Genomic DNA, 576,716 nt, shown 5'->3' on the forward strand with positions numbered 1-576,716 from the left:
CAAATGAAGCACTTGAGACAGTGCCTGGCTCTTGATAAGTGCCCATTTTATGTTAATTACTTTTGTTGTTGTTGTTAGCCTGGCATCCTTGCGCTCTCTAGGGTTTTCTTCCAATTTTTGCTCTCATCATTTTCCACTCTGTTCAAACCAGGCTACTCACTGCTCCCCAAGTATGTTTTGTTTCTTTCCACCTTTGTTAACCTTCTGTATTACCTTCAGAGGTTGAATCTTATCCATACTTCAAAATCCCACTCAAAGGTCACTCCCATTTCTCTTAGTCAGAAATTATTTCTCCTTTCTTCTCATAGCATTTTGCTTGAACTTCTTTGATGACATTTAACATGGAGTCTTACACTATAGTTATTTATGCACATGGCTTTCTATCTAATTTTCTAAATTGGCTTGACTCTAATTGGTGCATGTTTTGATCTGCTTTCTCTTCCACCAAGGAGTACTAGTGGATATTTTTGATGTGGGTCTTCTTGTTGCCTTTCTTTATTGCGAAAGTGGGCTATATGTGTAGGATTGTTGCTGGACAGGGACCACCTAGAGCAGGCCTGCCTCAGGCCACCTGTAGTGTGCAGGTTCTTGATTTCATGTAGGAAAGATTGCATAATTTTGAGACTATGTTTATTAAACTGGAGACAATAAACAAAGGAAGGACTTAGGGAAAAAGAAGCAACAGGAGAGAGCCTAGGCAGTGCTCTGCTTTGGCTCCCTAGAAATGTTTTAGAAAAATGTGAGCCACGCAGGGCTGCTTTTAGCTCACTGGGAAGTCAGAGGAAAAGGGTGTATTGGAGACAGGATCAGCTGGGGACAAGCTGCCACTACCCGGTGCTCCTCTGATTGCAAGTCTTGTGGAGACCCTCAGAGTTTAAAAAGTTCATGCCCAAGAAGGGGCTCTCGAGCGAGCCCACACTGATATCCTTTGTTTTGAGGGTTTTATCTCTTTTCTACGGGTGAGAATCTTAGGGGAGGGTTTTAGCAGAATATTCATCAGCTTTCCAGGTGCCTTTTTAATATGCTGATGCATCAAAATAAGCATATGGGGGGGGTGTTTAGAATTATTCTTTGATCTGCTTTACTGTTTTTACTTTTATCTTGAGTCTGTCTGGCTTTAATGGGGTTTTTGTTATTTGTTTCCTTCACTTCATCTGTTTTTGGGTTTGGCTGGCACAAATGGCATTAACTGGGTTTCTCTTCTTTCTCTCCCCGACCAGTGTGATTGAAACTATGTATTCTCTGGTTGTGGAGGAGAGGTATACGCCTTTGCTCTCAAATGCCCTTGGTTAGGGAAGATGAGGTCTTGGGATTCACAAGCTGGCTGCAAGTGGTTCAAATTGTTTGGCCTTGTTTAATTTTCTTGTCTTAGTTTCCCCATTCCACTTGCCCAGGAACTTTCCTAGGTTCTTACTATCCTGCAACAGGATTGTCTGTAAGAGTCATAAAAAATGTAAGAACTTGCGTTCTCTAAGTTTAAGAGATGTATAGCTATTGATTTTTTTTTTTTTTTGGAATCTTTAACCAATGCAACAAGAGAAGATAATGGAACGAGGAACATGAGAAAGGAGGCAGCAAAATTATAAATATTTGCAGAAGATATAATTATCTACTTGGAAACCAAGTCAATCTAGTTGTGAGAATACTGATAACTTGAAAAGTTATTGGGATTATTTAGAGAGTTTAGTAAGGTAGTCATGAACAAATAATACACTTACAATATGCCTATTTAAAAATATGTGTGTATAATTTGAAGTGGTGACAATGAAATCTAATAGCACTAGTCACAGAAATAGAAAGTGCTTGAGAATAAATTTACCAAGAAATGTCCAGGACTATGTGAGAAATAAAGCCAAGCATTCCTGAATAACATGGAAGAAAACTTAAATAAGTGGAAAATATATCAAGTTTATTGGGACCTCTTAATATTGTGAAACAAGCTAATCTATGAATTTAAGATAAAGTCAAAATAAAATTTCAGTGGTCTTTTGTTATTTATTTATCGTTAGACCTTGAAAGTTGTTCTAAAATTTAGCCAACAGACTAGAGAGTTTTGAAAAAGGCAATTTGGGTTGGGAATAGTCCTATTCACAATTAAAACATATCACAGAGCTATATTTAAAATACTATAGAAAAGATGCAGAAAAAGGCACAGAGAGGGAAAAGTCCAAAAAAACAGACCCAAGAATATAAAAACATTTAATATAGTAACTGTGAACAAAGAAAAGGTAGATTATTTCATAAATGGCATTAGAATGACTGGCAAACTTTGGAAAAAATGAGGTTAGATCTCCAAGTAACATCCAAGCAGCACTTCTAAATATTAGTAGCTTAAAATGCCAACCATTTTATTACCTCACAGTTTATGTAGGTCAGAATTGTAGGAAGGACCAGATGACTGGGTTTGGCTCAGGTTCTCTCAGGCAGTGGCAGTCAAACAGTAGTGATTGGGTCTGGTACTGCAGGGTGTCCAAGCAGCCGGGCTCTGGTCGAGCGTCTCCAGTCATGGAGCCTCTTCATGTGAATTCTTCTCATGGACTCCTTTGAACATCCTTACAGCATAAAAGCCTCAAAGATAGCTTACATTTTTTTTTTAACATGAGGAATTATTTATTGACATAAACTTTTATACATCAGCATATTACAAGGACTTGAGCACATCACTGATGTTAAAATGGCATTTCAAGTGATTATAGAATTTTATATGGCTGTAATTACAAGTAATATAGATTTTTGTGTATTCTGTGGAGCATACTTTAATATTAAGGGTCTACATGTAATATAACTCCTGCCTACCACTGTTCAAACCATGCTGACATATAAGTTGGTGACTAAAGATTTCTTTTTCATGTCTCTGATTATTATGATTATTACTGGTTACATTGGATTCCTTAAAAATATTTAGGATTGTGCCTTAGGTTAAAAAGAGGAACGTGAATGCTTCTTGAGTATAAAAGTATAGAATTTATCAGTCTAAAACCAATATATTTTCCAAATAAGTATTTTAAAAGAAATGAACTTTTAATTGTGGAGCAAAGAAAAAATGTTTAGAAAGCTGTAGGTGTGAAGCCTTATTTATTTTTAGTTTCCAGAGCTATAAAAATTATTAGACTGTGTTCAGACTGTTAACATGTTGTCTGAAGCCTCCAAGAGCAAGTATTCCAGCAAACAAAACAAAAGTTGAATTGCCTTTTGTGACTGAGCTATGGAAGTCATGTGGTATACCTACTGTTATATTTTATCGGTTAACATTGAAAGACAAGCCCATCCAGATTTAAGGGTAGAGGACGTAGACCCACTTTCCTGATGGGAAGATCATCAACGTCATTGTAAGAAAGGCATGTGGGATGGAAGACAATGTTCCAGCCATCTTTGGGAAATACAGTCTACCAACATATTTCACAGGTTGATGATTGAGACCTCATGGAATAATCTGGGGGACAGTCTCCCCGTTTCTCTACACTGATAGCCATCATCATAGCTCCATGATTTTCAAATTTTAGCATGTGTCAGAATCACCTGCAGGGCTTCTTCAAACACACATTTCTGGGTCCCACCCCAGAATTTCTGATTCATTATGTTTGGGGGTAGGAAGGTGAACATTTGAATTTCTTATAAATTCTAAGATGGTGCTGAGGCCACTGGTCTGAAGGCCACATTTTGAGAACCACCATTCTAGGTCATAACATTTGTTGTTCTTGGTTACTAGTATCTTTCAGGTGGATACTATGGGCCATGTATAAAGCAGTTCTTTCCCATGTATTGAATCACTTTTCAGAGTTGTTCTCATCTACGTTCATGGTTGGCCTGAGGAAATTAGAGGGTTAACAAAAATAGGAAGGATTTTTAAGTCTTTGTGAGTCTCAGTTGGCTAGCCTGCAAGGATACTAGAGGTTTTGGGGGAGAGAATGCCACAGAAGATACTTTTTTTTTTTTTTTTTTGCTTTTGATCACTTCAAAGAAATATTCTGCCAAGGAGCCGGGGTGAAGCTTCTCCTTTCGCCTTCCATCAAAGAGCTCCTGATAACCTAAGACAAAGTCTATCTGTACAGTGATAGGCAACTCCCGTCCCAGGGCCCTGTTTGACAAGGCTTTTATATTGCTCCAAACTCCTCACCAAGTCAGAGTAGTGACTTGAGAAGCAACTTAGAATCAGTCTTGTTACCTCATCAAATTGAAATATTCTTTATAATCTCCTTTTTTTGGCTCACAAATTTCAAATATAATTAATACATGTGAAATAACCTAAGTTTAGCTTCAAAATCAATGCATGAGGCCAGGTCATATAACATAGTCTCCTGAAGTTGGTGATGATGTCATGGAGGCTCAGCATCCAGAAGACATATGCAGGTTTATTTTTCCTGGATTTGAAACCCAAGGTAAACAAATTTGAATTCTGTAACCTGGATACTCTGGCTGGCAAAGCTTACTCACAGTTGACTTAAACGTTCAACCAGATAAAGCTGGCAGAGCAGAGCATCTTTTCCCATTACTGTTCAAGGACAACTTTGAATATTGAGCTCTGATCCTTGTCTATATTAATCTAGAATTATAGTCCTGTCTAGTTAGACTAGATAAAAAGTTATTCAATTTAAGAAAAAGATGAATGACTTCTAAACTCAAATTATAGACCTATTAGCTTAATAGAAATTTACCTACCTACTTGTCTATCTAATATCTACCTACCTACCTATTTATCTCTCTGTCCATCTATTACCTTTCTTTTTTTAAAATATATTTTTATTGATTTCAGAGAGGAAGGCAGAGGGAGAGAGAGAGATAGAAACATCAATGATGAGAGAGAATCATTGATTGGCTGCCTCCTGCACACCCCCTACTGAGGATCGAGCCCGTAACCTGGGCATGTGTCCTGACCTGGAATTGAACTGAGGTCTCCTGAATCATAGGTCGACACTCAGCCACTGACCAGGCCATCTATCATCTTTCTTAAGCTATCTATTCAGTAATATGAACTCAGTAGAATATAGATCTAAAATATCTTACTTTTTCTCCAATAAATGGCTTCAAACATATGCAGTGGAATTGGCCCTTTTCATTCTTACCCACAATTGGGTAGATACCATTGTTTTTTAGTATACAAGTTCAGTTTAAGGGTTTTGTGTAATATCCAGCTCAAAGCCCTACATATCCTCTAACTTGCCCTTAACTAGGAAGATAGCATTGCTAGGAAAGAGAGAGTAACCTATCCTTTGTCTTTCCCTCTTTTTTCTTTTTTTTTTTTCCTACAGCGTGTCCTTTGGAATGTTGCAGTCTGGCAAGAAAGATGGAGGAAGGGGAAATTAATAGCACTGTTGTGGTCCTCTCTTTTCTTTCTTTCTTTTTCTTTTTTTTTTAATCTCTTGCAGCAACATTTTTTTACTTAATTTTTTTATTAAGGTATTATATGTGTACATATCTTACCATTGCCCCCTCCCATCCCACTCCCGTACATTCCCTCACCTCCCAATGTTTTGCATCCATTGGTTATTGACATACAATATTATTTTAGTTTCAGGTGTACAGCCCAGTGATTAGACATTATATAATTTCCTAAATTATCATCCCACTAAATCTCCTACCCATCCAACACTTTACATAGTTATTTAAATATTATTGACTATATTCCCTATGTTTACTTTACATCCCATGACTATTCTGTAACAACCAGTTTGTGCTTAATCTCTTCACCTTTTTCATCCATCTCCCCAACCCCCCTCCCATCTGGTAACTGTCAAAATGCTCTCTGTTTTCTCTCTCTGTGGTTTCCATCACACATTAAAAAGAGAGAGAGAGAGAGAGAGAGAGAGAGAGAGAGAGAGAGAGAGTTATCATCTTTCTGATGACAGCAAATACTCTGGTCTTGAAATTATTTTTTTCTTAATACCCTAAAGGATTTGGTAGCTGTGGTTTTATTTCTACTCTAGAAACTCCTGAGCACTGGGCCAATGGCAGAACCATAACAAGCGAGTGTGGTTTGGGACTGGAAAATGAATGCAATGGAAAAACACATGAAGATATTTACTTTGTTTTTAATGGAAAGATGATTTAGCTGGGTATAGAATTCTAGTAGTTTTTTCCCCTACACATTGAAAATATCATTCCACTTTCTTCTCCCTTCTGTTGCCATCTAATTAAGTGTAATCTGTCTTTTTTTCCTCTCCTGGCTGTTCTTAAGATTTTTCTCTGTAGTGATGTATCTAGATACAGACTTCGTTTTATGTAGACTGTTTAGAATTGAGCTTCTATAATCTGTAAATTGGCATCTTTCAATAATTTTAGCTATTCTCTGAAAAGTTCAGAAACTTTTCAGCTATTCTCTCTTCAAATACTGCCCCTGTCCTTATCTTCTATTGTGCTCTTCAACTTCTAGAACTTTGGTTAAATATATATTAGAACTCCTCACTGTGTTCTATCTCTGGCCCTCTTGTCTGTATTTTCCTGCCTTTTGTCTCTTGAACTTATTATCTCATTGTTCAAATAAATGTTCACAAAATGCATTAAGATAACTGAACTGGGTGGATTGCTTGCCCATGACTCCTATATACCTATTCTTTTTTATCTTTTTCTTTTCTTTTTTTTTTTTATAATAAATCTTTATTGTTCAGATTATTACAGGTGTTCCTCTTTTTTTTTCCCCCATAGCTCCCCTCCACCTGATTCCCCACCCCACCCCATACCCTTACCCTCCTGCCACTGTCTTCATCCATAGGTGTAAGATTTTTGTCCAATCTTTTCCTGCACCCCTCAAACCCCTTCCCCCTGAGAATTGTCCGTCCCCTCCCTTTCTATGTCCCTGATTCTATTATATTCACCAGTCCATTCTGTTCTTCAGATTTTTTATTCACTTGATTTTTAGATTCACTTGTTGGTAGGTAAGTATTTGATGTCTTTTTGTTGTTCATAATTTTTACCTTTACCTTTTTTTTTCTTCTTCCTCTTCTTAAAGAATACCCTTCAGCATTTCATGTAATCCTGGTTTGGTGTTGATGAACTCCTTTAGCTTTTTCTTGTCTGTGAAGCTCTTCGTCTGATCTTCAATTCTGAATGATAGCTTTGCTGGGTAGAGTAATCTTGGTTGTAGGTTCTTGCTATTCATCACTTTGAATATTTCTTGCCACTCCCATCTGGCCTGCATAGTTTCTGTTGAGAAATCAGCTGACGGTCGTATGGATACTCCCTTGTAGGTAACTAACTGTTTTTCTCTTGCTGCTTTCAAGATTCTCTCTTTGTCTTTTGCCCTTGGCATTTTAATTATGATGTGTCTTGGTGTGGTCCTCTTTGGATTCCTCTTGTTTGGGGTTCTGTGCACTTCCTGGACTTGTAAGTCTATTTCTTTCACCAGGTGGGGGAAGTTTTCTGTCATTATTTCTTCAAATAGGTTTTCAGTATCTTGCTCTCTCTCTTCTTCTGGCACCCCAAAAATTCGGATGTTGGTACGCTTAAAGCCGTCCCAGAGGCTCCTTACACTATCCACACACTTTTGGATTCTTCTTTCTTTCTGCCTCTCTGGTTGGGTGTTTTTTGCTTCCTCATATTCCAGATCTTTGGTTTGACTCTTGGGGTATGGTGATCTACAGTTTGGTTTCTGTATATTCTTTATTTCAGACAGTGTATGCTTAATTTCTGACTGGTCCTTTTCCATTTTTTTGGTATTCTCATTAAGGTCCTTGAAGGTCTCTTCAAGTTTCTCAGCAGTTTTTAGAAGATTCTTGAGTAACCTTATAAATGTGGTTCTGAACACTGTGTCATCCAGTAGTTTACTTTCCTCCATCTCTCCTATTCGTGACATGCTTCGGTGTCTCCACATTTTGGCTGCCTCCCTGTGTTGATGGAGTGGCTTTGTGTGGTCAGTGACCTATAGGGGCCAGTAGCTCAGCTTCCCCAATCGCCCTAGGTGGTCGCTCTTGGTACACCCCTTTGTGGGCTGAGTGCAAAGTCTTGTTGTAGTTAAGCCTTGATTGCTGTTGGTACACTGGGAGGAATTGACCTCCAGGCCAATTGACTGTGAGGACCCGCTGTATCTATAATGGAAGCACTGCTGTGCTCAAGATACACTTATGGTACAGGGCTTGTTTCAGTGGGGCTTTGGTGCTCACTGAGTCCGCCTCCTGAATGTGTCACTTATGGATGTGAGGAGTTGAAATCTGGTGCCTCACACTGACCACTAGGTATACTGGCTTCTGGATCCCCAATGGGGTGCAGTTCAGCTGCTGTCTGAGGCCACCCTGCAGGAGCTACAGCGAGAACTGCCATCCTCTCCTCCCTGCTTAGAGCTTGGAGGCTTTGGAGCTGTCTGTACCGGGTTTCAAGTTTACTAGTTTAAACTGCACTAGAGAAGGCCATTCATATGCAAAAGCCGCTGCTAGGAGCTTGGGTGTGTTTGTAGATTGTGCGGGGCAGAGTCTCAGGGTGTCACTAGGCTAGGGCGTGACAAACAGCGATGGCTGGCAGTGAGCCGCCTCCAACCGCGTCCTCGCATTTCGCACCCAGAGCCGCCAACAATTCTACCTCCACGCAGCTCTGCTAGCAAGCCACCCTCACTCTCCTACCAAATGGCAGACAGCCCAGTCTCTCCCCAAAAACTGGATTTCAGAGAGATTGGGGGCTTGTTTCTCTTTGGATTGAAGAAAGCCACACCCGTCTCCAGCTGAGCTCCACCACCAGCCTGTTTCGCGCGCGTGCTCTCCTGTACCTCAGTTTTTCAGCGTTTGTGCCCTGATTGCTCCCGTGTCTTTCAGTCTTTTTGTAGAGGTTCTGCTCAGCCAGCTTTCCTATGGTTCTGGGTGATAGACGTTCTGTCTTTTACTTGTAGTTTTGGAAATTGTTGTGGACGGCAGCAGCCCAGATGTTTATCTACGCCGCCATGTTGGATCTCCCCTCTGGTCCTCTCTTTTCAGTTGATGGTTTCTGTATAACAAGCACCCAGAGTCTGGCTTTCCTATCGGATGCATGTGTTTGTTCTTCAGGGCCCCATGGGAGAGTCTACACCACTGCATCGTTCCGGACAGGGGAAATGGGCTCCTGCAAGACCTCTTCTGAGTCCCATCAGCCTTTGACACCAGTGGTACACCCTAGAGCAGCGATGGGCAACCTTCTGAGCTTGGTGTGTCAAACTTCGCCAAAAAACTGAGCATAACTCGGGTAGTGTGTCACTTTGAGGAAAAAACATTATCTCGCAAATGTTTCATCCTCGGCATGCGGCTGCCTCAGCAGCCGCGTGTCATCAGAAATGGCTATGCGTGTCAGTGCTGACACGCGTGTCATAGGTTTGCTATCACTGCCCTAGAGCCTCCCCCTGCTGGGGCTCTCTTATCCATCAGACACCTCCTTTAGTTGTCTTCTGTGGTATTCCATCCCACCCAAAACTCAAGCATCTTTAAATCCTTGCCACTTCAAATAGGGGTGCAGTTTAGCCCATTGATACCTCTCTCCCATTTCACTCTGATTCCCTCCCTTCTGTTTACCTAGGCATGGGATAAGTGGATATCCAATCAGGAAGTGAGATGCTAGTCTATTTTCCTTGCAAGAACTTCCCATCCCTACCAGTGGCCTTCACCTCTATCCTACACAAAGCCTTCTTTTGATAACAAGTACTTTGTGTTCCTTCCTTTTTTTTTTTATCATGAAATGAAATTCAGAGATAATAAAATATCATAAAAGAACATACTTTAATTTAAAAAAACATAATTTAAAAAGAACAATATAATGTTCTAACTACAAAATAAAAAAGAATATGATTTATAATAAAATAGCATATAATACATCTTGATATGTAAGTGCTCAGCAGAATAGTACTAGAAAACATAATGAAGTAGTCAGATGCTTGCAGCTACTTATGATGAATACTTGTATTTAAGATAAAAAAAAGAAGAAGCCAGAAGCCATTCTCTATAAAGGAAGGAAAATTAAAGGGCAGAGGAGTGGGTGGATCCTAATTGAAACTAGTGGAATGATAAGTAATAATAACCTGCCATACGTAAATGGTAAGAAAGAAAGGAATGAATCTTAACCAAGGTAATGACGACGCCATAGCAAATTACAAGCTGACAAAATGGAAAAAATGAAGAATTAGCTAATGAGATGGTCTTATTTATAAGTATAATGTAAAAATAATTTCTATCTTATGACATGGGTTGAGTCAGTAATAAAATAACAGAAGACATATTTCCCATCTTGAAATGTCACCACATGTAGAAGTGTGTACTTAGTAGTTGAGTGTTCTGGCAAGACACGCTAAAAATATGGAGGTGTGAAACAAACCTTCACTGGGTGGAACTCTCCCATGCAAGGACGATGTTTGGCACCCTGGGCTCCTGCCCACCAAATGCCTGAAGTGCCCCACAAACATGGTAAGAACAACAATAACAACAAAGAAAAAGAAAACCTCTCAAATTTCCAGAATGCTCCCTAGAGGGTGGTTCCTCCCTTGTAGAAAACATGTCTTAAAATTAAAAAAAGAAAAAATTAAGCCAGACCATCTCATTGGTGCATCTCAGTCAGAACTAATTTTGCTGAATTAAGCTTTAGCATGATCCAGTCATTGGTTTACCCAGAAACTCAACACTGCATTATCTGCAAATGTGGTGTTGAGGATGCTGTTCACATCCCACAGGGTCTTCCATGAAGACCAATGGGATGCGTTTATTTCTGACTCAATGCTGCACTACTTCAGCTTCTCCTGAGTACTACTCACGTTGAGTCATGCATCTAATCAAGTTGACTGGATGGCATGGAATGCCTTGTATGCACTAACTTCATTCTTGATTTTAATCTTATTTTCTTTCCTCTTTTGCTTTACCACTTCTGTGTTGAAGAGCCAGAGTTGGTGTATGTACAGAATTAAGACTATGCATATTATGACCTGCTGAATGAGGAGGCATGAGCTACCCATCGGAGTGGCAGGTAGCGCCCTCAGCATTGAGCTTCCACTTTGGGGAACTGATACCCATCGGGTTGTTTAGATTGAAGGCTCAGTTCAATACACACCACAAAAAGGAAGTAGAGTCACAAGATATTATTACAGATTCCAGAAACAAGGGGGTGTAGTTGAGGGGGGGAAGGAGGAAAGGAAGTCTTCTTCCCATGTCACCAGGGAGCAGGAAATAGGCAGAGAGGTAGCAAGCACCTATTACTAGTACATATGACATGGTTGGGGCAGAGGCCATTTACTTTTTGTGGGCTTAAGTGATTTTTTTAAAAGGTGCCCTGGGAAAAGTAAAACATGAACTTATGACCAGCATCCTAAACTCAAGTCCTTATCTAATTGTCCAGACTCTGGGTGTGAATAGGATTATCACACTATAAATGCCTAGGCAGTAACTCAGACAAATTTGTATTTTTCCAAAGTTGTTTACTCATCACAGCTTCATGCATGTAACGGCCTTTAAAATACATATTTTTTTCCCTATTGGGACAAAATAACTCGACTTCCAGTTTTAAGACTGCAGTCTGAATACATGCTACATTCTCCACTCCTTGCACCAAATCCCTAGAACTATATATATATATATAGATATATATATATTCATAGCTGTGACTGTAAATTAAGAAAGGCCCCTTCGTTGCAACCGAAGCTGTGAGGATGAAAAGCCACTAAAAAGCGGGGACTTTTGCAGGTGATGTCTACCCAGGAGAAGCACCAGAGAATGAGGAACCCAGGGATAAGGTCATGGGGCTATGGGGAGGCCAGTTGGTCAGATTGATCTTTCAATATCATCTTATATTCCATACTAATTCGCTACATGTCACCAACTGGACTTTGGTGCATGGAAAATATTATCTTTGCTTGAAATTTGGTGTCAGAGCAGCAGGGCCAGATGGTTGCCCAATGGAGGGTTGTGAGAAGAGATTCCTTTTTAGATGTAGTAGTGAGTTCTGTGTCCTCGGGGAAGAGTGGGTTTCTCTGTAGATTTTCGTCACCCTGATGGCTCCCCTAGATTGCCATCCTGAGCTGCTCAGACAGAGATAGAGTCAATAAGCTATACTTCAGTAACAACAAAATTGATGGATAGGATACAGCTTCAGACTAATGAGTATTTTGCTGTGTATGTATCTTGTAAACCACCTTAAAATATTAAAGTGGGTTATAAACAATCTTAATGGTGTGATTATTAGTCCTATCTCTCCACTAATGCAACTATATATAATGGTCACATTTTAATCATCTTCCTCCCTCCTCGTTTAAAATCCTTGCTAGTTCACCCAGCATGTCATCATTTGATTCTAATGTTTATTCTATTTTATTCATTAATACTAGATATAAGTAATTTTAGGTTTACTTTAACATTAATAATTTGAACTGAACTTAAGTCAACTTTCCTATACTGGAAGCATCAGTAAGTCCTGATTTAGCAGAATTTCTGTAGAGAAATACACCTCTTCCTAGTGAATAATAATATAATAATATGATGCCTGTCATATGCTAAAATGATGCAATTGACCAACTGTCGGGAAATGCTCTCTGACATATTTTCTAACGATCATGCTGAATTACTCTGCTGGTTGTAGGTTATAGGAAAAATTTTCTCTCTGTGAAGTTAATTGGCTCAGGTGAGGAACAAATGTGCAACCTTAGTCCCATAAGCATCATATCCCCTAACCAAGTGAATTGCTTAAATTATGTTTATTACTATTACATATAATAATCTATTGTTTATTAAAAGCCAGATGCCACTGCTTTCTGCACAGCATTATCTTCAATTGTCTTGGGAGTTAAGGAAAAGCCGTAGAAAGATAGGAAAAATCCGGGATAAAGGAATGGGTAATGGAATGACATGTAAATGAGCTTTAAACACAGGCACTGAAATTCATTCAAAAGCTTTTTATCCCAGTTTGGAAAAAACAGTCGTGCTGGTTTCCTTGTGTAAATGTGAGTTATTAAGCATTTAATGTAGTGATATATGACGACTCAACTGTATTGTTTCTTTTCTTGGGTTTATAAGAAACATGTCATTTCTTCTTGGGAGGTGGGAGATCGGCTATTATATTCCTAAAAAGTCCAGGAAAATGAATAGTTTCTTTTGTGGTGCTTGGTTGTTTGATTGTCCAGTACTTAATGATGTCACACACACACACACACACATACACACACACACACACACATACACACGGGGCCAGAGAAAGAAAGGCTGTTTTTTTTCTTTTGTTTGTTTGTTTGTTTGTTCTGGGGCTAGGGATTGATTTCTCAGGGGACAGGAGAGTGCCTCTGAGAAGGGACCAAGGGCTGACAGCTCCTTTGGTGGGTGGAGACCAGGGTCTTGCTAGAAAGTAGAGTCTAGAGGTGTCGTAACTCCCAAATGATATCTGTATGGGTTTCAGGGAGGTGCACTAAGAGTTGTCATATGGGGACCAAAGTTGAGATGGGCGTTGATGGCATGATGCTACCTGCAGAGCAATCCACCTTTTTGTATATGGATGGGCATGGTGAGCATCTCAACTGTGACCAAGATCTCTCCTCCTTTAATTCCTCAGGATTGTGTAGACTTGGGCTCTTCCTCCTTAGAGAGGAAAGGGAGCCATTTAAAATGACTGACATTGCTGACCACGGCAAATGGGGTCTAGAGTTAGATTTGATTTGCTATAATAAGGAAAGGTGACATTTCCTGGCACTTTGAGTATGAGGGGCAACCGATTATATTAGCCATGCACACCTGACCTGGTTCACTCCTCAGAGTTTCTAAAGGAATTAGTGTTATACCTGGCTGTTCACATCCTTATTCCCTTTAAACTCCTATACGTACATACAAAAGCGTGAAAAAGTCTTTTTATTTTGTGGAAACTCTAAAATAGGGTCAATTGACTTTAACTATAGTATATTTAAACTGACAGTTATATTAATAATGTTATATTAATAAAATTACTTCTAATTAGTATAAATTCAAGTTACAATCTGTAACTTATCATGTAAAATGGACTGTAAACCTCATTGCTGATTTGTGAATTTCCAGAGGCCAACTAGTAATTGTTTGACTTACCATTGTAAAAAAAGTACCCAAGTGAGAAATAGAGTCACATAAATATGCTGAGGCTGGCATAATTGACTACGTCATGGAGTTGGTATAAAATATTCAAAGGGCTCTAATGGGGGCAGACAGACATAACCTCTGATTGAATTGGTGTGTGATTCAGAAACTACAGAATTTTCCTATGATTCTATCAAGGAATAATTAGCTAAAAATATGAGAATGGTACCTAAGATTAATGATAACATCAATAAGCTATTTGAACACAATAGGCTAAAAAGGAACACATGGAACATAGCAATTAAGCACATTTGGCTTAAATAAAACACCTTTATTTGTCAGGAAAATTACCCACTGTGTTTATGTTTCCATTGGGAAATATTTCTTGGGATTGGGGCAACTAAAGCATTTCAAAAATAATGGGAACAATAACCAAGTTAAAAATACTTCAGAAAGAAAGGAATGAAGGAAGGGAGGGAGGGAGGAAGGAAGGAAAAAAGGAAGAAAGGAAGGAAGGAAGGAAGGAAAGAAGGAAGGAAAGAAGGAGGAAAGGCACACTCCTGGTCATGATTAACAAATTTTAGTAAAATAAAAGAATGGACATTAAGAAAAAAAGTATTATATATACATCAAGAGAGTAGTGAAAACTTGGGTGATAAATAGCATGGGCTTATACAGAACAGATCATGTCAGACATATTCAATTGCATTCCTTTGATTAAATTACAAAGTGGATGAAAGGAATTCAGTAGATGTAATATATCTGGACTTCGCTGTACATTTTCTTTATGCCTTATGAAAGCTTACTTAAAATTTTAATTAAAATTAGCTTAGCTATTTACACTGAAATAAATAGCCTGACATAAACTCATAAATAAAAAAAAGAAGGGAAAAGAGATTTAGTAGCAATATATGAGTTGAGGAAGGAGGTGAAAATCTCTTGAATGAGCACTGGATCATTCAATGAGCAATTGATCCCTAAAAACAATGAGAACTATTAAAAGAGTAGAGAGGTGAGATGCTAATACAGTTTATAGAATGGAATGGACTTCTTTAATATTACAATTCAATATTCACTTTGAGGGATCTGGAAAATATTTTTGCAATATGAGAAATGACACAGTACTGTCAATGTATAGATGCGCTAGCAAGGGATTCTCTGGACTGCCGCCACCTGACAATTTTGTTCCTAGAAAATCTTTAGTTATCAAAAGTTGTGTTACAGCCCTAGCCGGTTTGGCTCAGTGGGTAAAGCATCAGCCTGCGGACCGAAGGATCCCGGGTTCAATTCTAGTCAAGGGCACATACCTCAGTTGCAGGCTCCTCCCCTGCCTGGGCCCTGGTCAGAGCTTGTGCAGAGATTTTTTCTCTCTAAAAATCAATGAAAAAATATGCTCAGATGAGGATTAAAAAAAAAAAAAAAGAAGAAAGAAAGGTTGCATTACAGAATCTGTTGTGTCTATGAGAAAAAAGGCGTTAGGTCCTAAGAGTTTGAAAATGGCAATAGTAAAATAGTATTTCCTCTAGGAAGTTCAATGAATGTTGCCTTAGATTCCATCTAGTTTTTGGTCATTAACAATGGTCTTTATGTTCTTATTACCATTAACCCTACCTTTAGCACAGTGCTCCCATACATTCTTATCAACCTCATTACCCCTACTATATTATAAAGAAAGCAGCTGTTCTAACAGTTGCTTCAATTTTTTTCTTACATGAGTGTCTTGGCATCCAGACATGATCCTGATATAACTGATAATCTGTTTTGCAAAACATGTTTTGCAATCTATCAATCACATCAGATCCAATTCAGAACATGAAAGTTCACACTATCAAATGAAAGCTGTATATAGAAGTAAGTTGATTAGCAACACACCCAAAATGCATCTCATTCAGGATAACTGGCCACCATTTTCAGTAGCTGCCACTAACTATGAAATCCTCTGGTGCTGTAGCACAGTGATATTCTAACAGATTCCAGAGCGCCCCACTCAGAGCCCTCCGCTTTCCTCAGAGCGGCTGATTGTAAAAGCTTTCAGGTCATCCTAGCAGAAAGACTTATTGAACTTGTCAGGATAGGGAGATGAGTTTTCCCTCTACTCTTCTTGCTGTACAGTTCCCTGCAATCCCCAACATATGCTTATAAAAGTTCCCTCTGCTTTATAAACTGCTAAAGCTTCTAAACCAGAAAATATGGTAATGTGTTAAACAGATATGCAGTCTTTTCCCTCCAGGAGCACAAAACTCTTTTTAAGGCAAACATACTGTTACTATGAATCACGATGCTGTTTTCATCACTCTACACAAATGTAATTGAAAAACAACACACTGGGATTATTTTAGGACCAAGAATTAACATAAATTGTGAAAAGAAAATGGGTAACAGAAATGATATTGTCATTTTTGGGATTTGGGCATTTATCAACACTTGGAAATCAGAACTCTGTTGCTTCTATAGAATTAATTCACATACTAGGCAGCATTTTAGCTGATTGAGAGTTTTAACTGTCTTTTGAGAAAAAATTAAATGTACATAAATATGTCTTTTTGACAACTGAGAACAAGCATGAAAATTAACAAGGGAAATATCAAAACACTAACAAACATTTCATGTTTGACTAGTCATTGAGATGGTCACTAATTTGAGATCAGGTTTTTACTGCCCTATCATTCTATCTATCTATCTATCTATCTATCTATCTATCTATCTATCTATCTATCTATCATCTATCTATCTATTATCTATCTATCATCTATCTATCATCATCTATCATTCTATCTATCTATCTATCTATCTATCTATCTATCTATTATCTATCATCTATCTATCATCATCTATCACTCTATCTATCTATTTATCTATCATTCAAATCACACAGTTATCAGTTTCTAATGTGCATAGTCAATCTCCAGGTTCACAGAGGTGGGATACAGTATGCAGTATTCACAAGATTTACTTGCCCAAGGAAGCCCTCCTTTTGGAGAAATATCAAGTTTGATGACAGTTCTGTTGTACAACAGTTTGGGAAACCCAACTCATTCAGTTTTCAAGTAAAGATAAGAGTGTCCCACAAGGTCATTCTTGACTTAGATGCCTTTGTCTTTTCAAACCAGACAGGTGGTTTGCTTAGAGTCCAGACAATGCAGAACACAGGGTTTCCAGGTAAACCAATTTTTTATGATCTTTAGTTGGCTACCCCTAAAAATCCCCAAACAAACCAACTAGTAGTTTTTTTAGGGCACAAGATCTTCTGAACACTCAATCACTACCTTAGTGAACACAATGTTCACAATGAAGGTAGTGAGTTACATGTGACTCAGGAGGTACCACTTATATTAAAGTGTTGAATGGGGTGGGCAATTGGAATGAAGCTATGGGATGGTGGACGGGTTATGACTGCATAATCAGAAGTGGAGTAGAATTTTTGTGCTATAGGAAGGACTTTTATTTTGTGTAGAAAAGCTAATTAATGTGTCTGTTAGTTGTGCCAAGGTAGACCTTAATACCTAGTCTGAATGGGAGCCATTACAGGAAACAAAACTACTGCTATTTCTCTACTGAGGAATAAAAAGAATTTGTGAGTTGTCCATGATTTTTTTTTGGAAATATAACTGGAATTTTGGTTTTACTCAGATATGGTGAGGCCAACAGATCAGGAGATGATTGCCATTGAAAAGATAGTTTGTTACAGCTCCCAAGAGGAAGGGGCTGCCATGCCATGTAGTGCCACGCGAGCAAGCAGTAGGGCCAGTGAGCAGGCAGCAGAAGCAAGGGGAAAGCATGGGTAGAGCCTTCGTGATTTTCCATGGGATATGTGGGTGAGGCAGGATAAGCAGCCGAGCGGGCCTTGGATTGAATAGTTGGAACAGTTTTGGCAGGCTCTGCGCTGTAGGGGCCATCCTTAGTTTAGTACCTGGCCCAGGGGACTCAGGGCAGAGGAATAATGCCTCCTGGTCTGAGTTTGAGCTCTGGGTTGGTGATTCACATATTAATAGTGCACTTCTGGTACAGTAGTGAGGCCCCAGATGCGAGAGCTTCAAGAATACAGAAAATAAAGAAATAGAGTTAATTCAAGACTCTGGAATGCAGAGAAGAGTCTAGGTAGTGAGAAATTTAAGAACTTTGTCCCAGTACCCTCTGCTCTACCTCTAAGGTTCTAGGGAAGCTCCCACCTCAGAACCTCTGCATTTGCTATTCCCTCTTCCTGAGCACTCTTTACAAACTTATCTCCATGGCTTCCTCCCGTGTTTCCTTCATATCTTTATCTAAATAACACTGTTACATTAAGTCACTCTTCCACCACCTTCCTTAAAATTGCACCCCTCCCAGCAGTCCCTTTACCTTACCTGCTTTATTTTTCTTGATAACACCACTCTCTAACATACATTTTGCTTGTTTTATTATCTCTCTCCCATAACTAGAATGCAAGCTCTATACAAGTGGGGGTAGTTGTGGTTGTACAATGAGTAATGTTTTACTTACTGTTGCATCTCCCTAATTTTGAACAGTTCCAGCACATGCTGGGTACTTGATAAATATTTGTTGAATGAATGAGTAAATGGATGAGCAATGATGTTCAACATTCAACTGAGAGCTCTATTATGTTCTCTTCAAACCTCCAATAGCACTCTGTTGTACACATAGCCTTGGGTCATGGTACTTTGGACAACGAACCAGAAGAGTCTATTTGGGATGAAATGGTGTAGAGAGCAGGTGGTATGTGAGGAGGAGAAATCACTGGTGGGGGCAAGAGCAAGAATTCATAGCAAAATTGAAGAATGAGATGTATCTAGAAGAACTGTAGGCAACTCCATCCCATTTCTCAAGGGGACAAAGATGGATTTGGATTTCCCCAAGCATGTGGTATGGGCAATTCAATCATTTTACCTGAATATTAGAAAAAAGTGACCTCAGATGACTAGCGGGTTAAGGTAACTATGAGTTACAACAACACTGCAAGAGAGTCTTAGGTAAAAGACAGAAACATTTAAAGAAAAATAATAATAAGAAACAACCTGACTTTCTAATGCAAGTGCAATTCATAGGAGAAAGGAAGCACATTGTTTCATTGAAGAGTAAGGAGACAAGGCCACTACTACTGTCATTCTCAGCAGTTCCTTGGTGATGTTTTCAGTGCATTTCACTGATATGCAGGAAACACAAAACCTCTCCCTAAAATTTCATAGTCTGTGAGTCAACATTGCAAGAACATGTGCAATAATGCAGCAGCCCTTAGGTAAATTAAAACACCACTATTGTTTCTGTTTGGGAGTTATTCTCTTACACATTTTTAAGATTCCACTTTGCAGATATTTTTTTTCCCAGTCAATGCAGTACTTGCTTTGTTTTGTTATCTAATTTTTCAATCACCTACTTCCAGCTGATAATAAAAGAAATGAAAAATATTCCAAATGTATGCTCAGGTTTGTGTTTGCATTGCCAATTGTAGGAACTACTTGTACATTCTAATAGTAGATCATTTCTCTGAACTGAAGGCAATTGATGTTTATTTGTGATGTGACAAGTCTACTATATACCTATGGAACAAGAACACACTAAATTTTATTGTAAGGCTTTCTGATGAGATACAATATATTTCAAACACATTTTAGTATAAGCGAATAAAATAACTTTTTTCAGTAAGTGATACAGAGAAAATATTTAAATGTTGAGTAAGCCTTGTAATTTTTATGTTCACAGCTTTGTCAGAAAGATGTTATCTTCCCAGCAGCATCATGTTATCAAAGATGCAAACCTTAAATCAACAGCTGTTACACCTTCAGAAAGTTATGAAATTTTCCTGATTTATAGCAAACACTTTTTTTCATTTCTTTTCTCAGTCAAGCAGGAAAATTAAGGTTATTTTCATGTAAAAGATACACACATTGTGGCTTAGTATTGCACACAATCCACATCTCTTACCTTTTAAATTAAATTGCTATTGAATTGAATGTGATCTGAGGGCTCTTTTTTTTACTAATACCAGAAATACTATTAGTAAATAGAAGGTAGAGACATTATTTACATAAAAATAAAGAGAAGCTAACACAGACATAATAACAGGGATCATTTTTATGATGTTCATGATTTGCATTTTGCGGATAAAGCAGAACAAAATGAAAATAAAAGCTAAAGAGATTTGTGGTAGTGGAGGAGAGAAATGCTCCAGCTTTATTTGTGTTGCTTTTAGCTGCTCTTTTAAAAAGTCTACTTTGCCTTAATTGGGTCAAAGAAGGTTACCTTCTGGCGAATTTAGGTAAATAATTCTTTTAAGTTAAAATCCACTCTTTTTTTAAACATACACATTTAACTTATTTATCATTGTCATGTAAAGCTTGATTTTATAAAACACAAAAAGTCATTAAGAGTTCTTTATCACCAGAATTTAAACCAGAGATATAGTGACAGCTTTGGAAGTATAAATTATATACATTAAAATCAAATACATGGAGATTTTTTTCAATATGAAAATTGTACAAATGAAATAAATGGCAAAGGACCTTTTTTGGAGTATTTTGTTAGAGATAAGAGTGACCTGGTAATTCCTCAAACTGTTTGCCCAAATTAAGAATAACTAACATGTATTAAATATTTATAATGCAGTATTTATTGAAATTTTTTTTTATAGAGCAACTACTACAATGCTGATAATTCTGCAGAGCTAAGTACTGTTATATCCCCATTTTACTGATGAAGGAATGGAGACCCAGTGTATGGCAGAGTGCCCAAGGCCTTAGATGATGGAACAAGAATTCGAATCCAGGTCGTCTGGCTCATCAGAAAGAAGCCTTAACAGATGGAACTTTCAACATTATGTAACCTGGACTCCTGATCACAGGGAAGAATGTCTCTGGAGAATTCAAGCATCCCTCGGAAGCAGCAAACAAGACTGAAATTGTCACATTCTTGGTAAAGGTAATTTGCTGACACATTATGGGTTTACAAGGTTTATTTTATTTATCTCATATACACAACCACAGTGGCTACTATGTGCCAGTCACTGTTCCAAACACTTTATAAATATTAACTATATGAGATAGGTACTATTATCTCATTTTATACATGAGAAAACTTGAGTCATGGCTTAAACCACTTGTACAAGGAAATATAGCTAATGCATGATCCAGTTTTGACATAAAGAATTTGGCTTTATAATCTCTACTGTTAACCACACTGCACCAAGGCTGTCTGTCTGTCTCATCAGAAATTGCTTTAGTAAACCACCCCCAAACCAGTGGCTTACAACAAGCATATACTTCTCTTGTTTACTGGTCTTCCAGTTGACCATAGTTTGGCTGACCTAGGAAGGGTGCAGCTGGATGGCTCTCCTCCCACCTGTGGGTCAGATGGCCTTCGCTCCAAGCTGATGGGTTGGGTTCAGGTCCACTATGTATGTGCTGTTTGAGGGGCTCAGTCTGAAGAGCAGGAGCTCCCCAGGGCATGCTCTTCTCAGGCAGTTCAGCAGAGCACCACACACAAGGCCAATTACACAAGCATATTTAAGGCCTCTACTCACCTCACATCTGCTAACATGTCATTGGTCAAAACAGGTAATGCAGGAAGTAGAATCTTCCCATAGTGGGATGAAGAGGGTAGTGAATGCTTCCTGAACAGCAAGCCAAAAGATCACTCTCTACCCTGGCTACCTCTCAGATTTAGGAGTGGGCTGTGTATGAGTTAAGGTTATTCTAGCTATGAAATTAGGTAAGTTCCCAAATTTCCCCCAAGTCTCAATTGTTCAACACAATGATAGTTTCTCACACGCATGGCATTTGAGCAGTATTCCACAGGCTCATTTATGGACTCAACTCGGTCCCAATCTAGTATCCTGGCTCTACCTTCCTCTGTGTTCTCAGGGACCTCTCCAGTCAGCTGACAGATGCAGAAGAAAAATGGTCAATTGGGCATGCACGCTTGTTATGCACGCAGTCTGGAAGTCACATTCATTCTATTGGCCAGAACTCAGTCACATGGTCGCTGCTAGCTTCAAGAAAGGCTAGGAAATGAGACAGAGCTGTAAACTCGGAAAGGAGGATAATTGGATTTGGTGAGAGCACCTAGCCAGCCTATGTTATGGATGGCAAAGTTCTTTGAAAAGGCAAAGGCATTCAAGTGAGTGTACAACAAAGCCGGGGCATTTGAGCTGTGCTTCATGTTAGTGCATTATAGCTGGCCCAAACCAGGAAGGCTTGCATATAGTTAGTCTATTTCTAAAATAAAGGTAAAAGTCTTAGCATACAATCATAGCTTTATGATAGTGGATCCGATAAAATGTTGGCATTTTGTGTGACTGGGTGGGCAGGTGGTCAAGAGAAAGAGAGAAAGCTCTCTCTACTGATTCCTACCTACAGCTTGTCCTGTAAAAATGAACCGGAGTGAGAAAGCACATAGATTACACCGGAATGAAGCAGTCAATATGTATAGATGGGAAGTTTTGAAGTCCCGGAGCAGAGGATGAGTCTTTTGAGGAAAATATGTTGCAATGAAATGATTTCCCTGGAGTCGTTTTTTAGAACAAACATTTCTCTGCAGTTTTATGAAAGTGCACTGTCTTTCTGCTAGGCTTCAGAAAAGCCACATCTTCCCAGTTCATCGTCACTGTTTTTGTGGACCAGGACCAGTTAAAACAGAATGTCATTACCTAACCTTGTAATTTTTCCTTTTGTGTATTTTTAAAATAAAATTACTCATAAGAGACAGGTGGAAGATGAAAGATTAAATCTAGTCTTCCAAAGTGCCAACTCAAACTCAATTTTGAGGCAGAGCAGTAGCTATACTATGAAAACAAGAATTCAGCTAAATAGGTTATTCATGATATGACTCACCAATTACTAATACAATTATAATGACACTTGTTACAATGAGAAGTTCAATTATATTACAGCAAAATTACTATAAAATACAAAATAGATGTTTCTTACCTTTTCATTTTTAGGGATTTGAAGCATCTACTGGTAAATCACATCTGGTAGCTGTCAGTTTTCCATCATTATTTATGTCAGATGCATTATTGACTGATGAAAGCCAGGTTTTCCTCGCTCCCCATAAAACACTTAGAATGGTTGTTTTTGAATCTTGATTTTTGACAAGTACTTTTTGTGTCAAAAACATATTATGTCATAGCATAAGTCACTGCTTCAGTCCCGGCATGCATGCTTTTCTAAAAGGAGATAAAATCTGTTAGATTCCTTTGAAGTGAAAAACCCATTAAAAAAACAGGATGAAAAAAATTTGTCGGCTACATATCACCCACAACATTGTAGTTCAATTTATAGTATTTGCTTTGCACAGTTATACAGCAAATTTAATGGGGAATGTGGATGAGGGATTTTTTTGTCTAAAACATGATAATCATAATGACAACACTAGTAATAAAGATTCATGCTTTAATTGATTTTGTTATTTTCCTGGGAATTTCTGTATCTTGTACTTTAAAAAAGAAATTTTGCAATGTTGTCAAAACCTAACTAGTATTGGGGGTTGTTGTTGGTTTGGTTTAGGTGGCCCTGAGAAATCTTTTCTTTATTTTCTGTCTCTCTCCTCTTATAAGAAACACTGTTGGTTCATGGGAAAAAAGTATTTCTAGCATTAAAACAGCCGGTACCTCAATATTCATATTTTTAAGTTGAAATAGCACAGTGAGATCATTGTGGATAGAAAAGAAGGAAATAAATCAGCATGTGCGATATTATCATTCACTTTACATCGTGAAAAACAAATACAGCTGCCATATTCTAACACTCACTATAGGTAAATTGAAAATATATATCACTATTTAACATAGTGAAAAAAAGAGAGTATTTATGACTATGGGATGTATAGTATTTCAGTAATGTGTCTTATTAAAGCAAAGTAAATCGACTAGTGGGTAGTAAAATTGCAAAGAGCTTATGAAAGTGCTGAATCAGAGTCTTAATGTATAGAAAAAAATCTTGCACATTTAGAAGTAAACAACATATTGGTGTTTATTAATTTTTGGAACAGGCTATAGCATTGTTCAGCGTTTCAAAAACACAAAAAGGTATCAAAGTGAACTTCGATATGGTAAGAGTTGTCTTTAGTGGCAGGAACCTGCATTTCTGACCACAGTGATGATTCTGGGTGGTGGGGGAGCCATCGCAGTACTTCCTACTCTATTTCCATAGTGGATGGGATTCAAGCTGGGGTCCAAGAACCTTTTTTTTTTTTTTTAATTACAGATGGGAGCTAGAAGAAAAAGTACTTCTACAGTCAGTTTGCAATATGAGAGAATAAGGTCAAAATACAGCGGGAGCAGAGAAGAATCTTGTTTGTGATTGAAATCCTGTGTCAAGGCTCCACGATTCCAGAAGCTGCTCTGCTAAGGTTTGGTCCTGCATTTCTGTGAGACTCCACAGCATCTTTTCTATAAACATTCCCTCCTATTTTTCCTTATTTCCTGAAAGTTCAGGTTAAATTTTTATCATTTTCAACCAAAGGAGTAAAGGAATCCTGTCATATTACATAATTATGTATGTTTATTTGAACAAAATATTTAAATTAAAACTCTAACAGCTTTTAAGACTAGGATAATAAATTTTAATTAGATAAAAAGGCATATTGGATTATGTGGCTTCAAGGAATATTTCATAGAATATTTATTTTTCCTCAAGGCCCCCAAAGATACGTTCTTTTAAATTTTATTTTGATATCTAGTGAGAAAATACGTTTCCAGGCATTCATTTGTACATTCACTTACCCATAAATATTTATTGAGAACTGCTTTGGACTAGACACTGTTCTAGGTGCTGGGGCTATGATATTGAAAATAAAACATGCAAGATGGCTGTTTTCATGGAGCTTACATACGTAGTGGCAGAATACAGACAATAAACATAGCAAGTAAGAAAGTAATAGAGTGTATCAGGTGAAAAGAGCCATAGAGAAAAAAAAGAAACAAAACACAAAACAAAGAAAGAAGGTAAGTGGGGCTATAATTTTAAATCAGATGTCAGAGTCCTCCGTGAGAAGTTGAGACTGAGCAACCTGAGAGATGATACAGTGACCCACAGGTAGGGCAACCATATGATTTATCATCCAAATGGGGAGACTTTTATGATTGTTCCTGTTTTGGGATAGCAGGCACAAATGGGGACCCTCTTGGGCAAACCAGGATATATGGCCATCCTAGCTATGTGGGCATTTATCTGGAAGCAGAAAATTCCAGGGAGAGGAAAGAGTAAGTGCAAAGGCCCTAAGGCAGGACTGGATATATCTGGTTCAAGGTTCAGTAAGGAGGCCACTGTGGCTACAGCCAAGTGACAGAGAGAGAGAGAGAGAGACAGAGAGAGAGAGAGAGAGACAGAGAGAGAGAGAGAGAGAGAGAGAGAGAGAACGCAGGAAGGAGAGAAGAGAAGATTGCAAAGCATTTCATTAGGGGCTTTGAAGGCCATGGTAAGAACCTTGGTTTTTATTCTGAGTGAAGTAGAGTCGTAGGAGTGACATGACCTGACTAGTGTCTTAAAAAAATAGTAGAGTGCAGGTGGCCAAAAATACAAGTAGGAATTTCACTTGCAGGCCGTTGTAATAACCCAGGTGAGAAAAGATGGTGAGTGGTAGTGGGTGTGGGTGGAAGTAGCATAAAGTGGTCAGATCTTTGATGCATTTTAAAGGTAAAAAAGAACAGCTTTTGCTGATGGACTTGAAGGTGGAATATGAGAAAGAGGACAATGTCAGGAATGACCCCTGGAAGGTTGCATTTGCTATTTCCTGAGAGGACCAGGTTTTAGGAGAAAAGATGTATTAACTGTTGGCCAGGTTTAAGCTTTAGGAGTCTATTAAATATCCAAAATAGTTTCCCAAAATAATATCAAGAGTCTATCACTAGGAAGAGAAAAAAGAGTGTTGAACAGATTAAGTCTGAGGACATAGCAGCCATCACTTCTTGTTTGTTATGACATTTCTAGTGAGCCTAAGCTGTCATTCTAGTGGCATTTCTTCTCTAAATTCTCTAAGTCTGTTCTTTCAATAATTAGGTGTACAATATTGCTGTTGTTTTCAGAAGCTGACTTTTTTTTTTTTAAGATTGGAACTTTTGCATATCTTCTTTTCTCCAAAAGTTCTTTCAGTGCTCTGGGATGTATTAAATTGTAACTCTTATAAAATCTATACGTCCTTTGAGAAACTACTCACCTGGAGCTTCTGTTTTCTTAGTTTCTTTTACCCTATTTTTCATTTTAAAATCACTTATTTGTTCTGTTTTGTTTTAGAAATGGTAAGTGTGCATTGCATAATATGCAGGAAATACAATGCACAGCAAAAAGAAAATGAGACTCCTACATCTAGAAATAACAATTGTTAACATTTCAGTGTATGTCCTCATATTATTTCTATGCACATATGTGTGTCTATATATCCACATATCTATCTCTATCTCTATATCTATCTTTATCTCTATCTCTATCATCTATATCCACATATATTTAACTCAAGTGGAGTTATATTGTACATTCTGTTTTCAGAACTCACCATTTTAATTTATATCAGGGCATCTCCTTGACATATAAAATGGAGGCATAAAAGCAATTAGGTAGACAATGCTCTGTCTGTCATCTAATCTTACACCATCTGTCCTTATCAGAGTGCTTGCTGCTTCCTTATATTTGCTCCAAATAACAACAAAAAAAAATAAGCAAATTTATTTTTGCATTATTTTTCACACATCTCAGTTTAATCTAGAATTATCCATCACTGAGTTTCTAACAGAGCTAAGCCACTCTCTTACATTCGTTTGTCCTTTAGTGCATGCTTATCATGGTCACTGCTGGTTGTGTATTGAACACCCATTCTACCCACTTCCTAAAAGGACTCCTTTCTACTTGGTTGAATTATACTCATCCTCACCCTGCACTCCTCTATATAGGAGAGCAATGTGCCTAATACATTCCACTTGTTTTTAAATTTTATTATTTGAATGAATATACAATTGGCATTTATTTATTATTTATTTATTTATTTATTTATTTATTTATTTATTTATTTATTTATTTATTTTTGGTGTGCAGTACTACAGATTTTAACACACGTGTAGATTCATGACACCACCCTACAGTCAGGATCTGCAACAGTTCCATCACCCCAGAACACTCCATTGTGCTATCCCTTGACAGTCTTATCCTCCTCCTTACTCCTAGCCCCTGGCATCACTGATTTAGTGTCTGTTACTAGCATTTTATCTTTTTGATAGTGTCATGAATGTAATCACACAGGGTATAACCTTTGAGTCTGGCTAGTTTTCGCTTAGCACAATGCTTTTGAAACAATGCTTTTTGAAATTATGTGTATCAATACTTAGTTTCTTTTTATTGCTGAGTAGTATTTTATTTTAAGTATATACCCAAATTTGTTTATTCATTCAACTGTTGAAGGATATCTTCATTGTTTCCAATTTCTGGTGGTCATGAATAAATATTTGATACAGCATTTTTGTGTGAACATAGTTTATAGTCCTCTAGGGTATATACTTGGGAGTAGGATTGATGGCCATATAATATGTACATTTAACATTGTAAAAAATTGACTGTCTTCTAAAGTGGCTGAATCATATTGCATTACCATCAGCAATTTATGACAGTACCCATTGTTTCACATCTTCTACTGCTCATGGTGTGGTCAGTGCTTTTTAAATTTTAGCCCTTCTTACAGACAGATACTGGTATCTCATTGTGGTTTTAATTGCATTTCCCAATGACTGATGATGTTTAACATATTTCATGTGCTTATTTGACTTACATATATACATTTTGGTAAAGTGTGCAAGTCCTTTGCCCGTTTCTTAATTGGGTTATTTTATTGTTGAGTTATGACAGATCTTTATATATTCTTTCCAAGAATATATGACTATATTTAAGTCCTTTTCCAGATATATGATTTAAAAAAATATTTTCTCCAAGTATGTTGTTATCTTTTCATTATTTTAACATTGTCTTTCATAGAGCAATTAAAATAATTTTTTTTTCCAATTTTTTTATTAAGGTATTATATGTGTACATATCTTACCATTGCCCTCCCCACACCCCACTCCCATATATGCCCCCACCCCCCAGAGTTTTGCATCCATTGGTTATGCTTATATGCATGCATACAAGTCCTTTGATTGATCTCTTATCTCCCCCACCTCTCCCTAACCTTCCCCTTGTAATTTGACAGTCTGTTTGATGCTTTACTGTCTCTGTATCTATCTTTTTGTTCAAGTTTATAATGTTCTTTATTATCCATAAATGAGTGAGATCATGTGGTATTTTTCTTTCATTGACTGACTTATTTCACTTAACATAATGTTCTCCAATTCCTCCCAGGTTGCTGCAAATGATGAGAATTCCTTCTTTTTTATGGCAGCATAGTATTCCATTGTGTAGATGTACCACAGTTTTCTGATCCAGTCATCTGCTGACGGGCACCTAGGCTGTTTCCAAATCTTAGCTATGGTGAATTGCGCTGCTATGAACATAGGGGTGCATATATCCTTTCTAATTGGTGTTTCTAGTTTCTTCGGATATATTCCCAGGAGTGGGATTACTGGGTCAAATGGGAGTTCCGTTTTCAGTTTTTTGAGGAAACTCCATACTGTTCTCCACAGTGGCTGCACCAGTCTGCAATCCCACCAGCAGTGCACGAGGGTTCCTTTTTCTCCGCATCCTCGCCAACACTTGTCGTTTGTTGATTTGTTGATGATAGCCATTCTGACAGGTGTGAGATGGTACCGCATTGTTGTTTTGATTTGCATCTCTCGGATAATTAGTGACGTTGAGCATGTTTTCATGTGTCTCTTGGCCTTCCTTCTGTCTTCTTTTGAAAAGATTCTATTTAGGTCTGTTGCCCATTTTTTTATTGGATCATTTATCTTCCTTTTATTAAGTTGTATAAGCTGCCTGTAGATGTTGGAGATTAAACCTTTATCAGTGATGCCATTTGCAAATATGTTCTCCCATGCAGTGGGCCTTCTTGTTGTTTTGTTGATGGTTTCTTTTGCTGTGAAAAAGCTTTTTATTTTGATGTAGTCCCATTTGTTAATTTTCTCTTTAGCTTCCATTGCCCTAGGGGCAGTGTCAGTGAAGAATTTCTTTTGGCATATGTCTGACATTTTGCTGCCTGTGGATTGCTCTAGTATTTTTATGGTTTCCCGTCTTATGTTTAAGTCCTGTATCCATTTTGAGTTTATTTTTGTGTATGGCGTAAGTTGGTGATCAAGCTTCATTTTTTTGCATGTATCTGTCCAATTTTCCCAACACCATTTATTGAAGAGACTGTCTTTATTCCATTGTATGTTCATGCCTCCTTTGTCAAATATTAATTGAGCATAGTGGTTTGGGTCAATATCTGGATTCTCTATTCTGTTCCATTGATCTATATGTCTGTTCTTGTGCCAGTACCAGGCTGTTTTGAGAACAGTGGCTTTGTAATACAGCTTGAAATCTGGTATTGAGATCCCTCCTACTTTATTCTTCTTTCTCAGGATTGCTGTGGCTATTCGGGGTCTTTTTTTATTCCAGATGAATTTTTGGAGAGTTCTTTCAAGGTCTGTGAAATATGCCGTTGGTATTTTAATGGGGAGTGCATTGAATCTATAGATTGCTTTGGGTAGTATGGACATTTTAATGATGTTGATTCTACCAATCCATGAACATGGTATGTTCTTCCATCTGTTTACGTCTTCCTCTATCTCTTTTTTCAGTGTCCTGTAGTTTTCCGTGTATAGGTCTTTTACCTCCTTAGTTAAGTTTATTCCTAGGTATCTTAATTTTTTTGGTGCGATGGTAAATGGGATTGCCTTTTTAGTCTCTCTGTCTGTAAGTTCACTATTGGTGTATAGAAAGGCCATAGATTTCTTGGCGTTAATTTTGTATCCTGCTACATTGCCGAATTCATTTATTAAGTCTATGAGTTTTTTGACGGAGTCTTTCGGATTTTTTATGTACAATATCATGTCGTCTGCAAATAAAGACAGCTTTACTTGTTCTTTTCCAATCTGGATGCCTTTTATTTCTTCTTCTTGTCTAATTGCAATGGCTAATACTTCCAGTACTATGTCAAACAGGAGTGGTGAGAGTGGGCATCCCTGTCTTGTTCCTGTTCTTAGGGGAAATGTCTTTAGTTTTTGTCCATTGAGTATGATGTTTGCTGTGGGTTTATCATATATAGCTTTTATTATGTTGAGGTATGAGCCATCTATTCCCACCTTGTTGAGAGCTTTTATCAAGAAAGGGTGTTGGATTTTGTCAAATGCTTTTTCTGCATCAATTGATATGACTATGTGATTTTTATCTTTCAATTTGTTTATGTGATGTATCACGTTTATTGATTTGCGGATATTGTACCATCCTTGCATTCCTGGGATAAATCCTACTTGGTCATGGTGTATGATCTTTCTGATGTACTGCTGGAGCCGATTTGCTAGAATTTTGTTGAGGATTTTGGCATCTATGTTCATGAGGGATATTGGTCTGTAATTCTCTTTCATTGTGTTGTCTTTATCTGGTTTTGGTATTAGGGTGATGCTGGCTTCATAGAAGGAGCTTGGAAGTGTTCCTTCCACTTGAATTTTTTGGAATAGTCTGAGGAGGATAGGTTTTAGTTCTTCCTTGAATGTTTGGTAAAACTCTCCTGTGAAGCCATCTGGCCCCGGGCTTTTGTTTGCTGGAAGCTTTTTGATGACTGCTTCAATTTCGTCCATAGTTATTGGCCTATTGAGCTGTTTAGATTCTTTTTGATTGATTTTTGGAAGGTTATATTTTTCTAGGAATATGTCCATTTCCTCCAGATTGTCCAGTTTGTTGGAATAGAGTTGTTCGTAGTATTTTGTAACAATCCTTTGTATCTCAGCGGGGTCTGTTGTTATTTCACCTCTTTCATTTCTGATTTTGTTTATTTGGGTCCTCTCTCTTTGCTTCTTGGTGAGCCTGGCTAGAGGTCCATCAATCTTGTTTATCCTTTCAAAGAACCAGCTCTTGGTTTTGTTGATCTTATGTATTGTTTCTTTGGTCTCTATGTCATTTATCTCCGCTCTGATCTTTGTTATTTCCTTCCTTCTGGTTACACTGGGCTTTTCTTGCTGCTCTTTTTCTAGCTCTTTGAGTTGTAGGGTTAAGTAATTTATTACCATTGTTTCTTGTTTTTTGCAATAGGCCTGTAGAGCTATGAACTTCCCTCTCAAGACTGCTTTCGCTGTGTCCCATAGATTTTGGATTGTTGTGTTTTCATTGTCATTTGTTGCCATGATGTTTTTTATTTCTTCCTTGATCTCTCTGGTGACCCAGTCCTTGTTTAATAGCATGCTGTTTAGTCTCCATGTGTTTGATTTCTTTGGATTGTTTTTATTGTAGTTGATTTCCAGTTTTATGCCACTGTGATCTGAGAAGATGCTTGATATAATTTCTATCTTCTTGAATTTGAAGAGACTTTGCCTGTGACCCAGCATATGGTCTATCTTTGAAAATGACCCATGTGCACTTGCGAAGAATGTATATTCTGTGGCTTTGGGGTGAAATGTTCTGAAGATGTCAATTAATTCCATCTGGTCTAGTGAGTCATTTAGGATTGCTGTTTCTTTGCTGATTTTTTGTTTAGAGGATTTGTCCAGTGGTGATAGTGGGGTATTAAAGTCTCCTACTATGATTGTGTTGCTATTAATCTCTCCCTTGATATCCTCCAGGAGTTTTTTTATGTATTTGGGTGCTCCTATATTGGGAGCGTATATGTTTACCAGAATTATTTCTTCTTGTTGGATTTCTCCCTTTAGTATTATGAAGTGGCCTTCCTTATCTCTTGTTATGGCATTTACTTTGAGGTCTATTTTGTCAGATATAAGTATTGCTACCCCAGCTTTTTTTTCATTTCCATTTGCCTGAAAGATATTTTTCCATCCCTTCACTTTCAATCTGTGTGAGTCTCTTGTTCTGAGGTGGGTCTCTTGTAGACAGCATATATATGGGTCGTGTTTTTTTATCCATTCAGCTACTCGATGTCTTTTGATTGGAGCATTTAGTCCGTTTACATTTAAAGTTATTACTGAAAGGTATTTGTTTGCAGTCATATCTATTTTTGTGTCTGTATTCCTTCTTACCTGTTTATTTCTTCTTTTTACAGTATTCCCTTTAGCAATTCTTGCATTGCTGGTTTGGTGGTGATAAACTCCCTGAGGCTTTTTTTGTCTGCAAAGCTCCTGATTTCCCCTTCAATTTTGATTGATAGTCTTGCTGGATATAGTATTCTTGGATTCAGTCCTTTGCTTTGCAACACTTTGTATACCTCCTTCCATTCACTTCTAGCTTGTTGTGTTTCTGATGAGTAATCATTTGACAATCTGATGGGTGTTCCTTTGTAGGTAACTCTCTGTCTCTCCCTTGCCGCCTTTAGGATTCTCTCTTTATCATTTATATTTGCCATTGAAATTATGACATGTCTTGGTGTGGGTCTTTTGGGGTTGATCCTGCTTGGGACTCTCTTTACTTGCGTAACTTTTATCTTTCCCATATCCGGGAAGTTTTCTGTCATTATTTCTTCAAATAGATTTTCTAATCCCTGCTGCTCTTCTTGTCCTTCTGGTAGCCCTATTATACGCATGTTACTTCGTTTCATGTTGTCCCGAAGCTCCCTTAGGCTTTCCTCCTGCTTTTTAATTTTTTTCTCCAATTGCTGTTCAGCTTGAGCTTGTTTCTGTACCTGATCTTCTAACTCACTAATTCGGTCCTCTGCTTCTTGTAGTCTACTGTTGAAACTTTCCATGGTGTTTTTGATTGTAGCTATATCACTTTTCATTTCTTCCTGATTCTTGCATAAGTTGTTGATTTTCTCATCCATCCGATGTATAAATTCCATGACCATTACTCTGAACTCCTTTTCGGTCATGTTGCAAGCTTCATTTTCACTAATTTCCTTTCTTGGCGACTCCACATTTTCTTTCCTCTGTGAGTTATTTCGTTTCCCCATTCTGGCTATTACCAGAAAGCTCAAGCTTCTGTTTGCGTGGACCTGGGTCGTGTGCTGTGGGGACTTCGCTCCACCCTAGTTTCACTGAAGTGCTCTGACACTAGGACGTGTGACTGTCTTTGGTTGGTGGGAACCAAACTTGCCCAGGATCAGTGTCCCCAGTGTTCCGTGTGGTCTCGTGTGCACATTTAGAATCAGGGGCCCTGTCTGCACCACACTGTTGGTATGTGCCGAGAATGAGATCCTTAGCATGTGCCAGGAGTCAGAGTTTCCCTGTGTCTGCACCAAGACTCGAGTGTCAAAGTCTCTGTTGCCTTGTGAGGTTTCTCGTTGAGAATCAGGGTCCCTGTGTGTGCACGCACCAACAATTGGGGTCGCTGGCTCTTAGTGTGAATGCGCTGTGAGTCAGGGATCCCAGGCAGCTGTGTCCGGCGTGCCAAATTCCCTGAAGTGGGGCTGCGTCCTGTCTGTGCTCTCTCTACTGAGCCAAACCGGCTAGAGCGCACATTCTTAAAAACCTGAAGGTGAGCCGGCTCAGTGCACTCTCCCAAAGTCCCAGAAGGGGGGCGGAGTCCGTCCTGCGCGCCAAATTCCCCAAAGGGAAGCCCCTCTGTGCACGCTTTTAAGAATCTCCGAAGGGGGAGCTGTGCCCCGCGAGCCAAATTCCCCCAAATTCCCCGAAGGGGAGCCCTCTGTGCGCACTGACAGATTTCCCCGACAGGGAGCTGCTTTTGTCCGGTGCGCGAGCGCGCGCCAAATTCCCTAAGAGGGAGCGCGTCCCTGCGCAAAGCTCGGCAGCTTGGGCCAGGGGCGGGTCTATCAGTTACTATGACGCTGTCTGTGCGCGCGCCTGTGAGCAGCTTGGGCGAGGGGCGCGTCTATCAGTTACTATGGCGCTATCAGCGCCTGCGAGGAGGGGGATAGGCTCTTTGACTCACGGAAATCTGCCGGGAAGTCTGGATTCTTGTTTGTTTGTCTGAAGCTGTGATAGCAGTTCTCTGTCCCCAGTGGCTGCAGGGTCCTGGTTTGTGTCAGAAGCCAGGATCCGAGTCTCGGGCAGCTCTGATTCCCAAGATGGCGTGGTCTCTGCGTCCGCACCAGCCGCCGAGAAGTGTCCGCTTTGTGCGCGGGGCTCCGCCGTCTAGGGCTGCCCTGTTCGGAGCCCCTTGGAAGACCTGCAGAATCTAACTGACCCTATCTCATACACACACACACACCACACACATCTACACTCTCCTCTATGGGTTCCTCACTCACACTCTCTCTCTCCCTACCTTCCTGCCAGTCGCCATCTTTTTTTACGCAATTAAAATAATTTTAATAAAGTCTAATTTATCAATTTTTTAAAAAATGTTTTTGTTGATTTATTTTTTAAAGAGAGAAAGGAAGATGGAGGGAAAGATAGAAACATTGATCGGCTGCCCAGGTATGTGCCCTGACCAGGAATCAAACTGGTGACCTCATGGTGCATGGGTGACACTTAACCACTGAGCCACACTGGCCGGCTATCATTTTTTAAAATGGATTTATACCTATAGTGTTATAGCTGAGAACTCTGTCTAATATTGAGTCATGAAGAATTTATTTCTTTTATGTTTTCTTCTAAAAGTTACATAGTTCCATGGTTTATATTGACATCTATGATCCATTTTGAATTAACTTTTGTACTAAATGTGAGATTTAGGCCAAAGTTCTTTTCTTAAATGGTGTTGTCCAAACACCATTTTTGGAAGTCTATCTCTTCTTTATTGTAATGGGTATCCAAATTTATAAAAAAATCAATTGACCATATTTGTGTGGTTCTATTTCTGTACTCTCTGTTCTGTTCCATTGGTCATGTGTCTTTACCTTCGCTGATATCATACTACCTTGATTATTAGAGTTTTAAAATCAAATAGTGTAATTCCTTGTACTTTATTCTTCTTTTTAAAAATTCTTTAGGATATTTTAGTTCCTTTGCTTTTCCATTTGAATTTTAGAACCAGTTTATCCATAACCAAAAACATTCTTCTGTGAGTTTTATTGGCATGCCTGCTTTAAATCTGTAGCTTGAGTTGCCGCAGTGGCATGTACATCTATTCTGGCTGCACCAGTGCTTAGGATACAGCATCGCCTGCCCTTCTCAGTCCCAAGTGGGTCTCCTGCAGCGTCTGTCATACTGTAATCTTGACTGGTCCTGGGAGTCTTAGGAAGAACTCAGGGAGATCCAGAAAGCCTATAAATGCTGAATTTGGTCTGATCTTTAACCTGGAAAGAATGAATGACACCTCACAGTGGATTACCACAAACTTGAGGTTTTGGTCATGACAAATAAAGCCCTAGTTCCAGTCCTCAATATTGTTAAAATTACTCCATCCACTCAGCAACTGTTAGATATTCTGCTATCATAGATTTAGGACTCTGTGGACTCTGAGGATGTGGCTGTGAACCTTAGTCTGGAGGAGTGAGCTTTATTGGATTCTCCATAGAAGAAACTCTACAGAGATGTGATACAGGAAACTTTCAGGAACCTGGTTTCAATAGGAAAGAAATGGGAAGATTATGACATTGAAGATCAGTACAAAAACCAAAGGAGAAAACAAAGAAACCCAATGTTAAAGAGACCCTGTGAAGAGGAACAGATTAGTCAGTGTGGGGAAAATTTCAGTCTTATTCCAAATCTTATTTTGAAGAAAAAACTCTTCCTGAAGTAAAATCATGGGAACACAGTGTGTGTGAGAAAGTCTTCGTGCATCATTCATCCATTAATATGCACGTGAGATGTCACACAGGAAACAAGCCATCTGAGTATCAAAATTATGGAGACAAGTTATATAATTCTGATGTATGTGGAGAGTCTTTAGTTGTCTTCAGTGTTTTAACAAACATGAAAGAAATCACAATGGAGAAAAAGCCTGTAAGTATAAGGAATGTGGGAAAACCTTTAGTTCTTCAACTTTACTTCAAATACATGAAAGATTCCGCACTGGAGAAAAAAAACCTTATAAATGTCAACAATGTAGTAAAACATTCACTTGCCTTAGTTCTCTTTAATGTATTGATTAATTCATACTGGAAAGAAACCCTATGAATGTAAGGAATGTGGAAAAGCCTTCATATGTTACCATAGTTTTCAAACACATGAAAGAAATCACAGAGAAGTAAAACCATATGTATGTAATCAATGTGGTCAAACATTTAGTTGTCTCCGTTATCTTTAAAAATATGAAAGAAACCACACTGGAGAGAAACCCTTTGAATGTATGGAATGTAGTAAAGCTTACAGAGATCCCAGTTCCTTATAAACACATCAAAGAACTCATATTGGAGAGAAACCCAATGAATGTAAGGAATGTGGCAAAGCTTTCAGTTCTCATTAAGGTATCCAAATGCATGGAAGAAATCATACTGGAGAGAAACCCTATGAATGTAAAATATGTAGCAAAACACTTGATTATCTCCATTCTCTTCAATTTCACAAAAGAACACATATTAGATAGGAATCCTATGAATGTAAGGAATGTGGGAAAGCATATAGATATCTCAGTTCCTTATGTGCCGGAAGCCAGTTCCAGCATGCCATAATTGCAAGAGTTTTACCAAAAGGTTGATGGAACTTGGGGACTCAACAAGGGCTGAGTCACATATGTTATCTCCTGCTGGAATGGCTAAAAGGCATTTCCCCCAAACCTGAAATGGATGCATTAAATTGATTGTTTGCTGCCAGACAGCTCAGGGCATCTTAATCTACATGTTATTGCCTCCTACTGGCCAAACACCTGACCAGCTGTAGGCTATTCCCCAATCTGACAATGTTTCTGTACCCTACCCTTTGAAGTGCATTATATCCACCTTGCCTTAGGACAAATTGTGTTAATAAAAAGCAGGGGTCCTGAGACAAGGAGAACTTAGAACTTAGCTCCTTTAGCTAAAGCTCCTCTGACCCCCAATGCCTTTCAAAATTATCTTTCGTCTCTGGATGCTTATTTAATCTACGCACAGCCTTTCTCCAGATTGCTGAACCCTTCTTAATGCTGGAACAAGAACCCCAGCACGTATGAATACATGAAAGAATTCATACTGGAAGGTTCCCTTACAAATGTAAGAAATATGAAAAATCCTACAAATATTATCAAAATTTCCAAACATATGTATGTAAAAATGTAGTAAAGCATTCAGTTGTCTCCATTATCTGAAAACATGAAATACACCACACTCAAAAGAAACCCTATAAGTATAAATGATGTAATAAAGCATTTAGTATCCAGTGATCTTCAGAAACATGAAAGAAATCACACTGGAGAAAAACCCTTTGAATGTCAGGAATGTGGTAAAGCCTACAGAGATTACAGTTCCCTACAAATATATGAAAAACCTTATACTGAAGACAAAACCCTATGAATGTAAGGAATGCGGGAAAGCCTTCAGATATTATCAAAATTTTCAAACACACGAAAGAAACCACACTGGAGAGAAACCATATGTATGTAAAAAAAATGTAGTAAAACATTTACTTGTCTGCCTTATCCTTGAAAACACAAAAGAACGCATATTGGAGAAAACCGTACAAGTGGAAGCAATTTGGAAAATGTTCATTTATCACATAGCCTTTCAAAATGTGAAAACGCACACTGAGAAAACCATATTAGTGTGCAGAATTTGGGAAAGACTTCAGTTATCCCAGTTCCTTTCAAAAGCATAAAAGGACTGACTGTGAATATTCCCTCCAAAAAAGAATTAAAATGTAAGTAATGTGAGAAAGCTTGGTAGAAATTAATCCATGTGTAATGTGCCAGAAGGTTTTCAACATGAAAGAGTTCTCATTAATGTTGTAAATATATTGTGATTATTAAATCCCTTTTATCATTGGACTATGGGATTCTAATCACTTTCAGGAATGAATACTCACGTGAGATAACAATGAGAGTCTTTCAACAATAGTACATAAATTAATAAGTAGTGCTTTTTTCTTAAAATGTTTAATAATATTTTCTCTCTATTTTGAAGCTTGTTAGATACATGGGTGAATTAAAGTGTTTTACATGCAGTTAGGTTAAATATCTTTTTGTAATGTTTTATTTGTTCTGTTTTATGGGGCCATTGAAAAATGACAGTTTGGTATTTGGGTTTTCCTGTGGTAGTCCTTTATATCTGTGGTCCATTATATATATTCCACCTTTCCCTCTGACAAAGCTCATTTTTTTGGGATGATAAGTATAGGAGTCTTTTTCTGTTTTTCATTCTAATAAATAGTTGGAATACATTTTATGTATGGCAAGTTTAGGAAAGAATATAGTTATATGTGAATCCTTTTCATGCTTGGACCTTTGCTTGTTTTTCTTCCTTTGGACTGATGTTTGACAAATAGACTTTGAATTAAGAAGAAGGACCTGTGATAGGGAAACAAAATCAAGATCTAAAGATATTTCCTCCCATTGGGTAATGTGAGAACCTTGATTTTCCAGAATCAATCTCCTTTATGGTCCATGTTAGAATAACTTAGTATTCTCACTTGCATGAGTTTTGGAAGGCAAAAACAAAGAAGGCATTAGTCAGATTTTAGGGCCAAAATAGCTAGATATTAATAAAAGAAGGGAGCAAAGGGAATCAGACATTAAGAAGCACATAAACTAGGGAGCTGAATCGGATAATAAGTCTGCTTTGCTTGGAAGTTGCAGCATTTATAGCCTCTCTCCCCCCACCTCCCCTCGGGACCTCTGCATCTTCTGCCCTTGGGACCTAATCCCTGAAGTAAAGCAGGCAAGAAAAGATCACTATGGGCCATTACTGGGGGGAGGAATAAAAACAGCAGGAGAAATTCCTCTGCTGGGCGCATGCCCAGTAGAAGCCAAGATGGCACAGGGGGCGGTTCATTCACTATGAGGGGTGCACAGTAGGAACTAGTGGAGATTTTAGAGGCCTGACTGTCTAGCCTGGGAAAGGATCAGATTGGATAAGAGACACAGAACACTGGAATATAGAGGAAATGGATTGGTTAGGGGGAGGACCCAATACCAGCCCACAAAAGTTTGGGAAATTGATTGGTTAGTTTGAAAATGCACCCGGTCCTTCCCAAGCCTGATATGATATAATCAGCTTACCAAAGAGCTCTCCCCTCTCTCTCTAGCAGGTGCTGGCTGATGCGTTGGTTCCTCTCTCTCCATAGCAGCCATTCATCCTAGCAGCTCCTGGGCAGGCAGGCCTGCAGACTCCAAATGCAGGCTCCAAGTTCGAGCCTGGATACAATAACACAGTGCCCGCTGGAGTGCAGTCAGGAATAGAGACTATGCTAGTCAGACAGGAATAAAGGCTGAACAGGACTAAGTTTTGATATGGACTGAACCAATGGCACAGAATGTTTGGACACTGGCCTCTGTTTTGGGCTTGATAAAGACAAGGCTGGACTTCTTTCACAGCGGGATGGAGCGGAACCTGGGGCAATCCTTTGGTTTTGCTTCTACAGTAAACTTTACCACTAAACTTTATCCTCCCATACATGGGTCCCTGGAATGCTTTCCTTCGGACTCCGTGCAAGGATCTCACTTCCACCTGCAACACATTCAGACAGACAAACAGACATAGGAGTTTCAAGGACCAAGTCTTCCAGCCTGTTATTTGGATTCTTTGATCTTGCAATCAAGATTATTCTCAAAACCATCAACAACTGTCTGATATACATTTTCTGAGAAGTATAGGTTTCCACTGATGTCTTCACAAAATCTACATCAAAGATCCATCAGAGTTTGAATTTTTCTTTAAGCCCTTTTGTGTCCACCAGAAAACTGATTCAGACTTCATGCTTATAGCTGATTCCCCTCTTTTCTAGACTACATCTGTATAAGGTCTCATTTGTATGGGAAACACCTCATGCAGTTAACAGTGCCATTGAGTATGTTTTTCTTATTCACAATGGTATCTACAATGGTGCTGTCAAAAAGAATGACACCTGTCAGAAAGACTAGGTGTTTCCTGTTACTTGTAGCTGCATGTAATCCCTCAATATGTTTTTAATCATGTTTAGTTGTGTGTGATTAAAAGTATGTGTATTTTCTTGTCAAATGAACACTTCGGTAGGTGTTTCATAAAAGTATTTTATTAACTGTTTTCTAAACTCTTGTATGCCAACAAATGTTTTTCATTTCCTGAGAAGATATATTAAAATGTCCCATAATAATTATGTATTTTAAAATAAACTTTGTAATCCTCATTAATAAAAATATAAGTGTAGATTGATATGGGGAGAATTGACATCTTTACTATGTTGAGTCTTCCAATCCAAAAACACTGAATGTCTCTTTATTCATTTAAGTAGTTTCTTTAATTAGTGTTCTGTAGTTTTCAGAATACAGATCCAGTACAAAAGTTAAATTTATACCTAATTACTTAATCTTTTGAGATATTTTAAGTAGTATTCTTTTTAAAATTTTGGCTCCAACTGTATTGTTAATGTATAGAAATACTTTTTTTGTGTGTTGACCTTATATCCTGTAACCTTAATTAATATTTATTAGTTCTAAGAGTTTTTGGTAGATTGAGTCAAAATTTTCTACATAACCAATTATGTTATCTATGAATAGGGCCAGTCTCATGCCTATCTTTCACATCTACATTCCTTTTAATAATAATAATAATAATAATAATAATTATTATTATTTTTTTTTGACTTTCTTTATCTGGTTAGGAGTGATGAAATGGATATCCTTGGCTGATTCCCAAACTTAGGGACAAAGCATTCAGTTTTTCATCATTTAAGCATGAGGTTAGTGATAGAGTTTTTGCAGATACTCTAGCATGTTGAAAGAATTCCTGTCTATTCATATTTTGCTATGTCTTTACAATGGAATATTTTTCAAAAGCTTTTTCCGCACAAAGTGATATAAACATACAACTTTTCTTTCTACACTGTTTACATAATGGATTACATGGGTTGATTTTTAAGTATTGCATTCCTGGAATAAATTGCACTTGGCTGCATTTTTTTTTCTTGTTTTTACAGATTGCTGCAATTGATTTGCTGATATATTGTTGAGGATCTTTGTATCTATATTCATGAGGGATATTGGCCTATAGTTTTCTTGCATTATCTTTTCTAGTTTTGGTATCAGGGTAATTTTGTCCTCATAAATTGAGTTGATAAGTGTTCCCTCCTCTCTTATTTTTTGGACGAGTTTGTATAGAATTAGTGATTTTACTTCTTCCTTAAGTGTTTGGTATAATTCACTGATAAAAACATGTGGGCCTGTAGACTCTCACAAGGTGTTTAACTATGAATTCAATTTCTTAAATAGTCACAAAACTACTTAAGTTGTCTTGTCATATGCATAATAATGTTTACAGTATTTCCTTAACTTTTCAATGTTTGGAGTGCTATCTGCTTTTTTATTCCTGATATTTCTGAAATAGTATTTCGTATTTTATTATTATTGATTGATAATTTGTGTCTTCTCTCTCTTTTGGTCAGTTTTGTGAGAGGTTTATCAATTTTACTGATCTTTTAAAATCAACTACTTTGGGGGTGAAATGTCTCTATTGTTTTTCTGTTCTCATTGTCATTCATAACTGCTCTTCATTATTTCCTTCCTTCTGCTTGCATTGGGTTTACTTTAAAATTTTTAAGTTATTAAGTGAGAACATTAGATTATTGATTTAAAGCCTTTCTGCCTTTTTAATATAAGCATTTTACTGCTATAAATTTCCCTCTAAACCTGCATTAGCTGCATCACAAATTTTTTGATACTAGTATGTTGATTTTCATTTTCAAAAAGATCAAAACATTTTATTATTTCAAGTGAGATTTTCTCTTTGAGCCATGGATTTCTAGAAGTGTCTTCTTTAATTTCCAAGTGTTGGCTGGGGAGGGATTTTCCCATTATCTTCTATTGATTTCTAGTTTAATTCTATTATGATCAGAAAAATAATATGTATAATTTCAATTCTTTAAACTTTATTCAGTGCTGGAGAAACCAAGATGGCAGCATAGGTAAACACCTGAACTGCTGCCTCGCACAACAATTTCAAAACTACAACTAAAAGACAAAACGGACATCACCCAGAACCACAGGAAGGCTGGCTGAGAGGAAATTCTACAACTAGAAGGGAAGCGAAAAGCACGCTGAGACTCACAGGAGCTGCAAAAGTAAAGTCCAGAGGTACAGAGGTGCGCATGCATGTGGAGAGGGCTGGAAACTGAGTACGCGGCTGGCTTTTTCAAGCGGGAGGGAGACAAAAGCTCCTGACTGCTCGGAACTCCAGTTCCGGGTGAGACTCTGGGGACCCAGACTCAAACGGGGAGAAACTGGACTGTATGGCAGTGGGTGAAACTCGAGGGGGCTTTCTCTCAGAGGTGCTTGCAGCAATTACCATGGGACATTGAGACCCAGGGGCCTCTTAGGGCAGGGCTGACGGAAAGCCATCGCTGTTTGCTCTGCCCTGAGACTCCGCCCCATCCAAGCTGAGTGCAGAGGCTTTTGCATATGAATGGCCTTGTCCTTTGAATTCTAAACTTACCTAACAAACTGCAGCTGAGTCAGACCCAGAACATCCAAAAGAAGGCCCAAGGCCCCATAGCATCTTGCATTGCTTCACAGCTGTGCCTCATCTGGGCACCTCCAAAACCCAAACAAAGAAGAGGAATCTGCAGATCCCTCCGTAGCTCCTGCTGGGTGGCCTCAGCCAGAGGCTAAATTAGCACCTCCTTGGAGATCCAAGAGCCAGTGTACCCAGGGGTCAGAGTAGGACCATCCAGATTACAACTCCTCAGATCCATAAGGGACACACTCAGGGGGCAGACTCTTATGGAGTCTTATGGGGACACACTTCAGTGAGCACCGAAGCCCCACTGAAGCAAGTTTTGTCTCATAAGGGTGTCTCCAGCACAGAAGTTCTCCCATCGTAGACACAGCTGATCCTCACAGCCAATTGGCCTGGAGGTCAATTCCCCCCAGTGATACCAACAACAATCAAGGCTTAACTACAACAAGACTGTGCACATAGCCCACAAAGGGGTGCACCAAGAGTGTCCACCTCAGATAACTGGGGAGGCTGAGCCACTGGGCCCTATAGGACACCTAGCACACAAAGCCACTCTATTAACTCAGGGAAGCGCCAAAATGTGGAGACAAAGAAACAGGTCACAAATGAAAGAAATGGAGGACAGCAAACTACGGGATATAGAGTTCAAAACCACGGTTATAAGGTTTTTCAAGAATTTCCTAGAAAAGGCCGATAAATTTAGTAAGACTCTTAAGGATATGAAAAAGGACCAACTAGAAATCAAGCATACACTGACTGAAATAAAAAATAATATACAGAGATCCAACAGCAGACTAGAGGACCGTAAGAATCAAGTCAAAGATTTGAAATACAAAGAAGCAAAAAATACCCAACCAGAAAAGCAAAAAGAAAAAAAGAATCCAAAAATATGAAGATAGTGTAAGGAGCCACTGGGACAACGTCAAGTGTACCAACATCCCAATTTTTGGGGTGCCAGAAGAAGAGAGAGAGCAAGATACTGAAAACCTATTTGAAGAAATAGTGACAGAAAACTTCCCCCACCTGGTGAAAGAAATAGACTTACAAGTCTAGGAAGCGCAGAGAACCCCAAACAAAAGGAATCCAAAGAGGACCACACCAAGATACATCATAATTAAAATGCCAAGAGCAAAGGACAAAGAGAGAATATTAAAAGCAGCAAGAGAAAAACAGTTAGTTACCTACAAGGGAGCACCCATACGACTGTCAGCTGATTTCTCAACAGAAACTATGCAGGCCAGAAGGGAGTGGCAAGAAATATTCAAAGTGATGAATAGCAAGAACCTACAACCAAGATTACTCTACCCAGCAAAGCTATCATTCAGAATTGAAGGGCAGATAAAGAGCTTCACAGATAAGAAAAAGCTAAAGGAGTTCATCACCACCAAACCAGTATTATATGAAATGCTGAAAGGTATTCTTTAAGAAGAGGAAGAAGAAGAAAAAGGTAAAGATAAAAATTATGAACAACAAACACATATCTATCAACAAGTGAATCTAAAAATCAAGTGAATCTAAAAATCAAGTGAATAAAAAATATGATGAACAGAATAAACTGGTGAATATAGTAGAATCAGGGGCATAGAAAGGGAGTGGACTGACAATTCTCAGGGGGGGAAAGGATGTGGGGGGTGCGGGAAGAGACTGGACAAAAATCATACACCTATGGATGAGGACAGTGGGAGGAGGGTAAGGGCAGAGGGTGGAGTGGGAACCAGGTGGAGGGGAGCTTTGGGGGAAAAAAAGAGGAACAGTTGTAATAATCTGAACAATAAAGATTTATTAAATAAAATTTATTCAGTGTTTTTTTAATCTATCCTGGATATAGCCTATCTTGGCAATATTCCATGTTTAATTGAAAATAGTGTGTATTTTGTTGAATATAGACTGCATTAAGTGCCAGTTAATACTGTTCATTGATAGTTCTTCCATATACTTCTTATTTCAGTCTACTAATTCCATCAGTTTCTGAGAGAGGGGTGAACTTTCCATAAATAATCATGGATTTGTCTATTTTTCTTTCAGTCAGTTTTTCACTCTTCATGTATTTTGAATCTCTTGTAGATGCACACTTTATTTGGTTTGTTATCTCCTGACGAGTTGATCCTTTTTATCAATATTTAATGTCATTTTTTTACTGTTAATTTTCTCTGCTCTGAGGTCTAATTTGTCTGAAATTAACATAGCTACCCCAGCTTTTTTATTTTTACTAGTGTTTATACAGTATTCTTTTGTTTCCATCCTTTTACTTTCAATGTAATTACAATATAATATTTGAAGTGAGTTTCTTATGAACAGCACATAGTTGGATCACAGTTTTAAATATATTCTAACAATCTCTGTCTTTTAGTTGACATTTTTAGACTATTAACATTAAATGTAATTATTGATATATTTGGTTAGATGTCTACCATTTTTTTTCCTGCTAGTTTTCTCTGCTTGTCATTCCTCTGTTTCCCCTTTCCTGCCTAAGTTTGGCTTATTTAAACATGGTTTTAGTATAGCATTTTAATTTTTCTATATGTTTTTCCATATGTCTTTGTTTAGATTTACTTTTTTAATGGATGATGTAGGCATTATAATACACATACTTTACCTTTTATAGTTTAAAAATCAATACTTTGCTACTTCAAACAGAATATATAAATCTTCCCACAATACAGGTGGCCTTATCCTACCCATTTGTGATGTACTTGTCATATATATACCTCATTATTGAAAACCTGTAAACAATTCATAACATTTACCTTTTACTAACAATCATAATGTAAAGAACTCTTGAGGCAAATAATATATATTTACTAGTATATCTAATTTTTTCTGATGCTCTTTCTTTATTAATGACTAGAGGCCTGGTGCACAAAATTTGTGCATGGGGGTGGCAGTGTGTCCCTCAGCCTGGCCTGCACCCTCTCACAATCCAGAACTACTGGCTCCTAACCACTCACCTGCCTGCCTGCCTGATTGCCCCTAACTGCCTCTGCCTGCCTGCCTGATCGCCCCTAACTGCCTCTGCCTGCTGGCCTGATGGCCCCTAACCGCCCTCCCCTGCTGGCCTGATGGCCCTAACTGCCCTCCCCTGACACCTGATGGCCTCTAACCACCCTCTCTTGCTGGCCTGATGGCCCCTAATAGCCCTTCCCTGGCCTGATCACCTCTAACTGCCTCTACCTTGGCCCCCGCCACTGTGGCTCTGTCCAAAAGGAGGACCGGACAACTGGAAGATGTCCAGTCAACCGGTCTAATTAGCATATTACCCTTTTATTAGTATAGATGTTCTAAGTTTCATTCTGGTTTTACTTCCTGTCTATCTGAACAAACTTCATTAGCAATTCTTTTATTGTAGTTCTATAATTATTTTAATTTTTCTTCACCAGAGAATGTCCTTATTTCACTTTTATTCCTGAAGGACATTTATTGGATATAGAATTCTTGTTGACAGATATTTTCTTTCAGCACTGTGAAAATGTTACATTTCCTTCTGGACTCTAGTTTTGGTGAGAAATCCAGTCATTCAAATTATTTTTCCCCTACTTTTTCTCTCGATACTTTCATGATTTATTTTCTTCAATTATATTTAGCAGTATGAATATGATGTGTATTAGCATGGCTGTTAAGGTATCAAATTATGCCAAAACCGGTTTGGCTCAGTGGACAGAGCGTTGGTCTGTGGACTGAAAGGTCCCAGGTTCGATTCCAGTCAAGGGCATGTGCCTTGGTTGCGGGCACATCTCCAGTAGGGGGTGTGCAGGAGGCAGCTGATCGATGTTTCTCTCTCATCAATGTTTCTAACTCTCTATCCCTCTCCCTTCCTCTCTGTAAAAAAAAAAAAAATCAATAAAATATATTTTTTAAAAAAGGTATCAAATTATTTTACCGTTTGAGATTTTTCAATCTTCTTGAATCTGTAAATGTATACCTTTTACCAAATTTTGGAAGTTTTCAGCCACTCTTTTTTCAAATGTTATATTGTGCACTACACTCTTTCTCTTCTTATTCTGGGATTCTGATGAAATAAATGTTGGACCTTTTGCTCTTGTCTCACAGATCTTTAAGGCTCTGTTTACATTTTCAATCTTTTTTGCTCTCTGCTACTCAGATTGGATAATGTCTATATTTTTAATTTTTTAAATATGTTTTTATTGATTTCAGAGAGGAACGGAGAGGAAGAGAGAGATACAAACATCAATGATGAGAGAGAATCATTGATCGGCTGCCTCCTGCATTTCCCCTACTGGCGATCAAGCCTGCAACCCAGGCATGTGCCCTGACCAGGAATTGAACTGTGATCTCCTGGCTTCTGGGTCAACCACTGAGCCATGCCATCTGGGCTGGATGACTTGTATTAATCTATCTTTATATTCACTGAATCTTGCCTCTGTCATCTGCATTTAGCTACTGAGAACATCCAGTGAATTTTAAATATTGACCACTATTTTTTTAGTTCTAAAGTTTCCATTTGGTCTTCCTTACATCATATTTATTTGTTGACACATTCTATTTTTTTCATTTATTTGGACATTGTTCACACTTTCTTGTTGAACATTTTTGTAGTAACTCCCTTTAAAATCTTTGTTAGATAATTTCAAAATTTGTGTCATTTCAGCATTGGATTCTGTTTATTTTCTTTTCCCATGTGGGTGGAAATTTTCCTGGTTCTTCATATGTTGAGTAATTTTGGATTGTAACATAAGCATTTTGAATATTGTTATGAGACACTGGGTCTTGTTTAAAGTTATAAACATTATTGATATTTTTGTTTAGCAGGCAATTTACCTTATTGGGTTCAAGCCACTAATTTTATTCAGCCTTCTATGAATCGTGGTTTCAATGCTAGTTTTCTTTCAAAACCTTAGCTGAGCTATGCAAATTTGCCCCACATCTAGTGGCTAGCCTGGGACCTGGCCAAGGTTCTATTTCTCAGTTCAGTTATCAAAATCTTTGATATGCTGTTTAGGATCAGATCCACATATGTGCCGCTCCAGCCCACAACTGTACTGAGATGCAGGATCAAACTAAAGCTTGTACCAACTTTGCAGAAAGTTCTCTCTGTGGTTATCTATTTTTAACAGATGGAGAGAGATAAGAGAGGGAGGGTAAGAAGAAGGAGGGAGGGAGGGAGGGAGGGAGGGAGGGAGGGAGGGAGGGAGGGAGGGAAGGAGGGAGGGAGAGAAAGAAATATAGAGTGTTTTGCCACCTTCTTGGAATCACAATACCTCGGTCCAAGAAGAAAGTTCCTCTTTGTGTTTTAGGTGCCTGTGGGCTCCTGCTACCATGGCTATTGCTAACAGTAGACTTTCTACTCCTTAATCCTGAATTACAGCATTTTTTTTTTGAGATCTTTCTATGCATACCAATGTGTACATCTGGTTCTTGGCCTGCCTTGATACCAGCCTGTGGGATACTGGAGGAAAAAAGATTAAACTCACTGTTGGTTCAGGGATGATTTGAATCTCTATCTTCTTCCTAAATCTGTCTCAAAATTTAAATCTCAAATATCTGTTTCATCTGTATTGTCCTGGTTTTATTATTGTATTCAGTGTGTAAGTCCAGCTGGAGAGTGCCTTCTTCATCTTACACAGAACTGGAGCTACCCGTATCCACTTGTTGACAGTGATTGATTAAGGAATATCATTTAACTCAATTCTGACTGAGATATAAAATGACTCCTATTGGGGGTGGTGGTGTCTTAGCAGAGTTTTCTCACTAATTAAGAGAGACACTTCCAAATACTGTTATGTAAAGATGTCATATCTGTGACTACTGCTGCCATTTTGCCACCAGCCTTGGGATAAAGGTAACACAGAGATGACAGTGTAAACACATGAAAAGAACCTGGGTCTTTGATGACATGATTGAATCTTCCCTACTTCAGGACTTCCTCTGATGGCGGATACATACCTTTCTTTAAGCTTGTTTGGGTTTGAAGTTTGAGGCTGTCACTTGCTGCCCAAAGTATCTTAAAGGCAGTGCTCTTCTTTCTATATTTTGTACAAGGTTTTTTGTTTATTTACTTGTTTTGTTTTTGATGTGAATTCTTCAGAAGGTTCCCTCTGTGGTAATCTATGTTTATTACACATATGCTGTCCAACAAGGTAGCCTAGCCATCAGTCATATGTGGCTACTGGACAGAAATATGCTATAAAGTACAAAATGTACACAAGATTTTGAAAACTTAGTTTAAAATGACATAAAATCTCTCTATATATAAAGAGCCAGGGGTGACCAGGCCGGCAGGGGGGTCAGTGAGGGATGACCAAAAGACTGAGTACCAGGCTGTGTGGGGTGACCAGGTCAGCTGGCGGGTTAGTGAGGGACGACCAAACGACTGAACAGCAGGCTGTGTGGGGCGATCAGGTTAGCAGAGGGGACAGTTGGGGGCGACCAGGCCAGCAGCGGGGGCAGTTGGGGGCAACCAGGCTGGCAGAGGGGGGCTGGTGGGGGCAATCAGGCCAGCAGGGGGTGCAATGTCATTTGTTTGTTTTAACTTTTTAAAATGTGGCTACTGGAAAATTTAAAATTTCGTATTTGACTCACATTATATTTCTACCAAACAGCACTGACTCCCAAACTCATATCTCTAACTACTGATTCAACAGTTTCACCTAGAAATTTAATCTCGTATTTAATATGTTCAAAATCTTTCAATATGCTTTTTCTGTAATCTTTCTCATCTCAGTAAATGACAACGCAGTCCTTCAAGTTGCATAGGTCAAAATTTTGGATTTATCCTTGGTTCCTTCTTTCTCCAACCTCCCATATCTATTGGTTTTGCATGCAGATACTATCCAGAATCCAAATACATTGCACTTAAATTCATATTGTCTTGTATTATTGCAATTATCACTAGTTTAAACAGAAACCAGAATGACTCTCTTTAGAAGTAAGTTTATGTCACTCCTCTATTCACAATCCTTCAATAGTGTATCTTTTCACTGAAGGTGAAACTTAAAATTTGGACCCTGTATCTCTTTCACCTTATCACCTGCTATCCTCTCCCTCATTCACTACACTCTGGTCACATGGCCTTCATGCTGATGTCACACTTGTTCAGTGAGCTCCTGCAGGGTCTTTGCACTTAATGTCCCATCTACCTGGATGCCTTTCTGCCAGATATACATAGGCCTTGCTGTCTTACTTCCTTTGGGTCTCTACCCAGAAGTCTCTAACAATTTATCATACACCTCCAGCACATTGTGTAGCCTTTATCAGTTGTTATTTTTCTCCATGGGACTTATTACTTTCATACACTGTTAATTTTCTACCCTTCTTCCAAACAGAAGCTTCATCAGGGCAGGGATTTTATCTATTGCATTCACTGCTATATCTTCAGCATCTAGAACAGTGGCTGGCATGTGGAAAATGCTCAATATCTATGAATTAATCATTTTTTTTCTCATTAAAGATCATCCAGATTTGCTTTTCACAGTTTACCCTTATGATCTTCTGAACTTTGATATGTTTTTATTCTATACTCAAATTTTTAATTAAAAAAAGAAAATATAGCTTTAGAGTGGTTTCTCCTACTATTTCATTTTCTTTCGAAGGGTTGAAATTATTTGCAGGTGCAATTAAGAACCTCACTGACAATTTTCTTAAGAGGAAAATAGACTCCTAGCAAAATGTCTAGGTAGTTAATTTCATAATTAATATCTTCTGCTGACTCTTTTCTAGTTTTATATTCTATATTAATGGGGAATACTTATTTCCCACTGACTTTCTTTCCTGTATAGGGAGCTGAAGAAGTTAAACTATTAAACTATCAGCTTCTTTCTTCCCCATTTACTCAATTTGTCCTTGGAGGTTAGGACTTGGTAAGACAAATTCACTTAGGAATGAGTCTGCCCACAGAGAGCTTAAGTATTCCTTTGGTCAACCTTGCTGTAAGTAATGCACGCCTCCTTAAAGCCATCATTGCCTGTGCAAAACTGGCCTCATCTTCCTAATTTAAGGGTTATTATTAGAAGCAATAGTGGGAAAGAGATTTATTGGGGCTTCTTCAAGATTTACAATCTGTGCCAAGAAGCATAATCAAATTCCTCTAACTGGCCTTGTCATCTGTGGTTATTTTAATAATAATATTATTTCAATTCATGATTTCTAGGATACTTTTCTAACTGCTTCCTAATATGCTACCATAGTCAGGTGGATAGGGTAGGAATGACACACAGTCCTACCCTGCCTGCCTTCAAATAGCTGTTCTTGTGGAATACATTATAGTTATTTCACACCATTTTCTAAGTTGCGGTGTTCAGTATGAGGCTCTATCACCCTATGTTATTAGATTTATTTATTATCCATTGTGTGCACGTTACAGATATAGGTCCTGTATAGATATTGGAGACTATGATGTTACTGATCCCTTTCTTAGTAGCTTTTTCATGGAACTTACTTCACCATTATTTTATGTTATTCTGATGTACTCTACAACAGTGATTTTCAAACTGGGGCACATATAACCCTGGAGGTATTAGAGTTAGGTAATTTAATAGAAATACATTGTGGATTCTATTGTAAATGATTCATTTAACAACACCATTTGTAAGTCCAGTTCCTAATAGTGGTCTAAGATATCTCTTCTTTTAGCGATTAATTTCCACTGACTCGGTCATTATAAATAAAAGAATCATCCATGGATACATAAACAATTGAAAAATAAAGAGTACCCTAATTTCAATGAGATGAATTCTCAATAAAATTTTACTTTTATGTTTATTAATTCTAACAATATTTAAAATACTTATGTTTTCATTGATTATTAACTAAAAGCTATTTTAATGATAATTCAATCCAGAAGAAAGGCTGTCAAACTTAATGGTGCTATAAAATTTTGAAAATTAAAAATTTAATTTATATACATACTTTATTGACGAGATTATGACAGGTTGATCAATAAAACACTTTCAATATATTGCATTAAGATCAAATTCTTTTGGAGACTGGGGAATGCAAATGTAAGTTCAGAGAGAAAAAGTAATGATGTAAGATTTCTGACTGACAAAGGAGAGCTTGTGCATGTATTCTTCAAATTAATATGTTATTTAGATTAATTTGACTCACTTTAAACACGATGGAACAGTTTTATTTTAAAAATATCATTCTTTAAAACACACAAGAAATTATATCCTGCCTGGCCAGTGTGGCTCAGTGATTGAGCATCGATCTATAAACCAGAAGGCCATGGTTCGATTCCTGGTCAGGGCACATGCCCAGGTTGTGGGCTCGATCCCCAGTTGGGGGTGTGCAGAAGGCAGCCATTCAATGATTCTCTCTCATTGATGTTTCAAGCTCTCTCTCCCTCTCCCTTCCTCTCTGAAATCAATAAAAAGATATTTTAAAAAAGAAATTATATCCGTTGCAACCATTTATACACATAATAAAAATTTCAGATGTTAACCCCAAAATATGAAAGGGATATCAATAACTTAAAATATTTTATAGAGTGTGGGAAAAATTAATGCTTTAGAGTAAATTTAAAAATTTTATCTGGACATTCCTCCCCTACCCCCAACTGATCCTAATCTATAATTTCCTCTTAAAGAAGTCAAGATAGTTTATGAGTCAATATCTCACCAATTGTGTGACATAAATACATTCCTAACTCACCATGCCCATAGTTTCAAATCCAAATCTCATTTTTGATTTTATATCTATCTGTATTTATAACTATATCTATAACTATCGATAGCTATATCTCTCAAGCTACTCACTCCCACACACTACTTTATCTTCCCAAATTGCAACCTTCAGAGAAAAAAAAGATGAAAGCATGCCACTACCAACAGTCCTACAAGGATACAAATTCTTAAGTTTTTCTATCCAAGATTTTATAGTCTCTGAAAATTTCCAAATCTCTTCTGTGGGAATTTTCCCTTCTCTGACTCCTATAAGCAGCAACAGAATATTGCTTTGTCTTCAAAATGTCCACCTTTATCCATATGGTTGTATTAACATATCTACAAATACATCTAAATATCCATATATCTATATCTATAGTCAATATCTTTTTCCCACATTACATGCCCCAGTATAGGAAATTATTTAAAAATGTATTTAAATTCATATATATATATATATATATATATATATATATATATATATATACATGCACATATATTTTTGAGGTATTTCTATTCAACTGGGGAGTATATATTATGTTGATCCACCTCACTATTCTTTTTTTTTTTTAAATATATTTTTATTTATTTCAGAAAGGGGGAGGGAGAGAGAGAGAAACATCAATGATGAGAGAATCATTGATTGGCTGCCTCCTGCACGCCCCACACTCGGGATTGAGCCTGCAACCTGGGCATGTGCCCTGATCGGGAATCAAACCCTGACCTCCTGGTTCATAGGTTGCCGCTCAATCACTGAGCCACCACCGTGGCCAGGCCACCACACTATTCTCAAGTTCAAAGGACCATGCTGTATTTAACTATGTCCATATTGACGGCATACAGGAGGTTTTCAAGGTTTAGTCTCTTAGCCACAAACAATGTTGCAAAGAACATTTTTTTGTGAATATGTCTGTGCTCATGTTTGATTATTTCCCAAGGCTAGATTCTGACAAGTGAAATTACTTGGTCAAGACTCTACATGTTAACTTTTAATGGGTATTATCCTCCAAAAGCTGTGCCGTTTTATATTCAAATAACATTTGAAGAAATATGTGTTTCCTTATACCTTTGGAAAAATGCACATAATCAAATTTCATAATGTTTTGCCAGTCAAATAGGACGAGAATGATTTCTCGTGAATGTTTTAATTTGCATTTCTCTGACTTCTGGTGCGTTATTACACTGGGAGAAGTGGCACGCACTTAATTTGAATTCCAGTAACGAATACCAGTAACTCCAAGTTACTGTTCTTCCCCTCCAGGCCATGTTTATCAGCTCAGTACGATTTGGATACGGCTTTTGAGTCCCCTCTGACTCCAAAAAACATATTTTCCAGTTTTCTTTTTTGGATCATTTCCTTTTTCCATTTTTGTCTCCATCTTTTTAAATATAGTGTATAGAGAGGTCTTCCTCAAGCCTGCTTGCTTTCACCTCCAGCTGCTGAGTTGCTTAACATAAATAGCTGGTTATTGCTTCTGGCAAGAACAGGAACCAAGGACACTCCCGGAAGGGCCAACGGCGTCATCACCTCACCTTCCACTTCTGTTCCTCCTGCTTTTCGTTAGTTTCCAACTTTGTTATTAAGTGTTAGAAAAGTTATTTTCTTCTTTATGTTAAGGTGGTGCTTTTGAAACTTTTTCACAAAATTGCTTCAAGAAGCAGAGAAGAGTGAACTTGAAAATAATGACGTGTTTTCTTATTACAAACCTTTGAGTAAAATTGAAAGTATAGGAACATCTGTCACTTTATTGTCAGCTCTTTTATTTTTCTAACAAAGAATATCCTGGTGTAGAAACATGGTGTTAAGCTGAATGAAAATCAAAATCATGATTCATTCAATTCAATGCAATTTTACAAAAATGTATATAGTGCATGTTAAACTTCTATTCGGTAGTTATATAGGAATTTGGGGAAAGTTTTGACTTTTGACCAGGTAGACCCCCTGAAAGAGTCTCAGGGACCCCCAGAGGTCCATGGATCACACTTTGAGAACCCTGCTCTAGAACAGGCTCTAGAACAATGGCTCTCCATCTGACTGAATGTGAAAATCATCTGGGTGCTCTGAGTTTCAGACCCAGAGATTTTGATTTGATTTAGTTTGGAGTAGGCCTGACCATTGGTATTTTATTAAAGCTTCCTAGAGGTTATTTGAATATGCAGCCAGATTTCAAGATCACTCAGTAGAACATAGCATGGGGTCATTCACATTGTACATACTCAGAAGCTATTTTGGGATTGTATTTAAAAACCTACAAGCACAAAAACATTCAAAATATATTTAAATTACATAAGACAATATTAGGTCATATTTTGTATAAAGAATGGGCCAGAACAATTTGAACAACCTCTTTCTCAGAATTATAGATGTCAGAATGGTGTATTGGAACCTCATTTTCGCAAGCCACATGCGGCTCTTTGGCCCCTTGAGTGTGGCTCTTCCACAATATACCATGGCCTGGGCGAGTCTATTTTGAAGAAGTGGCGTTAGAAGAAGTTTAAGTTTAAAAAATTTGGCTCTCAAAAGAAATTTCAATTGTTGTACTGTTGATATTTGGCTCTGTTGACTAATAAGGTTGCCGACCACTGGATAGACCATTGGTATCCATCTACCTATTATCCATATCTATCTATCTATCTATCTATCTATCTATCTATCTATCTATCTACCTACCTATCATCTATCCATCCATTCATCCATGTTCATTTGTGTGTCCCCACATACATATACATGAATTAAATTTTTAAGTCAGAGTAAAGTGCCTTTTCATATGTGTTTTCTCATTATTACATAAAATATGTAACAACATTATAAGGTGCTTTTCCTAAGTCATTACGAAACCCCCTCTAACGTCTCTTGAAGCCATTCCATTTCAGAGGATAAATCACTAAAGATACATTAGAGTGTGAGGAAAGAAGACGGAGAGCAAAAGCAGATTTAGAACTTACTACTCATGTAGTTTTCCCAACCCTTAAGTATAAGTGGGGGTGAAATTATTATTGGGATCTCCTTTGGTCATGTCTCCTTGTAAGATCTATTGAGCTGTGGGTGTTTCAAGAGTAAAAAGAGAACTAGGGATGAAGTTTTTGGTAAGAGCATGATTAAGATAGAAATTCTTATAGTTAAGGCTTTTACCTTGGTACATGTGAAATATACTTAGCTAAGAAACCAGGCAATTTACATATTTAGAACCCTCATTTATAGATATTAATGTTCTTGATTTATTACTTGATGATAATTCTTTGTTTTTTGGTTTGAGCAGACACTTCAGAAAAGAAGATATATGAAGGTTAATAAGGACAAACTATTTTCAACATTTTTTGTCATTAGGGAAATGCAACTTACAACCACATGATATTCCACTACACACCCACTATAATGGCTAACATTTAAAAAGACTAAGTAATGTTATCAAGAATGTAGGAAAACTGGAACTCTCAATGTCATTGGTGGCAATGTAAAATAATCTAGCAGTGCCTTATCAAGTACTAGAGGCCTGGTGCATGGATTCGTGCACCAGTGAGGTCCCTGGGCCTGGCCTGTGGCCTCTCACAATCTGGGACCCCTTGGGGGATGTCGGACTGACGGTTTTGGCCCAATCCCTGCAGGCCAGGCAGAGGGATCCCACCGGTGCACGGATCTGTGCACTGGGCCTGTAGTATGCATATAAGATCTTTGGTTAATCTCTTCCCGCCCTCCCCGCTCCCACCTTCCCTCTGAGAGTCATCAGTCTGTTCCATGTTTCTATGCCTGTGCATTGAGCGTCTGCCCCCTGGTGGTCAGTGCGCATCATAGCTACCATTCTAACGGTCAAATGGTCGAACAGTTGGTTAGGCTCTTATATATATATATAGACTAGTGGCTCGGTGCACAAAATTCGTGCACAGCGGGTGGGGGTGTTTCCCTCAGCCCAGCCTACACCCTCTCCAATCGGGGACCCCTTGAGGGATGTCCAACTGCCAGTTTAGGCCCGATCCCACATGGCCTAAACCGGCAGTCATACATCTCTCTCGCAATCTGGGGCTGCTGGCTCCTAACGCTCACCTGCCTGCCTGCTTGATTGCCCCTAACTGCCTCTGCCTGCTTGCCTGATTGCCCCTAACACCTCTGCCTGCCTGCATTATCTCGTCCCTAACCTCTCTACCTGCCTGCCTGATCACCCATAACTGCCCTCCCCTGCCAGCCTGATCTTGCCCCCAACGTCCCTCCCCTGACGTCCTGATCTCATCCCCAGCTACCCTCCCCTGCTGGCCTGGTTGCCCTCAACTGCCCTCCCCTGCCAGCCAATTTGGTTCTGATTGGTCAGCTTCTATGCCAGTCAGCGTCAAAAGCTCCACCTCCTAGGCAGCCATTGGCTCCTCACACTTCACCCAGATTTGGTTCTGATTGGTTGGTTTCTATGCTAGTCAGCATCTCCGAGCCTATCTCCGGGCCTGATCAGAGAGGTGGGGCTGATTATCAGCCCCCGTGGAGGCCCAGAGAGAAACAGAGGCACAGATGCTGGCATAGCCCAGAGAGAAAGAGAGAGGCAATGGCTGATCAACAGCTGCCACAGAGGCTGTGGATCAGACCTTGCCTCTCTCTCTGGGCCTGATCCGCAGACCCCGCAGCAGTCAGTGCTGGGTCGCCATGGCAACCCAGCACTGACTGCAGGACTGACTTCCAATGTTCAGTCGAGCCTTTGGTTGGTTGTTACGGACCCTGAGTTTTTATATATTTGGATACCTATCATCCTATATAATAAAAGGCTAATATGCAAAAGACTGAATGGCAGAACAACCGAATAACTGAACAACCAGTCGCTATGATGTGCACTGACCACCAGGGGGCACGCATGGAACATGGCAGGCATCAGCCATGGTGGGATGGTGGAGCAGGTGAGTGGGGGCACCAGACCAAGGTGGGGAGCTGGTTGCTGTCATTGGGGCGAACCTCTGGTGGTTACTGAAAATTCTTTCCTCCCGCACGCTGTGGTCCCACCCGGTACTCACACCTGCTGCTGGCACTGGTCCCACTCGCACCCGCTGCCAGCACTGGAGGCACCGCTCACATCCATTGTTGGTGCCCTGCACCATTCCCGATTGCTTGGTGCCATCAGCGGGTGTGAGCGGCAGCTGCCAGCCCTGACCGCCCCTGAGAACTTCTCTACTTTCCCCTGCTCCTGAGGGACGATCGGGGAAGCAGCTGCCACTGACACCCACTGATGGCACTAGCCCCGCTCTCACTTGCTGCTGGTGCTGGCCCCAATTGCTCCATACCATCAGCGGGTAGGAGCAGGGCTGACACCGTCAGTGCATGGGAGTGACGGCGGTGGGAGCGGGGCTCCTGGCAGACAGGGGATCGGGGGTCATGGTGGGAGGGGCCAGGCGGGGGCACAGAGGATGGGCCGAGAGCCGCCCCTGTGCCCACCACAGCCTCGCAGCCCACAGTTCCTTTCAAGTGCATGAATTCGTGCACTGGGCCCCTAGTTTGATTATAAGAACCTAGGTACTTGCCGAAGAATAATAAAACCATATGATCACATACAAAGGCTGCTGCATGTATATTCACAGCAAGTTTATTTGTAATAGACTAAAAGTAATCCAAATGTCCATTAACAGGTGAATAGATAAATTATATATACAGGGTAGGGCAAAAGTAGATTTATAGTTGTGAGTATATAAAACACAGTTTATTCTTGTATTATTATTTATTAATTATTATATAATTTTCCATACAAACAACTATAAACCTACTTTTGGCTCACTTTGTATGTAATACAATAAAAATAAACAACTACTAGTGCACACACTACATAAATAAATACAAATAATAGTATGCTGTGCTGCCCTGCAGCTTGTTTGGAGTACGGTGTCCTTGTGGAAGGTGAACTAAGAGTCCCATGGTGGGCAGAGTGGCCCATCAGTTCAGGAGCGGCTCAATAACCGCCTCAGTACTGAGTGTGCGTGTCACTTACTGGGTGGCTGTGCCTGGTAAAGCTGTCAGAATGAGTATGTGATTCTTTTAAATGTTAAAATAAAGATATGTACATTAAAACAAATACAGGGTGTCCCCCAAAATGTATACAGCTGATAGCTCAGTTTTGAAAATAAAATGTATTTCAATGAACGCTGCCTTTATAATTATTCAAAGTATGTGCGTACATTTTTTGGGGACACCCTATATTATGCCGAGTTAAAGAAGCCAGGCACACTTTATGCTTCTATTTAGGTAAAATCCTAGAACAGACAAAACTAATCTATAGTGATGGAAAGCAAATAATGGGGGCCGAGAGATGTTAAAAGAGGCCAAAGCACTTCTTGGGGTGATGAAAATGTCCCATAATTTGATTATGATGGTTCCACAGTGGTAAACTCATTTTCAACATGCATCAAGCTTATACTTGAAATCAATGTTTTTCATTGGCATATAAATATGCCTCAGTTTAAAATAAACACATTAGTATAGGTAATGTGTTAAAGCCGTTTAGAGATGGGAGAGAGCATTAGAGGTTGGCAGTTTGGAATGTAGAAACGTCAGGCCTGGCTAAATTCTTTGGAAGGCAGCTGAAGATGTTAGAAAATTAAACTAGTCTGGGAGTCAGATAATCCAGCTTTGAGGATGCTTTGTCTCATCTAAATTTGGTTTTACAGATGGTCAGGTGCTGAAAGACCTTTCTCTGTTATGCTAAAGGTCAGTGGGCAGTGAGGAACTGGATAAAATGGGAAGTCATTGGGTATGGTCAGAAGGAAATTTAAAGAACATTTCCTAATAAATTGCAAACAGACTCTTAGAGGATACTCAAAGATGCTTGGCACTAAGCTGCTTTGAAAAGGTATCAGAGACTTTTCTCAGCCTAAGAAAGGCTTCACAGTGGATTTGAAAATTTCTTTCATTTTGGCCAGAGAAAAGGGAAAAGGCAGGGATGGTCTAAAAGATTAATGTTAAATCTGCAAATGTATGCTGCTGTTTTATTTCTTTCACTTGCCCAAAATTGTGTGTCACTTTTAACAAAAGTTACAGATTTAGAATTGTTTGATTCTTACTGTGTATGTTTCCTTTCTAAAGCATAAACAACTTTGATCAAATTATTTGCTCTCTACAGGAAAGCCTTCTCTCCCCCTCCTCTGTTATTACAATTTATTTATGTAAGTTTTAATATTGAGATTCACATGCAATTATACAGAAACAATAAAGAAAGAAAGTGGGGGAGGGTGGGTGGGTGGGAAGTAATCAACCAAGAACCTTGTATACATATATGCATGGCCCATGGCCACAGACAATGGGGCAGTGAGGGCCTGGGGTGGGGGAGTGGGCAGGCTGGAGGTGGTGAATGGGGGAAAAAAGGGGACATGTGTAATACTTTCAAAAATAAAGAATTATTTTAAAAAAAAGATTCTCTATATCCATCACACAGTTTCCCCCAGTGTTAACATCTTGGATAACTATCCTACCTAATAAAAGAGTAATATGCAAATTGACCCTAACTCCGCTACACTCACAAGCCACGCCCACCAGTTACACCCACCAGCCAATCAGGAGCAAATATGCAAATAAACCCAACCAAGATGGCTACAGCCACAGAGAGCGGGAGGGAGGCTTGGGTTTCCACAGCAACAGGGAAGCCAAGCTTTCCGCTTGATGTTGCTGGCCTAAGCCTCCACTCAAGGCTACAAAGTTTCAATTATAGAAGGTAAACAAATCCAAACAGAAATGGCGGCAGCTATGGAGCTGGAAAGAGCAGAAGGCAAGGGTTTCCCCCAGCAACGGAGGAAGCAAAGCTTTCCGCACACCCTGGCCAGCCCAGGCCTCCACTTAAGGCTACAAAGTTTCAATTATAGAAGGTACACACATCCCAAAAGAAATGGCTGCCAGTCATGGAGTGAGGAGGAGGCTTGGCTCCGCTCCAGGCTACAAAGTTTCAATTTTAGAAGGTAAACAAATTCCAGATACCAGGGCCTCCTCTTGGGTCGCCAGGGGGCGTGGCTGGCCTGCAAACCACCACAGGCCCCTCGCTCAGGCTGCCCCATGCCCCAAGGAAACCCCCAACCTGATCTGGGACATCCTTCAGGGCAAACAAGCTGGCCCCCACCCGTGCACCAGGCCTCTATCCTATCTAATAAAAGAGTAATATGCAGATTGACCATCACTCCAACACACAATATGGCTGCCCCCATGTGGTCAAAGATCCTGCCCCCATGTGGACAAAAGATGGCCACCACAAGATGGCCAGCAGGGGAGGGCAGTTGGGAGGCACCAGGCCTGCAAGGGAGGGCAGTTGAGAGGGACCAGGCTTGCAAGGGAGGGCAGTTGGAGGCAATCAACCCTGCAGGGGATGGCAGTTAGGGGTGACCAGGACGGCAGAGGAGGGAAGTTGGGGGCAAACAGGCTGGCAGGGGAGCAGTTAGGCATCAATCAGGCTGGCAGGGGAGTGGTTAGGGGGTGATCAGGCTGGCAGGCAGAAGCGGTTAGGGGCAATGAGGAAGGCAGGCAGGCGAGCGGTTGGGAGCCAGCGTCCTGGATTGTGAGAGGGATCCCAGATTGCAGAGGGTGCAGGCTCGGCTGAGGGACACCCGCCTCTCCATACACGAATTTTGTGCACCGGGCCTCTAGTCTCTATATATAAAACCCTAATATGCAAATAGACCGAATGGTGGAACAACCAAACAACTGGTCGCTATGATGTGCGCTGACCACCAGGGAGTGCGTGCGGAACTTGGCGGGCATTCGCCGCAGGCGGTAGAACGTGGAACATGGCAGGCATTGGCCATGGTGGGATGTTGAAGGAGGTGAGTGGGGGCACCAGATCAAGGTGGGGCGCCGGTCACTGTCATCGGGGCGAGCCTCTGGTGGTTACTGAAAATTCTTTGCTCCTGTGTGCCACCGTCCTGCCGAGCACTCACACCTGCTGCCAGCACCAGTCCCACTCACACCTGCTGCTGGCGCTGGCCCCAATCACTTTGCACCGTCAGCAGATGCGAGTGGGGCCGGCATTGTCAGTGTGTGGGAGTGGCGGTGGCGGGAGTGGGGCTGCTGGCAGACAAGGGATCGGGGACCATGGCGGGAGGGGCCGGGTGCAGAGGATTGGCCGAGACCGCCCATGTACCCACTGCAGCCTCGCAGCCTACAGTTCCTTTCAAGGTGCATGAATTTGTGCACTGGGCCCCTAGTCCTACATAATAAAAGGCTAATATGCAAAATGACCAAACCGCGGAACGACCGGTCACTATGATGCCCACTGACCACCAGGGGGCAGATGCTCAATGCAGAAGCTGCCCCCTGGTGGTCAGTGCGCTCCCACAGCGGGAGTGCCACTCATGCAGAAGCTGGGCTCACGGCTGGTGAGCACAGCGGCGGTGGCAGGAGCCTCTCCTGCCTCCATGGCAGCACTAAGCATGTCCAACTGCCAGCGGAGCGGGCCTAAGCCAGCAGTCGGACATACCCCGAGGGCTCCTGGACTGCGAGAGGGTGCAGGCCGGGCTGAGGGATCTCTCCCCAACACCCCCGCCGAGTGCAGAATTTTGTGTACTGGACCTCTAGTAGTATACTGTAATATCAGACTGGAAAATTGACATTGAATATAATCCATCAACCTTATTCAAACTTCACAAGTTTAACACACTCATTTGAGACAGTGCATGTATATGTATTTAATTCTGTGCAATTTTGTCACATGTGTAGATTTATGTCACTACCACTAGTCAGAATACAAAACAGCCCCATCACCATAAAGATCCCTTATATAACCATATCCATTTTCCTCCCACTCATCCTTACTGCAGTGTATAACTCCTGGAAACCATTAATAAATTATTCATTTATGTAATTTTATCATTTTATGGCTGTTGCAGAAATGGAATTATATAGTATACAACATCTTGAGATTATTTTTTTTCACTCAGCATAATTCCCTGAGATTCATCCAAGTTGTTGTGTATATCAATAGTTTGTTCATTTTACTGTTGAGTTATATTTCATGGTATGGATGTACCACAGTTTATTCATTCACCCATTGTAGGACATTTGGATTGCTCCCAATTTTTGGTAACTATAAGTAACACAGTTATGAACACTCATGTACAGGTTTTTATATAAACAAATTTTCATTTCTCTGGATAAATGCTGAAGTGGTCTTTGTGTTGTATAGTAAATGCATGTTAAATTTTTAAATTGCTAAACTGGTTTCCAGTGTAGCACAATTTTAAATTCCTACCAGCAATGTATATGTGATCCAATTTCGCTACACCCTTAACAGCATTTGGTGTTGTCACTATTGTTTTATTTTATTTTAGCCATTCTGATAGGTATGTAGTGATAGCTAATTGTGGTTTAATTCACATTTCCTTAATAAAATTAAGCCTATAGATCAATTTGGGGAGAACTGATCTTTACTATGTTAAACCTTCCAATCTATTAACATGATAATTCTCTCTGATTATTTTGATTGTTTTGACCTCTTTTATCAGTATTTGAAATTTTCAGCCTACAGATAATGTGCATGTATTGTAAAGCTTATACCCAAACGTTTCATTTTCTCTGGAGTGATTATAAATGTGTTTTAATTTTGGTTTTCACATGTTCACTGTTACTATATAGAAATAACATTGATTTTTGTGTTGATCTTTTAGCCTGTGACTTTGTTGAAACCATTTTTAGGTGCAAAGAGTTTTATTTTTGTAGAATTATTGGGAGACCATCTGTTCTTAGGCTTTCCTTAATAAAAGTTTTAAAATCTTGAATTCTCTTTATTTGTTAAAAACCTAGTTATATTTTCTTGAGTCAGTAATTTTTGTCTTTTTAGGAATTTGCCCATTTAATCCAATTTATTTATTCTATACGTATAAAGTTGTTACATTCTTCCTTGTTAATTCTTTTTATTTCTGTGAGGTTGGTAACAATGGTCCCTTATTTGAATATTTAAACATTAAACTATTTGAATATTTTATCATTTTCTTCTTGGACAATTAAAGAATCACAAATGTGTGATTTTTAAAATTATTTAAAAAAGAATAATAGTTATGGGTGTTTTTTTAGATGCTCTTTGTTAAGTTGAGGTTGCTTTTGGTTATTACTAACTTGCTGAGAGTTTTAAAATTATAAATGAGCATTGGATTTTGTCGAATGTTTTTTTCTGCATCAATTCATGCAATAATTATATTTGCCTGCCTATTTTTCCTCCTCATCTTCTAACTTGAGGGCTTATAATGATAAAATTTTATTTGAAAATGGAGTCTTAGTGGAAAGCAGGTGTAGTCATGACTAGGAAAAATTAACAAGAGTATTGGAAGAAAATAAAGTTTAAAACATGGATTCATAATAGAACAGAAATTCCTTACTACACATAAAAGTTTAGTGGGTGTCAGTGGCATTAAGTATAACCAACGACAGTATAGAAAAGAATACGTGTATGTTTGACTTCTGGAGCAAAGAGATTCAAGAGCCACTATTAGTTGAAGTTTCTGTGCCTTAAATTTAGTATCTTCATTTAAAAAAACTAATAGTAGTAATATTTTATCAACTTTACAGGGACCTATAATCTAATCATTGCACCCCATTTTCACTGCCTTTAACTCTCATATCCTCATTTTCCTCCTTACTCAGTTTTTTCCCCTCCTTACTCAGTTTTGATTCATGTTTCATTTTTACAATTGCTCCCTTGCCAGTAACATTTATCTCCCTTGCCCAGCTTTCTCTTTGATGCAGTTGGCTGGCTCTTAATTCTATTAAATCAAAATCCAACTACTCCAGGCCTGCACCCACATGGCATAGAGCAGTGGTCGGCAAACTCATTAGTCAACAGAGCCGCAGTTTGCCGACCACTGGCATAGAGTGGTTCCAGAAAACCTTAAGTTTGTGTCCACTAATATAATATAAACACCTAGGGCCAATAATCCTAAAGCCTAACATTTTCATTTTCTATTTACTCATCTTCTTAGACTACTATAGAATATATTTTACCTTTTCCTCGAACTGTTAACACCTCCTTACCTACCCAGCTGAGAAAATAGACACAATTGGGAGAGACTGTTCACAAGCACCCACTACCACATGTACCTACTTAACCATCAACGTAGCCATGAAGTGGAGAATATTTGCCTGTATTCTCCACTTACCACCTATTCACTCTTGAAACCTCTCCAATTATGCTTTGTCTCCAACTGTCTACTGCAGCCTGTTCATGTGAAGGTCACTGATGGCCTCCACATTGCCAAATAACATTCATTCTTCGACCACGTGTCCTCAACTATCAGCAGTATAGACACAAACCTTCATCTTGTCTTCACACCTGTCTCTCCCTTCTCAAATGTCAACTCCACTCTTGTAGTTGCTCAGATGAAAATCCTGGTGTCAACCACGAGCTCTCTCACACATACACCAGGTATACAATTCTTTAGCAAAACCAAATCACATCTCATTGGCTCAGCTGCTACCTACCTGGTTCAAGGCACAACCATCTCTGACATAGATTATTTTAATAACCTCAGAACCGTTCTCTCTCTTTTTAAAATCTTTCAGTAAATTCTCATCAAATTCACCAGAAGTATTACTTTAGGACTCACAACAGATTGTAATTTGTCAGTTACACTCTATATCGCTTCTTTTAGCCCCATTTATTTTACTTAAAAATTTTTTATTGCCTGTCTCCCCACTAGAATGTAAGCTCCATGAGGGTGGGAATTTAACCCATTTTGTTCACTATATCAAGAATAGTATTTTGCACACAGTTGCTTCTTAATAAATATTTGCTCAATAAGTGAAAGAATACATAAATAACAAGGATGAATAATCTTGGGACACGTTTCAAAAAAGAAACCTTGAGATATAATCCTTACATTAGTGGCCATGACAAAAAGAGATCGATGTAAGTTGGGGAGCACATCGCAGGCTCCTCCTTGTGGTACCAGAATATCTAAGGACAGCTGTAGTCCTTTGGTAGGGCAGATCCTGGGCCAGGAGAAAACAGATTTAGGATCCTTATCGGCACAGAGATAGGGCTTATTGAGAGGATTACTGTATGAAATCAAACAATGGCACTCGTACCAGCTATGCGTGAACACTGCATGATGGGAAATGACTGATAAATATAGTATGCAGTTCAGGTTGCAATACTCTTGACTTTAGAGATCTCAAGGGGAATGAAGATATTGGCAATGGTTTTCATGATGCCACAAATAGTGCTGCTTGGTTGCTTTGTTTTTTATCATCATCATCATCACCACACAATATTTTATATATTTGAAAGGCACAATTTAAAAAGAATTTTAGACCTGCCTAGGATATTTTTCCTATTCTTGAGTTGTTACACAAGTACCAAGGAAGTAGATAATAATTTTCTGAGACAAAAACCACAGTGCCTAGTGGCTGTATTTGTCTAAATCTTGATGGTACTGGACTAAATTTTAAAGCATGTGAAAAATTATCTTTTAGTTAAAGCACTGTTAACTCACTATTTTCTTTACTGTTTCATCATCTATATCATTTTCTGAATGGTTATGGGGTAAATGAAGGCTATTCAGTTTTGTTTAAAGTTGTCTGGACTTCTCAAAGACACTTCTCTCCAGGAGATTGCTAATTTCATAAGACACTTCCCTCCAGGAGATTATGAGATTGGCAGAAACCTAGTTTGATGATTGGGAAGAAATTAAAGATTTTTCTTAAGTGGTTATTAACAGATAAGCAAGATGTCTGTGACATTTCCTTTCTGCAGAATTTGATTCTTAAAAATGGGATTCAGCTCTTTCCCCTTTGCCTTTAGATACTTTATTTTTTATTATTGAGCCTTCTCTGATAGTCATTTAACTTTTCAGTTCTAAAGAGTCTGTGGGCAAAGATATTAGAAAAGCAAGTAAATCACCATGATGTTCTATATATTACCTTTGCAAATAATTCCTTGAGCAAGAACTCTAGACTAATAAATGAAAGCATGCGGATCATTTAGAAAGGTTTTCTTTGTAGAACCAATTGCCTGTGAATTGAAAAATTCAAAGTGCTTTTTCATGATGTTATTTGAATTCATTAAAAAAAAAAATTCACTTCATTTAGACCTGTTTCTGTGTCTCGTCAATTTGCCCTCCTGAGAAAGAAATGGAGACTATTGCACTTTGGGAAAAATTTAATTAAGTCAGTTCACAAAGGAACGCTAGAAGATAAACTTCCTTGGGCCCCATCCTTTTGGCATTGCGGAAATAGCAGGAGGAGAAGCTCAGAGGCAGCCCTCAGTCTGCAGGGCAGAAGCTCCCCGTGCAGGCGGGCAGGAGCAGGAAGGCTGTGCAAGTGAGGCCGAGATCAAGATCACAATGGATTCTCTTAATTTAATGCAATTTCAGCTAGCTAATACGTGCAAGGTGTGTCAGGAGCATTAGTATTTTGAGCCTTAGGCAATCAGATCTGAGGGCTCATTCTGTTCATTCATATTGTGGATTATCCATATATATAAAAGCCTAAGCAACCAAACAACAGAACAACTGGTCAACTGGTTGCTATGACGTGCACTGACCACCAGGGGGCAGACGCTCAATGCAGGAGCTGCCCCCTGGTGGTCAGTGTGCTCTCACAGTGGGAGCACCGCTCAGCTGACTGACCCATCCAGGCAGCCCATCAGCCCGGCGGCAGCCACTCATTCCCTCAGTAGTCCTGCAGGTCCATTCTCTGGAGAACGGGCCAGGCACCAAAAGACCAGCACTGCTTGCATGATCCCTTGGGCACCACGGCTGCTTTCCGTCCCTAGACGCTCCACAAGGAAGAAATGATATAAAAGCGGCCGCCAGGTGGCTCCCGACAACCCGCATGAACGTCAGCGGGATGGATCTGGATCCTGTGCCGGTAAGGGCATCCCACCTTCGTGCCCAGAGGGCAGATTGCTTTTCAGCCCCACCTCAACCCACTCGGGATGGGTGCCAGACACAGGGCTCATGGCTGGCAAGAGCTGCTGCAGCAGTGCAAGCCTCTCTCAATCAGGACTGACGGGGCGTCCTGACAGGAGACATTTGGAAATATCTGGCAATAGTTCTGAATGCCACAACTGGGAAGGTGCAGCAGGGCCGGGATGACTGGGAGTGGCAGGCAGCGTTGGACTGCTGGTTTCGGCCCAATCCCCGCAGGCCAAGCCGAGGGACCCCACCAGTGCACGAATTCGTGCACTGGGCCTCTAGTATTATATAATGTTGCTAAGACTTGATTATTTGCACATCCTAGAAGGTATAGCTCCTGCTCTGAACATTTAAAGGAAAACCACTACAGAACTCTGAACATTAAACAGAGAACTACTAGAGGTAAGTCTCATAGAAACAAAGAAATCATCCTATGATCATGGTTTTAGAATGTTATATTTGAATGACTATCACATCGGCAGTTTAATTAGACTATTGTGGCAAGCACTGAATATGGAGGAGTGGCACAGAGAACTAAGTGTGTACTTTATGACCTGGCAGGTTAGCCTAGTGATAAATAAAACACTTTTATTCAGACCATATAGAAACATACAGTATGTGTGTGTATGGAAAATAATACAATACTTAATAAATTATAATGCGAGAATAAACTCTGTGTTTTGGGTACTCACAAATATAACCTTACTTTTGCCCCACCCTGTATATACCTCTCTCATCTGTTTATATCTATCTCTACATCTTTATATATAAGTATAGAAAATAAAGACACACACATACCCAAATAAGACATAATGGTCACAGAAAGTATCTGTAAACATTAATGTTAACTTGTGGACATACATTGATTTTAAACACATCCTTACTTTAAATAGCTTTGATTTTCTGTCTAGAAGACAAAAGAGAACATTAATTGCTATCACTTACTAAGTTTACCTAGTTGAATGTTAGCGCCTCTAAAGAACGAGTCAATACTCATTACTTTTCCATATTGGAAGATTAAAGGAATAAATGATCCTTTGAAACTAAAACTGAAATTCTCAGAAATGTCAAGAAAATATTTTGCTGTCTCGCTTTAATAGGAACTGAATAGAGATCATAAAAGCCTTTTGACATAAAAGTGAAAGGTAGTTGGTATATAATGTGACCCACTTAAAAAGGATCTTGCTTAATTTGTAACAGAGTAGATATAGAATGTATTTGCTGCTTTCAAACTTGATTTAGAAACCCCATATATTTAACATGAATATAATCAAAGCGAGGAGAGGCAAAATACCTGGAGTTAAGCTGTGTGGTGGGGGAAGGTACCACTTACTCTACTACAGTGGGACCCCTACCCTGCCAACAGCAGCACAGCATGTCCCAGGAATCTTTTGGATGGCAACACACAGCAGCTTATTTATTAAGCTTTATTCAGCTGAAACCGAAGACAGACACACCTTTATTAGTAAAGCTGAAGTTGAAGCATGATCGGAAAAATAGTCATAATGTTTCACAATCTCAGATAAGGAAGTCCTTACCCTAAATTTTTTTTTTTTTTGCGGGGGTGGGGTGGTGATGGGGGTGGGGGTGGTGGTTAAATTCTAACAAGGATGCAAAGGTTAACCAGGCAAAGGTTAAGTGGAGGACTTCCTAAGGCACCTTTTAATTTGCTCTTGTACCAAATCCACAGGAAAACATGTATGTGTCCGAATGTCATGGAGAGATTCAAATCTCCAAGGGTACAAAATTAACAGCTAAAACTCATCTTTTTTTGAAGTGGAAAGCACAATATACTCCTTTCAGAGAAAAGCCGTAAGACTTGCTCGCGTTAAAAATGATTAGAGAGTTAAATTCTAAGGGTTTTACAGCCTTACTGTTAGTATTTGGCTGCTTTGGTTCTCTAATAAGATTTTTGCAAGCCCACAAGAACACCTAGAATGCTTTTTGTTGCTGTTCGTGTGCTTCCAGCATAGATAACTGATAGCTGATGACACTCGGGTTATAGGTTAAATCTGAGGCCTTATTGCACATCCAGGGAAAATTACTTTTTGCATAACACATGGTACAACCTTCAACTCCTAAAAGGGCAGAAGGAGTTCAGGTATGGACATTTACATACACTCTCAAAGAGACCAGATTATAGGTGATTTTCACTTGCTCTGAAATAACTCCATAAAGGCGTTTCAAAATTTACTTCTCCATTATACCACAAAAACGCTTAGCAATAAATTCTAACATACTTAGGTGTTTCTAAGAGGAGAAACTATTCTTTTTTGTTGTTGTTTGGCTATTTAAAAGATTACTATAGCATCTCTAATACATGGAGAATATTAGGGAATGTATAACACATTTCCCGTGTGTCTTCAAAGGAGATGTTTCAACATACTGTACTCAGTTTTCCTCATTCCTTTATAACTGCAGCCTAATTAAAATAAACTAAGGTAACTCAATGTAAATTCAATCTGATGTGAGAAGGAAGCTGCACATAAGACTAAATCAGATACAAAAGCGTTTTCTAAAATGGGATTAAGCAGCGTTTCAAATCACCTACAATCAATTCTCATGGGACACTGTTGTAGAAATGATACCGACTTAAGAAAACATTTTTCTTATGGAAAAATAATAAGTCAGAGCTTGTCACTTACGTTATCCAAGACAAGTTTGGTGATTACCCTGTAAATGAACATCGATTTTTGTGTAGACTCCAATATTTCCAATCTCTGAGAAACTGTTCTGGTGTCCGGAATGTCCAATTGCAGAGTTATGGCAAATATCTTTTAGTGAAGTGGTTGCTTCCCTGAGAAAACAAAGAAATTGCTTCACATATGAGTTTTACCAGACTATTTTCTAAGACTAGTTCTAATGCAGTAGAAGAAAAGAGAACAAAAAATAAAACCCAAACCTCAAAACCTTATCCTATATTTATTGTTACTGGCTAACCCACAAGGTGGCACTAAAGAGAAAAGTGACAAAAGCGAAGATCACAGGCAACTTTTATACCAAATCAATTCTATTATGAGAATTAACCCTATTTCAGGACATGACCATCCAAATTTTAACGTGCTAATAAACTCAAGATGTTTATATGCAGGTTCCTTGCTTTTTTCCTACAGAGTTTTTTAGATTAAAAAAGTTTCATTCAGTCAAACAGCTGGTTATTGTCAAAAGTTAGTAGTTTGAATATTTCTGTGTAATAGTTCTTTTGTAGGAAAATTTTTCTTTCCAGACACAGACTCCTAATCATTATGTTATACATTATGACCAATTCTTTTTTATGTTTTGTAGAGTGCCAAGAACTGAATGCTTTTAATATAAGTGTAAAAAAACCCTATTTAACATCATATTTGTAGTATAATGATACATATAAACTTTTAATATTTATAATGACAAATAAATAACTTTTTAAACCACCAATAAGAAGGCATTTTAGCCAAAGACTGTTTGAATTCCAAGAATAATTTCTATACATATTTCCAAATACCTATTTCACCTACCTTTCAGGGAACCTGGAGAGTAGTTCCTGGATGTGAATGGGGAAATGTTCTCAGAAAATCATGTATAGAGAAAGAAAAAATGATATGATTTTCGCATAGCATTGGCATAAAATCCTGAAAGTAAAGAATCACAAATGATCCTTAGTAATAGCTCCAAGTGGTAGAAGGAATTGGGTCTTCTTTAGCAGACATTTCTGATTATGAGCAAGAAGGTATAGACCACTAAGAGTCTATTCTTCAGTTTACAATTAAGATATGTGTTATGCATAAACAGTCCTATAACTTTAAAGGAAATATTATAATTCATCTATTTTTTTAGTTTAGAAGTAGGAATTCAATGAGTTGAAAACCAATGCATTTTTTAGTTTTACTATTATTGTGTGTGTGTGTGTATATATATATATATATATATATATATATATATATATATAGCTTGCTTGCAAAATATTTTCTAACAAAATGTGTTGTTTCTCCTGAAATGACTGTGTCTTTGACTAGAATACTAACTCAGAAAATCTGTATAATATGTAAAATAAAAAAACCACTCTAGATCAAAATCAGCTCTCAAATACTCACATTCAGGTATATAACCTCAAAATTATTGATATTTTAATATCTAAAAGAGAAAAACTTTACCATATCTCTCCTAACATCTTCATCAACCCATTACAATGATCATTTGCTACTCAAATTTGAGAAAGTATTGTAATTACTTCATTTAAAGAGCTATAGTGATCAATATATATCTGTCTCTCTGTAGGTTTTATAAGGTAAACATGTGTTTTATTATTAAATGGAAGAAGAGTGAATAATTTTATATCTTTTTTTAAAATATATTTTATTGATTTTTTACAGAGAGGAAGAGAGAGGGATAGAGAGAAACATCGATGAGAGAGAAACATCGATCAGCTGCCTCCTGCGCAACCCCACTGGGGATGTGCCCGCAACCAAGGTACATGCCCTTGACTGGAATCGAACCTGGGACCCTTCAGTCCGCAGGCCGATGCTCTATCCACTGAGCCAAACCGGTCAGGGCTAATTTTATATCTTTATATGACTATACATTTATATACATGTGGGTGTGTATCTTTGTAGTGGATACTTTTCATGGTTTGAAAGAGGTGTCGCCACTTTCATTTCATGTAAATTTGAGTTGTCAAATAAGAGGTAAGATTTCTAAGGCATATAAACTGCTTGTTCCACAGTATGAATAAAAGCTATCGTAAACTCTTTCAACTACTTAGTTCTCAATCCAGGATGTATAACACTTTCCTTTTTAATTTCTGTCAGTACTTTATAAAATTATAACTATTTTTTCTGCTTAGGATCATATTACATTTTCTCTATTCATTTCATTTAACAAATACCCACATCACACTCATCATGTGCCAGGCACAATGCGGATGGAGACCACAGCTGTTGGGTTCAATGCTATAGCTCTAGCACTCCGCCTAGCACTGACTTCATAAATTATGCAGCAAATATCAATTATGCAATGGGAGAGTTGACATCTAGCTTACCTTTCAGGAAGTAGTATGGCATAATGGTTAAATGTACAGGTGATGAAGTAATTCTAGGTTGGAATTCCAGTTCTGCTATCTACAAATTAAATGACTGGGCAAATCATTTAATTTTTCTGAGTCTCAGTTTCCACATTTATCAAATGAGATAAATAACAGCATTGACCCCATGAGGTTATTTTCTTAATTAAACCAATATAACCTACAGTACCTAGACAAATACCTGATGCAAGGTAACCCCTTGAAAAATCTTTGCTATTATTATTATTATTATTATTATTATTATTCTTTTTGCCATATTTATTTAGAAACATAGATTTACCATAAATTCGTGGTAAAAACAATATTGGTATAGTTAGTAGTATTTCCATTTCTTGAGTGCTGTTCAAATGGACTAGTTCAGTGGTTGGCAAACTGCAGCTCTCGAGCCACATACGGCTCTTTGGCCCCTTGAGTGTGGCTCTTCCACAAAATACCACGGCCAGGGCGAGTCTATTTTGAAGAAGTGGCATTAGAAGAAGTTTAGGTTTAAAAATTTGGCTCTCAAAAGAAATTTCAATCGTTTTACTGTTGATATTTGGCTCTGTTGACTAATAAGTTTGCTGACCACTGGACTAGTTCAACAGAAACACCTCCAGAAAGTTACCCAATTTCTTTTCTGCTTGTAGAATTTAGTGTATATCATGTTCGCAAGTTTCATACATAAACTGCAAACATTTCTATGAAACATTTTTTGCCTTTTTATGGAGCTTTCGTACTGAGATCATAAACCAAAGCACAGTGAACATGGAAGAGTTCTAATCTAGTGTTAAAACCCCCACACAATAATACAATTTTCCTGAGATCCTAATTCTCTCCTCTCTGGATATAACTAATGATAGAATTGGGAATGACATTGCGGATATTTGGTTATCCTTCTCCTTATATGTGCCATAAAATACTCCTTTTATGCTGTAAGACTGGTTCTGTTTTGGTGTAAGATTAATGAGGAGACTTTCCTAGGATTAGTAGTATGTAGTTTTTAATAGGTTAGAAAGTGTTTTCCTTTTAATGTTCATCTATTTTTATGTGAGAAAAAATATAATCAAATTTAGATATAATTCCATTCAGATTAATCTTTTTAAATACACAAAAGTCAGACAATAGTTACATCAAGGTGTTAATTGTAGTTGGCAAACCACAGACATCACAAAGTTGCACTGTCTTAATGATGGCTAATTTTACACAGTTGTCCTCTTTCCATCGTTATGGTCATGAGGAATGTTCTATCTAGAATATCCTATCTAGAAGGGTATTTCTCATCTAAAGCTCATCAACAATGTTGACAGATGCTGTGGTCAAATGGTATGATATTTTGAAATTATGCAATATACAAACATAAGTAAAGTCTGCAATAATATGAGTTCCTCAAAGAAAAAAAGCAGTGCAAGTGTGAGCAACCAAAGAGTAAAGACTCCGAAGCCAGCTCATTCACTGAAGGTAGTTCAAATAAAATTACATCAAATGATCACAATCTTAAATTTCAAACTGCTGTTTTATTATTGCCACATGGCGGCACCACCTTAGCTGGTAAACAGAGACTCCGCCATTCAGCCATTCTCATCAGCATTGGTCTCCAAGGGTGTGAGGTCTTCAGGAACCTATCCTCTCATAAAAGATATCAGTCCTATCCTCACCGCCACAGTAGCAGGGGTTGTTTCCCCACCATGTGCTTTTTCCAGTACAGCATATTTTTATAAAGTCTCTTCACACATGAAACTTAGTTTTTAATTACTTTGTTTGCTTCTCAATGAAGAAGATTAATTAAAAATCCCTTGAGAGCATAATGAGACTAGTGTCTAAGAGTTGGAATTTCTTTCAAAAAGTTTGAGGACTGGAAGAGACTTCTGAGGATACCTCATCTAACTCCTGTGATACAGTTTTTACATCAACACACCAAGAAACGGAATCTAAGTAACTAGGTTAGGATAATGTAGGGGAGTGAGGGCAGATGGGACTTAGTTCTTTCTCCCGAGCCAAGATGCCTCTGGTACAGAGCACTAATTGCACTTGAAGGGGCTGAGTATACAAGGACACTTAAGTGTGCCTCTACATACAAACCAGTGTGAAAAGAAAAAAAAAAGCAGTCCAAGTGTGAGCAATCAAAGGGTAAAGACTCCGAAGCCAGCTCATTCACTGAAGGTAGTTAGTTCATTTTGATTATTTTCAGGGCCAAAGTGTAGATTTAATTCAAATCACTTCTGTTTGGCCTCATGTATATTAATCACTCAAATTATTTTAACTTTTACAAACCCCTAAATCATATATAACTATAGAATGGCTTTAAAGACATTGATTAGCTTAAGAAAATAATCATAGAATTCTCCCAACAATAAATGTGTTTCTGAGAGAAGCATCAGGCACTTTGGAAAGTCTTATTCCACTACAGGGCCCTAGTGTTGGCAAAGTCAAAACTATCTCAAATTTAGTGATCCACAACACTGAAGGCAATTCTTCATAGGAGCATTAGTGAATCATTGCTTTAATATTTTTGTTAGGTACACAATCTGAAAATTTTTTTTCTTTGTTAGAATGTAGAATGGGCATTCTCTAGAAAATATTATTTTACCAAAGTGCTTGCTTCTCAAGGGAAGGGTGTTATATGCTTTCAGAAATAAAAAAAAAAAATTAAAAAAAAAAAGGAAAACTCACTGGGATCCTTTTGTAACATCAACTTGAGAGAAAAAAATATTTATGCACTTGACTTTGATATTGAGTTCACTGGATAAAGATGCACTTTAGGAGAATCTATGTTTTAATAAGTTGTGTCCACTTTGTGTTAATAAGCTTGTGTCCACTCTACTTGGATCTCAAAGATAACCCGTCCACTAATGTAATCACAATCAGTAGAGACTTTACTAATTGGGAAATATAGTCTTTAATTCAGAAATATCTGAGAACTGCATTTTAGTAATTTCAAAAGCACATTAAGCTCATTGATAAAAACAAGGAAGACCAGAAAAGGCCTTTGAATCTTTTCTTGATTAAAAGCATTTTAGAGAAAGGTCTTAAATATTGCTTAGTGAGTAAGCTTTTCATTTAAACTGTGGTTCTCAGACTTCTGGGGGTGGTCCCAGATTCCTCTCATAATCCAAATGAACTGAATCCATGGACTGTAGATCAATAATCCTGAACTGCCAGACTCATACCCTGAGCTCAGAGAAGTCTGGTAACCTGCTAAGAGTCACACAGCTCTTTATGCCTGCCTGTAATGTATTTCCTGATTCTGTAAAGAAAAGCAACAACCAAATTAGTGAACCCCAACTCCTCAACTCTTAAAATGCATACAACCAGATACATATGGACAACAAGAGCACAGAGATTTAAAAACAGAACAGAAAAAAGTAACTTGAACAGAATGTGGCATTTCCCTTGGTCTGTTGCTAACGGCCCACATACAACATGCTTTAAAAAACCCCACCCTGGCACTTCCTTTCATCATCATTTAAAAACGCTTCAAATGGACATTTAGAATGTATGGCAATGGACCTGTGTCCCATCTGGGGATAAACGGAAATGAGCTTTATGGATCAGGGCTACGTTTTCAGTGGTTGTCCTGCTAAAGATGATGTGTATTTGGTCTCTTCTTTCTGGTCATGCTTTAAAGACAAACACAATATTTTAATTGTATATTTTCAGGATTCCAAAGCAAGTAACATTAAACATTCCTTAAAAAAAAAAAAAAAGGATGTGATTTTTAAAATCCCTTCAGGATTTGAAGATGTGAAGAAATATAAAAAGAATTACTTCTTTCTCATTTCTTTCTTTCTTTCTTTCTTTCTTTCTTTCTTTCTTTCTTTCTTTCTTTCTTTCTTTCACTCTGAAGCCCATCACACTTGGTTTTATTAAAAAAAAAAAAGAGACTCTTACCTCTTAGTTGTTACCATTGGGATGGCTCTTTTCTGAATATTGTTCCAATTAAGGTTTTTCACACAAATTCTAAGGAGCCCAATATACTCATGTACACTCTACATATAAGTTAAAACTTCTCTACACTTAGACAAGGGTCCATATGCAGCCAATGGGCTAGGGACCTGTTTTGATGCTCCTGTTGCCAATAAACACTTTCTACTGATAACTATTTGGAAAGAGTTTAAACAATTTTCATGACAACACTAAAAACAGCAAAAAAGTAATTGTGGCTAGTTCAAGTGAAAAACTACCGATCATGCAATATATGTGTTCACTATTCCAGTAAGTCTAAATGGGGCTCATCTTCCCAGTTTTTCTCAGTCTCAAGTTTTTAGTCCTGAATGTTACACTGAAGGCATTGTATTTTAACCATGCCCCCAATCTAAAAATAGAAATTATTTGATAGGGGTGTGTGTGTGTGTGTGTGTGTGTGTGTGTGTGATCTTTTCTTTAGCCTTTATTTCTAAAGGATTCTAATAGTTCATTGCTAATCCTTCTGTTAATACTGCACACCTGGACACATCACACTGCATAATACACGCAGTTAGGCTTTGGAGAATTTATTTTACTTTACATACAATCCTCCAAATCCTCCCGCGAGCTTGATGTGAAACCTGACACCGCCAAGTCTCCCCACAGGATCTGCCTTTGCTCTTGGTGTTAATAGCCCAAGGCTTCCAGGATTCCTCCGGGGAGACGCGGTGAGGCTGAGTCGGGGAGAGGGGTGACTGCGGGGCTTGTTGCGCTGAAGATTTACAATGTACTTCTTGCAGGCGGCTCAGCAACCCCCTCTGTGGCTGTGGGTGTCTAGTGTGACAGAGAGGAGAAAAGCTCTCTAATCTCCCAGTGCCTGCCTCAGCCGCTCCGCCGCTCCCCTCCCTCCCGCCTTCCCTGCCTCCTCGCGCTCCCTCGCTCTCTCCTTTGCCTTTCTCCGGGAGTTTCAGTCCCCGAATGCAGCCAGAGTAGCCTGGGTAATCTAGACCTGGAGCCTGTGCACACGCACACACGAGCACACACAGGCACACGCACTCACACACACGCACTCTGGCTCTCCCCACGGGGATAACGAGGAAACCCAGGGCGTCATCTACCTGAAGGGGATGGCCCGGCCTGGCACTTCTTGCTCACTTGTGTTCTCCGGCCGTCACAGCAACATCGGAAAGAGGGAGGCTCGCCGTCCGGTCTGCAACCTTTCGCCGCTGGCCGCCGCCACCGCTTAAAGTGTCCAGGGAGAAGAGAAGGCTCTTCCAGGACAGATTCCCGGCGCAGCTCTGCGGCCCTGGGACCTCCCCCGGCTGCTTCACCCCCGTCGCTTCCTCCCCGGCCAGCCTCTCATTCCCGGCTGCGGGGTGCATGGCTCGGGCGCCCAGTCTGCCGCCGCTGCTGCCTCTGCTGCTGCGAGCACAGCCCACCCGGAGGACTGAACGCCGCCGCCGGAGTGGGGAGAGAAAGCGGAAGCCCTAACTTCCCTCTCCACCGCTCCCGGTCCTTTCCAGCCAAGGACCCGCTGGCAGGCTCCCGCGGCCCCGGGCGATAGCTCGGCGCAGGGGAGGGCGAGCCGGGAGCCGCAGGCGCACAGGGGCGGGGGCAGCATGTGCCCGGGCGCCCCGCGCTCGCCGGAGAAGTAGCGCGCGTCGGGACGAGAGAGACGCTTTCCAAGTTGGGCGCGTCCCAGAGCTCGCCACCCCGCGCCTCGGCCGCCGGTGTCAGGAGAGAGGCGGGGCTGATGGGGGGCGCGGAGGGTGCCGTCGCCTGCGGCTAGAGCCCGTCTCAAAAGCACCCAGGCCAGCCTCCCCGGGGTCCCGGCTGGCGACGCGCCCTCTACCCGCGTGCGCTCTCTGATGCCTGCGCCGGCGCTGGCCCGGGTGGCCAGCCCGCGGGGGGTGCTGGAGGGGGCGGGGGCGGGGGAGGAGGCGGTGTGATGGCCCTGGACGGCGAGCGGGGGGAGCAAGAGGAGGAGAAGAAAAAGAAGAAGAAGAAAAAGAAGAGGAAGAAGAAGAAGGAGGAGGAGGAGGGGGCAGAGAAGAGCCGCTCACCCTTCGCGGCCACGATGGGGGATAACGACGCCGCGCTCCGGGCCGGCGGCAGGGGGCTCTCGGACCCGTGGGCGGACTCCGTGGGGGTGCGACCCCGCACCACCGAGCGCCACATCACGGTGCACAAGCGGCTCGTCCTGGCCTTCGCCGTGTCCATCGTGGCGCTGCTCGCGGTCACGATGCTCGCCGTGCTGCTCAGCTTGCGCTTCGACGAGTGCGGGGCCAGCGCGGCGCCCGGCGCAGACGGCGGCCCCGCCGGCTTCCCGCCGCGCGGTGGCAATGGGAGCCTCCCGGGTTCTGCCCGGCACGACCACCGAGCCGGCGGGGACTCCTCGCCGCCAGACGCGGGCGGGGAGACCACCCCCGGGACCCCGTCCGCCCAGCCGCCGTCGGAGGCAGAGCAGGAGCCGTGGCAGCCCTGGACGCAGCTGCGCCTGTCCGGCCACCTCAAGCCGCTGCACTACAATCTGATGCTCACCGCCTTCATGGAGAATTTCACCTTCGCCGGCGAGGTCAACGTGGAGATCGCGTGCCGGAACGCCACCCGCTACGTCGTGCTGCACGCCTCCCGGGTGGCGGTGGAGAAGGTGCAGGTGGCCGAGGACCGGGTGGCCGGGGCTGTCCCGGTGGCCGGCTTTTTCCTCTACCCGCCAACCCAGGTGTTGGTGGTGGTGCTCAACCGGACCCTGGACGCGCAGAGGAATTACAACCTGAAGATCATCTACAACGCCCTGATCGAGAACGAGCTCCTGGGCTTCTTCCGCAGCTCCTACGTGCTCCACGGGGAGAGAAGGTACGGAGGGAGGCGGCGCCCGGCACCGCCCCACCCCGCCAGGCTGCGCTCACCGCTGGGCGGCCTGCGACCCCCGCGAACCGCCCGGCGTCCGGGAAGCGAAGGGTGGGGGAGAGAAGGCAAGGTGGGGTAGGCTGATCACCCAGAACCCTCAGGGTCCCCCAGGTGCCGGAGCTCTCACTGTTGCCAGCTCCACAAACTCACCAGTGGCGGACGAGGAATGTTAACCCCTCCTCTAGTCTGGATCTCCCTCCCTGTCCGTCCAAGTTCCTTAGCCAGCCAGCGCTGGGCTCTTTTTTTTAAAGAGTAGTGTGTAATCTGAGCGATGCCAGGGTAATGTCAAAAGTCCTGCCAAGTTACCGTCGAGGAAATATAAGTTAGTGACAAAAGGCCAGGGCAGCTGCTCATGGGGGTGGGGATGGGGGATTGTCAGCGCAGGAAAGGGCAGGGCAAATCCCCTTCCTACCCGACCCCCCCCCCCCCAAATGCCCACCTCGCCTATTATCTGGCTGGCACAGAGCAGAGAATGGGCTTTAGCTGCATAAAGTTTTCCAAAACTGGAAGTTGAGATTTAGAGTAGTGAGAGCGAGCCAGTCCGGTGACAGACTAAAGGGGCGGGGCCGGTGAGGAGGTCCTCGCGGGTGCCTCCAGCTCCAGCCCAAGGCAGTGACTGCAGGTGTTTGTTCCCGAGTTTCTGACTCCTTTGGTGACTGGAGGGAAAGCTAGCGGTCAGTCTCAAATGCCTTGCTAGCGAGTGCCTTGATGGTGTTTGGATTTGGGCAGTAATCTGTTTTATTTATTTATTTGAGAGTCTGTGGGTCTTTTCACCCACTTGTTAGAGCTCAGACTTGGGAGTCCAACAGACCGGGAGTCACATCCCAGCTGCAGACTTGAGCAAGCAGAGAAACCTGAGTCACCAATCCCTGACTACCTCTAGAGCTTATTGCTTAATGGATAACGGATGGGGAAATGAAGGCACAGAGAACTCACGTAACTTGTCCCTTAGCCCACAAAGCAGGGCTGTGTGGCTCCTGGGCCCAATATTTTTATTTTTAATTTGGGGATGATAATAATGAGACTCTCCTCAGGATTGTTGCAGGTGTCCATAAGCTAATAGATTGAAAATCACTTGACCCTCTACCTGGCATTTAGAGTATTCATTGTAAATGTTAACTGTTTTGAGTGTCCGTGGTAGTTAGCCCTCAAGCGTATTGCTGAGTGAATAAAAAAGTTATTCTTGCTTTTTGCCCTAACCCATTGCATTAAAAATAACTGATTAATTAAATGACTGTAGGACTTCGGAACAACAGAAAATGAGATTGGCAACCGTAGAAGCAGAGGCAGGTTGGATATTAGTAATGATGCCACTGGCAGAGCCTCCTTTGTCCTCAAGTCATTCTCCCAACTGCACTAAACTGGGCTCTGAGCAGCCAGGGTGCCTGAGGGCAGCAGGCTTGTCAGTGGAGAGCTGGGACGTGAACTTTGGTTTTCTGATCCCTGGGCTAGGGCTCCTGTTGTCTGAAAACTCTCAGCAGTTATTGTATAAGAGGCTGGGGGAATTTCAGTGTGTTCGGGGAGAACACAAATGCTTTATTATTTATAGAGTACCATGAAGTAACATCATATAAATAAATTGTCCAATGCTGTAGTAGTTGTATGATAGTTAAAATCTATAAGTGAATGTATAAATTATTCATTCTCCTAAGATCAGATGTGGACAATTTAAATCCCCTCCCACCACTTCCTCCAACATTCGAAGGCATGCAGATTAAACCCATGATCATATCAAATGGGGGGTTAAAGGCAGAGAAGGTAAATGTGCATGTTAGGTTTAGAAACAAACTTGTTGTATCCAAATGTCAATACTGGGAGCTGCATATCATTACTGATCAATCTGTGGTGAAGTAAGTACTTCAACAAATCCTGTTTTTTGAGCCATGCCACAATGTGTTTGGTGGAACTGAGCTTGTTTTGGGTCAGTGCTTTCAAATTAACAGGACTCTTGAAAAAGGCCAGATGTTTCTGCTTGACCCTAACTGATTTCTTATACCCATGGTGCATATTTGTATTCAAACTCTCTTCTTAAGGCTTCTCCAAAGATGCAAATAACTTGGTTGAAAGTTTAGTGCATATGTGGCCAAATTCTGCATCCCAATAGAAATGCGGAATTCGATGTTTCTGGAGATCCCAGCGTGGTTTTATTTCTAAACAGCATCTTAGAGAAAGTCTTGTTTCCCTTTTTTTTTTTCCTCCTTGCATACCAGAGTGATATGATAATTTCTTGGATGTTGATAACTGGAGTTGATAAGGCAAAAGAAATAAACTATTTCACAATTATCTCAACATTACATATATTAACATTTATCTTTGGTTGTTGTTATTACTAGAGCAACTGGGAGCATTTTTAAACATGCCATTATCAGGAACTCAGCCAGGGTTAAACTTTTATCGGTGATGTTTTCATCCCCAAAATGCAATGTAAATTGACATTTTAAAACACACTTTCCAAAGGACACCGATACAGACTCAGACTTTTCGTTTGATTAATGATTAAATACCTTGGTCTTTAGTAAGCCATCATTTTTGCCAATTTAATTATCAGATCATTTCTGCAATGAAAACAAATACTTAATCTGCCGATGAGGGGTCACGTTAAGCACCTTGAACTATTTAAAAGAGTAACACTACAATTCAGTCCCCTTAGCCTGTGTGGAAACAACTCCTGAATTTCCCAATCTGATTTTTCAACTCCTTGCTCAGAGGTCTGAGAGAAACAGTTTGGGTGAGGGCAGGAAAATTAGATTTCACCATGTGCTGGATACCTTTGAGCTCTGGAAGGCTTTGGAGGGGGCCTGGTCCTGTCCTACAGGGAAGACTTCTCTTTCCTGGCTCCCAGACTGCCCCGGAGAAAGGTTGGAAGACAAGTTCCCCATTGAAGCCCAAAGTTTCTCTACTTGAGCCAAATCCTCTCGTTTCTGTTGGCCATTTGGCTAAAGGGAAAATGGATCACTTGTTGAATACTGAAAATAAGTAAATAAATTGTCTTAAATTTGAAATGTTTACACACAGCAGTAAATTATCTCCATTAGGCAGAATACACAGTCACTTTTTCCTCAAGTGCGTGTGTAACAGGCAGATAAAAAGGGTGTGTATTTATGCCCTAGAATTCTATAGTAGAATATACTTGCTCAGAATTAGGTAAAAATGTTCATTTACCTGAAGTAATTGCCGCTTTTGGGTAGCCAGATGGTGAGCATACCCATGTTCAAAGTTGGGTACCTTAATTTAGATCCAGATGGTCTAACTGAAAGAGGAGATTTACCAAAGTAAATGAACATTTTATTCACTTTCAAAAGGGAGACTGTTTTTCTTTGACAAATCTTTGATTGGGTCTGTAACATGCCACAGTGCCAGAAGACAGAATTAAAATAGGTCTTTTTCTATCAGGGATTATTTAGAGAGAAACTGTGATCTCCAAGTAAAATGGGAAAATAACACTGCAGTTCTCTAAAAGAATTGCAAAAAAACAAAAACAAAAACAAAAAACCCAAAACACACTTTTGTGGAGAGCACAGAAGTTTTTATGGGTAGGCATTTGATCTTTTGTTGTATTAATATATAGGGTTTCATGCCTTGTCCTTTTTTTGAAATGAATTAATTAGTAATCATGATATTTAAATTAAAGCAAGAAAACGACCACATTGCTTTTATGTTGAAAGAAACTTCATTTCTCCCAGTCCCTCTGGTGAGGAAGTAGCTTTACACGAACAAGTTGCTGTATGTAGCTTTTTGCCCCCTACAGAAGGCTCTGAATTGAAAATTCTGTGAGAACTTTTTTTTATATGATTCCTTAATGGACTTAGCTCATTGTTTTCCTGTCAGGCACACATAACCATATGGCCAAATTGAGTCCAATGCTGCTGAATTTTGGTCTCAATTCAAAATGCCACCACTAATCTAAATCTAGAAAATATTTTTTTAAAAAAAGCTTTGACCATTTCATGAATCAGTCAGGGAGGAAAATCCATATAATGGGGTTTGCCTTGCCGTGTTTTTTCCATGGTGCCATCTGATTTGATCACCCTGGAGAGTAAGAAAGTATACAGTTTCTCTAAAAGAGTTAAATTAGTTCACCCATATTTTTATTTATTCAAAGCAACTCCAAATAGGGCCTATTTGCTCTGGATCTCTTTCAAGCAAAGGCGGACCTGTGACTGGCTTCCCTGTATTTGTTGGTCTGCACAACATGTTTATTTCCTTAAACCAAAGTTTGCCGCTGAGTCTGCGGATGGGCTTGAGACAACAGTACCAGGTGTCAGTGTAGGTTTGCTGTGAGGTGGTGACATTTGATTGATAATATTACAAGACTAGGACTCATTTACTTAAGCATGACTTCAAAGAATTATATAGAAAGATTGAGGAAGAAATAATTTACCTTTAATGCATACGTGTTTTATAGTCTGTAAGGAAGGCATTCCTCCGTCACCCCATATTCACCCCCCAGCCACCAGCGATCATCATCATCATCGTTGTCAGTGTTGTTCTTTCAATTTCTTTGCATGTCCTTTACATCCCCTCAGATTTGCAATAGTGGCTGGGTTCCTCCAGATTTTCAAAGTCCCATGCAACCCTGTTTTCTGCCACTAGAGAGTGGATGCTTTCTCCCATAGAAAGAATTTTACTGCATAGAATTTGGGAGAACATAAAAATGAAACATACTCCCTGCTTTTCTCAAGTTTCTGGGACAATATGAAATGATTCATAAACAGGCACAGCTAGAGGGTGGTGGCTGGGCTGTGAGGGTGGAAGAAGATTGGCACGATTGGGTGGGGCTGAATGGGGGTGAAGGGCCCCAGGCTCACCTGCCTGCAGGTGCACCCTCTCAGCCTCTGGGTGCTGAGTGCCCCGGGGTTAAGGAGCTCTGGCACTGGTGGTGCAGAGACGGGTTAACCCACCCCTCCCGGTGAGGCCATGTGTTGACTTGCAGGGTGAAGGTTTAATTTAATTATTGAGATCTTTGCTCAAAAAAAAATAAAAAAATAAAAATCAGAGGATGAACAAAGAATGGCATTTTAAAATGACTGCTGCTGGTTACTTTTTATCCCTTTTAAGCATCTGTTCTAGCCACTGTGGTTGTTTGCTTGATGGAAACGTGTGTGCGTGTTTAGCGTGCTTAGGGACTCTGGAACCAGACTGCCTGGGTTCATGTTCGGACTCTGCCACTGATTAGCTCTGTGACCTTGCCCAAGTTTCCTAATTGTTCTGGGTCTGGTGTCCTCATCTGGAAAATGGTGATAATGATAGCCCGTTTCACAGGGTTATTGTGAGGATTACAGGAGTTAAGAAATAAGGCATTTAGGACAGGCCCGGCAATTGGAAAGCACTTTGGTGGGTATTAATATTTTATGATTCTATGGCTGGAGAGCTACTACTTGGGTTGGTACGAGGTCAGGTAGGGCCGATGTATTGCCTCGGGGTTGCCCCTGAGGACCCAGTCGGTGGGGAAATGGTCACTGTGGGCATTCCTTCCACGGCTGTTTGCTATGCCACCTTAGCAGAGTTCAAAACACAGGAGGGCAAGGAACAGGGCCCTTTCACCAGGAGGAGGAGAGCGCAGAGAAAGGCTGTGGTGTTTCACAGCTAGGTAGGTCCCCAGCTTGGTTCAGACACTGAGGGGTGGAGAGGGTTGAGGGAGCAGGAAGGGTGTGGGGGACCAAAGGGATGCACATTCTGGGATTATGGCACTGCTCTCTACCAGTAGTGAGAACAGCAGAAACCAGCGATGGGAGGGCCGGGAGGATGCTCCCCTTGTCACGGGAAGCCAGGACAGCAGACAGAAGCATCCCCAGTACCAAGGGAAAGACACATCAGTCATTTGATATTGTTCCTAAGACTTTATTGGCATTCTGACAGTAGCAGTACTTTATAATCCTTACACCAGGCTCTGCCTCTTTCCAATATCAAACAAATGAGCCTCAGACACTAGTTTATTTGTTCTTATGAAAACCTAATATTATGGCTCAGGACAATAATGTTATGTATTCATAATACTCTTCATCAGTGGTGATCAAACACTCAGTATTCATTTTGATAAGAGTATTTAGTACATAAATAGGAAAACAATTATGAATGTTATGCTCTGTTTTTATAACACGATTATTCACACATGCTCCACTTCCTACATACATATTGCTGGCATTATTGCATTATGTTTTTAGTTTACTAGAATGGTTATTTAAAAAAATAGACTCCACGCTTGCTTATAGCACTGAATATTCAGCAGGAGTACTTTTCTTCTGAAATGGCAGAGGTTTAATGACTCATTGAAGTACATAAAAACACACAGTCTAAACAACATGCTTTTTGACTTAAAATGTTTTCTCATCGAGCAATAATTTGCATTTTGATTAACAACCTTAACTTTAAATGGGACATGTGTAACTTCCATGACCTTGTAACTGAGCCCATTTTACTATGAACAGTTGAATAGTAACTAGATTGCCATTAGAACTTTTCTTTAGATCTTGGGGGTTTTTATTACCAATATTAAACTATGACAATGCTAGGCAATTTGCAATCTCAACAGAAGCAAGTTCAAAGACCATTTTTCACTGTGCTGTGTGTGTGGTGTGCATAGAAGTGGCCAAAACGGAAACCTCTGAAATACGCCACACCGTTTGTGAGGTTCTCTTGGTTTTGGTGGGTTCCACAGTGAAAAGTCATGAATCAATTTTTAATACGAATCGTGCTATGCAAATGTTGGTTGCCTCTGCATATTTTAACTTTATAAAAAGGCAAACTGAAAATGATGGAACAGAAATGGTTTTGTATCACATACTGTAATTTCTTGGCAATATCAACCAACATTAATGCATTACTTCTGCTGAATCTTATAATAATGACCTGACACAAGTAGCTTGCCTGGTGAACTTCCGCAGAAATAAGAAGAAATCAATTCTTTATATCCTTCAGAGGCAACATAGAGCTTTAAGCTCTCCTTAGCTCAACCAAAATGTCAAATAGAGAAGTTGTTAAGAAATCAAGTAATTTATTTTAGATAGAAGAGAATTAAAATGCAGGTTTGCTATTCATATTTTTCTAGTTATGCTCAAGTGACGTCCTTGGAATGACACTTTCAGGATGTCACATTTGGAAGTGGAATTTTTTATGGTCATAGAGGGATTCATTAAAAGATTAAAAAATGATTTTGTTTTAAAAAGCAAGGGAAAAAAAACAGATAACAAAATACTTTCCCCCCATTAACTTCTGCCCCCTGCTGTTTTATTTTACTACTTGTTGTATTTACATATGTATTTCATATCTGTTTTAGATATATTAAAAGGTTTTCTATTTCTAATGATATTTTCGTATTTCTTCTACCTGGTGTCCTGCTACCTATTACCTCAGACTCACTTAAATTTATTTAAATCCAAACTCATTATTTTCTACCCCAAATCACCTTCTCTAGAGCCCTCTTTGATGTTTTTTAATGCCAGTAAGCAGGAAAGAAGCCTTATTTCCACCAACTGAAGACAACTGTAAAATATATGCAGTGAAGACTAGATTATATTTTGAAACCCAGCAGTCACTGTTGGGCACTGAGCCTGAAATCAGACCTCCTTGTTAGAAAGGAGAGTATCAAGGGTGAGAGAGGTGTTAGAGATGGACTGGCAATACTGAGATCTGATAAACCCAGAAGCTGTAAGAGAGCAGACAGGGCGCAAACTCAATATGTGAGTCAAAGTGGTTTTAAAGGCTTATTTTAGTGCTGCTCAGAGTCAATTTGCTCACTTCTCCATCGTCTTTGACCCTTAAAATACTACCTGGGCTCCAAGACCAATTCTTCCGTTTCCTTTAGTTCTTCAGGCTGGTAGTTCTCAATTGGGTCCATTTTGTCCCCCCAGGGGACATTTGCAATGTCAGGAGACATTTTGGTTGTCCCAACTGGGAAGAGGTGGTACCACTGGCATCTAGTGGTGGAGGCCAGGGATGCTGCTGCTGAACATCCTACAGTGCATAGCTCAGCCCTGGACAATGAATATTACCAACCTACAATGTAGTAATGCTGATATTGAAAAACCCTGCTGTAGGGGAATGTAATTTCTTCCTACATTTCTCTTCTTTGTCATGGCCTATTTAAGTATATATTTAATTTCTTTTATTTAGACTGTAAACTCCTTGAGGGAAGGATGCAAAGATATTTCTCCTCAGTATTAAACACTCAACAAATGAGAGGAACATGCATTATAGAACTTATAGGAAAAAGCTACCTAGTGGTAGTGTAATTAACCTCATCAAATTCCTGGAATATTTTATGTTTAAGTTTTGTTCAGTTATAGGATCTCAGACTTGGAAAAGACCTTACATGTAATCTAACCCTACTGCTCTTTTTTTACCAAGGGACTTTTTTTGATTTTCTAAATACTGAATTGAAATTCAATTGCAATCATCCTTAGGTGCCAGACTGTGAAATTGGTATTTTCTCATTTAGACGCTATCAGTGTATATTTTGGCCCTCTGTGTATAGATATATACTGTATGTATGAATTCATTAAGAATATTAATTGCAGAAAAAATCACTAAATGATTTCTTCAGTTCCTTTCAACTCTGAGAATCAGTTATTTACATTGCTAGCTTTACTAACACATTTACTTACTATGTAAGGCAAAAAGATGTGATTCTTTTGCATAAATATTTGGTTTATTAATTTCCCATTAGCCCAAAGGTATTTAGAATTTCTATATCTAATAAATTCCTACCCATTAATTACTTAGTGCTAAAGACACCTTTGACTTTTATATAATGACTAATACATTCTAATTGCAACCACTCTGTTGAACTCTTGTAGAACCTTCCCCATAGTATTATTAGTATTAGAATATATAAATATAGATATTCTTTTCAATTAGTTTGCAAAGAACTTAAGGGCAAAGTGGTTATATCTTTAAAAAAAAATTCTACCATGCACCTAATAATGAAGGGCAGACACTATCTAATTGTGCAATGACTGGAATTGGAGTTCTCAGATACTTTAAAAGAGAACACTTTTTTCATATATAAAATCTCATAGATATCTTTTAAGTAGCCTCAGTAGAGAAATATCAAGGTTGGTGGACATTTTAATTAATGATATTGAAAGATAAGGTTCAAGAACATTATATAAAACAAAAATATGTGATGAGAAAATTGTAAATGGGTACATTTTAACTAAAAGGTACTGATATTTAATTAAGCAAAAATCATACTGTTATCAGTAAAAATAATAGGGAAAATATTACCATGACTGGCAAATTTGGAAAGAACTTTTATTACCAACAGTTGAATTAAAATATTGTTTACAAATTATGGCTAAAGATTAATTTTACTGTTTTTGAAATATAATTACCTTTTATTCAGATATAGAAAAAGTGAATTCTAGACCTGGTTTTGCACTAATTGCCTGTGTAACTCTGGACAAATCACTTACTCCTACTGGAACTACTTTTTCATTTTAGAAATTCATGAGAGTTGGACAGTTTGTTTCTAAGATTGCTTCCAACTTTAACCTTATATTTTTCTGAAGATTTATAGTTAAAACTTGTTTTCCATATGTTGTCTCGTTTTATCGTCTCAATAGTTTTGTAAGGAAGTCCTAGAAAACATTACTGTTTTCCTTCTATTAATGAAAAAATAGGCTCAGGCAGTTAAGTGATTTATCCAACCCTGGTATGGAGCAGTCCAGTACTGTTTCCAAGATAACTATCAAAAACTCTTTCTCTGAAAGTCAGTAAACAATTAATCTTAAAAATGTATTATTTTTCCCTACTTCAAAACGAAGCTTCAAAAAGGTAGGCTCTCAATGATAAATGTAAGCTGTATCATTTTAAAATGGCCTAAACATTTACAACTCCTGGTTTGAGCCAAGGATAGCCAATAAGATTCAACACACACATCAACACCTATTGATTGGTAGTAGCTGACTGAAGTGCTGTGCTGAGAATTTTGAGGCCAAGTTCAGGCTCAGTAGGAAAGTGTGCCATGTTAGATTAACCATGTACATACCTTGGATGACGGTGAGGGGAGAGGTGGCAGAATTACTTAAGGGGGAAAGAGCTTTTTAAAGAAATAACTTTAGAACTCAGTAATGTTTTACCAAGAGTCTGATATTGACTTGCGTTATATCAAGTTTTGCAACTTGTATTGTTAAAAAAGTGTAATGAACTCTTGTCATGAATGTTTTCATAAATAATGACCTTTTTAAGTTTAAAGAGTGTCCTTCTTAAAGTCCTTAATATGAGCATTTTCATTTGTAACCATAAAATGTGAAAAAAGTTATTTCTAGTTAGCATTTTAATAAGCAGTTTTGCAGCTTGATCTGAAAACTTGAGGGCATTAAATATATTTTATATGTACACATTGATAGGTTTATTATACAGATATTTATTATATTAATATAGTAATATAAAAATATATATTATGAGTAGTAAAAAGCAATGGTGTCTACAGTACTCAATGTAAACATATGTTACAACACTCTAAGAAAGGTTGAAGATATTGTCAATCAGTGGCTGCCATTTTTTGACTGGCTGCTGTTTATTAACTGCCTACTGGGTGCTATTCATCTATTCACCATGATAGGTGCTTCACATTCTCTTTTTTCCCACCCTAAGCTTTACAAAAGCTTTTTTTCTGAGTTAAACAAGATTATTTTTATTTTAAGCAATGAACAACTACACTTTAGGTAAATTTAGTAATTGTACAGGATGGTATGGGTAAGAATGTTGTAGATCCAGAATACAGACCAAGTTCTGTCAGAATTCAAAGTCCATGTTCTTACTAAAATCAGGTCATGATGAAATTTGAGAACACAGATGTTTCCCAGTGATGGTCTATGTTCTATACATATGTGATGACAACTTCTGGATTTTAGTTTCACTGACTTTACATGTTGTTCAGCTTCAGGGAGGAAAAGGAGGCATGCCAAACAAGAGGATTATTAGTTTCCAGTGTTTGCCAATGTGATGCCAATGAGTTGTTTTTCTGTATAGTGTTTTGTCTAATAGGCACTGCTCTGGATTGAGAATTTACATTAATTGAGACAAAAACTTCCCCAAAGAACTTTTATTGTTGAGGAAATATGTGTATTGTGCTTTTATGCTATATATGAACTTAAGCTTGGTTCAGAAAAGGAAAGTACCTTGGAATTTGGCAATAATATGTTATGTGATCATAATTGAAGCCATATATGTAATTGGGAATGTCATTTTCTGTTTTTCAGATTCCTTGGTGTTACTCAGTTTTCGCCTACACATGCCAGAAAAGCATTTCCTTGTTTTGATGAGCCCATCTACAAGGCAACTTTTAAAATCAGCATCAAGCATCAAGCAACCTACTTATCTTTATCCAATATGCCAGTGGAAACTTCCGTGTTTGAGGAAGATGGATGGGTTACGGATCACTTTTCACAGACCCCTCTCATGTCCACATATTACTTAGCCTGGGCTATTTGCAACTTCACATACAGAGAAACTATCACCAAGAGTGGGGTTGTAGTAAGTATTTTAAACTTAATGATGTTTTTGGATTATATACACTCTGTAAAGTAATCTGGTTTCTGGATTAACAATGAATTAATTATTCCTATCCTCCTCACATTTATATAGCTGAATTCTTTCCTTAACCTTTGGGAGAAAAATTATCTTCCAGGCTTCAAAGAGTCAGAGAGGAATGTCTCTTCTATACCCAGCTCTCTTATTCCTTCACCCCCCCCCCCCCCGCAACCCCATTATCCCTGTCCCTCTTTATCTCCTGAGAATCTCTGGAATAGCTGTTGTTTGTTTGGGAAATATTTATATGATTGGGAAAGCTGCTTCATTTTATTGTGAAACATTTCAAATATACAGAAAATGTGGAGAATAACATAATACACTCTATATACTTACTAGCCAGGTCTATAGAATCTAAATATTTTATCATCTTTGCTTCACTCTAATTAATTTTTGAAGAAGTAAAACATATTGGATAGAGCTCTCTATTGAAGCTCTCTGTGCACCCTGCCTGATCTCATGCCTTGCCTTCTTCCTTACAGATAATAACTCTACTGAATTGGCATCCTGCCATTGCCATGTATATTATTTTGTAATTATTAAGTATGTATATATCCATTTACAATACACATCATGCTTTAAAATTTCATATAAGTGGTTTTATATTATAGATTGCATTCTGCCACTTATTTTCATTTCATTTTACTTTTTGCTTAAAATTATGTTTTTGTGGTTTATCTGAATAGAATGGTTGAGTGAATACATCAAAATTTGCATCTTCCTATAGATGAACATTTTTATTTTTCTGATTTTCAGTGATTAACAGCAATGCTCAGTGAACATTTTTGTACATATAAGTTCTGCCAATGTGCTAGAATTTCTGTACAGTGAAGAGCTTCTTTTAGCCTATAACACCCAAATGTATAAAAATATGTTCTTAGGGAAGGGTAGTAATAGGAAGCCTGGAGAATTATTGTTTGCATTAAATTTATAATAAGAATCAATTGGACTCTCTATGGCAGCTACTGTTTGCGACACCATAGTGTTCTAGGCACTGTTTGCATCCTACTGCATTTAATTAGTGAGGCTAGGTCAGCCATGCTAAGTTAGCAATTTCCTCCTTATTTCAATGGATTACACAATAAATATGCATTTATTTTAATTTTCATGTCAATCCTAAAGCAAGGTATTATGATCCCATTTTTCCAAATGAGTAAATTGAGGCTTAAAGAGATTAAGTACTTTCCCAGGGTTGCTTACAAAGTAAGCAAGTCAAACCTCTGTTGGTCTGATTTAAAATTTTAGGCTTTTCTGCCGTGTGCCCTAGGAGCTCTGTCTCACCACTTCACTTGTGTGTCTATAACGGAATTCAGGTAATGATTCTCCCCGTCCAATGGCCATCAGATTCAGTGTTGCTTGAACATAACAAAACAAGTGAATAGAAATCTATATTCTTATTCTGTAGGAAGTTCATAGCTCTATAATAACCTAAATTTTGAAATATAGGTTTGGCTAAATAAATGTTTCTCACTGTTACTTTCAATTTAAAGCACTGTGGAGCTTGTTTTAAAATATAAAATCTGCCTGCATACAAAATTCATGCCATTATTGAAGATTCTATATATATAAATTCAACTACATAATCATTAAAATAACATCCTAAATGCTGGCTACAGCGGGCTGGATGACATTTTACTTTTTGGAACTTATACTCATTTGATAAGTTGAATTCCTCTGATGTTTGTAATGTCTGAATATTTCGAGGCTGTACACATTGGACCATACACAGAAAAGGAACACCAAGACATCTCGTTTCCTTTTACGTCTTCAGAAGATGATGATTGACTTGCCTTGGGTCAGCTAGCAGCATAGGGTACAATGGAAATGTTTTTTCCAAGTATGTTTTCTTAAAAGTGTTCTCAGCCCTTCACAGTTATGCTTGCTGTTAAGTGACCCATGTTCAAGTGACCCAGACACACTCTAATTATTTAGACATGACTCTGTATTAGAGTTAAGAATCTAAATAATTGGTAAACATTTTAAAAGTCCTCCTTAATCATTTTTATGTAGGAAAGATAAAACATGCTACTAGAGAACATTGAAAGGTCAATTGAAGTAAAATTTTGGATTGTATAATCTACAAACACTGAGAAGTGTAGAAAGGAAAACAAAATTGCCATTGGGAGCTCTTATTTATCAACTGTGGAAATATGTTTTAAAGCCTGGATCTCTTTTTCTGTCACTCTTTGGAAATCCAATCTATTTTCTTTCCACTGCTTTTCCTCTTTATTACTGGGAGCCCATGGGAATGGCATTACTCAACTCTTAACAGCTAGAAGAAGTAGAAGTTTAGTTCTAAAATCTTGGAAGTGGGAAGGTTATGTGAAGTCCAGGAGGTCATTTTGGATCAGAAGCTGAGGCAGGTTCCTTCAGGATAGGAGAGAGAAACTTGAGTGGCATCTTAATACATAGCTTGATTGTAGCAGTGCCTCAAGTGTGCATAGTTGAAGCATCATCATTATTTGTTTATCAAGTTATCTACACTCTGCAAGGCATGATTCCGAGTAATTAGAAAGATAAAAAACAGTCTAAGATCCCTCTAGTACAGAGATTGCAAACGAAGCTTTCAGATTGAATCTAAGCCTGCAGACAGGTTTTGTTTACCCATCCCTAACATGGATTAACATTTTTATCATTAGTTGACAAAATTTAGAAATTGGGAGATTTCACATAAAATTATTTATTTATTGGCTTCTCTTGAAAAAATGGGAGGGTCGCTAGGCCCACATTACTGTGTGGCAATATTTGTTCATTCGTTTATTTCTTCAAAAGATATATATTGACTGAGTGTCAGGTATTGTTCTAGGCTCTGCTGATATGGCAGTGAACACAGGAGACAGGGTTTCTACTCTCAAGAAACTTACATCCTAATGAGGAGACAGTGACAATAAACAAATGTGTCATATATCAGGTGGTGATATATGCATGCGGAAGGTTAGTGTGGCCAACCCATTTACATGGGGCATTTGCTTTCCAGTGTAACTTAATCAAGACCACTTTTGTACTTTTGCATCTAGTCCACTTCACTATTGTATATTACCTGCTTTCATTCTGTAGACATTTGGATTTCAAACCTTTGACTAAGGACATAATTCAAAAGGGTAGCCAAGGAATGTGCATTGGAAAAGCAATGAATTTACCAATTGTGAATTAGTGTTACTAGCATTCAATAATTATCAAATTAAAGCTATAGAAACTAAGTTAAAGGCAGTTTTGAAGATGGAGAACTTGCTAAGGGTTAGATCTAGGTATGTGCGTCCTAGAGGAGATAGGACTGAGCGTGGCCCTGAATGATGATTTGGTCTCAGAGAAGAAGCTGAATGTAGGCATATAACCTGCAGCAGGGGAAGTATTAATAAGAAAAGACAAAGAGATAGGTATATCTTTGGGAAATAGTGTAGCTTTATGGATATAAACATGGATTTTAGAATCATATAGGTTTGCTTTCGAACTTTTGCTTTGCTTTTCTATGACCTTGGTTAATTACTTAGCCTCTCTTTACCCTGGTTTTCTTGTTTGAAAACTGGAAGTATGAATTCTTCCTTTATAATATTGTTCCAGTTACTATTATGGCATAATGAACTCCAGAATTTGTGGCATAACACAACCTTTTAATATGCTAAAAGTTTCAGTGGGTCAGGAATTTGGAAGGGCACAGTGGGGACACTGTCTCTTCTCATTGATGTCAGGGGCCTCAGCTGGAGAGACTTGATGAGTAGGGGTGACTTGCCTGCTGGAAAGCAGAATCCCCTGGACCATCTTCACTGTGTTTGGTTGTTCTGCCAGTCTGCTGCGATGTCAGCTCAGGCTGCTGGTCAGAGCATTTGTATGCGGCCTTCCCACATATCCTGGGCTTGCTCAAAGCATGGTGGCCTCAGAGTGGTTGGACTTCTTACATGGTGACGTAGCTCCAAAGGCGAATGTCTCAAAATAATTAAGTAGAAGCTTTATGACCCTTTTGGACTTATCCTCAGAAGCCATACAGCATCACTTTTACTGCTTTTTAATGGGTACAAGTTAAGTCATTAAGGATGATTCTGATTTGATTGAAGAGAGCATAGACCCAATCTCTTGATGGGGAGTGTCAAAGAATTTGTGGACTTGTTTGAAAATCAATACAGTTTGCTCTCTGGTCACAAATTACTTACATTCATTCCACATATAAAATGCACTCACCAGTAAGTTTGATTCATTATAGCATCAGACTCAAGTTTGAGGTGCAGGATCTCACCATCTAGTTTAGGTCTGGGTGCAGATGAGAGTACTTGGGTTTGGTTTCTTGGGCATGGTTTCTCTCTTCCTGAGTTCCTATTAACTAATTAGACAAATGATCTATCTCCACTCCTCACCCCCAAGAGACAATGGTAAGATGAGAATATGACTGTTGCAATAGACCTTTTCATTCAAGAGTAGAGAACAGCCCTAACTGGTTTGGCTCAGTGGATAGAGCATCGGCCTGCAGACTGAAAGGTCCCAGGTTCGATTCTAGTCAAGGAGATGTATCTTGGTTGCGGGCACATCCCCAGTAGGAGGTGTGTAGGAGGCAGCTGATTTATGTTTCTAACTCTGTCCCTCTCCCTTGCTCTCTGTAAAAAAAAAAAAAAATCAATAAAATATATTAACAACAACAACAACAAAAAGAATAGAGAACAATGAGAAGATACAGCATTTGCTGGCCTGTAGCAATTTTGAAATCCAACTGGGCACATGTTGACAATTCCTTAATTATGGCTCATTGCTGTTCTTTCTGGAGCGTGGCCCCACCCTTTGGGCTCTTACGTTTTGTCTTTTAAGGCATCTTTTCTCTTCCAGTTAAAAAGAAGTTTGTATTTACAATTGAAAAACCTTCTGAGCTTACTTTCTACTAGGAAAAAGTTCAGGCTCCAAAGGCTTTATTTTTCTTTTGTATTGGCTCTGTTGCTTTAAGTCCAAGCATGTATAGAATTTTATATAATTTATAATTATATAAAGAATGTTGGCTTTTTATACATCAAGTTATATCCATTCCATTAGACAAAAACTATACCCATCGGTCTCTTTAAGATGAGCCTTGAGGCATTTGCCCTTAGCATTCATAGATGCTTTATTGTTTAACAGGAAGGGTTTCGAGGCACACCTTTAAGGTCCTAAGAAAACCTTTTGTCTTTTTCAAAAGGCCTGTGAGGCATCACTTTAAGAGTGTCTGAAGTCTTCATTTCTGAAGTCACATTCTTAGTTGCATCTTTAGACCATGTTTCCCTGATAGTGATGTGTATTTTTCCCCCTGGGGCTGTTTCTTACTTTGAAAATCTTTTGCTATCTTGAGAGGCAGGGTTGAAGAAAGAGTTTACATTTCAAACTCAGCAAGTCCTAATTTTTTTCTAAATTTTGCTTAGAAACTGGACAGTTAATTCTTAAGCTCTTCTCTCCTTTTTTTGCAATTTTTATGGCCAATGAAAAGAAGCCAGGTGGTACTTTCAGTGTTATGCCTGGAAATACCCTTATCTAGAAAATATAGTTCAGTAGTTATAGTTCTCATTTTCCATGATACTATAGGGAACACTGTTGCCAAACTTTCTTCCAGTATATCACAAAATTCCCCTTTCGTGTAGCCCACAGTACTACTCACCTTAGTATTCTTCAAGCCCTCACCCACAGCTTCCTCAAGCTTTTGCCCCAAAGCCAATGCCACATGTTTGAGGCTTAGTTATGTCAGTCCCCCACTTCCGGGTGCTAAAATAGGCTCTAATTGGTATTGCTGAATAAGAAATCACTCTAAAACTTAGCAATAAAAAGTAACAATTTTTAATGGTTATGGATTCTGTGGGTCAGGAGTACAAACAGTAAAGAGCAGGGAATGACCCATCTCTGTTCTACAATGTCACAGCAGTAGAGACTTGATATGTGGGCATAATTTGACAGCTGGGAGCCAGAATTATCTGGGGCTTCTTTACTAAGTGTCTTTACTTGATGTTAACTGTTATCTGAGCCCTTAGTTAGGGCTCTCATCTGGAGCATCTATGAGTGGACTTTCCATGTGGCTTGAGCTTCCTTGCAGAATGGTAGCCTAATGTTGTCAGACTTGTTACTGGCCTCTAAAGGTGAATGTACCAAAAGATTTACACTGCCTGTTCATCTATATAATAAAAACCTAAGTGACTGTTACAGCGGAACAATAAGAACGACCGGTTGCTATTATGCGCACTGACCACCAGGGGGCAGACGCTCAACACAGGAGCTGCCCCCTGGTGGTCAGTGTGCTCCCACAGGGGGAGTGCTACTCAGCCAGAAGCCAGGCTCATGGCTGGGGAGCACAGCGGCGGTGATGGGAGCCTCTCCCGCCTCCAAGGCAGCACTAAGGAGCAGCAAGCCAAACGGTAAGGAGCAGTGAGCAGGTGGGTGGTAAGAAGCGAGGGGTCCTAGACTGTGAGAGAGTGCAGGCCAGGCTGAGGGACACCCCCATACACCCCTCTCCCACCCCAGTGCCAGAATTTTGTGCACTGGGCCTCTAGTTCCATTATAAAAGGTTACATAGATTATATTAGTCACCATCATTTTCTTCTCTCTCTCTCTCTCTCTCTCTCTCTCTCTCTCTCTCTCTCTCACACACACACACACACACACAGATATTATATTACCCTTTCTGACCTAGCCTTAAGAAGTTAAACAGTGTCACCACTTTGGGGTCATTCTGTTAGTTGTAAACTTAGGTTGGCCCAGATTCTAGCAGAGGGTTCATAGCCCCATTTTCAATGGGAGTAGTATCAAAGAATTTGAAGACTCATTTGAAAAGCACCACAGTTGTTATAAGTATTATAGGAAATTATGTTTATAAAATCCTGAACATAGTGCCTGACACATTGTACTGACTCTAATGATGACAATTAATTTGATGAGATTCAGAAGTCATAGGAGGGAGTAGTGATATTTAACTTTGAGAGGTAGATGGAAGCCAGATTGTTAAAGAGCTTGATGCCTGGCTAAATTTTAAAATTTTGTTTAGTTAACAGTAAGAGCCACTGAAATTTAAAAGCTGGAGACAGGACACATGTAATTTTTATAATCTGCATTCACAATGTGTAGACATGAGGAGATTAGAAGCAGAGGATCCATTTAACTAGTAGGAAACTCTGAACTAGAGTGGTTATAATTTAAATGAGTGGCATAGTATAAATATGAAAGGCATTTTAAAGGAAGAATTGGTAGTACTTGGTGAGAAACAAAAGATAGGAAAAAGTAAATGTAGGGAAGCAAAAGAGTCAAGAGTGACTTTAAGGATTAAGTCAATAACAGCTCTGTAGTTTCCATCCTTCATATTCTCTGTGTATTCTAATTGGCTCTCACAACCAAGGAGGGTTTTCATTTGCCTTGGCCAATCTCATGGATGTAAATTACACTGTTGTAACTGGTTATATAGACCTTCTTAGTCAGCATTCTTTATATTAGCAAGTTACAAAATCTCAATTTCAGTGTATGCAAAAAGGGAAATTTATTATAAAGATATTGGGATAGCTCAAAGAATCTCAGGTCAGAGATGGACCTGGGGCTTAGAGCACTGTGAGAAATTTGGCAATCCTGTATCAGGTCCTTGTCAGTGCTTCTGCTTTGCTTTCCTCTCTCACCATGGACAGGCTTCCTCTGTTGTTGGTTCACCTGGTGAAATATTGCTGCCAAAAGTTTCCAAGCTTTCCATATTACAGTGAAGCCACCAAGAGGGAAAGGGACCTTTATAAATTCCCAAACATATAGGGAGCGTCTTGGTTACCCTTGCTTGAATCACATGATCATCTTTGATCACTGTGGCTAGAGAGTACACATGTGGAATCACATAATAGGAACATGGCATCTTCTGCTTTACCTCATAGATGGGAGTGTGTGGCAAAACAAGGAGTTTCTAGAGAAGGAATGCTAGGCAAAACCTACTACCAGTGCCCCAGATGTATTTTTAGCTGACTACCATGGGAAGAATACACTAAATTTTCCATGGTGGTATATACATATACACCCAGGAGTGTACACACACACACATACATGTGATGAACATTTCTGATGCTCAGGGTTCTAGTGATGATACTGTGTATATATATTTAAAACATGCATGCATATTAAAGCATGTATCCTACTGAAAATGAAATTTAGGTCTCACTTTAACAAGAGAAGTAGAGAACTGTGGGTTAATGTACTCTAAGCATATATTCTAGTTTATAAATACCCATGTTAATAATAGGAGTCCTTTTGTCACTAGACATTCTGGTTAAATTGCGGTACAAATATAACAATGGCCCATTGAGAAAAAAATCGTAACAAAAGAGTTGGATTACTAAGCTATTAGGAATATAAGTAGAGGGTTCCTGACTACCCCAAGAAGAGTTAGTCATCCTCCTCCTCTCTACTCTTAGAATACTGTGTGCACTCATCCTTTATACTCATTATCTCGCTGTTCATAGTCCTTTCTTGCTGTCCTTGTTGCTCATCTAGACTGTGGATGCTTTGAATGCAGGCAAAGTGTCTTACTCATCTTTGTAAGATCAGCAGCTTCTATTGTATGTAGAAAATGGTAGGTACTCAGTGAAAGTCCATTGAACATCCAAATTAGTGAATTCTCTTCAGAGAAGTCACAATGTCGGTGGTTTCCAAAACGTTTGGTTAGGTTAATATATAAGGCATGAAAATTAATGAGAAGTACTTTTGACCAATATTGAACTAAAATTAATAAATGTTGTAGTACAGATATTACCACTTTAAGGCATTCTGGTGGAAGATATATGTGAAAAGAGGAAAAAGGGGACATACATATGTAATACTTTCAACAATAAAGAATTATTAAAAAAAAAAAAGGAGCATTGAGTACTGAGTTTTACTGCAAACAGGGAACTGAATTCAGGGCAGAGTCCAAGCTCTGGAGAATCTAGCATAGGGGAGGAGAAATGGGAATTTTATTTTATTTTTATTATTTATTTATTTAAAATATTGATTTCAGAGAGGAAAGGAGATGGAGAGAGAGATAGAAACATCAATGATGAGAGAGAGTCATTGATCGGCTGCCTCCTGCACACCCCCTCCTGGGGATGGAGCCCACAACCCGGGCATATGCCCTTGACCGGAATTGAACCCGGGACCCTTCAGTCCACAGGCTGATGCTCCATCCACTGAGCAAAACCGGCTAGGGTGAAAAATGGGAATTTTAAAGCAAAGTCTCTGTGTTGTTGATGAGCTGGCGATAGCTGGTTTGTCAGCTAGGTGGGCCTCAGCCAGTTGGGTGGTCTGCTGTCATGTGTGTGACAGTCTTGGGATTATAGCACCTAGCTCATTTTTGCTGCTTGAGAGATATGCCTGAGCCAAGCTTGGATCACCCAGTCAGGTCTTGTCAGCAGGCAATGTGGGCAGGTCAGGAATTTCTTGGAGTCAAGAAGTTTGAGAAGTTAAAAAGAAAAATAATATAATTGATGAACCTCCTTAAATTTCATTAGTGTGGTAGAACAGAGCTGATCAGTTCTGTGAAGGAGAGTGTAGTGAAGAAATGGGTACAGTGATTTTAGGCTCTGTTTTTAAGAGTGCTAGAAAGAATAAGAAAATACAATGTGCAGAGACTACTGTAAGTGATTTTTATATTGCAGGAGAGCCGAATCTATAAGAAGAGAACCAAAAAGTTTCCAGACAGTAGCCAAGGGCTACCTGATGTTTAATGGCTTGTCCTTGTTGGGGACCTTTCTGTTTAGACCTTTCTGCAAGTTTTAAGAACCTTCGGAAAGGAATAAAGAAAGCAGATATGGTGGAAACTTGGGAGACTGATAAGGAACCCATGGTCAGCTGTCAAGAGGGTAAGACATCTAGAGTGACAAAGTTTTGTTGAAATCGTAACCCATGGTTTCCAGAGAGGCAGAGAGGAAAGGAAACTGAACCCATAATGGAAATGATATTCATGAATAATGGATTGGGATGGTTGAAGAATAGAACTCACCATGAGAATAAAAAGTAGGACTGGACTGTTGAAATGAGTGAGATGGAAAGAAAGTCTGATAGGAGGGTTTCAGATTTCAGGGTGAGTTGGAGGAATTTTAAACCTGTTACTGCAAAGTTGGATAGACTAAGGTGATTAAAGATAGAATCATGGATTTGGCAGATATAAGGGAACTGTGAGCCCATATTAGAACAAACTTCCAAAATGCTTTAAGGGACTCCTTGTTAATATTGGTAAGAAAGCTGTAAGCCAGGTTTCAGACTCTTAAAGTGTGAGTAGCACCTGGAGTCCTAGATGGGGAAGAGGATTAGTGAAAGCCATGGACTTCAAAAGAGGAGAGTGCTTTTCATGGAACTGGAGGAATGATGCTGTTAAAGCAGTGATGGGAGATCTAGGAAAGTTATCATCTTTCTCTCTGGCTCTGGGTGTGGATGAGAGCAGATCTAAATAAGGATTAGAATGTGGACAGAAGAGGCGGGCATCGGGTTGGTGTAAGGGATAAGAGCTGTTGATAATAAAGATTAGTTACACAGCAGGTGGAATGGTTGTCTGGAGGGACATGTTAACAGTAGAAGATGAAAAACTGAGTAGGCAAAATTTAGTTAATGGAGGAGCTTATAGACCTATCCAGGCCCAATGTTTCCATTGGGATATTGGTGTAAGGCCATGTGCCTCAGCAAATCTCCATCCCCTGGTGCCAGGCCAGGGTTGATGGTGGATTCATGATGAATGATAATGGATTTTGTTATATAATCCACAATTTATCAACTGCGCTGAGGTTTAAGAGTCTACATATAGAAAAAGGCTAATAGAAGCTAAGGGAATAACTGAAAGTAAGAAACAAACCTACAACACAGAATAAATAGTTCAGTCAGTGTAGAGTATTCATGATTGTAGTATGTTTATACTTGATAATGTGTGTGATGGATTGTAGGGTGCCAAGCCAGGTTCTTTGCTCTCTTAGTAGGGCTTGGAGATGATTCTGGCTGTGATCTTTCCTTCAGCCTTCCTGTTTGGATTTTGGGTGGTAACAGTAGAGGCCACCAGTCAAGTTGTCTCTTTGATATGGTCCTGGCATATCTAGAGTAAAGTAATAGCATATAATGTGATAATCTAGAAGGGTTTGCTTTCCCCTTTTTTGCTGTTTCCTTTCTTTCTGACTTTAGATTTATTATTATAGTTATTATTTTCTCTTCCCTCTTCTTTTTCCGTCTAGTTCTCTAGGATTTTTACTTTAAATAACTGTTTCACCAAACCTTTATAATCCAAAGAAGGTAGAGTTTTGTGTGATATTGAGGAGGGAAGTGATAAAAGACAAGTTTTGGATATTTAGGCTGGGGCCAGATCATGAAAGGATTTGTGTCATGTTAAGGACTTTTGGAATTTATTCTGCAAGCAGAACCGATCCCTTAAAGGATTTGAGCTTAGGAGGACTTCTAGTCATATCAGGAGCTTTCTGAAGCAGCATGGGGATAATATAAAATGTCTTATCACATTTGCCAAAACAGTCCCTTTTCTCTATTATTTACCTGGCCAGATCGGTTTTCCTGTTTGATTAAGGATGCCATACTGGTGTAGCTCAACTTTTCTGAGGGTCAAGGAAGAGGCAGTAAGTGGATGTATGGCAAACAAGTGGAGTTGCTTCAATTGTGGATGACATAAAAAAAAATAACCAATCTTTTGCATTTAGTCTCAGACACAAAATGTGCATCAGTCCAGAGAAAAATCTGTGGGTAACCATGATGTAGAACAAATGATGAAACAAATTCTATTTTAATGGTTTGATGTTACTCAGATTCAAATGATTATTCTAGGATTTGATGGCAGATTTCAGAAAGACTAATGAGGATCTTTGGTTGAGGTATATTAATATTTCTGGAGATGGAAATTGCAGGAAACAAAGAAAAATTCTTTGCTGAAGAATCAAATATTATTCTGGGAAATTCTTTGTATTTAGTTGGATAAATAAAATTGAATATTCAGAGTGAAAGCAGACATCACAAGTACTAATAGTACTGTCTGTTCATAGCCACTGCCACCTACTAATGTTTCTTGACTTCCATTTCTTACCAGATGGCAGGAAAGAAATTTGCTGGGTTTGTGAGATGCTGTAGTTTTCTGATTAAGTTTAATTTGGGGAGGAACTAGAGAATACCTAAAACCAATGACTATCCATATATACTGTTCACATGGCACTGGAAATTATTTATTTCTACCATATTTCTTAAACCCATATCACACATTTCTTCACAAATATATATTGAGCAACGGTGTTCAATCATGAACAAATATTTGGAGGATTCTGGCATAATTAAGAAGATCAAAGAGAGAACAGACTAGCCACAATTCATAAGAAGTTTACATAGATGTAGTACTTTGAGTGACAGGGAGAGGAAGCATTCTAAACTTTTCTAATGAACCTTCATTAGAAATGAGTAGATAGCAAGTGTTTGCTCTGAGCTTAGCACCTTGCTAAATACTACACATAAACCCACAGGTAAGGTCTAGAATTTGTTTCCAAGAGGTTTAGGAGTTAGTTGTTGAGACGTGATAAACACACTACCACACACTGATGGCACAAGCACTACTTTGTAAAGGAAAGGTAAACTCTGTGTTATGATAGATGTCAAAGAACAGAGAAAGAGATCAACGAGGACACAGGTAATTATTGAAAAGATCTGGATCATGAAGGATGGGTGAATTTGGGTAGGTGGAAGGCAGATTAGAGAGCTTTCTTTGTGAGGTGAAGAGAGTATCCAAGGAAGGGGTGAATGTAAAGTTGACTTCAGAGTAAGAAGGTTAGTATCAGTTATTTCGATGAAAATATCTGAAAGCAACTCAGGAAAACTTAAGCAATAGAGAATATCCATAGTAGGATCCTGGAGAACTCACAGAAATGAAGAATTAAACAATTATTTTTTTGGGAAGGATAGCCTTGAGGAGCTAGACAGCAGATACCAATAACAATCTTTTGGAGGCACTGTCATCAGATTATTTTAGCTGCAGTCCTCAAAATCCTGTGAGAGAGAAAGAGAGAAAGAGAGCAATTTGTTTTGCCTGCATAGAGTGTCCACCTCCAGGGATGATTAGATGCTGGGGTTTCTTTATTGGCCCACCTATCAAGGGCAGATGGACTCTGGGGAGGGGTAGTGTTTCAAGGACAAGCAGCATGACATTATAAAAAAAGGGAGCATTATACCTTGTAAGCAAAAACATCAGATAAAAACAGATCTAATTAATTGAGTACTTACTAGCATTGTTCTAACTATTATTTCATTTAATACTTCATTTACTAGTAATGGTTTGAGGCAAGAACTGTTATCCCCATTTTCAAGATGAGGAAAATGAGGCACTGAGAGAGTGTCCCTAACTTACCCATGATTATGTGTCCCACCAGTGGCACAGCTAGCATTCAGACCCAGGCAGTCGAGCTCCAAAGCTTGTACTCAACCAACTTGAATCCCAAGGAAGATGCAAGGTGGAATTGCAAGAAGTGAAATTAAATAGGTAGAGCGAGGTAAAAAACAAACAAACAGATTAGATTGGAAATGGAAAGAAATAAGGATCCCCAAAGGATAAGGGAATGGCATGGTAAAAGTAAGGTTTTAGAAATATTAACCTTGAAAAGAGTGTTAAACAATTTGGAGGGGAGAAAGCCTAGAATATGAAAGCCCACCAGGTCATAATCAAGCCTGGATAATGTAGGTTTAGACCTGGTAAAGACAGATACACTCACTGACTGTCTACATGTCTTATTCACATGACAATGAAATAATTTTACATGTAACTCCATGAAATGCTGTGGTCAATTACTGAGTTAAGATTCTAAAGTGTATTAGTATACTTTATCCTAGCACAGAAACATAACTGTTCTAAGCAGTTTTCATGTTCTCTCTGCAGCCTTGCCCCAGCCAGATTTTTTTCCTTCTTTCTAATTCTCCTTGGCTCATTGTCTTAATAAGTTCTTACTGCTATTTTCTGTACATTTTTTCTTACTTTTAGATTGCAAGAGCAGTGAGGACATGAATTGTTCCCACTGAAAAACACACTCATATAATACATTACTGGTATTATATCAGACACACATATAATGTATAAGAATGGTACATATATAATGTATATGTATGATATACAGAAATTATATATATATATATATATATATATATATATATATATATATATATATAATTTCTGTGAGCTTCCCAATGTGTCTCCATACTATATTATTACTCCATGGTATCTTGCACAATTCCTTGCCAATAGCAGTCACTAAGTAATTATTCGAAGCAAGGATGATATAGGAGGCATTTGAAGGAAAAATCAATAGGTCTTAACGAGTGCTTTGTCCGGGTGACAAAGGAATAAAAATGAATCAAAGACAACTTGCTAGGTTGCTTGACTGAGAGGATAGTACATTAGTGCAGTGCCCTTACTTCTGGCCATTTTTCTCTTTGCTTTCTTTCTCCTCTTCTCTCACTTCCTCTGTGAAGTTCTAGGTTCAGGTGGAGGATTGGCCTTTGTGGAAGTAGCTTTCAAGAGGTAGTTTGCAATGGCCAAGCAGGATAGATTAGAGGGGAAGACGGGAAGTACTGCTATTTCATTTTGTCACCCCAGCATAAGGCCATTGTGAAGTGCTGCCCAAACTTGTAGTGTTTGTTTTTTCTGTGGTTACCAACATTATGCAAGTGATTTATAACCTCATGATTAGCGAAAAGTGAGGTGGGTGTAAGGCATGTTTCTTTATGGATCTGTCATATGTGGGAATATGGAATCTTTCCAAGTTTATAGGAGAATTGCTCCCAGAGAAAAACCAGGGAGAGAAAGGTATTTGAAGACATGGAGGTTACACCAGTAACACAAAGTTGTCTGTGTCTCTTATCTATGTCCCCACATAACTAGAGAAAATTTGACTTTGGATGGTGGGCACACAGTGCAACATACAAATCTTGTAACATGGAAACCCACAACTGAAACCAATATGATCATATTAATCAACATTACCCTAATACATTTAATAAAACATGTTGTATATTATTAGTTACCAGGCTATGATTAAAGGTGGGGTGAAGAAAAAGGACATAAAAATTAAAAGATGAAAAAGCATCTATTGGAGCATCACAAAAATCATTCATTAAATTATTTTAATATTTTATTTTAAAATAGCACTATATTATTAATAACTTATTATGTGTCAGGTGTTATTCTAAGAACTTTACACGGATTATCTTAATTAATCTTCATAATGATATTTTAGGAAGTTTTCTATCACAATAATTTTTATACTCTACAGATGAGGAAAAAGGCTTAGACACATGACATAACGTGCTCCTCATAACACAGTATTAAATGCCAGCTGGGACTCAAGCTCACATGGTCTGACACAGGGCCCGTGCTCCTCTCTATTATCTTACAGTTGTTAAGGTTGAATGTCTACAGAACACACACAAGGGTGTGCACAAGCATGGTCTCTTTTTTTCGTGAAATTTGTTTTCTAGCTAGCTCTGAGATGCTTCTCAGACACTGTGTATTTTGGGCGGATCTGTAGGGAAAGGCCCCTTCCACACCTTTCAGAACAGTTTCTCAACCTTGACACTGTTGGTTTTTGGTTAGGTAACTTATTGTTCTGGGGGTCTGCCCCGTGCATTGCAGGATATTTCACAGCTTCTCTGGACTCTACCTTCTGGATGCCAGTAGCACTTCAGTTATAACAACTGGAAATGTCTCCTGACATTGTCAAGTGTGCCCTTACAAATTCACCCCTGATTGAGAGCCACTGATCTACAAAGATGACTCGGTGGTTGATGACTCTATGAAAGATATGGAGGTGACTCCATTTGGATGTGTGTGGCCACCCTGGAGCATGTATTTAAGAGGTGACCAAGACTCATTTAACTCACTGATATTTACTTATTTCTGCAGGTAAACGTGCATACAAATTCAATTAGAAGAAATATAGATTACATCATTAGATACTTTGAGGTTCTGTGACTCTACTCCCTCTTTTTTTTCAAGGGCATATCCTGGAAGTCACATGTGAAGCATTTTTAAAAGAAATTCCCATTGGCTGTAACTTTCTCACATGTTATACCAAGGTGCAAAGTATGATGGCAAATGTAGTCTTTATTGCATAAGGCCATGTTAAGTTAAAAAATGAAGGACTCTTAACACTAAAGAACAGGAGATTGTGAACCGGCCAGTGGTGAACCTGAGGAGGGGCAATGAAGGATTAAAGAAAACAGACAAGAGAATATAGTTGGGGCCAGGTGGATCACTGCCTGGATGAGGAAACAGTGACCCAGCCTATAAGCCAAGTCTTTATTTTATAGTCAGATCACACAAAGCAAAACAAGGGAGTGGTCAAGATGTTTCAATGTTCTTGCGAGTTTCAAATCTACTTAATTACAAGCACCTGAGAATTCTATTAAGCTTTGTTTTGGCAGCACTTGCTGCACCTCCTGCAGCCCACATCCCTCAGCTACCTAGGACTACAGGATCAGACTATACCAATAAGGTCAAGCTTACATACACCATAGCCTTTGGCTATAATTGTACTGGGAGGGCTTTGCCCTCCAAGCTGGGATTGTATGTGGCTTTGCCACAAGAGGACCATGCCCTCTCATCAGTCCGAGGCTTGAACCTGTCCAAATGCTGTAGCCGCTCTCCACAGGATTGGACATTGGTAGGCAATTAACACTCCCTGCTATAGATTGTTGTTATTAAAACACAATAACAGCATTGAACACTATTAAACACTTAATGTGTGCCAGGAGCAGTGAAAAGCACCCATGTCATGCTGCTACTGTCATCCTCTTTTATAAATGAGGGAATGGAATTTTGAAGGGCTTACCAATTTGATCCTTGTCACATAGTTCCCATAGTTGGTGGATGTTAGAACTGAAGTGTTGAACAGGTTCTATCTAGTTCTACAACCATTTTCCTGAGACAATCTAATTACAATAACATGATTGCCCAAAGGAACCTACTAGTTACCATTTTTAGAATCTTTAGATTTAGATATAAAACATATTTGGTCCTTATTGGTAATGAGAATGTCAATAGTCCTTTATCTTTCAGATTTTACTAGAATTTTACTATTGTATATTTTTAATTTAATATTTACTTTGTTTTCTAAGTTCTAAATGGGGAAAGGAAATAAGGTGGGTGGTTGCAGAGGGAGCCTGATGTTATTTAGTAAATTTGGTAACATTATCAGTATATAGTGCCCCCAAATCCAGGAGCACATACATAAATATTAGAACAGTTTGGAGTCACAGTGATCCTTTCAGATTGTGATTCATAGAAAATATTGTTTGGTGTTTTCCATGACAACTAATACATGACTCAAATAGAACAATTCCTAGCTAAGCTTATTTATCATCTTAAGACAACACATCCAAAGAGCAGCCTCTGAGAAGTCTTAGAGCAGTCTGTCTAATCAAGAGGCCAGCTAATGATGAGTTCCTCATAGCTGAGATGATTATTCTCATCTATATTTTTTCCTTAGATTTCTTTTGACTCTCAGTATCATGAGCCAGATTATATACAAATTTGAACCAGGGATGTTTTAGTAAATTTTTAATATAAGGAATATATATTTTTTTCAAGTCCATGATTAACCTTTTAAATAGCAAGTAATTCATAGCACACTTAGTCTCTTCAGGGAGGCATTTCTTCTGTCAACAGTTGTATAGGGTTGTGGATAAGTAGACATCAGTCTTACTTTCCCAGATGCCTGTCATCTTATCCTGTGTTAGATAAATATTGTGACAGACAGACAGAGAGAGATTGAGATTGACTTTTTAATTAGCACATTCCACCAAAAAAAAAAAAAAAGACCCTGTTAAAATTTCAACAATAATAAATGCCTCTAACTCTGGAAGATAGTTTCATGAGTATTATATCATCTTTCCTTTCTTTCTTTCTTTCTTTCTTTCTTTCTTTCTTTCTTTCTTTCTTTCTTTCTTTCTTCCTTTCTATTTTTCATTCAAAGTATTCAAACTACAACAATGACAACAAAACCATTCTGGCAAGGTTTTAAAGGTGACATGTGACATGTTCATTAGAAAATACTAAGTGTTATTCCACAAATTAGGTTAAATCATTTTCAACAATTAATACTTTCTAAAAAATAGATTATTGAATCCCACTGAAGCCTCCCCACTCAGTCATACAAATAATTATTAAGGAAGATGTTGGAACACTGTTGGTGTTCATGGTATGAATTTTGCAAATGAAATCATGGAGGCATAAATTGCCATTGATATCAAGCCAAATAATTAATTACAAAATGGTGAATTAGAATCCAGGAGGATTTGGGCTATAAGAATCACTTGCCTCTTTAGTAAATGGTCTTAATATTTTCAGTAGGATATACACTACCAATATGAGAACATTTGTATCAGGATATATCTGCAATTAGAGAAAGGAAATTTCTGTCTGATTTAATATAGAGCAGCAAAGCATTCCCAAGCCAGGCCAAAAAATCAAAAATCAAAACAAAGCCAACCAAGCAACCAAATCCCTAAAAAAACCCTAAAAATCAAAACCCAGCTGTGATGAGATTTTATTGTTGAAGATACAAGGTCTGTCTAAATGAGTGTGTACAATCTGACAAGTGTAGATAATTTTCTTTAGTAATTTTATTGGTCCCACTGATTCTGTCCCTTAAATTCCTTTCTTCTCCTTAAACAAGACTTAATTATCCCTCCTTGCACTCCAAATTGTGGAACACACTCCTGGATTTCTGCTGTGGTGTTCTATCTCTCTCTGCCTTGGCTATCATTACTTCCTAGCCAATCTGGGTGTGCATCTTAGTTGTGTAAACAACTCTGTCTTGCTGGGTTACTACCAGTGAGAGACAGTAGTCCTAAGACTGGTCCTGTAGTTATGATGGTTCCATCATCCCCCTTTTCTCTCCACTTGCTTCAAGGCTGAGAATTTGTTCTGCTGGTGGGATTCCAATTGAAACTCAGCTTTCTTCCAAAAAAGTGATGAGATTTGATGACAATTTAATATTTTACAGGAGAAACAAGCAGGATTTGTACACATTGATTTTTTTAATGAATCTTTATATCCGTAGTATTTACTGAAAACACACTGAAGGACAGTATTCTTTAATTCCCCTGTTAGTTTTTTATTCCAGGTCAGAAAGTAATTTGGACTATATCTGTAAATATCAGCCTAATAATTGCTTTTCAAAAATCTGCATAATGTTAACATTGTTAAAATCAGGGAGTGTAGGAATCATTCTATGATATTTATAATTATAGTACTTAACCATGTAAAGCAGACTTTTTTTACCCTAATTTCTTGCTTATTTTGAATTTACATTAGACAATTTGGCAATAGTATCAGTGGTAGTAGACATACATACTTCCACTGTAACAAACAAGAAGATAAGCATTCTTTCCTGTGTAAATATCATGATTTCATTCATTCAGTCATACAATAATGTTCACTCAATGAATATTTACTTCAATTCTTGCATCTTCCAGACACTGTTCTAGACACTGGGGACACAGCAATGAATAAAACAAACAAACCTTCACAGAGCTTATATTCTGTTTCAGTGGGGAGAGATGGACAAGAAAATAAAATACATAATATGTGAGGTGGTGCTATGTGCTAAGGAGAAAAAACAAAGCAGGGAAAGACAGTGATGCAATTTAAAATAAGATTAACCACAATAGAATGGTGAAGGCCTGGGGTAGGGGCGAGGGGGGTGGGCTAGAAAGGATCAATGGGGGATAAAAGGGGACATATGTAATACTTTCAACAATAAAGATAAAAATATTAGAAATAGAATTTCAGATTTACCTTTGTGACACAATTACACTCATCTAAATAAATAAATAAAATAAGATTAATCAAAGATCTTGTATGCATATATGTATTACCTATGGACACAGACAGTAGGGTGGTGAAGGCCTGGGGCAGGGAGTGGGAACCGGGTGGAGGGGGACAATGGAGGCAGAAAGGGGGCATCTGTAATACTCTCAACAATACAGATTTAAAAAATAAAATAAAATAAGGTGATTAGAAAAGATGTCATTAGGAAAATGAATGTTTGAGTAGAGACTTAATGGAATTGAAGGAGTGACGATGGGGATATTTGGGGAAAGAGGATTCAAATCACAGGGAACAGACAGTGCAAAGGCATTGAGGCAGAAGAATGCCTGGAATGTTGCAGGTGCTTCAAGCAGAGCATTGGGGTGAAGAGGAGAATGGTAGATGATGAGGTCAGATGTGTGTCTGTGCATGTGCATGTAGGTAAGGTCTTACAGGTGGTTATAGAGACTACTTTTATTTTTCAATTTGAGTTCAGTGGAAAGCCTTTGGATCGTTTCAGAGGAATGACATTTCAGACTGCTACAGTCATGCACTGCATAATGACATTTTGATCAACAACATACCGCATATACCACGGCAGTCTCAGGAGAGTATAATGGAGATGAAAAGTTGATATTGCCTAGTGATGTCATAGCTGTCATAATGTTGTAGCACAAAGCATTATCGACGTGTTTGTGGTGATGCTGGTGTAAACAAACCTACTGTATTGACAGTCGTATAAAAGCATAGCACAGCCTAGCCAGCCTGTGTGGCTCGGTGTTTAAGCATCAACCTATGATGAACCAGGAGGTCATGGTTCGATTCCTGGTTAGGGCACATTCCCCTGGTGGCAGGCTCGATCCCCAGTAGGGGGCGTGCAAGAGGCAGCCAATCAATGATTCTCTCTCATTGATGTTTCTATCTCTCTCTCCCTCTGTGAAATCAATAAAAATATATTTTAAAAAAAGCATAGCACATACAATTTTGTACAGTACATACTACTCGATAATAAGTGACTATGTTACTAGTTTGTTTTTAGTACACTATACTTTTTACTGTTATTTTCACATGTACTCTTGTTTACTTCTGTCTTGTTATGCTGGCAGCAGCCTGAGGTGTTGCGTGTTTGCCGTATCTCTTGACTGCATCATTTTCTCTTGTGCTTGATGCAATCTAGTGTTGTTTTATGAATTTAGTGTGGCCTCAATGTACAGTGTTTATAAAGTCTACAGTTGTGTTATAGACCTTTATGTTCACTCACCATTTACTCACTGACTACCCGGAGCTACTTCGAGTCCTGCGAGCCCCCTTCATGGTAAGTGTCCTATACATACAGGAGCACCATTTTTTATCTTTTATACCATATTTTTACTGTACCTTTTCTATGTTGAGATATACAAATACTTACCATTGTATTACAATTGCCTACAGCATTCAGTACAGTAACAAATACTTACCATTGTATTACAATTGCCTACAGCATTTAGTACAGTAACATGCAGCATTTAGTACAGGTTTGTAGCCTAGGAGCAATAGGGTGTACCATATGGCATCTAGGTTTGTCTAAGGAACTTTATGAGGTTTGCACAATAATGAAATTGACTAACAAAGTATTTCGCAGAATGTATTCCCGATGTTAAGTGGTGTATGATTGTGTTTCAAAAGGGTCCCTCTGGCTTCAGTGTAGGAGGAGTATACTGTAGTGGATAAGGATGGAAGCATAGAGATAATCTCCGTGGTGACCATAATGTGTGGGTAGTGGAGTGTAGAAAAGTGGTGGAATTTGGCCATATTTTAAAGGTAGAACTGCCAGAACTCATGATATATTGGTTGTGGGTTGTGAGACAGGAATTCGAAGAATTCTCTGTTTTATGCTGAGAGGACACCTACAGTTTCTCTGTTAGCACAGGGAAAGCTGTGTTAGTTGCTCCCTGTCATCAGACAGAACAGTTCTGAGTCTGCTCAACAAACACTAAAATGGAAATCTTTCCATTCCCCAAATGGATCCTACTAAATAATTCTACCCAACAAGGTAATTAATTGAACTTTTGAGAATGAATTTTGTAGCTGACACATTTTATGTGCTCCTATAAAAATGTAGTTTTTATTAAAAATCAAATGCTTTATGGTCAAGGAAGGTATTCTTTTCTGTCTCTTCCATACTATATGGGTTTACACCAATAACTGCCTGAAGGCTTCAATAAAACCAAGGCTGATTATATATTTTTTGCTTTCTTGAAAAGCCTCCTTTGGTTCACATTATTTAGGAGAACTGGGAGAGAATACAAGTGGGCCACTCTAACTCTCACATTTCTTGGTGGCTAAAGCACATTTATTTCCCCACCTGTCCCCTAGACTATTGGTACTCCATGCACACATCAGTGAACGTGAGGACGAATTGCCCGTGACCCAGCATTTGCCAATGACTTCTTCAGACGATTGATATCTGAGAGAGATCGTTTAATGGTCTTGTTGACAATCCACTCCTTTAGATGAGTGGATGTAAATGGCCTAGAGGAAGGATTTTAAAGCTTGACAGATTCTGGAACTGATTCTGGTTCTAGTACATATTAGCGGTGTTACTTAACCACTTTAAATAATTTTATTACATGAAACAAGCTTTTATTATGCATGTTAGATGAAGTGAGATTGTATATATAAAATACCTGGCATGTGGAAGATGATTTTTCATGTGTGCTTATTTATTGTATTGTCAGAAAGTAAGAAATCTAGTCCAGGTTATATCAGTAACTGCAGAAATGCTTTCACTGAGTAATAATGTAATGTTATGCATTTATTTTTTAAATAGAAAGTGATACATTTCTCATTGAACTCTCATACCATGAAGAAATTTCTCTAAGCCAGCATTATTCCCTTTCTGACTTGGTTGAGAGAAAACTCATGTCTCAGTTTAGTGTTTAGTTGCATAATTTATCTTATTTTACCTTTTGATAACACTAGTCCACTTCCTTCTACTTCACTTTTTTTTGGTCATTTTTAGCATTAGAATTCATGTCACACTGAGTTTATTTTTAATCAACTTTATTGAATATAATTTATGTATGATAAATGACACCCTGTTAAAGTGTACAACTCATTGGGTTTTGACAAATGTGAAATGAAGATACAGATCATTTCCATCACCCCCAAATGGCTCCCTCTGCCCCTTCCTCCGTTCCCAGCCACAGTCAGCTGCTATATTGAGCTTATTTACAAGCTTGTTTTTTTTTACAAAGTCATTTTTTGGTGTAGAAGGCATTTGACACTGGTTTGAGAAGCAAAGAGGAGGTGAAGAAGAGAGAGTGAACATCTACTCTTTCAAGATATTGATTGTGAAAGGAAAGTCTAATAGAGGTAGTCAGACACAAATTAAGGGAGGAATTTTTAAAAAATAAATAAGATTTTAGCATTTACACACTGAATGGAAAAAACAGTAGGAAGGGAGACTTGAAAATAATGGGCAGATTGAAGATCAGTGAGGAAAGAGGGCCCAAAGAAGAGGAGAGGGGCCAAAGTAAAAAGTCTAATTGGGGCAATAACAGGAAACAAGAGGAAACTCAGTTTTTTCTCAAAAAGTGGAGGTGAGGTGGTATGAGACAAAGAAGATAACAGGTATATTACTACACTTGGAGACAGAGAGTTGAAGAGTCTATATCTGATGGTTTAATTTCCTTAATGAAGTTCCAGAAAAGTTCATGTGTTGAGAGATACAGGGAAGAGATGTGAGAAGGTGCCTGAGGAAAATAACGAATCTTTGGAATAACATATTAATGCTCTTACTTGACCTTGGAGGTCAAGACTTTATGGTGGAACCAGTCTCATGGTGATTATTTTTTTCAGTTGCTCTTTGTGTTTGGCTTGGATGTGCCAGCAAAGGAAGTAGAGGATGGGGTTTTCCAAAGTTGGAGAGAAGTTGCAAAGAGGGGAATAATAGGACAGGTAAACCAGGAAGTTGAATGCTTATAACAGAGCAGTTTAGATTACACTCCATAGGGTTTAAATGGATTAGGAAACTGGTCAGAGTCAGGATAGGATGAAAAACATTTCACTTTCTCTGCCATGTCTGAAGCCCTATTAAAAAAAAAAAAATAAGTGGCCCTAGCTGGTTTGGCTCAGTGGATAGAGCGTTGGCCTATGGACTCAAGGGTCCCGGGTTCGACCAGTCAAGGGAATATACATTGGTTGTAGGCTCCATCCAGGCCTTGGTCTGGGAGTGTGCAGGAGGCAACCAATCAATGTGTCTCTCTCACATCAATGCTTCTCTCTCTCTGTCTCTCCCCCTCCCTTCCACTCTCTCTGAAAATCAATGGAAAAATGTCCTTGAGTAATGATTAACAAACAAACAAACAAAAAGTGAAACACTGATCATTTTATCTTGTTACTTGTTAATTTAATTCAGTTTTCATTAAAACAAACTTGAGTGGTGTGTACATCGGTTAGAGTGGCCCTTATGCCCAGCGCAGGAATAATAGAAGATGCTGTGTCACACAGTATTGGTGGTAGATGGTGGAATTTGAAACTCTATTGCCTGTGTTTGAATTAGGATTTCTCAGTTTTCTAGCTGTGTGACCTTGATATCTCAATTTGTATCTCAATTTCCTCACTTGTTAAAGGGAGACAGTGATGGTATTTAGATCATGTTGTTGTACAAATGAAGTGCATTAGTTATGTGTCCATATGTGAGTCTAGCTATTATTATTAAGAGTCAGAAAACCTGAGTTCAATCCCATGCCTAAATTCAGAGCCTCAGGTTTACATTACGGGCAAATGATCCAACCATTAGCTGGTTGCTTTTCACTTCCCTCATTTGTAAGACAGGTTTAATGATTTTTACTGCATATGCTTTCATAACAACTGAAGGATACACTATATGTGACAGTGCTCTGTAACTCTGAAATACTCTACAAAATAAAGAAGTCTTACTATTTTCACCTAATATATTACATTAATTGTGTGACTGGTTACACAGGAATTTTATAAAGTACTAATTAAAATGCTTCAGAATCTGGAGTGTTTACATATATGTAGAGCACCATTGGGAACTGGAAATGTTTGGTGAGTTTTTGTTACAGTAATTTTAATTATATATTTGTATGATTATATTTTAACCTGTAGCTCTGAAGAAAAAAAATTATTGGAGAGAAGGCAGCATTTAAATTCCTAATTTATGCTTTGCTCATAGATTTCATTTCCTTCCATGGAGTTGAAATTTGACAGTGTTTAATCAATACCAATTTCAGTTCATTCCGACCTCTAATGGTATTGAATTTAAGAATTTATTCATATATAGAATGTTGAAAGTTCTTTTAAAGATTCGTGACAACTCTGCATTTTAGCTTCATGGAGCATTATTGGGGGATAAATTTTAGCACTCGTCACTAAGGGCCCCTCTATTTTCTTCTCCCTTTTCCAATTAGCTTGCTTTTATTAAAGTCAGGTTTATTGGTCTGTAAGTTATAAACAGCAATATTCACCCATTTTAGGTGTATAATTCTATGGATTTTGACAAATGGGTACAGTCATGTGCCCACCACTACAGTCAAGAACATTTCCATCATTCCCCAAAGTTCCTTTATGCCTCTTTCTGGTCAGTCCCTTTCTCCCGAACCCAGCCTCTGGCAGCCCCGGATCTTCCCTCCCTCCCCAAATTGTTTTGTCTTTTCCAGAGTGTCATTTATATTAATTAGCTATTTAAAAACAGGTTCTGGAAATCTCTTACCGGACTTTATTACTAATTACACCCTAATTTACTCAGCATCTATGCATGTATGAGTGTATAAATGCATGTGTCTATATTGCTGGCTATGGGAAGTTGAGTGAAGATGGTGCTAATGATTCAGGCTTCATTTATAACTCACAGCACCTAGGGCTAGCGGTGCCTTCAGTGCAGATGGGGTCAGCACATTAGCATTGCTGAAAATCCTGGGAAAGGAAGAGGATATCTTTCTCAGTGGCCACTCAGTCAATATTGTTGACTGTTCATCAAATGAAGGATACTTTAATGGAACACGAACCAAATTGCTTTCCTTACTGCCAGGGAGAAACTCAGTTCCATCTGTATAATAATAAGGATAAGAATAACAGAATTAATCCTATTTTGTCCATTGCACTGGCTAATTTGGAGTGCCATCATTGAGTCATTCAGTGCCTTTTGGTAGATGTACAGTAACACAGCAAAAGTAAACTAAATTGACTACAAAATGTTCAATTGAGAGGCAACAAACATTCTTTCCATAACATATGGGGGAGAATGAAACTCATTACTTAACTGTCTGCTGTGATACCTTCCAATTCTTTGGTATCTTCCTTGGAGAAATACTTTTTTTTTCTTGCAATTCTTTCCTGCTCCCTATTTTAGATTTCAAAGTCTGGATTGTAGCATTAGCATAGATGTTGGTAGGCGCAGAAGCAAAATGAACCAATATCTGTTGAGTTTCTGCTGCATGTGTGATAGACAGTTTAAATACATCTCACTTAATCCTCACCAAAACCCTGAAAAATAGGTGTATTATCACCATTCTACAGAAAACTAAACTGAAAGGGAGCTAGCCCAGGGTCACATAGCTAGTAACACCAAGTCTGTCTTCAAAAGCCACAAGTCACTGCATCTCACCTTGCTGCTTTCCCTTATTGCTGCTTGCTATGCTGTATGATGACTTTTCAGCCATTCCTTATGCTCTATTTATCTGGTGGCTAAATGTATTGATATTGTTCACAGTGCATCAACTTTATGATTATGTACAATTGTTCAACAAATAACAGGAATTGCTTTTTATTTTCTATATTTAGGAGGCTTGAACAACTTAGAATAAATATGATGACCTGTAGGTCAGACATTTCCTGTAAAGTAATGACCAGATCTTCTCCAGCTTGCTATTAATTATGATCCAAGAGCACTCAGCCATTATTTTTAAAATAATAAAAGACAAATAACACAATAAATGATACTTTGGTTATTATGTAAGAGTGTGGTGGGTGTTAAAAAGGTAATATTGGTAGCCTGTGACTGTTTCCCGTCACTCCACTTACAGAGCAGATGAACACATTTTCCGGCAGGCCACGGATTTACCAGATTTCATTGGGCTATATTATTCTCTCAAACCTTAATAAAATTTTATGAAGGTTATAATTCTGTAAACTTTTAAGATTGTACTGCTTAAAAATATGAGATAAATATCAACTACTTAGGCTAAGGAGAAAATATTTGGTTTAGAAATTTTATTAAGTAATAAAGTAGTGACCCAAATGTCCTAGTCTCCCTTTTCCTCCCTCTTTCTTTCTCCATCTCTGTGGATATATGTGAAGAAATCTGTATCTAGTTTTTGAAGGTTTTGAGGCAAACTTTTCTTAAATTTCTTTTTCTCCCAAAGGAGGTTTGTCTCTCCTTCTCTCCCTCCCTCCTTTCCTTTCTTCCTAGCTTCTTGAAATATTTTTACTCATGTGATTTTTACCCTTAGACTATCTTTGATTAAATTAGAAGAATTAAAATTTTTCCAGGATGTCAAGATTTTTTTCTTGTTAATCCTCATCTGAGGATATTTTTTTCTATTGATTTTTAGAGAGAGTGGAAGGGAGAGAGGAAAAGAGGGAGGGGTAGAAGGAGGGAGAGAGAGAGAGAGAGAGAGAGAGAGAGAAACATCTATTGGTGGCCTCCAGCATATACCCTGACTAGATCAAACTTGTAACCCAGGAACCTGCCCTTGACCTGGAATTGAACCTGGCCAACACTCTAACCACTTAGCAACACCAGCCAAGGCAGGCTGTCATTATTTTGGGCAATATTTACAGTTTTGAACAATGAGGTCATATAGGCAGATAATTTTGCTACTCCTTTCAGAAAACAAAACAAAACAAAAATTGGCTATTCCAGAATATTTTCTAATTTTTAAGATTTTCTGTAGATTTTATTATTATGGAGCACCTGATAGACCAAATATTAGTACAGGTTTTCTATTGTCTGTTTGTATTTTTCCCTTTGAATTTGACTTTTTTCTATTTAAATTAAAACATACAGAATATTTGTAATACTTGTTAAATATTCAAATCAGTGTTTTTAAGAGGTTGTTTTACGCAAATAAGTTATAACAGTGGCAGTGTAAGATATAGCCCCGAATATATGTATTGTACTGAAATTAACTCTATCATCAAAAAGGCATTATTTTTTTTTATTGGTAACATCAAACACCATACAGTTTTATCTGTTGGAAAATGTTGTCATAGAATTAGTGCAAACCTTTATTTTCAGATAACATTGGGGAACTATTTAGAAGTAACTTAAAAAGTATGGAGCATATAGCCCCAAATTATTGGGGGACATTATTCATGGTGTTTCTACACGTTTTGTGACAGCCTTTGTTCTGGACTATTTTTTTCAAGGATGTTTGTGGAGCAAATGACTATTTATTTTTTATTTTGTGTTCTATTTTTATTACTTTTTTGAAGTTACATTAGTTAATTATATAGGTTACAAGTACAATTCTAGAAAATATAATCTGTATATTGTATTGCGTGTTCCCCTCTCCAGATCCATCCATGCTGTGGCAAAAGGTAAGATTTCCTTCTTTTTTATGGCCAAGTAGTATTCCACTGCATAAATGTACCATAGCTTTTTTATTCACTCATCTACTGATAGGCACGTGGGCTGTTCGGAGATCTTGGCTATTATAAATTGCTCATCTACTGATAGCTTATCTATTGCAATGAAAATAGGGGCGTATATATTCTTTTGAATTAGTGGTTTGGGTTTCTTTGGATAAATTCTCAGAAGTGGAATCCCTGGGTCATAAGGCAGTTCCGCTTTAATTAATTAATTAAATTTTTTTAAAGAAACTCCATGCTGCTTTCCACAGTGGCTGCACCAATCTGCATTCTCACCAACAGTGCAAATGACTTGAGAAGGTAGAGAGAGTGTCTCCTTCAAGAGTAGTGGGCAGATCTGTTTCCTGACCTGGAAAAACTCCCTCAGGAACAAGTTTAGGTGGAGTTGCTTGCCATACTTTTTATAAGATTGAGGGTTTCACCACCTTGGGATCCTTCAACTGTGACACAGACCCACTGTATGTGCAGCATCCATTGTGGCCACTCTGTATCGTCCACATTGAATTTGGGGGTATAGGGATCACATATGAATGTGAAGCTCATGCTGCCTGCTTCTCTGTGGGTAATGAAATCCTTTGCCTTCCACCCAAGGGTCTCAAGTCTTTGCCAACATATATGAAACTGTGGCACGCTAAACTGTTAGCTTGCAAGCAAATTCCAATCCTTTGTATTTCTTGACAAAAACCTGTTTTATCAACCTGTGAGTTGAATATGAAAGACCAGACACTAGGTATTTCTTTAAAAACACACACACACACAAAAGAAAACCAGGAAGAAAAACACCTTCTAAATTGCAAACTTGCAATCTGTTACTCCTGATTTCTGCTTGATTTTGCAAATTAAATGCTCTGGGAATGAATCGTTCATATATAATATTTGCCTTATAAAACATAATCCACTATGGCAGCATGTATTGTAGACACAATACATGAATATGAAATTAATTTTATTTGCATAAAATTGCTACTGTTTTCAATGAATGTCATTGAATGAAAAATGGTAGTTCTGTGAAGTTCAACCCTTTGGCCCTACAAAGAATTGTGGTGAAGTTTATATCTAACTTGTAGCAAGTGCATAAAAAGATTTGAGATTTAAGAACTAAAGATGCCTGGTGACTGTGATCTTGTTTTGCTTCTGGTATTGTTTCCCCCAGTCCCCCTCCAACTCAACTCCATTGTTTAAATGCTGGAATTAGGGATTAATATTTGAAATGTGGATACATTTAAAAAAATTAAAAATCATTACATTCAGGCCCAGTGTTCAGATAGTTAGGTGTTGCTTAAGCACTCACTGAACCACAATTACCTGTCACTATAACTCATGTTTTCATTGCAAATTGACCAGATTAACTTGGTGCTACTTAGTTAAAAATAAGTGGCTAGGCAGGTGTATCTGTGATTTACATTAAGATGGTGTCTTTAAGTTTATATAAAGTACTAGAGACCCGGTGCACAAAATTAGTTCATTTGGGGGAGAGGGGTCCCTCAGCATGGATTGCTAGAGGGCACAGGCCAGGCCAAGGGACCCCACCAGTGTGTGATTGGGGCCAGGGAGGGACACGGGAGATTGTTCAGCTGGGAAGGGACCGCGGGAGGGCTCCAGGGTGTGTCTGGCCCATTTTGCTCAGTCCTGATCCACCGGACCCCAGCAGCAAGCTAACCTACTGGTCAGAGTGTCTGCCCCCTGGTGGTCAGGCACTTCATAGCGACTGGTCAACCTGTCAACTGTCTGCCCCCTGGTGGTCAGTGCACATCATAGCGAACAGTTGAGCGGCCTTACCATATCATTAGCATATTACGCTTTGATTGGTTGAATGGATGACTGGACCACCAGACACTTAGCATATTAGGCTTTGATTAAATAGGATTATATAGGATTTTTTATCCTTTGCTATTTAAAAGAATATCTTTTGTTCTATTTAAAGAAAAATTGTGTCTCTTAAACTTTTTTTAAAAAAGTTTTGGCTTATTTCAAGGTTTTCTTGGCCCCTGACCTCAAGATCTTTCATTTACATGATCTATGTGAGGAAAATAAATTTTTACCTTAGTCTTTGGCGAGATTAGGAAGATTTTAAAAATGATACTTAAAGGTGGCTTTCCACTAATTTTTAAGAAGAAAAATAAACAGGCAGGTAAGTCTTACGCAAGTTCCTCAAGGTGGCAATATTTTATGAAACAAGTAGGTTAGATTTTGTCAAGTCCATATCTACTTTAAATGTTTTTTCAAGCTGACATCTGTGCCATAACTCATGATTTCATGTGCATTTTTAATCAGCATCTAGTTATGCACAGCCCCGGCCTTATTGCCATCCAAATACTTAAAACAGCGATGTGCAGCTGGATGTTAGGATGCGTAGCTGTAAAATTACGTTCTCTCTATACCTGAGCAGATGATCTGCAAATCAAGGCCTCTCACAGGGACATCTGCTGAGTTGCTGGAGAGTGTGCCTGGCAAAAGGAACCGGGGCTCATGTCTGGGCCTCGAGTCCTCCAGTTAAGGAGGATGGGTTAGTGCCCTCTCCTGGCTTCCCTTGACCAGCCTCTCAGTGCTGATGGAGAAAGAAAGCTGGCGATGCACCACTATTGCCATGTAGCCTGATTTCCTAAAGCACTTTAATTGCATTGTGTGGCTTTGGAATTATGGTGACTTGAAATGGATACATAATGTGTTTTTTTTCCCTCCTTTATGTGTAATTTAGCTGGGGGGGAAAAAAAAAGAACATAACTAAATTTCATTTCAAACAGATATGTGTTGCACCAGCTGCAGATTGAGGCCTGGCCTTAATTTGCAAATTTTCAGAGATTCAGAGGATGTTCTGCCAGCAGCCAGAGTAATAGCTGGGATATGGCCAAAGAGCAGCTTTTCATCGAATGCATCCTATTCCAGCTTCCGAATGCACAGATCCAAGGAACATTTTCCTTGAGAAGACACTGATATATTTACTTGGAATAGCATTGTATACACATAAATCAGGAGTCCTGGCAAGAAAATCAGTACTTTCAGGTTTTAGTTCTGAGTCATGGATTTGTTATATGACTTTGGGGTAGTCACTTGCAGCCGTACTTTCCCGTTTTGAAAACTAGTGCCCTGCCCCTAGAACAGGTATTGCTGGGAGCCTGGCAGCTACCATGGAGTATGGCTAATATTTGAGGCTACCATTTTTTTAGATAATAAACATTTTTATTGAAGTATAAAAATCTGACAGAGAAATGGTTGTCATGTGCTTACATCTCAATGAATTTTTACAAGATGAAAATACCCATGTAACCACCATGCGGATCAAGCTATGGAACATCAACAACACCCAGGCTTCATTTCAGGCACTAACCCCACCCTCTTTCCCAAAGGAAAGTGCTATCCTGGCTTCTAACACTATACATTAGTTTTTGTATGTTTCTTAATCTTATGCAAACGAAATCATCCTTGTCTGCTCTTTTGTTTCTGACTTTTTACTCACTGATGTGTCTTTACAATTCATTCATGTTGATGCATGTGGCAAAATTTCATCATATGAATAGACCATAATTTATTTATTTGTTTAAAAATTAAGACTGGATTAATTGATTCTGTAATCTCTCCTCCATCTGAAGATTATAACTGAATGATCATGAAAAGAAACAGGTTCTGATATGTAAGTTACATGGTTATCTTATGCTAGCTCATATAGGATAGCATTTAATATAAACTCAAGTTCATGACAAAGTAGGATATAGCAATTTAAAAAACAAAGGTGTTAGGGCATACTACATATCAAATGAAGTTATGTGGATTTTGTCATGCTCTGTACTATTAAATTCATTAAATATATATTGAGTATTGGACATTCTATTAGGTTCTTTTCATTCTTACAGAAACTCTGTATGGTGTTATCATTTCACTTTCTATAGATGAGGAGACTGAGTCTCGGGAAATTTGTTAGTTTCTGAGTGAATTTAGATTGCTTCATCTTGCTTTTTCTACTCTATCCTCTTACAAAATTTTTAGACTTGTTGCTTGCATTCTGGCTCTTATATTCTGGGAATGGCTGGAGCTGCAAGTGGGCAAAGCAGACACATGAAGTGAGAATTTTAATATGGAGAGAACGGTTGTAGTAAGGATGTGGGCACTGTAGGTACAAGGCAAGGGAATGCCAATGGCAGCCTCCAGAGTGAGGGAAGGGCTGCCACAGGGAGGGTGTTGTCGATGGAATGGGCAGAGAGCATTGAACACAGACTGACGGCGTGTGTACAAATACGGACTATTTGAGAAAGTTGCTGTATTACAACATCAAGGTGGATGGCAAGGGTAGGATGGCAGAAAGAAGGACGTGGTAGGAGTGAGGCTGAAGAAGGAGACATGGATAAGAACATGGGGGACTGGGGTTTCCTTATAATGAGCTTGGACTTTTCCAGGTAGGGAAGATGTGGCCATCAGAAAGCTTTTCATCTGGGAATAATCATGATTAGAGGTAGTAAATCCTTGTGGTGTCAACCTTTTTCAGCCAAAGTCATATCTATGGTTGTAAAAATTGTATTTATTGCTCACTGCAATGAGGAGAAATCCATGCTATGGGCAATAGGTGGGACATCTCAGAAAGGGGGTGTTAGAAAGGACTTATTGGATCTGGGTTATGGTTGGGTGATTTTTGGGAGGGCACAAAAAAGCAGGGGCTCACTCTATATTGGGGTCTCTCAGGAAACAGGAGTCATCTATAATTGGGTGCCTGAATAAATCTTATCTAGAAGAAAGGCAGACAAGAGGAGTTTAAGCTGCCATTGGTAAAGCAGCAGCAACTCCTATTGGTTGGAGAAGGAGATGTTTAGTATTTTTGTCATAAATGAATAAAGTACAGTGCTCTTAGGTAATAACATGAACTGGCCTTGGTTTTGATTTTCCAGTATCACAGTTACAGTGACCTGGGCTGATGTTGGTGTATTTTAAGATTGTTTTTACCAACAGGAGAACGCCATGGCCTAGCTGTGAGTTCCAGGTGAATATCTGGGTGTCAGGGGCTCCTTCTCTGTTTTTCATTGCTTAGGAGTGCAGTGTATAAATTCAGACTTGTTCTTTTCATATTCTGTCTCCATTGTGTCCCAGCTGAGTTACCTTTGAAAAAATATTTATTTTCTTTGTGGTCAATTTTTTAAAATCTGAAAATCGGGTTATTTCAAAGAGTTATGAAGAATATATGAGATATGCACCCAACATAGGAGCACCTAAATATATAAAGCAAATATTAACAGACCTGAAGGGAGAAATAGATAGCAATACAATAATAGTAAGGGATTTCAGTACCCCACTTTCAACAATAGCTAGATCATCCAGGCAGAAAATCAATAAGGAAACATTGGATTTAAACTACATGTTAGATCAGAAGAACTTAACCAACATTTACAGAACATCCCATTCAATAGCAGCAGGATACATATTCTTCTCAAGTGCACATGAAACATTTTCCAGGATAGATCATGTTATATTACAAAGCATGTCTTAATAAATTTTAAAATATTGAAATCATATCATGCATCTTTTCCAACCACAGCAGTATGAAACTACCTGGTGAAACCAGATGAAAAAAAAGTCTGTGCACTGAAAAATATAAGACATTGATGAAAGAAATTGAAGGTACAAATAAATGGGGAGATATTCCCTATTCCTGAATTGAAAGAATTAATATTATAAATGCAATCCCTATCAAAATTCCAATGGCATTTTCCACGGAAATAGAATAACAATTCTAAAATTCTTATGGACCTACTAAAGACCCTCAATAGTCAAAGGAATCTTGAGAAAGAACAAAGATATAGTCATCACACTTCCTGATTTCTAACTATGCTGCGAAGCTATAGTAATCAAAACAGTATGATATTGGCAGACACGTGAACATAATAGAGAACCTACAAATAAACTTACACATATGTGACCAATTATGATGACAAAGAAGCCAAGAATATACAATGGGGAAAGGACTCTCCTCAATAAATGGTACTGGGAAAACTTGACAGCCACATGCAAAAGATGAAACTGTACCACTCTCTTATACCATACACAAAACTTAACTCAAAATGGACTAAATGCTTGAATGTAAAACCTGAAACTATAAAAGTCCTAGAAAAAAATATTGGGGTAAGCTTCTTGACATCAATTTTGGCAATATATATATATTTTTTTAGAGATAGAGAGGAAGTGAGAGGGAGAGAAACATCCATGAGAGGGAACCATTGATTGGATGTACCCTGACCAGGAATCGAACAGCGACCTCTGGGTGCATGGGACAATGCTCAATCCACTTAGCCATACAGGCTAGAGCTTGGCAATGAATTTTAGAGTTAACACCAAAAGCAAAGGCAACAAGAGCAATAATAAACAAGTGGGACCACTTCAAACTAAAAAGCTCTCAAGCAAAGGAAATTATCAACAAAATAAAAAGGCAACCTATAGAATGGGAACAATCATCTGAAAACCATATATCTGATAAGGGGTTAATACCCAAAATATATAAGGAACTCTATAGTAAAAAACAAAACAAAACAAAACAAAACAAACACCAACAAAACTCCCTCAAACAATACAATTAAAAAATGGGCAGAGGAACTGAATTGACATTTTTCTAAAGAAGACATACAGTTAGACAATGGGTACATGGAAAGGTGTTCAACATCATTAATTATCAAGAAAATGCAAAACAAACAAAAAAACATGAGATATCACCCCTTACCTGTTAGAATGGCTTTCATCAAAAAAGGCCAGTGATAACACATGTTGGCAAGAATGTGGAGGAAAGGGAACTCTTGTGCACTGTTGTTAAGAATGTAAATTGTTGCAGGCACTATGGGAAACATGATAGCAGTTTCTCAAAATATCAAAAATAGAACTCCCATATGACTCAGCAATTCTCACTTCTGGGTATATATGCAAGGAAATGAAAACAGGATAGTGAAGTAGTGTCTTCACTGCCGTGTCCATTAAAGCATATTCACAATTGCCAAGATGTGGAAACACCTGAAGTGATTATCAATGAATGGATGGATAAAGAAGATCACACACACACACACACACACACACACACTGGAATATTATTATTCAGCTGTGAGAAAGAACAAAATCCTGCCATTTGTGACAACAGAGAGTAGAAAAGTGGTTTCCAGGGGTGCTGGGGATGGGGAAATAGGGAGACATTGGTAAAAAGGTACAAACTTTCAGCTATAAGATAAATAATGTCTGCGAACCTAATATGAAACATGATGATTACTGTTGTATAATTCAAATTTTCTAAGAGAGTAGAACTGAAATGTTCTCTCACACACAAAAAGATAAGTATGTGAGGAGATGGATATGCTAATTAACTAGATGGGGAGAATCTTTTCACAATGTATATGTATATGAAATCTCCATGATGTACACTTAAAATAGTTTACAATTTTACTAGTATACCTTAGTAAAGCTGAAATAAAAAAGGAATATATGAAATAATATATGTAAAGTACTTAGAATGGTAACTGGCATGTGGTAAAGTCTCAATAATAAATGCTATTATTATTAGTAATAGTAGTATTACAGTAATATTTTGGAAAGATTACTCCATCAGTGTGAGGATGGTTGGCATGAAGAAGGAAAGATAAGGAAATCTTTAGGAGATTATTCAGGAACACAGATGATAGGTGGTTTTCTCCTGAACTGGTGCAGAGGAAGAAGGCAGGGAGAGAGGGCACAGTCAGTGAAAGCTAACACTGGAAGGACTTGTTCAGCGATGGGGCAAAGGGAAGGACAGGAAACAGGACAGTGTCCCTGTGATTCTGGTTTGGATGAATGGCTAGGAAGTGAGGTCACCACTAGAGATTGGAAATATAGGGATAGAAAAGCTCATTGAAGGGCAGACATATGGCCAGATGGAAATGTTCAGCAGGCTGCTGCTGATCCAGGACTGAGGCTCAGAGAGAGAGGTCAGGTGCCATAGCCTTTGGTATTCACTGATCTCTCAAAGAAGGGCCAGCTGTCTAGGTGAGAAAAGAAGTGCCACGGACTTTGCCCTCAGTGCCTCCCTTGGCTGCTCACTGTTGGGCCGTGGGAAAGGGCTTCTGTTCTTTCATATGCAGTGTCTAACCTAGACCCACCTCAGTAGATGGCCAAAAGTTAGGTACTTGTCTTTAATCAACAACATGAAATTTTTCTGTGCCAAGATCTTGTCAGAGATTTTTTAACGGTGAACTCTTGAATGGGAAAAATAGTACGTATAGAATGCCAGAAAGTCATCTATCACCTATCTGTCTGTCTATCATCTGTTTTTATTAATCTGACCATGAAATTTGCAGAGTAGCTGGACTATTTTATATTGGCTCTTGGTAGGATTGCTTCCATTGAACTGTAACTTGGCATTAAGCCATCAGCCTGTGCTGAGAAATCTTATAAGAAATAAGGGAACCATGGTTTATTCTTTTATTCACTGTTTTAATATTGTGGAGAATCAGGGTCTTTATATTGCTCCAAAGGGAGTTGATGAGGACTCTCGGGGGAAGAATATCTCTCAGGCATCAGTAACATATTTTCTTCCTTGACACGGTGAATTGGGTAGCTGATGATGTTTCCCTCTGTGCACTGATCACTGGGAAGCTCAGAGTAAAATATATGGTCTTGAATGAAGCATCTGATTACTGTGGCATGCACTCGTATACTAACCATACCTCTGGCTTTATTTTCTCTCTCCTACTTTTACTTCCCTGAAACACAATTTTCTCAAATGTTTTAGTCTTGTTGTAATGGTGAATTGCTTCAGTTCTTATTTGGAATGAGGAGTGTTTACGTGCACTGGAGCATATACTCCTACATACACAGAATCATATACATATTTTATTTAGTAGCAGTAATGGAGTGACATGGAAAAAAGTATTCCTATTCCAATGAAATTAGTTCTTCTAGGTGGAATATGAAGACAACACCTTCATTCTGTCACTCTATAGTTTTGCCTTGATGACAAAGATATATTAAAAAATGCAACATGTGATAAAATATGGGTTAACCCGTTTGTTCCTATGCAGAATGTATTAGGAAAAGCCCTGGATTTGAAATCAGAAGATTGAATGTCACCTTTTTTGGTCTGTAACTAGCTGTGTGGCTTTGGATAACCTGTTTAACCTGTGTGGACTTTGGATTTTTTGGTAGAGTGAGAATGAAAATACCAGCTCTCTCCACCTTACTTTTATTGCTACGATTAAAATAGATAAAGCATTAGTTTCTGTAAAGAGCTATAGGTGAGATCGTTATCCCAGCTTTGATTCTATGTGGAGGATATTTTAACTTCTTAGTCAGAAGTGTATCTACCTTAGCTTTAGAACAGGAAACACCAACTCAAATGCCATGAACAGGCCAGAAAAAGAAGCCTGGGATTCCCAGCTGTTATTTCTCTCTCTCTCTCTCTCTCTCTCTCTCTCTCTCTCTCTCTCTCTCTCTCTCTCGACATAGGCATTAGTGAGAGAAATGCTTAATCTGTCTCTTAATATTACAATAGGAATAGGTACAGGCAGCTGACACTCAGCCCTAGTGTGCAGGGTAATAGGAAGTGTGGGAAACTGAGGCTGACAGGAGAGGGCATGGACCCTGCACAGGAGGCACCTACTATTCAGCGCTTGCTAATTAATGGTTTCCAGGCAGGAATGGGGAACGGTGTTCACAGGTGACTTTTTTCAAGGGAATGCAGAAAATTAGATTTGTGTAAGTTCTCCTAATTTATAATTTTTTGCCAATCAATACAAATTCTAAAAACACACTGAGTGGTTAATTCAATGAAAACTAAGCATGATATTCAACTTTTGGGTGACTAGTCATGATCTCTGCTCTAGGAAGAGTTTTCAAAATCCACCTTGTGCCCGTCTGGGGTGGCTCGCTGAGCATCGATGATCTATGAACCAGGACATTGCGGTTTGATTCCCAGTTGGGGCACATGCCCAGGTTGAGGGCTCAATCCCTGATTAGGGGAGCGGGGCGGGGGTGGACATGCAGGAGGCAGCTGATTAATGATTCTCTCTCATCATTGATGTTTCTATCTCTTTCTCCCTCCCTAAAATCAATTTAAAAAATTTAAAAAATTCAATTTGTGTTTGAGGATATGCAGACTGAAGGAAGAATACATTTGTAAGTAAATATGCATATATTTTACCTAGTGTTACAAAGCCTTTTCTCTAGTGAATATTCATTAAAACCTATACATGCTCTAAATATATTGTTTTATTTCTAAAAGGTACTCTTTACTGTGAATGCATTATAGAGGTGTACATTAAAATGCAAGGCTAAAATCGTTGTTGTAAAGTAAAAAATTAGCATGGTATTTATAAACAATTAGTTGTAAATAATGTACTATTTTGCTCAGTGTTGATGCTCTCTGCCTGGTTGTGGATAACACAGTGTTATTAAAAAATGGTAGTCCTGGAAATTGTATTCCACTAACAGCAAAGGCACTGTTGACTGTTCATTTTATTATAGTAGTCTTTATGGATAGAGATAACAAAATAACAGGAAGAAAATAGAGTGCAATTTAATCACCTAGATTATATATGAATACAGTCAACTCTCATTATTCACAGATTCCGCATTTGCACATTTATTTCTAACCTCAACATCAAGACTTATGCCACTTTCACGGTCATTCTCAGACATTGCAGAATGGTGAAAAATTTGAGTCACCTGATGTGACTGTTCCCAGCAGAGGTCAAACAAGGTGACGTTTTGCCTACTTGTTTCAGCACTCATACTGTAGACAAGTGTCCTCTTCATTGTCTGCTTAGCGCCACTTTTTCCCCCTGCATTTCTGTGCTTTTGGTTGGTGAGTTCACTGTTTAAAATACCCTCCAACCACAGTACTGAAGTGCTGTCTAGTGTTTCTAAGTGCAAGAAAGCTGTGAAGTGTCTTATGGAGAAATACGTGTGTTAGATCAACTTCGTTCAGGCATGCGCTATAGTGCTGTGGGCTGTGAGTTCAGTGACAATGGATACATGATATATATTAAATAAGTTGTCTTTGAACAGAAACAGACTTAGAAGGTTTATATTGATTGGTTGATGAAAATGTGAGCAGAGGCTTGCAGGAACCTAACCCTGTATTTTCCTTGGGAGGAACGGTTCAATGTTTGTTAATTCAGTGTTTGCAGCCGCTTTATAGAACATAACTATTGGGAATAATGAGAATAGATTTTATTTGAAAATACTGACATAATTGACTGTTTTTTTCAATATGTGTACAGACTTGTAGATACTACTTTAGTGTTGAAAGAAGTATCTGACAAATTCAATAATAGCTACATAATAAGTTATAATGAGTTTTTAGTATTTGAGATATCCATGTTCATGTGTCATATCAATAACAGATAGAGGAGGTACAGCCTGGACCTTAGCCGACCTGGGTTCTTGTCTTAGCCTTGTTACTGATTAGTTGTGTGATCTTGGATAAGCTATTTTCACTGTTTTGGACTCAGTTTTCTAATTTCAAGAACAATGAGCAGAGTGAAAATTTCTAAAATTCTTTCTAGTTTTAAAATTATAAGTCTATAAAAGCAGTAATTTAGCACTTATGCTTTTACCCATGATTGCCAAGGAAGGGGAAAGAGAAAGCTTACAAAGACGTGTCTATATAAAGTACAGCACCTACAATTAAAAAGGTCACTACCAATTTGAGATAATGCAGTAAAATTGAAACAGTAAATAATATGAAATTATGTATAATTAAGAGATAAATTAGATCCTATTGAGTGGTGGTTTTTAACCTGGATGTGGACAGTAGAGGCTTTTTAGAATTACCTGGTGAAGAGCATAATTTTTCAGTTGAACTACATATAACCCTCCTCTTCACTTTGAGCTGTTCCTCAGAGTGTGTACTAATGAAATGAGATTCAGAACCCTTGGTAATGAGTGCTGTATAAATTTCTTGAAAAGGACAACAGTGAACAGGATGGGGCAAAAGTAGTTTACAGTTGTGAGTATGCAAAACACAGTTTATACTTGTATTTTTGTTTATTAATTATTGTATTATTTCCCATATACACAACTGTATTCGCTGTCATTCTTAGGTTTTGTCCTTCCTATAGCTCCACTTATGTGGTCACATCCCTGAAAAGACTGCACTTTTTCAGTCATGTTTGTTCCAGGTGCTAAATAAAATAAAAGAGAGTGGTGTCTTTTTAACAGAAGTATCTACCTACCTAATAAAAGAGTAAGATGCTAATTCTCTCTCACCCCAACCCCATGAATGATCGGATTGGATTAGGGCTCCTGACCCAAAGGAAGCCAGTTCAGTGGCATGTGTTGGTGCAAAAAGATGAACTGGGCCAATTGGATTTTGCCTGAGCACATTTGACTGAGGAAATAGTTATAGAAGGAAGCAGCTGTGGGAGTTGAGGCTGAAAACCAGTCATGATGTCGAGAGAGGTTGGTTTGGTCATGATGGGTCTCTTCCAAGATGAAAATCAATGAGAGAGGAGATAGAGATAGATAAGAGAGATAAAAATAGATAGAGGGAGGTAAAAAGGGTGGAGGAATCTGGTTGACAGAGAGGGCAGAGACAGAGAAGTAGACATAGAATGCCTGAGCCACATTAATGGCCAGCTATTCATTGAAAATCCCAGAGTTCAGCTCTACCAGAGTTTTGTGCTTTCTGAGACCAAACTATACTACAATTCCTGACCTTCCTGCTTCCAAGTTTTTCAGCACTTCTTATGCATGTTTATCCTTACAACAACACCCTGGTTTTATCAACCCCTTTCTCTCCCTTGGAATCAAGGGGCCTAACATAATTGAGTAGTAAACCTGGAGTAACCAAAATGGTAATATTTAGTGACTGCCTATGCATACTTTCTATTTGTTACTTCAGTCAAACTGAAAAGAACTTAGAGACATCTGAGACTCAGAGTAGAGAAAAAACATACACATAAATAATGTGTTAAAGTCACCCCTGATTTTTACTTATCACTTCTATGAACATGGAAAAGGCTTCATGAGGGAGGTAGGTAGGGGTGCTGGTGATGAGGAGGATTTATAGCGAAGGCGAAATGGGCCTTTCACCTTGTTGAGCAAATGACATCAGCTGTCAATTACGAGGACTAGAAGAATGAGCACTTCCGCCCACTGCATCGTTAATCTAAGTCATCAGGGAAAACAACACAATCAAGCACCGGGTGGACCAGTGCTTCACTCACATAGAGAAGAGATAGTGCAAGATCAGTTCCAATAGTGGGCATCAGCCCCCCCAGGCCCAGCAGGTCCTTCCCAGCAGTCAACACAGGGTGATTGACCCCTTTTGTGTTTCAGCAGAAAGACCCCATCTCTTCACCAAAGGGACACATATAGCTGTGGGTTTGGCCAGGTGCCCTATGACACACAGGGTTAAGCACAACAAAGGAGTGCGCATTGAGTCTGAAACAGGGAAAGATAGTTCCCCACACGGTGAGAAGGCAGCACAGGCTGTGAGGACTCTTTCTCGGTAAGGAGTGTTCTAGGCCCATGGCCCATTCTTATGCAGCAGAGTGGGGTTGAAAGGCTGCATGCAGGAGATTCCCTTTCCCAACACACACGGAGGTAAAGGCATCATAAGGGCATAAAACAGAAATGATAAATATGGGGGAAATCAGGGGAAAAATCAAACATGAGTTGAATGTTTCTATGACCTTTCCAGAAAGGTCATTATAGAAAGACTCCAGGTTGGACAGAGAAGTTCAGTAGCTAGGAGGGAGTCATGTCCCGTTAATGACATGGTTAAAGGTGGGGTAGATCTGCTGAAAAATCAGCCAAGGAGAGGGGTGGAAAGTTGCTGCATAAACAACAATTTTATATTGAAGATCATTTCCTTATAGAAGAGTAGAGTTTTTTTTTTCCCTTCCAATCTTTGCAGACTTCTTTTATTCCTCTAGATTTTTGTATTGGAAGGAGGATTCTTACACTATCTTTAGTATTATTTTTGTAAAACTCCTTAATGGGTAACCCTACTTAAGCGATGTTCTTTCATCTTCGTGTCATAAATATCTTTCTAGACTTGGGTCTGACTTGACATTTCAGAAAACATGGTTATAAATAATGGTAAATGTATAATAAGTTGTGCTTCTGAGTTGTTGATCATCAATTGGGAGCCTTTGAGCTAAAATATTCCTCTCAGGGATAACACAAGAAAGCAGCAAATTGTTTGAAACAAAATGAAAAATGAACTAAAAGAGAAAAAGATACTCAGCGGAACTCTTTTGGCATAAAACATTGCCCATGGCCATTTGCTCCATACTTTTAACCTGAAAAAAGAAAAAAACCTGTATTATATGTTAAGTAGACGTACATTGTTATTTAAAAAAGGCTTAATTCTAAATTAAATTCTCTTTTGTTCAGTCTAAACCTGTGCCCTCAGTTTTATTCTCCAGTAGTCATTCTTCTCTTAACAATTCTTCATGTATTTTAAAGCACTGCACACTGAAGAGATTTAGATTTCATCTGCAGAGATTTATGTATTTTTACATGTTTATTCAAATTCCAGAAAGGAAAAACCTAGAGAAAGAAAGCCAGTAAAACAAATGAACATCTCTGTTTACCAAACAGCCTTTTGTAAATGAAAACTACAATGGTGATTTTGCTGTTATAACCAGAATTTGATGCTTTAGGAGTAAAGAAGCTATGCAAATACAACAAATAACAAACAACAAAATAAGGATTCCGCCCCCCCCCCCCCCCCCAGGAAATAAAAGAGAGTGGTGTCTTTTTAACAGAAGTATCTACCTACCTAATAAAAGAGTAAGATGCTAATTGACTGTACCTTCATGACACCCACCAGCCAATCAGGAGTGAGTATGCAAATTAACCCAACAAAGATGGTGGGTTAATTTGCATACGCAGGCACCAAGTGGCCGGGGCGGGACGCTTGCGTCATCGCCATGGTGACAATGCAGGCTTTCTGCACCACTCCAGCCTCTCTGGGCCTCTGGGCAGCGTGGGAAGGTGGAAAGGCGGCTCTGGGCGGAGCGAAGGCAGTACTGGCAGCCAGGGTAAGGAAGGCCCATTCTTGCATGAATCTTCGTGCATCAGGTTTCTAGTTTTACATATATTTTATCATTTCCTGTACCTGAGCTGTTTTCAGCCTTTCAAAGATTTTAATCAATGGTTATGAAGTCAAGTCTCTACACTTAGCATCACAGTGAAAACTTAATATTGTAAGGATGAGTTTAATCACTTTAAAATGAGGAATTACTTAGTGAAATTGACAATATAGCCAGCTAGTTCATTTTTTAAATAGTATGTGTGGGGCTCTTTGCTTGAATTAACTGGATAACTACCTGTTGTGCAATTCACTTTGCTCTTACATGAAGTTTTATTCTTGGTTTATGGGATTGTAAACCAAGCATTTCATGCTGTGTATTCAATCAAGTAACTTGCCAATTTGTTGGGAGGGAATAGTCATATTCTTATATACCACTCAAAATAATTCTCAATACAATTCTCCAAGTAGTAGGCATTATTAACAATTAGAACACAGAAACAATTAGAAGAACAAGAACATTTGGAAGGGTCTCTGCTTTCTTCTTCACCACCAATTGTTCTATGTTCATGAGGAATATAATATTTTTGTTATTATTGTTTTTCAAGGACACCTACACAGTTCAAAAACAAAAGGCACTGACATGTCAAAAGGCTAATTGTATCTCTCATTCTGGAATGTATTAGGCCATGTGACTGTGTTCTAGTTTCTCTATCTCACCAAGCTTCATCTATAAAATAATACTATGTGGATTAAATAAAATTTAAATTTAGGGAATTCACACAACATAAAAATGAAGAAACAAATATTGTGGACCAACAGAGGTTTGCCAATTCTTAATCTGCCAAGTAAGCTCAAGTTTTCCCCAGTAATCCAGCATCATTATTATTAGCTTTCTATCAAAGAGAGAATATTGTAAAAGAAAAATGTAGGAACTATATTCTCCTAGTAACAAATAATCCTTCACATTGAACAAACTAAGCTTTTTGAAAACTTGCTACATTGCCTTTACTTTTCTCATTTTGATTTGAATGGTGAATAATACATTGGGAAAGAGTGGCAGCAACCTTGGACCTATATTTGGAAACTCCTGGACTAGATTATTGCTTACATTTCTATCTCTATCTCTATCTCTATCTCTATCTCTATCTCTATCTCTATCTCTATCTCTATCTCTATCTCTAGCTCTATCTCTAGCCCTATCTCTATCTCTAGCTCTAGCTCTAGCTCTAGCTTTATCTCCTCTCTCTCTCTCTCTCTCTCTCTCTCTCTCTCTCTCTCTCTCTATATATATATATATATATATATATATATATATCTTCTTCATTTATCTCTACTTCTGTTTCTATCAAGTTTTTTTATTTTATGATTTTAAGTTTTGTTCCTTCATTTACAGACTTAGAGAAAAAATAAGATCTATCATCAGTTTTATTTTCTTAATACACCTAATGAGGACTTTTATTTTACTCATATCTTCTACAAACTGCAGGTTATTTCAGAAAATGGCTTGAGCTGACCTGTCCAGTGAGAAGGAGGGGTGCAGAAGTTGGAGACATTGAGCATGAACTCTAATTAGTGAGAATGATGTCTGAGTGGGGATACCTTTGTTATATCACCTTAATATTAGGACTTCTTCAGAGAAAATGGATATAGGGGTGAGACCTGAGGGTTGGGTAGTCATAGGAGTCTGGTGTGGATTTGTCAAACTAATAAGTATTAATTGGGAGAAAGAATAAATGAATGAATGGACTTTCTCACATCGGTGAGTCTTCTTCCTGATTAAAAAAATAAGGTTAGGTTCATAATGTTCTAAAACTATTTGCATTTGGAAAATTATTATGCTTTAATGGATCATTTAGTGGAAAACAATGAATCACAAAATTGACAAAAAATATATATTTTTTCATAATTCAACACAAAAGTGCTCCAAGACCACAATTAAGAGATGTTCTATATCATTTCAGGGATGATTTTCTTTTCTGCCTGCAGACTTAAACACTATTTTTTTTTCCTTTTGAAGCTCCTTAAATCCCAGATGAAGCTAGCTCTTAGCAATTGTTGTCTTTTATGGGATTAGTTTTAAAAGAAAAAAATAGATGGAACATGAAATTAACACCTAAGCTATTTGATTACATATCAGACTATAAATATGAAATAACTAGCTTTGACTTTAAAAAAATTATTTTGGGAGTTTGTTCTGTTAAGACTTCTTTTTGTCTCTTGTCTCTCTCTCACACATTTGCTCATCAATTTTCTCTCTAGGAGTGTGTACAGGACAAGGAGCCCAGTATCAGTAATTGTCCTTGCTTGGCTTTTACCTAATCAACAATGCATATGGCCATGCATGGGAAATGACTCAGCAGTAAAAACACGGGGAGAGGGGGAATCTGGCTTACCAGGTTTAAAGAATGTCAGGGTATGAATTGTATCACCCAAAGCCAAAATTTTAAAACCGGACAACCAAAGAGTTCATTCTGAGTTTGATGCTAATTTAGTGTACTTTTATTTTGCTGTGTATTGACATACTAAAATTAGGTTCCTACAAAGGCTGGTATTGACAGGGTGGGTTAGGCATTCGGGGATAGTTAAAGGAGAAGCTGAGTGTTATAGACACATAAGTAATTGCCTAATTTGGATTTTTTTTGGTAATATGTCACCTTACTACAATTTAATGGTTCAAATTAAGTTTGATTTATATTCTTTTCATAAACAGCATTCACATTTCTATTGGTTTTCTTCTTAAATGCTGTACATCAGCCTAAAGTTAACGAGATATTCTTGCATTTATCTTTGGACTATTGATGATTTAATCCATCATGATCTTAGAAAGATAAAATAGGAAAGCAATTTGTGCTTTTATGATTTGGGGACGATGGGTGGAGAGCATACAGTCCATCTTTATTCTAGATAAATCTGAGATTTCAGTACGTATCCATCACATTACATTTTAGACAGAAACTATACTACGAAGGCATCATAAGTGGACTGAGGCAGAAAAAAATTGCTGAAATGGTTTAACATGACAAGATTTAAAACTTTACACCAGTGAAATAATTTTACAGCGAGAAAAACTTTCTTTGTGGCTGATGTTTCCCTTGTCATACTGTTAGTTTTCAGGTGGCAAGATATTTCTCTTAATTGACATAATCCTATTTGAGTAAATAGTTTACTGTTTGTTTTAGCTTATACCATAATATCTAGTTTATTTAACAGCTAAATCATATAAGCTTCTAAATAATAACTAATCCTTCTAGTATGCCTATTTTTGTCGGGCCCTATTTCTCTGATGTCATTGAAAATATGTCTATATAAAGATGTGAAAAATAATTTCAAAGGTTTGTAATTCCTCACAAACATATTTGTGGAGAGCACACCATAATCTGTCTTTTGCTAGATTTGGGATTAGTGCATGTTTCCCAGCTCACAGTCAACTGATTAGGAGACAAGAAAATCAGTGATTATCATTCATTGTCTACTATGATGAACCAAACGGAGGGCATTATGGGAACATCAAAGAGAACTTTATACTTTTCCATATTAAATAAAGATGTGTTGGTAGAATTCATGCATTTCGGATAAACTAGTCCTTAAAAATGTAAGTAGTTGACATTAAACTCAGCTATTTTAAAATAAGATTTAGGCTACAGGAAAATTCAATTTGATTTAGAAATGGGAATTAAGTATATTTAGTGCAAATCATGGGAAGTGAGAGAATTACTAAAATGATTGTAAATGCATTGAGCCCATTTTTTTTTCTCCAGGTTGATAATGAAATACCTTTTTCTACCTAGTCTTTGAAGTGAATGTTATGTAATGTTTTAAAAGCAAGCAAATGGAACTTATTAAATAATCTTGATTTCTTTGGGTTTTGAGAACATCTTCAGCTTGTTCCAATTTCGTTTCACTATTATATCACAGGTTGCATTGATAGAAGGTAGAATCATATATTTCAATTTGAAAGAAGAATGTGTGAACGTAGAATATTTTCTTTATTATTTATTCCATTTGGATTTAAAAAAGAGCTTCTTTTTGGTTTACACCATGAAATGACAGCTTATTTCCCCTATGCCAGTTCTTTCAGAGAGGAAAAGGTTGTCTTGGGGCTTAATACCCAAAGGAGTTACTTGTCCTGGATCCCACCAGTTTGTCCTCGTCAAATTCAAAAACGCTGGTAGGACGGGAGTGGTGGGAGGAGGGAACCAAGAGAAACATAAGGGAAGGAGAGAGCTGAAAGTGAGACTCCAAAAAGATAAATGGTTTCTCTGTCCATGCAGTGTAAGGAAAATGAAATCAGTGTAGGCAGTGCCCATTTCCCTCATCGTGCCTAGCCCCAAACACTGCTTTAAATAAAACATATTTCTGCTCATATTTCCCATTTCTTGCTTGCTAACTTAAAGATAAATGACTTGCTTGCAAGTGCAGTGGAGAGGAAATAAAATCAGTAACAGGCAGTGCCCCTGATGCCCCAGCTGCTTAACGGTCTGGCCTTGAGCAATACACAGTTTTTATGGAAAAGTTTTACCATTCTGCTGTTAAGGAAACAAAAGCAACTCTCCCCCACTCCGCCCCCAATTCTCACAAAACAAAAGTAAAGAAAAACAGAAAACCCAAGTCAAAGCTCAAACAAGCCAAAGCCATTCAGTATCATGCACACAGTTGGTTCATGTGGCCAAGGCGACATTGACTGTGCGGGTGAAGTGTGGGCAGTGTTTCTGTGTGTCCCGCACTCATTCAGCCTTCGGCGCTGCTCTACAGGATAGCTGGTGGGCTTGCTCCTGCAGCCAGGGGTCAGCCACTGGTAATTAGACTCATGGGTGTTTCTAGGTAAGCAATTGGATAAGCAATTAAAGTTTGTGAGCAGCGGTTAGGGGCACTCTCAAAGGTTGGCAATTAGGCAGCTCCATATGTGAAATTACTAGGTAGCTCCATACGTGAGGCAGGACATGATAGTGTCAGAAAGTAGGATGAATGCACTTTTAGAGCAAAAATCACATCCTATTAAAAATAATAAGAACCAGTTAGCCAGTATCTCCCCCTGTGTCTGACACTAAGCTTACATGGCTTATACCTACAGTGTCTTTAATCTTTAGAACAGTGCTTCTCAAATTTAGTGTGCATCAAATTCACCAGGAGGCCTTCTCACACACAACACAGAATGCGAGGCTTCACTCCAGGATTTTAATTCAGGAAATTGGAGATGGGGCCTGAGAATTTGTGTTTCTAACCAGTTTTAGGTGATGCTGTGGCTGTGGCTGGGACAACCACGTTTTGAGAACCGCTGCCTGTGTAAAACCTTTGTGGTGATGGTCGAAATGACAAACTTTGAGCACCTACCATATGCCAGGCACTTTGCTAAGCAGTTTACATCTCTTTTAATCTTTATAAAAACTTTATTGGGTGTCGTTTAATCCCTTTTAATGCAGAGCTTTAGGTTCACAAGCCAGAAGAATTGGCCAAAACCATAGATATAACAAGTGATGGAACTAAGATTTAAACTTAGGTGTTGGTCTCCCAAACTCATCCTCTCACCGCTGTACCATGGCATGTCCTGGTGTCTTGTCTTTACATACAGCTCCACACAAAATTTCCACCTTTCCCTGTATCCCAGGTAAAGAACAGAAAAGCTACTGAAAATAATTTATTTTCTTTATTTACTTAGCAGGAACTGTGCAAATACAAGACTGAACTCTCTCAGTGAATTTCACCCTGATAGAAGGACATTTCACTACCTTGCCACCAAATGAATGAATTATCTCCACTATGGAGCTGCTCCCATGTCATTTTGCTTTATCTTCGTGTCCAAACAGGACTGTGAGCTCCAGACTTCCTAGGAAGGTGGTATTATGTAAGGCTGAGGAAGCTAAGCAGGACTTTATGGAGGAATGGAAGAGGTTGGTGGCTATAAGTTTATGGGGGAAGAGGAACAGGTTATGGGGAACTCTATAAGATGGGCATGCATTTATGTATATGCAGTGGGGAGAGTGGTCCAATCTGAGGGGAAGGTGTGTGGGGAGAAGCAATTGGGTAGAGACAATGAGTCAAATATGGATCAGTTTGATGGCCAACATGAGAGGTTGAGTTTAAAAATGCTTTGACCAACTCTGTAAAACAGAAAGTTGAGTTGCGATGAATACACTCCTTCCCTATATTCTTTGCTTCTTCTTTAGTATGTCTCTTATATAACTAATTATTTATTGAAAAGGTATCTACTGAGCATTTTTACGTGTTAGTCAGTATGCCAGGCCCTGGTCTCGAGTCAGGCATGTAAGACAGTGGCACTGCACTCAGAGACAGGGCCTTGCTACTCAAAGCCTTAGCATTAGCATCAGGCATCTCTGGGAGCCTGTTAGAGATTATAGCCCCAGGTCCAGCCTGGATCTACTAAGTCAGAATCTGCATTTAAACAAGGACTCCAGGCAATATACATGTACATTAATGTTTGAGAAGCACCAGACCATTCAGCTTTTAGTACTTTGCCCTCTTCTTCTCATTCACTGAAATTGTCATTGTGAAGAATGGCTTGAATTAGGCAATGAATACATTTCCAAGAAAGAGCAAAGTAAATAGGAAAGCATGAAAATGTGAAGGAAGAAAAATCCCTGACTGATGATCATCAGGTGCTTGGTTGACTCTCCAGTAAAGATATGGTAATGGAGACATTACCTTTTTTTTCTCTTCTTCAGCTCATAATTCAGGGCCAACAGCTTAGTAATGTTCAGAGAGTAAGGATGAGCTGTTCAAATGGAGAAACTGACAAAAATTAAATCAGAAAATATAGATTGTTTCTGGGTATTTACCAATAGGTATTAATGTCTCACTATGAGATCTAAAGCCAGGATAAAAATTGTAAGGAAAGCTACTTCTAGCTGATTTGAAGGCTAAATTGGGAAATGTTAAAAATTAGGAATTTGGAACAGGAAAGAGTTGTAATCCAGGTGAAGATAATTGAAGTCTAATTTTAGAAAAGAAGGTAGTTTGGGGAGATAGTGTTAAAAAGTTTGTAACAGTAATGGGATTAAAATAATAGCTCTTCGCTACAGTAGATTTCTTGTTCTGTGAATTAAAAATGGATGCGCATGGGCTGGATGGACCTGGAAGGTGGAGATTCACAAACCTTGATGATTAGATGTATTAGGTCAGCAATGCATGCCTATAACATTAGTAAATCTTGTTTGATCCTCTTGCCTTCATGGCCTGAATACACTTCTGAAGATGGAAATAGGGATAAAAATATCAACACCGTCAGACTGTTTTGGATTTGGGGTTATTAGGACCTTGGTAATCTACATATTGTTTTCCTAGGAGGGGATAGACTTCCTACTGGAAATCTTGTTACTTAAAAATACACAGATTTAGAAAAACATTGTTATATAGAATAATTCAAATTTATGTGACATGGAGAAGAGTGATGTTGTATGGTCCAGCTATTTGGGGGGTAAAGTCAACCTTTGATTTTCTAATACCAGTGGAATGGTATAACTTTAGGTTTATTGAGAGTCCTCTAAATAACTTTACTAATTACTCTCTCCTCTTTTAAGTCTTTTAAAGTGGAAAGTGAAGAGCAGCAGTGGCTTCTATTGCTAGAATTGCATTTCAAGGGATATGGCATAAAATAACAACATTACAGTGCTCACAGAGAGCAAAAATCTTTGTGTAATATATTGTTCAGCAAATCATTTATCATCATAATTGCCATAGTTGACACTTGGCTCATTTGTAGATTTTTCCTTTCTTGCCAGATTTTTTCTTCAGTAAAAATGATTTAAAGAGTAACTATAGGGTTCAATCCTATTCTTCACGATAGAACAGGGACAAAGAACAGTGTATTTTCCAAATCCACTCCCACTCCAATTCTAGTTTATTGTGATTGCACATTCCTTTGGAGCTTGTCATCACAGAGCTTTTTTTTAATGTTCTCTTGAGGGTGAATTCCATATTCTATCAAGAGATTTCAGGGAGTAAACCCTATTACCACTGTATAGCCCTTAAATGACATTTTGCATCTATTTTAGGAAGATTCATTCTTGAAACCATAGACATTAAGTTCAAATGAACCAGGGGGCACACACATATGAGATATTAGAAATTACTTTGGCATTTAGGCATCTTTTATTTCATTGTTATCTTTCATGGGCCAGTGAGATAAAGAAGACACACTAGGCTACACTTGGTTGTACTTATATCATGTAGACCTTCTTCCTCCTCCTGTTAACATCCTTCCAGCACACACAACCAGCTGTCACAGAGGATGATCAACTAGAGGGCAGGGACAATATCCTAATCACAGAGGCTTGCTCCATAGAGTCTCACGTGTAGGACTTTAAAAATAAACATCTATCAAACTGAACTTATTGAATAAATAATTTAGTAAAACATTTCCTAGAAACTGTGACAGCAATTCAAGATATTCTGTTTTATATCTCTAATGACCATAGTTTTAAGTCAAAAATTGGAGACAATTGTTGGATGAGTGTGCAGAACATTTGAAATCAGAGCTGCCTTGAAAAACGCATGGTGTATCATTGCCATATCGATATTTCTGTTAAAAAATAGGCTCATGAGTGATTACTTTTAAAATGCTTAGTGAGTAAGTGGGATAATACACTTAACACATTAAAGCAAAAGAAGAAAAATTTGTAAATCCAATGTGATTTTCCTTAGACACATTTAGAGTAGTTAGTAATGGAAGCAGTTATGTTGGATGGGGGAGGGGGTTTGGGGAAGGGTAGCATTTATGGTGAAGCTGGAGATACAGTTTATTTTAGGTGCCAATAAAGATGGAAAAAGAGTTGTAATGTTTGTTAAGGACTTGTATTTGTTACATCTTCTAAAACCCTGGAGGCAGGTTTTATTATTCCTGGGTTACTACTGGGCAAGTGAAGCTCAGAGAGGCTGTTTGACTCCAAAGCTGGGGTCTACTCAACATTGTCTTCTATGACAACAGTGTAAAACCTCATAGAGCAACCCAAGAAAATCAGCAGCTAATAGAACTAATTCCTCCCAATCCTCATCTGATCCAGATGAATTATCTATGAATGAAAATATCGTGGGAATTTCTTAGGGAGTCTTTCCTGATATTGAATTGCACTAATAGCTTTTCAGACTCAGCTCAAGCATTGACCTCTCTTGGAAGCTTGCTTTCCCTGCGCTTCTCAGGCTGGCTGGGGTGCACATGGCAGGTTGCTATATTGCATTTTAGTCCTCCCTTTCTGTGTCTCATTTTTATAATGCATGTAGCCCAGGTCCCTGCTGAGGTTTTATGAGCATGTAGATGCCCTGGCTTCCTGGAGTGTGGAGGTATGGGCAGGAGTGTTAGCTGAGAGAGGCCCTTTCCTTCTGCGCCTGCAGTTGCTCTTTTTAGGCAGGTGTGAGCTGCATGGCTGGAGGGAAAGAGAAATAATCATGGTACACATGCAAGGCAGACTAGCTACAGGCACATACCTGTCTAGTGCTCTGCCCCAATATATCCCAGCAACTCTTAATACAAGCATGTTTTGATGCCAAGAAGAAAGGAAGGGAGAGTAAATCTAAGACTTCGTTTTCAGACCTCCTTCAGAGGCAACGAATAGTTCTCCTCAATTATTTATGGTGTTACCTTGGTGGTATTTATAGATTATGATCAGGTTCCCTCCTTGAGGCTCATTCTCTAGACTGTATAAATTTAGGTTCCCCCAGTGTGTCTCATATGTCTTTTCCTCTGAGCCAAGCCTGAAGTGCATTCTATTCCCCTTTGCTTGTTCTGTGATTTATCTACATTATTCCTAAACTGCTGGAGTCGGAAGAGTTCCTGCTTATGGTCTTGGGCTGGTGTAGATTCACTGCTGCCTCCCTGGTTTTACATGCTGTTCTTAATACGCATAGTTGAGAGTTGCACTGGGATTGTTACTATTTTTTATATTGTCAGCCCAGTGCAAACGTTTAAATGTTGTAGAGTGGATAAATACACTCTTTCCCTGCTGCATGCACTTGGCTGTGGCTAAGCATGAAACTAACAGCTCCTTTAGGTAGGAACTTGAGATCTGTGAAAACATATCAACAAAATTGAGTCAGTCCTCCAACAGATCCTGGAAAAAAATGAACTTGTAGAACTTTCTGATCGGTAGGAATTTTCTGTTAATTGGAACTCAAAAATATGTTTCAGATGACTTTTTGAAGGAGTGTCGCTGTGCCCACTTATGTTTTCACACAGAGTGTTGGAAAGGAATGTGATTCTCTTTCTTGGCTATACTTATTTATTAGATTGATGCCAAGTTTTTTCTCTGAAGCTTTTCTATTGCCAGTTTGGGGCTTCATTCCACCACCCCAACGTCCAGAACTTATCCTGTTGTTTCCCAACTAAGGATGTTTGATTGTCTGCTTGACAGTTGTGCCAAAGATAATGGTGGACTGTGTAGACAGGATGTGACTTCTTCAATTCAGTATTTTCTACATGTAACACTTACCTGCTGAATTTTAAATAATTCAAGGACAATGAAGAAATAGATGCGTAGGAGGTCAACTGACCTTCAGAATTTGGAATTATTGAAAGCAGAGAAAAGGACGTTTTTGAGTATCAGTGTGTGAAGGTGACAGAGAAGTACTGGGTCAGGAGGAGTTAGTGCAGGTTCTAGCTTTGCCCAAACCACTTGTTTATCCTGAGGTTAAATTTCTTCTGCTTCAGAAGGCTTTAAGGAGGATTGAGTGGTTGATGCATGTAAAGTCTTTGGCAAACAGTGATGTGCCATAAAAATATCAAATAGCAGATGATGATGAAGATGCTGCTGCTTATGGTAATATAACTTGTGTCCCATGAGGAAGACATATTCTAAATGAGTTTTGTGAACTTACAGAATGTCTTTAGAAAGACGTATTAACAAAAGGAGACTATTAATATTGTATTCCTTTCTAAAAGTTCCAGGGTTTAACAATCAACATAGTTTGAGTTCTTTAAAGAGGAAAAAGCCACACTTTAACTGCTTTTTAAAAATTGGCCTTACACGTATTATTAATGGTTAAAACTTGAGTGCTACCAAGACATAGGTGAATGGATAAACTGTGGCACCTCCAGAAAATGGAATAATAGTCAGTGCTAAAAAGAAATGAACTATGTAGCCATGAAAACACATGGAAAAAAACTTTAATGCGTATTACTAAGTTAAAGAAGCTAATCTGAAAACCACATGTTATATGATCCTAACTATATGGCATTCTGGAAAAGAAAAAACTGTGGAGGCTATAAAAAGATCAGTGGTTGCTGGGGGTTGGTGTGGGAAGGCAGTGAGAATAGGTGAGGTGCAGAAGGCTTTTAGGACAGTGAAAATACTGTGTACGATACTGTATGGTGCATATATGTTATTATACATTGTCTAAATCCATAGAATGTACAACATCAAGAGTGAACCCTAAGGTAAACTATGGCATCAGGTGAAAAAGAAAGTGGCCTTACATAGGTGAAAAGGATCATATTAAATTAAATTCAGTTTCTGTATGTCTCAGTAGAATATTTTTGAAATGAAAGTTGAAGAAATAACTTTTTTCTTTTAAGCATTGAATATTGTGACCTGGTATATGATAAATAATTGTCATCTCACTTTAATCGAACTTCCAGCATGGCTGAATAATCTCCTATCTACAAGCACACTTTCTTTATATGTCTATTTCTCTGAACACTTCCCTAACATTTTTACTAACTCTTACCCTTCTGAAAAACATATTTTTATTCAAATGCCACTAATTATTTTTTATCTCTTCTATTGTTGAAGATCATGGAAGCTTTTACCTTCAAATTCCCTCTTTTTTCCACAGGCTATTTTAACATTGTTTTTCTTTGAATCAATACTGGCTTCTTTTATTGTTATCTTAACAAATAAAATATGATTCCCTATCTTCAAGACTATCTTGCTCTACATATGCCAAAACTCCCACTCCTGCTATGTGTGCCATTTCATACTGTGAATGCTCCTGGATGAGGCCATTGGACTTCCTTAGGATCTCATTTACCTCATCTGTAAGGAATGTCATCCTAGAGCTGATATTGTATTCCCACTCTGTCTTCTCTCTAATGGGGCTTTATTTCCATAGCTATCATTTTCACAAGCATCTTCTATTTTTCCTTTATTACGTTTATCCTTTTCCATGAAAACATAGACATCATTATTCATTGGTTCCATTGTCCGTAAATCCATCCATCCAAAACTAAATAGTTGTTTCATTATTTTGGGCATTGTATATTTCCAAATGAATAAGAAACAGCCTCTGACCACAGTGGATACTGTGGTGCTCACCCCATTCCCCAGTTGCTGAGGATACCTGCTGCTAAAGGATTGTAGTGAGTGTCCCACTGGGAATTGCCCTTGGTCACAGGAATCTTTCTCACTGAAGGTTTATTTCCCTGGGAGGTGGGGTGGTGGTGGTGGTGGTGGTGGTGGTGGTGGTGGTGGTGGTGGTGTAGGGGTAGGGGCAAAACTGGCTTATGTAAAGACAGCAAAGCCTGCCCCTTGCCTCAATTTGTGACACCTCTAAAGAGAGCCCCCTCAGTCCCAGGGCTCCCCATAGGATGGGCCTCAGGTTGCAACTGCAGGTCAGCCTCTCCTTCTGCGAGTTGGTTTCCAGAACCAATCTAAGATGCTGCCTTTCAGGAGCACATACTTTAGTTAGTGTAAGAGACTGACAAGAAAACCTGTCATTAAAAGTAAATATGGTGAGCACAATGGTGAGACTGCAGAGACTTCTAAGAACTTCTAGATAGGATGAAAGACTCACCTTGCAATATGGGAACACAGAAACAATAAAGAAGTGAGGATTGATGACCTGACACTTGTGTGTATAGAAGTTAGCCATCAGGTGAAGGGGATAAAAGTAATCTAAGCAGTCTAATGTTTTTGCTAAGAGAGCTTGATATATTTGGGCAACCCTAAATAGAAATGAACTCTCCATCAAATGAGGGAAAAGGTAAGTGGAGTGAAAGTTATGAATGGCTGTGTGCAGTGGGCACCTATTATTTTATTCATATCCAGCATCATTATTCTTTCTTCTAGTGTTAATACTTTGAATTGTTACAAGGAATTGTTTTAGTTCAGTTGAGATTTGGCTGCAAGTAATGGAACCCCATAAGTCAGTGGTCGGCACACTGTGGCTCGTGAGCCACATGCAGCTCTTTGGACCCTTGAGTGTGGTGGCTCTTCCCCAAAATACCACGTGCGGGTGCACACGTCCGGTGCGATTGAAACTTCGTGGCCCATGCACAGAAGTCAGTTTTTGGCTCTCAAAAGAAATTTCAGTCGTTGTACTGTTGATATTTGGCTCTGTTGACTAATGCGTTTGCCGACCACTGCCATAAGTAATAGTGGTGTAAACAGAAATGCATGGGTTTCTCTCTCACAGAAAAGGAGCACAGAGGGAGTCAGTCTAGTGCTGCTGTGGTGCTTCCTGGTGTCAGAAACTCAGCCTCACCCTGTGCTGTCATTCCCCCATAGCTGATTCCCATTCCCATGTAGCTGAGTCCCATTCCCCAAATCAATTGATTTCCCTTTATCCGCTGTACTCCAGGCAGCCGGAAGGAGGAAGGGGAGAAAAGCCCTGTCTTCTACCTTTAAGAATCCTTCCCAGAAGTTGCATTCAACTTGCACTTATGCTTCTTTGGCCATAGCTTAGTCATATGGTCCCGCTATGTTTGGGAGGGTGAAAATGTAGTATTTATCATGAGACCATGGATGAAGTAAAAAATGTGATGGAAAACATAATATTGTGAATCATTAGCAGTCTCTGCCACAGAAACTGTCACCGCCTATTGGGTACAGTTTAGTTAGACACCAAAGGGTGGACAGGGGACTTAAACCCAGCTAAGCATATGCTCTGTCCATGGTATTTGAATATGAGCTGAGTGAACCAAAGATTGAAATGGTTGGTGTTCTGATGTGCCCATTCATGTGTTTCTGCAACCCGGAACCTTCTTTTCGAAGCCTGTTTAATTAGTCTTTCCTTTGATTTTGTGAGCCACCCTTGTCTTTTCTTAAGTTTGAAGTTGTTTCTGTTACTTGCAAAAATTTTTCTAACTAATATATCATATTAACCACATGAAAGGATTTAGACATTTATTGTGTAGATAAAAGAGTGCATTGATGAGTTTTAAGCAGAATAGTGATGTTATCAGATTTTTGTCTTGCAAAGTTTTTTAAGACCTTCAAAATGGGATAAATTGGAACAAGTTAAGATTGGAAAGAAAGCAAGTTCTAAAATTAATGCATTAATCTGGATAGGAAGTGGTGAGGGGCCGAGCTTATATATACCAATAAGGATGGAGCCAAGGGCCATTATTCAAAATATATTTGGAAGGTATTTAAAAACTGCATATCTATGGACAAAAATATCTATTAATAAAAGACAAACCTGAGACTGTTCTAAAAAGTCTTCTAAAAAGAAATGAAATACTATTGTTCTTTAAAATCTTGGGCTGCTAAGTTACTGTTGTATATTTAGATGGAGAAAATACTTGAATAAGGTTTTGGAAGAACTAGTCTACAGAAGTAATGAGCTACAAAACAGCAAAAAATAGATACATGGTAGAAAGGATTGAAACACCCACAGTTTAAAATCAGTGCTCAAAATACAAATATGAGTAGAGAGAAAAGACCTTAAGAACTCTCAAATTCCTGTGAATGTGGAGCTATTTGAAATAAAATTGAAGCACATTTGAAGAAAGAATTGCCCTCCTAAATTGTTAGTATGTTTTATTGTTAAATTTTGATCCTATTTGCTTGTTTGTATCATTATATAATAATCTAATTTAAAGAATGCTGTTGATATAACTTTTTCTTAGATTGGCAAATACTTTAGAAGTGTGTGTAAGTGAAAACAAGTTAAATCTACCAGAGCTGAAGATTTTTTTTAGTTCTCAACTAATCATTCATTTTAAATGTGTAATTCAAACTAATTTTCAGTGTTTTGAACTCTTAGAGAAGAGAATAGGTTTTCAAGAGTAGAGTAGTTCTCTGTATTTACTAAAAGTCAAGGTGTGTTTCTCCCAGAATAATATCTTTAAGTATACTCTATTTCCTACAGAAAGCAAGAATGAAGAGAATATGGTTAGTGTAGGTGATTGAGATGTGGAATTGGAAGAATCAATCATTTTTACTTTCATTAACTAGTGAAGTAAGCAATTAATGAACAAAGAGAACACCAATGGAGAATAATTTATACATAAGGTGTCCCAAAAATGTATACACACTTTACGGCTGTATAACTCACTTAATTTTCACTCCTTTTCAGGTTTAACTGATTTGATATAATAGGGGAAGCTAGACTAAGCTTTGATCAAAGAAAATTTATCCTAAAGTGCCACTAGACATTTTTTTTAAATGGGGATATATAAAAGATAAAATGTATGGTACAAAACTGGTAACAGTTGATGAATTGAGGGGGCACAAATACCAAACAAAATGATTCTTGATGTTTGCGATTCCATTGCTTCGAGTTATCAGCAGTGCCTGGACCAGAATGCTCATCAGTTTGAAAACAGACACTGACAAAAAAAAAAAAAGACTCATTTCTATAGATTCTTTTAAATTTTTGAAAGTGAACTGTATGTAAGTAAACACTGACTTTATAATCATTCAAAATGCATATACATTTTTGGGGACACCCTGTATTTTACAAGTAGATTTAGCTAATACCTCTGAGAGTTCTATCATCTTTGTTAACATTAGAGGAAAATGAAGTTGGACATTTAAGAATTTAGAACACATTTGACTTTCTTATAATGACATGTAATGCAGTTATATAGACAAAAATCTCAGATAGAGATTTTTTTCTTTAATTTTTTTTTTTTTTTTTTTGGAATGCAGCCATTGTAACAACTAGGCTTTGAGAAAGGTCTTAGTCCAGGCTGCTAGAATAGAATACCGTATACTGGGTGGCTAATACAACAAGCATTCATTTCTCACAGTTCTGAAGGCTGTCATGCTCAAGATCAAGGTTGCTGACAGGTTTTGTGTCTGGTGAAGGTCCTCTTCCTGGTTTGAAGATGGTAGCCTTCTTGTTGTATCTTCACATGGTGGAGAGAGAAAGAGTTAGCTTTCTAGCCTCTTCTCAGAAGGGCATTAATTCCATCATGAGGACTTCTTCTAAACCTATTTACTTCCCAAAGTTCCCACCTTCTGATATCATCATATTGGAGGTTAGGATTTATTTCTTTTTTTCCTACCCCATTTAAAAATAATTTTCATTTTTCTTTTTATTTATTTACTAGATGCCCAGTGCATGAAATTCGTGCACGGGTGCGGTCCCTAGGCATGGCTGGCGATCGAAGTGCGAGCGTCTGGTGTGGAAGGGCAGGTCCCAGCTGACCTCTGGGCCCTGGGCAGCACCTGGGCCCCCAGACCTTCATGTGACCCCCTCCGCCTGAGTCATTGGGCCCCCGCCCAGCTCCTTTAGCACCTAGGAGCTGGGTGGCGGCCCTGCCCCCAGCCACCGCTGCTGGTCGTCATCTGCAGGGCAATTGGTGGGGTGATCGGATCCCCGCTCGCACCTGCCTTGGCCTGGCACAGCCTGCTCACCTACTCCACCATCCCGCCGCGGTCCTGCTCTTGTCAGGGCCATTGGGCCGGCAGCACCTCTGCTGCTGCCCACTGCCAGCATCACATTGCTGACCCCTGCCATGTTCCGCGCCACTCCCTGGTGGTCAGCGCACGACATAGCGAGTGGTAGAACTCCTGGTCAAGGGAACAATTTGCATATTAGGCTTTTATTATATAGGATTTTTGTTGATCCTTACCTGAGGATATTTTCCCATTGATTTTTAGAGAGAGTGTTGGGGAGAGGGAAAGACACACAGAGAGAAACATCAATGTGAGAGAGATTCAGTGATTGTTCACCTCCCACATGCACCCCAACCAGGGCCAGAGGATCAACCTGCAACTGAGGTATGTGCCCTTGACCAGAATCAAACCTGGGAACCTTCAGTGCTGAGGCCAATGCTATATCTACTGAGCCAAACTGGCTATGGCTCATTTTTATTTTTTTTATTATCGTTGACATACATTATTATACTAGTTTCAGGTGTACACCCAGTGATTAGACATAGCATATCTTACTAAGTGATATCCCAACAAATCTCACACCATATATACTTATTATAATAGTATTAACTATATTCCCTACATTATACTTTATATCCCCACTAGAGGCCCAGTGCACGAAATTCGTGCACGGAGAGGGGTTGTCCCTCAGCCCAGCCTGTACCCTCTCCAATATGGGACCCCTGGAGGGATGTCCGACTGCCCGTTTAGGCCCGATCCCACCAGGACAGTCGGACATCCCTCTCACAATCCAGGACTGCTGGCTCCCAACTGCTTGCCTGCCTGCCTTCCTGATTGCCCCTAACCGCTTCTGCCTGCCAGCCTGATCACCCCCTAACCACTCTGCTGCCAGCCTGTTTGCCCCCAACTTCCCTCCTCTGCCGGCCTGGTCACCCCTAACTGCCCTCTCCTGCAGGGTTGATCACCTCCAACTGCCCTCCCTTGCAGGCTTGGTCCCTCTCAACTGCCCTCCCTTGCAGGCAGGGTACCTCCCAACTGCCCTCCCTTGCAGGCCAGGTGCCTCCCAACTGTCCTCTCCTGCTGGCCATCTTGTGGTGGCCATCTTGTGTCCACATGGGGGCAGGATCTTTGACCACATGGGGGCAGCTATATTGTGTGTTGCAGTGATGATCAATCTGTATATTACTCTTTTATTAGATAGGATAGAGGCCTGGTACAGGGGTGGGGGCCAGCTGGTTTGCCCTGAAGGGCGTCCCGGATCAGGCAGGGGTTCCCTTGGGGTGTGGGGCGGCCTGAGCGAGGGGCCTATGGTGGTTTGCAGGCCGGCCACGTCCCCTGACAACCCAAGCAGAGGCCCTGGTATCTGGAATTTATTTTCCTTCTACAATTGAAACTTTGTAGCCTGGAGCGGAGCCAAGCCTGGGGCTCCCTCCGAGGCCGAGGCCCGCAGCCATTTGTGTTGGGGTTATAATTGAAACTTTGTTGCCTTAAGCGGGTGGGCCCAGCCAGGGTGTGCAAAAAGCTTTGCTTCCCCTGTTGCCGGCGGCAACCCTGGCCTGCTCTCTCAAGCTCCATTCTGCCGCCATTTGTTTGAGTTTGTTAACCTTCTATAATTGAAACTTTGTAGCTTGAGTGGAGGCTTAGGCCTGGCCAGGGCAGGCGGAAAGCTTGGCTTCCTCTGTTACCTAGGAAACCTTGCTCTCTGTGGCTGTAGCCATCTTGGTTTGGGTTAATTTGCATACTCACTCTGATTGGATGGTGGGCGTGGCTTGTGGGCGTGGCTTGTGGGTGTGTCAGAGGTATGGTCAATTTGCATATTTGTCTATTATTAGATAGGATAAGTATTCTGTAACAACCAATTTGTACTTCTTAATCTCTTCACATTTTTCACCCAAGGGGTGGTTAGGATTTTAACATTTGAAAATTTTTGGGGTGGGGACACAAGCATGAAGTTTATAGCAAGATATTAATTTCAATGGAAATGCTAATAACACAGCCAACATATATCATTTATTATGTGTGAGGCTCTATTCCAAGTGCTTTACATATAATACCCCTAACATTCCATGAAATGGGACCTATTATCTCTCCATTTTGTAGATGAGAAAACTGAGGGACAAAGAGGTTATATAACACAGGTAATAACTGTCAGAATCAGCAGTCAGACACCTTGTCCATGCTCTCAATAACTTTGCTCTTTCAGTAACATATTGGGGATGTCAACATGAGTAGCCCAAAGAAGAAATAAGAGAAACTCGCTTTTCCATACAAGTATTGTTTTGCTAAGTTAAATATTAGGATTTATATTATTCTGGATCCTCTTGCACATGTGGGGTCTCTGATATCATGTATGCTGGGTTCCCATGAAAATGTTTGTATTAAACTTGGTTATTTTTTCTTGCTAAAAAAAAAAAAAGATTTACATTATTCTTACTATGGTTCATAACAGTCCATATACTAGTATTCTTGTCTTGGGCTAGATGTAATTGGCAACCTTATTATCTGTTGCTTTAAATGTAATTGTATGTATCCTCCTGAATATTATGTCAAGAGTTTGCATTATCAGTGTTAGTTGTTTAAAGTAGCATGTAACTGATGATTGGTACTCTTCTCTATGGATATACTTTCTTGTAGTTTTGTGTTGTTTTTTTTTTGCAAGAAAAGTAATACATCTAGGGATATGGTATAGAGAGAGAGACTTAAGGGATCTAAAGAAAGGGTGGAAATTCCGAAAATATCTTTTAATCATTGATTCTAAAAGGAGAGAGCCCTTCTCTAGGCTACAGGACAACTCACTAGTTTATTGTTTTGGAATAGGTAATTTATATTGTATTGCTTGCACTGAAAATTTACCTCATGACTGTTATTCTTGTCTGTCTAAATCAGCTTTACAATAGAATCATATTTACTCTCTTTTGACTATATTGATTATTATTCTTCAATTTTGTTGACATAGGAGTCACTAATATTTGCTTTTCAGTACACGCTTTACTGAACTTATGGCCAGATTAGATGAAATACTTCTTTATTAATATTTCAATAATCATTTTATTGGAATTTATTGCAAGTTAAACAAGTTAAGCAAATACACTATTGCTTTTGCAGCATTAGATATAGGGCTATTATTTCAGTCCTATTATGTGAGCATAGACTTTTTAAGCCTCAGTTTTTGCCTTTCTAAAATGGTCATAATAGTGGTACCTATCTCTTAAAGTGTGAGAAGATTAAAATGTCTGTGGGAAGCACTAAGCACAGTGCCTGGCAAGTAAGTGCTTTATAGATGTTACTTTAGCTATCACATATAATATCTCATTTAATCTTTACAACACCTGCAATATATCTATCCTCACTAACTGAGGAAAAGGAAGCCTGAGGAATGTCAATGTCTTTTTCTAATGCCACATAACTTATATAAGCAATGGGAAACTTAAAGCACAGTTCCCATGAAATTCAGTTATTTTTAATTCAAATCAAATTTTCAGTCCTGCTGTGGACCTGGCCCTGGGTTAGGTTCTGGTGGACGGGTGATGGAGATAAAAGGGCATACCATGCAACTGAGCAACACAAGCAAGGCCTTGTCAGTAAGACCAACATGGTGTGTGTGTGTGTGTGTGTGTGTGTGTGTGTGTGTGTGTGTGTGTGCATGTGTGTGGGGGATTGTGGGAAACTGCAAGAAGTCTGGTGCAGTTGGTGTGCAAAAAACAAGCTAATTAGAGAGTGTATGGGGTCTGGACTGTCCCTAATACCTGCAGAAGTGGGTCAGAGTACAAGTGGAAGCCACACCCAAGCTCCTACCCCTGAGCTCTGAGTAATTGCAGTCCTTTTGTCTTCCTACTCCTGACTTGGTCAGCATCAGGAAGGACACGTTGCTTGGGGTGAACACCCTGCTGCACGGCTGTACACACCCAGGTAGCATGGTTTACTCTTGGGAGGAAGGCTCTGCATATCCACTGCTGGCTCTGGAAATGAATTCTGGGCCTCATGGTGAGTAAATGTTTAACAACTAGCTTTCTGAGTGAGTATAGTTTCTATGTGCATGGTGCTTGACATTTTTATTTATGTTAATGAGTAAAATAAAAGTGAAGCAATGAAGTAGAACTTCACTTGCTCCTCAATGACATGGGTGACTTCTTTGCTAAGTTACAAAATAGTTTTTGAAGACCAGACAAGTGTTTCTACTTTTTTTGTGTGTGTGTACCTATATGTGATGGCTAGAGACACAACACCTTTTTAAGTTTAATATTTAATTATTAATATTTTCTCCAATACATTCCTATGCCTAAAAAATTCAAGAGAACAATAAAGTCCTGACTTACAACATTTCCTGATTTCTGTGGTGTAAATACTCTCACTATGACCAATTTCAGTCTACTAACATGATGTCACTGAATGCAAATTTGGGAAGAGATGCATAGTAACACACCATTTTACAGTATTTCTACCATGCAGATACAATATATGTAAATAGCTTCAAGTTCATATAATAGTAAAATAATTAGGAAGTGATGAGTTTTTAATGTTTATTACCTTTGTTTTCAATATCACTTATTTAATTTGAGTTTATGCAATTTATTTTTAATAATGGCCATGTTTAACTTTCAGCTTGCAGCATTTCTGAAAATTTCACAATGGACTTTTGTGAACCAGTAGGAGCTTATTCCATAACACCACTGTCTGGGCTATTTGGGCATGGAATTCTGGATTCCTGGTTACCGAAAACATTATCTAATGTGGTAGAAGAAAGTGTAGGCTGGAGGTGGGTAAATCACCTTGCCCCAAGGATTCCTCATCCCCTGGGGGGAGGTACAGGTAGAAAAGAGGAAGATGAAGGTCTTTCAAAGCATGGGGCCACTGTAGGGGCCCTGGTCCCTCACATCAAAAGATTCTTCTCAGGCCAGATCACAAAGTACCTTCTAGTCTATCTTTGATACTTTTCAAACAGTGACAAGTGTTTCTCAGTTGAGTGATGCTGTAGAGTAAGCATAACCCAACTTGAAACAGCATCAACTTTACTCAGGTGTTTGAGAGGAATATCCATTATTTTTCAATTAAAATGGGAATGAATATATCATGGTGTAGTACATAAAAATTGCATTTATTTTCCAAAGAAAATGCCACACAGAACAGAAATTTTGAGGTGCTCTGTTTATGGACACCTCTAGAAGATTCTATAATTCTCCTTAGCTATCATGGGACCAATTTAGGAGCCAGCTCCAGCAAGCCACTGTCTGGGCTGTTTGAGCATGGATTTTGGGTTCTTGGGTATCCCCCAAAACAATTTGATGGGTAGCTATGAAGTAATATGAAGTTTTGAAAGATTTGTGTGGGTGGAAAGGTAGAGACCTTTACTCAGGTGTGCCATTAATGACTGTGCAAAGTTGTCTTCCCACAAAAGTATCCAGCCAAGAGGGTGGGAATTCATCCAAGACCCCTTTTACCAAGTGTAATTCCTCTGCCCAAATAGAAGCAATGGATTTGTTTGCCCAAGCACCATACTTTCGTCTAATTGTTCCTGTCAGAGGAGCATCTTGATGTTAATTCATCCTTTACAAGGGAGCACCATTTTGCAATTTGCCTGCTTGGAGGTGGGCCCTCTTTTCTCAAACACAGACACATCCGATGTGCTATTGTGCTAGTGTATGTTGCAACTGTATTTCTTGTTTACTGCTGAATGTCCAGCACCTAACTTAAAGCATGGCATGTAGGAGGCACTGAGTAAATATTTGTTGAAATGAATGAATAGATGCAATGACACGGTGAGATTCATATTTCAAATAGGTCTCTCCTGGCAAGCCCTGTAGAAGGTGATATATTAGTCTGATACGCTGCTTTAACAAAATAGCAGAAACTGAGCATCTTAAACAACAGAAATTTATTGTCTCACAGTTCTGAAGGCTAGAAGTCTGAGGTCAAGGTGTCGGGAAGGCAATGCAACTTCTGAAGGTTCTGGGGAAGGATCTGTTTCAAGTCTCTCTCTTCTTGGCTTGTGGCAGCATAGTTTCAGGGTCAGATGGCATTCTCCCTATACATGTCTGTGTCCAAATGTCCCCTTTGGATAAAGATACCAGTCACATTGGATTAGGGGCCTGCCTATTCCAACATGACCTCATCTTAATTAATTACATGGGCAGGCAACAACCTTATTTCCAAATAAGGTCCTATTTTGAGGGTTAAGACTTCAACACGTGAATTTTTAAGGGCCATAAACCCATAATAGATTAAGTCCTGGAATTGAGTAGTAAGAGTTTCAGTGGAGATAAGGACTTTTCCATTCTAAAATGAGTAATATATGTATTCAAAGATAAGACCATTCAATAAGATGTTATTTTTGTTGAATATTCTAGGTTATTTTTTACTATGTAATGAATCCTCTCAAAAATGTAGTGGCTTAAGACAACAGCATTTAATATCTCACAGTTTCTGTGGGTCAACAATTTAGCTGGGTCCCCTGGCTTAGGGTTTCTCACGAGGCAACCATCCGGGTGTTGGCACGGGCTGTAGTCATCTCAAGACTCTATTGGGGGAAGAGCCCCTTTCAAGTCACTCAGTGGATAGTGGCAGGATTCAGCTCTTCATGGCTTGTTGGACTGAGGGCTTCAATTCCTTGCTGGCATTAGCTGGAGGCTGCCCTCAGTTCTTTGTCATGTCAGCCTCTCCATAGGGGAACTCAACATGAAAGCTGGCTATATGAGAATGAGCGAGCTAGAAGAGCAAGGTACAAGGGACATGAATACCAGCAGGCGGGGATCACTGGGGACCATCTTAGAGAGGCTGCCTACCCATATGCTTTATTGTTTGTGTGAAAAAAAGATCTGCACCTTCAGCAGTTGATCCACTTTTTGAAAGTTTATATGTGCCAATCATCTTGGAATTTATTTCTTTAAGCTCATTAAAGTAGTAGAAAGCCTCTGCTTGTCAGATTAATTCTGAGTGTATGTGCTATGCTGCCCTTCTTTTGTATCGCTCTGGACAACTGGTAAAGCAGTTAATCATGTTGATCCCTGACAGTGGCCTCGATCTTTTCCATCTAGGAGTCCTGCTACATGAATAACTCTCTGATTCAGGTCATCTTTCTCTTTTTTTGATGTGTACTATTTTCAAAACATTATTCAAGAGGCCATGATAAATTTTAACACATATATCAAAGGGGTCAAATCTCTTACTTGTCCTATTATATTTTAAAAATGAAATCTTCATTGTTGAAAGTATTACATATGTCCCCTTCCTCTCCTCCCTCAGTTGACCATTATAGCCCACCCCTACTGCCTGCCCCAGGCCTTCACCACCCTATTGTCTGTGTCCGTGGGCTATGCATTTAGGCATACAAGTTCTTTGATCTCTTCCTACCCACCTGCCTTCCCTATTTGTCCTATTCTTTTTGTTAGAGAGGCTAGTACTTCTCTTCCAGATTAGATGTTGTTTGGAGTAATTTCACAATGGAAACAAAAACTTGGAATGCTTCGCATCAGTTTTGTGGCAGCTGGTATGATACGTTCTTAAACTAAAAAAAAATAATGAATTTAAGCGCACTACCATCAACATGCATTCCATGGAGATCTATTCACTCAGAGAGTATGTTGGTACTTTGATGGATCTGTATGGCAAAAATAATATCAACCTTATAAATTTTCTGGAATTTTTCTTGACTTTAAATAATTTATTTTTATATTGGTTTTGAGTTGAAAATATTTTCGTTTAGTAGAGGTCGTTTTTGCTAATAGATTTTTTTCCAGTAGGATATGGTATATGGAAAGTTTGATTTTTTGTTTCCCTATTTCATGGTTAATGGATTTTGCTTTTTCAAGCTGAATTGTATGTCTTTCCTCTCTGACATGTCTCTAAGCTTCAGGGAACGTAGTCCCCCTGGTCCATTAATATTAGCAGTCGTCAGTGCTGTAATCCTGTTTCATTTCTGGTATGGATTTTATACCGTAGTGATGACTTCTCATACATAAATTTGAGTTGAGCAGGAACTTGTATCATTTTTTCCAATGAATATCTTTGCATTCCTGAAAATGCTAACCATATATATAAAATTTATGTGCTTATACAAATATTCTGCAATCGTCATGAAAATACATAGTTTTATTTCTAATCTGCCTGACTTTATTTTATTGCCCTTATTAGACAAATAGGTGCTCTTTATGCCTCTGAAATTCCCGAGCATTTCATGGCAATCTCAAAAGGAGTATTGCCAGTAATGCTGATATTAGAGTGACTTTATTTGATGCCTGGAAACAATGAATGTGAACATGATTCATTTCCCCCCTCTGTTTTAATTTTACTAAGAGGATTTCCTTAAAAGGTAATTGGCATGCTTTGGCTTGCAGACAAACACATACCCTTACAGTGTCCTGAGCAACAGACCCTGCTTACTTTGCACTGAGGCCTAACAACATCTGTTTATGAGAGTGGTTATTTGTAGTGCTAACTAATTCCATGTGTAGCTCTGGTAAAAGAAGGCTGAACTGCGGGGCCTTTGATGGATCTATATGGCCAAAATAGATCCTTGATGTAGAAAAGGAGCATGGACTTTGAAGTGAGCAAACCTGGTTTAGGTCTTGGCCCGTTATCTCCCAGGTGTATGACTGTGAGTGAGTCACTTCTGTGAGGCTTACTTGCCTCATCTGTAAAATGGTAATAGCTATCATGCATTGCTATGCATGGTTGTTAGTTATAAACTAGAATGTGCTTGTGTTTATACAAATATAAAAGGCAATAAAATCCAGAGGTATTAGGTTCAAATCTGTGCTGTCATCCTTTTGCTCTATTTTGTAGTATAGACCATTTTCCATACCCAAGTGCTTTTTTCTTCAGAACTACACCTTACTCCACTTAATGTACTCAACAGACATATGCAAACATCACTTTGTGCCTTGTTCCCTCTCCATATATTCTTGTTGAACTCATCCAGTTCTTTAAATTTATTGTTAATTGCTATATGACTTACTCAGTATGCCAAGAGTGAAAAGATCATTGGCACAACCTTTCCCTCTTAAACATTCCTCCCTTCTTGGTGGGCAGCCATGCCTCTTTGGTGGATGGCCACACCTGGAGGAAAGCAGGGAACAGCAATGATGACCATGGGGGTGATGATGATGGCTCCCACACATCTCTCTGTGCCACACACTTTATATATTGTATCCCAACATACTTTAAGCTACACAATATAGTGTAGAGCATGCTATATTTTACTATAATCTTTTAAATAGGAAACTGAGGCTTATGCGGGTTAAATAACTTGCCCAAGGTCATATAGCTGGTAGGTGGTAGAGTATCTGGTTGACACCAAAGTCCATGTTTTTAACCAGTCCCTGCCTGTGCTGATGTATGGGCCCAGGAATCCTAGCAGGTGATTGATATGGCTGGTTCTATTTGGTTAAGTTTGAATCTTCCAGGTGCCAAACTCCCTTATTGAAATTGATCCTGAGAAATGAGGCTAGATAGAAAAACGGGAGTATAGATATATTCTAAAAATTAAAACTGGGTGTGTTTTAAGAACATATGAGGTGATAATTAACAAATAAATCTGATAATACAATTGGGAGAGAAAATGACAAAAACTCACAGTATCCTTAGTGGTTAATGGCTTAGTAAGGGAGACAAATGTTAACGATAAAAACGCACAAAGTTGAAAGTACCTGAAGGGCAGGATCATGGTCAGTTTTACTATGAGAGTCTATAATGAAAGAATCCAAACATAGTCAAGGAGAACCAGCCATTTATATACAATTAAATTGTAGCAAAACCTTTAAACATGTTTGTATTTCTGTTATATTCATGTTGTTCAACTCCTAGAAGATCCAGAGGAAAAGGTTACACATTTTTCTAAATATCTACAGGTTTTGCAAATAAAATATTTTATGAACTGGAACAAATCCTTAGAAAAGAATGAGCCCTGGGAAGCAAGCATCCTATGTGTGGTAATCTGCAAGGTTAACAGCAATGAAAATAAGTTATGTCCCACAGGGTTAAATAGGATCATATGTTGGCCTGGAAAATTAGTTCTGCCATGTTACAGAAGTGTGGGTTACATAATATCTACAACTAAAACTGTTCTTTATTGTAATGGCGCTGAAACTATTTCTTTAATGGATGCATGAAAGAATGCTGCCTGGGTGTCCAAACAATTGCAAGAGTGTAGTTGCTTTTTAACCTGCATAGAGGCAACTGACTGGCAGCCTTACTACAGAAGGCAGTACAATGCCTAGAAAGATTCTTGGAGGAATTATGAAAGAGGCTTTGTTGCATATATCCTTTCCTATCTCAGCCTATTGATTTGTCCTCTCCAATATCTCTAGAGTCCCTGCACCTCTTTTGATCTCCATCAATACCCGCTTCAGTTCAAGTTACTACTATCTCTCACTTGGACTATGGAAACATTTTTATAATTGGTTTCTATTCGTACTGTTCTCCCAATTCATTCTCTACATCAGAGCCTCCTTTCTTAAAGCCCATCAATAGCTTTCCATTTTATTTAAAGAATAAACACTTAGGATAGCCAAATAGCCAGGCACATTGTAGACACCCTTCTTTTCTACCAGCTTTATCTTGCATCTCTTTTATATCCTCCATCCCAGCCATAGTTGTGGACTTACTATATTCTCTTCCACCAGAGAGTTTTGAATGTGCTGTTCCCTTCACCAGCTTAACTCATTCTTTCCCTGATAGATGTTGGCTCAGGGAAACTTTCTCTGATCTTCTAGACTCAGTGAGATTCTTTTATTGTAGACTTTCATAGTAACATTAACCATGATCCTGTCCTTCGGAATAATTTCACCTTTGTGTGATTTTAAAATTAACATTTGTCTTCCCTGGTGAATCATAAACATTAGGGGTGTTGTGAGTTTTTGCTCATAATTGTAACTCCAGAATCCAGTAGATATGCGTTAAACATAAACTGAATGAATCTAGAAAAAAGAGCGATTTGGCCAAATGTTTTCTTAATTATGTCTGTTTTACCTCATTAGAACATTACTAATGCATTTGGAAACAAGTTATTTTTGCCAGGATGATTTTTCTATCAACTTATGAATTATTATTTATACCACCTAACCTTACCATTAAAAATAAAAATTGTTTGACAGCACCAGGTATTAGAAAGCTACCCAGGAGGCAGTGAAAGTGGTGGTGACTGGACATTATCTCCTTTTTTATTCCCAGCTGCGATTCCCCTCCCCATTTTATATAAATGCACATGCTGAAGATGGACACACATTTTTTTCTCTGCTTAAAAATATGATATAGACATTATAGACTTCCTATGTAGCTCTAAGCTGAGAAGTTTGTTATCAATTTTTGTGTTTTTTAGTAGCTAGGAAAATGCTTACAATCTTAGGGTTCTTTACATACATTTCCTTTAAACACTGGTTCTTACCGAATATTTATTGTTGTGCTATTTTGAAATTTTCTAAGACTTTCTGTGTGTTTTTATAAGTGATTGTGAAGGATTTTTATTAAAAGTGGCCCTTTAACAGTAATAAACAGTTCCTTTGGAATCTTGAAGAAAATGATACTGTTTTGGCAGCCCATTTTAGAAATTATTCTAGTAGAATACTGAGTTTGAAATTGAGACAAAGTACTCGTCTTTGAGAAGACTTGACAGAACCCTTAGTTCTTTGTACTTTATCCTTTTGGAAAAAAAAAAAAAGTCAAATAAGATCCACAAATAGAATTGTTTAATTTTTCCACTGTGGAGCTATGATTTTTTTCTCCCTGCAATTGTAGATTTGTGTATTGTTGACTTAGAAAAATGGAATATAAATTAAATTTTATTTAAAATTTATTGACCAGATAAAAAATACATTGAGATTCAACATTTTGCTCACAAAAACGACCCAGCAAGGCAGTGAGCTGAAAGAGCAAATAGCTGGAGTTCTGCAAGAGAAAACTGTCATGTTTAATCTCTGATCACTCACTCACTTACTCATTTAAAAACATTTGTAGTGGATTGATATTCAGAATATACAAGAAGCTCATGTAAGCCAGAAAGAACTGTACAGGAAATATAGAAGAAAAATTGTTAAAGGATATAAATGGGCAATTTACAGAAGAGAATATTGAATGAAAATAATAGTAAATAATCATAAGAAATGATAATAATAGAAAACACTTATTAGCACTATTATTGTACTATATTTTTTCTTGGTGCTTAATTTTTAAACATTTACTTTCTCATAATAGAAGTATTATTATCATCCTTACTTTACAGAGGAAGCAACTGAGTCACAGAATAATGTCTTTGGGTACTAAATGGAAATCTAGCTTCAGATCTCTCTTATGCAGATGGAGACTATCTCACTCATTATCAGAGAAATATGTATTAACTAGAGGCCCGGTGCACAAAATTCGTGAATGGGGGGATGGGTCCCTCAACCCAACCTGCACCCTCTCCAATCTGGGAGCCCTCAGGGGATGTCCTACTGATGGCTTAGGGCTAACTCCCCATGGTTCTCTGCTCTCTGCAGACCTGCCTGCTCAACACCGCCACAGGCCCTGGTGTCTGCTCTCTGCAGGGGCCTGCTTGCCACTTGCCGCCTTGGCCAGGGGCAAGCAGAGCCCTGCTGTCTGCTCTTGGCGGGGGCCCTGCTGTCTGCTCTCTGTGGGAGCCTGCTTGCCCCTTGCCGTGGTGAGGGCTAAAAGGACTGGGGGACTCCGGCGGGGCTGAGGGGACTGGGTGCCGCCATCTTGTGGCTATGGGTGCCATCATCTTTGTGATGGAGTGATGGTCAATTTGCATATTCTATCTTTATTAGATAGGATGTAATAATACCTTAAAGCAATCAGATTCTCAGAAATATGAGTTTGATAAAATCAAATTCTGGTGAGGATGGGAAGAGGAGGGGAGCCTCCCCACTGTTGGTGGGAGCGTGAACTGTTATGTCCATTTCAGAGACCAGCTTGCAGTTTTTAGGGAAATTGGGTATGCAAATCTTGATGTCTGCAAGTTCTTGGGCATATACCAGAGAGAAACTGTCAAGTTCATGCACATGGAGACATGCACTGTGATGCTTATTTCATTGAATTTGGGGCTGTGGGAAGTTGAAAGTACTGTAGGAGTTCTTTTCTAAGGTAATGGACACCTTGGTATGTTTAGAGGTACACTATAGAATACTCAGAAGCAATTACCTACATTTTATATTTGGAAACAAGGATAGATCTCAGAATTAACTGAATGAACAAACATTAAGGTAAATCAGAATGAGACTGTAACTTAATATCATTAAAAATTAAATACATACATATAATACTCTATGTTTTCCTGGATATGCTTACATGTAAAAACAGTATGGTAGTTGGTTAGAAAGTACATAAGTGTAGCCCTATCCGGTTTGGCTCAGTGGATGGACTGTCGGCCTGCGAACTGAAAGGTCCCGGGTTCGATTCCGGTCAAGGGCATGTACCTAGTTTGCGGGCACATCCTCAGTGGGTGGTGTGCAGGAGGCAGCTGATCAATGTTTCTCTCTCATTGATGTTTCTAGCTCTCTATCTCTCTCTCTTCCTTTCTGTAAAAAATCAATAAAATATATTAAAAAAAAAAGAAAAAAAAAGAAAGTACATAAGTGTAGTTACCGAGGAGAGAGGAATGATTTTGGGAATAAGGAATGAAGGGGAAAGCAATAGTAAAAATCAAATATGAAATGGAAGAGGAAACTTTCATAGATCACTGATGAAAGCATGACATGACATAAGCTCAATATGGGGCAATATTTACTCTGCTTTGTTTATTGCTCTATCCCTTGCGCCTAAATTAGTACCTGGGGCATAGTAGGTACTCAGATAGATGAAATTGGAAGGAAGAATGAATGTAGAAATTAAGAAGAATTTTCAACTCAGTTCCATGCACATGGGAGCCAATCAAAACCAGGGTCCCTCTCCCAATTTCTTATTTTGTAATTAAATACACATTACATATAGGCAGTAGGCCAGTTACTGGAGATACAGAAGTGAATTAAACATGTTTTCTGCTCTTAGGGACTCATACTATATATGCAGAGATTGATTGTAAAACTATTAAGAATGATGTGTGGTAACTACTATAAGATAAACAATTGGAATTGGAATGAAAGCACAGAGGAGGAATGCCTGGATGTTCATTAATTAATTAATTAATTAATTAATTAATTCTACCAATACTAATTTGAGTTCCTACTTTGTGCTAACTCCTCTTTTAGATCTGGTGGATACAATGAGGAGCTTTCATGGAATTCTTTGTCTCCCAGGGACCTTAATCAAATAGTCACATCAACAAAGGGAAGGTGCAAAGTTGCTATTCCAAGTCTGCTCTCTGAGAGCTTACTTAAAAAGAATGAAACAGAACCTTAATGTAGATTTGGATTCTAAGAATGGTTTCCCTGAAGCAGAGATGGGGAATTTGAAGGATTAGTGAAAGTTAATTAGGAAGTGGTCAGGGGTGTGGTAGAGAGTAGAGGTTGAGGAAGATGGCAAGATGAAGTGAACAGTTTGTGCATAGCTGGTTAGAGACTGACCACACAGGCCTCCTGGGCCTTTTCCTTCAGAGAGAATGAAAGTTTTAAGATGGAAGTTTTATCATCAAATACGCCCATGCTAAAAAGAGCCTCTGGCTGCATTGTGAAGATTGGATAAAGAGGGAAAAGAATGACTATGAGAAGTTATGAACTTATTATGGTAGTTCAGGTGACAAAGATGGGATCATCTGACTTGGATGACAGTGGCTAGGGAGAGAAGTGATGAATTAAAAATCTATTAAGAAGGTAAAATTAAAAGGGCTTAGTCATGGATTGGATTTGGGATAATTAGGTGAGATAGAGGGGATATAAAAAAATGACCTCAGGAAGACAAATAAAAACAAAGCCACATAGGATGCATCGTGGTAAAACTAAGAAACACCAGACTCAAAGAAAAAAGCCTTACAAGCAGCTAGAGGTCATTTGTGAGATGCGCAATGACATTGTGGTTACATAAAAAGACACATAGCTTTGGAGGTGTATAGAGCATGGATGAAATGATGTCATGTCTGTGATTTCCTTAAAAACACTTTAGCAAAGGAGGAGAAAGAAGCAGATGAAACAAATAGTTGGTAATTGTCAAACCTAGGAGATGGTTATACAGGGTTATTATACTGTTATATCTGCTTCTTTCTGAAAGTTTAAAATTAGTCATGTTTTAAAAAAGCAACCAAAGAGGAAAGAAAGATCACCTATTAAGAAATGAATGACAAGTAGACTTCTCATTAGTGAAAACAGTGTTCTAGATAGTGTAATACATACTTTCAAAATGTTGAGAGAAAATTAATGTTATGGCTTACCTAGTCTTCCACATTCTCATGAAAATTATTAATTATAAGTGAAGGCAAAACATAGACATTTTCAGACAAAGGCCTGGGAGAGGTTTCTGTTTACAGACCATTGTGAAAAGAATTATTACAGGATATACCCCAGAAAGGAGAAAATTTAATCTAGAATGAATAAAATAAAACAGGAACAGACTCAGATACAGAGAACAAACTGATGGAGGTGGATATATTCCAGGGGAGGAGGCGGAGAGATAGGTGTAAAGGGTGAAGAGGAATAAGAAGTATAAACCGCTTTTATAAAAAAATGTCATGGGAATAAGTATAGCCTAGGGAAAATAGTCAATGTCATCATAACAACTTTGTATGGTGACAGAGGTTTACTAGACTTCTTTGTAGTTAAATCATATCTTAAACAAAAGAAAAGCTTCATAACATGTATAACTAGGTTGTCTTCCCACACCTGCACCCTAGAGGAGAGCAAACAATTTAACAATAGAACATTTATTACTATAATTCACTACTTAACAGAACACAGGGAAAAAGAAGGCATCTATCATCTGAATAGATGTAAAGCATTAGAAAAATCCAACACTATTCATGATAAGTTCTTGGCAAATAATGAATAGAAGGGAACTTCCTTATCTCGCAGCAAGCATTATAGTTTGTAGTGAAACAGTAGAAGCATTCCAAATAAAGTGAAAAATAAGATAAGGATGTCTTCTTTCACTGCTCCTAGTTGGCATTGTTCTAGAAATCCCAACTGAGACAAACCCAACAGAAACACTCACACACACACACACGCACACACACACACACACACACACACCACAAAACAATCACAAAAAAAACACTATTAGAATTAATTCAGAAAGTTGGCTTGTTTCAAAGTCACCTTGCAAAAATCAGTAAGTGACTGATATCAGAAATAATAGATTAGAAATATGAATTTTCAAATCCATTCACAGTAACAACACATCATAAGGTATCTAGAAGAAATCTAATAGGAGTTGTGTGAGGTTTATATAAAGGAAATAGTAAAACTTCAAAGTGAGTAACAAACCAATATAATCAAGAGACATTCCATGGACATGGATGTTTAGATCTAATGTTTGAAGATGTCAAAATAACATGCAAATCTAGGGAAAATTTTTGCAAAATCTCCAACAGGATTTTGTGTGTAAGTGTGGAAAAAGACCCTAAAATTTATATCCTATATAATAAAGAGCTAATATGCAAACGGTCATAACGCCCTCATGCCCTCGCACACTCCTACCTTAGTGCCCTTGTGCCCTCGTGCCCTTGCGCTGGGCCGGGGAACCTGAGGCTGCACCCCCATCCTGGCGCCAGGGCCTCAGGGTACCCGAGGCCAGGCTGGGGGACCTGAGGCTGTGCCCCCCATCTGGTTTCAGGCTTGGGGACCTAAGGCTGCGCCCCCCACCCGGCGGGGCTTGATGGCAGTGGGGCTGGCTTGGGCTGGGTCTCGCGCGATTTTGAGGCATACATGGGTGGGCGGGGACTTTACTCTAAGTTCTGTAGTGCGCCCCAGACTCTGACAGGAGGGAGATTTTCATATACATTTTACTAATTTTCTTTCATCTCTGACACTTCTATTATAGAGAAAGGCCAAATAGCAATATTAAAATATTTCCTCTAACTAATTCCCTTTTAATGTGGATGAATTTCGTGCAACGGGCCACTAGTAGAATAATAACAAAGTTTTTGGAAAAAATAAGGAAAAGTACTGGGATTATTAGCCCTCACATTTTTTACTTAGTTTTAGTGATGATGTGCTATTGGCATAATGACATTCTGAGCAATAGAAAACCACAGAGATCCAAGCATATTGAGAACTTAGTACCGTACATGAGGGGGGAAGTGTACATCAGTGGGAAAGACAAGACTCTTCAACAACCAATACTGAGACAAATGGTTATATACATGGGAACAAATAAAATGAGATTGTTATTTCACATCATTCACATAAATACATTCCACTGGGGTTAAAGCTCTGATTTTGAACAGCAAAAGTTTAAAACATTTGGAAGAAAATATAAGAAAAATATATTTGGACCTTGAGGGTCATGACCCAGAAAACACAATCCCTGAAGGGAACATTTGCTATTTGTCTACATTCAAAGTTAAAAGTAAATTCTATTTGATCAGGGACATATGTGAAGGCTAGCTCAGACTGGGAGAATTTTTTTTTTCAAATTATGCACTAGCAAATGATTACTGTCCAGAATATACAAAGGCCTGTTGCACATCATGGGGAAAAAGGTAAATAACCCCATGGGAGAATAGACAAAGGAACAGGGCAGTTTGCAGAAGAGGAAAACATAAGCCCATAAACATGAAATGATGCTTGACATCACCATTATCAGGAAGATTCAAATTACAATGAACAAGGAGACACCATGTCATGCCCATTGATTAACAAGCATTTCAAAATACAAACTTTGCCAGGTTGTGGGGAAGCAGGATGGTCATACATTGCTGGTGGGATGTAAATTGGTATGACTCCTGTGAAGAGAGGCTGATAATACCCAGTAAAACTGAAGGATGAATATAACATGAATTGGAAATATAGTGAAGCCAGAACTCCATGGCCATGGTTAATTCTATAGAGGCAGGGAAATGGGAAGAAGGGGATGTATTCCCTCAAGAGAACTGCAATGTTTTACATAGTTAAAGAAATATATGAAACAAATGTAGAAAAATTGTCAACATTTGTCAACATTATTTAAATCTGCTGGGGGGATAGGGATAATGTACTTTTGTACTGGACTTTTCTATAGGACTTCTATATAATTGGAATATTTGGTAATTTCTTTAAAGAAAGAGTTGAATGGAGAGGCTTGAGGACTGAAACAATGGTTTTCAAGACATTTATAAGTAGCTCTTCCTGGAATGCATTCTCCCCAGAAACCGATATCCCCATTTTTCGCACCCTTACTTATTTTACACTTCTATTCAAGTGTCACCTTCTTTCTCAGTGAGGCTTTCCCTAACCTTTGACATTTTCTAACCCCCTGTGATGTATTTTTAAGTTGAATACTTTTTGTTATTTATCATACTGTATATTGTTCACATGTATTCATTTGTATTGTATTATTTACTTGTGTTGTTTGTGTTTATCTGTCTTAGCGGCCAGAATATAAGCTTTCTATGGTAGGGATTTCTGTTTGGTTCACTTCTATATCCCCAGCACCCAGCAGAGGGCCTGGCAGACAGGATCTTCCCAATAAATATTTGTCCAGTGAGTGAGTGAACAAAGGAATTCTGAGTTCTGCCTTGGGTGGCAGGAAGTGTCTGCATTATTGGAAGATACAGGAGAGAGGAGTGGAGCAGGCAGGATGCTGTGTCTGATTTGGAGGGGAAGATGACATACGTAGAAGTGAGGTCAGCAGGTAGTTGGAAATCAGGGAATAAAAGGACAGATGGGCCAAACCAAATTGAAACTGAATCCAACTGAGCACCAAGCTCCGATATTTACAAAGAGATGGACTTGGCTGTCAGTCTTGCTGAAGGAATCCGACCAGGCATAAAACAGACAGCTCAGTAACGAAATGCTCACATTTATTCTATCGCGCTTAAAAAACCCGCAGTTCAGTTTACTACAAAAAAAGGTAGTCTATCCCAGAGAAGGAGTAAATGGTGCTGCTTTATCTATGGGCTGTGACAGTATTAAACAACTTTTACTGGCTTCCAGACATTGGGTCTGACTCATCTGTTGTTTATTGTTCGTCGTGCAGGGGAAAGAAAGATTAGTTGTTAGAGTTAAAAATAATAATGGCCATGTTGAATGTATCTTCATTGAAGACTGTGATGTTCAAAGAGATTTAAGGAATAAAGATATATGTTTTCCTATGTGTTAGGCTATTGCTAAATATTTCTTTCTAGACCTGAGGTTTGCTTGCTATAGGACTGGGTGAACAAAGGGCTCTTCAGGTGACGTTAGGCCAGTAGTTTTGGTAAGCCTGTTCAAAACGGAGATTTTAGGGCCCCGCCTGTGAGAGAGGACTCAGAATTTCTGGAGTGTTCAGGCCTAGAAATGTGAATTTTATACAATTGTCCCTGGTGAGTTTGATGCAAAGTATAATAGGATAACACTTAAAGAAAAAAATGCTGTCGATGATTCTAACTTTTACTCAATCATTTATCTTTTTGTGTGTGTGCACTAGTTATGTGCAGTAATATGTTGTGTGCTTGGTAATAATATTTGTGAGTGAAACAGGTGTGCCAGCATTGGCAGTTGGAAAGCTGTAAATAATTATATCTACCGCAGAAAGAGAGGCACAAAAAAGAAATACAAAATGAGCTCCTATAAGGAGCTGCAAATCTAACACAAAACAAACAGTGTGAAGATAGGGAATGATAATGTATTCATTTCCTACTGCTGCTGTAATAAGTTTCTGAAAACTTAGTGACTTAATGCAACCCAGATTTATTCTCTTACTGTTTCAGAGGTTAGAAATCCAAAATGAGTTTTGCAGGACTAAGATCAAGGTGTTGGCAGGAATGGTTCTTCCTGGAGGCTCTAGCAGATGATCTGATCCTTGCGTGTCCAGCTTCTAAAATGGCAGGTCATGTGTTAGAGAAAAGTCCACTTGAAACCTATATCATCTTATTAACCCATGTCACTCCAATAAATTTAATAAAACATAAACACACAAACAAATGAACAAACAAACAAAAAACTGCATTCCTTGCATTCTATGGTTCATGGCCTCTTTCTCCTTTGCATTTTTACATTTCTCTCTGCTTCTGCCATCCGGATTGCATTCTCCTTTTCTGTAGTCAGAACTTCCTCTGCTTCCTTCTTCTAAGGGCATTTGTGATCATACTTAGGTCCACCCGAATAATCCAGGATGATAGCTTCATCTCAAAATTCTTAATTTAATCAAAACTTCGAAGTCTCTTTTGGTAACATTCACAGGATCTAAGGATTAGGACATGGTATCGTTGAGGACCATTATTCATGTATGTAAGAAAAACGTGACAACAGCAGTGTGATTATGCCAAAACCTTGCCCTTTCCCTGAAGTACCTGAAAGTAAGTAGAATTTGTAAACTCCACAGTGAAGTAGTAAATGCTGTGCTTAGTAAATAAATGTGAAGTGATTTCAAGAAAATACCATACAAGTTGCCACAGTACCAATTTCCTTGCCTGAAGCCAAATGTAGTTGGAAGACGCAATCAATCTATTGTAATAGCATTTTAGTATTGGCACAGACAAGGACCTTCAAGTTTATTGCCATTTTATGGGAGTCAGCAACATGTTGTCAGTCCCCAGTGGATGAAAGCCACTGTGTTAGACACAGTGAGGAGTGAAAAGAGAAGCTGAGGAGATGGACCCAATGCTTAAAGAACTTAAATTCCAACAGAGAGATGAGACAAATACACGGTAAACATAGATAGCCTATGCACCTATAGAATAAAGGCCACTGCATCCCAAAGAAACCCCATAGTATGTAGCTTACCTGTCTCACAATTCTCAGCAAGTGTTTTTCTCATGAACCTTTAGTTAAATTCTTTGAAGAGAGAAGGGAGATCATATAACACAAGCAGGGACAAGCCATTAGGACAACTTTATGAGTGACAGTACTCTGGAGTCTCCTTAGGACAGTATTTGATATGAAGTGGGGTTTAGTATAAAGCTGGCTGTAGACCTCATTAAGGATGCTTAAGTAATTGTTCTCAGAATAGCTATTGTATGGGTTTCAAGGTGAGAAGCATGGAGAGGCTCTGACATTTGTTTCTGCAGTCTGTTCTTGTGAGAAGGAGGGGGAGGTTGAGGTAGCTGTGGTTTGGCTATCACCAGGAGATTCCTTCTTCCTACTGGGATCTTATTACCCATCCATCCCCAATTCTAAATTCTCCTCCTTCTCAGAACGAGCCCTTTGACTACGGTGATGGAGATTGCCTATTCTTGGCTGCTCTCGCTATAAAAGCCACAGAACACATTTTTCACTTGTATTATGCTTTTCTACTCACTGGCCTCCCTGTCTCAATACATCTCAAAATCTGTTGCCTAAATAATCTCCCTTTGTCGTCTTCAATCATGTTACTCTGCTGCAGACTCAGAAGTGGCTCTCAGCTTCTCAAAGCAGAACATGCAGGCTCTGCTCCCGGGAGGTCAGGACCCTTCAGGAGTTCCTGCCTCCTGGGGGGCAGCTTTGGCTCCTGCCCAGCCAGCTCCTTCCCCGGCCCGCCAGCCTCCTCTGTGTTTCTGGGCTCAAAGCACTGCACACTGGTTCCTTGCTTCTGTCAGAGTTTGGGGTGTGTTTATTTCCTTTTTGCTTAGCAAAATAGAAAAAAAAAAGTTATCTTCTGAATTTAAATTACACGAATACTCCTGGGTGTTTAGTTTCTTGTTTACAACATTCTTTCCTCTTTGTATCAATGTATTTGTCTTAGTGCCAAAAAGCACCTGCTCCCTCTCCCTGGCCAGTTCTGTTTACTGATTGGTATGAAGAACCCTCCAAATTAAATTATAGTCACATAGGCGAATTAATTCAGCTTTACTGGCTGAGAATTTAGTGACAACACATTACTGTTTTGCAGTTATCAAAGAAAGGCACTGATTTTTCTTGGTTGAAAATTTTTCAGTTAGGTGAAAGGAAGAGTAAGCTTATTATTGCTATTATGGTAATATTTTACAGCCACAAAATGATTATTAGTCCTCCAAAGTTCCCAATGTACTCTTGCCCTATAAAATTTTCTCAGAGAACAACTCTGGCAAGTCAGAGGTTTATTTAACGTAACAACACCAAACTACAAACATCAAATCAGAGAAAGGGTTATTCATGTCTTTATTTAACCTGTGTATTACTGTTGTAAATGATTTTTTCCTCCTCTTTGCTCTGTGGTGCAGCTACACACAGTTTCACATCATTATATAGGAACTACCACAATTTATTTTTAACGGAAAAATGATTCAGTCTAGAAGAAAGGGTGTAGATACAGAGATTTAATTTCACTGTCCTTGCAAGTGACTCATTGAGATAGAAAACCCTTCAAATTTTTCATCTACAAAGTCATAATTTACTATTAACTACATATTCATGTTAAAGTATTTTGTAAAGATGATTAAGAAAATATATAAAGTATTTTAAATTATTAGAAAAAAACCTCCAAAATTATTTAGTATAAGATTTTATATTTCTGACAATAGCATAGTTATTTGCATTTTTCACGTGTGTGTGTGTGTGTGTGTGTATATATATATATATATATATATATATATATATATATATATATTACCTTTACTTTGAAATCTTTAATACAATGGGAGTTAAAACATTGGATGTAGGAGTGAATAACTGCTTGCTTTTCTTTACTTCATGATGCTCTGTCCTTATCCACTTAATCATCATCGCTATGGAGAGGGCTTCTGAAGAGCCAGAGTTATTGAGGTCCACCTTGCTATTCTCAGTTATAAGACTCTGTTGCTCTATCTCCCCACTGGACTACCAGCTCCTTGGAAGAGCACATGTCCCTTTTGCTTATCTTTACACTCAGCAGGGGAATAGTAGCCTGACCATTAATAGATGCTCATTGAATAGCAACTGAATAGAGGGATTTCCCATTGATGAAATCCTTAAACCGTCGTTGATATCTTATTCTAAATTGCACAGCTATCAGAGACAAAGTCAATTTGAATTCGTCTAAAGTTCCCTTCCATTATGATTCCCTCCCCAAAGGATATTCTATCATAATAATGGCAAGTAGCTGACACCAATGCCATCTCTCCTACCCTTGAGAGTGCAGCTGGCATTTCACGGATCTTGGCACTTTCTCCTGCCAAGTGCAGATGTGGTCTCAGGATTCTTTCCCACATGCCCTCTAAGTAGCCACTGTTAGTTGTCAGGATAGTTGAAACTTAATGGCCACCCTTGATTTTGTGAGAAAGTGAGATGATTGAAGGGATTGAAGGTATCTATCTGCCTTTAGTGTTTTTCCCCATTCAGTGACTAAAATACTTAAAATTCTATAGAAAGATGAAACATACTTTAAATACAAAGAGTCCATGAAATTACAGAGTAAAGGCCACTGGGTTCAACAGACCTCCCCTAGGAACACCTATTTTGGGTGTTTAACTGTTTTAAGGGATCAAAAACATGTAGCTCCTACACTTTACTTCAGCACTGTGATCTGTTACCACAGGGATGGTACCATGAGAATATTTTTTCTAAAGCCACCTCTTGTATTCCATATTGGCTATCACAGTTATTTCTCTCTAATAATTAGCGTCTAATTAGTATCAAGGTTACGGGTGATAATGAGGAAAAAAGAGGAACACTCAAGAATAAAATAGATCCAGAAACATAGAAGCATGGAATAGACTGTTGAATCTCAGAGGGAAGGCAGGGGGTGGGTGGGTAGGAAGAGATCAACCAAAGAACTTATATGCATAACCCATGGATACATACAATAGTTTGGTGGAGGCCTGGGCTCGGGGGGGGGGCGGGGGGAGGGGGGGCGCAGAGGCAAGGGGCAGGGGAGACTATAAGGGATCAATGGGAGAAAAAGGGGACATATGTAATACTTTCAACAACAAAGATTTTTAAAAAAGAATAAAGGATGGAGTTTGGTAGCTGAGCAGTTGGTATGCATTTTCAAGGAAAGTGAAAAATGCAAAAGAGTAAAACTATCCTAATATATAAAAACCCTGGGTCCATCACATCCACAACAACTGGGAGGCTTGAACGTTCATCAGGCTGCGCACACAGTAGGCAAGCAGGCTGAACTGCTGACCTCTCAGAGAGAGAGAGAGGCGGGGCTCATCAGCAGTGGCAGCGGCTGCTGGCAAGGCCCCGATAGAAAAGCAGGGTGATCAGACCCTGCTTCTCTCTCCCTCACCAGCAGCCAAGCCTCTCTCTCTCTCCCAGAGGTCAGCAGTTCAGCAGCTTGCCAGCAGTCTGGGGCAGCTGCTGATCAGTCCCGCCTCTATGATCAGGCCCAGAGATAGGCCTGGAGATGCTGACTGGCATAGAAACCGGCCAATCAGAACCAAATCTGGGTGAATTGCGAGGAGCCAATGGCTGCCTAGGAGGCAGGGCTTTTGACGCTGACTGGCATAGAAACCGACCAATCAGAACCAAATTGGTCAGCAGAGGAGGCCAATTGGGGGCGAGATCAGGCCTGCAGGGGAGGGCAGTTAGGGGTGAGATCAGGCTGGCAGAAGAGGCAGTTAGGGGTGATCAGGCAGGCAGAGGCAGTTAGGGGCGATCAGGCTGGCAGAGGAGAGCAGTTGGGGGAAACCAGGCCAGCAGTGGAGGGCAGTTGGGGGGCACCAGGCTGGCAGGGGAAGGCAGTTGAGGGCCATCAGGCCAGCAGGAGAGGGCAGTTGGGGGCAAGATCAGGCCAGCAGGGGAGGGCAATTGGGGGTGATATCAGGCCAGTAGGGGAAGGCAGTTGGGGGCAAGATCAGGCCAGCAGGGGAGGGCAGTTGGAGGTGATCAGGCTGGCAGTGGAGCAGTTAAGTGTTAATCAGGCCAGCAGGGGAGCTATTAGGGGGTGATCAGGCTGGCAGGCAGAAGCATTTGGGGGCAATCAGGCAGGCAGGCGAGCGGTTAGGAGCCAGCAGGCTCGGACTGTGAGAGGGATGTCCAATTGCCAGTTTAGGCCTGATTCATGTGGGAATGGGCCTAAACTGGCAGTCAGACATCCCCCGAGGGGTTCCAGATTGGAGAGGGTGCAGGCTGGGCTGAGGGGACACCCCCTTCCCCCCCAGTGTACAAATTTCATGCACCAGGCCTCTAGTCTATAATAAAAACATAATATGAAAATCGACCAAACAGCCAAACAGTGAAACAACCATCTGGACGACCTTCTGGACAACCTTCTGGACGAAGAAGGGGCTGTGAGAGCTGAGGCAGCCAGGGCTGCAAAGGCCTACTCTTGCATGAATTTCATTCATTGGGCCTCTAGTGTGAAGATAAAAGAAAAACATGTTCATTATTTTCTTTTCAAAATAAGTGGGAGACTACATGAGAAGAATTTAGGCAAATTAGTGTGATTAAAGGAACTTTGAAATGAGACCCAGAGAAGTTAACTGACTTTCATAAGTTGACAGTAGTTAGTGAGAAAGCTGAGTTTCACCTCCTGGTGTGCCAGTTCCTAGTGTAATGTCCTTTTCACAGGTCTAAATGGGCAGTTTGGTTCATATCAGTGGTTAGGAGAAGCTATGCAGAGGGAGAGATAAAGCCTGGTTAGCAATTTACATTTTCAGAGCTGGGCTCTTATCGTGGGATGTCAGAAAATGCAAATAAGCAGGTGTAATAAAATTATATTTCAATGCTTTTGAGTGATAACTATGTTTATGAAGATTTAGTTTCTATGTTATGATTAAGTAGAGCCTATTTAACCTAAAAGAAGAAAAACAACTGTGAGTGTTTTTCACAGTATAAAATGAATTATTGTACAGCAAACTCTTGATTAATTTCATAGGAATTACCTAGTTTGTGGAATAATTTGGATTCCGCCCCCCACTCCTTCAACCCTCCATCCTTCAATTGGGTCTCATTAGTTCCAACAGGGCATTGGAATGAGAAAGGTACAGATAAAGTGAATGATTGCTCTTAAGTGAGAATGTGACTACAGTTAGGTTTACTTGGTAGCTACGTGAGTCATTCAGTAGAATGTTAGGACCAATTAAATAAGTTCATCCATTTATCGGCATCCCTACTGCCATCTCTCCAGTCCAAATCACCATCTTTCACTTGTACTTCTACAATAGTCTAACTCATTTCCTTTTATGTGTTTCTCTATTCCTTTACTAATCCACTATCTACACTGCTTTTGATGTAATCTGTTAAAACCAAATTCTGATCATGTCATTCTGTGGTTTAAAAATCTTTAAATAATTTATTTGTGCCTATAATATTAAGTTAATATTCTACAATTTGATATACAGACCTTTCTTTAATATGATTTGAAGTCTCTTTATTTCTCTGGTCTCACCTATCACTGTATATCTCCTCATTTTTCAAATGTTGTCTCTCTGTGGGCTGCCTTAACAAGCAACCCTCTATATTTCAATTCATTTTGATATAGGTCACTGATGTGATATTTCTGAAATGCAAAAATAATTTTATCACTTTCTGGCTTAATATCTTCCGGTGATTTACCACCACTATTATAACTAAGTTCTAATATTTACTTTTGCCTTTAAAGTCACTAATTATTTGCTCAGCATTGTTTCCTGAGCACATAATGTGACTTTGGTCTAGGATGTTACCTTCTACTTAGCTTAATGCATTCAGCTTACTTTCAAGACTTAGCTGAAACATTTTCTCCCCTGAGAATCCCACGGTCTTATCAAAGGGTTCCTATTGTATATTCCTTAGGACCAGCACATACCTATGAAATTCACTCATTCATTCAGAAAAATGTATGGACTGCCTACTATGTGCCAGGCCCTTGACAGGAAAATTAAAAAAAAAAAATACCCCACTATTTTGACCTACATAAAAAATGACACTTTTGTGGTCAGAACTAATAGGTCAAAATTATTTCCCTCATGCAAGTTACTTTCTTGGAGAAAAGGCAGGAGGAAGTAAAATGAGTAAGTAAAACATATCTGTTACTAAATGGTGATAAATGTTACAGGAAACAATAAAACAAGGAAGGAGGATAGAAAGTTCTGGGATGGAAGGGAAGATGTCTAAGCAAGAAGAGATATTTGGAGAAGTATCTAAGATGTATAGTGAACAAACCATGGAGATATCTAGGGGAAAACTCAAAAGCATTGATGGGAGATCTGGCATGTTTGAGGAATGCAAAGGAAGCTAGTGTATGGATAGAGTAAGGTTAGTGTGGAGCAAAGTAGTAAGAAACGATGTCAAAGAGATAAAGTGGATTCAATTTTTATAGGGATATTGGGTCCCTTGTAATACTTGGCCTTTTACTCTGAATGAGATGGGAAGCCACTGGAGGAGGAAAGCAAAAGAGTGATATGACTTGATGTTCATTTTAACAGGAACATTTTATTGCTTTGTAGAGGATATACTTAAGGAGTAAGGAACAAGACATTAGTAGGATACTAGAGCACTCATTTAGGCAAGAAATGAAGGAAGCTTGGAGCAGAGTGGTAATGCTGGGGTTATAAAAATGGTTGGATATATTTTTAAGGTAGATCCACAAGGATTTCATGACCAATTGAACATGGAGTATGAAAGAAAGAGGAAAAAAAATAATGTTGAAGCATTGGGCTTGGGCAAGTGATGGAAAGACTTTTGGAGTAGCAGGTAGGTGTGTGTGTGTGTGTGTGTGTGTGTGTGTGTGTGTGTGTGTGTGTGTAATATCAGAAATGTTAAGTTTGAGATGCCTCTTAGATATCTTAGTGGAAACATCCAGTGGGCAGGTGGATTAATGAGTGTGGAAGTCTGGAAGTAACAAGGTAAAATATTCAGCATCTAAGTGATATTTATAACCATGAGACTAGATGTCATCACCAAAAGGACTGAGTGTAGACAGAGAAGTGAAAATATCTATTGATGGATAATGCTGGACGTTGGGGCGTCATTTAACACCGGTGGGTCTTGATCTGGCATCTAGAAGGGTTCAGCAATCTGGAGAAGGCTGTGAATAGATTAAATAAGCGTCCAGAGATGAAAGATAATTTTGAAAGGCATTGGGGGTCAGAGGAGCCTAGCTAAAGGAGCTAAGTTCTCCTTGTCTCAGGACCCCCTTGCTTTTTATTAACACAAATTGTCCTAAGGCAAGGTGGAGATATATACTTCAAAGGGTAGGGTTTCAGCTACAGAGTCCATTGTCAGAATGGGGAATAGCCTAAGGCTGTTCATGTGTTTGGCCAACAGGAGGCAATAACATGTAGATTAAGATGCCCTGAGCTGTCTGGCAGCAAGCAGTCATCCTTTTCAGGTTTGGGGAAATGCCTTTCAGCCATTCCAGCAGGCAATAACATATGTGACTCAGCCCTTGTTGAGTCCCCAAGTGCCCTCAATCTTTTGATGAAACTCTTGCAATTATGACATGCTGGAATTGGCTTCCGGCAGATGGAATCTGGGGCCCTCCAACATTAAGTGAGAAAGATGGATGAGGATGAGGAGGAATCAGCCAGGAGACAGAAGGAGTTGTGAACCAGACAGAAGGAAAGTGGGATAGAAGCCAAGTGAAGAAAGTGTTAGAAGGAGGAGAAATGATCAACTGTGTCAAATTCTGCTGATAGGTGATGCATGTTGAGGACTGGGAACTGACTGTTGGGTTTGGCATCCTGGTGCCTTTAGTGATGTTGACGAGAGCAGTTATGGGACAGTAGTGGGAACGAAAGCTTCATTATAGTGAATTCAAGAGAGAATAGACAGAGTATAAGTGGGCAACCATCCTACTTACACCTAAGGGATCCTTTTCATTCTAGAAGTGTTTCAGTTTGGCTGTTAACTTACATGCGAATCCTAACTATATAGAAGAAGAAACTTTCAAGGAGCACTGCTGGAAAACATAGCTGAGGAACTGTGGTCAGCAAAGATTTTGTCTTTAAACATAAAAAACAATACAGATTACTTGTTTGCTGGTGAAAATTATGCAGCATGGAGACATAAATTGGTGATATGGGGGATAAAGAGGAGCATTTTGAGAATATTTTTGAAAAGGCAAGAGGGGATAGAATGTTGAGGGCTTGGCCTTACGAGCTCAGCCTCCCTAATTTTTCTAATGGGAGGGAAGGCAGAATACATTGTTGCATTTCTCACATTGTATTTCATTGTTGATTTATTTGTTTGTTTTTCCACATATTGTGAACCTCTTAAGAGCAGTAAGAGTAAGAGTAAATGTCTTACTCATTTTGTGGTAAAAAATTTTTATTGTTCTATTTCTATTCTCTACTACAGTGGTTCTCAACCTTTCTAATGCTGCGACCCTTTAATACAGTTCCTCATGTTGTGGTGGCCTCCAACCATAAAATTATTTTCGTGGCTACTTCATAACTGTAATTTTGCTACTGTTAATGAATCATAATGTAAATATCTGTGTTTTCCGATGGTCTTAGGCTCTACAGCAGCACCGCTCTACTACAATGGCTGACACACAGCATGCATGCGATACATGTTTGAATGAGCAAATGAAGACACTGTGCTGAGCATGTGTATGTTTTATCTTCTCACCCAGATTGGATCATTTCCATCAAATCTTGAAAACCAACTTAATTTAATTGAGTTTCTCCTGTCTTGGCCTACAGATAGCTTGACTAACTGGTAGAATTGATTAATAGGCGTGGCTGTTTCTACCAAAATCAATGCTGCTTCCTAGGAGTAAAATTAGTGTCCTTTTGCTGCATCATTTTGCAGTGGTCCTGGTTATGCTTTTAATGTGAAATCACTATTCACTTTAACTTGAATCTCCTGAAAGATATCCATTCTCCTGAGTATCCATTTGTCATTTATAGTTTACCATTCATATAGTATTTATCATTGTCTGTTATTATCTAACTTACCTAATAAATGGAAAACTCTCTGAGAATGGAGAATGCATTGCTTCTCTCCATGTCCCTCTCTCCCCCCAATAATGCTTTGTGCCACGTTTAGTTAGAGAACATGTCTAATTCACTACCAAGTGAAAAATGCTTAGTCCAGGCCTGGTGCAAAGCAGATGTCAAATAAATGTTTGCTGAATGAATGAATGCATCAGTAGATGATTACTGTGTGTGGTGTATGCTGTTGGTACCCAGACAGATCTTCTTTCCTGTTTGGTGCACCTATACCCCAGCTCTCACTGCTTTGCTCTTAATAGGTTGTACCTGAAATCTTCTTCAAAGGACTATACTTGGGCCAGTCCATGGATGCCTTCCCCTTGGTAATCAGTATCCAATGACTGAGCTGCAGGAGTTTGGGAATCTAGCTGTCCTGCCTCAAGGCAGTGCGAGCTCACCAGGACAAGTTATACTCTAGGGGGTTCCCTGTGGGATCAGGCTGAGGCCAGGACTTCACCTGAAATTGTACTTTGCTTGACTCATTATTCTTCCTTATTTTGCTTCCCAGGGCTCCCTTGTAGGTTTCTCTTGAGAACACCTCCTTAGTAGATCACTTGCACACTCATCCTTCCCTTAGGGCCTGCTTCTTGGGAACTTTACTGAACACATTGCATGTTTATAAGCAGTGATGTCAGGGGCAGGGAATTATAACAACTTTCTCTCTAAGAGTGTCAAATTTTGCAGTGGTACGTGGTGTCTACACCACCAACCCAAACTGTAGGTGACTGTTAACTAGATTTGATATTCGATTTGGTTGGTGGGTGAGAATTTCAGTAAATAAATTTATTGAATTGAGTAGATATCTTATTGAATCACAGGACTTTCTAATATAAAGCAGAATGTATTTTTTTAAACTTTCTACTCTTTTTGATTAAACACATCTCTGACATATGTTCTCTCTCCTTAAGTCAGAATAGTAAAGAGTTGATTGTCTAATCAATTTTTATACGATTGAGCACAGCTTTTCTTGGTCTTTGTGTTGAATGTAAATATCCATTTTCACAAACCGAGTAAACCATTTATTTTTTCAGTGATTTGAAATAACACAAACTCCTTTATCTGTAAAATGTGATTGGAAGTAATCTATTTTAGAACTGAAAAGAGCTTTAGTAACCAGCTGGTGGCCAACACTTTTATTTTATAAATGAGACCAGTTGAGACCCAAAGAGGTTAAGTAATTTGTTCAATATCACCCGGCTTGGTCAGTAACAGAGCAGGACTACCAGCCAACTCCCAGGCTGCTGCGCTCGTCACAGCTCCACAGAATACATATTTATTATTCACCGAATTGATATGAGGATTAGGGACCACATCTGTGAAAAATAGATTTAGCCTTTGGAAAGAAAGATGCTGGATAGCTTTATAAAAGCTTTATGAAAACTAATCTCATTTTAACCTTTTCTGTGTAGTTGTTAGTTTTGCTCAGTTTTATGTTATTTGCCTCAGGCTCTTTTTTGGCCAAGGACTAGATAATATACAATTCTTGATTTAAAAATCAATATTATGTATCCGGACTGTGTTAGAAATATGAATTATTCCAGCTGGTTTCGAAGCCTGGAGGAGTTGAAGACGGCTTTCCAGAATGGCAATCATTTATGGACATGAAACATTTTCTATTCCTACTTTGCATATTGGGAATAAGGACAGTTAGTTCCAAAGAAAAGAAGGAGGTATAACATATATTTCTGTTCAGCTCGGTAATGCTTTCCTAGCTGGATGCAATGTGTCTTTAACAAACCATGAATTTTCTCTCCTGCTGAGCCACCATATCCTGCCTACTTTCAGCATAGTCAGAGAACCATTATACTAATCCACCGTACCTTCCTATCTCTAGCAAGCACATGTAAGTGATAACTTTGAATACTTATTTTGATGCAAGCTGTATAAATCTTGTCTATGTCTTCTTGTAAAGCGAGGAAATTGTGACTTGCTCAACTTGGTTACTTTAATTGTTTGAGTTTGGTTCATTCAGCCACAGCATGCTTTGATATATGAACAAGAATGCTGTTTAATTTCTGTAGTAAGCGAAGTGATTTGTGTAGATTCATATATGCAGGCAAGATAAAATCTGAGTACCAAAAGGCTAAAGTAACTTTTATATATATTTTTAATTAGGTACGATTATATGCGCGACCCGACGCTATCAGAAGAGGATCCGGGGACTATGCTCTCCATATAACAAAGAGATTAATAGAGTTTTATGAAGACTACTTCCAAGTGCCCTACTCCTTGCCCAAACTAGGTAAGAATTGTCTTGGTTATTTTACTGGAAGGGGTCCAAGAGGGTGGAATTTCTTCTTCATGCATTTATTCAAGACATTCAGAAGCCCGGAAATTCCAAGGGTTATATATTTTAAAGACGATAAGCATGAAAATATTTTTTTTTTTCTGAAGAGGTAAAATAAAATGTAGTGTTTCTAAAGTCTTGCCGGAGAGTGCTCATAGGAATTAAGAATGGCATAATTAAGTTTTGGATTCCAGAAGATAACCCCCAGAGCAACAGTTTGTTGAATACATACTGGGAAGGGGTACTTGTGAGCATCTCATTTAATCGCACTGCTGCTACGTGGGTAGGTTACTGTTACATTTTCCACCTAAGGGAACTGAGACCCAGAGCCTTCCATTCATTCAGACAGCCAATAAGTAAAGAAGCTGGGATTTCAAGGAAGGTCTTTATGATTCCCAGACCTGTTCAAAATTGTCTACTCCTTGTTTTGTTTCTTTCCTAATCTCAGATGTCAGATCTCAGTGTCTTAGTTATTATCCCTTAGATGATTTTTGTTCAGTCACTTTGCAAGTAATCAGGGTAAATGGAATAAAATCAAGAGAGAAGGGGAATTTTAACGGTGGAGGTTGTGTTCATGATGAATATGCTTGCATTTCCTTCTTTTACAAAGAGAGTATGTTGGATAATTTTTTGTTGAATGAATAAATGGATGAATTCTGTTATCCTAATTTAAATGAAGTTGCTGCTTTTTTTTTTTTTAAGGATTCTCCTACTCTCCAGTATACCAGTTTTTCTTTCTTTCTTTCTTTCTTTCTTTCTTTCTTTCTTTCTTTCTTTCTTTCTTTCTTTCTTTCTTTCTTTCTTTCTTTCTTTCTTTTAAAAATCCTGACCTGAGGATATTTTTTCCATTAATTTTCAGACAGATTGGAAGGGAGGGAGGTCGGAGGAGAAAGAGAGAGAGAGAGAGAGAGAGAGAGAGAGAGAGAGAGAGAGAGAGAAACATTTGTGTGCGAGAGCCTCCCACAAGCGCCCAGTCCAAGCTGGGGATGGAAACCGTAACTGAGGAACAGTGCCTGTAATCAGGAATTGAACCTGCGACACTCTAACCCACTGAGCCTAACCTGCCAGGGCTGAAGTTGCTGCTTTTGCAGGGCAGGAACTTAGAAAAGGCATGTCCCCCATTAGAAATGCTGAAGTTGTTTTTCGTTCTCAGAAAACCTGTTTTGAAAGATTATATCACTATCCTCCTTTATTCCCCTCCCCTCTCTGATCAGAAATGTTAGCATTTGAACCACAGGCTCCCCTCTCAGGAGAACTGGCCTATTTCATTAAAGCACCTGCCTGCTGCGTAGCTTTATGGTCTTACAATGTATAGTTCAGAGAGTAGATAGAATAGTTGATATTGGGATCAATGGGTGTGGCATATAATTTTAATAAGTGATATTTATGAAATTCTGAGGCCTTTTTGAAATATATACTCTTAGAATCCATATTATATAATTTCAAATGTTTAACAAAATTGTATTTCAAATAGGATCTATGTTTTGTTTTGTTTTTCTTCTGTCTTCTTTCTTTTCTTCTCTGTATTCACTTCCCTATTGGAGTCCATTACACTGAAATCTCCCTGGTAGGCACCCAAAGCAGGAAGAATACCTGACCTCATTTGCATGGGAGGTGACACTGTTCTGTACTCCAAGAGGAACTGACTGGGAACTTCCCAGCTTGACCCTAATGTAAAATTCACAAGTGCTTATGCTGCAAGTTCAGCAAGAGAAATAAAATGTGAATCTTTGTCCCCATCAGACCAGTAATTAGTAGAGGAATTCAATTTATAACTTCAGGGGGTTCCATGTGACTGTCAGCTTGCAGCAGGAAGCATCTCCAGTCCTCTATTTCACTCACAAGCGAACCATGCAGGCTTTCATCTGCAGAAAAGAGCTCTGTTCGCTGTTACTCTTACTTGTTAAGCTACCTTACGGTGTATGCACTTGAATGATTTGACTCACCCCAGCACACTTCTTTTTATCTATCTAGGGGAGTTACCATAGCCTTGGCACTTCCTAAAATTTCTCCTAAAGTTCTACTTATTTTGTATACCTACTAGTATAGATATTTAGATCTATATGTTAATGGATTTATAAGTATGCTTTCTAAATACCCCCTCTATAAAAATTCCTAAGCACAGAAGCATTTTGACAAATTCGTACTTTCCATTGTATATGATGAATTATATTTTACATAAACTCCATGGAAATCAACTCAGTCTTTGTTAATGTAGAGGTATCATAGATATCAACTGTGTCTGCCTTGAACCTTCAGAACTAAAATGGTTTCTCTCCTTCCTTCCTTCCTTCCTTCCTTCCTTCCTTCCTTCCTTCCTTCCTTCCTTCCTTCCTTCCTTCCTCCCTCCCTCCCTCCCTCCCTCCCTCCCTCCCTCCCTCCCTCCTTCCCTCCCTCCTTCCTTTCCTTCCTCCCATCCATCTTTCAATAAGCATCTATTGAGTGCCTCCCACAGGTACTTTTCTATGTGCTGGGGATACAGCAGCAAGTAAAAAAGACAAAAATCCCTTCCTTCCTGGGGCTTACGTTTCTTAGGTAGAGGCAGACCCTAAAGCAATCAGTAGCACATAAAGTATATCAGATGGAGAGAAGTGCCATTAAAAATAAACATGGAGCAGAGGAGCAGGAAGTGTGTGGAGCAGATCAGACACGGAAAAGGGGCTGAATCTTTTAAATGTGTGAGTATTGATGGCTATATTGGGAAGCTGACCCTTGAGCAAAGAACTCAAGGACATGAAGGAGTAACCCAAGTGGGAAAAGGGCCCTGACTTTGAGATGGGAGTAATTAAAGAGCAGAAAAGAGGCAGGGATGACTAGAGCAGAATGGGTTAAGGAGATGAGGTCAAGGTGGGTAGCAGATCATGGAGAGCCAGCAGACTGTGGTAAAGACTTTGGCTTTTTCCCCTGGGTGAGATGGAAATCAATTGGTCAGTTATTAGAAGTATTACATAATCTGGTTTCTGTTATAAAAGGGTATTATGTGGGTTGGATACTAGTATACTGTGGGGCAGTGGTGCTCAATCAGGGTGATTTTTGTCCCTCAGGCACTTGGCAATAACTGGAGACATTTTTATTTGTCACAACTCAAGGAGGGGGTGGTAGAGTGTGTTCTATTGACATTTAGTGGATAGAAGCCAGGGATACTGCTAAACATCTTACAGTGCACATGACAGTCTCCCATAATAAAGAGTTGTCTAGCCAAAATGTCAATAGTGCTGAGATCGAGAGACCCTGATATAGGTAGAAAGGTCAGAGGCATAAAAACCAGTTAAGAATATATGGCAAAATATGATGGTTGCCTGATGGACTAGGATGTTAACAGAGAAATGATCTGGATATGTATTGAAAGCACAGACAAAGATTCACTGCTGAACAGGATGTGGGGTATGAGAACAAGACAGGTACCAAGGGCAATTCCAAGGTTTTTGGTCTGAAAATTTGAAGAATGGATTTGCATTTTACTGAGACAGGACAATTGTGGAAAGAGACAGTGTTTGAGATTGACAGGTCTATTAAGCATTTAGGTGGCACCATAATGTCTATAAGAAATTCAAGTAGGCAATTGCATTTATAACTTTGGACTTTGGGTTAGAAATCTGGCTAGAGAAATCCATTTGCCAGCATGTCAGGATGGTTAGGACCACCACAGCTGTGAGAGCAGGTAGGAAAGAGAATAGGAACAAGGAAGGATGGATCCAGTGTTTAGTGGGTATAGAGATTAGGAGCCAGGAAAGCCTGCTGGTTGACAAGAAGCAACTGGTTGAGGTACTAAGAAAATAGGTAGTTGTTCCAGGCATCTAATGAATAGAACTTTTCAAAGAGGGCAGATGATAAATTGTGGTAAATCCTGTTAGATGAGGACTGAGAATTGACCAATAATTGGCACTTGACAAGAGCAAAGCCCTGATAGGTGTGTTCAAGAGCAAGTGGGGGTGGGACTGGGATTCCCATTGGAGAGGGTTCTGGGAATAGGGGGAGAATTATTTGTGTTCTGCTAATGCTCACCTCTGGATAAGAGCTGTTTCTGTGAACTAATGGTGTCCTTACCTCACAGATCTGTCCCTGCCCCACAGCATGTCAGGGGGAGATGTGGAACTTGCCTTTTTCTTTGATTTTCACTAGAAAACCCAAACCTGAAATAAATAAATAAGAATACTCTCCACCAGTTAACCTGAATTTACTGAGAGCTATGTGTGAACGCCAGAGTGTTACATTGCAAAAACCAAACAAGAAAGCAACCTTAAAATGTAATATTGGAGCCTCTTTTTCTTAGAATTCCCTTTGCCTTTCTATCATAAACTCTTCAATATCCCATTTCTTCAATCTCCCCAAGTTCTTTCTCATTTCTAATGCTGAATAGTTTAACTTTCTCTGCTGTGGCATCATCTCATGCCAGCTTATCTATAAAGATTTGAGTTTCCACACCACGTAGTTTATCAGAATAGTTCCCTATGAGGAATGCTGATGCTCACTATTAGGGCAATACATTTATTCTCTTGTTACACAAGGATAGTTCTTTAATGTTTTTAAGCCAAAATATGCAGCCAGTGTACCTGTGGAAGGATGCATTTTGAAATCTCTAACTTAGGGAATTAAGAGTATTTATACGAGGTTTCTCTTTCTTGGTGTTAAGTTGTAATGAGAGGTATAAAGTCTTTTGGATATAATCCAAGTCTTTTGGTATAGAATGTGCTCTGTTTTCAGGAGAATGCTCTGAGGCCCGGAGGTTTACTTAAAAACAGGTTGTTATGTAAAAAATCATATTTCCTCTCATCCCCAAGCATAATGGCCACAATTACAAAAACAAATGGGCTTGTGTTTACTGAATGTGGGTCACTCTTGAGGGCTTTGTACATTCGAATCCATTTAATCTTTTTCACTGCCATTGAGGCGGTGCCTGTTATTTTCTCGTTTTCCAGGTGAGGAAATTTAGGCACCAAGTGACTAAGTAATGAACTCTGCTCCCACAGCAGGAATTCATGGCTTTATAATTCAAATTCAGGTTGTCTAGCTCTAGCACTTCAGGATTCTACCAAAGCAGATTCCTGAAATTATGAGAATTCAGAGATTAAAATATAGGTCATCTTAATAAACTAGGTAATATGATTGCTAGAGGTATAATCTAATAGTTATTTTTGTTAATGTCATGTTAATATTAAAACATGTTCCTTGAAGAGAAGGTGAAAATGTAAAAATAAAATAAAGGAGCATCCCTCTTATAACTCATAATTTCATCAACCAGAAAGTGTATTTGAGTATTTTAAATGTTTGTTTTTCAACATAGATGTTTTATACGTTAATTAAGTGGCTGCTAAAGTGACAGATTTGTATTGGAATATTTTGTTTACTCTGTTTAGATTTCCATTAATTATGGCAGATAGCCTTCAGTTTCCTTTTGCTGCTACTTTGTAATTTGTAAGTCAATGTTTTGTAAAGGAGTTTGCTTGATTGCTTTTTTTTTCTTTGCCTCAGACAGCATGCTTTTATGAAGAATTCAATATCTACCTGGCACAGTGCTGTGATTGTGGAGGGAGCAAAAGTATTTTGTTACAAGGATTTCAGGCTTCAAGGAGTGTGGTTTTTGTTGAGGAGAGAATACAATATTTATAGGTATGAATGGATTAGAGACTCATGCAATATGGAAGCACCAACATTTTGTAGGGCAAAAATATACTACCATATTAAGAATGTGGGATCGTTGTACAATGCTGTAGGCATGAAATGCACGTAAAAAGAAGACTTGTATTGACTTGAATCCCACCCCCCTCACCTCCCCGCCAAAGAAACAAATTGAATCGGAGGTGGAGAAGAAAGGGGAGAAGTCATTTTGAGAATTGTGTAGTGGAGACAGCCCCTGGATACCTGGGGCTCTATGTATCATGTTGATGGAGTCTATTTATTTTTCTATAATGGAGTAGATGAGTTAAGGGATAAGTTGCCCTATTGAAGTTCATAAATAGGAGACCTTAGTTTGAATCAATGAGTTTTGTTTAAGTTATTACAGATATACTTTTTTATTGTGATGATGATGATGATGATGATGATGATGACAGTTTGCTATTTGCAATAGTACAGTTTTTGAGTTTTTCTTTCACAAAATATTTTTTTATTAAAGACTGTCAACCATTTCATTCACTATGGTTATGTTTCTTTTTCTCTTTAAGTTATAGATGTATTTTTGTTTTTAATTTAAAATGGTAAGGATATGAAACTACTCCCATTTTTAAACATGCATTTTATAGTTGAGTTATTACTTGTGACTTTTTTTTTTAGGTATGACTTTTTTTACCCTGCTTTTGATGAGATAAATATTGAATGTGATATATATGCTTTGTTGAAGGTCTCAAATAATAGTGCTGTTTAAAAGCAAATACCCGGAGGCGGTGTACACAGTCAGGTCTACTTCTGCATAATGCCAACTCACCCCCAAGTGCTTCTTTCAACCAGAACTCCTCAAAATATTTGAATGTACACTGGAGCTATTTAATTGCATGGCTCCTGGCAGAAACTAACTTAGGATTTCTCTGTGGGTGAACACTATTACCGCATTCTCAGGGCATCAGATGAGGTAGTTCGTTGTCTTCCAGTTTTCCAAGTGTTGTAGAGAAATAAGTTTCTTCAAATGACTATCCTCTCCCCCTGTTTGAAATGAAATAAACATTGTCTTTTCCTATTTTATGAAGGTAATTTATTTCTAAAAAACCTTTCACATGGTGATTTTCTCATAAACCAAAATAGCAGGTATAATTTCTTCCAATGGGGAATATCTTTTATAGGTTCCTAACCCCCACTCTGACAACCTTTGGCACTAAAATACCATCAACTCCCATTAAAATGGACACAATTACTTTAATATTTAATAGTTATCTTAACACATTTTAACAAGGCATTTTCCACCTTCTTTAATTATTCCATAAGATGGCCATTTAACTTTTTATTAAGCTATTTTGCAGCTATTACATGCTATGCACGTCTAAGACTATACTAACAAACAAAACATATCTACACTAATAAAAGAGTAAGATGCAAATTGACTGTACCTTCACAACACCCACCAGCCAATCAGGAGGTAGTACACAGGCACTGAGCGGCTGGGGGTGGGGCAGGATGCTTGCATCATTGTCATGGTGACGATGCAGGCATTCCACACCACCCCAGCCACTCCAGGCCTCTGGGCAGCGTGGGAAGATGGAAAGGCGGCTCTGGCCAGAGCGAAGGTGGTGCTGGAAGCCAGGGAAAGGAAGGCCCATTCTTGCATGAATCTTCGTACATTGGGCCTCTAGTCCTATGTAATAAAACCCTGATATGCATATTGACCAAATGGCAGAACGATTGGTTGCTATGACATGCACTGACCACCAGGGGGCAGATGCTCAATGCAGGAGCTTCCCCCTGGTGGTCAGTACACTCCCATAGTGGGAGCACTGCTCAGCCAGAAGCCGGGCTCACTGCTGGTGAGCGCAGTGGTGGTGGCGAGTAGTGAGCTTAAGCTGGTAGGAGAACATCCCCCAAGGGTCCCGGACTGTGAGAGGGTGCAGGCCAGGCTGAGGAACCCCCCGTCCCCCCAATGCACAAATGTCGTGCACTAGGCCTCTAGTATATTTCTAAGATTCTCAGTGTTTATGATATTTAACTACTAATGCAAAAAAGAGATAAACAAAGGATGCTAAAGAAGAAAGAAATCAATGAAAACAATGCATTTTAGTGGGAAGGATTCATGAGATGATTCTGCTATATACTTGTACACCACAGATACACTTAGTAAAGAATTTAATGCAGCACAAACCAACTATAGAACTGAAGTAACTAATTAATTCAACAAGTATTTATTGAGTAGTTACTATGTAAAAATGTATTCACAATGATAATAAATGGCCTCTTCTGCTAGAAGCTTAAAATCTAGTTGAGAAGTGTTTTTTGTTTTTTTTTAATTTTGCCAGTTAAACAGTATTATTCCATCTTCAATTTTCTTACAACTGTCCTCCCTCCTTCTCTAGTTTTAAGAATTTCAGACCTTCACAACTTTGGATTTGTTCCTAAATATATTTTCACGAATTCAACCAGTTTTTGCGTGAATGATTGTTTATTCTGAAAGTAAATGCAGTTTAAGAAAGTGCTTAACTTAATCAGGGCATATTTATAAGAAAAGTTTCCAAGTTACCGTTTTATGTATTCCCACAGAGGTATCTGGCCCTCACATTAAGAAATAAGTATTTCCGGAGTTTTCCTACTGTAGTCATTGCATATGCCTGATGTGACATTACCTGCTTTCTTCCTTATTCCTGTGGATGAAGTGGCATTGCTGAGGCACGGGGCACCTTTTTTGTACACCTGATCCCATCTTCGTTCACCTGTCAAAGGATATGACTCCAGCAGCTCTCCCTTTGCTCTCCTGAGTCTTTAATTTTCCCTGTTGATTGGATCTTCTTCCACAAACATTTAAAATATGGTGCCATTTCTCTCAATGCAAGCACACACATGCCCACTCATTCCAGCTACTGTACCATTTCTCTCCTTCCCTTTACAGCTAAACTGCTGGAAAGTGTTGTCCATCTGCACTGACTCCAGTTTTTCTCCTTCCCTTGTTTTTTTAAATGCACTCTACATCAGGCGTTTGCCCCCAACACTGTACTAAAACTGCTCGTGTCAAGTTCAATAATGCCTCCACATTGCTAAATCCAGCGGTCAATTCTTAGTCTTCATCTTGAGCTGTCAGCAGCATCTGACACGGTTGTTCTCTCCCCAACTCCCTGAAACACATTTTTAGCTTGTCTTTTAGGGCAACACATTTTCCTTTTTTATTTTTTTCTCCAATTCACTGGTCATTATTTCCAAGTCTATTCTCCCGTTCCTTTCCCACCTTTAGGGGCTTAGCACTGGAATGTCTCAGGACTTGGGTTTTGGACCTCTTCTCTTTGCTACCTTCATGCAGCCTCATGACTTTAAGTATCATCTGCTGATGCTGGTAATTTCCAAATTTGCATCTCCAGCCTGGTTCGCTCGCTTCAACTTCAAACTTCCACACTCTATTACTCTTTGACATCTACACTTGGATACCTAATGAGTATCTTAAATTAACACGTTTGCATTTGAGCTTCAGATCTTTAAGCTGCTCCCTTGCTCTTTCTACAGTCTTCCCCATCTCAGTGTGGTTGAGTTCTGGTGAGAGCTCTCTTCCTGATTTGTGGATGGCCACCTTTTTGCTGTGTTTTCACACAGTACAGAGAGAAAGCAAGCTCTCTGGTGTTTCTTCTTATAAGGGTCCCACCTGCATGACCTCATCTAAACCTAATTTTGAACCATCTCATTGGAAGTTAGGGCTTAAACATGTGAGTTTTGGGGGCATAGAATTCACTTCATTGCAAGGGTGAGATCTGGCCTGACTTCATTTTTAAGGGATCACATTAGCTGCTTCATGTGGAACAGATTGTTGGGGAGAAGGAGGTCAAGGCCAAAGTAGAAAGAAGCTACTGCAATAATCTGAGCAATAAAGCTGTACTGAGCCAGAATGGTAGCGGTGGAGGTGGTGAGAAGTGGGCAGGTTCTGAATATATTTTGGAAGGAGAATCAACAGGGTTTACTTCATTACATAGGACTTCAAATGAAGGCTGGATGCTACATTTGAACTTCTAAACTACAGTTTAGAAGATTGTGACGAGGTTGAAAAACCATGTGCTTTCTCCCACCTCGCTTACATTCCTGTGTAGCTACAATGAAAGAGAACAATCTTTTAATGCCTCTTTCTCCCTTTCTTAGTTATTTGAAACTAGAGGCCCGATGCATGAAATTCATGCAAGAGTAGGCCCTCCTTCCCCCGGCTTCCAGCCCTGGTTTCCCTAGCAGAGGGAGGCCACACCTACCTGCCACAGCCCGCTGGTCGGTGGCCTGGGCTTCCCTCTTTGGGGCGATCATAGAGCCCCCTGATTGATCGCCCTGCCAGCTGATGGCCTGGGCCTCCCTCTGCAGGGCAATTATGGGGTGATGGCCAGGCCCCCGACCAATCGCATCGCACCCACCTTGGCTGGCCTGGCGCCAGTGGGTGTCATAGCGGGGTCCCAGATGGTCGTCCAGATGATCGTCCGGATGGTCGTTTCGCTGTTTGGCCTGTTGGGTCGATTTGCATATTACGCTTTTATTATATAGGATTAACATAGCAAGATAAATTGTATGTTCCAGACAGAGCAGCTATATTTAGAACAAAATAATGGTTGCAATAATCTTTTGGGAGTGAGTTGCTTCCTTCACTGTTCATTGGTCAGTCTGGAGTTAATTATAGACAAATGGCAACCCCAAACCCTAGAGAAAAGCAGGAACAGTTCATTAAAGTCTAGGCTGGGGATTACTGCTGACAGAAGCACTGCCAATCAGGCACTTTTAACAGAAAGGTGACCATTCCCATAAGCTTTAGAGTGAAAACAGCTTATATGGAGATCAGAAGGTTTTTCAAAACAGCTTCATTTCAAGAAACTGAACCTGAGGGATAGTTATGTAAATTAAGGTTAAACATCTAAAAGTCAATTAAGGCAAAATGCTCTATCAGAGAAATGCAAGGTTTTTCTTTTCTTTGTTCTCGTGTAATTGTGACTGTGTTCTTTACCCAATTCAGAACTTTTCAGATGTTCCCATTGTGAAGCTGTGCAGTGATTACTTATTGATTGATTATTATTTCTAAGATTTAGGAACCTTAAGTGGTCAGGGCATGATCAGAGCATCTCTTTACTTTGGCATTTAAGTCTTTCCTCTTATCAGGTAATGAAGGCTAATAAAAGTCCTCGCTGTAATATTGGAATTTCTACTTACAATACTGTAGGGTAAGAAGCAGACATGCTATTGTAACCTGAGTGAGGTGTACTTACAAGTAGGTGGTGGGGCCTTAGCAAGCCACATAAAATTCAACTGGGCTAGATATCGAGAGATTATTTCAAGAAAATAGAACTTTAGAAAAAAAATTTCTTGCTAACATAAAAGTGATATAATTATTTTGAGAATGAATTATTTTTATAAAATTAGCTATTTTAAAGTTTAAAAATTATGACATTATTCACCATGGTATTGGGGGATCTGGGATTGAGACTCAACCTTTTTGAGAGATTTCTAGTGGAAAATGTCACTACTGGCCCATCTTTTAGTTTTAAAATCTTTCATTACTGTCTGAGAATTTTGATGCTGCTGCTTATGGACTTTGAAATGTAAAACAGACAGAAGTGTAAAACAAACCTTAGACTGTGAGGGAGGTTGCAATACACAAGCAGAGCAAATCCAATATGGTAGTTGTAAATGAAACCTTGAGGTCATTTCTGAAGCTTTTTAAAGGGTAATTTTGAAAGAGAGTGTGAATCCCACATGCCATTTTTCAGTTGTTGGAATTTTAATGGTTTATAACTTAGATTTATTCTTTATTGACTTTATTTTTTCCTGATGGGTTTTATCTTCATATAGGAAATAATTCATGAATGACTTAGAGTCTGTCTTCAATAGTACAGAATAGGATGTTTTTTGGCTTTTAAATAGTTTAGCAATTCTTTTTATTTATAGACTGAAAAACTTAGCAAGCTGTAAAATTATTGGTAGGTTGATGATATTTAGGATTATTTAGCTTCTTACGTATATTGAGATACTAGAGGCCCAGCACACGAAATCGTGCACAGTGTCCCTAGGCCTAGCCTGTGATCAGGGCTATCTTCCGCCCGCTTGCCAGTCCCCAGTCCTGCCCCACCACTGCCACCCACCCCAGTTCTCCATGTTCCATCTGGTGATCTGAGCCTGCAGGCCGGGGGGAAAGATCAAGAAGTCGGCTGTTCTGCCTGCTTGCCAGTCCCCAGTCCCACCCCACCACCACCCACCCTGGTTCCCCATTCACTATCCAGTGATCGGAGCATGCAGGCCAGCGGGGAGGGACTGAGAGGTGGTCAATGCACCTAATAGCGACTGGATGAGTGGTCGTTCTGGTTGTTAGGCCGTTACGGTCACTGGGCTTTTATTATATAGGATATCCTGTCAATATTTAATAATATTAATAAAGCCAGCTGGTAAATTATATGAAACTTGATGAGTCAAATTTTTCTAGTGGACAAAACTAGTACTTCATGTCTATAACAGAAATTTGGCTATACACAGAAATCATAGTTTCTTTTACCTATTGCTAAGCCTAAAATTATGCGTCCCCCAAATTCATATATTGAAACTCTAACCCTCAATGTGACTGTATTTGGAGATAGAATGTAATTAAGAGCTAATTAGGAGGTAATTCAGGTTAAATGAGATCATAAGGATAGAATCCTAATCTGGGAGGATTAATGACTTTATAAAAAGAAAAGAAAGAAAGTCTCTCGCCCTCTATCTTCCATGTGAGGGTTGAGAAGACAAAAGGTAGAAAGAGAGCTCTCACCAGACCCTAACCATGCTGATAACCTGCACTTGGATCTCTAGCCTCCAGAACTATGAGAAAATGAATTTCTGTTGATTAAGCTACCCAGTATCCTATATTTTATTACGGCAGCCTGAGCTGACTAACACTCCTATGTATGGGCTTGAGTCACTTTCAGTACTGTTTGCTTGGTTTTGCACTATGGATGCCAATGAAGATATGGCCAAAATGAAGCTATAGCAACCACTTGACTTATTCAGATTTTCCCATTACAATTCTATTTTGTCTGAGTTACTTATATCATTTAAGAAAAAATTAATGATTTACCTTCTTAAATATCTGTTGCTTTGCTTCACCCCTCTCTCATTGTAGTGAATAAAATCTGTAATTAGAAAAAATTTCAATCATGTAAAGAAGTCTCCATAATCAATGTCATAGTGATAAGCAAACTTTCTCTGTAATGGATCAGATTGAAAATATTTTCAGCTTTGTGAAACACACCATCTTGGTTGCAACCTTTCAACTTTGCCATTATAGCAAGAAAGCAGCTATAGACAATATATAAATGAATGAATGTGACTATGTTCCAATAAAATTTTATTTATAGAAGCAGATAGCTTGCCAGATTTGGCTCTTAGTTAGTAGTTTGCTGAATCCTACATTATTAGATAACCTCTTTAGTTCAACAATATTAAAATTAAAAATCCCTCAAACCAAGAGACCCTTATTGGGGATTTATTTTTTGTACATTTTTACAAATGCTTAAGAATCAAATTTAATTGGTACATTCAAAGTAATTATGCGTTGTTCTTCTTAAAGGCATTTGTTTGCTCATAAATATAAGTAGAATATATACATTAATGGAATCTACATTTGTATTATTAAATAATAAATGTATATATGCTACATTATTTATATATTATATATAAATTTATTAATATATATTTTAAAACTATATACTGTATATTTGTATACAAATGCATTTATGTATACAAACTAATTACATATTCACATTTTATGTATTACATCTTCATATCTTATATTATCTTTTACCTTATCTATCTATCTATCTATCTATATATAAAAGCCCAGTGACTGGAACGGCAGAATGACCAGAACGACTGGTGGCTATGAGATGCACTGCAGCAGCCAACCAGCCTGATCTGGGCCCTGATTGGCCCCCAACACCCCGATTGGGGGTGGGGCTGGCCAGCTGACTGCCTGTGGCCCCTCCCCTCAGCTGGCCCCACCCCTGATGTGCCCCCATCGGGACGGGGCAGGCTGGTCAGACCCTCCCATCCCACCCCCCATGCAAGAATGTGTGCACCGGGCCTCTAGTATTAAAATAATATATATATTTTTAAATCCTCACCCAAGGATATTTTTCCCCTTTGATTTTTAGAGAATGGAAGGGGCGCAAAGAGAGGGAAACATCAATGTGAGAGAGTCATATTAATTGCTTGCCTCCCACACATGCCCCAGGTACTTGCCCTTGATCTGGAATCAAAGCCACAACTATCCAGTGTGTAGACAAGATGCTCTAACTACTGAGAAACACTGGCCAGAGTAGGTATCTTATATATTCACACAAAAACTATTATATAGAATACTCTTATTTAATTTATTTCATATATACCCAAAATGAATAATGTCTGGAAACTTTCACTTTTTGGTCAAGAGTATGGCTGTGATTAAGGAGGGAGATAGTTTGCTGGAGATTTGAGGAGAAAGAAAATGTTGGATAATTATCTGGGAGGGTGGGAGAAAAAAAATATAACAGAAATATAGTATGATTACTGCACAGTACAGGGACTCACTTCATTGTATGGCCAGACCCTTAAAATGAATACCATGGTCAAGTCAAGATAGGCACAGGACAGACAGAGTAGGGTATAACCAGGTGCACATTTTACCAGGACAGTGATGGAGAGAAAAGGAGTTGAAGATAGTATCAAGGGAATTGTTAAATGATCACAGTGATGCACCACATCTTCTAACCTGGGTGAAACAGGAACTAGGATAATATGAGAGGAGGAACGGTTGTGAAAATGTATAGAGTTGATGGGTATCTTGGAGCAGAAGAAGATCAAGAACAAGACTGTGAAGATAGAATGCTGCCATCAAGGAGTGGAAAGCTTGAAATGAAGGCATTTCTTGGTGGGGCAGTTATTGCAAATGACAGTTGCCAGGATATGATCATGGACTGGGTGCGGACAATGGAAAAGATCACTAGACTAAGGAGATCAAGACCTCTCGGGGTTGTGAGGGATGATCAGTGTGGACATTGAAATCACCAAGAAGGATGACAGAATATTGTTACAAAGGAAATTAATGTTTCAGGATCATCAATGAGACATCATTTAACGAAACGGGAGGCAACAGCAGATGAACTCAGCCAAAGTGAGGAAGCAGGTTGTATAATTCACTCACATCTACTCAGGCAGCTGGCATTTTTAGGAAGGTGGAAGAAAGGCTACTCAACCAATAAGTAGCTTTAAGCAACAAAGATGGCACTTTCAAGCTTGTATGTTGTGGTGTATGAGAGAAAGATCACCCCCACTTGAGAGAGCCACAGGCATATAAAAATGTCTTTCAAGATATAGCCAAGTTTTAGTTAGAGCTAAAAGGTAAACAAAACATTCAGAATAAAACATTAAGGACATAGCACAATTTGCTGTCACAGAGGGAGTTCCAAAAGGCAGAATGGAAGAGTTTGGAACTGAGAATTTGAATTCAATTAGAGAATGTACACATATAACTGTGGCCAAGACTCAAGCTGAGAGATGCCCTGGATGCTTGGGATTGTGGGGGTGTGGACTTGAACAGGCTTGACTATCTATTAAGGAAGGCCCACAATCAAGTCTAATTATAACCTTCCTTCTTTTACATTTTTTTTTCTTAAGCAGTTTGTTATGCTTAAGAAAAGTAAGAGTTGTGCTGGGAAATGAGAGGCATAAAAGTTATGATATGCATACATGCTGCCCTGTGGATTTCCCTTACATCCTGTTGAAGTGGTATCTTCAGGATCTACCTGTTGCCTGGGAAACAGGTTTAGAATTTGAGAGCTAAGTGTTTAGAATTTGAGAGCTCAGAATGTATTTATTAGGCACTGGTGACTATGAACAAATTTAAATTAGTCCCATGAAGGTAGGCCTGAAAATAGTTCATCTTGATGTCTCCTATGCAATTAATTGTCTAAACCAGTATTTCTTAAATTTTGCCACCTTCAGTGCACAAATGGTAACTGTATACTTGAGCATGTTCATCTGAATCAGGTGAATTGCTAATTGTAATTCCAACCCATTCATTCTCTCCCAGTAAAGCACTGCAGAAAGCAAATACATGGGAACTGTATTGCTATATAAACTCTGATTCCATTATGTTTTTTGAAGAAAAAAGGACTTATTAATAGCAACCTTTAATGCTTTCATGAAATTTGTAGTAACACCTTTGTGGTACTTGTGACACGACACACTTCACATCTAAGATTTACTCTCTAAGCTCAGTATAAAATAACATGTCAACTACAACACAACATTATATCGATCAAAATAAAACAGCCTCCATCCAAGAATGAGGATCAGCGTGTTTCCTTTTTTGTGATCATTTATTTGTAGTTTTTTTTTTTCATCTCATATCTTCAGTGACTGATATGTTTGACAACAGATATACAGTATCTGACACTGTCAGAACAGATCCTCAATTTTACTATTTGTGGATGTAAAAATGTGACAGGTTCTGAAACATGATGTGTGTTCTCCAAGATTGACTATTTGCTTATGCACTCCCCTTCCCCACTCAGCCCCATCCTCAGGAAAATCTATCGCAATGTGAAGGACAGCTTTCTGTGGCCCAAGTTCCGAAACATGGGCTGCAAGACCTACGCATGAGGCTTGATGAACTCAGTTCTTTGAGAAGAGGCATTGTGTAAATAAAAATAATATCTATTATTATTAGATATATTGATCTGAAATTTAAGTGCACTTGCCTAATTCAAAAGTGTTTTTCAAGACCCTGGTCAGATAGCTCAGTTGGTTAGAGCATTGTCCCAATACACCAAGGTTGCAGGTTTCATCTCTGGTCAGGACACATACAAGAATCAACCAATACATGCATAAAAAGTGGAATAAATCTCTCTCTCTCTCTCTCTCTCTCTCTCTCTCTCTCTCTCTCTCTCTCTCCCCCTTATTTTCTTTCTCTAAAATCAATCAAAAAAATTTTTAAAGTTTTTTCATTGTCTACATACAGTCCATGATCATAACCTGAAGATTGTCATTTCCAATAACCTGGAGATGTCATCATTTCAAACATTCCACTCGTTGATGGCTGCATACAATCATCACAGCCTTGTTCTTCCACTTTTGCTCCAATAATTCTTCATTCATCTTCTGCTGGGATCCTCAATCCATTAATTCTATACATTTTCATGGCCATTTCTCCTTAGCAGATCCTAAATCCCATTCCACCCTTAGAAACTTTAAATTTTTATTCCCTTGGCCTGAAATACTGTTCACTCTCTAGTGTTTCAGGAATATGTTTAAATCAGAGACAACATTCCCTGATGGTCTTATCAAAAGTAACTACCCATCCTTGTCCTTCTTTGTTTTTCCTCTATAGCACCTGTATGCCATTGTATTATATATTTTGCCAATTATATTACAGGGTCTACTTATTCAATTGGAAGTTTCATGAAGGAAATAATTTTTTCTTGATAACCATGTATGGTTTTTCTGTGCTGACATATAATAGATGCTTAGAAAATATGTATTGAATGAGTGAATTATTGAAATACCAATAGTTCACTATTTATTTTCTGAAAATCTGGGCTTTTCAATTGTTTTAACTCAGCAGAACCCAATTTTTAAAAAAAATCAAATCTAATTTTGAGCTACAATATGCTAAAAAATGCAAGCGGAGCTTTTCTCATTAAAGGGGATAAGGGACTGGCAGGGTATGCCTCACGCTACCCTTTCTTCAGGAGGTGTAAATTGAAGTATTACATGCTTAATGTTAATGGAAACAGTTTTACTAGTCCAAGCTTGAAGTGTCTCCCAATTAATAGAAAAATTAAATCTCAAGTCATACCTGAAGGCCAGTGTTGGAAAAATCTCCACACAGTGACTTAGGAAAATACCCTAAAATTAGGTCATGAAACTGGTTTTTCAGGAGAAGAATACCTAATTCTTACTTTTTATAAAAAACCACACCATTTTATCCATCAAGTGGGTCAGTTTCCACTTATTGGAATGATCTGGTGCAAAACCTTATAATTTTTTGTTTATTTAATCCTACATAATAAAGAGGTAATATGTAAATTGACCATCACTCCAACACACAAGATGGCCACCCCCATGTGGACACAAGATGGCCACCACAAGATGGCCAGCAGGGGAGGGAAGTTGTGGGTGATCAAGCCTGCAGGGGAGGGCAGTTGGGAAGGACCAGGCCTGAATGGGAGGGAAGTTGGGGGCCATCAGGCCTGCAGGGGAGGGCAGTTAGGGGTGAGTGGGTTGGCAGAGGAGGGCAGATGGGGGCGACCAGGCCTGCAGGGGAGGGCAGTTGGGGGAAACCAGGCCTGCAGGGGAGGGCAGTTGGGGGCACCAGACCTGCAGGGGAAACAGTTGGGGGGAATCAGGCCTGCAGGGGAAGGCAGTTGGGGGTGACCAGGCCAGCAGGGGAGAGCAGTTAGGGGTGACCAGGCTGGCAGGAGGAGCAGTTAGGGGTGACAAGGCCGGCAGGGGAGGGCAGTTAGGTTTGACCAGGTCTGTAGGGGAGGACAGTTGGGGGGACCAGGCCAGCAGGGGAGGGCAGTTAGGGGTGACCAGGTTGGCAGGGGAGGGCAATTAGGGGTGACCGGGCCAGTAGGGGAGGGCAGTTAAAAGTGACTAGGCCTGCAGGGGAGGACACTTAGGGGCAACCAGGTTGGCAGGGGAGGGCAGTTAGGGGCAATTAGTCTGGCAGGGGAGCAGTTAGGCATTGATCAGGCTGGCAGGGGAGTGGTTAGGGGGTGATTAGCTGGCAGGCAGAAGCGGTTAGGGGCAATCAGGCAGGCAGGCAGGCAAGCAGTTGAGAGCCAGCAGTCCTGGATTCTGAGAGGAATATCCGACTGCCGGGACATCCACTGGATGGGGCCTAAATGGGCAGTCAGACATCCCTCGAGGGGTCTCAGATTGGAGAGGGTGCAGGCTGGGCTGAGGGACACATCCCCTCTGCCACCCCCCCACCCACCCCCCGTGCATGAATTTCGTGCACCAGACCTCTATTAATAATTATAAACCTCTCCTGTGCTGCTTAAAAAATATAGGAAATAGGGTGATTTATTTATTTCCTTATTCACATAAGAACATGAATGTCAATGTTGTGGGTTACATTTCTTACCAAAAATGGTCTCTTAATCATGAAGAATACTAGGTAGTTCTTGGCAGAAGCTAAAGTTTGTGTGCAGAAAGTTCAAATTAAACCCAGTTTGTAACTGATGAGACATACAAGCTGCAAAAATATTTTCCTTTCACTGTATTTTACACGACTCCTGCACAAGTTTAATTTAAAATGTTACTTTCTCCTTATTCTTTATTAAAGTGTAGTTATTCTTATGTCTTTAAATACAGATGACTTTTGTTTTTTTAAGGAGTAAACTTTCAATGATAAATGACTGACAAATTTCTAGGTTCTTTATTGCCTTTGAATCTCAACTGTCTGTGGTCTGTTTTAAAATGTAGATGCACAGGCCACCAAGGGAGAAATGGAGTGCAATGATTTCAGGCTTAATTTCCCACTCAACCAGTAGCTCACTGTTTATTCTTGGGCAAAAATCTCTCTGGACCTCAGTTTTTTAATCTAATAAATGGGAATCTTATTATTTGTCATTTTCCCCTGTGTCTAAGATATTAATAGATTAGCATCAAGCCTTCTGAGTCAAAAAGGGACTTATTCGGTGAATATAGATTAGGTAGCTGTGGATGTAGGTATCTAATTAAATTCTGTGTTCAATCAGGCAAGTATGTGTTCTTATGTAATAAATAACTTTTTTTAAACAGTGAAAATTCATTTATAGAACATGGCAGCAGAACATATTTTGCACAGTGATCAAGCTTATTAGTATAAAAGTCGTTTTCTGTTTGAGAGTTTTTTCATAGCCATGTAGAAAGCTAGAGATTAGTATTAACTGCTATTGGTATGAGTAATTCTTTTGTGCAATGGAGAGATACATTTTAGGCTGCACATACATTTATTTAATATGGAAGTGTAAGCAAAACCAGTTTTCACACACTGACAAAAACTCTCAGGGTAAATGTGTTTGTTATGCACAGTAGAAGCTGGGCGCCCAGGGAGATGCAATCCCCAACCTTGCGAGAGTGAGGATTTTGCAGAGATACTGGCAGAGATGCCTTTCAATATATTATCATATATTTATAAGTAACTTAAGCAAATCACATCCCTAGCTTATAGGACAATGTAAAATAAAACTTATTAGGACCAAATTGTAGGTTACATACATTTTGTTAAGTCACATATTTGATTTCACTTTATATTGCATGCCATTTGGATTTGGAAAAAAAAAGTCTGAATTGGGGAGGCTATGATAACTGAAATACTTTGTATGTGGAGTAGTGCACTCTGTTATCTTCTTACCTAGAGCATTATTTCTTTGCTTGAAGAAGGTAATTTTCAATTAGTAAAGGATAACATTAATGGACTAAAATAATTTCTCTCTTGGATTATTGCATTTTGTATGCAGTTAAGATATTCTGCTGAGACTATTTAAGCAATTTTTAAAAATAAAATATTTTTGAGAGGGGCCTATTCATCCATTTTTTCCCCTTTTAAAAATGTGCATAGCACTACTGTTTGGCTTCACTTCATTTATAAATGACATATACAGGGTTGGGCAAAAGTAGGTTTACAGTTGTTTGTGTGGAAAAAGACATGCAGGTTATGAGTACAGTAGCTTTATTAATATTACAAAAATAATATTTGCATACTTACAATGGTAAATCTACTCTTGCCAATCCCTGTATATTAGGGAAAAGTATAACAATCAGAGAATAAAGTTTAGCTTCTTTAATTTAGATTTTAAATGGTGTTTTAAAGTGATTTTTTGCTTTAGGAGCCTTCTCTCTCTCTCTCTCTTTTTTTTTTTTTAAGAAAGATTTCCATGACAGTGATCATTTTTCCAATGTCTCATTAGGAAAGTAATCCATACCTAATACTAACAACAGAACAATTCTAGCTAGCATTTGCTGAGGTTTTACTGAATACAAGGCATTTGCTAAGCATTTTACATCCATTATCTCACTGACTTCTGATATTCTTATATGGTATTGCTATTATCTTCATTTTACAGAAGAGAAAACTGAGCTGTAAAGAGGTTTAGTGGCTATGGTCACTGTGATTCTGTGATTTATAACAAGAAAAATATACTTGGCCCTCCTCCCAGTTTCTGGCACAGAGCTCCAAAATTCTTGCAATTTCTTAAGTGTGAAGAGCTATGAAGGTGTATTTCATATGTCAGTGAAGTGACTTTAGAAAGTGCCTAAGGATGGGGGCTGTTTGCCAAGAGAACCAACCAAGTGATTACAGGTTTGGAACTTACAGTCACACCCCTCAACCTCCTGGAAGGGGAGAGGGGAGAAGGACTGGAGGTTGAATCCATCGCCAGTGGCCAATGCCTTTATCAATCATGCCTATGTAATGAAACTTCCATAAAACCTAAAAGGCCAGGGTTCAGAAAGCTTCCAAGTTGGTGAACTCATGGAGATTTGGGGAAGGACGTGGAAGATCTATGCCCTTTTCCTTGTCCTATGAGCAAACCTCTTTCATCTGGCTGTTCCTGCATTAGATATCCTATATAATAAAGAAGTAATATGCAAATTGACCATCACTCCAACACACAAGATGGCCACACCCATGTGGACACAAGATGGCTGCCACAAGATGGCTGGCAGGGGAGGGAAGTTTGGAGGGACCAGGCCTGCAAGGGAGGGCAGTTAGGGGTGACTGGGCCGGCAGGGGAGGGCAGTTAGGGGCAATCAGGATAGTTGGGGAGCAGTTAGGCGTTGATCAGGTTGGCAGGGGAGTTGTGAAGGGGTGATCAGGCTTGCAGGCAGAAGAAGTTAGGGGCAATCAGGCAGGCAGGCAGGCAGGCAAGTGGTTGGGAGCCAGCAGTCCTGGATTGTGAGAGGGATGTCCGACTGCCTGTTTAGGCCCGATCCTGGTGGGATGGGGCCTAAACGGGCAGTTGGACATCCCTTGAGGGGTCTCAGATTGGAGAGGGTGCAGGCTGGGCTGAGGGACACCCCCCCTCCTGTGCACATATTTCATGCACTGGGCCTCTAGTCCTTTTACAATAAACCTGTGATCTAGTTAGTAAAATGTTTCTCTGAGTTCTGTGAACTGCTCTAGTTAATTAATGGAACCCAAGAGGGAGTTGTTGGAACATAGCCAGCTGAGGGAGGAGGAGTCTTAACCAGACCCTAACCTGTGCAATATGATGGTCGAGAGTACAGAATACCCAGGTAGAGAGTAGAGAATATCTTGGAGAATTGCTTCTTGGCATAGGGTACCTGCCATCCTCCATTGAAATTGGTACCAGAATCCATTTAGTCCCATTTGGAGAATTGGAAAAATAAGGGTTTGTACCCAAGCAGGGTGCCCCAGCATCTGCAATTGACCTTTAGAAAAACACAGAAGCTGAGATTTCCCTTTACTCTGGCAAGTGACAGTTTAAGGAAAGTGATTAAGTTCACATTAGCAACAGACTTTATAAAATAACATAGGAATGTCATTAATAAGTAATTTTTGAATTGTATAGTCTATGCCACTTAAAAAATTGACTTGAACCATTTAATATGCTACCTTGAAAGAAAGGTAACAACAGGTTCCTAAAGTTCAGTGGGAAGAATAGGACTAGATGAGCAAGAATGGACCCCAGACATTTGGAAAGGGGATAGTAAAGGCTGGGCTGGAGAGTGCTGGCCTTTCCAGATGTGGGTGATACAGCTGCTAAATGCAATTGTTGGCCTGGGATGAGTAACATCTTTTTCTGTGTTTCAGTATTTTGGTTAAAATGATTATATTTATTTATGTTATTGACTTAATTCTGTTATTTTTTATTGAGATTTCCCTAGGCTTCTGCAATAAATTTGTATTAGTTTGCTAGGGCTACTGTAACAAAGTATCACAAGTTGGTAGCTTCACCAACAATATTCTTGTCTCACAGGTCTGGAGGCTACAAGTTCAAGTTCAGAGTTTTGTAGGCAGGTTCAGTTCCTTTTTAGGGCTGTGAGGGAGAATCTGTTCCGTGCCTCTTTACTAGCTTCAGGTGGTTTGCTGGCAATCTTTGGTGTCATTGACTTGTAGAAGAGTCACCCTGATCTCTGCCTTTATTTTCCTTTTTTTAAAAATTCTTATATATAATTGATTTCAGAGAGGAAGGGAGAGGGAGAGAGAGATAGAAACATCAATGATGAGAGAGAGAATCATCGATCAGCTGCCTCCTGCACACTTCCTACTCCGGAGCCCGCAACCTGGGCATGTGTCCCGACAGGGAATTGAACTGTGACCTCCTGGTTCATAGGTCAATGCTCAACCCCTGAGCAACACCAGCTTTGCCTTTATTTTCAAGTGGCATTCTCCACATGAGCCTATTTTTCTTCTGCATAGGTCTGTTCTCTGGGTACAAATTTTATCTTTTTATTAGGACACCAGTCATATTGTTTTAGGGCTCCCCTAATAATTTCATCTTAAGTTGATTATCTGCAAAGAACCTATTGCCAAATAAGGACACATTCATACGTACTGGGGGTTAGGACTTCAACATATTTTGGGGGACACAGTATTACCCATAACAATATCCCATTCCAGTTTTGACAATGCTGTTTTTTATGAAACATCCCCATGCTTTATTTTCAGCAGGACACCTTTTTTTATTTATTTACTAAGGTCAAAGATAATTAGTCAACTCTGGGTGACTGCCTGATTCAGTGGTGCCTTCACTTCACCTTTGGAGCTGAGAAGGAGTTGTAAGCTGATGATTCCTTCCTCACTAATCGCCTTTTATTTCATCTAACCTTATTTAGTCAGTTGTCACCTTCTCATTGGGTGGTTCATGTATTCAGTTCAGTTAATTCCAGGAGAAGCTGGTGCCACTAATGGGGGAGCAGAGGTAAGTAGTATATAATCACTCCAAACCACACTTCATGCTTGCACGTGTGCATGTGTGTGCACACATGCGCGTGCACGCGCGCGCACACACACACACTCACACACACACACTGGCCTCTATTAGGAAGCTGAAAATCTGGTGATATAGTCAGAGAAATCTATGATACAAAATGTGGCAAAGGCCAAGATAAAGTTTGTTTGATTGTTGTGAGCACACACAGCAGGGGCGCTTCCTTGAGCAGGTGATGACTGACCTAATCTTGAAGAATGAAGGGGGGCATTCAGGTAGACCAAGTAATAAAAGCAGACTGAATTATCCTGATCTCAACCTTTTTTCATTCAATGCACCTTTGTATTGTTTGCTGTGTCACAAGCACTGTTCTAGGTGCTTTAAACATAGTTTATTTCATTCTCACAGCAATGTGGTGAGATAGTTCCTAATAATTTCCACATTTCCAATGAGGACAAGATTAAAAATGGACACTCAGAGAGATTAAAAACTTCCCAAGGATCACTGGGATTCGATCCCAAGTTTGACTGATTCTAAATTTTCAGGGGTGCCTTCAAAGAAAGATTGATTCCAAAATAAGGGCCTTGAGTGGATTCCCAGGCACCTTGATGGGACGTAGGAATAGGAAAGGCCACATCCAAGACAGCAGAGTTGCACAACAAAGATTAATCAGATTCCGGATGAAGCCAACATTGAAACCCATCAAGGAAGGCCAATTAGACTTCTGTTTGAAGAAGATAGTTAGAAAAGAGGACCTAACAGGCCAGAAACCGCAGTTACCAGGAGTGGAGAGAAGGAGGCAGGTCCTAGTTGAAGGTGGCTTTAGTAGGCATTTCTGATTTTGATGAGGGGTGGGAAGGAAAATGTTAGGTAGATCAAGTTGACTCAGACTTGACACCTGTGTGATCTACAGCTAAGCAGAATGCACACAAACATGTGTGTATATGTTTCTATGGTATCAGTACGAAGTTTGTTGTACTACCTATGAGCCAGACTACCTGGGTTAAGTCTTAGCTCTGCCATTTCCCAGATATGTGACTGTGGGCAATTTAGTTATCCTGTCAGTGCCTCTGTCTCCCTGTCTATCAAATAAGGATAACAATAGCATGTACATGTAAAACGCATAGACCCATGCCTACTGTATAGTAACTTCTTAATTAATGGTAGCCATTAATTTTTATTAGCTATAATAAATTCTTCAAGGAGATTGCAATGAAGGAGACAAGTCCAAGTAAAAAAATATTTACAGTATGATTTTAATGAGCATTTATTGAATAGCCACTAAGTTTAAGGCATGTGCTAGAGGCTTTAGTTAGATTAAATTTAATTCTCTTGTATGTTGGTAGCTCTCATGTCTAATACTTGGTTAATTCCTAATGATGCTTTTCCCCAAAGACATCACTTACCTGATTGGGAAAACTGATATATAATATTCATTGAAGTCTTCTGTTATTTTATTTTTTTCTCTGTCCACCTCTATTCTCCAAGTGTTTGGACCACAGAAGGGAAAATGAAAAACAAACCATATAAACAAAACCATTTGGCTAACTTAAAAGAGATTGTTTTTGTAGATCAATTTAAAGCCTCACACAAAATCACTGTGATATTTCTGAAAGGATGGATGCTAGGTCAGTGTAAAGGAAAATATAACATTGAATGGGGATTATATTTCAAGCAAGCTGGCAGTCTTGTATGCATGGAACAGTGACCGAGGACAATCTTCTGGGGTGTAAGTATCGAATAGATGGTCAGTGTCCCTGTTTTTAATTCATATCATTATTTCCTTTGCACAAACCTTGGCTTTGTAGGGCTTGCCAACTCAAATAGCTCTCTATCTCATTAACTCCTCTCAATATTCAAACATTTCTTTGCTCACTGGCCCATAGGACTTCTGCTTCTATTCTGCTTAAAAAAGAAAAAAAAAGAAGTTTCAGGAAGTAACTTTGCTGCTTTACTAGAAAGCATTCAAGGATGCAGGACTCTGAAGGCTTCTGTATAAAATAATGTGTTATATTATTTTAAATACTGTGTTTACAGAGCTCATACTGTTAAGGATTAAAGGAATGTGCTGTGACAAATCTGATTCTGAGTAGGATTGCCTTTCCTCAATTAGATTACTTGCATTCAAGTAGAACTTTTGATTTATGGGCATTAGGGCTTTCCAGGGCACTGAATAGTGTTGTATACAATGCCGATAGATTATTGTTTCCACTGAGACTCTCTGTGGAAGTCCAGCAAAGATCTCTCGACTTGCAGCATCATTGCTTCTGAGCAGGGGACACAATATTCAGGCTTCTCCTCTCATAAAAGGCACACAACTTTTTGAAGGAATAGGGTTTTTATGGTAGGTGTTGGTTGTCTTAATAAAAAAATGAATGGAGGTACACATTTTGGTGAGGGTAAATTTTTCTCCTCCTGATGAAACCTTTAAAATATCCACTTTTATTAAGTATTATTGAAATTGATTTTGCTCTTTTAGAAAGCTTTAAAGTTCTCCCTCTCCCCTTTTTGTAAAATACGTATTTATTGCTTTTATTTTTTTTCTACTAGAATTTGAATATTTTTGTCAACTAACAATTATAAAATTTTAACAATTTATTACACTGGTCTATATCATGTAGTTTTACTTGACTCTTTTAAATTTTATTAAATAAATAAATACATTTTATTTTTTGTGTAAATAGTTATCAGGCTTCTCACCTTTAGCATTACACAGATTTTGGCTAAGTGTGGATTAAAAGTTTAAAATCAAACTTTTGTAATTTGTTTATGATTATTAAAAATGATATCAAACTGTACTGAATGTCCCATTTTCAACTGAGGTGTCCAAACCATTGCTGGGGGATGCCATGTAAGAGTAGAACAGTTTATTTTTCATGCAGAATTTACAGAGAATGATTGGTAAGTTGCTTCACCCTTTATCAAAAGCAAGGCCTCAAAATGTCAGACAGGATTTGGGGGAAATGAATTGCCAAAAAGATGTCTTTATCCAGGGCTACGACCCTGTGGTGAGACCCCCTTCCAGCACCTTTGGGAAAGGGTGATCTGTTTCCCCTCCCCAGAGCCATCTGGGGAAGACTTCATTGAGGCAGCTTAGAACTTCCTATGTGTTTTATACAGTTGTAAGTCATGAGGACTAATGTCTGACTTACATGTGGAAAAAACTAAGGCATATGTGAGACTGGGGTCCAACTCCTGCTTTGGAAAGCTGGAGATGGTGAAAAGTTGACAGATTGCTGTTTGACAAAGCTCAGAGAGTGCTGATGAATTTAGATTGACCTGTATTTCTAGAGTTTGTCAGGGCAAGCAACGTGAAGCATTTCCCATGGACTAACAATGGGCAACAATGGAATAAAACTGGTAGGGAATCATCTGAGGGTTTATCCAATGGTCATCTTCAGAGGCAACAGGTTATAAGTGTACCATCAGTAGTTAGGGGTTAAGAAAGGCATTTCAAATGTCCATCAGGAAGAGAATCTCAGGTGCATCCCCTGAGGCCACAGAGTACTTCATAAGAGCCAGCTTTCATTATATGCTGGGTGCAGAGAGTGCCGAGCCACCATCTATGTAAGTACTTTCTTATTCCCTTAACTCTTGCACCTCCATCCCCACCACTGCACACACAACTTTGATCCCAGAGAGAGGCTAATTATCAGCTCGAAAAAGGGGAGGAAGTTGCACAGAGGAGTACAGTAGTCACCCCATCCATGCTTTCACTTCCCGTGTTTCAGTTACCCATGGTCCACCACAGTCCAAAAATATTAAATGGAAAATTCAAAAAATAAACAATTAATAAGTTTTAAATGGCACATCATTCTTGATGAAATCTTGCATCATCCCTCTTCATTGCATCCAGGATGTGAACCATCCCTTTTGCCACCTCCCTTCATCTCATCATATAGGCATGAATTGCCTCATATCATCACAAGAAGAAGGGTGAGTACAGTATAAGATATTTTGAGATAGCTGGATACCATATTCACCTAATTTTTATTTACTATACTAGAGGCCTGGTGCACGAATTCATGCACCAGAGATCCCTTGGCCTGGCCTGCGGGATTGGGCCCAAACCGGCTCTCCAACATCCCCCGAAGAGTCCCATATTGTGAGAGGGCGCAGGCCAGGCTGTGGGACCCACCAGTGCACGATTGGGGCTGGGGAGGGATGTAGGAGGTTGGCCAGCTGGGGAGGGACCGTGGGAGGGCTCCAGAGTGTGTCCAGCCTGTCTTTCTCAGTCCCAGATGGCCAGACCCCAGCAGCAAGCTAACCTACCGGTCAGAGCCTTGGAGAGCCAGTGCATGTCATAACGATCTGGTGAGCGGCCTTAGCATATCATTAGCATATTATGCTTTGATTGGTTGAATGGACAACCAGATGACCGGACACTTAGCATATTAGGCTTTTATTATATAGGATTCTTATATTTGTTCATTGTATTATTATTGTTGTTCATCTCTTACTATGCCTAATTTATAAATAACACTTTATCATAAGTATGTATAGGAAAAAATCCTATCTAATAATAGACAAATATGCAAATTGACCATACCTCCGACACACCCACAAGCCACGCCCACAAGCCATGCCCACCACCCAATCAGAGCGAGTATGCAAATTAACCCAAACAAAGATGGCTACAGCCACAGAGAGCAAGGTTTCCTAGGTAACAGAGGAAGCCAAGCTTTCCGCCTGCCCTTGCCAGGCCTAAGCCTCCACTCAAGCTACAAAGTTTCAATTATAGAAGGTAAACAAATTCAAACAGAAATGGTGGCAGAATGGAGCTTGAGAGAGCAGGCCAGGGTTGCCGCCGGCAACAGGGGAAGCAAAGCTTTCTGCACACCCTGGCCAGGCCCACCCGCTTAAGGCAACAAAGTTTCAATTATAACCCCAACACAAATGGCTGCCGGCTTTGGAGGGAGCCCCAGGCTTGGCTCCGCTGCAGGCTACAAAGTTTCAATTGTAGAAGGTAAATAAATTCCAGATACCAGGGCCTCCACTTGGGTTGCCAGGGGGCGTGGCCGGCCTGCAAACCACCACAGCCCCCTCGCTCAGGCCGCCCCACACCCCAAGGGAACCCCCACCTGATCCGGGACGCCCTTCAGGGCAAACCAGCTGGCCCCCACCCCTGTACCAGGCCTCTATCCTATCTAATAAAAGAGTAATATGCAGATTGATCATCACTGCAACACACAATATAGCTGCCCCCATGTGGTCAAAGATCCTGCCCCCATGTGGACACAAGATGGCCACTACAAGATGGCCAGCAGGAGAGGGCAGTTGGGAGGCACCCAGCCTGCAAGGGAGGGCAGTTGAGAGGGACCCAGCCTGCAAGGGAGGGCAGTTGGAGGTGATCAACCCTGCAGGAGAGGGCAGTTAGGGGTGACCAGGCTGGCAGAGGAGGGAAGTTGGGGGCAAACAGGCTGGCAGCAGAGTGGTTAGGGGGTGATCAGGCTGGCAGGCAGAAGCGGTTAGGGGCAATCAGGAAGGCAGGCAGGCAAGCAGTTGGGAGCCAGCAGTCCTGGATTGTGAGAGGGATGTCCTACTGCCCGTTTAGGCCCGATCCCACCAGGATCGGGCCTAAACGGGCAGTAGGACATCCCTCAAGGGGTCCCATATTGGAGAGGGTACAGGCTGGGCTGAGGGACAACCCCCCTCCGTGCATGAATTTCGTGCACCGGGCCTCTAGTTGTATATATAAGGCCAGTACTATCTGTGGTTTCAGGCATCCACTGGAGGACTTGGAACATATCCCCGTGGATAAGGGTGGTAGAAAGGGACTACTGGACTGTAGAGTAACACAGCAAAGGGAAAAATGGGAAAGAAATTGAGTAGAGAGAATAGAGTAAAGTAGCAAAGAGATTTCTTTCAGTTCAGCAGACTCCAGGCCAAAGCAGGCTAATGGTAATAAGGATGAATTGAAGGAAGTAAGATAATTTAATGCTAATTGAGGTTTAAAACTTGTTATCCAGGGCTGGATGATCTAATAGGATAATGAAACCTATTAGAGTTTTCATCTAGAGCAGAAGTTTCATTCCACTAAATAAAATATGAAGTAAAGGTGGGAAACAAATATTATTTGTTTTGTTCACAGTTAATATGTGCCAGTTACAAAAACATCAACAAAGCATGTGGATAGTTTTAGATCTAGATAAAATTTGGAATTTCCCTTTTAGAAAACATGATGGGTAGGATTATTTGAAACAGCCTTTGATGTGGAATAAGAACTACTAAAAATGCTGCATAAAATAGAAAAACAATCTTTTTAAAAGTTCCAAATATCTGAAAACACAGTAAGGATCTACCAAATTAAACTATAAACAAAAGCTGGAACCAAAAGATTAAAAGCATCACTGAACCTGGTCAGAGTGACTCAGTGGCTGAGCGTGGACCTAATGAACCAGGAGGTCATGGTTTAATTCCGGGTCAGGGCACATGCTCAGGTTGCAGATTCTATCCCCAGTGGGGGCATGCAGGAGTCAGCTGATCTATGATTCTCTCTCATGGTTGATGTTTCTATATCTTTCTCCTTCTCCCTTCCTTTCTGAAATCAATAAAAATATATTTTTAAAAAGAGGATCACTGAGTCCCACTTTTCTCTGAGGATGTTTGCCAAGTGAATTAAACTCAAGTGGAAATGGGATAGGCTGGACAGTAAACAATCCCAGGACTCACTTTAGGTGGAGAGTGTAGTGGATAACATAACACTCCTCTTGAAGACCTGGGAACTCTGAGGGATGAGGGGGAATTAAAAGTAAACTGACTTCTTTCTTCCAGTACCATGAGTCTGCAAAGAAAGTCACCTTGATACCGACCAAAGCCGAGGGAACTCTCAGAGAAGTTATAACCACAATATGGTTCTCATGTGCATTTGAAACCCAACTTTACATAGGATGGTGGTTCCCCAAAACTTCAATTTTGTTTTATTGTTTCTGGGCTATTGTCTTATTAACGTCAGACAGTTTTCTGGCTCTTTCTAATAGGAACCTCATACCCACTGATCTCAGGGTTGATCATATCACTTTTGAGTGCTCCTGAGCAGCGATTTTAAAACTTTGGTCTTAGATATGGGTTGCTCCTTTAGCTTTGATCCTGAAATGAGAAGTACATCGAGCATGGACATAAAGGAGAGAAGAAAAATCAACCTTTGTTGTTGCAAGCCAGATTTTTAGAGTCATCTGTTATTGCAGCATAATTTGGCCCAAGTTTTCAATACAGATGTCTTTCAGGCTGAGGGAAAATGATCCCAGATGGAAGATTTGGAAAGCAAGAGGAATAACAAGAAAAAAATGGTAAATATCTAGGAAAATATAAAGCAACATTAATTTTTTAAATAATAATAAAAATGAATTTAAAATAGGATTTAAAATAGCAATAAAGTACCTGGTAACATATCTATGAGGAGAGGAATAAATGTACTTAATTAAAGTGTTTTAAGATCCTTGTGTTGTCCTGGAAGAGGGCAGGAATTAAAGAACTACAAAACAACCCAAAAAGAGGTGATTAACAAAGTAGCTTTTTTGAAGAGAATAATACATTTACAAATAACTATTACGATTAATCAAGAATCAAAAAACTAGAATGTATAGATTATGTACAGAATAAAAAAGAATATCACCATAGATACTGTATCTTAAAAATATTATGAGTTTTATTAGTATTTTATGCTAGTAGTTTGACAGTTTAGTAAAATGAACAAATTCCTAGAAAAAATAAACTTACTAGTGTTGACAAAAGAATAGATATAAATATATGAACAATAATCTATCTGTTAAGTAAATTGGACATGTTAAAGTATTTCTACAAAGAAAACTCTGTCTACTTGGTTTTACTATTGAACTCTATCATATCCTACCAAATAGTATCATTAATTTTACACAATTTCTTAAATTCAGTGTAAAGAAAAAATACTTTCAATTCATCCTGTGAAGCCAGCATAACTTTAAAATCAGAACCTGACATGACCATTATAAAAGGAAAAATTACAAATGTTCCTCATCCATGAGCATACATGTAAAAATCTTAAATAACAAAAACAAAAAGATAGCATGTTCAAAATACAGCATTGCAAAGTTGAGTTATTCCAGAAATATGAGATTGGTTGAACATTTGAAAATCAATCAATGTAAACCAGGACAATAAAATAATGCAAAAGAAAAAATACACGATCCTTTCAATAGATGCAGAAAAACATTTAATCAAAGTCAACATCTAATTCATAACAAAAATTTTTAGCAAACTAGATCAGCATTCTTAATATGATAAAAAGTCATTTGCAAACATCAGATAGCCCAGTAGAACTTAATAATAAAACACTGAGCATTTTCTCTTTTGGATCAGGAATAAGACAATGATGCTGGCCAGCTGTCCACCACTTCTATTTAATATTATACTGGAAGCCTTAGCCAGTGAAGTCAGGCAGGAAAAGAAGCAAAATATCCAAGAATTAAACACACAAAATTGCCACTGTTTACATATGACATGATTCTGTATGGAACAGAGTACACAGTCATATTATAAAGTTGTACAACTGAAATTTATATGATGTTATTAACCAATATTACGCCAATAAATTTAACAAAAAATAAAATTTTTAAATGCACATTAATATACAATGATTAATTGTATTTTTATATACCAGCAACATAGCAGTTAAGAGGAAATAACATATTTTAGTCTAGTTTAAAAGTATGAAGTATCTAGAACTCAATATAATAAAGATATATGAGTTCTATGGAACAAATATAGAAGTAATATTAAAAATGATCTAAATAAATTTAGAACAAAAATTTAATAAAGTGAAAGACTCAGTATTACAACACATCTCAATTCTGTCTCAATTGATCTGTAGATTCAATGAATTCTAAACTAAATCCTAGCAAACACTTTTGTTCAAATCCACAATCTGTTTTAGACATTATATGGAGGTTAAAAGGGTCAAGAAGAGAGTCATAAAACCCTTGGGAAAATAATAGAAGGTGGGAGAGAATTGCCTTATCAAATATCAAGACATATTTTAAAGTAATGTAAATATGACAATGGCATGGGGCTAGGCAGATATACCAAAAGGATCAGAATGGAGAGTCCAAGAGGAAGCTCAGCTTTCATGGACATTTGATATGTGAAACAGATTCGTTTGAAAAGACAGACTTTTTAATAAATAATGCTGGGCCATTTAGATATCCAAATAGGAAAAAAATTAAACTTGACTTCTAACTCACTTATAAAACTGACTCCAGTGCAAATTAAAGAATTAAATATCAAAGGCAAATGCAAAGGTCCAGAAGATAACATAGGAGAATTTCTCCACAACTTTAATGTAGGGAAAGCTAATTTATACAAGATATAAAAAAATCAGTACCTGTAAAGGAAAAGATTGATATATGGATTTCATAAAAATTAACAATATCTATTCATCAAAGGACCCCATTAAAAGCATGAGAGTTGGGGAACTTATTAATAATTTGTATAACCAAAATAAGAGACCAATATCCTGGACATATAAAAAAGAACAGATCAGTAGGAAAAAAGACAATAGTAATATGGACAAAAGACTTCTACAGGAACATCACAAAAGAGGGAAACCAAATAGTAACTGTATGAAAAAATGATCAATTTTATTAATAATCAGAGAAATATAAAATAAAACCATAATGAAGTACTATTATATTCCCATCTAGTTTGTAAATTTATTTTCCAATGCAAAAAGATTAGACATTACGTAATAAACTGAAGCTGAGCCTATCCTGTGACACAGAAAGTCCACTCCAAGTGGACTCTTTTTTTAAAAATATATTTTGTTGATTTTTTACAGAGAGGAAGAGAGAGGGATAGAGAGTTAGAAACACCGATGAGAGAGAAACATCGATCAGCTGCCTCTTGCACACCCCCTACTGGGGATGTGCCCGCAACCAAGGTACATGCCCTTGACCGGAATCGAACCTGGGACCCTTGAGTCCGCAGGCCAACGCTCTATCCACTGAGCCAAACCGGTTTTGGCTAAGTGGACTCTTGAGATAGTCTTGGACATGTGCCTTTTCAAGGTACATGCACAAGAATGTTTATAGTAGATTGTTTATAGTGTCGAACTCTAGAAAGAACTTGAATGTAAATCAACAGTAATAAAATGGTAATAGTCACACAATGAGATAATATAGTCATGGAAATGAATAAACTATGTCTAAAAAATATATGAATCTCACAAGATATTTTTGAGCAAATGTTGCAATTCCCAAAATAATATACACTACGTGATTCCATTTATGTTAAATTAACAAACAGAAAAACTAAACTATTGTACATCTTTCAAAGGATTCATACTTAGGTGATAGACCTCTACAGAAAAATAAGGAAATGATTATTACACATATCAGAATTGTAATTATCTCTCAGGAGTAAGAAATGTGTGGTGATCAGGGCACATATTAGGGGTGGTTGGTTCTGTAGTGATTGGCTAAGTCCTGTTTCTTAGTGGATTGGTGGGCATTGATCTATACAAAGCATCCATGGAGACATTTGGTCCACATCAAAAAGTCCTTGATATTTAGTCCCCTGAGGCACGAATAGTTTTTATTTGTAATATAGCCAATCACAACACAGTTATTGAACCAATAAAATATTGAAATAGTGTTTTTATGTATTAATCCTATAACCCCAAACTCTAAGTAAACATTAGGGGCTACTAGGTATTTGAACAAAGGGATGTTTTCTAAGTTTGGCCATTTGGGGACCTTTGACATGGACCAGATATACTCGCAGACATTTTTGACAGGATCACATTTGAAGCACCTTTTGCCATGGACCCAGTATGTCAGCAGATCTTTTTGGACAGGGCCAACCATCCTGTATGGACCATTTGATGTGGGTGGTGTTTATACGTTTCTAAAATATATATTGTTACTTTTAAGATTATATTTGTATTTTATTACTTTATATATATGTAATCTAACAACAATAATAAAAGACCCAGCTGGTCAATAAAATCCACATAAATGTCAGTGCTTCTTTGGTTCCAAGGCAATTTTACAGCCTAATGCTTTTTTGATATCTTTCAGCATTTGTGTACATTTTTGAAAACTATAGAATGATAGGTTTCTAGACATTTAGGGTGGAAGAGAACTTGAGGATGGTAGTTACTGTTGAGCACTTGAAATGTGGTAGTTCAAATGTGCTATAATACACTGGATTTTCAAAATTTAGCAAAAAAAAAAAAAGACCCCAAACATAAATATCTCATTAATAATTTTTTAAAGTTATTTGTGGGAATGATATTTGGGATGTGTTGAGTTAAATATTATTAAAATTAATTTTACTTGTTTCATTTTTCTTTTTAAAATTTGGTTACTAGAAAAATTAAATTGTATGTCAGCTCACATTTTGTTTCTTAAGGACAGTGCTGATATGGACCATTTTACACATAAGAAAATGCATCCCAAGTATAGTAAATTGCTTGTCCAAAATATGACCATAATTAACGCATACAGAAAATCTAAAATTTTCCTTAGGGTCCTGGAGTCAGGAAGAGAGAACGTCGCCAACCTCCAAAACTCTTCATATTGTCACATGGTTGTGGTGAAATATAAAGAATGTTGGCCTTGTTGGTATACAGACTTGGTTTCACACATCAGCAGCCCAACCTAGCAGTTATTCATAAAATTGTGCCATTTAATCCAGTCTATAAAATCATATAATATTACTTAATTCACTGGGCAGTTGTGACAATAAAATAAAATAAGCTACATGCTAGCTTTTAACAAAGTGAATGTAAATGGAATAAAACTTTAAAAAATTATTTCCCTTTAGCAGTTATATAGATTGCCCCTGCCTATTGGTTTATATACTATCTTAGGGTTGAGGCCTATTTTTGTTGTTGTTAATCTTCACTTGAGGATAATTTTTCAAATGATTTTTCAGAGAGACAGAGGGGAAGAGAGGGAGGGAGGGAGGGGAGAGAGAGAGAGAAACACCGATATGAGAGAGACACATGGTCTCATTGCGTCCTGCATGCATCCTGAATTGAAACTTCAACCCTTCAGTGCACTGGCCGATGCTCGAACCATTGAGTGCCCCAGCCAGAGCAAGGCCTATTTTTTAATTTGTATTTTTAGTTTACTAATGTGGATGCATTTGTGGAAACATGCTGAAGGAAAATATCAAAATATGAAAAATTATTTAAATATCCAAGGTCAAATTTTAAAATCAACACTTCGTAAAATATACGCTTTTATAATCACAGAAGTCACTAATTTTGGTAAATGTCTGGATGCCTCCACTATCCTTTTGGGGAACAGATTCTCTAGAGCTTATTCATTCTGTGCAGCCTGGAAGTGGCATTTTCTTATATGATTGCTAGAGGCCTAATGCAGGAAATTCACGCAAGGGCTTTGACCCAGGCCCCCGCCCACCGCCCTCACCAGCCTCTGCTGCGGCCCCTGCCCACTGAGGCTTTGTCTGGAAGGAAGGTTGTCTGGTCTAATTAGCATATTACCCTTTTATTAGTATAGATGTTGCTTGGTGTATATTTTATACGTTGGGAAATGAACAAAATTGCACGATTTTGACTAGGATTAGAATAAATCAGTGACAAAGAAAAGCTCAAATTTAGACCTAGAACTTTTAAAAGGAAATAATGAAACTGGTTGTTTTATAAATTAGTAGCAAGGGAAATCAGGGTCCATTATACCTTTGGCTAAATTAGAAAGACCGTCTCTTGCATAGAGAGACAAATAGATTTATATGGTGTATTACTAACCCAATATTAGTTGCTAGGTACTTGTGGTTTTTCATTTGGATAGAATTAGAAGAAAGAACAAAGAAAGGAAGGTTAAAAATACATTAATAGAGTTTTGTTTTAAATAACAAGGCAAAGAGTTTCTCAGTAACCACACTCTGCTTAGGAGCCTGGAATTAAGAATGGAGTGTGGTAATTGAGTAAGGTCAAGAAGAAAGGGACTTCATTTGTAGTTAGGTGTGCAGGAGCGGCCAGCATCTGGGCGGTAACATTGTAAGTCACTGTGAGAACCTACAAGAGCTGGCTAGCTATAAAGTTGTCTTTAATATGTATAGTTTTTGGTTTTGTAGAGACATGGGGATATTAATTGATCTTTGCCTAGTATTTTCTGAGGTAAAGAGGGGGAGGACATAATTTATTCATTTACTACTCTCTGCTGATCTCTTTATATACATTAAAACAGTAAATCATTCTGGCTGGGTAGCTCAGTTGTTTGGAGTATAGTTCTGATACGCCAAGGTTGCAGGTTTTTATCCCTGGTCAGGGCACATAGAAGAATAAACCAGTGAATGCATAAATAAGTGGAACAAAAATTTTTTTGTCTCTTTCTTTCTCTCTCTCTGTTTCCCCCTCTCTAAAATCAATAAACATAAAAAACCAGTTAATCATAACAGTTCTGCTTTTATTTTTAATGAGGAAACTGAGACCCAGAACACTTAAGTAAATTATTTAAGTCACACAGTTAGTAAGGGTCTGTAAAAGAGTTTGGATTTAGGTACCTTGGTCTCATTCTGAAGCCTGCGCAGCTGCCTCTATGGAAGAGTCTCCTATTATTTATCAGTTCATGAATGTATATTTCAGATTTTAGCTGTGGAGTTCTTTATACAAATGAAATCTCTGCATATGATTGATACAATGCTGCCTCACATTGACCAGCTCCTCAACACTCACTTGGAAAGTCATTGCTACATAGTTCATTCCTTTATTAGTTAGTTCTTAATTCTTTTGATTCTGCCATTAACCTGTAAAAGATAAGTGTAATAACCACAAGGAGGCTGAAACAGGACTTTGATAGTCTCAGATTTCAATTGTGCTTTCTCAATAGATATGTAATTGGAATCAGTGACAGTGTAACCTCAGTGAAGATTATGGAATTAGACTTTTTTTTTTTTTTTTTTTTTTTTTTGCAATTTCACATCAGCTTTGGCTTATTTGATTACTCTGGTTTTTTGTTCTGCCCTGTGGAGTTTGGGGCAAACCAAAAAATTATTGTCTTTGTAAAATAACTGTGCTTTGCATGTTGGAGTTACTATGAGCAACTGATATTATCTGTACCAAGATTAATGTTGATGATTTGAGATTTGAAGATGTTTTTACAAAGAAAGAAATAACACTGGAGAGGCTCTTTCCTGGCATTTTATTTGCATTATTGCTCTGTGATGGATTTTTATAGCTTATTTTCCAAAATCTCTAGGCTATGAGGTTCTGTTTGGTTCATACACTTTATATTGTCATTGACGTTTTTCTTTTTCCTATTTTTCTTCCTGAATTTCCTAGATAACATGACTTTATCTGCATACAGTCACCTAAATAAGCCATAGCTATTTCTAGGTCATTGTCAGGTAATGTCCTCCCCACAAATGTTAATAAGATATTTTATTTTCTTTAAGTCTACTGACCAATTTTCATTAGTCTTTCTCTTATTTTTTATTGTTTTTCTCAATTACAGGGGAACATTCATTATGTATATTAGTTGTTTACCAAAATGTAGTAGAAAAATAGAAATTTCATATATAGCCATTGTGTGGAAGTAGGCACTGTGAATTCAGCTAGGATAATTTGTTTTTAGATGTCTTTGGTATTCTTTTTAAAGGTATTTCAGAACTTATGTTGAAGTTCAAATCTCTCCATAATTCCTACTTTATTAACTCTTGTTATAAAAAATAACTGACAGAGAGGTATGTTGCCCAATTTCTTTGAGGCATAAAGATGTGAGTCAAGAATGGTTCTCAAGAGTAACTTTTAATTCCCATATTCATTTAGGCATGATTCAAACTTTTTATTACTTCAATGTTTCTCTTTCTGTATTCCATTATAGTAGCAGAATATAGCATAAATACTTTCAAAGGTGATTGAAAAAAATGCTATATTTACTTGAAAAATGCCTATTTACTTTCTAAGTAAATGTATTATTTAAAATATTTAAAAGCTGCCAAGTGCATACAAATTTCTTAAGTTTAATATACTTCAGGGTTCTGATGACAACATGCAGTACAAAGCCACCAAATCTGTGTCTCTTTTTGCGAATATCTTTCTCTTCCAACTCTGTTGCAAAAAGTGAGCAAAATGGATTAAAAAAAAAAAAACAACACAAAAAACTTTTCATAGAGACTGGTGAATTGATTTTTCCATCTTGTAGGGGGAAATCAGAGTGATAATAGAGCAACTTTCACCGGAGGCACTCAAAGTGCTTTACAAACATTGTCTCATTAATCCTCACAGCGATAATGGGAAACATTACTGTCCCTGTGTTTCAGGTGAGAAAACGGTAGTGTCAAGAGGTCGTGTTTCAGATCGCGTGCTGAGTCAGAGATCAAGTCTATAATAGAATCTTGTCTTTTGTTTCTGCTTCCAAGAAGCATTGCTGTCTCCTGTGCATTTTGATGCTAAAGAAAAAGAAAATGGTTCAAAACACTTTTTATTTTAAAAAAGGTATCAAAGAAACACAAAGATAATGACAATAAACAGAAGTTGCTATATATTCTTGGGAGAAAGAATAAGAAAGTGAAGTACTGGTAGTTTGACTGAAACCTGGTTAAGAAGACACTGAATACTAAAGAGAAATGGGTAGGAAGTAACTAGAAAAAAAGCTCTGTCATCTAAGAGTTAATCAGAAAGGAGCTAGTTGAACATATCATAACTCAAAATTATTAGAGAAAAATTTATGTAGAATTCTTTTGATGGAGACTTAAGAAGGAGTAAATGGATCAAAAGGAATGGAAAATAACTCAAAATAAAATTCTGACAGCACAGTCAATGTTTAAAAAAATTGATGCATATGTCCAGGAATCTGCTTGATAAACTTGACAAAATATAAGATGTAAAAGGATGTGTACAAAAAGATGGAAGGAGAGGAGGATGACCAAGGATGACAACAGAACTAATAGAAGGCATTTGCTGAGCACTTAATACAATCACACTGTCTTTTAAATTTTACAACATACTGTAAGTTGGATACCATTTTAATTTCATGTTAGAGATGAGACTGCTGAGCTTCAGAGAGGTTCAGCAAGTTGCCCCAGGTCATACACGAATATAAAAGAGTGACACGGACTTATATGAAACAGATCTGAAAGGTAGAACACAGATTTAAGTAAGGCTTCTGAAAAGGAAAAAAGTGCTAATAATAATCAAAAGGCCTAGTTATGTTTGGGCAAGAAAAGAAAAGGAACAGATGGTAAGGAGAAAAGAAATTTCTCAGCTTCAAATTCTTCCTTCCTCTTTATATAAAGGAAAACAATCCTCACACAAATGGGACACATGTTTCTTAAAAAAAAAATAGAAATTCAGGACTGAGATTAAAGAACTGCCCAAAGGAGTGTAAACTTTCCGGCAGTGGTGGGCGGTACATGGGCTTTGGAGTCACCCTGATGGAGGCTTGAATCTTGGCGCCTGCCACTTTCTTGCTTTAAAATTTGGGCAAGGTGCTTAACCTCTCTGAGTCTCAGTTTCCTTAATGGTGATTAGGAAAAAAAAAAAAATCTAACTGCTCAAAGTTAGGAGATTAAAGGAGATAACTGATGTTAATAAAGGGTCTGGTAAATTATAGCCACTTACTAAGGAAATGCTAGTTGTCTTACGATTTTTCCCCAGCCCCTACTGTGTCCCAGTGAATTGCAGAAGAATCTGCTAAACCACTGTGGGTAAATCTCTGAAAAATCAAGGAAAATGAGACTGGAAATGTAGAGATCCCCATTTTCTAAAGAAGCTAAAAGGCAAATAGGAAAACCATAGTCAACAATAAATTTAAAACAGGTACAATTTTAGAATGCATTATTTCAAAGATAGCCTCCATGAACAGAGGAGCAGTCATCTGGTGTAAGTGGTACCTTCTTCCTGGCCTCTATGTTCAGCTACATCTTACTGCTGTAGATGTACAAGGGCAACTTGTCCCCATCTGTACATTCAGGCCCACCTCACCTCTCTAAAGTCAAGTCTGTAATTAAGGAACACTAGCTTAGAACCTTAACAATCAGGACCCAGGCCGTCCAAATTTTGAGAATTTGCTGCAGCTTTGTCTTGTTTCATGTTCTTGATCCCGTATCTTGGCAACCACCCCCTAGTATCCTGATTTTCACAGAATGCAGGTCAGGAGCTGAGAGAACAATCTTGTGACAGAAGGGCTGACTCACACTTAGAAGGTACAAACTGTTTACATAACAAGTCCAAGGGACTCGGGGCCTTTCTCATCTAAGCCAGCATCATGTTCAGTGGGAAACCATGATAGGACACATCATATTACCCATGGTTCTTTGCATTAGGTGAGTTCTCATTCATAGAAAGGTGTTTCTGAATGATTTCATGGAAGCTGTCCCCTGGAGAAAAGGTCTTGAAAAACAGCCTAAGAGATGAAGATCCTGTCTAAACATACTGAGTTTAATTCCATCAGAGATTCGGGAATGGAGCCAATCACACAGACTGGCCACACAGAAGATCAGTAAGGAGACTCTAGATCAGTTTTACATGTATTGAGATAGCTTCAGACTTTGGGACATTTAATTTGTGGAAGTAGATCCCAATCATTAGTGGAAAAACAATTCCTCATATACTCTCAAGCTAGGTTCTTAACTTGGTTTGAGAACTGGGCATGGGTCTGAGTCTGTAGGTGGGACACTTCAAGTACATGTGGCATGATTTCTCCATACCAGAATATATCCTACTAGAGGCCTGGTGCACAAAATTTGTGCACTCGGGGGGGCGGTGTCCCTCAGCCAGGCCTGTGCCCTCTCACAGTCTGGGAGACCTCGGGGGATGTCTGATTGACAGCTTAGGCCTGCTCCCCATGAGCCAGCAGTCAGATATCAGTAGTGCTGCTGCGGAGGCAGGCGAGGCTCCCGCCACCACCACTGTGCTTGCCAGCCATGAGCCCGGCTCAGGGCTTCTGGCTGAGCTGCGCTCCCCCTGTGGGAGCACACTGACCACCTGGGGACAGTGGGCAGCTCCTGCGAGGGTGTCTGCCCCCTGGTGGTCAGTGAGTGTCATAGCGACCAGTTGTTCGGCCGTTTGGTCGATTTGCATATTAGCCTTTTATTATATAGGATGTATCATTTCTTTTCTTAACAGACTAACTTTGGTATTAGTATAGTTTTCAAACAAAATATGAGGCTAAATGTTCCAGTTTTCTAGCACTGTGTAACATACCGCCTCAGACTTAGTGGTATCACATAGTAACCATTTTGCTAAGCTCATGGATTGTGTGGTTGTGTTCGGCACAATATCTGAGCTTGAGTTGGGAAACTTACACTGAGGGTGACTCTCAAATGGCTGGGTTATTGTTTGGAAACTTATCACGTTTGATTACTGAGACAGGAGGAATTAAAGGCTGGGCTCAGCTATGATTGACAGGAGTACCTACACGTGACCTCTCCATGTGGTTTGGCCTTTGTACAGGCAGTTGCTGATAGTCAATGGCTTGTACAGGGCTTCCTTTGATTTGGAATCTGAAATAAGAGGCATTATTTTGCTGGATTCTATTGGTTATAAGAGAGTTTCCAAAGATAGCCCAGACTTAAGGGGGAGGGGAATTGCAAGATCGCATTGCAGAAGATTTTGTGGAATGCAAGATATTGTTGTGGGAATTTTGGAAAAATACAATCTGCCACATTGTGCTGTTGTTGGTTAATTAGTTTGATTGATTGGCTTTTGTTTTCCTTAGACAATGAGTAGTTAGAGTGGGAAAACACAGAGAAACCTCTAGGTTATTTCTTGCAAGGGACCTAAACTTTCAAAGACTCATCTGTGCTGGTAATGGTAGGTCAATTATGGTTACAAAAGCTCCCTTGCTTCAGGACATTTTTGGAAAAGCTGTGATAAGTATATACTCCAATGCCCTATTAAATAGAAACGTTGTGTAAACCAGAATGCCAAATATTTTATGGTACAGGGACAATAGATATACATGTTCTCCTTTATTCCTTAATATCAACATGGATTTATGGTTATAAAGAGTCCTGTGTCTTTTTCATATGTACAACGATTCATTACTTTTAATCCTGAAACAATTGTTTTAAAATGTTCTGGGCCACTGCTGTTCATCTATATTAGATTTTTATTTCTAGAAATAGTTTCTTTTTAGTTGGGATTTTATGGTTCCTAGAAATAGTGACAAAAGTATGAAAATCTTACCGATTTTATAGTGCACCTAAAACAATGGCAAGAGTTTGAAAATTGGTTGTTAACATCATGTTGAGTTGGAAAGGGCTAACATTTATTACAACTTCCGCCATTCAGTCTTTGCATTCCCTATATAATCCTCTGAGTCAATATTCATTAAACAGTGAAAGACAAGATACTGTGTTTTTGTAATATACAGTGCTAAGTAATTGAAACATTTGATTAGCAATCTATCTCTTCAGTTCAAGCCAATGATTTTTTCTTGGAGAAACATCGATTAAGATAGGAATAGTAATTTTTTATGGCCTCATAACTGAATATTAAAAAGAGTATTATTTCAATAATATCTTAAAAGACTACAGAATGTTTTCATGTTACTTTTTCTGGTATAAAATTCTTTTTGGAGAGAAAGCAAATGCATCCATGAACGAGATGATTCTGTTCCTATGTCTTTTGGTTTCTTGACCTTCCAAGTGAAATTAAACACCCTTATGTTGCCTTTGAAGTTCTTTTGACTCTGGCCTTACCTTCATTCCAAACTATTTTTTTTTTTTTGTGATTCTTCTTTAGGTTATCCTCCAGTATGGTAAATAATAAACTCTACATTTCCATGATCACAATCTTCAGGTTTTGGTTTTCCATTTTATACATAGACTCAAGGTATTCTTCCATTTTAATTATGTTTCTCTGTAAAGACTACCAGTCAAAAATCCTGCTCAACTTTAAAAATGGTGTGTTGGTAGTTCCCACTTATAATGTAGCAAACAAGGCCCAGAAATAAGCATTTTAACTGAGACCAAGGTGATGCTCATGTAGGTGCTCTGTCCACCACACTTGGAAGAACTCTGCTTTAGGGACTGTGGTGGGCAGAATAATGGCCCCTAAAGATACCTCATCCTTTTCTCAGGAACCCAGAAATACGTTTCATTAAATGTGAGATTAAAATTGCAGGTAGAATTGAAGTTGCAAATCAGTTGACCTTTAAATAGGACAATTATCTTGGATTATCTGGGAAGGTTGCATGTAATCTCAAGGGTCTTTAAACTTGAAAGAGGAGAACAGAAGAAGAATCATTCAGGGAAGGAGATGTGATGATGGAAGCTGCGCTTAGTGGTGTGACTTGAGAAGGACTAGATCTGTCCATGCTGGCTTTAAAGAGAGAGGAAAAGGACCATAACCCAAGAAATGCAGATCACTTTTCAAGCTAAAAAAGGCAAGAGAGCCGAAACCGGTTTGGCTCAGTGGATGGAGCGTCGGCCTGCGGACTCAAGGGTCCCAGGTTCGATCCCGGTCAAGGGCATGTACCTTGGTTGCGGGCACGTCCCCAGTGTGGGGTGTGCAATAGGCAGCTGATCGATGTTTCTCTGTCATCAATGTTTCTAACTCTCTATCCCTCTCTCTTCCTCTCTGTAAAAAATCAATAAAATATATTAAAAAAAAAAGGCAAGAGAATAGATTTGCCCCTTATATTAGTTTTCTGTGGCTGTAACAAAGTATGGTACACTGTGGTAGTTTAAAACAACAAAAATTATTCTCCCACAGATATGGAGGTTAACAGTTCAAAATGAAGGTAGGAACACCATTTCTCTGAGACTCTGGGTAGAAACTTTCTGTTTCTTTCTACCTTTTAGTGATGGCATCAAGTTCTTGACATTCCCTCGCCTGCAGCTTCATCATTCAAGTGTCTGCATCTGTCATAACATGGCATTCTCTTTATGTGTCTCTTTCTTTTAAGGACACTGGTCTTACTGGTTTAGAGCCCTCACTCATGACCTCATCTTAGCCTTATTACATCTGTGAAGACCCTGTTCCCAAATAAGGTCTCATTTACAGATACCATGGGCTAAGGCTTCAATACATCGTTTTTTTGAGAACACAATTCCACCCGTAACCCCCCTAGTGACTCCAGAAAAGATCTGTGGTGCCTTGCTTCTAGCTCAGTGAGACCTGTTTTGGACTTCTTATCTCTAGAACTGTAAATTAAACAGTTTGTATTGTTTTAAACCATTAATTGTGGTAATTTGTTACAGAAACCATAGAAAAACAGGCTCATGGACTAACTCAAATCCTATTTCATTTCTGAAGTCCCTTACCTCCCCTTGTTAAATTCTATCTCTCCTCCCAATACTAACTTGTTTATACTTTTCTAATTAAATATTAACCAATAATCATACTTTTGTTATTTTGTTGTGCTTATATCTCTCTAATGTTAAAGTTCTTGAGTGTCATCTTTGTATCTCCTTGAGTAACTGGAACCTAATTCTCATGCAATAAATATTTAGTGAAAGAATGTTAAATTCTTATCTAGAACATAATTCCTATAGTCATTGTGTTAAGGAATTTCCCAGATTATTTTAAAACTAAAATAAGAGATAAGTAACCTAAGAAAGGAAAAAAATCTTTTAAAAATTTACTATAAAATCATTTTATAGTAACTTTTAAAGTCACCATAAAAACTTTACTTCTGTAAGGGAAATGAGAGCAATATTGACCTTGTGTTTTACATTATGTTTTATTGTGGGTTTAGAATATCTCCATAAAAAGGAGCAATTGACAAGACAGGCATTTTGTTATTGTTGTTAGTGTGGCTTAGAAGCCAAGAGTGTTCTTCAAGTGGTGCTGAAAATGTTGACATTCTATTGGCCAGCAAAGCCCTCAATTCTTTAAAAATATATTTTATTCATTTTTTAAAGAGAGGAAAGGAGAGGGATAGAGAGTGAGAAACATCAATGAGAAAGAAACATTGATCAGCTGCCTCCTGCACACCCCCTACTAGGGGTGTGCCCACAACCCAGGTACATGCCCTTGACTGGAATCGAACCTGGGACCCTTTAGTCCGCAGGCCAATGCTCTATCCACTGAGCCAAACCAGTTAAGGCAGCCCTCAATGTTTTCACTGAAAAAGTTTTAATGGATCAGATCGTGTTTTTTTTCATGGTTCAATTTCTGCAGCTAATGCAACTGCGTATTTCTGGTTAAATGTGCCTACAATATCTAGTTAATACCAAACTTTGTTTTATAGTTCCCAACTGCTCCATAGTACATTTAAGGTTGTAAAATTCTTACTTATGGAGAGGAGTTTGAAAGAATCTGTTAACCAGATCATCTGTGTGCATGTGTGCTGGCTCCATTTAGCTTGGCAATTGCACTTTAAGTTATAAATCAATTGAGTTTCTGTAATTTGTCTTCAGTTAAGATCCTCATTTCATGACAACTGATGGAAAGCTCTTGAAAGACGTTTTCATTACAAGATAAGATTGAAAATAAATGGAAAAACAGTATTTTTCTATTTTCTTAGTTGTAAGCAACTATTTATGCAACAACCCCAGTCAAAAGAAACCATTTTAAGAGGAAAACCGTGACACGGCCTCATATTATTCATTGGAATAATTAAATTAATTAATGATACTATTTATTTTTTACTATGCTCTGTGAACCAATAAACCATAGTCAGGGTTGTAGGTAAGAACAGTAACAGCAGCAACAAAAACAACAAAATATTGCTGTAGAAATTAGAAAGCCCAGGAACAATTGGAGTTGCCAAAACTTATAAACAAAATTACAGAGAATCTAGACGACAAAAGAAAGACACGAATTGTTCATGCCAATCCTCATTGGTGATATAATCAAACAATCGAACTCGTGGTTGGGAAGCTAACATTATTAAGGAGTCATTTGCTATACTGTGCAGTAAGTGTAATTACAAGGCAAGTGAATGTACTATGTCTAACCTCTCAATAATTCAGGATATATCTGGTGTTAAAGCACATAGAGACATGTTATTGGGATATCCTGAGTACATATATGTTTGATTGAAGAAATACTCACATTGGCACATGCTATTTTCTTATTGTTGAGTATAATAAAATTCTTAATGTATTCTTATGGGTAAAATGTCACCATAGAAATGTGTAATATATGTCAGGTTTTCCTACTTTACAAGTTTATAAATTACATACTCTAATCTCTGAAAGAAACTGAAAGTTCCAAAATTTCTAAGACTAATACTCAATAGTTGTAATCAATTGTATATTGAAATTGAAGATTTTTCAGAGAATAACAACTAATACTTTACATTGTGTCAGACACTGTTCTAAATAATGTCTGTCTATCTATCTATCTATCTATCTATCTATCTATCTATCTATCTATCTTCAATGAATTCTAATAATAACCTATGAGATAGGACTATTATTTCTCTCTCTCTATCTCTTTTTTTAATCCTCACCCGAGGATATTTCTCCATTGATTTTTAGAGAGAGTGGAAGAGAGAGGGAAAGACAGAGAGAAATATTGATGTGTGAGAAACACATTGATTGTTTGCCTTGCCCTTGACCAGAATCAAACCCGGGACCTTTTGGTCCACAGGCTGATGCTCTATCCACTAAGCCAAACTGGCCAGGGCAAGACTATTAGTTTTCTCTTTTTCCAGGTGAGTGATCTGAGGACCAGATTTATTAGGTTATTTTTCAGAGGTTGCCCAGTTGGTAGGCGTAGAGGTGTGATCAACAGGTATTTACTGAGTGACTCTATGTGTGAGGTACTGTTTTAGGTTCTGGAAGGATAGCAGCAACAAAACATAATTTAAAAAATCAAGTTTTTATAATTTGCATTCTTATGGATTATTTTACCTGGGGAAAAGGATCAATTATCAAAAATTTAAAAATATCCTTTGGTAAGCCACAGAGAAAATTACTCCTAATACTTTATTTGTTTATATTCATTTTTTTCCTCATATTTTTATCACCATTAATTTTTTTCCCCATGAAAAGGAAATTTGTCTTTATTTTATTCATTTTCACTGAGTGGGCAGATATCATCTGTAGATAGTCTGGACCCTCTGGTGGTTCAGAAAACTAAAAGTGAGTCTTTAGTTATTTAGGTTTAAAAATAAATTTTGGAAAATTGTATTATCTAGGCTCTAAAGCAGTGTGGTATTTGTGGATGATACAGATGGTAGCAACTATTCAACTCTGCTTGCTGTTGTAATCTAAAAGTAACCATAGACAATGTGTAAACAAATGGATGTGGCCAGACTTGGAGTCTGTAGTTTGCCATCTCTGATCACTTGGAAGACAAAGCCCCTTTTTCTAATTTGCATGCAGGTGCCATGATGCCTGAGTTACAAGGGCCCTGCTTATGGGCTCTATCTTTTCTCTTGGAATCTCCTCACAGCCCTTTACCTTCTCTGCATTTTTATTGGTAAATTGTATTCCATTGTGTGGATATATCACATTTTATTTATTGATTTATCAGGTGATAGACATTTGGGTTACTTCTACTTTTTAGTTAGTATGAATAATGTTGCTACGAATACTCAAGTACACAACTTTCTGTGGACACATTTTCATTTAAATTGGGTATATAGTTAGGGGTGAAATTATGAGGTCATATGGTAACTCTACACTTAACATTTTGAGGAACTGCTAAACTGTTTTCCAAAGGGGCCAGGCCATTTTGCATTCCAACCAGCAGTATAGAAAAGCATCAATTTTTCTGTGTCTTTCTTTGTAGATACTTGTTATTATCTGTCATTTTAATTATAGCCATCCTAGTGGGATGAAGTGGTATTTCATTGTGGTTTTGATTTGCACTACCCTAATGGGTAAGGATGTTGAGCATCTTTTCATTTACTTATTGGCCATTTGTATATTTTCTTTGGAGAAATATCTATTCAGATCTTTGCCAACTTTTAAATTGAGTTATTTGTCTTTTTTTATTATTCAGTTGTAAGAATACTTTATATACTCTAGATACAATTCCCTTATCAGATATAAGATTTATAAACATTTTCTTCCATTGAGTAGATTGTCTTTTCACTTGCTTCATGGTATTTTGGGAATCATAAATGTTTTTAACTTTGAGAAGGGCTTAAATTAGACTTTTTTCTTTTGTCACTTTTGATTTTAGTGTCATATCTAAGAAGGTTTTGCCTAACACAAGGTCACTGTATTTTCTTCCAAGAATTTTATTGCTTTAGCTCTTCCATGTAGGTCTATGACCCATTTTGAATTAATTTTGGTAAATGCTGTGAAAAAAGGGGTCCAACTTCATCCTTTTGCATGTAAATATCTAGTTATTCTAGCATCAGTTTTTGAAAAGACTAATTTCTCATTGGATTGTTCTTGGCACCCTTATCAAAAATTAATTGATCATAAATTTTAGGATTTACTTTTGGACTCTTCATTTTATCCCATTGATTTATATATCTATCCTTATGCCAGTACCACAAGTTTCTTGATTTATGTAACCTTGAAATGTTAGTATTCTAACTTTGTTCTTCTTTTTTAAAATTGTGCCTATTTTTGGTCCCTCAAATTAACATAAAGATTTTAGGATTAGATTGTCAATTTTTGATAAGAAGTCATCTGGGATTTTGATACAAAATCTCTAAATAAACCTAGTGAGTACTGCCATCTTAAAATTAACTTTTGATTCATGAACATGAGGTGTCTTTACATTTTTTAATTCTTTAATTTCTCACAACAATGCTTTGTAGTTTTCAGGGTACACATCTTGTCCTCCTTTTGTTACATTTATGTCTAAGCATTTTATTCTTTTTATGCTATTGTAGAAGGAATTTTTTTCTCAATTTTATTTTTGGATTTTTTTATTCCTAGTATATAGAAATACAATTGAAGTTTTTGCATATTGAACTTATATATAGTGAGCTTGCTGAATTAATTTATTAGTCCTAATTGTTTTTTAGTAGATTCCTTAGAGTTTTCTATATGAAAGATCATGTCATCTGTAAATAGAGATAGTTTTACTTCTCTCATTCTAATATGGATGCCTTTTATTACACTTTTTGACCAATTGCTCTGGTTAGAACATCCAATACAATTATAAATAGAAGTAGAGAGAGTGAAGATCCTTGATCTTAGGGAGAAAGCATTCGGTCTTTATCATCAAGTATAATATCAGTTGTGGTTATTTTTTTAATGCTCTTTATTTGATTAAGGGAGTTTCTGTCATTTAAAAATTATGAAGTGGTGTTAATTTTTTTTTTCAAATGCTTTTAATGCTTCTATTGAGATGTCCTCAGTTATATTGGTACAGTACATTACATTACTGATTTTTGGATATTACACCAACCTTGCATACCTTTAGGCTTGGATTTTTTCTTGTCCTCTTCCAAATAAAAATATCTATGGGGATAACTCTGAGCTCTCTGTTCTTATAGCCTGCCTTTCCCATGGGCAAACATCTCTGAGCCACTGTTTTGACACTGGACCTTGGAATAATGACCTGCTTTTCTTGGAGTAAAATCCCTGGTTTATGGGAGGGTTTCTAGGCCTGAGCAGTAATCTCTAGTCTTCTTGACTTGAATCTCTTGTAATGAAACCTTTGCCCTATGAAAAAATGAAAGCAAAGGCAAAAACCAATGTTCTCAACCTGCCACACCTGGAATAGAAGCTCTGTGTACAAGTGGGGGATGGGTATAGAGGGAAGCTCTGGATCTCTTGCTGCACTTGCCTCCTCTGCAATGGGGACCTGGGGGTGAGGAGAAATGCTGGCAGCCTTTCCCTCCAGGGGAGACACTGTAGACTGTGCCTGGGAGCTGGTGGAAGAGAGGTCCCTGAGCCCATCTTCTTGGCCACAGCTGTTGGTAGTGGAGCTTCCTCATGCTGAGCTGGGGAGAGGGGTGGGTGACAGAGTAGTTGTGGCTCAAGTGCTACAGACTCTCACTCTTCTTACTGAGACTTAGTAGATTTTCTTAAATAAATGTTTCTTCACTTGATATATATCCTTAGGACAATTTTCAAAGGTTTTATATGTTTGTTTGTTCCATAATTCTCACCAGTTATGGTTGTTTTGCTGAGCAGTGGAGCTGCAGGTCCTCATGCCACCATTCCGGACATCAGAATCCCTGGATTAGATTTTCAGTCACTACTGAAATTTTTGTCAAAAGTAAAGGTTTTTCAATGATTCTCATGATGGGCCAATTTGGGGGATCCAGGGCAACATGACCTCATAGGTTCTTTGTAATATTAAGGTCCCATGTATTAATGCATACCTCTTAACTTTCAGGCTACATCAGCCATGGTGAAAAGGAAAGTCTCTGGTAAAAACAAAAACAAGTTAAGTTTGTCTACCCAATCATCCTCCCTCCCCAACAGGCATACACTTTTACAGACTGAATCCCACCATTGTGTTCCTTCTGTGGTCCCCCCACACTTCTCCCTCTGTAAGGGTAGAAGAGCAGTGAGATGGGGTGTTTGGACTATAGAGCAAGGACGGCAAGTTTAAACAGGGTAAGCATGCCTAGAGGGGTCAGGTGTGTAATGGGAATGAGAGAATTGGGAACTGAGGTAAACTGGAGATGTGCCACCCTTTACGAAGAAAAGTTCTTCCTCATCAGCAGATCGTTGTTTCCAGATGGACGTCGTTCTTGAAGAGTTCTTGTTATACTTCAACAAGAGTCAGGAATCCAGAGTTATTTTTATGTGATAGCTCCCAAATTTTTAACCGCTGACAACTAATTAAAAAACAAAACAAAAACAACCCTGTAGGTCAAGCAAAACATGACTGTCATCTGCATGTGACAAGCAGATACAATTAGTATCCATTCTAATAATGTCTTCCCCAAAGGATGGAAATCTTCCTTCAAAGTGGGACAGCTTATTTAACTAATCTTGTAGGAATTGATCTCTATGACATCAGTCATTAGTACTGATGTACTTTCAGGTTGAGAGCACCCTGGGTTGGGGAATTAGGACAGATTCCTCTGAACTGGAATGGGGAGCTACTGAGGACTGAATGATCTCACTTCAATCTCTTTTAAATCAGATTGTTACATGTTTCATTATCATATAAACCATTTTTTCTAATTTAATAACATTGCTCTGTTTCTCTCACACTTTCATTCTTATTGCACTTGATTTGTGGATATGATATGTGAATGGAAATAAAGCCAAAGTTGGGCATACTTTTTTGGTTGAAAGTTCTCCAATCTATTGTTGCACTGTGTTTGCTCTAAATGAAGTGGTTATTAAGATTTTTTTCATATATCTTTTGGGATGCAATGTAAGAATTTATTATTATCATCAGCTGTTATAAGAGAAACATATAATTCTGAACTAATGTAATGACCTGATAGGTAAAGGAGTAAATAGCTGCAATATAAAAACCAGTTCCCAAGGACATAATTATGTTATTACTAGCAAACGGAGACTTTCTGGTTCATTAAGTAGGAAAGGCAAAAGATAAGTTTAAGTGATAAAAGTGAAAATTTAATTTTTTTACTTGTTCACATATTTTCCCTACTGATCAATAAAAATAAGAGAGAGGTTTTCACACTAAATAAAAATATAAATGATAAAGCCATGGCAATGTGCCTGTTCTCAAGTGTTTTATTATGTGAAGTTTGACCTTTACTTAAAGAGCATCTTTGTTCAATGATAATTGATGGCACTTTAAGAGAGTTTATGACAGTACTTTTGCTTATTAAAAATATTTCCCTTAAGGTGAAGAAGCTTCTTTTTAACTTTTGTCCTGGCTTAACCTTTGGAAATACCATGTCAGTTTAGTTGCATTTGTAAATTTAATTACCATGTGGTGGGCTGTTTTTAGGTCATGAATAAAGATATGGCATATGACCAGACTTAGTTTCAATCCTCATAATTCACCAGCTTGTTCAACTTAATCACTCACTCTTCCTTTTTGTCAGGCTGGTTTTAGTCTGGTTTGGTAATCATAATTCAAACTTATTAAAATTTTTAAATGTTCTTTCTGTATAAAGACATTAGCCTAATTATTTCACTGGGATTATTTTTGAGGTGTTACTAACAAACACTGATGTTTTCTTTGTCTTGTTTACTCAAGCATACACCATCTGCTGGGCTCCCCAGGGTTCCTATGAGGTCAGGCCCAATGATAAGATATGGCCTGGGTACAGTATTAATGCTTCACTTAATATTATTCCAAAATAATCAGACTAACATACCCTCCAGAATTAAGACGCTTGAAAATTCAGTAGAGTTGAGGTATTGAAGAACAGAGAGCAATTTTTCTGAACTCTCTTGCTTTCTCGCTTCAAGATCGCATTCTATTTGGCACTATCCAGGAGGGATCTGGACAGATGAAGTACAGTGTGAACTTCGTTCTTGAGTGCGTAGTCAAACATTTGTGTGATCCTCAGAGATCCTAGAATATTAAAGCAAAATGTAAACATGCAAACACCTGTCATTTACATATTAACTTTAGGTTAATATCTGATTGAATAAACACATCATGAAAAAATAAACACATTATAAAGCATACCTTTCATTACCTATTGTCAGATATTTATAATTTTAGCATATCAAGCTAAACACATCATTTTATATTTGAGGGAGGCAGTATTGTATCATGAATAAAAACTAGACTGCTTGGGCACAATTCCTATTTACTGGCTATAGTAAGACCTTGGCCAAGTAATTAACCACTCTCAGTTTACCTATATATAAAAAATGAGAATGATAATAATATTATCTTCCTACTAATTTAGGTTTTGTTGTGAGGATTAAATAAGTTACTATGAGTAAAGCATTAAATATTGCCTGACAGAAAATGAGCACTTTTGAAGGTAATTATTATTGTGCCTTCTTTAACCTCCCTTTATCCCTACAGTCAATTCAAAGTCCGTTCTTCTCTGGAGGTTTGTCACCCATCTCTCAGCTGCATCTCACGTGGTAATCTAGAGTGTTTGTAATATTCCATGTAATATTCCAGGCTGCTAAGTGCAGCCTGTTACTCCATTCCCCTGTTCTCAGGACTCCTGAATTTTTTTGTCCAATAATGGAAAAATTAACTAATTAGATGTCAGAGTCAGGCAAGTTTTGAACTACTATTGTCAATTTAAACTTATTCTATGGTTTGATCATTTTTATGGAATAACTAGAAGCCCGTTGCACGAAGTTTCGTGCAATAGACTTTCCTTACCTGGCTGCTGGCATCAGTTTTCCACCAATACCAGTTTTCCTCTGTCCACCCGCGGATCGGAGCGTCTCCAGCCAGCGCGATTGGCCACCTGGCGCCATTTCCTCTGGCCACCCGCCGATCGGAGCGCCTCCCAAAGGCTGGGGGCGGGACTCGGGGTGGCCGATGGCGCTGGCTAGAGGCGCTCCGATCGGCAGGTGGCCAGAGGAAAACTGGTACTGGCGGAAAACTGATGCCGGCAGCCACGCAATCGGCCACCCCGAGTTCCGCCACCGGCGCCTTCTGCTGGCCCCATGGGTCCTCCCGCAGCGCCGGCTGTTCAGCCAATCGGCCACCCTGAGTCCCGCCCCCCGTGCCTCCAGCCGGCCCAATCGTGGGCGTAGCGGAGTGATGCAATTTGCATATTACCTTTTTATTATGTAGGATAGCATCTTTGGAATGTAGGAGTCTTTGGAAATTGGTTTCTTTAAAATATATATTTATTTATTTCAGAGAGGTAAGGAGAGAGAGATAGATAGATAGATAGAAACATCAATGATGAGAGGGAATCATTGATTGACTGCCTCCTGCATGCCCCACACTGGGATCGAGCCCACAACCCAGGCATATGCCCTGCCTGGGAATCAAACCTTGACCTTCTGATTCATAGGTTGACACTCAATCACTGAGCCATGCTGGCTGGGCTGGAAGTTCGTTTTTAATTGATCTTTATAAACATACCAAATTTACTCTATTCAGTTTTTACATGTATGTTTTTGAGTATAAGTTGACATCTGGAATGACTGGAATTTTTGGCTAACATTTTCTCTTTTGTGGAGGGTGTCAAATATATTTACCTCTTTAAATCTGTTAATAATACTAGATAAGACATATCAGGCATGTATTACATGTTAGCTCATATACTGACATTTAATTTTCATAACAGTCCTATCACATATATATTCATGTTATCATACTTGAACTAAAACAGGAACTGAGGCTGAAAGAGATTAAACAGTGACAGTAAGTGGCAGATTCAAGATTTAATTCTAGGCAGCCTGGCTATGGCATCCCCTTCACTGTTCTCTAACGGGAACTACACCAAGAGTAGATCTTACCCAGCTCAGAGTCTGTAACAGGCAGACACTTGATAAGTATTTAATAATGGCAACCAGGACTTTAATTATTAGGATGACATCACACTTTCACCGGGAATGCAATGGATGGAAGTATGCATATGAAAAATGGACTTTAATCAAGGAACTAGTAACAAATGATTCAATTAATAAACAATACACACTTGGTGATTTTTAGGTGTGAAGAATGTTCACGTCTGTTTTAACTTCCTGAAATGAGTTAAATCAGGTTTAGTTAGGGAGGAACAAAATACTATTTCACACAGTTCCATGTTATTGCTTTAGGTTGTAGTGCTATGTAAGGTGATATGTGCTTCCAGGGAAAAAAAATCAACAGATAAATTTTAGCTAGTTGAAGTTCAGAGTCTGTATGTTGTGACAAATTCTTCCTGTTTTATTGTTGTTTTGTTTTGCTCTTTTTAATTGATACTTTTCCCTCCACTCAGATAACATTTTCAATTTTCATCATTGAAGTAATGTAGTCATTTGCAAGGAAAATGATAGCTTGTTGTTTCCCTTTTCTCGCTTTGCTTTTCTCTTCCCTGACCCACTGACTTGCTCCTTCTGCTGAAGCCTCCCTTGACGGATAACTCTGGATACGGTAGTCCGTCATTCTGTACACAAGGTGATTGACAAGGAGCTGGACAGGCAGGAGAGGGGAAGGACAGGAGGTGCGGAGAGAGTCTGATAAGTGTAGCTTCTTATGAATCCTCCTGGAGAAGAATCTCTTAAAGTCTCTTTAAGCGGTTCACTGTTACAGGAAAAACCATGCAGTAGAAGTAATACCAGGTTTCAGTTTAGTGAAGAGAGCTGTTGTAGGTGCCTTCTCATTTCCAAAGAACCAGAAGCTATTCCATTCCTGTTGATGTTGTCAGAACAAATTCATCAGATATATGTAGAATCTAATCACCAAAATATAGGGACAAACAAGATTATAAAGCTAATGCTTGTAAGAAATAGAACAATCATAATTCAGAGGGAGTGCTTGGAATATAAGAAAAAGAAATAAAGTGAACTTGGATGGGAGTCCCCTCCTTTCTCTGCCACCCATTTTCTTTGAGTAACCTTGGGAGCAACAGACAGAATTCTCTAAAACGTTCCTTGTAAACACTGAGCAAAAGAATGTCCAAACTGTAACTGAGGCTCTCTATCTATATATATATATAAAGGCAGCTACCATAACGGCCATAACGACCTAACAACCGGTCACTATGACGCCCACTGTGGCCAGCAAACCAGCCAATCAGGGGGTGGGGCTGGCTCAGGGGGTGGGCACACCCCAGGCCGCTGGCCCCTGATCAGCACTCCCCACCCACCCCTCCCACTGCCCACAGCCCCTCCCATGGCCAGCCCCATCCCCAATTGGCCCCCCAATCCCAATCAGAGGCAGGGCCCACCAGCTAATCGACCACAGCCCCTTTCCCCCACTGGCCTGGCCCTGATTGGGGGCCCTAATAAGGCCCTGATCCAGGCAGGCTGGCAGCCAACCTCTCGCCATCTCCTCCTCCTGAAAGGCCCAGCCCTGATCCACCCTGATTGGGGCCAGTCTGGCTGGACCCCACCCATGCACAAATTCATGCACTGGGCATCTAGTCCTATATAATAAAACCCTAATATGCAAATCAACCAACAGCAGAATGACCAGTTGCTATGATGCACACTGACCACCAGGGGGCAGACACTCAACACAGGAGCTGCCTCCTGGTGGTCAGTGCACTCCCACAGGGGGAGTGCCGCTCAGCCAGAAGCCGGGCTCACAGCTGGCGAGCTCAGCGGTGGTGGTGGGAGCCTCTCCTGCCTCCATGGCAGCACTAAGGACCCCTTGGGGTATGTCTGACTGCTTGCTTAGGCCCGCTCCCCCCTCATTCTACTCCTCTACAGAAAAGAGAGAGAGAAACATCAATGATGAGAATCATTCATTGGCTGCCTCCTGCACACCCCACACTGAGGATCAAGCCCGCAACCTGGGCATGTGCCCTGACCTGGAATCAAACCACGACCTCAACCACTGAGCTATGCTGGCCAGGCTCTGCAGCCACTTCTTTACTACTTAGTCACCTAGCCTACAGGGGCATGGCTCTCATGCTGCATGAAACTTCCTGGCTAAGGCAAATTCGCCAAATCCAATAAACACTTTTCTAGTACTTATCTAACTGCATCTCCTTGCTGCATCTGGCACTATTGATCCTTCTTTCATTCTTGGAGCTTTATTTCCTCTGATAGCACTATCTCCTGTTTCTCCATCTACTGCATTTATTAATGCTTGCTGAATCGCCCCTCATGGATCATGAGTTATAGTTTTGCAACAAGTCCAGGCAGAATTAAGCTTCCCTGCCCTCTATTTTGCATCCTAACAGGTCCTGCTCTTCCCTTGTAGTTCATATTTCACTTGTTTGCACGTTCACATAAGGAATTGGCCCTACAGCCATAAACAGATGAAGAGGATTCTTAGATTCTTCCATCTTGCTGCCATCATATTATTCTGATTTTAAACCTTACGTATTTCTTAACTATTCACTCTTCCAGACTCCTGTTAACATTGCACAACACATTTCACAACACAGTGACAACTTGTCACTGATTTTATTGCCTCTGTCATTTCCACCTCAGAACTATCTTAAATGCAACATAGGCAAAATCTAGGCATGCTCTTCTCCTGTGCCCCTCATTGGCTTCCCATTGTCCTAAGAATAAAATGCAAGCTCTTAGCCTGACATATAAGGTCCTCAATTATTTACCCACTGACCACCACTCCAGCTTCCTCTTCCCATGCTGTTTGCTTCTAACTCTGTGCTGCAATAATACTTTATAGCTTCTTTTCCTTGCCTACTAGGCTTCTTTACCCCTTGTGTCTTTCTTCTCCACATTACCTCTGCTTGTGTTGCCCTATACCCTGTTTTTATTTTTATTTTACCACTAGAGGCCCAGTGCATGAAATTCATGCACGGGGGTGGGTGGGTGTCCTTTAGCCCAGCCTGCACCCTCTCCAATCTGGGTCCTCTCACAATCTAGGACTTCTGGCTCCCAACTGCTCGCTTTCCTGCCTTCCTGATTGCCCCTAACTGCTTTTGCCTGCCAGTCTGGTCACCCCCTAACCACTCCCCTACCAGCCTGATTGATGCCTAACAGCTCCCCTGCCAACCTGTTTGCCCCTAACTGCCCTCCCCTGCAGGCCTGGTCACCCCTAACTGCCCTCCCCTGCAGGCCTGGGTCCCCCCCAACTGCCCTTCCCTGCAGGCCCAGTTGCCCTCAACTTCCCTCCTCTGCTGGCCTGGTCACCCCTAACTGCCCTCCCCTGCAGGTTTGATGGCCCCCAACTGCCCTCCCTTGCAGGCCTGGTCCCTCCCAACTGCCCTCCCCTACTGGCCATCTTGTGGCGGCCATCTTGTGTCGACATGGGGGCAGCCATCTTGTGTGTTGGAGTGATGGTCAATTTGCATATTACTCTTTTATTAGATAGGATAGAGGCCTGGTGCTCCGGTGGGGCCAGCTAATTTGCCCTGAACGGTGTTCTGGATCAGGGTGGGGGTTCCCTTGGGGTGTGGGGCAGCCTGGGCGAGGGGCCTGTGGTAGTTTGCAGGCCAGCCATGCCCCCTGACAACCCAAGCAGAGGCCCTGGTTTCTGGGATTTATTTGTCTTCTATAATTGAAACTTTGTATCCTTGAGCGGAGCCAAGCCTCCTGCTCGCTCTGTGGCTGCAGCCATTTTTGTTGGGATTTATTTACCTTCTATAATTGAAACTTTGTAGCCTTGAGTGGAGGCCAAGGGGGGCCAGGGTGTGCAGGAAGCTTGGATTCCTCTATTGCCGGGGAAACCCAAGCCTCCTGCTCTCTCCGTGGCCTCAGCCATCTTGGTTGGATTAATTTGCATACTCACTCCTGATTGGCTGGTGGGTGTGGTTTGTGGGTGTAGCAGAGGTATGGTCAATTTGCATATTACTGTTTTATTAGATAGGATGCTTTATGTTTAGGGAATCCACTCAAGCACCATTTTCTCTTGAGAGCCTTCTTTTGACTCCCTGATTGAAATAGATGCTTTCCTTTTGTATTTTCTTAGTACCCTAGGCATATTGCACTTACTATGTACTTAAACCATTTCTTTAATGATCTTTTTGAGTCCTAAGAAACAAGGACTTGGATTCAGTATTGTTCATTTTTGTGTCCCTAGGATTTAGCATAGTCGCTCAATATGAACATAGCAATGTTAATGAACTGAATGAGTGAAAATATAAGAAAATGTTCTTGAGTATCATTAGGAAAATGGCTAAAACATTGATTGGAACAGTTTGCATTAAACTATGTATATATATTTTCTCTATCTCCCTCCTCCCTCTAACTTTATAATGTACTGTGGTAACATGGCCACAAAGAAAGGCATTTCTCTATAGTTCTGGATTTTGCACAAGTAGATAAAGGAGTTATTCACTGTAGATGGGTGAGGCTGTGACAGAAAGAACAGTGGTCCTTGTGTGACTTATTGTGATGAGGATTTACATGTGATTTACATATCAATTTGCCCAAATATTCCATAGGAATGAGATAAGTTTTCAATTAAAGGGGCCATAAAGATAGTCTAGTTCATCATTTCATCTGATTGGTTATTTTGCCAAGTCCTGAGCCTGGCAGATATTAGGCCTTGATTAAATACGAATTGATTTCTTTCCCCCTTTTGTATATAATGAAAATGAAAGGGCCATGTCAGTTTAAAACAAAAAAAAAACTGAAATGCTTTGTCCTTGGGTTACATGATTTATTTCAGGCGAAGGTAAAAAGCAAAGTGCTTCTGATTTTCAGTGTACTCCTCTTTGATATCATGTTCTAATGTCAATATTTAAACAAAGTTCCCAAAGATGGAAAATTATAAATATAGATCTAGGAAATATTCACATTGTAATCTCTAATCTTGGTAGTTTCAACTACAAATTTTCTTATCTTGACTGGGCTGTAGAAGTCTGTCCTTCATCTGCTACTATATGCCATTTAAGGTGCCATACTCATTTTGAGGTGCTACTTTTTTTGAAGAAATAATTTTATCTAATATATCTTGGCTAGTTAATGTCATTGGCATACTCAATATTTTTTTGAAGAGGCTGATAAAATGACTAAGTGACTCTCTCAAATTTTGAACTAAGAAGGACATTCAGCACATTTTGTTTTATTATTCTGATGGCAAAAGCTTGAAAAGTTTATAAAGGTGAATTTAGAGTACAGAAAAGTATCTATTGTCCTAATTGTTGGCCCAATGGAGTAGATTTATGGAGAAGTGAGCAGATAGTATGGAGATTAAAGCTAAATCTCATTCTGAATACCTTTTATCACAGGCTAATATGTTAGTCTTGGAGAGAGCCGCTTCAAGTTATGGAGTTAAGAAATACATAGTGAAAGAAGTGAGTTAGGAAGGACATCTGGTTAGGAGAGAGTGCATATTTCCCTTAGTACTTTTTTTTTCTATGTCATTCCCATGTCCTTTATGAAACTTTGCTTTTTTACTGGTGCTCTAGCAGAGCAATAAGTAGTTTTCATAACTTTCTACTCTCTCTTCTTCCACTGAGATATGTAATTTGACTTTCATGATTCTTTTCAGTCTGCTTAAGCTACTCCCTGTGTGTTTTCCCAGTCCTATGTGACCTTTCTGAAAGGTGCCTTCTTGTTATTCTCTAGGTAGCTTATGAGATGACTTTAATAAGTGATTGTATGAGGTTTAAAGGAAAACTACACAGTGACTATTGAAATGTCATACATTGAGAATATTGTGTGCCTCCATTGAAAAAAAATCAAACTGCTTCATAGTTAAAGGCAATGATATGATTCAATATTATTAAGTAAATATGGAAAGAAAGTTTTGTCATATCTTCTTTTACAAGTGAAAACAAATTCTACATATAAAATACTGCTGTTTTTCATCGATTCTCAAAGACTTATGATTGGAAATGTTGCGGTGTCCATAGTTATATTTAACAGTAAAGACAGTCAAATGGGTACCATTGTAATTAACCCAGTTATTAATTAACAGGAAAGGAGCAAGGGGAAGACCAAATAATATGGGCATTCATTTGTGCCGCTTTGCCAGGCAGCTGCCGAGCCACAGGTCTATTCCCTGCAGATCAACGGGGGAAGGGACTGGACTGGATGGAGAATAGACACTCACCCAGGAAAGTCTTGGTAAAGTAGGGAAGGTACTTTACTGTCAGTCACACCTGAGAACAGGTCATTGGCCAGAGTTGGCATGGCCACTGCAAGCACTGGAAGATTTAGGATACTTAAGCTCCTAAACAAAGGAGTTTGCTCTCTTGCTTCGCAGCTCTTGCTGGACTCTTGGGACTCTTGTTGCAGGGGGCACACTCTCCTAGCTGCCCTGCATTCACCCATTGGATCACAGCCATGTGCATCCCACCCCACACAATGGACTGATGGACTGTAACTGGCCTGATGCTCTACTGGACCCAGCTCTGATATGGAACGGGAACTCTGGACACTGGCTTTGCTTTTAGCTCTGCTGAATCCCCAGCTGCACCTCTTTCAGGACTGAATTAAGGGAAATGGGAACTTTGCAAACCCAAGGATGTAATTCCATGAAAATAATGCTCTCTACCACATCTCATGCTCCTGTGGGGGCCTCCAGAAATGCTTATTCTTTTTTACAAAATATATATCTTATTGATTTTTACAGAGAGGAAGGGAGAGGGATAGAGAGTTAGAAACATCGATCAGAGAGAAACATCTATCAGCTGCCTCCTGCACACCCGCCACCGGGGATGTGCCCACAACCACGGTACATGCCCTTGACCAGAATTGAACCTGGGACCCTTCAGTCCGCAGGCCGATGCTCTATCCACTAAGCCAAATCAGTTAGGGTGAAATTCTTATTCTTGAGGTACCCCAAGAACCCCACTCCCACTAGCAATGGAGAAAGGCCATCCACGCATTGCTTCGATAACAAAATATCTCACTTTTCTCATCTTGAGATTGGGCGTGCATCTCATGTTCTTCAGAGGCACTCCCATGGCATTTCTGCTTCCTCTCTTGCTTCCTACCTTATAGCTGCATATTTTTCTCCTGTAATTCATATTTCAAAGAGTCCTGTTTAACATTCATTTCTGTTGCTTTCCTGATTTCACGTCAGGCAGAAATATGCCCTATGGAAAATAATTAACTGTTACCAAATATATCATTTATCTTAAGCTTTTAAAAGAAGACTTCTAGGGGACATTTCCAGTGATTTATTTCAAACTCTAATTCAATTTATGATTGATTTTTTTTTCCCTAGATCAGAAGTCACACACAGGTGAGCTGTGGGTCAGATATTTTATTTGGTCTTAAAGGTGTTACAAAACCTTTGAATTAATTGCTAATATTTTACAGTTGGAGGATTTCATATAAAAATCCAGATTACTAACTTTCTTGGAAAATTAGAATATCTGGTAACACGGAGCCTGTAATTTTACAGGGGCACTGATTGGTTAGAGCTGAAGTCTTTAGAATATGAGCTCTCTAGTTATTCGCGAGTCTCTATCCTATTTCATCCCCATTTTTGTTTCTCCTTATCTCAGTAGACTTTTTAATTGGTCTATACTCTGGAACAGTGCTTCTCAAATTTTAATTTCCATAGGAGTCACCAAGGAATCTTGTTCAAATTTAGATATCTTTTCAATAGTGGGTGGGGCTTGGGATTCTGCATTTCTAACAAGCTCGCAATGATGTTAAAGTTGCCATCCCAGGACAACAATTTGAGTGGTAAGGTTTTAAACCAACGCTCCTCAACGTGTGGCTCTTGACAAGGAGCATCAGCATCTACTGAACCGTGAACTCTGGAAGTTGTGCCCGCCCAGCAACCTGCCTTATGCCTCCTGGTGATTCCAATGCGCACTAAAACTTGACAACCACTAGTCTAGTCTATCTTACGCAGGAACACTGCTCATAAAGTCGCCTAAGTCAAAAGGTCTTAAACCCTGGCTGGACACTAGAAATCATTTGGGGAACTTCCAAAATGATTGACACTGGAGCCCCAGCCCTAGAGATTCAGACAGAATTGCTCTCTGGTGGGGCCCAGACATCAGTTTTTCTAAAAGTTCTTCAGTTGAGTTTAATGTGCAGCAGAGCTGAGAGCTGTGCTAAGTAAAGAGACTTTCTTGGCACATTATCTGAATTTTCAATAGCTCTCTTGTCAGAAATTTTTTTTTTATAACTCCTAACACTCTTAAGTCCATTGTTTTTTTTTTCTTTTTTTCTATATCCTCTATAAAGCAAAACACATCTGACTTCTCATCATATCCTTCGATCATATATGATGTTTCATACATCATCTCTTCACAAATGTATTTATTTTGAAAGCCTGCCTTCCTATATCCTTGCAGAGTGCATTAGACTTCTGAGCTCTGTGGAATCTTGTTGATTCTGTTGACATACCTAATAGATTAGGTTGTGCATTGCACAACTCTATAAGAGCACCATTCACGTGGGTAACCATCATAGATTTGTGTATTTATTAAGATCGTTTTCTGGCAAATGAAAGTACATTGCCTTGAGGAAGAGGTGGCTTTTTCTAAATTGTATAGTGGCGTCAATTGGGCTAGCAAAGGGATGCATTTAGTCTAACAAACAAAACCCCTGTAAATTCATGATAAAACAGATTTTCCTCAGCTGAAAAACATACTGAGTGACCAAACATTTGGAAAATTAGCATTGGTTCAGTTTAGTATCAGTGTTAAGCAGTTAATATGTTTAAATGAAACATAAGGTGGTAGTGTTCCAGAAAACAGGGTGGTAGTGTTTCAATAAAAATTTGACAGCCAGATATCAATACCCAATTTACTTGACTATCGTAGAACTGTTTTAAAAAGTTGTGCTCCTTATGTACTATGTTTTGAAATATGACATTATCAAGAAATAAAACTTAATGTCACTAAAGCATCTTAGGGTATGACTGCGCTATCACAGTGGAGCCCAATGATTTGTACCACAGCATTATAGGAAGCAGTCTGGGAGAGGAAAAAAGAAAAAAGGAAAAAGAGACATTATCAACTAGTCATTTGTTTGCCTTTGGTGATAATGGAAAGTATTTTTACTTTTTGTTTGTGTGTGTATATATAGAAGAAGCAACAACATAATGCACGCTAACTGAAGATAGAATGGATCCTTTGCCTTTGGGCTTCAAGTGAAAGTGACTGTCTTGTAATGCCACTTTACCACCTGCTGTTATATTCAGCCAGACTGCGAAGGAAACGTTTTTATGTTGCAGCAGTCAGTACCTTGCCATATATATTTTTTAATTTGAGAATGTCAACAGAGCATAGTTTTTATCTGACCCCAAGGATTTCCTTTTCTTTAAGGATTAAATTCGCTCGTTCTGGTTATAAGGTGTTTGTCTACGGGGGAGCAGGTTTTGACATTTTTCCCTAACATCAGAGACTATGCCATACTAAAGAATGCAGGCTCTCAGTTGCCAAAAAAAAAATTATGTTTAAAAATAGAGATCTAACTATATTTTTACAGGAACTCATTGGTACTTAAGCAAAGGAGTGTAGAGTAAGTTTACTGCATTTCTAACAAGCTCGCAATCTTGCCTTTTATAATACAGTTTTACAGGAAGGGACTGAACATTTGTGGAAATCAGCACTGGGAGTCCATAATAAACCTGAAAACATTATTTATTTGATGTCTTCCTAGAAACCAGCAGATGTCCATGTGGTCTGAAATGTCAACATTTTCCCCCCAGCATTGTGGACATACTGCCTATACTATTTTCTTTCTTCAAAAAGCGTTTTAAAAATAGACTTTAATTCAGAGTATATCATGAGGAATAAAAGGATAGGTAGACCAGGGTAGGTGTGATGTTTTTAGTATCTCATAGTCCTGGGTGCTAATCCCTACTTTTTTTCTTTATTTTTTATTTTGAGAGTATATTTATTCAAGCTGGGGACAGTGAGACAAGGAAGGGCCTGGGATAGAAGAAGCGATAGGAGGGAGCCTAGGAGGGGCTGCTTTGGCTCACTGAAGTCAGAGAAGAGGGGGCCTTGGAGACAGGGTCAGGGGGAAAGTTGTTGCTGCCCACTGCTCCCCTGGCTGCAAATTTCTTGGACACTCTTAGAATTTAGGGAGAGAAAGCTGGCCTGGGAAGAAAGGGTGGGTGTGCTCCTGGGAGCCTCTAATCCCTATGATTTTTGACTTATTGTTTGGCCTTTAATTGAGTCTCTTTTCCATCAACATAAAAATAGAACAGGATGCAGCATGTAGAATAGAGATTAAGAACTTGGGCTCTGAAGCTCAGCAACCTAGGTTTTAACTATGGGAAGGCTTTAAACACACGTGCTACTAACGGAAAGAACTTTTGTATCACTTTTCTATTACTAGCAAAAATGGACTTTTTTGAGGTGAGCATTATGATAATAATTTGCCCTATTTATATTATAAAAATCTTTTCTCTTTTTCTTCCCCTTATCTCCCCACCCCTCACTCACTCTCCCTTCTGGTTCCCTGGATCCATAGTGTTGGTTAATGGAATGTCACCATCCTTTTCATTACCCATTCATTCACCTAGGTTAATACCTCCTAAGGTGGGTGTCTTATCTTCAGTATTTGATTAATTTCCAAATGTTGTCTGCTTTCACGTCTGAAACACATCCATAGTTTAGTTAGGATTCCTTTATTTCTGACCTGGACTATGAACCGGTCTTTCTGCTTCTCTTTTCCCCCACCTGAAACAGCGATTGTGAGCCCTTGCCTTACCTGAGGGCGGACATGCATGCTCATGAGAAGAGCTGCAAATAGCGGGTGCTCACTGTTTCCTGAGGAAGGGAGCAAGTGGAAGAGCAGGGATTCAAACCCGGGCAGCCTGGCTCAGTGCCTGAGGGCGCTTACAGTGTAAGGAGGCCCAGGTGACAAACATGTAGCATTTGAGGGACTCTGTTCTGTCTGCTCCTTTAGAACTGTGATTCACAAAGTCTGATTCCCTGACCACCAATCAGCATCCACATCACCTGGGAACTTGTTAGAAATGCAAACTCGGGCCCTACCCTACACCTACTGAAACAGACACTCTGCTCTTGGGGCCCAGAAATGTGTATTCTAAACAGCCCTCAGGCGTCCTCAAACTATGGCCCTCGGGCCACATGCGGGTGTTTTTGCTGTTTTGTTTTTTTTACTTCAAAATAAGATATGTGCAGTGTGCATAGGAATTTGTTCAAAGTTTTTTTTAAGCTATAGTCCGGCCCTCCAACAGTCTGAGGGACAGTGAACTGGCCCCCTGTTTAAAAAGTTTGAGGACCCCTGCTAGGTGATTCTGATGATGCTCACATTTTATGACCGTGCACCACCACCAGATATTTTTGAGCTTGTTCATTCTTATGTAGCTATATTTATTTAATTTTCAAATAGTACTCATGATCCTATAATTAGCTAAATTTCAGGGCACCATGTATGCTTACGGTGAACATTATTAATGAGGATGGGTGTAGGTTAATAGCACAATAGCATTGTTGATGAGTGTGTCTTTTTTGTAATAAATAGTTATATCTTTGTTTTTGCCTTATAATGCAAATGGAATAGGGTGAATAGCGTTTAGTGCTTGGGAGATCTAACCCAGACAGCCAAAGTGTGGATCCCATCTCTGCTAATACCAAACTGGCCTGGGCAGTTTACATAACGTCTGCGTGCCTCAATTTCCCATCCGCAGAATGGAGCTATGGATGGTGTCTGTCTCAGAAAGAATTGTTAGGATTAACTGAGTTTATTCACATGAAGTGCCTGGCCCTTAGTGTGGGCTTCAAACATTAGTTATCCTGACTTGGAATTGAAGAGCTGGTAGCTCTGTCATTTACTTGTTTGTAGTGTCTTGATTTATTAGTCTTAATCTCAATCTATTATTTCCCTCCCCCCACCCCCAGGAGTCTTTTTAAGCCACCTATTTAATTAATAAGCACTGGTTTAGTTAAACTAGACAATACCTCCCACAAATCCGGTTAGCCGGTGCTCCCGCACTGCCACGTGCCCCAGGTTTTGGAAAGTGAACTGAGGAAGGTGCCGCTGGCATGGCAGCTTTGGCACTCCTCTCTCTTCAAGCTCCTTGGTAATCCGACCAGGGAGCACACCTGTATCAGACCAAAATAAATACCAATAAAAGCTGTAACTTAATTTTACACTTTCATAGATGTCTTATGCAACCCCTGGGGCAAAGCACCCCGCCATGGAAGTTTTGAGGGAAGTAAGTCAGTGCTTCTCAAACTTTAATGCAGGTGCGGATTGCTTGAGGATCTCATTAAACTGCATATTCTGAGTCAGTAGGTAGGGAGCAGGTCCTGAGCCGCTGCTGGCATCTGCATGAAATAGGAGAACGTACTGATTAGTCAACAATTGATGAGGGGTGGTAGGGAACAGGTCAGGTGTAAAACCAGCCGAGTAGTTAGAGGTATTGTACTTCTGTAACTACTCCAAAGACCTGGAGGATGATTTTTGAAAAATATTATTAGCTATTATTATTAAATTGGACCCCGTGAGACAAAACCCACAATTGTGTTCTGATTTTAAGACCTCCATCTGCCTGAAGTTACGTTACACGAGATACAGCACAGTCTATTTCCATCACGAATTTAGAATGAATGATAGATTCATGAAACTCAATGAATTCACCAATATTCAGCTATTTTCACACTGTATGTAATATGTAATATTATGTAATGTATACACTTACTTTTGTTCAGTATGTATATTTATATCCCATAATTATAAAAGTATTATATAATATAGGATTATAAACACATACGTACATACAAATATACATATACATACATAGTTCACTGAGATCCAGAAAAATGGACACAAGCTCCTTGAGGTAGTTAGCTTTTAGAAAAATCCAAACACTTCGTAGCATTTTCTGCCCAGGCTGTAAGCAGATCAGGCTGTAAGGGTAGCATCCCCCAGCTGTGACTAGAATATCCCAAATGGTACTGAGAAACATGAGCAGAAACGCCAGTGTTCTCGGACCTGTGCATTTAAGTGCAGCCCTCCACGGAATACCGGTTTTCATTTTAATAACTATTCAGACAGGTTCCAAGAATAAGAGACAAGTAAAACATTTGCATAGTGTATTTGGAGGACAAGAAGAAACAGAAATAATGAGAAGGGTGTTACCATTTTCTTCATGGTAGTCTCCCTGCTGCACGTGTACCGTGTTCAGTTCCACGTCGTTTTGAGCTATAGAACTCTCATGCTCTATTAACTGTGGTGCTAGGAAAACGGCTTCTGGCAATTCTCCATCATGTCAATTACCTGAGTATTTACATTAGGAGAAACATTTTTATGATGGGTACAAAAAAATCCCCTCTTCTCAGCATTTTCCCATTAGGTAGACAAAATGTTTTCCTTCCTACAAAATATACTTTAGGAGTGTAACTTAGTGATGCCCATTAGATATTGGAGCTTGGAGAAGCAAAGGGTTCAGTTCAGTCTCTGGCTCATTATTAGTTCTTTTTGTATTTCATTTCTTGATCTAATGTGAATTGAACTTGAGACTGTTTGGAATACCAGTAATAGGTTTTGAAAAAAATTCATTGAAAAAAAAGCTCTCAGAAACTCGCCTGTAGAAAACGTTGGGAAAAAGTGGTTTCTTTGTACTGTCAAGAAGGTATTTATAACAAAGCATCAGGTACCTTTGATAATGAAAGACATGGTTCATATTTTGATCAATACCTCCTATCTGATACATAGTTCACTCTGAATGGGACATGACTTCATTTTTCTTCATGGCATTGAGTGACTTGATGCTATTGCAAATCGTAAATCTGTGGGTTTGGATGATAAAAAGAGCCTGTTAGTAATAAGCCACGGACTAAATTGATAAGGTTATATTTTAGTTCCTTTACAGGCAAATTAGCTTTGAGCTATTGTCAAAATTTAGTGAAGTAACACAATGTCACCACGTTTTCTGTTTCTACAACTGTGCTATTTTTAAACTCTATTTTCTTCCCTTTTCTCTCTGCCTTCATTACCCCAAACATCAACCAGAGATTTCTCTAGGAACCTTTAAAATTCACTGTAAATTTTGGCCTCTTCTCTTTGTACTACTAGCTCTTGAAATTGTATCAATTGTTTAGCTGCCATTTAATATCAGCTAATACTTTGTACTGCAATAAGAAGTGATAAAAAAATCAACAACTATTGAGCTTTAGTGAATTTTTTCTCAGGGACTTCAACAGGTATTTGATTTTCCTTGAGATTTATGCTAGACCATTTTAAGGAAAGACTCCAGCATTTGAATTATATGTTTGCATTTTTTATTGAAATTTATGTGCACTATTCACACAGTTTATACTAAGAGGAACTAGCCTTAAGGCACAATGAATCTTTGTTTCCACTTTACCAAACCTATATAAATAATTTATTTTAGAGGTAAGCACTTTGTAATCGGGCTGTCTAAAGTGCACATGAATTTGGAAACACATTTTACTGACAACTCCGAGTTTCAAGAGTTAAGAATGCCATTTATAACTAGTACTATTTTCCTACTCTCTTCTGCTGGGAATGTGAACCTGTCAATTAAGAGAGTCAAAGCGCTGTCCAAACCTGGGCGATGACTCCCAGCTACTTGAGACTTGAAATAAAAAAGACTCCTGGGTTCCTCGATGTGGGATGGACCCACCCCAGAAACGACCACTCGCTAAATAGCCGAGTATTGTTTTCCCCACTCCAAGTGATGGTGCTGACACACGACATGCTTGGTGTTATATTTGTGTAAAAGTTTTATAGTTCATTTGGAAAATCTGTGGAGAATGGTATTGAATGGTTAGCTAGTATTCTTTGAGAACAGTATTTAACTACTTGGGTATATGATATCTGTGTTTTATAAATACACCTAAATTATTCATAGATGCTTGACTTTGTTTTGAGTGGTTTACTACTCTTTTTAAATTTTATTGATTTCAGAGAGGAAGAGAGAGGGAGAGAGGTCAAAACATGAATGATGAGAGTATCATTGATCGGCTGCCTCCTGCATGCCCCCCACTGGGGATTGAGCCCGCATGTGCCCTGACCTTAACTGAACTGTGACCTCCTGAGTCATAGGTCAATACTCAACCACTGAGCCACGCTGGCTGGGCTGGATTACTAATCTTGAATGATGTAACGTCATATTCTCCTGTCTTTCCCCCATCTTATGACAGTGCCTGTTAGCATTCTTTGTGTGCCCTATTGTATTTCCCCCTTTCCTCTGCCTGTTTCTTAAGTCTCAGTGCTCCTCAGATATCTTCCTAACTCTCTTCTATGCTCATCATTGGCTATAGTCTACTATACTCACGTTGATGACTTCTTACATCCGCTTCCTCAGCCCGGACCTCTCCCCAGCACATCAGACCTCTATATTCAACCACTTAATAGATCTCACCATTGGAATGTCCCAGAAGCAACTCAAACTGAGCATGTCTAAAACAAGATTTTTTCACTATGTTTCAGTCATATTCATCTTTTTTTTAAGTCCTCACTGCAGGATATGTTTAGAGAGAAGAAGGAGAGAGAGAGAGAGAGAGAGAGAGAGAGAGAGAGAGAGAGAGAGAGAGAGATTGATTGTTTTCCTCTTGTACGCACCCTGATTGGGGATGGAGCCCACAAACTTTTGGTGTACGGGATGATGCTTCAAACAACTGATCCAGTTTTTGTTTACTGAAAGTGCCATGCTCTCTCGTACTTGTTTGCACATACCCTTAGCCTGAAATATGCTTTTTCTCCAGCTAACTCCTATTCACTTGACAGATCTCACAATCAAATTTATCCAGGAAGCCTTTTCACATTCTTGTGTTAAAAATTGGGGCCTCTTTTATATAGCAATAATGAAAATATAATAATATAATAGCAATATATTATAGCATAAAATATAGTAATTTGCTACACATATTAATACATATTACATAGTAATATAGTATTTATAGTAATATAGCATCTATAGCAATATATTACAGCAATATAGTATAGTAATATGACATATTTATTAATAAAGTATTAGTGATAAAGGTAATGATGCTGATGAGCATAATGATAGTCTATTAGTTTCTGATTGATGGTGTAACAAATTACCAGATCCATTATGGCTTAAAATAACACCAATGTACTATCTTACAGTTCTAAGGGTTGGCCCTTTGACGTTGCTTTTGCTAGAGGCTTTAGGAGAGCATCCATACATTTTCTTGGCTTTCCTATTTTCTAGAGGCTGCCTGCATTCCTGGGCTCCTGCTCCCCCGTCTTCTAGGCCAGCAATGGCCTCCAGAGCACTTCTCACATTACATCACTCTGACACTGACTCTTCTGCCCCCTTCTTTCATCTTTTAAGTCCCTTGTGATTATGTTGAGTCCACCTGGATAATCCAGGACACTTCCATGTTAAGGTCAACTGATTAGCAACCTTAATTCCATGTGTGACCTTAAGTCCTTTTTGCTCAGCAATCTAACAGGTTCTGGGAATGAGGCATGGATGTCTTTGGATGGGCATGTTTTCTGTTTGTTGCAGAGCTAACAGCTATTGAGAACTTACCACTTGCTTGCTGTTCTAAGCAACTCACATATATTAACTCACACAGTTGTCAAGAACTGTGAAGGGTGTGAGGTTTTACTTCAACCTATTTGCAAGCTTGACAAGTCTACCTACCATTGTTTTGTGAATGTTCCCAGGAGACATGCAACTTCTGAATTAGAGACAAAAATCTTTGTTTCTCTAGCTGTAGCATTAGCCGGAGTATCAGCATTTCTTATGCGCCAGTTTCCTGAGATCCTATTCCCAGCAGCAATGCAGAGGTCCAGGTGATAACCTGCATATGCAATGGATTATATCACAGATGAGGAACCCTGAGCCTGGGGCATCTGATTCTTTTATAAATGGCTAGAGGCCCGGTGCATGAAAATTCATGCACTGGAAGACGGGGTCCCTCAGCCCGGCCTGCCCCCTCTCATAGTCCGGGAGCCCTCAGGGGCGGGAGGAGACCAGGCAATCAGGGGAAGGCAACACCCCATCACTGCCAGCAGCGCAAGCCTCGGCTGGACCTGGTTACCTGAGCCTTGGGAGGCCCTGGGCGGCTGGAGGGATGAGGGGACTGGGGGACTCTGGAGGCAGGTGCATGGAGCAGCCAGACCCACCTGGGGGCAGGCCCGGCCATGCCGCACGCCTGCTGCCCCAGCAGGGCTGAGGGGACTGGGCGCTGCCATCTTGTGGCTGTGGGCACCGCCATTTTTGAGGGCATGACAGTCAATTAGCATATTCTCTCCTTATTGGCTGTGGGTGCTACCATCTTTTGTGAGGGCGCGATGGTCAATTAGCATATTCCCTCTTTATTAGATAGGATGGTATGTATGACTGTCCTTTGCATTGGAGAGGATACTATCACTATTTTTGCCATACAGATATCCTTAAGAAGATAGTTTGGAACAAAAAGCAAATGTGAGGGACCTTTGAGAATTGTGTTTTCAATAATAGCCCTGGTAGTAACCCTATGAAATAGTTGCAATTATAATCATCTTCATCTTACAGGAAAGGAAAATGAGGGGCATAAATGGTAAGTAATGTGCTTCATTAAGTAGCAGAATTGAGTTTTGAACTAGGCTGCCTGGCTTCTCAGATCCCACGTTCATAATCTCTGCTCTGTGCTGCACCCATTCTACCATGCCCTCATCGTAGCACCTACACTATACTGCAGTTCCCTTCATGTGTGTCTATAATATATATGCTTTTTAACTTGTGTGTATCCCCCATTAGTTTTTAAGCTCCAGGAGAGTTTAATGGGATTGTATCTTTATCGTTCAAGGTTTATATATCCAGCGCTCAGATCAGACTGGCCTATATTAGGTAATGAATAAGTATTTCAGGAATGCATGAAAATATATCATGAACGAAACCTTTATAGAGAGGAACCTTTACTTTCAACCTGCATTCTCTTAAATAAAGCAAGTCGTTGTTCTATAACAAGCATCAGTCAAATTGACCTGTCACTGAATGATGGGGACAGGGGTCAATTAGCGTTTTCTATGTCTACGCCTAATCATGTCCATTAAGGCAAAGAACATGCATTTTGAAAGTAAGAAGATGCAAAATAGGATGATGAAAATTAAAGTAGAGCTAATTTAAAAAACTAAATGGACAAGGAAATGGCAAATATTCCTTGTGCGTATGGGATAAATCCTTTGGCATAGAAATTCTTTTTCAGGTAAAAAAGAAATTAGAAAACACATGAAAATGCTCCTCCTTTGCAAATGGACAGTAATCAGTAAGTGCTGAGTGTGTGGCAGAAAGATCAGCAGAAACAGTGAGCCCATATGACGGTAGTATGACCCAATGCTAATCCAGAATGCTGGGAGTTTGGGGAGTTAAATGCTAGGCTTGTGAATGCAAGTAGAACTGATGAAAATTCTGTTATAGAACAAAATGTGTAGCTGAACCTAGTATTTTCTGATGGGAAAATGCCCAAGTAGAAAGTATATCAGGAGAAAAGTGTGTTTTGTTTTAAAACACTGTAGGACTGGTTCATTTTTAAATTTGGTGGAAATGCATCCAGGGACAGTGAGGCTTAAACTCCTCTTTCAGATGAACTTAAAAACAGCCAGTTAGAACCTAATCTGTTTGTGAGTAAAAAAAATTCTGAGAATGCATTGGAAAGGAAAAAATAGTTGGTTGTTCTCATGTTAATAAATACCAATAATGTCTGACTTCTATGAATTTTATCTCATTAATGCTGCTATTTCAAATGCAATTTATATTTTGACTAGCTACTTATGGTAACTGTTTGAACTAGGAGTTTTATTTTTTATATTTAAGCATAAGTGAATATGTAAATAGCATCTTGAGCAAGTGACAGTCATGGCATAATGAAAAGGCAACTTATTAATTTTTTTTACCTGCTGTACCTTTCCTTTAAAATTTATTTAGCATCCCTGAATGATAACATAGACATGGACTATGATGTTTTCTCTTTCACTCATTCTTAGGTAGGTTCTCTGTTGCATCATGTCATAAAATAAAATTTTGATTCAGAAATAAAAGTGCCTAAGCTAGCATACTAAACCAACACTTCATCTTTGTTCAAGGACAAGACTCCTTCTCTCCCAAGGTAAGGCCGGTGATGCATTCGATTCCCCAAGGTGGGGATGACCTGGAGAGATCCCAAATAGTGATAGCATTGATTTAGCATGTCTTGTGCTTAGAACTAAGTGCTTAGCATGAACCATCTCATTTTATCTTCACGACAACCTTCAGGGGAGGTGTCATTAATATCTCCACGTATCAATAAGGGAGTGGAAGCTGAGACTAGAACTTTTTTTCAAGGTCCCACAGCTCATAAGCGTGAGACCTGGGTTTGTATGCCAAAGAGTGTGGACTTCCAAGCTGCACCTTTTCACTGTTCTGCCCTCTGCCCTCTGCCAAGTAGATCTGGGCAGCCGTGCTGGGAAGATGACTGGGATCATCATTGAGATGCTGTGAGGGTACAGCGTGGAAGACAGTGTGGAGGGTGAAACCTAAAGGCTGAAGTGAGGCAGGAAACAGAAGTCAGAGGCAGGTCAAAAGCCTAGGAATCTGAGAGCAAGATATATTTGGCCAGGAGGGACCAGAGCACAGAGTTGAGAATGTGCCTGTGGATTTGGAGAGAGTGCCAATTAGGGATATTCAGCAAGGGGATGGGGAGGTGACTTACAGGAGCACCAGAGCACTTCCCATGGCAGAGAGTAAAACTGTGGGAATGGTGACCAGACTGAAGAATTTAATACTTTTTCTTGGAAGAGTATTGGTAATGGCTGCACATCTGTTTGGTTTGTAATACCAAGCAGAACTAGTGAGCTCTGTTCAGCATGACTTGTCATCACAAGACAAACTATTCGCTTATTTTGCAACTGATTTTTGAATATCAGCCATATGCTTGGTCCTATCCTAGGCACTGGACATGCTGCCATTGAGATAAATAATGACCTGCCTTGGAGCTGCAGTTCAGTTGGGGAGGTGTTTCAGTTTAGATGTTCAGAGAGGCTTTTCCGGGTCACTCCGTTCAAACTGTCCTCATGCCAACCTCATTACACTTTACATACACCTGTGTTATTTCCATCACATCCCAATGGCAGTCTCTTATTATGTTGATTATTTATTTATCTGAGTGTGATTTAGCTCCCTACCCTACCCATCTTCTCTCCACCCCCAAAGCTGGAATGTGAGCTCTGTGAGAGCAGGGTCCTTGTCAGTCTTCTCTGAGTAAAGACTCAACAAACTTTGTGAATAAGTGAATGAATGAATGAATGAAATATACTACCTATACAGGAAAATAAGAAGTCTGTTATTCCCATGAGAAAGCCTCATGGTTTTTTCCTCTAGTGAGAACAAAACTTCTGGTATTATTAGTCTATGGCACTTTAGATTTTCTGAGCAGAAAATCTCACACTCACCAGGGAGCAGTGTTGCTTTCCAAGGACTCGGGGCTTGGCAGCAGCTCTGTTTTCTGCCTGAGTCGCTGGGGTAATATGTACTCAGTGTTCAGTTTCTTGTCTTCCAGGATCTTACATCCTTTTTCAGGCTCAAGGGTGAAGTCTGGGTCATTGGGTTTTTGACCTTAGCAGGGACTCTCTTAGGAGTCTCAAAATATTTAGATAAACAGATTGCAAATTCAAAATGAATTGACAGTTTGGGGTGTGGACGGCTTGAAGGCAAAAATTGGCTGCTGAAGCAATATTGGGGAGGCAAGCCATGACCCTAGGGTGCCTGTCTTAGGGAAAAGGGAGTGTCAAGAGAAAGCAGGACAAGTGACAAGTAGCTGAGGTCATGTTTCACATGTATCTTCTCTACTTCTGCCACTCTCAGAGCATAGAGTGTGAGCTTGATAATGTGGCAGAGAACATCTGAGTTGGAGGGTACCAGACTCGCATACTGGAGCCAGGGCGTGCATGAGCCCACAGCTAGAGTGATGAATCTTATTCTGCATGACACATTAGGATGATCTGTGAGCTCAGAATGTGACTGTGGCAGAGGAGAGGCCTGATATTGCACACGCTCCCCGCCCCCTCAAGTGGTTACTTAATAATGTGGACTATATTAGTGTATATTTCCCGTTTCCAAATTTATACATCAGAACACTGCCACTAATGCTGGAGACTGGCTTTCTGCTTGTGTGTACTGTGAGGCCTCGTTGGGTGATTCTTTGGACCTTTCCAGTGGTTTCAGCATTCCTCTTAGTAAGGTGTTGTCAGGCTAGTGGACATTTTTCATGGCAACTGATTTCCCCCAGAGTGCAAAAGAGGAGGCTGCAAGGCTTTCTGAAGGTGTAAGCCAGATGAAAGGGAAGGGGGCGATTGCAGAGGAATGGTAGAGAGGGCTATCAAGTCCCAGTCTACTACAAAGGTGCTTAGGCATTTTCCTCTAGAGCTCCAAGAGAGCTGTCTGGGCATGTGGGCGGGGACAGATGACACTGGAGTGGGTGAGAACACTCAAAGAAAACCAGTAAAAAAAAAAAAAAAAAAAAAAAAACCCAAAGAAGCAAAAAACCCAGAGTTGGAAATCCTGGAAACTTTGATTTTCAAAAGTCAGACGATGACAAAGTAAAAAAAAAAAAAAAAAAAAAAAAAAAAAAAAAAAAAAAAAAAAAGAGACAACAACAACAAAAAAAGCTAATCTAAAGTGTAGTTGGAAAAATGGATGTTCTGTTATAATAGCCCCTCATCAAAGTATGGAAATTGTCAGCAGTATATTAAAAAAAAATAAGAACAGAGAAAAGTCTCCATGAGATATTGTGATCTTAGTTATAGAGAGCTGTTTCAACACAGTGTTAAAGATAGAGAGCAAATTATAGTGCATGGAAAGAAGCGAGTAGAGAAAGTTAGATTTTATGTTAATTTATGTAACCACATTCACTAGTATTATATGAATATTTGCTATCTGCCTACAGTTTTTAGGACTGCAGTAATTAATTGGAAGCAGACTACGATGCATAATTTTATCCATGATTTTCTTTGAATTTCCAAGTAAATTAGATTCTGAAACATTGGAGTTTTCTTACCTCTGTTTTCAAGGCATATTAAAGCTACGGTTGCACATTTTAATGGATATAGCCTCATGACAAATTTATTTTGCAAAAATTAAAATAATTTAATTCATTGTGAATAAATCAGATCTTCTTTAAAGTTAAGCAAAAGAATACTTCAATGATTGAAGGTCTTTTTAAAATTAGTTTCATTGAAGTACAGTGACATGCAGTACACTGCACATATTTAAATTGTAGTTTGATGGTGTGAGGTGTATGCACCATGAAATCAGCGCTGTGGTGAGCATATCCATCACCCTCCAAAGTTTCCTGTTGCTGTCTTGTCTTTTTAACCCCTTTCATCTTTGTCTGCAGGCATCTACTACCTGCTTGTTGACAGTATAGATTAGCCTGCATTTTTCTAGAACTACAGAAATGTCACGAATTATACAGCATGTATATTTTTTCTTCCTTTTTACTCATGCAACTTTGGGATTCTCCCATGGTGTTCCATGTATCAACAGTTCATTTCTTTTTATTGCTGAGTAGTATTTTGTTGTATGGATATACCACACTTCATCCATTTGCCTGTTGATGAACATTTGATTTATTTCCTGTTTTTGGCTCTTGGAAGTAAACTTGTTATGAATGTTGTGTAGATGTCTTTATAAGGATATATGCTTCATGCAGGTATTCTTAAGATATAATTCTATGATATTTCTTAAGTTATGAAGGTGTAGAGAGGCACAATTAAAATATCTCTTACTAGTAGTTAGAACAAATCCAAGTTTCTTCAGTGCTTTGTGAAAAAGTTATGAAGTGCATAGTAGCATAATCTAAATTTTTTTAGTTCCACCCCTTACCCCCGCTGCTGTGTTCCATGCACCAACTTTAATGCTTGTCTGTGAATGAGAAGCTGCCTCCTCCTACTGAGCTCTTTGTGTTTTGCTCTGTTCTCAAACTCTTTATCTTTTGTCTTCCTTTTTCCCCCCCAATTACAGTTTACATTAAATATGATTTTATATTAGTTTCAGGTGAAAAGCAGAGTGGTTAGACAATCATATACTTTACAAAGTGATCCCCCTGATATTTCCAGTACCCTCCCTGGCCCCATACTTAGTCATCACAACACTATTGACTATATTTCCTATGGTGTTCTTTACATCTCTGTGACTATTTTGTAACTGCTAATTTGTACTTTTTGATCCCTTCACCTTTTTTATCCAGTGCTTCAACTCCCCCTCATTTGCTTTATCTGAATATAACTATTTGCTTAGGAGTTCTTGTCATGTTACCCACGCCTGACTTTCATGCCCTCAGACCTCTGGAAGCCAGCTGCCTGCTTAGGTCACCACTGCCTGATATTTTTGGCACCGACCTTCAACTGGCCCCTCACCACACCTTGCTTATATGCTGCTGGTCAGGCTTTTGCTATCTGATGACTGCTCCCTAAGCGTACTTTCCTCTTTATTCCAAACTCCCAGACTCTGCATCTGGCCCATGTCTGGAGTCTTCTCTTTGTGCCATTTGAGGTAGTTCAAATCCCAGTATGTAGCCAGATTGGCTCACTTAGTTTTGGGACCTGACTACTCTGGGCTCTGGAGAACTCCAGCACACAGAGGTGCCTCTGTCCTGCCACAGGCTTGGTTCTAAAGGATTGTTCCCAAATTCACAAGTTCCTGCAAGGAAATGACACCAGATATGCTACTGCTGTTGCCATCTGCTGGTGGCCTGCAGAGTTGACACGATGTTGTTCTGTCGCCTAGTTTGCTCATATTTAGGGAAGATTTCCACTTAAAATCTTGTGGGAGAATGTCTGCTGTGCACTTGCAGTTTGTACTAATCCTCGGACCTGCGTTCTTCTCCATCATATGCATCAGCCACAAGGACCTTCTTTCTGCTTGTCTTATCTCCACCTCAGGGTCTTTGCATTTGCTGTCCCCTCCTAGACCACACTTCCACAGATCTTCAAACAGCTGGCTTCTACCATTAGTCACATCTTTGATGAAATGTAATTCCCTTTCTTGACCATGCTATACCCATCTTACCCAACCTGTCAATTGTTGTCTTACTCTATTATATTTTCTTTGTAGCATTTATCATTTACTAAATTTCTTTCACTTTATTACTTGTTAACGGACCTCCTTGTCCTATACACACCCACACATGAATATAAGTGCCACGAGAGAAGGGGGCAAGGAACGTGAAGTAGAGAGCAATGGTTATGTTGAGCAAAAGAGATGCTCAGTATTTACTTGTATAAATAAATACATACAGTGCCTTTGTCTACCTGTTGAAATCTTATATTTTCAAATCCAACTCAAATATTATCTCTTTCAAGAACCTCTCCAACCAGATTTGTTTTCTTTCTCTTTCACAGAACTTTTTATTCTTTCTTTATTTCTTGTGTTAAGCTGTCATTCTTTATTCAAAATGTCCTGTACACTAGTACAGGGACCATCCCTGACTTAATTTAATATACATTTCAGACTGAAGGACACAGCAAATACTGAGAAGATGTTTGTTGAAGTCATAAATAAAATCAACCATATTGTAAGACTGTTGATAATTTTATTCTTTTTCTTGTTATGAAATATTTAAGGCATACAGAAAAGAATGAATAATTGTATAAATAATACTCATGTACCCATCACCTGCTTTAAAAAAGTAATATTGAAGACACATTTGATATCCCTTGTGTGTGATATTGTGATTCATAAGAAATATATAGCTGATCAAATATGTATTTTCATATATTTAATTCCTTCATGGTTCCTGGCTTACAGCTTTCAAAACCCTTGCAATTTTCTAATCAATTACAGCAATAAAGTTGTCTTTTGTCATGTTAATGATGTGACTTTTTGAATTCACCTATGGATGGGGCTGGTTGCCAGGGGAACTTTCAGTCCCACCCCCTGACTTCCTGGGAGTAGAGAGGGGCTGGAAATTATCAATGGCCAATGATGTAGCCAATCATGCCTTTGTAATGAAGCCTCCATAAAAAACCAAAAGACAAAATTCAGAGAGATTCTGGGTGGGGAAACACCTGGAGACTTGAGGAGGTAGGGCCTGCAGAGGGTATGGAAGCTTTGTGCCTTTCCTCATACCTTGCCCTATTCCTCTCCTCTATCTGGATGTTCCTGAGTTATATCCTTTTATAATAAACTGTTAATCTAGTAAGTTAAATGTTTCTCTGAATCCCATGAGCCACCTAGCAAACTAATCAAACCCGAGAGGAGGTCATAGTATTAGCAGAGAAAAATATGCCTCATCTTTCCCCGTTGCTGTTGCTAGTGGGAGTGAGGTTCTTGGGGTACCGCTGGAGTAAGCATTTCCAGAGGCTCCCACAGGAGGATGAGATGTGGTAGAAAGCTTCATTTTTTGTGAAATTATATCCCTGGGTTTCCAAAGTCCCAATTCCCTTAGTCCAGTCATAGAAGAGTGTAGCTGGGGTTTCAGTAGAGCTAGAAGCAAAGCCAGTGTCCAGAGTTTCCTTTCCCTGTTGGAGCTGGTCCAGTACAGCATCAGGCTAGTGCAGTCCATTACTCCATTGTGTGTGGGGTCCACAGGGCTGTGGGCCACATGGGACAATGCCAGAAAGCCACGTGTGAGCTATGAGCCAAGCATGTCAAGAGGAACTAAGAGCATGAGAGAGAGAGAGAGAGAGAGAGAGAGAGAGAGAGAGAGAGAGATATTGATTCTTAGTTTAGGGGATTAGATATCCCAAATTTTCACATGTGGCTCTCTTCTCTATGTGGTTCTCTCCCCCAATGTAATGTCTTCCCTTTGCTCCTTTTCTATTATTAATAACTAATTAATTAGAATAGTATCATTAGGAACCTCTGGTGTATGCACCTGTCAGAAATACAGGTAAACCTGGGTGTGTGCTGCGGGGGGGTGGGGGGGGGTGGGAAGTCTTGTAGGACTAAGTCCTTAACCTGTGGAATCTGAGTCTATCCTCAGGTAGATGGGTAGATGGTGTCAAAAATGAGTTCAATTCTCAGACACTCAGGTGATGCCCAGAAATTGCTTGTTGGTGATATGCCCAACTCTTTTCCAGCTTCCAAGTTGAAATTGGGTTCAGGAACCTAAAAGATAGTCTCTCATCCATTTTTCCTTCTGTCTTCCATGAAGCAATCATGATTCTGAATTTGGTATTTATCATTAGAATATGTGTATGATTGTATGTGCAATATACCATTACCATCTGTCTTGGTATTTGTGTGCATGTGTGAGTATTCACTTGCAATGCATGGTATTATTCTGCATGTTTTAAAGTTATTATGGTAAGGGTCATTTAACATCTTAATTGTTCCCTCAACATTATGTTTTTTTAGATTATCCCTGTTGATACATATAGTGTTAGCATCTGCTGGTGAGATCATTCATGTCAATTGCTGTATAGTATTCCTTTATACTATATCTATTTCATAGTTCCCTTGCTTATTATCTTCATGAATGGCTTTAGTTTTCCATTTTCACTCTTACAGAAATACTGCAGTAACATTTTGTACCATTTTTTCCCTTGGCATCCTAGGGAGTTACTCCAGGGTTTGTTTATATTGGGAAGTGTAACTTCTAGGTCAGAAACTATAATTTTTATGTCATTGTGATTAAGAGCAAGGCACTGAGCCAGGCTGCCTGGGTTTGAATCCCTGCTCTTCCACTTGCTACCTTCCTCAGGAAACAGTAAGCACCCGCTATTTGCAGCTCTTCTCATGAGCATGCATCTCCTACCTCAACCCCTGGCATCAAGCACTGGGCTCAAGTCTCTTTGGCTGAGGCACATCCTGCTGGAACCAATTCCCAGCTGCCACTGCCTACTCCCGGAGCCAGAACCCAGCAGGCATAGGGCTTCCGACCTAATCACTACTTTGCATTTTTGTACCATTTCTGGTCCATGGAGAGGTTCATTTTCAAGTCTGCAGATATTTTTTAGTTTTCCCTTTTAATATTTTATGTGTCATCACTATGTGCTTGGAGTGGAGGGAATACATTAAAACATGAACTTATTGTCACCCTAACCAGAAGTTTATAATACCTCCATAACCTTTTAAAATAAGCACAAATCTTAGAATCATCTAATCATAGATTTTTGGAGTTGGAAGAGATTTTCAAGATAATGAAAGCCAACAACCTTGTTTTATAGGTGAAGGAATTGTGGTCTCAGGAAAGTAAGTAATTTACCAATGTCTTATCTCTAGTTAATGTTGGAGGCAGGACCAGAACTGAAACTCGCATGTTCCCTCAACTGTCATTTTGCTGTTATATTCACTATCATAGTTGTCCCTATATTTGTATGTAACATTTTTTATTCTTAATGGAACTCAAAAAATAAATTAGAATTTAAGAATTTAGAAAAATGACATCGCATGTTTAACCTGATAGGACATGTTTTCTTTTGAAAAGTATCAAGGTAAAAGTAACAGTACAGTATTCGCTGCATTGAACTGAATATATTTTCAGTCGAAGGCACTATGTCTTCTGACTCTGTGGATTCCTGCTGCATTTGGTTTCCTTGACTTTTTGAAATTTATCAGGATGGGCCCATCAATAATGGTGCTGATACTTCCAGCCTCTGACTGCATTGGGTCTGAAAATGAACTGTGATGAATGGACGTGGCCTGCGTGTACAGTGATAGCCTATATTTCTGCTGTCATGTAGAAATGGCAGGTAGTTTAATTTCGGGGAAAAATTACTAGGAAAGAGCAAGTATTCCTTCTAATTAGGATTTCTTGACTTTTTTTTTTTAAGGATATGCCTTTAGATTCTGGTATATTTGTTAAAGCCTTTGGAATTGTTTTATTCTATTTCTAGATCTTTTAGCTGTGCCTAAGCATCCGTATGCTGCTATGGAGAACTGGGGACTCAGTGTTTTTGTGGAACAAAGAATACTGCTGGATCCCAGTGTGTCATCTATTTCTTATTTGCTGGATGTCACCATGGTCATTGTTCATGAGATATGTCACCAGGTATGAGAAAAAGGATCAGGTGTAAGTATCACTGCACATTATTGAGACTATAGAATGATTTCAGATACTTTGATTAGGACCTAAGATGTTATCCTCCCAATTAAGCTTTAATTATAGAGAGAGCACTGTGTAGTTCGTTCTAGAAGACATGTCGCTTCTCTCAGGTGACAGCATAAACAAAAGCAAACACACTGATCACAGTGAATAAGCAACTGCCATTCAGCTTAGTGGAGGCGTGGGACGGCACTGCCTCTTTTGAGACCCAAACTAGTCACTACTCCTTGTCAACCTCGCTTTATTTTCCTGTGATTATTGGTGTGCATATATGGTAAGTGCAGTGAGGGAGATGATTTATTGCATTGCTGCGAGATGAGGCTGAGTTTTGTGGACGTGTCAAAATGTGCTTTTGCTGAAATCAATTCGTTACTCCCGTTTCCCCATCACCCAGACACTTAGGAAGTCTCTCACGAACTCCACCATAGACTCTTTGTTCTCCAATGATTGAGATTTTTTTTTGTCTCGGCATGTGTAGAAATTCATATGGAAATTAGCCAACTTTGTAGTGAAGCTAAGATAAAATTAATTTCATTTGGATTTTATGCGCTTCCTTACAATGAGTGGAAAGTATTACAGAGGTTTCACAATGCTTATTTAAATCTTGATTCTAGTGAGAGGGTAAAAAAAAAACCCTGAAAATAAACATTCATGCTCATAAAAAGCAATACCTGGTTACCAGTAACTACAAATAATTCTTAAGTGAAAATACCAGAAACATCATATCTATGATTTCAGCTTTTTAGAAACCCAAAACCCTTTTTAAAAAGCTAGCGAAGCTTAAGAAAGAGTGATATGGAAAATGCTGTCAGTTAAAGAAGGTGAACTGCTAAATGCTAATACCTGGATACTGACTTAATGATAAATTGGTCCAGGCCACATGACCATTTACCTAAATGTCAGCCTTTTGCAGTGAGCCTGTAAGATGTCTGTACCTGTCATGCCGGCGGGTTGGACATGTGTTCCTTGCCTCAGAGACTGAAAGGAATCCATGGCAGAGAGAGCCAGGCCTCCTCTCCTGCACTAATGAGAAGGGTTTCCAGCTCAGAATACAATTTTTTGAAACAAAAGCAGTTTTCTTTTTGGACATTCCTAGACACAAGTTACTTGTACATTTCTGTCAAAAATAAGGGCACATTGGTAATGTCATCATTGTTCCTGGAACTGATTTAATTTGTTCTTTATTCTGAGTTACTTTCTTGTTACAGCTTGGTAGTTAGTGCCAGGCTAGTTACTAGTAGTAGGAGGGAATGCACCAGTTGCTGGGAGAAATATATAACAATTTTCACTATCATTACCAAATTATTTTCTACATTACTCTCTCTTCCCACCTACTTGTTGTAATTATTTTTCTCTTATATCATAAGATTGGTGTTTATTGAAGGAATAATATATGTCAAGTACTCAGCACAGAACCTGATGGGTAGTAAGTGCTTCAGAAATCATAGTAAGTGATTGTTACCTCCAAATGAGTCACAGCAAAACATCACAGAAACCCATAAATATGAGCACTCTCCCCACGCAGGGCAGATGTGCAGGGCCTGTCTGCAGCTATTAGCCTGCTCGTCCCACACAGGCTGCCTGTGAGAGGCTCCCAGGGAGAGGCAGGCTCACCTGTGGCTCCTCTCCATCCACCGGGAGCTGAGGGGAGAGCTGTGCTCAGAGGTGACAAGCTTCCAGCTCCAGTTTGCACTCATTAAAAACCTTCTTCTGATGCCAGTCAGGGCAAATGGCATCATGGGGAAAACTTGTTAACCTTCATCACAGCCTCGCAGTTCACCTTTGTCACCGGGATCTTATCTAGAGACCAGTGTACCCCTCCCTTCGTGAGGTCACTCTCCAACCCTCCCTGACAAACCCCAGACCTGGCCGCTCTGACTTCCCAATTTAAGAACCTGTCATCTCAACCATGGCACTTAGGAGCTGCCAGTTTCTTAACTCTCCTGTGCCTCCATTTCCTGTGTAAAATGGGCCGGAAATAGTATTTACACTTGAGGATTATTGAGAGGACTAAAGAAGTTTTCCCAAGAAAAGCACTTAGAATAGTGGTAGTCACATAGTACATGCTCAATAAAACTAACTGTTATGACTATGGTTTGCCTCCACTGCTGCTGAAGCAAACTCCCTGTAGCTTAGTCTTATTTTCTGACTGTTTCCTTCCCTTCAGCCTATGAGGTGGACCTGACTGGCCCGAGACTTCTCCCTCATTTTTTGAGTATCTGAGGGCCTGGGTGGAGGAAGAATAAATACTCTCTTGCCTTTATCCCTTTTTGCTGTTTCCAAAGAACTATCCTCTCTATTAAAATACCTCCAGCCCCTCTGAAGTTCTTGTTCTAACCATTTCCCCCACTTTCTGTCTTGCTCTTGTACCTGCTATTCCTCAGATTAATACGGATCACATGCCTCCTCTGCTTAGAACTCCTCTTGACACATTGTCACAATTCTTAAGACAGGCTTTCAATTTAAAGCAGAAACTTACATTTTGACCATCAATACAAATATTTTTAATGTCATTTATGCTGTGGTAATCAACATATTCAGTTTCCTCTTATTTGTATTTAAGTTCAGAGATCTTGCATGATACTTTATTTGTCAATTAATATTATTTATTTTCAAATTTTATTCTTATTGTTGACACTATTACAGATATCCCCCCCCCCCCGCCACACACACACACACACACACACACGCACCCCTGCTCTCCTTTGCCCACCTCCATCCAGCCCCCACCCCTCCTCCCTCTGGCCATCACCACCCGTTGTCTGTGTCTATGGGCTATGCATATATGTTCTTTGGCTAATCTCTTCACTTTCTTTCATCCAGTCCCCCTCCCACCACCCCCCGCCTTTGCCAGCTGTCAGTCTGTTCCATGCATCCATGTCTCCAATTCTATATTGTTTGCCAGTTTATTTTGTTCATTAGTTTTAATATTGAAACACTCAGTCACCAACCCCTTTACCATAGCTCCTGAAGCTGTCTGTACATGATTTGATACTTGTCCACCACTTCCTCCTATTTCTCAAATAACTCATTCCCCCTTAGAGTGTTCACATTCAGAGTTGCTTAGATCTGTATAGCATCCTATTGCCCAAGGCTTTCTCATAGCTGGCTCCTTCCTATCATTAAAGTCTGAGCTGAAATGTCATCTGCTTAGAGAGGAGGTTCTTGCTTTTACAATCTAAGACAATCCCCTCCCCGGTTCCTATCACACTTTATTAGGATTTCAGATTATGTTGGTCATTTGTTTACTTATTTTTTATTTTCTAGCTCACCTCATTCCCCCTGCCGCCACAATAAAGTGTCAGCTGCATGATCAAATTCATCACTGAATCTCGTCTTTGGGATGGCTCCTGGAATATAATGTATTTTTTCTTTAATGAAAAAGGAATTCTTTTAAACTTTTGCTGAACTTAAACAATGGTTCCTTTTTTCAAAGGATCTTAGCTATTTCTTTGGCCCAACCCCTCATCATAGAACCTTGGAGAGAGTCGGGTGGGGGCATCTTAAAAGCCCTTAGCTCCTTCAGTCAGCTGCCATTTCTCTGAATTGCTTCTGCCTCTGGAAGGCGATGCTTCAGTGCTTCCTGTGATGCCGCTCACTGCCTCTGGAGGAAGGGGTTTCCATCTTTGGCCATCTCGGTCTGTTGGAGGGTCTTCCGCATCTATCAACCCTAATTTTCATCCATTGGTCTTGATTTGTTCCTTGTAGGACCAAAAGACACAAGTCTTTTTCTCTGCTACATTCTAGGTCTTCAAATATTTGAAGACAACTGTGACCAGTTTTTTCCTCCTGAGTCCTTTCTCCTGCAGGTTTAAATTTGTGTGTGTGTGTTCTTTGATTATTTTATTTTTGTTCTTCTCTGAATGCATTTATATATATATATAAAAAACCAAACTAGTGTTATCCAAGTAGTCAAATAAATCAATAGTCTTACCACAACACATTTTAAGATCACCAAATCAATTGAAGAATGAATTCCAGTTACGATAATCATAGTTGAATACATTTCATTCTAAGTATACATTTGATTTTAGCATTTTAGCTTATACCCATTCATTTTGCTAATGCAGTGGTTTGGTGACCTCGTGACTCCCGTGTGGTGGGAAGACGTGTGGCTGAAGGAAGGTTTTGCTCACTACTTTGAATTTGTTGGTACAGACTACCTCTACCCGGGCTGGAACATGGTAAGTGTACTTTCCTTTCATTGTTTACTAGTACAACTCCCAGTGAAAGGTTGCTGCTACACTGAGCTTCTTTCTTTTTTTTTTTTTTATCATTAAAGGTAACTTAAATTACTTACTGATGCATGGAAAAAATTAGGTGTCTAATCAAGATGCCCAATAAAGTAACCAAAATTTGAAATTTGTATTTTGTAATTTTAAATTTGTAATTTGTTACATTAAAATAGTATTACCAAAGAGTTATCTTTTAATTATTAGAACTACACAGGATTTGGTTGGTTAATATGTTGATTTCAAAATGCTACAACTTTTCTCAGGATAAATGTTTAGGTTTATTGCAGTATTTTATGACAAAGACAAACTATCCTTTAAACAGACAATGTAACAGTAATTAATAAGTAATATTTTGAGTGTATAGAACATTTCAATATATAGAAAAATGAGAACTTAATATTTTTTCAGTGTGATGAAACACAGAAATAAGCTAAAGTTGTTGACGTATTACTGTTGTAGATGTACTTTAGGAATAAATGAATTAATAAGAGGTGATTAAGTTTATGAGAAGTTGTGCACGTTACACCTCACTCTAGGAACATACCTGCATATGTGAACAGGAAGTGGGATTCATTGTCGCTTAACCAGTGAGCACTCTAGGGGGAAAAAAGTGGAGAGAGGGTGTGATTTTTATACATCTTTCAATGTAAACTATTCATTTTCTGTAAGCTTCCATTAGTCAACAGTGACTATGTTATTAGTAAATGGAATCAAGAATATATGTTGTTTTGGAACTCAAATTTTGTGAGTGTTTATAAAAGTTGCAGAAGGTCAAATTTTACTTATGAAACAGCATAGGTGATAATATATAGGGGTGGGAAAAAGTTGGTTTACAGTTGTGAGTAGGCGAAACACAGTTTATTGTTGTATTATTATTTACTCTTGTATTATATATTTTTCCATATGAACAACTGCAGTCCTACTTTTGTCCACCCCTGTGTATTTATTTTATACTAGAGGCCTGGTGCACAAATTTGTGCATGGGTGGGGTCCTTCTGGGTGGCCTGCAGGGATCGGCTGAAACCCGCCACAGTCCAAAGCAGTCTGCAGCTCCTACCTGCTGCTCCCCCTCATCCCAGCCCCACTGTGCCCTTTGTGGGCTCGTGTCCAATCAGTACCTATCAGGAGAGGCTCGCGCTGCTGTAGCAGCTCTTGCCAGCTATGAGCCCTGCTTCTGGCGCCCTCCCAAGGGGAGTGGCCTGCAGGATTGGGCTGAAACCAGCTCTCCGACATACCCTGAGGGGTCCCTGATTGCAAGGGGGTGCAGGCCAGGCTGAGGGGCTCCACTGATGTACGATTGGGCTGGGAAGGGACCGTGGGAGGGCTCCAGGGTGTGTCCTGCCCATCTCACTCAGTCCCAATCTGCCAGACCCCAGCAGCAAGCTAACCTACTGGTTGGAGCATCAGCCCCCTGGTGGTCAGTGCACGTTATAGTGACTGGTCAACCAGTTGACTGTCTGTCCTCTGGTGGTCAGTGCATGTCATAGTGAGTGGTTGAGCAGCCTTAGCATATCATTAGCATATTACGCTTTGATTGGTTGTTTGGTTGTTCTGCCGTTTGGTCTATTTGCATTACCCTTTTATTATGTATGATCACTTTTTTGATTTGTAAATTATTTATAGTAAGTGATTTTCTAATTATCTGTCATGATTACAAGCATGATTTGAAGAATATGTAAATCAAGGTGAAATATGAATATGTCTGTAAGTCATGATATAACTTCTCTACCATAAATTCAACCAGGTCTGCTGAGTAAATCATGTGATCTGACATAGCTCATAGAAAAAAAATGGTACAATGGCATATACAATAATTATATGTTTTAATTAGCTTCATACAGTTTTCTCCATATTTTATAAAGGCAACATGGTTTACTTGAACAAACTATGAGATAATTTTACTTAGCCTTGTGTATCTAGGTATATATGTATATGTGATATAGTTTTAAAAATCTTAATTGAACTGTTGTATCATTGTTTTAAATTAATTTAAAATGCCTCTAAAGAACTTCAAAGAAAAATTACCAATACTATGTAATATTAATTATTTAAGTATCCTTTCACAAATGTAAAATTGAAACTTAATGTATAAGGATATTGAAACATTTCCAAAAGTATCTTTTGGTTTTAGATGACTTTCTGCCAACTTTCTTTAAAATTTAATTTTCATTATGCTGTGGATTATTACTGAGCTATAATTTCATTATGCTTTAATATTAAAACATGTCCTTATTACAAATGACATGTTACCCATATAGGTAAGCTACCCCCCTCCCCGGCTCATACAGCTACCTATGATAAAATCCTTCCTATTAATCATTATGAAAAATACTGCTTGGATTAAAAAGTCATCAAAAGAATTATACATGGCATGAAAACTGACAGCTTTCATTGGTTTCATCATAGCAATATATCCTAAGTTCCAATGTCCTTAGACTGGATTTTTTCTTTGAATACTTTTTTTAATATTCCTTCATCATTTTTATCAGTTAAGTTACAAATGTAGGCCTTCTGGAGAACATTTTTGTAAGCAGTATTGAGAATGAGCACATCTGACACTTTGTTCTTTTTTAAAAATATATATTTTTATTGATTTCAGAAAAGAAGTGAGAGGGAGAGTAATAGAAACATCAATGATGAGAGAGAATCATTGATCGGCTGCCTCCTGCACACCCCACACTGAGGATTGAGCCAGCGACATGGGCATGTGCCCTGACTGGAAATTGGACTGTGACCTACTGGTTCATAGGTTGATGCTCAACCACAGAGCCACACTGGCCCGGTTGAAACTTTGCTCATAATAGACTACAGAGCATGCACTGGAAGTATAAAAACCATGGGGTGGTCAAATATAAGATTTTATTTTTTGTAAATCTAAATTTTGTAATTAAGAAATGGCAATTAATGATGACACAAGTCCAGTGACACAGAAGGGTCACCCTATCAAACTAAGAAATGGAAGATTAAACTCCACCACAATTAATTAGGCAATGGGGAGGAGGAACAGGTCTTCTTATGATGCCTGTTTATGTTCAGTTATAAAGATTACACATACTTCTGACCTTTGATTGCTTTTGCATTTTAGTAGCTTTCATTATTTAGTTTGTAGAATACCTCAATAGCCTCAATTTAAAAAGCTTATAAGCTGAAACTCTTAAATAAATTGTTCCTCCATATATCATTAAATCTTCTTTGCAAACAAAATTTTAAGAGTAAGTTAGCAATATAAATAAAAGAGGATTTTGAGTGACTTTAAGGCTGTGCCAGCACTATTTTTCATATTGGCATTAGCAAAAGAGTGAAAGAAATACTAGGAAGAGCAAGAGTGATGGCCGTGTCAGCAGTGACTAATACTGTTGTGATATGCACAAAAGCTTTCCGAGGCAGGCATGACTTGTGCTTCGCTAGAGCTAAGCCTAAAATAGGGAAACCAGAAGTCAGGCTCATGTCAGGAGTAGAGAAATGCAGGAAGCTGACCTCTTTTGCTTTACCATTTTATAGATATGGGCCTTTACAAGTAGTGTGATGTAAGGTCAGGGGAATGGATTGGAAAGAAGATATTCAAATACTAGATAAGGCACTTCTCTGACTCATCATTCGAAAAATGGGGCAATCGTACTGGCTTAGCAAGCCCATATAATTTTTGTGAAGATAAAATAACTTGCTAGGTCTTTGAAATGTATGAAGCAGTACACGGGTGTGAGCAGGGATGGTGACCTGGAAAATGAATGCTCCATTAGAAAGGTGCATTGATTTTATGTATAGATGCCCTAATATTTCCAACTCCAGTCGCCTATTTTGACACTCTAGATTTATAACAATTATATATAGATTGCAAAATAATTACTATAATCTTCGTATCTACGCTCAGTCTCATCGAATCAATTCTTATCTATACGGGCAATGTAGACTATTCTATAAGAACAGTGGCCTTGTATAATGTTTCATTAATCAAACAGTGTCAAGATCATCAGAAGCAATTCTTCAGCTCAGGGCTAAGGATATATTTCATGGGGCAAGTAGTCTTTTGCTTGATGTTATTTTATCAAAGTTGGCTGTTAGTGACAACATTATTGGATGGATCAAGTTGCAGTATGTTATTGATGGCAGTCATAGTCAATCTTACTGTGTTTGCTCAAAAGGAAGAAAAGGAGACTCATGAACAGTCACTACACTTTAATAATTCTTCATCATTTTAAATGGAAAACATGTATGATAAAGTTTTAATACAGGAAAAGGATATATACTAAATGATACTATACAGAAGTCCTTATTTTATAGACCTGGTGCTGATGCAGGCAAACTCATATCCCCTGTGCATATTGCTTATGTTTTCATTATAATTTGTAGGTGTGTTCTTTGGTTTCCTGAATATAGTATTGTAAAGATGTACTGCTATAATGAGCATGACTAAACATTAGTGTATGTTCTTTTATTAAATTAATTGGGATGCTATGGAGCTTCACACAGCAATAACTTTATATGCTAATAAAGTCTGCAGACTGGAAATTTTTCCTAAATTTTCATGAGGACACATACGTGGACATAAAGATAACTATTAACTGAGAATTATGCAACTAAACTTGATCATGCTAAATACTAGGGATATCTTAAAGTGCATTGCCCCAAACCTTGATAAATGTTCTCAGTTTTCTCTATCATGGGCAAATAGAAAAAAACAAAAATTCAGTATCATTTTAATATGCTCCAACAAAAATTATCTGCAAAATGTAATAGGCATTGCAATAAATTGATCTTTACTTTTAAAATTGTTTTATTTTTATTCAAAGAGAAGTTGAGAAAATTATTGTGAATTGAAATAGGAACAGTAGTTTCTCCCTATCTGAGGGGAGTATGTTCCAAAATCCCCAGTGGATGCCTGAAACAGTGGCTACTACCAAACCCTATATAGACTATGTTTTTCTATGTATATATACATACCTGTGATAAAGTTTAATTTATAAATTAGACACAGTGAGATATTAACAATAATACTATTCATAAAATAGAACAATTATAATGATATATAAAAGGCTAATATGCAAAGTGTCCCCTTGGGAGTTCGACCGGGAGACCGGGAGTTTGATCACTTGCTGTGACATGTGCTGCTCACCAGGGGGTGGCATGGAATGCAGGAAGGCCCTGGCCAGCAGCTGGCAGCCAGCAGCTGGGGAAGGAAGGCCCTGTTGGCAGCCGGAAGGCCCCAATCGCTGGCTAGGCCTAGGGACCCTACCCGTGCATGAATTTCGTGCACCGGGCCTCTAGTACTACAATAAAAGTATGTGAATATGGTCTCTATTTCTCCTTCCTCCTCTCTCTCTCTCTCAACTATCTGATAACTGAGATGGCTACTAAGTGACTGACAGATGGGTAGTATATACAGTGTGGATACACTGGACAAAAGAATGATTCATGTCTTGGGTGGGATGGAATGGGACAGCGTGAGATTTCATTATGTTACTTAGAGAAACATGCAATTTAAAACTTATACTTATGAATTGCTTATTTCTGGAACATTCTGTTTAATATTTTCTGACCTTTTTGACTGGGAGTGGTGACTGCAAGTAACTGAAATCATGGCAAAATGAAACCACAGATAAGGGAGGATACTGTATAGGGCTAATTGAGTTCAATGTTTATTTTTGCTTACAGTTTAAATGTAAAGATGCACTGCTTAATCATTCTAAACAAAAATAAACACTCTAGTATTCAGAAAAGTGGAGAGAACAATCTTGGTTTTAGTAAGTATTTTACTTGTTAAGCTGTTCTTTTCTCAAGTCCACCTTTGATTTAATGTCTACAGAAAAAAAGTGCTTTCACATGCTTTTTAATTAGTTAATACATGTTTCAATAATAGTTGGTATATTAGTACTATTGCTTATAATTCACCAATATCAAGATATATTTGCCCAGTTGATATATGGGGTCAGAGAAAGACAGCTTGGGAATTAAATATTCATTTTAGAATCTTACCCTATAAATACTAAATACTAAAGAAATTATATATACATGATTTTTCATATAGTTGTGTTTTTTTTATTATGATCAAAATCCACATATAATATTTTACTTCTAAGGTTTCAGTAAATTAGAAGGTGATCCAGTTGTTTTCAACTGGCCAGGTTATATTTTATTCTCAAATGACTGACACATATTGAACATAAAAAATTTAAAGGCTTCTTATGGCCAGTCCCAAGCGTCTGTGGTCTTTTTGATCCTGCTCAGTAGCTTAAAAGTGACATTTACTTTGAAAGACTAGAAGGGAAGTAGGAGTGCCTGCTTGGGTCTCCTGGGGGGTCACAGTCTTCAAAACGGACATCTCTGTGCTTTCCCTCACCCTTCCCTTCTGCCCCCCCACCCACCCACACACAAGTTATTTTTTTCTGCTAAAAACATAGACTTGTTTTTAAAGAGTAGAAAAATATTTTTTCTCATTTAAGAGTAACTGGGGAGCTGGAGCCTTGTCTTCTGGGAGAAAGGGTTGCTTTTCCTTTAATGTTAGTGGTCAGAGTAGTTTTAGGCATTGGGAGAAAATAGATCTATAGGAAGACAAAGACTACACAGAGCAAGAGAGAACTGGAATGAGGACAGCAGCTGACGCCATTAGAAGAAGGGGTTTTAGTTCAATAGTTTACATATCTGAAGTCTGAGTAACTGTGGGATGAGTTTTAATGTGCAAACACCCAATGCATCAAGGATTAGACTGGCAATCAGCAGTGTACAAATTACAGATGCCCCACAGAATCTTAGTGTTAACAAGCAGGCCACAGACGTGGATTCTAACTGATGGTGACTGAAGAGATATTACAAGTTTCTAGCAAGGAGTAACGGTTAAAGCGGGAACTGCACCTGTTACGCTAACGTTAAAATACCTCTCACTGATGTAATAACAGATTGTGTTTACATTTTCTCTCTTTTGGGGACTAATTCTGCACTTAAAAAAAATATCTCATTTGTTCTGGTAGCTCTGTTAAGGCCATCTATAAGAAAAAAGAAAGGAATAAGGCTGGATAATCATGTGTTAATGGTTGAAGTACAATAACTGATTTAGAAGTTTCATAGCACAAATATATTTTGGATGATAAAAATACTATTGAAGAATAGATACTGCATTCATAGTTTGTTTACTCTTGTAGTTCTTTTATAAGAATGGAGACTTTGGCTTCACAGCTCTTTGGAAAATGGAAGCTCTTGAAGAGCTTAAATGTTATCAAGGTGTGTTATGTCCCAGGAATTGTGAATCTGCTTCATTTGATGTTTTAAATGGAAGACTAGACTAGCTTTTATTAAATAAGGTTAGAAAGGGAAAAAACCAAACATAATTCATTGATATTTATGTATTTCATGGATGTTTCCATATATATTCAGGTATGTGTCTGGGAGGTTTCTAAGTCACATTGCCTCATTTTTTTTTCCTATATGATTTTTAAAAATTTCAAACAAAGCTGCAAATTCAAATTTCATGTATGTTCTTAAAAGACAAATTTTTTTAAAACTCAAAGTAATTTAGTTCAGAAAGCTGTGAAGTGTTTTGGGTGTGTATATTTTATACTTAAAGATAAAAGATAAATGAGCATTCCCTTTGGGATAAAGTATTTTTTCCAAAAACTGTGTTCAGGTTTGCAAGATATCAAGGTCTTTCTATATTTATTTACAAATTTCAAAAGCAACCAATACATTAATAGGATTAAACACTTTCTAAGAAAAGAAAAACTATTACTGAACTTGGAGCCTAATAATAATGCAAGGACGTCCTTTTTCATATGAATCACAAATAAGAGCATTTTGAAAGCAACGATATTTAAACTTTTTAAAATTGTCAGATGTCACTTGATAAATAAAAAAATTGGTAAAGCCAAAAATTTATTACAAATTGATGCATATTCTGTTAGACATCATTGGCAATAGCAGATCTACCACTCTTTAGTCTGTCTCTTTTACCACCCCTGGTAAAAGTCTTTATTTTCCTACAGTATGTGAATGGTTTAACATCTAATATTATTAGCCTTTTCCCAAATATGTTAAAAAAATTTGCTTTGCAAAACCTCTAACATGAACACACCAAAAGTGAAAGCTGGGGACTAAGTGGGCCACCAGAGAATACTTTATTAATTTTTAAATTATTAATCACCCTTAAACAGGCAGCTATCTGTTTTAAAAGACATTAGATCACAGCTCATTTCTAAGCAAGGAGTGACTGTCTCAGTCCAGAGCACTTTATGGGACTTTTTTCCTCCTTTCATCAAGGTTACTTTAACACTGTTCAGATGCCACTAAACATAGCTGTCAAGAAAGTAGTTAAGTTTAAGGGATACAAATAAAAAAATGCAAAAGAGCTTCCTGTGAAGAGAACGCTAGAGATAGACAGAGAGATAGTGAGAGAGAGAAAGAGAGAGAGAGAAGGAGAGAGATAGAGATAGAGATGAGAGAGAGAGAGAGAGAGAGAAGATAATGTGAGGTTGAGTTTGATAAGAATTTTACCTCAATTACTCCAATAACACTTGTAATAATAAAGACTTAAGTAGCATTTACTGTGTGCCATTAAACACTTACTAGTACATCTATGTATTCTCTGCTTTATTTTCATTGGAAAATACAGACTTTGATACTTTGATATCTGGCAACAAATGTATACTTTTATCAGGCTAATGCTATTTGATGAACTGACTGTTTAAATAATAAATACATGAGTTAAAGTACAAAATGTGTTATTTAATAAATTTCACTCATCAAGTTAATATTTTTGTTATAGTATTAGCCATTTGAATTATTATTTACCTCACAAATTAAAATGACATGAAATGAATTAACCACTTGGTAACCATGTTAATAAGTTCTGTGAGGTGATTAGCTTATCCTTGGAATCCTAGACCTGAAGGCTATAAGAAAGTTTCCATTAGCATTTGAACAGAAATTTAATCTGTTTAAGATGATTTTTCAGTATGCATTTAAAATACTCTGAATTACATTTTATCTCTGAATTACATTTTATCAATCAAATACTATAATGCTTAATTAGTTTATTATTAGCGTGCTTGCAAAATAGAGATTCCTTGTGATGGATGTGAGAAACAAGTGTGTGAATATCAAAACGATTGGCAAATTTAATTTTATTGAAATGTCTTGTCATCTAGTCAAAAAATTAAGCACAGAGATAGAAGAAAAAATTCCAACTGCCAAAGTAGAAACAGGGTTATTGATAAGATGGAAAAACTGTTCCCTCTCAGGAGCTTAAAATCTATGAAGAATTTTCTGAAGTGACATGTACAAGAGTGGGAATGAGTTCCTTATGTAACAAAGGACAGGAAGTAGCTATCTCCCACTAAACAATAGGCTTCCTCAAGCTAGGGGCTGTTTATTTCACCATTATTTGTCAGCATTTTGCCCAGAACATAGCATCTATAAAGTGTTCAATAATAAAAGTCTGGCCAAAAGTTAAAAATTTTTGAAATGAAGGTCACCAGATCATTTATGATAAATCAAAACAGTTTCTATGTCTATATTAGAAACTCATTTATTGAATTATAAAGTATATTGAAATTAAAAATATATGAAACTACATTGGATCAATGTTTGAGGAAAAATAGAGGGAAAGGAGTCAAGAAATTCTAAAAAATAAAGGGAAGCCAAATAATATGAGCATTTTAAGAAGGCTATATGAATGCCCATGGCATGTGGTGATTGTTCACAGAGATTTGGGGGCTGCTAGAATTAGAATGAGCTGTGTAATTAGACAACCTGTTCATAATTATTATTGTGTCCGACATTATTTGAAATACATTTATAATTGTTTCTTAAGACCCTGGAATAACATCTCTCTAATAAAAGGATAATATGCAAATTAAGCATCACTCCGCCACATAAGCCACACCCACCAGCCAATCAGGGCGAGTATGCAAATTAACCCCAGCTAAGATGGCTACCATTGGGTTTCCCCGGCAACAGAAGAAGCTAAGCTTTCCACACACTCTGGCAAGCCCAGGCCTCCACTCAAGGATACCAAGTTTCAGTTAGAGAAGGTAAACAAATCCAAGCGGCAGCCATGGATCTAGCAGGAGGCTTGCCTCCGCTCCAGGCTACAAAGTTTCAATTGTAGAAGGTAAATAAATTCCAGATACCAGAGCCTCTGCTTGGGTCACCAGCAGCTTGGCTGGCCTGCAAACCACCACAGGCCCCTTGCTCAGGCCTCTCCACGCCCCAAGGAAACCCCACCCTGATCCAGGACACCCTTCAGGGCAAACCAGCTGGCCCCCACCCGCGCACCAGGCCTCTATCCTCCTATCTAATAAAAGAGTAATATGCAGATTGACCATCAATCCAACACACAATATGGCTGCCCCCATGTGGTCAAAGATCCTGCCCCCATGTGGACACAAGATGGCCACCACAAGATGGCCACCACAAGATGGCCAGCAGGAGAGGGCAGTTGGGAGGCACCAGGCCTGTCAGGGAGGGCAGTTGGAGGCAATCAACCCTGCAGGGGATGGCAGTTAGGGGTGACCAGGCCGGCAGAGGAGGGAAGTTGGGGGCAAATAGGCTGGCAGGGGAGCAGTTAGACATCAATCAGGCTGGCATGGGAGTGGTTAGGGGGTGATCAGGCTGTCAGGCAGAAGCGATTTAGGGGCAATCAGGAAGGCAGGCAGGCGAGCAGTTGGGAGCCAGCAGTCCTGGATTGTGAGAGGGATGTCCGACTGCCCGTTTAGGCCCGATCCCACCAGGATCGGTAGTCAGACAGTCAGACATCTAAACGGGCAGTCAGACATCTCTTGAGGGGTCCCAGATTGGAGAGGGTGTAGGCTGGGCTGAGGGACACCCCCCCTCCGTGCACGAATTTCGTGCACCGGGCCTCTAGTAATTAATAAAAATGTGAGTGACTAATTGATGTTAACTATGCCAATGAATATTTCTTTGCCTTGAAGCATCTTGAGTAGGTCTGCAGAAGGTTCATAATTTGGTTGTGTGAAATGCAGTACATTTTGTGTTTGATCTTAGCATTTTCCCTCAGCTGTGTTACATCTTGGATAAAATGAGACATGACACATTTAACTTGGATGTCCCTAACAAAACATAAGGCAGCTAAAGGATGTAGTCATTGAAGAGGCTAACAGCTTAGCCCACTCTCTCTGCGCTAGTCATGTTTGAGAGTATGGCAGTTCATAAAAACCTGTGCAGGGAGTTATTTGGGGTTATGAGAGGAGTAAAAAAAAATCATCCAAGATTCTCTTATAGAAATATAATTGCTTTTTTAGTTTGTACATTGAATAAGTCATCTTAGAACATTTGTGGCTTGGCAGTGGGTGAAATGTGCCGATAGTAAAAGGAATAACTTACAGAACACATTTCAGTTACTCATTGTAAGCTGGTGTAAAGTCACAGAGTAATATTATATCACTAGGGATCTGCCTGGATTATGGTGTCCATGTACTACTTTCTGTAAAATGTTATGTAAATAAACACAGAGGTACTGATTTCATTGTAGTCATTAATGGTGACTATTTCAAAATATATTCCTCAATGTGTACTATATATATGCGCATTTACACAAGTTTGACTTTACTATAAATGGACTGCATTAATAAGCATCACATGAAAATGATTAATGTCTTACACATGTGCATTTTAAACATGAGATTTTGATATGTTAATTCTTAAAGTACATTATTTTATGGAAACAACATTTATTTTCACTAGCTCTTTAAGTTTATTTAATTTATCAGCATGATTTTGCTTTCTGTGAAATGTTAACAATTCAACTAAATAATGACAATATTCCACAGGTCTAACCAGCTGATTTCCAACTGAGTAAAGATTAAAATATCTTTGGACATTTAAAAAATTTACAAAAGTAGGATGACAATAGAAAATTACAGAGTACAATTCTTTTGACATTTTAGGAGACTTGAAATCCAAATAATTTCTAATTTATAAATATGACATTATGTAATGTGTTTACAAAAGATAATAGTTGCAAAGTTACTGAGATGTAATACCTCATAAAAAGACAACTGATGAATATGTTCCCCAAGTGTGTTTGTATTTCTTCGAATTCTTGATTGTATTCCTCTGCTTAAAACTTGGTCGTGATTTGAATAAGACATGAAGGATATCGGTAAAAAGCCAAATCATGCAGTGGTGGGCAGTCCATATCCCTTGTTCTAGCCTCGTGTAAGCAAGGGCTTCAGATTAGTAATAATTCATGTGGCATTCTGTTTAACCTGTGGCTCTTTAAATGACTTTATCTTGTGGTAGTATAGATTCCAAGTGAGGTAAAACATAAATTACATATATCTTTTGTCTTCTATTTGGATCAATTGAGGTTGAATCCGCATGGTCATAGACACTGGAAGCATTTTTTGCCTATGCATTTACCTCTGCTGTCTACTTCCCTAGTACTTTGTTAATGTTGCTAATACTTCAGCTGTCAAATAGTATTATCTTCTCTATCATAATGGGAGTTACTTGAGGCAGGAATTGTGTCTCAATTGTGTTAGATTCCCAACCTCTAACACAAGACATATATATGAAGCAGTCAATAAACATGTATGGAAGTAGACTACATTATTTGAATATCTTTTATCAGACATTCTTACTGATTTGACTCTAAAGATTAGAAAGTGCCTTTATCTTCATTCAAGAGGATATTGTGATATTAAAAACTGGAATAAGACATTGCTTTACATAAACAAGTGAAAATATTTAAAAATGAAATATTTGTATCTATTTGGATTTATATATATGTGTGTATCTAATATCTATATCTATGTCTATGCCTATGTCTGTGTCTATGTCTATGTCTATTCTATGTCTATGTTCTATGTCTATGTCTATATCTATATGTCTTTGTATATGTTTGTCTATATCTATATTTAACTCATACATTTTGGAATTCTAAAGTAAATATCCTGTTTGATCACCATTGGTCATCCCCAAATTGACTACATTTTTGAGAAATAATTGGTGCAATGTTTTGTGATCACAAAGATAAGGCCCATATTGTGTGCTATCTGTGCATGATTACGCAGTATTGTCCTACTTTTGTTTCCAGTTGCTTCTCATTCTGGCTCACTTTTTACTATTCATAGTTATCTCTCTAAATGTAGGTCTGATGATGTCACTTCTTAATTCTAGCTTCCTCACTTGTCATAGAGGATCATGATGATTTTATTCTTGTCTCTCTGTCTCTGCTAATCATTAATCATTTACCTCATTATACTCACCTTCTGCCACACAAACTTCTAATCTCCCTAACAGGTCAGGCTGTTTCAGACCTCCATGAGTTTTTCCAGATATTTCTTTCTGTCCAAAATGCCTCTTTGTGCTGTGTACCTCCAGAAAACTCACATCATCCTTAAAGATTCAACTCAAATGATCAGTTCAGGAGTTTTTCCTGCTTTGTCCTAGGCAGAACAAATCACAGCCTTCTGTGTAGTCACACTGTATCTTGAACCCACTTCCATTTTTAAGTACAGCAGGTGGTGTTTTAATACTTGTTTTTATCTTTGTCTCTTCTTTTACACTATGAAATCGTTGAAAGTCAGATTCATGTCTTTGTGTCTCTTCATTCCCAGAACCAGGTACACCATCTTGAATATAGCAGGTGTTCAATAAATATTTGTGGAACAAATTCTCTTATCTAATCTTCACAACCACATATGTTTACAAATGAGAATGCTAAGGTCTAAAACGAGTGAGTAACCTGCTCAATGTCATAGGGAATGGCAGATATTTTTCTTCCAGCCTAGGGCTCTTTGCAGCAGTGAGCCTGTTTCTTCTCCAGGGAATACCAAAAGAGCCATTTACGTTCAGATCCATTCTCCTAAAAATGTGAATTTGCGACAGCATGGATGGACCTGGAGAGTATTATGTTGAGTGGAATAAGACTGTCAGAGAAAGACAAATACTATATGATTTCACTTATATCTTGAATCGAATTAACAAAATAAACAAACAAAAAATATTTGCCCTGAGAATTTTTTTTCTCTTTTAATGCCTATGAGCACTTTTCCACTGCTTGAATTGGCTCAGGCTTGGCACTCATCTTCCTTGCCTGGTTTGATGTATCTGACTTTCTTTGATCTCAGTTTAGATTATTTTGATTTTGTTCTTTCTTTTCTGGTGACAGAGTCAAAGTGTCTGCCTCGTATTTCTCTAAGATTAGTCAGTCTTCTAATAGGAACTTGCCGACAGCCCTACCTCTCAATAGTACTTCCTGTTTTCCCACTCTTCACCTTGACTATGGCCAGGTCAGGCATATTCACTTTAAACCCTTCAGACCCTGATGGTCAGGCAGCCATTTTCAGACATCAAGGAATGTAATTTCTCAGGTGAATCTAATGCCATGATAAGAATTCTTAATAACTTCCTTTACATACCAGGTATATTGCTAAATGCCAATATATGAAATACTAAAAATATAAGAAATAATAAAAAAGAGTGAATTCTGAGACTTCACTTATATTTTAATACAAACTAAAATTTATTGTCAAAAGTTGGTTAGCACTTGGTTCCTTATCTTAGACCCAGGTTTTTGCTTGTAAAGCATATTGCTTTTGGATGTTCATTGTCACATTCCTTGGAATGTCTAAAGCTGATCTTTTTTGCTTGCCCACCAAACCAAACTTTTTCACTTCTCTGTCAATAGCCAGCTCCATTTAAAAAAATTCCATCAAGTCCAGAAGCATCATCCACTAAGGCGACCAAGGCATCAAAGCATCAATGGCCGTTGATTTTTCATTCAAAACATACAGATCCAACAGTCCTTCAGCAACAGCTTGTTTTAATACATCAGCACCAAATCCCCACTTAGTGCAAGTGCCACATTCTGTCTCCCATTTCAACATACAAGTCCCCCTGTATACTGCAGATAACTTAATTTCCCCAAGACACTACTTTTATTAGGTCATTATGTCTGCTCCTGCCTATTTATTAAGAACAAACTCTGCAACCTGAGAACTGAGGATTCAAACAGAGTAGCTTTTTTTCATGTTTCCTCTGTCTGCATTTGCCCTTTTTATTTAGCTGCTTCTCCCCTTCATCTGAGTAACCCTTCATCCTTCAACAACCCACTTTAATGTCACTTAGTCTATGAAGCCTTTTCTGAACTAATTAATCATTTCGCCCTCTGTGTTTTATAGCATCCATCATACAGTTAGCTTTTTATCTGTCATTCTCTTGTACTTTCTCTTTCACTTTTAAGGTTAGGGACTAGGCTTTAGTCATATATTTATTCCCTAAGCACAGTACAATATCTGCTTTAAAGTATGAGTTTAATACAAATTGGTTGAGTGAATGTATGAATGAATAAATTAATAAAATAATAGTGGCTATTTTTCCATGTGTTATTCTTAACTGTGTGCATTTGCTCCAACTTTGTTTACTTTTCTGAAAAGCTTCCATTATTCTCCAAAAATTAAATTTAATATATTTTTGAAGAATAGTTCAATGTGATATTATATGCTCAACATTATTAGAGCTGTTTAAATGTAGGCATGTATTTAACAATTCCAAGGAGTCTATATTAGAGTGGTAGGGTTTATTGTTACTAATAGTAAATTTGTAAATAGATGCTCCATTTTACCTTACTGTGCTACTTTTTGAAAGTAGAAGAATAGTGCACAGTGTCCTTAAAATATGAAGTAGAATAAAAAAATAACTGTTGAATGTGCACCCTAAGTATGTTATTCCCTACACACACACACACACACAATCACAGATCAGATCAAAAGCTACCTTTCCATTAATAATTTTTTAAAATATATTTTGTTGATTTTTTACAGAGAGGAAGGGAGAGAGAGAGAGAGTTAGAAACATTGATGAGAGAGAAACATCAATCAGCTGCCTCCTGCACACCCCCTACTGGGGATGTGCCCGCAACCAAGGTACATGCCCTTGACCAGAATCAAACCTGGGACCCTTGAGTCCACAGGCCGATGCTCTATCCACTGAGACAAACTGGCTAGGGCTCCATAAATAATTTTATTACTTTTATACTAGAGGCCCAATGCATGGATTCATGCATGGATGGGGTGAAGCTGGTCCAGCCCCAATCAGGGCCCGATCAAGATTGGGCCTGCTGGGGAAAGGGGCCACTGGCGATTGGCTGGCAGTCCCTGCCCCTAATTGGGGTTAGGGGCTGATTGGGGCAGGGCTGGCCATGGGGAGGGGCCATGGGTGATTGGCCGGCTGGCCCTGCCCCTGATGGGGTGGGGGACCGATTTGGGATGGGACTGGGTGGGGGAGGGGCTTCAGGAGGTTGGAGCGCCAGCCCTCCCCCCTATTGGGGTGGGGGGTGAGATCAGGGGCTGGCCTATCCTGGTGGGGTGTACTGATTGGGGGTGGGGCTGGGCAGGAGGAAGGCAGGGGGCGTTTGGCTGGTGGCCAGCTCTTGATGGGGGTGGGAGAGTCTGATCAGGGGCAGGCAGGCAGGAGGGAGGGGCCTTGAGGTTGGCCGGCCGGCCCCACCCCCTGATCTGCAGGTTTGCTGGCCACAGTGGGTGTCATAGCAACCGGTCGTTATGGTCATTATGGCTGGTACAGTCGCTGGCTTTTTATATATATAGATATTTGTTATATATATGTATATATATATATATATATATATATATATATATATATATATATATATGTTTATTTATGTATCTACAAAATAATATATTATTTCCCTCAAAATTCTTTAGCATTTCTAGTCTGTAAGAGGAAATTATGATTTTGTTCGCTGTGGCTAACTATTTTATTTGATCTCATCTCACATTATAGCCACAATTTACTTAACTTTATTTTTAAACTTTCATAGTCTCAGGTCCACAGTAGGCAATGGATCAGTACTTAGTAGTTTTTGCTGTTATTATTGTTATTGATGATAATGAGGAGGAGGAGGGTCCCAGCCAGGGACTGACAGGCTAAGATCATTTATTGTGATGCAGGACCTTATAAAAAATTAGCACCTTCTCTCCTGGATGCCCTTTGTACTAGTACATTTGTTAAATTTGGTTTGCCTCTGGCTAGAATTTTCTTTTTTCCTTCTCAATTTAAGGTAGTCTCTTCTCTTCTCAGTTTCGTGAGTGCTCTTCTGACAGGCTTTCCCTCCTCTCCTCTTTCTCTCTTAATGCTTTTTCCCCTCAATTACACAATATCATTCTCTCCAACAATGTAGAACATTATATATATTGTATGTATATATTATATATGTTATATATATTTGCTAATTGATGTAACACTACTAAATTTAGACACTGCTTCTTGAAATTCTACTTACTAGGCAAGGGTTTGTTTTTCTCCAGATGCGTGAAGTGACATATCACATATAACTTACATTTGCTTAAACAAGAAAGTTTCATTTTTGAAATTTACCTAAGATTTTATTTTTATAATTATAAATCCAATTACTTTATACCACTTAAATATTACATACATAAAACCATTATATGTTTACTAAATTTTAATAATTGATCAATATATATTTATTGTTGCTAACTTAATAATTAGGATTAAATAAAGCATCACTTTAAGTTCATTTTACACTGTGTTTTTTTATGAGATATATGAGTGACATAATGCTATGGGCAATCACTATTTGAAGACTTGAAGATCTTATCTTCTCAACGAAAATCACCTCTTCAATTAGTACTTCTTATAAAAAAATGTTTATTGGTTAAGTTGAAATATAATTATACATCATGATTCCTGCCATGAATTCCAACATCAAATAATTTTAATGTGTGTTTTGTAATTGAGTAACAAGATTGCATGCTTGCTTAAAAGTAGCACTAACATTTTTATTTTGGAAATACACGATTTTCTCTTTTATAATTTTGCTTTATAATGCACTTAAAATGAGCAATGTAGACACCAGCCTTTTTGTTCTTAAAATTTTAAATCACAAAGTCCAACTTCACGCTCTTTAATTTGTCTTAGATGAAGAATTTAAGTTGAGAAAAAAATACGGTATTAGTTTCTGTCATATTTTTCAATTCATTCGTTGTAAGTTTGAACTTCTCATTGTGGCCTCTTTTTTAATTTTTAAATATTTTTATTGATTTCATAGAGGAAGAGAGAGAGAGATAGAAACATCAGTGATGAGAGAGAATCATTGATTGGCTGCCTCCTGCATGCCCCACACTGGGGATTGAACCAGCAACCCAGGCATGTGCCCTGACCGGGAATCAAACCGTGACCTCCTGGCTCATAGGTCAACACTCAATCACCACGTAACACTAGCTGGGCTCACTGTGGCCTCTTATGGTCTGGAGCAGTCTTCTGGAACTCAAAGTGACTTTGGGTTCAGTCATTGCTCCATTGTCCTCTGATGGAGCAGAGACCATTGATGTGAAACTCTTAGGACAAAAAAGGACGGAAGAAATTAGATACATAGTCAATAGACTATAAAATAAGCCATTAAAAAGTAAATCTTACAGTATATAGTTGGATGGCTAATTACTTGAATCATTGATTAAACATGCTAAATCACTGAGCCAATGATGATGAACAAAAATGTTTCTTTACAGCCAGATTTAAAGTAACACACACACATGCCCAATTAACTATTGTTTTTAGCATATTTAGTTTCCATTTCTATTTTTTTAAAGTCCAGGATTGGTGTACTCTCAGCTTGAAATTACAACTCACTCAGAAATAACACACTGTTTATCTGCTGGCTCAAAACTAGGATGCTCCAGGAATGAATTCAGAATTAGCTAGAGCAATTTAAGTTTTGCACTCTTTAATCTCTGTAATGATACTCAGGTCCCAATTATCTAGGGGCTATTTAGCCCTTATTATCTCTTGCTACTTCTTTTTTCTTTCCCTCTTCCCTCAATGAAGGCAGGAGGCCAGGCAGAGGAATAGCTGGCAGCATTTTTTTTTTTTTTTTTTACAAAACCCAAGCTGTTTCTTCACATCAGGCTTCATAAAATAAAAACAACAGAGATGTAATTTTTCTTTACAGTTTATTCCTAACATAACAAATCAGCTTTTATTACAGCAAATACTAATGTCTATTTTGTCTGTTTTCACAAGTTAATTTAATGGAATATGCCCATTATTCTGACCTCACATATGCATTATACATCCACAGATATTATAGTTTCATGTCAATAATGTCTTTTATTTTTTATTGTGGCCTCCTGAAATAAATGTGTATGTGTAAGTGTGTGTGTGTGTGTGTGTGTGTGTGTGTGTGTGTGTGTGTGTGTGAGAGAGAGAGAGAGAGAGAGAGAGAGAGAGAGAGAGACTGAGCTGTTAAAAGGTACTAGAAACAAATGGTGTAAATAGCAAAATAACACTGGAACCCTGAAGTTTAGTTAATATTGAACTGAACTAAGAAGGTTATTTGTGACTGGGGTTGTAGTCTTGACCATGCAGAATGCACGAATAAGCTTAGTCAGTTTCACTATGTGCCCACTGTCCAAATTTGCTTTAACCACTGTTAAAGCGCAGCGTCCACTGTTTCTATCTCTTTGTAGCTCGTTGATTTTGTTTCATGTGCTCAGATCAACCACTTTCATTTTAGACTAACTTAAGGGGCATTTTATTTACTGGGTTCTCTTCAGAGTTAAGTCTTGCCAGGTAGGCTGATGAACATCATCAATTAAGTAACACAGATTCTGTTCATGTTGTCACACACATTCTGTCATAACCATGAATCACCTATGATATTGCCCTGTCTTCTGTATTGCAGGAAAAACAGAGGTTTCTGACGGATGTTCTGCACGAAGTGATGCTGCTTGATGGCTTGGCCAGTTCCCATCCAGTATCACAGGAAGTGCTACAGGCAACAGACATTGACAGGGTGTTTGACTGGATCGCATATAAAAAGGTGGGAATAGATAAGACCCAAGTGCCAACTGGATATTTTACTAATCTGAGGAAGCCAAGCTATTTCATGCTACATGTATTATGTTCTTCTCTTCTTCCTGGCTCATAGAAATGAGACTGTGAGTTAGAAAACATAGAGTTACTAGGTTCGTGTTATTTTACGAATTAGAACTTTGTTTTATAAATCAGTAAAATGGAGATGAATGTTTGCCAATGCATAGAAATATTGGAACTATTAATGAATAAATGTTTGGAGACTCAATAAGAAATTGCTGTAGAAATGGAGTTATGTAAATGTCAGTTCTAATGTTATTAATAAGAGAACTGACCTATATTAGTATACTGATAAATAGTTTTTTCCTGAATGTCCCTTAAAAACGTACTTATTTTGATTGCAGATGCCAATGGGGGTGTAGACAGTGACATGACATATATTTAAAAAACAATGTTTAAGGGAGATTTGGGGGATTAAGCATGTTTCCTGGACTATAAGCATAATAAATGAAAATTTAAAGACGAGACTTCGAATGGCAGAAATTTTGGACAAATGATCAGACATCAAAATATGATACACTATGAACTTTTTCCCATTGTTACTTGGATTAGGATTTTCCTTATACCCCTTCTTTTAGTTCTAATTTTAGTAGAGCATTGTTTAACACTTAGTAGCCATTTAATAATTATTAAAATAGTGTTAAAGTCTACTTTATTATTGGCCTATTGACTTGCATTTATGGGATTTCTATGTACTTTATTGATTTAATAATGTTTTCAGTTTTTAAAAGTGTTAAAAGCAAGATATTCCTTTTTTTCTTAAAAACAAGGTATTTCTAAATATAAGTAAAGATCAAATAATGATTCATCAGAATTCTTTGGTGCAGTAATTTAGATATATGGTTTTGCATTCCGGTAATGACTATCTCAATGATTATTAGTTAATACTGTATGCTATAATATGTAAGGATATACATAGTGTTAGAAAATATCTGTTCAAGATACTGATCATCACATTGGCTCAAAAAGGGTATTTTTGATATTTTATAAAAATGAGTGAAAGTATAGAATTATATTTAAAATCTATTAATTTTTATATATGAGTTTTTGGGCTAGATTTTGCTGGATATACATTCAGTTACTTATACTGTATTGATTCTTGAAATATAATGCAAAAAATAATTTAAGATAGCTTGAGATGAGTTTAGAGACATGTCTGTAGTTATTTCCCACCTACCACCAATTCTATGACTATTTGTAAATAACAACTTACTTCAGGATGAATATTAGAAAAATATTATTTTGAGTAAATATGTTACAAGTATGCATTTACACATAAATAACATCTATTCCAGCTTCATTATATTTGAATAATTACAAATTTATTCAAGAAGTTTAAGATACAAAGCAGTAGGAAAGAGTAAAGATACAATAATTATTATGTTACACTCTTTATATTTTGGTGCAAAGGCTTGCCATTTTACAAATGTGATAAACAAGTAAACTTTGCCATGATTCTTGGGACCATTATAAAGACTACTGGATACTTGTTTCTAGCAATGTATTTCTTTAAACTCTATTGAGGAAACAATTGACAGATGTAATTATACATATTTAAGGTGTACAATGTGATGATATACAATGTGGGATGATTACTAAGGTCAAGATAATTAATACATCCATCACCTCACATAGTTAACTTTTCTTTTGTGGTGAGAATGCCCAGGATTGACTCTCAGCAATTTTCAAGTATGTGATACCATATTATTAACTACTAGAGACCCGATGCACAAAATTCATGCAAGAGTAGGCCTTCGCAGCCCCTGCTGCCTCAGCCCTCGCAGCCTCGGCTTTTTCCGGAAGGTCATCCGGATGGTTTTTCGCTGTTCAGCTGTTCGGTCGATTTGCATATTACACTTTTATTATTATAGATAGTCACCATGATGTACATTAGATCATCAGAACATATTCTTCTTACTCCTAAAAATTTGTACCCTTGGACATATATCACCCCATTTCCCTCTTTCAATTGACCATGGCAATCACAATTGTATTCTTTATTTCTATGAAATTGGCTTTAAAAAAATTCCACATAGAAGTAATATCTGTCTTCCTCTGTCTGGCTTATTTTACTTAGCATAATAGCCTCCAGTTTAATTCATGTTGTAAATGGCAGGATTTCCTTCTTTTTATGGCTGAATAATATTCATATATATATATATATATATATATATATATATGTGTGTGTGTGTGTGTGTTTCTATATTAATTAATTCATTGAAAGACTGTTTCTTTTGTATTTTTCCAATTGTGAATCAATGCTAAAAGAAACATGGGTTTGTAGATAATTTTTTTAAGAGACTGATTTCAGTTCCTTCTGATATACCCCTGAGTGGGATTGCTAGATCATATGGTAGTTTTATTTTTAATTTCTTGAGGAACTTCCATATTGTTTTCCATAATGGCTGTACCAATTTACATTCTCAGCAGCACTGTATAGGGTGCCCTTTACTTCACATCCTTCCTGACATTTGTAATCTCTTGGCTTTTTCATAATGGGTATGAGGTGTTAGCTCATTATGGTTTTGATTTGCATTTTCCTTAAAATTAGTGATGTTGAGCCTCTTTTCATATACCTGTTGGCCATTGTATGTCTTCTTTTCAGGTTCTTTGCCTGTTTCTAATTGGATTACTTGTTATTTTGCTATTGAGTTATATGAGTATTTTATATATTTCAGATTTTAACCCCATATCAGATATGTGGTTTGCAAATGTGTTTTACCATTCTGTAGTTTGCCTTTTGAGTTTATTGATTGTTTCTGTTGTTGGGCCAAGGCTCTTTAGTTTGATGTAGTCCTATTTGTTTTTTTGATTTTTAGCTCTTGTTGCCTGTGCTTTTGGTATCTTATCTAATCACTAGTAGCCCTGTGCACAAATCTGTGCACCAGTAGCTTGCCAGTAGCTTGCTGCCGCCCTCCAGTAGCTCTCTGTCCGCTGCCCCGCCCTCCTGTTGTTCCCCCCTAACCCCTCCCCCATAGCTTGCTGCCCTGCCCTCTCCTGTAGCTCTCCACCACTCTCTTGTAGCTCGCTGCCCCACCCTCCTGGTGATCCGTGATCCAGTCGTTACACGGTCTGTCATTATGCTTCACAGTGTGACGACCATTTGCATATTACATCTTTATTATATAGGATTGCTAAGACCAATGTTAAGGATATTTTCCCCTTTGTTTTCTTCTAGGAGTTTTATGGTTTCAGGCTTACACTTAAGTCTTTGATTCATTTTGACTGAATTTTTTTTTGAGAAGTATATGAAAGGAGTCCAGTTTAACTCTTTTGCATGTGGATATTGTTTCACAACACCATTTATTGAAGAGACTATCCTTTCCCCATGTGTGTTCTTGGTGCTCTTGTCAAAAAGTGGTTGACCATATATGCATGGATTTTTATCTGGGCTCTCTATTTCATTCCACTGGTTCTATGTACCTGTTTTTTATTGTTGTTTTTTTTTTTGCAAGTACCATTCTGTTTTTATTACAATAGCCTTATAATATAGCTTAAAATTAGGGAGTGTGATACCTATAGCTTAGTTGTTTCTCAGGATTTCATGATTGCTTTGGCTATTTGAGGTCCTCTCTGGTTCCACATCAATTTTAGGATAATTCACTGGAGTTTTGATAGGGCTTTCATTGAATTTGTGGATCGCTTTGTGTTGTCTGGATATCTTAACAATATTATTTCTTCTCATTCAAGAACATGGATATATTTCCATTTATTTGTGTCTTCCTCAATTTCTTTCTTCAGTGTCATAGTTTTTCAGTGTATAAGTCTTTCACCTCCTTGGATAAATTTATTCATAAGTATTTTATTGCTTTTGATGATTTTGTAAATAGGATTGCTTTCTTAATTTCTCTTTCATATAGTTCATTGGTAATGTATAAAAACCCAACAGATTTTTTTTGTTGAATCAATTGATTTTGTAGCCTTCAATTTTATTCAATTAATTTATTAGTTGTAACAATTTTTTGGTGGAATCCTTAAGGTTTTCTGTCATCTACAAAGATAGATGATTTTACTTCTTCCTTTCTGATTTGGATGCCTTTGTTTCTTTTTTAAATAGTAATTAATCAATTAAACAATTATTTTTTTCTTTGTCTTTTTTTTTTGTTTTTTGCTTAGTTGCTATGGCTAGGACTTTCAGTACTATGATGAATAGAAATGGTGAGATTGGGCAGCCATGTCTTATTCCTGATCTTAGAAAAAGGTCTTTTGACTTTTCACCATTGAGTGTAATATTAGCTGTGGGTTTGTTTTCATGTCTAGCCAAATATCTTCATGCTGAAAGTACCACTGAAAATAGTATCCTTACTACATGTTTTCAAGTGATACTAGGATCTACTCATTGTCAATGAAGAATTTTAAAGAAAAAAAATCTTTTTTTGAACAGATATAGTGAGATATAATTAAAGTATGGTAAACTGCACATTTAAAAGCTATAATTTGACATGTTTGACATATATATACACAATGAAAACATCACCATAATCAAGTTAATGAATATATTCATTAGAAATTTGCTCATGACTCTTTATACTTCCCATCCCTCTTCACTCTTCCATTGATCAACTTTTTCACTATAGATTAAATTGCATTTTCTCGAGTTTTATATAAATGGAATCATACAGTATGCACTCTTTTTAGTTTGCCTTCTTTTACTCCACAGAATGATTTTCAGATACCTTCATGTTGTAGTATATATGGATATAATACAATTTGTTTATTCACCTGAACATTTGGTTGTTTCTAGTTTTTACTATTACTAATAATCTTGCTATGAACATTTGTGTACAGGTCATTGCATGTGTACTTGCTTTTATTTCTCTTGGGTAAACACCTGGAAGTGGAATGTTCAGATGATATGATAGGTATGTTTAATGTTTTAAGACTGCTGAATGAACTGTTTTCTAATGTAGTTGTACCATTGTACCATGGCACATTCACACAGACAGTATACAGGGTTCTACTTTCTCCACTTCTTTCCCAACAGTAACTAGGTATAATCAATTCTTTTAGTGTAGATATTGTAAGGTATTTCATTGCAGTTGTAAATTATATTCCCCTAATGGCTAATGCTATTGACCATTTTTTTTTTCCATTTGTTTATTCTCCCTCATATGTCTTCCTTGGTGAAGGGCCAGTTCAAATTCTTTGCTCATTTTTTAAAAATTTGGGTTGTTTGTTTTCTTATTATAAAATTTTGAGGATTATTTATATACTCTGAATCAGGTTCTCTATCAGACACATGATATGCAAATAATATTTCTCCCAAATAGTGACCTATCTCTCATTTTCATGTCAGTGTTTTTCTAAAAGCAATAGGTGCTAATTAAGTATATTTTATCATCTTTTTTTTTAAGTGAAAGTGCTCTTGGTGTCATATTTAAGAAATCTTTGATTAACTCAAGGCTATATGGGTTTTTCTTTTTCTTTTTTCTTCTAGAAACTTTATAGTTTTAGGTTTATATTTAGATCTATGATTTATTTGAGATAATTTTTTACATATGGTGTGAAGTTTGAATATATTTTTATTTTTTTAAATATGGATATTATATTTTTCAAGAATCATTTCCTGAAAAGTTTATCCTTTTTTCACTGATTTGGCTTTGCATATTTGTTGAAAATCAGTGGACTATGTATGTGTGAGTCTATTTTTCTAAGCAACATAGTTTTCAGCATATAAATCTTCATATTTATTCCTAAATATTTCATATTTCCAGGCTATTGTAAATGGTACTGTTTTAATTTCCATTTATTATTATTTTTGTTCTATGTAGAAATGCAATTTATTTTTGTATGGTTATCTTATAAAATGTTAAATAGAAGAAGTGAGAGCAGGCATCTCTGTATTGTTCCTGATTTTAAGAGTAATATATTCACTCCTTCACCATTAGGTATGATTTTTCCTCAAATATTTTATAAATACACTTTATCAGGTTGAAAGAGTTTCATTGTGTTTTGACATTATTGAGAATTTTAACCTGAAATGTATGCTGATTCCAACAAATCCTTTTCCCCCATCTATCAAGGTGATTATATTTTTGTTTTTGTTGCTTTACTTTATAATATGGTGAATTATAGTGATTGATTTTTGAATGTTAGATTGTCCTTGAATTTATGAGACAAATACCATTTGATTATAATGTATTTTTAAAATATATTGTTGGATGCAATTTGCTGAAAATTGTTTTGAAAATTTGCATCTATATTCAGTAGGGATATTGGTCTGTAGTTTTTCTATTATCTTCTTGTAATGTCTTTGTTTGGTTTTGTTAATGCTATAAGGCTAGCCTCATAGAATGTAAACTATTCTTTTTCAAGTTTCTTGAAGAATTTAAGTAGAATTTATATTCTTTCTTTATTAAATATTTGGTAGAATTTATCAGTACAGCAATCTGGGCCTGGAATTGTCTTCATGAGAAGATTTTAAAAAAATGTTTTTATTGATTTTTAGAGAGAGAAGAAGGGAGAGGGATAGAGAGATAGAAACATCGATGAGAGAGGAACATCATTGATCAGCTGCCTCCTGCATGGCCCCTACTGGGATTTGAGCCCAAAACCAGGACATGTACTCTGACCTGGAACCGAACCAGCAACCCCTTGATTCCTGGGTCGGTGCTCAACCACTGAGCACACCAGCCAGGCAGGGAAGATTTTTAACTAATGATTTCATTAATATATAGCAGGTTATTCAGCTTATGTTTTCTTAAGTAATCTTTAGTAATTTGTATGTTTTCAAGGATTTGACCCATTTCATCTAAGATGTTTAATTTATTGGCATAAAGTTGGACATGATATATTCTCTTATTGTTTTAATAACCACAAAATCTCTAAAAATGCAACTTCTTTTATTCCAGATATTATTAATTTTTGTCTTATTCTTTTTCTTAGTCTAGCTGGAAGTTTATACATTTTATTTTTAAAAATCTAGTTTTTGGTTTAGTTGATTTTTGCTTTTACTGGCTATTTTATAGAATTATCTTTCTAATCAATATTATTTCCTTCTATATACTTTGGTTTAACTTGTCCTCCTTTTCTGGTTTCTTAAGGTACAAGCTGAGATCTTTAGTTGGAGACTTTTCTTCTATTACAATTCAGATGTTTATTCCATAAATGTCCTCCTAAGTGTATTACCAATGGCGTGCTCCAAGTTTTGATATATTGAGGTTTCATTTTCATTCACTTTAAAATACTTTATATTTTCACATTTGATTTATTAATTGTCCCATGAGTTATTAAAATGCATTTTTTTTAGTTTACAAATATTTGACAATTTTCCAGAAAGTTTTTTGTTATTTATTTTTTATTTCATTTTATCATGGTCAGTAAACTGTATTCGGTATGGCTTGAATCTTCTTAGAATTTGATGTCTGTTGGTAAATGTATCGCATGCACTTCAAAAGAATGTGTATTTCATTGTTGTTGGCTGGAATGTTTTATAAATGGCAGTTAGGTCAAGTTGGTTGATGAGAGTTGTTTAAGTCTTCTATATTCTTATTGATTTTCTGTCTACTTGTTCATCATGTTAACTTGATAGGCCCTCATTGTTTGGATTCATGCACATGGTGCCAAATCAAACATCTAAAAATTTAGTAAAAAATAGTGACCCCTGTTCTTGCTAGCAAGTATGGAAAATAATTTTCTAATGTAAATGTGCGAAAATAAAAATAAGAACAAGTTGACTGTAATATCAGGGGCTTCATTTTGACTGTTTCTCTACCAGTCCTTAATGTATTTTTAGTGCCTTTGTTCAGTTCTCCAACTTGGCTTCTGTCAAGTTTTTTCTAGTAGTAAATCGGCATGTGGGTAATATGCAATAACCAATTTAACTTTGTAGATGGAATGAGTAAACCATTTATGGGTGTATGACAGATAATGTGGATAATTATACAACCATAAATAATATTAATTGCTAACATTCATTGAATGATTAGTCTGTGATTGGCACTGTGCCAAATTCTTTACATTTAACTCATTTAATTATCATAATCTTCCTTTGGGGATATTATTTTCATTTTAAAATTGAGTCATGATCAATCCAAGGATATGTTGGCCAGAAAACCAGGTTCTAGTGCCAACATTCTTACTACCACCATATTTAATCAACAACTCTGGTTGGAGCACTTATTCCAAAATCATGTGTAAGCTTCTGTTTATGTTCTAGGCACTGTGTGCTGAGTGCTAGGGTACAACAATCAATAAGACATAAAGGAGAGACAGCTTATAAATATCAGTGCAGTTACATATAAGTGTTAACAGCAGTATTTCCCTTTTAAATGTAGAAACGTAACTCAAGCCATCTTAAGCAATAGGAAGGGATTTGTTGACTGAATAATTGATAAGCCTGAGATTTAGCATAAGCTTTAGGAATGGTTAAATCCAGGTATTTCAGCAGTGTCATCAGAAATCTACTTTTCATCAGCTTCATGGCTCTTTACCTCTATCTGACATAATTTCTAGATAATTCTTACAGAGGTGGTCCCAAACAAATTTGGCTGAACGAGTCCTCAACCTTATGATCCTAATGAGCTCAGAGAAAAAGTTAACTTCCTGCCTCACAACAGAATCTATTTTTGTTCCCCCAAAGGGTTGTGGTTTGTTCTGATTAGGTAATAGATCACCACTGGCCAGTCCCTATGTCATGGGCCAGAGATTCCCTATGGGCATTCTGACTGGCCAGCAAGTCTAATGAGCTCATCCTCTGGTGCGAGAGATTGATAGGCCATGGAATCGGAAGGCCCACAGAAGTCAGTTGAAGTACAAAATAAAATGATGGTTAGAAAAAAGTAATGGATGCCAACCTCAAAATCTTAGGAATTATGATAAAAATAAGAATAAGATGTACTTATGTGGGTAAGAGGAAGGAGAGTGATAAAAAGGCACAAAAAAAGAACCCTGTTGCAGAGAAGGTTCATAAAAGGAACACAATAGTGATTGAGTAAAATATCAAGGATTTCACATGATCATAGAACAGCGAGGGTTTGGGGTAGTAGATAGTTTGGGAAGATAAGCTCGTAAGAACTTGGAAGACCTCTTATGTGATAGTAAGAAGTTTGACCTTTATTCAGCAGGTCAGAATTGCATTCTAGAAAGAATAGTCCTGTAGTTGTGGTCGAGTCAGAAATAACATGATAGATCTGGAAATTTCAGAAAATATTGTTGTGCCTATAGTTGTAGCATGTAGAACTTAATATTTTTTTATATTGTATTATGTAGCACTTAATAAAAACTTCTTGCCATTGCCCTCCCATGCTCTCCTCCCCAAAGATCCCTGTTACTAGACAATATTAACCTCTGCCGAAAGTCAACCTCTCATTGCATCAGCACTTTGCTGGCTTAACTTCTCTCATTATACTAATTGTTCCCACTTCTGTTTTTTTGTTATTCTTCCAGCATAGTAATTTTATTATACTTTAAATCACTTGTTATATAGAAATGTATTATAAGGGTGGAGAAGATTATAGAGAAATAAAGATTAGGAGCTAACAGAGCAGATACTAATTTTTGTGGATTTAAATTAAAGAACTGAGTGTTTTTGCAGAAATACCAAGTAATGTTCAACATGGATCATACCAAGGCCATATTGATTAAATGAATTAAAAAAACTAAAATTACATACATATTTTTAAAATGGGGAGAGAAAAAGGTAAGAACTAGTCTGTAAGGTAAAAGAGTTGAAAGCATTACATCTAATAAAATGGTTGTCAGTAACAAGTTTTCCATTTTAATAGTAGATTGAAAATGAGGATGCTTTTGTCCTAAAAGTATAAAGAAAATAAGAAAATGCTGTGCAAAGGTAGGAAGACTGGAAAAGATAGATTAACATGGTTTCTTTTCTCTAAAAGCACAAAGGGAAATATGAATTAATGACCCAATGACCTGGGTGATGAAAGAAAGTGAAGGCTCATTAAATTTACATATGATGCCAAGTTGTGGAGGATTGCTATAAGCTTGGGAGAGAGGAACAGATTTGAATATGACTTAAGCACATTTAAAGAGGATACTTTAAAAACACAAGCACTTTTTAGCAATTCTTCTATCAAGGTTGATATATTTTAGAAATAAAATGAAGTTACACAGAGTGAAAGGAAAGAATTGGCAAGCTGAGAAAAATCCACAAGGGATCATGGGAAACATCAGTAAAAAGGGAGGTGTGGCAATTCAACTTGCAGTACTCTTACCAACATATTCCAGACTTAAAGTTTAAAAATCTTTATATGGCCAAAGAGGAAAATATATACAGTTTTTAGCATTTTTAGAGATGAATATGAAAAGGCCCATGAGTCATTTTCACTATTGTTTCTTCTGATACCAGGTTCCGCATCCACAGCATCCTGTTAGCCAGGTCATGATTAGTACACAGGGAGGGCACATGCTAACTTTCTATCTGGGACAAGTTGTTTCTCTAGGGAAAAAATAAGATGGCGCCTTCCATCAAGAATGTAACTACTGCTGGACATAAACATGAAATAAAAATAGTAATTATACTAAGTATCAGTAAATCAAACTTTTAGTTTAATGAACCCTTACTACATACAAGGCATCTTGTGAAACTTTGCATGTATTATGTATTATCCCCATTTACTTCCAACAGAAAACTTAGAATGTAGGCATTTGAACCCATTTTTACTGATGAGAAAACTGAGACTGAAGAGGTTATTTTCACAGGGTTAGACATCTAGAAAGTGAACCAGCCAGGACTTGAAGTCAGATCTGTCTAACTCCAAATTCTATGCTCCTATTATATAAAACTTTTCACCAATAAATGAATATATTTTAAGGAAAGTTAGGATATGATCTATCTCATTGGATGGCAACTTCAAATTTGGGGCCACCTTTGAGCCTCTCTTTTGTTTGTTCATTGTATTTGTGGAAATCTTGTTGTCCCTGCTGTCAAAGCATTTCTAGAATCTGACCTCTTCTTCCCACCATTGCTGTTGCCACATGGTCTGAATCACCATCATATTGCCATATCGTTTCCTACAAGCTTTCTTTTTCTTGAATCCTGCTCCCTACAGTCTACTTTCAACCAATCATTTGGAGTGATCTTTTTTGAAACCTAAGTCTGATAGTGACACTTCTTTGCTTGAAATCCTACCCGCCAAAATGAGAAAAGGTGGTCTTTACAATGACTCACAAGGCCTTATCTGATCTCCACTCACCCCATTTTCCCCAAGACCCTACAGACTCCTGACCCTCATTTTATCTGCTATCCTTTTCACTTCATCTGTTATTGCTGTCCCTTCACTCATGGCTACTCCTGCTTTCCTAGCTGTCTTGCTTCCCATGAAATCAACTCCCCTCCACACTAGGGCCTTTGAACTGGCTGTTTTCCTTTGTAGGGAATGATGTTACTCTTTAGGTCAGCATGGTTCTAACTTGTTCTCCTTGAAGCTTTTATTTAAATGTCCCCTACTCAAAGAGATCACCCATTTTAATGTCAGTTGACACCATCATTCTTTTCTTCACCTATTTCCCTTAGTCTGGTCCGCCTACTGTTTTGTCTCATTGTACTGATCACCTTCTAACAGGTTATACGATTTATTCAATATTATGTTTACTATATTATCTGGCTTCCCACTTTCCCCCATTAAATGTGAGCTTCATAAGGGGACAGATCTATGTCTGTTTTTCATTGTTTTCCAGTATTCATTCTACTGCCTGCATATGCTCAATAAGTATTGGTTGTGTTGAATTAAAATAAATGTCAGAGAAGCAATACAAACAAAACGTTATAGCGTTTCAGAGGGGAAGATCCCATCTGTTAAAAAGGATTAAGAAAGAGAGTTGGCACTTGAAATAGGATTAAAGAGTTTTTGATGTAATTCCATATGAATTCCAGAGGGGGAGGAAAATTATGTTGCCCAGTCATTCTGTTTTCTAATGGGTTCTGTCACAAGTGGCCTGACCCTTCAGCCCTGGACCTCAAGGGATCCCTATCCTGTCAATTCAGCTCTTCTCCTGTGGTTTCTGCATTCTCCTGCCTCAGGCACAATCAGTCTCCTGTTCTGCAAGTTTTTCCAGCTTTTATTCTTAAACAGTCCTTCTTAGCCTTGCTTTCTCTTTTACAGTCAACTACATACATATTATCAAGTGAATGTAATTACTACTTTGTCCTCTATGATACTTCTGTACATACTCTATATGCAGCATCTGATGCATTGTATATAGCTATTTAGGTTAACTATAGCACTTGTGGTCCTTTCTGTTAAATACTTGGACAGCAGGCTTTTGGTCAGGTATATAATAGCAATAATACAAGTAGCAGGAATAATAGTATCAATTGCTTTTGAAGGTCTATTTTTCCACTGGATAGCCACTTAATAATCCCAATTAATCTTCCACCCCTGTAAAATAGACATTATTATCTCCAATTTATATAAGAGTAAACAGAGGCCCAGGGATTTTAAGGATATCCTCAGGCTCCCAGGGGTCAGAGCTGGGATTCACTTATCACTGTTTCTAACTCATGCCTTTTCCACTCTACCAGCATACTTTCTTTAGCTAATTACCCATTATGCCACTGTTTCAACAGGAAATATGATTTGAGTTACAGTCTTTTGACATATACTAATGGAAGGGATTTTCCCTGAATGAAAAGTGCCATATTTTAAAATAAGTAATGTACTGGCATGCAAATGAAAAATAAGGGTTATAAAATCTGGGAAGTAATAATCACTGGTTATGATCATCTTGTAAAGAAAAATGTGAACAAGCTTAAGAGACTGAGAAAAATTAAGCAAAGAACAGAGAGAGGGATGGAGGGGGAGAGAGAGATTGATTTAGAAACAATTGGAGAGAAAACCTTATCAGAATAGCTAAAGAATGAATATGCCCACACTGAAGAATAGAGGGCTTAGGGGTAACTTAATAATTGGCTCTAATATGTAACTGCTCATTATCCGAAGGCTGCTCACCAGTTCTCTGTCAATATCAAGGTCAGAGCAGGATAAATGGCCTTAAATTTCAGGTAGAAATTTCAGTTAATCCGAGAAAGAACTTCTTAACATAAAAGGCAATTAAACATTTTAATATGAACTACTAAGATTATAAATACTTTATTTTCTGATATTCTTTAAAAATATATTTTGATGGACAGAGACTTAACTTGGGTTGTTGATCACACAATACAGTGTACAGATGACATGCGGTAGAATTGTGCACCTGGGACCTGTATAATTTTGTTAATTATTGTCACCCCAATAAATGTAATAAAAAGGAAAAAAAATAATAAAATTAAAAAAATAAAATCTGCTCCCCAGATTAGCAAACTAAATTGGAGGACCAGTAACAAGATTCCTCCTGGATCTTGATTTCAGGGTATAACATAGGGAATGCACTATAAAATTTTGCATGAACATATTTATGATTGTAGCATTTTGTTTTCCCCTTTGATTATACATGTAGAAGTGTGAATGATAAAGGAAGCAAACTACTTGCTTGTTAGGTAAAATGGAAAAAATTAGAGATAATTCCCATCCATCCCTGAGTCATCTGCTGATATTTTGGGTGAAAAAATCCAAAAAATGTCCAGGACAGAACATACTTTAGTGACTCTTTATTGCCAGTGAGTCTTGTCTTTGCCTTTGGCCGTAAATTACCATTATTTTAAGCCAGAGGTGATTTTAAGACATAATATGAAGGAAATGCTTTTTTTTTTGCCCTTTAAAAGAAAATGTATATCATAGGAGGAGATGTTTTTATTGACATTTCTATATTAAATGCCTTTACCACTTACGAGTAAATTATTAAATTGTGCATTTTGCTTATGGAAGCAAGTTTTCTTTTGCATACGTGTTTGATTCATCACCATTTGAATGGCTTATTTTTGTTCTTGCTCAAATCCTAACCCTTAATACTTAAAAGAGCCTGCCATTTCCTTTCTGGTCACTTGTGCTTCTCTCCACTAGCTATGCTTTTCTGAGTTAGATTCACTTGGTGAAACTGAAAGAAAAAGTATGTATTTGATAAAAATAAATAGCATGTTGCTCAATAGTGTGAAGAAGGGATTAATCCCAAAGAATATTATCTTCCCTGGCCCCTCTTGGGTCCTGTTCTGTTATAACTAATTGTTTAGTATGCTGGTTCTGAATTCCTCTGCTGCACAGTTTCTGCCTGTCCCTTTTCACTTTGCTGAAATGCTTTAGAAGGTTGCCGTGTTGGCTTTGACTTTATTCTTCTGCTCTTTTTGTGGAAGCCAGAGTGGTGATCACACAATGTAAGAAGCTTACGAGCCAGAGCTTTGTTAAGTCTCAGCTTGCAGCTCTGGGTTGTAGTGAGATGCTGCTTCTGCAGCTGTCCGAAATACTTTCTCACCACAGATGCTCTTAGTGTGTTGCTTCGGCAAAAAGCCTAATTCTAATGATTTTTGCAGTGGCTCACTCATGCCACATTGCATCAATAGCCATAATTAAAAATAAAAAGTACCATTTCAATTGGTATAAATGGTAATATACACAGAGTATTTCATTGCTGTAACTTGCTCACCCGGCAACTATATGCAACCTTAATTCCATTAGACTAGGAGGCAGCTATAATGCATCTCAGAAAGGAATGGGGCTTCTGTTAACAAACAAGGTCAATTCAGTTAGGAGACCTGTGAATCTGAAATTGTTTTGTACAGGATAATCATATTGAAAAACAATTGAAGATAAAAACTAAAAAGATTTGGGAATCAGCCAATGTATATTCCTCCCTTAGCACATAGGGGAATTGCAGTGTTTTGAATAGATTTTCTGGAATAATGGGATTCTATGGAGGTTAGAAAAAGGACAAGTTAAGAATAAATTAAGATTAAAAAGGATAAACAATCAAGGCAACTGGAATTAAGGGTTGACATTTTGACAAATGAGAAGCATAGAAGGAAAGAAGAATAGGAATAAAACTACCTTTTTACAAAAAGAATGTTTGGAGAAAATCAGGGAAAAATATGCACAATATAAACAGTTGTATTCCTACATAATAAAAGCCTAATATGCAAATCGACCGGATAGCAGAACAACCGGTAGAATGACCAGTTGCTATGATGCACACTGACCACCATGGGGCAGATGCTCACAGCCTGCAGGCCCCAGGCCAGCCAAGTGGCAGGGGGCAGGGGCAGTGAGTGGATGGCGCCAGGCCGGCCAAGGCGGGTGCCAGCAGGGACCCCCCAAATGCCCCCCAGTTGCCCCACAGATCGGCCCTGATCGCCGGCCAGGCGTAGGGACCCTACCCATGCACCAATTTCTTGCACTGGGCCTCTAGTACTTATAATAATGGAATAGGTTGGAAGCAGTTAAACTAAGTCAAATTTTCCTAAAGATTAATGGTGAATGAGTTGAGTTTAGTAGCATAATTACCACCTATTCTTTTAATCAATCACACATGGTATATTTACTTAATATAAGCATCTTCAGAAGCCCTATATGGTTACTAATAAATTTAAAAGAGCATGTACCTGCCCTGATGAGTCACGTACAGGAGGCAACCAATTGATGTGTCTCTCTCACATCAATGTTTCTCTCTCTCTAAAAATCAATGGAAAAAATATCCTTGAGTAAGGATTTACAACAAAAGTGTTCAAGAGTGATATACTCTAATTGTTTTACCATTATAGATCCTTTTAATTACTCTTCCTCTTTCATGTGAACCCAAAGATTTTTTTTATTAACTAAAAAATTGTACCTACCAAGTATAAAAAAATTCACCTCTATATTAACAATGACATATATAAGTCTCAATCAGAGTTTTCTGTTTCAAACAGGCCAAATCATGTTATTATGCAGCGTAGATATATTTCTAGTCAAATAAACAAGAAAAACCTGTTTGGCCCATAGAGCTTTTTTTGGAGGTAAATATGCTATTTCCCTTGAAATAGTGAAACTATGTCTTTGGACACACTTTTACAGACATTTTCATGGATTCTTTCAGGGGGAGGCTAATGACCATGTGATGCTTTACTGAGAAAATTATCTAGAGATTTTATGCTTTTTCCATACATTCATGCTATTTTTGCCAGAGAAATTAGTGGGCCAGATATCCTTGTCACTTGTGGGAGTGGGGTTCTTGGGGTGCCCCTGAAATAAGCATTTTCAGAAGCCCCCACGGGAGAATAAGATGTGGTAAAAGTCTTCATTTGTGTGGAGTTACATTCCTTGGGCTGTAAAATCCCGTGCCCCTTAACCCAGTCCCGGAAAAGATGCAGCTGGGGCTCCAGCAGAGCCGAGAGGGGGGCCATTGTCTGAAGTGTCTGGAGCTGGGTCCGGCAGAACACCAGGCTAATCAAAGTCCATTAGTCCCTTGAGTGGAGACCACATGGCTGTGAGCCATGTGAGCACAGGGGTGCTCGCCCCTGCTACATGAGTCCCAAGAGAGCTAGACTGCCAAGAGCCAAGAGCACACCCTCCTTTGTCTAGAGGAGTTTAAATATCCAGGTTTTGAAGCCTTGCAGTGGCCACACTTATTCTGGCCACTGACTTGCTCCCAGGTGTGGCCTGTAGGTAAGCACCTTCCCGCATCACTCAGACCTTGCTGGACATACATCCAAACTGCCATTGTCCAGTCCCTTCCCCCATGAGTTAGCAGGAAACAGACTTGGAGAGTGTTAGTAACAGCTTTCTGGCAAAGGTGTATAAATAGCATGCCTATATTCTCTAGTCTTCCCTTTACTCCTTTCCTGTTAAGTAATAACCAGATTATTATAATGGTATCACTATTACATATTTCCCGGCAGCATTAATCAAATTTTTGGTATTTTGCTTTTTAAAAATAGAATGTCTTTCAGATTTTTTGAGTTGCCTTTATATCAGTACTAGAGGCCTGGTGCACAAAATTCGTGCACTTGGGGGGGGGGGTCCCTCAGCCTGGCTTGTGCCCTCTCACAATCCAGGAGCCCTTGGGGAATGTCTGACTGACGGTTTAGGGCCGCTCCCACAAGCAGGCCTAAGCTGTCAATCAGACATCCTTAGTGCTGCTGCGCAGATGCGGGAGAGGCTTCCACTACTGCTGCTGTGCTCACCAGCCATGAGTCCAGCTTCTGGCTGAGTGGCACTCCCCCTGTGGGAGCACACTGACCACCAGGGGGCAGCTCCTGTGTTGAGCATCTGCCCTCTGGTAGTCAGTGCTTGTCATAGTGACCAGTCATTCGCCATCCTGCAGAAACCGGCTCTCTGACATCCCTCGAGGGGTCCTGATTGCAAGAGGGTGCAGACCAGGCCAAGGGACCCCACCGGTACATGATCAGGGCCAGGGAGGGACGCGGGAGTTTGGCCAGCCAGGGAGGGTCCGCGGGAGGGCTTCAGGGCGTGTCCAGCCCATCTCGCTCAGTCCTAATCAGCCGGACCCCAGCAGCAAACTAACCTACCAGTCGGAGTGTCTGCCCCTGGTGCCCTGGTGGTCAGTGCACGTCATAGCGAGCAGTTTAGCGGTCTTAGCATATCATTAGCATATTACTCTTTGATTGGTTGAATGGCCAACTGGATATTAGGCTTATTAGGCTAATTAGGCTTTTATTATATAGGATGAGAGGGCTTGATTATGAATTCATGCAACATATTCTTACCTTTAAAAACATAGAGATTATAAAAATACTGAATCTGGCTTTTGTCTTGAGGCCATTTTCCTAACCAGGAGAATTTGAGGACAATCTTCAAGGTTTCACAGAGATAGGAAAAGAAGACAAAGCTAAAGGTGAGAAGTTTAATGGGAGACCTCCCATAAAGCCAGGACCTTAAAAAACTACACCTTCAGCACATAGATAAACTAGAAATAAACCTATCTCCTTCCTCAGAGGACTACAAAGAAATTGTCTGTTTCGAACTTGGAAAGCAAGTCGAGAGGGAAAGAAAATTTCCCCTGAAATTTGAGGCCAAGAGTAACCCTTTTATGGCATTATAGCTCAAACAAAAACAACCTTGGTACACCATAAACATTAAACCAGGATTTAAATTTAAAATTAATTTAAAATTACAATCCTTGTCTAGAGATTTCCCCAGATGCTAGACAAAAACTAAAACAAATCCTTTCTATAAATACGCGTGCCTTTATGTCTTATCTCAAAAGGTTTCCACAGATAAATTCCAAGGAAAAAAAGCATCTCATAGTAAAAAATAATGAATTACACGAGGAAACAAGGTTCTATGACCATGAGACAGCTGAAACAATCGAGAACAGAATCATGTATTAAAATATTGGATATGTTAGATATGGATTAGACAACAATATACTCATAAATTTGAGAAAATAAAAGAGGCTTGAAAATATAAACAAAATGCAAGCAGGTTTTAAAAATACTAATTAGATCTTAGCTATTGCAAATTGCACTGCCTTGAACATAGGGTTGCATATATTCTTTCTGATTGGTGTTTTGGATTTCTTAGGATATATTCCTAGAAGTGAGATCACTGGGTTAAGTGGCAGTTCCATATTTAATTTTGTGATAAAACTCCATACTGTTTTCCATAGTGGCTTTATCAGTCTGCATTCCCACCAGCACTCTACTAGGGTTCCCTTTTCTCCACATCCTCACCAGCACTTGTCATTTGTTGATTTGCTATTGGTAGCCATTCTGAAAGTTGGGCGACGATATCTCAATGTTGTTTTAATTTGTATCTTTCTGATGGTCAGTTACTTTGAGCATTTTTTCATATGTCTCTTGGCCTTCTATATGTCCACTTTGGGGAAGTGTCTATTTAAGTCTTTTGCCCATTTTTTAATTACATGAGTTTCTTATGTATTTTGGATATTAACTCCTTCCCAGATGTATTATTGGAAAATATGTTCCTAAATGCCTATCAGTAGATGAGTGAATAAAAATGTTGTGGCACATCTACACCATGGAATACTATACAGCTGTAAAAAAGAATCTCTTACCCTTTGAGATAGCATGGAGGGACCTGGAGAGTATTATACTAAGTGAAATAAGCCAGTCAGAGAAAGACAAGTATCGCATGATCTCACTCATATGTGGAATCTAAAGAACAAAATACACTGATGAACAAAATAGATTCAGAGAGAGAAACATTGAACAGACTGTCAAATCTCAGAGGGAAGGCAAGGGTGGGTAAGTGGGAAGACATTAACCAAAGAACTTATATGCATATATGCATAACTCATGGGACACAGACAATAGTGGGATGAAGGCCTGGGGTGGGGGATGGGTGCAGGCTACAAGGGGTCATTGGGGAATAGAGGAGATACCTGTAATACTTTAAAAAAAATAAAGATAAATTTAAAAATAAAAAAATAACTAATGAGGATTCCTAGAAATGAAAATGTAATAACTGTGTTTAAAAATATAGTACATTTAGTAGATGATTTGTCACATTTAGAGTTGAAGAGAGACTTATACACAGGGAGACAGAACTGAAGAAACTATCCAGAGTGCAGCATAGAGAGGCAGAGAGTTGGCAAACATGAAAGAGAGGTTAAACACAGAGGGGAAGGAGTGAGAAGGTCTAACAAAATGGGAATTTCGTAGACTCAAGGCTTAGTTAGCTTCACTTATTTTTTCCATCCTTTGTTTCTTCATCAAATTATTACTTCTTAGCTACAGGGACTAAAGTTTTTGCCTTAAACAATGGCATCATTTTTTGAAACAGAGCTTAAACTTTGATCTAAGATTTTCTTTATCTTAAAGTAATGAATTTTACTCAACAACAAAGCACTGTTTTATCATTTTTATTCTCTTTCATTACCATCTTAAAAATTGGAACTGTCTTAAAGAATGACATTAATTTAAAAATTGAACATAGTATCCTTTTTTCTAGTAATAGTTATTATTCATTCAGTGCTCAGTATGTTACCAGAGTCTTACCATTTCCATACATCATTCTATTTACATATTACATCAAGCTGAAGCCTAGAGTAGTTACATTTTTTTTTGCCTCAAGCCTGTACAGCTCATAAGTAAAAAAAATAAAGATTTCAACCAAACCTACCTGATTCCAAATTTTGTTCTTTCATTGCCTGATCACATAGTCAAATAGGTGTTGACTTTCACCATAGAGAAGGTTATACACTTATTTAAATACGTTTGTCTTTCATCTGACCATTCATTTCACCTCTTTTGAAATGGTCTTTGGTTACAATTCATTGCCTATCTAAAGAAACCAGTGGCATTATTTTATGGATCCTGAAAGCCTACCTTGATCAGATATTTTTATTTCCCTTGTCCTCCCTTCTCATCAATCCTCATGTTACCCTGTTAGCTCTTCCTGGCTTACCCTCTTCTACATTTGAATCAACAGCCTATGGATCCTCAAAAAGATATTAAACCAAGAAACTCTAAGGTGAGATTTGCTTGGGTCCGTGGAGCTGTGTAGGTCCAGGTGACGCTGAGAAGCACGGATAGGCTTCCATAGAGTAGAGCACATCCAGAAGCAAACCAGCTGGTGCAATTCAACTGTGCAGCACCTCACAGCTGTACTTGCACAATGGGATGCAATTATTTCAGTGCCATAAAAATATCTGGCCTAAAAAGTGGAGAATTTTTGGTATGTAGCCCTCTGGTTAGTACCATAAACCAAAGCAAAGCAATGATCCAGCAGTTGCATGCCCATGTTTTGCTTACATCCCCACAATTTTCGGGATGAAATGTACAAACATTCACTGCCACATCATTTTCCTTCTGGAAGGACATCAGTCCCAGCAGGAATTTTGTGAATACATTGGAGCAGTTGAAACTATTTTAGTAGTCACATTTGTTGAGAGTAAAAACAAGAGTTCAATAATCACATTTGTTTTGAGTAAAATATAAGAGTTTCAAGTGTTATCTAATATCTGAGATTTTTTTTTTCAGATTAAAATGAGAGTGGTGGCAGTGTTGGGGGAAAGTTAGCATATTTAAGGTACTTATGTCTAAATAACCTCAATTAAATCTTCTAAAATGCACCAGTCACTTTTATATAAGTTCTTTATATATCAAAAGGTTAGTAAAAATTGGAGTCAGGATTCATACATTAACAGTTCTATTTGTGCTCTTACACTAGACTGGTAATCCTTTGATTTCTTTTTATGTTTAGACAGTACATTCTTCATTAAACATGAGGAAACACTCTTTTTTTTCTAATAGAGCTGTTATATTTTGTAATTATCTATATACTAGTGGCCCAGTGCATGAAATTTGTGCATGGGGAGGGGGTTCCCTCAGCCCAGCCTGCACCCTCTTCAATTGGGAACCCCTTGGGATGTCCGACAGCCGGACATTCTGCTTGCAATCTGGGACCAATGGCTCCTAACCACTCACCTGCCTGCCTGCCTGATCACCCCTAACTGCCTCTGCCTGCCTGCTTGATTGCCCTTAACCCCTCTGCCTGCCTGATCACTCCTAACTGCCTCTGCCTGCCTGATCACTCCTAACTGCCCTCCCCTGCCAGCCTGATCTCACCCTAACTGCCTATGCCTCAGCCCCTGCCACCGTGGCTTTGTCTGGAAGAATGTCCGGAAGATGTCTAGTCTAATTAGCATATTACCCTTTTATTAATATAGATATGAAAGGCTAAGTGACCATCCAAGTCCAACTGGCCGGTAGGTATGATGCGCACTGACCACCAGGGGGTAGACACTCAATGCAGGAGCTGCCGAGCTTCTGTGACTTGGCAGTGGTGGTTCTTGGGTGACACACCTGGAACCAGAGAGGAGGGAGCCTGATTCCAGGGTGTGTCACCCGAGATCCACCCTCTTGTACTCTGGGATCCCTCCGGGAATGTTGGGGAGCTGGTTTTGGCCCGATCCCTGTAGGCCAGGCTAAGGGACCCCACCTGCTGAAGAGACCCCGCTCACTCCACAGATGCCCTTCGAGCCTCGGTGCTGCCCCAGGTGTGGCCAGCTGGGGAGAGACCATGGGAAGGTTGGTTCCAGGGCATGTCTCCCTCATCTCTCCCAATCCCGCCCCGCCACTTTCTAATTAATTTCCTTTCAATGTGCATGAATCTGTGCACTGGGTCACTAGTTTGTATATATTTGTATAATTAGTCCTCTTCAGTTTTGCGAAATCAAAGCTTTAGCAATATCTTACTGATTACCTAGTTCAGAGCCTTATAGATAGTGAGCTCACAATAAATACTTGTAGTTTGAATAAATTTTAACAGTAATTAATTTAACCCTCCAAACCCTTTAAGGGAGTTATACAAATTTAATTTCTAGCTGTTTCAATTCCTAACAGCTGTTACTTTTGATACATTTTTTTGTTGTTAATCCTCAGCCAAAGGATATTTTTTCCATTGATTTTTAGAGAGAGTGGAAGGGAGGGAGGAAGGGAGGTGGAGAGAGAGAGTAACATCCATGTAAGAGAAACATTGATTGGTTGCCTCCCAAGGGTCGAGGATGGAACCGGCAACCAAGGTACGTGCCCTTGACCGGGAATTGAACCCTTGACTCTTTGGTTGTCAGGCTGACTCTTTAACCATTTAGCAACACCAGCCAGGTGAGCTATTTTTGTTTTTTTATTTTAAATAGCCTGCAAAAGAGAAATACATATGAATCTGCACTATTAAGCAAAGTCATGCTTTATTATCTTTTAATTAAATTTATTGGGGTAACATTGGTTAATAAAGTTATATAGGTTTAAGTGTACAGTTCTACAATACAGCATCTGTATAGTGCATTGTGTGTTCGCCACACAAGCCAGTAAGAGTCTTTAATGTGAAGTATTTGCACTTTTTCTGTTGCTTGTCCTGAATCACTTTCCTTAAGCATTAAGTGGCACTTCCTCATTTCTGGCATCCTGTGAGTCCTGAGACGAGCCTGGGGGGTGGGGGAAGTTTGGAATGTTGAGGGCATACCCCTCACCTCCAGGATGAAGGTCAGGGAGACAACAAGCATACCTGCCTCTCAGCATGCCTGATGCCTGTGTCACAGACAGCTCGCAGTCAGACCGGCCATTGGTCTGCCCCTTTATGGCGTTTTTGTTCCTAATTACACTCTTGTATACGTTAAGAGCTAAATCTCTTACTACTTTTCACTTCTGCTTGAGAAAACATTTTCATAGCTTGGGCCAAATGTTTATCAGCTCATTTTAATGTCTCATTTCACTGACCTTGTCGCCAGCTGAAGCCTTAATGTTGTTGGTAAAATCTGGGGGAGATTTGCTGTGAGTAAAGTAGAACCCTTTTTCTTTTCTCCCAGAAATAAAGAAATAAGAGTCATTTGCCTTTCCCCTTTTACATTTACTCTATGTTAAACCGTAGAAACCCACGTTGACCTTTACTGCCTTCTAAAACGAAAGGTGCTACATCACTAGGCATTAGGGTGATTTATTTCTCCTGGGCTTCTGGGAGTGGTAACAATCAATGTTTTTGTTTGTTTGTTTATTGTTTGTTTGGATGTTGTTGGTTTTTTTATTGATTATAAAGAGAATGGAGAAAAGCTAGAGGTAGAAATTTGCTGCTATGTACAAGAAGCTAAAGTTTAAAAAGGTAATAACAGAAATATCTGTGATGCAGGTATTTGCTTAGAGAGTATTAAATGCTTCTTTTTAGGTTCCTAGGAGAAAGGGCATTGTACATTTTTATGTATGTGTCCTGGGAAAGTTTATCCTACAAAGAGTGTTTTCCAAAGTATGATCTGTGGAATACCACAATATGTTCTCTTAAAATTATTTTCTTCCTCCTCTGTCAGATATGGAAACTTCAGATTTTATTGATTTGACTTAATGGCATTACACAAAACTATACCTTAAATGAAAAGTTTAAACAAGGAATTTTGTCGGGGCTTGCTGAATAAACTCTGGCAAGATTCTATTTGCTTGTTTATCTATTAAATCGGCTGATTCTTTGTGCTCATGAGCCACCAATTCAGAAGAGTTTGCTTCATGACAAATAGTTTGCTGCTTTGGTTGTCTGCATAGTATGTTTTTGAGTTTTGAAAATCTCTAGGTACAGAATAAATCTGTGCTTTGCCACACTGAACACAAAAATCAAAAGCTGGAGGCGAAAGATGTCCTTATGTTTTACAAGAGCGGACGGTGATGAACACTTGTACCTTATTGACTGATGTCTAGGTGTTATCAAATTCTCAACACTAACTTGCTCCCCATTACACTCTGCCACCCACAAGCACACAAACTGAAGTTATAACTTCAGATTTTCTAAAGGAGAAGCAAGGAAATAAATAATCCATTTCTCAATGAAATATGTGAAGTGGCTAATTTATTTTCTTGAGAACATCTGAAGGAGGTTTGATGAAACTTTAATCTGGGCATTTCATTCTCTCTGTAAACTCGCCCTGAAGTCAGAATAATAGAAAAGGAGACAGAGAAAACCTTACTCAAGCAATTACTTCCCTTATCTTCCAAATATTGGGACAGTAAAATAATTTTCTTACCTTCCAGAAAATAGGTCATATCATGTATGAATGAATCTGACAATGAAGATTAAAAAAATGTCATTCAGCTATCAAACCCATGCCCTAGACAAGATGTTTTTCTTCTTTGCTTTTTTACATATATCTGAGTGACAAAATGATGTGGAGATTCCAATGGCTTCACTTTTGCTGTGGAATAATTGCGATGATTGAAAGATTAGTTATGCTGGTTTTTACTGATGATACATATTTTATTTATTATGGATCTAGTAGGATGGCAAATTCAGTTTTATAGCCCAGTGGAGTTTGGAAGTGTGGCTTTATTCAATATTGTTCTTGAATTCTGTGATGGCCCATCTGTGTAAATAAGCTCATCAACCTCTTGTGTGAGCCCATCCTTGAAGAGTTTCTCATATGGATGCTTAATGAAAAAATGTACTATGCTCTTGTCCTTGTCAGTGGTGTCAGAACATATGAGATATTCGGTACAACTGCTAAATAAAGCTTCTGCTGTAAGAGAAGGCCCGGCAACATTTTGTCTGGATGAGTAAGCACCTCGTGCATACTGGATTTCACAGGAAAAAGACAATCCCGAGCCCACATGAAGGACATGGTTATTTATGGTCGTGTCTAGTGATTTTGCTCATGTGGAAAGTATGCTTGAAAGTCCAGAGAACTGATCTCCAAGTTTCAAGTCTTCTTGACTTGACTTTCCTTAGTTTTCCATGGAAAATCATATATATATATATATATATTTGAATAAAATTGATTTTTTACAGAGAGGAAGGGAGAGGAATAGAGAGTTAGAAACATCAATGAGAGAGAAAGATTGATCAGCTGCCTCCTGCACACTCCCTACTGGGTATGTGCCTGCAACCAAGATACATGCCCTTGACCAGAATCAAACCTGGGATCCTTCAGTCCGCAGGCCGATGCTCTATCCACTGAGCCAAACCGGTTAGGGCCCATGGAAGCATCTTTTAACACCCATTCCCCAAAGTGCATTTATCCCACCCACAATAAAATTTACACTAAGGTATATTTGAATTCAGAGTTTCTGAACTAGACCAACAAGCTATGGGTGTTTACATGAAATACTCTGTGAATACTGCTAAATAAAGTTGTGCCCCAAATTTACTTCAGTCTATAGTCATTTAAAAACTAGAGGCCTGGTGCATGAATTCGTTCACCAGTAGGGTTCCTTGGCTTGGCCTGTGGGATAGGGCCAAAACTGGCTCTCTAACATCCCCCAAGAGGTCTCAGATTGAGGGCACAGGCCAGGCCAAGGGACCCCACAGGTGCACGATCGGGGCCAGGGAGGGACATGGGAGGTTGGCCAGCCCGGGTGGGACTACAAGAGGGCTCCAGAGCATGTTTGACCCATCTCGCTCAGACTCGATCGGCCAGACCCCAGCATCAAGCTAACCTACCAGTCAGAGCGTCTGCCCCCTGGTGGTCAGTGCATGTCATAGCGAGCAGTTGAGTGGCCTTAGCATATCATTAGCATATTCCGCTTTGATTGGTTGAATGGATGACCAGACTCTTAGCATATTAGGCTTTTATTATATAGGATAAGCCATTTGACTGTATATATGTTTTAGAAAAGTTTTGAAAATCTGGAGTCCCTTTTTAAAACAAAATAACTTTGTTCTTTAAACATGAATGTTATTTTAAATAAAAAAAATATTGTATGTTTAGGTCCAAACCCAATTATTTTTATTATTTCCTAATATTAGTCCTTTCTAAAATATAAATTATTTCAAATCTAAATAATGGTGCAGTGAAATGAAATACTTAAAAATTAATTAGCCTAATGGATTCTAAAATAAAATGATCTTGTCCAGTATAATTTGGGATTATTGAAATTTTGGCCTGGATTTCTTTTCCTTTATTGAATATAAATGTATAGAACCTTAAGATGCTATCCTAGGTTTGTTCTGGGGTGTGTGTGTGTGTGTGTGTGTGTGTGTGTGTGTGTGTGTGTATGTGTGTTGACAATTATTAGGACACTGTCTTCTTCCCAAAAGGAATAACAATGAGCTATGGTAGACAAGGATTTTGGAGTAGCAAGCACATTAGTGGCAAGCTGGGTTAGATGGATGAATAAATGAATAAATCAAAGAAAATGGCAGTTTGGAGACAGGCTAAGCAAGAGTCCATACGCAGAATTTGATTATGGTAGGTCTTGTTAGAGAATATCCTACTTTCTGGCTTATTAATACTTAAACCATTAAGATGAAAGCTAATATAGTTTTTTCAAACTATAGTTTGAAGGACAATCTACATATTCCATTGACGATTAATGCCAAATAGTAAGTCTTTCATGGTTAAGAATTATTTGCTTGTCCTGGCTAGTGTGTCTCACTTGGCTGAGCATCATCCCATGTACCAAAAGATTGCCTATTTCACTCTCACATTGATGGATGTTTCTGTCTCTCTCACAAAATCAATAAAAATATTTAAAAAATAAATTATTTCTTTCAGGTCTCTGTTTTAGTCATTTTTTCCTCATGTGGTTTTACAACCAACCACATGTACTTGATATGAACTTTTCCTATACTTGAAAAGTATTATTAAGTGTTTGGCTGGCCTTTTTTTCCCCAGAAAAATATTTTATCTTGGTTTTTAGGACTTTTTGTCTTATCTCTGGATTTTTTGTAGTATCCCTCTGACATTTTTCAATGCAGAGTTATTTCAAATTATGTTAAATAGAATTATTTTTTTTACTGCATTATATTTTTTTATCCCAATATCATGTCCATTCTAAACAGTGCTTCCAGATGCTCAGATAGGAAAAAAGGGTCATGCATTCTATTGTTATACTTTTGCTGGATTCATTTCTTTATACTTTTAAAAAGATAACATTGCTAAAATCTTCTTTCTTAGCAACTCAGACAATAGCACTTGCTTGCTTTTTGTTAGCTATTGGTGGAAGATTTAGAGAAATATTATCTCAAGACTCCAGCTTCCTTTGGCTTGGTTATTAAGCTTGCAAATGATGTTTTCTTTTGCTGTACTTTCTGAATGCTCTGTTGATGGCATGGAATAGTTCAACAATCTACTTTAAACATGAATATGCAGAGACATGTTTCCATTACTATAAAATCAGTTCTTCATAACTTGCAAAACAGGTTTCCCTGGCAGGATGAAGGTTACACAGAAAAGCTTGTCCTCTCCCATAGTTCCTCTGCCTCCCGTGTCACTGTCATTACAGCTGCCTTGGCAGAGCTCCAGCTTAGGGGCAGTCAGCAGGGTGTCTACACATGGGTGTCTGAGATTTGGAGGCATGTCTCTTTATGACTTTACTATAAATACAAAAAGGACCTTGTATTATTAACGGTTATAATTTAATGGTTAAATGGATGGATTATTTAAGAAAAAGTATCAAGGAATATTGAAAATGTTAGGGCAAATCTAGAAAAGGGAAGTGACTTTGGGCATCCCCAAAGAGAAATCAGTGTAGAGGAAAAAATAAAATCTGTTAAAATAAAATCTAGTTTTAAATAATTATTTTCTTTCTAACATCTCCACTTGGGTTTGTCTTTAGAAAACAGGAGAAATGTTTACCAATAGTTAGTCTTTGTCCCAAATAATGCTGCCATTATGTGCATTTATTGGTTTCTTTTTGGCTATCGTTTTTGTTAATATTTCACATATTAATGCATTTACTTAGTTACCTAGTTTAACAGACACATATTGAGTGTCTACTCATGCCACAAAACAACTGTGTTTTGCAGGACATGGTCCCACTCCTCCTAAGGCCTATTGGTATGGAAAGTACTTGTTCTATGTAAATTCTCAAAATTAGACATTGTTCTCTAGGTAAAAGTAAATATAAAAACAAGTGCTGTAATAGCAATTTTAATTCTGGCTTGAATTTAAAAATATTTCTTGAAAAAACTGATATTAGAGTTAAGACAAGTCATATTAGAGTTAAGACTTTATTTGGGGCAATTGGGGGTTTTCAGGCATGAAGAGGTTGTGCAAAGGCACGGATTATGGGTATTGCAGGGAGACTAGCTAGGTGGCTCTTCCCATAGTCTCTCAAAAGGTAATTAATACAGGCCAGAATCTGGGATTATAAAGAAGAACCAGATTTAAGAAAACACTGTTCTCATAAGAATCACTTGCCCATTTATTTTTCCTCCTTTCTTTCAATATATTCTGTATCTATTTTATACATCTTAAAATTATGTGCATCAATCTTCTATATATATATATAGAGAGAGAGGTAATATGCAAATTAGGCCAGGACCCCATAACAGATCGACCAGACAGGAGGAGGTTGCGTGTGCAGCATCAGGGCAGGGCTGCAGGGGCCTCCCCGTACCTGCGTCTGGGGAGGGCCTGATCAGCAGTGGTTGCGGCTGCTTCAAGGGCTGGAGAGGAAGACAGGGCAAGACCAGCAGTGACTGCAGCTGCTGTGGGTCCTGGGGAGTGAGGCAGGGCCAGACCAGCAGGCTGCAGGGCCCAAGGAGCGAGGCAGGGCCAGACTGGCAGCAGCCACAGGGGCTGCTGTGCTGTGGGCCCAGGTCAGGGCTCATGCAGGAGGCAACCAATCGATGTGTCCCTCTCACACTGATGTTTCTCTTTGTCTTTCCCTCTCTCTTCCATGCTCTCTAAAAATCAATGGGAAAATATCCCGAGGTGACTCGAGGGTGGGCTGCACCATGCGCTTTTGAATCACACGCTGGGCTCCTAGTATATATATAATAAAATTGCAAAGAAAAATTAGAAAGAATAATGAAGTTAACTATGCAATTAAATTTTTTGCTTATAAATTACTTTATAGTTAACTTTTAAGCATTTGAATATTTGGCATTTTGCTTATTAAGTGAAAAAGTGGCCTGACTGGTGTTGCTCAGTGGTTGAGCATTGACCTATGAACCATGAGGTCACAGTTCGATTCCCTGTCAGGGCACATACCTGGGTTGCAGGGTCCCCAAAACATGTATACACACTTTAAGAGCTTATAGCTCAATTTTGAAAATAAAATGTATTTTAATAAAGGCTACCTTTATAATTATTCAAAGTGTGTGTATAAATATTTTTGGGACACCCTATATTCTGTTCTTTAATCCATTTGGATGTTTTTGTTGCCTTTTTATATTATGATGTAAAATGTAATTTTACTTTGTTTAGATAATCAATCTTCTCAGTGCTAATTATTGAGTTCCTTGTCCTAGTCCCACTCCTTTGTAATAAATACTATCCTTGTCAACTATTACCAATATCAGCTTTTATGCATTTTCATTCCATATTCTGGTCCCTGCTTTACATATGTATCCCTGACTAAGGTCTAATCACTATAGCTTTTTTGGTTGTATATTGAGTGTGATGCTTCTCCCTGTCTTGTTCTCTTTCAAAATTGCTATTGTTAACTATTTGCCAATCCATATCCATATCAATGTTAAAATGAAGACAGTTTATGAAAAAAAGTCTGAAGATTTTATAGATTAATTTTAAACTATTTGACAAATTTCTAGCTTTATAAGAAATACAGCTTTTCATTTTTAGGTCCTTGTGTCTTTGGTTAAGTTTTGTAATTTCCTCCATGAAAATGAAGAACAACTTTTAATATCGCCCTATAATTTTTGGTTTTCTTATATTTGTTTGTATTTTGCTTTTGAGAATAAGATTCTTTAGAAATGGATTCTTAAATTAGTTTTTACTGATTTATATCACTTTCTTGATTTTATGTATTGATCTGTGTCAGGTAAACTTGCTGCACTCTTTCACTGATTTTATAGATTACTTCTATAGATTTTCTTGGATTGCTATAAGAACTTTAACATCATCTCTAAATAATACTAATTTGTTGATTCCTTTTTATTGTTTGCTTCATAATTTTGTTGTTTGTTCATTTATTTTATTATGCTTTTGAATATGTCTTATTCTTGTCTTATTCCCATCTTTAAAGAGAACACATATAATGTTTCACCAATCAGTATATTTTTAGAAGATGGCCTTTGCCATGTTAATGAATTTCCTTCTCTTCCTAGTTTACTAAGATATGTTGTTATTATTATTTTAGAATCCTTTAATATTTTTCCTTGACTTTTTTATTGATTTCAGAGAGGAAGGAAGAGGGGGAGAGAGAAACAATAGTGATGAGAGAAAATCATTGATTGGCTGCCTCCTGCATGCCCCCAACTGGGGATTGAACCCACAATGTGGGCATGTGCCCTGACTGGGAATTGAGCCCTGACCACTGAGAAACACTGTCCAGGTAATATATTATTTTGAATGAATGCTAAGTCATAGCAAATGTTTTTCCCAAATATATTGATATATTTTATTTTTCATCTTCTCAACCACTTCTTTATTTTCTACTTTGTTAATTTCTGCTCATATTTTTTTCTTTTATGAACATTCATTTGAGATTGTAATAGTATTCTGTTTCAAATTTCTTTAATTGAATGCTTTCATGTAAATGCTATTTTTGACACTGTTGAAAACTCCCTGTTTTCTTGTCCATGCATCCGTGGTCTTCAGTTTTGGTTTCCTATTGATTTTCACATAGATTACCCTGTTTGAATAATACTGCTTGAGAATACTAAGAAACAAAAGGTCCTGGTTTAGCATATATGCTGAATTTCATTATAGGGAAGATTGAGTACCTGTCTATTGGCTGCGGGCTCATGGTGTGGATTGCTGATTTGAAACTAGCAAGTAGTTGGTGGATACCTCTCTTGGCTGGGACCAACTTTCACTGGCAGTGAAAAAGTTAGGGCACTGATAGGTGTGCCAATAATAACTCTAAATGATATGACCTACATCTAATTGTGGAAAGAAAAAAATAGTCATTTTAATAAATTAACAAGTGATTTAAAATAATTTAATAAATTGTGTAGTTTAGACTTAAAAAATTTATGACTCAAGAGGATAGAAAGCATGGAGGGCTAATATATTTGTGGGACAATTCATGTCATAGTATGAACTTTGTGCTTTTGCATAATGGATAGGGTTTAGAATATAAGATTAGGAAAGAATATCATTACAATTGAGGTAAATAGTATAATAAAAACATGAGGATATGGGATGTGCTCATGGGATAATGAGCAGATCAGCTGAACTAGAGGCTGATTTTACAGGGGTAGGCAAAGTAGGTTTATGGTTGTTGGTATGGAAATAACACAAAAATTAATAAATAACAACAACACAAGAATAAAGTGTTTCAAGTACTCACAACTGTAAATCTACTTTTGTCCACCCCTATATATGGAAAAAAGTCTTGGTAGGTAGGTGAGTTTCATTGTATATGGCCTTGATTTACTATCATTGGAAATGAAAAAAGAAATAATAGTTTGGGGGGCAAAGAACTAACATGAAAAATATGGTAGTGATGAAAATGAAGACAATTACATACTTTTATTGAAGTGTATTATATACCAAATACTATTCCAAGTGCTTTATTTTAGTGACTTAAATGAATCCTCAGAAAAATCATGAGGTAAGTATCTTCATCATCATCATCATCATCATCATCATCATCATCATCACTGGCAGCAGCAGCAACAGCAGCAGTTGTTGTTATTGTTATTATTCTACTAGAAGCCCGGTGCACAAAATTCATGCACAGGGTATGTGTGTGTCCCTCAGCCCAGCCTGCACCCTCTCCAATCTGGGACCCCTTGAGGGATGTCCGACTGCCCGTTTAGGCCCAATCTTACTGGGATCGGGCCTAAATGGGCAGTCGGACATCCCTCTCACAATCCAGGATTGCTGGCTCCCAACTGCTCACCTGGCTGCCTTCCTGATTGCCCCTAACCGCTTCTGCCTGCCAGCCTGATCACCCCCTAAACACTCCTCTGCCAGCCTGATTGAAGCTTAACTGCTCCCCTGCCAGCCTGATTGCCCTTAACTGCCCTCCCCTGCAGGCCTGGTCACCCCTAACTGCCCTCCCCTGCAGGCCTGGTCCAGCCCAACTGCCCTTCCCTACAGGCCCGATCGCCCCCAACTTCCTTCCTCTGCCAGCCTTGTCACCCCTAACTGCCCTCCCCTCCAGGCTTGATCCCCCCCAACAGCCCTCCCTTGCAGGCCTGGTCCCTCCCAACTGCCCTCCCCTGCTGGCCTGATCGCCCACAACTGCCCTCCCTTGCAGACCTGGTCCCTTCCCTGCTAGCCATCTTGTGGTGGCCATCTTGTGTCCACATGGGGGCAGCCATCTTGTGTGTTGGAGTGATGGTCAATCTGCATATTACTCTTTTATTAGATAGGACAGAGGCCTGGTGCACGGGTGGGGGCCAGCTGGTTTGCCCTGAAGGGTGTCTCAGATACCAGGGCCATGCCCCCTGGTGACCCAAGCAGAGGCCCTGGTATCTGGGATTTATTTGTCTTCTATAATTGAAACTTTGTAGCCTTGAGTGGAGGCTAGGGCAGGCCAGGGCGGAAAGCTTGGCTTCCTCCACTGCCGGGGAAACCCACACCTCCTGCTCGCTCAGTGGCCACAGCCATTTTTGTTGGGATTTATTTATCTTCTATAGCTGAAACTTTGTAGCCTTGAGTGGAGTCCATGACTGGCCAGGGTGTGCGGGAAGCTTGGCTTCCTCCATTGCCAGGGAAACCCAAGCCTCCTCCTTGCTCCATGGCTGCAGACATCTTGGTTTGGTTAATTTGCATACTTGCTCCTGATTGGCTGGTGGGTGTGGCTTGTGGGTGTAGCAGAGATATGGTCACTTTGCATATTACTCTTTCATTAGATAAGATTCTATTTGTAGATACTCAAGGAACTCATCTAACATGACTAAGTTCTTACATCTTGTAGATGACAAAGCTAGGACTTTTAACAGATGTTATACTTCTTCAGAACTAATTATTAAAGTTAGTCTGATGTAGTCCTGGGGTTGGACTTGTGTAAGTGAGAACACATCTGGGGTTATTATCTGGAGGTGGTGTAGTGATTCTCTGTGCAGGGATAGAGGCTTGACCTCAGGAAGTAATCCTATATAATAAAAGATAATATGCAAATTGACCATCACTCCAACACACAAGATGGCCACCCCCATGTGGTCAAAGATGGCCACCCCCATGTGGACACAAGATGGCCACCACAAGATGGCCAGCAGGGGAGGGCAGTTGTGGGCGATCAAGCCTGCAGGGGAGGGCAGTTGGGAGGGACCAGGCCTGCAAGGGAGGGCAGTTGGGGGTGACCAGGCCAGCAGGGAGAGCATTTAGGGGGCAACCAGGCCAGCATGGGAGGGCAGTTAAGGGTGATCGGGCTAGCAGGGGAGGGCAATTAGGGGTGACCAGGCCTGCAGGGGAGGACAGTTAGGGGCAACGGGCCAGCAGGGGAGGGCAGTTGGGGGCAACCAGGCCTGCAGGGGAGGACAGTTAGGGGCAATTGGGCCAGCAGGGGAGAAGTTAAGCATCGATCAGGTTGGCCAGGAAGTGGTTAGGGGGTGATCAGGCTGGCAGGCAGAAGCGGTTAGGGGCAATCAGGCAGGCAGGCAAGCGAGCGTTTGGGAGCCAGCACTCCTGGATTGTGAGAGGGATCCCAGATTGGAGAGGGTGCAGGCTGAGCTGAGGGACACCCTCCCGCCCCCATGGATGAATTTCGTGCACTGGGCCTCTAGTAAATCAGAAGACTCCAAGGTTCCAAGTGTGGGTGACTGGGGCAATGGGACACTCATTCTGCTTCTTTTTAAAAGTTTCTTTCCCTTTTTGTCCTTTTCACAAAACTCCTTCTTTCGCTTTCTCTACCTTTCTTTTTGTTAATCAACTTGTATGTAAGCAATATTCAGGATTAGATATTTTCTTTTTTCTTTTTCTTAGATCCTAAATATAACTACAGAACTATTGCAAAAAAATCATTTCTTGGAAAAACCATGGAGGATTTAAGATATGCTTTTATTCCAGACCAAAAGCCATTATTCAGTAACAAATCATGTTAGAACTTGCATACACTCAACACATGCCCAGACTTAATGCAGACACATCATTTAGAAATTTACATTTTAAAAGTACTTTTATTTAGAATCAATAGACTAAATTCTTTACTTAGAAAGTAAGAAGAAAATCTTACCTCAGAGGTTTCTATGTTAACAAACATCTCAACAACTGAATGCATGGATGCACATCTGGAGAAAAGTTCCAGTAACTACTACACCTGTGTAACTTTCAACACATTAACCCTTTACCTCAGTCTTTCCCATATGTAAACTGAATATAATGATATAGTATTCTTTACCTCATCATATCCTAGATAAGGGCAAACACATCTGTAAAGTGGAATATGCCAGCTAAGGGATCAATAATTTATACTTGTTTGGATCTCAGCATTTAGAGTTGCCCTACTGGGTCAGGTCTTCTGAGAAGAAGTCGCTATGGTGTGTGAGGTATATTTGAGAAAGGAGCCGTGAGGGTAGGGAGAGCTGCCTTGAGATCACTGTGAACAGGACGTTCACAGCATACGCTAAGAGAGAGGGAAGGAAGAAGCATTGGGTTTAAAGAGTTTCAGACAGCAGCCCAATTGGAAGAAACCTCCATCCAGGCCAATGGGGAGTCCTGAAGCCAGAGTTTTCCATTAGAGGAGTGCCCTATCCACCTGGTCCCACTGATGTGCTCAGTCATTGGCTGGGATTAGACTGAGGAAAGTGAGGCCTTTAGGATGGCGAATGCAGAAGAAATCTGAGCAGTGCATATTCACAGCCGCCACGTCCACACACAGTATCTGATACAAAATGTCACTGTCGAAAACTTTGCTTGCCTTTTGTTTTCTCTGAACCTGCTCTAAACTAGCTTTATGTCTCCTAGGCCACCAACACTTTCTGTTATGCTAGCCAATGTATGTCTTCTATTCCATCGCCAATCCTGGACATATTGCTCAGCTATTTCAACTATGTCTCATTGAATTAGATTTCCCTTCATCATCTCCTGGGAACATCTACTGATAGCAAGCTCTGAGTAACTCTAAGAATTGTCTTTTTCCAAGTTCTTGCTATATTCAAGTTTTCTGGAGAGTATCATGTAACTATTTTGATTTGGGGTCACAAAAAAATTAATCCAAATTCATTAAGATTACTGGTTTTGGAGTTAGATATTAGTAGAATTCTAATCCTGGCTCCATAACTTACTATCTGTGTTAATTTGGATAAGTTATCCGATTATTTAAGCCTTAATTTTCTGATATGACAAATAAAAATAGTGTTGTTGTGTTTTTTTTACAATAATATGAACATGGCATGTAGTAGTTGCTTAATGAGTGAAGCAGACATCATTAATAATTTTATCTAGTACTTACGTTTTTCTGTATATTTCCATATTTTTTTTACTCCTTATTACCTTCTTACTGGAGTAAAAAACCTGCTTCCACTCTGCAACTCACAAAATCTTGGGACTACCTCTCCTACATTACTGTGTCTCAGTATTTATTGAGAACCTACTGTGTTCCAGGAACTGTTTTTGCAATGGGTCTCTAGTGGCGAGTCACACAGACCAAGTCTACTTATGCTTTTCAATTTCACATCTTAGGACTCTGCAAAGACCATTCCTGCCATACCATGCAAATGCTCCCTGCTTACCTTTGCTTATGGAATCCCTCCCATCGTCCAAGGTCCAGCAGGAATGTCCCATCTTTAGATCTTCTAAAGATCTAAATATGCCAGCTAAGGGACCAATAATTTATCCTTGTTTGGACCTCAGCATTTAGAGTTGCCCTACTGGGTCAGGTCTTCTGAGAAGAAGTCTCTATGTTATGTGAGGTATATCTGAGAAAGGAGCCGTGAGGGTAGGGAGAGCTGTGCTGAGATCACTGTGAACAGGACGTTCACAGCCTATGCTAAGAGAGAGGGAAGGAAGAAGCATCCCTATAGATATAATAAACTGACGGGCATCCCTACAGATATAATACACTTACCCTTTTCTGAAATACGCTCAAATATTTTTCTTCTTTTGCAATTCATCTCATACTGTGTTGTGTCTTCTCATCTCACTTGTGAGGTTTTGAGGTCCTGGAGGACAGAGTCTGTGGCATACCTATTTATATTCTACAGGATACTGAGCACACTGCCTCACTCAATAAGCGTATGTTCAAGGAATAAATTAGTTGCAATCTCCCTCTCTTCAAAAGTGATTATTTATCACTAAGGTACACCAATAAAGTAATAAACTCTATATCCCGGCTGAGTAGTCTTCAAGAATACAAAGTAATTGCCATGCGTGCAACTAATTTCTCTTTTTCTCTCCTGCAGTTATTACGTTAAGGGCCAGGCACGGGGAATGGGAGTGCCGAGTAATAGGGCACAGCCCTTTCTCTGCAGAAGTTTACCGTCTTTGAGACTGACGCAAATGAAAGTGATTACAATGGAAAATGAAATAAATTTTAGCTAGGAACTTATATGAAAAAGGTATCCCAAATAGAGAACTTACTGATATATGGGTTTATAAGTATACTTTTGTGGAATATTTTTTATGAAACCTTAAAAGTCCAGGTAGTAGTTTTCCACCCTGATATCTCCCTGAACCTTAGTGTAGTAAATATAATGATGGGTTTTCTTGAGCAAGGCTCAAAGTTATAGAAATCTTGTAGAAATCGCCTACTTATTCTCATAAAGCTATTTAGGCTGCCTGGCACCCAGTTTGTTTGATTGGGGCTGGGATTTTGAATCGTGAGTATGTTGCCTTTGTAAATAATATTTGCTTGGTGAAAAATGTTTGGGATTCAGTGTGTGTGTGGGGGGGGTGGTGGAGTGGTGTTTAATACTTGCAATGAGTTATCCTGCGTTAAGAGGTGTGATCCTTGTTATAAGCCATACATAGTTGGTGCCATGCATGTGGCTACAAGATGACAGTTGGAGAGCCCATCTGTCTATGAAGTTTTATGAAATAAGGATTTTAAAAATGTAGCTTTGGGAAGAAAAGGCCAGTTAAATATAGAAGAGTGCAAAGTACTCTGGAGAATTTAAAATGTTCAAGTGGGCAACACAAGCATATTTTAAAAAAGTAATTAAATTACATAGGATAATAATAATAGAGGGTTCAGTGATATGTAGCTTTTGTATGTTGACTATATTTCTAGGTTTTATTTCCTGTTAGCACTCTGCTCCAGCTGAACCGAGACAGGAAAACGGGTACATTCTTTATGATTAGAAAGGATTCTGTTGCCATTAGCCCATGCTAAATTGATAGTTTTTATAGCTCGACAAGAGACCAAGTCATCATTACCTGGAGGGAAATACCTAAATCATCTGAAGATGGCTGTTCTGTTCTGAAGGAAAGTTTGAGATGACTGTTTGAGTGTCAAAGTCTCACTCCTCAAGTGGTTTTGCTGTAGAATTGATTGTTCCCCCGTTGGGGTGGGTATATTACATTGGGGAGCTCGTGAAGGAAATTCCAAAGGCAGAGCTGATAAGTTCTAAAGGGAATTCTGATTTGGTCCCCAGACTGAATGATAGATGCTTATATCTTAGGTACTTATGCAAGTACGCAGAAGATAGGAAGAAGCAAGAGAAAGAGCAAAGAGTACAAGATGTGGGAGAAACATATATCAGAAGAGGCACGGAACTCTATGGCTTGGCCAGCTTATCATTTGTTGAGTTGTGAATATGAACTTTGGGAGCAATTTTGGTGATGACTGAAAATTTTTAATTTCTTTAATGATGATTCACGGAGCCTGAGTATCGTATTGCATTAAAATCCCAGAATTCTAGAAAACACTTTTAGTAACAATGGCAATGCCTAGACAGATCAGTCTATATATGGTTGATAAGATGCTCTTATTAAAAATGAGGCACCTGGTAAGAATGAGATACCAGAGAGTGAATTTGTAATGCCAGTGCATTCGATGTATAAGTCATAAAAGGATTTCCCCCCTAAAACCAGGCTTTTTTATATTTAAAACTTTGCTGCCATAGTTAAGAACAATTTTGTGCAGGTTGAAATACTTTCTTGAAAGCTTATTTATATTTTGCAAACAAATTTGTGATCATCCAGGCTTAACCATCATTACTTGGAATGTTTCATATTGATTACATGTCTACCTTTTTGCACTATTGTGCTACAATATTATAATAATTGTTCTCAAGGTGAAGTAGATTCTTAAATTAGTATTTTCCTCTATTATTCTAAATATTTATAGCGATGGCATGTTTTACTTGCATATGGATATATGGCTGCAGCCAGCCTCTAAAAGAAATAGACAGGAAATAAGAATAATTAGTTTGATAAAATACTCATATCTAACACACATATCATGGTTACTATTTTTTAGACCATGTTTTAACTGCCTTAAGATACTAATTCATTTAAGCTCAGAACAGCCATATTAAATTGGGACTGTTATTGCCTACACTTTACAAGTAAGAAAAGTGAGGAACATAGAGGTTAAATATTTTTTCCCTGAGTTAATATGGCAAGTAGGTGTCAGAGCCAGGAGTTGAAAACAAACAATCTGATTGCTTGGTATTTCTGTTCTCTATTTCTATAGCTAAACTATTCTTGTTTGAGCCAGGATTAGAGTAAGTAGCTATGTTACTCCAATACTATATTTTAATATGATTATTTATTAACATGGGCATTCTCCCTTATTGGATTATGAACTTGTAAGTACCAAAGAATCATGTTTTATTAACTCTGTCATACATAGTGCTTAATACAATTTTTATTACGCCTGAATTACAGCTTATTATTGCCCTGAGATATTCTGTCCAGGAGATTTCTATTTTGAAATCATTGCTCTTTGATTCACAAAGCAAAAACTGCAACTGTTACCTGTAAGAGGAATACTGTATTCATGATTTTTTTTTATTTCTTAACTATTGTTAAGAATAAAGTAGCATGAGTGAATCAAACTATTTTTGTTTAATATAGGATAATTTTAGAATAATGTTACTTGGTTGAAATTCTTTTTTTTTAATACTCTTTTCCCACAGGGTGCTGCTTTAATTAGAATGCTGGCAAATTTTATGGGCCATTCAGTATTTCAGAGGGGTTTGCAAGTAAGTAAAATGCTTTCTATTTTCTCTTATCTTTTTCCTGTCCTCATATTTATTTTAAAGATTTTTCACAGCTTGAAAAATTGCCAATACAAAATTTCTGAATTTAATGGAAACCTTTCGGATGAGTAAGGTAAGCAGTATCTTTCCGTATGACAAATGAAAGAGGTAAGATACTCACTATACCAACCAATAAAACTCAAACTGTTATACCATTTAGAATCTCTTTACTACACATTTTAAAATTGAAGTAATTTTCAAATATATCAGATCCTAAATAATCTACAAAAGATTTTTGAGTCTGCTTCCTTTTTCTTCCATTTAAAATTTTATATACAGTGAAAACTAACTATGTTAGCCTTTACAAAAATATGTATTTGAGAAAAATCTTGATTTCATTTTTGAAATATGTGCCTTTTATGTTATTTTATTGTTGACATGTGTAGATTGTTATTTGTTCCAAAGTTATTTAAGTGTCTTTAAAATAGAAAATGCAATATTTTAAATAAAGGGGGAAAATAAACAATTTTATCTTACTTCATTTGTACTATGAAGTATGGAATCTAGCAGTGGATTCTTAGGAAAGAAAGATTCTTAACTCTTGAAAGCAAACACAAACATAGAAAAATGTAACTTTTATTCCATTGCCTCTATTGAAGTAAATCATGTTCCTAGCAGCTGTGATTGATGAATTATTTATGATGCATTCTGCTACTTAGAAGTGTCCTTTAAAGTAAATTGATGTTCACCTGAAATACAATTATGCCAAGACAGAAAGAGCAATCAATCTTATCTGTTCTTAGTAAGCTTTTCATTTTGAAATTTAAATAAACTACATATGGGACCAGGTCATATTTTAGTAGTCTAATTTGATCTTTACCTAAAATAAACTAAAAAATACAAAGCAAGAGTTGAACAAGTTACGACAAAGTTACATATACTTTACACAACAAAGAAAAAAGTATACATTTCTTGAAGAATAATTTTCCTTAGAAAATATTGTTACAGATTTGCTCCAGCAGAGGTTGAAATTTACTTTAATCAGCTCTTTCTATTAAGGACACCTTTAGAATAGCTGAGTTCCATTGAAGATACTGACCAGGTGCTAAAGTCTCTATTCTGATCACATAGTTAGAAAATCCTTTTTCTCAAGGAGTGCCCTCCATGAATATAAACTTCCTGGACAAATGTCCTTCCTTATCCCCACTCTTTTGTTTTTCCCCATTGAAGTTGTAGCATGACAGTTCCAGAAAATATCTAAGCTTTCTTAAGGCAACATAAATCAAATTGGATTTCCTGGTAGCAAGTTGATGTGAAATCATTTTCTGTATACAATTTTTATTGTTTCTCCTCATCTGTGTGTATGGATTTGTTTGGTAGATTGAATAACTATAGTTATATTATTTGGAAAGGATTATTGTCTTGCAGCATTTTTCTTTATCCTGTCTTGCTTTCTGGGGTATGCAAAATACATCAATTTTAATTCACCCAATTCTAGTGACCCAGTCTGTTCAGTTTTATCTGAAACAGACTATCTGCCCTCTGACTCCCATATATTAAACTTTCATTTGAAGCTTCTGCTAATGTGTACGTTTATGCTCTGATACTTGATTTGGTTAATTTTCAACAGAGGGACTCTATACTTGTCAACATTGCATTTCATTCGCCTTGTGACATCTCATTGATCAGATGGATCTGTATCCTTCAGTACTTCCTCGCAGCTTTATTTATACTCATCACTCAAGCTGATTTAGTGTATCATCAGCAGTTGGATTAGTTTACAGTAGATCCCTATGTCTCGGTGATAAATTATCATCTCTTGTGCATGAAGATGTATGGGATACATTTTGGAAATGACCTCCTGAACAGACACTTTATGTCATGGTGCTGAGTGGTCACAGAGTTGATATTAATATATTTCCCATCCACAAGTCTCTAGGGAGTCTTGGTTTTATAGTCTTGTTGAAAGAGCTAATCTGGACTGTCAGTGCTTACCTCTGCTGGAAAATCTATTAATTGTCTTTACATTAACCATGGCTATTTCTGTGTTGACAAATGGAAGTTTATATTTGCAAACAGACTCAGGTTAGATTTACAGGTATAAACAATTCCAAATATTAGCCTTATTATATATTTTTCTCTTTCTTCCTCCTTCTTTCCTTCCCTTTATTATTATTCATCCTTCTCCTTCTTGTCCTCCTCCTTCTTCTTCCTCTTCTTCATCTTCTTCGTCTTCTTTCTTCTTTGTATTTGGTCCTTAGCCCTTGTATTCCACACAGGAACAATAATAATGGTGTGTGTTTTTTCTCCTAAAATTTGTGTTATCTTACAAGTTTTTTATTCTTTTGACTCATGCTCTTTTGGAAACAGGGAAAAATATTTTTACTAATGCAAACACAGAAAAATTATTTATGATAAATAATAAATATATAGGGTATCCCCAAAATGCATACACACTCTAACAGCTGATAACTCACTTCATTTTGAAAATGAACTGTATGTTAATAAACTCTGACTTCATAATCATTCAAAGTATGTATACATTTTGGGGTACATCCTGTATAATAAATATAAATAGTAAATTATAAATGTAATATTTTATATATTAAATATAATAAAAATAATATACAGAAGTAGTAGGTTTTCAGTTCAGTTCACATGCTCCTATTTAATCTCCAAAGTACCTGAGTATAGATTAAACTATATTTTTCTAACTTTTGTAACATTTTATGTTGGAAAATATATTTTAATTTTCAGATCACACATATATTTCTCAGTAGGAAGGGACACGGAGACTTTTTGAAAAATGTTTTGCTCCTAATAGCCGCATAATCCATTGGGTCAGCTATTAGTAAGTTTAAAACACAGTTTTATTCTGAATAACCACAATTTTCCTGGTCTTCTTGATACATTTTTGTCTAATTCCCCTTGCTTCCTGCATTTTGTCTGATGTTTAAATCCTTCAGTGTTGCAAAGTTGTTTTTTATTTTTTAAATAAATTACCTCAAAACATTTTTAAAATAGTGTATAAAAGTTTTATCCTGGCTACCATTAGTAAATTAGCTTCTGTTTTGATGTTTAAAACATAAAAGTTTTATCCTGGCTACCATTAGTAAATTAGCTTCTGTTTTGATGTTTAAATTGGAAATGTGGTGTAGAACCTACCAAGCTTGAAACTTTGATTTTGTATGCCACTTGTAAATAATATGTTTTTAAAACATAGAAATGTTTATATTTTGTAAACTGAACATATCTACTATCTAAATCATTCATTACCCAAAATAATAACAGTCATATTTTGGGAGGCATGAGGCAATGGAATGAGTAGGGAGAAGTGACTCTAATTTCTGTTTCTAATTAATGGAATGTTTTCTAAAAGTAATTCAAACCTTTCTTGGTCTCTGACTTTATAGTTACAAAATGCAAGAGTTGGACAAGATACTCTTTAAGATTTTCCCCACCTTTTAGAGTCTCTGAATTTAAGATTTATTTGGTACATTTTACTAGTTAGATAATTTGGGTTTGATACTTTAATTATGGAAAGTATTTTAATTTGATTGAAAAATTTATAACTTAGATGTGCAAATCTGAGTGATTCCCTGTTCTTGAATCATCGGTTAATCATCTGAATATTGAAACTATATGGATATATATATATATATATATATATATATATATATATCCATATGTGTATGTATGTGTGTGTGTGTGTGTATATATATATATATATATATATATATATATATATATATATATATATATATACAGTTGACCCTTGAACAACAGGGGTTTGAACTTCAGGAGTCCCATTTATATACAAATTTAAAAAATACCTGTGCCATTTTGATCCATGGTTGGCAGTCCACAGATGTGGAGCGTTGACTGTATGCATTGATCTATGCCATATATAGAGGACTTGAGCATCCACAGGTTTTGGTATCCACGGGGGTCCTGGAACCACCCCCATAGTTCTGAGGGATGACTAAGTTTTGGGGGAGTCAAAGGTTACACATGGATTTTGACTCTGAGGGAGTTGGTGTCCCTAACCCCCACATTATTTAATGGTCAACTATAGCACTATAGCTAGTCCAACCAAATCAGCATTTGTTGTTACTGAGAATTTTTGCTGGTAATATGTTTCTTTTGCCAGTATTAAGAAACAATTATATTTCCTTTGCTTTTTAGTTACTTTTCCTATTTTGTGACACTTTATATTTTGTTACACTTTCATATTTTGCTCTGGGTAATTTACATGTTTGTTATTAAACTACTAGAGGCCCAGTGTACGAAATTCGTGGACGGTGGTGGGGAGTCCCCTCAGCCCAGCCTGCACCCTCTCCAATCTGGGATCCCTCAGGGGATATCCGACTGCTGGTCTAGACCGGCAGTCGGATATCCCTCTCACAATCCTGGACCGCTGGCTCCTAATCGCTCACCTGCCTACCTGCTTGGTCGCCCCTAACTGCCCACTCCTGCTGACCTGATCGCCCCTCACTGCCTCTGAGTACCAGCCTGATCACCCCTAACTGCCCCCCGCCCCGCTGGCCTGGTCACCCCCAACTGCCCACCCCTGCTAGCCTGGTTGCCCCCAACTGCCTGCCCCTGCCAGCCTGGTCACCCCTATCTGCCCCCCCACTGGCCTGGTTGCCTCCAACTGCCCCTCTGCCAGCCTGGTCACCCCCAACTGCCCCGCCCCGTCGACCTGGTCACCACTTACTGCCCCCCCCAGCCCGCCTGGTCGCCCCTAACTTCCCCCCCAGCCAGACTGGTCACCCCCAACTTCCTCCCCTGCCAGCCTGGTCGCCCCTCACGGCCTTCCCGCCAGCCTGGTCGCCCTACGCAGCCTGCTTGTTCAGTTGTTTGGTCGTCCCTCACTAACCCCCCTGCCGGCCTGGTCACCCCATGCAGCCTGCTTGTTCAGTCGTTTAGCCATCCCTCGGACCAGCCCTGGGCAGCTGGGGAGCTGAGGGGACTGGGCGCTGCTATCTTGTGGCTGTGGGCGCTGCTATCTTTGAGGGCATGACAGTCAATAAGCATATTCCCTCTTTATTAGATAGGATTGTTATTTTCGATGACATTTTCTGAGGACTTAGTTTTTGAAGTTTCTCAGTGATTTTCAGTATGTATGTCGTCCTTACTAAGGTCAGGATTTCTACTTGTGTACCTGAAATCTGCTGAAACTGATTCTGTTTATGGGTCTGACTACATTGGGGTGGTTAGAGGTTGGTCTGGAGGAGAACTGGCTTCGCCCTTGATGATGTCATTACAGGGGACTTAAATAAGAGCAACTGACTTTTTCAGAGACAAGAGCTGTTTTTGAAGGCAAGGGAAACAGTGGAATTTAGACTTTAAAGGTCCCCATTCTACTTCTTAGTGTCCCACACTTTCTCAATCAATGTCCTAATTTTCACATAAGAGACCTAGTAAAGCCATAAAATTTGCTGGAGTTCTGATTTTACCACTCAGAGTTTCAACCTTAGTTTGCTCTTCAGTTATATTGATTCTAAGGCTAAAGGATTCACAAGATCTTTTAGCATAGTTAGAGACAATCTCTGACTCCCTACCAACCATACCTTCAGCATTGAGATTACTGTATTCTTTTTGTAATCTCTCCAGTCTAGTCAGAAATAACTATTCTTGTTTCAGATTTTATAATTCTCTATTCTCCTGTAATGTTATATTGAAGTAGTCATTTGTTTTTGCCAAAGCCTATTCTTCAATTTAGGCAACTATAATAATTTAAGAATCTGTCTAGGCCTTGAAAACCATCAATTGCCAGGATTTTATTACCCATTGTTGATGCTTTTACCTCATTTAAATCTAATCAAGACAGAGAAACAATTGTATATTTCCATCTTTGAGGGTCTGTTTCCTGGAATATACCACTCCTGGTATGAACACAGTAGACAAATCAAAACCATGCTAAGTACATCAAGCAGAAAGGTATCTAACAGAGTATGTGATTTTTCTAAAACTGTTGGGAGGACTAGAAGAATAAATATCAGGAAAGCCACTGCTAAACTTCAGAAAATCAAGACATTTAAGTATCACAGGCAATTGATGTCCATATCTGGATGCCATTGCTAGGGAGTAGTTTACTTGGCCTCTGCCAAAGCCCACATGTCTGCTCTTTGTTACCTGAGCAATGATGACTACTTCTTCTTTCATGCTTTCCATAGCTCTTATGTGTGCTTTTCATGCAGAATTTAAACTAGGACCTAACTATCAAATGATTACAGTAAATAGTGCTTCCAAGCCATACAATGCACAAGAGCGTAGAACACGGTGGGAATTGTGATGAATTGCTAACAGGCAATCTGACACACTTAATCTATTAATTTCCTTGTTCTATTGATTAAATTGTGTTGTTTTATTTTTGTAGGTTGTCATATTAACATATGGAGATTTAAAATGTATTAATGCCTTTATCTCTTCCTCAATATTTATATTAAGACTAAGCGATACTTCTCAATAAATGTCCTAATTTTCACATAAAAGATCTAATAAAGCCATAAAATTTGCTGGAGTTCTAGCCATAAAAGTAGCTAGAGTAGATATTTTCAACTGATTTCAGTAGTTTTGTAAGAATTTATGATGGTAAAAAATTAAGAAAATCAATCAGTGATCATAATTCACTTCTTTTCTTTTCTTTTCTTTTCTTTTCTTTTCTTTTCTTTTCTTTTCTTTTCTTTTCTTTTCTTTTCTTTTCTTTTCTTTTCTTTCTTTTCTTTTCTTTTTTTCTTTATTGATTAAGGTATTACATTTGTGTCCTTATCCCCCCATTGCCATCCCCCACTCATGCACTCACCCCCCTGTTGTCTGTGTCCATTGGTTAGGCTTATATGCATGCATACAAGTCTTTTGGTCGTTCTCTCCCCCTTACCCCCATCTTCCCCTACCTTCCCTCTGAGGTTTGACGGTCTGATCGATGCTTCTCTGTCTCTGGATCTGTTTTTGTTCATCAGTTTATATTGTTCATTATATTCCACAAATGAGTGAGATCATGTGATATTTATCTTTCTCTGACTGGCTTATTTTGCTTAGCTCTTCAGTTCCATCCATGCTGTTGCAAATGGTAAGAATTCCTTCTTTTTTTACCTCAGCGTAGTATTCCATTGTGTAGATGTACCACAGTTTTTTAATCCACTCATCTGCTGATGGGCACTTAGGCTGTTTCCAAATCTTAGCTATTGTGAATTGTGCTGCTATGAACATAGGGGTGCACATATCTTTTCTGATTGGTGTTTCTAGTTTCTTGGGATATATTCCTAGAAGTGGGATCACTGGGTCAAATGGGAGTTCCATTTTTATTTTTTTGAGGGAACTCCATACTGTTCTCCACAATGGATGCACCAGTTTGCATTTCCACCAGCAGTACACGAGGGTTCCCTTTTCTCCGCATCCTCACCAGCACTTGTCATTTGTTGATTTGTTGATGATAGCCATTCTGACAGGTGTGAGATGGTACCGCATTGTCATTTTGCCTGTCTTCTATAATCCCCAGTTTCCTCTTTGAATAAGTGAGTTGATTAAGTAGTGTCAGTACCAGTAATATGTCAGATTTTTAATTTTCTAAAGTTATTTATCTTCTAAAACGAGGAACCAAAGAAGAAAAGACAGGGAACTTACTATTGTTTTAAAAATAAATGTAAGAATTTCAAAGATTTGGTTTTCATAATCACAACTGTTGGTTCTATCTTCCTCACCTCCAGGTGGTCAGATCCTCCTGGGATATGGCAAATGTAGGGAGAAAAATCTAAGCAGAAATTTGCTTAAGTTGCTTTTAATTTAAGACCAACTATACATAAGTCATCCAGAGAGTAAGCTTATGTCTTTTTCTAGTCCAAGATTTTCTCTTAGCAATGATTCCAGTGAGTAAAGATGACTAAAAAACAAAACAAATGCATGTCACATTACCTGTAGGAAGAGTCGACATGAAATGCAATAGGCAGGTCAACAGTAACAAGTAACTCCCTCTGTATACAGGCTCAAATCATCCTTTTTTGGCACAATGTCATTCTTACCTTTATCACCTCATATTTGTCTGTGGCATAAATATTTCAAAATTCCTTCCCAGGTCATCCTGTAAAAAAAAAAAATGCTGGCAAGATTCCTTGGGGGCTTCACATCTGTTTAATAATACATTGTTTGAATATGATTTTCTTCTTATTATACTAGAGGCCCGGTACAAGAAATTCATCCCTCAGCCCAGCCTGCACCCTCTCCAATCTGGGACCCCTCGAGGGATGTCCAATTGCCCATTTAGGCCCAATCCCACTAAACAGGCAGTCAGACATCCCTCTCACAATCCAGGACTGCTGGCTCCCAACCACTCACCTGCCTGCCTGCCTGATTGCCCCTAACCGCTTCTGCCTGCCAGCCTGAACACCCCCTAACCACTCCCCTGCCAGCCTGATCGATGCCTAACTGCTCCCCTGCCGGCCCAATTGCCCCCAGCTGCCCTCCCCTGCTGGCCTGGTCGCCCCCAACTGCCCTCCCTTGCAGGCCTGGTCCCTCCCAACTACCCTCCCCTGCAGGCCTGGTCGCTCCCAACTACCCTCCCCTGACAGCCTGGTCGCCCACAACTGTCCTCCCCTGCCAGCCATCTTGTGGCCGCCATCTTGTGTCCACATGGAGGCAGCCATCTTTGACCACATGGGGGCGGCCATCTTGTGTGTTGGAGTGATGGCCAATTTGCATATTACCTCTTTATTATATAGGATCACAAGCAGAAACAGATTCCTTACTGGCAGGACACTGGGATAGAGTACATGCAGTGGAACTGCATTTCTATCCTCTTTCCCACTTGGACAATCTTTAATGCCCAATGTTGTTGTTGACTTTCATTTTCTATATGGTTTCTAAAATAGATATATACTGCAATTTTTCCATCCTTATTTTTTTCTGTCTCTAGAAGTTCTTGGTTATTTTACACATCTCCCTGAAATCTCCCTTGCTCTCATGAATAAATGTTTCCCCTGAATTCCTCCTTTAATAAAAACTGTCCATTCCAAAGCATCTTTTAGCAATTCTTACATCTTTCATATCCTAGGGATGTTATTGTTTAAGTGCATAAACATTAAATTTCACCCATATGTAGCAATGCTTATGCATATAATCCATAAATTAGGATCTACTTCTTTTAAAATTTATTTTTTATTGTTCATATTATTACAGATGTCCCCCATTTGCCTCCACTTATGCCCCACCTCCACCTAGCCCCTGCCCCACCACAGGTCTTCACCACACTATTGTCTGTGTCCATGGGCTATGCATATTTGCATATACATTCTTTGGTTAATGTATCCCCCCCCTACCCCCGCCCCGAGATCTGTCTATCTGTTCCAGTCATCTATGTTTCTGGACCTTAAGTTCTAATAGCTCAAATCATCATTACATAAGTATTATAGGCTTATTTTTAAAGTAAGTGATTCATGTAATGATTCTTTTAGATAGAATTTTGTACATGATTTTAACCATTCTTATTTCATTTTTACTTGTTTTAATCTACCTAGTTACATTTTTTCTCTGGAAATAAAAGAATAAAACTATAATTATGAAATCCTCAGATAATATTGATTAGCTCAGTGGCCATTAAAAATAATTAGTGCATACTACTATTGCTTTTTCTTTTCAAAGAAAACACTATTGTCTTAATGACTTGAGTTTAGCAGTATCATTCTTCATGTTGTTATGATTCAACACCAGGGAATTGAAATTATGAAGAAAGATCATTGTTAAGCTTGATATAAACTCAATGCCTGAAATCCATGTCAGAAAATGAGTCACCTTTCTACTCAACCAATTAGGGTAATTCAATATCATCTAAATATGGTTGAATAAAGAACGATTTCTCTTGATTAATATTTAACTGCTCTTTTCCATAAGGTAACCTACAACAAGATGTTTGGTTCCAATTATCAGAGTGGAAATTGCTTATGCAAATCAATGTCAGGCAATGAGGTGTGGATAAAAAGCAAAATGGAAATATGATTATTATTGGTTTGTGCTCATAAAATTCTGATAGCCTGAAGGTAATGACAGGCACAAAGCCATAGGGATTATTAGTAGCAACAACATATTCAATAACTTGTGTTCCAATGAAAAGTTATATATGAACATGTATACACAGGATTTTTATTTGGTAACTGCTGACTTACATTTGTGAGAGAGTGTTTGCTCCCTTGCACGTAGGTTTCCAGATAAATGAAAAGTCAGAAAATAACAGAGGATCAGAGACAGTGTGTCCAAGTTAATTTCCTTTCTGAAGAGATAGTATTGTTTCATCCAGATGGTAACTGAATAATGTTTAATCTGAAATAAGTGACTATAGACAGATATTCTCAGATTTCTCCATGTTTTACTTAAAGTGCTGTGCAGCTTTAGATATGCTATAGGTAAAAACGGTTAAAACTTCATAATAACTTGCTGTGTTCATTCAATACTAAACAGGGGGGTGCAAAAGTAGATTTTCGGCTGTATATGAAACACAGAGTTTATTCTTGTATTATTTATTAATTATTGTATTATTTTCCATGAAAGTAACTAAAAACCTACTTTTTCCATACTTTGTATGGGAATAATGTTATCATTGTTGGTGTTTAGTCATGGATTTGACATAATTAGTATTTACTTTATTTAACACCTAACTACACAGCTAAAATTAATACGCATGTTACAGAAGGAAAAATATTTAAGGAAAGAGTTCATGGATGTGAGGATTAAGAATAGTATCTCTAATAAAAAACAATTACTTTTAAATATTAAATAGCAAAGCTAGTTACAATCCTGAATCAGAGAGAAATTACTTTTATTCATCAGTTTCAATTAATTTGTTTATATACATCCACGGATTGAATCCTTATCATTTTGCCTTAGAATTAAATATTGTAAACTGACCACTTTTTAGCATTAGCTGAAGTCTTTATTCTTAAAGACATGTATCTCTATTTGGTGATCCTGTAGGCCATAACACGGGAGACCTTATGCATTTATATTTATTGGTTTTCTTTTACTTGTTTATTAAGGGCTTAACACATATTATACAGTTTTCTTTTACTTGTTTATTAAGGGCTTAAGACATATTATACAGTTTAGCTAATAAGCTTGAGGCTATAAAATATTTTTTATAACTTTATTTAAAATGTATCTGTGAAGTTATTAGACACATTGGCTGATGGGCGGGTGTATCTGTATGTTGATGAATATGTAAATGCATGCTGATCTTTCAACATACACATACTTGGGTACACCTATCAGCGAACTGTCTCTCACTGTTTGCAGACAGTACCGTTTGGTTAGATTGCTAGTTCAGAAGTACAATAAACTTGCCTCAGAGGCATTTTTCTCTAACTTATTTAGGCCTTGCATCAGCAGTTTTCCTTCTTTTCCTTTTTTAATTTATTTTTCTCCCTTTTTTATGTTTTCTTTTAGGAACATTCAAGTAATAGCCTAGAACTACATACTTGGCAATATTATTTTGACACTAAAAAATATAAACCTTTCTAAATTGATAGATCCCCCCCCCTTGTTACTCATATTTTCATAGTTGCTTGGTAATTTTATTACACAGGTTAATATGAGTGAGATGGCATAGTTGTACCATAATATATTTAGTTTTTTGTTTGTGAACACTAGAATGCTTTTTAATTTTTGTTAAATAAACAACAGTATAATAATCTTTAACTTATAAATTTTCTTATTATATTTTGGTTGTCTCTTTATATACAGAAAGCATATTATCAATTTTTCTTCTAAAATGTTAAACCAATATATAAGGGTAGAGAGAAAACTTGAAAGTTCTCTTTATAATACATGAAGCAAACAGCATTGAGACTTACACATTTTAAAAATAAATTTCTTACAAATTTATTTTTTAAAATTACCCTGTTATTCAAGTGTATATATTTTTATTAAAATGAGATTGAACATTTTTATATATTACCTTGCATTTCATCTACACTTTTCTAAGATATTTATTCATGTTATACCCCTTTAAAAATGGAAGTTTTACTCATTTTCATAACTGTATAAATGGTAATAAAAATAATGAACCTTAACATACTTACTACAAATTCTTTTTTACCCTGTAATAGCTAAATGTCAAAATTAAGAAAAACCACATGTTATAAACTCATAGTTTAACAGAAGTATTTTAAATACCTATCGTAAGTTATATATTTGGAACCTATCTTGAAAAAGGTTCAAGTGCATTCAAAACTCCATTTTGACCTACCTCTGTGTTTCTGTCTACGGAAGAGAGAGCTCCGTGTTAGTATGATACACACAAAACGTTTTCATATCCATTTACAACCAGTCTCCTTTATTTACCTTTATTCCTTTGCTCAAGGTCTCTCCTTAGGATTATTCTACAGATAATTTTTCCCTTAAGAATAATAACTCATTTTATTGTTAAAATCTTTTCTTAATGCTTTGTGCTAGTAAACCAAAATTGTGATTTTTTTCTTCTGTTTCCCCCTCTTTCATAACTTCATTGTTGAAAGTATTACAAATGTCCTCTCCCCACACCACTATTGACTCCCTGGACCCTGCTCAGGCCTTTCCCGCACTATTGTTTGTTCTTACTCCAGCTCTGCTTAATTTCATGTCTGCAGTCCATGGTGTTTACCCATCAGACATGTTCAATTACTCATTTATTCCACACATTCTTATTGCATATCTATTCTACGTAGACACCATGTAAGCACCTGGTATTCAGGGCATTCTGCACATAACAAATATGGCCCTGATCTCATGAATCATATAATAGGATAAAGTTAGCACTGAATAGGGAAAAAAAACAACTACATCCATATTTACTAAATATAATAAATGCTAGGAAGAAAAACAGTAGGATGCTCTGAGAGAACATTTAGGTGGGTGGGTAGGGGAACTTTAGTTGGGTGTTTAGGAGATCTCTCTTGGGAAGAAGCTTGTATAATTAGGTCTGAGGATGGGGAAGAGCTGGGTGAGGAGTGGAGCATTCAAGGAAGATGGAAGGGCTTGTGCAAAGGGCTGAGACAAAGAACTGAACATTTTCAAGGAAAAGAAAGAAATGGATGAATAGACTCAGTAAAGACAAGGGAGGAGGGAGCATTGGAGCAGGAGCTAATTAGGAGTGCTGAAGTAGACTGTGTTAAGAAGGCTGGGTTTTATTGTGAGTGGGGTGTTACTAAGCAGTTTAAAACTGGGATGTGACATGGTTCTATTTATATTTAAAGCAGTTACCTGGCTATTTGTATTAATACATTAGGATTGGGGCACACTGAATACCGAGAGAGAAATCCTGTAATACAATTTGGAAGATACGTCAATATTCAGGTAAGAGATGATGGAGGTTTAGTCAGTAGCTATACAGAGACATGGGTGGATTCAAAATGTTTTGAAGGTAGAATTAAATGGACCCAAGGGGAGATTGGGTGAAGAATGTGGTATGAGAGGTCAGGAAGAAAAGGCACCCAAGAATGATTCTGAGGTTTCTGGGTTGAAGGCCTGGGACCAAAACCTGAAAGGCTAAAACAGTTAGAAGTTGAGGAAAGAGAAGAGACCAGCAAAAGAGACTGAGATAGAACAGCTGGAGTCTCAGGCAGAATACCAAGGATGTGGTGTCACTCATGTCAAGAGAAAAGCTTATTTAAAGAATAAGAAAATGATTGATGAGGTTAAATTCGACTGAGAGGTGGAGTAGGATAAAGACAGAAGTGTTCTGTTGGCAGCTTGCAAATGTATTGATTTCAGTGGAAGAGTGAATAGAAAAATGCTTAAGTGAATACAGTGTGTGTAAAATAAAATTTAAAGAAGTTGGCCACGAAAGTGGATCAGAAAAACAGGGTAGGTAGTTAGAGGAAGATAAGGGTTAAGGAACCTTGCCTTTTGTTTTGTTTATAAAATGGGAGACTTCTTTAGGCCCAGCTAGAGAAGGAGTGAGGAGAGGGAGAGTTGGGTAACTCGAGAGAAGACATAATTAGGACATTGGTCCTTGAGAAGGTAAAAGGAATGATTTTTGACAGGAGATACACTCCCAGTTTATTTGGAGATTTGTAAATGGGAAAATGAGGAAGTTACTTTCTGATGAATTCTATTTCTTCAGTTCAGTGTCCCTTGAAGCAAGGTCAGTAGCTGGAAGTGAGGTAATATGGGTGGTAGAGAGGTTTGAAGATTGAAGATTGATTAGGAAGAGTAGGAAGGCATGACAGTATTGAGTGCCTATTTGAGTTTGGTGATTATAAATTTGTAATGAAATTACTAGCAAACTGCCCTATTGCATTATTTTCTCCTGTGATGTTCTGCTGCACAGGTTTGGAGGAGGCAAAACACTTGGATTCATCTATGATTAGGGGTTTTGCCAGCTCTGATAATTGAAGGACAGAGCTGCAAAGGAGAAGAGGCTGTTGGCTAGGAATTGATTAAGATGAACTATGAACTATAAGCTGGATAATCAGGAAAACAAAGACAGAAAGGATCTGAAAGACAAAGACCTGCCATTAATGTTACCAGTAAATAATAAATTAACAAGTATATATAATTTTAGCACTGAATAAAGCAAATCTTATATGCTTCTGAGCATGTAGGAAATTTAATCTGCCCATATTGAATTCTTTCATGTCATGGCCATTAATATGAGAATATTCCAGGGAACTTTTCTCTGTCCAGAACATATGGTAAAGAGCCCTCTGTTCCAATCCTCACTGATAGGCAGTCATATTGATTTCATGAAGGGGGCTAATGAGTGAATGGGAAAGAAGTGAGATAATGCATATTGCTTGAGTGTTTAGTCTTTATCTTGCCCAAGCCTTACCTTTCTGGTTACTTGAAGATTAGTGTCTTTGCTGCTCGATTACTAAATCAGGAAGGGCTATTTTGTGCTGAGGAGTCTGATAAGTCTCCCATTCCATGAGCAATAGTGCCCCCATTCCATCACATCTCTTTGAAACACAAGGTTCTACACCCTACCACTGGCAGAGCCCTCCAACTCTTTTATTTTTCCAGACTTGGGTGGGGTACAGTTTCTAAGATTTCCTCAAGTCTGAAGAAGGGTTGGTCTCAATTTCTTGCATTTTTACTTTTTTAAAAATTTGATTTGATTTCCCCCCACCCCTCCAAGTTCATATAATTTCCCTTCTTTGGGCTTCTAGAAAAGTTTGGCTTCTCTTAGAGGTAAGGTTGAAGATGAAGATGTTGACTCAACTTTTTTTTTTTTTTCCCTTGAGCTTGGTCTTAAAATAACTAAAGTTTTTTGGGTTCTTTGTGTGGCAGGTATTTTTCTAAGTGCTTCACTTGTTTTATGTCATTTTCTGTGAACATTTTTCTCAAGTGCTATGTTATCTACTTTTTCTAGTTGAAGAAATGAAGGCTTAACGAAAATAGATACCTTACCCAAGATCACATGGCTGGTTAGGGTCAGCCTGAATCCTTTAGCTTTTCTGAATATACATACCACTTCTTTCTCAACTGAGTTGCATGTTCTTCTCAACTAGTCCTCAGCACCGGGGCTGAAGAAAGAAGGAGTGGGAGTGGGGAACTCCTTGTACATGCTCTGCAGTCAGCGGGCATCTTGATTTACAAGAGGCAGTGTATTTTTACCAGCTAGGATATAATTTACCTATTTATTGTAAGGAGCTTGTTGTGGTCAAAGCCCCTTTACCAGGGCATTTGGAAAAAGCAATTCATGAACTTCAGTTTCACCAATAGAGTCACTTTATGTCTCAGGAATATTTTGAGCTAGCAGCAGAAGTGAGAGGTGGGGATATTTCAGTGCCCCAGAACACTCCTATAGACCTACATGCACAGTATTTCACTGACAGGTATAGGACCCTGTCAGGTTGTTCTGGAAGACAGTACAAATTCAACAGTGGCAATATCTCACCTCTGGTCATGCTCCTGCGTGTTGCAGCATTGATGGCAAGATCTGTAATTACTAAAGAAGAGTTATGTGGAAAAAAACCCCCACAAAATAACAAAACCGATGTGAGAATATGCCATTGCCTTTAACTTAAGAAAAACAAAAAATCTTTCACGTGCTAACAGGTTTAATCTTTGACTTTACTTTTTTTTTTTTATTACCTGGTGTATTTAGCAGCGCCTTAAGAAAATCTGCTGATTTTATAAAATTTGCACTCATTAGGTGGATAAATGGATTTTTAAAACATGTAAAATGACTTTTTGTTCCTAGAGAAATATCTGACTATGGCTATATCTAAGTAAGCAACTTCTAAAAGTCAAATTAGGTTAAATATACATTTAAAACTGGAAATCAAAATGGCATACAAACAATTATATAACTGACTTTTCAACTATTTTTGTTTTATCCATTCAAATAACTTTCTTTTATAAATTTCACCTCTTTTTTATTGTGTATAATGTCCATACCTCAAAAAACTTGTCAATTATTCTTATTTTACTGGGTTTCTTCCTTGGAAATGTGTTATAATTTAATAATAAATATAAAATAATTATTTATATCTCTTTGTACTTACTTCTTATCTAATACAATGAAAATTTAAATGTTCTATTTTGCATAAGCTTTTTTAATATTTTGTGTTGCATTTTTGCATTTTTACTTAATCTCATAATCTCCAAATAGTCTTCAGGTATTAAGCAAAATAATATATTGATCTTTGTTTAGCTTTATTGTGTTTAGCTGTTTATCTGTCATTGTTTTAGACTCCTTGCTTCTGTTTCTCAAGGTCAGGGAATATGGAAACCTGCTCTGAAGTGCATGGGCCGGGCTGCAAATGGGTTTTATCCAATCCTTGTGTGACATTGATGTAATATGGCAACTTTTAATCTGCTTTTGTTGTTGTCCACGAATTCCTGTGAGGTCATTTACTGTGATATTATACACACACACATTTAATTTGAGAGCTTATGATTCTCAGTTTAAAAACCGCTCTACGAGCTTTAAGACAAAAGTTTAACATGATTTTGTTTTCGTTGTTACTCACATGCACTCAGTCTGTGGAGCTCTCATCCTTTTTTCTCCAACCTCCTTATCTGCCTCTCTTTTTAAATTTAAGTATCTGCTTCTATTTCCAATACTTACTGTTCATAATACATTGAAAGTATAGTAGATTTACTAAATAGAACTAGGTGTTCTTTGTTTTTCATTTTGTATAAGTTGTGAGAAATCCTATTTTTCTTTCTGGGGTTAACAATAAAATTTAAAATGTCTTTATTTTGTGTATATCAATCATTAGTGTTGTATAAGTTGGATTTTGGGTGGTGCAAGCAACAGAAACAACTGGTTAAATTAAGCAAAAATAAATTTATTGGCAGGATGTCGGGTAGCTCTTAGAATCATTGGGAAGACTGGAGGATCAGGCTTAGAAAACAGATAATAAGAGCTAAGGGATACTCAGGGATTAAGAAATTTAGCCAAGCTTGTATCACAGACTGGTTGGTTCACTTGTACCATTAGCATGGCTGGCTACCCTTGGAACTTCACTGTCAGTGTCATTGGGAACAATCTTTCAACTATTCCTATTTCTTGGATCCTATAGGGTTCATAGTCCCAATGGGAATGTTGACTTCTCTGAGGCTAGGGGACATGTCAATGCTTTAGCCAGGGAGAGTGGAGAGAAAATATTTAGAACTAGAGGCCCTGTGTACGAAAATTTGTGCATTCAGGGTGGGGGATGTCCCTCAGCCTGGCCTGTGCCCTCTCACAGACCAGGAGTCCTTGGGGGATGTCTGGGGAGTGGACCTAAGCCACAGTCTGGCCTCCCTTTTCGGGAGGCAACCCAGGGCACCCACCTTGGCTGGTCTGGTGCCGCCTGCTCGCCAGCCCCCACCTCTGTTTGGTCAATTTGCATCTTAGGCTTTTATTATATAGGATTCTGGTCCTTTCATTTCAAGTGGGAGGCAGAACCCTCACTTTCTTCCAAGAGTCATGGTGAGTTATTGCCTCATATAAAAGTGGTGTTTAAATGCTGGAAAGCCAACAGAGTGAAATACACCCGCTACAAAATTTTTGAGGTGCTTTTATTCTAAACAGAAAGAAACAATATTTCATACCCCTGTTTCAACCTTCTTGTCACATAGAGAAATCAGTGCCCGACTATACCAGGCATTTCCCAGACTAGTCTTACAAGTAGAACGGACCCTACTTCCAGGCATCACTGAGGCCCAGACTTGCATCTCCTTGGAGAAAAGTGTATGTGGTTTACCCATAAGCTAGTCTCCTCTTCTTTCTGATTTTGTTCAGGTTCTCACTCTTTATTATACAACCACATACTTCACAGGACTGTGTCTCCTGCCTTCTGTTGGCCCAACACAGGTTTTCCTAAAACTTCATGAACAGATTTCTGTTAGAGCACATGATGCCTTTCTGAAACACGGGAAACATGGGGAGTTCGATGCAGCATTCGAGGGGAAGTTTTCTTAATTCTTAAAAAGATATTCCCAGGAAGAAATTCCGTCTTTCCTCTGCCCCTTGTCAGGTGTAAATATGGCTCAGCATTGCTGTAGCCTGCCATTTATGTATGAGAATATACTGTTGTTTAACATGCTTTTCACTTTTAATCAGTTGATATCATTGTTTATGCCCCTTAAGTATATCTTAGGGGTCATCTTTGTTTTATTCTTTTCAACAATTCTGTTGTTTGTTAAATATTTTGTGTAGCAAACCCACAATTTTTTACAGTTAATATTAAAACATTCTTCTATTTTATATCAAAATGTCACTCTCCTGTTGATTGACTTTCATACATATAATATACTAGTAAACAAATTTCCACTTTAGATTCCTAACTCCAGCCACTTCCATAGTCATTGTAGATTTGAAAGGAACTTGAAATCTTACTTAATCATATACCAAATGTTTGACTTCAACTTGTCAACTGGTTATTGTACCAAGACTTCGAAGTTTCGGTCACAAAAACCTTCCTCCTCAAATCACATCCCAGCATTTGCAGTTGTTCTCCACAACCTCTTCTCTACCACTATTTCCCTGGCACCCAGAAAGCTCCCTGGCACATGCAAAATGAGCCATACATTCTGTGTAATGAATAAATACATAAATGATTGATTGTCAAAAGGCCATGATCACGATTCTTTAAGTTATTTTGTAATTCTACATAGACAAAGCAAAATTTCCTTAACTTAAAATATGACTCTTTGTCATTAGTTATTTTAGCAAGAGGCAGGCTAAACTAACTAATGAAAACATTTGGGGCTTTTCTTGGGAGAAAAAAAAATAGTTGACATAAGTAGAATTCCAATAACACCTGAACACTGGGATTGCTGGGAGTCCAAGAAGACATGCTGCTGCCCTGAATATTGAGGTGGACAAGTGGGAGTTGTTTCCTGAGCCCAGAGAGTTGCCATTTCAGCTTGCAATGTAAATTTATACTTCATTCTGGATTGACAAGGGAACTAAGAGATCCACTTGATGATCAATATTGGGTCAAGGTCAACTCATATCATGAACAGTAGGGTTTTTAGGATCTGTATATGAAGAGAATCGTGTAGCTATGTATTGGACCTCTCAAGGTCTGTGTAGTATTCCATTGTTCCCTATTTTGGTTTATCCTAGTAGCACTATTCATAACCTGAAACCAATCATAGTTCTAATTTTAATACTTTTTATTATAGCATCACTAAAATAAAATTCAAATTTATGTTTCATAATTCCCAATGTTCTCAAGTGTATTCATGTAAGTGCTGCAAAAAAACATAAAAGATAATTCTGTCAATTAAGTGTGAAATGATTTATTTTAATCCAGGCCCTGGATTCAAATTGAAAATGCCTCCTATGGCACGTTCAAAGTCAATATTGAGATTCAGATTGGGTATTCAGAGATGTATTTTTTCAACAAAGTTATTCACAGTGTCTGAAGAAGATGATGTATTTGTGGTTGGAAGCTAGTGTTGGGCATTGCATTGCTAGGAGTCTGATTAGGTGGGAGTGGCCGTTTGCTGGGCTGTGAGTTTCCAACAAAGCTGAATCTGTCACAGGTGTTATAATTTGTATTTCAGAAAATTTGCTTTCTCAACTTTAATTATCCCCAAAGTATTCCACTCTAAATAAAGTACTGTAAGGAGTCAGCATTTTTTTTTTTAATTTCAGTACTGTGATGTAAATTAGGATTTTGTTTACCACCTACACATAGTAGAGATGATGGAATTTCAAATGAAGGAAGGGACTCTCTGTTTTATAAAATAAAACACTGTTTCCTACTTTGGATTCAGAAAAAAAACATAATGCCAAGGAGCCAAAACTAAATAGTGCATTCACAGTGACATAAACCATGCTTCACAGAAGAGAGCAGACATGAATCAGATGGAAAGTGTGTAGGTTTAACTTCAAATGATAGAAAATGGGAAATGGGAAATCCAAGCCCCAGAATAGTAAATAAATGTAGAATTGACTTCTTCTTGTTAAATGTTAGTATGTGTTTCAGACTAATGGATATAAGTATGCATCATTTTGTATTAGGCAGCCTGCTGTTTGCAGAAAGGCTAGGGAACTTGGCAGGTTGTGAAGATAATCATCACTCTTTTCACAAAGCAATTCCTCTTCACATCTGCATGTATCAATCAGGTTCTATTTTATTTTATTTTAAATATATTTTTATTGATTTCAGACAAGAAGGGGGAAGAAGAGAGAGATAGAAACATCAATGATGAGAGAGAATCATGGATTGGCTGCCTCCTGCACGCCCCCTACTGGGAATCGAGCCCACAACCCTGGCATGTGCCCTGACAGGGAATTGACTCATTGAAACATGACCTCCTGGTTCATAGGTGGACGCTCAACCACTGAGCTACACTGGACGGGCTCCTTTTTTATTTTTCATTCCATAAAACAAACACATTTTTTTAGCACTTGAACATGAAAGCCTTATGGGAAAGTTTTACCTAATATATTTCACTGCAGGAATAGTTTCTTCAAAATTGCCCAAAGTTGACTTGCTAAATTAGAGGAAGATCTTTGAACCTGGAAATCCATAGAGAGATTAGGCCTATGAAAATAATTTTAAGAGATTAATAATTTCTAAAATATTGTTTAATGACTTAATTAAGAAATACACTGTAGTTAAATATTTTCTGGAATATTTAAAAATAAAATTCTCCATCTTTCTGCATGTCTTTCTTGTTAATGCAATTACAACAAATGGAAATGATTAATTGAATAGAGAAATGAATGTGTTTACTGAAAATTGCTTAGCCTTTGAATTGTAATTACATTTTTGCATTCTTTGTAGGATTATTTAACCATTCATAAGTATGGCAATGCAGCCAGAAATGATCTCTGGAATACACTTTCAGAGGTAACGTATAGGAAGTTCGGATATCAATACCTCTTCTTGAATACTTGAATTGAGTTTATAAAACAGACACTGATAGTTTGTTTTTTGTTTTTATACTTCTCTTCTGCTCTTATTGCTTTTTTGTTTAATTTTGATATGTTTTGTGTATATATATATATATATATATATATATATATATATATATATTTTACAGAGAATAGTATTTAAAATTACTTAAACTATAAATGATAGTAAAAGATATCTTGTCTACTTTCAAACATGTCAATACTTCTGAAATATAATTTTCATATGGTGTTAGAGAGAAATATTGTCATTGTAAAGAAATTATTTTTTATATGTGAATGAATAACAAATGTTTAAATTTGACACTGGACATACTGGAGATACTTAATAATCATGCAAGTACTTCCTTTACCAATAAAATGTTTTATCTTTCATTAAGTAAAACATATATTTATACATATATATACATATATATACCATACATGTGGTATATATATATATATATATATATATATATATATATATATATGTTTATACATATATACACATATATAGTATATATATATGTATATATATGCATGAAGGTAAGTAAAGGCAAGAAGATTAATTTTACTGACATTATACTAGCTTCACTGATTTTTAATTGTTTTCATATTTAGGTAAACCATAAAGGTAAAAATGAAAATGGTTGAATGATAATGATAATTCATGTTTATAAAACTAATTTATACCAATTTGGTTATAAAGGCTTTAAAAAGGAATGGGAAATATGTAAATATACAAGAAGTAATGGACCAGTGGACACTCCAGATGGGTTATCCTGTTATCACCATCTTGGGAAATACCACAGCAGAAAATTGGATAATAATTACCCAACAACATTTTATTTATGACATCAGTGCTAAAAATAAAGCACTTGCACTTCAAAATAACAGGTACAATACTTCTTTTCCATGAAAAATTTCTTTATTATTAAGTTTCACTTTGCATTTTTCATATTTTAAAAAGCATTGATAACAGTATTCTGAAATGTTATAAGCAAAATATATTTTGATTTCTTTATTTACATATGGTATTTTCATTTTGCTTCTAATTTTACTCCCTTTTCCAGATATTTTAAGCATCAAGATGATAGCTCACCAACATTATTTTGTTTAGGAAGATAACATTTAAATTATCATAATGATTTTTAAAAATGTGTGATTATTTACTTTTCCCTGGAAATGTTTTGAATTGAATTCAAGAAAAATGCATTGAAGTGCATTAAATGGAAGTGAGCAAACTGTGATTAATAAAATAGATGAAAACAGAAACTAACAATCCAGAAAGACTAATTAAAATAAATAAGAAAAAAACAAAACAAAACAAAACCCACTAGACTAAATAATGTCTGATCCAAAGAAACTCAAACTTGATTCACTTCTAAATGGTCTAAGTATCAATGCAACTTAGTATAAAAATATGTTCTTTCCCCTCATTTTAGTGTTTCAAACCACTAAAAAGACAACATACATAAATTTTTTATTAAAAATTATTTTAGTGTTGACATTATCCCCCCTTTGAAATTTGATTCTTGATACTTAAACTTTCTTTTGAAATTCTCCTTTAATTACTGATGATTTAGCACCAAGTGTTTCTTTTCTTCATGTGTTCTCAGTGTTTTGAGTCTTATTAAGGGTGAGCCCAGGAAAGATGGTAGACCTTTACACTCAATTTCATTTTTATTAGGTGCCCTGAAAAGAGGTTGGAGGGACAGGGAGGGATGGAGGTTAAAATTAATAAATAAAATGATGTGTCTGGATGAGGTTGGTCATGCTGTCTTCTATTACTTTGGAATATTAAGAGTCTGGCTTTATCACCCACTCGAATCTAGGAGACATGAAGCATGGATTAAGTCTCCTTGGTTATCACTAAGAAGATCAGAAATCATTCTCAAGTCGCCTAGCTCCAAGATGAGCTACAGCAGAAGTGATTGAGAAATTTATCAATGCTTCTTCTGGTGACTAAATTTGGAATCCCATCTAGAAAAACATTGTCTTAAATCTCCTACCTAATATGTATATTGGCCTCCAACAAATGGCCTTGTAGTCCATCTAGACCTGTGGAATATGTATTACCTGTCACACTGTCAGGGTCTGACTCTGTCAGTTCTTCATCCAGCCTGGATTCCTCATGGCACACATGCACTGGTTCTGATCATCCCCCATCTGGCTCCTGGGTAAACCTGCTTAGGCATTAAGCCTGAGCCTGCCAGAAGTGCATAAAAACTACTTGACTGTGACAAAGTTAGAGAGACTCAGCTATGCCTTTGAGAAAGCTCAGTCTGATACAAGCTTCACTGGTGCAGAAAAACATAAAGGACACACAGATGACAGGACACATTTTGAACAAAAATACTCTGTCAACCTATAAAACATGCATCAGATGTATCAGCCATGAGTCTGACTCTTTAAGGGAAAAGTTTCTCCCAGGCTATAGAACTATGTGGGACATCTATAGAGCTCCGCTTGTGCTTGAGTTATAAAGTCATACAGATGATGGTGAACCCTAAGAAGTTGGCATATAAAATATTTATAGTAAAGTAATGCATGGCATCCTATTAATCTAAAAAATTATTTTCTATTTTGAAATAATAGGGCTTGCAGTTAAAAATTTAGTATTCAATTTTATGTTATAGATAATTTAATTCACTATAACATCATGGTTGAAACTTTAATACCAATGTTATCTGTCCTTTCTAGGTAGCCTTTCTAGATCTTCACTATTCAATGCAAAAAGTTGATGTAATAACACATAGTGTCTCTCTCTGACTTAAATCCTGTGATTTGTGGATATTTTCTGAGACAGTACAATCAACTCTGTATCTTGAATTTTACGAAGACACTAGAATATCACTGCAACATGCCTAGGACAGTTTTCATGTATATAGTAATTATAATTTTATATGGAGTAGCTATCGTACAGCACAGAAAGATCTTTACATAAGTAATGATTGCACAAAGTTAGTTGATATGTAAAAGTGAGTAAAACATTTGCTGGAATTTTGGTATTTGTTAAGTTGTGAATTTGTATGACTTTTGTATAGTTTTTTGGCATATCCACTACCACTTCACTAATATCAGTACCATTCTTTACTATTTTAATACTTGTTTATTAAATTGATTGGCGTGGCACTGTTGAACATAAATATATAGGTTTCAGGTGTGGGTTTCTATGTTACAAGGTCTGTATATTGCACCATGTGCCCACCACCCAAAGTCAAATCTTCTTCTGTCACCAATTTTAAAAAGATTTCTCACTCAAGCTAAATATGTACATATTCTTTTCTACCTTAACCTAATCATCCAAATAATCATTGCTTTATTATAAAATATGTGAATTACTGATGAAGAGAGAGAGTCCCAGGGACTATTAAAGAAAAAAAAATATCTTGGAAGTCTTTTGAAATATTTTTTTTCTAGTATTTTTTAATGTTTTTTTCCTCCATAAAATGAGATGACTAAAATTTAAGTTAAACTTAAACATCTGTAACTTCACAAGTACTTTTTTCTTGTCTCTTTTTATACATAAACCACTGCAGTCTTAGATTTCTTTTATTTTTTGAGATTAAGTCTCATTATTTTATTTTTCTATGAACGTTTATTTTCAATATTATTTTGTGTTGGTTTCAGGCATACAGCTTGTGGTTAGCCAACCAATTTTGCATTGTCTTAGATTTCTTTACAGCATACCACACAGAGCTCTTCACTCAACACTGTTCCGTGTCTTCCAGATTTTTGAGTTGTAATCATAAAATAACATAATTTACCATGAAAGTTGTAAAAAACTAAATACTTGTTGTTTGGAAAGTTATGAAAAATAACATATGGTATTTGATAGCACAGCAATTCAGAAATGAATAGAAATTTCATATATGCTTAATAATTTGTAAATTTTATTTTGTCTTTGTGACAAAGTATAGATTTTGGTTGTGTGTATGTGTGTGTGTGTACACACACTTGTATCCCAATACCTTATAGTTAACTTTCTTGCATCTGAACAGTTATGCAATACAATGTCTGTCTACCACTTAGAAAGTTTCCTATATGTATGTGGAATTTACTGTAGCAACATGAAAGTATTAATACGAATTTCTTTTTCCTATACTTTAGAGATTTTTGCTAAAGCTCAAATATACCAATATTTAAAAAAATGTTTTTATTGATTTACTTTTTAAAGAGAGGGAAAAGGAGGGAGAGAGAGAGAGAGAGAGAGAGAGAGAGAGAGAGAGAGAGAGAGAGAGAGAGAGAGAAAACATTGAGGTGAAAAAGAAACATTGATTGATTGCCTCCCCATGCACCCTGACTGGGGATCAAGCCCACAACCTAGGCATGTGCCCTGATTGGGAATCAAACCTACAACCTTCCAGTGCATGGTATGATGCTCCAACCAACTGAGCTACACAAGCCAAGGTTCAAATATACCAATTTTTATAATAATTTCTAGTTTTGTTATTTAAAAGAATATAGCTTAAATACATGTAAGTTATAAGTTTGTTTATAATAGGGGCAAATAATGTTTCACAAATATATTATGAACATGATATAAGAAAGATACATTGATCCTTGAGAATTTTTAAGAACTTGATTTTATCTATTTCTCTCTTTTTTCCTTATATATTTCTTGCCCTTTAACTGACACTTGAGTTCACAATTTAGTTGACCCAACTGAATGTGAAAAATATGAACTAAAAAGTCAAGTGCATAAAGTTAATCTCTGTCTTATCTATAGTAGACTTATTTGGCCCCTTTTATTTTATGTCAACCTAATTCCACAGCAATTTATGGAGTGCTTTTCATATTCAGGCTTTTGCAAGATCTCAGGTATGAAAATGCATGCATAGTTTAAATTTACCATCAGATCCACAGTCAGACATTGTTGTTTCTTAACTAATTATTCCAAGTAATCAAAAAGGGAATGGCTGTTAAATAAACATATCAACTCTCTGTGTTTTCTTCATTGTAAATCCATCATTAAATATTTGTGGCATATTCTTTTTTTTATTGATTTCAGAGAAAAAGGAGAGGGAGAGAGAGAGATAGAAACATCATTCATGAGAGATGGAGATCATTGATTGACTGCCTCCTGCACGCCCCACCTTGGGGATCTTGCCCCACACCCAGGCATGTACTCTTGACTGGAATCAAACTGGGGCCCTTCAATCTGCAGGCCGAAGCTCTGTCCACTAAGCCAAACCAGATAGGGCATGTGGCATATTCTTAACATTATGTTGGGAGCTTGGAATTTTTTGTTAAAAAGCTTACATAATTTGTGTTTATTCACTTCTACTTAAAAATATCAAGACATGTTTGGCTACTGTAGATTGTTTATTTCTTAACCAATTTAAAAAATGTTTCTCTGATTAAGTATAGCATGCAATTTTAAAATTTAGAATCTTTAACATACTATTTGGACTTTCCATGTTGGAGGTAGCAGTTGGTATAAAATTATGAACTTCATTCAATCTTCCATTTGGAATTTTTTTCTACTACTGAGTTCTATTCATTGTGAATGGCAAACATGAAAAGATAAAATAATCAAATTCCACATGACAGGTTTTAAGGAGATGCCCTGCCCTCTCACCCCCGCCCCCAAGATAAACCCACATGTTCATTATGTTTTTAGTTATATAACCCCAGACATGTCCCTGAAAAATTCTCAGTTCTCCATTCACTCTCACACTTATAGAGCTCACGCAGTATCTCTTTTTACATTTTAAAAATAAAAAAAGGGGGAAATAAGTCAGACAGAAAAGTCAAGAACCATGTGATTTCTCTCATATGTGGAGTATAAATCTGAGACAAGCAAATGAACAAACAAGAAAAACAAACAAAAACTCACTGAAACAAACAAAAACCACCACAGTATGGTGGTTACCAGAGGGAAGGGAGTGCGGGCAATAAAGGGTAAAGGGGTCAAATATGTGGTGACAGAAGAAGATTTGACTTTGGATTGTGGGCACACAATGCAATTATACCTATAATGTATCATAGAATTGTACCCTTGAAACCTATATTATTTTATTAACCAATGTCTCCAAAATACATTTAATAGAATAAAAGATAAAATAAATAATATTTTTCCACACTAGGTATTATTACCCCTGTTCCTAATGGTGCAACAATAGGTCAGAATGATATGGTTATATTTTAGAGAAAGAAACAATATGTAGTAATTGAACTGATTGAAAAACCATCTAGCATGTCTTTGGCTACTCTTCTGAGATTAATTTAATATTACTTCATGTATAAGTATAAGCCTCAATTTTTATCCTATAAAAATTCAAATTCTAGAAAGTGCTTCTCTTTTGTATCTGAGACTCATGATTTATCTCTGTCTGTTGGTGGATGATTTTACACATCAATTTGGAAATTTCATTTCAGAAAACACCGCATTAATGTGTCACATAGTGTTCTTTCTATTGGTCAGGATTTTAGAGGGTTATGGTTAGTTTTGCTTTTCAGTTTCTGTGCTTTAGGTGTGATATTTTAAACTTTCTGTAAAAATATGGTAACACAGTAGTATCTTTTAGAATAGCTAAACAAATAAATGAGACTGTTGAAATGTAAATGAATAAACCACTGAAATGTCTATTAGTCTAATATAGAAAAAGTAGAAAGGTGTTATTTTGAGACTGTAATCAATATATGGTGTGTGGCTCAGATATATAGATTTTATCTATTCTTTTATTCCTAATGCAAAATGCAACTCTGTTGTGTGTGTGTGTGTGTGTGTGTGTGTGTGTGTGTGTGTGTGTGTGTGTTTTAAGATAAATTGTTTTGTTGGCAATCCCCCTTTTGATTTGAAATTAAAACTCTTAGAGGCCAAGTCTGCTTAGTGGCTTTGAAAAAGTGAATTCATCTTCTTAACTCACTCCTTACTTTATAACTGGGGAATTTTTGTAGTTTTTTAAAGAGAATAATGCAGATCACAAAGAAGGTGCCAAGTATGTGTTATTTGTTATAGCTGTTTTTATTCTTAAAGCTTCTCTTTTATTTTGCAGTTACCTGTGGCAGATTCCATTAACTATTGTGGTAGGAAATAGAAGCCATATGTCTCCAGAAGCAATTATTTGGGTATCTAACAAATCAGGTAAAACATATATTCTTCCCAGGAAACTATTTGGTTTTAGAACTATTTGGCTTAAGCTGAACAACTTAACCTCTGGTTTTAGCTGTTATAAAAATATGAATAAAAACAGATTAGAGTAGAATATAGGGAAATGATTATCACATCTACAAAACTAAGTATAATATAGTGTAATTTTTACACAGTCTAATTTTAGTTGGCCTATGTAATTATTAAATTTATTTGTGTCTTTGATGATAAATAGAAAATTTAAAAGTATTTATAGTACTAATTTTAGCTATTTCAAATTGTACCACTTTATAATTATAAATATAACTACTGGCCTGGTGCATGAAATTCATGCACATTAAAAGGGAATTAATTAGAGGAAATAATAATATTGCTACTTGCCCTTTCTCTATAATAGAAGTGTCAGAGATGAAAGAAAATTAGTAAAATGTATATGAAAATCTCCCTCCTGTCAGAGTCTGGGGCACACCATGGGACCTAGAGTTAAGTCCCCGCCCACCACCCGCAGGAGCTTCAAAAATGCAGGAGACCCAGACCTGGCCAGCCCCACCCCCATTGGGTGAGATGCAGACCCAGCCGGCCCCACCCCCATCAAGCCCCTCCAGGTGGGGGGCACAGCCTGAGGTCCCTTATCAAGCCCCGCCGGGCGGAGGGCACAGCCTGAGGTCCCTTATCAAGCCCCGCCAGGAAGAGGGCACAGCCTGAGGTACCCTGGCCTGGCGCTGGTGCGGGAGGTGCAGCCTGAGGTCTCCTGGTCCGGCACTGGGGTGGGGGGCGCGGCCTGAGGTCTCTTGGCCTTGTGCCGGGGCGGGAGGTTTAGCCTGAGGTCCCCTGTCAAGCCCCACTGGACGAGGGGTGCGGCCTGAGGTCCCTCACCCCAGCCAGGTGCTATGCAGCCTCAAGTCCCTGCTGTTCGGTCATGACATTATGGCATCCTGGGTCATTTGCATATTCCTCTGTTATATACATAGATAGATTATATTCAGAACTCCCAATAGGACAGTATACCTAATACTAAAAGTACAGGGCATATTTTAAATTCCATTTTCCTGCTATCTTCTCTTTACAAGACTAGCTCTTTAAAGAATGGGTGAGGAAATATTCTCCATAAAATACAGCAATTATAGGGCCAGTAGAAAGGGAACTTGATCGGTCATTAAACTGTTCCCTAGGTAGGGTCAACTCTCAGGGAGCAGAGAAAGATGAGAGTCTATTGTTTCTAAATATCTTCAAACAAGATAGTGAGCCATTTCAATGCACTGTCAGAAAGCTACTTCTTGAATTCAATTTAAATCTTTTATGTTAGAGTGAGAAACAGGTCTCTTTTATTTGTTTTCCATTAATTAAAGAAAAAGCCAATTATCGCCCTTTATGTAATGTTTAATTTAGATTTAGATGGCCAAGTATGTCAACATTTTGCTTTTTTTACTCCTGTCAAATGTTCTGCCTATTGATATTATTTTGCTCTTTCATAGGCATAATTTTAAACAGCCACATATATTTAAATACAATGAGGTATAACGAAATAAATAACAACATGACTATTATTTATTCACCTCAGTCTTATAAGGGAAACATAAGTGCTCAAAATACATATACACATACAAGAAAATGTTCTTACAGCAGAATCTAATATATTTACTAGAAATATAAACACTTGTATTTCTAGTTGTTTTTATTCACATTTTCATGTTATTGTACTCTTAACACATAATCACATATTATGAAAATATGTTCTTTCATTTATATACGTATATTGTGTATAAAACATTAATATGTGATGTGTTGAAATGCTTACTGTAAAACTTAATGGTGTTTCTCATTTTGAATTGTTTATTATAATCTATTCTTTTCATTTCTTAAAGTTAGTATTTATATGATGATTCTGAATTCACATTTGCTGTACTATTTGTCTATATACTTCTCTTTTCCCTCCATGTAATTTTTTTTATTTATCTACATAATTTGTCATGAAATGATGAATGAAAACAGTAAGTTGTTATTGTAATGATCCAACTATTAGAATAAAGTCATCTGCTTATATGATTGCCAGGAACATGAAAAAGAATAGTTTTTAGAAATAAAGTAACACATTTCTCGTTGGGAGGCAGAATGAAAATGGGAAAATTAGAAGAGTGCAAAGATATTGATCAAACATCAGACTCAGTCCCAAACTTTACTTTTAGACAATGCGGGGATTCAGAGCAAGTCAGATTCTTTTTGGGGACTTTTCCCAGGTCTGTTTGCTTAACCCTCTGGTTATTTCCATGGTATCTTCTTAGTCCGTACAAAGTATCCAGAATAGTGTCACAACTTTTTTTTGACCAATAGCCACAGTTTGTTGTATTTGAGAGGTTGCTTTCATTTATAGTCTTTCAGTATTAATCTGGAATAACAATATATTTGAAACCATGTTTGTCTACAATATCATCTATGTTAATACAATGGTTGTTATATACAGCCACATAGTTTGAGCTGTGTATAACTCTGGGAAAGGAAATTGACATAGATGACATAGACTATGATATTAATGGCACACTTGCTAACCCCAAAGTTGTGCAGTGTTCAACCTGCAGAATGTAATGTGTTCTTTTCCATTAAACATAGCAGAGTTGTGTGGCTGATAGATCATTGTCTCAGTTAAAATGTTGAGGAATTTGGGGGGGGGATGCTCATACCTAGTAAATGTTTCTTAGAAACTTCATAAAATATAAATCTTGGCATTTCTAAGAAGGAGATAAAGGAAAGACAGCCTTTCTGTTTTCCCCGTTCAGTCTTATTCTGTGTTTACTTCAGTCTTGAAGGTCTTCATATTGATCATGGGGGAAAAAAACCCTGACATTAGGAAAAGATTAGCAAAATAGTTTTTAAATTCTTGTCTTCTTTTATACAGGGTGGGGAAAAAGTAAGTTTACAATTGTGAGTACATGAAACAGTTTATTCTTGCATTATTATTAATTAATTATTTTATTACTTTCCATATGAACAACTGTAGACCTAATTTTGCCCCACCCTGTATGTCCCCCCACCACATATAGTCAACTAATGTCAATGAAAGATGTTTATCTATTAAAATATTAAGAAAATATTCTGGTCAATTCCTATCAAAATAGATTAAAAATCACTTTTTAATTATAACAATAAAATTAATGTTTTTATAATTTTTATTATCAGTAATTTAGATTTAATTTCACAAGATACTAAAGCAAGGTCATCGTAAATAATATATAGTATAACTGATATAAATAATCATAAACTCTTGACATTTCAATTTTTATATTGTCTGGATGAATATCTAATTAATTCCAAGTTAGCCTAAAAAGTTTTTAAACCAATTTTTAAGTAATTGAAAGTAGGTAAAGGATTTATCTCTTTTGATTTTACTATGACAATACTGAGGATGTAGATATCTAAAATGTAGTAGCTTGCATGCTGACTGGCTATAAATTAAAAATAGCATGATGCTGTAGTGCTTTCCTTAAGCATTGGTTCAGATGAAACTCATAAACCTTTAACTTGAATATTCTTTTATGCCCATTTAAAAAATTTAAGAATTAAGGCTTGAGAAATAACTTGCCCAAAGTGCCGTAGGAGCTTGGTTTTCTTTTCTAAGTTTATTTACTCTAACACACACATACACACACACACACACACATACACACACACACACTCACACACACACACACACACACACACACACACACACACATACACACACACACACACACATACACACACACAATGAGAGAGAGAAAAAGAGAGAGATTTTAATACTTTAGCATCTTGCTTTACAGATCTGTCAATTACTCAATATGGTTCTTTATTGTTTCTACAGAGCATTACCTAATTTGATTCTCCTAAGATTCCAGTGAGAGAACCAGTATGCGTCATTATATCTGAGTTTGTTGCACAATTGTTACCTGGTTGACTTTTTGTTTGTGATTTTTCTGCAACCAGACAATGTTAAGTAGGAAGGCCTAAACTCCTTTCTCTTGTTATTCCAAAAGAAAGTATATAATACAAAAATATAAAATATAAATGTCCAACTACTTTGTGCCTACTTTAAGTCTTGTGTCATTTTGGATACCTTCTAAATACCATTTTTAATTGTAATTACTAACACTTAAAATATGACTCCTATACTCTTTATTATGGTTCTCATCACCACTGTTCCTCATTAGGTCACTGGAAAAGATCTCTTTAAAATTCATTACTTGTCATTAACTTGAGGAACATTTTAGACATATAATTAACTACGCTAGACAAGATATTTAAAATATATTACAAAATCTTTAGGAAATAATTTTTCCAAAGATTTTTTTTATAACAAAGGTATGCATAAACATATTAATGAATGGCAATAACCTTCAGGTTTTAGTTAAGAACCTAAAGTTAAGAATTTAAAAATATCATACTCAATATTTATATCTTAATTTTTCTTTGGTGAATCAGACATAATTAATTAAAATATTATTATGAGATTATTTTAGTTTTTAAAAATGCATATTTTTGTTAATTATTTGTTTTATTTTTAAATCTGTAAAGTGGATAACATTCTAAAGTCACAGAAATTGTGTGGATAAACGCGTTTGATTTTTGAAAAATAGGGAAAGTATCTGAAACTTGGGAGGTTATTAATATTTTAGAGTAATAGCTGATAGACTTATTTTCCTAACCACCATGGATTAAGCTGGGTAAAATCTCAAACTAAGAAAAATATCTCCTTCTTCTAATCAGAGAACTGTAGGGACTGTAAATGCCCTTATGTTATAGGTAAGGGAACTGTGAACCAAAGAGAACCATTGGCTGAAGTCCAAAGATTTATATATAGGAAAACTGGAACTAGAATTCAACTTTCTATTCCTGTTCTAATTCTTGTTTTAGTGCTATCCTCCCTTTAGAATTAATATAGAAATGTGAAAAATGTATATCAGATTACAACAAAAGCTTTGTATCGTTTTGTATCAATAGAGTATAGTGAAGTAACAAGGACACCAAAGTCAAGAGACCAGAAGTGGACCACTCCCAGCTTTCTTGGACGGTTCAGTTAACCTGTCTGAGCCTCATTTCTTTATCTGTTCCAATAGATACTATTTATAAAGATGGCAAGAATTTGAAGTGATATTCAAGGCATTGAAGACTAGATTTTTATGTTCAGTATACGTTTATGTTTAACAATTATTTTGTTTTACTATAAATTTTTGAAAATTGGTAATGTTTAACATGCATAGGATTAATTAGCCCATTCCAATCCAGGCCTAAACAATTAATGGTCATTGATGTTCACCCAATAACTTTCGTGGTATAACCTCTTATTTTTGGGGTTCTACTTGAAAGAGAGTACTCTGTAAATTCAGTGTTGTTGTTTTTTAAAAAACAACCTGTTTTGTAGTCCGATGTGTGAAAACCTTGATGATAGAGTGAGTACTGGAAGGTTGTGCTTCTTACTCAAACTGGATATAAATAGTTTCTATGATGCATTTTTTTGTTTTGAATAATTGTGGAAATTAGACCAGTGGGGTGTGTGTGTGTGTGTGTGTGTGTGTGTGTGTGTGCATGCACACATATGTCTATAAATTTTAAGTAAACTTTGTACATTATGTAACTTCTGAGAAGCATGAGTACTGAGGAAATCAACATAAAAAAGATCAGAACTGTGATCTAAGGTTCAGTGAAGTCAGTAAAGGCTGACATTAAATGTGAATGAAGTTCTCTCTCTGTATTTGATGGAGTTAAATGTGTAAGTTGTAAGACTGGTTTACTGGTTTGCTTTAATTGAATTACTAGAGAACATAATCAAGTTATAATTTCCAAAATGATTTCAATAAGAAGAATATCTTTGTTCTAATTATATGTAGTAATATTAGTGTCTTATACAAATGAGGTTCCCTTTCCCAGCATTTTGATGATGCAGGGAAGTCTGTTATTTATTAGTACTTTCAAGAAAGAACAAGAAAAATGTCAGGAAACAACAGTGACTTTCAAATAAATGAGCTCTATTGGTAATCAGCTTCCCACTGAATAAATTAAGTAGGATATACACCTAAAACCTTTTATTTTATTCTAGCCACATATCCATATACAAAGTAACTAGAAGTCACAAAAATATAGTAGTACTAGAGGCCTGGTGCACAAAATTCATGCATGGGGGGTCCCCCTCAGCCCAGCCTGCACCCTCTCCAATCTGGGATCCCTCTCACAATCTGGGACCACTGACTCCTAACTGCTCACCTGCCTGCCTGCCTGATTGTCCCTAACTGCCCCCCCCACCAGCCTGATCACCCCTAACCACCTCTGCCTGCCGACCTGATTGCCCCTAACTGCCCACCCCCACTGGCCTGATTGCCCCTTATTGCCTCCTCTGATGACCTGGTCACCCCCAACTGCCCCCACTGCCGGCCTGGTCACCCCCATCTGCCCCCTCTGCTGGCCTGGTCACCCCATGCAGCCTGCTGTTCAGTCGTTTGGTCATCCCTCACTAACGCCCCTGCTGGCCTGGTCACCCCACAAAACCTGCTGTTCAGTCATTTGGTCATCCCTCTATAACCCCCCTGCTGGCCTTGTCGCTGCACGCAGCCTGCTGTTTGGTCGTTACTGTTACTTGGTGTCCTGAACAATTTGCATATTTCTCTATTATTAGTATAGATATTTCTTGGTTACATTTCTTTTGAGAAAAAATATATGTGGAGGTAATGGGGTTTTATAAAAAAAAAAGTTAATTATAAGAAAAAATTAATTGAGGTAATGAGTAAGCAATTAAAGGTTTTCTAGCTATAGTGATTAATTGATTAAATATATTTTAATTAGGAGGTGTTCTTTTTAAATTATTCATACTCTGCATACTTCATACTATTTTAATCCTGAAAATTTAAAATCTATTCTATCCCCAAAATGCTATTTTCAGAGCACCACAGACTAACTTCTTTGGACAAAGGAAGCTGGTTGCTTGGAAACATCAATCAAACTGGCTATTTTAGAGTCAACTATGATTTAAGGAATTGGAGATTATTAATTGATCAATTAATCAGGAACCATGAGGTAAACTGGGTTTACACATCAATGATCTGTTCTAATATGTGAACCTGCCATTTTAATCCCGAGTTATTCCACTTTTTTCTGGTTGACCTCACAGGTTCTCTCCGTCAGTAATCGAGCAGGCTTGATCGATGATGCCTTCAGCTTAGCCAGGTATGTTTTCCTGTGGATCTCCACGATAAAACGCATGCCCTTAAGAATTCCTCTAGTAGCTAAATAGTATGAATGTTTTGAATAATAAATCTTTTAGAAACAATTTCTTATTCACATTCTTGGTATTTGGAGATGAATTATAATAGTGTCCCAAACTCTTGATCAATAGCATCCAAAGGGTATTTCTGGGTCAGGAGGAACTTGATCAATTTTCTCTGTAAGTTCAATGTAACCCTCTGGAGGTTAATAATATCCTCCCAATTTTATTAATGAATTCTACAAAATAACCATTATGCCATATTTGATTTTTGATGCAAAATGCCTTCAAGCTTCAGCATTTATTTTCTTGAAATATACTGGTATATCTTTTTATAATGTTCTCTGAATTTAATTCATTATGAAAAACTTATGCTGAAAGATAGAAATAAATATTCCACAGAGTAAAGCTGTTCTGGACAAAATGTGTATCAATCTTGTAGCAGAAGTCAATTATGCTAGTTATAGAAATATTTGTGTTATTTTTATGATTATATTTATAATGTTAACATCAGCTATTCCTTTGAAGAGTCATTAAATTCCACATTTTGGTCGATTTTTAATTTTTACATCCATAAAAATCCTTGGAAAAAATGTTGATCATAAACCAAAGATATTTACTCAATTTTAAGAGTAACGAAGCAAACTCATACTTTTTAGTATTTTGTATTTCACATCCAATGACAGTTTTAATTTTAGTAATCTGATATTAAAAGCTACAGGTTAGGTCATAGGTAATTTTTATGACCTATTTTTCACATTTTACCACATTTTTTTCTATGATAATTGTGTAAAACCAGTTAAATATTTCTGTGGTGATATAAACATATAATTTGTCCTACTAATAAGCATTGTTTCATACATGGGACCTGAAACTGTTTTTACAATTTGTGTATACAATCAAATTTCAATTCTCTTTCATGCACTAATAATTATACCTCCTGTAGCATTCTAATTCATTAAAACTAATGGAATTATATATTGAAGGCTTAATTAGTGCAACAGCAGGCAAAGTTTAGGGTCAGGTTAGAGATGTTGGTTTTTATAAAAAGAAATAATGTAGAAGAAAGAACACATAAAAATGGCAAAGAAGAAATTTTAGATGTTCTCAAATAAAATAAAATAAAAACAAAATAAAACTCCTTGCCTTTCTGTTATCGCTAAGGAAGCCAAGAACTATTACTAATACATTCTCTTAGTTCAATGGTCGGCAAACTGCGGCTCGAGAGCCACATCTGGCTCTTTGGCCCTTTGAGTTTTTAGCAAAGGTCAACTTAGGAGTACCCTAATTAAGTGAATAACAATGTACCTACCTATATAGTTTAAGTTTAAAAAATTTGGCTCTCAAAAGAAATTTCAATCATTGTACTGTTGATATTTGGCTCAGTTGACTAATGAGTTTGCCGACCACTGGCTTAGTTGATGAGTGATGCTGTATCAGTGCCTCATTCTGACCAGGCATGTGGAGTTTTAAGCACAAAATTGCCTACTCACTCAACGGCAAATCTAAGGACGTTCTATCAGAAAGGAAATCGCTAATGAATCCGTACCAGGTGAATGTAGTTATCTAATGAGAACGGGGCAAATGAGGGCTATTCCCTACCACAGCACCATCTAATTAGGGGAAAATTTAGAATAGAGGTGAAGGAAGCCTACTGATACAGTGATATTTGGAGATAATGATTAAGATGCAGCTTTTGCTCTGTCTAAAGTATATATGAAGACTTTGAAGAAAATATAAGGTATCATATGAAGATTATTTTGATATAGAAGTTTAGTTATTTCATTAAGCCAGAAAGAGAATGTGTTTAATGTAACATTGCACTGAAAGAGAAGCAAGGAAGAGAGAGAGAGAGAGAGAGATTGGGATCTAAAAGACAGCTAATAATTATTAAGCATTTATAAGGTTCTAGACACTGTTCTGTTTTACATATAGGGATTTGTTCAGTTCTCACAACAACTTTATGAGATAAGTAGATATATACTATTTTTATTCTCTTTTTATAGGTAAGAAAACGGAGACTCAGAGAGGTTAAATAACTTGCCTAAAGAGTCACACAGCCAGTAATTGATGGGGCTAGGTTTTGGCCCATGTGGTCTGGCTGTAGAGCCCGTGCTGTTGTATATATATCATCTGTATATCTCTATCTCTATCTATCTCTATCTCTATCTCTATCTCTATCTCTATCTCTATCTCTATCTCTAGCTCTCTCTATCTCTATCTCTATCTCTATCTATCTCTATCATCTCTATATCTATCTCTAATCCATTCTATATAATTTATATCTATATCTGCATCTCTATATCTATATCTATGTCTATATCTATATCATCTATATCATCTATATATACCTATATTTATCTTCACCAGTAATATTTTTTATTTTAAAAAAGAGCCAAGCCATATAGAAAGACTGAGGGAACTTAAAAGAGTAGTTCAGATGAATCCTTGTGGATCTGAACTGATGGTAGGAAAACAAATAAGTAGTGATATCCTAAAGACAAAGGACAGATGGAGATGGAAATGAAGGGATCTTTTGACTCATATGCACTAAATGATGGAAGTTATTTTTAAATGGAATATTTAATTTAATTTAGTTGGATGAATTTTTTTTTCAAAAATTATTTTTGTCAACTAAGACAGAACACTGCTTTCAGTACTAACTGTGGAAGCCTTAAATATTTGAAGTAAACAATTTCATTATCTTTTATACAAATTAACCAGGAAAATAGCAAATCTCATTGAAATACACATTAAACTTTCTCTTATTGATAATAAAATAACTTTCCTATTGGGGTGCAAATAAATAAATACAAAATGAGAGATTCAGGAAAGTGCCCTGCACTTATTTGGTTAAGTTAGTCATATTTCACTATATTCTAGTACATGTTTCATGTAGTTTTGCTACTAATCTGTATAAACGTTCTTTTCATTTCTATAACACATCATGCTCTCTTTAGCTCCTTAGACAAGTAGAAAATTGCCCATTATATGAAGTTTCTTCCCACCCTTATCTCACTTGTCTGTCAGGAATAGTACTAGTTACATAAAAAAATTATTTCACTTGCATTCCCTTATCTGAAGCCTTTCCTGTCTTCCCCAGTAAGAATAAGATGACATCCTGAAGACCTCTGTTATAGCGGTCGTCACCTTGTAGCTTAACCACTTGCCTTTCTGGGCCCCTGATGATTCTTGGATGGTCTTAAGGACCTGGCTTTGTCTCATTCATGTATTACTGCTGCCTAACTTAATCTTTGGTACAGGATTTGGCCAATATATGTATCTTGCATGAATTGATGATTAATTATTAGTTATCCAAATTATAAATATTTATGGTGCTTTTTTTGTGCAACGAAGTAAACATATTCTAGGTATCCTTTTAATGTTGTTTTTCAAAACATAATTACCACATGAATGCATTTTAATTGTACAACATTTAAACAAAAGAGAAATACAATGTAAAAATGTTCTTTCCCTTCCCTACTCTGTCAAGACTTTACCCTCCTCACAGGTAAAATTATTTGGTCTCTATTAATCCAGGAATTTTTTCTTTACATTTTCATACAGTTTATTTATTTTTTTACATGAACATAATGCATTCTGTTCTCTGGCTCATTTATAAAATAAGTCAGCGAGGTTTACTCCATTGTTCCTGATTTTCCATTATAATAACCTAGACGGCAGCGAGTATCCTTGAACAGTCTTTTGTTGTGCATATATGTATTTTTATAGCAATGTGCAAGTGGAATATTTGGTTCAAAGAGTAGAAGACTTTTAATAAATATTACGAATTGCATTCCAAAGACTTCCGCAGTTTAACCCTTTATGAACTATGTCTAAGAGGGCTCAATTCCCTCAAACCTACCATGATCATGAAGTATCTTCTACATTTTTGACACTCTGGCAGCAAAAACAAATTTTCTTGAAGTTGTTATAGAACTAATTAAATTAGGCTATGCATCTTTTCTATATATACATTTTCTATATATGTACACATTTGCAATTTGTATTTTTTTCTTTTGTGAATTGTTACCTGGTTGAGAAAAAAAAAAATTAAAACCTAATAGAAGATGGGTGAGGTGTTTTTCCTGTTCTATTTTCTTATATATTTAGGATTTTTGGATGGTAACATTTTTTGTAGCATGCATTTTTTACAGTATTTTCTCTATTTAATATGTGCTTTTTTTTTTTTACTTTGTAATATATTTCATCATTAAAATTTTTAATTTATATGTCAAATAATTTCTTTTATAGCTTTCTGGTTCCATCTCACATAGAAGACCTTTTCTATCTGAAGATTTTGGAAGTACTCTTCTTATTTCTCACCACTTTGTTTTTAATGTCTCTTGCTTCAACCCTTACTTCTCGAGTTCATTTTTATGTATAGAATGGAATTGGGGTATAATTTTCTTTAACATCAATACATTGATAACTAATTATATCAATTCTACTTATTTAAAAGGCCTTCCGTATCCACATATCCTACCTAATAATAGACAAATATGCAAATTGACTGTACCTTTGCTATGCCCACGATGGCCAGGAGGCGCGGGGCGGGGCAGGACTCGGGGTGGCCGGGGTGGCCAATTGGGCTGGCGGGACACTGAGCTTGCGCCGCCAGTGGTGCGCGAGCTCAGCGTCTGCGCCATGGCTGTGCTGCAGCACAGAAGGGGCCTCTGGGGCAGCGAGCTCACATCCTGCCGCGGACCATCAAAAGCGGGGGAGCTGGGTGCCTGTCCGCTGGTACATCAGGCCTTTCAGAAGCCTCCGGCACGGCGGAGGCTTCTGAAAGGCCTGGTGCACCAGCAGACAGGCACCCAGCTCCCCTGTGATTGAAAGCGAAAGCGTGTAGGGGACCCTACACGTGCATGATTTAATCATGCACTGGGCCTCTAGTTTGAAATAATAGCTTTAACCTTTTGCACTCGGATGTCGAGTGTGACTCAACACGGTTAGCATTAGAATAAAGGAATCAAGAAAAAAGCAAGCGAGTGCAAAGGGTTAACTTAAAGCAAATGCTCATATTTTAGGGAATTGTTTTAATTGTTTAGTTGGCCTCTTTGACACTAGTGCCATATTGTTCTAAATTAATTTAACATTATAGTAAGTTGTGGTTGACAAAATATTCTCTTGTCCCTGTTCAAAATCTTACATATTTTCTCTTAAATATATTTTTTAGAATCAGTTTGACAAAGCCAATTAAAAATCCTGCTATAGTTATGACTGAATATGCATTGGATTTATAAATTAAAGTTAAATAATTAATGTTTTTTCAAATATGAGCTTTCTAGTACAAAAACATTATCCCTCCCTATTTATCCAGGTCCATCAGTCAAGGTCTTTGATACATAGGTTGTGGTAACATCATATTATTTCATAATTTAAAAAAAATGATATGTGTTTTTATAGGAAACTAGAGGCCCGGTGCCACGCGTGGTGTCCCTCGCCCTGGCCTGTGCCCTCTCGCAATCCGGGCTCCTCGGGGGATGTCGGAGAGCCAGTTTCAGCCTGATCCCCGCAGGCCAGGCCGAGGGACCCCCACCAGTGCACAAATCTGTGCACCAGGCCTCTAGTATGCATATAAGAACTTTGATTAATCTTTTCCCGCCCTCCCCTCATCCCCTTCCCTCTGAGATTCATCAATCTGTTACATGTTTCCATACCTGTGGTTTCCATTTCTGTGTTGAGTGTCTGCCCCCTGGTGGTTAGTGTGCATCATAGCTACCAGTCAGCTGGTCAGCCGGTCAGCCAGTCACTTAGGTTTTTATATATATATCGACGGTACTGCTTCTGCACTTACATATTCTAATTTTCATTGCTGATATATATGGAATCAATTAATTGATTGCCGTGCAAATACTATTGTATTTTGACTTGAACTTTTAAATTAGTGACTAAAATGCCTAGATTTTTGTTGTTGTTGTTTTGTATTTGTGTGTGTGTGTGTTTTGTTGTGTTTTGATAAAGCATTGTTAAATTGGGAGATATAAAAATCAATAAGATGCATTCCTTGTTTTAAATTAATTCACAATCTAGTAGGGAAAATACACTGTAGATAATGAACCATATTCAGTATATAAGTGCTATGAATAAAATAGAATAAAAGCATTGGGAAGTAAAGAATTAATGTGGCTTAGGAAGATTATGGAGCACATGATATAGGGAATAACATTAGAAGAATGGAAATTGACTATTGAAATCCATTAAAGGCTTATAGGTTGGATAATAAGTATAGGAATAGTGTAAACTAGATGGCCCTATGGCAGGAGAACTACTACAATTGTAATGCTCATGCTACAGCTCGGATAATGCAGAGATTTGAGAGGGAGTGGAATTGGCAGCTAGATAAGGTAAGAACTCTTATTAGCTTCTTAGGTGATGGAAGCTGGAAATTTGGAAAATTTGCAAGAGGAATTGTAGTGACCACTGGATTTGGATATTTAACACTATCAACATGCTCTGACTATAAATTTAAAAAGCTATAAAAGTGTGTATCACTGTATTGTGGGCCTATGTTGTATTTTGTTTGAAATATTCAATATACATGATAATTATTTGTAAAATTTATAAATACCCCAAAAAGTTTCAGAGATATATCGTCCTCCTTCTCCTTCTCCTTCTCCTCCCCCTCTCCCTCCTCCTCCTCCTACTCCTGGCCCTGGATGGTTTCTACACTGATTTATTTATTTAGTCACCACTTTTCTAGAAAATTCAATTATGCAAACATATGCCAATTTACTGCATTATTAATACCATGACATATTTGTTCAGCCTGTGTAGCATATTTTTAAATTTTCTGTCATAGGCTATTCCATTAAGAGTCCAATCACTTACAAAGCCTTCACAAGAGCAGATTATTACAACTTAGTTTGAAAACTTCATTAAGGAATAAGATAGAAGTTATTTTTTTAATATTAATGTCTTCCTAACAAAAAAAAGCATATCTGCAGATTATGAATGTCACACTTAGAAGTGCTCTATTATTGGTGAGCAGTCATTGTTAGTACTTACTACAGGTTTGATAAATACATGTTAAAAGTTAATAAATACATTCTTATTGACTTGTCTCAAAGTTCATAAATCTGAGATACGTTAGGGAAACTGGAAATCCAATACATGAGCCAGTGAAAATACAATGGTCCTAGAAGAAGCAAATTATGACAACATCCCAAACCTACGTGTACACGTTAATTTTGTTTCTGAGCCCTGGTTTCAGAACTGGTAGCATTGTGAAAACCACCTGAACAGTGTTTGCAGACTGAGTCATAGTATTTGGCTCCGTCTGGGACTCACTTCATCACAGCTTTTACTAGAAGTCCTTCTGTTTCTTCTACCTGGCTCTCCTGTATCTAGCTGAAAGTTTCTCTTGCAAATTATGTGCTGGTCATTTATTCACTCATTGTAGAGAATAGTAGCATGATGTGCCTGAAAAGCACCTGTTCCAATTCAGCTGGGCTAGATGAGGAGCTATTTTTCCTACTTTGATAGCTGGTTGTTTAAATGTGTAATCTGGTGACCTTTCAGAGAGGAAATGAAGAAGGAATGACTTAGAAACCTTTTGTGAGAAATACCTTGGCAGATTGGACATTTTATCCTGACTCCCCCACTCTGTTAGGGTGAGAATGAGCCCACTTCACTTCAGCTGAGCATTGCAATGCAAAACCTGATTAAGGATCCTGGGTGCCTCTGTCTCCTGCTTTATAAATTCCAGTTTTATAAAGGATGTTTAGTTTATGAATTATTTCTTTGATCTCCACCTTTTTCTTTTTTAAAGTATTATATAATCTCAGTGTAAACATTTTTTCTTTCTCAGCTGTGCTTTATAATGAAACCATGAACATTATTAATAATAATAGATTATTGAGAATACTGATTAAAACACATTTTATATTGTACTCACTGGCATGGGGAGAAGGATGATTCTTTAGTTTTTTGTATTAGACTCATTGGAGAGAAGTAGCCATGTAATTATATTCTTATTTATCTTTTGTTGAGTCACCTTAATGTGTATGCCAAAGGATTACAATTAAATAGGAAATCCTGAAAGTGATAAAATTGTTTATTGCAAATAACATTTATTGTTGCTTCTAATCTCCTGTCATTGACTAGAAGGTATTAAAATTAGCTGGTAGTTACCTTCTCAGCCTTTCTAACTGGTGTGCATCTTATCATGGTTCATAGTGATTTCCTTCAGAAGCTTTCTGGCCATCCTCAAAAGATCATGCTATTTCTTTCTTTTTTTAAAAAGAAACACACATTTTTATTGATTTCAGAGAGGAAGGGAGAGGGAGAGAGATAGAAACATCAATGATGAGAGAGAATCATTGATTGACTGCCTCCTGCACGTCCCCTGCTGGGGATTAAGCCCACAACCCAGGCATGTACCCTTGAACGGAATCGAACCTGGGACCCTTCAGCCCGCAGGCCAATGCTCTATCCACTGAGCAAAACCAGCTAGGGCGATCACACTATTTCTCACATCGTTGAGGCTGGGATTCTAATGATCTATTTGTCACCCTCATCTAAGGCTGCTCTTGAGATATACAAAAAGTTACCTTGAAGTCCTCTATTTTTTATACCTTTTTGCATGCAATTACTTAACAATTCATAACCAAAACACCTCCAAATTGGTCGTAGTTTATACAACACTTTGCCAAAAGTAACTATTAAATATAGTTTGAAAACATTTTCAGGACATTTCACTATAATGAACTTGGTGTCATCAGCTTTTTTCCTATGATAACCCAGTAAAAGCTTAGAGTATGCGCCTGAATTTTCAAGCTACACTGCTCCTACATGCATACACTTGTTAGCCCAAGGATAGAGAGTCAGGTAACATGTTCCTTTGTCATAGGCTATCCCATTTGAAATATTCAAAGTACATGAAAGTTCTTTGGAGAATTTGTTATGGTGATAGAAGACCACTTCACTTTTATGTTTAGAATCTTTTGAGAATGAGTCCCAGGTGTTGGCCTTGGAAGGAGAATTTAGGGGGAGGGACCATACCAGGGACTTCTGGGAAGTACACACCTCCTGAGACACTAAGGGCAGGCCTGAGGCTCTTGAGGACGTCAAACTTTCTTAGAGACTAATAAATTGTACTGCATTAAATCAGAAGCAAATTTGTAACCCGCCAGTGCCAACTTTGTTTCAACTCTGTAGGTGAAAATGTTTTAATATTAATGTCTGATGTCTGAGACTGCTAAGTAAAAAGTATAAGAGACAGTTTGACATTGTTTCTATAGGTTTGATTCATTTTCATAGCAAACAGCAATCACTCTTGAGTTACAAAAGTGTGGGTGATGTTTGTAGGTTACATGGGTTTGCATGAGCTATTCTTTTAAAAAAATAAGTAGTATACATTTCCAAATGCAAACACAAATTGGTTTGAATAGGTATATATATGGATGCTCTTTAACATCTCACAATTGAAAAACAATTTTATAATTCATGTTGTAGTTAGTACTGTCTAGTTATATTTGACACAAAACTGTGATTTGTTGTTGTTGTTATTGTTCTCTAATTGTTTTGAAACCTGAGCCTGATATTGCACAATAATTTATTCTAGGATCTCTGAGCTCACCAAGAGTTTGAAATACTTGACTGTCCACAAATAATTTAAACTATTTAGGCAGAGCTCCCTCCAAAATGGTCATTTATACCATCAACGTTACTTGAACAAATATTTGTAATATGTATTTTTACCATAAAGACCTGAATTATTATCTTAGTGTTTCTGCTTTAAGAATTTGAGGTTTCCCTTCTGCTGCTTGCTGGGAATCTTTTCATATTCAGGTGCAGTGCTCCTTTGAGCATCATCTGAGAGACCGCCCACACCAGGATCACCTGAGATGTTTTGTTAGAAATTGCATATTCCCATGACTACCTGGGAGCCTGCACTCGATGCAGCACTTCATGAGATTCAGACAAACACGATAATGTGAAAGAGGGTATTGATGGCATCAGTTTGGAAAGACAGGTGCTTCTTTGATACTGAAAGGCCTGGGAGTAAGCATCCTTGACAATAGTAAGCACGACTTCCTTTGGATCCTTGAGCCATGAGATGATCATTCAACAATTAAGATATCAGGGAACCCAAAATACTTTTTGATTCTTATTCTTAAATATGTAACCATTGCAGATATCTTATCTGATGCCTGTCAACATGAACTCATAATGTGGGTGTCTCAGAAATTTTCCCAAGCATGCAAAGGGCACTGGAGGGTTCTGGTGTCATTAGGAGACACCTTTACTGCTGCATGAGCACTCTGACACACATCAAGCATGCATGTGCATATCGGACTTCAAGGTGGTCGATAGTTTCCTTGGTGAAAGGCATTGCAGAATTTTCTTGCAAGTTCACCTGGCACCTCAACCTGGAATATTCTGCAAATTTATTGGCAATGCAAGTAGGCAGGAATAGTGGAGCTACCTACCACAAGTTTTAACTGAGAGAAGATTATTTAGGTTTTGTGATTATTATGTGATGTTCTTTGAGGGAATCAAGAACTTAGATAAAGGGAAGAAAAGAAAAGTAAATAGGTTCTTTCAGCAAGGAATAATTGATAAAAAAAAAGAGGAGAGTTTTGTAGTAGACTTAGTCTGTGGAAAAATGAAATGAATCCTTCTGCTATTTGACTTGTTAATATAAAATCTAATTTTCACACACATACACAGCCTTCTTTCATTTTTTATTATAACAAATTATAAAATAAATAGTTAAAGGGGAAATGTATAAATATGTGTATCAATGCAGGTTTTATGGTAGAGTAGTAATTATTTACTGGTTTAAGTTGCCTTGTAATGATATTTTCCTACCTTAGAAGAGAGATTCCTAACAACAGTCTAACCAGCCAATGATAAAGTAAAGAACTGCTTGTGTTTTTCTCCCAGAACTCATAAAATCTATTTGGGGCTTCAAAAATTATTTCCCAAAGGTAGTAGTGTTACCTCAATAAGGAATACAGAATATAAAGGAAAATAGGTATTTTATATTAGTTTCTACTTGCCATGAAAATTTGAAGATTTTATTTTTATATTTGAAGAGGCAATAATTTTGGGAAGAGGGGAAAGGAAATTTAGTTTCCACATTTTGTGCCCTGAAGGTGAGTTATTCATTCAAATTAACACACATTTTTGCTTATGTGACAAATCTTAAAGCTGTGCAAGATTATTTGAAATACACAGTGTTCTCGGGTAATTTTATGCAATTTGCACTCTTCTGTGGGGAATGCTTCAAGTGTCCTTACGTGGAATGGAGTGCCGGTGAAGAGGCCTTCACAATTTTGGATGTAAGAAAACATGAGATCAGGAAAACCTGACTCATTGCAACTGTGCCCAAACCTATCCAATGTGATTGAAAGATAGAAGTGCAGGCCCACTCAGACGCTAAGAAGTAGTGCTGGACCCTGCAGAATTAGACCCCATTTGAATCACAGATTGTATTCTTCCCAAACCCGGAATGGCCTGGAGCGTTGTTGATTCTCGCTGCTAAAGGAAGGTAGGCAGAGGTTCCCAGTTGTTCAGCTGTTTCACCTAATTAGGATCAGCATTAAACAGAAGTTCAACATCAACTCTTCAGGTCACCAGGTGGTAGAGCTAACCAGAAGTGGAAAAAGAGAGTTTGTAATAAGAAGGAATATGTTAGTCTAGTATGTAGCAAATTCAAGTAAGGCTAATAGGCCCTGAAGAGAATAGTGACTGAGTATCTATAGTGAGTTTTATGTGGATGAGAACTTAAACAAACTCTAAATTTAAGTGGAGGGTTTTTGGGAATGCTGTCAGAAATGCCAAAATAGAAAGAACACCACGTGAAAATTAGTTGTTTTTTCATTCCCAGTATGCAAATGTATTGGAAATTAGTTGCATATACTGAGGGCAAGATCGAGAATTTTATCCATGCCATATCGAGGAAAATGTTACTTCTCATATTCAAATAATTGAGACTAAAATAATTACAGAAATATACTTACTATGCAAAGCAATTAGGCCACTGGCTTCCTACCTTACTATATTTTTTAATATCTATCTTTGTAGAGTTTCTCAGGTTTCCTATTACCACTTTTTAAAGGTTACTGCATTCTGTTGAATTTTGACATTGATAGACTATCAGTTCTTTTTTGGGTGCAAGGAGTTAAGAAATCCATAGGAAAATTTGTGCTTCAAGAAATGCAAAGTAATATTGTAAGGTATTTCAATCAAGTATATATACAGTGTGAATGTTAATGAGTTTGTTGACAGGTAGATGATAGCTACATGGGTTGAAAGGTAGGTGGATAACAAAGACAGAGCCATGATGCTTACTTTATGTAATGATAAAACCACTATATTTGGCCTCAACAGGTTATTTTTAATTTCATATAAGAAAAGTCATATAGAATTTTAAAATGTGAGAATCTAGCTGAGATTTAGTTAAAATAAATTCAAGTATTTTCTTAGTAAAAGGAAGATATTACTGATTTCAATATTTTCTGTGCATGATTTATATACTAAATAATTATCACATATAATAAAAGCTTACAAGTGTTTGATGAAGAAATTGTTCACTATCCACTTTCTTTAAGATATGCCAAATTAAAAGTAAGGTAAGAATATATGTGCTTTTTTTTATTTGTTAGTCTGTATTTCATCATTAGAAATGCATAGGAACTAGTTTGAAAATCTGTCAATAGTTACTTACTTGGTTTATATGTGCTGTCATCATTCAATAATTATTCTTCGTTGCAGATAAGTTAATTATAAAGTGTCTTTATATGGTATTGTCTTTATCATCTACACATAAGTGATAAGATAACATATTTCACAAACAAGCAAAATAAAAATAATGAAAGGCACTTCAAAATGCTTTTAGTGGATTAACTTTTATTTTAATTGTTGATGCTTATTAGTAAGAATAATTCACAAATGGAACATTATGTAATACAAAATTAGTTACCAATATTTTCCAATTATATAATAATAGCATTTTACATTTGAAACACAGGGGATTTAAGAATATTTTAGGCAGGGATGGAAATGGCAATCCCAAATGGCCTGCACACAATGTGACAGTTAATTTATTAAACAAATATTTAATAAACACTGCTGAGTACCAGGCACTGTTATAGACACTCGAGTGAATAGCAGTGAATAAACGAGTCAGAGTTCCTGCTTCATAGAGCTTACATTGCAGTGGAGAATGATTAAAGTCAGATTATCACACAAATAAATATCTGTCAGATGACAATTCTTTTAGAGTAAATAAATAATAAAGCAAAGGATGGGAGAGAGGGCACAGAGAAGCAGTTTATTTTAAATATAGTGGTCAGGGATGCTCTCACTTTTCAGTTGGCATTTGAGTTGTGACCTAATAGAAGTAAAGAAGCAATCCATCTGGTAGTAGAGTGTTCCAGATGTGTGAGTGCAAAGGTCCTGAGGTAGATTCTGCTTGGCATGTTCAAGGGAAAGGAAACAGATAGATGTGTCTCTAATGGAGTAAGTGGTAGAGCAGTATGTGATGATTATAGGGAAGTAACAGAGCACTGATCACATAAAGCCCTGTAGACTGCTGTGAGAATTTGGGATTTTACTCAGAGTGAGTGGGAAAGTGATTATGAGGGTTTTGAACAGAAGGTTGATGTGATCAAACGTGTTTTTAAAGGATCAGTCTGGCTGCCCTATTGAGAATATACTATGAGGGAACGAGCGTGGAGGCAGAGAGCCCTGTATGAAAGGCAATCACGACAAACGCTATTAAGGGAGCTATTGAGAACCACACAACGGCCCTTTACCTGGTGAAGAACAAGAGATGCTCCAGAGTACCTTGATAGCTTCCTGAGTGGCAGAAGTTTACATACCCGAGTTATAGACCCATACAGGTATTTTCCTGGAAAATAGTTACTCATTAATCAGTAATAGCACAGATAATAGACATTTATATCTTTTAAGCATGCAGGTTGCTTCCAGTTTTAGTATACTATGAATAATGCTGCTGTGAACCTTTGCATATGCATCTTTGTATGGATATATATATATATATATATATATATATATATATATATATATACACCCTACCTAATAAAATAGTAATATGCAAATTGACCGCACCTCTGCTATGCCCAAGCCACGCCCACCGGCCAGTCAGGGCGAGTATGCAAATTACCCAACAAAGATGGCAGTTAATTTGCATACGCTGAGGGTGGGAGGAGTGAAGACTGAAGACAACTTAGAAGGAAGACAGAGGAAAAGCGGAAAGCAAGATGGCTGCCAGAGGGAAAGCCCGGGCGGGGCAGGGCAGGGCGGGGTGGGGCAGGGCGGAGTGGGGCTGAGCTGGGCGGAGCGGGGCAGGGCGGGGTGGGGCAGGGCAGGTGGCAGCGGTGTGCGGGTGCAGGCGCGGCGGCCGCAACAGCGGCGGCAGCAGCAGTGCATGTGGCCGCAGCGGCCGCTTGCGGATTTTTCCTGCAAATGGGCTACTAGTATATATATAAAATAAAAGCCTAAGCAACCATTATGGTGGAACTACTAGAACTATCAGTCGCTATGATGCACACTGACCACAGGGGGCAAACCCTCAACACAGGAGCTGCCCTCTGGTGGTCAGTGTGCTCCTACAGGGTCGTGCCACTCATCCAGAAGCCAGGCTCATGGTTGGAAAGCACAGCGGCGATGGCAGGAGCCTCTCCCGCCTCCGCGGTAGCACTAAGGCGCAGTGAGCAAGCAGGCAGTAAGGAGCGAGAGGGTACAGGCTGGGCTGAGGGACTCCCCCCGTCCCCCCGCCCCCGTGCACAAATTTTGTGCACCGGGCTTCTAAAATATATATATATATATATATGTTTTCCTTTCTCTTAGTAAATACCTAGGGGTGGACTTGATGGTTGTCTGGTAAGATTACTTAACAAGATACAACCATACTGTTTTACAAAGTGGCTGGACCACTCTGCATTCCCACAAGCAACCTATGACAGTCCCATTTGCTGCGCATCCTGGCCAACCACTCAGTATTGTTGGTCTTTATAATATCAGTCATTGCATTGTGTGTAGGGTATATCTTATTGGTGATCAATTTGATTTTCACTTCTCTGATGATCAATGATGTTGAGAATCTTTTCATGCACTTAAAAATTCTTTAAATATTCAGGGACAAGCCCATTAGTCAGATACATGTTTGCAAATTTTTCTCTCAGTCTGTAGTTTGAATTTTTAGTTTCTTAATTTGTCTTTCAACATAGAAAGTTTTTAATCTTGATGAGATCCATTTTATTATTTCTTTCATAGTTTGTGTTTGTATATCCTGCTTAAGCTATCTATATTAATTCCAATAGTACAATGTTTTTCTATTATGTTTTTGAGTAGAAGATAAATTTTGTCTATTTTATATAAATTTTATGTATAATGTAAGGTAAGGGTTAAGGTTAATTGTTTCCATACAGACATCCACTTGTTTCAACACCATTTGGTTAAAACCATTATTTTTCCACCAACTTTCCCTGGCCTTTGTTAAAAATCAGTTGACGGTATAAATTGTGAATCTATATTTTAGACTCTGTAGGGTGTTCCATTGATCCATATACTATCTTTCACTATACTAATAACATACTATATTGATTACTGTAACTTTACAGTAAGTCTTTTAGAATTTTGCTTGTGATTACTTTGAAAATATAAATCTATTTGAAGATAATTATCATATTAATAATATATACGTCACCCTAGCTAGTTTGGCTCGCAGACTGAGAGTCCCAGGCTCAATTCTGGTCAAGGGCACATACCTCAGTTGCTGGCTCAATCCCTGGTCCTGGTCGAGGCACTTGCAGGAGGCAGCCAATTTATGTGTCTCTCTCATATCGATGTTTCTCTCTCTCTGTCTCCCCCTCCCTCCACTCTCTAAAATGAATGGAAAAATATCCTTGGGTGAGGATTAACAAAAACAAAAAATCAATAATATCCTGTCTGCAGCATATCTCTTTATTTGTTTAGGTCTTTTAAATGTTTCTTTTGCAATGCTTCATAGTTCCAGTTAATAAATTTATTTCTGCATATTTTCTCTTTTATGTTATTTTAAATGAAGATTTTTAAAAATTTTACATTTGACTTATTGTACATATGTGTTAGTGTAATCTATCTATGTCTCTACCTACCTACCTACCTACCTATATCAGTGTTTGACAAACTATGACCCACCAGCCAGCCACCTGCTTTTGTAAATGAAGTTTTATTGGAAGACAACCATGTCGATTTATTTATGTTGTATATTGTTTATGGCTACAAAGGTAAAGTTTCAATAGAGATTGTGTGCCATACAAGCCTGAAATACTACCTGGCCCTTTAAGAAAAAGTATGCTAGCTCTTTATATCTAGAAATACAATTGAAAATTCATATATATATATATATATATATATATATATACATATATATATATATATGTAAATTTATATATATATATATATATATATATATATATATATATATATATATATATATATATATATATACTAGAGGCCTGGTGCACGAAATTCATACACGGGGGTGTGTGTCCCTCAGCCCAGCCTGCACCCTCTCCAATCTGGGACCCCTTGAGGGATGTCCGACTGCCTGTTTAGGCCCAATTGACCACATGGGGGCAGCCATCTTGTGTGTTGGAGTGATGATCAATTTGCATATTATTCTTTTATTAGATAGGATTAGATAGGATAGAGGCCTGATGCACGGGTGGGGGCCAGCTGGTTTGCCCTGAAGGGTGTCCCAGATTAGGGTGGGGGTTCCCTTGGGGTGTGGGGCAACCTGGACGAGGGGCCTGTGGTGGTTTGCAGGCTGGCCACGCCCCCCGTTGACCCAAGTGGAGGTTGTGGTATCTGGGATTTATTTATCTTCTATAATTGAAACTTTATAGCCTTATGCGGAGGCCAAGGCAGGCCAGGGCTGTGGAAACTTGGCTTCTTCCATCGCTGGGGGCAACTCAAGCCTCCTGCTCTCTCCGTGGCTACAGCCATCTTGGTTGGGTTAATTTGCATACTCTCTCCTGATTGGCTGGTGGGCATGGCTTGTGGGTGTAGAGGAGGTATGGTCAATTTGCATATTAATCTTTTTTTAGATAGGATGTAAATTTATATATATTTTACTTCATATATATTATATTTTACTTCATATATATTCTATCTTATGAATATGAAAGAAATGTTTATTGGCCTTTCATTGTAATGAACAATAGCATTACATGCACTGTTTTTGAACCTTCTACAAACTTAAGACTTCCTAAAAATTGATCTTTTCACATATCCATATTCTACCTTATATCCTGCAACCTTGCTAAGTTCACTATTATTTCTCTTAGTTTTTTAATACTTTTGATCACTTCTGAATGGCTTTCTACAAACATTGCAAAATCATGTGGAAATAACAATAGTTTTACTTCTTTCTTTCTAATCTTTATTTTATTTCCTTAGCTTAATAAATTAATTTGGGAATGCTCTCTAATATTCTATTGGATGGGTATATAAACCACAATTAACTTAAACATATTTATATTTTTGAAGTATATGATATTTTCAAACTTTTACATGAATAATTAAAAATATTTTGTGCATGCAGTTTTTATTATTTGTTGATTGTTTTCTAAGATGTATTTTTGGAACTTTGATTATATTGTGTTCATCATTATAAACATGGTTAAAATTATTGAAACAAATTGTCAAATTGACATTTGAAGAGGGGCAAATTTATCTTAAGAATAAAATGAGACTGTTTTTGAGAATGTTCAATTTTTAAAAATTGATTTCAGAGAGGAAGGTAGAAGGAGAGAGAGATAGAAACATCAATTATGAGAGAGAATCATTGATCAGCTGCCTTCTGCTGGGAATGGAGCTTGAAACCCAAGCATGTGCCTGGACTGGGCATTGAACCACGACTTCCTGGTTCATAGGTCAATGCTCAACCCCTGAGCCACACTGGCTGGGCGAACATGGTCATTTTTTAAAATTCATGTTATTAATTTCTCTTTTTGCATTATTCTATTCCATAGACAAAATAAACTTAAAAATAATTATTTTTTTAAAAAATAATTGCTCCCTCTTCTCTAATTTTTAGTTTAGAAAATTATAGTGGTTGAAATCATTGATACTAAAATTAAATATGAATATTAATCCTAGCTCCAGCAAAAAATGTAACCTTAAGCAAGTTACTAACTTTTATTCTTAGCTTAATAATTAAAAAAATGTGGATAAAAGAGTATCTACATCAAAGTTTTATTTTGAATATTAAATGAGACAATATAATTAGAACATTCTATATGGCCCTAGGCCCAGTAAATGATTAATCAATATTTCCTCTTGTTATATAACATTTCATGAGAGGCCAGAATCACAGCCATGGCATTCAAGGGCAATATAATATTGAGCTAGACCAGTGGTCGGCAAACTCATTAGTCAACAGAGCCAAATATCAACAGTACAATGATTGAAATTTCTTTTGAGAGCCAAATTTTTTAAACTTAAACTTCTTCTAATGCCACTTCTTCAAAATACTCACCCAGGTCGTGGTATTTTGTGGAAGAGCCACACTCAAGGGGCCAAAGAGCCGCATGTGGCTCGTGAGCCGCAGTTTGCTGACCACGGAGCTAGACTTTAGGACTAGAAAAGTAATTAATCTAGATATGCCCTGTTATCTTTAGTTTCACCTTAGTTTAAAACAAATTATTCAAAATTGATATTATTGGACATATATACCAACATACCAAAGTATAAATGTATACCCAAATTTTAATCTGAGTACATTTTAATAAAATTTTGACTTTTCATCTTAATTTGTATTTCTCTATACTATACTCTTTCTTAGCTTTTTTAAATAAGAAATATCATTGTAATGTAGAGTAATCTTTCCAATACACAACATGTTTTTTAATTTTAAATATGAAGGTTGCATTTTAACATTAAATTTAGTAGTTTTTGACAATTAAATGGATAAAGGAGGTAAAAAATATCTCTGGATAAACACAGCTTTATGATGTTGACAGCACAGAACCTCTTAAAAACTATATTCTCATACAAAATAAATTTTTCATCAAATAATAATTGTTAGAAATACATGTATTTCATTTGTTGCATAAATGTTTATAGGAATCTACTGTAACAGTATATGAAACATATGAACTAAAAAATTTAATAAGCTATCTTCAGGTGCCTTAGAATTTAGAGAGAGTACAATCTCACAATTATCTAATGTAGGATTTTATCTAATTAACTCATTGGTCTAAAGTATTTTTGTTTACCTAAATATAAATGTTAGGTGGCTTAAGAAATGTTTTAAAGGAGGGAGTGGTCACTTCTGAATGGTATATGATCTCCTAATGCTTCATGGAAGAGGTGGCAATTGATAATTTAGGGTGATCTTGAAAAGCATCTAGAAGAAGGAAACAAGAAACATCACACAACTAATCTAGTGACACCTGCATCCAGAATTATCTGGTAATAGATCTCAAGCATTTTAGCAGTGGACAGTATTTTAGAATAATCTTCAAAGATATTTCAAAATATAGTGGCTGCAACAAATGCATCTAAGAGGAAGAAAGACGTGAAGGAATTAGAATGAGAAAGTTAAAATGATAGTATCCTTGTGAAATTTAAATTGCAGAAAAATAAAAGAACATCTTGCCATTATGAATGTCAGCTCTCAATGTTGGATTAGGAAGCATGCTCAGATTTCAAATTTTGCATACATAGAGGATGTCCGAATTTTGTCTTTACCTAGTTGAGTGACCTGCCAAATTAGAAAAGTCATTAAAATATTTTCCCTTTGTGAATCAGTTTCATTTTCGGTGTGATGTTGTTTTAAACCATCCATATTTATCCAAATTAAGTCTCTAATGAGATAGTACTATAGGAAAGTAAAAATCTGTCACTCTGGAGAATATAATGTGTCTAGTTGTATCAACTCAATGATGATGTGGAAAGACAGATGTTTCTCTACATTAAGCCTCATTGAATTGGAGATCTTTTGGAATTTCTTATTGTTGAATTCATGCTTGGAATATTACAGTGCATTCATTTTCTTTTTAACTATTAACAATTTTTGTGGTTCTTTTAATATTGTATTTATGAATCACATGAATTTGCACTTTGTGTGTGTGTGTGTGTATTCTAAAATATAAATTACATGAATTTTTAAAATATATATTCTAAAATAGAAATTATATGTTAGGCTTCTTTAAAGCTACTACTGTGCTATTTCTCCTAATCTACATGCCATAACTAAGGAGGCAAAAGGAGAGAAAAACTGTAGTCATCTCTTCTCTTTTTGAAATACAGTATTTTTAAAAACACCATTTGCCTCAGAAAAGTACCAAGTAATACTTATTTAATTCTCCAAACAAAATTCAGTATATTTAAGCAACTCTTTCCACAAATGGATTGTAACATACCTAGCAGGGGGCGGAAAAAAAATCTGCTGGTGTACACGTAGTGTACACCAGAGATTAACATCAGGGATCACATAACTGTATTTAGTAGACTCAACATTGTCTTTACCCTCTTTGATTTTCAAATGTTCCAGCTAAATCCCAACACTGCTTTCTTAGTTTAGAAGATCTTAAATAAAATCTTCCCTGAGAAAGTACAAGAAGTAAATAGGATTATCTATTTTTTTCTTTTTAATTAATGAAATGCTGATTTATTCATGTTTGCTGTATATTCTTGGTCAGCAAAGTAGGAATTCAAATTATACTTTCTGAAATGTTATATGATGAATACAAACCAAAATCTTAACTCAAAGCCCAGTATCTCCAAGTACAGCATCAAGTCTGAAAACCTATGAGTCAATAAATTGGTTGTCTCTCACATAACTGATTCTCAATGGTGGGGCAAAGATACAATAAAACTTGCCATTCAAGACAGGGAAAAATGGAAGACATAGAATCCATTGTGAAGGATTCCCAGGAATGAGCAAATTTGCTTGATTAAATTCTAATTTTGCTTTATGACCCTAGCTTCCTGGTCAGATATTTTTGTTGTTGGTGGTGGTTTTTAATGTTTTTATTTTCATATTCTGTGGATCTGCCCTTTGAAAGACTCTTCTTTTCTATCATCCTCCATCAACATATGAGAAGAGTAGTGACCATTTATCTCCCATGGGCAACATTCAGCATTGTCATCCCACTCCCTGCCTGTAGAAGGTGGAGTACATAAGGGTTGTTTCAAAACTTAAAATAGTTACACATTTTTTACGTCCAGGATTTTAGCATCTTTGGTAGAAGAACTCTCTTAAAAATTAATAGCCTTCTTATTTTATTCCAGGAAATTCCATCTGTGGGGCTACCTACTCCCACAATTAGAGACTTGATTCTCAAATCCTCTATATTTCTTTAACATTTGGGGTTATCTGAGTTCATTAGCCTTCAACAGGAAAGCCGGACCCTTCCTCTCCTTCCCTGTGTTCCATTTATATTTGAAAGGACTTACCATTGAGAAGACCTCCTCCAAGACCCAGAGCTGTTATCTTTAATAAGTAGCCTCTATATCAGCTTGGGGCTGTCTCCATTCCAACAGGACAGAAGGAGACAGAGTCTGGAGAAACACACGACAGGCTTTGACATTCCAGTCGGGAAAAGACTCGCATCCCTTCTGTCCACTTTTCTTGGGTAGAAATAAATTACATGGCAATACACAATTTTGAGGGAATCAGGTAAATGAAATCTGATTGTATCCTCAGAATGAAAAAAGAAAGGGGTTCGGTCAAGAGCAAGTTGAGTACTACACAGATACCAACTAAACATTCTACCAGATATACATGAGAGTGCTGGTTTCCACACCGTATTCTCAGGCCCTGTATTATTGGGAACACTTTCTGTTTGTTTATTCTGCTTTGTCTTTTAATGATATTCAGTTGAATAAAATGAAATATACTGCCCTGCTTTCTCAACATCAACTGCCAATAAAAAAAAAGAAATATAAATAATGGCTGACACACACAATGAATTATGGACCCACATACAGAAAGATTCTGAAAACAGATTAAAGTATTTGCAAATCATCTATGGGGCCCAGAAATCTACAAAAATGGAAAATACATCCATGAAGAGACAGCCTCATTTACAGTAATGGAATCTGGAGGCATGATGGGTTACATTGCTGAATCTTTCTCCACATGGAAGAGCTGAAAACAAATTCAGGCCTGAATGAGAAGACATGCAAACTCCCAGTTTTCTTCAGGAAGCAGGGTAGCGAAATGGTAAGATGGGGAAGAACTATATATAGCAATTGGCTTGGCAACCATTAATTGAGACAGCTGGAGAGAAACGATTAAATGCTAAATCACCTCAATGATAACTTGTAGTATACAAGGTTGAACTATGAATCACACTGCTCTCCAGCATATTCTGAAATGGGACTACAGAGCAGAAATATGCTCCTAAACAGATGGAACTACAGATTTGTTTAGAGCCAAGTCTGAAATAAAAACCCTAAATATAAACTTATACTTCTCTAACTTATTCACCATGATAGCTCTTTAGCACAACCTAGCAGCAGCTACCTGTGCTTGACAGGACACTCCCTTTAAATGTGAGTGATATTTAAGCATAACCCTCCCCCCACAAAAACGCTGTTGAACTTTGGGAAGATACCATAAGAAAGATAATTAAGAATCATAATAACAACAGAAGAACTATAACAGCAAGCAAAAAATTTTAAATACACTCATCTGTGTGATTTCAAAGAATTAAAACAAAGAAATGTGGTTTCTTTTAAGGCAAGAATTTAAAGAAAGCATGCAAAAGAGTAAAAAAGATAAGGCAATGAAAAGAATAAAGTAAACCCTAGCCAGTTTGGCTCAGTGGATAGAGCGTCGATCTACTGACTGAAGGGTCCTGAGTTCAATTCTGATCAAGAGCACATAACCAGGTTGTGGGCTCCATCCCCAGTAGGGGGCCTGCAGGAGGCAGCCAATCAATGGTTCCTTCTCATCATTGATTTTTCTATCTCTCCCTCTCCCTTCCTCTCTGAAATCAATAAAAAAATATATTAAAAAAGAATAAAGTGATCTGACAGTACAAGCAATAAAACAAGTCTTATTAGAAGCAGTAAAAACTTCATAGACATAGGAAGAGACAGAGTTAGGGACATGGAGAATAGCTTGAGATAGTTGAAACAAATGAAATGGAAAAACAACAACAATGAAAATCATAATATAAAGGAGAGATTCAGCATGTTTGTGTGTTGTGTTTGTGTGTTCATATACTTAATATTTGAAGAAAGCAAATAAAAAATAAATTTAAAGACAGGAGGAGTAGTAAATTTTTTTTTTACAATGTTAACAAGAATATGTAGATTGAAAAATCCCCCTATGTTAGGGAAAAAACAAGAGGGATTAACATTAAGAGATACCTTGCTGAATACCCTAGGCTTTCAAGATTAAACAAAGAAAGTTACCTATAAAGTGGAAAATTCAGGCTGGCTCAGATTCCTATAAACCAAAAATATTTCAGTAGATAGACAACAAAATCTTTATGTAATCAAGTTATGCTTTGACTACAAAGGAGTAATGGTGAGTCTTGAATATACTTGCACATGGAATCAACAATAAAGGAAAAAGGAAGTTAGGTTATAAAATAGAAAGTAAATCTCTAGCCTCCCCCTCCCCCTCCCAAAAAAATAGAAATAATTCAACAAATGAAAATCCAGAGAAGACAAAAGAATTGTTAGAAAAGATAAATTTGCTGATTCCTCATCTTTTTTATCACGGACTCAATGAATAAAGACTTAACTATAAATAAATTCATAGGAAAAAAATTCAGGTTAATTTAATTTAATGTAAATTAAGTCTTTTTGAAAGAAAAGAATATCAGTATAAGTTTTTAAAGAGTATTTTAATTACATGGAGTACCCTTAATTATCTTTCATTTTTCTAAAACTATAAATTTAAAAAATATTTTATCATTTTCTCTATTTTGCATATTTCTGCTTTTTACTTTTAAGCATGTGATTCTTGTGACAGTTACCATTATGCTAGTATTGTACATTAAATAATAATGATAATGACATTAAATTTTCAGAAATTTCATCTCATAAAAGTGATTCTCTTACTTGAGAGAAATTTCTAATTTTTATAATTTTATATTACTTTTGATTTCAATTATATTGTTTAGCTACATGTGGTCATTTCAGCAAAATATAAAACATTTTCAACTAATGTTATTACTGTAACAATGTGTATTTTAATTTTACAATTATATTTTGGATTAATATAAATATATACCCTTGTTCTGAATTAACCAGCACATTTTTTGTTATTTTATTTTTTTCATTGATGCTTTAACAGTAAAAAAAAATACTCCCTACAAGTGGTAATTGAGGGGTAAAATTTCAGACAAAAAGAAATGACAACTATAGGACTGTTATTAAAATTAATGGTGTCATTGTTAGAACACAGTAAATCTATATCATCAATGTCCTCTAATTATTAATCATTATTAGGGAGTTAAAAGATCATTATCATTACTTTTTCTAAGTTTTATTTGAACATTATCAGCGTTAAAGAAAATCAAGAAAAGGGTAAGGTCTTATATTTCTGAGCTGGGAATCCAGAATGAATTAAATACTTCTGTACAAGTAGTACATCCTCAGAATTTTGTGACGCTGGAAGTTGAAGCTAAAATTGAAGCTATGAGAGCTAGGTAGCTATTAGTGAGAGCTACTTCCCTCCCCAACCTGTCCCTGGAGGTTTTACAAATTATCTACAAGTTAGTGTCCCAAAGGACAGCAATTATCTGCTATTTAAATACATAATCTTAAGCTGATATTAAAAGGGTTTCAATGTATTTTTATCCCAAGAATTTTGAAGTTTTTCTCAAATCCAAAACTCCTTGCAGGTACAAATTCTCGAATATGTTGATAGCATCATTTTGATGTCACCGTTTATATTCTTTGTGGCTCAGCAAATTTGTCTAGCTTTGTCCTTTATGTCATCAGTTAGCACCCTTATGAGGGAGAACAAAGTATCAAAAGCCTAACTAATAAGCCTGTTTCCCCAAAGGTGATTTCAAGTGGTCGCAGCTACCTTTTTCAAATACTAATTTTTGTTCTATGCAATGGATTATATAGTTGAAGTCCTTTTTCTATCTCACTGGTAGTAAAAAGTATTTTTTACCTTCTACATTTTATCTGCAATGACATTGAGTGGCTTTTAACTCTAATTTAGAATAGAATATAATACTCTGAGAGGCAGGAAAATACCACATTAAATCATAAAGAAGTAGATTAGATATTTCATTTCTCCATAAGTAAAGATGAATATTTTACTAAGATTAGAGAAGGAGCAAATGCATGACTCGCGCAGAAGGTGTGTCTCTCTTTCCCTTTTCTATCATCCATTCACGGTTGTTACTTGAAAATGTTTTCTTGACATGCTAATAGCGACTACGATGGAATTAAAGAGAAATGTAGGTGATGGTTATCATTACGATAGGAAAAAGACTTTTTCCCCCCTTTGATACAATAGAAAATGTGTAAAACCAAACAAAATGCTTATCACGTGTTGTACAATCTACATAAGACAGATGATGGCATATTTCTCCAACTGATGGCCGACTAAATCACCTCATTTTCATTGCTTTCAGTGTTGACCAACATGCTGCCAGCCTGGCTTTTCTCTTCTGATTTAAGCACATGACTCAGAATGACTTTGGAGGGTTGTGATACTCGCCGATTTATGGGGCATTTGTATGTGGGATTCTCATCACTGTATAGCAACCCTGTCGTTTTTGTGACAGAGCCTGTTTGACTGGTTTTGGATTTATGATGGAAATAATTCAGAACAGAGTAATAATTTTCCCTTGGCAATTACACTACCATTTGGTACTTTGTCCCTAAGGGAAAAATGAATGTGCTGGGATCTATCCATGAGTTTAGTAGCTCAGTGTAAGGAACAAATCAAGGTCAGAATACAAATGCGGAGCCTGTGGTTGCTGAATTCTACTTCTGGTTCTTCAGCCTTCAGAAACCCCGCATTTGTGTGGCTCTTTACAGTGTATCAAATACTTTCTGTTTCTTGTCTTTTAATGCCCACAGTGACCCTGGCAGGTGAATACCATTTCTTCCATTTTATAAAGAAAGAAACAGATATAGGAAATGTTGTTATGCAGCAAATATTTTAAAGCATATACAATATGAAGGCTTTATGAGGCATACTGGGAATACACAGAGAAATAAACTGTCCCTGTTTGGTTTTTAAACTACTTATTATGAAAAATTTCAAATACATCAAAAAATTGGCAGAACTGAGTAATGAAGCCCCTGTATCCATTGCTAGGCGTCAACAATTATTAACTCGTGGTCAGTCTTGTTTCATCCATGTCCCTATCCAATCAGATCATTTCATAAAAATAATTTTCACTGTCTGTCTCTAAAATTGATTACAGTATTAAACATGATGACCTAGAATTAACATTTCTTCAATCATATCAAATATCCAGGAAGTGTTCAATTTCCACTTACTCCTAAATGCATATGTTTAAAACAGTTTTTTGATTGGGGATCCGAATGACATTATGGCTCTGTGACTGGTTGATATATATTTTCAATCTCTTCTAATCTATTGATTTTCACCTTCACTTTTACAAATTTTTCTTTCCAAATGATTTGGTGAAGAATAAGGTTGTTTGTCCTACGTGATTTCCCACAGTCTGGATTTTGCTGGCTACATCCCCACTCCACACTTTTCTATGTTTCTCTGCTCTCTCTATCACCTGCAAATCGGTAATCATAGCTAGAGGCTTGAGCCATTACAAGTTTAAATTTTTAGCAAGTTTACTCTATAGGAACACATAACAAGCAGTTGTCTCTCTTTGTATATTTGCAGCTATTGCTGTTCAATGCCTAAATCTAGTCATTCACTAGAGGTTGCAAAATGGTGATTCCTTTCTTCCTTTTCCGTTTGTAAGAGGACTAGTTGTTTAAAGAGAAACTTGTTCTCATTTACTATTTGATGACCCAAGGATACCGTTTTTTAAGGAAAGGCAAAATAAATACTTGATTGTTTCCTTGTATTTTTCAGTTTCAAAAATAATGAACCAGTTCTCCTGCATGTTTCATAGCAGCCAATTATTTTATTTTATTCTGTTTTTTATTTAAGTATCATTTTGACTTATGGACTTAATTACATTGGACAAGTTTAAATTCATTGCAGTGGTTATTCTTATTGAGGCTCAAAATACTCTCACTGGCCAGGAGCTTCTTCAAGTTGGCTGTGCAGCCCAGAATAAATGGAATGCTGTCCCTCTGATTTTGTTAGATTCCCTTTATCACTTCTGGCAGCTCTTCTGAAACATTTCCCACCGAGTCTTCATTCTCTTTTGCATGGCTAGATTACACTCTCAAATGTGTTTGTTTGTTTTTCAAAATTGCAGCCACTTTTTGGACTCTATCTTCCTGTGTTATCACTAACTTTTGTATTAGCCTAAACTTTAGACGTTAGGTGTACATTTACAAAATTACATGGGAAATGATAATGGCCACATATATGCAGCAATGCTGCTGTGGATAAACTAGGGGTGGGATTGACTTGGTTATGGGATTTCTTGTTGAGATTTTTTAATTGAGGTAGACTGTCCACAAGGCAATTTGCCGCATGCTCCCTATGCCATTATTTGAGTGCTTCATCCGTTCCTTCTCAGTCTGAGTATAGGACCCCCAAACCACTCTCTATAACCTTCATTCTTCCCTTTCCTAGAAGACCTTGAGATAGAGACTATCTTCTGTTTGAAGCACTTCCTCTTATTTAAATTAAAGATCATAATTTAATATGCTTACCTCTCACTTTCTTTTTTTAGATCACATTATATACTCTATCTACTGTTCTTTCCTGTGTTAACAGTATTTCTAAAAGTAACGTGTTGCTGTAATGCATGTTCTCCATGGTAGGTATATGGTTGCTAACTGGAATCAGTATCTCCAGGTGAGAGTCTGGGCTGAGGCTGTTCCTTGACATATGGAAATTAGACCAGGTACTGAAGGAACCCAGGGGGTGGGGGTGGTTTTGGCATAAGTGGCCCAAAATGACCCAAATATAGAAGCTGTATCAACAATGAGTACACCAAGCCCCCATTTCAAAGTCACAGCCATGGACCAAAACTCGCTCTCCCTCCCCATCTATTCTATTATACTGTTTCCCTCATAAAGCCTCTATAGAGTACTCCACTTGATATCCCCTTTCTCTCTTCATTTTTTTTTCCTTTTACTGGAAGGTGGTAGAGGGAATGCAAAATTGCTTGCCAGGCTCTTTTGGAAGTGATTAGGTTATCACGGGCTTGGTGCAGGAGGACTGGCTTGGATTTCCAGCACCACCCTTATTTGCTGTATGGCCCTGGCGAGGTCAGTAGACTTTGTGAGCCTCAGGTTTGATCTGTAAAACGAGGATAGTAATATTGCTAACTTGAGAAGATTGTCATAAGGATTTAAGAACATAATTGCCTGTATAGAACTTGGCACAGGGACAGGCTCGCAGGGAGTGCTAAACCAGTGTTGGCCACCACAGTGACTACCTGTTTTCCTTGTCTGAGACCCCTTGCTGATTGACAAAGCCTAAAAACATGACCTCAGATTTGCCAAGAACCACCATATGTTATAACCTTTAGCATGATATTCTAATTTGGGTATTCCATCCAAAGAAAATCATTCAGAATATGTAAAGCGCTGTGCACAGAGATGTTCATAGCTCTGCTACTTATCATGTGAAAAGTATATACACCCCAAATCAAAATGCTCAACAATAGTGAACTGCATTTCTCTTCCCAACAGGATGTTGTCATAACTCATCCAAAGGCAATTATGAGGAATTCCTAATAATATGAAAAATTATTATAAGTTAAATATAAAACCTCATGTACAGTATAACAAAACCTATATAAAATGCAAAACTTTGACATAATTATTAGACAAAAGGAGATATACCCAGTTATTTTTAAGTGGTTTCATTGAGTGATGTTTTTTTCTTTTCTAGTTTCCTATTATTCACACATTTTTCTAAAAAGCAGCCAGATAGGATGTTAGAAGCTGCACTGATTTATAGATCTTTAGATTAATGATTTGATATCCTGATGTCAGTGAACTCAAACTCTGCAAAATACTGCTGGAATTTCTAATTCTTTTACTCCCTTGTAGTTCTGTAGAGCACTGGAAAATGTCATGGCCCAGTATGCAGAATTCCATAACAATTTTAAGTATTGTATTTTCCATGAAAATCATAAGCTATGTGTATAATTTTCCTGGTGACCTTTCAGACTATTGTCTGCATATCAATTCTGGAATAACCCTGCTAATTTACCTTAAGTGGAATATACAGCTTCTTATATATAAAGTATATAAAAATATGTTCATTGCTTAAGCTCTTTCTCAGTGACCTCCCCATATAATCTGACACTATTTGTTAGCAGTTGAGCAATAATGAATAATCCGTGGGTAAGCTTTTGAAATATTTAAAATATATATATATATATATATATATATATATATATATATATATACATTTATTTATTTCAGAGAAGAAGGGAGGAGAGAGAGATAGAAACAACAGTGATGAGAGAGAATCATTGCTTGGCTGCGATCGAGCCCACAACCCTGGCATGTGCCCTGACTGGGAATTGAATCGTGGCCTCTTGGTTCATAGGTCAATGCTCAACCACTGAGCCACACTCATCAGGCTGGAATATTTTTTGGATACTTGCATAACAATTTTTTAAAAAAACAAATCTTATTTATAGCCTCTTAAAAATAATTATGTCTTTTATTCATGTTATCCATTTCATTCACTAGGTATATATTTTCCTCATAAGCCTAGTGCATATAGTGAGAGAAGGTCACCTAAGAAATCATATTTCAATTTATTTTCATCTTGGAAGACCATGTCGCGTATTTGAGTTTGCTCTCTACTGAAGCCAGAGTCACCCTTTTAGAGCATAGATCACATCATCATTTTTTAGCTTAAAAACCTGCAGTGGCTTTCTATCACCCATAGAAAAACAATCTGAAGCCCTTGCTATTTAAGGTCTTTCACGATCTAGCACCACCAACCTCTTCTCCCCTCGCTCACTTCACTCCAACCACAAAGGATTCTTTTTATTATTCTTTCAACATCTCAAATTTGTTCCTGTCTCAGGACCATAAACTCCCTGTTTCCTCAGTCAGTCAGAATTCCCCTCCCACCAGATTCACTCAACCTGTCATCTTATTCCATGCAGGTATATGCACGAAGGCATTTCCTACGCACCTTTTTCTCAATCATTTTCCTACAATTCTCCCTTCCCTAATATTGCTCACTTTCCCTTCCTAGCACCTGGGATTACATTATGTATTTACTTGTGCATTAGATTTAATGTGATGAATGTTATGATAGTGACATGTGAACAGATGTTAAAGGAAGGGAGAAAGAAAGCATTTAACCCAAGTTCATTGTGATATTTGGGGGGCAGCCTTATGTGATGGAACCAGGGGGAGATTTCTGTCAGTTGTGGCTTTCAATTTCAGTTCTGTCACTTATTAGCCAAGTTAACTTGGCAAAGTGCTCAACTTCTCTAAACTTTAGCTTCTTTATCTAAAAAAAAAAAAAGGACACAATAATACTGACCTTGAAATTACTAAACTGTAACAAACAACATCTATATATATAAAAGCCTAAGCAACTAACAACCATTCAACCGTTCGACCATTTGACTGGTAACTATGACACGCACTGACCACCAGGGGGCAGATGCTCAATGCAAAGTCATGAAAACATGGAACAGATGATGAATCTGAGAGGGAAGGGGGTGGGGGGAGGGCAGGAAGAGATTAACCAAAGATCTTATATGCATACTAGAGGCCCAGTACACAAATTCGTCAGCCTGGCCTGCAGGGATCAAGCCAAAACCAGCAGTCCAACACCCCCTGAAGGGTCCCGGATTGCAAGAGGGTGCAGGCCAGGCCAAGGGAACCCACTGGTGCACGAATCCATGAACCAGGTCTCTAGTCTTTCTATAACACCATAGCATATTGTGTATGGTAAATCCTCATATAAAATAGTTTATAATAATGAAGTTGATAGTTTTCTAAAAAAAAATAATTAGTTCACTTTGGCTATAAAGCTAATGACTTTTCCTTTTTGGGCAAATAGCTAATAACTATTAACTCTTCCAATTAGTGGCCAAAGATTGATTCTGATTCTTAACATTATTGCTTGCCCTGAGGATTCTCTGTGTTTCAATGGGGGCTGATTTCCTGAGAAAATGTGCTTGGAAACAAAGAAGCAAGTGGAGAGGAAAGGTGGTTATGGTGGTGATAGTGGAACTATAAAAGAACAAAAGTTATTTCTGAATGTTTTATTAATAATTATTAAATGTTTACTGAAAAGGGGACCTTAGAGGTCGTGTAATTCACCCCTGTCAATTTACTGACTAGAGAAAAGAGATTTTCAAGTCCTCCAACAATTTATTTAAATGCATGGTATAAAAAAACACTAGTGCTCCTGGGAGAGTAGAAAAGTGCTTTGTTGATTGGGCAAAAGAACAGAAATGTTTATGTAATGCCTCTGTTTCCTCATTGGCCAGAAAGCTATTTTGTTTTGGTATAGCCTCGCTTATTCAAAACTATCAGCTAGATAGCAATGGCCTTCTCATCTTTTATCATGTGTATCATTAATGAACAAGATGTGCAAAAATACTATAAATATCACTCTCACTGAATTTTTACATTCTGCTGGTGTCTTTTAACCTTAGAAAATTGTGGTTATGTTTAAGTTTTGGTATACTTTTAAAGTGCTCCTGTTTTCAAGAACTATTACATTATTGCCATAATTTAATTTAGTTCAAGAAATATTTATTGATTACTAGATTCTGTATTAGGCTATGTGGATGAAAAGATGGGTAAAGCATGCTTTATTTCCTTAAAGTCCAGGGAGTGAGAAAGATTATATTGTGGTAAATTATAATTATTATAATAATCACTATTATGAGTACAGGTGTAAGATGTTATGTGAGCCCAGAAAATAGATGCCTAAGTCAGTATGGGGAGAAGGCTTCCTGGAAGAGAAGGAGGAGGAGGAGGAAGGCTATGAGAACTGTATATGTGTAACTTTTCATGATTCAAGTTTTATGGGGCTACAAATAAGTGACTTCCTTTTCATCCCTGCAGACATCAGTTCACAAATGCTTGAATCACATCTTTGTTTTCTCTAGGAATTGGCAAATGGACCATTGGTTGACAAAGATATGTCCCCTATGTATTTCCCTTTTTATTCTCTGGTACTCAAAGGACTAGTGGAGTTTCCAGTCTCCACCATAGTATCTTTCCACAAAGACTACACAAAAGTCTTTTAACAATGAATAACAAAAAATAATAATACAATAATCACACTTTTTAATTAAGCATGCCAGCAATTGCTTTAAAAATATCTGCCCTTAGCAACAGTTATAGTGTCTTCTGCATATATTGGAAAATATGTAATAGGCTATTTATTGGTTTTATTTTTTTTTATTTTTTTTTTTTTAAATATATTTTATTGATTTTTTACAGAGAGGAAGAGAGGGGGATAGAGAGTTAGAAACATCGATGAGAGAGAAACAACGATCAGCTGCCTCTTGCACACCCCCTACTGGGGATGTGCCCGCAACCAAGGTACAAGCCTTTGACCGGAATCGAACCCGGGACCTTTGAGTCCGCAGGCCGACGCTCTATCCACTGAGCCAAACCGGTTTTGGCTATTTATTGGTTTTAAATGAATACTCAATTAATGAAGACTAGAGTATGATGCTTGGAAGAGTCTGAGGATTGTGCTTTCTATTTTTTACCAAGTTTCAAGCACTCAGAAACCAATTGCTTTTAAAGAAAACAGTCAAGTAGGTTGCTGTTTTACAAGCTACCCATCTCAGTAGATTCAAGAGTTAACATTAACAGGAATTCAGAAGGTTTTAAAAAGTAGTTTTTATCTTAGGTGAAAACAAACCAGTTAATATCAGTGCACTGAAACATCAGTTAATATAGTCTGGGTTTAATTTCCTTCTTATAAAAAGTAATCTCTTGTATGCCTAGAGATATTTCATTGCAAGCTCCTATAAATTGGAGAAGGAGGAAGGGAGGGTATGTGTGTGTTTGGGGGAGTGTTGGGGGTGGAAAGAGGAACTCTATAACTGCATATGGACATTCTTTTATTTAAATATCCTCATAACTCTCTTACCCTTTGTCTTTTCTTTGATTTCTAAATTATTTTTATGCCAACAGGAAAAAATATAGATGTTATATATAACTTTTTCCTAAAATATTAATAAAACACATTTGGTTATACATGGTATATTCTTTAAATTTGCTATTTTTCTTCCCATTTTTTAGTGCCATTTCCCTGTGATAATGCAAATTTAGGGAAACTACATTTCAGTGTGAGGACCCTAAGTGTATTTTCTACTGAGCTGATTACTTAGAGCTAATGTAGTGTTCCATTCACTGGATTCCACACACTTCCCCTATATTGATTGCATTATCAGTAGTAGTAATCGCAGATATCATTACTAGCCAATTACACAAATGCATATATAAACTAGTAACTTATTCACCAAGATTATCTAAGTCTTAATTTTGTAATGAAACCAGTCATCCTCTTGTCCAATTTAGTGGAGCTACATATTTTGATCTAGTAAGCTAAATGCAAATATATTGAATAATTGTAGTAGGTAATTACCTATATATGTTTGTAACAGCACAAAATGAGGGCAATTTGAGTGTAATTTGTTTCTTATTCTATCTAAAGACTGCGTTAGAGAAGGTCAACTGCTGTAAAAAATAGACCCAAACTTCTATTCGGATCAAACACAATAGAAATGTATTTCCTGGTCACCTAATGGAGTTTGGTGTGAGAACTGGTACTTGGGCCTGCAGTTATCGTAGGTGGGTTTGTGACATATTCAATGTAAGACTTTCAAGCCTATCTGGAAGATTCATTTCATGGAAAAAATAACATGGGGGAGCTAATGAGAGATGCCTATGAGTTAATCCTGGCAGCAAATTACCTTCATATTCTATTGGCTAAGGTCACATGACCACACTTAACCTAGGAAATGGGGATTATGCTCTATCCTAGGAAGTAAAGGAGAGCACGGATTTTGGTGAGCAGGTAGCAGTTTTTGCCATAAGGAATCAAAACAGAACTTGATCCCTATCTCTATCTAATGAATACTTTATATGCCTTGCCATTATTTAGAATTCCTATCAAGCTTTCTTTACTTTTTTTTTATACCATGTCAGTGTCTTATAAAAACTAAATCCACGCCCTCTTAGACTTATACATATTAAACAATTAAAGAATGGGAAATATAAAAATTACAAAGTATTTTTTCAATATTTTAAACAAATAAATTATGCCCATGTTACTGTAATTATTTCTCAGCAGGTTAAATTTTTAGATAAGTAGATTTGAATGAAAGGTTTTTGGAGCTTAAACAAAATGCCTCTCAGTTCAACCCTCTATTTTGTAGATAAGGAAGGTGAAGCTTGAAGAGATGAATTTATTTGCCTAGTTGTGCAGGTAGTGTTAGTTGTTTCAGGCTCTTTCTCAAGGAAAGTCTCTTTCTGTAACATTTGTTGTTATGGTTTCTATTTGTAGACATATTGCTCACAAATTATACGTCATTGAATAATGTCCAACCATTTATAGAAATGAAGTAAAACACAATAAATTGTAACTGATATAACCTAGTATGTTTAAATTCTGAGAAAAATAGACGCAGGCAACATTCCAGATTTTTAAAATTTATTTGAAGATGCATAATAATTTAGTTACTTAACTAAATTTTCTTTTTAAATAAAGTAATTTTCTGACTTATTTTATTTTATTTTTTAAAATAAATTTTATTGATTTTTTACAGAGAGGAAGGGAGAGGGATAGAGAGTTAGAAACATTGATGAGAGAGAAACATCGATAAGCTGCCTCTTGCACACCCCCTACTTGGCAGGAATCGAACCTGGGACCTTTCAGTCCACAGGCCGACGCTCTAGCCACTGAGCAAAACTGGCCTAGGCTTTCTGACTTATTTTAAAAAAGAATAATGCCTTTTAGATAAATCTTCAATTCTAAAATTATATTATCCATGGCATGTGGATTATAAAATTTTAGAGGAGGCAAATTTCTGATTGCTATGCTATTTAATATTTAAAATTAAAAGTTAAGGGGAAAACAAACTACAAAATCTGAAATATTAAAACCTATGTTTTTTAAGGAAAAAAAAAGCAAATAATTATTTTTATTAAACAATTGTATTTTTTTTTCAGTGGACGAGAACCCCTTAAAAGTAAAATTTAACTGTATTATTGAGATGCTACACTAGCACAAAAGATAAATTTTCTTATTTAACTATTGCCATAGCCTAATTTCATTGAAGATGTATAAAATGGAAACTGTGTAAGAAAAGTGGCACAAGTCTAGATGTACTTCAAATCATACAAACTTGAGAAAATTTTGAAATGATGTGGACTTTTTAGAGTTATTTTCACCATTTTTATTGACATCAGACATTAACTGGGGTTGATATTATACCAGGAGCGAACCCAAATCATGAGTGACACACTTTTTTTTTTAACTCAAAGAAAACTGAAGCACAATATTTAGAATTGGTTTTTATTAGAAACATTCTAAACAGTGCTTCATGTTAATATTCATCTATAGAGCAATTTTTGCTTTTCATATTGAGTAAGGATTACATGATCTGGCAAATTTATCTTAAGTGAAGATGGGAAAAGGCTTTGCTCCTTCCCTGTCCACCTTCTACCAAACACACATAAAAAGGTCCATCTAATCTTGTGATGCTACAAAAGAGCAATAGTGTGAAAGGTAGGTAAAGGCCATACTGGGTATTGGTTACTTTCATATTTACCTGTTGCCTGTGATAAACGTCTGCATTCAGTTGATTATTAATGTAAAAAAAAAAAAACACAGCAAAATATACAGTGTCACTATATATATGCATCAGGGACATCAAGGATAAGGCCATCTTTTAATGCACTGTGGATTGTCATTTATATTGCTTTGATTTGCAAGGATTTTATATGTAATCTACTAGGGAGTAGAGATATATGCTGCTTTTGGCTCCTTTTTGGATAAACTCTCTTTAAAAACAGGCAACAAGTGTTCAGATAATTTTAAAAAGCTTCATATTTTCCAAAGTATCTAACATTGGTTCATAAGATGACATGATATTTATTTTGAAAGAAAAACAATAAATGATGAGTCTATTTTCTTAATAGTTTTGTAATTTGGAGTCTATTAAAATCTAACTCTGATTTTCATAGGTGCTGTGGAAAGCATTTTTTAAAAAATAACTGGCAGGTTTGGAAAATGCTTATATGGTAAAGTAACACAGATATAGTTGCCACTTTAATTTTGATGATCATTTTGAAAGTAATCTGTATTAAATATTACACGGAGATACATGAAAAGTAAAGAGAATGCCAGAGGAACTGAAATTTTATTTCAGCAATCAATTATTTTCAAGACTTGTGACCTCTGAAGAGTTTCTCTAAAGGAACACACCTAGGGTCGATTTATTCAAATTTCATAATTCTTTCTAAAACCATGCATTTTGGTATTTACATGTTCACATAAATCTTTAACTGTCCTACTCTGTACATATTTAGGGGCATTGACATCCTAAGTAGAACTATATTTAAAAAGTGAGTAATTTTGTTTTAAAACACTGAGTATGGCTTCTTTATACCATGATGAATCTTGTATTCTGCCTTTTATTTGCATAAGTAAAATCTTCATTTTTGCATCATCATGTACCTTTTTTGCATATAATTAACATTGACTTTTTTTTTTTTTTTTACTATGCAGAGCTGGCTATTTGCCTCAGAATATTCCCCTGGAGATTATCAGATACCTGTCTGAGGAGAAGGATTTTCTTCCTTGGCACGCTGCCAGCCGAGCTCTTTATCCTCTAGATAAATTACTGGACCGCATGGAGAAATACAATGTCTTCAATGTAAAAAGATATATTTTCTCCTTTCTAGTTTCAGATGAAAAAGTATTTTCTCATTATCTACTCTAGTCAACTGACCCTGAGTTGTTTTGATTCCTTCTAATTCATGTTATAATTTTTACCCTGATTTTCTGTGCAACAGTGATGACAATTACTTGAAGAAGTTTAATACAAGCTACTTTTTGTTCTGCCCTAAAAGTGTCAATTAAGCTTAAATGCCTCAGAATTTAAGAACAAATATACATGGCAAATTCTTAAAGTTCAAACTTACTTTCCAAGAGTTAAAGGGTTCTATGTTCACAAAGGACTTAACCTGGGTAGAGGATTGCGAAGATCTTAACAGAATATAGACAGATTCAGCAGAGGCTCTCAGTCATTATTTTTATCCGAGAGGGCATAGTGAATTCAATTCACTTCCTTAATTAACAAGGATAAGATCAACATTGAGGCAAAAACCCATTCATAATTGGGTCCAAGGGGACACAAGAAAGCAAACAACAGATAATCCAAATAGACATGACAAACATTTCAAAATGTTACCTGACCAGATTTCCTAAGCTGCAAGCTGGTAAACCAAAATTGCACTGCTGACACCATCTAATCTAATATAATAATCATTTTTAATAAGATTAAGATTAAGTAGTGCTAATGAGCTTTTGATTCCTAAATGTCTTATCACCAGTGAGACTTTTGCAGATGAGAATATACCTCTGTGCTTTTTATCACCTTTGAGCACTATTTATTTGCATTTAGTTATTTTAAGAGTCTTCCTTATGTTTTATAATAAAATTATTCTATTTCTTATTCTATTTCTGTTAATTAACCTACACATTTGGAATTACCATGACCAGAGCTATAAAAATCTATGTATTAGAACCATCTAAATTTGTCTGATGTCTATCAGAATTGTTTCTTTTTATCTTATCCTAAACCTACATGAAAACACCTCTGCTTTAAATTATTTTTAAACTAGAAGCCTGGTGTATAAAATTTGTGCACTTGGGGGGCGTCCCTCAACCTGGCCTGCACCCTCTCACAGCCCGGGAGCCCTCAGGGGATGTTCCACTGATGGCTTAGGTCCACTAAGCCATCAGTCGGACATCCTTAGCATTGCCACAGAGGTGAGAGAGGCTTCTGCCACCGCCACTGTGCTCCCCAGCCTTGAGCCCTGCTTCTGGCTGAGTGGTGAGCCCCCTGTGGGAGCGCACTGACCACCAGGGAGAAACTCCTGCTTTGAGCATCTGCCCCCTGGTGGTCAGTGCATGTCATAGCGACCGGTCATTCCACTGTTCGGTCAATTTGCATATTAGCCTTTTATTATATAGGATGGGAATAATTCTGGCTTGACTGTTAGTTTTGTCCAAAACCTAAAAACAGTAATACAAAGATATGTGTCATTACAGTTATGGCATAATTTTTATGTGCTGGAGGAAGACTTATTAAACTTCCCTTTTCTCAACACAGAAACACTGCAATATTAAACTTTTATAAAAGTAAAATACATTTTTATATGTATTTGTACTTTTATATATCACATCAGACACCTCAATTTCAGTAAAAGTTAAGAACTGCTTTAACTGTAATTTTAGTGCTTTCATTCTTTTGATGAAACTCAGGACTACATTAAAGTGAGGAGAGCATGCCTTACATTGCTATTGATATTTAAATATATTATGAACTGAATGAGTTATTGACTTTGAAATACTGTGTCATTTTACTGAAGATGGTTCTGTGCATGTCAGATTCAACAATGGCAGGCTATTGGCTGGGTCTACATATAAGCTTACATTAAATATGCTCTATTAATATAACATGCATAAATATTAGGTACTCATTTTAATAAACTATATCCACATACATTTGCATATAAGTATGCATAAGTATCATTATTCCTATTTCTTTGTTTTGCTACAAAATTTGACATAAAATAATAGTACAAATAATTCAATAAGAAGTAAATAGCAGACTTCTACCATAGCAATTGTATTTTATTCTTATTATCTATATTTGAAATACTAAGTTGAATAAAATTATAATATATTATTACCATGCCTGAATTTTACATATATTTCAAAATATTTAGAAAATATTTTAATTTCAGTATATAATTTTAGTTGTCATCATGGAGAGGTTTGAAACTGACATTATCTTTATTTCCCCTATCCCTGTTTAGGAATATATTTTAAAGCAAGTTGCAGCAACATACATCAAGCTTGGATGGCCAAAAAACAGTTTTAATGGATCTCTTGTTCAAGCGTCCTACCAACATGAGTACTGTTTTATTTTATTACTTGCTTCTTTTCCCCTGACTGAACTGTACAATAACATACTACTAGTATCATTGTCATTTTAGCAACATGAAAAGATCTTTCTTTCATTTTGCATCTTTTATTTCCCTTTCCTGTGAAGACTGCTGGTGGGGAATATACTTTCTACCCCCTGGTACTAAGATCAAAGTCATTTCCTTGCCATGTTTTAATTTAAGATCTGCTTTTTTATGTTTTGGTGAGGTTGAGTTCTGAATCCATACCCCTTAGTGTAGAACTGTTTCCAGAGCAGATTTTTAGTATGATTAACTTCTACTCTGCCTGTCTCACTCAGGAAATCAGGATTTCTGTATCTGAAAACTGTTTTTCTGCTAATTATTCACTTATCTACTGTAGTGTAATGTAACGAGTTACCCTTTCTCCCCAGATATTAACACTGCTTTAATTTTTTTTCCTTTGATGATACATAAGAGAACTCCGTCGGGAAGTTATAATGCTGGCCTGCAGCTTTGGCAATAAGCACTGTCACCAACAGGCATCAACACTTATTTCAGATTGGATTTCCAGCAACAGGAACAGGTAAATGGAACCAAATCCTGAAATTTTGATAGGATATAATAATGCTTTCAGATTCTCAGTAAATATTTATCACCTGGAGAAAATCAGGACAAGAAAAGAATACACTGCAAAACTTGGGTTCAGGTCCACAGCTTACAAGGAAAGAGCATGAAACTCACAATGCACTTACCTTTGCAAGGTTTTCTTGAGTTTTGAAATAACTCTAGAAAATCAGGCCCTTATTCATCCTATATAGGTGTCAATTTATCTTGAATTTTGATAGCGTAGCTATCTCATGGGAACAAAATAATTAAATGTAGGCCAAACTCTAAGGTTGTTTATAAAGGTTGTGGTATTTATTCATTAAACAATTGCAAGCATATGATATAAAGGGGCATAGTGTTAATATTAAAAACTAAACACAAAAAGGTTATAAAAAAGATCTTTACTCTTTCAGTGACCCTTGACAAAGACCTTAAACTTATATCTTATCTTGGAATTTCACAGTCAGTATTTTAATACATTATGGAGGTTAAAATTATTTAATATAATTACTTTTAACAAAAATATTATTCTAAATGTCACTCATAATGTTAATGCAAAGAATATTCAACATAAAAAAAATAGAGGTCAGTGATCTTGTTATTGCAGTTTTTTAAACCTTCTTAGGTGGTTTTATATTTCCAAGGACCATTATTTTTCATTGCTTTTTGCATTTTGGGTAATTATAATTAGTCCTCTCCCATCTTTGGCCACTGCATTAAGGTGAGTTTGATCAGAATGCTGAGGAACTAGGGGATAATTTGTTCAGATGATTCTATTCTATATGCCACAATAAACTGGCCCCTGATCTTCCTGGCTAGGGTGACCCCATGGGCAATGGATTTGTTCTTGATGAGCATAGAGAACCACAGAGAGTATAATGTACTTATGAAACAAATTGGTATTAGCCTTGTTGAGAATCATTTAGATTTATTTGTCATATCTGACTCCAGGTCAAAAGGTAGTTATCCTGCTTTAAAACTCTGAGGGAAACCTTTTACTAAATCACTTAGTAATTTGTCATAATATCTCACCTTCTCTAGCATTTTCCTGTTTGCCCTTTAAGTTAATCATTTCTGGTGTTATACTGAGCCAAGAAGGAAAATATTTTATCATTATTATCTCCCAATCGATCCATCAAATACTTGAAGACAGTGATTAAATCTGTCATTAGTCTTCTCTAGAACTAAAGCATCTTCATTGTTCAACTTTACTAATGATTATCTTTTTTGCTAAGTCTTCTGAAAACTATTATTCAGACGTAAAATGTTATAAAAACTTTATTCCTATTTTTACCACCTCCTTTAATTCCACCACATTGATGTAAGCTATGAAAACATAAGTATTTATTCAAAATGAAATCATCCAAAATTTTATTAAAATACATAATCATATGTGCATATGAGAAAAAGGTGAAATGTATTATTTAAAAATTGTGGTCTCTACTTCTCTCCCTCTGTTTTTTGTTTGATTATTTTTTGTTTGTTTATTTTCTTTTTTGCTATCAAAACATGCCTTTTCTCATAGCTGATGTTTTTTAACACTTTAATGAATTTACTCTTATTTACATATAGTTTTACCATTTACTAAAATTGTACTCATACCATTGCATTACCATAATTTTTCTAGAGTATTCAAGCCCAATATCTCTTCCTACATTTAAAAATATAAGTTTGGGAAAATGCTATTTTTAAAATAATACACCTATCACAATTTTATTGAATGATTCTCAATACCAGCTGGTAGCTGGAAAGCAAAGAGAAGAAGCGGAGCTCAAATAGTTGTACTTTGAAGCAAGAACAGGGTTAAAACACAAGGAAGGGAGGGATGGAGGCCTTGGAGGAGTGTATTCTGCCTCATGAATGATGAGTAGGACTGTTTACATGGACAAGGTAGGATTGTAGGCAGGGGTAGGTGTGTCTGATGAGTATGTAGAGTGCAGACATGGGCATTCCCAGAAGAAGGCAGGCACACAGATTGATGTTTTCTTTGATTGTAGTAATTTTATGACTTTCAAGTTGGAAGAACCCATCATTCCCATAATCCCTTATAAATGAAAGCTCATGTAGAAGGTGTCAGCTCATTTTGGTTTTGATAACTCTGACATTTATTCATGACAAAATGATTATAGTTAGGCCTGATACTTTAAGGTGCTTTTGCTATTTTCATCATCATTTTTATACTTTCCTGCTTTGCGTTCTTTCGTAACAGGGCAAGTAAACATGCTAAGTGAAACTAGCTCTGTGTTTACTAAGATTTGCTCAACCAACCATATGACATGCCCCAGCACATACAAGTGACCTCCTGTGTGAGGGTATGTGATACTCACTGAGCTACCTATGTGTGAAGATCAGAGGTTTAATTTGTTATTTTGGGATGACACCTTTAGAATAATAATGCAGTCCTGTAGTTGGTGCTGAGTTTAACATTTTTTTTAAATGAGTTTAACTTTCTTATACTGTGTCAATAAAGTGGACTGCAAGTTTTCTTCTTAAATGAGCCTGGAACAACAGACCAGTCAATTTTGAGGTGTTTTTGCTTGTTTTTACTTAAGTAGAACCTAAAAATAATTTTTAAAAAACCTCCAAGGTACTGTAATAGTATACTTATAAAATATTTTGGGAGATGCTCTGGATTTATGTTAATAAATCTAAAAGAAAGTGAGGCATGGAAGTAGCAGGGATTACAAATATTTGGGGTGTTGTGCTTCTATATAGCCTTATCTTATATGCTGGGGAGATAGGTTAAATCAGTAACATTGGGTTCAGAAAAATGAAATGGATGTGAAAGTTGATGCAGAGCAAGACAATGGAACCAAAAAGTGTGATAAAAAGCTAGAGATGGTAGCAGCAGAGAGAAAAAAAGATCAAGAATTACATTGGGTGATAAATTGAATGAGTAAACGTTCTGAAACCCTGTTAAAATATTCAAATGCCATAGTGCTTTGAATTGTAATGGTGATATCATGCATAAAAACATATTGAGCTACATTCAGGTCTTGTTAGGTTGTGAATTGGGGACTAAGTTCAGCAGACACCACATTTCAGAAAAGAGACAAATTGCTGAGGATTCGGTAGAGAACAATGCAAGAGATAAAAGATCTTGACAACACAGATACAAAGGGAGGTTTGAGACTTGAAAATTTCACTCTAAAAAAAAAAGACATAGGAAGATGCTAGCCTTTTTGTCTGGATAAAAAGCATAAGAAAGGGGACAGCTAGTGGTTTCTTTCACTGGTTGGTGCAAATAAACAAGAAATAATTGGCCTGAGCTTCACTGAGTAAAATATAGGGAATCTATCATTATTGTTGAAAACCTCTGTATCAAAACACTGTTGAGCCTGGGAGCCCGGCCTGTGTGGCTCAGTGATTGAGCATCAACCCATGAACCAGGAGGTCACAGTTAGATTCTGGGTCAGGGCACATGCCCAGGTTGCTAGCTTAATCCCCAGTAAGGGTGTGCAGGAGGCAGCCAATCAATGGTTTTCTCTTTCATCATTGATGTTTCTATCTTTCCATCTCCCTTATTCTCTGAAATCAATCAAAACATAAACAAACAACCAAAAAAACACTGTTGAGATTTACAGTTAAGTATACAGAGATCACAATATAGCAATATGAAGTTTTCTTTGAATAAAAAATTTAACCTGAAATTAAATGTGTCCACAATAACACAGTCCATTAATTTTGTGGTAATGTATTATTTTTCAAATAATGTTAAAATGTACATTAAACCTCTGATCTTCACACATAGGTAGCTCAGTTTTAAGCCAATACAGATGAAGATTTAAAATATTTAATTTAAAAACTATACTTAATAGACAGAGATATCTATTCTAAAAGACATAAATTGATAGCTGTATCATCACTGTACTTAAATAAATAACTTGAAACAACAGAATACATTGTACATTGTGGATCGTAAAAATGTTTATTGAATTGAAACAAATTACAAATTTTTGTTGAATTTGGAAAAATTAAGTTCATTCCATGATAAAAATTTAAGAAGAGGAGCATCTCTGGAGTTTTAAACATACATAATACATAAACCTCACTATTCATGCAATTAACTAAATGTTACTAATATTATTGTCTTTAACAATGATAATCACAATGAAAACTACATTTACTTTGTTGAGTATTTATTACATTTTAGATATTGGGCTGATGTGCTTTCTGAGTATTAGCTCATCATTTTTATTTTCATTTTTATAGAAGACAAATTCCAAACTCACACAGTTATGTAACTTGAGAAGATTATATAACACTAGAGGCCCTTTGCACGAAGATTCACCTGGGACCCAGGCCTTAGTTCTGGCCGCTGCCTTCCGTCTTCGCTCCACCCGAAGCGCCACTCCTATAGCTCCCTCCGCCCCCGCCCCCGCCCTCCCCTTCATAGCAGGCGTCCCACCCTGCCTGGCTGCTCTGTGCCTGCATGCATGCTGCCCAGAGGTCAGGACCGGCTGGGAGGTGGGGCCGCTTCCATCTTTGTCAGGTTAATTTGCATACTCACTCCTGATTGGCTGGTGGGTGTCACAAAGTGACAGTCAATTTGCATATTCCCCTTATATTAGTATAGATTAGGTGGTGGATCTGGGCTTCCCCCCTCAGCATGCCTGCTCTCTCACTCTTATTGCAAGTGATTTTGTGGTGGTATTTCAAATTACCATATATCAGTAATATATGTTTGCTCAAAAATGACAAAACAATAAAGACACCCAACAGATCTCAGGTACTCTCGGTGGTGAGTATAAGCAGTAATTTTATGCAGGTGGTGTACATGGTATAAGCCTCTGGTACTTAATTCTGATCATGCATAGGAACCATTGAACAGTTTCTAGGCCCCACCTCCTGAATCCTGATTCAGTCAGTGGAATGGAGGCCAAGAATTTATATTTACAACAAGTTACCTGGTGTTGCTGCTGATCTGGGACCACAGTTTGGGAACAGTGTGGGGAAAGGCTACTGTCTTCAGAATCAGAGATACCGGTGATCAAATTGCACCTGTTCCACTAAATGGCCTTAGGAAACTCACTTGGTTTTATCATCTGAAAATGGCGATAATTGTTACTAACTACACAAGTCATGAGAGATATATAAAGGAATGCCAAATGGTATCTGGGCCTTGTAAGAAATCATAAAACATTAATCATCTTTGGAATTATCTTGTAACTTTTTGACCACACCTCCAGCATGGGCAGTGTACATTTTATTTTTTATTTTATTATTTTTTAATTTCTTTATTGATTAAGGTATTACATATGTGTCCTTATCCCCCTATTACCCTCTCCACTCATGCCCTCACCCCTTGTTGTCTGTGTCCATTGGTTAGGCTTATATGCATGCATACAAGTCCTTTGGTTGATCTCTCCCCTTTACCCCCACCCTCCTCTACCTTCCCTCTGAGGTCTGACGGTCTGATGGTACATTTTAAATGAGAAAATGTGGAACAGTAGAGAATAGAACAGTATAGAACATTTATAAAGTGCCTTCAAAATTAGACCACTTTCTATGAGTTGAGACTATAAGGATGTAACCTATAACATAAAATATAAAAGATAATATCATGATAGAGATTCTTAATTAGAAGTATGGGGACATTTGCCCTTTCTTGCCTCCTTGCTTTAAGAAATACTGCCTTTTGTGGCATCAAGGTAAATATTACTTTTTCTTCCCTCCCCTTACAGCTGATATTTATGGCACAAACCCCTCCATCAGCCATAGGTCATTTTATTTCACAGGGTACAGACCTCCAGCTAAGCTCCTCTCCTTTGTGTCTGCTCTCTGTCCATTAATGTTTGCTTTTCTTATGTGAGAACATAAAGGTGAAAGCAGAAAGGGCTCTTTCCATCATGGTCCAGAATCCTCGTGTTTTCTTCCCTAAAACATAGATCCTAACTTATTGCCCATGTTTCTAAGTTATTGTGGCCCTCTGTTCTTTATATCACTTTTTGTATCCTTCTTACTGTATATTAGCCACTTCAAATCAATCATGTAAATAATAACTTAAAGTTATACCAGCCAGACCTGGCATTTTAGTGCTCAGTTACCAGCATCGGTGTTTTCCAGACAAGTGAACACAGCAGGGAGTCTGTATGGAGTAACAGAAAGGACAGGGCTGTCCAAACCCCAGTGAGCTGGGGTGAGGAATTAAGTTTGCTCCGGGTTTGTCATTAGACAGCTGTGACTTTTGACAACACAGTCAGCTTCTCCAAATATCGACCTTGTTTCTAAAGCAAGGGCATGGCCCCCAAATATTCACTACTTACATGAGCTCTCACAGTCCAAAAGTTCATACTCACTGTGCATGGACATAAATCATACAATTTTCTGACATTGTGTCCACTTTGGGTTCTTTTTTTATTATATAGTTAAAGGATATATGTTCATTTTCATGATATGTGTAAAGAGTGCATATGTATATATATATATATATATATATATATATATATATATATATATATATATAGCAGCTATGATGTGTTAAACATTGTGCTAGACACTTGGAAGGCAACATTCCTTCACTCAATGCCAGCCCCTGTTACTTGCTGGGCAATGAGCACATGTGGTTCATGTCTTTATGTTATTGGTGGGGAGAGGCCCTCACCTGCACTGGTTGTTAGCGGGAGTGGGCTTCTTGTGATATCCCGAGAAAATGAATGTTCTAAGACTCTCATCAGAGGATGAGATATTGTAGAAAGTTTTATTTCCATGGAATCAAACTCCTGTGTTCCCAAGGTCCCATTTCCCTCAGTCCTGTCATAGAAGAAGCCCCATTTTGCTTTCAGCAGAGCTAAACTCAAAGCCAGTGATCAGACTTTTGGCTCCACATTGGAGCAGTGTCCAGTCCAGCATCAGGCTAGCTAGCTTTGTGTTTCCAGCTGCAGTCCATTAGTCCATTGTGTGTGGGGTCCACATGGCCTGGGCCATACGGGCAAATGCAAGGAAGCAGGAACAAGAGAGCCAAGAGCCTATAAAGAGAGCTCCTTTGTTTGGGCCCTGCCCATTCTGGCCAATGATCTCTGTTCCCAGGTTTGACTGACAGCCACCTTCCCTAGTCACCCCAATTCATTATGCACGGGTTCATCTCCCTTTTGTTGGGCCCCTTAAGCCAGTGTGGTTCCCTAGGGAGTGTGACATTGCAGGTTCCTGGTGAAGCTGCCCAAATGGCATGCCTAGAATGGCTGGCCCCCCTTTGCCTCCTTTTCAATTATTAGTAACTAGCTAATTACAGTGGTATCACTTGCAAACCCTGAAGATTAAGTGGCAGGGGCAGGTGGGAATGTGGGAGGGAAGCAGAAGGTGCACAGAATAAAAATAATCACAAAAAACTAAAAATGAAACTGAGATCTGAAAAACTGTCATGTGGAAATTGGACAAGATCAGGGAAGACTTCTAGCCTTTAGAGCTGGTGGTGGAAATGAGAAGTGGACATATCTGATCATGATTGAGGAAGGAAGAGTGACAGTAGATAATGATTGTTTGAATATAAAGGATAAGAGAAAGGTATCAATGACAATTCACTAGAAAAATCCAAAAGGCCTCAAACTTTCATGCATATGAATTTCTTAAAATAACATATTAAAGTCTAATTCTAAAACTCTCCATAACACCTAAAGATAATTGTAAGGATTTAACTTCTAGCATACTATAAATAGACATTTTTTTCAATAAAATTATTTCAAGATCTCTGAAGGTATCCAATGGAATCAAACCACCATATCTATTTTATAGCCACCATTAGTCATTTAAAGTAGTCACAAATTTTATAGTTTTCTTTTCTCTTTCATCAAATTGTATTCTAATATAATATATTTTACTTGAAAATATCTTTTGGATAACCATATCATACTTCTCTGTAATATAAAACACACACAACATATTACAGACAGACAAACAACTTTTTCATATCATCATAAAATCTTGTTAAATTATTTTCTTAATTAGGTTTTCATTACAAACTATTATTTGTATAGAATTGATCAACATAAATACATTGCAAATTCTGAATATCTATTTTTTTGTTTGATTTCCTTTAATCCCATCAAGAATCTTGTTTTTTGAAATAAAATACATTGCAAATTTTGATAAATAACTTCCAAATATAAAAATTATTAAGTACAAAAGTGAAAATTGGGATTGGCCTTTTCCCAATTAGCTTATATAGTCACAGATAAATATTACTCACTGCTAGAATGAGAAAAGTTTCAACATCAATTCCATTCATATTTTACACTAAAGTACTGAGAAATCTTGTACATAAAAATAAGTAAATTAGAATAGAAGGCGTTTTGTTATAGCAATGTAAAGGTAACATAATTCTTCAAAATCTTTCCAAGTTTTGTGACAGAAATCACACAGTAATCTATCACTAAAATTTTTAAATTATCACCTGATAATTTAATTAGTTTATTCTTCAAATTTTATGGGAGCAATAAAGTTTTACAAGTTGAAAGCTTATTTTTTCAGAGGTCAATACCAATATTTAAAATTTTCTCTTTATTTGGTACTGCAGTGCAATGCACCCTCAGAATATATAAGATAAGCAAATGAGAAATACACCTTCTCATGGGAAGTGAGAGAACGTGGAAGAAGGGTTTTTATGAAAAGAGAATTATCCATATAGATTTAGAATGTGGAACTTGATTGCCATAACACTATCCATATATTTAGGTTCTCCTTGAAAAGTCTTCCCTTTCACCTCAAGGAACAATTGCCTTTTCTTTTTTTTTCTTTCCTTTTTTAATATATTTTATTGATTTTTTACAGAGAGGAAGGGAGAAAGGATAGAGAGTTAGAAACATCGATGAGAGAGAAACATCGATCAGCCGCCTCCTGCACACCCCCCACCGGGTATGTGCCCGCAACCAAGGCACATGCCCCCGACCGGAATCGAACCGGGGGCCCTGGAGTCCACAGGCTGATGCTCTATCCACTAAGCCAAACCGGTCAGGGCTACAATTGCCTTTTCTGAAGACCATTGCACCAGGAATGGAAGGCACAGCAGGTAGATGAGATTACCTAGGGCAGTGGTCGGAAAACTCATTAGTCAATAGAGCCAAATATCAACAGTACAACAATTGAAATTTCTTTTGAGAGCCACATTTTTTAAACTTAAACTTCTTCTAACGCCACTTCTTCAAAATAGACTCGCCCAGGCCGTGGTATTTTGTGGAAGAGCCACACTCAAGGGGCCAAAGAGCCGTATGTGGCTCGCGAGCCACAGTTTGCCGACCACGGGCCTAGGGAGCAAATACAACATAAGGAGAGGATTCAAGGTTAAGAACTGAGAAATCACATCCTTGAGTAGCTGGGTGTAATCCAGACATGAGCATGGCACTTGAAGATTAACATTTACCGTGTATTTCAAAAAATGTTTATTTCCTCTACCAATTATGATATATTTTGTCATTTATCATTAATTCTTTCCACTATAAATGCAAAAAATTTTATCTGTTTATATAATGATATAGATATGGATGTGTAAAATTAGTAGATATTCTAAATTTATGTCTAGAATTTATTTTTTATAGATATCCCTGGGAAACATACCATTTTTAATATTACTTTAACTCATTTCCCATTAAAAATACAACCGCTTGCATTTTATTTTGCATTATAAAACAGGCAGTTTATAACTTAGTTTCAAAATAGCTCTTATAATTTTCTTACATGTATTAAACTATTTTACTCAAAGCATTATTTTACTATGTTCATCAATACTGCCTTTACAAGTCATGTATCTCTTTACCTCCTACCAACACTTGGCATAAAAACTGTTTGTTCCCTATCAGAATATCAGAAATTATTTAATTATTAATTTTCTAAGAGTTTACGAAGGATGCTATAAAGGTTATTTATATTCTCAATGGTTAATGTTAAATAGCTTAAAACTGATTAACCTGTATTTTTAGTAACTCACATTTTTATGTGCTGCATTACGTGAGGTAATACAGCATCCTGCACTGTGATTTGTTTGTCTAGTTCTTTATTTCACACTGTGCACAGTTGAGACATTGTTAATAGAGAACTTCATGCCTCACCCTGTGTGTGAATTCCATTATAAATGTTCTTATAACAGAACATTTGAGGTGAAAGGAGAAAATATAGTGAATAACCTACTTGAAGGTACATAGTTTTATTTATTTATATCATATGCTTATCTATATTACAAAAAGCCTGTGGCCGTAATGCCATAATGCCGTAATGCTGTAACGACCAAATGACCGGTCACCAGGAGGTGCATGGAGCACCTCTCGGTCCCTTCCCCCGGCCCCCAAGCCACTCACCATAAGGGAGTGTGGCCACAGGGCAGGACTGGGGACTGTTGAGTGGCAGCGGCTACAGGGAGTTTCGTGGAGCAGTAGTAGGGTCGGGGGAGTTTCGCAGAGCAGTTTCGGCCGGGGGGGGGGGGTTCGCAGAGCAGTTGCAGGGCAGGGGAGCCTCCCAGAACAGTCACGGGGCTGGGTTAGCCTCGTGGAGCAGTGGCAGGGCGGTGGGGGAGCCTCACAGAGCTGTTGTGAGGCGGGGGGAATTTCACTCAGCAGTGGAGGGCAGGGGGAGCCTCATGGAGCAGTGGCAGGGCGGGGGGAGCCTCGTGGAACAGTTGAGGGGCAGTGGCTGTGAGCATCGTGGAGTGTCCCGGGGTGGGGAGCTTCATGTAGTGTCACAGGGTGGCAAAGGCCATGCGACGGAGGCCAGGCTAGGCCTAGGGACCCTACTCGTGCACGATTTTATGCACTGGGCCTCTAGTAGTATATAATAAGGATTGTCGCCTTCTTTCTGTCAGCTTTCTATCCTAGGAATTTTATATTTCAATTAGAGGCCCAGTGCACAGATTTGTGCACTGGTGGGGTCCCTCAGCATAGCCTGTGGAGATCAGGCCGAAACCAGCAGTCCAGGGCCACTTGCTGCTTCTGCCTGCCGCTCCTGCTCATCCTGGCCCTGCTGTGCCTGCTGCCTCCACTGCTCAGTTGGCTCGCTGCCGCTCCACTGAGGTTTCCGGGCTGCGGGGCCAGCCGTGAGCCCTGCGTCTGGCTACTGTCAGTCAGTTGAGCAGTGCTCCCGCTATGGGAGAGCACTGACTACCAGGGGGCAGCTCCTGCATTGAGCGTCTGTCTCCTGGAAGTCAGTGTATGTCATAGCGACCAGTCAACTTGTTGTTTGGTCATTCGGTCATTCAGTCACTTAGGCTTTTATACTTACAGCCAGTCACCTTGTTATGAATTGTTGCCTGCATAACCCCAGTCTACAGACTTAGAAATCGCTCATGAGCACCTTTAAAGTAGAAAGTGGTATGGGAACTTCTGGAATGAGTCACAATTACCACCAAAGATGCCATCACCATTGACATTTTATTATCACTTTATCCTCTAGTTCTTTAAAGTTAAAGGATAAAATTTGTTAAGGTACTGCGTTTCTCATTGTGATGGTGCCACATCGTAGGGCCCGGCTCCCCGGTCCACATTTGGATATCTGGTTTTTAAATTTTAGCTCTGTTTCCAAAATGAATTAGTGTTGCTCATTTTTCCATGGTAACAAGTCTACTTCATTTAGTTAAGTAGTATTCGTTCAGACTCTTAGAGTATTTGATTTGGGTAGCAAATATATTTTGTTTCTGCCACATGCCTGACATACTAAAAGTCACCAAGTGGCGATCCAATCCTGAGCTAAAGGAAATAGTTTCTGCCTTCCTGGAGCTTACAGTCCAGTGGTAGACGGAGGCTGATCAGATATACTGTAAGATGTTAACTGCATTGGGACCCAGAAGGGAGATTTATGGGAAAAGGACAATTTGACCTGATAGTGAGATTGACATTCTTGCAGAGTGACAACTGACCTGCAGTCTACAGGAAAGTTATATGTTCACTAGGCAAAGAGGGAAAGGAGATATGAAACAGAAGGAACAGTGTGTAAAAATGGCCTTCCTCCTCCCCATCATTTCTCCATATTAAAGTCTTGTTACTTTCAAAAAGTTTAGCTGATTGGGCAGAATCTGCAGTTAACCAAGAACATATTTTGGAAATTTTGTAATGTTTTTATTTAATCAGTTTGTTTTGCTTTTCTTTGCTGAGTAGAGCAAAAATCCCAGTTAACTGATTATACTCCTTCATCAAAGTTTTAGGGGATCTCTCTTCTGAGATAGGAGTATGGTACCAAACAGAAGTGTTTTGTGAAAGCTATATATTAAAAAAATAATATATGAAATGCAATAAGTGTTCTTGCTATTTGAATTAATCTTATTGTGAATTTCTTTGTTAAACTGGATTTTTTTTTTTATAACCAGTAATGATTTCCTGACAACATTTGTATAAGTGGAGGTCACAGGGTGCATGGAGTTCTCTATTAACAATGTCTCAACTGTGCACAGTGTGCCAAAAATAGGTTTACAGATGTTCATATGGAAAATCTATAATAATAAAAGCATAATATGCTAATTAGACTGGGCATCTGAACAACCTTCCGGACGTCATTCCAGACGCCCTTCCGGATGAAGCCGCCACAGTGGGAGCTGAGGCAGAGGTGGTTAGGGGCAATCAGGCAGGCAGGTGAGCAGTTAGGGGTGATCAGGCAGGCAGGCAAGCGAGTGGTTAGGGACGATCAGGCAGGCAGGCAAGCAGTTAGGGGTGATCAGACAGGCAGGCAGGCAGGCAGGCAGAGGGGTTAGGGGCAATCAGGCAGGCAGTCAGAGTAGTTAGGGGTGATCAGGAAGGCAGGCAGAGTGTTTAGGGGCAATCAGGCAGGCAGGCGAGTGGTTAGGGGCAATGAGGCAGGCAGGCAGAATGGTTAGGGGTGATCAGGCAGGCAGGCAGGTGAGCAGTTAGGAGCCAGGGGTCCCGGATTACGAGAGGGTGCAGGCCAGGCTGAGGGACACCTCTCCCCCACCCTCCTGTGCACGAATTTCATGCACTGGGTCTCTAGTAATACAATAATTAATGAGATTACTTGCAAGAATATCCTATATAATAAAAGGGTATTATGCAAATTGACCCTAACGGCAGAACAACTGGTCGCTATGATGAACACTGACCACCAGGGGGCAGATGCTCAACGCAAGACCTACCCCCTGGTGATCAATGCACTCCTACAGGGGGAGTTTTGCTCAGCCACAAGCCAGGATGAATGCTACAAGCACAGCAGTGGTGGCGGGAGCCTCTCCTGACTCCTTGGCAGTGCTAAGAATGTGCCACTGACAGCTTAGTGGGCCTAAGCCATTAGTCGGACATCACCCAAGGGCTCCCAGACTGCTAGAGGGACTTCTGACTGCTAGCTTAGGCCCACTCCCCTGGGGGGTCCTGGACTGCGAGAGGTCGCAGGCCGGGCTGAGAGACCCTTCCCCAAGTGCACAAATTTTCATGCACCGGGCCTCTAGTAGTCAATAATATTGTAATAACTATGTGTGGTGCCAGGTGGTTACTAAAATCATTGGTAAATTATACAATTATCTAACCACTATGCTGTACACCTGCAATAAATATAAAATACAAAATAAATAAAAAATACTACTTAAGTAATGTCTACACCTGCATATAGAAGAGGACTTTATTATCTCTCTTCTCCCAAAACTTCTCTGGAATCACTCTGAAATTACTACTTTTCCTTGCATTTGGAGAATTCAATACATGCTAACTCAGTTCAGTCCATTATGGGATAAATATTGGACTGAATGGACTACTTGAGAGACTAACTAATCTGTATACATTTTTAATTCACTTTTGGTCTAGCAGGGACTTTAATTGCTTCAAGAGGTAATATAACTCTGGTTAATGCATATTTCTATTTATTTTCTTATAGTCACACTAGAGGCCCAGTGCATGAAATTCATGCATGGGGAGTGGTGTCCCTCAGCCTGGCCTGTACCCTCTCCAATCTGGGACCCCTCAGGGGATGTCATCCTAAACTGGCAGTCAGACATCCCTCTTGCAATCCGGACTGCTGGCTCCTAACGGCTCATCTGCCTGCCGGCCTGATACCCCTAACAGCTCTCTCCTGCCAACCTGATCACCCCTAATTGCCTCTGCCTTGGCCCTGCCACCATGGCTTTGTCCATAAGGACATCCGGTCTAATTATCATATTACCCTTTTATTAGTATAGATAGAGGCCTGGTGCACGGGTGGGGACTGGCTGGTCTGCCCTGAAGGGGGTCCCAGATCAGGGTTGGGGTCCCCTTGGGGGGTGGGGCTGGCCTGTGTGAGGGGCCTGGGGCAGTTTGCAGGCTGATGAGGGGATGGGGCCGGCCTGGGCAAGGGGCCACCCCATCAGGGTGCGGGTCCCTGCTGGGGGGCGTGGCCGGCCTGGTTGAGGGGCTGAGGGCTGTTTGCAGGCCATACACGCCCCCATCAGGATGGGGGTCCCTGCTGGGGGTGGGGTGGCCTGGGCCAGTGGGTGGGGTGGCCTGGGTGAGAGCCTGGGAGTGGTTTGCAGGCTGGCCAAACCCCCGGCTTTGTCCTGGAAGAATGTCCGGAAGGTCTCCGGGAGGTCTCCCGGTCTAATTAGCATATTACTCTTTTATTAGTATAGATATAGTTTGTAATACAAAGCATTAATGATTTTACATTCTAATTTAAAATGCAGAAATAATTATACACTTATTTTCCTTTTCCCAACACTTTTGGCTTTTCCCTGACATTTTACTTTTAAAAAATTATATTACTAGTCATGTATAAATTCAAAAAGTCAATAGTATTTTCTCAAGGTGCTTTAATTTTTATAGAAGGATGCTTTTAAAGGTGACTTGATTTAATTTAAAATTTCCCCCTTTTCAGTACAATTGGCTTTTCTCCCATTTCTGCCAATAGTAATTCTACCATGCTAGTATTATTTGCCTAATGTTATACCAGTTTGAGGCTTAACACTATTAAATATTTGTATCATCTATCACAAGATATGTCCATTAATGGTAGAATAGTTCTATTTTAACCACTGTACTATTTATCACAGTACAAGAGCTAAGTGAATATAGGTTTACATGGGCAAAGCAGGGAGCAATGCTGATAACATACAGTAGTAAAAATCATTATTATTCACTAAGCCAGAGCTGAAGCACCAACAAAAATATTTGCAGCTTCCAAAACATTTTTATTTACTCACAGATAGTAGATTATACTGATGGATTCAGATTGATGGAGTATAAGGTTTATTGCAACTACTACCAACCACTATAAAGAAGACATTCCCTCCACATTTTCTCAAAATAACTTAACCATTGCTCTTAGCACTGAGATTTGTTCAGACACATCAACATTTCCTTTTTATTTATTTTTCCTCCTATGATTAAGACTTAGGACTGATTCCTTATATGTAATCTCTGTCTCAAAAAGAAAGTGAAAATAATTCATTACTCTTCTTTCTAATGATAGTGTGATAATATTTACGTAACATTGCAATAATGTTGATGAAAAATGTCCCATAAGCATCAAATATTGTTGAGTGATAGACACAGGATGAGCCAAAAGTAGGTTTACAGTTGTTTGTATGAAAAATTATACAACAATTAATAAATAATTGTAATAATACAATAATAAACTCTGTTTTGTGTACTCACAACTGTAAACCTACTTTTGCCAACCCCTGTGTATATATATTTAGATATATTAAAATAACTGAAAGTGAGAAAGAACTGATGACTTGTAATTTCTTGTCAATAATAGTATTTGTTTTTCTCAGTCATACCATCTTTAAGTGCAAAATATGCCTTTTAAAGCTTATGTTGTAACTTTTACCCACTCTTGCCATTCCCCTTTTCATCAGAACTGAGATTGTGTTTTTTTTAAATTTCCCTTCTATAACAGGATAGATTCTTCAGCACTATTTTAATTATCAAATTAAACTATATCCTTCTTCTTGAAATATACATGGAGTTTCACTGCTTTTTCACAGGGGAGGAGGCAGTCAAAATATGTTTCAGTGAAACCATAGAAAAATTGAGGATTTGATATGAATAAGAATACTTCTTTATGTTTAAAAGGCACAGCATTTTCTTGTATAGTGAAGCTATCAGTTAAAACTATGAAAACCTGCAGAAATGCATGTAGATTAATAAACAGACACAGAAACATACATACAAACACAAGCACACACTGAAAAGGTAAAACTTTGGCCAAAATAAAATCTATTTTTAGATTACCTAAAATCTAAATAAAAAATTACCTATATTGTTATAGTTTATTCTTCTCAGGCTGGAGAATCAGCATCATTAACCTCAGTAATCATTTTTTAATTTTCATTGAATTTATTGGGGTGACATTGGTAAGATTATAGAGGTTTCAGGTGTACAATTCTATAAAAAATTATCTGTATATTGTATTATGTGTTCACCACCCCCAAAATTATGTTTCCTTCCATCACCATTTATCTACCCTGTACCCTCCTCTACCCTTCCCCTCTGGTAATCACCATACTGTGGTCTGTCTATGAGGTTGTTGTTGTTTTTTACGCATGTCCCCCTCCCCCCCGCCCCCCCCCCCCGCCGCCCCTGAACTCCCTTCCTTCTAACAGCTATCAATCTGCTTTCTATATCTGTGAGTCTGTTTATATTTTGTTCATTAGATTCCATATATTTCACTTAGCATAATAGTCTGCAGGTCCATCCAGGCTGTTGTAAAAGGTAAGATTTTTTTTTCTTTACAGCCTAGTAGTATTCCACTGTATAAATGTACCACGACTTTTTTTTTTAACCACTCATCTACTGATGGGCTCTTGGGCTGCTTCTAAATCTTGGCTATTGTAAACAATGCTGCAGTGAATATGGGGGTGCATATATTCTTTTGAGTAAGTGTTTCGGGTTTCTTCAGATATATTCCAGAAGTGGAAACACTGGGTCAAATGGCAGTCCCATTTTTAACTTTTTGAGGAAACCCTATACTGTTGTCCACAGTGACTGCACCAGTCTGCATTCCCACTAGAGGTGCACCATGATTCCTTTTCCTCCACATCCTCGCCAACACTTATTTTTTGTTGTTGTTGATTTATTAATGATAGCCATTCTGACAGGTGTGAGTTAATATCTCATTGTGGTTTTAATTTGCTTTTCTCCAATGATTAGTGATGTTGAGCATTTTTCCCTATGTCTATTGGCCATCTATGTGTCCTCTTTGGAGAAGTATCTATTCAAGTCCTTTGCCAATTTTTTAATTGGATTGTTTGTCTTCCTGATGTTGAGTTGCCTAAGTTCTTGATATGTTTTGGAAACTAGTCCCTTATCAGATGCATCATTGGTGAATATGTTCTCCCACTCAGTGGATTATCTTTTCATTTTGTTGATGGTTTCCTTTGCTGTGCAAAAACTTTTTAGTTTGAGGTAATCCCATTTGTTTATTTTTATTTTTTGCTTTTCTTACCCGAGGAGACATATCAGAAAAACTATTGCTGCTAGAGATGTCTAAGATTTTACTGCCTATGTTTTCTTCTAGAATTTTTATGGTTTCTAATCTTACATTTAAGTCTTTAATCCACTTTGAGTTTATTCTTGGGTATGGTGTATTGATATGGTCTAATTTCATTTTTTTGCATGTACCTACCTGTCCAATTTTCCCAACACCATTTACTACATAGAATATCTACTCCATTGTATGTTCTTATCTCCTTTGTCAAATATGAATTGATTATAAAAATGTGGGTTTATTTTGGGGCTCTCTATTCTGTTCCATTGATCTATATGTCTGTTTTTATGCCAGTATCATACTGTTTTGATTATTATGGCCTTGTAGTATTATTTGATATCAGGTAGCATGATTCCTCTAACTTTGTTTCTTCTCAAGATTGCTGTGGCTATTTGGGGTCTTTTGTGATTCCATATAAAATTTTGGAATATTTGTTCCAGTTCTGTGAAATACGCCATTAATATTTTGATAGGAATTACACTGAATCTATAGATTGCTCTAGGTAGTATATATTTAAATGATGTTAATTCTTCCTACCAAGGGTCATAGTAAATCCTTCCACATATTTTTATGTTCTTCAATTTCTTTCTGCAGTGTCTTATAATTTTCTAAATACAGGTCTTTTATATCATTGGTTAAATTTATTCCAAGTTATTTTTGATGCAATTGTAAGTGGGATTGTTTTTAGTTTTTCTGATAGTTCATTATTGTTGCATAAAAATGCAACTGATTTCTGGATATTTATTTTGTATCCTGCTTCTTTATTGAATTCATTTATTAGTTTTGGTAGTTTTTGGTGGAATCTTTAGGGTTCTTTATATATAGTATCATGTCATCAGCAAATAATGACAGTTTTACTTCTTCCTTTCCAATTTGGGTGCCTTTTATTTCTTCTTGTTGTCTGATTGCTGTGGCTAGGACTTTCCAGTATTATGTTGAATAAGAGAGGTGAAAGCAGACATCCCTGTATTGTTCCTGTTCTTAGGGGAAACACTTAGTTTTTGCCCATTGGGTTGTAGGTTTGCCCATTGGGTTGTTGGGATGTTGGTTGTAGGTTTGTCATATATGGCCTTTATTATGTTGAGATATGCTCCCTCTATTCACACTTTGCTGGGAGTTTTTATCATAAGTGGATGCTGGATTCTACCAAAAACTTATTCTGCCTCTATTGATATGATTGTGTGATTTTTATCCTTCATTTTATTTATGTGATGTATCATGTTTATTGATTTGCAGATATTGTATCAACCTTGCATCCCTGGAATAAACCCCACTTGATCATGTTGTATGATCATTTTATTGTATGGCTGGATCCAGTTTGCTAATATTTTGTTGAGGATTTTAGCAACTATGTTTATCAGGGTTATTATCCTATAATTTTCTTTCTTTACTAGTGTTCTTAGAATTAGGTTTTTGAATTAAAATAATGCTGGCCTCATAAAATGAACTTTGGAGTTTTCCCTCCTCTTGAATTTTTTGGAATAGTTTGAGAAGGATAGGTATTAGTTTTTTGAATCTTTGGTAAAATTTATCAGAGAAGCCATCTAGTCCAGGACTTTTGTTCTTTTGGAGTTGTTGTTTTTTTCTGCTTCTCATTCATTACTTGTACTATAATCAGGTTTTTTGACTTTATGATTTAGTTTGGAAGATTGTATGTTTCTAGAATTTATCAATTTTGTCTAGATTGTCCAATTTGTTGGCATACAGTGGTTTATATTTTCATACAATCCCTTGTATTTCTATGAAGTCAGTTGTTACTTCTCTTTCATTTCTGATTTTATTTATTTGGGTCCTCTCTCTTTTTTTATTGATGAGTCCGGTTAAAGGTTGATCAATCTTATTTATCTTTTCAAAGAATCAGCTTTTGGTTTCATTGATATTTTGTACTGTTTTTTCTTAGACTCTACTTTGTTTATTTCTGCTCTGATCTTTATTATTTCCTTTCATCTATTCACTTTGGGATTTGTTGTTCTTTTTCTAATTCCTATAAGTGTAAAGTTCATTTGTCTATTTGAGATTTTTCTTGTTTCTTGAGATAGGAACCTCAGTAATCTTGACAATGCATTAAAAATTAAGTTAAACCACATTCTCACACACTCTCACATTTATAGATGTAGTATTTTGATAGATACGATAAACCTATGTAATTTTAAACCTTTATATAAGAAATAAAAAAAAGATAATTACTGTTGCTATACATTATCCTGGGCAATAATAGTTATTTTGTTATGGTTGAGCCCAATGTCATCCAGTGGAGTTTTTGTGAACACTCAGGGCTAGATTATGATTTGAATGAGAACAGTGCTTCTGGATTTGCTATTGTAACTGATGTGTCATTCCCATTATTCTCTTTCATCTTAAATATTAACTTAAAGTACTGATTCCTAATCATTATTATTCACACACACACACACACACACACACACACAATTAGTCTTTATATCCCAGCAGGCACTTAGAATTACAGTGCTCTGACCATAGCTAGGTGAAGAAGAAGTTTAAATATTCATTGATTAGGATTTGTTAAGCCATAAGTAATAGGCACATGATGACCAGGAAATAATTTATTTAATTTTTAACACAATCATTTATAAATAGGGCAATTTATCTGCTATTTCACAACTTCTACTACAACGGTACACCTATTTAGTTTTAAATTAATTATGCTCTTAGAGCTATTTATACTAAGTACCCTGCTGTTCACTGTTTTAGAGTGAGTCATCATAGATATATAATTTTTTTTTTTTTTACTTTTGTGCTAAAGCAGTTAGATTTTTTTTGGAGCTCTTTGAGGTATAATTTATTCTGTATATCATAAGGGTTCTGTGTTGTGAAATGTTAAATAACAGTGTTCTAAGCTTTTCAGTTGAATGTGTTTAAAATCCAGGCCAAAATATTTTTAGGTAAGTCAATTCACAAATTCTCCTCTCACTTTTTGCTTTCCCCCCCTTTACCTTTTTTTTTGTGTGTGTAAGTCTTTGTCATGCCTTCCTGTCATTTTGGCTTCTCTGTACATTTCTCACTTTTATTTTTTGTGTTCTTTCTGTGTTTCTAACTTTTCTTTTCTTTTTGTTGATTTTTTAAGGTGGGAAAGAAGGAGGAAGTGAGAGAGGAAGAGAGAGAGAGAGAGAGAGAGAGAGAGAGAGAGAGAGAGAGAGAAGATAGATGAGATAGCTACATCAATCAGTTGCCTCCCATAAGCATCTTGACTGGGAAATGAACCTGTAACCCAGGTATGTGCCCCAACCAGGAATCGAATGCATGACCTTCCGGTGCATGGGTCAATGCTCCAACCAACAGAGCCATCTGCCAGGGCTGCACCTTTTCTTTGATGTCTCCTTCTTTTTGTCTTCTACCTTTTTAGGTTGTCTGGATTAATTGGTTTTCTATCTTTTTTGTGCTTTAGTAATTATATTTTATAAAGTGGTTTGATAGCCCAGAATCTTAGCCCTCACCATAACTTTCCCTTCCCACCCACTAGAAATAATACTTTATAAATGGGACTTATAAATTATATAAAATATAATTTCATGTAATTTTAGCTTATATAAAGTGAATGTCCCACTTAAAGTACATTTATTTTAATTATAAAAGCCATTTTAAAGTACTTTAGCTATTTTAAAATATCAACTTTTGATATATTTGGGACATTAAGAGTTAAAATGACTCCCTCTTCCCAGCAGTCCTTTTTTCTTTCATATAGAGAGAGCAGCATATGCCTCTTTACAAATATGCAAAATTAAAATATAAAGAAGTATTGAATATCATTTCAAAACAGTAGTTTTAAACATCGTTGGTCTATTCTCCACCAGGTTTCTTCAACTCTATTTTATGAGCACCAAAGGGCCATGCAGACAGGTTCTTGAACTGCCTTTTCCTTGAAAGCTGCCTTTTCCTTTGGTGCTCATAAAATATGTTTAAGTTTTGATAGGATTCGGCAGCCACTATATGGACACTGGTGAGAGGGCTCCCTGGAAACAGAGCAGCCCCCGCTGCTTCATGTCAGTACCCGGCTCCCAGCATCACTGCCCAGTGTTCTTTCCCCTGGTTACGGACTGTACCTTTTACATGGAATTCTGTTCTTCCTTTGCCAGGGGACTTGGAGAGATACCAAGTAAACTGATGATCAAAAATAGACACAGAGTCATAGAAGCATGAACAGACTGTTGAACCTCAGGGGAAGGCAGGGGAGGGTGGGCGGGGGGAAGAGATCAACCAGTGAACTTGTATGCATATATGCATAACCCGTGGATATGGACAATGGGGTGGTGAGGACCTGGGGGTGGGTGGGTAGGACAGAAAGGGCTGGAAGAAGTTGATGGGGGAAAAAGGAGAACCTATGTATACTTTCAACAATAAAAGTTTTAAAAAAGGAACAATATTTCTTCTGGATTCCAGGGTTTGTATACTGATTCAGTGGCATATTCCATTGACAAGTATAGCAATAAACTTAGGTAAAACTTCACTGGTAAAAGAGTATTTTATTGTAATGCCTTAAACTTGAGATGTATTGTCAGTCATGATTTTTATAATTGCTCATTCACTTTTAGTGAGGTTATTTAAAAGCTTTATTTTTGCTTTTATTTTAGTCCAGGACTCATTTAGGAAGATAGGAGTATTTGTTGCCATCACATCTGAATAATATAGGAATAAAAATAAAGAGAAGTAGGAATGTCATTAAAACATATTGAGGCAATCTTTTATGTCCCTTGCACTTGGCTATGAACAGCATTTTGGTAAAACCCATACTGAGCCATTGATATGAACCAGGCACTGTTCCAAGCCCTAAATAAACATTATCCCATCTTTATCTATACTAATAAAGGGGTAATAAGCTATTAGACTGGGTGACCGGACATCTTCCGGACGTCCCACTTCCTCCATACAGTTAGGGCGTGACCAGATTGGCATGGGGGGGAGTTAGGGTGCGACCAGGCCAGCAGGGGAGGCAGTTGGGGGTGGCCAGGCCAGCAGGAGGGCAGTTGGGGGGCAGCCAGGCTGGCAGGGGGCAGTTTGGGGTGACCAGGCCAGCAGGGGGGCAGATGGGGGTGACCAGGTTGGCTGGCAGAGGAGCAGTTGGGGGGCAACCAGGCCAGCAGGGGGACAGTTGGGGGGCAATCAGGCAGGCAGGCAGGTGAGCAGATAGGAGCCAGAAGTCTCATATTGTGAGAGAGATGTCTGACTGCGGGATCAGGCCTAAACCTGCAGTCAGACATCCCCCAAGAGGTCCCTGATTGTTGAGGGGGTAGGCTGAGCTGAAGGACCCTCCCCCTGTGCATGAATTTTGTGCACCGGGCCTCTAGTCATTGTAATAATTTGTGAGGAATTATTATCTCATTTTCTAGATGAGGAAACTGACACTTAGATACAAAATGTCACATATTCCTTCTAAATAACTTTAAGTTTTATTCTAGACTAGAGGCCCAGTGCATGATTGAATCATGAATGTGTAGGGTCCCCTGCACGCTTTTACTTTTCGCGGTGGAGCTGGGTGCCTGTCTGCTGGTGCACCAGGCCTTTCAGAAGCCTCCGGCTCGGTGGAGGCTTCTGAAAGGCCTGGTGCCGGAGCAGACAGGCACCCAGCTCCCCTGCTTTTGATGGTCCGCGGCCGCTGAGGGGGACTACCCTGCTGTTGAGAGGCGCAGGGGGCGGGACTCCCGCCCCCTGCACCTCTCAATGGCCACTGAGGGGGGCTGCCGCAGACACCTGGCTACCCTGCCGTTGAGAGGCGCAGCTGGGTGTCCACGGCAGGCCCCCTCAGTGGCCGCGGATCTGGCTGTTGAGAGGCACAGGGAGCGGGAGTCCCCTCAGTGGCAGGGTAGCCCCCCTCAGTGGCAGTGGATCCGTGCCTCTCAATGGCCGGATAGGCCACCCCGAGTCCCGCCCCCCAGACTCCCGCTGCCCAATCGTGGGCGTAGCAGAGTGATGGTAATTTACATGTTACTCTATTATTAGATAGGATGGCTTGTTTAGCAGCAGCCAAGGGACTAAAGAATGGGGATAAGCTAAGAGATGGGGGTAGGAGACATTAAAACAGAGTCAACATTCGTAAATGCAGTTTATTTTTTAGTCTGATATTTATTTAATCGTCACTATGTTTCCATTGATTTGTGAAAGAGAAAGGAGAGAGAGAGAGAGAGAGAGAGAGAGAGAGAGAGAGAGAGAGATTGATCATTTGCTTCCCATATGCACTCTCACTGAGAATTGAAGTGGCAATCTATGTATGTGCCCTTACTAGGAATCAAACCTACAGCCTTTTTGGTGTACAGCACGATGCTCCAAACAACTGGGCCACTCAGCTGGGCTAGTCACGGGTTGTCTGCCTTGGAAGAAGTTAATATTAGTATTTATAAGGCAGGACAAGATTTGCAGTGTCGGGGAAGAAGCCTCAACCAAAGCTGTCTTTTAATTTCTAGTGAGATTAATGAATTAATAAATTAACTGCAAATTAATTAAAATTAATTAAATGGTAGGCCATACTTATATCAATAGGATGAATAGTGCCCCTGAAAGAGAGGTGCTCTTAGAGAAGCTAGTGATTTGAGAAAATTTTCTCATTGTCTTTGAAAATAATTAAAACCACATTTCAATGTTAATGCAATTGCTAATAAAAAGAATCTTGTACTATCAGAACAGGAAAGAACCATAGAACTCATGTACTTTAGCCCTGCCCAATTAGGATGAAAAATTAAGCCAAAGCAATGACCTTGACTTGCCCAGTCCTCCAGGCAGTTACTGGTCAAAATTTGTATTTTAAAATAGTGTGATTTTTTTTCCTTTGGCAAATAATAGTTTCCTTTGGGAAATATTTTAACTGTATCATCAGAGTTACTTCTACATCTTATTCTATAGCATTTTTCTATATCAAAATATATTTTATTTTAATAGTAACAGAATCTTACCTTTATGAATGGAATTATACATTTATTTATCTTATTTTCAAAGTAATTATAAAAGTTATTAAATTATTAAATTTGAGATATATGAGTTAAAAAAAACAAAGACTAATTATCCACAATCCCCAGAGCCAGAGGTAAATGCTGTGAATGTTACCTTGTTTACCTTCTTTCCTCCTAACTTACACATTATGTTTTTTAAATATAACACAATTATATTATATTGTCCTTAATAATGTATTTTATTATATTAAATAATATATTTACCACACCATTAAATATTAATCTATGTTAACATTCTTAGTTGCTATTTTTATGTTAACTTAAAAAAGTCCCTTATTATTTTAGATGAATCCTGATTTGTTTTTTACCTGAAAAAAACAATGCAATAACAAAAACTTTCATAGCAAAATCTTTGGAAACTTTTCTTATTACTTATCTCAATTTATCAATCTACTTCACAATTTTCCATTTAATAACTAAAGTATGAGTTTACTCTGAGTTAAAATATGAGTTCCATTTCACCAAAATTATTTCACTCAATAAAGTTTTTTTTTCCTAAAAGATACATGCCTTTACTTTGTACCTACTTATTTTATTTTTAACTTCTACTCCAAATATTTAGTTTTGTAGGCATTTGCTTTTGTCAACGTAAAACAGGTTAAACATATTACTAAAATACAAAAATAATTTATTTTACAATGATAAAATGAAATTGCATGCTTTAAAACTTGTTCATACCAATGGACTCTGTCATGATCCTATTTAAGTAGAGAATGGAATTTAAAATATAGTCGTTACACTAATTAGCTAATAATTTCTGCAATGATAATACCCTACAAAAATAAAGGCACTTCCTTTTGCCTAAAGATTACCCCATTTATCTCCTATGAAGGTAGCTAGAATAGACTCTGCTTGTGCATATGATGTATACTATACCTAGAGAAAAACAGGCACATCTTTCCTTCCCAGGTGATAAAATTCCATCAAAGGGTTTATTTTCGAGGCAGCAGTTAAATAGAAACGACCATGGGGATAGTCACATTTCATAAACAACCTCCATGCTCACAAGAAGGAGCCTCTCTCCCTGCAATCCTGACATCAGGAATCTCACAGGACTCATTTGTACCGTTCATAACTATGGGTTCTGTGGGTTTATCAGCTCATGCTTTACAAACAAATGAGGATTTTCATTTGTTCCTAATGACTTTGGTTTATACAATGAGATCTTAAACTGTCCCCAGAGCAATTATTTTGCTAAAATGTTATTAGAACATCTTTACAAATTTAGCAGCAAAGGGGGGTTTCATTAACAATGAAAATCATTGGGAACCAAGGGCCCTTGGCAAATGCAGTGCTCCCAAATCTTGTTTTATTTTCCGTGAGGAGTACAATAATCTTGTAAACTATACATTTATTCTTTATCTGGTGGGTGGTGAGGAAGATGAGGAGTTGATGGGGTGGGGAAAGGGGAAGGAAAATCAGGGCAGTATTCTCCCACCAGTCAACTCTGTTCTTGCTCTTCTCAGGAGTTTTATGAGCCTAAAGCAATATGAATATTCTAGCATCTGCTAATAGAGCCATTTCTTTTCTGAGAGGTTGGGGATTTGTAGCTGAGACTGAGGTCTGTTTTTCAACGGACCATCAACAAACAGGCTTTAGATTATACATGTAAACATATGTGTCCCATTTTCATAGTAATCAAATTTGATACACCTGCTATGCACAGAGGAACAGCTGCTGACAAGCCCGAAACTTGACCTGCAGTTTCTTGCAGATCACATCCAAATTATGCAGTCTTTCTCTTACTTTGTGGCTGCAGCTTCAGGTACAGAATCTGCCCTTATTCTGGGCAGCTTGGTTTTCAAAGGCCTCCTTTGTCCAGGACAAATTTTGTGAGCTTCTTTCAGGGTGCTCACTCTATCATTTAATCCACTCAATAATTGTGAGCTTAATGTTTGTTTGTTTTTATCTGTCATAAATATATAAAAATTGTTAAAAAAAAAAAAACACAAAACATTAAGCTCACAATTATGGTGATAACTTGGCTTTCCGATAACAGACCTCGGATAACAGACCAGGGAACTTTTATGGGGTGTCTTTAAAAAGCCATCCCACTGTAATTTACCAGACAATCACAAGCAGTAATGAAAGTGCCCACATGCCTTTAAGTGTTCTGAGATGGACCCGGGATTGTCATGTAACACGTTCAGAGTTAGCAGGACATTCACTGAGTTTTCGGTTAGGATTGGAACAAAGAATGAATCAGTGGCTTTCGGATTTGAACTCATTTGGAACACTTGATTGCTGGGTTCTATTTCTGTATTTATTCCCCTGGCTTTGTGTATGACCAGCTTGCCATGCAGCAGCTCCTTCAATACACAGCTTGCCTATATCCTTTCAGTCATCAGAGGTGGCATTTTGACAAGGATCACTTCCATGAACAGAGTAGGGACTTATTGTTGGAAAAAACAGTCTTGCCAATATGTCTCAAAGATGACTGACTAAGCTGTGTGTAAAAATAATAATTTAAAAAGAGGTTAGAGGTGACATCTGTGGCCAGTTCAGCACGAAGAGAAGTATGGATTGGATGATTGGTATCTCTCTGCGGCCGTTGTGTGGGCCTAGGGGTTGGTGTTAGTACTTTTTTAAAGGATATACTATTTTTTTAATTAAACATTTTTTTCTCATTTTACTTTTTATCAGATAGTGTTTTATTAAACAACACATATCTGAATTCAGTGACAATAATTTGAATATTGCTACCAATAGAAATCAATGGATCTTATTTTCATTGTTATTAGCCATCTCTAAGCCAATGTAAAGAAGAATGACTTTCATGTACAGATCATCCTGCTTCTCAACTTACTAGCTAGGTGCTATTGTGCAAAATACCCTCTCTCAAAGCAGGTTCCCTCTCTTGCTAAAGGAAGTTTATAATAGAGACATCGTGATGTTATTGTATAGCCTAAGTAAAATAAGATGTGTAACCTGAGAAATAGTATTGCGCAGAAGTTTTATTTTGTACCTCTGATGTCCTTTTAGCCAGTGTGCAGGGCTTGGAATGGCCAATCCATTTATTTATATGCATCTTACACAGTTCAGCAGCAGCCAATAGCAAGTACTAAATAACAACAATATGGACTGTTGCTAGTAACTACAGTATATGGCGTTCAAGTTATTTCTAAGGAACATAGTTTAATATTCACTTTTTCTTTTTGCCTTTTTTTATATTTCTGTCTGACTTTTCTACTTGAAACCATTGATATTGGAGACTGGTTTCATAGGCAGTAACCAACCTAATTCAGTGGGCTTTGTTCCTGTACTCTCTTTGGTATATTAACCAGCTTAATGAATTTCTGTTAGAAAGTAAACTGTTATTATTAGGTCTAACATTAAGAAAATATGCAAAGATTGATGAGTTGATGATCACAGTAGACATTTTATCATTATTTCTTGCAAATATTTATATTGATCGCTTGGCCAAAGTCACGACAATAATACAGTGTTGTGCTCTGTAGCCTATAATTTTTGGAAGAAACGATTCATCTTTTCTAGCTGTTGATTTAGAGAAAGACTAGATGTTTTAGCTTCCTTATTAAAGTTAGTAAATATGCAAACATCTTTGCAATCTTTTGTTGTATTTACCAGGATTGACAGTTTTCTTCAAAAAGGTGGTGGCAGGTGTGCTTTCAGGCGAGCTGTGTGGCAGGCAGGTCACATACAGAGCAGGGAGAAGAAGGTTTCATTACCATTGGGAAGACTATTGTTGGTATTCAAGGGAGTCCAGGGCTAAGAGGAAAAACAGGAGAAATGTGAAGCTGTTTGCTGGTTTCTTAGGATGTCTGTATTCCTTTTGTTTTGTTTTGTTAAAAGAAAACAAATTAATCAAACAAACAGAAAAAATGGCTTTGGTTAGCAAAATTAAAGTAACTTTTCTCCAAATGCTTTACAGTTCTAGCTATTTCTGGGAACTATGAATTTTATATGATACTAGTGGCCTGGTGTACAAAATTCTTGCACTCGGAAGGGTGTTCCCTCAGCCCGGCCTGCGCCCTCTCACAGTCTGGGAGCCCCCGGAGGATGTCCAACTGATGGCTTAGGCCCGCTCCCCGCATGGGCCTAAGACTTAAGTCCGACATCCTTAGCGCTGCCGTGGAGGCATGAGATGCTCCCCCCACCGCCACTGCACTTGCCAGCTGTGAGTCAGCCTCAGGGCTTTCTGGCTGAGAAGTGCTCCCACTGTTGGAGCTCACTGACCACCAACCGGCAGCTCCTGCATTGAATGTCTGCCCTCTGGTGGTCAGTGCACGTCAGACGTTCCGCCATTCATTGATTTGCATATTACCTTTTTATTATATAGGATTTCTAATAACTCTGCACATTTGGTATCCTAATACATAATCTTCAATATCCTGAATGTACTAGTAACCCTACTTAGCTTAACAGAACAAGATCATCTTACTTAGTCATAAGGACACTTTTTCCTTTTTTTCCAAGTACTCTTTTAATTATATCAGTATTTTAACCATCAAAGTCCTAAATCTTTAGAAGGGATTGTTTCACCTTGTTATCCAGAGAAAGCACATTATTATTAGCTATATTCAAGTCATAAATGAAAAGTGTAATAACAAATTACTGAATATTACACAAAGCAGTAATACATTTTAACTTTTTTAAATATTGGAGCGTTCATTTAGAGGACTGAGTTTTTAAAATGTAGGGTATATATTGGACCTTGAAAGAACAATTATTTATTAAAAAATCGCTATGGCAAAGTACACATGATAATTTACACCTTATAAATAGCCAGGTTTTGAATGTTAACTGAAGCTATCATGCCAGAGTTGGAGGTGATGTTTCAGCCACATGCGCTTCCCTGGGATACCAGCTACCTGATCTAATTCTCTAGCCTCCCATTGATTCTCTGCCCCCTCCTCCGCCCACGATCCTGCCAATAAATTCCTTTCACCAGAAAATAAATAAATAAACAAATAAATAAATAATGAAAATCTATTAAATCTACAGTTTCCCACTGTAACATTTTCTTTTGGAGTCAAAGTCAAAATGTAGTGTATTTTTATAGTCACCTATATAAACGTAGGCAAATAAACTCTTCACTTTCTCAACATTTGGAACATATATTTTGTTTATTACCTATGTTAATAATCTTCTAGGTTCTAAAATTTGGAGAGCTATTTGAGAAAAATAATGTTTTAAAAGTTATCTAAACATTTAGGACAAAATGTTTCTGTTTAATCCAAATTAGTCAGTCTTTTCAACCAGTGCTTTTGTAACATTCTTACGTCTACCAATTATGAAGGCAAATCTTTGCTTGATGAGTTTATTAATGTTGGTGAAAATATAAAGCACCCTACTTTTGGGGGGTTTTGTTTAGATATAATTTCAAAGGTGGAAAGAAAAATTTCATTCAAAATTACATTTAAAGAAAATATATTGTTTTTAAAATTCAGTCAAACTGCCTGTAGTAAAGCAGCATCTGTATTTTCAATACTATCAAGCCTTTAATTAACAGAATCCATATTGGTTGCTTCTTTAGAATACCACTAAATGTCAGAGACATCGTGTACTGTACAGGAGTTTCACTGCTAGATGAGGATGTCTGGGAATTCATATGGATGAAATTCCACTCCACCACGGCAGTTTCTGAGAAGAAAATATTATTAGAAGCTTTAACTTGCAGTGATGACAGGAATTTATTAAATAGGTAGGTCAGTTAATGGTCAAATGTATTTGTGTAATGAAAGTATTCTTCGTTAATCAAACTGTTCTGAAGTTGTTTTTCTTTCCTGGAGTATATGCTAATTACTGTAAGTCTAGATTCCTAAAACTAAGGAAAACTGATGTGTTAGGATAACTAAAGCTAGTTGACATGAAAGATATACCTTTGTTTCTAACTGATTTTTTAAAAGTTATTTTTCACACATATACGTAGGATAATATTTCAATATTAAAGGAAATGTTTACTCTAAAGAATTTTAAAGGTAAGTTTGCATCATCAAACCAGAATTATGATTTTTCCACCCACAAGATTTTTGAAAATTTAACTAATCTATGTTTGATCTTCCTCCTTTTTTTATAGCCAGAAAATTAATCTATTGTGAAATTTGTATTAGTAAAGTTTACCCTGGACTGTTCTCTTGAAGAATATGATAAAGTATAACATGTAATTTTTGTAATTTTATAAAAATATTTAAGTTGTTGGACTAAAACTTTCCCCACAATTCTATCTTTAAAGGCTTCTGAATCTGTCACTGAATTCTGAGGTGGTGCTGGATCAAGATGCAATTGACGTCATAATCCATGTAGCTCGAAATCCACATGGCCGGGACCTTGCTTGGAAGTTTTTTAGAGATAAGTGGAAGATATTGAATACCAGGTAGATACTGAGTTTAACCATTCATAATTGAGTGAGTAAATAAAAGGTGACATATGAGGGAGAAAAGCACAACTTTTTGTGTTAGAATAGAAGTCCGGATAATAGAATTAGATTTTTAAAAAGTCTACGGAGATGGGTCTTGCCATGCATATGAAACTCAAAATTATTTTAACATTATGTAACATTAATCATTTATTAAATATTGATCACTGTAATTATATGTGGAAATGTAGAGTAAAAAGTTTTAGCAGTGCAATTTTCCTTGGCAATCTATCAAACTGTCCCAAGTTGAAGAAATTGTTATCATAAAACCCCTAGATCCTGAATATGTTATAAAAATGATTTACAAATCAGGTATAGTTGTATTATGACAAGAAAACTTTACTTCTGTATAGTTGTTTTAAATTTCCTTTAAATATAAATATCACAAAACACCTGAAATAAAACCATGGAACATTTGAGTCATTGTATAATTCTAGTTGCAATATAATTCATTCCTGAGACATCTTGTTTCATGATGAGACTTCTTCAGCCTCACTTTTAGAAAATATTTCTGGTATATTTAAATATATTATAATAAATGTTAATTTATTACTCTTATAATCTCTATGGTATTTTAAAATTAAATTTATTATAGAGCTTGTGAATGTTGCATGTTCTCAAACTTAAATGTCCCCAGACAGTGTGCAGATCTACTGTTCTAAATCTTAAAAACTGGTGTATAAACTATACTTTTAAAAAGTACACCTTTCAGTATAAAGAGTTAAATCTGAATGGATGTATCATATTAAAACACATTTCTATCTACAGATATTTTCTTGTCAGAAAGCTGTGATATTCCTAGAAAGCACATTGGGTTTTTGTATTTTCAGCTCAAACATTAGAATGCATTGGAAGATTAAAACTTGCTTTGCTGTTATGCACATAACATAGTAAATAGTCAGACACAAGGTTAAATTAATATATGCAAGCATTTTATAAAGAGTGTCAAATATCCACCAAACACAGAGTCTCTTTAGAGGGTGCTTTTGTAGATCAGAGTTCACTGTAATGCATATATAGTTTAGTTCCTACCAAAATTGATTTTTTTACAGAGAGGAAGGGAGAGGGATAGAGAGTTAGAAACATCGATGAGAGAGAAACATCGATCAGCTGCCTCCTGCACACCCCCTACTGGGGATGTGCCTGCAACTAAGGTACATGCACTTGACCGGAATCGAACCTGGGACCCTTCAGTCCATAGGCTGATGCTCTATCCACTGAGCCAAACCAGTTAGGTTTGTTTTATCTCGGAGAGTCTATAATCTTTAATCAAAAGGTAAAAAGGTTAAGGTTATAGCATATGTACAGATACAGCAGTGTCTATCTTGACAAATAAAATTGTCATAATCTACTCCCACACCTCTGTCAGCATTTGAATATTTGAGTTCATGGGGGTGCCTTCCTAAGTTCTCCTTACTTCTTGACTTGCAGATCCTCCCTGGTTTTAGTTGCCATCTATTTTCATGGTCTCAATCACTCTCAAACCTATATCTCTAACTCAGACATTTCACCTAAGCAGTACCCTGTAATTGACAATGGCCTATTGGGATCCCCTACTGGGAGGTACTTGCAAAGCTAAACCCATCATTTATCTCTCCCTTTTCTCAGCAAACAATATGGCTATCCAGCAACTGCTCAACCCAGATACCTGGAAATCTACATATGACTCCCCCTTTCCCTTGCCATATAAAACAATTAGTCTTGAGATCTGTTCCATTTAACAATTCCTAAATGTTTCTTGAATTAGACCTCTCTTTCCTGTTACCACTGCCCTAGTGCAGGTTATTATTTCTTACCAGTACTCTTAACAATAGCCTTGTTTCCCTGCCTTTATAATTATCTCCACCACTGTGGCATGTTTGTGCGTGCACACCACACACACACACACACACACACACACACACACACACACACACACTAGCCTTTTCCACTTGTCCCAAGAATCACTCCAAAAAACTAAGTACTATTTCCCTGATGTAAAACCTTCAATGGTTCTGTGCAGCACTGAGAATCCAAGCTCCCTAATAAGTCCTCTGACTAACCTCATGGCCTCTTGTTCTGCTGCTCCCAGCCTCACAATTTATAGGCTCTTAGTACCAAATGCTTGTAGTTGTCTTCACACATCATGTTGTTTCACACATCCTTGCATTTGTTTATATTGGTCCTCTGTCTAAATTACTTTCTTCCTTGATCATTGGAACTATTCCATACTCAATCTATATGTCATCATCCCCCCAAATCCTATTCCAAGACCCCACAGCAAAAGAGACCTTCTCTAAACAAGGTGCATACTTTTCTTATCACTACAATAAATGGAAATTATCTCTTTACATTACTAGATATTATAATACCTTCAAGGAAAGGATTGTGCCTTATTCATCTTTACATGACTATAAGCAAAGTATAAGCAAAACACTCTTAGAAAAAGAGTTATTTTTATTCCTGCATAGTAAGCCATTTCTTTAACCACATAATGATTACTAACAATTATTTATATTACTATTGAATGCCTATTTATTTTATTTAGTTAACTTTTTCCCATGACATAGTTCAATGTTAGAATTATAACAAATTCTGACAGTCATCAGTCTAGTCCCCTCATTTTATATATGAGAAATCTGAGGCTTCAAAAGCTTAATTATTTAAAGTCCCACAAGTAAGAGCAGCATTAGACAACCTCTGGTAACAGTGGCCTGACTTTTGCTTCCTAAAACTCAGACTCTTATTTTTGGTGTACGTTTCTTAGTTCTGAGTATGATAATCTCTGATAAGTATCCTTAGCATAGAATAGACAAATCAATGAATGAAAACTCTTGCCTTGAGTCCTGAGTCGAGTAATTATGTGTGTGGTAGGAGAATTATGCAATTCTAATGAACAACTTGATATTGTATTTTAATGGCCACATGAAAAAAATGCTAATTTTTTGAAACATTTTTGAGAAATTTGACTCAGTTTCTAACTATGAAAAATGCGAATGCTAATGTCAGTTTTGACTGACCAGACTAAAGAATCTGTGTGACATACTAATAATGCCCAGATTTGTCTTGCAATTCTGTTTCCCTAGTTGGGATTATTTTTCCTAGTGAGCTAGGTTATGTTAAAGTTGAAAGTTGTAAAATAGTTTTTTTCCTCAGGACTTGGATTGGGAATGTAATAGTAGTTCTTGCATCTAATTTTAGAGGGCTCCTTTTTAAAAAACTAATACTACTTAGGCTTTTCTTAAAAGTTGTGAGCCAGCTTTAGCTGGTTTGGCTCAGTGGATAGAGCATTGACTTGCGGACTGAAGGGTCCCAGGTTTGATGCCAGTCAAGTGCACGTGCCTGGGTTGCAGGCTCGATCCCCAGTAGGGGGTCATTCAGGAGGCAGCCAATCAATGATTCTCCTCTCATCATTGATGTTTCTATCTTTCTCTCCCTCTCCCTTCCTCTCTGCACTCAATAAAAATATATATTTTTTTAAAAGTTGTGAGCCAAATCAGGTGGCATCTGCTGGTATCCTATAATTATAGCTCTTTGCACCTCCTCCTATAGAAATGACCTCGAATGCTCAGAGATCTTGATAGCATCAAGACACCACTGGTCAAATGGAACCCTTGAGAAGGGTTCTAAGAAATCTTTATAGTCATATTTCTTTTTAAAATTTTATTTTTATTTTTCAGTTATAGTTGATATATAATATTATTAGTTTCAGGTGTACACCCCAGTGATTAAACATTATATAACTTACTAAGTGATTATCCTAATAAATCTCGTACTCTTCCAATAACACCATGCAGTTATTGGAATATTATTGACTATATTTCCAATGCAGTATTTTACATCCTCAAGACTATTCTGTAATTACCAATTTGTACTTCTTAATCCCTTCACCTTTTTCATCTATCACCCCAACCTCCCTCCTATCTGTATCTATGAGTCTCATTTCTGTTCTATTTGTTCATTTATTTTTTGGATTCAATTGTTGGTAAATATGTATTTATTGCCATTTTATTATTCATATTTTTATCTTTTTTTCTTCTTCTTCATAAAGAAGACCCTTTAATATTTCATGTAACAATGTTTTGGTGGTAATAAACTCCTTTAGCTTTTTCTTGTCTGGGAAGCTCTTTATATGTTCTTTGATTACAATTCGTCTTGGTGTGGGACTTTTTCAGTTCACCTTGTTTGGGACTGTCTGTGCTTTGTCAACTTATATATCTATTTCCTTCACAAGGTTAGAGGAAGTTACTATCATTATTTTTTCAAATAGGTTTTGAGAGAGCTAGAAATATAATAGTATTTCTTAAATTACTGCCTTTATTAACATTAATACTTCTTTTTATCTTTTGAGGTATGGAGAAGCATTATTTATGAATTCCAAACTTATCAGTGGAGTTACAGAATTTCTTAATACTGAAGGTGAACTCAAAGAGGTAAACCTTTTAAGATTTCTAATGCTTTTCTTTTATAAACTTATGAAATTATATATTTACTTGAACCATTTGTTTACAACAGAATCATATTCATTCCTTTAAGACACACACACTTACCCATGCTAAAGACTACTCAATTCATTATTTGAAAATATAATTTTGACATATTAAATATTAAATGCCTTTGAGAAATATTTGAATGGAATGAGTCTTCAACTTGGGGATTCCAAATCCACTCAAGACATATTTGATCCAATCAGCTGCTCATCAGCTGATTGTGTGAACCCAGTTTAGGATCCTCAAAACAACAAAACTATCCTGTCAGAATGATTCAGTATTTGGATACAGAAGACCAAAGTTGAATTTGAGGTATAGAACTTGAGTCTCACTGCTTTGTGCTCAGATATATACAGAGAATGAATAACTGGATGTGATGATAATGCTTCATGCTATTCAGTCTGTAATTTTTTAAGGACTAGTGTCCAGTTTGTGGAATATCTAACATATCCTTTTTTCTCTGGAAACCAACTACTGTTTTGACCACTTACATCTCTAATAGAGAGGAGTGTGAAATGGGACAGGGTAAATAGGTAGAAGGAAGGAGCAAAATATAGATATACTTAATTGATTAAAATGAGTGGGGCTTCAAACACCTCTTGTTTTTGGTATGCTGCTCTCTTCCACGATAAAACAAAGCTGAGAATTATCAATTCGAATCATGGTTTCCTCGGTTTCCATTGATGGATGCTTGATGCTGTGACCCAGAGCTAATCATGTTGAGCAGCAATCTCTCAGAAGCTTCAAATCAACCCTGGAACCACCCTTAATATCTTCTGATATTGCCCAATTTTGTATGATCATCTACCATGCACTAACTTGGATTCTTTCACACCATGAACTGAGCTCAGTTTCTGATTATAATGATTTGAACTTCAATTTTTATCCCTGCTATGTGTATTTCCAACCCTAAAGGATTTGGTTTGGAAAACACCAGCATATGTTTCACTATATTTTTTAGTAAAAGGGGAAGAATATTTTTCATATACGTACCAAGTGGAAAGAGCAATTAAATTAATGATTGCTTCCAATTTTCTCTGTATTTAAATGAAGTACATTCAATTCCATGATTTCATAGTCAATAACCTGGGAGTGAAAGACTCATTTAGTCACACTCTGTGCAGCCATGGAAGTGAATGCCAAAGTGAAGGATCCTGCCCCTCCTCTTCCTTCCCCCGTCCTTGCCCCTCCTTATTGCTGCCTTCCTTCTCCTGGCTTCTCTCCTGTTGTTTCCTCATTTCACTCCTATCTTCCCTGTCTCTCTCCTATTCTCCCTCCTCTACTTCTATCCTCTAATTCTGTCTATATTTCATATTTTTTTCTTTGATAATACCAGGCCATAGGAACAAAGTCTTTTAAATGAACATTTAACTAATTTTATCCTATACTGACCATTTGGTTTTATGTATTTCACTTATGTATTTAATTTTTTACACTTGACTTAATTGCATTTGAAATGTTCCAAGATACCCCTATAATGAAAGGCACAATTTCAAGACTGAAACTAAATTGTGACTTTTAGTCCATTATCTGCAAAGCAGTTAACTTCACAATAGAGTCTCTCTATGGCACAAGTCATGAATCCCTTCACAGCATAACTGCTTGCTCTGACTTTCTTGTTTAACAACTGTGGCCTGAGGTGTTTCCATACTTTCATTATCTAATGGTCCATAGTATTGGGGACCACTGTTGTTAGGCGGAATGGGGGTTTAATTTGTATTGCTGATAACCCCTTCCATACATACAAAGGGGCTGAGGAAATTCCAGTCTCATTCTCCTGTAACCAATGAGCCTCATAAGCAGAAAACCCAATGTGCTCCCTCTGGGTATGGCACATTCTTATTTCAACAGTTTATAGATCAAAAGGGAATCAGCAGCTTTATGAATTCTGAAAACTCATTTAAGATTTTCATGATCCCCATCAGCTTTAGGGGCATTAAGTAGAGATACTTATATTGTTACATGGTCCCATCCTAAAAACTGCATTCTAGACCCGGAAACACAATTTCCTTTGATTTCATGGTGCTAGCAATTTGAACAACATTTCTCCATGAGATAGTGCATTATTTCTTTAATTTTAAACTAATGGAAGTACAACCACATGGAACCTCTGAGGCCCTTGCCATTTTTGCATACTCATATCCTTTAAGCATTCCTTTCTAGCACTCATATTCCTGCCTCTTGAACCTAATGTACAACACTGTTGTGAAAGAATAGAGATCCCATGCATCTCAGACATCCCATTTACAGTTTTAATGTTGAAAACATAAATCTCATAATAGGGCAATCATCTGATTCATTTATATATATTCTGCAATTTACTGTACAAATAATTTACTTTGTGATATTTAGTGTCTAGGACACCCTAAAATAAGAGTTTTATAAAATGCTAAAATGTTTTTAATAGAGAAATTGACAAACATGTCTAGAAATTTTATGCTCTGAAGAACCAGGAGAACAAACAACTCTGACATCTTACAAAATGTTATTTTATAAAAAATGTCTAAATGCAACCTTTTCATATAAAACCTTAAGAAGGCATAGATATTTAGGAAACACTATAGTAAAAACAAATAGCAGCAGAAATCCTACCAAAGAGCTGCAGAAATCAGCAAACTAGAATGTCAAATGCTTTCTACTACCCCATGGCCTCTAAAGTGAGTCACCTCAGGCTCTCTGAGATCACGAGGGTAGTATTTAGTGTAATTAAATAGTGATTTAAGAAATGAATCCCAAGAGACCTATAATTTAATTGTCAACTGATCATTCTCTTGCAGGATAATCTGACCTGCTATTCTGTCAATAGCACATTAATATTCAACCTATTGTTTGCCTTTGAGGAGGATTTAAGAGATTTACTAGTACTCCATGAGTGCAGGCTGGCTTGCTAACTCATCAAGAAGCCCGTGGTTCCCTAGCTAGTTCGACTCAGTGGATAGAGTGTCTGCCCGTGGACTGAAGGGTCTCAGGTTCTATTCTGGCCAAGGGCACATGCCAGGGTTCTGGGCTCGATCCCCAGTAGGGGGCATGTAAGAGGCAGCCGATCAATGATTCTCTCTCATCATTGATGTTTCTATCTCTCTCTCCCTCTCCCTTCCTCTCTGAAATCAATAAAAATATATTTTAAGAAAAAAGAAGCCCATGGCTATGCTGCACAGAGTCAAAGTTGCCAAATGGTCATTATCACTATTTGGCATGTTCTGTGACTACCCAGGAAAATATGTAATAAAGCATATGATAAATAGACTTAATTTTTTCCTGATTGGTATATTATGTAAATAAAGCCACTGTACTGTACATATACATTGAGTGGCCAGATTATTATGATCTCTGAACTCATAATAATCTGGCCACTCAGTGTATATATATTAGAGGCCCGGTGCATGAATTTGTGCATGAGTGGGGTCCAGCCAGCCTGGCCAGGGGAAGGGGACATGGGCAGTTGGCCGGCCTGCCTGCTGGTCAAACTCCTGGTCGAGGAAACACTTTGCATATTAGCCTTTTATTATATATGCGTTCAGAGATCATAATAATCTGGCCACTCAGTGTATAATGTACAAATGTACAATGTAATGTACATGTTTTATAATAAATTGAAACACTAAATTCAAAACATAGATCCCATTTATTATATATTGCTTTAGAGATATAGACTGAATAGGTCTGAACATAACTATATAAATAAAAATGAATTATTTGGTTAATCAACTAAAATTAAAAAAAATTATTCTGGTGATTCCATAAGACTTCCTTTTTACATATGTGTACATGTTCCAGGTATATGCATGTGGCACAGTGTCTGAGACATTGGGAGCCATTCAGTAAATCCCAGTCTTTCCTTTCTTCTCCTTCCCTTAGTATGTGTAAATTTGGTCAAATGTCAAAACAATTTTAAAGATAGTGCCAATAAATATTTGTTATACATTGGATATTTTACATGTTTGTTATAAAAGCATACTGATTTTGAATTCTTGTGAAGTATATTGCTCTGAGATATGGTTATTTGTTGCTAATGCGGTGAGGCAGGGGGGTATGTAGAAAAGTAGAGGATAAACTGAGAAAACCCATCAGTATTATGTAATCAAAATAACACTGCCATAAACAAAACAAACTACCCAGAACTGATTTTTAGATTAATTCAAAAGGTATAATTAACTCCATTTTAAATGCCTCCTCCCCCCATTTCTCCCTGTCCTTGGGCCATTCCTGATGCCGTGCATTTCCGTCCTGGCATATCCTCCATGTGGTGCCCACCGTGTGAGGAATCACACCTCACACTAATTACACCACATAATGTTTCTCTGTTGCAAGTTGATTTTTCACATTTGTCTATTAGCATCACGATCCTTGGTTGGTTGCCAATTTCTAAAGACATACCAAATAGAAAGAAAAACTGCTAGCATTGGATCTTGAAATAAAATCCTTGAGCATTTCCAGAATATGCAAACTCAATAGAGAAAATCTCATTCCATAAAAATTATGACAAAGCATTTAAAAATTACAAGATTTTAATTTAGTGTTCCACTTCTCTGCCTACTGAGACCACATTCCTCCTTCATTCTTTCTAAATCTAGTTACTCAGGTGATTGCAATGCCATTTAATCACCCAGTTTTTATACCATCAGTATTTTTCCCCCACTACTGAATACCTTTGATAATTCCCTTGCCATCAAAGATAGTGTCAAGCCCTCAGACTCCTTATTGGGAGAAAATTAAGGAGAATTTTCTCTCTACAAACAAAAAGTAAACTTTATTCCTTATATTCAGTTTTTAAGGCTATTTTGTCTGTTGAATATGCTTCATAATTAGAATTTGTTTTGCCACAATCCCATCAGCCTATTATGAAAAGATAAATATGTCTGTTTTAATATTTATTTATGAAGCAAGAGTTAATTTTATGGTTACTTAAACTGTAATGTCCACTCCTTATTTTCCTCTCAATTCCAAAATAATTAACACCTAATGGACCCAGTCATACTGCATTTCAATACTAAGCTCTCTCCACATATTAAGTATACCTTCTGTAGTGACTGTGGCCCGTTGTTTAAAATGAACTCTTGTTTACATATGTTGGACATGCATAATTACCATTTGAAAAATCTTTATTTCCAGCTAAAGAACTTCATGAAGAACTATGATGGAGTAGCCGCTGCCTCTTTCTCAAGAGCTGTGGAAACCGTCGAAGCCAATGTGCGCTGGAAAATGCTTTACCAAGATGAGCTTTTCCAATGGTTAGGAAAAGCTGTGAGGCACTAATTCAACTTAACATTTCTACGAGAAGGCCTGCTTTATGCAGAATAAGGAGAATGGCCAGACTTTCAGTGTTAATGTGTGGGAGGAATTTTTTTTTTTTAATTGTTGGTCATGGGGGATTTTTTTTGTTTTGTCTCATTCATCCTGCTTTGTTTCCTTATTGGGTGTTCTTCTTTAAAGAAACTCTTGCAAGTGAAATTTATCCATGATTGCTTCAGCTGTACATTCCTTGCTCTACAGGACCAAATATGATAGTGGTGCATGTTGATGTTGCAGTCAGTTTGGAAAAACACATTCAGAATACTTTGTGCATGGTTGTCTGGTCCTGCCTGTGTTCCAGCATGCTTATTTAAAATGTCCAATGTTGTCTGCTCCAATGTTACATCCAGGATGGGCATTATGCAAAAGCACAAAGATTATCTATGACAATCAGTGTTGCAATGAAAGGGAAAAAAAGGAAATTATAGTCTTAGTCTTGGGCATTGTAAGAGGTAAAATAGCCCTTTAAGTGATTAAGGTCACTTATTTCAGCACTTGAATTGTCCTGCAATGACTATTGTGTTGTTAACCTATTTTTTTTTTTTTGAGTTAAAGTTGTTTAAAAAAAAAGGCATATAGATAGTGTATGCATATGTCAATGTACATAGGGAAACCCCATATGTATATAGTATGTTGTACACTGTACTTCTGCAAAGAATCTCTTTAGATCAAGGAAAATGTATCTTTTTTTATAAACTTCCACAAACTTTGAAAAGGCTGAAAAGAATTTATCTCAACACTATCCTTCTTGACATTTTCCTAAGTCTCTCAACTGTTATGAATTTATTTCATCTACTTACTTAACAGTGGTCTATTCTACTATATAAAAAAATGAACTCAAGCAAAATTCATGTATAAACTAAACACTTTTTAAATTCTCCTAAATAAGTGGCAATCTTGCATTCTAAATATAAATCTTGTCATCATTTTGATCAAACTTCCTATTGCATAAAAATTGTGCATACTTAACAATTACTAGTGCTGCAAAAATATTTTTCATCTTGTTTGCATTTCCATCTCATGTTGGGTGGTCCAGAGAGTTAAAAACTTTGTGTGTGGGGGGGTTTTGTGTTGGTGAATCTAATCCTCCATTAAGCAACCATACCTCAAGTGGGTCTATTAGCCTTTAATGACCCTTGATGCCAGTTGTGCCATCTATACATTAAAATTAAGTTAAAAAGTTACTTTTCTTGAGCAAAACTTTTTCTTTGACATTGACAACACTTTTCTTTTTGTTATGTAACACAAACTTTTTAAATGGTATTCTCATTAACACAAATTTTTAAAATTGTATTCTCACACCGTAGGCCAGCTTTCCAAACATTGCTTAGATGCTTCAAATTGGCATATTTTAAGAATTTATCATTATAAAACACCAATACAACTCTGTACATAAGCCACATGTTTGTGGACCAATTTCTATTTTCCTGACGTTTTTCACTCCTCCAAATGTCCTCCAAATCTTATTTAAAATAATTGAAAGGAAATATTCTAACTTTAATAGTCAGTGGGCACTGGTAATAAAACAGCAACAACACAATAAAAAAAATAGGTATTTTAGAAACTAGAGCCATATATTTATTATAGGTTTATAGGTCCTAATCCATAGAATGAGTGTCATCTAAAATTAAATTTTATATTTTTAGCAGTTAATATCTATTACTTATACCTAAACTTTTCAGCATTTCTTTCAATTAAAACATGAATTTTAAATACTCTATGTGGTGTTACTAAGACAAAGTACTACTTAGTGTAAAATTTAAGAGCCATCCACCGAGCAGAAGTGGTGAAATTTAATTAGTGCTCATCACATATGTGAACTCTTTAAGGGGTACATTCTGAAACATAACAATAATAAATGTCACACTGATGTGCAGGTCCAAAACATGTACTATATCACCATTGGATTAATGTAATAGAGAAGATAAAAACAATAGAGGTGGATATCTTGTTTTGTGTCGTGAATTACTGAAAATTCTTAGTAGTTGTGACATACTTTGGAGTGAAATGACCATCTTCTGCATTTGAGTTAGAAGGGCTTTTATAGTTCTTTTTCCTCCCCACTGTTAATAATCTTAATCTTCTTGCAGTATTTTAGTGGCCTTGAACAACTGGTTTAGCTACAATGTCAAATCCTAAGTGTATAATTATGTGCAATGTTCAATACCTCATATAATACTTGTTCAACAGTATAAGTGGTATCAATGGCATTGAGATGGAATTTTTGTTCTACATATTTTTCAATGATTATCCTTTCAAATGTTGAAGATTATATCAGGCTTTAACATTTTTTTAGTTGTTGAAATAAGTGATATTTTCAAAATAATAAAATAACCAATGATATCTCTTGGAATATTATGTAAAATGTAGTTATAAAATTCTATTTTCTACATAGAGTTTTTATCTTTTTTCTCTTCTATGTCTGTTTTACAACTCATATGTATGCATGAAATAACACATTGTCTTTACTGCACAGTATATGTATAATGGCAAAACTTGGTTTCAGTTAGAAAGCTCTAAATTATTTACCATACTGAGTATTAAAAATCTCTAGGTAACCTGTAAATAAAAAAATGTTCCCATTTTGACACATTTCCCTTAAAAGTTTCTAATAATCTTTGAAAATTTAAAAATATATATATAAGCACAACATCTAAAGCTAATATCCACATGCAAAGTTTATTCTTGAGTTTCAATAACATGGCTTTTAGTTGAAGCTTAAAGTTGCTTTGGTGTATATTATTTCCTGGATAATTGTAGGACCAGAATTTTGGTGGTAATGCATTTTATAAATATTGTAATATCTTGGAAGGTTATTAAGATTATATCATATATTTGTAAATTACATTTTTTTCAAAGAACTTTAACACATGCCATTTTGTTTGACTGTTTTCAAAAATACAATAAATTATATTAGCCCTGGTTGTCTGATGAGAAAACTGAGGCACAGAGTAGCAACATGAACTATTTAAAATTACATAGTTATTACTTTGGGACCAGGTAAAATAACCTAAGACTTTCAATAAAGCCTTTCTACAACTAAAATAGAAAGACATGTTTGAAATATTTCTATCCACTGCATTAGTTGAAGATTTTCCAAATGCTTGAAGCAGCATCAAAATATGTGATTAAATAGATCTACAGTAATTATGTTATTTATGTTATTTTTAAAGTCTGTGTTTCTACTTTGCTTGATGTCAAACAACTGAATGAAATGTTAATCAACATTGATTCTGGTCAGCATAAGTAGCCAAATATTGGGACAAATTATATAGTTTATTGAGTATAGTTTTCTTTTTTTATTCTTTGGTGAACATTGTTTAAATGACCTTAAAATACTGGTAATTTGATTTATTTTCCACACAAATTTTCTCTAATAAATTCTTATCTGTAGTAACAAATGGTCAGACAATTGATAAAATAGTATCCATCTACTAGTAAATCAGTGAAGATAATATTCAGTAAAATGTTTATAAATTTATGCAGACTAAGTTGTGAAAAAAAACAAACTTTTGTGCAACTTATAGTACTGTATTTGATGCAGTAAAGGGATTTTTACAATAATATTTTTAATTAAAATCTGCTGGCTATCAAAAATTTAAGTCATGTGTTCCTAAGTAGTGGGAAACCTACAATAGCCCAATTATTTTTCTCAGTATACTATGTCAAAGAAGTAGTAACAATTCACATAATGAGAAATTCAGATTCCCACACCTGTAGTTTTTTTTTTCTGTATTCCAGATTGTAGCTGAATTATTATCATTTGACACTGCTAATTATGTAATGACAGAATTCAGTTTAATTAAACAAATATCTGATGACCACCTTTTATTTTACAAAGCACTATGTGAGAGGTAAGGAACGAAAAGTGAGTAAGACCTGAAGAAATTCATATCACAATGAATGAAACAAATACAGGGTGTCCCAAAAACATGTACACACACTTTAACAGCTGATAGCTCAATTTATACTTTTTTTCTTTTCAGCCAAAGTTTTGAACAAAGAAAATCCATCCTAAAATGCTACTGGAAGTTTGAAAATGCAGTTGAAGTACAAACACTGCCTTTTTAATTATTCAAAGTGTGCATACATTTTTGGGGGGGACTCAGGGTGTGCAATATACACATATACACATATATACCTCCCTAAAAACGTATACACACTTTAACAGCTGATAACTCACTTAATCTCCACTCCTTTTCAGGTTTAACTGATTTGATATAATAGGTGAAGCCAGACTAAGCTTTGAACAAAGAAACCTTGTTAAGAAATGAGTGGCAAAACAGAATGCATAATTAACACTTCTCTCAGATATGCCAATGACAATGAAAAAGTGAGCTAAGTATCTATTCAAACCTCCTAGAGAGACTGGTCTGTATGGATAAGCGTTATGTTTCCATGCATGTTGGAGGCAAATTAATAACTAATCTGAGTCATATGAGGCTTGTGGGTACAAGGCCTGGAATCCCAGCTAATATCTGCCACTAGTTAAATAAACTGATCACAACTCTTAGCCTAGTCTCCTCAATGGGAAAATAAAACTGGTAATATTTTATTAGATTTATTTAAGAAGGTGATATCTAAAAAGTGCCTGGCATTTAGTAGCCTCTCAGATTTTTGTTTTTTCCTATATTTTAACTCATTTAACATCAATAAATTTACCACAAAAAAATTTAATTCAAATCAAAAGAAATGATTGGTCTATTTTTCTTCTTAGTGCATTAGTGAATAAAATGGGAATGTCCAAAAGATAAACATCTTCAATGTGCTATCCTTAAAGTATGAAATATTCAATATGAAATCTCTTAAAATTCCATGTTTTCAAAATCTAGATAAAATCATACTGCCTACTACTATTAGTGCCATTTGTGAACTACTTATTTTAAAAATAAGACACATGTAATTACTCATTTGCAGTATAGTTAAAATTATTTTATTTTTCACCAACTTATTTTTAATACTTAATACATTTTTAAAATTCCTTTTCTAAACTTTAGTATTTTAATAATAAACTTTCTAATTCAACCAAAGTAATCAAACTGAATGTTATATTAAAATTTGAAATTTAAGAGTATTTTACAAGAACATTTTTGTACTTGAAAGTTCACATATACCAATTTGTACAAATACATTATTTCCTAGAACAAAAATGGTTGAACCTGCTTTAAAATACATATAATTAAATTAAAATTAACACATTGTAACTATACAAGTAGTGTGCTAAAACCATTTTAGAAAATGTGAACTACTTTTACACAAATATGTTAAACATTCTTCCTGCAACTTACTGATATTAATAAATTGCCCAAACAACTTTTCTTAAAGTTAAATTCTATTCCAATTTATATTCCAATTATAAAATTTAAACTGAGCAGGTTTTTATACTTTCTAAATGTTACATATTTCTGTGAAATACAACTAAGTGCTTTGAAATAAAACAATGAAAATTATTCACACCTAAAAATTATTTCCTCTTCTATAGCCTATAATTATTTTTCATGTTGCACTCATTCTAAATGGTTCATTATTTCCTCAAATAGGGTGTCCCAAAAAATGTATACACACTTTGAATGATTATAAAGTCAGTGTTTATTAACATACAGTTAACTTTCAAATTTTAAAAGAATCCACAGAAATGAATAACTTTTTGTCAACATCTTTTTTCACATATATATATAGAGAGAGAGAGAGACCTATCCTATCTAATAATAGACAAATATGCAAATCGACCGCACCTTCGCTACACCCAAGTCACGCCCACCAGCCAAGCCAAGCCCACCAACCAATCAGGACGAGTATGCAAATTACCCCAACAAAGATGGCGGCTAATTTGCATATCAAGACAGCGTCGAAAGAAGCCAAGAGCTGCAGAAGGGAGTAAAGCTTCGAAGAAGCAAGCAAGCCGGGGGGAGGAGAAGGGAGGAGCGAAGGCAGGGCCGGGGGCGAAGGGAAAAGCAGGCAGGCAGGCGGAGAAGGCGGGGCGGGCGACAAGGGAGGAGCAGAGGCGGGGTAGAGTGCAGCAGGAAATCCTATTGCAAGATTTTTCCTGCAACGGGAACGCTAGTAGACATATAATTGTTTTCAGAGAGGAAGCGAGAGGGAGAGAGACATAGAAACATCAATGATGAGAGAGAATCATTAATCAGCTGCCTTCTGCACACTCCCCAATGGGGATCAAGCCCACAACCCAGGCATGTGCCCCTACCGGAATCAGGAAATTGAACCACAACCTCTGGTTCACAGGTCCACACTCAACCTCTGAGCCACACTGGCTGGGCTGTCGATGCCTTTTTTCAAACTGATGATGGTTCTGGTCCAAGCACTGCTGATAACTCAAAACAATGGAATCACTAACATTAAGAATTAATTTCGTTCAGTATTTGTGTGCCCTCAACTCATCAACTGTTGCCTATTTTGTACGGTAAACTTCATTTTTTTTGTAACCCCATAGAAAAGTTTAGTGGGTAAGTTTTCTTTGTTCAAAGCTTAGACTGGCTTCACCTATTATATCAAATCAGTTAAACCTGAAAAGGAGTGAAGATTAAGTGAGTTATCAGCTGTTAAAGTGTGTATACATTTTTGGGGAGGTATATATGTGTATATGTGTATATTGCACACCCTGAGTCCCCCCCAAAAATGTATGCACACTTTGAATAATTAAAAAGGCAGTGTTTGTACTTCAACTGCATTTTCAAACTTCCAGTAGCATTTTAAGATAGATTTTCTTTGTTCAAAACTTTGGCTGAAAAGAAAAAAAGTATAAATTGAGCTATCAGCTGTTAAAGTGTGTGTACATGTTTTTGGGACACCCTGTATTTGTTTCCTTGTGATATGAATTTCTTCAGGTCTTACTCACTTTTCCTTCCTTACCTCTCACATAGTGCTTTGTAAAATAAAAGGTGGTCATCAAATATTTGTTTAATTAAACTGAATTCTGTCATTACATAATTAGCAGTGTCAAATGATAATAATTCAGCTACAGTCTGGAATACAGAAAAAATACAGGTTTGGGAATCTGAATTTCTCATTATGTGAATTGTTACTACATATAACTTATAAAAGTTTCTATCAGGAGGTTTTACATTAGCGTGTGTAGTGGGTTTTAAGCTATAACACCGAATTAACAGATTTTCCAACCAACAAGCCATGAGAAATAAATAAAACAACAAGCTGGATTGCAAAGCTCTTCTCCAGTGGACCGAAAGATAAGGTGAACTCCCTGTTCTGCACGTGGAGGAGACCTATTAGTCTAGCGAGAATTCTGCTTAGCGATGAGGTCAGGGAGGTATTTCTCTCTTTCTGCTCAAAGTACTTGAGGTTACATTTCCATTGAGCTGCCATGCGTATGCGCACAGTTTAAGATCACTGCTTTGACCTGGCTCTGCACAGGTGACTTGCTTCTAATCGCACACATTTTTATTATGTCATGTAAGTAAATGAAAGAGTGAATTGCTTTATAGAAGATACTACGGTGGAATTAAGAACATATGGCTTGAATGTGCAGTTCACTTATTTTTCATGCTAATTATTCAGTCACTATTCTTTTAACCTCTACTAAGTTCACAATATTACACTTACTCTTATACATTGTTGGGTTCCCAGCTTCTCTTAGAACCTACCGGGTTAGAACATTTATTATTAACTTTTAGATATTCCATTTTATTTAAAATAGGTTTGTTATCTGCTGCTTCTCAGGTGTGAAATACTTTGCAAATGAATTCCTCAAATGTTCTACCTTTTAAAATATTACATAATAGTGATCTCACATTATCTTTTAAAATGCTACTTGTACATTGCCCTATACGAATACACCTGCCGTTTTTCTTTGCTGCCTTTTAGTCCCTTTATGATTTGGTAGTCATTGAAAACAAATTACGACTATAAAATGAAAACACATTAGGACTGTGAAGCTCATGCTCTGTGCAGTTACTTAAAGCAAAAAGACAAGTTCTGCCTTTGAGCTTTCCCAGTTGGCTTTCTGGACCCCACTGAATTCATCAGCTAACCTTTTTAAAATATTATGTGGATTATTTCTAATGAACTTGAATTTATTCAGCAACAACGTTTATTTTCCTAAAGCCATCCCCAAATGAACAGACATTTAAAATATGACAAATGGAAGTAATTATTCCTTTCTAATACTTTACTATTTAGAAATAAAAATGTAACTTTTTAAAGTAAACACAGGTTACTAAAGCTTTTACCAAATAAATAACTTTGTGTTCATTTAGTACATGTTTTCTATTGTACCCCTTTAAAATTATTTAGTAAAAATTGAATTAGTATGTATACAACATGAAATTTTTATTCCATTATAACCACGCACTAACAAAATGGGTTTTTCTAAATGAGAAAATTTGTCTCCTGTGTTTTCAGCAGAACAAATTTGAATTTTGCCTCTGATAATAAAACTCTGAACAGTAATGTATCATTCATTGCTGTCTTAATTTTCTGACATGTGCAGATAAGGCCAATATAAATAGTACCTTCTGATTTTTTTATTATGCTTTTGTGTTCACTTGAGAATCAAACCATTTTTAAACATTCTGAGTATGCACACCATAGAGGTCCATGAAAAGAGAAAAAATACCCCACTTTCTTTTCTGACATAGACTTTTATAAAATTATACACATGCTGAAGCTAGAAAAACGAAGTGTGTTTTTGCTGTATTGTAGAAAGATAAATAAATACCAATTCAGTATCCTTTCTAATTATATACCTTTAGAATAAATGAAATGAAATGATCTGCACTTTAGTAAAAGTGATTTCACCTGAAATGTATTTTAGATTGCTTTTCAATAGGTTTTTGGCACTCAACAGACTCTCAGGATCCCTGAATTTTTCAAGAATGCTTTTCAATAACAACAAGCCTATAAAATATATATAATCAGGGCTCATCACTAGTACTCAAAATATATTTTTTAATTTCGCCATGTTTTTCTCTTTCTGAGGATTGTTGGAGCATTAGAACTTGACTCTGCATAGACAGCTATTTGAGCCCTACCCATAACACTTTATACAGTGGCAGGAAATCCCCTGCCATGAGCATGAGATAAATAATGGAAAGCCTTCCAAGCCAGAATCCAGAATACTCCCATGAGTATTAGAGCCAGTTTCTACATGTCTATGTATATACACATATACACATATGCTGAAGCCAAATAGATGTCTGCCTATCTATAGATGTATATGTTTATATCTCTATACATATGTACCTCATATTTATATGTATATAGTTTATTTATTTCACTGTCCAAATGATAAGTTGCTGCAGAACAATCACATAAGTCAGAAAATGGCTATTGCAAATTATAAATTGAAGGAGGTGAGCATGGGTCCCATCTTTACCTGGAGAGCATGTCAACTGGATCATTAAATTATACAGGCATGATTGCAGGAATTCTCTTGAAGAATAATTCTGCCCAGCCCCCAACGCTAGAGATTGTCTTAGTAGGTGCTGGGTGGGATGTGGTCATCTGCATTTTGAACAAGGATTTGGTGATCCTGGCAGAAATGATCTGTCCAGAACACACTTTCAGGAACATTGGCTATAGGCAGCTGCTCTCTGCCTGACTTTACATTAGAATCCCCGGGGTAGCTTTTAAAACATACTGATGCCTAGGCCACACTGCAATCTAATTAAAGAAGAAATTCTGGCACAGGGCATCAGTATTTTTGAAAATCCCCAAATGATTCTAATATGCAGTGAAGGTTAAGACCCATGGACAAGATGTACCAAAACGAGCATTACATAACTAAGTGCCAAAAGTGCCTATTTTTCAGAAATCTAAGTTCTTATTAATTTTTCTATTCACCACCAAATACAGAAGCAAAACTGTGTTCTCTGTTAGCTAAATAGTAAAAGTGAACAAGAAGATTAAACGACAGTCGTTCCTGCTCTAACATGTCACTGCTCCTGTGCAGACAGCTGAGTGGTTCTGAGCCATCCACAGAGATGTCAGATTTTCCCTGTGTTCTGACACGGATGTTCTCCTGTCGCCAACTTTAGCTTCCACCTTTCTTCTATAGTATAAACGAGTACGATTATATCCATACTTACTATTATCAACAATAACAATTTTTCAACTTTTGTTTTGAAATAAAAGAGGGCCTCACTTACATAAAATAATTGCTCTTTTGCTCTGAGGACTAAAACAATTTTTTCTGCTACTCATTTTGAAAGTGCCTGGAACTGGAGATCAGGCCTGAGGCATGGATTAAAATTGTAACGCCAGGGAGAGAAACATACTATAAACTATTTTTATAAAGTATTATCATCTGAAACATTTTTCTTTTTTCCGTTATTTTTTAGTTTCTTTTTCTCTGCTCCCTTTTCATTCTCTCTCGTTGTGACCTGCCAGCTGAACACTGAGCCTCTTTCAGCAATAGACACTCTATTTTCATTTGACGTTGCAAAAATAACAGCAAAAGTTTTGAGCAGTTTCTGTTTCAGTGTGCGTAACAGAAAGTGACATGTGTTCTTGGGATTGTCAAACAAGGCCCAAAGGGCACCTGGGTACACTGAAATTGCTGGATGTATTCTTGAATCTTTGTGCACATTCATCATTTCTTTAGTTCTTGGCCTCCCTTGGGTCGTTAAAATGTGCTTCCCTTTCCTCAGATCTCTAGCTAATTAGAGATTGTAGAATACAAACGAATTTTTTCCTCACTAAAAAGGGGACTAGAGACATTGTCACCTCTGGAATATTTTAGCAAGCTGGTAAAGGGTGAATCATTTAATTAAGAGAACTCTTGAGCCATATAAGAGCAAAATCGCACTAATCTTCGCTATCCTACATTTGCTATTTTTTCATTCTTCATCTTTCACCCTCTATGTTATTGTCTTCATATGATTTAATATTGAACCTATTTTCCTGCAGAGAGGAAATTTTGCCATCAAGTAAGACCTTCCATGGTAGTAGCTTTTTAATACATTATCAGACTTTGTACAATGACTAACTTCACTGAGGCAATGGTGAGAAATCCAGGTTTACCCCACAGCTCCAACAACTGCCTGCTGGGTAAAAGTAAAAGAGGAGACTTCTTAATGAACAAAGATCGATGGAGAAGTCCTAAAGCTAAACCTAATAGGTATGACTGCAATGCCACTTTGGTAGGTAGACATACACCAAAGTTTAGCATAAGAAAGGGATTGCAACGTAAGCTGGCTTTATGTAAAATGGTGGTGGACTTAAGGAGACAGAATATGCAAAGGTGCAACAAGTGTCTAAAGCACTGCAGACAGTATAAGTCCATCAGGGACATATAGTACAAACAAGTTACTCTGGTAGTAGGATCCCAATATTTTCCAGTGATATTGGAGTGAAAATAATTGAGCTAAATGAATGGAATGTTTCATATAAGAAAGACAATTTGAAAAATAAATATTAATTTTAATCCTGTTCAAACTGCCTATGAAGAGCAAGAACTGGCCAGTTTAGATGAGAGAGAGAGAGAGAGAGAGAGAGAGAGAGAGAGAGAGAGGAAGAGAGAGAGAGAGAGAGAGAGAGAGAGAGAGAGAGAGAGAGAGAGGGAGAGAGAGAGAGAGAGGAGAGAGGTGGAGGAGGAAGATGAAGAGAGTTGAGAACAGACGATGGAACATTTAACCAAATGTATTGCCCCCATGGGAAACAAATGAAATTATAGTTCCACATTGTATATTAAAATATTTGTCAATCTTTTTGTCTCAACGTTTTTAATTTTGAAAATTCTCATCTTGTTGCATATGAGAAAATACCTGGTGGTTTACAGGAGAGATTTAGACTGAAATGTGATACTATTACTTTTAGTTCAATAGCAAGTGACATGAGTTTCCAGAACTGTCAAATAAAATTCAGAAGAGATCTGGATGCATAGAAACTAGGTGCTCTCTGGAGTGAAAAAAAAAAATACCAAAACCTAACTTTGGATAAGTGTAACTGGAAAAAATCAAGTTGCTGTTTCTGGTTAGTGACATAACATAGAAATTCTAATATTGGAGATGATATATAAGCATCTGCTTGTTTTGTAATGAATTCATTTTAAAATAAGGGTCTCCATGTGTTAAGTTTCTAGTAATTTTCAGCTACTTGAACAACTTGAGTGAAGGCAAATGATTTGCCTGAATTTTGTGCACAAATATTCCAATGTCTTTGACTATGGATGCTTAGCTTACTTACCATAATATTTATCATCATTTGAGAAGTTTGATATTATAATATAGACCTTGTACAGAATGACCAAATTGCAAGAATCTAACAAAGTGTCATTTACCATGCCCTAGGTGCCTACATTTGCAGTTTCCTTAGAAAGATCAATGTGATCCAAATAGCTATTTTGTTAAGTGTGATATATTTTATTTTAATTCATCTCTATGGACCACCTCCACCCTGCACCTGCCCCTCCCGGACCCTTTAGCTTTTAGTGAAAGTTCCAAAGTTTGAATACTGCTAAGTCAAATCTCCATTAAATATTGGCTATGTTTTGGACCCAAGCCAAGAAATTAATACTTTTGGTCTTGTTAAATTTTGTCATGTGAGAATTTGGGGAATTTAATCTTATCATCTATCATAACAACTTCTCTCTGTGTATGAGTGGCATGCCATCTTTGCCCCATTTAAGTCATGAGATAAGATTGTTCTTTCCCCAGATATCATTGTGCCAGCAGATCTGATACCTGCCAGTATTTTCTCACTAGGTTAGATGTGTAGATACAGTGGTTAGTCTATGCCTTTATGGGACTGTTGGGAGAGAACTTCTATGATTACAGACTATGCACTGCCTCCTTCAGGGGCTCATTAAAGAAGCTATAATAAGATGGTAACCCTACACCTCCATGTTTCTAACAACTCCACTTTATGTACAGCAGAAACATTGAAATAAAATGGCAGCTACCAAGATATCATATAGCCAAGAAATGTTTTTACTCTAATATCTAGCTCAAACTTTATAAAGAGGAGTTGGATTGATCTTGTTCTCTCTCAATGTTTTCAAACACACCTGTATGAAATAAATTGGAAATATTATAATTTTTCCATTTCTTGACAGCATCTCCAAGCTATAATAAATTCTCAATTGCATTTTCTTGATTGAGAACAACCTAGGAGCCAGTATAGAAATCAATGGCTTTCCAGTATTTTCAAAAACATCACAGAGCGAGGAGTGTTTAGGGGATTTAGAGGCATAGCTAGAATAAAAAGTGTTGATCATTTTAAAGTATTGCAAAGCTAAAGCTTTAAAACTCACTTTATTCCTTTAATTTGTTCAAAAATATCACTTTAGAGTAACACTTGTTATCGACTTTGACCTGCTTGGTGGAGAAAGTAGGAGAGGAGGATAATAAGATGCTATTTCATGACATATCCATTACAGTAATTCATTTATAGTATGAACCCTTTGCCAATGATAAATGCATGTTACTGTGGTGCAATTATAATGTACCTTGGCTTTTCAACAATAAAGCTGCCAAAAGTTTGTAAAATGCACAAGGGAGAAAGGAGAGATTTTAGTCGAAGAACTGAACTAACCAAGAACTACAATTTTTAAAAAATAAGTATCTACATTGTTTCTTTAAAGAGATTTTTGTCCACTGCTAATGGAGAGTCTGTGATAGCAAAGCACACTTCCGATTTACCTGGTAATAGTCCCTGAATTTTACATACACTTGACATTACATGTATACTGCCTTTTCAAATTATCTTACTATAAAATATATTCACATTATTACCTGATTACCACAAAACAGAAATTCAAAAAAATTATCCCATTTATAGTTTTAAGATTCCTTGAAAGGCCATGGATTGGACTTGGGAAATTGTTATAATCTCTGGCACCTTGATATTTTAATATGAAATGGACATGACATGGAATTATATAATATTCTGGCTCTTATGCCACTACTTTGCTTCATAATCTTACTTAATATTAAAGCTATAAGCTACAATCACTATTCGTAAATGGTGAATTTTTTTAATCCTCACCTGAGGATATATGGGTGTTTTTTTGTTTTGTTTTGTTTTTTGAGAGAGAGAGAAAGAGGAAGGGAAAGAGGGAGAGAGAGAGAGAAGCATCGATCTATAGCTTCCCTGCCCTCCCTTCCCCATGTGCCTTGGCCTGGAATCGAACCAGGACCTCATTTAACTATTTTGTGCTCAAACCTCTATTATATGCTGTGTTGACATTAAATTAATATAAAGAATAGGTTTTTGCCTAGAAGAAAATTTTGCAATTGGACAAATGACAATAATGGATCTTCAGGATCTCTCCTTCCCATCCTTTTAATGCACCCAAGTTAGAGAAACCTCTGACTGGCTTTAAGTTAATTCTGTCTGATCTGTCTGATGACATAAACTGTTTCTCTTTTAAGAACTATTTTTCAGAAGTAATAATTATTATGGGAAGAAACAAAGATATAAAACAAATGTGGGCAATAAAGTGTATAGTAGGAAAAGAAATAAACAAACATATGTATAATCTTTCAAAATTCCACTTCATGATTTTTAAAATTATTTATATAATTTAATCAAGTTGATTAAAATTATATTTTTCTTCCAGAGTGCTCACTAATAAGGCTTTGCTTTGGATGTTTTATAAAAGTTATTTAAGAAACAAATTGGTATAATGCTCTAAATGCATTTCTTCTATAGCTCAACATGAGATTTTTTTTTTTTAGGAAGGTGCAGACTATATAATAATAATCCTACCTCTCTGAATCTGTTTAGCATTTCCTACATTTCTCTTGCCTTTAGCCAATTTTTCCAAGCTTTGCATACAGTTCAAACTTCCTACAGGGACTGGGGAACTCTGGCAGGGCTGAGAGGACTGGGCGCTGCCATCTTGTGGCTATGGGCGCTGCCATCTTTGTGGCAGAGTAATGCTCAATTTGCATATTTCCTCTTTATTAGATAGGATATGTTTTTGCCATAGTGCTCTTGCTTGATTCTTTTGCAAACATTTTGGGTGATGGGCATTTAGAAAATTCACATCTGCGGGAGGCTACATATGTACTACTTACCAATCACACAGTGTTTTTCCTTGAGTCCAAGCCCATATCTCTACTTCTTTAGTCATATGACAACACAGATAAGGAGGGCTAGGTCCCTATTCTGTTGGAGGAGGTCATGGATTTCCTGTGATGTCTTGTCTTCAGGAGTTCTGTAGTTGTATTTTTAAATTCTTTTTCTTTCTTTTAATCCTCACTGGAGGATACGTTCTCACTGATTTTAGAGAGGAAGGGAGAGAGAGAAAAACATCCATGTGAGGAGAAACCTTGATTTCTGGTCACTCTCTCACCCCCATCCCTATGTGCTCAGTCTGAGGATGGAACCTGCAAGCTGGGTATGTGCCCTGACCGGGGATTGAACCTAACACCTTTTGGTGTACAGGATGACAATCTAACCAGCTGAACCACCTGGCTAGGGCTGTAGCTGTTTAAATGAGCTTATGTGGCAATGTGAGTACTTCTTATTGATACTTTATATACCCTTCATCTACTAAGGGGCAATTTAGGGATATGATTGGGGGGGTGATGTTAAATCTATTTTATTGCTGCACTCCAAGTCTCTATATTATAGAACAGCTCATCAGAAACCCCAGGTATTTTAATAGGCAAGTTGGGGTGGGAGAAGGGATTCCAAAGCCCCCCTCCCCCCAGAGATCAGATAATAAATCAAACCTTCTTATTGTCTTATCTATTCAGTTATTCCTTTAATCTGAATCTTCTCTCCTTTTATCACTGCTTTCTCAATACTATTTATCTTTTAAGGCTCTAACCAGGTGTTTATAAAACAGTACTTGGGCCATTTCTCTCTCCATCACCTGGAGTGCTGGTTAGATACTATAAATCACAATCTCCAGGGATGGTCCAGAAATATAAACTTTAATGAGATCCCAAGGCATCTTTTATGCATGCAGAAGTTTGAGAAACACTGTTTTATTCAAATGCCATGAGGTCTTTCTCGATCCCCTAGAAAACCAATGTACTTTCTCTGTCTGGAATTTCTTTAAAAATTTTGCTTTTATACCCTTCCTATAGTATTTATAGTATTCTCTCTTATAATTTGTTGCGACATAATGATCTGTGCACTTGTTTTATTCCCTCTATAATAGTAGAAGCTCCTGGCAGGCTAGGCCTGTGTACCTCCGGAGCATCTGGCATAGAACTTTGCTTCTAGCAGGGGCTCCATTCTTATCTCTAAGAATGCATGAAATGTTACCTCCAGGCCTTTCCCTCTGCTTCTGTCAGTGCACTGTGAACAAAAGCTACGGTATAGCTCCAAAATGCATGTACCTTATTAAAATAAATGAACTGCTTAGGAAACCTCTTGCTTGAACTAAGCTTAGTTCCCGAATTCGGTCCCAGATAAATAGTTGACTCAGGCTTTTTTTGTTCTCTGTAAATCTCCTTATCAGCAGAAGGTTCATTTTTGAAACCCGGGGCTCAATATAGTGAAAAGTAGTCACTTGAATCAAGAACTAAAGAACGACTCATGGCTCAGATCATAAAAATAACCTGTATGCCTGTCACTGGTGAACCATTTATGATGTCCTCAGTACAGTTTGAATTTTCAAAGGTTAACTTTGGAAGTGCTTTTATTTTAGAGTGCATATGTTTACTTAGAATATGTCAAGCTACAAAAAGGGGCATTTTCTTAAAATTACCACCATTTAATTTCTATAAAAGCCAAGTGTACGAAGAAAGCATACTCAAATCAAAGATTGGAGGCATGGATTGAACATCAATTGTTTAGCTTTAATTATATGAAAATGCTCCATGTTATTGGGTTTTCCTGAAATCTGTTCATAACCTAGCCATTTCAAACATGCATTGTTAGATATTGAAGTGACCTGAATGATTTGTTTTGATTTATAATATTGAACAAACAAGATGCTTTTTCTTATCTTTCACAAACCAGGCAAAATCCATTAACACTCATATGCAAAATAGAATTGAACTATTGACTTTTTAAAAAAAATTAAATAACTAACCTTATTGTGGTAATTATTTTACAATATGTATTGTAAAATAATCATCATATTGTGCACCTTAAACTTAAGCATTGTTATATGTCAATTGCATCTCAAAGCTGAGGGAAACTAAGTGCATGGAAAGAGGATGCATTTCTTCTTTAAACTTATTGGAAGTATTTTAGGGAGCTTTAATTAGCATTCAATACTGCATTTAAATAATGCATTAAATAAATATTAGTGAAATTATATTAATAAATTAGCCAAGAGTTGTTATCCAAATAACATTCATCATGAAACAATATCACAAATATTTTTATAAAAGTGGCTAGATACACTTACAAATTTTATAAACAAGTACACATTTTGGAATATAAAGACTCCCACAGTCAGGCATCCTCTGAAAAGTCCCAAGAAGCTGACTCTATCATGTCAGTTCAGTTGGTTACTTCTGCCATCCCAAAGCTCCCTATCCAACCTTAACTGGATTTTTGCATCACCCAGGCCTAAACCCGATTGAATCCCTGTGGAACTTTTCTAAGTGTATCTCTTGCTTCCTGTCTTCTTCCTGCCTTTTCTCCAACTCTACGTTTCTATCCACACACCTCTGCTAAAATGACTCTTTCCAAAGATTGTTTTCATCAAGTCACTCCTCTACTTGAGAATTAGTGATTTCCCATAGCTTGCTATGTAAAATCCTAACTTGCCTTGCGATAACATCTTTCACCAACTGGGCGTTCCCTTCATCTAACCAAGCAAATCTTCATCACTCTCAGAAATATGTATGCCTTATGATAACCTGCTTGGCATTTTTAGAAAAATTCTAAAGTATTTTTGAAGAAGATTACTGGATGTCTTTTTAATGGACTGCTGGATGTTATCTAGGGTACTCTTCAGCAATTATCTTATTTGATGGGGTGTGTGCTTTTGATTGTTCTTGGATGGTGTATTTTGCATCTTTATAGAGATAAAGATTAACATCTAGAGGGCTGATGACAATGTATCAATTATGTTTCTAACCCACAGCAATGAAAGAAAATTCCTGTTCATGGCAGTTTGAAGAAAAATTGAACTTAAGAAGATTAACTCTGCTGTGTTTTTTCCCCATCTTCTAGCTCCCTCATTAATTAATGAGCTAAATAAAATTGTTGACTTACGTTCATTTTATATTTTTATGAAAGTCATGATTTTACCTTTTTGAAAATTGTGAGTTAACAAGGGATAATATACATAAATCACTATTGCCTTCTTTGCCTTGTAAATCCCCACATGATGCCCTCCCTTCCAGGACATATCTATACTCTCTTTGAAACTCAATTCATATCCATCCTGTTCCAAAAACTTTATCAATGTGTATGTTGCTAAAAGATAATTAGTGAGGAATCCAGTAAGATGTTCCAAGCTGTTCAAAGAAACTCAAAGATCTACACACATAGAAGGCCACCAGGAATGCTAATATAAATTTTCTTGGGGAAAACAGTCCAATTGGTCAATATTAGCAGGACAACAATTAAATAAATATCCACCAGACACAACTTGCATTTCTATGAACAATGTCAGTGTTTATCACTATTGGATACTCTATAATTTGTTGGACAGTGTTCTAATCAGAGGAGACAAAGAGTAAACAAAAGGAAGTCCCTTCCTTCTTAGAGCTTTCATTATAGCATGGAGTGTGAGGGGAGTGGAGTCAGAACAAATAAATATATAATACCAGAGGCCTGGTGCATGAAATTCATGCGCGGGAGGGTGTCCCTCAGCCTGGCCTGTGCCCTCTCACAATCCGGGACCCCTCGGGTAGGGTCCCTAGGCCTGGCTGGTGATCAGGGCCTATTGAGGCTTTCTTTCCCCTGGCTGCCGGCAGCTGGCCCTGCCCCCGCCACTGCCGCTGCTTGCCATCTGTGTGGCACTGCCCTCCCATCCTCCACCACCAGTCGCCTCCCTCTGTGAGCGACAGGCGTGGAGTGCCATCACTTTGCTGGCCTGGGCCTCCCTCTGCAGGGCAATCGCTGGCTGGCCCCGCATACCTGCCACAGCGTTGCTGGGCGATGGCGGGGCCCCCAAACCAATTGCACCACACCCGCCTTGGCTGGCCTGGCACCAGTGTGTGTCATAGCATGGTAATCTGAAGGTTGTCTGGATGGTCATTCTGCTGTTTGGTCAATTTGCATATTACACTTTTATTATTATAGATGGCCTTTAGAGACATGTGCTATCTGTGAAGAAATAAAAACCAGGATACTGATGCTAAGAAATATAGATTAAAGGAATACTAATTTCTGTGGACTTCTTAGGAAAGGTTCCTCTGCTAAAATGATATTTCAAAAGAACCTTGAAGGCAAAAAGGTAGCAAATCATGAGGGTATGGGAGTTGAGGGGAGAGAGATTCCATAAACAGGAACACTGAGTGCAAAGGAGCAGCAGAACAGAGAGGGGGCCCGATGCAGCTAGAACGGCATGAGCCTAAGGAGAGGAGTTCTGAGAAACGGCCTTGGGTAGATGTATCTCAGGGAGGTGTGGGGAGATCAAGATCAAATTTTTTGTCTTTTTTCAGAACTTTGATTTTTTTTTTTTCTTCAGAAGAAATGGAGCATCAGTGGAGGGTTTGATCTTATAAGTGAAACATTCTGGCTGTGATGAGGGGCATAGTTTAAAGGAGGCAAGGGTAAAGCAGGGAGAACAGATGGAAAGTGTTATGGGTTGAATTGTGTTCTGCACACACATCCCAACTGTTGGGTATGCTGAAGTCCTAACAAAAGGTATGCTGAAGTCCTAACTACCTGATACATGTGACTATGATCTAATTTGAAAATAGAGTCTTTGCAGATGTAATCAAGTTAGGATGAGGTTATACTGGATTAGGTCAATTTCAGTTCCAGTGACTGTTATTCTTATAAAAAGAGGTAAATTTGGACACACATGGGGAGAAGGCCATGCAAAGTCACTGACAGAGTTATGTTGCCGCAATTCAAGGAATGTCAAAGGATTTCCAGTAACCCCCAGAGGCGAGGAACTGGTGAGAATCTAGGTCCTCTCCCAGAGCCTTCAGATGGAGGAGGGTGACACCTTCATTTTGGACTTTGAGCCTCCATAACATGAGAGAATAAATTTTTGTTGTTTAAACCACCCAGTTTGTAGCACTTTTAAAAAATGCAAGCCCTAGGAAACTAACACAGAAGGCTATTGCAAATGATTCATGTAAGAGATGATTGATACTAGTAGAGTTCATGAAAGGTACTGGGTACTTTAAAAAGGTAAAATCAACAAGACTTGCTGATTCATCTGTGATTCAATAGAGGAGAGTTAGAAGTAACTCATGAACAAATGCAACTTATTATTCCTAAGATTTGAACACAGAAAAAATTGGTAGCCCTATTTCTGAACTACAATGACAGATATCACAGACTTTTTTTTTTTCCTGCAAATTTGCAATGGAGAGCAAGACTAGAAGTTTAAATTATAATGGGAGCTGTCCATTATTGATCTAATTCTATGCACGAGGATCTTAGAATACATTGTGTTATTTAATCCTCTCAAGACTCCTGCAAGGTAGGTATTATTACTATCATTTTACAAGTACAAACCTTTCACCCAGAGGTATTTTGTATGCACTCAAGAAAGTATTAAAGGAAAGATTGAAAACCAGATTTTCCTGATGTCAGCACCAACTTTCTATCAGGAAATGAACAATACTTTAGGAAATAATGTTTCTGAGAAATTTGGATGCTACATAAAATACTTTCTTTCATTTGTTGCTCAGGTTTAAGATGCTTTTAATATACTCTTAGAATGCATGGATATTTCTACCCTTGTTGTTTTTGTATCTTTATGTGACCTGATTTGCTGCTTGGTATGCATAGACACTCAAGGAATACCCACTGGATTTAAATGGATTTATTAACTGACCCTTGGTATTGAACACTGAGATTTCTGTGATTCTGTGTTATTCTATATGGTGTCATCTGCTTATACATACTTAATTTAACACACATACTTAATAGTTCTTTACACTTGTATAATACTTTATAACATATTGAGAACTTTCACACTGGTCCCAATAATACTGACAAAGTAGAGAGTGGTTCTTATTATCTACTAGAGGCCTGGTACATGAAAATTCATGCACTGGAGGGGGGGTCCCTCAGCCCGGCCTGCCCCCTCTCACAGTCCAGGAGCCTTCAGGGGTGGGAGGCGACCCGGCAATCAGGGGAAGGTGAGGCCACCATCACACCTTTGCTGCTGCCACTGACAGCAGTGCAAGCCTTGGCCGGCCCTGGTTACCTGAGCCTTGGGCAGCCCTGGGCGGCTGGGCAGCCGACATCTGAGGCTTGCCTGCACCTCGGGCCCACCCTGGGTGGCTGGGGGTCTGAGGGGACTGGGGGACTCTGGAGGCAGGCACACGGAGCAGCCGGGCCCTCTCCCAGGCCTGCTGTGCTCCTGCCACCCTGGCGGGGCTGAGGGGACTGGGTGCCGCCATCTTGTGGCTATGAGCACCGCCATCTTTGAGGGTGTGGCAGTCAATTAGCATATTCCCTCCTTACTGGCTGTGGGCGCTGCCGTCTTTGAGGGCGGGGTGATTAGTTAGCATATTCCCTCCTTATTGGCTGTGGGTGCCGCCATCTTTGCGACGGTGGGAAGGTCAATTAGAATATTCCCTCTTTATTAGATAGGATTGCTGCATACTAAATCACCCTAAAACTTAGTGGTTTAAAACAACCTAATTATTTTTAGTTATCTCTGATGGTTCCAAAAGTGAACTGGGTGTAGGTGATTCTTGTTCAAGGTCTCTCATGCAATTATGGTCAGACAGTGCCTGTGTCCAGAGTCAACTAAAATGTGTTCTTATTTGTATGTCTGAGGTTGTCATTGGCTGGAGTCCTACCTGGGCTGTTGGCCTGAACATCTACACCTAGCCTTTCCTTGGCTTCCTCACACATGGGGGCTGAGCTCTAAGAGAGAGCATCCAAAGAGACAAAAAAAAGTAGATGCTAACAGTTTCTTAAGGACTAGACCTGGGAACTGGCACAGTGTTGCCTCTATTGAATTCTGTTGGTCAGTTGCAGAGCCTATATGTAAGGGAACACATAGACCTCACCTCTCAATGGAAGAACTGTCAAAGAATTTTAGAATTCCATTGAAAATTGCCACAGGAGAGAAACGTAATTGTTTGTGTTTTATACTGAAAAAGTTAAAAGTTCAGAAATTTGGAGTCTTGCTTAAGATCACAGAACTAATTATTGCTGTAGTTAGATTCAAACCAGATTTTTCTTACTTTGTTGTACTTTCTATCATTGGAAAACAGTGGAAGCCCTTGCCGGGCAGCTCAATTGGTTAGAATGTCCCGATAAACTAAGGCTGCAAGTTTGATCACAGGTCAGGGCACATACAAGAATCAACCAGAATGCATAATAATAGAACAACATTTTAATGTTTCTCTCTTTCTCTCTTACTCTCTTTCTTCCTTCCTATCTCTCTCTAAAATCAATTAAAAATTTTAAATTGAAAAGCAGTGGAGTGGGTATCTGCAGTCATATCATCTGAGTTTTAGTTCTACTTTCCAGTTCTGTGACCTTGAGAAAGTAACTCTGCCTCAAATGCCTTAGCTTCTTCATCTGTGAAATGAGCTAATAATAGTATCTAACATAGGGAATTTGGAGGATTAACTGAACTAATACACATAAAAACTCACAATAATGACTGGCATGTAGTAAGCAATCAATAAAAGTTGGCCATTATTATACTTTTCACATCTGGCTGGCAGTATTAATTAAGGAATTTGTTAATATAGTTGTTTAGGTTTAGCATGCATGAGTGAAATTTAAGTGGGAAATGACAGGAGTGCACAGACTTAAAATGTGATCTAATGGGTGCTATGCCAAGTGATTAGTTACTTTTTTTCTGTGTTTTCATTGCATTGAATAAATGCCTTAATCATTATACTTTTCATACTGCATAGATATGATCAGTTTATTCATTTGTCTCCCTACTAGAATGTCAACTTATGGAGGTCAACACTATTCTTACTCACCTGTGATTCTTCGTGTCTTGCACAGACTTTGGTATATAGTAGAAGTGCAATACTTTGGTCAAATCCTATATAATAAAAGCCTAGGTGGCATCAAGCAATTTTGTTACAAGATGGCCGCTGCAATGTCATCACAAGATGGCTGCCATAAGATGGCCAGCAGGGGAGGGCAGTTGTGGGCAATCAGGCCGGCAGGGGAGGGCAGTTGGGGATGAACAGCCCAGCAGGGGAGGGCAGTTAGGGGCAACCAGGCCTACAGGGGAGGGCAGTTTGGGGCAACCAGGCCTGCAGGGGAGGACAGTTGTGGGTAACCAGGCCTGCAGGGGAGGGCAGTTCGGGGTGATCAGGCCAGCAAGGGAGGGCAGTTCGGGGTGATCAGGCCAGTAGGGAAGCAGTTAGGCATCAATCAGGCCATCAGGGGAATGGTTAGGGGGCTATCAGCTGGCAGCCAGAAGCATTTAGGGGCAGGCAGGCAAGGCAGGCAAGCAGTTAGGAGTCAGCAGTCCTGAATTGTGAAAGGGATGTCCAACTGTGGGATCAGGCCTAAACCAGCAGTCAGACATCCCCTAAGGGGTCCCAGATTGGATAGGGTGCAGGCTGGGCTGAGGGACACTCCCCCCCACCCCCGCCGTGCACAAATTTCATGCACCGGGCCTCTAGTAGATACATCACAGGTTAACACAGTGACCTGAGGGAAAAAAAAAGTAAGAAAAGAGCATTGTTTTTTAGAAGTTTTTTTTCTTTGTAAACTTTTGGGCTTATCATATTCTGGAAATTTCAGGAAGAGGTTGATGAAGGGAAGTACAGACTGAGATAATAACCAAACACTCAATTACTTCAGCCTTCCTTCCTTCCTTCTTTCCTTCCATCCTTCCATCCTTCCTTCCTTCCTTCCTTCCTTCCTTCCTTCCCTCCTTCCTTCCTTCCTTCCATCATTCACCAAAGAGATTAGATTTTTCTGTATCTCCTTACAAAAATATTAATTTTATATTATTTTTATTTTAGAAATCATTTAATATGTATTATGCAGTCCAGCCCCTCTGGTTTTGATAGGATTCAACAATATATTTATATTTAAGAAAAAATGCCTTACCTTTTGAATTAATTATCAGACCTGGTAAATGTTAGAAGCTACAGTCATGTTTAAATACACTGAGAGAACTAAAGAACTCTTCTGCTCTAAGTGTTTAGTGGTTTAAATATATTTTAAAATTTATATTTTATTTTAATTTATAATGACCTTTATCTTTCCCATGATGTTGGTAATCCCTTGAGAAATAGCAGAATGATTTGGAATTCTAATCCCGGAGTCATTATGGGGGGAAAATTATAATAAGGCTCTAAAATACTCCAGATTGGCAATTGAATAAATGAGATTTTGATGCAAAGATAAGTCTGTTGACACATTTCAATGCTGCCCTCCTAGGAATGTGTGAGAGAGTCCTGTGTTGTTGCATATTACATGAGGTGGCCATTAAACATGGATTATTTTTCAAAGGAGAGGCAGATATTAATGAGTAAAATCATAGTGAGGCATTAAGTGAGTCTGGTGAGAGTGCTCATATAAAGAGCCAGCAAAAATTTCATAAAAAGAGAATAATTGCCATGTGATTATTGAATAATAAATGTAAGGAGAAAGGCTTTATCTTAAAATGTTATCATTGTGAAAAATTTTCATAATACTTTAAGCAATTTTTGACAATTTGGTCTGGGATGTAAACACTGAAAATGTTTGCGTGGGTATTTTTAAAATATTTTTTGAGTTTCTATGAACTTTTCTGTCTGTAGTCAGCAACTTCTAGATCATAACTAGGGAAAAAATTAAAATATCTTTACTTATGGCTCTTTTATGCTGTCTCCTTTCCGTCCCACCCACATGGAAAATACAGGCAAAGCTTGATGCTAAAGAAAGGCTCTTGCATTTGTACAGTGTAGATCTTTTTCTTTTGGGAGTAAATACTTGGTTCTCTAGGGGGTTAAAAATATTTCAAAAGAAAAATTACTCAACCAGTCACTTAGTTAATATTATTAGAAGGAGGGCACTGGCCAGCTGTTCTCCTTGGAGGGCAGAATTGGAAGAAATAGACTTACATAGGAAATGGAGACTTATAAGGAAAGGAACCTTCCTGATGACGAGGTTGATAGAAGCCTAAGGCATTCAAAATGTCTGCCCGGAGTAAATCTAACCCAGTGGATGAGAGCTGGGCTGCAACCTGAGATTGATCCTGGGTCTGCACCTTCCCTGCCAAATCTGTATCCTTGGACAACTTGAACTTTCCTGGCCTCTGTTGAATCCACTGTAGCAAGAGAGAATAATAATACTTAACTCCTAGAGCTACAGTGTAGATTTTGAAGTAATTTATATAAAATATTTGGCACATAATTAACAGTCAATAAATGGTAGCTGTGATTATTATTACTACCATGAGTGGGTGCTTGTAATCTCACATCAGTTCCAGGTGATTTCAGCTGCAGTGATTTCTCCAGTCTTCATCTGCAGAAGAGAAAGCTCGGCAAATAATGTACTTGTGGTTCTTAAAAAACAAAACAACAAAACTGATCGTGTTATTTCCTTTCCTATCTAATAAAAGAGTAATATGTAAATTGACTGTACCTCCGCTACACCCACAAGCCACCCCCACCAGCTAATCAGGAGCAAATATGCAAATAAACCCTTTCCCAGGCAATGGAGGAAGCCAAGCTTTCCGCCTGCCCCTGCTGGCCTAGGCCTCCACTCAAGGCTACAAAGTTTCAATGATAGAAGATAAATAAATCCAAACAGAAATGGCGGCAGCCACAGAGCTGGAAAGAGCAGGAGGCTAGGGTTGCCCCTGGTGATGGAGGAAGCCAAGCTTCTGAAGCCCTGGCCTGCCTTGGCCTCCACTCCGGGCTACAAAGTTTCAACTATAGAAGATACATAAATCCTAACAGAAATGGCTGCCGGCCTCAGAGGGAGCCCCAGGCTTGGCTCCACTCCAGGCTACAAAGTTTCAATTGTAGAAGATAAATAAATCCCAGATACCAGGGCCCCTGCTTGGGTTGCCGAGGGCAGGGGCTGGCCTGCAAACCACCACAGGCCCCTAGCCCAGGCAGCCCCACCCCCAAGGGAACCCCCACCCTGATCCAGGACACCTTTCAGGGCAAACCAGCTGGCCCCCACCCATGCACCAGGCCTCTATCCTATCTAATAAAAGAGTAATATGCAGATTGACCATCACTCCAACACACAAGATGGCTGCCCCATGTGGTCAAAGATCCTGCCTCCATGTGGACAAAAGATGGCCACCACAAGATGGCCAGCAGGGGAGGGCAGTTGGGAGGGACCAGGCCTGCAAGGGAGGGAAGTTGGGGATGATCAAGCCCGCAGGGGTACTGTAAGGATTGACCTGGTTAGGGTGACCAGGCTGGCAGAGGAGGGAAGTTGGGGGTGACTTGACCTGCAGGGAAGGGAAGTTGGGAGAGACCCAGGCCTGCAGTGGAGAGCAGTTGGGGGTGACCAGGCCTGCAGGGGAGGGCAGATAGGGTTGACCAGGCCTGCAGGGGGTGGCAGTTAGGGGCAAACAGGCTGGCAGGGGAGCAGTTAGGCATCAATCAGGCTGGCAGGAGAGTGGTTAGGGGGTGATCAGGCTTGCAGGCAGAAGCGGTTAGGGGCAATCAGGAAGGCAGGCAGGCGAGCAGTTGGGAGCCAGCAGTCCTGGATTGTGAGAGGGATGTCCGACTGTCCGTTTAGGCCCGATCCCACCGGGCAGTCGGACATCCCTTGAGGGGTCCCAGATTGAAGAGAGTGCAGGCTGGGCTGAGGGACAACCACCCTCCATGCATGAATTTCGTGCACCGGGCCTCTAGTTTAAATATAAGAGAGAGAGAATTCTCAATATTTCCTGCAGGAGGAAACCCATTTTTTATAATGGCATCTCATAACGTGCTGCTGTCCATATTCTCACACTCTAATTGACAATAATAATATGCTAATTTTATGCTTGTAAGCTTAGATTGGGTTAAGTGAGGCTTTACTTTTTTTAATTTTAAATCTATTTTATTGATTTCAGAGAGGAAGGGAGAGGGAGAGAGAGATAGAAACATCAAGGATGAGAGAGAATCATTGATAGACTGCCTCCTGCATGCCTCACACTGGGGATCGAGCGTGAAACTTGGGCATGTGCCCTTGACTGGAATTGAACCTGGGACCTTTCAGTTTACAGGCCAACTCTCTATCCATTGAGCAATCAGGTTAGGGCTTAAGTGAGACTTTAGAGAAGCACATGACAAAGTTTCTTTTAGACTATATTTCCCTAAAAGCATACTTAAATACTTCCAATTATTATACTTAACATGTACATCTAAACCTTGACCATATTTTCCTCAGCTTGGGCTTTTTGCAAGCACTTTTTTATGGCAATATCTGGATGTTTAAGTGAAAGTATTGTTGCTTTTAAAAATATATTAATTATAATTTTTTTAGAAGAGTAATAAGAACACCAATTCACACTTTTTGGGGCTTATATTGAGATTAGAAATAGTTTTATAGTTTAGGCTTTGCTCATAATTTTTCTGCAATTAGAACAAACACATAAATTATATCAACATACATTGTGTGTATAACTTGGAGCTATACACTTTGAAATCAATTAAAGCAATATGTATTTCCAAAGTATGGGGGAAAAAAGCCTAAATTAAATTAATCTATGAAAGGATCTAAAAACTTCCACGGGCTTTTCCTAAAAGATGAAAACAGCTGTGGGTTGTTGTGTTTTGTTTTTTTTTAATCACTGATATATTCTTCCCTAAACTGGGCAATCAGTACTTTTTCAGAGATAGTAAGGAAAGAGGAAAACTTTCTATTCTTTGGGCAGAAGTTGGTCTTTATTTTTCCCTATTTTCTCCTGTGAAGGCATCTCTAGCTTTTCTACCAGAAAAATTAAATGATGTGTGTTTTATTTATTTTTAATTTTTTAAAATTGATTTTTTTAGAGAGAGAAAGAAAGAGAAACATCAATGCAAAAGAGACATATGAATAGGCCACCTCTCGTATGCGCCCCCACTGGGAATCGAATCTGTGACCTGCCAGTACACAGGACAACACTTCAACCAACTGAGCCACACCATCCATGGCTGAAGGGGGCTTTGTATGTACTAGTATGTCCATTAGATTGTCCTTGCTGACAATATTTAATCAATTAAGAAGTTAAGAAGTATTTACAATGTGCTTTTTACTGTGATAAGTACTCAAGGAACTAATACAAAAGGAAAAGACATACTAGAACTTGACAATGTCACACTTACTAAGATATTTTTTGGAAGGAAAGATTTATTCCTAAGAAGTAACTTCTAAGCAACTATTTCTCATCTCTCTTTATTTTATTCCATTTCTTCACTCATTCCTTTACCAAAAATTTATTGGAACTTACTACATGCTAGAAATGTGATAGGTTTAGGAGTCACAGTAAAGAAAACCAGTGATTCCTTCCCTTGAAGATAATGAGGTAAAGATTATGAAGAGTTATATTCAAAGAGTAATGAACACATGAAGGAAATAATGCCAATTCTCAAGTAATTTTGTTGTTGTTGTTGTTAATCTTCACACAAGGATATTTTTTTCCATTGATTTTTAGAAAGAGTGAAAGGGAGAAAGAGAGAGAGAGAGAGAGAGAGAGAGAGAGAGAGAGAGAGAGAGAGAGAGAGACATTGATATGAGAGACACACATCAATTGGTTGCCTTCCCCACTTGCCCTGACCTGGGCAAGGGATCGAACCTGCAATCCAGGTATGTGCCCTTGACCATGAATTGAACCCGAAACCCTCTGGTGAGCCAGTTGACTCTCTAAATACTGAGAAACACAGGCCAGGGTGTGTCAAGCAATTCTTAATCTAGGTCATTAAAAAACAACAACTAACTCTTGAAAGTTATCTTTGAATTCACCAGACAGATTATGGTCAACCATGGAGTAAGATGGTGGAGTTAAGCCCACTATTACCTGGAGTAGAGTGAATGGACAAGCATGGGAGTATGAAACAGGGTACCGTATCTGAGTATCTGATAAATGACAAGTCATTCAATTCAGCAGGGACAAAGGAACCAAACAAGTGGTAGAAGAAGGATCTACCTTGACAGAAAAAACATTGGCTAAATTATGAAGGCTCTTACATCTACTAAAGAGTTAGTATTTATCTTATAGGATATGGTAAGTAATTGAAGGACTTTTTATATGGACTAGAGGCCTGGTGCACAAATTTGTGCATGGGTGGGGTCCAGCAGCCCACCCCCATGGGGTCTAATGCCGAAAGTTATAGCTTTTCCCCAGCTGGATCTAATTATACTTTAAGGATGGCCAAAAGAAAACCCACAACAGAACTATTTTGCATTTCATGTGCCATGAGATGAAGTTGTTTATGTGTTGTTTGCAAACGTATATCAAGATGGATGATGGCTTCTTAATGATTATTGCGTTCTGCCCGGGCCTCTGCCCTCAGTTTCCCAAGATGATCTTCATGTCTGTTTGTTTAAAAGTTTTTCTGTTTTTTAATGTGCCTACCCTTCGCTGTTCTCCTGGCAGCCTGTGGGTCCTCTTCACCACCCCTTTTAAAGACAGATTGAAAGCTCACCTAATCTGCAAGGCACTGTAATTTCACAAAATCCCCAGCCTCTCTACATTCCTCAGCAAAGGGCCGCCATCCCGTTAATGCTTGTTAATGCCTAGGTCACCTTTTTGGCTAATTTGAAAGGTCTCCTGGGGCTGCAGGCCATGGAGGGAGAATTCCACACCTGGGCTTCAGTATTAGCAGAGCCCTCTGGAGACTCTGATTGGGGATAGAAGGAACTGATAATTATTTTCTTGTGCTTTCACTAAATGTACATGCACCAGTGATTTAGTGGGGCCCCCCTACCCCGCTCAGGTGTGGGGCCAGCCCAGGTGAGGGGCTGGGGCATTTTGCTGGCTGCCCCACCCCTGATCGGGGTAGGGGGGCCCACTCTGGGATGGGGACGGTCAGGGCGAGGTGCCGTGGCCGTCCGGTGGTTCTGGTCATTCCACTCTTTAGTCGCTGGGCTTTTATTATATAGGATTATTATGGCCATATTTCATATATGAGTTTCATAAAAATAATGCCAGTGCTAATATGAAAGATAGACAAGAAAGAGTGAGGGAGGAGGCTCTGACATCAGTTCATAAATAGCCTATTGAATTCATGCAGGACAGAGTTGTTGACTTTTTGAATGGGACCACCAAAGTGGAGGTGAAGCAGAGGAAATGCCTCTGAGAAGTATAAGAGGGTGGAAATTCCAGAATGTAGACACCATGAAATGTGATGGCTACAGGGCATTGAAGAGTTGCCATCATAAATTGGTTGCCTGAGAAACTGGATGTTCTCTATCAATAAGCCAAACCTAGTCAGGTAAAATAGTACAGAGATGGCCAGAAATAAATGCTAAGGAAACTAATAAACCACATGTGGATATCAAGTACCCCATAGAGTGAATGTATTCATTTCAGATGAAGATTCAGGTTTTGGGAGACCTGAGGTCTTTCTTCATTTTGGTGGATCTTCTTTAAAAAAATGATTAGCCGAAACCAGTTTGGCTCAGTGGATAGAGCGTCGGCCTGCGGACTCAAGGGTCCCGGGTTCGATTCCGGTCAAAGGCATGTACCTTGGTTGCGGGCACATCCCCAGTAGGGGGTGTGCAAGAGGCAGCTGATCGATGTTTCTCTCTCCTCAATGTTTCTAACTCTCTATCCCTCTCTCTTCCTCTCTGTAAAAAATCAATAAAATATATTTAAAAAAATGATTACATGACACAAAGAAAAGGTGACAAAAGCAAAAATAAACAAATCGCTCTATGGCAAACTAAAACGCTTCTGTACAGCAAAGGAAACCATTAATGAAATGAAAAGGTAACCTGTGGGGTGGGAGAGAGTTTGCAAACCATATGGCCAATAAGGGGTTAATATCCAAAATATACACTGAATTTATGCAAGTTAATAGCAAAAATAAATAAATAACCCAATTTAAAATGGGCAAAAGGCCTGAAAAGACATTAAAAAACAACAACAACAACAACAAAAAACTAAATGGCCAACAGGTACTCCATAGCACTAATCATCAGGGAAATGCAAACCACTGAGAGGTATTACCTTACATTTTAAGGATGATTATTATAAAAAAAGGCAACAGATAACAAATGCTGTTGGGTATGTAAAGAGAACATATACATTTTTGTTGGAGTATAAACTAGTACAGCCACTATGGAAAACAGTATGCAGATTTCTCAAGAAATTAAAAATAGAACTAACACATGATCTGACTATCCCACTTCTGGGTACACAAAAGAAACAAAACCATTATCTCAAAGAGATACCTGCACTCCCATTTTACTGCATGCAGCCTATTCAGGACAGGTAAGGTCCAATGGCAGATGAATGGATAAAGAAAGTGAGAGTTATACCTCTATATCTATCTATTTACACAGACATCAATATAATGGAATATGGCTTACTATTAAAAAGAATAAAATTTAACCATGTGTGAAAGCATAGATGAATCTGAGTGATCATTTTTTTTAAACTTTAGTTCTTTTTAAAAAATATATGTTCTATTGATTTCAGAGTGGAAGAGAGAGAGAGAGAGAGAGAGAGAGAGAGAGAGAGAGAGAGAGAGAAACACCCCACATTGGAGATCACACCCACAACCTGAGCTCACTACCCGGGCATGTGCCCTGACCAGGAATCGAAACATGACCTCCTGGTTCATAGGTTACTCTCAACCACTGAGCAACACCGGCCAGGCATCATTTTAAGTGAGATAAGCCAGACAAGGGAGATAAATACTTCATAGCATCACTTATATGTGGTATCTTAAAAGAAAAAAAAATGAACTCATAGAAACAGAGTAGAAAAGTGGTTGCCAACAACTGGGGGCAGGGGGAAATAGAGGAAAGATTGACCAAAGGTAAAACTTTCAGTTATGAGTCAGTTCTGAGGATCTAATATAAAACATGGTGACTATAGTTAATAACACTGTATTGAATTGAAATTTGCAGACAGTCGAACATAAATGTTTTCACACACACATAAGGAATAAATATGTGAGATAACAGATGTGTTAATTAACTCAATAAGAAGAATCCTTTCACAATGTATCAATATATAGAAAAGGCTAAGTGACCGACCATCCATCTGTCCAACTGTCCAACCAACTGGTCGGTACATATGACGGGCACTGGCAATTTAAAAATAAACATTAACTCATGCATGCATGATACATATAAAGCTCTCACTGGCCCCAATCACATGCGATGCCAGAATGTATCTGAAGATCAACTATTGGTACAACATACCTCTGAAGCTGAAAGAACACGAAGTCATCGACAGAATATGTCTGAAGACCACCTATCTTCTTCTAATTAATTTCTTTTCAATGTGCATGAATCTGTGCACTGGGCCACTAGTATCCTATATAATAAAACCCTAATATGCTAAGTGTCCAGTCATCTAGTCAGCTGTTTAACCAATCAAAACATAATATGCTAATGATATGCTAAGGCCGCTCAACTGCATGCTATGATGTGCACTGACCACCAGGGGGTAACAGTTGACTGGTCAGCCAGTCGCTATGATGTGCACTGACCACCAGGGGGCAGACACTCCCACTGGTAGGTTAGCTTGCTGCTAGGGTTCAGCCAATCAGGACTGAGTGAGATGGGCCGGACACACCCTCGAGCCCTCCTGCGGTGCCTCCCCGGCCCCAATCATGCACCAGTGGGGTCCCTTGGCCTGACCTGTGCCTTCTCGCAATCTGGGACCCCTCAGGGGATGTCGGAGAGCCACGCTCAGCCCAACAACAGAACGACCAGTTGCTATGATGTGCACTGATCACCAGGGGGCAGACGCTCAATCCAGGATCTGCCTCCTGGTGGTCAGTGCACTCCCACAGGGGGAGTGCCACTCAGCTAGAAGCTGGGCTCACAGCTGGTGAGCTCAGAGGCTGTGGCAGAAGCTTCTCCCACCTCTGCGGTAGCGCTAAGGATGTCTAACTGACAGCTTAGGAGTGGGCCTAAGCTGTCAGTCAAACATCCCCCAAGGGCTCCCAGACTGCAAGAGGGCTCAGGCCAGGCTAAGGAATCCCCCTCCCAAGTGCACAAATTTCGAGGACCGGGCCCCTAGTCTATACTAATAAAAGGGTAATATGCTAATTAGACTGGACATCTTCCAGACATCCTTCTGGACAAAGCCACGGTGGCAGGGGCCGAGGCAGAGGTGGTTAGGGGCAATCAGCCCGGCAGGCATAGGTGGTTAGGCGCAATCAGGCAGGCAGGCAGTTGAGCAATTAGGAGCCAGCAGTCCCGGATTGCGAGTGGGATGTCTGACTGCCAGTTGCGGGATCGGGCCTAAACGGGTGGTTGGACATCCCTCTCACAATCCTGGACTGTTGGCTCCCAACCGCTTGCCTGCCTGCCTTCCTGATTGCCCCTAACCGCTTCTACCTGCCAGCCTGATCACCCCCTAACCACTCCCCTGCTAGCCTGATCGATGCCTAACTGCTCCCTGGCTGGCCCGATTTCCCTTAACTGCCCTTGCCTGCTAGCCTGATCACGCCTAACTGCCCTCCCCTGCAGGCCTGGTTCCCCACAACTGTCCTCCCCTGCAGGCCTGGTCTCCCCACAACTTCCCTCCCCTGCTGGCCTGGTCTCCTCCAACTGCCCTCCTCTGCTGGCTTGGTCACCCCTAACTGCCCTACCTGCTGGCCTGATCACCCACAACTGCCCTCCCCTGCAGCCTGGTCCCCCCCAACTGCCTTCCCCTGCAGGCCTGGTCCCCCCCAACTGCCCTCCCCTGACATCCTGGTCCCCCCCAACTGCCCTCCCCTGTAGGCCTGGTCAACCCAACTGCCCTTCCCTGCAGGCCTGGGTCCCCCCCAACTGCCCTCCCTTGCTGGCCTGGTCTCTCCGAACTGCCCTCCTCTGCCAGCCTGGTTAGCCCCAACTGACCACAACTGCCCTCCCCTGCAAGCCATCTTGTGGTGGCCATCTTGTGTCCACATGGGGGCAGCCATCTTTGGCCACATGGGGGCAGCCATCTTGTGTCTTGGAGTGACAGTCAATTTGCACATTACTCTTTTATTAGATAGGATTATGTTGCACAGTTTATTTTTAAAATTTTTATATATTTTTTTATTTTTAGAGAGAGAAAGGAAGAGAGAGAGAGAGAGAGAGAGAGAGAGAGAGAGAGAGAGAGAGATTTGTTGGTTCACTTATTTATTCATTCGTTGGTTATTTCTTGTATGTGCCCTGACTGGGGATTGAACCCAGAACCTTGGTATATTGGGACAACACTCTAACCAACTGAGCTACCTGGCCAGGGCACATGTTGTACATTTTAAATATGTTTTAAATTTATTTGTTACTTATAACAAATAAATCTGGGGGAGAAATCCTATATAATAAAAGGCTAATATGGAAATTGAACAAACAGTAGAACAACTGGTCACTATGATGCTCACCGACCACAAGGGGGCAGACGCTTAATGCAGGAGCTGCCCCCTGGTGGTCAGTGTGCTCCCACAGAGGGAGCATTGCTCAGCCAGAAGCCGGGCTCATGGCTGGTGAGTGCAGTGGTAGTGTCGGGAGCCTCTCTTACTTCTGCGGCAGTGCTAAGGATGGCCGACTGCCGGCTTAGGTCTGTAGGGAATGGGTCTAAACCATCAGTCGGACATCCCCTGAGAGCTCCTGGACTGCAAGAGGGCACAGGCTGGGCTGAGGTAACCCTCTCCCGCTGAGTGCACGAATTTTGTACACCAGGCCTCTAGTTATTATACACTGAGTGGCCAGATTATTATGATCTCTGAATGCATAGTAATCTGGCCACTCAGTATATATCCTATATAATAAAAGGCTAATATGCAAATTGTCCCCTTGACCAGGAGTTCGACCAGCAGGCAGGCCGGCCAACCACCCATGTCCCCTCCCCCTGGCCAGGCTGGCCAGACCCCACCCATGCACGAATTCATGCACTGGGCCTCTAATATATATATTCCATATATATATCCACCTCTGGCTCAGACATAAACTCTACCAAGTTATATTTCCCTGTCAGTTATATTTTTATCTCTTCTATCTTTGTCCTACGCTCCCCACTGTGACATTTTGTGGCTATTTCCTATAAGATCAGTTTACTTTGATATCCCCCAGGGACACTGAGCTCCTTACTAACCTTAAACACAAAATATTAGAACAAAATTTTAATCTTTCACAAATATATTACTCAGTCTTTTTAAAAATACGGTCACTGATACATAGAAACAATTGAGATATTTTAAGAATAATAATATTAAGGATTGATTGAATAAGTGCTATATGTGAGATAGTCTCCTTATATAAAGTTGCATGATCCTCATAAAAACCCTATGTACTGGGTTCTATTACCTGTCCCTATTGGAGGATGAGAAAAGTGAAGCACACAGACCTTCATTTATAGGCATTTTAGTGAACAGCTAAGGAATGAGCTTATGAAGGGAGAGACGGGTTAGTGAAACAACTAACCATTTACTGAGCCTCTACTATATACTCTGTAGCTATGTTTGGAGGACCTTTTCCTTTCTGTGTTCTTGGGTAAACTCCTAATTTCTTTCTAGAGGAATGGGTGATAGAATCATTTAACATAGGAGTTGTCTTCTTGTTGGTTGTTCTGGAGAACACCCTACAAAGGATGTTCATCCTGTGCCCTTCAGATCCCCATAGGATGGGATGGCTAGAATTATGACAATTCTGTCTTCCCCTGACAAAATACACATTTGACTCCTGTATGCCCAACTTCTATACTCTTTGTCTCCTTTTGACCTCACTTTAAGGTAGACTTTGCAAACACAGATGTTGTTAGAGGCCAGGGAAGTTAGATGTTTATGTGAAGCAGGGCAGAGTAAGATTGTGAGGAATGGTGAGAAACGTGGAGCTAGTAAGTATGTACATGATGTCCCTAAAAGCATTCAAATTCAATTTAAAAACAAGCAGCCAACACTCTGCTAACCAGGCGAAACGCCCCCCCCCCCCCGCACCTCCCCCCCCCCCCCCCCACTGCCTCGCTCCCCAGCAGGTGCGACTTCTTTATCTACAGTCAAGCACAGTTTGCCAGCCCCTTTCTCTCATGGGCCTCCTCCTTCCCTTTTGCTGTGGCTAAACCATTCCCTCCAGTTCCCATAGTGCAACCAAGCTGATGGTCTCCCACGGATGTCCTTACCCTACTCCCTCAGAAACTGTGCATATATTATTTACTTTGCTGATGAATTAATGTCAGGGGCATTAAATAAGATTATCCTGTGCTACCTCGTGGGCTCAATCCAATCACACATGCTTTAGGAGCAGAAAACTATCTCCAGATGGAAGAAGCAGAAGGAGGAGTCAGAGCTAAGAAGAAATTATTAATACCCTGTTGCTGGTGTGGAAAATGAAGGGACAACATAAGGGGGAATACAGTAGCTTAGGGAACTGAGAAAGGCTCCCTGAAACTGATACCTCATGCTGGTAACCATAAGGAACAGGATTCTGCCAAATACCTGGATGAGCTGGGGACTGCTCTTCCCAGAATCTGCAGAAAGGAATGTGTTTCCTTCTTGTGAGACACTAAGAAGAGAATCAGTTGAGCCACAATGGGACTGACCTTATTATACCCCACTTAAAACTTTCGTAACATGTGGATGTTGTTTGGAACTGCTACCTTTTTTGGTAATTTGTTATAGCAATAAATGGATACTAATACACATCAGTTTTTACACCTTTGAGCTAAATATTAATGGAATTATTTAATTTCTCCTGGCCTCACAGAGCAAGTGTGAAAGAAGAGCTCTGGTTCTGTGGCTGGGCAGAAGGCTCAGACAATAGATATGGAGACTCAAGTATTTTCTCTCTACATTGGTAAAATCATAGCCAGGTTTTCTCCCAAATTATAAAAAAAAATAGATACTCTTCACCAAGGATATAATTAATTTATTTTTAAGAACACATAGTCCATTTTGTGCTATGCATATTTTTCTGTTTTGTCATTTAATCCTTCACTATTGACAAGTATTATTTATTCCTATTTTCCAAGATGACACAGCAGAACCTATTAGCAAGTAGTGGTGGGCTTCAAACCCAAGTCTTTTGGGTTCTAGCAATGATGGGAAAGGATAGGCTTTATTATTATTATTATTATTATTATTATTATTATTATTAAGCATGGGAAAGGAGATGAAGCAGAATTGGCTGTCAGTTCAGGTGTAATAGCTGTAACTGCTTTTCCATTTTCATAGAAAGTGATCCCCCCAGTGTCTGTAACTAGATTTCTTACTGTCAATTGAAAATTTGGAGCATCAAAACACTAATTTCTACAGAGTGCTTATTATTTTATTAAAGTGTTTAGAATTCAAAGGCCATGCACTAATATTACATGAAATGTAATGTCCTTATGTATTTTCACAGAATATCATCTACTGCACAAAAGGTTGAACAGCCTGCATCAGCAACCCCCATCCGGACTAGCTGCCATTGTTATGTGCTTCCAAGGCACCCTCTCATTCCTTTAGACTCAAAAGCCTAACTCAACGTCACTGACTTTTCTCTGGCTCAGTTATAAACTCCATGAGAGCCTTGGCCATGCTATCTAATAAAAGAGTAATATGCAAATTGACCAGACCTCCACAAGCCATTCCCACCAGCCAGTCAGGAGCAAGTATGCAAATTAACCCCAACCAAGATGGCTGCAGCCACAGATCGAGCAGGAGGCTTGGGTTTCCCCAGCAATGGAAGAAGCCAAGCTTTCCGCTTGCCCTGGCCTGCCTTGGCCTCCAATTAAGGCTACAAAGTTTCAATTATAGAAGATAAATAAACCCCAACAAAAATGGCGGCAGCCATGGAGCTGGAGAGCAGGAGGTTTGAGTTGTTCCCAGTGATGGAGGAAGCCAAGTTTCCGCAGCCCCGGCCTGCCTTGGCCTCCACTCAAGGCTACAAAGTTTCAATTATAGAAGATAAATAAATCCCAACAAAAATGGCTGTGGCCATGGAGTGAGCAGGAGGCTTGGCTCCGCTCAAGTCTACAAAGTTTCAATTATAGAAGATAAATAAATCCCAGATACCAGGGCCTCCACTTGGGTCACTGGGGGGTGTGGCCAGCCTGCAAACCACCACAGGCCCCTTGCCCAGGCCACCCCATGCCACAAGGGAACCCCCACCCTGATCTGGGACTCCCTTCAGGGCAAACCAGCCAGTCCCCACCCATGCACCAGGCCTCTATCATATCTAATCCTATCTAATAAAAGAATACTATGTAAATTGACCATCACTCCTACACAAAAGATGGCTTCCCCCATGTGGTCAAAGATGACTGCCCCCATGTGGACACAAGATGGCCACCACAAGATGGCCAGCAGGGGAGGGCAGTTGGGAGGGACCAGGCCTACAAGGGAGGGCAGTTGGGGTGATCAAGCCTGCAGGGGAGGGAAGTTAGGGGTGACCAGGCTGGCAGAGGAGGGAAGTTGGGGGTGACCGGGCCTCCAGGAAAGGGCAGTTGGGGGGGACCCAGGCCTGCAGTGGGGAGCAGTTTAGGGGGACCAGGCCTGCAGGGGAGGGCAGTTAGTGGTGACCAGGCCTGCAAGGGAGGGCAGTTAGGGGTGACCAGGCCTGCAGGGGGCGGCAGTTAGGGGCAAACAGGCTGGCAGGGTACAGTTAGGCATCTATCAGGCTGGCAGAGTAGTGGTTAGGGGGTGATCAGGCTGGCAGGCAGAAATTGTTAGGGGCAATCAGATAGGCAGGCAGGAGAGCAGTTGGGAGCCAGCAGTCCTGGATTGTGAGAAGGATGTCCTACCTGGATCGGGCCTAAACGGGCAGTCGGACATCCCTCGAGGGGTCCCAGATTGGAGAAGGTGCAGGCTGGGCTGAGGGACACACCCCCCCTGCACAAATTTCATGCACCGGGCCTCTAGTTGGATATAAGCTTCATGAGAGCCATGGGTACTCCCTGGAACATATAGAGTAGAAACTAAATATATATCTGTAGAAAACTTCTGAATTAAATGATGAAATATTATCATTAAAAATGTTTAAGAATAAATAGTGTACTATTGAGATGGAGTCTTGCCTGAACATCACTTACCTGATCATTTATGTCTGTGGGAAAGTAGTTACCAGAAATCCAAAGTCACTTTTAGGCTGGTACCCTCTCTTTGTTCTGTAACTCTTGATTCATCCTCTAACTTTTGCCATGTTTCTTTTGCTGTTGTTGTATTTGTTTCTCTATGGTATGTTGTGTGCTTTTGTACACTTATTGCTTGATTGAGGACAGACTCTTAAAAGTTGGGGAAGGGAAGATGATTGAAAGCTCTAATGCAGCCAAGTGGAAGCTGGGCTCCTTGACCTGAGCCCGGGGCTGCACTAGCCTGTATGGAGCTTTCGGGCAGACAGATGAAACCTGAATGCACAGCCCCGTTGTAGCTTCTGCCAGTTTTATGCACCATCCAAGTTAAAGAGCTGCATGTGGTGATCCCATCTAGGTGAATGTTGTCACAAATAGCAGCATAGTTCTTATTTTAGGCAAGTGCCTAATTCCTTTGGCCTTTTTGTCCAATTTTCTTTTTCTTGTACTCACTTCCTAGCTCTAGGCTCCTGTTTCTTTAAAAAAAATATATATACACATATATACACTAGAGGCCCGATGCACGAAATACATGCAAGGGGCTTGGCCCTCCCAGCCCCGGCTTCTTCCTGAAGGTCTTCTGGAAGGACGTCCAGTCTAATTAGCATATTATGCTTTTATTATTATAGATAAATAATAATAATTATTATAATTTATATATTTAATTTCAAAGTGGGAAAAAGAGAGAGAGAGGAGAGAGAGAGAGAGAGAAAGAGAGAGAGAGAGAGAGAGAGAGAGAGAGAGAGATACAATAATGATGAGAGAGAATCTTTGATTGGCTGCCTCCTGCATGTCCCACACTGGGGATTGAGCCTGAAACCTAGGCATGTGCCCTGACTGGGAATAGAACCATGACCTTCTGGTTCATAGGTCGATGGTCAACTACTGAGCTATGCTAGCTAGGCAAGGCTCCTGTTTCTTTATACCTCTACTCTGACATTGGCTTCTGACAGCCTCAGGTTGTATGGCTCTCTGTATCACCTCTTGCCATTTTGACTTTATGCATGTTTTCTAGGGGTTTTAAATGTTTTGGCTGTGTTCACTTCTTTAGCCTCCATTTATCTGATATCTAAGAATGAAGTTGTCAACTCTAGTCTTGGCCCAACAGAATTGACTCAGCAGCAAGCGTATCCTATTGCCTGAGGAGAAGAATGGGAATTCAGCCAACAGCAATGCTTTCAAGTGACTTAAATAAATATCTCAAAGAGCAACTTGGAATTTGTCCATGTGATCAGAAGCATCAGGCAAAGGTAGTCAGTAAGATATTCTAAACAGCCACAGGGACCTAATTACAAAATCTATATGGCAAATTTGATAACTTTTGGAGAAAAAAAAATGTATTGAGCCAGCTAAAAATGTCATAAAAATGTTCATTATGTGGAAATGGAAATTTTACCTTATGTTCAAAACGTAACTCATGAATGCATATTTACTAAAAGTGGCCATTATTTCTCTTTGATTGTACAAAGTAACTGCAGGTGAGCAGACTTTCAGGACATCTGCCAGACTTAAATAATTACATTCATTAAGATACTCTGGAGAAGAAATTATTATTTAAAAACTTCCTCTCAATATTTACCACCAGGGGGCTATTATTTCTAAAGGTATTGTGGTGAAAAAGAATGAAAGACTTTGAAAAAAGATTCAGACTTACCTCTTCAAACTCTGGCCAAAGCTGGTAGAGCCCCCTTAAATCATGCAAATACATTTTCTGAAACATTGCTGTCTCCAGAAATTCTTTTTATACCATCCATCACTGTCATGATGTTTTCATCAGCTGCTTCTAATGATTTTGTTGCTGCTTTGACTTGAAATTTTAAGGAGATGGATGAATTGATAAATGGATGAATGACTGCATGCTAACGTAGAGCTGTCTTGTTCTGAGTGGATGGAAGTCAGTCAGATAGCACTGATGGGGAATGTGAGGAAGGAGAGTGCTCTTCTATGCCCAGATTAATAAAACTCTGTAGTGTTGTAACTCAATGATTCCACCAACTGACAGGAGACAGAGAGCTGCAGTGAACGCTGAGGAATTTTAAAACAGTTCACAGCTTAAGATACATGACTAAAGGATATAGTTAAGAGTACTTGACGTTTTAGCCCAATGGATTTATTTTTCCTGTAAATATATACTAAAATTTTATGTGAACAAAAGTAATAAACTGAAGTGGTAAAAGTAAATAAGAAAAAAATGAAATCTTTCTTCTAATCCAAACTTAACTTCTAACAATTTTAGCCTTTGATGATAACCATTGTGAACATCTTGAATGTATCTTTCTAAATACTTTGTAAGCACAGACAAGCATGTTCTGTTTCTTTTGTGGGTATATCCTTCCTTAGCTTCACTTAGTGGTATTGTATCAAATATTATGTCAGGTACTTTCTTTTATCAGTTAATAACATATTTTAGAAATTCTTTTATATCAGCCAATCAAGATGTACTTCATTATGTTTTCCAAATGTAATTTTATTATATTCAAAGTAATAGTAAAAATTAAATTTTACCCCTGCCCTCATATCTATAAGGAACTATTTTAAAAACATTTTGGTTGCTTTAAAGTCCTTTGAAGTTGCTTCAAGCCATTAAATTGTATAAGTAAACTTCTCTTACCCTTAGACAATCACTATTGACTACCTTTCACACAACATGAATATGGGCTTATTTACATTAATTCACTCCCTTCTCTCTCTCTCTCTCTTTTTTACTGTATACAGGAAATACATATCATTTCTTTCAACTTTATTGAGATGTAATTGACATATAACATTGTATAACTTCAAAGTGTACGATATGTCCATTTGCTATGCTTATATATTGCAATATGATTACCACCATAGTGTTACTAAATCTGCTCTCACATCACATAATTACCATTCCTTTTTCCCTAAGTACATTAAAGATCAACTCTCTTAACAATTTTCCATTACACAATGCAGTACTTTTAACTGTAATCACAATGCTGTGCATTAGATCCAGAACTTACTCATCTTCTAACTGGAAGTTTGTACCCCTTGATCAACATCTCCCCAATTTGTCACTCCCCAGTTCCTGGTAACCATCATTTCACTCTCAATTTTTATGGGTTTTATTTTTATAGATTTTATATATAAGTGATATCATACAGTATTTATCTTTTTCTGTTCGACTTATCTCACTTAACATAATGGCCTTAAGGTCCATTTATGTTTTCTCAAGAGCAGGATTTCCTTCTTCCTCATGGCTAAATAATATCCTGCTGTATCTCTACATCACATTTTCTTTGTTCATTCTTCTATCGATGGACACTTAGATTGTTTTCATATCTTGGTTATTGTGAATAATGCTGGGAACATGCGAATGCAGATATCTTTTTGCTATCCTGTTTTCATTTCCTTTGGATTTATACCCAGACATGAGGTTGTGAAGAAGAAAAAAAAAATCAACAAAATGAAAATTTGTGGAATGTGAGAAAATAGTTTCAAATCATATATTGGACAAGTGGTTAATATCCAAAATATATAAAGGACTCCTAAAACTCAATAACAAGAAAATAACCTGATTTAAAAAGTAAGCAGAGTACTGAATAGACTTTTTTTTTAAACAAATGGCCAACAGGTACATGAAAAGGGGGTCAACATCCCTAATCATCAGGGAATGAAAATCAAAACCAGAATGAGATATCACCTCATCCCTGTTAGAATGGCTATCATCAAAAGGGTAAGAAATAACAAGTGCTGGTGAGGATATGAAAAAAGGAAAACCTTATGTATCCCCACTGTTGGTTTGAATGTAAGTTGGTACAGCCACTATGGAAAAACAGTATGGAGGTTCCTCAAAAATTTAAAAATAGAACTACCATATAATCCTTCTTTTTTTTTCTAGTTGTTGATAGTTATATTGATTATCTTTGTAATTTTAAACAGTATATTTATAACTATTTCTTGTTTTCATAAATGTTACTTAGTATCCAGAATTCCCTCTAGTGCTCTTACTTTATGAGACAGAAACCACTCCACAGTCCATTTTCTTTTTTTTTTCCATGGTAAAAACTTTTGTTGTAGTGTAGCTTCTCAGTAAAAATAATAGTAAGATCACCCTGGCTGGTTTTGCTCAGTGGATAGAGCATTGGCCTGCGGACTGAAGGATCCCCGGTTCAATTCTGGTCAAGGGCACATGCCCGGCTTGTGGGCTCCATCCCCAATGGGGGCATGCAGGAGGCAGCCAATCAATGATTCTCTCTCATCATTGATATTTCTATCTCTCTCTCTCCTTCTCCCTTCCTCTCTGAAACCAATAAAAATATATTTAAAATACATTAAAAATAAAATAGATTTGTCTTTAAAAAAATAATAGTAAGATAGCTTTGATGCTAAGTGTGATCATGTGATAAAAATCTTGCTAATGTTACATGAGTAGAAATGATGACTGTTAACTTTAATATACTTGCATAAGAGGAAGTCTCTGCCTTTTGCTCTCTTCCCCTTTTCCTGGTTGAAAAGGTAATTTTCAGTGTGGCCTTGGAAGCCATATTGAATATTGCAGAACTGCAACAGCCTCGGCCTTGAAAAGAATAGCCACTTATTGACCAGGAACTTGGAGTGCGACCTGAGAGGAAATAAGTTTCTATCTCTTTTGAGCATTTGGGAGTGTCTGTGTTAGAGTATCTTAGCTTTTCACTTCAAGAAATAAGATCTATCTTTCCTCTGCCCATTGTTATCTCACTTTCCATCAGCCATACGGTATGTAATGTATGTAACTGATGTCCTGTCCATATCCCCTTGGAACTCACTGAGCCCGTACATACCACAGTGCCCTATTGCAAGTTCCTGCCACTGTCTCCGGCTTCCCCTCACTTTACATTCAGTGCTTCTGGAAGTACCAGGGAATTTACACCACAAGAGCAATCTCTGGCCAATGATGGATTGGAGTTTGGCAATAAATACTTTAGCTTTCCTGACCCTTGGGAAGGATATTTTTGAGGCATGTTTTATATTGTCTCTAAGAATTTCACAGGAATTTTGTACTTTAGTTGCCCACACCAGTAACTTGCTTGATAACTCACTCTTTGTTTGACTTCCTTTTCTTATTTGTCTTACTTCTTCTACACTGCTTGTCCTCAAATCCTTTTCTCAAGGTATGTTTGTTGAGAAACTCAACTTAAGATAGTAGCAAAGTTATCCCTTTGATGTCAGATTCTGGAATTTGAGAGTTTACCAGTCAGATGATAATAAGAACTCAATCACCAGTCTTCTCTAAGTTCACAGTTCTTGTGTCATTCCTTAGGGCTAGTGAATGGAGGATAAAAATGCCTGGGCCCTGATCATAGACGGTTTACTTGATATATTGGTACAGGCAGTAGGACTACTGCCACATCACTGCCACTCAGAGGTAACTCTGAAATTGAACAGTGAGGGAAAACCCTCCTAGTGGACAGAACTGTATTCAGTATACCTTATCATAAACTTTACAACTTTATGGAAAGAAGGAGAAGGAGAAGAAGGAGGAATAATAATAAGAATAAAAGAATAAGAATAAAAATAAAAATAAGAATAAGAATGATGATGAGGAGGAGGACGAAGGATTTGAGATAAGCAAACTTCTGGGAAGTGGTGCATAGCTTAGTAATTGATGGATATATACCTTGGTATGCATATATCACAATGACTAAATCTCTTACCTTTGATAAATTGTGATGACTTATAGGTGAAAGGGCATGCACTGGCCTATGTTATACCTTTAGCCCCTGAGAGACCTGGGGTAAGTAATTATTATATGGAATTGATTTACTATTGTTAACTGCCATAGAAATCCTGAAAGAAGAATCTGAAAGGCTTAGGTCAGCTACTAATTAATGAAGGGGTTGTGCAAAAGCTAGAAGGTGTCCAAAGCAATAAAAAGGAGACTCTTAAATCTTGTAGCTAAGAAAATAAGATCTGCTGAAACTCAGGTCCAATACCTGATTTTAAATGTGGCACCATTGCACAGGAGGTTGAATTTATAGCCCTCTTACATTAAAGTCAAGACACTGAGAGGGAAGGAGCAGGACCCTTAGAGCTAATGAAGATATTTGGGTAAATGAACTTGAGAAGCTTGAATTCCCATATTTTCGTGGATATTCTAGGTCACTAGTAATTCCCCCACTCCCCCCCCCCCCTTTCAGGAGGAGAGAAGCCTCTCATTGTTTGCGTGCTTGCCTTCCTCAGAGTCTTCCCTGCCTCCTCTCTGTCCTGGGTCATCTCAGGTTGGCCAAATGGCATACCTGAACAGAAGGAAAGGAATTGTTTACCAAAAGAGCAGTATGATCTGGTTAAATTACACTTCCAGGAATCAGAATAATATGCCTCAGAGTGAATCTTGAAATGTTATACCAGAGGGTGGGGGGAGGATGGGTCATAAGACCAGATATGAGCCCTAGCCAGTTTGGCTCAGTGGATAGAATGTTGGCCTGCAGACTGAAGGGTCCCAGGTTCAATTCCGGTCAAGAGCACATACCTTGGTTGCAGGATCCTCCCAGGCCTGGGCCCTGGTGGGGCTCATGCAGGAGGCAACCAATCAATGTGTTTCTCTCACATCAATGTTTCTGTCTGTCTTTCCCTCTCTCTTCCACTCTCCCTAAAAATCAATGGAAAAATATCCTCAAGTGAGGATTACCAACAACAACAAAAGACTTGATACTGGGTACTATTGATATGGAGGTAGTCTCGGGTCACTCAGGATTTAACATTATGGAAATAGGGTCATGAGCTAGTCCTATAATTTTATTAGGATGCCATTTTGAAACTTAAAATAATAGCCTACAGTAAATAAACCTGCTAGAACTGCCTTAGCAGAGTATTGCACAAAGAATAAAAGACTCAGAGATTTGAGCATGTTAGATTAAATATATTATGTAAGTCTGCAAATAATACCATCTGAACAGGTTTCTTATAAGGGCCCAGAGAATACTCCTTTTACAAATGTGATAAGAAATTCTCTATGAAGGAGGGCACCAGCATTTATAAGAACCACCGTGCTGACACTCTCTGTAGGCTTTCACTGATGATAGAAGATGCTGTATAGAACTTGTTTCCCTGGGGTCAATATAGATAATAAAATCATGGCATATTTGATGTCAGGTGGCAGCACTTAACCATCGGCAGCAAAGAAAATGTAATTATTGTGATGGGTGGCAAGGTCAGAATGGCATGCAGAGGTCTACTTTCGGGGGTCCACTTTACTTGATAGATGAAGACTCTCCTATGTGTGAGATAGATGGGAAGGCAGTAAGAAAATTACTTGACCTGTATCAAGGTCGGCAAACTACAGCTTGTGCGTCAAAGCCAGTCATTTGCCTGTGAACATAGCCACATCCACTTGTTCACTTATTATGTATGGCTGTTCCGTGTTATAGAGGCAAAACTTAGTATATGCAGCAGAGACTATATGATCTAAAAAACATGAAGTATTTACTATGTGGACCTTTACAGAACAAAGTTGCCAACCTGTGACCTATATACTCAAAGAAGATCAAGAACATGCGAGCAAAACATTGCTGCCAGCCTCGGTGGTGGGAAATCCCAATCCTTGCTTCCAGAATTTAGTCAGTTTTCAGACTCAGGGTTATTGACTGAAGGAGAGGAAGAACCTTACAGAAGGAACAGACGTAGAAAGCACATTTAATGGCCATTCTCTATTCCTTTTCCTTTTGCACTCGGATGTTGAGTGTGACTCGACACGGTTAGCATTAGAAGAAAGGAATCAAGAAAAAAAGCAAGCGAGTGCGAAGGGTTAATTGAATAGCACAGGGGAATAGGGAAATACCCGGATCTTTGGAAAGCACTAAGATGCAAATTCTGAGCTGACACTTACACCGGAAACCCCAAACTTCATCTGATCACTGTGTAGAGGAGGAAACACAGAGGCCAGATGACAAATGAAGTTCTAGTCCACGTCCAGTTCGCTGACCTGCAGTGCAGTTATTCCTCTGGTTCCTGAGGGCATATGCGTGCTCATGTTGGATAAACTTGTCAGATGGTGGACACTTCACATTGGTTCCTTGACCAGAACCCCTTCTCACCTATGATTGTTGTAACAACTCTAAGTTTACAGGTACATCTTCCTTGAGGACTCCTTCAGACCAGCTGATGGTGATGCCATGCATGTAGGCCTGGATTATGGGTGGGTGTGTTAGTGTAAGAAAGGACTGCTGCCACATCATTCTTACTTGGGATGGCCTTGAAAGACAGGAGTGAGTGACATTCTCCCAGTGGGCAGAACTTCATTCAGCACACCTTGTTATCAACTTTATGTGAAGAAAGAAGTTGTTTGAGATACACAAACTACTGGGAAGTGGTGAATAGTCTGGCAAGTTGTTCAGGGATCTGAAAAGTGTAAGAGCAGAAGACTGAAAACAAGAAGATATGAGGAATAGGTATACAGATGGATACACTATGTATGTATGTATACATGTGGGCATGTATGTATTTTCTAAGTACATCTCATGTCATCTGAGAATAAGGTAAATCTTATGTATTTTTAATCCTATTCTTCTTACTATTTTCTTTCCTGTTTTATTGTACTGGCTAGGACCTCTAGAATAATGGTGAATAGAAGCGGTGACAGCTTATGGAGGCAACCTAAACTCAGTCTGGATTTCTGACAAAAATCTTCAGTATTTTGCCATATTTACAACATGCTTTTTGTGTAAATGCCCTTTTTCATTTAAAAACGTGTTTTTTTTCCTATTCTTAGATTGCTAAGTATTTTTATCATTAATGAGCATTTAATTTTATCAAATGTTTTATAACAGTGTTATATTTTTCTTTATTATGTGAATCTATTGAATTATAGTATTTACTATTTTAATGTTAAGGTAATCTTATATTCTGAGAAAATAATCTAAATTGTTTTTATATAACATATTATTTAATATATAGTGACATTTGATTTGCTAATATTGTATTTAGATTTTTTCCTTTTGATAAAGAGATTGGCCTGCAACATTCCTCTTTGTGATATCTTTGTTAAGTTCTAATAACAAGATTTTTCTGTCCTTATCAAACAAATTGAAAAGTGTAAGTTCTTCCTCCACCCCCATTCTCTCATCTCTGATAAACTTTATAAAAGATTTGTTTTATTTATTCTTTAAGCCCAAAAGATATACAAGGATTATCCTATATAATAAAAGGGAAATATGCAAATTGACTCTAACCAAAGAACAACTGGGAATGACCAAGTTGTTATGATACGCACTGACCACCAGGGGGCAGATGCTCAATGCAGGAGTTGCCCCATGGTGGTCAGTGAGCTCTCATAGGGGGAACTCTGCTCAGCCACAAGCTGGGCTGATGGCTGCAAGTGCAGTGGCGTTGGTGGGGAAACTCTCCCGCCTCCTTGGCAGTGCTAAGGATGTCCGACTGTGGCTTAGGCCCGCTCCCTGCAAGCCACAGTCGGACATCCCCTGAAGGCTCCTGGGCTTCCAGAGGATATCTGACTGCCAGCTTAGGCCTGCTCGGGCCTAAACTGGCAGGTGGATACCTCTGAGGGGTCCGGGACTCCAGAGGGCACAGGCCGGGCTGAGGGACCCCCCTGAGTACATGAATTTTCGTTCACTGGGCCTCTAGTCTGGTATAACCATCTAGGCCTGGATTATTTTGTGAAAACATTTAAAATTACAAGTTCTATTGTTTCGGTTTCAATTAATTATATTTTTATAAGAATCTATCAATTTCATACAAATTTTTAAATAAGAGTATAAACATTGGATAAGACGGAACACAGAAAAAAAAGCCAATTGTTCAGCAATGATTGATCTGCTTCTAGTTATGTTATGTGGACTCACAGCTGGAATTATCCAGTATTCAGCATGATGAAAAGGTCTGGAGTTTATATTTGGTATGAAGAGTTTTATAAATCATTTTAATAATTATAGAATCTATAATGATATTTTTATACTGTAAATTCCTAGTTCAATTTTCTTTTGCTTTTTAAATTGAATTTTCAAGTTTTTAAAAAAATATTTTATTGATTTCAGAGAGGAAGGGAAAGGGAGAAATAAAAACATCAATGATGAGAGAGAATCATTAATTGGCTGCCTCCTGCATGCCCCACACTGGGGACTGAGCCTGCGACCAGCAACCTGGGCATTTTCCCTGACTAGGAGTTGAACTGTGACCTCCTGGTTCATGGGTTGATGCTCACTCAACCACTGAGCTAAGCCAGCTGGGTCAATTGTGCAAGTTTTAATAAAATTTTTAGTCTTCAATGTACCAACCTTTTTAGTACATTATTTTTTATCTTATCTATACTAGTAACTTATTTTCCATTCTGTGTTTTTAATATGCTTTTTTTCTAACTTTTGAAAAAAATACTTAGATCATTGTTTTGAGCTATTTAAGTTTAAAAAAAATTTCAATTACAGTTGACATCCAATATTATATTAATTTCAGGTGTATAGCACAGTGGTTAAACATTTATGCAACTTACAAAGTAATCCCCCCAATAAGTCTTATACCCATCTGACAGCATATGTAGTTATTACAATATTATTGACTATATTCCCTATGTTGTACTTTATATTCCCATGACTATTTTGTAACTGTTAATTTGTATTTCTTAATCCCTTCATTATTTCACCCAGCCTCCCAAACCCCCTTCCATCTGGCAACCATCAGTTTGTTTTCTATATCTATGAGTCTGTTTCTATTTTGTTTGTTAGTTTTTGTGTTTTGTTTTGTTTTTTTTAGATTCTACATATAAGTGAAATCATATGCTATTTGTCTCTATCTGTCTGACTTATTTTGCTTAGTATAATATCCTCTAGGTCCATCCATGTTATTGCAAATATTAAGATTTTATTATTTTTTGGAACCAAGTTATGTTCCATTATATATATATATATATATATATATATATATATATATATATATATATATATATATATATCTCACAGCTTTTTAATATATATACCACAGCTTTTTTATCCACTGATCTATTGATGGACACTTAGGTTGCTTCCATATCTTAGCTATTGTAAATAATAAACATAAGGATGTATATATCTTTTTTAATTAGGTTTAGGATTTCTTTGGATAAACTGTTGTTTTGAGCCCTTTTTTTCTCATATAAATTGAATTGTTGAAGGTAAGAACAAGAAACTATAAAAATATAAAATAGTGGTTCTCTACAAAAGGCAATCCACCCCCAACCACCACTACCACTACCACACAGGGCATTTGTCAGTGTCTGGAGAAATTTTTGGTTGATACAACTGGGGACAGGAATGGTATTAGTATCAAGTATGAAGGGGTGGGGATACTTGTCAATACCCTACACTATTAAAAACAAACAAGCAGACAGCTTCCCACAATAAAGAATTATCTTTGTCAAAGCTGATAGAGCCTGGTCTAGAGATTGAGCTCTTAGCCTAAACTGTGTAAGTGTATAAGTGGTGTGTGTTCGCGCGCATGGGCACATGTGAGTATAAATGTATTTTGAGAAGAGTGAATTATGGAAACTTCCCTGTTGAGTATGAAGGAATAAGTAGGGGATAAGTAAACAAATCAAGTGAGAAGACATGAGAAAAAGTATTCCTTGTGAACAGCATGTTACAAGATAAGATAGACTAGCATGTTGTGCTTGAGGAACTATATAGTTTAATAGATTTTTATAAGAGTGGGTGGGATGTTGGGATGAAGATTGACACTGACAAGATGTTAGCTGGGGTCAGATTATGAAAGCTATTGTATCCAGTGCCTGAGAACATGGCAGAAGATACAAAGTCCAGGTAGACTATGTGAAGGGTTGTAAGCAGGACAGTGACATGATGAGAAGTGACTTTTAAATTTTTTTCTGTAACTAAAGGGCAGAGACTGTATTGGAGGAGAGCAAGATCAGAATCAAGGAAAAAAGAAAAGAGGCTATTGAAGTAAATTGGGTTAAAGAAGATAAGAGAGGTGGTAAAGAAGAAAGGAATTGAGACTTTTGCACATATTAAAATTTAGGATTGATATGAATTCATTTCCTTTAGGTATGGTGAATGTTGAAATAAAGGTAGAGTTCAGAACAACTCTCAGATTTTGTACTAGGAAAACTACTTAGTTATGATAGTGGGTAAGACACAAAATGCAAAAAAAGAATAAAATATTCAACCATATGATTGATCTGCTTCTAGTTTTGTTGATGTGGAGGTTCAGCTGAAATTATTCAGTTTACAATAAGTCTAAAAGGTCTAGAATATATCAGAGAGGTCAGGGCTGGAAATATGATTTTTGAAATGGTAATTAAGAGTGGATAAGAACACAAAAAATTGCATAGACAAGTTGAGAAATATATTTTGTTGATCAACAACACTTATAGCATTGGCAAAGAAAGAGAGGGAACCCTCAAGAGATTTTCTGAAGGAGAGGTCAAGGGGTAAGATGAAAACCAGAACTCAAAGGAGGAGAATTGTGAAGAGATGATCACTGGTCAATATTATCAAATGCTTCCGAGAAGTTAAATTAATAGAACTGTCAAATATGTAGCACCTCGAAATTCTGGGAGAACAATTTCTTTGGTGGTAGGGTCAAAATGGAAGGTGAGAAATCGTCTTAGATGTGCTAACACTGCTCTGCAGGAAAGGTAAAGGGTAATGGTTCCCCTGAAGAATGTGGGCCTCAACCAAAGGAGATGAAAATTGAATAGAAACAATTGCAAATCTTTCCCAAATATATTAGTTTTTTAAATAACAAAACAATGTTCAGACAAAATGTGACCTCCTGTCAAGATCTAAGAGGAAAATATCTCATTTACTTAACTTACTTTTTAATTTACATTTTAAATTGTGTATAAAAGTTGGCCTTTGGATTGTATTTCTTCTTGGACTTTTTCAGAGGAATGTGCTTGGAAATAGATGCTACTGATTTAAATGCTACATTCCTAGTTCCTCTCGGAGATATCCCATTATTTTTAGTCCACTACACACTGGAAAGGGAGTGAAAAGGTGTAATGTCAGTTTATATCTTCTCATACAGCTTTTAAAAAAAATTTACAAATCTGGTTCAATAATGCCTAATTGCAATATCTCACATCAGAATCCAAAAGTTCAACTGTACGTTGTTTTTTTAAAAAATATATTTTTATTGATTTCAGAGAGGAAGGAAGAGGGAGAGAGACAGAAACATCGATGATGAGTTTGATCAGCTGCCTCCTGCATGCCCTCCACTGGAGACCCAGCCTGCAACCCAGGCATGTGCCCCTGACCGGAATCCAACCCGTGACCCTCCAGTCCACAGGTCAACGCTCCATCCACCAAGCCAAGCCGGCCAAGGCTCAATTGTATGTTTTGTTTTGTTTTTTTTCTTTTAACCTCATAAGAGTAAGTACAAGCATAAAGAAAATGCCAGGGGCTAGTTTATCATCAATATGGATTCAGCACAAAATCATCTACTGGTTTGATAAAACAAAAGTAGGAAAATGCAATCTTCTCTCAATTAGCCATGTGCAGATTGCTTGTTTTGAGGATTATTGTCACAAATGTTCATTTGCACCAGCCAACATCTGTGTGCTCCTGTCTTCCTTCATTGTTGGAATGTGCTGCTGGGGAAAAAAAAAATCATTACAATATTAGTATAAGAAATTTAATTAGCAAGATCAATCAGTTCAGCATATATATTCTAAAGGCAGTTGTGAGTATATTTTGCATTATTGGTAAAATGTTCTTTTTCTGTGTGTGTGTCCTATATATTTAATATATATGATGCCAGAAACTTTTACCAGGAAATATAACTACTGGGAAAGATCCTGGGCTGTGAAATTAGGCCATTATTTGATTTGTCTGGATTGTGTGACTTGGGGAATGGGAGTTAACCTATCTCCATCTCATTATTTCTAGTTGCAAAATTGAGACCATGTATAAATTTTGGGGGGTAGGGGGATTGTGAACCAAAAACAAGATGAGTGCTTATTATAGTGCCTAGAACTTAATATGGTAACAATAAATTAAATGTCATCTGCCACGCTCTTTCCTAATCTTACAGTATATCCACTTTCTCCACAAAGAGGCTAGAAACACAGCTTCAAAAATCTAGTGAGTTATGCTCCAGAACCACATGATTTTTTTAAAAAATTCTGCCTATTCTGTATTCTGAGCCTTTTCTTTATCCCTTGGTGTTTAATTCTTGTTCTGTTGCCTGGTTCCTGCTTTCTCCGTCACTACCTAGTTTCATGAAATTGATGCTTCAGTTTTAATATCAGTTTGGTTTCACTTCTGCTTTATTCCTAGTTGTCATTATTTAGGTTGGCTTTAGTTCATGCTGTGACCCTCATACCAGCCTTATCACTGCCAGATTTGGGTCCAAGAACCCAGGCTTTAGGCTAGTGCCATATCTTATTTTTCCAGGAGAGGAGTTTGAGTAAGTGTGTTCTTTCTTTTGTTCCAGGTTCCAATATGAGAAAGACTTTTTTTTTTTTTACATTTGAAACACTTTTTATTTTCAATTACAATTGACATACAATATTATAGTAGCTTGAAGTCATTTGTGACATATTTCTTTGTCATTTTGGCAGCCTCCCTGTGTTAGTTTTTATGTATTAGGTAGAGCTGCTGTCTCCCATGCTTGGTAGAGTGGCCTAATGTAGTCAGTGTTCTGTAGGGTCCAGTTTCACCGTCTCCCTGATAACCTAAACTGGGCACTCCAGGTAAGACCCCTTGTAGGCTGTTTGCATCCTCCTTTTGTAGTTGAGCCTTAATGCTATTGGCACACCAATGGGAGGAATTTACCATCATGTTGATTAACTACAAGGACTGGCTGATCACCAGCCAGCTGTGCAGGGGCCCACTCCATGGAGCAGGAGTTACTTCAGCAGGGTTCTAGGGACCCCTGAGTCCATCCCTTTAATGTGTCACTTGTGAAGGTATTTGGGTGGTATTTTAATGTTGTCTATTGAGTGGATTGGCTCTGGGGCCTCCAGGGAAGTGCAGACCAAGATCAGCCACTGCCTGTGTTCTACCTGCAGCCACCTGGCATGAGCTACAGAGCAATTTGCAGATAGCTGCTACCTGTGCTGGGCTTGGAGGTGCCCAGGCAAGGCCAAGCTGTTAATCAAAGGGCTGCTCCTAGTACTGGGCCTGGGGCAAGAGGTATAGGGCATGCTGAAGCCAGCTGCTATTTGTTTGAGAGATTTTAGGAAAATCTGAAGCATGAGATAAGGCAAGCCATTTGTATGGAAAAGCCATTGGGTGGGCCTGAAAGTTGGGTGGGGTGGAGTCTCAAATAGAACAGTGTGAGCCAGGTTGATGGAGACTCAAATATGGTGCCCATCTATTGGCATTTTCGGGTGGTCTCAGAAAAGGGACAATGACCTCTGCTAGCACTTTTGACTTTTGTTTTGCAGAAAGCTATCCCCACAGCTCTCAACCTGATGCCAGACAATTCTGTTCCTCCCCATATATCCCTGATGCCTTTCAAACTACTACCCCAGTGCTGGAGCTCAAAGGGAGTGTGTAAGAGTAAGTCTGTGCTTGGGCCTTTTAAGGGGAACTGCCTGGGACTCCAGCAGCCTCAGTCTCCCTCAGCCTCAATGCCTGCTTGTTTTACAACCAGAAGTTATGGGGACTTTTTTTCCTAGCACTGGGATGCGGGCCTGGTGTGGGGTTGGGGCCCCTTGTTCCTTAGGGGAGACCTCCCCAGCTGAGATACGCCTCCTGATTTTTATCTGCCACACATGGGTGTGGGACCAGCCTGTTTGCTCCCTTGCCTCTCCTACCATTCAGGTAGATTTCAGGTGGTTCTGAATGATGGTTGTTTTGTAGTTGGATTGTAATTTTGATGTCTCAGTGAGATGTTTTAATGCAACTTTCACCTGTAAGAAGGGAGTCTCATTGTATTGACTTGTTTAGTATGTGAGTTTTTAGAAATATTGTACCTACTCGTTGTGCAACTCTTAGATCACCACCTCCATTGCCATTAGTTGTGCTTCTGTATTATTCATAATATTATGAGGAGTGCTGATTAATAGGAGAAATTTTGAGGAGGACATATTCATTTTGCCTTCTCAATAAATATTTATTGTGCAATTTATATTATGCCAAGGGCACAGGATAGTAGTTTATTGGTTCTTAACTCCACAGTTGCTCATCTATTCTCTTCTCTGTATTACTAAAACCAGAATACTACAGATGGTATTTACCAGATTTCCTCACCAGCCAAGGTTTTCTTAAGTTTTGCCAATGAATGCACTGACCAGTAAGTAAATGGCAGACGGGATAGAGGTGACATTTTGCTTCTGACTCCAGCAGGAGCATACTCCATCATATTTGAAGAATTAAAAAAAGTTCAGTGTCACTCAAAGCAGAGAATGAGTGAGGAGGAAGAGGTACAAAAAGGGGACTATGGGGACTAAAAGGGGTCAGGCAGTTAAGCAGAAATCAAATCATGTTTGCAGCTCAATGGGGGTGTGGATAATAGCTTTCCTATCATTCAAAGTGTGATAGGAAGCCATTAGAAGATTTGGAACACAGGACTATGGTGGATTTTGCTTGTTTGTTTGTTTGTTTGTTTTGCATTAAGAGAGCAATAGCTGCTTTGTTAAAATAGTAATCTGCATGGGCCCGGCTGGTGTGGCTCAGTGGTTGAGCATTGACCCCATGAATCAGGAGGTCACTGTTCCATTCCTGGTCAGGGCACATGCCCAGGCTGAGGGCTCGATCCTCAGTAGGGGACGTGCAGGAGGCAGCCGATCAATGATTCTCTCTCATCATTGATGTTTCTCTCTCTCTCTCCCTCTCCCGTTCTCTCTGAAATAAATAAAAATATATATTTAAAAATGAGCCTTTCCCACTCTCTCATTTTGCCGAATGTCATGCTTTCTCTGTTATTATTTGTAGACACCACACATGTTCTTGGCTCAGGCCTTTCCATGTCCTATTCTCTGTCTAAAATTTTCCCCCAGTATATCTACATGGCTTAGTGAGATCTTCCCTGACCACTTTTTCTAAATATTAACAGCCACCTGCCCTCCTGTACTTTCACTCTCTAGTCTTTTATCCTATACTAGTAGCCCATTTGCAGGAAGAATCCTGCAAGTGGCCATTGCGGCCTTGTGCGCTGCCTTTGCGGCCGGCGCACCTGCACCCGCTCGCCACTGCCGCCTGCCCTGCTCTGCCCTGTTCCGCTCCGCCCCGTTCCGCCCCGCTCTGCCCCGCCCGGCTTTCCCTCTGGCAGCCACCTTGCTTTCTGCTTTTCCTCCCTCTTCCTTCTAAGTTGTCTTCAGTCTTCACTCCTCCCTCCCTCCGCGTATGCAAATTAGCCGCCATCTTTGTTGGGTAATTTGCATACTCACCCTGATTGGCTGGTGGGCGTGGCTTTGGCTGGTGGGTGTGGCTTGTGCATAGCAAAGGTGCGGTCAATTTGCATATTTCTATTTTATTAGGTAGGATCATTTCTGTTGATACAAACCCGGATAAATTATATCTTTATTTATGTATTATCTTTTCCCCCATGTGAATTCCATTAAGTCAGAAATTAAACTTTGTTACTTCTACCTCCCTCGTGCCTACCACAGTTTTTGGTAGCTTTGAGGTAGATGCTAATATTACTCATTTATTGATTAGGCTCAGAAACGTTAAAGGCTGTGTTCAGTTTGTAAGTGGTGAAGCTAGAACTTAAGTCCAGAAAGTTTGAGTCCAAAGCCCAGGCTTACTTTAAGTATATTGAATATTTAAACACTTCCAACCTTCTATTTAGCTCTCTGAATCTGCACATTGCATTTTTAATAATTTGTGTTACCCTTCATATCTCTCTCTGACATTTATTTTGGCCTGATTTTATTTATACAAAGGCATTCACGGTGGCAAGAGGCACAATGAAATGGTCTCCTGTCCCCAGAGGACATTCCTATCATCCCTGAGCATTATTTCACTATCTGCAGGGAAGGCTTTGCTATCAACACCAATAATTAAGAATTGGAAAATATCCAATGGATCACAGGGCAGATGCCTTTATCAACCTGGTTTCATAAAAATGTGGAGTAATTAGATGATTGGAAACAACTGTGATGCATTGTTGCCCGAGAATCAAATTTCTCCTTTGCTGATAGGCATGGGGTGGAGGTGCTTGGGGTACGGCTGAAATAAGAATTTTCAGAAGCCCCCATGGGAGAATGAGATATGGTCAAAGTCTTTATTTGCGCAGAGTTACATTCCTCAGGTTCTAAAGGCCCCTTCTCCTTCAACCAGTCCTGAAAGAGGTTCAGGTGGGCTTCCAGCAGAGCCCAAAGCAAGACTAGTGTCCCGAGCTTCTGTTCCATGTTGCAGCTGGGTCCAGATCAGCATCCCTTAGTCCACTGTGTGGAGCCCACAGGGCTGTGAGCCACGTCGGTGCAGGGGAGCTATCCCCCTGCAACAGGAGTCACAGGAGGGCAGGCAAGAAGGCAAGAGAAGAGAGCCCGGAGCATGAGGGAGTTTGGCTCCTGTGTTTAGAGGTTTAATATTCAGGTTTTACGAGCTTGCAGTGGCCACAGCCATCCTAGCCACTAATTTGTTCCCACGTGTGACTGGTGACGTGGCATCTTCTCACGTCACTCAGACCTTACTGGGCATGTGTCTGAATTGCCTTTGTCTAATCCCTCCCTTCATCAATCAGTGGGGAAGAGGCTTGGAGAGAGTTAAATTAGCAAAGCCATATAAATGGCATGCCTATATTATCTAGTCCTCCCTTTTACTCCTTTCCTGTTATAACCAGGTTATTATAATAGTATCAGTAGCATTTGAGACTTCAAGAAAAATAAATAGAATTAAATGAATAAAAATTAGGAAAACTGTAAACCTACTTCACACTCTATTTAGGAAGATTCTAAGAGAACAAAAAGGCTCACAAGAAGGACTGGAAATAGACACAATTATTTCTTTAATTTTAGCTATAGATTTTTTAAACCATATTTATCTTGGAAGGCAAGCACTTCTCAGATACTTTGCCACTTAATAGTTTTTATGTGCATCAGCTTTTTTTGAGAGTTGGGAGGTTGAGAAAATGCCAATATAATGTACTTTGATAAAAAAGTAAACACCATCTTTTCACATATGTATACAAATAGCGAAGTAAGCATATCCAAGTCACTATATTTCCAAGAATCAATATTGTTCCAGAGAAATATCACTTAAATTTTATGTCCCAGTTTATGCAACTAAAACTAAGCTGTATTTGAATTGCACATTTAGAAAATTCTCAGTCACTTTTTCTGTGGCAATAGAATAAACTAAGAGTTTATTTCATTGGATTTTATATAAATGTCATGAGTTGATAACAAGATCAGTACAGTGTGAATCAACATGAATAAAAAATTTTTATAACTCACTGCCAACTGTCCCTGCTGTCCTGAACTTTAACGAATAATATTTTCAAAATGCCTTCCACTTTTTAAAAGTAAACCATCACTATCATTTTAATGTATGCTTTCAGCTATAACAAGCCTTTGAAAAATTGCTTGGATAGTCAAAAGGAAATATAAGGGAACATATCTTTTGTAATATATTTATCATATTCTTTCCATTAGCAATTTGTATGCCTTAGATTATAAAGCAAAGGGGAAAAATTAGTCATAAAATAAACTCAGTATACAGAATAGAGGAAAAACATTTCAAATAGATTTGTCAGAAATGCATTCAAAATATACTATCTCCATTAAAACCGAAACAAAATTATTTTTAAAGTGATATTTATTTCCACTAATTGGTGTATTTTTAATTTATTCATTTGTAAATCTGGAGCTATCACTGAAAAAAATTCCATCTATTTATGTACAAAAGAATTTCTGAGGATGAGAGGTTGATGTTTACCTATATGCATGCATATATAAAGATGCAGAGATTAGTTAGTCTTGAGTACTGTTAAACCATTCACTGTGTTATAATGCTGCAATATCATTTAAAGCATTATCTCCATTGTCACAATATAATCACTCAGTAGGGGTACTGTGGTCAGCCAGGGGATAGAATATATCCGAATACTGGTACTTTTAAAAATATTTCCATATTTTTCATTGAAGTCTGCATCCATTAGAAGTTAACCAGAAAATACAGACCACCTGCTGTTTAAGAAGCATAAATTGCCTTGACATGCTATTCAATGACAAATAGGTAAGAAAAAAAAAAAAAGATAAAATAGGCCAGTTACAAAAAGGAGATTAAATGAGTACATAACATAAAGGAAATTCAAATCATCTGTGTAAAATGAATGTGAATATTCTTTTTACTATAGTTTACAAGTGGAGAATACCTTTTTCATATTCAAATACAAATACTAGGCCAATCTAGAAAATTCTACAGGAGGAAAACTCTTACTTTTCCCAACATTATGATAAAAAAAAAGAGATTTTTACAAAATTGTTAAGTGTTTCTTGGCTAAGCAATACAAGTATAATTTAATTCTGACAAAGTGCAAATCCAAACAGTATTGCTTAAAAACATAAATTTCTTTTCAATTAATATTTTATAACTATTTTTAAGGTTATGTTAAAGAACAGCAGATTGAGTTAAGATTATATTTTTAATGAATTTAAATCCTTTTTTTGTGAGTATTAATCAACTAAACAATATATTTCTTGCCCCCTAGAGAAACTCTTTTGGCTCTTACAGAGTAATTTAATCATAAATCAGTTTATATGCATTATAAAGTTTTCATAGCATTGTTTCCATTTGATCTATGAGCCACTGTAATTGGCTTCAAGCAAGAAAGCATGGTAAGACAGATTCTGGGTAAGTCATAAAAATAGGATCTGCCTTTGTTACTCAGAGAGAGTATGCTGGGAGGATTTTCTCAGACAAGGTAGCGCTGGGAACATTAGTTCCTACATGAATCTATGAGCACATCAGGTTAAGTCATCCCTTATAGGTTGGAGGGACAAGAACACCCAGCAGTTCAGGAAGGAATGGCTGGTCAAAGCCATGGGATTTTATGTTAGAACACTAGAAGCCCGGTGCACAAAATTCGTGCACGGCGGGGGGTTGTCCCTCAGCCCAGCCTGTACCCTCTCCAATCTGGGACTCCTGGAGGGATGTCCGACTGCCCGTTTAGGCCCGATCCTAGTGGGATCGGGCCTAAACGGGCAGTCGGACATCCCTCTCACAATCCAGGACTGCTGGCTCCCAACTGCTTGCCTGCCTGCCTTCCTGATTGCCCCTAACCGCTTCTGCCTGCCAGCCTGATCACCCCCTAACCACTCCGCTGCCAGCCTGGTTGATGCTTAACTGCTCCCCTGCCAGCCTGTTTGCCCCCAACTTCCCTCCTCTGCCAGCCTGCTCACCCCTAACTGCCCTCTCCTGCAGGGTTGATCACCTCCAACTGCCCTCCCTTGCAAGTCTGGTCCCTCTCAACTGTCCTCCATTGCAGGCCTGGTCCCTCACAACTGCCCTCCCTTGCAGGCCGGGTGCCTCCCAACTGCCCTCTCCTGCTGGCCATCTTGTGGTGGCCATCTTGTGTCCACATGGGGGCAGGATCTTTGACCACATGGGGGCAGCTATATTGTGTGTTGCAGTGATGATCAATCTGTATATTACTCTTTTATTAGATAGGACAGAGGCCTGGTGCACGGGTGGGGGCCAGCTGGTTTGCCCTGAAGGGTGTCACAGATAAGGGTGGGGGTTCCCTTGGGGTGTGGGGCGGCCTGAGCGAGGGGCCTGTGGTGGTTTGCAGGCCAGCCACGCCTCCTGGCAACCCAAGGTGAGGCCCTGGTATTTGGAATTTATTTTCCTTCTACAATTGAAACTTTGTAGCCTGGGGCGGCAGTCATTTCTGGGGCGGCAGCCATTTCTGTGGCAGTTAATTCACCTTCTACAATTGAAACTTTGTAGCCTTAAGTGGGTGAGCCCGGCCAGGGTGTGCAGAAAGCTTTGCTTCCCCTGTTGCCACCAGCAACCCTGGCCTGCTCTCTCAAGCTCCATTCTGCCGCCATTTGTTTCAATTTGTTTACCTTCTACAATTGAAACTTTGTAGCTTGAGTGGAGGCTTAGGCCTGCAACGGCTATGGAAAGCTTGGCTTGCTCTGTTACCTGGGAAACCTTGTTCTCTGTGGCTGTAGCCATCTTGGATTGGGGTTAATTTGCATACTCGCCCTGATTGGCTGGTGGGCGTGGCTTGGCTGGTGGGCGTGCCTTATGTAGCGGAGTGATGGTTAATTTGCATATTACCATTTTATTAGAGAGGATTTTGAGTGTAAGTTTTGGGTTCACTTCTCACAAACTGTGTGATGATCTTCTAGCCTCCCCACCTCAGTTTTTTCCCTCTGTAAAATGGGTTTAAAATGGTACTCAAGTCGTAGAGGTGTTGAGTGGATTATAAGTGATAATATGTGTTAAGCAACTCTCATCATGCCTGGCACAGGAAAAACATTGGCTGTACACTTGTGGTATTTGTTATTATTATATCATCATCATCATCATCATCACCATCATCATCATCATCATTGAATAAAAAAGAGGACAAGAAGTAAAGACTTTTTAAGGAATGAGATGTAGCAATGACAAAACAGGGCAGCTCAGAACACCACGTTTGTGTTCCTATTATACCCCTGGCTTTCTGCCTGATGGTGATCTCCAAGATGATTCTTTCTTGCAGACCTCAAATGTGGTGCCAGAGCAGGACAGCTTCTTAAAGGCACTGCGCCAGGCTAAAAATAAACCAGGAAGAACACAAATATCCCCAAACTATCCTCCACACGATCCAGATAAAACTGATCGTTACATACAAACCTCTTTGAGTCATGTAATGACAATTCTGTGTCAGAAAAGCTGTATGATTTAGATACTGGCCAAAAGTATGACATCATCAAAACACTGCACTAAATCGAAGGCATGGGACAGAATAATGCAGAGATAGCAGCAGTTAATTTAGTTTGTAGCTCTGTGGCAATCTAGCCTACATTCTTCTCCTTGCAGCTGTGCTAGAATATAAAGTAGCTCGTCCAGTTTCTCCAAGAAGTAGAGCCATAAAGACCAACCATTAGTATGCTCAGAAATGTAACAAGTACTCAAGTCATCTGAGTGGACTTGAAAGAGTCCAAAGAAGTAGGGTATCAGCTGTGAGATAGGTAGTAGCAGGTTGAATACATTTTCTTTACTTGGAAGGCCGAATGGGGACACTACCAGGAGGCTGGGTAGAGGAAAGTGTTGTGAAGGAGCCCCTTAATAAAAGCTCCTGACAATATGCTGGCTATTAAACGCTATCGGCCAAAACAGCAGGGAGTACAGTGGTTTTGTTTAAACAGTGAATTAAATCCTATCATTTTTCTGCTCAAAAGCTTTTAAAAGCTTCCCCTTTCACTTACAAATAAAATTCTAACTTCGCACAATGGACCTGAATGGTCTTAAATAAACTGATCTGGTTCATCTTTCTGAGCTCATCTGTTATAAATGGTTTCATGGCTGTCTCCTTTTCAGTATTTGGCTCTCAGCTCGAATTCCACCGTTTTGAGACATTCTCTCCCTGAAAATCACTCTTAATTTCTTTGATTGTCCAGTAACCAGGCCCTGCTGGTTGTTACATAATTTGAATATCACACTATATTACACATTTCAAAAAATTACTTCAAGGACTACTCAAGTAACAGGGTTGTTGAATGGATTACATAATCTCTAAATATATACCATGTCTTTGCTTGAAATGCATTTGAATATTTGTATAAAGTTGCATTTGATATTAAGTCACTTCAAACAATTGACCAGCTGTGTATTTATGAACTGATGTAGGAAACTCATGCTTTTCAATATGGAAACAAAGGGATACTTGACATAAACACCAAAAGTTAGCAAACTTCTGAGTTGTTTTGGGGCACAAAGCTTTTGATGTCTGTAATCAAATAACCATTTCAAATTATGTAACTTGGCTGTTTATCAAGAAAAGAAGGCAGTGTTTGGCCTCCCATCATTAACCATCAAAAACTAGGGGGAAAAAGACATTTGAAACAACTATTTTAAGTCACTAGACCACAAACCAAGAAAGCTGGTGATCCCTGAGAGAAGAGAAACAAATGAAGGGAGTTCCCATTATACCCCTGGCTTTCTGCCTGCGGGTGATTGCCAGATAACAAAGCAGGAAAGTCAGATCTAAACAGAGTTGCAGGTGAGGAGTCAGAGATAAAAAGACCTAGGAGACTGAGGCAGCTAAATTTTGCAGGGCCAGGAACTGCAGAGAAGGGAGCCATATGCATAAAGAGCTCTAGAAATCTGCTTTGGGGCTCCTTTAGGGCTTGGCTGGGGATAGATCTGTGCACACATATAGGGGAACAGAAAGTCTGTGGTCAGGGAAAGAATACTAGGAACAACTTCCTGAGTTCACCAACGTTTGGGAGAAATTTTAGTTCCAAACAATCAGAGTGGTTTAACCTCATTGGAAACATGTGGCATTCAATGAAGACCACTGCAAAAGGGTCATGTCTTAGTAATAGGGATAAAGTAGCCATGGTACCCCTGACCGGTTTGGCTCAGTGGATAGAGTGTCGGCCTGCGGACTGAAAGGTCCCAGGTTCGATTCCGGTCAAGGGCATGTACGTAGGTTGTGGGCACATTCCTAGTGGGGGGTGTGCAGGAGGCAGCTGATCAATGTTTCTAACTCTCTATCCCTCTCCTTTCCTCTCTGTAAAAAATCAATAAAATATATTTTTTTAAAAAAAGTAGCCATGGTATCAAGGCTGCTAAGGAACAACCCTGAGACAGTTTAAAAACAAGCCTCAGAAGGATGAGCTCGACCACCAAATAATTGGATACTTTGTATAAAGGAAAAGTACACCGTGAAAGATGAGACAGAGGGCTGAAAACCAGGAGTACAGGCTTTATTAGAGGAGAAGGACCCCTGCCAGGCTATCTCCCAAGGGGAGAGTAGCAGCATGTGCAGAGGGGAACACGCCTTTTGAGGGGAGGAATGGGAAGGGATGGGGCTTAGGGTACTCGGCACACTCTGATGGGTGGTTTCATATAAGGCACATGATTAGGCACTTAGGTACTTAGGAATCGGGGGCTTAGGGTATTTGGCAGGTGCTGATTGGTGGTTCAATGTACAGTCCATATAAGGTGCCTGGTTAGGTGCTCAGGAATGTGTAGGCCGCAGGTGCAGGTTATGCCATACTCTGTCCGTCAGTTGGGGGAAGGGAGGATCTATCATACGGAACCAGGATGGCTAGGCAGGCTAAGAAGATCCAAAACTGTTCCAGTAAGGGACAGAAACTGAACTAATTCCACTGAAACAAAAGGCAGGAGAGTTCCAAGCACTGAGGTGAGCAAGTGGAGAAGCAGGAGAGGGTACTAGTGAGGAGGCTGGCCCATGGGATGGGCTCTGTGAGCTTGTTAATTGGCACTTACTGAGGTAAGACTCCAGCCCTCCTACAGAGACCCAGGGCTAGGGGATAGTTTTCAGTTCCTTAAGAAAGACCTTCCTGGATTACAGAAATTTACACTTCAAAGGGGCAGAGGAAGAATTTGCAATTGTAACTTTTTCTTTTAAAGTAATGTTCTAAAAAAAAAAAAAAAAACAACCCAAAAAAACAAAAGAGGTCAGGGGCCAATAGTCAAGTGAGAACCTGTCTAAATTTAGTAAAGCTAGTGGAAAATTAAGGCAGTCTCTGACAGTTGTCAAAACATATTACTTATTCTGGGAAGGAAGCCTGGCCTGCTACCCTACGGATTTCACAAGCTTGACTAATTCTCTCGCTTATGTGTCGTTTTTAAGCACTGTGGTAGATGTTATTTTTATCTGCTATGTACCTTTGCCTTTGGAAATTTGTCAGAAGGGTGGGCGTGTGACCTGGGCTGGACATTGAGAGCACCTCATCCCTCTGGACATAACATTTGGTGATGAGAAAAGCAGAGACCAGTCTCTGCTTTGGGATCTTTTGCTAAGGAAAGGCTGAATGAAGGGAGAGAGAGCGCGAGCAAGAGAGAGAAATGTAAGAGCAACATAATATCATAGTTTGTTTCCGGCTGTGTAAGGTTCTCCTCTGGAATTTATGATTTAAAGAACAGATGATTTCATCACTTCTTTAGCTTAAACTAGTTTGAGTTAGGTTGCTGTTATTTTTTAACCAAGATGGTTCTGATTACTAAGTTCTTTTCAGGTTTAAGATCCGCACTGATGAGACTTTAAGAATCTCCTTCTCTGGTTTTCCTCCTCCTTTCTGAACCCATCAGTCCTATTCCAATCATCTTACCCACTCCCTGCGGAGAGCAGAGTCAGTATAACTAACTCCAATTTGAATTTGAACCTTACATCTGAACACACATAAGCCTGGGCCAACAGCCGAGCCCTGGGCCGCCAGCAAAAGGGAGGCAACCCTTAGGTGTAAGGGGTAACCGTGACCAAGCATCTCCGCAGATGGTGCCAAATATTTTCATTTGTACTTGGAGGGCGAATCCCAGAGATCAAGTGCAGGTGGAGGGAGACGCCGCTACAAGAAGGGTAAGAGTGAACTAAGCACGGCGACACTTGCTATTTGTCCTCCTCAAATGAGCCTTGCTGACAGCTCGTGTGCCTGGCATGGTGGCTGTTGATTATTCCGGGGCCTTGCTGTCTCCAGCTAGTTCAGCAGTCTTCCTTGCAAGATGTGGAATCCCCTGGATGCTGAGCCTTCTATGACTCTGAGTGACCAGTAACCACCGCTCTGTGCATAGCCTGGACTGGAGGGCATTTGACACCCTTGGACTTTCAGTTTGTTAACTCCCAATACAGTGCTTGTGTGCGTGTTCTGATGTGTTTGTGATTTACAAGTAATTAAAGCTAAGTTGACAGCATAGTCACATGTGTTGGCTCCCTGTGGTTACTTGGTGTCTGGAACCTGGAGGGCCAACTGTCCATCTACGGTCCTGGCCTCCATCAAGCACCCCTGATATTATTGGGAGTCAGGAAATGAAGTGACTTATAGGGAAGACTATACTCACAGCCAGAGTGCTCATGACCCTCCCACTTCCCCTTCCATATGTATCAATTAGGTCAGTGGTAGGCAAACCACGGCTCGCGAGCCACATGCGGCTCTTTGGCCCCTTGAATGTGGCTCTTCCACAAAATATCACGGCCTGGGCGAGTCTATTTTGAAGAAGTGGCGCTAGAAGAAGTTTAAGTTTAAAAAATTTGGCTCTCAAAAGAAATTTCAATCGTTGTACTGTTGATATTTGGCTCTGTTGACTAATGAGTTTGCCGACCACTGATTATTAGGGTAAAGCTAAGTGTTATAAAAATAAATCTCAAATTTCCAGTGACTTAATCCAGTAAAATAAACTTTCTAACATAAGCTAACGTCTGGTAAAGGTGATCTGGGTCGGTGGGTGGCTGCCAGGCCATGACTATGTGCTTCAGAGTTTTCTGTATCCAGCCGGTGGAAGGAAAATGAAAAAGATGTATGATGGCAAAGTTTTAGTTAGCCAACCAGGAAGTGCTATTTCTCCATTCACTCACATTCATTTAACCAGGACTTACTGGCATGACATGCAAAGTCGTCTTGTAGACATAGTGCTACTGCCTGCCTAGGGAAAAGGGAAAAGAGAGTTGGGTGAACAGATAGCAGCTACTCCAATACCAGGGAACTGATTCTGTATTAAGAAAAAGGATCAGTGCATATACACCCTAAAAAAATGGCACTAGCTTATACTACAAGGATGTTCAACAACCACCTCCCAAACCCCCCCAAAAAGCAGCTATTTTTAGTCAATGACTTGCACTTCTTTCTGAACATTCAGTCTCTGGAGCATAGGAAAAAAAAGTCTAATTTGTTTTAAAGCTTAGTCTGATCTACTAATTTAAACCCTTGTGGTAGAATTAAGTCTTTCTTGGACAACATTTTTCAGATTATTAAACACTGAGACTCCCCTTTTCCCTACTTTTCCCTTTCAGGTGAGGTGAGGTCTAGTGTGTGGGTGGAGGGTTATGGGGCTTAGGGTTAGAAGAGGAGTCTCTAGACCTTTTTTTTTTTTTTTTTTTTTAATCAAACCTGGTATTTGCTAACTGTTGAAGCAAACTCATGTGCATCTGGGTAATCAGAACCCTGATATCTTCTGATGCTTAAATCTGTAGCTGGTGAACTCATTATTATTATGACAACTCTGATAACGTCCTCTGTGGCACCCACACACCTTGACTTCCACCGATTGGAGAACCTTAAGCATTTTGCCAGATTCTCTAACTGACCTACAAGCCTGTAGATCCTCCAATAGACTCCGGCAGAGGGAGGAAGGACTTTGTTTACTCATAGTCCACATCTTTGCAGGCCCTTTGGCTCTCAACTTATCCATGTGACATGGGAATCAAGGGCGGCTTGGGAAGGTTTCACCTTAGGGTCCTATGTGCCACCTGTTACCTTGATCTCTCAACACCTCATCTGGTTACAGGCATTTGTTGAAATGGTTTCCTCCTTGAATCTTACCCGAACAGTGGGGACACTCTGCCCTCTTTCTTGGTGAGACCTGGAGACAGGACATACTCATGCTTGTCTTCCTCCTACATCCCACTTCACGTGTTCTCTTTGAATGTCTCAGGTCAAGAAGCGGAACTCTTTTACTGCCTCGGTATCTATAATTTCTATATCAAAAAACTACCCTGGCTCTTAAAGGCAGCAGGAAGATCATTTCTATGCTAGAGGGGACTCTGTATTCTACATCTTTCTGTCCTCTTTCAACTAGATACAGAGGGAACAAAGCAATCTTGCAAATCCTGTCTCAAGAACATAGGCTGGAGGAAACGTTATCGTTTCAAGGCATGATATTGATAGTGGCAAAACTAGCCTTTCAGTAGCCCCGAGTTACATTTCTGAAGCCAAACATTACATTGTTTCTCCACCAAGATTCGCTTTTATATCAAATGCCAAGCTTTTTAGTTCTCCCCAAAGCACAGTTCAACTGCAAGGCCCCAGGTAGATGGGATGCTTTGGGAAGACTATTGAAAGTCTGTGCTGGGAAAGTAAAAGAGACAGCTCATGAATACTATTCAAAATAGTATTTTTATTAGGAATGTCTTCAATATTTTTCTGAGTAGAATATTCATAAGATAGGGTATCTTCTGTAGTAAGGTGACCAACTATCTTGGTGTGCTTGGCTAAGGGTTTCCTCATAATGTGAGACTTTCCTGGGTAATCTGAGCCAGTTCACCCCACCCACAAATGTTGAGCAGCTCTGAGGACAATATTATTGTGTTAATATACTGACAAAGTGCCTTGTGGCTTTACTTGATTTAACCCTTTGCACTCGCTTGCTTTTATTCTAATGCTAACCGTGTGGAGTCACACTCGACATCCGAGTGCAAAAGGTTAACAAGCTTTTGTTCCTACAGAACATGGGAGAAGAGAGAAGACATGATAAGGGGCTGGCAGAATCTTGCCATAGTTAATGTGCTTCTTATCAGTAAAAGTTTCAATCACCTTTCTTCTGGCCCATGCCAGGATGGTTCATTTCAGGGGAGTTGTTAGAAACAACAACCCATCCTTTCATTCAGCCACTAAACTGCTTTATTTTGCTCACTAAACTGCTGGTTTAGGATCTTAAATTTATTTTAAAACAATTTCCCTTTGCTCATTTAGTCAACACATATTTCCTAATGTGATTTACTTGTAAAATAATAATTATTACAAAGAATTTATATATTTTAGTAATGTTTGCATTTTATATTTGCTCTAATAAGTTTGGTATTACTTTCATGATGATTGGTTTATTGCTGTAGTTGCCTGGACAATGAACGATAAATATAATGACAATCCAACAGTTTAAATTAAGCTATTTATATTCTCCTAAATATCACAATAGCGTATATCTTTCCTTAAAGAATGACTATAATGCTACTATCTAATAACTCTTTGTAGATATGTAATCATTTTTAATACTTGTTCATATGCTTCTGTGCTTCCCTCTCCTTGTTTTTTTTTCTCTTTTACTTGGAATGAGCCTTGCTGGATGTCATAACCAGGATCAAAATAATGAAGATACCATGAAAAAGTTTCAGGTTCCTGCACTCCACCAGAATCAGAATCTTTGAGGTGTAAGGCAGACTTAATAAGCCCCTTATTCACCTTAACATTTGAGAACCACTGAACTGCTAGACAGATAACTAGGACCCACCATACATCTGGCAACAAGTCACCCTAACTGTAGTCACAGTGTCTGGGTGAGTGTTAGGCTAAAAATATAATCTCTCCTATACAAAGTTTATTCTCCTCTTATATGGAAATAAAACCTACTCTGTACAGTCAATGAGAGTTGCATAATGTAGACCACTATTTTCATGGGCTAAGAAATCAAGTGTGCAGAAACGTGACTCTTTTCTCATAGCTGAACTTAATTTCTATCTTGAGCTCCTATTACATCCAGGATCAGACTCTGCAATCGATTCATTCTAGGGAAAAAGGCACTGGGCAATCATTTTGAGCTTAAAATCAAATATAGAATTGTTTCTCCCTACTCTTCTCATCCCTGGAGTTGATTCAAAGATTCAGAGTTTAAGGAAAAATATGCATTAGAGGTTAGGGAGAAAACTTTGCTTCTTGGTCTTGACCTGGCCTGTGCTGGTATCCAGGGAGACATACAATTGTTTGGCTTGTACTTCTAGTGGCATTTGTTTCAATGGCATAGGCTACTGTTTGTGAATGCATATCTCCATTAAGTTAAAGATTACCACCATATTTTCTGAGTATAAGATGCCCCCCCCCCACTTTTCCAACCCCAAATTAAGAAATCAATATTTTAAACATAAAACAGGACACACTTTTATTTAGTAACTAGAGGCCTGGTGCATGGCCTGGCCTGCACCCTCTCACAATCCAGGACCCCTAGGGGGATGTTGGATAGCTGGTTTCGGCCTGATCCCCACAGGCCCGATGCAGATAGGAGGGAGCCCGACCCTGTGCATTGAGTGTCTGTCCCCTGGTGGTAAGTGCGTGTCAGAGTGACCGGTCGACCGGTTGTTTGGTTGTTCAGTCGCTTAGGCTTTTATATATATAGATTACCACAGGTAATGTTTCCATACCAGTACTATGATATTATGCAGCATATCACTTTATTCAGCCTCTGTTTGCATCTCTGCTCTCTTCTTCATCACTATTAGTTCCAGACATATCAATTTCTTTAACTTCCATTGTATCACTGCTGTCTTCTGAGTCACTGTCTATATATGTGAGACCATCCTCACAAACTGGTGGCATTTTCTGAGCTAACTTTGTTCGTGTTCTCATGGCCAACCCTTCTCATGAAATGGAAGCACCATTTTGCCTTTCCTGTAAAATCAACGATGTTCATTTCGCTTGCAAACATTCTTGCCTGACATTGAATAAGCTTGGTTGACACACATGAGCCACTCTGGCGCTGCTCCATAATCCAAGTCTTAAGCCTCTGCTCCAAGTTTGCCCATTTTGCTGGTTTTCCTCTTAAGGTCTTCTTTTTTTTTTTTAGCATCTTAAGGAGTTGTTCTTCCTGTTTTCTCCACTGTCTGATCATACACTCAGTGGGAGGAGGTCCAAATTGTCTCTCTGCAGCTCTATTTCCATGCTCTTTTGCATAGCTGATTACATTCAGTTTGAATTTTGCAAAGTAAAACAATTGCTTACTGGTATTTGTCTTTTTTATTTTTTGACATCTTTATGGGCTCTGAACGGTCCAGTCTCTGTTGCATTTGTGCACTCTCTACCTCCTTCTCCAACTCTAATTACAGCATCAGCTGACATCAGTAACGATAAGGCTTGTGATTGGAGGAAGCCTGTTTGACAAGGTATAGGCAGATATGCACCCACGTAGCTCCCTCCTTGGCTGATTTCCATGTACTAGTATAAGATGCCCCTCGATTTTCAGTCTAATGATTTTAGAAAAAAATAGCGTTTTATACATGTAAAAATGCGGTAATTAGTTTCATGTTATTCTTCTAGCTACAGGGGAGATTTAATTGCTTTCCTGAACCTCTCTGAGATGGAGGGAGACTAAGCCCTCATTATATATTCTCTGCATCTGAAATCCCAGGCAGTCATCAGGAGTCAACAGGCCCGATATTGCTGTGACCTGGCCACCTCTGCTGGCCTGTCAGAGCTCAGCTGCAAAGTGGGCCTCAAACCCCCTCTACTTCTGTCTCCCCAATTAAAAGGTGGCATGTCCTACCTCAGTTTCAGCACTTCTACACCAACAGCCAAACAGCTAGCTTCTATTTTCCTTCCTTTCTAATTCTCTTTTTCTTCCCAGCTCAGCCACGCGGAATTGGAGTGGTGAGTGGTGGGGAGAGTTCCAGAGAAACTTTAAAAGGTGGTTTTTTTGTTTGTTTGTGTTTTTACCAACTTTTACCTAGATTGGGAGTTTTTCAAAACGTAAAAGACAATGATTGATCATTAATTCTCTACATCTTCTGATGATAAACCCCACTTGAAGCAAGAGTGGTCTCATTTCTCATCCCCAAATTGAGGGAAGTCTTGGATAATATTATGTCCAGATTAAATGGGGATTGCACAGACAAATTAAAATGTTTTAGCTCTGGCTGGTGTGGCTCAGTTGGCTGAGCATCATCCCCTTCACCGAGAGGTCACTGGTTCGATTCCCTGTCAGGGCACACGCCCATATTGCAGGCTCAATCCTCAGTAGGAGGTGTATAGGAGGCAGCTGATCAATGTTTTGCTTTAATTGATGTTTCTCTCTCTCTCTCCCTCTCCCTTCCACTCTCTCTACAAAAAAAACAAAACAAAACAAAAAACTCAATAAAAAATGTTTTTAAAAAATGTTTTATTGCATCTTTTTTTTAAAAAAATGTTTTATTGCATCTTTTTGCACATGTAAAGCAGTTATCACAGAGCTAACTCCTAAGAACTACTTGGTAATATATAAAAGTTACAATCATATTTTTGGCTAAAATTCCTGAGTGTCTTTAAGCATGAATCTCTATTTAAGATTCATTATACATGAGATCTCATTTAAAACTCTCAACACCCCTGTGAGATAGAATTTATTATCTCCATTTTACTGATGAGGAAACAGCTCAGAGAAATTCAATAAATTGCTCAAGGACACATAGCCTGCAAGTAGTAAAGCTAAGCCTCAACTCCAAGTCTGTCTTAGAATCTAGCCTCTGTTCTTAACCATGTTACCACCCTGCTCCTACCTTTCCTGTTTCCTTTTTCATTCTAGGGCTGACAGCACACCCAAACTTGTCCTAGGACAGAGAATGAGACAGATGTAAAAACGGGAATGAGAATGCTATGTTAGTGTGACAGAATGCAGTTTTTCAGAAAACATATTTAAACAAAAATTGAAGCTAAGATAAAAGATATATGCAAATGCAAGGACATATTCCTGTGATTACTAGAAGTACAAATGCTCTGAAAATTTCATTTTATTTCCTTGGCATCCATAGTGCTTCTGGATTTTCACATGAGCTTTCTCAGCAGATGTGGTTTCACATTTTCCTTAGGCCAAGCTTGCCAATGCATTTGTTGCTTTCAGCTTTCTTTTTTATATTAGACTCCAACCCTTAAACAAACACACATAAAACTCATATCTTGATCAAGTACATTCCATTGGAACGTGAGTTCTACCATCCTGTCTCTTGGAATTAATCAATTTGAGTATATTAGATATTTTTCCTGGCTACCAGTAAGTGTGGGAGAGCTATTTTATCTCTACAACTGTCATTTAGTCTGATTTTAACGTTGCTTCTGACTCAGTATTATTTGGCGAATGATCAGTGGAAATCTGAGGTGGATGATAAAAGAGCTGAGGTATTTTGGCATCACTGTGTAGGGAAGCATCCTACCCTGCAGTATGTCTGGCTCCACAAACCATTTTATTTGTGTCTGGATTCAAGAACATTAAAAATAACTCTCTGAAGTTTTGTGGAGAAAAAAAATCTAATAACATAACCCAGGAAAATGAACAAAATGAAATGTTTCTTGAAATTTCCAATATTTGTGGGGTGATAATGTAAAATTATGTTTAAGTGTACATTTTTATTCACACTATGTTAACTTCATGTTAAATTTGTTGATCACTAAAAATAAATGAGCCAAGTACAATGCTTTCTATTTAATGAAGCAATTATATTTTGTAGAAGTTCAATGGTTATTACGATTGGAGTAAAATTTTCCATGATTAGTGAAGCTGGTGCTACATAAGGAATGACTCTATGCTCAACTATATCCTGTATTTATACATCCTGGGTACTTTCCTCCTTTGATAAAAAGGGCCGTAACATTTATCAGATCCAATGTCCCCAGGAGATTGGCAGTTGGAATTTCTAAACAATTTCTACAAATAGGTGACAGTTCAAACCTAGTCTAGCTGGTGCTCCTGGGTCAGAACCCCACACTATGTCCAGGAGGTGCCTGGCTCTCTCCATGACATGATGGGGAAACCAGGGAGCTATCCATATCTCTGTCTTTCTGACTCTGCTCAGGTGTTTTCCCTTTAATTAAACAAGCTATTTAATAATCTCTAGGATCCATCTTGCGCCCTGACAGGACTGGTGGCAATCTTGTAAAGCTCATTTTGGCTTGGCAGCGAGGTTACTGGTTTGTAGCTCTATATGAGGTAATACTCTGGGAAGCATGCCTTTTCCCAAAGATCCTGGAGCATGGTGGAGTGATGGTACAGAAGAAAGCCTCAGATCTGGAGCCAGCTCCATTCATTCCACAACCATTTAATGGATGCTGTTTATATGCCAGTCACAGAATCTGAGTTTGAGTCCCCTCTCCAAAAAGAGTTTGCAGTGTAGTTGACCTGGTTTTGATTCCTGCTTCTATAAACTTCCACAGGTTTAGAAATATTCCTTACTACCTTTGATCTGTAGCTTCCACATCTGTAACATGGAAACAATACTATCTTTGTCATGAGCATTTTATTAATTGAGCTAAATGTTGCATATAAATGATTAGCCTAAGGTATAGTTAAGCAGTGACTAACTGTAGGGATTATAGATATTTGGAGACAGACAATCTTGGGTTTAAATTCTAGATCTTCTTCTTATGGTTTGTGTTACCTGGGCCATGTGAGATAGACAGCAATTTGTTTCTTTTAAAAATTTTCTTTATTGATTAAGGTATTACATATGTGTCCTTATTTCCCCCATTGCCACTCCCCCCCCCCCCACTCATGCCCTCACACCTGTTGTCTGTATCCATTGATTAGGCTTATATGCATACATACAAGTCCTTTGGTTGATCACTCTCCCTTACCCCCACCCTCCCCCACCTTCCCTCTAAGGTTTGACGGTCTGATCGATGTTTCTCTGTCTCTGGATCTGTTTTTGTTCATCAGTTTATGTTGTTCATTATATTCCACAAATGAGTGAGATCATGTGATATTTATCTTTCTCTGAGTGGCTTATTTCACTTAGCATGATGCTCTCCAGTTCCATCCAGGCTGTTGCAAATGGTAAGAACTCCTTTTTTACTGCAGTGTAGTATTCCATTGTGTAGCAGTTTGTTTCTTTATTTGTTACTGAGTTTTTAATTAATAGGATCTATGTAGCAAACAGAGCTTTCTATTCAAGTACTGAGCTAAGCAATTTAAAGGCATATTTGCTTAATCTTTATGAGTCATGTACAATTGTTCTCTATTCTTTTCAGATGAGGAAACTTAATCTTAATCAGGGAAGTAACACTCCAGAAGCAGAGCTTCTTACCATTACACTAGACTATGGTCATGATTGAGGGAGCTAGAGCTCAATATACGGAGCACCACACTTGGAATATAGCAGCAGCTGGAAAGATATTCTCATATCCCTAACTTCTGTCTAGTCATAGATTCTCAGAATGGTTTTCATCCACAGGAGTTTGTGCCCAGAGAACCAATAAATACACATGAAGTTTGCAGGAAATTTGGATTTGAATAATAAAATTTATGACAAAAACCTCTCTTACTTTGATGTGATATTTAAATATGTGCACTTCTTTTCATGGATCAATCTTCTGAACCCTTAGCTAATGCTACATTCCTAGAAGCTTCAAAGACATGTATCCTTTGAGTGAGATAAAAAATAAAATGGCAAAATTTATTACAAAATGTATTTCAACTACATTTCCACTGGGACAAAGTCCAGGTAATGGCACAATTCTAGTTTCTCCAGGCAGTAGGTTGGTAAGCAAGGGTTGTTTAGAGCAACCAGAAACAAAAGCCATGTTTCAATGGCATTTCAAGTCAAAGCACCTCCCTACTCAACGCTTTAAAAGGGAATGTGTCTTAAAGAAGAAATTTTAAATGTACCGGAGACTTTTGAAATAGTGGCGACCATATGCAGAGTGCTCTACCATAGAGCCTTTAAGCACAGGTCTTCAGTGGTGGCCGCAGTGAATAAAGGAGGTATAGAGAATTAATTCATTGTACAGTGGAGCAGAAAACTCACATCTGTTCTCTCTACAACCCAGTACACCCCATTTATTAATGCTGTTCTCTGCACTGTCAGGTCCAAGCAATTAACGTGTGCAGACTGGCTGCTGTGGGGATAAAGAGACAGTGTGTTTATCAGGGGAACGTCCTAGTTTGGACTCTTTCAGCATCAGAGAAAAAGAAGTCCACTCTCTCTTATGCTCTATGTACACTAAGACACTATCCATTTATAGTCATAGTCAGTTTAAGCATCAAAATGATATTCAAAATCTTAATAGGAAAAAGTTCAGAGTGTTTTTTCCTCTTTAACAAACTAAAAATAGAGTCTTTCAGTATAGTTATTTTAGTTTCTTGTGAGTGATTCACTTCTAAATACATTGGTTTGCTCATCTGAGTTGCTATTCTATGAGCTCTGAGGCCTTATAAATAAGAAGATGGTGTGTTTTTGTGTGGATCCCAGGTGATATGATCAGGAAATATAATGTGTAACCCTGCACTTTAAATGAATTTTCTATGTTTATTTCATTTCCTAGTTCTTCCACAGATAAAAGGTGCCTATTACTTCCTACTCATAAGAGAAACTGAGAGAAAGCATTAAGAAGAAAAATCCACAGAGTTGATCATTTTCTTTCTTCTTCTTTTTTTAAAATATATTTTATTGATTTTTTACAGAGAGGAAGAGAGAGGGATAGAGAGTTAGAAACATTGATGAGAGAGAAACATCGATCAGCTGCCTCTTGCACACCCCCTACTGGGGATGTGCCCGCAACCAAGGTACATGCCCTTGACCGGAATCGAACCTGGGACCCTTGAGTTCGCAGGCCAACGCTCTATCCACTGAGCCAAACCGGTTTTGGCCATTTTCTCTTTCTTAAAACACTTTTGTACCTAGGCTCCCAGGACTTCACACATTCTTGTTTTTATCCTGTCCCAGTGGTCACTCTTTCAAGTCTGTGACAGGAAACTCCAAGGTCCCCACAATAGACCAATCCAAGGCTCCAGTGTCAGATCTCTTTTCTACCCTTTCTCAGGGTTTTAAATACTATCTACATGCTGGCCACTCCCAAATTCATGTTTTTAAAAAATATATAGTTTTATTAATTTCAAAGAGAGGGAGCAGAAGAGCGGGATAGAAACATCAATGATGAAAGAGAATCATTGATCCCTGCACACTCCACACTAGGGATCAAACCCACAACATGAGCATTTGTCCTGACTGGGACTCTAACCATGACCTTCTGGTTCATAGATCAGTGCTTAACCACTGAACCATGCTGGCCAGGCACACATTTGTTTTAATGACTTTGATATCTATTGCTGAATTCCAGAATTGTACAAATTGCTTGATTAACAACGCATTTATATATATATATATATATATATATATATATAGCCGCCAGTGTCCATGATGACCAGAATGACCAAATGACTGGTCACTATTCAGTGCATTGAGCACCTCACAGCCCCTCCCCCCTGCCGCCCTGCCGCCCTGCCCCTGATCAGACTCTCCCATCCCGAACAAGAGCGGGGCCACACAGAACCTGGACCCTTCCTGGCAGCCCCGAGTCCCTGGGGTTGAGAATTCTGATGGCCCTGCCCAGAGAGTAGAGGCACCTGACCAGCAGGGACAGGGACCACAGGCCTCCAGGGAGCACCGCAGAGTTGGCAAGGAGAGGAGAGGGCCTGCGGAGGGGGAGGAGGCGAAGCCAGAAGACATCAGCCCAGAATCCAGCCCTTCCCCGCGGAGGCAGGGGGCCCTCAACCCAGAACCCCAGCCTGAATCAGAAGAGCCCGAGGGAGGCTTCAGGAAGCTCTACGCAGAGCTGCGCATTGAGAATGAGAGACTTCGTGAGGCCCTGACCGAGACCGCGCTGTGGCTGGCACAGCTCAAGGTGGAGCTGGAGCGTGCCATGCAGAGGCAGGAGCGCTTTGCAGAGAGGCCGGCCCTCCTGAAGCTGGAGAGATTGAGCACAGGGCCCTGGAGTGCAAGGTCACTGAGCTGGAAGAGGAGCTGAAGGGCCTGTCCAACCTCCGGGCTAACAACGAGCACCTCAAGGACGAGAACGTGGTCCTGATCTGCGTCATCAGCAAACTGTCCAAGTGACCCCGGAGGACTTGCCCCTGCATCCACATTTATACAGCTGCTTCTGCCACACACATCTCTTCCCCTGAGTGAACACGCGTGACAGGGCTGCCGGGTAGTCTCTGAGAAGCCATAACCTCCCCTCGGGACCTCCAGGCTGGGAGGGGAGGACAGAGCCCCCAGGAGCCAAGGGGGCCATCTGAGGCCAGGATGGAGACGGGAGGCTGAGCCAGGTAGGGGGACCAGGAAGGAACCGAGGACCAGGAAGTGCCAGCACCAGTAGCCAGGACTAGAGTGGCCACCCAGAGTTCCCCTTTCACCCCGCCTGCCCCTGAGCAGGGATCCGAGAATGTGCCAAGCATCCCACCGGCCTGGGCCGGGTGGGCCTGTATATAGGGTCCGTATGCAATAGGGAGGGACATCTTCTATTTTTTGTTGCCCCCTCCCTGACACTGTCTGGGGCAAGAGGAGAAGGTCTTTTTGAGACAAGCACAGGCACCACAAATAAAAGTTGTGAGGTTGCCAAAAAAAAAAAAAAAAAAAGAAAGAAAGAAAAAGAGCCGGGCCAATGGCCAAACACCTCCTGCCCCTGGCCTCCCAAACCCTAATGGGCCCCTCCACCCCATTCAGGGGCGGGGCCCACCAGCCAATCTCCCATGGCCCCTTCCCCCAGCTAGCCCAGCCCTGATCCAGCCCCCACTGGGGCAGTGGGCCGGACCCTACCTGTGCATGAATTTGTGCACTGGGCCTCTAGTACTAGTATAATAAGCCTATCACTTTGACACATTCAAAATTAAGTGCTTGATTTTATTTTTTATTATTTTTTAAATATATTTTTTATTAATTTCAGATAATAAGGAAAATAAGACATTTGGGGTGGTGGTGCTAGCAGCCTGGCTCTGTATCCCTAATGCACATTCCTGTGAGCCTGTAGTCTAGTCACTGCCCCTTCCTTAAGTATCTGGTCTTGCAAGACCTGTTTACCTAAGTACTCCCATTTTACAGAGGCCATAACCATAAATAATACACAACCCCCATCAGGGATTATCAATGCTAGCACCAGGCCAGGCCTTTAGGTGTGGTCTCAGGGCCCCCGTCCCAACACACGAGGCTTTTTGCAAAGCCTGTTGAAGGTCCAGAAGTCTCATCCATATTTGGGGGACAAAGAAAGCAAAGGGTATAAAGGGAGAGCTTCCTCCATATTGGGGGGCTCAGGATTTGGAGAGAAAAAGTCGCCCCTGAGTCACTATACTAGTACGTGCAAAACATCTGAAAATAAATGGGTTTTTCCTGTGTCTCCAAGTACTCCTGTGTATTTTTCGGCCACCTGGTAAATTCTGTAACACAGAGAGGATTGAGAGGGCGAGAGAGATAGAAACATCAATGATGAGAGAGAATCATTGATCGGCTGCCACCTGTAAGCCCCCTACTGGGGGTTGAGCCCAAAACCTGGGCATGTGCCCTTGACCATAATCAAACCCAGGACCCTTCAGTCCATAGGCCAATGCTCTATCCACTGAGCCAAACCAGCTAAGGTGAACGCTTGGTTTTAGTAATTGTCCCAACCATTCACTCAGTGACAACCTGATACTCTTGGGAACATATGGAACTTCTATTTCTCACCCATCTGATCCATTAGCAAAAAGTCTTCAAAAAAGATCCAAAATCCAACTCCTCATTTGTTTTACTTAGAGCCTCTTCTAAGCCAGCACCCTCCCTCATTTGGATCTAGGTGGTGTCTGCTTCCCCTTTTGAGCCCATATCTATATAGTCTGCTTTCTTTCCCACTCGGGTCCTTTCAAAGTAACTGCCCCGTTCAAATTCTCCAATGCTCTTCCATTACCTTTGGAATAAAATGCAAAAGTCACCACATGATCTGACCCAGATACCTTAGAGTTCATCTCCTGCTACTCCCCCTTACTTTCTCATCATGAGGCACACTGGCCTTCCCGCTTCTCTGACCTCAGGGATTCTGTACCACCTGTCCTTCTTGCTTAGGATGATTCCCCCCAGAGAACTGTGGTGTGCACTTCCTTACTTTATTCATGTCTCTGTTAAAATGTCATCTCCTCAGAGAAACTTTTCCTGACTCTTTCAAAAGTCTTTCAAAAATATTCATCATTTCAAACCCCTTAGCACTTATAACTGACATTATATGTCCATCTGCTTATTGATTATATTTCCACTAGAATGTAAGAGAAAACACTTTTTATTTTATTATTTTATTTAATTTATTTTCACCATCCTAGTGTTTCTAATTGTGCGTGGTATAAAATGAGTGCTCAAAAAATAGTAGTTATGTGAAAAAAATAAAAGGATGGGTAAATATACATTGGGATTATTCTAGCTACATTTTTTTTTTCAGAAGAAAAGCCTTTCATAAATCCACTTTTGTCAGATAGCATCATTAAAATTACAATTTGGTTAATATTTAATTACTAGGATGATTATCAATTAAAAATGGGAATCAGAAAGTATTTCAAGTCCAATCCTCCTATTTGGTAACCCAAAATAATTAGAGCATTGTAAAATCTCTCCTTCACTTTGTACTGTGTATACATAGCCTGTGACTGATATTTACTAAGTGCTATGAAGTTTTACTGCTTGAGCAGATGGTGAACCAACCTCCTGGGAATAAAATTGGCCAGGTTGCCTTTGAAGCTCTTCAAACAATAAATAAAATATTGTATGACAGAGGGATCTCTCTATGATGATCAAAGAGAATAGTGATTATTTGTAAAGGTTGAAAAACTTCCTGTGTTCCACAATATTAACCCAGAACTTACTTCTTCAGTGCTTTCTAGTATCTCAGATTTGAGAAGATAATTTATGCACAATTTTCACCCAGAAAGTGCTGTTTCCAGCCACCCCGTTCAAGCCAGATTCATGGCTGTGAACAGCAGTCAGTTTATGCATGAAGAATTTCTGAATGAAGCATGCCTACTAATGAACCCTATCCAGAGAGCACTTAATAAACGTCACTGCTTCTTCCTCTGCATCCTGCTCTATTTGTAAAATGAATTGTATCCTGACAAGTAAAATAAATTTCTGTTTGAATAACTTGATAGAATATTGAACTGCTCATTATTTTAAATATATATTTTTAAAAACTCTTGCCAAATAAGCCCCATCATTTTCTGTTTCCTTTGTCTCAAACATTGATTGAATGCGTCAGGAAAATTTAAAAAAAAATCTTAAATGTAAATGCACCTAATAATAGCTTCACAATGCATGAAGCAAAAGCTGGCAGGACTGAAAGAAGAGGTAGAAAATCCACAATTACAGTGAAATATACCTACAGTAATTGATGAAACAAGTAGAGTTAAAACATCAGCAGGGTTATAGAAAACAAATGACATTATTGAGCAAAGTGACATAATTAACATTAATAGAAAAACGCTACCTGACAACAGCAGGAAACATTTGTTCCAAATGCACAAATAATATTCACTAAAATATAATATATTCTGGGCCATCAAACAACTATCAACAGATTTAAAAGAATTGAAGTTATATAAAGTATGTTCTCTGATCACGTCAGAATTGAACTAGAATTATTACTGAAAGATATCTGGAAAAACAACCAAACACTTGGAAATTTTCAAATATACTTAATAATCCATTGATTAAAAAAATTACATGTAAAATAAAAAAAAATATCTGCAACCAAATAAAAATGAAAGAAAAAGACCCAAATCTGGAGTGCAGGCAGTGCTAAGAGAACAATTTATAGCATTTCTTTTCTTATATAAGAACAGAAGAAAGGTCATAATTCAATTATGTAAGTTTTCAGCTTCACAAGCTAAACAACTTGTTCAAAGTAAGCAGGAGGATAATAAGAATAGAAAGCAATGAAATAAAAAGATAAAACAATACAGCAAATTAGGGAAGACAAAGCTGGTTCTTTGAAAACAATAAACTATAGCCAGTCTGATCGAGAAAAAAGATTATAAAAATCATCAATATCAGGAATGAAATAGTTGAGAACACAACAGGTCCTATAACATTTAAAGGATAATAAAGGATTATTATTAATAATTTTGTACTAATACAGTTGACAAACTGCATGAGATGGGCTAATTCCTTACAGATAAAAAAACTCACAAATTTCATTTCATATTAAAGGACTTGTACAGTCATGTACCACCTGAGAAATGCATCATTAGAAAATTTTGTTGTTGTGCAAACATAATAGAGTGTATTAACACAAACTTGAATTGTATAGCATACCACATACCCTGGCTATATGGTATAGCCTATTGCTCCTATGCTATTAGCCTGCATAGCATGTTATTGCACAAACCAGTGCAAGATTCAATCACGCACAAGTGAAAACTGGGCAATCAAGAGATGTACTAAATGTTAGGGTTGCTGAAGGAGGAACACACTAAGCCAAAGTGGAAAGGGATTATAAATTTACTAGAGGCCCGGTGCACGAAATTTGTGCACGGGGGGGGGGGAGGTAATCCCTCAATCCCTCAGCCAGCCTGTACTCTCTCCAATCTGGGACCCCTCGAGAAATGTCCGACTGCCCATTTATGGGCAGACATTCCTCTCACAATCCAGGACTGCTGGCTCCCAAATGTGCGCCTGCCTGCCTTCCTGATTGCCCCTAACTGCTTCTGCATGCCAGCCTGATCACACCCTAACCACTCCCCTGCCAGCCTGATTGATGCCTAACTGCTCCCCTGCTAGCCTGTTTGCCCCAAAATGCCCTCCCCTGCAGGCCTGGTCACCCCTAACTGCCCTCCCCTGCAGGCCTGGGTCCCCCCCAACTGCCCTTCCCTGCAGGCCCGGTCACCCCCAACTTCCCTCCTCTGCCAGCCTGATCACCCCTAACTGACCTCCCCTGCAGGCTTGATCACCCTCTAACTGCCCTCCCTTGCAGGCCTGGTCCCTCCCTACTGCCCTCCCCTGCTGGCCTGATTGCCCACAACTGCCCTCCCTTGCAGGCCTGGTCCCTCCCAACTGCCCTCCCCTGCTGGCCATCTTGTGGTGGCCATCTTGTGTCCACATGGGGGCAGCCATCTTTGATTACATGGGGGCAGCCATCTTGTGTGTTGGACTGATGGTCAATTTGCATATTACTATTTTATTAGATAGGATTAGGTCATCTGGATACCAGATGGGCTGAGCCCCATAACCATGCCAGTGCCCAGAAACAGGGTGTCAGAGATTTTCAAGGACTCTAGGCAGGCTTTTTCTGGGCGGAGAGTTCTCTGTGCAGGTCTGTATGCTGTGAAGGTCACAAGGGAATGTGGGCAAGTGGAATGTGGTCTAAGTGAAAGACAATGTCTGTTGTGAAGTGGCCTAAAGGTCAGTTTTCAGGGGAGGAGTATCAATTAAATTATTTGATCAGGCTTAATATGATGAATTGAATGATTACATATGTATATGTAATCATAGGATCATTTCAGTAGATTTTTTAAAAAGCATATAACAAAAGTTAATATATATATATATATATATATATATATATATATATATATATATATATATATATATATGATGTAGAAAGGAACTCACTCAACTTGATAAAAGCCATCAAATGAAAAGATAATGTAATACTTAAAGACAGAAGATGGAATGACTTTCTTTCCTAAGTTTTGAAAAAAGGCATGGTTGTCTGCTCTCATTGCTTCTTTTGATTTTTATATTGAAAGTTATAGGCAGTAATATACTGCAAAAAATTAAATTGTGATAAGGTAAAAATGCATACATATTGTGAAGTCTTCATTCACAGATGTCATTATTTTGAAATCTGTGAAGAAGCTACTAGTACTAAAAAGTGATTTATCAAGTTCTTAGAATACAAAGTAAATATTAAAAAATGTTTTCTACCTATTAGCATATATTAATAGTGATATCATTATAATAAATCTGGTTATTAATAAGAGGAAAGGAGCAAAGGGAAGGCCAAATTTTATAGATATGTCTTTGTGCAGCTTTGCCAGGAAGCTGCAATTTAAAATCTGGGTGACATAGAGAAGGTACTTGTCTGTCTGTCACACCTGGGAACAGGTCATTTGCCAGTGTAGGCAGGGTCATTGCAAGGGACCAACATTTGAGATATTTAACCTCCTAAACAAAGGAGTTCTTTCTCTTGCTCCTGCGGGACACCTGGCCTGCAGAGGCTCTCATGCTCCTCCATTTGTCCACATTGCTCATGGCCAATGGGGACTGATGGACACTACAACTAGTCTGATGCTGCACCGGGCCCAGCTCCACCATGGAAAGGGGTCTTTGGACTCTGGTTTTGCCTTGAGCTCTGCTGAATGTCCAGCTGCCACTCTTCCAGGACAGGAGTAAAGAAAAAGGGACTTTGCAAATCCAGGGATGTACTTCCACGCAAATGAAAATTACTCATCTTCCCATGTGAATTTCAGAAAATTCTTTTTCTCAAGATAACATAAGGACCTGACCCCGAGCACCCAGTGGGGAAGTGAGTCTTCTACTTCCACCAGTGGATACCCATTTCCACTGGTAACAATTGGAGTGCATACACTCAAAGTGCTTAATAGCTGAACAAAGTGCTTGTATATTCAACATTTCTCTCACCGTATCTGCCATGTTCTAACGCTGTGCCATGTCATTAGAAGAAATATTATGGGGAAATTATTTGACTTAGAGTCATAAATCTCTATTGCTCACATGAAATGAATGCTCATTTTTATTTTTGTTTTAACTTTGGTCTTCAGGGGAAAAATAATGTTTATATTACTGCAGAGCAAATAAAACTGAAAATTAACTGACCATATTTTAGTTTTCTCTTGCTGTTGTAACAAATTTTCACAAATTTAGTGGCTTAAAACAACATAAATTTATTATCTAATAATTCTGGAGGTCAGAAATTCAAAATCGGTTTCACTAGGCTGAAACATAGGCATTGGCAAGCCTGCATTTTTCTAGGGGAACTAGTGGCGAATCAGTTTTTGTGGGGCTTTTTGGGGGGTCCTAAGGGCTGTCTACATTTCTTGGCTCATGTGTCCTTCTTTCAACATCAAAGTCAACAGTGTAGCATCTTTTGTCCTCTATGACATCTGCTTCTAACCTTATCTCTCCCCTTTTAGACTATGATCCCCCTTCCTCTCTCTAATACATTCTTATAATTACATTGGATCCACCCAGATAATCCAGGATAATTCTTCCATCTCAAGATCCTAACTGTATTCACCATATCTGAGGATTAGGATGGCAACATTTTGGAAGGCCATTATTCAGTGTCTGGTAATTCACTCTCTGGGCACCAAAGACTCATATCCATCTCACATGGGAGTACATTCTCCTTATTCAAAGTTCTAAAAACATCTCAACGCGTTTAGCACTAACTAAAGTCCAAATTCTCATCTAAGCCTTATCAGCTCAAACGTCCCAAATCTAATCATGTAAATCAGATATGTGTGAGATTCTGGGAATAATCCATCCTGGGACAAAATTTATCTCTCTCTTTAGACTCCTGAAACTAGAAAACCATTTATCTGTTTCCAAAATACAATGGTGGGATAGGTATGTGAGAGAAGTTAGCTTGACACGCAGGCAGACAGGGCAGGAGTCCAGTGGGAAACAAAGGCAGGTGGAACATAGGCAAGGTAGACATGGCAGTGTGAGGAAGCCTAGACCCAGAAAGAAACTGCTGAAATAATAAAATGTTTTTAGACACAGCGGGAGGCATGTGAAACCAAGGGAGGGCTGGCAACAACAATGAGGGAATCCATCGGTAGCTACACAGGTAGGTATAGAGAGGCTTGTAGCACATATACACTGAGTGGCCAGATTATTATGACCACCCCATCAGTACTTTGTTGGGCCATCTTTTGCCTTCAATACCATGGCGATTTTTCTTGGCATTGACTCCACGAGATGTTGAAAGGTGATGCGAGGAATCTGACACCATCCTGGATGAATAGCACTGTCCAGTTCTGTGAGATCTGATGGTTGTGGAACCAGCTGCCTGATGGCTCTTTTAACTTCGTCCCACAAATGCTCAATTGGATTGGGATCTGGTGATTGTGGGGTCCACCTAAGCAAGGTGAAGTCTCCCTCATGTTCTTGAAACCACTCCTGCACAATATTAGCACCATGGCATGGCACATTGTCTTGTTGGAAGAAGCCATCTCCATTGGGATACGCCATCAACATGATAGGATGAACTTGATCAGCAACGATACTTAGGTATGTTGTGCTATTCAAACGTTGTTCCACAGGAATTAAAGGGCCCAAATCATGCCAGGAAAACATGCCCCAAACCATAACACTGCCCCCACCAGCTTGAAGGGTTGTACTCATGCATGTGGGGTGCATGCTTTCATGCTGTTTCTGCGAAATTCTCACTCTGCCATCTGCATGATGCAACTGGAAATGTGATTCATCGGACCATATGACTTTTTTCCAATGCTTGACTGTCCAATCCGTGTGTTCTTGTGCGAATTGGAGATGTTTTATCTTGGTAACTGCAGATAGCAAAGGTGTTCAAACAGGCCTTGGGCTTCCATATCCCATACGATGCAGGGTACAGTTAATTTGCCTACAAACATCAGGTGGTCATAATAATCTGGCCACTCAGTGTATACCTCTAGTCTGAGTAGCTTCACTGGAAACCCATTATTTGGGCCCTTCCCCATGCAGGAGTCTGAATCTGCTTGTAATAAGTTTTCCACACTTTTGCATAAATCTTCTGGTCCTTGGAGCTCATTCTTTGTCATCACAAGACATAGGGTGTATGGCCGGGAAAAGCTCAGCTTGCCATTCGGGTTATCATATGGAATAACAGTTGTAGACATTTTCACTCAGAAAGAGAGAAAACAAAAGACTAAAAGGGGTTATCTATATGGGAAATCTCTGTATCTTTCAATATTACTGTAAAATTAAACCTGCTCTAAAAAAATAGTCTTAATTTTAAAAACAAAATAAAAACAGGTTACCATTCCCAAGCAATTTTGAAATCCCAGCAGGTAGACCCCATTAGGTTCTAAGAACTATGACTAGGGCCCCACCCCCTGGGCTCACAGTTCATCCCTTGGAGTCATCCTTCCTGTCCTATGAAGAGTAGCACATATCTGCAGATGAGAAGTCTTATGAGCCTGTTTCCTGCCTGTAGAGTTTAGGGAGTCTTCCATCCCTTTTTCATTTTGTCCTCCCTCTGCCCTTTTCAGTCCAAGCTGTCAGTGTTTCTGCTAATATAACATTCCCAACAACTCGTGAATCTTAAGTGTATGTCATAGGAATTCATTCAATTACACAAAAGTCTCCTGGAAAACCTCTTCTCTTATCTTGGCTTCTGCTGAGAAGACTAAGGGGATGTATGAGTCACTTCAAAGAGCCTTTTGTGTGATTTAATACTCTGAGATTCTGATATTTCAGAGGTGCACATTTCCTGACTGTGAATTTCCTAATTTTAGCTTGTTTTACAACTTTGATAAGCTTAGTATTTCCCAAATCATCAAGTTCTCATTCCTTTTTTTTTTTTTTTTTGCTTAACAATTCCTCTTTCACTATATCCTGTTTCTCCTGTAGCATTTGATTACAAGCAAGAAGAAAACAGATCATACCTTCTACACTTTGTAAATCTCAGCTAAATATCCAAGTTTATTGCTTTAAAGTTCTGCTTTCCACACTATAAAAAGCCACAATTCAGCTAAGTTTTCTGCTAACAAGGATTTCTTTTCCTTCAGTTTCAATAACCTGATCTCATTTTCATCTGAGCACTCACCAGCAGTCCCTATAACATGTGTTTCCACCAAATTTTGACAATATATTTATTCTCTAAGAAAATATAGACTCTTTTACCATGCTCTCCCATTTTCTCTGAACCCTCACCTACAGCACCTTACCCATATTTCTACCAACAATCTATTCAAAGCAACAGATGCAGATGCCAGACAGAAGAGAAGATGCTATGCTGCTGGCTTTGAAAGGAGAGAAAGGGGCACAGCCAAGGAATGCAGGCAGCCTCCAGAAGCTGGAAAATGCAAGGAACTAGATGCTCCCCTAGAGCCTCCAGAAGGAATATAGATCTGTTGACCCCTTGGTTTTAGCTCGGTGAGACTGATTTCACATGTGTGACCTCCATAACTGTATGATAATAAATTCACGTAGTTTTAAGTCACAAAGTATATGGTAATTCCTTAGGGTAGCAATAGGCAACTAATATACTTCATGTACGTGATGTTTGTTTCTATGTTTTGTTATGTTCTAACATATTTTTTGTCTATGACAAGCCATCCGCTTTTATAAATAGTGTTCTTGAAGTATCCTCCTCATAGGATTTGAAGTGAGGATGGGGAAAGACAAAGGAAATATAAGACTCATTAATAAAATAGTAGCATAGGCTTAAGAAACAGACTGCCTGTGTTTCAATCTGAAATCTACTTCATCATAGCCATGTGATAACATGGTGTTACTTCACTTCTTTTAAAAAACATATATTTTTATTGATTTTAGAGAAGAAGGGAGAGGGAGAGAAAGAAACATCAATGATGAGAGAGAATCATTGATTGGCTGCCTCCTACACATCCCACAATGGGAATGGAGCCCGCAACCTGGGCATGTGCCCTGACCAGGAATCAAACTGTGACCTCCTGATGGTCCATGCTCAACCACTGAGCCATGCTGGCAAGGCAATTTCTTTATTCTTTAGTTATCTTATATGTAAAATTGCAATAACAATTATACCTACCTCATGGGTTTGTTTTTAGTTTAAAGGAGATAATCCATGTAAAGTACTTAGTATAGACAGTACTAATTCAAAAAAGTATAAGTATTTTATTTTCTTCTATCTAGAAGTTTTTTGGGGGGATTTAAAAAAAAGCATTTAATAGGATATTGCCATATAACATATAACCCTGCACCAAACTAGAGATAAATAAAGAGAAATAAACTCTTTCAATTTAACTGGATAAGAAAGATAAATGGTATGAATGTATTGATAGGTGTATGTAATATTTATATAGACCTATATTAGTTGAAAGAGAATAAAAAAGTAGGAAGCATTTCAACGTTCAAAGGTGGAGGAAGGCATAAAACTCAGATGAAAAATAAAATTATCCCAGGGATATTTAAATGATGAGATAAATTTGAGAGATTTCCCAGACCTACTCTATCCTCATATTGGTCAAAAACACAGTTATTTCACTTGTAAGAGAATGCATTCATGGACTTCAAATTTATAAGTATACTTATAACACATCACATAGAAAAGGCATAAATGTAACTGGTTTCCCTTTATGAATGCTAAGGAATAAAAGAGAGTGAACACTTAAGTGCCAGGTAATTTAAATTTGATATCTTATTTGTCACTACATCTGTCTGAAGTAAGAATTTAATGTGTCAGTATTTCAATTGAGGAAATGAAGGCTTTGGGATACAGATTTAAACTTACATCTATTGGTTTTCCATGGTAACACATTAATATTTTGCCTTTTTTAGGCAGCACCAGGATTTTTTTTTTTTTTGAGAAATCCTATATTTTCTAAACTCCAGATAGCTGGCTGTAGACATCACTGAACGCAATAAAAAGACTTGCCATCCAATCTGTGTTACGAGTGATGCTCCTTAAGATCTTCAGATGGGATTTATTTATTTATTTATTTATTTACTTACTTATAAACAGGGGAATGAATAATGGGGCAATTGCATTTTAAAATAAGTCCAGATGGGAGACCTCAGAGTAAATAACTGGAGACATAGGCTCTGAGCCTGTTCCTGGGTGTTCTTGAATCCGCTGAAGGGCTCTCTCAGCCTATTTAAGCCTCTCAACCTTGATGGACTACTTAAGACCAGAAAAGAAAACTCAGAGTAAGAAGTTTATTTCAAACAGGAGATAGATAATCAGTCGTATTTTTCAATGAAAGGAACCCAGAAGTCATAAGTGAAATGGAAATGATTTATTTTTAAGTGAAATGAAAATCAGAGATGCACCTGCCTATGAAGGTGAAAGACAGGATATGAGACATAAACAAGAGGCAGAAATTGTTTCTTTGAATGAAGATAACATTTATGGTAAAAGCACATGTTTAAATTATGCACTAAGAAGTGAATATGCATGCCATTTATGAATGTTACCATGATTTTTGTACTTTGCATGCCATGTCCACCATCTCTAGTGGATGAGTCTTCAGTCTTGACTTTCACTCTGGAGCTGTTTCTAAAGCATGCCAATTGTTAATTCTCTAGAATCCTATTAATTCAAGTTTTTTGTTTTGTTTTTAAATTTATTTTTATTGTTGAGAATATTACAGCTGTTTCCCAATTTCTCCCTCCTTTGTGCGTCTCCACCAGCTCCTGCCCTACCCCAGGCCTTCACCACACTATTCTCTGTGTCCAAGGGTTATGCATATCTATATATATATATAAAAGCCTAAGCAACCCTTATGACCGGTCGACCCACAACCGGTCGACTGGTTGCTCTGATGTGCACTGACCACCAGGGGGCAGACACTCAATGTAGAAGCTGCCTCCTGGTGGTCAGTGTACTCCCACAGTGAACCTCCTGCAGCTGGCCAACCTCCCGTAATCCCTCACCCTGGCCAGCCGGAAAACCTCCTACAGTCCTTCCCCTAGGCCAGCCGGCCCCGATCAGCCCCAATCGGGACAGGGCGAGATGGCCCCGATCGGCCCAGATCGCAGGCCAGGCCGGGGGACCCCACCCATGCATGAATTCATGCACAGGGCCTCTAGCATGTATATAAGTTCTTTGGTTAATCTCTTTCTGCCCCTCCACCCCCTTTCCCTCTGAGATTTTTCAGTCTGTTGCATGCTTCTAAGTCTCTGGACCTATTTTGTTCAGTTTATTTTGCTCATTAGATTCCACATATAAGTGAGATATGTGATTTGTCTTTCTCTGACTTGCTTATTTCTCTTAGTATAATACTCTCCAGGTCCTTCCATGCTGTCTCAAAGAGTAAGATATCCTTCTTTTATATAGGGACATAGTATTCCATGTTGTATGTAAATGAACCACTGATCTAGTGATGGGCACTTGGGCTGTTTCCAGATCTTAGCTATTGTAAATAACACTGCTATGAACATAGGGATGCATATATTCTTTCTGATTCAAGATTTTTATGATTCCACATGCAATTTATTTATTAGAGTCTGATTTTAGTGGGAGTATCCTACATAATAAAAGCCTAATATGCAAATGGACCAGTTGCTATGACATGCACTGACCACCAGTGGACAAATGTTCAATGCAGGAGCTTCCCCCAGCCCACAGGCACCAGGCCAGCCAAGGGGGGAGCCAGCGGGGACCCCCTGATTGCCCTGCTGGTTGCTGCGCAGAGGGAGGCGACCGGTGGTGGCAGTGGGCACAGGGCTGGTGAGCGGGTGGCACCAGGCCAGCCAGGGCGGGTGCCAGCAGGGGTCCCCTGATCGATTGCCTCGCCGGTTTCCCCACAGATTGGCCCTGATTACTGGCCAGGCCTAGGGATCCTACCTGTGCACGAATTCACGCACCAGGCCTCTAGCAAATAATAATTGTTTTCCAACCACTGTATTTAACCTTGATTTGTTATGTCTCTGGTTCCTGCTACTGAATATCATTCTAAACAAATCTTTTAGGGCTTTTTCTCTGTTAACGTTCTAAAAAGCCCAGTCCAGTTTAGTCTGGGCTACAATTTCAATTTCTCAATTAAAGTTTTTTTTTTTTTAAGTTATAAAATTTTTTCAAAAATCCCTTTTAAAGATTTTTACTCTTTGCTCCAACTCTGGATGGTTTTGTTATCTTTCTTTAGTTCTTAGCTGTCAGAGCTGCTCTATGCCACTTGTTTCATGGGGTGCATGAGTGGGTGAATTCCTAGGGAGCCCCTGAATGAGGTCTCTCTGCTGCACAGGCACCAGATTTAGGAATATTCTGGGATAACGTGTCCGGAGACTCTGTCATTTCCTGCTCAGTATTCTTTTCTTGGGGTCTTCTTGCATGAGAGGCAGCTTTCTTAGGCAGGTACTAGGAAAATGGTGCAGGCTCCCAGGCATCCATAGAAACCTCTTCACCCAAGGGAAGCACTCTGTATCTGTTGCACCAACAATGGAGTGCATGCCACCTACCACTGTTCCATGTTGCATCCTCATGATTCCTATTTATCCTGATAAATAGTCAGAGAAAGCAGATCAACAAGTCTGCGGCCCAAGTGAATATCCACAATGGGAATGAGAGCAGTTTCTGTCCGGTAGCAACCTCTTATCCTTATAAAGTGGTTTCTCGGGAGGGACAAGCCCTGGGCTTGTATTTGTGGGAAAAGAAGAAGCTCTTTCTCCTCAAAGATTGGTGTTGGGTTGTCATAAGTTTTGGGTGAGTACCGATAGTAAACCACGGCAAGTTGAAATTAGAAAGCAGTATAAGGTGGGAAGATGTATGTCTTTGAATCCACACTGACCTGGAATAAAGTCCTTGGCCCTTTCCCTTCTGAGTTAGGATGATGAGGTAATGCATCCCCCAGGAGCCTTCACTGTACACATTTCTCCATGTGTAGAATAAGATCCCTGCCTCGGGAGGAGCTGATGAGAGATTTCAATGTAATAGTCCCTATGGAAAGGAAGAGCACAGTCCCTGGCAACTCAAAGAAGCTTCCTCCTCAGGAGTACCCTCAGCTTTCCTTCACACTCTGTGTCCTCAGTCATCGCGCTCTCCAAACTTCCCAAGGGGGCTATTCTATAGCTTATTCATTTTTCTAAATCTTTTATTCTGCTACCTACAACTATCTGAGCAGAGAGAAGAGCTTATCAGTCATTTAACTCTCAACTTTCCGTATGTCACATAAAAGAAAGAACATCTAATGTACATTCTTTTAAAATTGTTTTTCCTTCTTTTTTTCAAAAGCTAATTTTATCCTCAGCCACCTGTATATTTAATTGCTTCTCTTTTTCAACCTTCAAAAATGCTGAAGGCTTTTTCACTCTAAAACCAAAAAAGCAAAGTACACTAAAAAAGCAAAAAAAAAAAAATCTTCAATTTTTCATTCTCCTCTGACTACATTTCACAACTTTCATCTTTTTTTTCCAGAGAAACATCATAAAAGAACTATTTGCACAAGATGTCTCTGCTTAACTTCCCATTCTTTCCTCAATTTATAGTTTGACTTTTATTTCTCCTACATCATTGAAATGCATCATTATTAGGGGGATGAAAAACTGAACATTTCCTAAACTCTGCTAATTCTCAATAGCCCTTCTTATTCCCCACAAAAAAAGGAGAAACCAATTATCCTGCAATGTTCAATCAGTGAATAGTGCTATATCAACCCAATTGTCTAAGTCTAAACCTTGATATCAACTTCAATTCCTCTTCCTCATTCACGCACACATGCCAACATCCAATCCATCAACCACTTACTTCTAACTCTTAAATATAATTTCTGCTCTCGAATTTCTCTCACTTAACTAGTTTAATAGCTTCATATCTTTATATTTTCACTTGTCAGCCTTGCCTATGCTCCTCTCTTCTTGTAGCCACTATTTTTCTTATAGGACATAACCCAGCCATCTTCGCATGCTATCTCTTCCCAGCTCACCATACCCTTTAGCCATTAGGAACTGGATTTTAGTCGCTAAATGGCCTCCATGGTTTCACACTTACAGAGCTCCCTGTTCTTTTTCTGTCTAATGTGATTTTGCAGCCACTCCCATATAGTGGTGGAGTCTATTTCTTTTCTTTCTAAAACTATAACAGCCTTGTATCTTTCTTTAGCCAATAGAATGTGACATAAGTAATCATTTGTCACATACACATCTATGTCACAAGAGACCTTGCATGCTTTATCTCTCTCTTGTAACCTTGCTAATACCTGTGAGTAAACCCAGCCTAGCCAGCTGGAGGAGAGACCACAAGGAGTGTAGACTAATCCCAACTGAGGCCCTCCTGGCCCAGCCAGGTGATTTAACTACCTGAGTAGAGTTTCGTGAAAGATTTAATGAGCTGATTCTGGCCCAGACCAATAGAAATAATCAGCTGACTCATAAACTTCTGAGCCTACAAATACTAAATGTTGGAAAGATTTTTTATGCTGGAACAGCTAACTGATACAGCATGTCAAATTTATACTGGTGCTGAAAATTATCTAATAGAAGAGTGTATGTTCCACACAACAAATATATTTTATTTAACTTTTGCATACGATGATATTTTATCTTTTAAAACCACTTTATTGAGGTATGCTTGGCATACAACAAGATGTACATATTTAATGTATATAACTTGATGAATTCAGAGATAAGTATTAATTGGTAAAACTATAACCACAATATAAGCCATGAATATAATCATCACCTCTAAAAGTTTCCTTCTATGTTTTATTATTGTTGTTGTTATTATTATTATTTTTAGTGATAAGAAGATTTAAAATACAATCTATCCTCATAGAAAATGGTTATATATGCAAATACATTATTATTAGTTATAGGTACTATAATTTTTTCCAAATGCTTTCCACTTTAGAAGTCCTATTTTATTAACACTTCAAAATACAACCTTTGGATAGATATTACCTTCTGTTTCCATTCAGATCAAGGTAGAATCTTGTCAACTAATTCTTCTTTTTATTCTGCAGTTAAAACCACTTGTTCACATTAGAATAATTTCTCATCCTGACAAATATAATGTTTTGCCTCTGATTTTAATCACTCTCTTTTTTTGTTAAAAAGACTGTCATTCATCAGCTTCCTCTCTTGGCCACTTTATGCTTTGCTAAGCTTTTAAAATGTATTCAAATTCTTGCCTTGTATTTCATATCTTGTTTACCTCATAAATCTTATTTCTATTTCTTTTCCTTTGCTGATGTCATGGTAAAAAATATCATAAGTCTATTATATCTTTTCTTTTCCCTGATACCTTCCTCTATTCTCAACACACATTATTCCATTCTCTATGGATTTGCCTGTTAGGAGACGAGATCTTTCACTAAAGACATTTGAAAAAATGTGTCTTCAGTGAAAATATTTATTCTCTACAGAATGCCTGAAATATGATATGTAACATTTATTTATATTAGTCCTCTTGCGAATGTTGTTTGAATTGTATTATCTGAGTTCTTACTGCAGCTATGTAACTCAGATTCTATTTTCCCATACGCTTCATGACTCTGCCACTCAATCACTGAAAAGACAAGCTACATTACACAGCTACAACTTGTACATGCAGAGTCAGGTTCATAAGAATTAAAGAGCTCAGTGGCATTGATAATATACAATATAAAATAAGGAAAAAAGTGTGTAGCACAACATTCCATGTGTCATTCCTTATTAAACTTTGGTCATATTTTCTCCTTGCTGAAAGTAACAATAGGTGTAGTACAAGTCATATTTATTAGCAAGCATACACCAAAAAACACTAAGGATTCATAGGCTATGGTTTCTATAGTCTACAGAAAAATGAGAACTTATAATCAGCTATTCTTCATGTAAGAGATTGGGCACTGGAGATAAGTTTAGATACTACAAAGTGTATAGGGAACTATAAAAGAGTATTGAAAAGAACAAGGGACAATTCCAGTGGCTCCGATTGCCAAGGATAACCTAGGAATAATTGTTACTCTAACATGTTTTCAACAGGAGGAATTATGTTGGTGAATTTTGGGTCTCAGAGGCTGAGGAGAAGATAACTCTTGCTCTTGACTACCAAGACATTAAGATGGAAGGTACTATGGGGATTTCAGATTAAAAATGACTAACAGAGGTTTTGATTCCCTTTGCTGATGGGAATCTCAACAAGAATCTTGCAACTCGGGCTTTCAGTTGCACTTCAGAAAGTGGGTTAGGGCTGGGGGTAAAGGGAATTCATGATTCAGATAGAATTTGCTTTTACAATTTACAGTGTTTTGTGCATTAAATTATTATAAATAAAGTTATTTATTTTGAAAATGCAGTAGAGTTGAACAATATTTTTGACTTATACTTACCTTTTACTTACTGGTACATAAGTATGAAAAGTAAATAACACCTTAAACAGAACAAGTTAAAATTCCATGGTAAAAATAACTAATTAAAATTATTTATGCAAATAAAAATAGTTATTTTTTATTTTTATGAAAGGAACTTAAATTCTAGGCAGAAAGAAGAAACGATACTTTATTTTTGTTAATCTTAGAGTTGAAAATATTACTAAGATTGGTACCAATTTATGACAAAAAGGCTTTTATTGTGTTTTAAATCATAGTATATTAACCCAAACCCTCAAACTAAAGTAATTTTGAAATAGATCAGCTGAGATATAGCACTATCACTCCCAGTGAAAAGATGAAGCTGACATCATCACAATAATCCATAACTGTGTAAACAAAGTTAGGAATAAATATTCTGTGCTCTAAGTGATAATGAGATCTGCATTGGTGAAAAATTGAAAGTAAGTGGTGGCACAACTTTGGAAGGACCTAAAAAATTTACAAATAATGAAAATGCTTCAAGTAATACATCAATTCATGTTTTCAGTTCCTGTTCTCCTTGACATGCAAGCCCTTTATGTATTCACCTTGCCGTTTACCTCTTCTGCTCTGGCTCTCCTAATTCCCCAAGTCTCTCCAGTCCCCTTCTCTATGTCCTTCCTAACTACATCAGGCTATTATTGACCTGTGTCTATGTCCCTTTCCTTTCCTAATCTATTGGGTATGAATGAAAACATTAATCTATTTCTCTGTCCAGGGAATACATTGTTACTTTATGAGAAAATTTCTTAACCCAAAGAAATGATAAGTTTGGTAATAGGGAAGGTTTTCAAGCAGTGTCATGCAAATCACTGATAATTTTTTGTTTGTTTTTGAAAAATGAAGCCTTGTGATGCCTCTCAAATTACATCTCTCTTTGAAGCAGCTGCTGCACTGCAATCAGATTAGCATTGCCTTTATACTCTCTTTAGGTGAATTGATTTTGGAGAAATATGACAGAAGTCTTTGGATTGCAGATAATGTCAGGTCATAATGATGACCTAGAATTCAGTGTATACTATGATGTAATTTAAAACCTAATGAACAATAACTCTAAATGGTGTATTCAAGACTAAACAAGGAACATATTGGATATTTTAGAAACATGTGAAGTAATTCAGTGGGATGCATTAGACCAGTCAAGAGGTCTTTCCAAACCTAAAGTAATGTCAAAGTATGTGAAATATGACTTGTGCTGCCTTACCTTTATAAGACAACCTTACATTTAATAGAGTTTGATTTAGAGGCGGGACTTGGACAGAATAACTTTGAAAAGCATTGAGATAAGCTGTGGCTTTAACAGTAATTCACATGCTATATTAAGAGGCCTTGCTGCTTCTTGGATGTTAACATATTCCTTTCCTCTGCCTTCTATGTTTTCATTATGTTAAAATGTATTAATTTATCATTTATTTTTGCTTTTATAAGAGGTGAGGAAAGTAGTGAAACTTGTCAATAATACCTACATTCTGGTGAAGAACAAAATTTATGGTACACTTATTTATATAGGATTGGATTTTTGTTAACATGGGTTCATAATTTTGACTTCAATCTAAATTTATCTTTACATTGAAAAACGAATGAAGTACCATCTCATCCCTCTCATCTTTCTAACAAAGTTACATGTACAAAGGCCATGTTATATCTCCAAGAAATTTAAATGCATGAGTTAGTAGGTGCTAGTACTGGTGCTAAAACAGGACCCAAGAAATTAACTACATTGTTAAAATGAATAAGTGGTTAAAGCAAACATTGAAGTGAAAGTACTTATTGGTCCTGTTCATGACTTTAACAGTATTTTAAATATTCATGTTTAACACTTGGCATATTAACTAAAGTTTACTAAATAAAAGGCTTACAAAATCATTCTTCTCAATCACTGTGATATCAATAAGACTTCATTTTTGTGTCAATTAAAATAACTTCATTATTTATATCACAATTATTTTGATGTATATTTTACTTTGAAAAAGCGAATGTAAACAAATGCCTTCCAGGATAATTGTTCACATTTCAAAAAGCTATTTCATAAAAGATTCATGATCACTTTCTTTGAAATAACATGCTCTCTCAGCACACCTAAGTGCTGGTTTACACATCATTAACTATTTGGCAGAGAGGAAAAGGTGGAGAACAGAAGAGAGAAATATAAAACTCGTGTAATGGAGTCACTAATAATTGAATATAAAAACAAAGCTTATATGAAATTTATAAAGTATGTCAATGAGGAAACAAATAACTTTGTATTATCTGAACAATTTTGGAACCACATCAATGGTATAAAGTAAAATAAGCCTTCAATTCACCTTATTAAAATAATTTAAAGTAGATGGGTTTTAAAAATTTCCTTAGGTATCTTCAAGTCAGCCCAAAAGGTGACTATTATTTTTTCATTGCATGATTGGCAGCAGCATTTACTTCAGAGGTAGGAGTTGTTATAGATGCCTATGGCAACTTAATACTGCTACAATCACAGGGCTGGGATGCACAGATCAATAGCACACAGTGGCTGTAATCAACATGTAGATTAATGAACAGGGCCATATCAACCAGGGAACACTAGACCAAAGACCAGTTGAGCATTTTAATAGCTAAGTTGCTGCTAAGTCTCAATTCCCCATCCATCTCCATCTATTATGACCATTGATGCATAGCAGACATTAAGAGGAAAACAATAACATAGGTTCAAAAGCGCTAGGGTGCAAATGAATAGTTAGCTCTGGGAAAATCATTGCTGTGATTATTTCATGGCTCAGACTACCTGAAAGATCTTACACATTTTTTTCTAATTTTCATTGTTCCCTGGACCTGACCTGCCTATATTTAATAAATTGGTCTTAATGGAATTAATAGCACAGCAAAAGGTTAGTTGAACAATCTTTCCCCTAGCTATCTCAACATAGGCTTGAATTGTTTCTTTAACTAACTTACTTATCTTTAAAAATTTACAGCCAGAAAAATGAAAAATGAAAAGGACTCATGCAATCATCTAAAATATTATCATCCTGTGCAGGCAATATTTTCTCACAGTATGATTATGCATCATTGGTGAAGTTATAACCAGGTACATTCAATGGCCAGTGTCTTTATTTTCATTATCATTGACAGCTCAGCTCACATATTAGGATGTTAAATAAATCTCCTATAAGTTGAGCTGCATGCAATCCATAGGAGTGTTTCTTGATGTGGGAGGGAATTTCCCATAGCTGCTCTGCAAGGTATAAAAGTAATGGTTGTAGATGCTGCACTGTATTGGAAGATTTACATGTGCTCCTCTAATCCTGAAGTCAACTTTTTGACATAAATAATATTATCATTCCTTTTATAAGTGAAACAGCTAAAGCTTGGTGACTTTTCTAAGTCACATTGCCCATGAACTATGAGGCCAGCATACAAGCACAGAGAGTTCTGACCCTAAAGTTTTGCCATTTCCTTGACAACTTATTAGATCCTAAACACTAAGTCTGGACTGACTTCTCCTGGGCATTCTTATTAATCAACAAATTTAGTAACCTTTAGTTTTCTTACAAAGTATACACATCTAGAATATCAACCTACTTTCTTCTGGCTGACATTAGATGCAGGAACCTTTCACTGGAGTGAAGCCCTGTCTTTAATCTTGTTCCAGTTTACTTCCCCCGAATATCTATCAATTTCTTTACTGCTTGGATTTTCGGAATAAGCAACTGCAGTTGAATGACCTCAGTTGAATGGACTCTGCTTCAGAACTTAGAGCATGTCACTAAGTCAAGATTCAGGCAAATTATCTCTTAATTTATACAAGTTTTCTCTTTTACAGGACCCTTCCTATAATTTTAAAAATGTGATCCTCAGCACAGTCTTGTCAAGCATTATTAACTTTAGTATCCCTTACTACCTTATAGGTGTTTAAACTTAATGGGTGATTTTAATTAATGAATTTATTTTATTGAGATTTAATTTGCAAAATTTGAAACTGAAAATCACAACATTGAAGTAAATGTTTAAGATATTAAACAAAATTATTCTGACTGGTAGTGAGTATGGTGCTCCTTGCCACTTTTCATAAGATAGTTTGAAACCTATCAGTAAAATGCTTTGCAGAGAAGATGTGATACCACAAATGTGCATTCTTGCATTCATTCTGCATTGATTCTCTGTGTCCTTTATGCCTCCAAGAAATTGGTATGGGATTTTAACTTTCTAATAAAACTTCCTTACAAGAATCCTATCTAATAAAACAGTAATATGCAAATCATCACTCCGCTACACTCACAAGTCACACCCAGCAGCCACGACCACCAGCCAATCAGAAAGCGAATATGCAAATACACCCAACCAAGATGGCTGCAGCCTCGGAGAGCGGCCATGGTTGGAACTGGGCGATTGGAGCCGAAGATCAGAGGGGAAGATCGGAGCCAGCTGGGGTCCCCTGCAGGCAATCGGAGCCAGCTGGGGGTCCCTGCCCAGGGCCCAAGCCTCAGCCAGAGGCTTGCAGCCTTGGCTGGGGGTGGAGCCGGGTGCTTGAGCCAGCTGGGGGTCCCTGCAGGCAATTGGAGCCAGCTGGGGGTCTCTGCCCAGGGCCCAAGCCTCAGCCAGAGGCTTGCAGCCTTGGCCACTGGGGCAGAGCCAGGCGATCAGAGCAAGCTGGGGGTCCCTGCCCAGAGTCCAAGCCTCAGCCTTGGCCTCTGGGGCAGAGCCTGGCAATCAGAGCAAGCTGGGGTCCCCTGTGGGCGATTGGAGCCAGCTGGGGGTCCCTGCCCAGAGCCCAAGCCTTGGCCAGAGGCTTGCGGCCTTGGCCTTGGATGGAGCCGGGCGATAGAGCCAGCTGGGGTCCCCTGCGGGCAATCAGAGCCAGCTGGGGGTCCCTTCCCAGAGCCCAAGCCTCTGCCAGAGGCTTGCAGCCTTGGCTCTGGGTGGAGCCGGGCGATTGCACCAGCTGGGGGTCCCTACGGGCGATCAGAACCAGCTGGGGGTCCCTGCCCAGGGCCCGAGCCTCAAACAGAGGCTTGAGGCCTTGGCCAGGGGTGGAGCCTGGTGATCGAGCCAGCTGGGGGTCCCCTGCCAAGGGCTGGAGGCTTTAGGCCTTGGCAGGGGCGGAGCCGGAGATCACAGGAGATAGGTGTGAACTACAGAGGAAATATCTTTTCTGACCGCTCATTGGCTAAGCTCCCTGTATGCCACTGGTAATATTCTTAGTAACTTGGGTAGAAGAATCCAAAAAGGTGATCTAGGGCTTTTCCACCACACTCCTGGAGAAAAAAACAAAGGTCCGCTGCTGGAGGGCTAAGAAATGTCATAACCTGCCCTACATGGTTTGGCTCAGTACATAATGCCTAGGTTTGCCAACCGCAGAGTCCAGGTTAGATTCTGATCAAGGGCATGTACCTAAGTTGCAGGCTCCTCCCTGGCTGGGGCCCAGGTCAGGGTTCATGCAGGAGGCAACCAATCTAAGTATTCCTCTCACTTTGATGTCTCTCTCTGTCTTTCCCTTTCTCTTTCACATTTTCTAAAAGTCAATGGAAACATATACTCAGGTGAGGATAAAAAAAAAAAAAAAAGAAAGAAATGTCATATTCTATGAGAGACACATCTTGAAAATGCCTAAAAGAAAATTGTCATTTTTTCTTGGTGAAGGGACTGGAGTCCCTGTTGATGAAAACACCTTGGTGGCTGCGGTGACTGGGAGTGGCTGCAGCAGCGGGGTGATGGGGCTGGTGCCTTTTCCTGATCAGCCCAGTTGTCTCTCACAAAGGGAGGCCAGACTGCGGCTTATGGGGAGCGGGCCTAAGCCGTCAGTAGGACATCCCCTGAGGGCTCCCAGTATGTGAGAGGGGGCAGGTTGGGCTGAGGGACCCCCGACCCCCAGTGCATGAATTTAGTGCACTGGGCCCCTAGTCATTTATATTAAAATCAGGATATTTCCACATCCCTGATGCTGATGTTCAGGTCAGACCTGGCAATGGTACATGATCCAGGACAGAAATGAGTAGTCCGGAGACTTAGACATTAGCTCAGGTTCTCTCAAATATTTGCTTTAGGATCCTGGGCTAGTAGCTTACGTTTTCTTGGTGCCATATTCCTAACATAAAAATTGAGAGCATTTTTAAGGTTCATGTGATCTGACTCTGATAAATTTGACTTAATTATGGAACCACACAAAAATTCTTATTTTTACAAATCATTATTTCTTTTAGCGATCTCTTTGATACTCTTAAAAAATGATTCTCGCCAAAACCGGTTTGGCTCAGTGGATAGAGCGTCGACCTGCGGACTGAAAGGTCCCGGGTTCGATTCCGGTCAAGGGCACGTACATGGGTTGCGGGCACATCCCCAGTGGGGGGCGTGCAGGAGGCAGCTGATCGATGTTTCTCTCTCATCGATGTTTCTAACTCTCTATCTCTCTCCCTTCCTCTCTGTAAAAAATCAATAAAATATTTAAAAAAATGATTCTCATTATTTACACTAAAGAGAGATGAACACAACTTTTAAGGGACTACACATCTCTGTGTGCTATGTGATGTCCTTCTTTGTGCTTCTGGCCACATAGCTTGCTGGACACTTAGACTGGATCTTTATATTGTCATATTCTGTACTGTCATCTTCAACCTAGGAGCCACTGAACTCTGAACACCATCTCAAGTATCTTCAACCAATGGAGTTCGGTGTTTAGGTTGTTTTCCAACCTGGATATAAATGTTTCCTATATTCCTATTTTTAACCTCAGAGTCTTTGTCCTTTGCTGGTATGTGTTATACCTTTCAATTAAGAAACAGCTGTGAATTTAATTAATGTGTTGTTGACTCCTACTTTTTTCCAAGTCATTAATGAGGAGGTTAAATCAGAACAGCCGAGGCTTTATCTCAGGTCCCAGAGGGACCTTTTAGTAAAACTTCTCCCGCAGCCTTTCTATCCCTTTGCATTGCTTTAGGGAATTCACTCTATATGGTATGGAATGTATTGTGAAAATATAGCATTTGAGACAATATAAATCTATATTAATAAAAGGGTAATATGCAAATTGGTCGGGACCCGCCCCCCCTCATGCAATGACCAAAAAGCAGGCTACATGGGGTGACCAGGCCAGAAGGGGGGATAGTGAGGAATGAACAAACGACCAAACATCAGGCTGCGTGGGGCAACCAGGCTGGCAGGCAGAGGCAGTTAGGGGTGATCAGGCAGGCTGGCAGGTGAGCGGTTAGGAGCCAGAGGTTCCGGATTGTGAAAGGGATGTCCAAATGCCGGGATGGGGCCTAAACCGGCAGTCAGACATCCCCCGAGGGGTCCCAGATTGGAGAGGGTGCAGGCTGGGCTGAGGGGACCCCCCTCCCATGCACAAATTTTGTGCACCGGGACTCTAGTATTTCTATAAGTTTACATTTTTTTAAATTTATTTTTCAATTACAGTTGACATACAATATTATATTAGTTTCAGGGGTACAACATAGAACAATTAGGCAATATATTAACTATCTTCTTAGATCATAAGAGCAAAATATATAACTAAGAAAAAAGATAAAAGTGCAAGTGCAGGTTTATAAATCTCTCCCTTTCTAAAACACAACTGAAGATTATAAAATAGGGGAGATGTTCTTTTAGAGAAAGTTTGTTTAATAATTGGAGAAAGTTTTCCCCCCACTTCTATTGCTTGGACAACCTGCTAAATACACTGTGACTTGCAACAAAATGAAGGTAGAAGCTAGGAAATCACATGGACCCTTCCACAAACACCACCTCCTACACCGACAACACTTGAAACACGCTTCAAAAGGGTGCAGTGCCCTTTGAGCAAATGATGGATTAATTGGTTGTGATGCACAGACAGACAAGGGAAAAAAGGGAATACTATGCTAGGAAGCTGCTTTCCCTAGGGCTTTTTAATGTCATGCTGACCTTTCAATGGAAGGATTTCAAGGGAATAAATGTGGCCAGTGCTTTCCATTCTTTTCCCTGCCTTCACTCACTCTCTAATAATTGCAGCATTCATTCAAAGAGAATTTTCCTCTTACCTGGAAGGGAAATATCTAGCATAAGAGGCTGTACTTGTGTTTTAGGGCTGTCATAACAAATTACCATAAGTTAGGTGGCTTAGAACAAACAGAAATTTATTCTGTCATAGTTTTGGAGGCCAACAGTCTGAAGCCAAGGAACTAGCAGGTGGGCCCGTGCTCCCTCCAAAGACTCCAGGCGAGAATCTTTTTTTACCTCTTCCAGCTTCTGTTGGCTCCAATTGTTTCTGGATGTGGCTGCCTAACTCCAATCTTGGCTTCTCTCTTCAAGTGGCCTTTTCCTCCTTCTCTTTGTGTGTCTCTTAAGAGGTTTGCCTTTGGTATTAGGACCCACTCATAATCCTGATAATCTCATCTCTAGGTCCTTAATTTACATCTGCAGAGACTCCCTTTCCAAATAAGCTGACCTTCATAGGTTTATTGACATAACTTTTTGGAGGCAACCATTCAACCCACTACAAGGGCATAAAGTGAGAGAGTGAATAAAAACTTCCTAAAGCCATTTGTACAACTAAGGAGCAATAGTGTCAAACCGCCAAGACAAAATGTGTAGACACATCAAATTTAAAAAATCCTTATCTTTCAAAATAAACTTATCACTAAAGTGGCCAGTTTGTCTCAAGATAGGGATCTAATTTATAAGGCACCTTAATTTTGTGGCATATGCTGCCAACTCAACAGGCAAAGCATGACTCAGGCAGATTTAAGATACATATACATACAGGGCAAATAAAATGCAGTTACAAAAATCCATAACTGTGACTGCTGGTGTCTTAGCTTCCTCCCCTCTTCTTTGTCAGGTTTCTCAGTTAGAACAGGCCCTGGAAACAAGTGGAGTATATTTACTCTCTTTTGGATTAATAGCAGATGCTTATCAATTTTTCCATGTTCAGAGATATAAAACCAAAGGTAAATTCACCCCACAAAGAATAAAAGAAACATAGCCTGCAAAAGAAAAATGTAGACTTCACATTAGAAGACCATGTACATCTGGAATGTTTTAAAAATTGCATTCACTCAAACAAATATGTATTGAAGACCTCATTTGTGACAGGCATGCAGCGGTGATTGGGAGGAGAGCAGTGAACAAAAACAGGCAAAGAATCCTGCTAGATTTGAATAGAGAAGTTACATAACAGATGAAAATGGAGTAGGTTTGACAGAGGCACATGCTAAGAAGGAAAATGGAACAGAATAAGGAGAAAGGGTGACAGAGTGCAATTTCAGATGGGACAGTCAAGGTAGATAACAAGTGGCTCACACTCTCAATGGATTGAGTGAAAGAATAAATGAAAGTTTGTAATAAATGATAAAGTAAAAAAGAGTTTGAAAAAGTAAGGGAAAAACTAAAAGGGCAAATAAAACATGAAATTAAATCATTTAAAATACAATTAGGCATAGGAAAATGTTAAATCAATATTACAAACAACTGAAGAAGGAAAGCATGGAGAAGGCTTAAAAATTTGGTAGAATGAGAGGAAAATGATAGTCTTGAGAGTATAAATGAGAAGAGCACAGACATTGAGCACATGCACTAGTGTGATCACTAACTGGCCTGAAGTTAATGCCTAGGGTTCCTTCCAGTTTTAAAGCTGCTATGGCAATGAGTACTTGAACTAGTGGTCTTGGCTGAACTTCAGCATAAAAAGCACTATTTTTCAAGACTTACATGCTCATTTACATATGCAACCTTTCTGCTTTATTTCATCTCTAACTGAAATAAGATTTACAAAATATAGTTAAGAGGTATCTAAAAATTTGACACTGCTTGAAGGCAATATTGAGGTCTTCCAAATTTTTATCCCCAGGATAAAGCATGCATCAGAATAAGTCCTAAATGAAGTTAAATCTATACATATGTCAAATAGTGGATGAAGAAGATGATACTTTTATTTTTATTTCAGAGCACACTCTCATACACAATTTCATTTTAAAGGAAGGATGACATAGTTATTGAATGTCTCCCCTCTGCAGTAATAAAATTGCCTTCAAATCCCCAATACACCTCTTATTAATTACCTAATTTAGACCAAAATAACTTGCTGACATGTTTCTCAATTTCTTTATCTGTAAATTGGTTGTTTTAGAGGAATCTGGCATATAATAAACACATCATAAATAATAATCCTAACAACCATTTTTGTCTTAAACTGAGAAAACAGACTCGAGAGAGGTTGGGTGACCTGTTAAATGACATTCAGCAAGTAGGTTACAGAGCCAGGACTGGAATCCAGGAGCTCAGATGTGTAGTTCAGCTTTCTTTACACATTATTGTGGAGATAAGGAAGAAGAAGGAATCAGAAGTGACCATAATATTTCATGTATGCATGAAGGACAGACTCTTGACTTTTATAGGTCATAGAGAGATTAATAGACATAAAAACACTTTGGGGAAGGGATGAGAAAGAGGAGTTCAGTTTGGGAAAGTTGAATTAGAAATGTTGCCACAAGATAATAATGGAGATGACCATATCATGTTTAACGGTTTTTCATTGCATTAACAATAAAATCTAAAGTCCTTTCAATGACCTACAAAATCTTATACTAACTGGGTTATATGTTCCTTCTCAGACCTCCTTTCTCCCTTTTCTGTACTTTCATTTTTCTTACAATTCTATGACTATGTCAACCAAGCTGATTATGATTATAGTCTGTGCACTTGCTGTTCTCTAGCCTAGAATTTTGTTTCCCCTAATATTTGTATGTATTTTCCCTCATTTAATGCACATTCTCTTAAAAGGCCATCTTTTCAGAGAACTTTCATTACAACTTCTTTGTAATAGCCACCAGCTCCTTCCGTCACTATTTATCTGCTTACCTTGTTTTGTTTGTCTTCAGAGCAATTAGAATTAACTGAACCATATGTTAGTTTGTGCATTTGTGTGTGTGTGTGTGTGTGTGTGCAAGGCATGCATGTGCCTGTGTCTTCCATCCTATATAATAAAAGCCCAGTGACCATAATGGCAGAATGACCAGAACGACTGCTCAACCAGTCACTATGAGGTGCGCTGACCACCTCTAGGTCCCTTTTCCTGGCCAGCAGGCTCCCATTGCCAGATGGCAAATAGGGACCTGGGGGTGGGTGGCGGGGGATGTGGGTGGCACCAGGCCAAGGCCCCCGCCCCACTGGTCACCCCACACACAGAGGACAACCCATGGCAGGGGTGGGGCTGGCGAGTGGGCGGGAACAGCCGGCCTCTTGGTCCCTCCCCCCGGGCCTTAGGCTCTGATCGCTTGATGGCAAATGGGGAACCCGGGTGGGTGGCAGTGAGGGGTGGGGCCAGCTGCCGGCAGCCAGGGAAGATGGCCCTGATCGCAAGCTAGGCCTAGGGACCATACCCACGCATGAATTTCGTGAGCTGGGCCTCTAGTTAGACTATAAACTCTATGAGGACAAGGGCTTTGTCTTGGCATCATCATGTCCCCATACCTTTAATATCTGACATATACTAACCCTTCATAGAGCATGTACATGAATAAGTGACTGGCACAAGCATTTAACACTAAAAACCTCCATTTAGATTTACTGTTAGTGACTATGATGTCTTATTCATGGGTCAAATTTTTGCTCTTCATTTGCTTGCTTAACTCATACTAGAAAAATATATAGCTTATCTGTTCTTATTGGGCTTTGAAAGTCTTAAAATTTGGATTCCAAGTTAGAAGGAAGCAGAGTAGCATAACTTATCCCAAATAAAGCTAACCTAATATTCAAATCCTTCTTATTTCCTCTGTGTGTGTGTGTGTGTGTGTGTGTGCGCGCGCACGTGCACGCGTGAGTGTTTTTATGTTTAAAAAGTCAGCACACTTCTATGTGAAAAGCAAATAGGAAATCTTTTAAGTAAAGATTGGGTTAAAAATCTGTGAATGTGAAGTTGCTTATCATGCTTTGTCTGCTCTCTTTAAACAGGACTCAATCAGCTCAATTAAGTTATCAAACGCCAGAGCATCCCCAAGGTATCTAAATAGAAGCTGCAGAATTTCCTGCATAATTAATTCCTAAAAATAACTCAATAATAGTATGGTATTCACACCTACTAATCTACTGTGTGTTAGAAATCTTGCCATAAGTATATAGCAAGAGAAAAGTACTTCTGACTCCCAGACATGTTTCAACATTTACAAAATGTACTGCCTAGGATTTCATTTTCTTTTTCTCTCTCTGGACTGGCATATTTTCAGCATCTAAGTATTTGCTTTAAAAAAATGTTTTTCACAATATTCCAAGAGGGCAAGTATAGTATGTGTCTATGTGTCTTCTTCAGAAATTATCAGAAGGTCTGGCATAAAATAAGCAATAATTTATACCTGATAACTGAATGAGTAAGTTTATGACACATGCGTGAATGAAAATGTTCTACTTTAAAGTTAAAAAAAACTATTTTTTACCATTTCCATTTTTCTTATTTTCCCAATGGTTTTTAAAATCCTTTGTTTTCTTACATTTATGCTCTACTGCACCTCATTATTGTACCTCATCAAACATTTTCTTAGAAGTGAGATGAAATATTTCGCTTTTATGCCTCCACCCATATTTTTATGTTATCAATTATTTTGGTTATATTTAGTACCTCTTTAATACTTTAACAAAACCAAGTTAAAAATTAGGCTATTAAACATGTTTTATCCTTTTAAACCTATATGTATCTTGCTTTAATTATCTGGCAAATTTTCATTGTTCTTTTGTGTTATTAAAATAACTAGAGGCCCGATGCACGAAAATTTGTGCATGCGTAGGCCTTCCTTCCCCCAACTGCCAGCACTGGCTTCTGTCTGACAGCTGACAGCCAGAATCCTGGCTGCTGACACCGGCTTCCCTCTGGCACCTGGGACCTGGGCTTCCCTCCTCGGGCCACCCGCAGGCACCTGGGACCGGGCTGGCTTCCCTTGATTGACCCCAGATTCGTCAGGAAGGATAGTCTGGAAGGACATCTGGAAGACATCTGGTAATTAGCATATTACCCTTTTATTATTATAGATTATAAATAAATGGCTAATAGGTATGTTAGCTTCTCAATTATTACCTTGAGATATTTAAAGTGAGAGCTTGAAATCTTTTACCTATGGGATGGAGAAGGCCATATTCACCCCCCCCCCTTTAATTTTACTATTATTTTCACCTAAACTACCTAAGCAGTATTTGGCTCTGAAACTCTGATTGGGGTTGACTGGTATTCCTTTGTAGTCTATATTTTAGAAAGTGACAATAAATTCTGACTTCAGGGAAGAGTTTCCCCAAGCATGCAAAAAGCAATTAAAAATACCACATAGTTGAATATTCAACATGACTTAAAATATATGATAGAAATGGTTAGGTTGGGGAAATATAGAAATTTCGATATAATGTAGTTTTGGAGATGCTTGACATATCAATTATAAAAACATGCCTTTAAGAAACTGAAAATAAAACCTCTTTTAGTATCTATGCTTAGGTTGTGTGTTTTAACTTTTCAGGACCTCACTACACTGGCCTACCCTTCATCCATGATGACTGTAATGGGTGCATTCTTCCCCTTTGACTAGAGAAGACAACTGATCAAAGTGTGGTCAGTTGGGTCCCCAGATTTAGGCCTAAGGGCATTTGTGTTTTCTGTCATGATGCTCACACAGAGAGAAGTACAGAGAAGTGGCGAATAGCAATGGAGAGGATGTTCAGATAGAGCTATGTTCCCTGGTTGTTATTTCTTTGTATTAGTTATCTATTGTAGTGTAATAAATTATCACCAAACACAGCAACTTAATAAAATAAACATTTATTACCTTGCAGTGTTTTGTAGTTCCAGAATCTAAATAGGACCTCACTAGGTACCTCTGAGGGTCTCTCAAAAAGCTCCAATCAAGGCATTGGCTGTGGTTTCAGTGATGCCAAGCTCTGAGTGGCAGAAGGCCCACTTCCAAGGTCACTCATATGGCCATCCACAGGCTATGGGTCCTCTATGGCTGCTGGCTTGATATATCATTTTCCTGTCACCTGGGCCTCTCCATAGGTTTTTCTCTCTTTAAAGCTGCTTTCCCAGATGTAGGGCTTGGAGGGAGAGGGAGAGAGGGCTAACCAGGCAGAAGTAGCAGTTTTCTTGTTATCTAACCTTGAAATTTACATCCCCTTACTTTGCTGTATTTTAATCATTAGAAAAGTTACCAGGACAAGCTCACATTCATGAAGAGCTCACATCCATACCCAAGGATATAAATACCAGGAGGTGAAGATCAGTGAGGGCTATTTTATTGGCTACGTACTATAGACTACTCTTTATCCCCCAATGATTCATATTCTTGCCAATTTCAGAAATATTCAACCTCACCAGAGATCCCCCAAAAGTCTCATTTTATTATGACATCAGCTCAAAGTCCAGAAGCACATTATATAAATTAGGTTCAGACACAGTTTCTTGAACATAGCTCCTTGGATATAGTTCCTTTTATCTATAGATCTGTGAAACTAAAGACACGCACCAAACCTACAGATACTTATATCCCCTATAACAAAAACTTGGAGAGAGAGAAAGAGAGCAGGATCAAGACAGAAATTACAGTATTTTTGTAACCTAATATTAGGAATAACATTCTATCAGTTTTGTCATATTTTATTCATTAGAAACGAGTCATTAGGTAGGTCCAGGGAAGAGAATTTGAAAGGGCATGATACTGGGAGACAGGGTTCTTTGGGGGCCCATTTGGAGGCTGCCTAGCAGATCCTTCTGTAGGTCTTGCAACATTTCCATTTTTTTTCTTTGTTGATTAAGGTATTACATATGTGTCCTTATCCCCAATTGCCCCCCCCCACTCATGCCCTCACCCCCATAACCAATGGACTAGGCTTATATGCATGCATACAAGTCCTTTGGTTGATCTCTCCCCCTTACCCCCACCCTCCCCTACCTTCCCTCTAAGGTTTGACTTTGACGGTCTGATCAATGCTTCTCTGTCTCTAGATCTTTTTTGTTCATCAGTTTATGTTGTTCATTATATTCCACAAATGAGTGAGGTCATGTGATATTTACCTTTCTCTGACTGGCTTATTTCGTTTTACATTGCCACATTGCAGGCTTTTTAAAAGTGCGCATTTTGTTTTTAAGTTAGCTGAAGTTGATTCCTGCTGATTGAAACAGAGATTATTTAAATCCAATCTCTTTGTCCTTAAACTGGACCTTTCTTCTTTGTTCTTTGCATTTTTTTAAATCAAACTTTCTTAGAGCATCAAGTATGGGTTGAAAATTTCTCGCTATCATGAAAATTCTATTCAAAAATTTTCTTTCATAATTCTGTTACCTCCTTGTTGTTCAATCCACTGGATAGATTCAGACCAATTTTGTTGATATCGCTACAGTATTTGGCACTATTAGCTGCTTCCTCTTTTTTTTTTCAAACAGAAATTAATTTTATTTTAATAATTTTGCCAGTAATAAGGTAGAGAACGCAAATTGCTCTGGATACTCAGCTCCACTCTAACAAAAGGTGGGGGAGATTTTTAAGAGCCAGGGTGGGTGGATGTTAGGCCATCTGATTTCTAATTGGTTTTACCCAAAGGAAAAGTCAACTTCTATCTTCAGGACTGGAGACTCCCAGATCCTTGAGAAAATCCTTACACGAGTCTTTAGAAAAGATTTATATATCAATGGGCCAGGGAAAGAATTTACAAGTTTTTTCAAGTAATTGCTCTAAGCCAAGGGAAATCAGAGCCCTAGAGTCAGGAGGAAACCTGTATAAAGTTTAGTCAAGCTGAGGAGAAGCTTAACACAATACTAAGGCCACTTGGTCAGTCTCCTCTAGCGTTTCTGTCACTCCTCCAGTGACTTAGCTGTTGTTTCTTTTCCCCCAGTCCCCTGCTCATTTCCCTGGATGTAATTTTTCCAGTCTATTTCCTTGAAACCATGTTCCTTTTTCACAATGTGCCTTTCCACCTGGAGATAGGAAGGCAGGAGGGGATGATGTATGGAGACTTTCACTTCCTAAACTCAGGTAAAGTCCTTCCCTTGGAGAGGAAGCCTTTGTTATGGAAAGGTTTCTCACTGGTTATTCTTTCCATCTCCCTACAGGGGAATCTTTCTTGGATCCTCACTGGGAGAACACGGTGGGGTTCCTGGAGGGAAAGCTCACCAAATTGGAAGCTCTTCTAAGGCTGTGGCTTTAGAGATTTCTGCCTCCTGTTGGACCATACTGATCCTCCGGAAATTTCCATTTGTGTTCCTACCACTTTGTGACTTCTTGTAACTTCTGTTCTGGGCAATCAGGTCTTTGCTTTGTATCTCTGCTCCCACCTTTTTAAAATATTTGATTCCTCTGGCTTCTATGACATGACACTCTCCTGGATTAACTCATATGTTTTGTGTCTGTGTGTGTCTGAGTGTGTATGTGCTTAATGAGACAGTCTCCCTTTCTATGTCCCTTTAATTTTCACATAGTTCAAGATTATATCCTTTGCGTTCTTTGCTCATTGCATATACTCTTTGAATGACTGCGCCCTACATGATTTCAATGACAATCTTAGAGAACTAAATCTCCATTCCGGATTGCCATCCACACCAACAGTTATCACTACCCATTCAATATTTTCACTTAATATTTCATAAGCACTTATAATATTACATGTCCAGATTAATCTATCCCCATCCTCAAAATCCTTCTTTTGTACTTCCTTACTTGCTGAAATAGAAACTGGGATATCATCCTTGATTCTATCTTCCTTATCCACAAAGCACATATGTAATTCTGTTTCTAACTAATTCTGTTAGTCAATTTTCCCCTCTTAACATCCCTCTTTCTAGGATACTTTTCTTTTCCAATCCATACTTCTTTATTTTAAAATAAATGACTATTGCCCTAGCTGGTTTGGCTCAGTGGATACAATGTTGGCCCTCTGACTGAAGGGTTGCGGGTTCAATTTCAGTAAAGGGCACATACCTCAATTGCAGGCTCTATTCCAGCCCCCAATTCGGGGCATGTGCTGGAGGCAGTTGATCTATATGTCTCTCTCACATTGATGTTTCTCTCTCTCTGTCTCTCCCCCTCCCTTCCACTCTCTCTAAAAATCAATGGAAAAAATATCCTTGGGTGAGGATTAACAACAGCAACAAAAATCACTATCATCCTTCTTGTGATGTGGAGTGTAAGAAAGAGATAAGAGTATGGAACATAGAAGGAAATTAACAGGTTTGGGATCCTGGTTCTGCTTCTTCCCTACCCACCAGCTATGTGATCTTGAGCAGGTAGTTTAGCCTCTGTGATTCAAGTTCTTCCTTTGTAAAAGATGAATAACATTACCTACCTCATTGAGTTTTTGACAAGATTAAATGAGATAATACAAGCAAAACATTTAGAATAGGCTCATAATAAAATAAATATTAGTTGTTATCTGAATTAGTTGATTACTGCAATGACCTCCTATGTAGAACTCCTTTGTTGTTGTTGTTAATCCTCACACAAGGATATTTTTTCCCATTGATTTCTTTTAGAGAGGGAAGGGAAGAGTGGGAGAAAGAGAGAGAAAGGGAGAGGGAGAGGGAGAGGGAGAGGGAGAGGGAGACGGAGAGGGAGAGGGAGAGGGAGAGGGAGAGGGAGAGGGAGAGGGAGACGGAGAGGGAGAGGGAGAGGGAGAGGGACAGGGAGAGGGAGAGGGAGAGGGAGAGGGAGAGGGAGAGGGAGAGAGAAAGTGATAAACATGATTGGTTACCTTCCTCAGGCACCATGACCAGGACAGGGGATCGAATCTACAACCCAGATATTTGACCTTAACAGTTAATCTAACCTGAGACCCTTCAGTGCTTGGGCTGATGCTCTCACCACTTAGACATACTGGCCAGGGTGAGAACTCCATTTTTTACTCTTAGTCATCAATTTGAAGCAGTCAGACACTGCAATGAAGTACAGATGTAATTGTGTCCTTCCTTATTCTTTAAAAAAATCTCTTAATAGTTATCAATTCCTCTCTGATCCAAAATGCTTAATATTGAGACCCTCATGATCTTGTTCCCACATAACTTCTACCCACATATATTGTCAGTCTTTTGTTTCTCATAATCTGGGACCATTCATTCTTAGTGAGCAACTACTGTGTATTAGGGGACTGCCAGGCATGAAGGCTGTGGTGCCACTGTCCTGCCCTCATGCAGCTTGTGCTCTTCGTGGAGCCATTCGTGTTTCTGACTTTCAGTTCTGCAAACTGATCACACTTTTCCTCAGTTCCAGGCCTTTGCAAATACTGCTCCCTCTGCCTCTCCTCCTTTTCTTCCTGCTACTTAAAGGTGTAATTTCTCTCATGCTTTGGGTTTGAGACTCGACATGCTTTTCTCCAAGAAAGTCTCCCCTGAGAGTTAATACTAGCTATTTTCCCTCACTGGACTCCTATAGCACATTGAAGTCAGTCCTATCACAATGTTCTGTTTACCTTTCAGTTTTGCTCATAGACTTGAAGCTTCTAGAGGGCCAAGGTTCTCATTGATCATTGCATCTCTAGTACCTAACATCATGCCCAGTATGGAGTGGGACTTTTCAAAACACATCTGTTGAATTGATTTCAGGGAATGTTCCATTGGAATGTTTTTTTGGACATGGATCTAGGTATATGGGTGACTGGAGACCCAACTTGGACAGAATTTGTGCTCAAATGAAGTTAAAGATGTTGGGTACAAAGGCATTAAGCTAGCAGGGAAGAGAAGGACCGCTTTGAATACAGAATAGAGTTAATTAAAATCTCATCTGGCCCAGTACCATGAATCAAAGCAAAAGAGGGAGAGAGAGAGAGAGAGAGAGAGAGAGAGAGAGAGAGAGAGAGAGAGAGATTAGAGTAAATGAGCTGTTTATTAAAATAACTCAGGAACCTGAGAACATAAGGGTTCAACTGAATTGGCGATAGAAGTTTAGTTAACACTTGACACTAGCAGGGATGTAGACTGTGCTGTTTTGCAGACATCAGCTCCCTGGCTATCTGGCATCAGAAGCCTCAGCACAAACTCCAAGAGATATGAAGAGCAATGACAGTGCCCCTGGTGTGCACTAGCTATGAAAATAATTGTTCTTATGTTGGCAGATACAGAAGACATCTGTGCAGCAAGCTGAGCCAGAAAGAAGGAAAATGGTAGTTGCTGCAGGGTAACCAAGCAGCCTAATTTCTGGAACTGTCTGGCAGGAATCTGTGCATGGAGATCGAGAGGATGAAGACCAGGTAGGGGCAAAGTAAAATAAATTATTATTTTTGAGATTAATATGAATCTACACAAAATGAGCCAGCTCATTTATATTTCTCTCTCTCTCTCTCTCTCTCTCTCTCTCTCTCTTTTACCCTTACAAGGATTTTCTTAAATTAGTAAAAATGTCCTGTTCATATCTTATATGTGTATATTTTTTGGAGTGCTTTGTATCAGTCAGTACGTGCAAGGTTATGCTGCAATAACAAACAACCACAAAGCTTTTTGGTTTACAGTTAAACAAAACAAAACAAAACAAAAACCCCACCTGTTTCTCATTTATGTGTTTGCTGTGATTATTTTGACTTTAGTTTACATGTTGTCTTCATTCTAGGATCCAGACTGAAGAACAAACTCCTTTGGGGGATATAATGTACTAGTAGCATAGCAAAAGGAAAGATGCAAAACCTAGCAATAATTTCTAAAACATTTGCAATAAATTTCACCTGTTAATTTTTCATTTGCATACCTGCATCTATAGGGTATGCATCTATAGGAGGGGACATTGTAAATCACATGGCAATGTGTAGGATTGATTAATCTTCTCATTGTACTTCAAGAAATAACTGATAACAGTAATCTAATAATATCTGTGTTTCTTTAATTATACAAAAAATCTGTTTTATTTAGCTCTATTGTTGCCATGTTTGATTTCCTCTTTAATTTGGCCATTTTTCTACCTTATTTTAATGGTTGTTTAGATATAATGGCACAATTATAACCAGTATAGTTTTATGTTAGGATACTGTCTTCAGTTTTTCTTGATAGTTGGGGAAATACATGGCCAAACAATTATTTTCAACTGATTTCTTATTTTTTTTAAAGAACAAGTTTTACTCATTTAAATATCACAGTGATTTTTCCTTATTACCTTTTACTTTTTAAATCCTCACCCAAGGATATCCTCATTGAACTGAGAGAGAGAGAGAGAGAGAGAGAGAGAGAGAGAGAGAGAGAGATCAATGTGAGAGAAACATTGTTGTGAGAGAAACATTGATTGGTGCCTCCCATACGTGACTGGACCGGTGATTGAACCAGCAACCTAGGTGTGCCCTGAATGGGAATCAAACCCACAACCTTTTGGTGTATGGGATGATACTCCAACTAAGTGGGTCACCCAACCAGGGTTTACTTTCTTTTGTGTGAGATTATTATGCATTCTTGAAATTCTTCAGATTCTGACACCTCTTGGATCATCAGTACCAATTTGCAATTACCCTCATGTTTCCAATCAATTTATTCTTACTACAAACAGTCCATGATGTTTTTTATTATTATTTTTTCATTTCTTGGGCAATAAGATATTCTTCATTTAATTTGTAAAAGTAAGAGATTCTGTACTTCCTTAAAATAGGTACATATAGCACCTGTGGATGGTCTGGAAAATTATAATGAATGACCAATATTTTAGTACTAGAGGCCCAGGTTGTCCCTGAGGCCAGCCTGTACCCTCTCCAATCTGGGACCCCTCAAGGGAAGTCCGACTGCCCGTTTAGGCCCGATCCTGGGATCGGGCCTAAACGGGCAGTCGGACATCCCTCTCACAATCCAGGACTGCTGGCTCCCAACTGCTTGCCTGCCTGCCTTCCTGATTGCCCCTAACCGCTTCTGCCTGCCAGCCTGATCACCCCCTAACCACTCCGCTGCCAGCCTGTTTGCCCCCACCTTCCCTCCTCTGCCGACCTGGTCACCCCTAACTGCCCTCTCCTGCAGGGTTGATCACCTACAACTGCCCTCCCTTGCAGGCCTGGTCCTTCTCAACTGCCCTCCCTTGCAGGCAGGGTGCCTCCCAACTGCCCTCTCCTGCTGGCCATCTTGTGGTGGCCATCTTGTGTCCACATGGGGGCAGGATCTTTGATCACATGGGGGCAGACATATTGTGTGTTGCAGTGATGATCAATCTGCATATTACTCTTTTATTAGATAGGATAGAGGCCTGTACAGGGGTGAGGGCCAGCTGGTTTGCCCTGAAGGGTGTCCCTGATCAGGGTGGGGTTTTCTTGGGGCTTGGGGCTGCCTGAGCTAGGGGCCTGTGGTGGTTTGCAGGCCGGCCAAGCCCCCTGGCAACCCAAGCGGAGGCCCTGGTATCTGGAATTTATTTTCCTTCTACAATTGAAACTTTGTAGCCTAGAGCGGAGCCAAGCCTGGGGCTCCCTCCGAGGCTGGCAGCCATTTCTGTTGGGGTTATAATTGAAACTTTGTTGCCTTAAGCGGGTGGCCCGGCCAGGGTGTGCGGAAAGCTTTGCTTCCCCTGTTGCTGGGGACAACCCTGGCCTGCTCTTTCAAGCTCCATTCTGCCGCCATTTCTGTTTGAATTTGTTTACCTTCTGTAATTGAAACTTTGTAGCTTGAGTGGAGGCTTAGGCCTGGCAAGGGCAGGCGGAAAGCTTGGCTTCCTCTGTTAACCTAGGAAACCTTGCTCTCTGTGGCTGTAGCCATCTTGGTTGGGTTAATTTGCATACCTGCTCTAATTGGATGGTGGGCGTGGCTTGTGGGTGTGTCAGAGGTATGGTCAATTTGCATATTTGTCTATTATTAGGTAGGGATCCATGAAAAACCTATCTTACTCCATGAAGGTAAGATTTCCCAAAGTTTCCATTTTCATTTCCATGTATCTGCTATAGAAAATTTCAACAACAATTTGCAATCTCTGTATAAATTGAGTATTCTATTTATCCTTCACAAAGGCTTATCCTTAAACCATAAGGAAATTAATTGATTCATATCAATGATCAATGGAAGTCCTGAGGTAAGACTATTCCAGGGTAAACACAATCAACCTGTGGTTGTTTTGCTTTATTCTCAGACAGATAGCAAGTGGGACACAGGCTTCACATCCATACCTATGAGAAACTGGACAATGAAATCTATTGTCATTTCTGAAAGTCCTTCCAGGTGGAGAAAAAAATCTAGGAGGAAGTTACTCAGAAGCTTTGGTGAAACCTTTGTGGTATTTCACTGGAAAACATTAGGTCACATGGATTTCTTAACTAATTACTGGTAAGGGCAATGAATTTATTCTTAATACTAGAGGCCTGGTGCATGAAATTTGTGCACGGGGGGGGGGGAGGTTCCCTCAGCCCAGCCTGAACCCTCTCCAATCCGGGACCGCTTGGGGGATTGGGCCTAAACTGGCAGTCAGACATCCCTTTCACAATCCAGGACTGCTGGCTCCTAACTGCTCATCTGCCTACATGCCTGATCACCCCTAATGGCCTCTGCCTGCCTGCCTGATCAGCCATAACTGCCCCCCTTGCTGGCCTAGTTGTCCCTAACTGTCCCCCCTGCCAACCTGGTCACGCCCAACTGCCCCCCACTGCCAGCCTGGTCACCCCTAACTGCTCCCTCCAGCCAACCTGGTCGCCCCTCTATGCCTCCCCACTGGCCTGGTTGCCCCCAACTGCCCCCCTCCCCCACCAGACTGTTCGCTCCCAACTTCCCTTCCCACTTGCCTGGTCACCCCCAACTGCCCCCCCCCCCCCCGTGCCAGCTTGGTTGCTCCTCGCTGCCCCCCTCTGCTGGCCTGGTCGCCCTTCACTCCCCTCCATGCCAGCCTGGTAGTTCCACGCAGCCTGTTGTTCAGTAGTTTAATCGCCCCTCACTGCCCCTCTGCCAGCCCGGTTGCCACATGTAGCCTGCTGTTCGGTCGTTGTGTGAGGGCATCCTGACCAATTTGCATATTACCATTTTATTAGTATAGATAGGCAGGCACTATCTGAAGATAGGAGCTAATGGAAACAGTACTTTCAACACATAATTTTCAATAAGAAGGTGTGGATACCAGGACAAAATTAAGGTTCACATAAAAAGGCATAAACAAATCCTGGATAATCAGCCATCCTCTCTAATAAAATGGTAATATGCAAATTAACCATCACTCCGCTACATAAGCCACACCCAACAGCCAAGCCACGTCCACCAGCCAATCAGGGCGAGTATGCAAATTAACCCAAACCAAGATGGCTACAGCCACAGAGAACAAGGTTTCCCAGGTAACAGAGGAAGCCAAGCTTTCCATAGCCGTTGAAGGCCTAAGCCTCCACTCAAGCTACAAAGTTTCAATTATAGAAGGTAAACAAATTCAAACAAATGGCGGCAGAATGGAGCTTGAGAGAGCAGGCCAGGGTTGCCGCCGGCAACAGGGGAAGCAAAGCTTTCTGCACACCCTGGCTGGGCTCACCTGCTTAAGGCTACAAAGTTTCAATTGTAGAAGGAAAATAAATTCCAGATACCAGGGCCTCAGCTTGGGTTGCCAGGGGGTGTGGCCGGCCTGCAAACCACCACAGGCCCCTCGCTCAGGCCGCCCCACGCCCCAAGGGAACCCCACCCTGATCCGGGACACCCTTCAGGGCAAACCAGCTGGCCCCCACCCGTGCACCAGGCCTCTATCTTATCTAATAAAAGAGTAATATACAGATTGATCATCACTGCAACACACAATATAGCTGCCCCCATGTGGTCAAAGATCCTGCCCCCATGTGGACACAAGATGGCCACCACAAGATGGCCAGCAGGGGAGGGCAGTTGGGAGGCACTCGGCCTGCAAGGGAGGGCAGTTGAGAGGGACCAGGCTTGCAAGGGAGGGCAGTTGTAGGTGATCAACCCTGCAGGAGAGGGCAGTTAGGGGTGTCCAGGCCGCCAGAGGAGGGCAGTTGGAGGTGATCAACCCTGCAGGAGAGGGCAGTTAGGGGTGACCAGGCTGGCAGAGGAGGGAAGTTGGGGGCAAACAGGCTGGCAGGGGAGCAGTTAAGCATCAACCAGGCTTGCAGTGGAGTGGTTAGGGGGTGATCAGGCTGGCAGGCAGAAGCGATTAGGGGCAATCAGGAAGGCAGGCAGGCAAGCAGTTGGGAGCCAGCAGTCCTGGATTGTGAGAGGGACGTCCGACTGCCCGTTTAGGCCCGATCCCACCAGGATCGGGCCTAAACGGGCAGTCGGACATCCCTCCAGGAGTCCCAGATTGGAGAGGGTACAGGCTGGGCTGAGGGACAACCCCCCGCCGTGCACGAATTTCGTGCACCGGGCTTCTAGTCAATAATAATGGGCAATTCAGTCTGCTCTGTGTTTACATGTTGCCTTTTGCAATCATATCTAAAATAATGAGAAAATTATCTATCTTTGTTAGCAGATGACAGAGAGAAAGAATGGCTTTTCTGTTCATGTTTAAATCACTTCCTCTGATGCCTTGAAGGATTTTGCTCCTGACACACATTCTCTTCTCCTACATGATTCATAATTCTTGATAATTTCAAATCAAATAGATGGTCTTTAAATGATGTGGCTACTTAGTTTCTTGATCTTCCTTCCTCCAATGACTTTGTTCTATATTCTTTCTTGCTCATCTTTCCCAATCATTGTCATTAGACCTTGTCATTATAAAAACCATATCCTATCCTTAGTCTCAATTTGAAGAATTACCCTTTCCTATCACAATAGACACGTTTTTGGGGGTGTAGGGTGGGGGTGATGTTCTGGCTCATTTCTTTTTGTATTCCAAATCCAGATATCATAATACTCACCAGGGCCTCCAATCCATTGATTCTACCCCTTTATTCTCCTATCAGTCTTATGTCTTTGTTTTTTTTCTTTAATCTGCTTAAATTTCCTCATCAATCATTGGTTGTCACTCCATTTCATACAAAATGAATTTTTTTGTTCCTTTCTCATTTTGCTGCACCTTTTTTTTTTTTGCCAAAGTACAGCCCTAATTAAATCAGATTTGCCCCTTAATGTATGCCTGAATCTACATGACTGAACAAAGCTGAATGAATCCATAGCTGTCACCCTTTAAATTCATGATTATTAATCTCAAGTGAGCCTTTAATATTGTGTGGCCACCAGACTATATATATTCCTAATATATATGCCTTGTCCATTAATCCTCCTACTCTCATAAATAATTATTTCACACCTTTCCTTTTCTTCTTAAACATCCAACTAATCTCTTACTTGCATAGCTCACTCAGCTCATGAACATGCTTCTTATTTTAGTGAGAATAAAGAAGCTATCAGAAGAGAATTATCATTGGAATTCACCACCAAATCTACTCATATAGGCATCTGGACCCATAAACTGGGCCCTTTTCTTTCTTGTTACTGTGGATACATTGTCTCTGATCCTAGCAAAGGTCCACTTTTTCACTGGTATACTCACCCATGCCCTCTTGTCTTCTGAATAGCATCATTCTATAAAATGATGATCTTTCTCATATATCTTCTTCTTTTCTTCCCATAAGCACACAAACTGTGCTATTTTTTTCAATTAAAAAGTCTTATATTGATCCTTCTTACTGTGACAACTTCTATCCTTTCTGTCTTTGCTGCAAAGAGGAGCAGCAAAACTACTCAGAAGTACTGAATATACTCACTGCCTCCAGCTTCTGTTTCTCAGTGTCTTTTGAACTCACCTCAACCAGCCTTTGCCCATTGCCACTGACACTTTTCTTAACCAGTGCTATTCTATCCCTATTGTCAGATCCAGAGGCTAATTCTCATTCTTTACCTTCAGCATCATTTGGCACAGCATCTTTTAAACATTTTCTTTCCTTAGCTTTTACATGGTCCTGATTTCTTTTTGCTCAGTGTTCCTTCCTTGTTCCTTTTGTTGGTTCCTCCTTACCTTCCTAACTTCTAAAACTTGGAATGTTTCAGAGCGCAGGCTTCAAAAACTTCTCTTCTCTATAAACTTTCAGAGCTCCAGATGTATATCTCCAGTTCAGACAACCTCCCTGAATTCCAGGCATATGCAGCAAACTGCCTGCTCAGCATCAACATGTTGCTAAGATTAAAGTTGTGGAAGAAGCTTAGTGATTGGAGCTGAAGAATGAAATTAAGATAAATGGTTCATCCCACAAAACTTGAGTAGAGCTAAAAAAAAAAAAAAGTGATCTCCATATGTGTGATGTGATCAGATATTCTCTGGAAACTGAAAAACTAGCTTTGTTTTAAATCAGAGTTGGTTTGGAGACAAAATAGATAACATGTACCATTAAGGGGTATACCTGACACCTAGAGTCTTGGAGAATTTTCTGAGGTACTTTATTGATGGAGGGCATCTAAATGCCTATCACATTCAAACATCACTCTTAATAGAGCAGTCTCTATTATCTGCTCCCCATGGCCAGTGGTGCAGGGAGTAGAGATTGATTTACTAGGAGCAGTGTTGGTCTTGGTATAGAAATAAAAAAAAAAGCAATTAAAGGATTTAATTTTTTACCTGTAGTGTCTCACCTGCCCAATGTTTTGTGAGCTTATGAGACTAGATCAAAGAAATTCCTTCATGAAGTATCTGGCTATACATTTGTGTTTAAATCAACCTTGACATAATTAAAAAAACACACACTAGAGTTTGTCAAGGAAGGAAAAAGAGGGTGCACTGCACACCCTCTTGGTCTAATTAAGGGGTCAATCAACTCTGTTAGCTGTTTGGATCACTATTTAAAATTCCTAGGGCCAGTGTTTTACCTCTTGGTTGAGCACTTATACTATCCAGGGTCTAGAGCCATGGACAAGGGTGGGGAGGGGAAAGAGTCCACCGCCAGCAACTTGAGAGGACAATTTTGAATAGTGTTTGGAACACACCATTGAAATGTTAGTGGGCTGCGAAGCCTCCAAGGTACAGGTGCAACAGAGATGAATAGAAAATGTGTACAGTCTGGCACTAAGAATTATATATGTTTTCAAATACGACAAATGCCTCCTTTCCTACAGCAGAATGTCTGACATCAGTCAAAAAGTTACTCAATAATGGAGGTAGATGCCAAGACTTATATGTCAAGTTGGGGAACACACATCATTGAAAGTACCTTAACGTATATGACGACACTTGAGGGACCTTTGAATAGAGGTGCTGTGGAGTACAGTGTGAAAAATGATAACCAGTTAGTGCAATTTGCTGCAACAGCTATTTACAATGAAGAGAATTACAAGCCACAAGGCCCCTCACTTTCCAACTGCTAGTAAATAAAACTAGAGAGAGAAAATGGGTGAGGCAATACTCCTAGAAAAGCAAAGATGGAATAATGGGGTTGTATTGGAACTGAGGCCCAGTTCAGGTTGAGGAAGCTGACACTGATGTCTCCATGGTTATGCCTTTGAGTCTAATCACAGACAAACAGAGTCTTAGGGAGTGGGAGTGAGCTTATCACCTGGCCAGGAAGTTCTGTCTAAAGATACTAGGAGAGCCCTAAGCGGTTTGGCTCAGTGGATGGAGCATCGGCCTGCAGACTGAAGGGTCCCAGGTTCAATTCCGGTCAAGGGCATGTACCTTGGTTGCGGGCACATCCCCAGTACGGGGTGTGCAGGAGGCAGCTGATTGATGTTTCCCTCTCATCGATGTTTCTAACTCTCTATCCCTCTCCCTTCCTCTCTGTGTAAAAAATCAATAAAATATATTTTAAAATAAATAAATAAATAAAGATACCAGGAGAACTAGTCAGAAACTGTACCAGTGGTCTGGCTTCTAGTTAGTACAATTGGCTAACTATTAGGACAAACAGAGCTGTTGAATTTATCCATCCAGGCCTTAGCACCCAGAGGTCCCCAGTTAAAGCTGAAAGTAGATTCAGAGGGAACATATAAAGGAGTCCTTAGAATTATGGAAAGTTAAAAAAGGGGAGGGTTGACACAGAGTGGGATTGTGGGGAAAGAGTGCGCTCCTAGGGAGCACTGACTGGGGCTCAGTGATGAATGGTGGAGGAAACTGAGAGATGGGCTGAAGGGGTGAATGCTTTTAGTACGTGAAAGAAAACCATCTTAGTAAGAGATCTCTTTTTAGAATGCAGAACCCCTGGAGTGGGCTGCTGAAGTGCACAGTGTGTGTGTGTGTGTGTGTGTGTGTGTGTGTGTGTGTGTGTGTGTGTGTGCTGGGATGAGCCTTTGCCCTGAAAGAAGAGGAGGTAGGGCAAAGGGCCCAGGTGGCTGATCAGGCTTATCTCCTGGCCACCTTTGAAGCGTCCTAAGCACGAACCACTGGAGACATAGGCTGACACCGGGGAAAGGAACCGAGGCAAAGGGAATGATTTTCCTGGGTTGGGAGATGTGTTTCGGATGGAAAGAGGGAAACCTTTCATGCATTTAGGTGACTGGGGACTCAGTGGGACATTCTTGAAGTACAATAACAGATTCACTGAAAGGCAGACGAGAAGACTTGGGATAGGCCTGGAACCAAGGTACATGTTGTACATTTACATCTCCTAAAGAGAGAGGCAGTTCCTATAAGAAATATGCTGGAAGTAAACTTGGTTTTAGAAATATGTAGCAATATAATGAAAATGTAATCTTTTGAGCAGCACACTTAAAAATTCCTGTGAGAAAAGGGACCTACTTTATCAGTCAGCTATGGAGGAAAAGGCAACACATGCTGGTGCCGGGTTTTCCTTTGGACAAAGGTAGGAGAGTTGCTGAGCAGAAAAGGTTGAGGGTGATCTGGTGACTGGGGCTAGTAGGAAAGGCTGGGCACACTGTGCAAAGTGACTCATCACACAATCCAACCAATATTCAGTGCTCCAAGCTTTGCGTTTAGCTTTCTTCAGAGAGCTGGTGTTAGGGCTGGTGTTAGAACTGTTTTTTAGGTTAAGTTTGGGTAAAAGTAGAAACCGATGGGTTACATAGAAGTGGTGAATTATATGTGATTTTCATTGACGCATCTCTCTACTATTATTGAAATTTTCATATAGTTCTATATCTAGTGTATCTTGAGAAACACATCAATGGAAACTTGATGATTAAACCACATCCTACATAAATATTCAAAATGGGTTTTTTTTGTACAGATAAGTGATAAATGAAAGATAAGCAAAAATGAGAATTAAATAAAATCAAAATGATCAGGCATTTAGTGGCTTATTATTTAACAACTGATTTCACAGCTTCAAGAGCAGAAGTTAATAATGTCATATTTATGTCAAGAATAATCAATAAGCTAAATCCCATGATTGTAACTAGGGAATATATTAGTGCATACATAATATATAGAGTGCATTCTCTCTTCTTAGGCCAAATATTCTTTTATCAGAGAAACAAAAAAGGATTAAGTCACTGGCTTTGACTTTATGTACAATTTTGATTTTTGCTCCACATAATATTTTTATTTATTCAGATTTTTAAAAATTTGCATTTAATATTGTTGATCTTGATTACTGCATTATGTGGTAGCCTCTTAAATTCTGTGCCTAAGGCAAGTGGCTCTGCCTCCCCACCCTGGGTGGCAGTAACATTGTCTGTTTGAGCTGGTGCTAAGCTGAGCAGCAATTACAAGAAGTCTGCAGCACTGGTGCCTATAGGTAAAGGAACTGCTTAAAATATTCTGGGTATTTCCTTAATTATTTGAGATAAGCTCTATGTTTCGATGTGACCATTTCTAATGAAAGTTAGTACCTCCGCACTCCCCCCCCCCCACCCCAAGGCAAGGCCTGATGAACATCAGAAAAAGAGAAGCTCCTAAATTATTGCTAGGTCACACATTTCTTTGAAAGAGAATCAGGAGATTCAGCCAGCAAGTTAACTCCTGGTCTAAGCATGATAAAGGGGAAGTATAAACAATGAAAAAGAGATACTGTGGACAAACACAAAATTAAAAAGCTCCTATTGGAGTGAGACAGATGGTTAGGGCTTCAATTTTACATAGGAGAAAAAAGTAGGAACCCTTGAGAATGCATGCTTTTTCCCTTTGAACTCCTACTCCTTTCATCTTTTAGAGTTAAGCTTCTTTTAACTCCAACACTTTAACCCAACCGACATTTTTCTATTTCAACTCTTTATTATGTTATTATACCCTCCCATTTTTCTTACAGCTCCAAGCCTAGATCCACATAATTTCTGAGTCAATCACAGAAGCAGCGAGAAACACAATTTTGGCTTTCCCTTATCCCCCCCACCCCCAGTCTGATTAGCTTTGGATCCAGTCATTGTCTGGATTTGAAGAGATTATACAGATAGCCATTTTCTGCATCGCTCATTGCCCCCTGTTCCCTTAGTTGCCAACAAAGTACGGGGCCAAGTGTGTCAAATGTAAGCCCCAGATGTTTAACTAGTCAACTCCGTTTAGCACCATTAGGTCCCAATTATAAGTCGATAGAACTGATACTTTCCTTACTTTGAACTGATTCATTCCACTATTTCATCAATGCCTGCCTCTAGGATCAAAGCTTCAGTGTAAACCACATCTCTCACTTTGGCCTTGTGCCCTGTCTTTGCTGGTGTTCTAATTGGTTTTTGCAAGAGCGTGATCCTGCCTCATCTCTCAAGCATTGATAGGTTCTCTGACAGATGCCCAGATCTCTTAAACAACTGTCACAGGTTTGTCCTATTGGGTCCCCAAAATTGGTCTAATACCTTGCTTCTCCAGTTGATTGCTTGCCTTGGAACTTACTGCTCAGGGAATACCGCAGCTGGTGTTCCCACCTCTCAGACACACACAGAAAAGTGATTTTCTTTTATGTCCAGTGAACTAAGTATAAAGATATAAATATCTGTTGAATGAATGAGGAAACTAGATGATTCTGCCTGAAGTGATTTTCCTATGAGAGGAAAGACATAAATAAAAAATAACGTTAACTGACTAATATATTTTGCTAGCTTATTTTCAGAAAAAAAAGGTAATTTAAAAAATTTATAATATGCTTTGCTTTTAGGATTTGTGAACAGACTCTAGAGGCAATGCCAAAGAAAGAGACCCAAGCCTGTTTTGAAAAACACCAAGTTGCTATTAGGATTTAGCCTTGCAAGCTGCCAGCCTGGAAGGAAAATGCTCATTTTTAAGTACTACTTTGTTGGTTAAAAAAAATATCTTTTCAGCTCTGGCTGGTTTGGCTCAGTGGACAGAGCGTTGGCCTATGGACTGAAGGGTCTGGAGTTTGATTCTGGTCAGGGGCACATGCCCGGGTTGTGGGCTCGATCCTTAGTAGTGGGCATGCAGGAGGCAGCTGATCAATGATTCTCTCTCATCATTGATGTTTCTATCTTTCTCTCCCTCTCTGAAATCAATAAAAAGTATATTTAAAAATATTTTTTAGGGCTTTACAACCACACTTCATGGAGCTTTGTGTTAAATGGTCACATATCAATAAAAGTTGGTGCTTATATTCTGAAAATTAAAAATAAAATGCGGGTGAGCAAGTAACTGGTGGGCAGCAACATTTGCATTAGAGTCTTTCATATGTAAGTATACTTATTTAGATTTCCAAAAATATAAAAAAGACATATGGCTATGCCAATAATGAATCATAAGTCAGAAAAGCTATAAAAATCAAATTGCATTAGCTTCTAGTCACCCTTGACTCTTTTCTTTTTCTAATAACCCATATCTAATCTATTGCAACAAATTACCACAAACTTAAAAAACACAGACAGTTGCCTTACAGTTGTGTAGATTTGAAGTCTGATGTGGCTCTCACTAGGTGTAGATCCACCCAGGCGGAGGTTCCCTCCTGGAGGCTCCAGAGAAAAATCTGTGTCTTGGCCCCCTCCAGCTTCCAGAGGCTGCCCTGACCTTGGCACGTGGCCCCTTTCTCTATTTGGAAAGCCAGCGATGTTGGATCTCTCCGTGCCTTCCCTCAGGAGTCACAGCTTCCTCTGACTCACTCTTCTGCCACCCTCTTCCACTACTAAGGACTTTTATGATTACAATGGGCTCACAGAGTAGTCCAGAATAATCTCTCTATTTTAAGGTCACCCCATTAGCAACCTTAGTTCTGTTTGCAACCTTAATTCCCACTTGCCGTGTAACTTATTTGCAGGTTATGGGAATTAGACATGGACACATGGGAGGCTGTTATTCTACTTTCCCTGAAGCACATTGCTACCAATAATGAAACTTGCTTCCACAACCTCCCTAACACAGGTTTCCCCTGCTATCCGAAAGAGCATTCCCATGTACACTTTCTTAAGCTGAAATGGCGTAAAACAGAGGAGCAACAGAATGAATTGAGATAGAAGCACAGATGTTCACAGACAGAGTACGAAGCTATGGGCGCTTGATGCTGAGATGCAGTGTGGTTCCTGGGATGGAGCCTGGCAGAGCCACTCTCACTGCTCTGGGTGCACGCAGCCTGCTAAACCTAAGCTCCCTGCAAAAGAAAACTGAACGCTTGTTCACTTTTCACCTTTTTTGTAAAAGTGAAAATCCTCTTTGGATTTCTTTTGGTGAGTGAAACAGGCACTAATGCAGGTCTTTCCTAAAAGCGAAGTTGTAAACTTTGGAAAAGTGGGGGATACCTGTACATCAGACTCCCAGCACGTCTTCCACCACCACGATCCCTGTGGCCCCGCACCATCACCTCTTGCCTGGATTATGGCACCAGGTTTCTAGTGATCACTGCTTTATTCTTTCCCTCTACAGACTATTCTCCGTAAAAGCAGCCTAAGTCAGATTTTGGACTCAACCCCTCCTCCCGCAATGCTTCCCAATTTACTCAGTAAAATCCCAGGTTCTTAGGGTGGTTTCAGGCCCTCTGTAATCTGGTTGAGTCATCTCTCTATCATCATCATCTATGCCATTCTCTATTTTACTCGCTCTGCTCCAACCACACTATCTTCTTGGTGTTGTGCCAATATGGTCAAACTGATTCCAATTCAAGGCCTTTGCATTTGCTAGTCCCTTTATTTAGAACTAGAGGTCTGGTACACGAATTCATGCACTGGGGGGGGGGAGGGGGAGGGACTGTGGGAGGTTGGCCACCGGCTTGGAGGAGGGAGTCGGCCCTTGGCCCCCCTGGGAAAGGGGCCATGTCTGCTGCCACCCACCCCCAGTTCCCCGTCTCAGCCTGGGGCCCAAAGGCCCTGGGTGGGGTCGGGAGAGGAGGTGATGGTGGCCGGGGCAGGCGTGGAAGTAATGGATGCCAGACACCAGATGCCTATACCGCCCCACCACCACGCGGTTCCCCGTATCCCCCCCTCCTCCTTCCCTCGTCACTGCGCAGCTACTGCGGTGGGTGGGCGGCCCCTGGGGAAGGGAGAGGACAGGAGCAAGACAAATCCTTGCGTCAAGGGCTGACTTTCAATAGATCACAGCAAGGGAGCTGCTCTGCTATGTACAAAACCCCGACCCAGAAGCAGGTCGTCTACGAATGGTTTAGTACCAGGGGCCGATGGGGGCTGGCCAGCTGGGGGGAGGGACCGTGGGAGGTTGGCCAGCTGCAGCAGGTTGGCTATAGGAGCGCACTGACCACCAGGGGACAGCTCCTGCATTGAGTGTCTGCCCCCTGGTGTTCAGTGCACATCATAGTGACTGGTCGACGGGTCTTTCTAGTCGTTCTGGTTGTTTGGTCGTAATGGTCACTTAGGGTTTTATATATCTAGAAGTTTTCCTTCAGATGTCTGTGTAGTTCATTTCTTTAAGATACCACCTGATGAGAGAGCCTTTCTCTGGACATTCATGTTCAAGATAGCTTCTTGTAGAGTTCCAATCCCTGTTTCTTACTTTGCATTTTTCTTCTCAGCACTTATCACCATAATACCTTGTTTATCTCCTTTCAACAGGATACAAACTCCATGAAGATAGAGAATTTTGTTCATTACTGTGTCCTCAGCATTGGGAAGCGTGCCTGCCGCCAAGTATGATCAATAAGTATTTGTTAAATGAATAGGATCATTTCAATGAAGAAATCCATCATATAAAATCTTTTCTCTGTACTTCATCATGAGGGCTTTTGAACCAGTTCTGACTAGCTGCTTTCAGATATGAATTTGCTCTTATATTTTTAGAAATTTGTTTTATCCTTCCATTAATATTTTGTTCAGTCACCAAGGAACAGTCTTACATCTTGATCTTTTTATATAGGTCATGGATAACACAGTTCATATTCTTCTTTTATTAATGAAAAATGTCCAGTACATAAATCTGAATTCATGTACAAAAATGAAACTTACTCTATTGTATTTGCATTATACTGTAATTTAACTAATCCTAACACATTTACCAGCATTGACCCAAATTACTGAACTAAGTTAAGATTATTCTCTTGATTACAAATGCAGTTATTTTTCCTTCAGTATGAAATCCTTTTGACTGACCTAATTTGAGATTACCAATAGAAGAAAACATGTGTATATATGCAAATATTCATTTAGTAATGAATGACTTAAGAAATTCTCCAACAATTAAAATAATAGATTTGAAACAAAAGTTGAGATCAAAATTCCAATTTGATTTTTCAACACATCTAGTGTACTAAACATTCTGAAGCCTATTAATAATCCATAAGGCAGTTATACATATTTTATACTAAAAAAATCTTAAAAAGCTATACCTTTTGGTAATAAGCAGCTTATAAAAACACTTTAATGAATTTTTAATATTTATTTGGAAAAATGAAAATCTGTCATTTTAGAAGGTCAGATATGACAAGTTATTAATAAAATAGTGTTTATTCCTCAACTGACTATTTAACTTCCATTCAAGTTGAAAACATAGTTATTTGCTATAATTTACCTAACAAATCTTCACTCTTCACAAAATACATGAAATGACTAAAGGAGAAGAAATGCTTTCACAGAGGATATCTCCTAAAGAAAGACTAATTGAAATAGTAGATCGACCACTGAACTCAATGTGTAGTTTGCTAATACCTTGGACAAGCGAGACAAAACTATTTATTTATGTTCTTTGAACCTTGATTTCTTCATTTGTCAAATGAGGCAATTGGACCAAATAATCTTTAAGGTTCTTTATACATCGAGAATTTCTCAATTTGGCTTATTGTTATTATTTTGCAAACTATATAATTTCCTTTTTTATACCTTGTGTTACCCAGGCATTCCTGCAATAATGTAATAATGGAAAACAATGAATATTATTAAAAACAATGCTGATAAAATCTCGAGACAATTCAAGAAATAATTATTTTCCTGAAAGTTAGTTAAATTATTCAAAAATTGAAGGTAACATTTAAAATAATTTAAAGCAAGCTGACATAGCTTAGTGGAGCATAATGCATTTTGCTGTTTGTCTTTTGATGTAAAATATCAGAAGGCTGCTTATTGTCATGGGGAAAATGTTAGTTGCCTTAGTTTAGTTTATTGGACAAAATTTGAAATGAATGTCTTCATATATTTGTTTGTAGTGGAGGGATGAGGAGCAGCCCTATTAAAGAGAAAATGACAAGTAAGGAATGATGTCTTTACAGCAACAACCAAGCTCATGAACGACTTCCCATCTCCTTATCTGCCCACAGCCCTAAAACCACAGCTTCTTGGTTGGTATCTTATCAGATTAATTAAAGTTTAGGGTTTTTGTGATGACTTGACATTATCAGCATTGACTCCGACTATATTTCAACAGAAGTTCAAGTTCTAGTCTTCTGACTGAGTTCAGCTGAGCCACAGATCAAGGTAGAGCAGCTTGTGAAATAACAGTTTCCAAAGTGCCATCCTCTCATATACCATTTTCTTTTACCAAAAAGAGTATAAGCGTCCCTCTGGCATCAGAGTGGTTCTATGAGTTTTGACTCAGTGTACCAGTTTTTATGTTATTCACATGCATTCTTTCTGTTTCTGTTAACATTCACAGAATAGTCTAGAGATCTTCTGAGGAGATTACCTCCTGTTTCTTATCTCAATATTCTTTGGTGATGGTGTTTTTATTACATGAAGCTGTTTTTCTAAGAAAAGGTGAAGCCAGTTACAAAATGTATTAAGTCTCTGTTGTTAAGAGCTCTACTCCTTAGTTATAGAGACATGAACAATTAAAAAAAAATTACTGGGGGATGAAGTACTCTTGACAAAGAACCTTAGGGCTCCAGGCCACTAGTAATTTCTTAAGCAGATCTGAACAAACCATGCAATACTGTGACATTCTTATTAAAAGAGTTTGCCTGCTACTATAGTTTATGCTATCAAACTCACTGGTACTGTTCATGGCAGAGTAAATGTTACGAAAAGCTCTTCAGAATTCTTCAGGATATTACATGAATTTGTGTAATACAATTTTAAGTAACGGGGAAAGTAAAGTTTATAAACGTCACAATCTTATAATGCAGGTCTATTTCTTTCCAGAAATTAGAATACCTATTTCCATTTGTGTGTTTTCCATGCTCTCTCTTCATGTTGGCTTATATCACTCTATGCTTTTTGGTATGAGAGAGAGAGATAACAACTTTTCCAATAGTTTCCTTTATGATTGTCACAGGTGGAGGGGATTACTATAACATGCATGTCGCTATTTGTTCCCATTCAGAGCACTGCTCCTTCTTAGTTAATCCTCTATCTGTTCCAAATTCTCTTTTCTACATAATAATCTGACAATGCTGCCTTATCCTTTGATGAATTCCAAAGATAGGACTCTGAAGAAGATACTCAATAGTATCTACAAAGTAAAATATATGAGGTACCATGAGCTTGAGTGTTAGTCTGGATTGAAATCCCAGCTCTACCTCATTTTAGCTGGTGAAGCTTCTTCATGCAACCAAAGCAGCATCAATAGCACTCAAGTTCATTACTAGTTTCTTGAACTCTGAGGGAAAGCACACAAGCCTCAGCAGTACCCTTAACAATTTAATTCCCCCTCTAGTTCATTGCCTTCACAGGCAGGCACTGCTCCTCAGTCCATTTCCTCAGGGACCCTTCTCTGCTCACCTGCATAAAAATTATCCTGGGTTGTAGACTCCATCCCTGGTTAGGGGCGTGCGGGAGGCAGACAATTGATATGTTGCACTCACATTGATGTTTCTCTTCCTCTTTCCCTCTCCCTTCCTCTCTCTCTAAAAATCAATAAAAATATATTTTTTAAATATCCTCTTTGAGCCCCTAATCCTGAACTATTTGTGTTGTCCTCTTTCCTTTCCTCCTGATTCTTATCACTCCCAGTTCACACTGAGTATTGTCCTTCAAGGGGCAGAAGATCAGAAAATGGAAGTACTGAAGGTGAAAACATCCAAGTCTTCTTAAAAACTACCTATGACTATCTATTAAAAATTAAATGAAACAATGGCTATGAGAACACCTGACAAGTACTTTAAGGTCTTTATAAAAGGTGTCTTAGTAGACAGGGTGGCTTAAACAACATGTATATATTTCTTCCAGTTTTGGAGATTGGAAAGTACAAGATCAAGGTACTTACAGATTTGATGTCTAGGGAGTG

At 38.3% G+C, this 576,716-nt stretch overlaps 1 protein-coding gene across 1 annotated transcript; it reads left to right on the forward strand.

Annotated features, from left to right (window-relative positions):
• Positions 1-77,763: 77,763 nt before the first annotated feature.
• TRHDE (thyrotropin releasing hormone degrading enzyme) lies at positions 77,764-444,086 on the forward strand (the record flags this gene model as incomplete). The annotated part of the gene is made up of 19 exons (XM_079775459.1): positions 77,764-78,671; positions 89,930-90,203; positions 181,997-182,123; positions 264,647-264,801; positions 268,926-269,039; positions 288,766-288,903; positions 328,103-328,168; positions 349,369-349,434; positions 350,185-350,372; positions 356,480-356,568; positions 363,479-363,612; positions 363,707-363,762; positions 400,611-400,758; positions 402,929-403,026; positions 403,494-403,601; positions 433,460-433,627; positions 434,159-434,299; positions 438,672-438,753; positions 443,923-444,086. 19 exons carry the CDS (start codon positions 77,764-77,766, stop codon positions 444,064-444,066), a joined length of 3,204 nt encoding a protein of 1,067 aa, XP_079631585.1. The 3' UTR covers positions 444,067-444,086.
• Positions 444,087-576,716: the final 132,630 nt, after the last annotated feature.

This window comes from Cnephaeus nilssonii (genome assembly GCF_951640355.1).
Source record: "Cnephaeus nilssonii genome assembly, chromosome: 6".
In the NCBI taxonomy this organism is placed as follows: Eukaryota; Metazoa; Chordata; class Mammalia; order Chiroptera; family Vespertilionidae; genus Cnephaeus; species Cnephaeus nilssonii.